This window comes from Oryctolagus cuniculus, chromosome 9, assembly GCF_051225735.1.
Source record: "Oryctolagus cuniculus isolate XC-2025 breed Fujian yellow rabbit chromosome 9, ASM5122573v1, whole genome shotgun sequence".
Classification (NCBI taxonomy): Eukaryota; Metazoa; Chordata; class Mammalia; order Lagomorpha; family Leporidae; genus Oryctolagus; species Oryctolagus cuniculus.
Window position 1 is genome coordinate 71329737 of NC_142875.1, and position 474216 is coordinate 71803952.

The 474216-nt window shown below is 45.7% G+C and overlaps 8 protein-coding genes, 2 long non-coding RNA genes and 5 pseudogenes across 47 annotated transcripts; 6 read left to right on the forward strand and 9 right to left on the reverse strand.

Moving 5' to 3' along the window:
* Positions 1-5121: 5121 nt before the first annotated feature.
* LOC149124609 (uncharacterized) lies at positions 5122-68095 on the reverse strand. Of its 4 annotated transcripts, XR_016213313.1 has the most exons (4): positions 67743-68095; positions 29935-30064; positions 23353-23465; positions 5122-5266 (listed from the first exon to the last, which is right to left on the reverse strand). It is a non-coding gene; the product is annotated as an uncharacterized LOC149124609 (long non-coding RNA). The 4 variants fall into 4 exon arrangements; XR_016213311.1 differs by lacking the exon at positions 5122-5266 and having other exon boundaries at positions 23263-23465; XR_016213312.1 differs by lacking the exons at positions 5122-5266; positions 67743-68095 and adding an exon at positions 30539-30807 and having other exon boundaries at positions 23263-23465.
* Positions 49172-49927, forward strand: CCDC70 (coiled-coil domain containing 70). Its single transcript, XM_008273866.5, has one exon. The coding sequence runs from the start codon at positions 49181-49183 to the stop codon at positions 49847-49849; it is 669 nt and encodes a 222-aa protein (XP_008272088.4). The 5' UTR covers positions 49172-49180; the 3' UTR covers positions 49850-49927.
* A 2852-nt stretch (positions 68096-70947) lies between the features above and the next one.
* On the forward strand, positions 70948-83695 carry LOC138843810 (uncharacterized). Its single transcript, XR_011378818.2, has 2 exons — positions 70948-71174; positions 83452-83695. It is a non-coding gene; the product is annotated as an uncharacterized LOC138843810 (long non-coding RNA).
* A 33916-nt stretch (positions 83696-117611) lies between these two features.
* Positions 117612-199043, reverse strand: ATP7B (ATPase copper transporting beta). 7 transcript variants are annotated; one of them, XM_070048898.2, is made up of 22 exons: positions 198887-199040; positions 198205-198310; positions 166087-167317; positions 156478-156735; positions 154440-154603; positions 151027-151188; positions 147035-147111; positions 143671-143845; positions 142281-142514; positions 141651-141742; positions 136818-136945; positions 136552-136706; positions 135345-135479; positions 131746-131940; positions 129355-129537; positions 128106-128274; positions 126882-127025; positions 125656-125798; positions 124112-124315; positions 123911-124028; positions 121158-121260; positions 117612-119904 (listed from the first exon to the last, which is right to left on the reverse strand). In XM_070048898.2, the coding sequence occupies exons 2-22, from the start codon at positions 198253-198255 to the stop codon at positions 119628-119630; spliced, it is 4398 nt and encodes a 1465-aa protein (XP_069904999.1). In that variant the 5' UTR covers positions 198256-198310; positions 198887-199040; the 3' UTR covers positions 117612-119627. The 7 variants fall into 7 exon arrangements, with proteins under 7 accessions (XP_069904999.1, XP_051688213.2, XP_089160327.1 ...); XM_051832253.3 differs by having other exon boundaries at positions 142281-142535; positions 198887-199021; XM_089304201.1 differs by lacking the exon at positions 198887-199040 and adding an exon at positions 198760-198874 and having other exon boundaries at positions 142281-142535.
* Positions 135917-136539, reverse strand: LOC108178821 (nuclear transport factor 2 pseudogene; annotated as a pseudogene).
* LOC103352145 (hsc70-interacting protein pseudogene) lies at positions 151436-152526 on the forward strand (annotated as a pseudogene).
* A 130-nt stretch (positions 199044-199173) lies between the features above and the next one.
* On the forward strand, positions 199174-214280 carry ALG11 (ALG11 alpha-1,2-mannosyltransferase). 2 transcript variants are annotated; one of them, XM_051832261.3, is made up of 5 exons: positions 199203-199324; positions 200125-200192; positions 203218-203445; positions 205615-206546; positions 210506-210832. In XM_051832261.3, the coding sequence occupies exons 3-5, from the start codon at positions 203294-203296 to the stop codon at positions 210775-210777; spliced, it is 1356 nt and encodes a 451-aa protein (XP_051688221.1). In that variant the 5' UTR covers positions 199203-199324; positions 200125-200192; positions 203218-203293; the 3' UTR covers positions 210778-210832. The 2 variants fall into 2 exon arrangements, with proteins under 2 accessions (XP_002720786.1, XP_051688221.1); XM_002720740.6 differs by lacking the exon at positions 200125-200192 and having other exon boundaries at positions 199174-199324; positions 210506-214280.
* A 596-nt stretch (positions 214281-214876) lies between these two features.
* On the reverse strand, positions 214877-314089 carry NEK5 (NIMA related kinase 5). The gene is given in 26 exon segments (XM_089304204.1): positions 214877-215081; positions 215083-215165; positions 215168-215289; positions 226309-226420; positions 226665-226712; positions 241623-241760; positions 244394-244525; positions 251255-251378; positions 254257-254325; positions 254545-254625; positions 261105-261197; positions 263047-263133; positions 264205-264321; positions 265572-265638; positions 268291-268475; positions 276824-276957; positions 279705-279786; positions 279862-280062; positions 290731-290785; positions 294867-294953; positions 297380-297450; positions 297534-297617; positions 300036-300133; positions 311718-311814; positions 312403-312541; positions 313835-314089. Coding segments are annotated over 25 exon segments (2544 nt in total). The 5' UTR covers positions 312520-312541; positions 313835-314089; the 3' UTR covers positions 214877-215021.
* Positions 314090-315516: 1427 nt separating this feature from the next.
* Positions 315517-350678, reverse strand: NEK3 (NIMA related kinase 3). 18 transcript variants are annotated; one of them, XR_016213318.1, is made up of 16 exons: positions 350466-350678; positions 347034-347210; positions 345388-345481; positions 345203-345300; positions 343791-343874; positions 342509-342576; positions 342328-342414; positions 337692-337746; positions 333204-333404; positions 331785-331857; positions 330737-330786; positions 324879-324977; positions 321651-321800; positions 320974-321108; positions 316495-316621; positions 315517-316116 (listed from the first exon to the last, which is right to left on the reverse strand). XR_016213318.1 is itself a non-coding variant. In XM_008273884.5 (16 exons), exons 2-16 carry the CDS (start codon positions 347148-347150, stop codon positions 315966-315968), a joined length of 1593 nt encoding a protein of 530 aa, XP_008272106.4. In that variant the 5' UTR covers positions 347151-347210; positions 350466-350633; the 3' UTR covers positions 315517-315965. The 18 variants fall into 18 exon arrangements, 14 of the variants coding, with proteins under 14 accessions (XP_008272106.4, XP_017205781.4, XP_069905005.2 ...); XM_008273884.5 differs by having other exon boundaries at positions 324879-324981; positions 350466-350633; XM_017350292.4 differs by having other exon boundaries at positions 324879-324981; positions 330737-330783; positions 350466-350632.
* Positions 350462-355455, reverse strand: LOC100345631 (testis-expressed protein 10-like; annotated as a pseudogene).
* An 820-nt stretch (positions 355456-356275) lies between these two features.
* Positions 356276-375682, reverse strand: CKAP2 (cytoskeleton associated protein 2). The gene is made up of 9 exons (XM_002720757.6): positions 375434-375682; positions 374529-374613; positions 373150-373228; positions 372174-373039; positions 371549-371753; positions 368521-368691; positions 365918-365987; positions 358874-359129; positions 356276-357742 (listed from the first exon to the last, which is right to left on the reverse strand). Exons 1-9 carry the CDS (start codon positions 375501-375503, stop codon positions 357487-357489), a joined length of 2058 nt encoding a protein of 685 aa, XP_002720803.4. The 5' UTR covers positions 375504-375682; the 3' UTR covers positions 356276-357486.
* A 245-nt stretch (positions 375683-375927) lies between these two features.
* Positions 375928-414051, forward strand: VPS36 (vacuolar protein sorting 36 homolog). 6 transcript variants are annotated; one of them, XM_008273890.5, is made up of 14 exons: positions 375928-376538; positions 387441-387509; positions 392849-392919; positions 396434-396548; positions 398954-399043; positions 399569-399655; positions 405992-406024; positions 406138-406215; positions 406811-406945; positions 408199-408264; positions 409748-409812; positions 410217-410301; positions 411516-411592; positions 411679-414051. In XM_008273890.5, exons 3-14 carry the CDS (start codon positions 392858-392860, stop codon positions 411770-411772), a joined length of 987 nt encoding a protein of 328 aa, XP_008272112.3. In that variant the 5' UTR covers positions 375928-376538; positions 387441-387509; positions 392849-392857; the 3' UTR covers positions 411773-414051. The 6 variants fall into 6 exon arrangements, with proteins under 6 accessions (XP_008272112.3, XP_089160336.1, XP_002720787.3 ...); XM_002720741.6 differs by lacking the exon at positions 375928-376538 and adding an exon at positions 377079-377211; XM_089304211.1 differs by lacking the exon at positions 375928-376538 and adding an exon at positions 377365-377459.
* On the reverse strand, positions 386267-387231 carry LOC138843728 (RNA-splicing ligase RTCB pseudogene; annotated as a pseudogene).
* Positions 414052-417759: 3708 nt separating the features above from the next.
* On the forward strand, positions 417760-448983 carry THSD1 (thrombospondin type 1 domain containing 1). Of its 6 annotated transcripts, none has more exons than XM_089304205.1 (5): positions 417760-417895; positions 421215-421348; positions 427618-428583; positions 440078-440236; positions 447361-448983. In XM_089304205.1, the coding sequence occupies exons 2-5, from the start codon at positions 421291-421293 to the stop codon at positions 448725-448727; spliced, it is 2550 nt and encodes an 849-aa protein (XP_089160331.1). In that variant the 5' UTR covers positions 417760-417895; positions 421215-421290; the 3' UTR covers positions 448728-448983. The 6 variants fall into 6 exon arrangements, with proteins under 6 accessions (XP_089160331.1, XP_089160334.1, XP_002720788.3 ...); XM_002720742.6 differs by having other exon boundaries at positions 417778-418107; XM_089304206.1 differs by lacking the exon at positions 417760-417895 and adding an exon at positions 420499-420610.
* Positions 442537-443130, reverse strand: LOC127487249 (large ribosomal subunit protein eL42-like; annotated as a pseudogene).
* Positions 448984-474216: the final 25233 nt, after the last annotated feature.

Below are 474216 nucleotides of genomic sequence, written 5' to 3' on the forward strand. Positions count from 1 at the left end.
GGGCTGCGGGAGCCGCCCGCGGTGACGTCATCCCGGTTATGTAAGAGCGGCTGAGGCCGCGGCTTCTCTCTGCTGGGGAGGCGGCGAGGTCCGGGGCCTGGGCGGTGTGCTCGGGCAGCTGCTGTGCGGGCTCGGTGCGCCTTTGGGGAGTACCCGCGTGCTGGGTCATGCAGGGTGTGGCTGGGATGTGGGATGGCCTGCTGCGAAGTGGGCTACTGAGGACATCCTGCGTAATCTAATGCTGAGGCTTAGGGTATTAATGTCTACATCGAATGGGTCTTACCATAAGGGTTATTATAGTAACTAGCAGCTTCTAAGTTCCTACGTGTGTGAGTTCACGCGGTGCCCCCCAACACCGCCCCAGTCCAGCAGGGGCGGAACTGGGCCTCCCACCTGCCCGGCAGTTCTCTCTCCTAGTCCAGACTCGGTGCTCCCCACCCACGCCCAGATAAGCACACAACGTAAGCTGAGAACGCGTGGTTGCTGTGTGACCCCAGACCCTGGACAACTCACGGAGCCGCATTCCCCACCCTGTGAAGTAGGACTCACACGCCTCTCCGTAACTGACCTCCGTCCCAGGTGTCCACTGAGGTCCCTCGGTGAAATTCCACGCTGCTTTACCCAACTGGTAGACTGAGCACTATTAGGAAGATGTGTGAGGCCGGCTGCTCTAATAGCGTCATTACCTGGGACACAGGATCGCTGCTCACTCACACCCCGCGCCCCCCACCCGATGGTGCTGTCCCTACGCCAGAAAAAACTTGTGAAATAAATTCTGCCAGAACGGCTTCCCCTTTAAACAGGACTCTGTGGGGTCCACTGTGTGGCTCTTATTCCTGATGGTTGATGAAAACAGGTTTAAATGAGTCACATTTTGCAAACCTACCCAAGCTGGGTGTGACTTTCCAGGCCTGCCCGCTTCCGGCGGGAGGGTATTTTGAGTGCCCAGAGGTAGGTGCCAGTGCCTTGGACACTGTGTCAGCCCTGGGAAAGCTGTCAGTCTGGGGTTCCCTCTCACTATATCAGGAAATACTTGGGGCTCATAAGGGTGAGAAATTATTTTGAGCCTCAAAGTCTGTCTGCACATCAGTGGCCCCCTGAAGTCGGGGGGTGAAGGTGGGATGGAAACCCAGCTCTCTCCTTGAGCCATGGTGAACCTGGACGAGCTGCAAAGCCGCTCAGTCTTGGCTTGTTTATTTGTAAAATGGGAATGAATATGTTCGCCTCATAAGGCTGCTGGGATGGTTCATTATAAAAAGCTTAGCAGTATGCAGTGTGATCAAAACTTGTCATTTCCATCTGTAAGTTTTCTCCCCCCTCCTTCTTCCCCTGCACCTGTGGCCATGCAGTTGCATTCAACAAATGTTCCATGAGTGCACGAAATGTCTAATGTTTAGCCTCAAAACAGCACATATCCCCAAGGTAGGTACTGTAAGCACAAATGCATTTCCATAGGCTTTAAGAAAAGCCAACCTCCCCACCCGAGACCCGCTTCTGCTCTCCATGGGACAAGTGACACATTCACGAAAAGAAACAAAGGGTGGTGTGGGGTTAACAGGAGGAAAGCTCCAGTTTACGTAGAAGTCACCTGAGCCGGATTCTAGTCCAATTTCTGCCTCTGGCTCCCTACATGACCACTGGCAGTAAATTTATGGAGGGTTTAATATGTGCCAGGTGCTGTGGGTTGTCTTACTTCATCATCACACGGATCCATAAGCCTGTTCATACTATTTTTATTTTCTCCATTCTACATAGGAGCAAATTGAGACTTGGAGGGGTTAAGTAAGTTGGCAAAGGTCAAAGGAAAATATACCCTGTAGCCAGGATTGTAGGCCAAGTGTAAGGTGCATGCCTTCCCCTCGCTATGGGGCAATTCGCTTACCCTCTTTGGGCCACCGTTTTCTCATCTGAACAAAGTCAGACCAGATGACAGCTGCAACTTCCCTTCCAGCTCCAACTGCCTGGAAGTCCTCAGTTCAGTAGGGTAGAAAGCCTCTAGAATATTTGTGTCCCTGGTTCCAATTTGCCACTGAAGAGGCCAGAGACAGAATTCATCCTCTAACGCTTCCTTCCCATTGATTTAGATCCCTGAGGTTAACTTTGACCAAATGGAAAGGAGACACAGAAGGTGTGGACTAAGAAAGCCATGGCTTCCTGCACCACAGATGTACATGGTGGGAGCTCTGCGTCTCCTACACACACACACACACACACACACACACACCAGTGTTCATCTCCCCTTCCACTGAAACTCAGAACCAGTGTCTCTAGCCAAGTTGTCATGGAAACACCAGCTGCCAATGAGATCATGGAAGACAAGGTCATAATGGCAATAGTGCCTTAATATTTTACCTAGCAAAGCCACTTAGTTAATAAGATGAACAACCATCAATCATAAATTCGCAGGAAACCAGGCACCATTTACGGTAGGTGTTTAGAGTACAGCTGGGGGTGGTGAATAGAAATGGAGGGGAGGGAAATGAGCACTAAGAAAGAGAGGATGAGGCGGGGGGTGGGAAGAGACGGCCCTGATGCGGATTCTTGTCACTCTCAGTGTAGACCAACGCACAGGGCCTGACACTGCCTCTGTGGGTTTTTCTTAAGGACAAGAAGGATTGGGGGGGCGGGTAGGGGTGTGTTGTGGGCTCCCAGCCTCAATCACAAAAGGCTGAAAAGAAGCCCAAGGTGACTGTGTTTTGGAGCGCACACTGGTGGAGCAGGGACAGTGGACGCCACCCCCTCCGCCTCCCCCACGGCGGCCACCACTGTAGCCCTGTAGCCTCCGGCGGCCCTCGGTGCCCGGCAGCTTTCACAGATGGGCTCACCCTGGGGCTCTTTGTGGCCCGTGAGAACCAACTGCCTAAACAACAAATCAATTTGACCGGAGGGTTTCCAAACATAGTGCGGGTCTCAGTCTGGCAAGAACTTGGCCGCGGGGCGCCAAAGCTGGGGGGAGGCACTCAGCCCACACGGAATAATACGCCTTTGTGCCTTGGCGTTTTGTAACCTGTGCATGAATCACTTAGACAAAAAGCGTGCAAACACCCCCAGCTCCCCACACACACACACACCCAGTTTCTTCCTCCAGCTTTGTCCACCCTCTAGGGACCAGACCCACGGCACTGAGATGGGCCAAGGGTGGGGCAGCGGGGGCCCCTGGCAGGTCAGTCTTGCACAGACTGGTGTGTGGGGGTCTTTATGTCTCAGGGCTCCTAATTGATAGCAAGCAGGCTCTGTTCCCAGTGCACAGGCAGGTTCCCTCTGGGCCTCGGGGAGCAGGAGGACCAGGACAGCACGGAGTTTGCCCTAGCCCAGTGCTCTCTGCACTGCGTGGGGCCAGCACTGGCTTCTAGGGGAAGGGCTGGCAGCGCAGGCTGGGAGTGGAAAGTGGATGCAGAGTGGCTGGGTGACAGGAGCCGCGGTTGGAAGTCAGCAGGCCCGGGCTCAGTCCGACACCTCTTCAGAAGACATTCTGCGCTCTGTTTCCCCGCTCCATGACTGTGCAGTGCTCACATCGTGGGAGGGAGGAGCAATAAGCCAGCACACACACTGCACTGCCCATGTGCCGCACTGCCCTGAGGTCCTTACAAATGAAGCTCCAGGAATGGTAGCAGCGGAGTGCACGAGATCAGACTTCTAGAAGGGCGCAGAGCCAGGACCCAGTCTGACATTCCACGACCCGTTCTCCGCCAGGACAGGGGACATGTCCGGTGGCGGCTTCTCTGCAGGTTCTTGTTTTTAGTAACTTGTGGGGGCTGGAAGTTTCCACTATCGTCCCCTCAGCCTCTGGGGTTGGTTGATGTGTTCCCAGGTGTGACTGGGTGATTTGCGATTCCTATGGTTCTCTCTGCCAGCTTTCCTCCCCACCTCCCAAGGCACAGGCACTCAGAGACTGAACTCTGCACTGAGACCTGCCATCAGCCAGGTGAGGATCCGGTTGGAGCCTGTGAGCTCGTGTGCCCTGATGTATGCACTGGATGAGCGCATGAGCCTGCCCTGGCCAGCTGTTTCATACAGAGCAATTTGGACATTTGGCACAGGCCTGGCTTGGGAGTCCTGAAGAATACATTACTTTTACATTTTTAAAGGGATTTATTTTATTTATTTGAAAGAGTGACAGGGAGAGAGAGGGAAAGAAAGAAAGAGAGAGGTCTTCCATCCACTGGCTCACTCCCAAAATGGCCTCAACCACTCGGGCTGGACCAGGCTGAAGCGAGGAACCCAGAACCCCATCTTGATCTTCCATGTGGGCGGTAGGAGCCCAGGTACTTGGGTTATCTTTGCTGCTTTTCCCAAGCACATTAGCAGGGAGCTGGATGGGAAGTGGAGCAGCTGGGACTTGAACCAGTGCTCTAATATGGGATGCTGGCAGTGGCTTAACCCAATGTGCCACAACACCAGCCCCCAACTTTCACATTTTTAATTGTGGTAAAATGCACATAACATAAAATGCACAACTTCACTTAAAAAAAGAGATTGATTTATTTATTTATTTGAAAGGCAAAGTTACAGAGAGAGAGAGAGAGAGGGAAAGAGAGAGAGAGAGGTCTTCCATCCACTGGTTCACTCCCCAAATGGCCACAATGGCTGGAGCTGCACTGATCTGAAGCCAGGAGCCAGGAGCTTCTTTCAGGACTTGGGCCATTTTCTACTGCTTTCCCGAGCCACAACAGAGAGCTAGATTGGAAGTGGAGCAGCCAAGACTTGAACCGGCACCCATATGGGTGCGACTTCACCCGCTACACCACAGCGCGGGCCTCAAAATGCGCCTCTTTAAGCGTTTGCAAATGTGCAGTTCAGTGGCACAGAATACATTCACCACCACCCATCCCCAGAACTTCATCCTCCATCCAACGCTCTGTGCTCACGAAACAGTGAGCCCTCAACCTGCTCCCACTCCACCCCACCCCACCCCCAGCCACCATTTTTTCCATCTCTGTAATGCTTACTACTCAATACCTCATATATAAGGCTACTTCTAAAAGTTTATGAAAATGAGAAATAAAAGGTAAGTTTATTTAGGTGCAAAACAATTTGAAATCCATGCGTGGCATTTTCATAATACTCATTTTCTATGAACTTTCTTGAAGACCGCTCACACTTTCTCACACTCGCCTCTCAGTTGTTCGTGTAGCAAAATCACATTTCACATTACTGGTTTTCCTATTTTGATTTCCAGAAAGGATACAGCCTGCCAGGTACAGAGACCGTGCCCCATTCAGCAAGTGTCAGGAAGATAGGCCGTGTTGGTGTTGGAGGCAGATCTCTGCAGGGATAACAGAAAGAAATCCATGATCCAGGGAGTGCAGCAAGCAGGCCACAGGATGACAGGAATAGTCTGGCATGACTTACGCACATATGATGAAAATCACATGGGTACTAACAAATGAATGCAGGGTACTTTCTTGTAAAAATCTATTTATTTATTTGAAAGGCAGAGAGACAGATATTCCATTCATCTGCTGGTTCACTCCCCAAAGACCTGCAATAGCAGAAGCTGGGCCAGGCCAAAGCTTGGAGTCAGGAACTCCATCCAGGTCTCCCATGTAACTGGCAGGGACCCAAGTGGCTCACCACTGCCTCCCAGAGTGTGCATTACCAGGAAGCAGGAATTGGAAACAGAAACAGGACTCGAACCCAGACATTGTGATATGGGATGGGAGTGTCCCAAGCAGTATCTTAACTGCTCTGCCAATGCCTCATCCCACTGGGCACGTTGTGGCAACTGGAACTGGGACTTGGGGCACAGCTTGACATTTTTCCTATTTTGCTCCCCACCCTTTGATGTTCTTTGAGCATGTATCACTTTTACAATAAAAACAAATTTTTAAAATAGACATTTTAGGAAAAGAAAGAGGGAATATGCTAGTGATTTATCCCGCACCTTCAGCTGTTGAGAACCACTCGTGGCTTAGCCGGGTTCCCTGGGTCCGTGTAATGCAGCGTCCTGAGGGTGTGGTCTCAGGAGAAACAGGATTGAGAATGAGGGGAGAAGGACAGAGAAAGGGAAGACTTTGGGATGTGGCGGCCCATGAAGTGCAGTATCCACCCCATCTCCCCGAGAGCCCTGGAGCACAGGGGGTTGACCAGCCCTGTAACAAGGGGTTGAGCTTTTGCCCTTTTTTTTTTTTTTTTGACAGGCAGAGTGGACAGTGAGAGAGAGAGACAGAGAGAAAGGTCTTCCTTTTGCCGTTGGTTCACCCTCCAATGGCCGCCACGGCCAGGCCACCACGCTGATCCGATGGCAGGAGCCAAGTGCTTCTCCTGGTCTCCCATGGGGTGCAGGGCCCAAGCACTTGGGCCATCCTCCACTGCACTCCCTGGCCACAGCAGAGAGCTGGCCTGGAAGAGGGGCAACCGGGACAGAATCCAGCTCCCCGACCGGGACTAGAACCCGGTGTGCCGGCGCCGCAAGGCGGAGGATTAGCCTAGTGAGCCGCGGCGCCGGCCGAGCTTTTGCCCTTCTTCCTGCTCCATCCTTACCTACGAGGTAGGGGTGAGGACAGCAAGCAGTGAGTCCCATCACCTCCTGGTAGCTAGCCCCAGTCAGCCACAGGTGGGCCCCAGGAACAGGTGCAGGTGGGAGCCATTAACCACCACACCTGCTGCAGGGCTGCAGGGCGGGAGGGGATCTGGGCTACCCCCTTCCCCCATGACTTGGAAATTGAACCAAAACTGGCTTCCTTAGAAACACATTTACAACCTATAAACCGGTTTATGAAATGCTTTTTTTTTTTTGCTATGGAAAAACACAGGCTATGTAATACTTTAGAAGCTGCAATATTCCAATGAAGAAAAAAAATGAGTTGAAAAGAATCCAGACTGCCAGGATTTTATTGCTGTGAGTCACTGGACGGCTGCTCACGACGGGGACAGGAGGAGCTTCGACCCGGCCAGGCCTCGTGGCACAGGGGCCTTATTTTTTTTCTTGAACGTCATGGACAATGTGTATCTTCTCATTGATCAGCTCCTCCTTTCTGCTTTGGATGTTGAGAAAAATGCAAAGCCCCATTTGAGCCCAGGACTAAGTAACCCAAGGAATAAGGCCAATTAATGCGAGGACCGGTGCAGGAGAGTGGATTGTAGGGTCCATGGCTCCCTGCACTGCTTTGACATCTTCGGGCCTCCCAAGAGCCCAGAGGCCCAACCACTGGGGAAGGCTGCCCTCCAGCCCTGGCTGGTCCCTCTGTCGGACTGTACTTCCCTGGTCACCACACCTAATCGGCTTCATGTCCCTGCCAGCCCTTGCAATTACACAGACAAGCCACTCACACCCTCCTGTGAGGACCCAGGGCCACCACAGCCTCTTGCCACTACAAAGCAGGACTCCGAAGCCCTTCTGGGTCACTCTGACCCTGAGTGCGTGGCAAGCTGTGTCCTCCCCCACGCTGTGAGGACAGGGGACTGCTGTCCCTGTCACCGGTCTGATGGGTCCAGCTGTCTTGCTCTATTTGGGGAGGGGGACTTCTACAGAGGGGTGAGTGGGAGTGACAGAGAAGAGGGATGACACCCGAGTCACAGGTCAGAACATGCTGTGCGTGCAAGCCCTCAGAACACAGAGGGCCCAGTGCCTTTCCTGTGCCTCTGCAGTGAGTTTAACCCTCGGAAGCTGACTGCTGTGGTGAAGCACCCCAGAGAAACCAACAGAGTGGGTCTTCGGAAGACATCCTCCTCCTGAAATGTGAACTAGTGAAAATCCATCTCTAGAAAAGACAGACTTGTTGTCTTCTTTCTATAAACAGAGACATGACCATTAGAATCACTAAGAAGGATTTCCCGTTAACCCATGTTTCTAGCCTCTCCACTATAGACGCATCTATCCAGCCCAGGAGTCTGAGCACAAGGAGTCCCTGGAGCACAATGTGCCTAAAACAGGCCCCTGCTCGTGGCCAGCTTCTGTGTGCAGAGTCCCTCTGGGGTCTCACGGAACCCAAGCCTGGAGGAGTTGCCTCCGCCAGGGTATTCAAGGAAAGGCCTGGGGAAGCAGATTGTAGAAGAGTTTATTTCATCAAGAATGAAAAATGCCCACAAAGAAAGGAAGCACAAGATTCAGTTACAGCAAAATGAAAGTGGCTGGCCACGTGGCCTCCTCCATACTGACACAGATGACATTGCCTGACGCCCTCGAAATAACCAAGCCGGGCCTGGCCCGAGACAGCCCAGGCCTGTGTGCGTGTGTGTCACGCATGTGCGTGGTCTGGATACATGCCGTCTTTCAGAATCAGAATTTCTGGGGGCTGCGACTGTGCACTGGAGAAAAGTCCTAAGGTATTTTCCGATGCCTCCTGAGGTTTCGGCAGCACCGCTGTGGCCGACTCAGTGAAATGGTCCTATTTGTATGGCGTTTGACTGTCACTCCTGTAGATGCAGGCAAAGAGTGGCATGCAGAATGATGCCCACGTGGAACAAATAAAAGGAAATGACTTCAAAGCACAGTGTATGTTTGCTGCAGTCTCTTCTCAGCTAGGAACAATTGCCTAGCCCTCCCAGCCAGAGGGAGCTGTGCCCTTGAGTTATTGTAGCAGGTGTCTGCATGTTCATCTCTCCCAGAATTCCAATGCCTTCCATCTTCCCCCCAGAGAGGCATGGCTGTCCTCTGGGTCAGCCATGGGTAGGCACTCTCCCACAGGTGCACATGGCCCAGTAACATCAGCACACAGCACTGCTTCAGGCCAGGCCAACACTGGTGGCCCAGGCTTCTCACACTCACCCACCAAAACCCGCCCAGGTGAGAGAGGATTCTACCAAGCGGTCACCTTAAGCAAATGCTGCCCATGTGCTCCCTGATTAAGCCGGTGGTCCCACCCACAGCTGCAGACTGTAGGCCTGGGGTCCAGAACCTTGCTCTCAAAGTGTGCCTCATCATGCCTATCTCTCCACCCATTAGGAGGCCCCTGATAAATGACCCCTCAAAGCCTGCCGGGGAGTCTGGAAAGCAGGCTGAAGATGTGGCCCTCTGAAATGCTCAGGTCCCCTCTGCAAGTGATGCAGTATCTTCCAGACTTACTCTGTATTTCTACAGAGAGGGAATCTTTGTTTAAGATTTACTGGGGATGGGGGTGGAAGTGGGGGAAGCTGGTTTGAGTCCCGGCTGCTCCATGTCCAACCCAGCTAATGTGCCTGGGAAAGCAGTGGAAGATGGCCCAAATACTTAGGACCCTGAAGCCATGTAAGAGACCCAGATGAAACTACTGGCTCCTGGCTCCTGGCTTTGGCCTGGCTCGGCCCCCACTGTTGAGGCCATTTGGGACGTGAACCAGCAGATGGAAGATAGTACTCTTTAACCCTGTGTGTATGTGTGTGTGTGTGTGTGTGTGTATATATATATATATATATAACTCTAACTTTCAAATAAATTTATTTATTTACTCCCCAAATGGCCACAATGGCCAGGGCCAGGGCACAGCAAAACCAGGAGCCCAGAACTCCATTCCCATCTCCCACATGGGTGGCAGGGGCCCAAATACTTGGGCCAGCTTCTTAGGCACACTAGCAGGGAGCTGGATCAGAAGTGGAGCAGCCAGGAGTCAGACTGGTGCTCTGATATGGGATGCTGGTTTAACCCACTGCACCACAATGCCCGCCCCAGGAGTGCTTCTTACTCCAAGGAAAGTTTGCAATTTATAACTGGTCATCACATCTTCCTTTACATTTTGATGACCAGGAAATGCAAAGCTAAAAGTTCAATCCAGATTTCAGCAATAATTTAGGACCTGGGTCAGCATTGTGGTGCAAGGGATTAAACCACTGGTTCACTCTCCAAGTGGCTGCAATGGCAGAGGCTGGGCCAGGCCGAAGCCAGGAGCCAGGAGCTTCTTCCAGGTCTCCCATGTAAGTGCAGGGGCCCAAGGACTTGGGCCATCTGCTGCTGCTTTCCCAGGCGCATTAGCAGGGAGCTGGATTGGAAGGGGAGCAGCTGGAACTTGAACCGGCACCCATATGGGATACCAGTGCTGCAGGGGGCAGCTTTAACTGTTTTGCCACAAAACCATCCCCAGTTCCACTTCTGATCCAGCTTCCTGCTAATGTGCCTGGGAAAACAGCAGAAGACGCTTCAAGGACTTAGGGTCCCTGCCACCCACATAGGAGTCAGGGATGGAGTACTGAGCTCTTGACTTTAGCCTGACCCAGCTCTGGCCATTGCAGCTATTTGGGGAGTGAACAAGTAGATGGAAGATCTATCTCTGTCTACATCTTTGTCTCTATCTCTGTCTCTACTCTCCCTTTCAAGTAAAATAAATCTTTTTAAAAAATTTAAGACTTGTGACCAATATTCTCCATTGTAATTGGGGGATGAGGTGGTGAACATATGAAAATGAGCACACTCCTTCCACTGTGGGCTGGGAAGCAAGTGTGTCAGTATAGAAAGAAGTAACATATATCAAGAACCTCTGTCCTACCCACCATCGCATTTCCTATAGTTCTGTTTTTAACTGTGTCTTTCTTGACTTCTTCCATCATTTTATCACACCACAGTCTTTAAAGAGCCTTCAAATTTATTGTGACATAAGACATAACGGAAGGAACGAAATTCTTCACCCAAGCTATTGGTGGGAAAGAAATATTCTGCCACTTTTATACCCCATTTGAATAAATCATCCACTACACCAGCATGAAGATTTCTTCTACTCTCCAGGGAAAGCCACACCTTTCAGAAACCAGAACCCCGAAACCCACGACCTGGCTGCTGATGGACCCAAGGCACTGCTAATAGGCATTTTCATGCTCAGGGTTTCTTTACAGTTGAGCAACTATTTAGGACCTGCGCCCACTGTAGTCCCCTGCACCTTCGTGAAACCCCAGCGCGTGTGCCAGGCCCCGCGCCCACGCCTCCAGCGTGCTTCCTTCCCGAGTTCAGGGTCACTCCAGGCTCTGAGTGAACTAGCGACCCGGGGAGCAAGCAGGCGACAGCAGAGGCGCTGTCACCCCGGCGGCAGCGCGCACGGGCTGGGGTGAGGAGTGCGGGGCAAAGGGGCGCTGGCACCCACTTTCCTGACGGCGTTGATGGACCTGTGTCCCGAATGAGGCTCAGAAGTGGCTCTGGCGGCTGACCGCTGCTCTTGCTTGTGTCCAAACCCTGGCCAAGCAGCTGGGGGCAGTGGACGAGTCACTCCCTCCCCGGAACACTGCCCGCCCCAGGGTCTGAACCCCCAGATTCTCTCCGGGCCCCAATACGGAGCGGTGACGCAGGGAACAATGAGGATGGAATCGGACACCACCAACGAGGCAGCGCCTGCAAGCTGCACACGTGCTGGGGCTGCTTCCACCGCTCCAGCCAAAGCTGCAAAGAAACCGCGCCGAGGGCACGGCAAAGGCTGTTCCCCAGATGCCCAGCAGAGGGCGCACCAGGCACCTTCTCACCCGGCGGGAAACCCGGACTTCGCGGGACTCCAGGGAGCAGGTGTCTGGGGAGTGCTTCTGAACTCTAACGGGAACTTCCCGAGGGACTCCCGGGTCCTTTTCTATCACAGCTAGGAAGGGGAGTGAGTCTCACGGCCTGAACGGCCACGTCTAATAAGGGTGGTGCCTCCTGTTGATAGCCATAGAGAGTTGCTGATTTGGTTGCAAAGCCCCCGCATCCCCACCGCTCAACCCCAACAACGCAAAGGCGCTCAGCACCCGCTAAATTTTGAGTGGCGGGGCTTGCAGGTGAGATGGAAGCAGAGTTGTGCGGGTGCCACCTCCACCTGGGCACTGCCTCTGGAAACGCTCATGGCAGTGCCTCCCTCTCAAAGTCAAGCCAGGGGCCTCCCCCTGGGACGGCTCCCCCACAGGCGCTGACCCCTGCCCTGGGACCGCTGCTCGGCACCGAGGGGGATGTCAGCCGTGGTCCTACACATCCAGAGCAGAACCCGTCGCTCAGTGGAGGAGCTACATTTGAGTGAAGAAACCAAAACCCACCTGCAGGGATGGCTGCTCAATCCGGGCAGCCGGCAAGAAGCATAGAAAACTGTGCCTTGACACAGCCGTCCACACATCACACAGACGGACACAGATAACCAGGAGGAGAAACAGGCTGAGGGCCACAGGCTTTGCAGTGGAGGCACAGAGAGCGTGCAGCTGTCGCCCACGGGGGACTCGACTTCCCTGACCTGGGCTGTCCTCGGGGTGTCCCCTCCCATCAGATCCAACTCTTCTGATCCAGGGTCGGGAGACTTTTCCCCTTAATTCTCAGGAAAGACAGCTTGATTCATTCAAAGAGCAGCTTTCTCCCTTTAATAACCAAAACTACGATAGCAAGGAAGTCATGCCTTGTTTGAAAATCTGTGCTTTTTTTAGAAAAGAAAATTTTATATTATTTAACTGAAAGAGTTACAGAGAGATGTTTAAGCTGTTCCATCTGTTGGTTCACTCCCCAAATGGCCGCAACAGGCAAGGTTGGGCCAGGCCGAAGCCAGAAGCCAGGAACTTCTTCCAGGTCTTCCATGTGGGTGCAGGGGCCCAAGGACTTCTGCCATCCTTGGCTGATTTCCCAGGTGCATTAGCAGAGAGCTGGATTGGAAGAGGAGCAGCTAGGACTCCAACCAGCTCCCATATAGATGCTGGCATTTCAGGAAGTGGTTTAACCTGTTACACCACAACTCCAGCTCCAAATCTGTGCTCTTTCTATAACTTATGGGACCTGTAGCTGAAAGACCACAGCAGCAACACCACCAACAGCCTTGCTCTTGTCACAGTCACTGAAATTGCACTGGGACTTGAAGGGTCTCCCACTCTCTCTGTGCCTCTCTCACCTCATCTCCCAAGAAAATCCCTTTGAAAATTTCCACGAGCACAAAATTCTCAGTCTGAGAAGAACAAGTCTTTTCCCACGTAAGCAAGAATTTTTTTAAAAAAAAATTTATTTATTTGAAAGACAGAGAGAAGGAAAGACAAGAGAGAAAGGTCTTCCATCTGCTGGTTCACTCTCCAAATGGCCACAATGGACAGAGCTCAGACAATCTGAATCCAGGAGCCACGAGCTTGATCTGGATCTCCCACATGGGTGCAGGAGCCCAAGCACTTGGGCCATCTTCTACTGCTTTCTCAGGCCATAACAGGGAGCTGGATTGGAAGTGGAGCAGCCAGGACTTGAACTGGCACCCATATGGCAGCTTTACCCACTACACCACAGCACCAGCCCTGGCAAGAATTTCTTGAATCTGCTAAGAAATTCAGTGCATTTTTTGTTGTTTCTGAAATGCCTGCATCAAGTCCCCCTCCTGAAACTGTGTGTGTGTGTGCACGCGCATGCAAATGTTTGCACACATGTGTGCATGTGTCTGCATGTGCTTGTGTGTATGTGTGTGCATGTGTGTAGTTGTCACTCTTCTTTGGCAGCAAGCCTCCACTGAGAACACACGTGGACACGGGCACTGCACAGCATGAGTGAGGCCGGCACTGTGTGATGGAGCCCCAGAACACCTGCCCTACCCTGAAGAAGCACAGGGCTTTATCACAGTAATCCTGCAGCAGCTGGAAAGGCGGGGTGAAATCAGGTAGGGACACAGAGAAGACCGAGTGGTCACCCAGGGCGAACCAGAGGCAGAGGCAGAGACTAAGGCTCATGGAGGAGCTGTGCATGCATTCCACCTCCAGGGATATTCGTCGTCGTCATCGTCATCATCCGCGACCAGGGAGGGCCTGGGACCGGAGGTGCTTCACCAGAGTGGTGCAGCAGCAGAGACACCTGGGTGGGGGCAGGGAGTGAGCGCGCAGCACAGCAACCAGAGGAGAAGGGATGGAAGGCAGGACAGAGAGGATGAGGGAGAGGAGAGGAATGATGAAAAGTGCACACACTGGAGTTAGAAACGCCACCAAGGAGTGAAGCTTCGTTTAGGAGATTTAGAACTAGAACTGGCAAGAATGCAGCAGTGAGCACCGGCAGTGGAGTTTCCCCTTGGGGCATGCACGCTGGCTTGGGCAGGCAGTTACTAGAATGTTCTCATCCTTGCGGCCAGGCTTGGACCGGCCCTCCCTGCTGTGGCCCTAGCGCATCTGAACCCACACAAGGCGACGTTACAATGGTGCCTGGCTGATTGCAGGCGCTCAGCTGGCCCCTGTGCCTCATCAGGCTCCCGCAGCAAATCACCTCTCAGGCCCAGTCACTCCAGCGACCACCAAGGCCCCTCCTCTGTGCCTCCCACCCCCAGCCCCAGGCCACTCATCTCTGCATGTGGGCATCTCGCACCCCTGTCTCAGCATCTGCAGCTCCCGAGTGGGACCGTGGCATGACAGTGTCCTCCCTCTTGTTGTGGCTTGCCTTTCAAGCCAGGGGCACAAACCCTTGGCTTTGAGCAATGCTCATGGAGGACAAAGACCACCTCAGCGCCTGGCACACAGACCCAACTCCAGCCTGACACCTCCTTGGAATTCTGCTCCCAAGGCAGGAGTTGGGTGTGGCAGTTAAGTTACCACTTGGGATGCCCACACCCGCTGTTGGAGGGCCTGCTCTCGGATTTCTGCTCTCTTTGGATTACACAAAGGACCAGCATTGCCACCATCCCCACTGGTTCACTCCCCAAATGGCTGCAATGGCCAGAGCTGAACTGATCCAAAGCCAGGAGCCAGGAGCTTCTTCTGGGTCTCCCACATGGGTGCAGGGACCCAAGCACTTGGGCCATCCTCCACTGCTTTCCCAGGCCATGGCAGAGAACTGGATTGGTAGAGGAGCAGCAGGGTCTCAAACCGGCACCCATATGAGATGCTGGCACTGCAGGCGGCAGCTTTACCTGCTATGCCACAGTTCTGGCTCCCCAGATTTTTTTAAAGATTTATTTATTTGAAAGGCAGAGGCACAGTGGGGGGGTCTTCCATCCATTGGTTCACTCCCAAATGGCTGCAATGGCCAGAGCTGAACTGATCCAAAGCCAGGAACCAGGAGCTTCCTCTGCATCTCCCACATGGGTGCAGGAACCCAAGCACTTGGACCATCCTCCACTGCTTTCCTAGGCATAGCAGAGAGCTGGATCAGAAGTGGAGCAGCCAGGACTCAAATCAGCACCCATATGGGACATCAGTGCCGCAGGCAGAGGCTTAGCCCACTACACCACAGCACTGGCCCCCAAATATTTTAAAATAAATATAAAAAGAGCTCCCTGGACTTTGCCAAGTGTCTTGTTTGGGTAAACTGTATGTTTGTGTAAATTGCACGTTCAACTTATCCAAACACACTTATATGGAAGTGTCACATAACACTTAACCTCCAAGGCAAGCTAATGTTTTCTAGTTTTTAAAAACCAGGTCACACCCTACCAAATTCACTTCCTGGTCTTTTAATGGGTTCCTTTTGGTAATTCTAGGCAATGTCACCTCACTTCTGTTCAGGTTTCTCTTTGACAAAATGCAATAGTGTGATGCTGTTGGATGCGTTTCACAAAGGGGGCTGGGGCTGCGTGAGCCATGCTCTGAGCGAGCTGAACACAAGGCGATATAATCACCAGTAAACTTCTGCCTTTGGGACTCCATCACCCTGTTTGCAGCTGTTCTGATAATTATGAACTCACTGTGTTTTTACTTCACTCTGATGAGCATAAAAATTTAATTTGGCTTCCAGAAGGAAAAAAAAATCATTGTTGTTTATTAGGGGTCTTATTTGTTCATTAAAATAAATTACCTTTGGGTTCTGGGCCAACTTTCTGAAAGGAAAAGTTTTCTGTTATTAAGAACAGACTGGGGCCAGTGCTGAGGCACAGTAGATTAAGTCTCCACCTGCAGCACTGGCATCCCATATGGGCCCCAGTTCGAGTCCCAGATGCTCCACTTTCCATCCAGCTCCCAGCTAATGCACCTGGGAAAGCAGTGGAAGATGACCCAAGTCCTTGGGACCCTACACCCATGTGGGAGACCCAGAAGAATAAATAAATATCTTTGAAAAAAGAAAAAAAAAACAGACCCTGAGCACAGTGTGTCTCTGAAGGAGAGTCCACTCCTGGTGATGGGCTGGTCAAGTTGGAGGGAGGGGCAGCGGTAAGGCTGATGAAAACTTGGCCCTTGCTTTGATCATCTCCATGGTGCTCAAACCATGAGTGCCTTTCCCTCTGCGCTGGGGCCACAGCAGATACAAAGCCCTGCTGAGCCACGAACCTTGGGGTTTCCTTGGAGCCAAACAGAGCCCCAGACAGCTCCAACAGAGATGCTTTCCTAGAGACAATTGTGGGGAGCAATCCGGACTAGACTAAGTTACTCGAATTAAGACTTATTCTATGCATCTGCTCTCCCACAATATGGCGCTGGGAGAGAAGTAAACAGCTTCCGCACAGCTGCCTCCAGTTCAACCAATAAACTGTAGGACCTGCTCCTGATTGGAGAGCAGCGTACTCGGCGTGTGGGCAGCCGAGTTGGGATTGGCGGAGGAGGACTATAAAGGAGGAGAGAGACGGCATGCACCAGGAACATCTATGGGGAACATCTAAGGAACACCCGTGCAGCCCCCGAGAGAACCGGCCGGCGGTGTGCCGCTCCCCTGTGGAAGTGGGGAATGCGGCCAGGGGGAACTGCCCTTCCACGGAGGTGGAAGGGATAGTAGCCAACCCGGGAAGAACCAGCAGCAAACCCGGGGAGGGCCGAGCAGACGAAAGAACAGCGCAGGGTCTAGTGTCGCTCCTCCACGAAGAGGGGGAGCGACAACAATCATGCGTGTTTTCACCTTCCAGAACATTGCCCACACCACTGCTCTCAGGAGATGAAGGCATTCAATAGTGAGATAACCTCATAAAAAAAATTGCAAAGATTTGCCCCAAATCAGACCATTCCCAAGACAGAGTTGATTGTAGCTACTGACTGCACATTAAAACAGCAATCTTCAAGACATCACTTCGATCTCTTGGATCAATAATATGACCCATGCCCTGGCCGGTATCCTGGGAGGACCCCAGCACCAGAAAGAAGCTGGCAAAGACAGCAGACAGTGGGTCCAAATGAAACTGTATGTGGCACTCTTGGTTCTGTTTTCCCTTGCATTATTGCTTCATTGGATGACATTTGGAAAAACAGATGCCTGTGTTTTCTATCTTTGATAAAGAAAGGTGGGGGCTTGGAGGTTTGGTGCTATGGTTTGGGTGTTTAAGTGTATCTCCCCAACATGAGTTCATGTGTCAGAACCTTGGTCACCAGTGTGATGATGTTGAGGGGTGGTGGGACCTGTATGAGGTGGGCCTAGAAGGAGATGGTTAGGTCACTAGTGGAGCTGCCCTTGGAAGGCACTGAGGTGGTTCTCATGGACCCCAGTTAGCTCCTTCAAGAGTGGGTTGTTTCAAGAAAGCAAGGCTGGGCCTTCCCTGCCCTCTGGCCACCTGTCTTGCCATGTGACCTCCCTCTCATATCTGTTCCCACCATAACATTACCATGAGGAGATGCCGCCAGCAGGGCCCTCCCCAGGGCCAAGCATGGTCTTGGTTATCCAACATTGTGAGCTGAACTGTTCACTTTTCTTAATTAGTTATGCAGCCTCCAGCTATTTTGTTACAATAACAGCAAATGGACTAACACTATTAGCAAGAGTCATTGACAAATGGAGCTTGACTTGACTTAAGTGTTGAAATTTAACTGAAATGTGATCCCTGTTAAAAATAAGAGTGGGGATAAGAGAGGGAAGAGATGTATAATTTGGGACATGCTCAAGCTGATTTGCCCCAAATGGTAGAGTTAGAAACATACCAGGGGATTCCAATTCAATCCCATCAAGGTGGCATGTACCAATGCCATCTCACTAGTCCAAGTGATCAATTTCAGTTCACAATTGATCATAATGAAAGGACTAAGAGTCAAAGGGAGCACATAAACAAGTCTAGTACCTGCTAACACTAACCAATAGAATAAATAAAGGGGAGAGTGATCCAACATGGGAAGTGAGATACTCAGCAGACTCATAGAATGGCAGATGTCCTAAATAGCACTCTGGCCTCAGAATCAGCCCTAAAGGCATTCGGATCTGGCTGAAAAGCCCATGAGAGTATTTCAGGCATGGAAAGCCAAGACACTCTGGCAAAAGATCTCTGTGAGTGAGATCCCAGTGGAAAGAACAGGTCATCAAAGTAGGAGGTACCTTTCTCTGAAGGGAGGAGAGAACCTCCACTTTGACTATGACCTTGTCTAAACAAGATAAGAGTCGGAGAACTCAGAGGGCTTCCATAGCCTTGGAAACTCATGACTGGAGCATAGGGAGATTACTGATGCCATAGACAGGAGTGTCAATTTGTTAAGTCAACAACAGGAGTCACTGTGCACTTACTCCTCATGTAGGATCTCTGTCCTTAATGTGCTGTGCATTGAGATTTAATGCTATAACGAGTACTCAAACAATATATTTCACTTTGTGTTTCTATGGGGGTGCAAACTGTTGAAATCTTTACTTAATGCATACTAAACTGATCTTCTGTAAAAAAAAAAAAAAGGAGAAATTATCAATTCTCAACTTGACTCTCACTGGGATTAAACATGACAATAGGTCTGATCTGATTTCATCATCATTTAAAAAAATCATCTATTATTTTTCACTTTATGTTTCTGTGTGGGAGCAAACTGTTGAAATCCTTACTTAATGTATACTAAGCTGATCTTCTGTATATTAAGATAATCGAAAATGAATCTTGATGTGAATGGAAGGGGAGAGGGAGTGGGAAAGGGGAGGGTTGTGGGTGGGAGGGACGGTATGTGGGGGAAGCCATTGTAATCCATAAATCGTACTTTGGAAATTTATATTAATTAAATAAAAGTTAAAAAAAAATGGAGCTCGACTCAAGGTACTTTAGCAGGTGCAACATTTCTGTGGGCCAGGGGTTTTGGAAACTTAATTGCATGATATCCATGCCCCTTGATATCTTCTCTTCATTGCTTTTCCCTTTTTTTTTTTTTTTTTTTTTAGATTTTAAGGTAGAGTTACGGACAGGCCCCCCCCCACCCAATCTTCTGTCCACTGGCTCACTCTACAAATGGCTTCAGCAGCCAGAGCTGGGCTGATCTGAAGCCAGGAGCCAGGAGCCAGGAGCTTCTTCTGGGTCTCCCACATGGGTCCAGGGGCCCAAACACTTTGGCATCTTTTACTGCTTTCCCAGGCCATAGCAGAGAGCTGGATGGAAAGAGGAGCAGTTGGGACACGAACTGGCACCCATATGGGGTGCCGCCAGTGCCACAGGCAGAGGCTTAGCCCACTATGCCACAGCGCTGCCCCTCCTTTTCCTGTTTAAACAGATGTCAACCCTCTGGAGCAAGTCAGCTCCCCATAGTGACACAAGCTTGAGAGTCTCAGAGCAGCACTCCGTGCCCCAGACATCGGAGTTTAATGGTTGACTGACCACTGCAGTCAATTAATTCCATGTTAGCTATTTGAGAGCTAGGACATATAGTTAAAAACAGAAATACAAGCACTAAATCAAACATACTGTAGCCAAATGCACTCTCTTGCCTTAAATGGGAACTTGTTTTAAAAAAAAAAAAAACACAGAGAAAGGCCGTGATTCCACTAGCTGAATTCAGTGGTAAAACTGACAGTTGGTGACTCCCCTGCATCGACTCTTGTTAGATCAAAGCCACAGCTTAGCACATTGAACTTGAAAGCAGGAAGGAAGCTGTTGCAAAGATGCACAGCCCTGGGTGAATGCCTCATCATCTGGAAAAACCCGTCTCTGAAGCCAGCCTTGTCACTTCAATAACCTCAGTTAGGATTGCCTCTTGTGAGTAGCCAGCCATTAGCAGATGCGTCTCACTGTCCCAATAAGTTAAATTTCTACAAGAACTACAGACAACAGATTATATCCTTTACCTTTAAGGTACCGACGATCTTGCCCACTAGCAGAATCAAAGGAATGAGGGACTGGATGAGACAGTCCCCCAAAAACTTCATCCCTCCAAAAACTTCATCCCTCCAAAAACTTCATCCCTCCAAAAGGCAATCAGAAAGGGACTGAGAGAAACACCTTGAGAGGCACACAGTGCAATTGTGACAATAGGCTACTTCCCTGCAAAAGCCAGCACGCCAGTCACAAGAAACCACAAACTGATCCCTGCAGGTAGAACCTGCGCAGCTTGGCTGGCCCCTGGCCCTCACGTTGCTCAGTGATTGGCTAGGTGGAGGCCACCCTCTCAGTGGAATGGTGGAACAGACCACCAGACAGGGCGGGGCCCCACATCACTGCACCTCTGGCCTGGTATGGCCCTGGGTGGGACTCTGCTTTTGTGAAGAGCCAACGTTTGACACTACAGGATTCATTTTACAAAAGAATTCAAAGAATCCCTTGACATATCTAGTTTCCGTGGTATACTTAAATTTTTTTTATTTATTTTTTTGACAGGCAGAGTTAGAGAGAGACAGAGAGAAAGGTCTTCCTTTTTCTGTTGGTTCACCCCCCAAATGGTCGCTACGTCCGGTGTGCTGTGGCCGACGCGCTGCACCGATCCGAAGCCAGGAGCCAGGTGCTTCCTCCCGGTCTCCCACGCGGGTGCAGGGCCCAAGCATTTGGGCCATCCTCCACTGCACTCCCGGGGCCACAGCAGAGAGCTGGACTGGAAGAGGGGCAACCAGGACAGACTCTGGCGCCCTGATCGGGACTAGAACCCGGTGTGCCGGCGCCGCAGGCAAAGGATTAGCCTAGTGAGCCGCAGTGCCGGCCAGTATACTTAAATTGAGATTCTACTTATGGGTCATGTCCCCACCAAAATACACCCACTGTGTGAAATGAGGCTCTCGTGTGTCTGCTTTCAGGGCCCAGGTGGCAGCGAGGCGCTGGGGAGAGCTCGCCCTCTTGCACAGTGAGCCCTCTGCTGTGTCGGCCAACGTCACCACACTGTCACTACTGGCCATTTCACCCACTGGACCCCAAGCCAGGAAACGTGTGCTCACTGGAACCCCCAGCAGCTAGATACAAATCTCTACTGAACCACCGGCCTGACTCCCAGCTTTCTTATGCTCACCCCCGCTCCCCGCCCCCGAAGCGATGCCTTCTCTACTTTCCTCACTTCTCGATTTCCTGACTTCTCACTAATTAATGCTATCATTGTCTCTATTTAGGACACAAGGGAGAAGCACCTGTCTCCTTCAACCACTGATATGGTCCAACAGCCAGGCTCCAGGTGGGTACTAACCCACTTCCTTGTGTGGAGACCTTGTCTCATCACCCATGTCCCCGACAACGCCCAGACCCTGGAAGGTAGGCAGGACTGGGACTAGTTCTACCTAGGAGGTAATTTTGAAGTCAATGCATTTAAAAACTGATGCCTGATCCTTGGTTTTCTTCCCCTGCTTCGACCCCCTACAAACCATGCATGGAGATGGCCAGCCGACAAGGTAAAGCAGCTCCCGGTGTGTTAAGTTGTCGCGATGCCTGGACGAGTCCCCTGGAGCCCTGGAGAAGCCCCTGATCCATGATGGAATAAAGCCTCATAGAGTGACACTACTGAGCATCAGGGTTAGTCTGTCGCTGCAGCACAGTTAGGTTACCCTACCTGATAGATTTGTCAACCTGGGCCAAGACAGGCAATCCTCGCTGTAGAATCAAAGTCCCCTGTTTAAATGACACTTAAATGACATTCTAGTTTTGACTTGACATTGCAATTCCCATGAATGCCATTGAAACTTATACAGCGGAAGTAAACCACATTCCAATGACACAATACACACAGCCATAAATCCAGGGCCCCAAACAGAGGATCCCCCTCCATCCAATCACCAGCTCTGGGGGCTTGTCCCGCTAGTGAGCTGAGATCTCGCTGACTTTGGTATTAGATGGGGAGCTTTGCAAGGCTCAACACAACCTTTACACACAAGGACCTTTAAGCATTTAGTGCCAGATTGGTAGGGTATGCGCTGCCTCTCGATTGAAAACCCAGCTGGGAAATGAGCATTGAGTAATGACTTAGATATCTGCTCATCGCCAACGAAGAAAAACAGCTGCTGTTCCCACAGAGGTGATCAGAGCGCAGATGGCTTCCACAGAGCCCAAGAAATTTAATCAGAGCCATCTTTCCTCCCGTGTTCCCCACGTGATACTTAAGACACACCTTCACTCCGGGCTTGCATTCTGTTGGTGGCTGTCACAGGTACGGCTTTTGGCTCTGGCACCCTGCCCAGTGCCATTGGTAACAACTACCAGATGTAGCGAGGTGGTTTTGTTTTTGTTTTGCCATCTTTGTGGGATATATATATATATATTTACAATTTTTATTGTGATGAACGAGCTAAGGAATTTTCCACAGTAACCACCTTTAGGTGTGCAATTCAGTGGTATTAATTGCATTCAACATCCTGTGCGACCATTTCCAACATTTTTTTAATCACCCCCAAAACACATTCTGTAACCTATTAGCAATGGCTCCCCAGTACCCCTTTTCTACAGTGGCTGTAGTGGTTTGAATATAAAGTCATTGAGAACTGGCCTTGACGTGTCTTGTTTCACTTAGGCAGTCTTGCTGGTGAATGAGCTGTTCAAGTTCAGATGCCAGATAACAAGGCACAGGGTCCGAATGCTTAAATTCTCTTGCTCTATGGAACTGGTATTAACCACTCTCTTAGGGAGCCTCCAGGTTCCTAAGCAGGGCACACCTAACGTCTTATACTCTTTTGGGAAGGGCGGAGCCATCTAACAGGTGCTCACTGTTGGAATCCTGACAGCTTCAGGGCCAGCAAGGTGCTCAGAGCTGTTTGCCCTGGCACTAAATGGCCCCAGGCTACACGGCTGTCACAGTTCCGGACAAGCTTCAGGATCTGGTTTTGTCCTTTTACCTATTTCCTGCAGAGTGTCAGCTCTCACATCTTCCAGGGCTAAGGGTACCATTTCTTAGTTCTCACTGTTAGTAGTGCTGCTTTTTTTTTTTTTTTTTTTTGAGATGCAATTTCACATAACATAAAATTAACCATTTCAAAGTGAAGTCCAGTGGCATGCAATGTTTCCAGAATGTTGTGCAACCACCGCCTCCCTCTAGTTCCAGAACACCTTTGACACCTATTAAGCAATTAGAGTACTGGTTCTTGTTTGGTTGGAGTTTGTTCGTTCGTCCTTTCTTTCTGTCTCTCTTTATTGCAACAACTCCCATGCCCTTTTCATTTCTGCTCCAATGTGCTGTGAGCTTGGAACCTAGAACACCAGCCTTGCTCGGCCTCCAGATAAATACAGGTAGCCAGATCCTGTACCCAGAGCTCAGGGCTCCCAGGAGCTGTGAGGCTAATTTCACTGATGGGTGACAACTGAGTAGCTGGGGCTACTCCAGGATTTCACCCTCTGCTCCGCTCCCTGCCACCTCCACTGTACTTAATACTTTTGGATTATGAAGTTGCTCAATATATGGGATTTAAGGAAGTATTTATTCATTGAGCAGAAAAAACCATATGGCACCCCAACCCATGATCCCAGCATGAGATGCACTTTTCACATCACTCACAGCAGACAGGATGAACCACCCAGGATGAAGCCATCTCGCGCCCAGCAGTTCACCTGCGAAGGCCATGGACAGCGGCAGGACCAAGGAAGTGAAGAGCGCAGAAGTGAAGCAGGCTGCAAGGAGAGGAAGGGCGGGTGCTGGGTTAGCAACACGCAGCCCCTTTCACTTCCTTCTTGCTGCAGTTCTCGTCTGCACCCTGGGAAAGCTGCCCTTCTCTCCAGTCTCCACTTACCAGATGGGAGGAGAAGGTCGCTGCTTGCCTGGGACTTGCATGTGGCAGGTGCAAGCCAAGACTTGCATTTCTGGGAGAGCTAAATGCATCTATGATCGCGCCACCCGCGCTAAGGCCCAGGTTTCCTGCACGACCTCTCCAAGTCTTTTCTTAAAGAAGAGCAGTTCATAAAATCCTGCTCTGCCCGAGCCAGGATGCCAGAAGCCACTGGCACTCACCAAGTGCTCCCTGGGAGACTCTACCCGGGGCAGATGGTTCTTCTCTTTCCTGGATGAAAGTCAATGACAATTCACTTCATTGCTTAGAAAAATTGGCTTCACGAAGTCTCTTCCCCATCCCATTTATCTGGTTATGTATTCCCAAGCTTGGGATACAAAGTGGTGCTATGGTTGGGATCTGGTTGGGTGTATCCAACCGCTGGAAGGTAGGAGCCCCAGTGAGGTGACATTGGGGGGTGGTGGGAGCTTTAAGAGGTGGGACCTGATGGGAGCCAATTGGGTCATTGGGGCACAACTCTCAACACTGCCCTTTCTACCCTCCACTGTGCTGTGACGATGCAGCCCAGGGGGCCCTCACTGGAGGCTGATGGTAGAGCCACACCATCTGGAACTTCCAGCTTCCGAAACTGTGAGCCACCCAGCTGTGTTTGTAGCAACACAAAATAGACTAATCCAGATCATCACCCCAAACCGCTTCCTGCTGCACAGTGCCATGGAGCTCTGCACTGACTTGGAGTTCTTCTTCCTGTTCATGCCACCACTTCACCCTTTAAACATCGTGTTTCGTCCACGAAGCCTGACAGGACAGTGCCACCTGTGTGGGAGCAGGAGGGCATGAGTACATTTCCAGGGTCAGAGCTGTTCTTGCTGCCACATTCACATAGCATGTTGGTGAATTCTAGTGGGCCTGTGGCAGGTGGGTGTGCAGCAAAAACTCAAAGTGAATACAAGGCAAGCAACAGGGGTACAGACAGCCTTGAGAGGTGCCACGTTTCCAGAATGTGCTTCATATGCACACAGGGGGTATTGGCCTTCCCAGAAACACGAACAATCAAGGAACCTTCCTGTCTCCTTTTTGACTCATGTTGCTGCCCGGTATGAATCAGCCGCCTACCCTGAAAATGATGACAGAGAAGGAAAGGGAAGACAGGGCAGCCCACAGCTCCTCTCCCTTTCAGGCCTTCCCTACCCATCAGCCAGCAGGAGGAAGCCAGCAGGTGGAAGGTGCTCATAGCAAGACGTGAATGGAAAGTTACCGGCTGGTGCGGCGGCTCAATAGGCTCATCCTCTGCCGTGCGGCACCGGGACACCGGGTTCTAGTCCCGGTCGGGGCACCGGATTCTGTCCCGGTTGCCCCTCTTCCAGGCCAACTCTCTGCTGTGGCCAGGGGGTGCAGTGGAGGATGGCCCAAGTGCTTGGGCCCTGCACCCCATGGGAGACCAGGAGAAGCACCTGGCTCCTGGCTTCGGATCAGTGTGGTGTGCCGGCCGCAGCGCACCAGCCGTGGCGGCCATTGGAGGGTGAACCAACGGCAAAGGAAGACCTTTCTCTCTGTTTCTCTCTCTCTCACTGTCCACTCTGCCTGTCAAAAAAAAAAAAAGTTATCAGTGTTAACACTGTGCAGTGTTCTCCCAGTTCTGGTAAAAATGGAATACACATGAGTATCAGCTCTCAAACACAACTGTGCTATTCAGGCGATTGCACAAGTGAATGGATTGCCCTCCCTTGTGGTTGCATTTCTTAAAAAATGCATTCATTTTCATTTTTTATTTGAAACGCAGAGAGAGAGAGAGATATCTTCTATCTCCTTATTCACTCCCAAAATGCCCACAGCAGCAGACGGTGGCACCAGGCTATAGGTGTGAACTTACGGAGCAGCTCCCAGAGGAGGCACCTACCATCCAAACCTCCCACTGCAGGGGGGGCAGAATGTGCCAGGCCAAACTGCTTGTTGCCATAGGATTAGTTTGTGTGTGTGTGTGTGTGTGTTTAAAGATAGTTTTCTTCATTTCAAAGGCAGAGTGACTGAGAGAGAGGCAGAGACATTCACTGGTTCACTGGTTCATTCTCCAAATGACCACAACAGATGGGGTTGGGCCAGGCTGAAGCCAGGAGCCAGGAACTCCATCCGGGTCTCCCACATGGATGGCAGGGTCCCAAGTATTCGGGCCCTCTTCCACTGCCTTCCTAGGGGCATTAGCAGGGAGCTGGTTGGGAAACACCGCTGCCAGGACTCAACCTGGCACTTGGCTATGGGATGCCTATGGTGCAAGAACCAGCGTAAGCCACTGGGCCCCAACACCAGCCCGGGCATAAGGATTATTTTGAGCTAAAAGCACCCGATAAGCAGCAGGGCACTCTGCTCTCCCTTTCTTCGTCCTGAAAGCAGGAGATAAAACTTTCCCAGGGAAGATGCTGTCCTTGCTTGAAGGAAAGTAACATTCTTATCATCCAGGGGGGCAGGACACTGAGACCAAGATAATTCTGTACAATCTGACCTTGTCAAAAGTCTTATCTTGCCTTATCCTCCCACACAGCTGGGTTCCTTTTCTCTTTGTTCAGCCTCCTAGAGAGACAGGCCTTGCCACTCCCCTGGGTCTTCCTTCCATGTGAAGGCTCCTCTGTCACATAAATCAAACTTGGATGAAATCAACTTATTGGCTTTTCCCCTATTAATCCCTGTTATGTCAGTGTACTGCAGGGGCCTGCCCAAGAAACCCTAAGAGAGTTGAGGCAAAAATTTGCCTCTTCCACCTTACTTTTTTTTGTTGTTGTTGTAAGATTTATTTATTGTATTTGGAAGGTAGAGTTACAGAGAGAGAGAGAGAGAGAGAGAGAGAGATCCTCCATCCACTTGTTCACTCCCCAAATGGCAGCAACAGACAGAGCTGAACTGATCCAAAGCCAGGAGCCTGGAGCTTCTGGGTTTCCCATGTGGGTGCAGGGGCCCAAGGACTTGGGCCACCCTCTGCTGCCTTCCCAGGCAAATTAGCAAGGAGCTGGATTGGGGTGGAGCAGCCGGGACTCGAACTGGTGTTCATTCGGGATGCTGGCCCTCTACACTACTTCTGAGCAGGGCTGAGAGAGAGGCCCCAGGCTAGAACCTTTCTTATGGCCACCAAGAAGAGAGTAGGAACACTCACACCTGGACCCGCATGGAAGGGGGAGGAGGCTAGAGTGGTACAGGTGGGACTGCAGCACAGGGGAGGCTCCAGAGAGGGGTAGGGAGCCCAGTTCCTCTTTGCTTGCTACCTCCCTGCACATCAGAGCCAGCCCACCTGTGTTCACACCTGCCGCCTCTCCTCATTTTCCTGTGGTGGGGACTGCAGGACTGTTAACCCCTGAGGTTGCCATGTCCTCATTTCAAGCACGGACCTAATTCTAGAACTCTCCTAACAGACCTGCTGAAGTGTCACCATCCACACAAGGCACCAAGCAAAGGGCCTGCCCCATGGTAAGCACTAGATAAATATCAGCCGTTAGCACCATCACCACTGTTATTCTCCCTTCATGATGGAAGGAAGCTGGGACTTCCCTTTAGTTCAGCTCCTACTTATAGATCCGATGGAGAGCCGATCCCATGGACTCTGAATGAGCTGAGTGAGGCCAAGGTGGACACGACCTCAATCCCTGGCCCTGTCCTCAGGCCAGGCTTCAATAGAGCCAGCCTTTGGGGCCATCACTGTCACCGGCCAAGCCTCGGAGCCACGATTCTCAGACTCTCAGTGGTCACTGTAAACCCAACAAATCAGTCACTACAAACAGTTCCTGGGAGCCTGCGTCTTCAAGCAGCCCCCAATGACTGTTGAGTGCCTTTCTGTAGGTCGGGTTCGAGAATCTTTGGTGGGGCCCTTCCTGGAGCCTCTTTGCTCAGGCAGCGTGAGCCAGCGACGCTGGGCCGGGCAGTAGGATCTCATTGACTGGAGGTCACGAGCGATTAACAGCACAGGGCTTCTCTACCACCGGGTCCTAATGAGAATGCCCAAGCCACAGTCGGGGATGTAGGTCCTCATCTCTCCCTGCCCCCCAGGGACCTGGGTACCAAATCCTCAACCGTCAGATCTCCCTGAGCTTCCTGGTGATGTCGCTGTTGCCAGGACAGCCATGTGACAGCAGTGCCCACAATGGTGCAAACACCACTGTGCATCAGGTGTGTGAAGCACCCATTCCAGTGCGGCTCTGCGTGCCACATTCTGATCCGGACAAAACCACGTATGGGGTCCTCACCAGTGCAAGGCAAAGCCTGAGCTGCCCCCGAACCTCCAAAACTGTGCGCTGAATAAATCCTTTTCCTTATAAAGTACCAACATAGCCACGAAAAATTGACCAATCCACTGCAACCTTGAGACAGTCCCACGGAACAGCTCTTTGTGGGCAACAAGTAGCACCAGCGGCTGGCCCTGTCCAGGGAGCAGGAGAGAGGTGGCTGCACCACTCAGCCCCCCTCTTCCTTCCTAACTCACCTGTCCCACAAACAGCTGAAAATCTCAGCCCTTTAGAAAGTCAAGAAGGAGGGCAGAGGAGACGGTTTTGGAAATCTTGTCACTGCGTAAAAAACACAGCCAACCAGGGCGACGGTGTTCTTGCTTCAGGCTGGAGCTGTGGGGTGAAAATCAGTACTGTTCCATACTGATCCAGTGCTAACGATGAGCAAAGCTTAGACACCTCTGCATACAGGCTGGCTGTAGATTCCTGACCAAATCAGCTGGGAATGCTAGATATAGAAGGGTTTTTCAGACACAGTGCCAATGAAGTCTTGGAGCATTTTGGGGGTGGGGCTGCCCACTCTTTGCAGGATGCCTCACAGCAACTCTAGTCTCTATTACCCACAGCCCCCACCACAGTCGTGAGGAGCCCCCACCCCAGTCGTGAGAATTACAAATGTTTCTGCGCATCGTCTGCTAGGTGACAAATCCCTCCTTGTTGAGGATGGCTGAGAGACACCTTGTGTTGAACATTCAGAGTGTGCAGGGAATGTCCCTGGTGGTTATGAGGGACTCATTCCCGCTGTGCCCTCACTTTTCACCTTCTAGGAAAGGAAGTAACAGGTGCTGTTGGCACCAATGTTCCTCTGACCCATGCAGAAGCAAGCAGGAGACAGATAGCCTCACACATGATGACTTCTTCTTCTCCTTCTTTTTTTTTTTTTAATTTTTTTTGACAGGCAGAGTGGACAGTGAGAGAGAGAGAGAGAGAGAGAGAGAGAGAGAGAAAGGTCTTCCTTTGGCTGATGATTCACCCTCCAATGGCCCCCACAGCCAGTGCTGTGGCCGGTGCATCGCGCTGATCCAAAGCCAAGAGCCAGGTGCTTCTCCTGGTCTCCCGTGGGGTGCAGGGCCCAAGGACTTGGGCCATCCTCCACTGCACCCCCGGGCCATAGCAGAGAGCTGGACTGGAAGAGGGGCAACCAGGACAGAATCTGGCCCTGTGACCGGGACTAGAACCTGGTGTGCCGGCGCCGCAGGCAGAGGATTAGCCTAGTGAGCCATGGTGCCGGCCCTTCTTCTTCTTCTCTTCTTGTTTTAAAGATTTATTTATTTATTTGAAAGGCAGAGTTACACGGAGGCAGAGAGAGGTCTTCCCCAAATGGCCACAATGGCTAGAACTAGGCTGATCCGAAGCCAGGAGCCAGGTGCTTCTTCCAGGTCTCCCATGTGGGTACAGAAGCCCAGGGACTTGGGCCATCCTCCACTGCTTTCCCAGGCCACAGCAGAGAGCTGGATCAGAAGAGGAGCAGCTGGAATCCGAACCGGTGCCCATACGGGATGCTGGCACCACAGGTGCCCCCATGTTTACCTCTTGTGGGAGTCAGGAGCAGAGAATACTCTGGCTCTCTAAGCAAGGCAATCATACAGACCATTTGTGGGACTTTTCCTGACAGGGGTGGGCTTGGAGGACACACAGCTTAGGAGCAGAGGTGCTTTGGTTTGAAGAGAAGGGTGCCTTCCTCAGGTTGCCAGGGGTCTCCATCTTCGGCTTCACCATCTCCTTCTTTCTCGAAAAACCTCACAGTTGCACACTCTGTCCTTGCACCTGGGCCCATGCTTGTGCTGAGCTGGGAACGTCCGGGTCTTTAAGGGCCTGAAGGTTCAGCCTTCATTGCATTTGATGTGCCCAAAGCTCCAACCTGAAGCAAGAACATCGCTGCCCTGTGTTTTTCACACAGTGACTTGGTGACACAAATTGTTTAAATGAGATGCGAGGGGGACCCCAACTCGTTGCGTGGTTTGAATAGCACTGAATGTTAAACATGTGTTGTCTGCATATCCGTTTCTCCACAGCCAGGCGCCAGCCTGCACTGGCACCCGCTTCCGAGGTGTTGTGGGCGGCCGGGACGCCGCCCTTTCTTACCCAAAGCTCTCCCGGGACCCTACGCTGTTTCCTTTCCGGGGTTCAGCCGCGATTACAGCACTCCTGGCGCACACCTGTCCTGCGCGGGAGACATTCCCGCACCTGCCCGGGACCGTTCGCTGTCTGCTTCCTGTGAAAGGAAAACCATACCGCCTTTGAGCCCCACCTGTCTGCTTCAAGGACCCGCTCGGCGTCCCCTGTTGACAGCCCCCGGCAGCAGGCCCGGGCGGACTTGGGGGAGCCCCGCTAGCTGCTCGGGAGCTGGCACGACTTGCTCGCCCTGTAGTTCACTGCCGCTTGCCTTTATTCTCTCCGCTTGGACGAAGATTAAGGCTTATCTTTCTCTGCATACAATTAAGAGAAGCACTCCCGCGGGGGAAGGGGAGCGTCTCCCAGCGTCAAAGGCTGCCCAGGGCTGGCCAGATCCACTCACTTTAGGAACGGAGCAGAGCCAGATCCCGAACCCCAGCAGCCGCGGCCCCGGGCCACCCTGGGGGCTCTCTGCTGCAGGCTTCCTTGCTCGCTTCGGATGTCTCTCTCCCGCAGCCTGACTGCACCTCCCGGCTGCTCCCCGGAGGGGCGTCCCGCCTACTTCCCCACTCACCGTTGCGGGAGCGCGGCCCACCGCCCACTTCGGGCCGCCAGGGGGCAGCAGCGCCGTCGAAAGGCAGCTGGGGCTGGAGCCCGCGTGTCCTGCGCGCCTCGCTGGCTCAGAGCCTTTGGCGGTGGTGCAGGCCGGCCTGGCGGGGCTGCCTCATGGCAGGGGCCATGATGGGTGGGCCGCCGTGCAGAGAAGGGACTGCCCGCTCTCCAGGTCATTCCAGGGGCCGCACCCGAGGCAGAGGGAAGGTACAGGGAGCCAGCTAGTGTTGGAGGAATGATCTTCCGGACAGGCGCAGTCCAAGCCCGGAAACAGGCTGCCTTGTGAGGCCGTGTAAATATGCATCAAGCAGCAGGTTCTCTATTAATGTATAAGAAGTGTCTGGGGCTCCATTACAATGCAGTTGCCTGCCTCAACTCCCAAAGGTTAGAAGCCTGTAGGTTGGCCGGTGCCACGCCTCACTAGGCTAATCCTCCGCCTGCGGTGCTGAACCCTGGGTTCTGGTCCCGGTTGGGGCACCGGTTCTGTCCCGGTTGCTCCTCTTCCAGTCCAGCTCTCTGCTGTGGCCCTGGAGTGCAGTGGAGGATGGTCCAGGTGCTTGGGCCCTGCACCCGCATAAGAGACCAGGAGGAAGCACCTGGCTCCTGGCTTTGGATCGGCACTGGCCGTAGCGGCCATTTGGGGGTGAACCAACGGAAGGAAGACCTTTCTCTCTCTCTCTCTCTCACTGTGTAACTCTGCCTGTCCAAAAAAAAGCCTGTAGGTCTGCGTTTGGGAATCATATATAGATAGATAGATTGATTGATTGATTTTATTTATTTGAAAGACAGTTACAGAGAGACAGGTCTTCCATCCACTGGTTCACTCTCCAGATGGCCGAAACGGCTGGAGCTGCACTGATCCGAAACCAGGAGCCAGGAGCTTCTTCTGGGTCTCCCACGCAGGTGCAGGGGCCCAAGGACTTGGGCCATCTTCTACTGCTTTTCCAAGCCATAGCAGAGAGCTGGATCAGAAGAGGAGCAGCTGGTACTAGAACCGGTGCCCATATGGGATACCTGCACTTCAGGCCAGGGCTTTAACCCACTGCGCCACAGCGCCAGCCCCAATCATGTATATTCTTGACTCTGCTGGGACTCATGTGGGTGCTCTGTGGACCACACTTTGGGGACCGGTGCAATCACAGATGAAACAGCAGCAGAATTTCCACGCGGACAAGGTGGAGAGAAAAGCAAGATTTATTTCAGGCAGAAGCCTCCTGCCGAGGCAGCCTGGGGTAGGGGTTGGAGAGAGGCAGACCCGCTGAACTGTGAGAGTCTGAGTCTTTGAAACACTTTTAGGGGAAAAAAAAAACAGAGCAGCAGCTAACAACCAGCTAGAAGGTGGGGACAAAACCCATCAAAGGCCAGATTTGTGATCCTACTTGCCGGATCTAGATTGCTCAAGATAAAACAAAACAGCCATCAGGAGGGTAAGCTGAGAACCCTGAAGGGTGGGCTGGGCACTTCTGTTTTGCTAAAGGCAGCTTTTGGGGAGACACAGGCAGTAGGATTTGGCACCTTGATCTTGCTGAAGATAGCTTTTGGTGAAGCAAGCATTTTGCACCCTCCTTGGGGGACTCCTCTTTCCTCATTTTCCAGGGACCAACCTGTCTGTCCCCGGTCTGACTCACGACCAACCCTGGCATTCTGTTTGTTGTTGTTTCTCGGAGGAAGCTGGTCTCCAGGAGCAGATGCAAATATTATACACGACGGAAGGAGCCGCCCCCTTTACGGCCGCCTCTGCCCTTTCACAGCCCCCAGGTGACAGGACGCCTCTCTCCCTCACCCTCACGCCAGCCTTTCCCCTCTCCCGGCATCCAATCCAAGCTGACCATGTCACAGTGCCAACGGGTAAAACGGCGGTGAGGAAAGGCAGTCTTGGTTCCTGGCTCACGGGAAAGAATTTCCACGCAGACAAGCAAGATTTATTTAAGCCAGAAGCCTCCTGCCCGCAGCAGCCAGGAGGGGGCTCTAAGAGGGGAGACCCAAGAAACCGGTGAAAGCGGAGTCTTTCTTTTTCTTAACATTTATTTTATTTATTTTAAAGACACAATTACAGAGAGAGGTCTAGAGAGAGAGAGGTCTTCCATCCACTGGTTCATTCCCCAAATGACCTCAACGGCTGGAGCTAAACCAGTCCGAAGCCAGGAGCCAGGCTGCAATGGCTCGGGCTGGGTCAGACCAGAGCCAGGAGCTTCTTCCATGTCTTCCACATGATAGCAGGGGCTCAAGCTCTTGGGCGTTGTTCTGCTACTTTTCCCAGGTCATTAGCAGAGAGCTGGATAGGAAGTGAAACAGCTGGGACACAAACCGGCGCCCACATGGGATGCCAGCATTGCAGGCAGTGGCTTTACCCGCTATGCCACGGTGCTGGCCCCTGTAATGAGTTTAAATTGAGCCTGTTCGATCCAGAACACTTGCCCTGGAACACTACACTGCCTGCCACAGAAATAAAGGGCACGTTGAAGGAAACGACGATAGAATTGAGTGAAAGGTGAATTCAGAGAATAAACCTTATTATGCATGCTGAAGAAGTGGCCCGGCTGGTCCAAGTGAGTTCATTCATTGATTGAATAAATACTACTCACTCTCAGCCAGTAAAGGGATGATTTCCTGGTTTCCTATATGTCCCATAAGGACTTGTAGTTCAAGGGAGTAATGAGTCAATGAGCTTATGCTTGAGTTTAATGGCAAAGGAGCCTGTGAGTTAATGAGGGGATTCCCGACTTCTTGACAGAAGCCACAGAAAAGAAGGAGGGGTGACGTTTAGCCTACTGGTTAAGACACCTGCATTCCATATCAGAGTACCTGTGTTCTATTCCTGGCTCTGGCTCCTGACCCCTGCTTCCTGCTAATGCAGACCCTGGAAGGCAGCAGCAATGGTTCAAGTAGTTAAGGCCCTGCCACCCACTCAGGAGACCTGGATTGAGTTTCCAGCTCCCAGCTTGGGCCCTGGCCCAGCCTGGAGCCATTGCAGGTGTTTGGGGAATGAACCAGTAGATGAGAGCCCCCCTCCTGTGTGTGTGTGTGTGTGTGTGTGTATCTGCCTCTCAAATATATACATTTTACAAAGAAAGCAGTGAAGGGAGGTACAATCAAAGTTGGTCAAAGACCAAATTGCACTCCCCATTAGCAGTAGTCTGAGCCCATGGACATGATGTCCTCAGCCACCACGGTTTATTCCCAGGTTTTCCCCAACACTGTGCAGAAGTGTTTGCTTTTCTCTTGTTAGAGTTCTGTGTAACCTTCTCACTCTCCTCATGCCATCCCTGGAGAGTCCCCAGTCTGCTGTCACTCTTCTATGTGTGTCACATTTTCTGTGTTGACCATCTGCTAACCCAGACAACAGGTCCCTGTGCTGGGAGAAATCCTTCCGGGTCCCTCACTTCCACATCCACCTGGGACAAGACATGTGTTCAATTGAAACTTTCATTTTGTTTTTAACTTCTCTCACTGTTATCATTTTCCTGAAGATAATTTAAGAAAAAACGAAACAAGCTGAGCCCTGAACTAGCTCATCCTTTGGAAAATGAAGAATTGAAAATCATTCCCTGACACATGCCAGAGACCCTTGAGGACGTTGTGCTGCGTGGAATAAGCCGATCACAACAAGCAAAGGTTCCTTACACACGTGTATGGCGGTGGCTGACGCTAGCTGGGGCTAAGACGTCTGCTTGGGACTCAACCAGAACAACTGTGGCCTCACCACAGGCCCTGCACCCCTTCATGACCTATGGCTGGGATGTAAGAGCAAGCATAGCAACAGAGAGAGAGAGAGAGAGAGAGAACGCACCAAAGAACGCTGTGTCATCATTCATGACCAAGCATCACAAAGTCGTTCACTGGCATCACCCAGCAATGGGTGTGTGTGTGTGTGTGTGTGTGTGTGTGAGTTGTGGCAATTGCTGGCTTCCATAATAGAAGTATTACCACCAGGGCTGCATGCCAGATGTGAGCATGGCGCTAGGAGAAGGTGCACACTGCCTGGCTGGCCGCTGGAGAGGGCCCCAGCACCTGGCTGGCTCAGCTGCACCCCATTGACTGAAACAGATGTCTGCCTAGGTGCAAGGGGAGGGGCTGACTCCGCCTCCCCATAGAGGGGTTGGGGTGGTCCCGGCACTGGAAGAGCATGGGGATTTGGAGGCTGTCTTTGGAAAATCACATCTGCCACAGTCAAGAAGGACAAAGATCTGAAAGAATTCAGAGGAAGAGACAATGTAGAGAAAGTCCCCCAAAACAAGCAGAGCAAGACAAAGTCCTTCTCTTCATGCGGGAAGGAGATGCTGGGGAGGGGGCAAGACCAAGGCGTGTTCTGGGAAAAAAAGTGTGATGAGGAGGGGCAGAGGAGCGGAGAGCAGACACGGAGACAGTCTGAGCAAAGAGCTCCTCCCCACAGCATCCTTGGACTCGCTGGCCACTCCTCCTTGAGTTCATCCAGTATCTGCTCCTCCTGTGCCAGACACTGTTCTAAGTGCTGGGACCCAGGCACTGAAGAGAATAGGAATCCCTGGGGTATCCATTTGCCAGGGCTGCCGTAACAAAGCACACAGACTGGGACCTTCCACCGCGGCGGTTCACGGTCCCTCAGCTCTGCAGGCTGCAGGTCCCAGATCAAGGTGTTGGCAGGGTTCCTTTCTTTGGAAGATTTCTCCTTGGCTCGTGAATGGCTTCCTTCCCCATGCTCCCACTTGGTCTCTGCTGTGTGTGTCTATGTCCTAAATTCCTCCTCTTATTTAGAGATTGATTGATTTGAAAAACAGTGACAGGGAGAGAAAGAGCGAGAGCAAGAGAGAGAGGGAGAGAGAGATCTTTCATCTGGTTCATTCTCCAAATGGCCACAATAGTCAGGTCTGGGCTAGGAACGAAGAACTGTATTTGGTTCTGCCACGTGAATGGCAGGGGCCCAAGTACTCAGGCCATCTTCTGCTGCTTTCCCAGGCACATTAGCAGGGAACTGGATCATAAGTGGAGTAGGGGCTGGTGCCGTAGTGTAGCAGGTAAAGCTGCTGCCTGTAGAGCCAGCATCCCATATGGGCACTGGTTAGAGTCCCAGCTGCTCCACTTCCAATCCAGTTCCCTGTTGATGTGTCTGGGAAAGCAACAGAAGATGGCCCAAGTGCTTGGGCCTCTGCCCACATGGAAGACCCAGAAGAAGCTCCTGGTTTCAGATGGGCACAGCTATGGTCATTGTGGCCATCTGGGTAGTAAACCAGCAGATGGAAGACCTCTCTCTCTCTCCCTCTCTCTCTCTCTCTATCTGCTTCTGCCTCTGTCTCTCTGTAACTCTGCCTTTCGAATAAATAAATACATTTAAAATTTTTTTCACTGTTTTGTCAGTGGGAAGCCGCAAACTTACTCCAGTGTCCCTTGTTTTGAATTTTTATTTTTATTTTTTTATTTGAAAGCTATATGGATATAGAAAGAGAAAGAGAGAAACATATTAACAGAAAGAGATCTCCCATCTGTTGGTTAATTCCTCAAGCGTCTACAATATCCCAGCCAAGGCCAGGAGTGCAGAACTTAATCGAGGTCTCCCTGTGGGTGGCAGACACCCAACTCCTTGAGCCACGCCTGCTGCCCCCAGGACTCACACCAACAGGAAGCTGAACTCAGAAGCAAATTCAAGTCAAACTTGAACCCAGGCCCTCTGAGGTGGGATGCAGGCATCCCCAAGTGGTGTCCTAACCCCTGTGCAAACACTCGCCCCTTCTTATCTCCTTTTGGTGGGACAAGAAGGCTTCCTAGTTTTCTGAAAAAAATATCTCACAGATTCATTTATACGTTCCACCCCCCTATGCCCAGAAGCAGTCATTTGTCAGTGGAGGCCTGACTTCTGTTAGTGGGGAATAGATTTAGGGGCCGCATTGTGGCCTTGCAGGCCAATCCACTGCCTGTGACGCCACATCTCTTCCTGGTGCCTGGTTGTGTCCTTGCTGCTCTGCTTCCAATCCAGCTCCCTGCTAATGTGCCTGGGAAAGCAATGGAGGATGGCCCTAGTGCTTGGGACCCTGTGCCCAAATGGGAGACCCACATGAGGCTCCTGGTTTCAGCCTTGTCGCTCCCCCTCTTCATGGAGGAACGACACAGGACCCTGCGCTGTTCTTTTGTCTGCTCGGCCCTCCCCGGGTTTGCTGCTGGTTCTTCCCGGGTTGGCTGCCAACCCTTCCACCTCCGTGGAAGGGCGGTTCCCCCTGCCACATTCCCCACTTCCGCGGGGGAGCGGCACACCGCCGGCCGGCTCTCTCGGGGGCTGCACAGGTGTTCCTTCAGATAGATGTTCCTCTTAGATGTTCCTGGTGCATGTTGTCTCTCTCCTCCTTTATAGTCCTCTTCCACCAATCCCAACTCTGCTACCCACACGCTGAGTACGCTGCTCTCCTCCAATCAGGAGCAGGTCCTACAGTTTATTGGTTGAACTGGAGGCAGCTGTGTAGAAGCTGTTTCTCCCTTCTCAGCGCCATATTGTGGGAGAGCAGATGCATAGAATAAGTCTTAATTCCAGTAACTTAGTCTAGTCCGAGTTGCTCCCAGTTGCTCCCCACAAGCCTGGCCCGGCCCTGGCTGCTGTAGCCATCTGGGGAGTAAACAAGTGGATGGAAGATCTCTCTCTCTCTCTCTCTCTCTCTCTGTGTGTGTGTGTGTGTGTGTGTGTGTCTCCTTCTCTCTCTGTAACTTTGATTTTTGAAATAAATAAATCTTAAAAAATAAAAAAGATGGGGGCCAGCGCTGTGGCATAGCGGGTTAACACCCTGGCCTGAAGCGCCGGCATCCCATATGGGTGCCAGTTTGAGACTCGGCGGCTCTACTTCCAATCCAGCTCTCTGCTGTGGCCTGGGAAAGCAATAGAAGATGGCCCAAGTCCTTGGACCCTTGCACCCGCGTGGGAGACCTGGAAGAAGCTCCTGACTCCTGGCTTTGGATTGGCACGGGTCCGGCCATTGCAGCCAATTAGGGAGTGAACAAATGGATGGAAGACCCCCCCCCCCCGCCTCTCTTCTCTCTGACTTTCAAATAAATAAATAAATCTTAAAAAAATACAAAAGACTAACATCTGTCCACAAGGAATGTTTATTGCTTCTGCAAAATTGTTACCACCACTCCATTTCAGTCAACAAGCTTCCCTGTTGTGGGGAGCAACCCGGACTAGACTGAGTTACTGGAATTAAGACTTATTCTATGCATCTGCTCTCCCACAATATGGCGCTGGGAGAGAAGAAAACAGCTTCTACACAGGTGCCTCCAGTTCAGCCAATAAACTGTAGGACTCGCTCCTGATTGGAGGAGAGCAGCGTACTCGGCGTGTGGGCAGCCGAGTTGGGATTGGCGGAGGACTATAAAGGAGGAGAGAGACGGCATGCACCAGGAACATCTAAGGGGAACACCTGTGCAGCCTCCGAGAGAGCCGGCCGGCAGTGTGCCGCTCCCCTGCGGAAGTGGGGAATGTGGCCAGGGGGAACTGCCCTTCCACGGAGGTGGAAGGGTTGGCAGCCAACCCGGGAAGAACCAGCAGCAAACCCGGGGAGGGCCGAGCAGACAAAAGAACAGCGCAGGGTTCAGTGTCGCTCCTCCACGAAGAGGGGGAGCGACACCTGTGTCTGTTTTTAAATAATGAGTTCATTTTGATATTTTAAATTTACCTTTAATACTATAGTATTTTAGGTGATCTTTTTGATTTTTATAATTGTATTCTTTTTCTTTTACACAGAAATTTTGACTCCAAAAGTTACTAACAATTTTATGATTTGTCATATAATAGCACTGCTAGAAAATAAAGCTACTGGGTCACATGTTCAAATATCTTTGCAGTTTTTTTGTCTGTAGAATACAGCCCACTAATTCGGTGCATATAGTCCCTGACTTAAAATGGTAAAGCTGATGGATTTTTGGCCTCTTGTTGGAAGTGACAGGCACTCAGTGGAAACTGTGCTTCACCTTCTGAATTTGGGGCTTGCCCCAGGCTCCGTGAGGTCTGAGCCCCTCTCTCCCAGAGGCTGGGCCTCCTGTCTGCACCACAGTCGTGTGGGGAGACACTCAGCTCCACAGTGAGCTGTGCCGCTGAGCCCTGGTGTGCCTCGGTCAGGGTATGCAGTGTGTTCTCAGCTTCCGATATTTTCAGTTTATGGTGGACTTATCTGGATGTCACCCCACTGTAAGTCAAGGAGCAGCTTAGTGCTTGAATGAAATCCTCCCTCTGTATAGGCATGGTCTGGGTTTTGTAGGACCCCAAAAGCGGTGTCCTCTTGTGACGACCCCAGAAACACAGACTCCGGACCAGACGATGCAATAGAACAGGAGGTAATTTTATTTCATTTGTACAAATGGGCCCTCTACTGCTGCAAGCAGCAAGCAAGCGAGAGGAGCCCCGAGCAGCTATCTCACACAGCTTTTAAAGGGCAAAACCACAAAATTAACATATTATAGGCTGGCGTAAGTTCATTGGATAATTTTCAGTAGCGGGCCTTGTATGGCAGTCTAAAAGTGGTAATGTCGGTGGAAAAGTACTAGGTCAAAGGGATACATTAGGGGAGGGGGTTTCTAGGAGAGAGGAATAGGTTGCTACGTGCCTTGCAGCTTTCTTTGTTAACCTTGAGCAAGCGTAGGGAAGGGGCTTATCTACAAGGCAGGTGTTCTGTGTATCTCTGGTTAGTAGCTGACTGCTTTCTCTGTGAACCGGTTTACTCCCCATTTCCCAAGGCCGTCTCTGGAACGGTTTGTCTCAGGAGCCCCATTTTTTTTATGGTGGCTCTTGGCTCCTTTCAGTTTAACATGTGCTTGTGTTCCTGTTTTTTGTTTCCGATTTTAAGGGGTTTTGCTTTTGCTTTTTAAGAATAGGCGTTGCATTTGCATTATCTAGAGACCAGGACTTACAGAGGAGTCTCATTTCTTTCTCTTGCCCCTCTGGTATTTTGCTCATACCTAAGCATTTGTATTGATTTGGTGTTTTTTTCAGGATTTTTTTGTATAAATATCAGCAAATGCTTAGATAATATCTTATTTTCTACCTTACACAAAATGTAGTGCTATTCTGTACTTTGTCAATTTTTTTCCACGTAATACTATATCCTGGGGCTCTCTCCAAATCAGCACAAAGGAAACTTCGCTGTACTTTTTTCTATGTTATAGCGCTGTTAAGTTTATTCAAGTACTGCCCTATTGTTGCAAAACTGGGTTATTTCCAATCTGTGGGGGCTACAAATAATGCTCCACACAGACAACCTTCACAAGTAGCATTCTGTGCTTGCATGGTTGTTCCTGCTAGATAGACCTCTAGGAATGAAATCGCTTGATCAAAAGATAAATGCGTCTGTGATTTTGTTAATTACTGATAAATTCCCCTCCATGAAAGTTGTAACATTATGTGTCCCTACCAGCTCTGTGTAACAGGGCATATTTCCTTGTAATTTTGATAATATAGTCAATAATATTGTCAAACTTGCAGGTTTTTGCTAATCTGGTAGATGAGAAAAACAATGTTTATTTTCTACTGCCTTTTTTTTTCTTTTAAGGCTTATTTATTTATTAGAAAGGTAGAGTGGTAGAGAGATGGAATAGAGAGGGAGAAATCTTTTTTTTTTTTTTTTTAAGATTTATTTATGAGCTACAGAGAGAGAGAGACAGACAGAAAGGGAGAGAAATCTTCCATCCACTGGTTCATTCCCCAGTTGGCTGCAATGGCCAGAGCTATGCCAAGCTGAAGCCAGGAGCCAAGAGTTTAATCCAGGTCTCCTACATGGGTGCAGGAGCCCAGGGACTTGGGCCATCTTCACTGCTTTTCCCAGGCCATTAGTAGCAAGCTGGATTGTAAGTGGAGCAGCCAGGACTGAAACCAGTGCCCATATGTGATGTCAGCACCGCAGGCAGCAGGTTAAACCGCTTTGACACAACACTGGCCCAGAGAAAGAAAATTTCGTTCTCTGCTGGTTCACTCCTCCAAATGCATGCAACAGCCAGGGCTGGAGCACTCCAAAACCAGGAGCCAGGAACTCTGTCCAGGTTTCCCATGTGAGTGCAGCACTTGGGCCATCATTGGCTGCTTTCCCAGGCCAATCAGCAGGAAACTGGATCCGAAACAGACTGGAACCAGCACTCCCATGTGGGATGTCAGATACCTATGGTGGCTTTATCTGTGGCGCCACAACACCGGTCCCCTTCCTTTGCATTTGTTTAATTACAGATGTGGTTGAGACTGTTTTTCAGATGCTTAAGAGCCATTTGCATTTGTCCACACCCACAGTTTATTCCCTTTGATCTTCTGTTTGATTTCGGGAACTGTTTATAAAATAGGCACTGAGGATAGAGCTGAGGAACAAAGCCAAGTCTCCACCTTCACAGCCTCCTTCCAGTGGACAATATTTTGCCGTGGCTGATGTTGCCAGAAATAATTCTCCTCTTTCAATACGGAGGCCATGGGCAGTAACGACTGATTACGTTACCATTGTCTTCAGCTATGTGCAACTTTCCTGTTTGACCCACCCTTCCAGGAAAAGACTATATCCTTAATGGAATGAATCCATTTCTCCAAACAAGGAAATGTGCACTCTTGCAGTTATTAAAAATCATGGTTCATTCCCAAATGCCCACAGCAGCCAAGGTTGGGCTAAGCTGAAGCCGGGAACCAGAAACTCTGGATCTACCAGGTGAGTGGCGGGGACTCCAGGGCTTAAGCCAGCACCGCTGCCTCCAGAGTGCACATTAGCAGGAAGCTGGAATCAGAAATGAGCTGGAGCTTGAACTCAGGCACTCAGAAGTGAGATGTGGTTGTCCTAAGAAGCATCTTTACTGCCGCACCAGACACCTACCCCTCAAGGGCAAACTTGAACTCAGAAGAAAACAATCCATGAGCATGCAACAGGTCAACTGAAATTGACCCAAACAATAGAAAGAAAAAAGGATGAGCAGAGTCTGAGAGACATGTGGGACGTGACCACTCTGATATATGCACAGAAGTGTTCTAAGAGAAGATGAGAAAGATTAAAAGAATATTGGGAAAGTTATGGCCAGAAATGCCTTACTTTTGATGAAAAACTGCATCAAATCTGCATACCCAAGAAACCCAACACCAAGTAGGACAAATGCAAAGAGACCCACACCAAGACAGATCTTGGCAAGAGGAGTTAGGAGAGGTACAGCAGGTTAAGCTGATCCTGGAGACAATGGCATCTCATATAAGGGTGCTGGTGTGATTCCCAGGTGTCCTACTTCTGATCCAGCTCCCAGACAATGAACCTAGGAAGCAACAGATGATGGCCCAAGTGCCTGTGCACCTGCAACTCCTGTGAGAGAACTGAATGGAGTTCCTGGCTCCCAGCTTTGGTCTGGCCCAGCCCAGGCTGTTGCAGCCATTTGGGAGTGAACCAAAAAAGGGAGATTCTCTCCCCCCTCCCCACCTCTGTCTGTTGCTCTGCCTTCCAAATAAATTTTTTTTATTAATTTTTTATTAAACAGGCAGAGTTAGACAGTGAGAGAGACAGAGAAAGGTCTTCCTTCCGTTGGTTCACCCCCTAAATGGCTGCTACGGCCGGTGCACTGCACCTATCCAAAGCCAGAAGCCAGGTGCTTCTCTTGGTCTCCCATGCGGGTGCAGGGCCCATGGACCTGGGCCATCCTCCACTGCACTCCCGGGCCGCAGCAGAGAGCTGGACTGGAAGAGGAGCAACCGGGACTAGAACCCGGTGCCCATATGGGATGCCAGCACCGCAGGCAGAAGATTAACCAAGTGAGCCACCGCACTGGTCCCCCAAATAAATGTTGTTGCTGTTTTTTTTTTTTTTTTTTAAAGGGAAGGGGGGCGGGCCGGCGCCGCGGCTCAATAGGCTAATCCTCCACCTTGTCCCAGTTGCTCCTCTTCCAGTCCAGCTCTCTGCTGTGGCCCGGGAGTGCAGTAGAGGATGGCCCAAGTCCTTGGGCCCCTGCACCCGCATGGGAGACCAGGAGAAGCTCCTGGTTTCTGGCTTCGGATCAGTGCAGTGCGCCGGCTGCAGCGCGCCGGCCGCGGCAGCCATTGGAGGGTGAACCAATGTCAAAGGAAGACCTTTCTCTCTCTCTCTCTCTCTCTCTCTCACTGTCCACTCTGTCTGTCCAAAAAGAAGGGAAGGGGGCAGGCATTATGGCACAGTGGTTAAGCCTCCCATATCAGGTTGCATAGACTTGAGTTCCTCCTTGTTTCCAATCTAGCTTCCTACTAATGTGTGCCTTGGGAAGAGCAAGTGATGGCTCAAGTACGTGGCACTGTCACTCATGTGGTAGACCCAGAAGGAATTCCTGGCTCCTGGCTTCAACCTGGCCCAGCCCCAGGCTGTTGCCAGGCATTTAGGTAATGAGCCAGAGAGTGGATGTTCTCTGTTTCTCTGTCAGTTTTCCTCAATACAAAAAAAAAAAAAAACAAATAATCAAAGACAAAGAGAGCAATTCTTTTTTTTTGTTTGTTTGTTTAAAGAATTATTTTAGGGCCAGCGCCTGTGGCACCAGCACCCTGGGTTCTAGTCCCGGTTGGGGCGCCGGATTCTGTCCCGGTTGCTCTTCTTCCAGTCCAGCTCTCTGCTGCGGCTCGGGAGGGCAGTGGAAGATGGCCCAAGTGCTTGGGCCCTGCACCCACATGGGAGACCAGGAGAAGCACCTGGCTCCTGGCTTCGGATAGGCGCAGCGCGCCTGCCATAGCAGCCATTTAGGGGGTGAACCAACAGAAAAAGAAGACCTCTGTCTCTCTCACTGTCTAACTTTGTCTGTGGAAAAAAAATATTTTTTTTTTATTTTTGACAGGCAGAGTGGACAGTGAGAGAGAGAGAGAGAGAAAGGTCTTCCTTTACCGTTGGTTCACCCTCCAATAGCCGCTGCGGCCGGCGCACCGCGCTGATCCAAAGCCAGTAGCCAGGTGCTTCTCCTGGTCTCCCATGCGGGTGCAGGGCCCAAGCACGTGGGCCATCCTCCACTGAACTCCCGGGCCACAGCAGAGAGCTGGCCTGGAAGAGGAGCAACTGGGACAGAATCCGGTGCCCTGACCAGGACTAGAACCCAGTGTGCCAGCGCCGCAAGGTGGAAGATTAGCCTATTGAGCCGCGGCGCCGGCCTTATTTATTTGAAAGAGTTACAGAGAGAGGTAGAGCCAGAGAGAGGTCTTCCATTCTGCTGGTTCACTCCCCAAATGACCGCAACGGCCAGAGCTGAGCTGATCAGGAGCCAGGAGCTTCTTCTGGGACTCCCATGTGGGTACAGGGGCCCAAGGACTTGGGCCATCCTCTACTGCTTTCCCAGGCCACAGTAGAGAGCTGGATCGGAAGGGGAGCAGCTGGGACTTGAACTAGTGCCCATATGGGATGCCGGGACTGCAGGCTGGGGCTTTAACCCACTGCGTCACAGCACCGGCCCCAAAGAGAGGGATTCTTTAAAGCAGCAAGGGAGGTCACTGGCACATGACTCCTAGAGGCTCCCTCCCAGAGACAATCCAGATAGAATCTGAGGTAACAATTATCTGTGAGTCATCAACAAAGCCACCCTATGGGTGAGCTCAAGGATGGAAAATGGCCGAGCGTCTTAAATCTTCCCAGTGCTCTTTTCTTTCCTTAAAGTCTCTTATTCAGGGCCCCATCTTGGCCCTCTCCCTCCTGTAAGGCAGGACTGAGAGGGTACAAGGGGTCTTTGCCAGCGGTGTTGGGGTGAGTCCTGAGACAGCATCACCGCGAATCTGATACAACAATGACTGCCCGCCCTTGGAGGGCCACAGTTGCCCAGTTGGGAAAAGCTAAGCAGTAAGTAACAGTTGGTTCTAGATTATATTGCATGTAGCCTAAGCATAAAGTCATATAGAATATTTCCCTTCAAAAATAAAGTTCAAAGACTTAAAGTATAATTACAAAAACTAGGCTTTTTTGACATTTATTTATATTTATGTGAAAAGGAGAGTTACAATGAGAGAGAGACAGAGAGAGAGAAAGAGAGAGAGAGAGAGATCTCTTATCCACTGGCTCACTCTCCAAATGGCCACAATGGCTAAGGGTTGGGCCAGACTGAAGCCAGGAGCAAGGAGTTTCTTCCAGATTTCCCAAGTGGGTGCAGGGGCCCAAATACCCCGGCCATCTTCCATTGCTTTTCCCAGGCATGTTAGCAGGGAGCTGGATGGGAAGTGCAGCTCTGTATTTCTTTATTGCATAAGTTTTATATCTACATAGATGCACATCTACAGTTTGTATTATACTTCATATCTAAATACGCATCTATGTGTCTGATATGGTACTTCAATCTGTTTCACAAAGATAATTTAGTAGAAACTTGAGGAGAAAAACTTGGTGATTAATTTTTCCAGGAGTCTAACCCGGGAGCCTGCCATTCATTTAAACTGACAGCTTCTCTATATCTGTCGTGTGCCAGAAATTGTGCTGGACTCTGGGTGTTCCTAGTTGGACAGGAAGGTCACATACTCAGCCTGAGCTTGGCCAGGGGTTAGGAGAGGCTGCCTGGAGGAGGAAACTCCTTAGCTGATTGAAGGATTACCCAGATGAAGTGACACGAGAGCAGGCAGAGCTAACCAGGGAGAGAGACCAGGAGAGAAGGAAGGGAGAACTTGGCAGATTTGAAGGCCTCCAAGGAACCATAGTACAACTTAGAAAATCAAAGTTCCAAAATTCAGTTCAAATCAGCTCAAATCAAAAGCATATTTCTCAGTTCCTTCCCCTGTGCATGGCCTTCTATTATAATACAGGTAGCAGGAAGACATGGCCACACCCAGTTTGTCAAGCTGACAAGTAACAATAGGGGTAACAAGTAACAATATGGGGACTGGGGAGGGACTTTTCAAAGTTCAGCAGCTCCTGCCAGGGAGGGGATGGACAGGAATTCCAGCACACAACCGGAGGAAAAGGTAGGGACAGGAAACTTCCAGTTGTTTCCAGAGAGCTGACCAGAGCTCTTGTTACGAAACAGATCTGGAGTTGAGTGGAGACTAAGTGGGAGAGTAAAGGGAGAGACAAGCAGGAGTCAGGGTGCAGAAGGCTTAAGACTCTGGCTCTGGTTTCTTGGGAGGTTTGAAAGCAGCTGAGATACAATGGGATGCGGTTTTGGAAACATCCCTGGGGCTACAGTGCAGGGAGTGGATGGAAGAGTGAGATGGATGCCAGAGACTGGGTGGCCATTACCAGCATCCTGGCCTGAACTGGCCATGGTCAAAGAGATGCAGTACAGTCATGGTTTTAGAAATGTTAAGGGGCCAGTGCTGTGGTGTAGTGGATAAAGCCGCTGCCTGCAATGCCGGCATCCCATATGGGCCCCGGTTGGAGTCCTGGCTGCCCCACTTCTGATCTAGCTCTCTGCTATGGCCGGGGAAAGCAGTGGAAGATGGCCTAAGTGCTTGGACCCCTGTACCCATTTGGGAGACCCAGAAGAAGCTCTTGGCTCCTGGCTTTGGATTGACCCATCTTAGCCATTGTGGCCATTTGGGGAGTGAACAAGTAGACAGAAGACTTCTCTCTCTCTACCTTTGCCTCTCAAATAAATAATCTTTTATAAAACATTTTTATGTATTTATTTGAGAGAGGGAGTTACAGACAGAGAAGGAGAGACAGATCCTCCATCCACTGGTTCACTTCCCAAATGGCCACAATGGCCAGAGCTGAGCTGATCTGAAACCAGGAGCCAGGAGCTTCCTCCAGGTCTCCCATGCAGGTTCAAGGGTCTAAGCGCTTGGGTCATCTTCTACTGCTTTCCCAAGGCCACAGCAAAGAGCTGGATCGGAAGTGGAGCAGCCAGGACTAGAACGGGTACCTATATGATATTCCAGTGCTGCAGGCAGAGAATTAACCTACTGCACCACAGCACCAGCCCCAATAAATAAATCTTTAAAAACAGAAGAAGTAGAAGAACTGTTAAGGATCTTATTGGTAGGCCTGATAGCTGATGAAGTCTGGTAACAATGAGTAAGAGGTCAAAGATAAACCCCAGGTTTCTGGTTTGTGTGACCTTATGGACAGGGTTGTCAGCAGCTGCCACATTGTAGCTGCCGTCTCTTCATAGGCTCCACCTACATACGAGTGGCATGTGTTTCTTTCTCCCCCACTCCCTGCTCTCAAACCTGGAAGGAAAACCACAAGGCAAGCCTGGAAAATCTCCCTGAAAGGCTTCATGTTGCTCCGTGCCTGGTGAGGCCCCTAAGCAGGGCCAGCTCCTCCAGAAAGCAGAGTGGAAACCAACGCCCCTCCCATGTACACACACTCCTTGTATGGCCACACTAAGGCCTTGCCTGCACTCTAACCACCTCCCCATTCCCAGCCCTTTTTCTCATTCCCCACCTACCTATGCAGGTAACAGAACTGTGGATTGATCTGATATTGACAGCTTAGATAAATGGCAACATTTAGAGGTTGCTCTCCCTGTCTCTATCTGTTCTTTTTTCTCTTTCTCTACTGTTTTTCCTCTCTCTCTCTCCTCCCTAGCTTTCATCATGAATATACTGAATTCAATGCATTACTTGGGTACATAAAATATGCATGTGCAATTTAAGTCATTCTTATAACAACACACATGCAAACACCACCCAAGCAAAGGTATAGAATACAACTGGCCCCTCAGAATCCCCTCTTAGATACTCGCCTCCCCACAACCCTTCGCACCCACCCCTCCCACTTCCTCCTGCACGTAACTAGCGTCCTGACTGTGGGACTCTCTTCCTTGCTTTTCATTTCTGTGTCATCACCTTAAATATGTTCCCCTAAGGTAAACAGCAGAGTTCAGCTTTCCTTGTTTTGGAACTTTACCCTTTGGAATTCCTTGATTCTATTTCTTTCTTTCAACATTGTGTTTCGTTTTCTTTTTTTAAAGATTTATTTATTTGAAAGGGAGAGCTACAGAGAGGGGAGGGAAAGAGAGAGAGAGAGAGAGTTTTCCCTCCACTAGTTCACTTCCCAGATGGGCGCAACGGCTGGAGCTGTGCTGATCCGAAGCCAGGAGCCAGGAGCTTCCTTCGGGTCTCCCATGAGAGTGCAGGGGCCTGAGGACTTGGGCCATCTTCCACTGCTTTCCCAGGCCACAGCAGAGAGCTGGATCAGAAGTGGAGCAGCTGGGACTCCAACCGGGCCCATATGGGAAGCTGGCACGCAGGCAGCAGCTACGCCACAGTGCTGACCCCCTCAACATTGCTTCTAAGATTCACCTATGTGATATGTAGCCATGCTGTCCTTTGCATGAATATACCACCATTTAAATAAATAGATTTGGGGCTGGCACTGTGGCGCAGTGGTTAAAGCAGCCTGCAGTACCCGCACCCCATATGGATGCCAGTTCAAGTCCCAGCTGCTCCACTTCCAATCCAGCTCCCTGCTATGGCCTGGGAAAGCAGAAGATGGCCCAAGTCCTTGGACCCCTGAACCCTCCTGGGAGACCTGGAAAAAACTCCTGGCTCCTGGCTTCGGATCAGCTCAGCTCCGGCCATTGCGGCCAACTGGGGAGTGAAGCAGTAGATGGAAGACCTCTCTCTCACTCTGCCTCTCCTTTTCTAGGTAACTCTGACTTTCAAATAAAATAAATAATTCTGTAAAATAAATAAATAACTAGCTTTATTTGAAAGGCAGAGAGACAGAGACAGAGGGAGATTTTTTATTTGCTGGTTCACTCTCCAAGGCCTTCAACAGCCAGGGCCAGGCCAGGCCAAAGTCAGGAGCAAAGAACTCCATCTCTGTTTCCCACATGAGTGGCAGGGACCCAACTACTTGAGTGATCAGCTGCTGCTTCTTCGGGTCTTTGTTAGTCGGAATCTGGAACACAGTGGAGCCAGGACTCGATGCCAGGCTCTTAGACAGGTGGCACCTTTACCACTCTGCCACACGCCGGCATGGTACCACCATTTTTTCCCCACGCCATTGGGATGGTCACTGGATTGTTTCCAACGTGAGCTATTACAAACAAAGCTCCGTGAACCTACTTGTGCAAGTGTTGCACAATTCCTAAGTTTCCTGGGTTTGCATCTGGGAGAGGCGCGCTCCCTCCTAAGGTGCCTTCACTCTTGGTCCCTGGCACTCACTGTGCCACATCCTCACCAACGTTTGGCACTGTCTGTCACCTTTCGACACTTTATTCCCTTCCCCAGGCCAGTGAGGGAAGCACACTCGCTTGCTTCCTGCTTCCCAGGAAGCTGTGACAGGGGACACTCACAGACAAGGCACCCTGCTGGGCACGAGCGACTCCCAAGTGAGGAGGCCAAAACCTCCAGATTCAGTGATTTGACAAATCCTGCTTGGGCGGGGGTGCTTTAGTACTTAAAAGCAAAACAAAGCTCTACATGACACACTTGCTGTGTTATCATGTGGCCCCGGTATGCTTTAATTCTCAAGTTTAGAACCTGGGTGGCCGAGTTTGTTTTCAGTAGCCTTGAGCTTGAATGGACTGACCGCCCTGTCAGCCCCAAGCCAGGGTGACCCGGCATGATTCCCTACCAAAGCTCATCCCTCACTAACACCCCCAGTGGAGCGGGAGGTCCATGATCAGGTTCTGTCCTGGCTCGCGATTCTCATGGGTACCCCCTCTCTGGTGCCCCACAGGGTTTGACCAGCTGACCTGGACTTGGTCCCCCAGCCTGGCCCTGGCCTCCATCACAGCCGCCCCACCATCCTGGCTGAGCAGGAAGATGCTCCCCTTCAAGGTGAGCAAATGGATGGGCCTCGCTTGCTTCCGGCCGCTGGCGGTCTCCTCGCCCAGTGTCCGTCAGAAGAAGCTGATCCACAAGCTGCAGGAGGAAAAGGCTTTCCGGGAAGAGATGCAACGTTTCCGGGAGAAAATAGAAGACTTCAGGGAACAGATGTGGAGCTTCCGAGGCAAGATCCGGGCTTTCCAGGGCCACATCTTGGAATTTTGGGAAGAGGAGAGACCTTTCTGGGAAGAAGAGAAAACCTTCTGGAAAGAAGAAAAAACTTTCTGGGACATGGAAAAATCTTTCCGGGAGGAGGAGAAAACCTTCTGGAAAAAGTACCGCACCTTCTGGAAGGAGGATAAGGCTTTCTGGAAAGAGGACAATGCCTTGTGGGAAAGAGACCGGAACCTTCTGGCGGAGGACAAGGCGCTGTGGGAAGAAGAAAAGGCGCTGTGGGTGGAGGAGAGGGCGCTGCTCGAGGAGGAGAAGGCCCTGTGGCAGGATAAGAAGGCCCTGTGGGAGGAGGAGAACGCGCTGTGGGAGGAGGAGAAGGCCTTCTGGGTGGAAGATGGCGGCCACGCGGCCGCGGCGCAGGTGCGGGAATGGGGCCTGCACAACGCCAATGGCGGGCAGCGGTCGCCAGCCATCTTGAGAGGGAGGGCGTAGCCGGGGCAGGACCTGCGGGGCCGTGGTGGCCAGACCCCGCCGGCTGGGATTAGAGTCCAGGGCGATCCCACATGCCAGAGAAAAGTATGCACTTGTCTCCTAATAAAGTCCCGAGGAGAAGTTTGGGGCGCCAACTCTTCCAGGAAGGACACTGCGTTTCCTCCGGGTGCGGAGATTCTCCGGGCCACGGCGGCTGGCAGCAGAGCTGAGGCCCAGGCTGCGTGCAGCAACTCCGCTGAGTGGGTATTCGTGAGGACACGCACGGTGCCTCTCCAGTAGATCAAGGGGAGGAGAGGCTTGATGCCAGCTAGTGACACACGGTCACTGTGGCATCGCAGGGGCGGGGCACTCTTCCTTCCCTCTGGGCATCGCGGCCTGGAAGGGGCCCCCCCCGCAGCTCTCCAGGAGAGACCACAGCGCTGTTCGCCTTTCCTGTGTGCCCCTTCCTTACCAGGCAGGCCACCTAGAGCACACTGGCAGAGTCCCTCAGCGATCCTGGCAGTGCCTATTTGCCACAAACTACTCAGTGGGCCATGGCCAGTGCGAGAAGTCCTGACACGAGGCTGTGGGGCAAGAGCATGGTCCCCCAAAGCACTGACCTCCCTGGCCAGTGGAGCCCCATCCGGCCCTTGGGAGAAGCTGGGAGCTCTAAGGGGCTCCCCCTGCCGGCCCTTGGAGCCCCACTCACATAGAGTCTACCTGTGCCTGCATTTCTGGCTTCTAAACTCTCTTCTGGGCTTCCTGCCTGGATGACAGTTTTCAGTCAACACGCCAGAGGGAGACGATGCATTGAGTGGATGCTCACCAGTGTGGCTGAGCAGCTTAGGTGACCGGCTGCTATGCTTGGGGGTGGGGTAGTTAGATGGCCTAGGGAGACGGGTATGGAAACAACTAGAAGGGGGGGGGGGCGGGGGCGGCAGCACCGCGGCTCACTAGGCTAATCCTCTGCCTTGTGGCGCCGGCACACTGGGTTCTAGTCCCGGTCGGGGCGCTGGATTCTGTCCTGGTGTGCAGTGGAGGATGGCCCAAGTGCTTGGGCCCTGCACCTGCATGGGAGACCAGCAGAAGCTCCTGGCTCCTGGCTTCGGATCAGCGCAGTGCGCCGGCCGCGGCGGCCATTGGAGGGTGAACCAACGGTAAAGGAAGACCTTTCTCTCCGTCTCTTTCTCTCACTGTTCACTCTGCCTGTCAAAAAATAAATAAAATAAAAGTGGGGGAGTAAGAAACACCAAGACGGTCACTTCTGCCTTCCCCTTCCTTATTAAAATTTATTTATTTGAAAGGCAGAGTTACAGAGAGGCAGAGAGGAGAGAAAGAGGTCTTCATCCGCTGCTTCACTCCCCATTTGGCCTCAATGGCCGGAGCTGGGCTGATCCAAAGCCAGGAGCAAGGAGCTCCTTCCGGGTCTTTCATGCAGGTGCAGGGGCCCAAGGACTTGGGCCATTTTCTACTGCTTTCCCAGGCCATAGCAGAGAGCTGGATCAGAAGTGGAGCAGCCAGGACTTGAACTGGCGCCCATATGGGATGTGAGCGCTGCAGGCGGCGGCTTTACCCGCTACACCACAGCACCAGCCCTTCCCTTTCCTTTAATGTGTTCACTCACCTCACACCTGCCTTGGGCAAGCACCTGTGCATTCACTGGCTCTTGTGATCTACACCACAGCTGACAGGGAATGCACATGAGCCCATTGGACAGATGGGCACACAGAGACCTGGAGAGGCAGTGACTGAATGGGGCCAAACATGTAGCAAATAGAAGGGCCAGGACTGGAACCCGCATCGTCTGCACTTGGGTCTTGTTCCTTTTCTAACTGAGCCCAGGTTGAGAGCCTGTGGTGGCAGAAGCGCTTGGCTGAACATGGCATCGATGCTGGAGGATGCTTAAAGGGCTTTGGGATTTTGCGGTGGGGTGAGGTGGTGGTGGAGAGATGGAGAGGACAAGGGACCCTTCAAAGTCCCCTAGATTTGCAGGACATTCATTCTCGGTGCCGGCTCATGCAGCCTTGAGACCTGGGTGGCGCCAGACTCTGCGAGACCTCTGGGTCTCCGAGGGCCAAGACTGCAGTAAGCATGGGGACAGACAGCAAGAAACCTGGAGTGTGCAGTCAGAGCACGCAGGGGGAGCCAGGCCCACACTCAAGGTCTGCCCAGCCAATGGTGCCCGGATGCAGGCCCCCAGTGAGGGAGCAGCGGCTGACTCAACAGCCCCCAGGGGATCCTGACAGAGATGAAATCAGATGACCCTTGACCTCAAGATCAAAGAACTATAACACAGGTTGGGGCAGGAGCTGGCAGTGTGCAGTGAATAAAAATGATCCCTTTAACAGCGCCCTAGGGAAAGCACCAGAGACAGAGTTGCCACTTGACAGTGGGTCAAGCCGCTGACCGGAAAATTCCACCCTCCATGGGCAGACAGCTGTGGACGTCGCCTCCGTTAAGCCGTAGGTGAGGGGATGGGCAGGTGAACAGCACAGTGCATTGTAAAGCCGTGAGGGTTGGGCAGACAGTCATCGAGCGTTTCACTGCGAGTGAAGAGTGCATGCATGGGGTCTGCAAAGGATTCCTGGAGGAGGTGACGGATGGGGGAGGTTAACAGGCAGGAGGGCAGGCAGGGGGAACAGCTCAGGTGCATGATTGGAAAAGCTGCAAACACATTGGTGAACGTGGGGGAAATGCAACATACTGAGCTCCTGGCCTGGGCCAGAGGGAGCCACTACGGAGTGTGAAGGGAAGGAGTGACAGTCTTCAATTTTAGAAGCAACACCTGGCTGCTCATTGTGGCTTGCAAGCCACCAGTACTGGCCTCCCCGGGCCCAGCTCTGATCTATTGAAGCAGGCCCTGTGTCTCCACAAGGTCCCCAAGACTTGCACAGCCTCAGGTGTGGAGATGTGTGTCTGCAGAGTAAGTGAGGGAGCTGTGAGTGGAGAAATGGAGAGACCCTCAGCAGGTGGCCGAGGCGTCCAGGTGCCCTGCCCGAGGTGGTGGTGGGGTGCACGTGAGGAGAAGCCTGCTGCTTAAAGAGCCACTGGGAGGCGGGCAGAGGCCACTGGCTGTGGACGGACTGGATGTGGACAATGCGGGAGAGGCAGGTGATGTGTGGGCTCCTGCCTAGGACAGTGAGGGGGTGGCTGTGCCTGTCTCTGAGAGGGAGCCCAGGAGGAAGAGGAGGAGGGATTTTTGAGGGGCGATGACAAGTGTAGGACGTGCAAGATTGTAGATGCCCTTTATCTGCAAAGCCAAGCAAGTTCTCAAAGCTCAGCCAACCTTTCTCCTTGTGCAGTGCCACCCAACAAGAAGCCGCACACCAACCCCCCTTCCTTACGTAAATCACTCAGCAATTATGCCATCACTCATTCATTCATCCATCCACCACCAAGCCTTGCCGGTGCCGTGCTGTGTCTGGGAGTGAGTTGTTTCCTGGCTCCGGGAAGCTTGCAGACCAGCAGGGGACAGATAATCACATCAGCACAACTGGCCAAATGCCACGAAGGCCACAGGCCTGGGAGGAGGAGCCAACAGGGAGTTTGAAACCAGAACAGGATGCCTGCGGCTAAAGACCACGCACCCAGGGATAGGGCAGCTGTGTGCAGCAGGAACGGGGAGTCCCCGGGTCCCCAGGATAGGCTCCCAGACACAGGGCAGGAGGCAGGTCATGTCTAACGGGCCTCCCAGCCTCTGGGTTATCGCTGCTGCTGCTGCTGTTTACCCAAAGTGGAAAGTTTCTCCACACCTGGGCAGCTGGGGAAGCTGGCTTCCCCTGGGAGACAGCTCCTGCGACAGCATCTGGGAACCCCTGTGTGCTTGCTCGGGGTGCTTCTCCCAGCAGGGAGCCGTGGTGCAGAGCCTTGCTTACTTGGCCAGGCCCCGGATTCATAATGGGTCATCTTTTATGCCAGAGGCACAACCCAATGGGGGCCTGGAACAGCTTTTGCTGCTGTAACTGTTGGCTCACCCCCAGCCTCACCCTGGGGAATTGCCATCTTCCTCCCCAAGCCTGAGCCCATGCAGAGGTGCCGACCCGGCTCTGCCAGAAGGGCAAAGATGACGTCTTTGAGACGCAGGGCATTCTCCAGCTGTCTTAATTAGTCGAGCTGCTACAACAGAACAGATATTTCTCACTCTGCTGGCTGCCAGGAAGCCCGCGACTGCTGGCAGTCGTGGTGGTGCAGGCTCATTTCCCGGCTCTTGGATGACCCCTTCCAGCTGAGTCTTCCGATGGCAGAAGGGACAAGGCAGCTGTCTGGGGTCTCTTGGATGAGGACATTAATCCCATTCCTGAAGGCCCCAACCTCAGGAGCTCATCACCTCCCAAAGGCCCAGCACCTGATACCATCACCTTGGCAGGGTGGGGCTAGGGCTTCAATACAGGAATTTGACGTACAGGGACGTAAACATTCAGACAAAGTAGCACACGAAAACATTGCACTCATGGAAGCTGCCATTGACGTCCTTAGGCTGCGGACTCTCCTGGGGTGCTTGTCATAAATGCAGATTCCTGGGCTCCACCCCAGACAATGAATCAGTCTTTGAGCCAGATCTCCAAATCTTATTTTCAGCATGTTTCCAGAAGATTTTTATGCAAATGAGTGTCTTGGCACAAAGTCTCTGGTACAGACTCCGAAGTCCACGGTCCTGTTGTGGCTGTGGGCTTGAGGGCATGGGCCGAGCCTCAGCTCCCTCAACCACAGAAACGTGGACTGGGTCTGTAATTGGGTGGAAGGCGTGGGGCTCCCCCTGAGAAGTGAGGATGAGGAAGAGCAGCTCAGAATCGCTGCGCCCTTCCTCGGAGCCCAGCACAGATGGTCTGCATGAGGTCCTTGTGAGCCAGGCCAGAACAGCTGGCTTCTGTTCACTGGACTTGCACGAGAGGGGAAGCTCATGCATCAAAGACCTGACATGGGGTGACCGGCCAAGTCCTTGCCAACCTCACTGCATCTCCGCATAGGCCTGTGTCCCCTCTCAGCAGCCGGGACCCTTCTCTGGGGAACAATGCTGCACTAATATGTTAGAGACAAGAGCTTACAGTACAATAACTGTCCAGCTCCTAGGCCAATGGCACCTAGGGAAACCTTGCTCTAAGTAAGTAGGAGTTTGCTAGAACTTCTCAGCAAATGTAGAAGCTCCCTGCACTCATGGGTGCCCTGAATCTGAACCACATTTTCCATTCCTCCAAGGGTCACACAGAGCGAGAAGCTTCATTCTCATCTTTGGGGAGTGCTACATGACTTTTCACCTGATTCAGGCCCAGAAGCACAAAGGGTCCTATGTGACCCAAGGTGACTCACAGTCAGGAGAGTTACAGGAGCCAGTGGAGCGAACTGAGTTAAGCCACAGACGGGCAGCCCAGGGGCCAAGGTCAACTCTGTCATTTACTACAGTGAGACTCCATGAGTTTCCCAGGGCTGCCCTAACATATGACCACAAACAGAGTGGCTTGAAACAGAAGAAATGTCTTCTCTCAAAGCTTTGGAAAATGAAATCAAAGTCCAACATCCAGATGCGAGCAGTCTTGGACCCTCTGGCGGCCCTGAGGGAAAATCCTGTCTCTCTCCCAGCTTCTGGTGGCTGCTGGCAGAGCATAGTGTTTCTTAGGGCCAACGCTGTAGGCTATGTCTCTGCCTGTGGCACTGGCATCCCATAGAGACACTGGTTTGAGTCCCAGCTGCTCCACTTCTGATCCAGCTCTCTGCTATGGCCTGGGAAGGCAGTGGAGGCTGGCCCAAGTCCTTGGGCCCCTGCAGCCACATGGGAGAGACAGAGGAAGCTCCTGGCTCCTAGCTTCAAATCGGCCTAGCTCCTGCCTTTGCGACCATTTGGGAAGTGAACCAGCACATGGAAGACCTCTCTGTCTCTCCCTCTCTGTTTATAACTCTGCTTCTCAAGTAAGTAAATATTTAAAAAAAAAAAAAAAAAAAAAAAAAAAGCTAAATGCTCCTTGACTTACAGATGTGTCACGCAGTCTGTGCCTCCGTCTTCATGTGGCCTTCTTCCCGCGTCCCTGTGGCTCAATTTGCTTTATCTTTCTCAAGAGATCTTTGCTTTGAGGATAATAGAGTTTTCTTTTTTTTTTAAGATTTATTTTTTATTTATTTTAAAGGAAGAATTATAGAGAGACAGAGGCAGAGAGAGGTTCTCCATCCACTGGTTCACTCCTGAGATGGCTGCAATGGCCGGAGCTGCAATGATCCGAAGCCAGACCCAGGAGCTTCTCCCTTGGCCATATTCTATTGCTTTCCCAGGCCATAGCAGAGAGCTGGATTGGAAGTGGAACAGCCAGGACTCGAACCGGCATCCATATGGGATGCCAGCACTGCAAGTGACAGGTTTACCCAATATGCCACAGTGCCAGCCCCATGCATTCTCTTTTAAGGACACTGTCATTGAATCCAGCACCCACCCAAATCCAAGTTCTCAAAGCAAGATCCTTAATTTAATTACATCCACAAAGACTCTATTTGCAAATAAGGTCACATTCATAGGAATTAGGTGTTGGGACTTTTGAGGGGGAAAAGCCACTACAGCGACTTAAAAAGTGTATAAACTCTCTGAGTACCTCCCCATCTCTTTCCCTTTTGTGGGAGTAGAGGAGTTAATTGCATACTTGCCCTAACCTGATGCCCTTTCTGACTGAGGATAGTAATGGCTACTCTGATTAGATAATATTTTAGAATATTTAAAAGTTTTTTACTTTTTGTATGTGACTCCTCCTATTTAACCAGAATCACATGTTTCTTTTCTTTTTTTTTTTTTTTTTAAGATTTACTTATTTATTTGAAAGACAGAGTTACAGAGAGGCAGCAGCAGAGAGAGAAGTCTTCCATCTGCTGGGTCACTCCCCAGATGGCCACCACGGCTGTAGCCACAGCACCATAGAAGAAGCTCCTGGCTCCTGGCTTTGGATTGGTGCACCTCTGGCCATCTGGGGAGTGAACTAGCAGAGGGAAGACTTCCCGCTCTCTTTGTCTTTGCCTCTGCCTCTCTGTAACTCTGTCTTTCAAATAAATAAATAAATAAATCCTAAAAAAAAATTCACCTAAAGTTTTTATTCAGTTTTTAACTTTCAAAGTGATTCTTTACCCTTTTTCAGAATTTTATGAGAAGAGGAAAAAAGGAGTAATTTTCAGATCAAAGGGCAAAACTCAGAAGCAGCAAGGATGAAAGAGAAGGAGAGCTTCCAGTTAAATATAAAAAAAAAAAAAATGCAAGGGCACAGTGGGTTAAAGCCCTCGCCTGCAAGTGCAGGCATCCCATATGGACGCTGGTTTGAGTCCAGACTGTTCCATTTCCAATCCAGCTCTCTGCTATGGCCTGGTAAAGCAGTAGAACCCTGTACCTGCATGGGAGACCCAGAAGAAGCTCCTGGCTCCTGGCTTAGGATCAGCTCAGCTCTGGCTGTTATGGTCATTTGGGGAGTGAACCAGTGGATGGAAGACCTCTCTCTCTTTCTCTCTCTCTCTCTCTCCATCTCTCTCTCTCTCTCTCTGGCTCTCTCTCTATGTAACTCTGTCTTTCAAATAAATAAAATAAATTTTTAAAAAATGCATGCAATACCTTCTACTTCTTTCCCTAACTCCAATAAAGCCTAGTAAAGGGATTGTTAAAAACAATTTTTGTCAAAACAAACTCACAAAAGCAAAGCAAATCATAGAGATACCCATAGCAACACAAGTCTAAAAGCAGAAAATCAGGTGGGTAAGTGGAAGCTGACTTAGCAGAAGTAAGGCTGATTTTTACATTGGCAGTGGAGAAAGCCAAGAACCAACCCAATGTATATTACAGAGCTGGCTCCTTACCACATGGCTAAAGAATTATCAGGTTAGACACTGCTTGAAGCCGAGGCAAGGGTGGGACCAAATACAAGAAAACTGCTGAAAGTCTATTTGGGAGGCAAACTCCTGGACCCTCTCCCCAAGTCCCTTCTCTTCCATTTTGTATGAGATTGGAGCTTTATTCTTTGGGAAGAACAAAATTCAGGGTCCCTGAACCAGAGGCATCAGGTGCAACTGAAAGTGGCAATACCTTGCTAAAAATGACTAAAAAGTAAAAACACCCATTGTGGGGCAGGCACTGTGATTTGGTACTGTGATTAAGACACCGTTAAGATCAACTGCATCCCATATTGGAGTGCTGAGGTTCAAGTTCTGGCTCTGCTTTCCATTCCAGCTTCCTGTTAATGTGCATCCTGGAGGCAGTGGGTGATCCCTGTGGTTCACATGAGAAACCCGAACACTTCCTGGCTCCCAACATCCTGGCCGAGCCCTGGATGCTGTAGGCATTTGGGGAATGAACCAGTGGATGGAAAAATCTCTGTCTCCTTATCTCTCTGACTTTCAAATCAAATAAAAACAAAAAAAATTTTAAATGTGCATTATGTGTTGAGATGTTTCCCTTCCACCTCATGGTAGTCAATTTCCAATATGGCGCCTCATGGCTCTCTTTTTCTGGGCTGCAGGCTCTTAGGTAGTCTCCTCCCACACTGGGTAGGGTTAATCTGTACAGCTAAATGGATATTGAGAAAAATGACAGAATATGACTTCCCAGTCTAGGTCATCAAGAACACTGTGGCTTCTACCTTGCTCTCTCTTGAATCGCTTGCTCCGGGGGAGGGCAGCTGCCAGGCCATGAGGACACAGGGGAGGAAATGAAACTCCTGCCAACACCTGGCATCATGTGCAATTGGCCAGGAATGCAAGTGAGCCACTTTGGGAGAAGAACCTTCAGACCCAGTTGATGGCTGTAGACCGAGCCCCCATGCACTGCAGCTTCACAAGAGACCAAAGCCAGAGTCACCCAACAAAGCTCTTCTTGATCCCTAAACCACAGAAACTATGAAATAATAAATATATTCTTTAAGCCACCAAGTTGCAGGGTAGTTTGTTATACAGCAGTAGATAAATAATAATGCCCCCTCCATACACACTCCTAGCCTTTTCCCCTACTCAACATCCAGAATGCTGGTAACCAAGATTCTGCCTTCTAGGCAGGAGACAGGGAGAGTCTTCTCTGGAGAATTTGGCCATCTCAGGATAATAGGCATACAAGGACAAACCCATGCACACAGAGAAATCACCTTTTTATTGTCCACTCCTTAAATACAAGCACTCTAGGGATGCCTCTAATATGATGGAATCTAAAACTAACAGATAACTGTAAGTTGAAGGAAATAGAGAATATGCAGGGGGAATAAATCTTCATAAAATATAACAAATTATCATTCATACCCTTAGAGAGATAAGAGAAGATATTGCAGATCTGAAATAAGAAAAAGTGCTAAGAATATTCAAGAAACAAAATAGTTACTGGAAATATGTGGTAGCGGGAATGAAAAGTTCAAAAGGTGAGTTGGAAGATAAAATTGAAGAATTCTCTGAGGAAGATGAGCAAAACCACAAAGATAAATGGAGGGCAGAGAGAGAGAGAGAGAAAGAGAGAGAGACATGCATTAGGCCAGGAATTCCTTCCTCCAAAGAATGAGATCTGAAAATAAAGAAAAGGAAAAGAATATAGGAGAATAAGTGATGAAAGAAATAATTCAAGACCATGTCCCAGAATACAAGTTTGCAGATTGAAAGAGCTCAAAGCTCCCCAGAATAGTGGATGGAAACAAATGCAACCAGGACATATCACTGTGGAATTCAGAACACTGGGAGTGAAGGGAAGATACTAAAATCTTCTGGAGGAGAGAGAGGAGAGAAAGTATAAATAAGTAAATAAAGTATGCAAGTCACATACAAAAGACCAGAAATTGAAGTAGATTCTTATTCCACGCAGGATGCTGGAACAGAAGAGGAGAGGGGAGCAATTATGTCGACCTTCTGAGAAGTGATTTCCAACTATCACTTCTACACCCAGCCAAACTACCACTCAGGAGTGAGGGTAGAAAAAAGGCATTTTCAGGCATTTGAGATCTAAAATCACGATTATTCTATATTTTCCTGGGAAGTGCCACCAGAATGAAGGAGTTAAGCAAGATCAGGGCAGAGGTGGTATCCAGGAAACAGGAGAATCAACATGTTAGGGAAAAGGGCAGCCCAGAAAGGGCCCAAGTCCAGATTGGCACATGTCTGAAGGCAGCAAAGAGACTTCATGGGATAGCATTAATGGGACACCTAACATCATCAAGTGTATTGAAAGGAGATGAACACTGTTAGGGGGAGTTTGTGGGTGACTACGTGGTTAGTATGGAAAGCACTCAGCAATTGGGAGGAAACAGCCATGCAGTAGAGATCAATGTAAAACTAACATTTGTGCAGGAGAGAAGGCTAGCCTTGGTATAGCACTCACACAGCTGTGAACAGCATTTACATTGCTCTACAGATATAAATACCAAAGAGTGATCTAACCCAAATTCCAGGTACAATATTGGAACAAGAAGGGAGATGGGAAGTGCTCGTTTTTGTGTGTTTTTTTTTTTTTTAATGTGGGAAGTCTTAATGCCTAGTACTGAAAATTCAAAAAGTAGGAATATAAGAGTGTTATAAAGCAATATTTCTGGAATTTCAGCATCTGTCAGAATCATCTAGAGGGGCTTGGTTAGCCACCGGTTGCTCTGCCCACCCAGTACTCCAGCCGCTCTCCCTTGTGACATCAGACCTCTGCAGGTGTCACTCACGCGATCAGGGTGTCCTTCCAGCAACCTTCACTGTGAGGAGCTCACATTCCTCCTCAGGTAGCAGTCTAGACACTGCTGACCCTGGGGAACCTCCCCCAGCCTGTCATCTGGGAAGGCGTCCTGCTGCTCTCCCTCTGGCACCCATCCTCCTTGCCCAGCACTGGTCCCCTGGGCTGTCCTTCCAGGCTTATTTGCCTGAATTCTCCAGCAGATTGTAATGACCAAAGGGGTACAGACAATACAGAGAATCCCTGTAAGACTTTGTGGCTGCCCACCACCCAGGAGTACCCTTCCTGTGTCTGGGAAAGATCAGACATTTATTTCCCAGGCTCCCTTGCAGCCAGAGCTCATCGTGTGACCCAGGCTCCCACCAATCAAGTGCACCATGCCAGACCTCAGTGAAGAAAAAGATGTGGGAGTCACTGCAGGAGCGTGACAGGAAACCATGCTTTTAGAGGCAGCAGAGGCACAGGGGGCCTTGCTCAGAACAGTGGTGTGAGCTACATAGCTTGCATCTAGCTGCAGGAACAGCAAGGCTCTTCTGGAGCAATTCAGAACTGCACTCTACACAATTATCCTGGCTGTGTAGCCACCAACCCTGACTCTCTGGCTGTTACGGAAATTTTCTCTCTCTCTCTCTCTCTCTCTCTCTCTCTCTCTCTCTTTATTTATTTTTTTGACAGGCAGAGTGGACAGTGAGAGAGAAAGACAGAGAGGAAGGTCTTCCTTTGCCGTTGGTTCACCCTCCAATGGCCGCCGCGGCCAGAGCGCTGCAGCCGGCGCACCGCACTGATCCGAAGGCAGGAGCCAGGTGATTCTCCTGGTCTCCCATGGGGTGCAGGGCCCAAGCACTTGGGCCATCCTCCACTGCACTCCCGGGCCATAGCAGAGAGCTGGCCTGGAAGAGGAGCAACTGGGACAGAATCCGGCGCCCCGACCGGGACTAGAACTCAGTGTGCCGGAGCCACAAGGCAGAGGATTAGCCTATTGAGCCACAGCGCTGGCATCTCTCTCTCTCTCTTTTTTTTTAACAGTTTTTTTAAAAAAAATTATTTGAAAGGCAGAGAGAGAGAGAGAGAGAGATATCTTCCATCCACTGGTTCACTCCCCACATGGCTGCATCAGCCAGAGTTGGGCCAATCCGAAGCCAGGAGCTTCTTCCGGTCTGCCATGCTGGTCTAAGGACCCAAGCACATGGGCCATCTTCCGCTGCTTTACCAGGCCATAGCAGGGAGCTGGATCATAAATGGAGCAGCTGGGACTTGAACAAGCACCCATATGGGATGCCAGTAATGCAGATGGCGGCTTTACCCACTATGCCACAGTGCTGGCCCCAAAGCCTACTGTTAAAGAGCAAGCTAAGGAGGTTTTCAGGAAAGAAAGAAGAAAACACTGCAAAGGGCTTTTGAGTTTCTAAGTGTCAAGAGGAGACCTGATTAAGGGAGCAGCAACCAGTTTCACCAACTTGGAGCCACATACCCAAATTTGGACCCAGGTCATGCATTCCCAGGCCCAAACACACCTAAAGGCAAGATGCCCCTTTGATCCATGGAGGACACCATTCTGAAGATGAAAGGTGACTCATATAGGTGAGTTCTCTCACTGCTGCTGTGGGGTAGGAGCACACATCAGTACTTTTTTCCCCTACTTTTTCACCCATTGTGAGCTTCTCCAGCTTAAGAAGATGGTCTTAGTGTCTGCAAATAATGAAGGATAGAATTAAAAGGGAGAGAATGATCCTGTAGGGGAAGCAGGACACACAGCAGACTCATAGAATGTCAAACGCCCTAAACAGCACTCTGGCCTCAGAATCAACCCTTGGGGCTTCAGATCTGGCTAAAAGGCCCATGAGAGTCTCACAGGCATGGAAAGCCAAGACACTGTGACAAAAACAACCTAAATGAAAGATCTTGGTGAACAAGACCCCAGCAGAAGGAACAGGCCATCAAAGAAGGAGGCGCCTTTCTCTGAAGGGAGGAAGGAACCTCCACTGTGATACGGCCTTGACTAAACAAGTTCAGAGTTGGTGAACTCAAGGGGCCTCCATAACGTCGACAGATCATGGCAAGAGCCTCGAGTGATTACTGATGTCATAAAAAAGAGTCAATTTTTAAATCCACAACAGGAGTCACTGGGCACATGCTCCCCATGTAGGATCTCTGTCCTTAATGTGTTTTACTATGAGAGCTAAAGATAACACTACTAGTCGAACAATACTCTATATCTTGTGCAGTTGTGTGAGTGCAGTCTGTTGAAATCTTTGCTTGGTATATACTAAGTTGATCTTCTGTATATGAAGGTAATTGAAAATGAAACTCGATGAAGGGTGGGATGGGAGAGGGAGTGGGAGATAGGAGGGCTCTGGGAGGGAGGGAGGTTGGGAGGAAGCCACAACAATGCAAAAGTTGCACTTTGTAAATTCACATTTATTAAATAAAAAAATGGAAAAAAAGAAGATGGTCTTGCTCATGCTTTGTGACTGTGCTGTCTATGCATGCCCCTCTCTCCCTGCACAATTAAAAATGAGCTCTTAAGTAATATAAAACAATGCTTAGCAACAAGCTCACTGGGGCCCGACTGGCTTGCCGCATGCGGAGCCTGCACATTTGCAGAACTCAGAGCTGGTTGCTTAGCAACAAAATGAGATGCTGATTTAACTAGTCCTAGATCTACATTTCTCTAATCAGTGTGGCTTCAATCTTTTGGTAGAGAACAAAGACCTCAGCAAAGTCATGAGATGAGAAAAATATTGTGAATGTTTGTTGAGCACTTCCTCTGCTCTACACTGAGTGCTGTACATCACGTTGTATCTCAATTCTCACAAAAATCTGGTGACAGAGTATTAATATTAACTCCAGTTACAATTGATCAAATTGAGGCACTGGGAGCCCAAAGTCACACACCCAGTAAGAGGTGGAATGGGGGTGACCCAGGCTATCTGGGGTCCAGAACTTAAGTTTTTCCAACATGGTTGAAGTGGCCCATGTGGTGGCCACACTCAGTTGCTTTCCCCTTGAAGCAGCTATTGCAGACAGCTCATCCAGTGGGCAGCTGTGCAGGTTTTAGCTGTTATGCAAGACTTAGCCCACTCCTGTTACATAAAGCTTGCAGGAGGTTATGGCTTTTGAAAGGGCACTGCACTGGACACAACGAACCAACCCAACATATAGAGTTGAATCACAGTAGGAGACCCTGTAGCAAATTAAATTTTTAAAGATCTTTATTTATTTTATTTGAAATATAGAGTGACAGAGAGAGAGGGAGAAACAGAGAGAGAGAGAGAGATTCCATTTGCTGGTTTATTCCCCAAATGATCATAACAGCCAGGTCTGGGCCTGGCTGAAGCCATAAACCAGAAGCTCCATCTTGGTCTCCCACATGAGTGGCAGGGCCTAAAGAGTTGGCCCATCCTCCTCTGTCTTCCCAGGTGCATTGGCAGGGAGCTGGATCAAAAGCAGAACAGAAAGGACTTGAATCAACGCTCCAATATGGGATGCCAGGGTCACAGGCAGCTGTTTAATCCAGTCCCCTAATTAATTAATTAAGAAGTAACTAGCTCAGTGGTTAAGGTGAAACTGGCCAGTGATGAATTGACACAGCTGTAGCCAATTAGCTTGCTTGCTCTGCCTCACTTCCATGTTCTATCAATACTGTCTGATGACTTTGTTGATTGAAGTTCTCAGAACTTGCTCTAGTTTGGGGAGCTACCCTAATCACTAGTCATTTCTCTTTTGTTCTACTTCATTTTGTTGTTCTTTGCTCGAATGAACTCTACTTACATGCTTGACCCAAGGCATTTTTCTTTTAATCCTTATATCTCAAGTGCTCTTCTCAGTGAATGACCTGGTATTGATGCCAAGGCCATGCCCAAAGTGACAGTTCACCCATAGGGTACTCTGTGGACAAGTCACTTGATGTTAACACAACATCCTGGCTTTGGATGAGCAGAGTCATGACTGTTGGAAGGATCTGGACAGGGGTAGAGGACTGGGAAGCAAAGGACCTCCTAGCAGGAGCTGCCATGCTGGGCATGGCCACACCCTCCCCAGGGCCCATGCATGATCTCCTGGTCAGGTTCAGCTCGCAGTTTATCATAGAAAACCAGCCAGGGGCCTGTGCTGTGGCGCTGTGGGTTAACGCCCTGGCCTGAAGCGCCGGCACCCCATATGGGCACCAGTTTGAGACCAGGCTGCTCCTCTTCAGATCCAGCTCTCTGCTGTGTCCTGGGAAAGCAGTAGAAGATGCCCAAGTCCTTGGGCCCCTGCACCCACGGAGGAGACCCAGAGGAAGCTCCTGGCTCCTGGCTTTGGATTAGCACAGCTCCAGCCGTCGGTCAATCAGGGAGTGAACCATCGGGTGGAAGACTTCTCTCTCTCTCTCTCTGCCTTTCAAATAAATAAATAAATCTTTAAAAAAAAAAAAAAAAGGAAAGAAAACCAGCCAGGATTCCCCTTCCTGTGGGTCTCCAGGCATGAGGCCTAGACAGCTGCCTCTGCACGATGTCTTCAGTCTTCCCTCTGCAACCAAGATCTCCTTCTTGGATCCTCAAACCAAGGCGATTCTATTGCAGGTTCTTCCCACTGTCAGCCTCTGGGCAGCTAGGTGGCTGTTTCCTAAAATGTCTTTCTTTACAAAATATTATTTATTTATTTATTTATTTATTCATTTGAGAGGTAGAGTTACAGACAGAGACAGAGAGAGACAGAGAGAGAGAGGTCTTCCATCTGCTGATTCACTGCCCAAATGGCTACAACGGCCAGAGGTGGACTGACCCAAAGCCAAGAGCCAGGAGCTTCTTCTGGGTCCCACACATGGGCACAGGGGCCCAAGGACGTGGGCCATCTTCTACTGCTTTCTCAGGCCAGCTAGCAGAGAGTTTGGTTGGAAGTGGAGCAGCTGGGACTTGAACTGGTGCCCATATGGGATGCCAGTGCTACAGGCAGTGGCTTTACCCACTACGTCACAGCACCAGCCCCAAGTCAAGGCTTCCCTGACCTCCTTTTTGTCCTCAGGCCTGTGCCTCCCTGTAGTTGTTCTTTGCAGCTCTCCTGGGAGACTGGAGCCAGAGGGTGATCAAGAACCATTTAGTAGAGCATTGGCCTCTTGGCTTCTGGAATGTTCCCCACAGCCTCCCTAGAGCTACTGTAACCGCTTTCCAAAATATGCTCCCTTGCGATGGCCCCTGTGGGGTTTCCCCTTGAAGTGTGAGCAGCAGCGGACTTACATGTGGCCCCTGGTAGGCTGCTAAGAGGACCTCAGACAGGGGATTCAAGGAATCACGAAATAATTTCATTAGCCCACACTTCACCAGTTTGAAACTAAGCTGAATGGTGACACAAGAAATCCTGTTAGCTTCTTAATAATTATTATACATGCAGGGGTTCACATATGCTGCAGAGATTACTCTTTTAGTCTCTTGGTTAATACCCAGTGAACTTCTTTTTCACGTCATTTACATTTTCATTATTATTTACTTTGGTTAAATGTGCATGCTCCGATTCTCTTATTGTGCTGGCTTACATCCTCACATATAAAGTTAAATCACTGTCTCCACAGTGGCTTAAGGAATGGGCTGTGATGCAATTGAGAGGATGTTTTGGGAACATTGGGTGGTGAGAAAGCCGGAAATGGAGGATCTGGAAAACCAATGTTTGGTGTGTAAATTTGCTTATATATTGGGGGACCATTAAAGTGGTTTTGTGGTGGTTTTTCACGTGCTTGCTTCTGTGTGTGAAAATTTCTTAGCTATTTATAATTCTTTTTTTTTTTTAAGACTTATTTTATTGGCGCTGGCGCCGTGGCACACTAGGTTAATCCTCAGCCTGTAGCTCCCACATCCCATATGGGAACCGGTTCTAGTCCTGGCTGCTCCTATTCCAATCCAGCTCTCTGCTGTGGCCTGGGAAAGCAGTAGAATATGGCCCAAGTGCTTAGGCCCCTGCACCCATGTGGGAGACCAGGAAGAGGCACCTGGCTCTTGGCTTTGGATCGGCACAGCTCCAGCCATAGAGGCCATCTGGGGAGTGAACCAGTGGAAGGAAGACCTTTCTCTCTGTCTCTACCTCTCACTTTCTGTAACTCTACCTCTCAAATAAATAAATACAAATCTTTAAAAAAATAAAAGATTTATTTTATTTATTTGAAAGACAGAGTTACAGAGAGAGGTAGAGACACAGAGAGAGAGAGGTCTTCCATCGGCTGGTTCATTCCCCAGATGGCCACATCGGCTGGAGCTGTGCCGATCCGAAGCCAGGAGCCAGGAGCTTCTTCTGGGTCTCCCACATGAGTACAGGGGTCCGAGGACTTGGGCCATATTCCACTGCTATCCCAGCCATAGCAGAGAGCTGGAATGGAAGAGGAGCAGCAGGGACTAGAACCAGCGCCCATATGGGATGCTGGCACTTCAGGCCAGGGCTTTAACCTGCGGCACCACAGCGCTGACCCCTAGCTATTTATAATTCTAAGTGACAGCAGATGGGATTGTGTGAAGCAGAGGTTTCTTTGTTTGCAGGAACATTGGGTTTCCTGGTTTTGTTTTTGGTTCTAGTGTTGAGCTGATTGGTATTTACACAGAGATTCTATGAATTTAAGCTTTAGGTAGTAGAGCAAGAGAAGCCCCAGCCCTGCGCCCCACAGACCACAAATGCCAGCAGACAAAGGTCTGTGAGTTTTGTAACTACTTTGGTCCATGAGAATTATGGGAGAGGGACCTGTGAGCAGGATCAGTCCTCCAGGCCAGAACCTGGTGAGCACTTGACCTCACGGTGACAGCTCTCCTGAAAAGAGACCACGAACCTAGAAGTTCTTGCAATGCACAGCTCCTGCTTGCAGGGCTGAGAAACGGAGAAAACCAGCCTGCAGCAGGGGGGAATAAAGAACAAAACTCACCTTCAGAGAGAAGCAGAGTGAGAGCCGGGGGCTTCCTGTGCCCCTCCAGCAGGCTGTGCCCATTGTCCAGGGTCCCCAGATGGCCAGAGCGGCCAGGGCTGAACCAGCTCCCGTCCTAAGTAACAAGAGCTGCCACAGACACTGCTCACAGAAGGAACCCAACAGACATAGACCGATGGCATTCAGGTGTTCCCCGTGTCATCCAAACCTGCCTACGGACAATAGGACAGCTAAAAATCCCCACGGTTCAGAGGACGCTGTGGGACTCAGCACTGCCAATGGAAGCGCTGACGATAGAAAAGCCCATGAAAAAGACCATATCCTTCACTTTCTCACCCCCTCCCAGGAATTCAGATCACCTGTTTTGTGCCAGGCATACAATGGGGACTTACCTCTGGTTATTGTCCTCAAAGATATTCAAATAGAGTGGGAGGGTGAGATGACCTTGATTGGTGCCCAGAGAGAGGGTGGCAGAGGGTGATGAAGAGGAGTCACTTAGCCCAAAAACCGGATCAGGGAAGGCTTTCCAGAGGAGACAAGGAAAGCAAACACCGAGTTGAACCATTGTGGATGCCTCGAGCGGACACCCTTATTGACAGCAGAGAGTTCATGGCCGGAAAATCCTCTTGTAGCAACCAGAGTTTATGCTCTTCACTTGAGATGTTGTGGTGTACGCGGTGATGGGGGTGACGGCGGCCCAGGGAGAGGTGCAGTCAGCCAAGCTACAGATCTTCTATTTTCAAGCTCAGGTTTGATTTGAGAATGAGGACTAAAACAAGCACAGGTAATAAATAATAAGGTCTGTGATTTTGATCAGTGCTTATTTTTGGAAGATAGTGGGTGACTGCAGTAATTTTAAAGCTCCTAGATCGCTGACTTTTAACACCCAAAAGAAGAATGCTAAACTAAGCTAGGAACAAAGGCAGACTGAGACTACTGAAATACTTGCAAAGAGCCTCTGTATTTATTGTTATCTGGAAGCATGGGCCTGTTGTACTAAAGCATTTGGAAATTAGAATGGGTTGGTTTTTAATACCTCATTGATGTGCCTCCTGTCCCATGGGGCCATGAGCAAACCACACATCCTCTTGGCCCACAGGGTCTGAAGTCTAGCCAGTCCTAGAGAAGGGTGGCACGAGGTGACCAAAGGGACTACAACTTCTGAGGAGCAGCTGGGACACGAACAGGCACCCATATGGGATGGTCTACTACACCCCCCAGGGGCGGTTCTACAAGTAACAACTTACCAGGGAGAGGGAATATGATGCGCCTCGACAGCTGATTAGTTTTTACCAATGATGACTTCTCTTCAAAGTCAGGGAATGGGGGCCGGTGTTGTGGAGCAGTGGATTAAGCCACCACCTGCAATGCTGGCATCGCCTATCAGAGCACCGGTTCAAGTCCCTGCCGCTCTACTTCCAACCCATTGTCCCTGCCATTGCATCTGAGAAAGCAGCAGAAGGTGGTCCAGGTTGGACCCCTGCCACCCACATGGGAGACCAGGATGGAGCTCCTGGCTCCCAGCTTCAGCCTAGCCCAACCCCGGCCATTGCAGCCATTTGGGAAGTGAACCAGCAATGGACCATCTCTCTCCCTCTCTCTCTGTCACTCTGCTTTTCAATAAATAAAAATAAATAAATCTTTAGAAAAAACCAGAGACGGAGAAGCAAAGGAAGAACTAGAAGGGTGGAGCAGAAAGAAAAATTTTAAATCAATCAATGCAACAGAGCAGAGGGGAAAAAGGGGTGAGAGGGAGCTAAAACTTCAGGGGCAGAATAAGTGTGCAGCATCAGTGACGAGAAGCCCCAAAGAGTAGGGGCTGTGCTGTGGGTGTGAATGTGCTCCCAAGCCCATCTGCTAAGATCTTAACCCCCAGCGTGAGTGGGTCATAAAGGCTGAGCTCTCGTGAAAGGTATTTGTGACCTTGGAAAAGGGGTTCTGCTGGGGCGTAGCGGGTAAACCCACAGCCTGAGATGCCAGCATCCCATATGGGTGCAGGTTTGAGTCCCAGCTGCTCCACTTCCGGTCCAGCTCCAGCTGCTAAAGGCTTAGAAAAGCAGCAGAGGATGGCCCAAGTGTTTGGACTTCTGCTACCCATGTGGGAGACCCAGATGAAGATCCTGGCTTCAGCTGGTTCAGCCATGGCCATTGTGGCCATCCAGGGAGTGAACCAGCAGATGGAAGCTCTCTCTCTCTCTCTTTCTGTGTGTGTGTGTGTAACTCTGACTTTCAAATAAATAGATAAATCTTCAAAAAAAAAAAAAAAGAATTATCATTCCATGATTTTCCTTAACTTGTCATTGATCCTGATTCTGTATGTTGCTAAAGCTAAAGTCGGCTTCCTAAGAATTAAAAATCAGACAGGTAGAAACACCAAAACATGCTGAGAGTATGTCATGCCACAGTCCCATCTTTGAATGAACTGGCAGTTATGGAAGTATTGAAGGGACATGGTGACATGGGGGGAGGAGTGACAGTCACCAGAACCATGAAAAAATGGCCAGAAATACTTAACAATGACTTCAGAAATAGTGAAGCCTAAGTGACAGCTCCATTTGTTCTGTGTAAGTATAAATACTACAAACTCCATCATGAGAGGAAAGGGACACTATGAGCAGGTTGTAACACACTGATGGTGACCTTTGAACGGTGTCTCCACACTGCTGGTGTTTGCCACGTGAATTGGTGAGTGTCCCCTCCATCCTTGCAAAGGCCCTGCTTCCCTTGGACTATCAACCTCTTTGTCATTTTAAAATCTTTATTTTTTTGAAAGTCAGAGAGGCAGAAACAGACAGATACAGTGAGACCGTCCATCTGCTGGTTTTCTAACAAGATCATTGCATGTTCAAAATTCAGTCTAGGGGCCAGTACTTTGGCTTAGAGAGTAAAGCTACCACCTGTAATGATGCCAGTATCCCATATAGGCACCAGTTCGAACCTTGGCTGCTCCACTTTCTAATCCAGCTCCCTGCTAATGGCCTGGGAAGAAGCAGAAGATGGCCCAAGTGCTTGGGCCCCTGAACCCAAGTGGGAGACCCAGAAGAAGCTCCTGGCTCCTGGCTTTGGATCGGCCCAGCTCCAGCTGTTGCAGCCATTTGGGGAGTGAACCAGTGGATGGAAGACCTTTCTCTATGTCTCCCTCTCTCTGTCTGTAGCTCTGCCTTTCAAATAAATAAATAAATCTTCAGGGCCAGCACTGTGGCATAGAGCATAAAGCTGCTGCTTGCAGCGCCCTCATATGAATACTGGTTCAAGTCCCAGCTGCTCCACTTCCAATTCAGCTCTCTGCTCTGGCCTGGGAAAGCAGTAGATGATGGCCCAAGTCTTTCCCCATATGGAAGAAACTCCTGGCTTCAGATCGGCCCAGCTCCGGCCGTTGTGGCCATTTGGGGAGTGAACCAGTGGATGGAAGATCTCTCTCTTTCTCTGCCTTTGCCTCTCTGTAACTCTGCCTTTCGAATAAATAAATAAACAAATCTTAAAATCCTCAAAAAAAAAATTTCAGTCTATTGCAGAGAGCCAGATTGGGAGAGGCAGGACTTTCCAGACAATGAATGTTTCTGCTGGGAAAGTCCTTGGCATTGGGCCTTTCCCCTTAGACTAATCCAGCAATGCACACCCTTACGTGTCTCATTTTCTGGCCACTTACAGGGAATTAAAGGGATTTGTTTCCATGACCCGACCGCAGCAGGAGGAAAACTGCGAGTCTCCTAGGACAGTGAAGTCTTGTAACTCGGTCAACTATTTGCAAAGTGGAACCTCCTTCTCCTCCCCTTCTGGAAGCTTCCAGGTCCGAGGAGTTCAAGGGGCTGCTGAGTGGGGAGGTGAGTTAGATATTTCACACTTCATTTGACTGCTGCCCTACCCAGTGTCTCTTAACACGGCAATGCCCAGCTGGCTCTAGTTGTCTGAAACAGATCTGAGTCTGTTCCTTTTTATTTTACTTTAACAATATCTCTGAATGGAGCCAGCACTGTTAATAAGGATTAAGCAGCTGCTTTCAATGCCAGTATCCCATATCAGAGCACAGTTTCCAGTCCTGGCTGCTCTGCTTCTTTCTTTCTTTCTTTCTTTAATTTATTTTTTATTTATTTGAAAGAGTTACAGAGAGAAGTAGAGACAGAGAGAGAGGCCTTCCATCCGCTGGTTCACTCCCCAGATGGCCTCAACAGCCGGAGCTGTGCCGATCTGAATCCAGGAGCCAGGAGCTTCCAACAGGTCTCCCACGTGGATGCAGGGGCCCAAGGACTTGGGCCATCTTCCACTGCTATCCCAGGCCATAGCAAAGAGCTGGATTGGAAGTGGAGCAGCTGAGACCGGAACCGGCGCCCATATGGGATGCCGGCACTTTAAGCCAGGGCTTTAACCTGCTGTACCACAGCGTCGGCCCCTGCTCTGCTTCTAAACTAGCTCCCTCTCAAATGCCTGGGAAGCCAGCAGAGATGGCCCAAATACTTAAACCACTGTACCCATGTGGGAGATATGAGTGGACTTTAGGGCTCCTTGCTTGGGTCTGAACCAGTCCCAGCTATTGTGGTCATTTAAGGAGATGGAAGATCTCTGTCTCTCCCTCTCTTTGTCACTAAGCCTATCAAACAAATAAATAAGTAAATAAATACTTTTTTAAAGTCTTTAGAGGTTGATGTTGTGGAGTAGTGGGTAAAGCCACCGCCTGTGATACTGGCATCCTATATGGGTACCAGTTCGAGTCTCAGCTGCTCCACTTCTGATCCTGCTCCCTGCTAATGCACCTGGGAAAGTAGTGGAACATGGCCCAAATCTTTGGGCCCCTGCACCCATGTGGGAGATCCAGAAAAAGCTCCTGGCTCCTGCACCCATGTGGGAGATCCAGAAAAAGCTCCTGGCTCCTGGCTTTGCCCTGGCCCAGCCCTGGTTGATGTGGCCATTTGGGGAGGGAATCATCAGATGGAAGACCTCTCTCTGTAACTCTGGCTTTCAAATAAATAAATAAATATATTTTTAAGAGGTCTCTAAACCTATGGATACCTTTATAATTTTACATAAATGACAAAATGTGATCACATTCTGTGTGTTGTAGGTTTACTTAATGCAATCTTTCAAAAAATTTATTTACTATTTTATGGTTCCCACCTCTGCAACCTCCCATCACCACTAAGTCCCGTTAGCCCTCTTCCCCATCACCTTCCAGGCAATCCCTGCCAACAGCCTTTATAATCATTTACCAGCAGAGACACCTGTAAGATCCATTTTGCCCTGGTTTATAATCATCTTATGCACACTTCCCTGTATCTTGCTTTCCCTACACAGGAGCATTTTATGGAACTCCCTCCTGGTAAATTGGTACAGCTCTGATTCCTTCTCTCTATGGCTGCATAGTCTGTTGGGTGTGTGTTTCCCTGTGACTTCTTTAACTGTCCTCACATGGTGGGCATCCACACCACACCCAGGTGTGGCTGTTTGCCACTCTGACAGCGCTGTGCTGTCCTTGGACACATGGCAATTATTCCTAGTAGCTCTCTAATGAGGGGATGATGTTTTCAGAATGCATCACTCTGTAGAAGAGTATTTTTAAAAATTTTCACATATGTTTTATATATACATATATATACACATACACACACACACACACATAGACACACACACAAATTACTTTCCTAAAGGGCCTGGTTTTCCTAATGCTCCCTTGCAGCCCCAACTAGCAAAGTGATTAATTTGAAGACAGGGCCTCTAAAGAGGTAAGTCCCATTAAATGAGATCCAAAGGGGCCTCTAATCCAACAGGACTGGGGTCCTTAAAAGTAGAGCCTGAGACCTGGGGATGTGCTCCATGAGCAAAGGCTTTTTGAGGTCACAGCAAACTAGGGCAACCTTGGGAGCAACCAAACCTGCCGCCATCTTGACCTTGGAGCACCAGCTTCCAGAACAGTGAGGAAATAATTGTCTGTTGCTGAAGCCGCCTCTGCCACGGCACTTTTGTCACAGCAGCAACAGCAGACCAATCCACTCCCCTACTGCTTTATGTCTTTCAAGAAGATTTAATTATCCCTTCTAAGTCCCGTGCATTCCTTGTTAAATATCTTTCTAGGCATCTGATAGGTTTTGTCATTATATGACCATTCTTTTGGGGGTAAGTTTGGGCAATGTCTCTTCCCAGAAAATCATTTTTTATTTTAATGTATTTACATTATTAATTGACAGAAGTAATTGTGCATGTTTACAGAGTGTGGTGTTACGTTTCAGTATGTTGCATACTCTGTGCTGTGAGCAGACCAGGGGAGTTAGAATATCCATCATCTCACACGATTATCGTTTCTTTGTGTTGGAAATATTTGAAATCCGCTATTCAGGCTATTTTGAAATGCACATTTAATTGTTGTTAACCATTGCACTACAGAATATTAGAAGTTATTCTTCCTGACCAACTGCATCTTGGTACCTATTAACAATCCTCTCTCCTTTCCCTACCCCGACACCCTTCCCAGGCTCTGGTAGTCACTGTTCTAATTCTCTGAAGCCGACTTTTGGCTTCCACAGATAAATAAGAACATGCACGGTTTCCCTTCTGTGTCTTGCTTGTCTTACCTAACACGACATCCTCCAATTCCATCCAGCTTGCTGCAAGGACAATGTTTCCCTCTTTTTTGTGACCGAGTCCTATTTCATTGGGAATATATACTACAATGTCCTTATCCACTCATCCATCAGTGGACACCAAGGCTCCAAATCCTGGCTATCATGACAGTGCAGCAGTGAACACAGGAGTGCAGACATTTCTTCAACAGACTGAGTTCATCTCCGTGGGAACACATTCAGCAGAGGGGTTGCTGGCTCACACGACAGCCCTACATGTATTTCCAGTCTTTTAGAGAATCCTCCTTTTCATCTAGGATTTCAAAAAACAGTTTTTTTTTTTTTTTGCCTTTGAGTTGCACAAAATATTCTTGCAAAGCTTTGAAGTGCTCCTCTCTTTATTCTGCTCTGCTTCTTGTTCCTATCTTGTCGACTTTGGCTCTCGCTGTTCTTTCTCTTCTAATCAATATCACACTATTTTATTGGACTTTTCAAAGAATTAGCTTATAAAATCAATTATGTTTTCCACTAGATTTTCTGTGGCATTCATAAATTTTGGCCTTAATCATGATTAATCTCTCTGAATAACTGTCTAACATCTTATTGCAGACAGTAATAAATGCAACCAGAAACATAATCAAAATTTAAAATGGAAAATGGAAATTATATAAAACTATTCTTTGCTGCTAATGTGACCATAAACCTTAAAAACCCCAAAAGCTCTAGTTAATAAAAGAACTACTAACATTTATATGGAATTTGGTAAGAAAACTGGTTAGGAGATAAATGTGCAAAATTAAGCACTTTTCTTCTGACAGCAGCACCTAGAGATAAAAATGAGAAAATGACACCATTTTCTCTTCCTGGATTATATTAATCTATCTTACTTTTTTTCTGACTTGTTAAGACTCCATTTCAGGGCCAGCACTGTGGCATAGTGGGTAAAGCTGTGTCTGCAGTGCCAGCATCCCATATGGGCGCTGGTTCAAGTCCCAGCTGCTCCAGTTCCAATCCAGCTCCCTGCTAATGGCCTGGGAAAAACAGTGGAGGATGGTTCAAGTGCTTGGGCTCCTGCACCCATGTGGGAGATCTAGAAGAAGCTCCTGGCTCCTGTCTTTGGATCAGCCCAGCTCCAGCTGATGGGGCCATTTGGGGAGTGAACCAGTAGATGGAAGATTTCTCTGTCTCTCCCTTGCTTTCTCTCTGTAACTCTGCCTTTCAAATAAATAAATACATTTTTTTAAAAAAAGTAGATAGAAAGTAAACTTATTAAATATGGAACATGTTCCAAAAGTATTTTTAAATATTTATTTATTTGAAAGACAATGTGACATAAAGAGATAGGGAAAGACAGCAAGAGAGAGAGAAAGGAGAATCTTTCATCCATTTGTTCACTCCCCAAATGATTGCAACAGCCAGGGCTGGACCAGGCTGAAACCAGGAACTAGAAAACCCATCCGGGTCTCCCACATGGATAGCAGGGGCCCAAAAACTTGGGCATCTTCCACTGCTTTCCCAGGCACAATAGCAGGGAGCTGGGTCGAAAGCAGGACAGCTTTCAAACCAGCACTTGAATATGGAATGCTGGCATTGGAAGCAACTTAACCCATTGTGCCACAACACCAGTCCCCACAAATAACTGTTGACTATCTATTGTGTGCTATAACTAGGAGTAGTGCCTGCTGTTTCCCTAATGAATCCTCAGGAGGATTTGGTGCATTTCTGTGTTTGGTGATGAAGCTCTCAGGGCCCTCGGGGTCTAGGGGACACGGTGCAGGTAGGAGCATGGGAGACCTGAGCCTCACACCTCTGTATTACCTAAGCAGCTCTCCTATGATCTTTGGAGACCTGGATACTATTTAAATACCATCTTGGGGCTGGTGCTATGGTGCAATGGGTTAAAGCCCTGGTCTTCAGTGTCAGCATCCCACATGGGTGCCGCTTTGAGTCCCAACTGCTCCACTCCCAATCCAGCTCTCTGCTATGGCCTGGGAAGGCAGTGGAGGCTGGCCCAAGTCCTTGGGCCCATGCGCTCACATGGGAGACCCAGAAGAAGCTCCTGGCTCCTGGCCTCGGATTGGTGCAACTGTGGCCGTTGAGGCCATCTTGAGGGTGAACCAGTGAATGCGGAAGACCTTTGTCTCTCTCTCTCTCTGCCTCTGCCTCTCTGTAACTCTGCCTTCTAAATAAATAAATTAAAAAAATAAATGACATCTCAAGAAGGAAGTTCGGCACAGCGATCAGGCAGCTACTTGGGGTGCATGCAACCCATACTGGAGTTCCTGATTTGAGTCTTGGCTCTGCTTCTGAGTCCAGATTCCTGCTAGTGTCCACTCTGTGAGATGGCAGGTGATGGCCCAAATGCCTGGGTCCCTGGAACTCACCTGGGAGACCTGGACTGCATTCTAGGCTCCTGGCTTCAGCAGCAGATGGGAGATCTCTCTGTTTCTCTGTCTCTGCCTCTCTCTCCTTCATTTCAAATATTTTTTTTTAAAGATTTATTTATTTATTTGAAGGGTAGAGTTACAGAGAGGCAGAGGCAGAGAGAGAGGAGAAAGAGACGTCTTCCATCCCCTGGTTCACTCCCCAGATGGCTGTAACAGCTGGAGCTACACCAATCCGAGACTAGGAGCCAGGAGATTCCTTCAGGTCTCCCACATGGGTGCAGGGGCCCAAGGACTTGGGCCATCTTCCACTGCTTTCCTAGGCCACAACAGAGAGCTGGATCGGAAGTGGAACAGTCAGAACTCAAACTGGTGCCCATATGGGATGCTGGCACTGCACACCAGGTCTTTCATCTGCTACGCTACGGCACCAGCCCCTCAAATAATTTTTTTTTTAATTTAAGAATTGGATTTGATCCAAAGGCGAAAGTTTTTATTTTGCATTCTCAAATAAGTTCCTGAAATTCAAAACAGTGGTATGAACATTGAAGGCCAAAATATTTTTAATTTGGAAACATCTTGAAATAAATAAATATAAAAAGATTCTTACTAGCCAGAGCCTAGAGGATCCAAACCTAGATTTTTTTTAAAAAGATGTATTTCTTTTATTTGCAAGTCAGAGTTATAGAGCGGGGGAAGTAGAGGGAGAGGCAGAGGCAGAGGCAGAGAGAGAGGTCTTCCACCCACTGGTTCACTCCCCAGATGGCCACAACGGCCAGGATTGGGCCAGGCCGAAGCCAGGAGCCAGGAACTCCATCCATGTCTTCCACATGGGTGCAGGGGCCCAGATACTTGGGCCATCTTCTGCTGCTTTTTCCAGGCATGTTAGCAAGGAGCTGGATCATAAGTGGAGCAGCCAGAACTCAAACAGGTGCTCATATGGGATGCCAGCACTGCAGGCAGCAGCTTTACTCACTATACCACAGTGCTGGCCCCCCCTAACCTGGATTTTATATCACAATATTAGAAACAGACAGAGAGACTTAGAAACAAACAACAGGACCCAGCACTGTGGCATAGCTGGTTAAGCCGCTGTCTGAAACACCAGCATCCCACACAGGTGCCGGTTTGAATCCTAGCTGCTCCACTTCTAATCCAGCTCGCTGCTAATGGCCTGGGAAAAGCAGCAGAGATGGACCAAGTGCTTGGGTCCCAGGGAGACCCAGAGAAAGCTCCTGGCAACTGGCTTCGGCCTGGCTCAGCTTATGCTGTTGCAGCAGTCATCTGGGGAGTGAACCAGTGGATAGAAGGATCTCTCTCTATCTCTCTCTCTGCATCTCCTCTCCCTCTGTAAGTCTGACTTTCAAATAAATAAATAAATCTTTAAAAACCAAAAATCCTCCCTGGATTAGGAGCAGAGGTGGGGAAGAGAGCGAAGACGGGCAGATGTCTGGGTCCTGGCCACCCACTTGGGGAGAGAGAATCCTAGAACACAATGATTTTGCACCTCACTCCCAATGTGCCTGAAGCCAGGAAGACCTGTACCGGACGGACTGCCAGAGAAAAGGGCCGGTGCTGCGGTTCACTAGGCTAATCCTCCACCTTCTGGCGCCAGCACACGGGGTTCTAGTCCCGGTTGGGGCGCCGGATTCTGTCCCGATTGCCCCTCTTCCAGGCCAGCTCTCTGCTGTGGCCAGGGAGTACAGTGGAGGATGGCCCAAGTGCTTGGGCCCTGCACCCCATGGGAGACCAGGAGAAGTACCTGGCTCCTGCCATTGGATCAGTGTAGTGCGCCGGCCGCGGCGGCCATTGGAGGGTGAACCAATGGCAAAGGAAGACCTTTCTCTCTGTCTCTCTCTCACTGTCCACTCTGCCTGTCCAAAAAAAAAAAAAAAAAAGAGAGAGAGAGAGAGAGAGAAAAGGCAGCAATGACGGACAAGTGCCCAGTGCCTGGGAACTGAGCAAGGGTGGCTGTGGCTGTGAGGGGGCCCAGCTTATGCAGGCATGCGTGAGACACAGTCGCCACCTTCAAGGACTCCACAGTCTAGCAGGAGAGATGGGCACTCAAAGAGAAGCAAGTTGTACACAACCCCCAAAGTCAAATGCACATACTGTTAAGCACAATTTATGGAAGGCCACTGCTTTAGGCTGAGCCCCTACACTAGGCCCAATAAAACAGAACAAACCAGAAAGAAGTCATCTGTGCTTGGTGCCAAGTAATGAAACTGAACTTGGAAATGAGCCACACAGGAGATTCACAGCAGCAGTCAGAAGCGGCTCCTGTTACCCGAGCCAGCTAAGTAAACCCCTGCACTTGAACCCTGTAAGTGAAGCAACTTTGAAATGACCACACCACTTTTTGTTCTATTTCTCCGCTTCTTCAGCCCTTTTCTGCCTATAAAACCTCCCTCCTCCACTCAACTCATCAGAACACCTTGTCCAAATCTTTAGATGGCTACTGCATCATTCATAACAAAGTCAGTTCAGCTTTAAACTCGTTTTGTTGAAGTTCTTGTGTGTGTGTGTGCGTGTGTGTGTGTTTAATGGACTAGCTTCACAACTTTGTTTCCAATTAATACCAATCCTTGGGATCATTTTGTTTTCTTCTTCTCCTTCTCTCTCTCTCTCTCTTTTTTTTTTTTTTTTTTTTGACAGGCAGAGTGGACAGTGAGAGAGAGAGACAGAGAGAAAGGTCTTCCTTTGCCCTTGGTTCACCCTCCAATGGCTACCGTGGCCGGCGTGCTGCGGCCAGCGCACGGCTCTGATCCGATGGCAGGAGCCAAGTGCTTCTCCTGGTCTCCCATGGGGTGCAGGGCCCAAGCACTTGGGCCATCCTCCACTGCACTCCCGGGCCACAGCAGAGAGCTGGCCTGGAAGAGGGGCAATCGGGACAGAATCCGGCGCCCTGACCGGGACTAGAACCCGGTGTCCCGGCGCCACAAGGCGGAGGATTAGCCTAGTGAGCTGCGGCGCTGGCCTTGGGCCATCTTCCACTGCTTTCCCAGGCCATAGCAGAAGGCTGGATCAGAAGTGGAGCAGCTTGGATTTCTGCTGGCCCCGCAGGCAGCAGCTTTACCCACTACGCCACAGCACCAGCCGCCAAACAGGCAATTTTTCTGAAAAACCTCATTGGTATTTTGTGTCCCAACAGATTTGCTGGGGAGTTTCTGTTCTTGCATTGTTTGTCCTGGAGCAGGCCTTGGAAAACCCTGCTTTGAAAAGGCCCAGGGAGGCCGGCGCCGCGGCTCACTAGGCTAATCCTCCGCCTTGCGGCGCCGGCACACCGGGTTCTAGTCCCGGTCGGGGCGCCGGATTCTGTCCCGGTTGCCCCTCTTCCAGGCCAGCTCTCTGCTGTGGCCAGGGAGTGCAGTGGAGGATGGCCCAAGTCCTTGGGCCCTGCACCCCACGGGAGACCAGGGTAAGTACCTGGCTCCTGCCATCGGATCAGCGCGGCGCGCCGGCCACAGCGGCCATTGGAGGGTGAACCAACGGCAAAGGAAGACCTTTCTCTCTGTCTCTCTCTCTCTCACTGTCCACTCTGCCTGTCAAAAATAAATAAATAAATAAATAAATAAAAATAAAAAGAAAAAAAAAAAAAGAAAAGGCCCAGGGAACCCAAGATGGCCTGGGGCTCCAGTCTGGGAGGGGCGAGGAGAGGGTGGAGGGTAGAGGTTGAAGCCCCCAGGCCACTTCCCACACAGCAGCTTCCCTTTCCCCGTCTCTGTGCGTCTCCTCAGTGAGTTTCCCATTAGGCCGGGTGGAGGGGGGAGACAGACATGTTTTAGGGAGACAGACTGAGCTGGCATCTGAGCCCTGGGTCTCCAGCCCGGAGCGGATGCGTAGTGAGTGTTTTTGGAAGGTGTTTTGAAGGGAAGAGGTCGACTTTAGTACTGGAGCAGGAATAGTCAGTGGAATGGAATTGAAAGCCAAAGAAAAGTTTGTCAGCTCAACGGTTTTTGGAATATATTTGCAAATGCGAGTTAACCAAAACTCTACAGACTGATGCAAAGCCGGATTCTGGGATTTTGCCTTTTCCCCAGTGCCAATCTGGTTTCCTCGTCATGCCCAGAGGCGGCAGAGGTGGGGGGTGGAGATGGGAGTCAGGAAGGAAGAAGGAAATCCTTTACTGGCTTCGTCTGCGTCCCTGAAGCAGGTGCTGCCTGCGGGGAAACTGAGGAAGAGCAACACGAGTTCCTGCCACTCAGCGACCGAGGGCTCTGAGACTTGGAAAACAGGGAGTTTGTTCCCATCCACCCTCTGTAGATGTAGGAGTTGATGTTCACGGGAGCCCGGAAGCAGAGGCCTCCAGTTTCCAGTACGCTGCATTCTTCCTCATTGCTGTCGTGTCCTCGGCTCAGCCAGACAAATCCGCTGTGCCGCCAGAGTACCCCAGTCCTATGTGGCAAGAAAATCGCTGGTTTTCTAGGCAGAAAACTCAGTTTTCTTTCAAACTCAGTCTGCACCTTCCCGTTCCACTCCGTACCGCTAGAGGGCGCCCTTACCGACTGTTTTCTCCCGGCTCAGGGTTCCCGGGCTCCCAAGCTCCTGTGTTCCTCTCTAGCTAAAGCCAATGTGATGCGTGGGTGGAGGAGGAGGGACGCTCCATGCCAGGCCATCCTGTCCCACTTCTTCCTTTCCCAGTTCTTCTTTGGGCAGTGGCTGCCTCTCACAGGTAACCACCTTCCTCCTTGTGATACGGGATAAGGTAGCCAGCTGAGCTGGAGGTCCCCAACCACAAGCCCTCGCCCCAAGTAGTTCTCTCCTACCTATGAGAACACCCCTTGTCCCCGGGATGCCTTTGTTTTCCCAGGGACCTGGGGGAAGGTAACCATGTAAATAATTATACTGAGCACCACGTGGACTTTCACGGAGGTATCATAAAATTCCTAGGTGACCACATTACCTCCTAAAAGGAAGTGCTCCCCCCTCTTCTGTCTACACCAAGAATACGGAGGTGCTAAACTGCTCTCTCTCGTTCCCCTTTCCTGCCCCAGCCCGTCCTCTGCCTATGTGCGTGCGTGCGTGTGTGTGTGTGTGTGTGTGTGTGTGTGTGTTTCTCACCTTTTACATAAACCTTGGACACTGTCTACGTGCCTGTGCTTAGAATGCTTCTCTAAGTAGAAGGCAAGGGCCTGGAATAAAAAACTAAATTCCACCTCTCCCACTTGGACTCAGGTCCACCACACACTCCTGCTTTGTTTCTGGGCTCCGTCTCCCCCACCTTGGCTCACGCGGGCTCCCCCCTCCTCCATGGCTGCAGCCCTGGAGCCCCTCAGAGGCTCCTCACACAGTGCCCTCGCCACAGTCCCAGCTCCCAGTCCTGGGGCTGGTGACTGACTGCTCCCTCAGCCCTGGGGGCCAGAGTGCTGCCTGCAGCCCTGGGTTGCCCCGCCTTGCTTGGGTTCCAGCGCTCACAACACACTTCTAACCAGGCTGCCTTCTAGGACTCTCCCTGTCCTGGGATCGGCTTCCTGATTGCACCCTGTTTAAGACACAAGGGTTTTATTAACCCAGTAAGATTTCTGAAGTCTGGGGCCAGTGCTGTGGCATAGTAGGTTAAGCACTGAGGCGCCAGCATCCTGTATGGGCGCCTGTTTGATCCCGGCTGCTCCACTTCTAATCCAGCTCTCTGTTATGGCCTGGGAAAACAGTAGAAGATGGCCTAAGTCCTTGGGCCCCTGCACCCACATGGGAGACTCGGAAGAAGCTCCTGGCTTCAGATCTGCCAAGCTCTGGCTGTTGAGGTCACCTGGGGAGTGAACCAGCGGATGGAAGATCTCTTTCTTTCTTTCTTTCTTTCTTTCTTTCTTTCTTTCTTTCTTTCTTTCTTTCTTTCTTTCTTTCTTTCTTTTTTAATATTTATTTGTTTATTTGAAAGTCAGAGTTACACAGAGAGAGGAGAGGCAGAGAGAGAGAGAGAGAGAGAGAGACAGGTCTTCCATCCGCTGGTTCACTCCCCAGTTGGCCGCAATGGCTGGAGCTGCACCAATCCGAAGCCGGGAACCAGGAGCTTCTTCCAGGTCTCCTACAAGGGTGCAGGGGCCCAAGGACTTGGGCCATCTTCCACTGCTTTCACAGGCCACAGCAGAGAGCTGGATCGGAAGATGGGCAGCCGGGACTAGAACCAGCGCCCATAGAGGATGCCGGCACTTCAGACCAGGCCTTTAACCCGCTGTGCCACGGCGCTGGCCCCGGAAGATCTCTTTCTCTTGATCTCTCTCTGTAATTCTGCATCTCATATAAATCAATAAATCTTTTTAAAAGAAAAAAATAAAAGCTCTGAAGTCATTTGTCTGTATCTCTCCACTCTGACATATTGTAAACCCATCCTTCCCACTCCCTGAAGTGTCCGCACACATCCCTTGCACACCACCTGGCCCTGCCTGGAACGCTGTCCCACGGTCCTGTCGCCAAGGGTTCCCAAGAACCCTGTGCAACCCAGGAAGACCCTGTGAGGTGGAGATCAGCTTAATTTGCTTTCATTGCATTTCTGAAGTATTTGCTTAGGGGATTAGGAGAGAGTTAAAACCCGGCCCATTGTTTTAAGCACTTAAAAAGAATTTTCAAGTATTAAATATGTCAGAAGCTCTGCCTCCCCATTAAGGAAGTAGAAGCAAAAAGCACTCAAAGTTCTATGCTACACACACACACACACACACACACACGTCTCCAAACTCAGGACGCCCCCCCCCCCCCCCGCTTTCTTCCAGGCTTGCCAGGGCCGGCTGCCTCAGGATCACTTTGGTGCTCCACTGCTAGAAAATTCAGACAGGGGCTGGCGCCGTGGTATAGTAGGTTAAGCCTCCACCTGTGGTGCTGGCATCCCATATAGGGACTGTTTCATGTCCCAGCTGCCTGTCTTCCAATCCAGCTCTCTGCTATGGCCTAGGAAAGTAGTAGAAGATGGCCCAAGTGTTTGGGCCCCTGCACCCGCATGGAAGACCCAGAAGAAGCTCCTGGCTCCTGGCTCCTGGCTCCTGGCTCCTGGCTTCGGATTGGCCCAGCTCCAGCAGTTGTGGCCATCTGGGGAGTAAACCAGCAGATGGAAAACTTCTCTCTGTCTCTCCCTCTCTCTGTCTGTAACTCTACCTGTCAGATAAATAAATAAATCTTTTTAAAAATTCTTTTTAAAAGATTTAATTAGCTAATTAATTATTTTGCTCTAGCTCTCTGCTATGGCCTGGGAAAGCAGTAGAAGATGGCTCAAGTGCTTGGGCCCCTGCTCCCACATGAGAGACCCAGAAGAAGCTCCTGGCTCCTGGTTTTGTATGGACTCAGCTCCAGCCATTGTGGCCATTTAGGGAGTGAACCAGCAGATGGAAGACCCTTCTCTCTGTCTCTCCCTCTCTCTGCAACTCTACCTCTCAAATAAATAAATCTTAAAAATAAAGAAAAGAAAATACACAGGAACAACCATGAATGGGTGTTTTCTGGGGTTCCCTCAAATAATTTTTGTGTTTGAGAACTTGTGTGCAAAGGTTGAAGTAACACCTTGACAGGAGGGATTCCATTTTGGAGAACCTGAGACTCCATTCTGGGAAGGTGCCCCCCCCCACACACTGTGAGGCTCTGGTCTGAAACTATGAACTAGAACAGTCAGACAATAGCAGTCTACTACATCGCACTTAGCAGAGTACAGAAACCCCCTAGCATGATTGCTGAAGCTTGGAAGCAGATAGGCTGCACCTGGGTTCATGATAAAAATGTAATTTGTCTATGTCCTACATAAGATTAAAACCAATACCTGCATTAACGTCAAGATTATAATTGAAATTGTTAAGATTGTAACTGGTATTGTCAAGATTATAACTGATACTAGTTTTGCAGAAGTTTTAGGTCAGCTTGACCCCAGTAACCATGTATTCCCCCCGATCCTAGCAACCATGTATTCCCCTCCCGATTTTGTGGTTTTTGCCTTTATAAACCCTGTTGCTTTGGGCTTCAGGGTCAGGAGTTCTTTAGGGCATGAGCCCACTCTCCACCGCCGGCAATAAAGGACCATCAAATTCTATCAATGTGTGGTGCTCCTTTGTTTACACTCGCTCAGGTACAACAAGGTCTCTTCCTCCAGCTCACTCCGTGTGTGCTTTGTGTGGCTGCCCCAGCCCCAGAAGACAAACAAGCAAATCATCAGCCGCAGACCTGACCACCAGGGAGTGGCGAGTCCTCTCAGGCCACGCAGTAGGATCTCTGCTGGGGAAAAACGGTTCTTACTGAGTCAATATGATGTGCCGGCTACGTGCCCAGAGTTAAAACTGGCCTTAAGAAGGGTGTTTTGACACGTGTAAATACCATCCCGGAAGTTTGCTATTTTGTTGTGGAGACAGCAAATACAGGCAATCCTCCCTGCTGAACTTGATACTGGTGGTGACAGCGATGGTGATGAAGATGGCAATAAAGGAGGAGGTGATGATGACGCGGACGCAGCCAGCAGTGCTGGGATCTGAGTGAAAAAAGGAGGGGTTCATGACTCCAGGCCAAGTCCTCCCGAGTTGGGACAGGCCAGAGCACTTGCTTCTCTTCAGCTAGAGTTTGCAAGAGCAGGTAAAACTCCGGCTGCACTGGGGGACACACTGGATCGAGTGCGGACTCATCACAGCTGCAGCGGCTACAAGCGGCAGAAGCGACCTCATCATCAGGGATGGAGTGGGAGTTACTGGCTCAGATAACGGACAGGACAGGGAAAGCAGTAGCCTCGGGCATAACTGGACTCGGGCCCAAAGCAAAGGCAGTGGTGCTCCACAGCTTGCTGTGTGTTCTCTGGTCACACAGTCTAGTTCCTTACCCGGCAGACACTCTGTCTTCACGTCCTGGAGCATCTTAGCTCAGGATGATCTGAAAGTAGAAGACCTACAAGTGGAAATTCAGTAGAAGGGTTCTGATTGGCTGAGCTTACACGATGTATTCATTCCTTAAGCCAGCTGCCGTGGCTGGGGAAGCGGTGATTGTGATCCAATGGGGCTGAGTCGTGCGTCCCTGTGTGTGGCTGGGGAGCTGGGTTCTCTCATTCGTGGCCCTGCCCCAATCCCACATAGCCGGACGGTGGGAATCAGATACCTCATGGATACTGCTGGAAAGGTGCAGAGGACTGAGAAACTGGTGAAAGGGCAAGCCCAAATGTGTGGATGGAAACTAAGTCACTTTAAGAAAAAGCAACCTAGGCTGGCGCCGAGGCTCAATAGGCTAATCCTCCGCCTGCGGCGCCAGCACCCCAGGTTCTAGTCCCGGTCGGGGCACTGGATTCTGTCCCGGTTGCCCCTCTTCCAGGCCAGCTCTCTGCTGTGGCCAGGGAGTGCAGTGGAGGATGGCCCAAGTGATTGGGCCCTGCACCCGCATGGGAGACCGGGAGAAGCACAGCGTGATGTGCTGGCCGCAGCGCTCTGGCCGCAGCGGCCACTGGAGGGTGAACCAATGGCAAAGGAAGACCTTTCTCTCTGTCTCTCTCGCTGTCCACTCTGCTTGTCAAAAAAAAAAAAAAAAAAAAAAAGGCAACCTGGGATGGGCGCTGTGGCGTAGCAGGTAAAGCCGCCGCCTGCAGTGCAGGCATTCCATATGGGTACCAGTTCAAGTCCCGGCTGCTCCACTTCTGATCCAGCTCTCTGCTATGGCCTGGGAAAGCAGTAGAGGATGACCCAAGATCTTGGGCCCCTGTAACTGTGTGGGAGACCCAGAAGGAGCTCCTGGCTCCTGGCTCCTGGCTTCAGATCGGCACAGCTCCAAACATTACGGCCATCTAGGGGAGTAAACCAGTAGATGGAAGACCTCTTTCTCTCTGCCTCTCCTTCTCTCTCTGTGTAACTCTGCCTTTCAAATAAATAAATAAATCTTTTTTTTTTAAATAAAAAAGCAACCAGGGTGGCCTGGCTGGGATGCTTATGATATTGGGCATGGTTGTAAGAGGAGCCAGGGTGGGTTCTGGTGGTCTGGCCCCTTTCAGCTGCTGTCTTGGGGGTGGGAACCTACATGTTGGGGTGGCTCTCTAAATCCCTCAGCCAGTGGAAGTGTTGCCTTGCAGATGGGGATGATAACTCCAGCCGTCTTCACAGCCGGGAAACCGAGCCTCGACACACGGGGCAGCAGCCAGGTGCTCTGCGCTGCAGGTGGAAACAGATTCTGGCTGCTCCTGGAACACCCTGAAAAGAATTGTGGTGGGAGGGAATGGAGTGGAGGGTTCACCAGGAGCCCCTCCTTGTGTTGTACTGTGTTATGGGATCAGGGGCTCTGGGGCCCCTAGCTGGATTTATCCCAGGTCCTTGTCTCAGTGTGAGAGAAGAATTCAAATCAGAGACATAGAAACGTGCAGGTAGGAAGCAGGAGTTCTTTAAAGAGCTTGAAGGGATAGCATGCACACACTGCAAGGTCAATTTGGGCAGCCCCCCTCCGGGAGCAGAGACAGGTGTTCATCACCACTACATTGAGGAGGTGTGATGCCCTAATTGAATATACAAATGGAGCAGGGTCTGGGGAGGAGTCGGTGCATATGGTGTTTTCTGGGAAGATTTCCTGGTGTCTCCATCTGGAGCTCAGCAAACCTGTAGTTGTTACGGTGTCTGTGCATGGTGGGGAGTGAGGCTCAGGTGCATCCTGGGAAGTGGGTGTGCAGAGCATGCAGCCATGTTGGACTGGCATGGATGGAGGTGAGATTTTGGCGGTGCGTGGCCGAGGCACAGAGACAGCTGGCAGTGTCTCAGCTCCTTGGTTCTCTAACTAGCTTCCTACCTAGCCCATGTCACCTGGGGATGTTGACAGGTGCACCAGCAGGGCAGGACTCAAGCAGACCTGCATTTACTCTCCTCCAACCTCTTCTCCCTTCACACCTCCCAGCTGGACCCGACACCACCGCTCACTTCCTCCTCCCACCTGCAGGACAGGGGAGAAGTGGGAACAGCTGAGCAGGCAGCGGATCTGACAGTCACGACTACCCGCATGGAGTACTTCCTGGGTGCTGAAAGCTTACTCCACATCACCTGACCGTCCTCTGGGAAGGTCAGTACTCTCCACTCTTAGATGAGAACACAGGAGCCCTGAGACTCAGGGTGGGCTTGCTCACTCTTCCTGGTCACCCAAACACCTCGCCTCTTTTCTTTGGCAGGTACTTGCTTCAAGATGGCTCCATTCACCAGGGAAAAGGGCATGCTAAAGTTGTGTTAGCATTTAGGAAACGCCAGGCTCCAATATTTGATGTCCCCATGCCCCAGGAGCCAGCCCATGGGAAACCTAACCCTGAGCACATGAACCGTCGGTCTGACTTCATTTCCTTTCTCCCACTCCTCTGGCAGCGCCATCAGGGACAGCTGAGAGAACATAAAAGGTTTTCAACAAGTCCTACAGCTCTAGAGGTGGGGCAGAGAGGGTGTGTGACAAATTGTGACAAATTGTTAGAATTATTGAAACTTTTTTTTATCCTGTCAGAGGCACCGTGTGTGAGAGAACTCTGTTGGGCAGCAGCATTTCCAGGAGAGGGCGCCCTCTCACAGCCTGGCTCACCTGCTCAGGGCTGGCCATGGTCTGCACTGCGGCTGCTGTCTGGGGAAAGTTGCTTTCAGAGAAGTTGCAGGTGCACCTGCCCTTCTGCCTCAGTCAACTGGATGCCCTGAGGGAAGGCTGCCATGGTTATCAAGCAGAGCCTGGTGAGACCTCCGGAGATGCCCATCTTGTCCCATGGTACACTGGGGCACCTGCCTCCCTATGTGCATTGGCTCTGTAACACCACTGGGTACTTCCAGCTATGACCTGATCCCTGTCAAAGCTTGGCTGGTCTCTTAGGCTTGTCATGAAAACACTTGTCTCAACCGGTAGTGTGCATCAGAACCAGCCAGAGAACTGACACAAACACAGGTGCCTGGCCCCAAACCTCTGGGGTGGGACCCAGAAGGGGGTCTATTTTTGAAGCCCCACAGGTGAACTGGATGAACATTTTGACACGTGTTGTCTGCCATGCATTAGCCTGCCACAGTTCCATGGACACTGACAGAAGACACGAGACTTCTGGGTCAGAGATTCAAAGGACTTTATCGCTCATTGCACACCAAGCAGTGCAAGCTTCATGACTGGGTTTGTTCTGCTTGTTCCTCAAGAGCCACAGGTGACACAGAGTGGCCCATATGGATACAGCACACATAGTGGATATGTCACAGCACAGGAACCCAAGCTAAGGGACATAGGTCTTTGAAAAGGATTCTAAGCAAACCTGCCCAACTTTCACACCAGCAGAGAGACATTACCTTAGACAACCAGTCAATCTTCCCTCTGCCCTGGAGGCAGCCCCATTTATGTCTTCCAATGCGATTTGCTTTGTACTCTTCATTAAAAAGGTAAGTCAGAAAGAGTTGGGAAGATAGTCTAGGACAAAAGTACAGCATCCCAGCTCACAAAATGTGCAGAAACACAAGAGACACAGGGAAACTGTCTCCTAACATACACCTGCCAAAGAATCGCTGATGAGGGGCAGGCATTTGGCACGTGGCAAAGATGCTTCTTGATAGGCCTGCATCCCCTATCAAAGTGCCGGGCTCAAGTCTAGGCCTGACTCCCCATTCAAGTTCCCCGGGGGCAGCAGGTGATGGTTCAAGTACTTAGCTTCTTGCCACCCGCATGAGTCAGCTTCACTGAGTTCCTATCTGACTTCAGCTGGGCCCGGTGTCAGCCGTCACAAACATTTGGGGAGTGAACAAGAGGATAGATCTCTGTACCTATCCCATTCTCTCTCTCTCTCTCTCTCTCTCTCTGCCTTTCTAATAAATTAATTAATAAAAATCTTAAAACTTTTGTAAAAAAATCCCTGATATAGGGTATTGTTTCTATATACAAATGCTTTTCAGTTTTCAAACAGCTGATTGAGAGAGAAGCTCTTTAATACACAGTGGATGTCTGTCTTAGAGCGGGTGGAATAGTTAGCTGCCTTATGATATGAGCGCCACCTTACATAAATACCACTCATTCCTATATAAAAAAATACCAGGTTTACAATCACAACTATAGAAATATTGTGAGGGTTAAATTAAATGCTACATGCAAAATAAGGGCACACAGTAGATAATAAATATTAGGGCTCACTCCTTGCCTGGAGCTATCCTGATTGCAAAAAGCCAGATTTACGTCTCTCCTGCTATGAGTGGCACTGCTGGAAGGAGGCCCTTGGGTCCTTCAAATGTGTTCTGGGGAGGCACCATCACGTGCAAAGGATAATAAGCTGACTGAGCCACAGGCCACCTGTCTTCTGGGATTTTCTGACAGCTGCCTAGCATTCCCTCAGGTTCTTTCTCCATTGTCATCTTTCCCAAAATCACCTTTTGAAGACTGGACTATGTGCCCTGAGCCCCCATAGCCCTTACTTATTCATTTAGTAATAACAATGGTAATTAATGTTGAGTAAAAGTATCTCTATTCATAAATGGCATGATTTTTTTAAAAAAATATAGAAACCCCACAGAAAAACTATCAGAACCAGTAAACAAGTACAATATGGTTGAGAACATAAGATCAACATATAAAAATCAGATGTATTTCTATATGTTGGCAATGCACAATCTGAAAATGAAATTAACATTTCATTCTCAAAAAAGAAATAGCATATTTAAAATAATAATAATGCTGGTGGGGCTGGAGCTGTGGTGTAGCGGGTAAGGCTGCCGGCTGCAGTGCCCATATCCATATGGACGTCAGTTCTAGTCCCGGCTGCTCCACTTCTGATCCAGCTCTCTGCTATGGCCTGGGATAGCAGTGGAAGATGGCCCAAGTGCTTGGGCCCCTGCACCCGCAGGGGTGGGAGACCCGGAAGAAGCTCCTGGCTTTGTATCGGCGCAGCTTCGGCCGTTGTGGCGATCTGGGGAGTGAACCAGCAGATGGAAGACTTTCTCTCTCTCTCTCTCTCTCTCTCTCTCTCTCTGCCTCTGCATCTCTGTAACTCTGCCTTTTAGATAAATAAGTCATTAAAAAATAATAATGCTGGCAATGCACAATCTAAAAATGAAATGTTAATTTCATTTTCAAAATAAGCAGTGTATTTTAAATAAAACTTAATATAAGCAGTGCAAGGATTTTACCCTAAAAACTATCAGGCATTATTGAAGGAAATTAACAAAAATCTAAATGAAAGACATGCCATGCTCATGAATCAGAAGACTTAAGTGTTGTTAAGATGGCAACAGTCCCAAGATTAACATACAGATTCAACACTATGCCCATCAAAATGTTACCTGACTTCTTTGTAAAAACTGACAAGCTGATCCTAAAATACATATAAAAATGCAAGGGATGCAGATTAGCCAAGAGAGCCCTCAAAAGGAGCAAAGTTGGAGGCACACATTCCCCAACCTCAAAACTCACTGCAGAGCTACAGTATCAAGACTGCGTGGCACTGCAGTAGCGCTAGATACTGAGATTGATCAAATAGAATTACATTTCTTGCAGAAATAAATCATTGACAGAAATAAACTCCTACTTACATAGTCAATTAATTTCGATAAGAGTAACTAGGTAAGTAAACAGAGAATGACAGTCCTTTTCAAGAAACGCTGCTGGGAGAACTGAAAATCCACACGTGAAAGAATGAAGTTGGGGCCGGTGCCGCGGCTCACTAGGCTAATCCTCCACCTTGTGGCGCCAGCACACCGGGTTCTAGTCCCGGTCGGGGCGCCGGATTCTGTCCTGGTTGCCCCTCTTCCAGGCCAGCTCTCTGCTGTGGCCAGGGAGTGCAGTAGAGGATGGCCCAAGTACTTGGGCCCTGCACCCGCATGGGAGACCAGGGTGGGCACCTGGCTCAGTGCACCGGCTGCAGCGGTCATTGGAGGGTGAACCAAAGGAAAAGGAGGACCTTTCTCACTGTCCACTCTGCTTGTCCAAAAAAAAAAAAAAAAAAAAAAGGTCAGGCCTCCTATTTCACATCATATACAAAAATTAACTCAATGAGGAATATAGTACTAAAGGTAACAGATGAATGTATGAAACTTTTAGAAACTAACATGGGGGGCTGGCGCTGAGGCACAGCGGGTTAACGCCCTTGCCTGTGGCGCCGGCATTCCATAGAGGTGCCAGTTCGAGTCCTGGCTACTCCTCTTCAGATCCAGCTCTCTGCTATGGCCTGGGAAAGCAGTACAAGATGGTCCAAGTCCTTGGGCCCCTGCACCTGCCTGGGAGACCTGGAAGAAACTCCTGGCTCCTGGCTTCGGATCGGCACAGCTCCAGCCTTTGCGGCCATTTGGGGAGCGAACCAGCAGATGGAAAACCTCTCTCTCTGTCTCTACCTCTCTCTGTAACTGTGTTTCAAATAAATAAAATGAACCTTAAAAAAAAAAAAAAAAAAGAAACTAACATGGGAGTAAATCTTCCCAACCTTAAATTACAGCATGGTTTCTTAGATATATATTGAATACAAAAGCAAGAAAAGAAACAATAGATAAATTGAACTTCATTAAAATAAAAAACTTGTGTGCTTCAAAGTTCACAAATAAGAAAAGGTCCCATCGGAGCAACATGACTTCTGATGAAACGGTGGCAAGAACAGGGCTTTAATTTACGGTGAAGCTTGAGGGGAAGAAGGTGAAATCACTGACGCTTTACTAGTAGTTATGGGGACAATGTCCCAAAGAAGTCAGCAGTTTGCAAATGTTTAACTTGTTTCGAGAAGGGCTGAGGCAATGCAGATGGAGCCTTTATCGGCAGCCCATGCACGTCAATCTTTGAGGAAAAAAATTAGCCTTGTTTGTGCCCTAAGGGAAGAGAAGCAATGATTAACATCAGAAACAATAGCCAATAGCCAACATCATCAACATCTCAACTGGCTTACCCAATTCTGATTGAACAACTATGGTGGAGCAAGCTTTCGACTTGATGGAGGTCAAGAACTGGAACAAGAAGAACTGGAACGAGATACGGAACGTGGCTTTCCCAGTGTGACCCCGAGGACACAGCACAGTCAAAGCAAGGCTCCAAGAGACAGAGGTGGTGCACCCAGCGCAGAAGCGGATCAGTGAAGAGCCAGTCGGAGCAACAGCTCTGAGGGGTGCTCACATTTTCTGGAGGGCCAGCCAATGATAGCACCCGCCTGTTACGTGGGTGTTTGGAGAGCGTTAGCTGGAGTGTTAGCAAAAAACGCACAGGAGACCCTCACTGAGAGGCCTCCATCACAACCGTACTCCTGCTCATTGCCCTCATCCGAGAAGAGCAATCAGGCACCTACCTTGCAGTTCTGATTTGGCTTCCAACTTTTTTATTTCCTAATCTTAAAATATCTTAAAGGGCATCCATAGTGACACGATTAACTTCTCAGGAGCCTCAATTCTTTTTTAAAAAAAATATTTATTTATTTATAGGAAAGGCAGAGAGAGAGAGACTCTTCAATCTGCTAGTTCATTCCCAAGTGGCTTCAATGACCAAGGCTGGGCCAGGCTGAAGCGAGGAGCCTGGAACTCCTTTCAGGTCTCCACATGGGTGGCAGGGATCCAAGCGCTTGGGCCATCTTCTGCTGCCTTCAAAGGTACATTACAGGGAGCTGGACTGGAAGTGGAGCAGCTGGGACTCAAACTGGTGTGCATACGGGATGCCGTGTTACAGGCAGCAGCTTAACTTGCCATGCCTCGGTGTCGACCTCAAAGCTGTTGTATTTCACATGAGGCTCAGACTTCTGAGATTCGTGATGACAATGTCATGACACTTCCTGTGTGCTTACAAGGTTGTGAAGGATGAGAACGTGGTCTGTAACACCCTGCAATGGAGTGTTTCCTGGTGTGGCTGCCTGGATCTGGCCCAGGTGGAGCACTGGGTTGGGTACCAGTCCTTCCAAAAAGTGCAAGGCCCACGTGGTCTGGGGTTCCGTGCAGAAACTTCCCTTGTCCATATAATGAGACCACTCCACTGAAGCTGCTCCACATAGGTCACCCATACCTCACACCCCTCTCAGCTGTCAATGGCCCCTACAGGTACCTGTAGGAATCAAGAAAGCCAAGGAAACTCAAACAAAGACAGTCCCAACAAAAACATAGAAACACATTGGTTTATTTGAGTAAATGGCGTCGCTAGCCACTCAAGGCTAATCCTGGACACACCTTCAAGCCTCTGTTTTCCCCACTGCTCTGCCCCAGGTCCCTTCCCCAAGCCCTGTGATGGTGGAAGGGTCCACCTGCTCCCCAGAGGCTATGCCTGCTCCAGTTCAGGCTCTGTCCACCTCCGTCTGCTCCCCTGCCTCCTGCCTGTCCTGGCTACACTCCTCCTAGCAGAAAACCCCAGGGATCCATTCACAGCCTACCCTTCTCAGAAGATACACACACCTCCCGTGGACAACCTAGTCTAGTGCAAACATGCCAGGTCCTCTTATTTCAAAAGTCAACAGGGAGGCGCATATCAGGGCCACACTCCCTCAGGAAGTCACGTAAAGAAAGCACTGAAAAGAATCGCTGGGCATGGTCGCAGGCAGGTCACCATAAGCCTTTGGAGGAGCCACTTCAGTGGTGAGGTCAGAAGCCAACGTGCCCCGGATGAGAAAAATAATACAAATATACATGGAGTCATGATTTTAAGAGAGGATAAAATCAAGAGAAGCAAAGGACAACAGCACTGAGGTTGAAGATGGTTTCCAGTTGCCTGGGTTGCATTTTTCTAGGTGGGATTCAAGCAGATTGGGCATCGTTTCAACATTATTTCACCATTCTTCCCTTCCCCTGGCAGGATGCATGACAAAGACAGAATGTCGCTGTTGTGCTGCCGTGGATGGCGCCCATGCACCTGGAAAGCCAGAGCTGAAAACGTTCAACATCTGAACAGTGGAGAGGAATGCTGCACTCCTAGAGAAGTGATCATCTGGTTAAATATTGTAATACATAGGTTTTTCTGGAAAACATTTTGTCTTAGGTTTTCCAGAAACTGAGCTGGAAATGGGAATTCTTGCCGAAGTGAATAATTTGGAGAGAGATATTAGGAAAAGGGGAGGGAGGGAAGAAAGATGGGGGAGGGTGCAGGAAGCTAATAGAGTGAGTGATCTCATCTGGAGACCCACAACAGCCTGGTCCCCCTGGGCAGCTCTGACCAGCAAGTGCTACACAGAGTTGGTCCCTGAGGTGTTTGGGTTTTTTTTTCTTTTCTTTTTTTAGAATTTATTTGAAAGGTAGAATGACAGAGACAGAGAGAGAAAAGGAGAAACACAGAAAGCAAGACAGTGAGAGGGAGATATCTTCCAGTCACTGCTTCACCCTGCAAGTTGCCACTACAGCCAGGGCTGACCCAGGCCAAAGTCAGGAGCCAGGAACTCCACCTGGGTCTCCCACATGGGTGGCAGGGGTCCGACATGTAGGGCATCCTCTGCGGCTTAGCCTCAAACTGGTGCTCCAGTATGGGATCCCAGCTCTGATACGAGCTCCTGTGTCACAGGTGGTACCTCCACCTGTTGTGCCACAATGCCAGCACCCCTGCAGTGATTTTTTAAAGATTAATTTACACACAGAGAGAAGGAGAGGCAGAGAGAGAGAGAGAGAGGTTCACCCCCCTATTGGCTGCAATTGCCAGAGCTGCGCCGATCCGAAGCCAGGAGCCAGGAGCTCTCCCACACAGAGTGCAGGGGCCCACACGTCTCCTGCACGGGTGCAGGGGCCCAAGGACTTGAACCATTCTCCATTGTTTTCCCAGGACATAGCAGAGAACTGGATCAGAAGTGGAGCAGCCAGGAATCGAACCGGTGCACATATGGGCTGCTGGCACTGCAGGTGGTGGCTCCACCCACTACCCCACAGTGCTGGCCCCTGGGTGGTTTTTAAACTTGCTTTCAAGTTCTTTGGCTTCTGCCCTTCCAAAGGCGCACCTTAGTTCCCCTCCCTGTGAATGTGGGCATTACCTGTCAGTAACGGCTGGAATGCTGCGATGCCAGCGACTCCTAGGTGATCTCAGAGAATACGTTTCCACTTCACCTGGCTCTGCAGCTGCTCGCTCAGTGTGATGTCATGAGGACTCTTACGCAGCCCTGGGGGAGCCCCAGGACAGGATTCCAGGGCATCCGACCAACATTCAGCACCACCTGACCGGCCAGGCGAGCAAGCCACCGGAAGCTGGTCCTCCCACCCCAGCCAAGCCTACAGGTGACTGCGGCCCTGGCTGATACTCTGCCTGCAACCTTAGAGAAAGCCAAGCTGAACCCATCTGCTTGTGAACCCCAGACCCACAGGAACTGTGACACAACAAATGCTTGTTTTGCTTTGGGCCACTAAGTGTTGGAGCAATTTAGTGTGAGGCACAGCAAGGTCAGCCCCGGGGGCAGTCAGTCATCGGCTGTGGGGTGACAGGAAGTAGACATCCTCTCGAGCACAGGGGCTGCTGTTCCGCAAAGGACAGTTCTTCCAGAGGGACCAGCTGCGGCAGGTGCTGTGGCCCAGTGGGCTAAGCCTCCGCTTGTGATGCTGGCAAACCATGTCGGAATGCAGGTTCAAGTCCTGGATGCTCTGCTCCCAATCCAGCTTCCTGCTAATGCACTTGGAAGGCAGTGGAAGATGGCCCAAGTACATGACCTCTCCCCACCGTCCACCACCGCCACCCACATGGGAGACCCAGACCCGGCTGTTGTGGCCATTTGGGGAGTGAACCAGAAGATAGGAGATCTCTTTATTTCTGTTTCTCATTCTCTCTGTCATTCTTCCTTTCAAATAAATAAATAAACCCTTATAGAAAAAAAAAAAAAAGAAGAGTTCAGCTGCTGTGAGCCAACACTCAAGAGAAGCTGAGGGGTGAGCAATCCTGCAGGAGACCTGGGCAAAGCACCAGAGGCATCCATTACAGGCATTGATAATAAGCTGTCTCGATGTGGTTTTGATAGTGCTGTGCATACGCTCTCTCTCACACACACAGGATTACGGAAATACTTTGCACTTGTTGGCAGGCACCTTCCCCTGATGTGTGTCATCAGGAGGCACACAACCAGAACCACGTTCATGAGGAAGGGCAGCGGGGAAGGGCAGCAGCAAGGCGACGCAGAGGTAGTTTGCTCCTTACCCGTGCAGCCCCGAGAGCGCTCGCAGATATAGAACGTACAGGTGGATGGTCAGTAATAAATGACTAGCATGACTTCCATGTGTAACTACTCAAGTTCTGCTTCCCAGTGTGACACATCAGGGCTCAGGCATAACTATTAGACGCACGAGGAAGCGTTGGGTAGGAAGAAGGCACATCATGGCCAACAATGACTCAGGTGGCACTGCAGATTCTGGTTGCTTTCTCCACCGGACAGACTGGGGAAGCCACCAACTAGAGGGCAAACTGTTCCCTAACCCAGCCGAGTCCACGGTTTATCCTGATCTGTAGATACAGAGGCAGAAGACCCTGGGCATTGAATTGAGTCAGTGCTAAATTAAAATACCCAAAAGCCAATTTCCAGGAAGGAGCAAGGGAAGAACGGAGTGCAATTTCTGGGCTCCGGTAGTGATGCAGCAAGGACAAAAAGCCTTAGACCCATACTGACCTCTCACCTACACACAGTGAGCAGGCCCCCATTTCTCTGCCCTGCTAATACAGCCCCACCCCACCTTGACCAGCCCCGCCCTGCGTGGACTGCTGGACACTCCACTATCTGAAGAGTCTGGCCATCGGCCTGAGCTCGCCCCGCTCCTCCCAGGCTCTCTCCCCACATCCAGCTCAGCAGCTCGGCCCCAGAGTCCAGCCCCAGCCTCAGCCCAACCCCCTCCCAGCCCGCACCATGATCTCGCAGGACCGTTAGAACTAGCCCCGGCTCTCCCTCTATCTCAGCAGCCCAGCTTTAGCTCCGACCCCCAGCCCCTTCCCCCCACCTTGTACTGTATAAACCGCTAGTCTGTAAGGGAAGGGGCCTCTGCTGTGTATTCGCTGGCAACTCTCTGCCGTGCGTTCACCTAGGAGTGAGCCCTCCCTGGCTTTATTCTAAACCTGCTCTGGCTGTGGCTTCATGCTCTGTCTTCTTTTCTGACAAATAGTAACTGAAAAATGGAGAAGACAGAGTGGTGTCTGTGAGTGTCTGCGAGAGGGCAAACGGAAAGAAAGAAGGACCTGGCCACCAGAAGCCCAGACACCAACAGCTCTTAACACAGATGCATTCGCACTGGACAAAGTGAAGTCTCGAGCCCGAGATAGTGTGCGTGTGGCCTTGGGCTGCTGGCGGTCGGAGGGTGCTCTGTGGCATCGCACTCCATTCAGTGTCAGCACCAGCATCATCATGGACATTAGCCTGCTTGCTCACTGGGTTGTAGTGATGGTGATCACATGATGATGATGATGGCAAGGGCAGCCCATGGAACCATTTCAGTGGCTCCTACTTTAAAGTTAAGAATACAGGATGGTGGCAAGCACATTCCATGGCAGCAGGCTACAGCCTGCTGACCGACGCCTGATTGGGCCAGCTTATACACAATCCTTATGATGACTCTGGGGTTACTGTTGATGAGGAGGATCATGATGATGAAGAAGGAGGAGAGGAAGGAGGAGGAGATGTAGGGAACCACCATCTGGCCCACAGTAGCCTGTGGATAGTAGCAATGGACGTTTGTCCCTGGGCTTGAATAGAAATCACTGCTAGGGGCATGGAAAAGGAGGAGGCACTAGATCGAAAGCGATGAGCAGCATGGCCATTTGCAAGCTGTTGTGAAAAGCACCGATGCAGGGGTTGAGACTCTTGGGCTTCATTGGCCAGGTAAGGGATCCGCTGTCCACAGCAGGGTTTCTTAACTTCAGTCCAACTGACATCAGGACCTGATAATGCTTTGCTATAGACAGTTGCCCTGGGCAACGCTGGATGTTTAACAGCATCCCTGGCCTCTCCCCACCTGAGGCCAGGTGCCCTCCCTCCAGGAGTTATCAATGTCCCTTGGGGGACGTCCAGATCACCCTGGTGGAGAAGCACCGAGCTAGGGGGAAGGCAGGACCCAGAGAGCAGTGAGCAGAAAAGGCCTCTAAGCAGGAGAAGAAAAGCCAGGCTGAGAGAGAGTGTCCTGCCCCAGAGGAAAGGGGTGTCGAGGCACAGAGCAGAGCCCAGCTGCAGGACTTCGCCAGCAGCAGCCACAGAAATCCACGATACCAGAGCAGCCTCAGTACTCTGTCAGCGGCTCCTGCACCTGACTCTTCCTCCCAGGCAGGAAGACGCCGCTGCCCTCTCAGGACCCAGTCATTGGACAGCACCTTCTGCAGTGCGTCCTTGGCAAAGCCTGAATGCCTCTGAGCAGGTCTCTGGTTGTTCTTTCTCGCAGGCTGCTTCCCTTTGTTCACAAAGGAAGCACCAAAAAGGCAGAGGAGTTGGAAGCAAGCCCAAGGAGCAGAGAGTCAGCCCCAGAGCTGGAACTGGAAACCTGAAGTGTGGCCTGACCACCCCCACAGCCCTCCCTGCCCCCCACACCGTGTCCCTGTAGTGATCTGAGCTACCTCCAGCTTGAGAAAATGCAGAATGTGCTCACGTACCGAGTACACTTGAAAGACAACCTACCCTCTGGTTTCCAAAGAAACAGTACGTTATCCCGAGACTCCATCCTCATTAGCCTGGGGAAATGTCGCTGTGTGTCTAAGCGCATTGCCCAGCGGTGCTCTGTTCAGAGTGACTCAGGCAATGATTCGGCCCTCCTGTCCTCAACAGGTTCGACAACAACGACATTGTCACTTACTGGGATTCTGAAGCGAACAGGTCGGTGTCTAGCTCGGACTATCAGATGCAGAACAAATGACTCACCAGGATGAGTCCCTCTCATCCCACTGTGCAGATGCCCGAGTCCCTGCAGAGAGAGCTGAGTGGAGCTCTGGGCAGGGCTGGGCTGTACCTGGGGCATCAAAGCAGTTTCCCTGGCAAAGGAAACTCCTTGGGGTACCCAAGGGCACTCTGAAGCATCTGATTCAAAGACGAGTGAGCAGGAAGGTGGGACTCGCTGAAGCTCTGCTGTGAGATGGGGGAGGGAGGGAGGGAGGTTGCTGTGTAGTGCTTCCTCAGCATCACCCATGGAGCCAAGGCAGCTCCCCAGGCTCCAAGATGATTCAGGCCCCCAGCAAGTCCCCGACACCCCGCAGCCTGTGGCCTCAGTGTCCTCATATGGCAACCAGGATAATGAGGTCGACCCCATAAGTGACTGTGAGAACAAAGGGGCCTATGGAAAAGTCCTTCCCGGCTCTAAAGCAGGACGTGGCTGTGGGTTACCACTGGCCCAATGCCGTATGCATTAGGCTTTCATTATAACAAGGCATCTGCATTTCTACAGGAGAAGTTACAGGCTTCCTTTAACTCCTTTCGAGAAGAGAATGCATGTGTCCATGAGAGCGCCTGGCTCTGAGGCACTCAGACAGTTGCAAACAGGCCTGGGCCCCCTGCAAGGCAAGCAGGGACCACCCAGGGATGCCAGGCCTTGAGGCAGCTTCCAGGACAGCCACTCAAAGCTGTACCAATATCCTCTACCAGCACAGAAAGTCTCTGGAGCTCCTCGGCAAACCCTCAATTGGCCTCCGATGCCAGGGTGCCCCATTCCCTGTCCATACACGAGCAACGACAAACCAGCTGGGGCTCAGCTTCTTTCCTTCCTTCTCTTGAATCTTATCATTCAGCAAAGCGTAGTGACCATCAAAAGCTACATCTTCTATAGCAGGTTGTCTGCACAGATGGCCCCAACACCCCTGCTTGGCTGCACGGACCTATCCTCTGGTCAACAGTGGTACTCTGGGTGGGTCTGTGACTTGAGTCGGCCAATGGGATGCAGAGGAAATGAAGCCACACAACTTCCCAGCCTCAGCCTTAAGTGGCATTGTGGTGTCTGCCCTGCCCTCCTCTGCCCTTGACATAATTTAAGAAAGTTCCCATGGGGGCCAGTGTTGTGGCCCAACAGGCTAAGCTGCCACCTGCAATGCCGGCATCCATATGGGTACCAGATAGTCTGGCTACTTCGATTCCAATCCAGCTAATGCATGTGGAAAAGCAGCGGAAGATGGCCCAAGTGCTTGGGCCCCTGCCACCTACATGGGAGACCCAGGTGGAGTTCCTGGCTCCTGGCTTCAGCCTGGTCCAGCCCCAGCCCTTGCAGGCATTTGGAGGGTGAACCAGCAGATGGAACGTCTCTCTCTTTCTATCTGTAACTCTGCCTTTGAAATAAGTAAGTAAATCTTAAGAGAGAGAGAGAGAGAGAGAGAGAGAGAGAGAAAGGGCCTGCGCTGTGGCTTAGTAAGCTAAGCCTCTCACGCTGGCATCCCATATGGGTACCAGTTCATGCCCAGGCTACTCCCTTCCAATCCAGCTCTCTGCTGTGGCCTGGGAAAGCAGTGGAGGATGGCCCAAGTGCTTGGGTCCCTGCACCCACATGGGAGACTCGGATGAAACTCCTAGCTCCTGGTTTTGGATAGGCTCAGCTCCAGCCATTGTGACCATTTGCGGGGGTGGTGGTGATGGTGGTGGTGGTGTTAGTGAACAACAGCGTATGGAAGACCTTTCTCTCTGTCTCTTCCTCTCTGTCTGTAACTCTGCCTTTCAAATAAATAAATAAAATCTTTAAAAAAAAAAGAAGAGAGAAAGTTCTTCTGGAGTACTTAATAAGGGACATGTTGGAAGCCATGATATTTATATTTATTTAATTAATTTAAAATTTTATTTGCGAGAGAGAGAGAGACATGAACAGAGAGAGAGATGATACCTCTGCTGGCTCACGCCCCATGTCCCACACTGGGACTGAGCCAGGGTGAAGCCAGGAGTCTGGAATGCAATCTGGGCCTCCCATTGAGTGACAGGAACCCAACTACTTGAGCCTTCACTGCTGCCTCCCAGGGTGTGCATTAGCAGGAAGCTGGTATTGGAATCGAAGTGGGACTGACCTCGGCACTGATACAGAATGCAAACGTCCCCAGCAGTGGCTCAAGACACACCACAACGCCTGCCCCCTGACACTGTATTAGCCACACCTTATCCTTTTCTGTGCTCTGCGCTCTGATGCCTAGGGGCTTACTGGCCCTGGACAGACCGCTGCTTCCAAGGTTAGGCAATTCTCTCTTTCTCCAAAGTTCCTTCCTAGACGCCCACGCATTTCCCCAGAACCCTTGCAGAAAGTTCCCCCAACCCTGGGCCTTTGCTGAGAGTGGGTCTGTGCTCCCCCTCTCTACCCCTGACTTCTAACTCCAGGGCAGGGAGAGGATCCCTAGTGAGCAGCACAGTTCCGTATCAGTCACATTCCCGGAGCTTCACAGTTCCTTCCTCTAACTTTACTTCTTTCTGCCTAAATTTACAAATCAAAAGTGTTTCTTGTGCTTCATTCATTCATCCATTCAGGGTCTGTCTTCCATCTGCTGGTTCACTCCCCAAGTGGCCTCAACAACCATACCTGGGCCAGGCTGAAGCAAAGAGCCAGGAGCTTCATCTAGGTCTTCCACGTGGGTGCAGGGGCCCAGCACTTGGGCCATCTTCCGCTGCTTTCCCAGGTGCACTATCAGGGAGCTGGATCAGAAGTGGAGCAGCCAGGACTCCAACCGGCATGCATATGGGATGGTGGTATCACAGGCAGAGGCTTCACCTGCTATACCACAGCATGATCCCCACCAGCTGATTTTTTTTTTTTTTTTTGACAGGCAGAGTGGACAGTGAGAGAGACAGAGACAGAGAGAAAGGTCTTCCTTTGCCGTTGGTTCACCCTCCAATGGCCGCAGCGGCCGGCGCACCGCGCTGATCCGTTGGCAGGAGCCAGGTGCTTCTCCTGGTCTCCCATGGGGTGCAGGGCCCAAGTACTTGGGCCATTCTCCACTGCACTCCCTGGCCACAGCAGAGAGCTGGCCTGGAAGAGGGGCAAACGGGACAGAATCCGGCGCCCCGACTGGGACTAGAACCCCGTGTGCCGGTGCCGCAAGGCAGAGGATTAGCCTAGTGAGCCGCGGTGCCGGCTAATTTTAAAAAAGAACTGTATTGGGGGCCGGCACTGTGGCAGTGGGTTAATGCCCTGGCCTAAAGTGCCGCCATCCCATATGGGCGCCGGTTTAAGACCCGGCTGCTCCACTTCCAATCCAGCTCTCTGCTGTGGCCTGGGAAGGCAGTAGAAAATGGCCCAAGTCCTTGGGCCCCTGCACCCATGTGGGAGACCCAGAATAAGCTCCTGGCTCCTGGCTTCGGATCAGTGCAACTCCAGCCGTTGCGACCAACTGGGAAGTGAACCATCGGATGGAAGACCTCTCTCTCTCTCTCTCTCTCACTACCTCTCTCTCTCTGTATAACTCTGACTTTCAAATAAATAAATAAATCTTAAAAAAAAAGAATTGTATTATCACCAATGAAATGGGAGGGGTGCTCCAAAAAGGGGCAATTCGGCAGAATGAATCTCTTCGAATGACTACCATTATATTGTCTCACTGCTCCCTAAGCCAGTGGCAGCGTGAGCAGGTCCCACGTGCCTCTGAGCCTGGGTTTGCAGCTGCATTGCAGGAACAGCTTAAAGAAGCCCAAACCCAGGCTAGGATGCAATGAAATGGTGGATCTCGGCTGCACAGCCTGGATCCAGACTGCCTGAGTCCACAGCCATCGTGTTTCATGTCCTCCTATGGGTTCCAAGGACAAGGAAGCCTCCAGAAGATGGAGCCAGCTAAGAAGCACAGCCCGCCTCATCCATGAGCATTTTGTCCTGACATCTGTGTCTGCAGGACACAATATGAGACCTCAGGAAAAAATGAAACAAAACAAAACACTGCTACACGTGCTCTGGAGATGGCGAAGACTCATACAAATCACTGCCCGTGGTGTCATGCAGGGCCTGTGGTGATCAAGCAGCATGACTGGCATTTCCGGTGCATTTGGGAGGACTGAGGCAGGAGGAGAAGGCCTGGACCACTTCCTTGTCCTGTGCTGCACCTGCGTGTTGTGTAACCTGCGCCTGAAAGGGGCGGACCCCCCACGGAACACAGCAGGGCAATCACATTCCTTCCTCCCGGAAAAGACCTTCCCATCCCAAGCCTCCTCTCTCTCTCTCTCTCTCTCTCTCTCTCTCTCTCTCTCTCTCTCTCTTTTGACAGGCAGAGTGGACAGTGAGAGAGAGAGAGAGAGAGAAAGGTCTTCCTTTTGCCGTTGGTTCACCCTCCAATGACTGCTGCGGCCGGCACATCGCGCTGATCTGAAGGCAGGAGCCAGGTGCTTCTCCTGGTCTCCCATGCAGGCGCAGGGCCCAAGCACTTGGGCCATCCTCCACTGCCCTCCCGGGCCATAGCAGAGAGCTGGCCTGGACGAAGGGCAACCGGGACAGAATCCAGCACCCCGACTGGGACTAGAACCTGGTGTACCGGCGCCGCTAGGTGGAGGATTAACCTATTGAGCCGCCGGCCGCCTCCTCTTTCTCAACACAGGGCAGGAGGTCAGTGGGTACAGTGATGAGGGTATGGGCTAAGTGTCCCCCAAAACTCCACATGTGGAAAAGTGACCCCCAGTGGGAGGCGTTAGGAGGGGGAAACCTAATCCAACAATGCAGTTTAATGGCAGGGTCTTCTGGAAATGCTGAGATGAGATCATCAGAGATGAGCCCCATGATTGGACCCTGATGGATTTACAAGAGAGAGACACCCCCTCCCAGACAGACACGCACACGCTCCCTGTTTCTTGCCATGTGACGCTCTTCTCCACATGGGACTGTGCCAGCAAGGCCCTCACCAGATGAGGCTTCTAAATGAGCCCAAATCAACCCCTTTCCTCTGTAAAGCAGCCTGCCCGGGCAGTTCACTACAGTAATGAAAAGCTGACCAATACAGTGGGGATACGATGCTCCCGGGTGAAGGGTGGAGTCAAGGAGGAACTGGCTCCACAGAGGGTACTCAGGGCAGGAATGAGAGGCAAAGACTGGGAATAGGATCAGGAACCCCAAAGACAACAACAAATCAACAACAAAGATAGAAAGGCATTCGTAGATCCTGAATCCTCCCACCTTTGGCCATCCCCTGCCTTGCCTGGTTCTCCATGCACTTTATACACCTGAGCAAATCCAACCTGCTGTTTTCTGGACAAGCTTAGAGAAATCCATGTGTTCCCAAGGCTTGGTACTGCCGGTGAGTCCAGCAGATCCCCAGGGAGGCACAGAGGGCCTGCCTTGGAGCCCTTCCGCTACTTACTAATAAGCACACATTGGGCAAGTTAGTTACCATGTCCAAATCCACTTGCTGAGCACCGGCGGGTGTGCACGAGGCTTGCCAAGCTCTGCTGGCACCCAGTCTCTGGCAAGTCCATCACAGCCCTGGGTTGACCGCTGGTCTCTCTGCCGCAAAGGCATTGCGAATCCGCAGGTCCCAAACAGCCAACACAGTGCCCTCCAGGAACATCACCGCCCCCTTCCTGCACCTCTGCAACATTTGAGCCACTTCAGCTCTGCGTAGTGGAGAATTAGCTCCCATGTTCTCTTCCTTTCATTCACTTCTACCTCCCCTGGCTTTTGCTCCATCAATTTTACCTCCCTTTTCACACATGTCATTTGAGCCTCCAAATACCCACCTCTCTCCATCCTAAAAATATTTTCCCAGTCCTGCAATGCTCAAATGCCATCCTCCTCCCATCACGCTTCCCAAAATGATGAGTGGCATTTCTTAAAGCAGGCCTTCCACCGGCACCTGCAAGGCCTGAGTCCAGCAGTGCCTTGGGGCCGCTCCCTCCTCCCATGCCCCCTTGCAGCCTCAGGTGTGCTCCGTCCTGGACAGCCCCCTGGTCCTCATCTCTCACAGTCATTGGCAACATTTAACGCTACCCACATTGTCCTCTTTAAAAATCATTTTCAAGAGCTGGCATTGTGGCACACCACTGCTTGTGACACTGGCATCCAGTATGAGTGCTGGTCCGAGTCCTGGCTGCTCCGATTCCAATCCAGCTCCCTGCTATTGTGCCTGAGAAAGCAGCGGAAGGTGACCCAGATGGAGTTCCAGGCTCCTGACTTTGGCCTGGCTCAACCTCAGCCATTGTGGCCTTGTGGGGGAGTGAACCAGCAAATAGAAGTTGTCTCTCTGTGTCTTTCCCTCTCTCTCTCTCTTTCTCTAACTCTGCCTTTCAAATAAATAAAGAAGAAATAACACGATACAAATACCGTTACAGATCCTAACATACATCTCCAGACCCCTCCTCTTCTTTTTCTCCCCAGAGGGATGGCTATCCTGTGCATCTTCCTACTGTGTCCAAACTGTAGACATGGAAACTGGGATCTACAACACTGGAGAGAACTATTCCATGCTTTCTAGATTTTCCAGGACTCGCATTTCACTATCTGAATCCGTCAGCCACTTTTGACACTCCACAATGTGCTTCCCAGAGCCACCCAGCCCGGCACCTGCAGAGGTAGCCCACATTCTGACTGCTGCACACTCTTCTGTCATTGGACGCTCACCACAAGCTGTCATTCATTTCCCTTCAGCCCAGCCCAGGCCTGGCCATTGTAGGCATTTGGAGAGTGAACCAGCAAATGAGAGCTCTCTCCCTCTCTGTCAGTCTGTCTCTTGGCTTCTCAAGTAAACAAAGCAAAATCCATGAATCAAATTGTGCCATGTAATTCATCTCTCATAGCCTTAGGAGGTAGGATCGGTAGGGTTGGTTCTAGCCTGGGCTGCCATGCCCCGTTGAGATACTGCCTTGCCCTCTCTGCCTCCTTCCTGCTCGAGGTTCCCCACACTGGCCACTCCCCCTCCTGAGAGCCTCCCCTAGGTCTCCTCTCCTGCCTGCCTCTGAAATTCTCCTCCCCACCTCCACAGCTGCCGTGTTCTAGTGCGGGATCCCCACTGGGCTCTGCACTAGCACAAGCTGTCCTTCAGTTGCACAATTGTTGCCTTTGTATTCTAACATGTTAACTCTTGGAGGGCAGGTGCCTGTTTACTTCTACACTGTGGCCCCAGCACCTACAGTCATGATAGGAGTTTAGTAAGGATGGGGGGGGGGTTTGAAAAGTTCATGAAAAATGTACGTTAGGAGAAAATTATGCATGGTAAAATTCAATTTTTTGTACTAAAATAAACTTACTTTTAAACATTTTAAAAATTTATTCTAAAGTCAGAGAGAGAGAGAGAGAGAGAAGAAATATCTCCCACCTGCTGGTTCACTCACTGAATGCCTGCAACAGCTGGAGCTGGGCCAGGCTGTAGCCAGGGGCCCAGAACTCAGTCTGGGTCTCCCAGCACTCGCTGCTGCCTCCCTTGGTCTGAACCTGCAGGAAGCTGGAACCACAGGCGCTGGAGCCAGGAACTGAACCCAAGCACTGATACTGGATGTGGCCATTGTTACCAGCATCTTAACTACTAGAACAAACCCCTGCCCCTAAACTTATCTTTTAATCCCATTTTCCACAAATGCTTGGAAGCACCTAGTATTTGTTGCAGGAGTCAGCAGGCTCCTGCTGGCCTGTGGATTCTCCAGTCCCCTGCCCTGCACATCTCTTCTGCCTGTATGCTCTGTAATCAGCCGTAAACCTGGGTGTTCCGAGTTCTGTGGGCTGCTCTCCCAAATTCAGTGAACCTAAGGAGGGAGATGTGGGGACCCTGGGTTCTAACTGCTTGGGTCAGAAACACAGGTGACAGCCCAGGCATCTGAAGGCTTGAGGACTGTGTCCTCAACCCACGGGCTCTGATGGATCGGATGCTGTCCCCAGGTGGGGAGAGTTAGAACTGAATGGGCCAGATGAGAGGCGGCTGGTGTCCACCGTCACAGAGCTGCGTGCTTGCTGGTGGGTGGGTGCTGTGGGGCGCACAGATTAAAAGCACAGCGAGACTTTTGAGGTCAAATCAGGAGTCTTAATTAGCCAGCTGGCAACTGCCCTCTCACAGAGCAAGCCTGGAGAAGACAGCCCCTGGGTGCAGTGGCGGGGATTTTTAAAGGCAAAACCTTTTCTTCTTATCGTTTAATCACACGTGCGGGTTTGTGCAAGCAGAAAGCAGGCATACAGAAGCGAGAAGAGGTTAGCCAATCAGCCAGCTTCTTTTTAACTTTTTTTTTTTTAAATGTAACGATTCAATTGTTCCCTGTCGGGGTCAGGCATGGCGTCACTGACCTTGGTGCCACCTGTGTTATCCTGTGGCTGCAGCCAGGAGAAGGCAGGGGAAACCATAATTTGGTGGCCCGGGCTGTTATCAAACAAGCAGAGGTACAGAAGCCAGAAATAGGCCAGTTACAAACCAACGTATATTTTTATGAAGAACATGTCCTGCTTTTAAAACAACCAAGCAAAATAACCTATATTCTATAGCCACCCGGGCGTGCTATATTTTGCAGACAATTTAAACTTCTGAGTCACCTGTCACAGTGGGGAGGTGCCCCCACCCTGGGGGAGCACAGAAGTCCGTTTATAACCCAGGCACGGCCAAGCTGCTTGGGAAGTTTCTCTGGCAAAGAGAAAAAGGATCCTGCTCCCTGCCCCCAGGACCGCTGGGCCACGGTGGGTGGTAAGTGGGTGAGATTTGTGTTGCTGCTGGAACAAATCGCCACAAACTTCGTGGCTGAAGACAGCACCATGGAGCCTCCCAACAGTCTGGAGGAGGGAAGTCCAGAGGGTCCTACTGGCCAACAGATGTCAGCAGGGCTGGGTCCTTCCGGGAGCCCCAGGGGAGGGCCCATTTTTTGCCTTCCCCAGCTCTGTGGGGCTTTCCCCTCTTCCCACGTCCCTTCCATCTCAGCCTCCATCATCCCACCATCTCTGGTCCTTCCTCTTCCCTGGAGAGGGCCCCTTCTGATACTGCTGCGCCTGAGGGCAGGGCCGAATCCCCACAGGACTCCTTGCAGGAGTGATAAATACAGCTGCTGTGTGCTCCTCCCAGTGTGACGTGTGACAAATACAGTGGCTGCTGCCCTCACTCAGCGGGGGCCCAGGTGTCTGCTCTGCGAACTTCCCAGTCACCTGGTGAGGCCAGGTTCCTCAGGGAGATCCACTTCCTAGGGCAAAGGGCAGAATTCACGGGTCTTTCCATTCTACTGCTGCGAGGACACAACAGGAGGAAAACAATGGATGTAGCAGGTGCTAGCATTGGGGGATTAGTGACAGCCGGCGCTTTCCAGCTCAGGAGAAGGGGAGAGCACGTGCAAGGCAAAGCATAAGCAGGGCTCTTCATGGCTGGGGTGTGTGTGGGTGGGGCGTTGGGGGGTGCCAGATACAGAGAGAAGGTTGGGTAGGGGTGAGGTGAGAGGAGCCGGTGGAATGCAGCCATTTCCAAAGGTGGAATAAGAGACAGAAAGCACAGGTGACATTACAGCAGCGGCTAGAGACCCGTGGGGCATTGAGTGTAACACAAGCCCCAGCCTGAGGCATCTGCTATTTTCCTACTTCCCAGGAAACCCCATCAGACCCCATATTAGTGTATCCAAAGCCAGAGGCTAGCAGTGTAAGCTTCTCTTAGGTTTCCATGAGTAATACATGCCAACATGTAGTTGGATTCACTTTGATTTTAGCCTTAATTCTAAGCATTGAATAGGAAGGAGAAAACAGGTTTAAGACTTTCTCTCTCACACACACACGCACCCACGCACGATGCAAAGCTCCTCTCACTGCTCTTGCCTCCCATGCCCTCCTCAACGTGCTATTAAATGCAGGTGATTCTGAATTTTCTTCCCACGTGCCAGGGCCCGCACTTCTGTGAAGGCAACACCTCCCCCACCGTGCGGGGCTATAGTTAGCCTTTGAGGAAGGGTCATCAGAAATAGCAGAGCAAGACTGTCTATTTTAGCCCCCAAATGAGTTCATTCTTTAGGAAACCATACCTGAAGATGATGTGATTCTAGCCTGAAGAAAAGGAAAATAAGATCAGAGAAGATGGGTGAGATGATTAAAGGACTAAATATAACGCAGGTGGGCTGAACGAGACACGAGCTCGCCTTGCGAACCCAGGCTGAAATGACACATTACAAAGAAATCACAGAGAGGGACTGCGGGGGAGTGAGGCAGCCAATGGCCCAGCAGCTTAAGGCCCTGCTTGTGATGCCAGCCAGCATCCGGTGTGAGTGCTGGGATGCCTAGTATTTACTCGGGCCCCTGTGGCCTAGCTTCCATTCCTGGTTTCAGCTTGGCCCAGTCCTGGCCATTATGGTTATTTGGGAAGTGAACCAGCAAATGAAAGATCTCTTCATCTCTCGCTCTGTCACCCTGCCTTTCAAATAAATAAATCTTAAAAAAAAAAAAAAATCCTGGGACTAGTGTGGTGACACAGCAGGTTAAGATGCAGCTTTGCAATGCTGGCAGCCATTACCAGAGCAGGGTTGGGTCCCTGCTGCTCTGCTCCTGATCCAGCTCCCTGCTAATGCAACTAGGAAGGCAGGGGACGATGACGCAAGTGCTCGGGCCCCTGCCATCCATGTGGGAGACCCAAATGAAGCTCTTGGCTTCGGCCTGGCCCAGCTCCAGCTGTTCCAGCCATTTGGGGAATGAACAATAGATAGAAGATCTCGGTCTCTGCCTTAAAAAAAAAATCACTTTTTTTCCCACAGCTCCTATGCACTAGTATCCTTTATTATCACTTTTTCAAGTACCACCATGCACCAGCATCATTCTCTCTCTCTTTTTTTTTTAAAGATTTATTTTTTATTTGAAAGGCAGAGTTACACAGAGAGAGAAGGAGAGGCAGAGAGAGAAAGAGAGAAAGAAGTCTTCCATCCACTGGTTCACTCTCCAATCAGCCACAATGGCCGGAGCTGGGCCGATCTGGAGCCAGGAGCCAGGAGCTTCTTCCGGGTCTCCCACGTGGGTGTAGGGGCCCAAGGACTTGGGCCATCCTCCACTGTCTTCCCAGGCCATAGCAGAGAGCTGGATCAGAAGTGGAGCAGCTAGGACTCGAACCGGCACCCAATGGGAGGCCAGCACTGCAGGCAGCGGCCACACCCGCTATGCCACAGCGCTGGCCCTCTCCAGCATCATTCTCGGTAACAGTCCCAGAGCCTCTCAGCCCTGTCTCTCCACCCCACAGTCCCTCGTGGGGGAGGCCTTGGTGCCGTTCTCACAATGACTGTCTTCTACTGCATGCCAGGCACTGTGTTAGTGTTTCACGTATCCAGTTCCATGGAACCTTCAGAAGCCAGTGAAAGGGCAGTTAATTCATTTCACACCAATTTGCAGTTCAGAAAGGCAGATTCACTTCCTCAAGGGGCAGAGCCGAGTTCTGAACTCAAGTCTGCCCACCTCCAAGGCCAGTGCTTTTCAAGCCCACCCCCTCCCCCCTCTTGAGGCCTCCCATCACAATGTCCTTCCACATGCTAGGGAGCCAAGAGAGCCAGGGGTCTAGCTGGGAGTGCCTCGCTCCTTGTCAAGCAAACCTCTGAGAACAGGGCACCAAGTCTTAGAGGCAGAGCCGAAGGAGGGGCTGCCTCTGCTGTCGGCACAGAACACACCGGCACAAAGACGCCTTTGACCTGCGAGAGATGGAAAGGCCGAGTGCGTCCCCCTCCCTCTAGAACACAACCACTACCGTTCATGACGATGACAACAGCAGGCAACCTGTGCATCACACTCAGGAAACGCCAGGCACTATTCCGGGTGTTTCCCCCCGGGTGGCCTCACCCACGTCCTCCCAGCAGCCTTGTGAGATGGATGAGAAAGCTGAGCCCTCAGGTCACTTTTTTTTTGACCCTGTCTTAGGTTTATTTGTACAAACAGCACAGGAGGACACTAGCCCCACGCAGACAACAGCCCAGGGGTCACATCAGTCCTTTTGCCCTTGCATTGGCAGGCAAATGATGTTAGTAGGCACCTTTGGGAACAACATGAGCCAGAACTTGGGCTGCAGGTGCGGCCTGGGCCTTGGCCTTGATTTGAGGATTAGTATGTCTAAGGCTCCTGGCAATGGGGGCATGAGCATGCTTCCCAAGCTTGGGGTGGGTGATGTAGGCAAACGGATCGAGCTTGCAGCTGACACCCTATGGGATCTTGGTCTTAACTTCCTTAGGCTTGACAAAGGCCTCGATAGCTTCAGCAGGTGCACTCATGGCCTTGGCATTGTTGGTCTGCCTCTTCAGGCCCTTCTTGTGCTTCTTGTCAAAATGCACATTCCTCAGGAACGTGGGGTCCACCCCTTTTAGAAATTTGTCTTTGTAATCTGAGTTTCTGTCTTTTTTTTTTTTTTTAAAGATTTATTTATTTGAAAGGCAGAGTTACAGAGAGAAAGAGAGAGAGAATCTTCCATCTGCTGGTTCATTCCCCAAATGGCTGCAATGGCTGGAGCTGGGCCGATCTAAAGCCAGGAGCCAAGAGATTCTTCCAGGTCTCCCAGGTGGGTTCAGGGGCCCAAGCACTCAAGCCACTTTCCACTGCTTTCCCAGGCCATAGCAGAGAGCTGGATTGAAGGATAAGCAGCCAGGACTCAAAGTGGCACCCATATGGGATGCCGGCACTGCAGGCATTTACCCGCTAAGCCACAGCGCTGGCCCCAATCTGAGTTTCTTGATGCCATTTCTTTGCCATTTTAGGGACTGGTTGTGCATGTTGTGGTTCTTGGACTGGTCATGTCTGCACTGTAACCTACAGCTGCCAAAGCCCCTAGAAAAAAACATGCTTTAGGTTTGTCATAAGCAGGATGCTCTCAAGGGGGTGGACGACACATTCCATCCATCACCTTGTCCTTGTGTGAGGGGTTTCCTGTGGACTGCCCTTTCAGTCTCCAAAACTCGGGCAAGTAAAGGGGACAGTTCTCAACAAGATGAGAAAAGAGATGCCCAGAGCAGGTAAATCCTCCTCAGTGAGGCTCCTCTAGGCCATAAGGGTACCAGATTTGCCACTGACAGCTAAGCAAGACTTCTGTCCAGCACGTTGGAAAGGAGTCTTACAGACAAGTCTTAGAACTTAGAGTTGAGAACCACTGAAAATGCTGTGAGCCCTTCAATGACTTCTTATTTTAATGTTCAAGCCTTTAAAAATATTATACAAATTGGTAAGCATACATAATACAAATCCTAGATCCACAGGATAAAGATAAACACGGCAACTCCAGGTCATCCCAGCATATACTCTGTACAGCTAAATGCAAACATGAGGAGGCTCTGCAATTCTGGAATGCAGGTATGAGTATGCACAGATTTCAAAATGTTTTACAGGGCTGGCACCGTGACGCTGCAGGTTAATCCTCCGCCTGCGGCACCGAGATCCCATATGGGGGCCAGTTCTAGTCCCGGCTGCTCCTCTTCCAATCCAGCTTTCTGCTGTGGCCTGGGAAAGCAGTAGAAGATGGCCCAAGTGCTTGGGCCCCTGCACCCGCATGGGAGACTGGGAAGAAGCTCCTGGATTCGGATCAGCACAGCTCCAGCCGTTGCGGCCATTTGGGGAGTGAACCAACGGAAGGAACACCTTTCTCCCTGTCTTTCCCTCTCACTGCCTGAAACTCTACCTCTCAAATAAATAAATAAAAATATTTTTAAAAAAGTTTTACAGCCAAATAAACCTATTTTTTAATTCCATGTTCCACAGGCTTTTTGAAGTACCCTCATATAGGTGTTAAACATAGAGGCATCCAAGCACCAGGGCTAAGCTCCACCCTCTCACTCTTTCCCTTAGTGTTTGCAAGATCAAGTTTATTTGAATCTCTAGATGCATGAGAAAATGGTAAAGAGAATTTGGGCTCAGTTGTTTTGGTCGCAGAGACACCTGGTGGCTCATGAGATAAACCACACGGTCCCGAAGGTCCCTGTGCTGCTGTCCCTCCCAAGGGGACAGTGCATGCCCAGGGAGCCGAGCCTCTTCCAAGGAGGGCCCAGGTGTTTGCCTTTGGGTGGAGGCGACAGCAGTCTAGAGGGAGTGCGAGCTTTGAGGACATAGCCAAGTGGGTTTGAATGCCCCAGTGGCCGGCCTAACAGCCCTGAAGACTGGCTCCCTGTCTGTGGAAATGAGACAGGGACACAAACATCTGTGACCACCACCATGAGAACAGGACACATAAGGTGAGGGAGGGAGCCTGCTGCATCTCATGGGGGCCTGGCAGTATTTGAACGTTGTCATCACGTGACCTTGCTGGAACCTGGGTGCCATCAGTTTACAGCAGGTCCACCCTGGGGGTCGCAAAGGCACCTGGGTGCTCAGCTGGCTGCGAGCTGTCGGGGAGCTGGTCAGTGACGGGCAGGAAGGTTCTGCTCTCTCTCTGTCTTGATGTGATCACTCCACAGGGGCACTCTGCCCCAGCATCATGCTCAGAGGCTTTCCTCGGGTTGGGGTGGCCCATTACTGCGGCATTTCCCCCTACTGCAGCTCTGTATGGGTAACATTCTAAAAGCAGTTACTATGTTTATATTAAGATGATATAACAGCCATTTCCATTTCAGAAAAAAAAACGTTAAATTTCCATCAATTCTTGTTTTCATTTTTGTCCTTGGATGATTTTACATTTGTTTATTCATCTTTCTGAATAGAATAAAGGAAGCTCTGGGATTTCACAGCATTACTTAACATTCTCATATTCTAGCCTGTAATTTCATCCGTTGTCATTGTCCTCACACAAAGGGAAACAGCGACAAGCAGACATCTCCTTCTGGAATGAAGTCAAACAGTGGTATTTATGTCCGAGCCCAAGCTGCGTCCAGAAATGAAGAAAGTAGAGTGCTTTCATCCCTACAGCTGCACAATCCCAACACCAAGTCACCTTTCCCACACACCTGGGGAATCTGGGAATAGGCCTGGACCAAAGATGCAACTGAGAAAATGATGCATGCAAATAAAAACTTTTCTAACTCAAGAATTCATGTGGCGCAGTGGGTTAAAGCCCTGGCCTGAAGCCCCAGCATCCCATATGGGCGCTGGTTCTAGTCCCAGCTGCTCCTCTTCCAGTCCAGCTCTCAGATATGGCCTGGGAAAGCAGTACAAGATGGCCCAAGTCTTTGGGCCTCTGCACCCGTGTGGGAGACCCAGAAGAAGCTCCTAGCTCCTGGCTGCAGATTGGCACAGCTCTGGCCGATGCGGCCATCTGGGGAGTGAACCAGCAGATGGAAGACCTTTCTGTCTCTACCTCTCTCTGTAACTCTGTCCTTAAAAAAAAAAAAAAAAAAAAAAAGAATTCATATATATTAGGAAACTCACCAACATTAAGTTTTTGAAGGAAAAGAAGTATTTTTTCTGTAACTTGATCTTTTTTTCTAATTAACATATTGGTTGGTTTTGGTCTATGCTGGGTTTTCTTTTTTTCTCCCTTTTTGATTGATTGATTTACTTGAAAGGCAGAGCCAGAGAGAGAGGGAGAGACAGAGAGATCTTACACTCACTGGCTTACTCGCCAAATGGCTGCAATGGCCAGGGCTGGACTGGTCCCAAGTCAGAGCCAGGAGTCCCTTCCAGGTCTCCCATGTGGGTACAGAGATCCAAGCACCTGGGCCATTGTCCGCTGCCTTCCCAGGCACACCAGCAGGAAGCTGGATTGGAAGCAGAGCAGCCGGGACTCAAACCAGTGCCCAGTGGGATGCTGGTGCTGCAGGCAGTGGCCTCACCCACTACGCCCCAGTGTCAGCCGCTATGCTGGATATTCTTTTTTTTTTTTTTTAATTTATTTGACAGGTAGAGTTATAGACAGACAGTGAGAGAGAGAGAGAAAGGTCTTCCTTCCGTTGGTTCACTCCCCAAATGGCCGCTATGGCCAGAGCTATGCTGATCCGAAGCCAGGAGCCAGGGGCTTCTTCCTGGTCTCCCATGTGCGTGCAGGGTCCCAAACACTTGGGCCATCCTCCACTGCCCTGCTGGGCCACAGCAGAGAGCTGGACTGGAAGAGGAGCAACCAGGACTAGAACCCGGCGCCCTTATGGATGCCTGTGCTGCAGGCGGAGGATTAACCAAGTGAGCCACGGTGTTGGCCCCTGGGTATTCTTAAAATAAAGGTCACCTTTATTAATTTTGGTTCCTTAGTAAACTAGCAGAATAATTTGGGGAGCTATTTTTTGACAGATGCCATTTTTAAAAAATCCAGATTATTTTTTAAAGATTTATTTATTTATCTGAAAGGCAGAGTTAGGGAGAAGCAGAGAGAAAGAGGGATCAAATGGCTGCAACGGCCAGTTCTGGGCCAAGCTAACGCCAGGGGAAAAAAAAAAAAAAAAACTCAAGAAATCCAGCTCCCTGCTAATGCACCTGGGAAAGCAGAAGATGGCCTGAGTACTTGGGCCCATGCACTCACTTGTTAGACGAGAATGGAATTCTTGGCTTCAGCCTGGCCCAGACCTAGCTGTTGTGGCCATTTGTGGAGATGAACCAGTGGGGTGGAGGACTCTCCCTCTTTCTTTCTCTCTGTTGTTCTGCCTTTCAATTAAATAAATCTAATTAAAAAAAAAAAAGTGGAATCCTTTGCAAAGGTATATCAACCCTCCCTTTCCACAGAGTCTCAGGCATACAACAGGAAGTGCCCACCACTGGGCATGAGGTCCTCCAGGGCAGGCAGTGCATGGCACCTGTACATGGCATAACCCAGGAGTGGCCAAACAGCCATGCAGCCACACCAAGCCGCAAGATAACCATTTCAATGATTCAACATAAAAACGCTGCTGTCAGGACATTAGTATATCAAAATGTGATAAATGATCGTGTCTTCAAGAATATCTGCAGGCCAGCGCTGCGGCTCACTAGGCTAATCCTCCACCTTGCGGCGCCGGCACACCGGGTTCTAGTCCCGGTTGGGGCACCGGATTCTGTCCCGGTTGCCCCTCTTCCAGGCCAGCTCTCTGCTGTGGCCAGGGAGTGCAGTGGAGGATGGCCCAAGTGCTTGGGCCCTGCACCCCATGGGAGACCAGGATAAGTACCTGGCTCCTGCCATCGGATCAACGCGGTGCGCCGGCCGCAGTGCGCCAGCCGCGGCGGCCATTGGAGGGTGAACCAACGGCAAAGGAAGACCTTTCTCTCTGTCTCTCTCTCTCACTGTCCACTCTGCCTGTCAAAAAATAAATAAATAAATAAAATAAAAAAAAGAATATCTGCAGACTACAATTAGGGAAAAGTTCTAAAGCAGACAGTTTGTGTCAATGGTGACTTTATAATGTCCATTTGCTTTTTAAGGAAGGTGACCATATATGCGAGTTTGCCTCAATAGCCCTGGTTTATACTAGTTGTCCAGGTACAACTATTGTTACAGCTGCTCCACTCCACTTACAATCCAGCTCCCTGCTAACGTGCCTGGGAAAGCACTGGAAGATGGCCCAGGTGCTTGGAACACTGCACTCATGTGGGAGACCTGGAAGAAGCTCCTGGTTTTTGGCTTTGGATTGGACCAGCTCCAGCTACTTTGGCCATTTAGGGAGTGAACCAGCAGATGGAAGATCTCTCTCTCTCTTCCTCTTTTTTTTTTTTTTTAAAGATCTATTTTATTTATTTGAAAGACAGAGTTACAGAGAGAGGTGGAGAGAGAGAGAGAAAGAGGTCTTCCATCTGCTGGTTCACTCCCCAGATGGCCACACAGTCAGAACTGAGCTGATCCAAAGCAAGGAGTCAGGAGCTCTTTCCAGGTCTCCCACACAGGGACTGGAGCCAAGGACTTGGGCCATCCTCAGCTGCTTTCCCAGGCACATTAGCAGGGAGCTGGATCAGAAGTGGAGCATCTGGGACTCGAACCAGTGCCCATATAGGATGTTGACGCTGCAGGCTGGGGTTTTAGCCCACTGTGCCACAGCACTGACCCTTCTTTCTACCCTTTAAGTGTTCTGGTTTGGATGCTAAATTACACTGTCACTTCCCTTAAGGTGTCACTTGCTTAGGGCTCCCTGGCTGCCCCAAGATGCTCACAGAGCTTTCCCAATGGAGCCCCTTGGTCCAGATTTTTGCATTTACCTCACCACGCCTCTGGGTCAAGAAACCCATCCTGGTTGAGATGTGTTTGAGAACAGCCTTTTGTAGACAAAGATCCCAAAGCCCAGAATGAGCAGGGTTGTTTCCTGGTGTCCATGGACTGGGGGGATGGTTATGGGGTGGCTCCAGGACCCCTCTCTTGGTTACCAATACTAGAGGATGCCCAAGTCTCTAACACAAATGGCATACTACTTGCATATAACCTACATGTAACCTCCTATATTCTTTCAATCATCTCTAGATTATTTATAATGCCCAAAACAATGCCTACACAATACTTCATTCACATGAATTCAGTGTGTTACTCAGTACATGGCGAATTCAAGTCTTGCTTTTTGGAACTTTCTGGAATTCTTTCCAATCTGAGGTTTGCTGAATCCACAATGTGGAGCCTGCAGACATACAGGGCCAATGTTACTGGTCTAATTTAAGCCTGTGCCACCCAGTAGGGCAGCTGTCTTTCGAAGTTCTCCCCAGCACACCACAGAGGCAAGCTGCCTTGGGGAGCGGGGCTCCCACCAGTGCTGGAGAGGTCGTTACCTGGGCCCTGGATATCTTCATGTCCCCTTCAAAAGGCACTGGGCCACGCCAGAGCTTGCATGGGTCTTCACTGAAGACACACACCGCACTCACAGACAGAGCCACCCAGAGGCAGGTTTTTACAGGAAGAAAAATAAACTTTATTCTAACATTGTATGGAAAGTTTTTGAAGTAGAAATCGCTATAACAAAAAAAAATACCTTATACTTTGAACATCTATAAAAGGTTATTTTCTGTACAATCATATAAATATTTTCACATCTATATATGAATATGAAGCCTATGTTCCTAAACGGTTAAAAAATCAATACATACAATTAGTATTCAGACAATGATTAGCCTAGTTAGAAAACAAATATTCCCCGAGCAAGAATGAAGTAAGGACATGACTAGGGACAGAGAGAGGGAAGGGGTGGCAGAAGTGGAGGACTGAAAGCAACAAAAACCCAACAAATACCCTGCACTTGGACTTCAGACGATAAAACCCAACTAAAACTGCATCACATGCAAGATGAAAGTGCGCCGGCCTGCACGCCACTGCACGCTAAGCTGACACAACGAACACTTGTGCGTCACCTGCCACATCGGTTCTTCCAGGAGCAAGAACCTTTTTCTTACTCTTATCAAGCAGATTGAGAGTCAGGGCAGCAGCAGAACTAAGCAAAGCCCTCAGAGCTGACGGGTGCGGCACACTCAGATCCTGGCGGTGTGGTCCTGAGCAAGATATGCAGCCTCTCTGAGTCTGCTCTCTTGCCGGGGGTATGTGGACAGCGGCTGTGTTGGGAGGATCAGCGGGACCTCCTGAAAGTGCTAACACTGCCCTTAATGAGTAACTGACCCTCAAAAAGTAACTGGAATCCTCTTGTGTGTGACAGAAGGGCTTCACCTTGGAATTCAGAGCCTAGTAGTCTGCTCCCATGTGGTCAATCATCACCAACTTCAGAGTCTAAAAGGCAACCTACTTCTGCCCCTCTACTGTCACACACTCCAAGAACCACAGGCAGGCAGGAAGCTGTGACCACCCCTTTCCCAAGGTGCCCACTCAGTGTGCAGGAGACAAGCGCATGGAGAACAGAGCCTTCCAGCAGTACAATGCCAGGTACCCCAGTGACATAAACTGCCAGTCACATGAAGAACATGCAAGAAAGCTCCTAGGGCCCTGTGGGAGGTTCCGTATCAAAGCACCACAAGCTGGGTGGGGACACATGAGGACCCTGGACCCCTCAGGAAGTTGGGTTTGGGCCCTCAGGTCAGGTTGTGAGCCCTCACTCCGGAGGTCAGCACTAGGACTCTGCTCTATGGGAAGAGATGGCACAGCACAACAGAGAAGAGGCTCACAAGCAAGACAGAACTCTCCTCCACTTGCAAAGGCGTGTGGCAAACTCTGGCCAGAACAGTGGAGGTGGGGGTGGGGGAGTGAGAACATGAGCACGCACAAGGGGGCAGATTCAGGTGGGAAGCACACAAGATCACATTTGCAGAACTGCCTGAGAGCTGAGGCTGCAGGGACCGTGAAGCCATGAGTCCTGTCCTCAGAGATGACGGCTGAGGTGGGGGCTGGGGTGTGCATCTCAGCATCAAGCGCACAAGACACGAGAGGCAGAGACTGAGCCACAGGAAACAGCAGGAGCCCTTGAGGTAAGCTGTGGTCTCAGACACCAAGGCCTAACAGTGTTGTCAGAAAGAGCCCAGGAGCATGTTTATGGGAGTTCTCTGGGGAGGCCCAGCTGGGTTTTTGGTCCTGATGAGCCTGTTTCTCATCTCACAAGCAGTCACTACCCCCCCCCCCCCAAATTAGCGGCAAGGTCTGTGAGGAGGGTGGGCTTTGCTCTGTCTCGAGTCCAGGCAAGGCTCCTGATGAAGCCCATTTTAGCAGGACCGCATCAGCAGGACCCAAGCTGGGCAGTCCTATCTAGGCTGATGCTAGCCACACCTGCGCAAGGCCAGGTGCTGCAAAGTGGGGTAACCAGAGAAACTGTCCAGAGAGGAGTCCTGTGGCTATTGGCAAGCTTTGCCTACCCTGATGTTCCCTGTTCAGTTCAACCACAGGGAGGGGACACAGCCCCCTGTGAGAGAAGCCCAGGCCCAAAGGGAGCTGGAACCCTGTGCTGCACCTTCCCCATCCAGGGTCGTCAGATGTACTGCTCCTCGTCCCTGTCATTCAGGAGCAGAGACCACTTGTCCCCAGCATCATCCACTGCAGGGCTGTGCCGAGACAGCCTGTCAGATGTCAAGGAGGACAGAGACACCTGGCTGACATAGCTGACCTGGTCCCACGATGTGGCCCTGGGGGAGTCGCCGCGTCGCCGGTCATCCATGCCGACGTGCACACTGACTTGGGACGCAGTCAGGGGCTTCATGCGCCCATGGGCCTGGGCCTCGTACCTCTCCACATCGGGCTTCTTGTAGCTGGAAAGCAAGAATCCAACAGCATCTCAGTTATTCTGGACACAAGACCCGAATTTTTGAAGCCTGGCAAAGGCCTCTCATCTAAGTCTGTCAATAACATGCAAAATCAAAACCTCATGGAGGGGCCGGCTCTGTGGCATAGCCGGTAAAGCTGCCGCCTGCAGTGCCGGCATCCCATATGGGTGCTGGTTCAAGTCCTGGCTGCTCCACTTCTGATCCAGCTCTCTGCTGTGGCCTGGGAAAGCAGTAGAAGATGGCCCAAGTCCTTGGGCCCCTGCACCCCCATGGGAGACCTGGAAGAAGCTCCTGGGCCCTGGCTTCAAACTGGCGCAGCTCCAGCCGTTGCAGCCAACTGGGGTGTGAACCAGTGGATGGAAGATCTCTCTCTCTCTCCCTCTGTCTCTCATCTCCGTGTAACTCTGACTTTCAAATAAATAAATCTTTAAAAAAAGAAAAAAAAATCCTCATGGGTGGGTCCAGGGTTGTGGTACAGTGGATTGAAGCTGCAGCCTGCAGTACCAGCATCCCATATGGGTGCTGGTTCAAGTACCAGCTGCTCCTTTTCTGATCCAGCTCTCTGCTATGACCTGGGAAAGCAGAAGATGGCCTGAGTTCTTGGGTTCTTGCACCTGAATGGCAGACCCGGAGGAAGCTCCTGGCTTAGGATCAGCTCAACTCTGGCCATTGCAGTCATTTGGGGAGTGAACCAATGGAATGGAAGACGTCTCTCTTTCTCTGGCTCTACCTCTCTCTGTAATTCTGTCTTTCAAATGAATTAAATAAATCTTAAAAAAAAAGAAAAGAAAAGAAAGAAAATCTCATGGGTTTGAGAGAGAAGGAACATGACACTCCTGTGATTCCGGGAAAGTTCACCTGATTAAGAACGTTCCTAAGCACACAGTAGGCTGCCGCTGATTTCTGCTAAGTGAACACATGGATAAACAAGTGATCAGCTTTTTTAAAAAGAAAACCTGATAATCCACAGGGACCCCATGTCTGTCTGATGGTCACAGAAACAGCCCTTGAGTGAGGACAGCCAGCGCGTGACACCTGTTAGGCAGGATAATCCCTCACTTGAGTATAGACAAACCCCTAGACAACTCAAAAGGAGGCTCCCCTCATGAGCATAAATGGGGAACAAGAGCTCACGCTAGGTTTGCCCCAGGCCAACACACCAGTGCCCCCCAGTCTGCCGCAGACAGGGGAGGGAACGGCCTTGGGGGTCTCCTGCAGACGCCCGCCCTAGGACTCACCACTTGAGCTGCAGAGAAGACAGCACCACAGACACGGACGAGGCTGCCATGGCTGCTGAGCCCATCCACGGCTGCAGCACGATGCCGATGGGCATGAAGACACCTGTGAAGGGGGACACAACTCACACCACCACCTGGGGCAGAACCAGGAGCTGCCCCAGCACAGAGGCCGGGACCCCCAGGTGCCCTGCAGAGTCCTCTTCCAAGTACTCCGAACACCCACAGGTGCCCACAGGTCTCAGAGCTGAGGCTGTCCTAGAAGGCTGGACGCCGCGCTGCTGCTGTGAGACCTTGGGTTTCCTCTGCTTGCTCTGCCCTTTCTACAACAGTCCACGTGAGCGCCCGTATCGCCCGTTTCAGGGAGGCCTCCAAGGGAGCAGGGACTCACAGTGATGGGAGGGGCAGGGGCAGGGGAGGAGGGAGCGCAGGAGGAGGTCCAGGAGCCACCTGTCCTGGAGCTACAGTCCTGCTGGGGACAAAACACTGCTGATGACCACAGCCTTTATAGACGCGTTATCTGACCTCCAGGACTTCACTGCACCTTCTAAGAGATAAACCAGAGTTAGGTTCCAGGACAGAACCAGCAGACCCAGGCCAGGTACTGGCAACTCTCTTAGGCAGAAGCTCAAAGAGTGGGGGAAGAGAGTCCTGAGCTGGCTCTGAGGACAGAAACAGACTCACTGGGCTCAGGAAGCTGAAGTGGACTTGGTAATCTGTTACATGAGTCACTGCTAACCCCTTGGACACACACAACAGAGGAAGCTGAGGTAGAGATGTTGTGCTTAAAAACTTCAGTTCAGGGGCTGGCACTGTGGCATAGCCAGCATCCCATATGGACGCCGGTTCAAGTCCCAGTTGTTCCACTTCCAATCCAGCTCTCTGCTATGACCTGGGAAAGCTGTAGATGGCCCAAATCCTTGGGCCCCTGCACCCACATGGGAGACCTGGAAGAAGCTTTTAGTTCCTGGCTTCAGATCAGTCTAGCTCCAGCCACTGTGGCCATTTGGGGAGAGAACTAGCAGATGGAAGACTTCCCTCTGCCTCTGTAACTCTGCCTTTCAAATAAAATAAATAAATCTTAAAAAAACAAAACAAAACAAAACAAAAAAACAAACAAAAAAATACAACTTAAGGTCAGGACAGACGTTTGGCCTGTGTGGGGACACCTGCATCCCACATCCCACACTGGCCTGTGCTCCAGCGCCAGATCCACTCCCGGTTCCAGCTTCCTGCTAATGTACATACACCCTAGAAGCAGCTGGCTTCCCACCATTCATACGGGAGAGCTAAACTGGGTTCCAGGATCCTGGCTTTGACATGGCCTAGTCCTGGCCATTGTGTGCATTTGGTGAGTAACTCTGTAGAAGGGAGCTGTCTTCCTCTGTTTCCTTGTTTCTCAAATAAATAGGTAAAAATTTAAAATTTTTTAAATTAAAAAATAAAAACTTCAAGTCTCCTTAGGCTGTGGAAGAATGCTGTCTTGCAAAGGATCTGGAACTTTTCCCTGCCTGGCTGCACAGGATTTGAGCGGGGAAGTGGGGAGGGTAGATCACAACAGCAACATCAATTTCTTTCCAGAATCATTGCATGACTGAGAGCGAGGTTTGGGTGGGATTCACATTTAAGGTAAGGCTCTAAAATACCATCACTGCGCCTGGCATAATCTTCAATATTCTTTTTCAGGTTATGTCTTAATAAATGGGTCAGAAAATCAGGCCCAGTAAATAACAATCAAGCATATTACTCAGCTTTCTAGAGAGTGAATGACGGGCCAGGGTCTTCTCAGAACTGCATCATTTACCTGTAGAGATGTATGAGGGGGCTTAAAGTCCATGGAAAATAGAATGAAAAGGAAACACAGTTTTCCATGAACTTTTGAAGCCCTTTTGTATGAAGCAGGGAATATAACAAACTACCCTTCTAAAATGCTCCGGAGGGCCGGGGTTATGGCATAGTGGGCTAAGCTACTATCTGCGAGGTTAGCATCCCATATGGGTGCCAGTGTGAGTCCCAGCTGCTCCACTTTCTTTTTTCTTTTTTAAAAAGATTTATTTACTTATTTGAAAGTCAGAGTTACACACAGAGAGAAGCAGAGGCAATGAGAGAGAGAGAGATAGAGAGAGGTCTTCCATCTGCTGGTTCACTCCCCAATTGGCTGCAAAGGCCAGAGCTACGCCAATCTGAAGCCAGGAGCCAGGAGCTTCCTCCAGGTCTCCTGTGCGGGTGCAGAGGCCCAAGGACTTGGGCCATCTTCTACTGCTTTCCCAGGCCATAGCCGAGAGCTGGATTAGAAGTGGAGCAGCCGGGACTTGAACCAGCGCCCATATGGGTGCTGGCACTGCAGGAGGCGGCTTTACCCATTACACCACAGCACCAGCCCAGTACTCCACTTTAAATCCAGCTCCCTACTAGTGTGCCTGGGAAAGTAGTAGGTGATAGCCCCAGTACTTGGGCCCCTGCCACCCATACGGAAGACTCAGAGTTCCAGGCTCCTGGCTTTGGCCTAGCTCAGTCCTGGCTGAAACAGCCACTTGGGGAGTGAACCAATAGACGGGAGATCTCTCTGTCTCTCTTTCCCTTACTCTCTTCTCTCTTTGTAACTCTGCCTTTCAAATAGAAATAAATAAAATGCTTCCAGCCAGCCAGCCAGGGAGGTGGTCTCCTCACTCACTTTAGTAGGGATTCAGCAAAGAGAATCCTTTCTGGCCTCAGCTGGGGTCAAAGGTGACATGGCTGGGGAGGGCTGCCACTACCTGCCGCGATGGGTATCCCGACCAGGTTGTAGATCAGTGCCAGGACCAGATTGACTCGTATCCTCCGGACAGTCCTCTTGGAAAGGTGAATGCTGGCCACCACGTCCAGCAAGTCATTCTGCAGGAGAGGAGTGAGTGGTGAGGGAGGGGCCTGTCCCCAGGCCCTCACCACTCCCACAACCTGGACGTGGCAGAGCTCACTCTGATGAGGACGACGTCGGCAGCCTCGATGGCGACATCGGTGCCGGTCCCGATGGCAATGCCCACATCGGCCTGGGCCAAGGCCGGGGAGTCGTTGACCCCGTCTCCCACCATGGCAACCTTCTTCCCCTCGTTCTGGAGCTCCTGGACCTTGGCCACCTTGTGAGAAGGCAGCACCTCCGCAAAGACCTTGTTGATGCCAACCTGAAAGGAAAGGAAAACAGTACTCGGTGTTGGCAGAAGATCCTGAACAGTAACTGAAGCCTGTGAGTCACGATGGTTCCCGCCCCCCCCTCAGCCTCCAGGTCCAGTCATTCATGCCTGTCAACCGTGTCCTACAGATTTAAGGGCACGGGGCAAATGTCTGCCCTGCTCTCACCCCAACTCCCTGACCTGGCTTAGCAAACAGGCCCCTGGCTGGCTCCCTGTCCAGAGACAGGCCTCTTCTCCACCTGCTGTCCTACCTTCTCTGGTCACATTCCTCTCCTGCTTCAAGTCCTCTGGCAGATCCCACCGTCTCCCCCAAGGACAGTCTCTGAACTTCAGGATTTTGCCTTCCCACATGCCTGTGTGTCTGGTCTCTGTCCCGCAGCCTGCAGCTGGTGCCACACTGGACACAGCGTTATTCAGCAACCCATGACTTCTCCAGATCGCCTGCCTCTCCGTATCCCCAGGAGATGCTCCTGCACCTGTGCTGTCCTGGGAACTTCAACTTTCTTCCCACTCCTCCCCCATTTCCTCATCTGACTGACTCCTGACTCCAGCCTCCCTCCCCTAGGGACATCCCCTGCCCCTCCAGCCTGGGAGCTGAGGGGCTCAGATCCACACCAGGTCCTGAGCCCACCCTCCGCGCAGGACCATGAGCCCCTGAGGACAGGCCCCTCTTCACTCTTCCTGCCTGGCACTGTGCCTGTCACACCTGTGCTTGTTGAATGGAGGAACACGTTTTAACCAGGTAAAGGGGGGAAACGTACTCAATCCACCAGTAGTGAGCAGGGCCTGCAAACCAGAAGTAATCTGCTTCCCTCAGAAGTAGCACCTAACTCAAAAACAGCTCTGGACACCTTAGGGCAGGGGCAGTGGAGTCTCAAGAATTCCCTGGGGCGCCAGTGCTCGCAGGTAGCTACCCAGCAGTGCTGTCGTCACAATCAAGGGCGCAGGAGAAACGCCCAGGACCAACTCATTCACCTGCAGCACACAGCAGAGAAGAGCTGAGCCCGCAAGACGGGCCCTTAGCAGGAAGGTTAGAGAGTTTCTGTTGTAGCCCTCAAGCCAGGACCTTCTTGGGGAATGGTTAGAGAACACTGGAACCGCTCTTTCCAGAAATGCTGGTCCCAGACCCAGTGACAAGATCTTTGCAGCAGCACCACAGCAGTCTCGTGGGAGACACTGCATGGGGAGAAAAGACCAGTGAGGGGGAAACAACAGAAGCCCAGCCAAGGGCCTGAGGCACTGGCGTTTATTTTTCCCCCTGAACTGCTTCTGTGAGCTTAACACCGCCTGTAAGTTTAAAGGGGGAAGAGGTCCCCAGCCCTGGGCTGTACCTGCGTGGCAATGGCTCTGGCTGTCTTCCGGTTGTCTCCCGTGATCAGAACCACATCCACGCCCATGCTTTTCAGTGTGTGCACGGCCAGGGCGGCCTCGGGCTTGACAGAGTCTGCGATGGCGATCATGCCGCACAGCACACCTGCGGCAAACCCCCAGTGAGCGAGAGAACACAGCTGTGCAGAACAGCTGTCATCACACACAAATCCAGATCGTCAAGGTGTATACACCATAATTTGGTTTTAATTGTTTTTAAAAATTTTGCACATTTACATATGCACATAGAAGCATGGCAGGACTATCAAAATGTTCACAGCAACCCCCTGAGAGGTACAACCATTGTCATTATTTTTGTCTTTTTCTTTCAAAATTTTATAATTTGTCTTATTTGGAAAAAAAGAGAGAGTGAGAGAGAGACAGATAGACAGACAAAGAAAGCACAAAATATTCCACCCATTGGTTCATTCCTCAAATGCCCCCCAACAGTCAGGGATGGGCCAGGCTAAAGCCAGGAGCCCATATCTCACTCTGGGTCTCCCATGTGGGTGGCAGGGACCCAGCCACTTGGGCCTTCTAGACCAGAAAAGGAGCAACCCACACTCGAACTGGCACTTCCACATGGGATGCTGATGCTGCAAGTGGCAGCTTGACCCTCTGTGCCACAATGCCAGCCCCTGTTCCCCATTATTTTAATAGCTAGTATGTACTGAGTTCTTGCTATAGGTCAGGCACCATGATCCTTGCAGGAAATTGGGAAAATTCAGAGGGCTGTAAAGAAGATGAGAGGTGGGCTCTGGAGCAGCAGTGACGCTGGGGATGCTCGTGTGCCACATCAGAGTCTTCCTCTCCCGATTCCAGCTTCCTGCTAATGTGCACCTGGGGTTAACCTTTCTGGGAAGTGAATTCATATTTTGTCTGCAGAAATGAGAAGGGTGACTCTGGACTGCCAACATGGACAAAAGCAAGGATGATGGTGAAGAGAATTTACAATTCCAAGAGTAAGAAGGCCAATGCCAGAGCAGAGCTGGCTGTGGAAAGATGGAGCTGGGGAGACAGAAAGGACCTCAGACTGAGTGAAGTACAAAGAGGGCAGGACCACCTTCTGGAAAACAGCCCAAAACTCAAGAAAGGAAGATTTATTTAAAAAAATGTAAAGGTGGTCATTGTCTGACATCCTCAGGAAACTGCATTTTTGAGCAGCAGGAAAGCAGGAGAGGGGACATACCATCAATAGCCACCAGGATGGCTGTCTGTCCCTTCATCTCATGGTCTGTCATGGCATCATTGATGTCACTGGAAATGGTTAAGCCATTGCGCCTCATCCACTCGCGGTTTCCAATCAGCACACAGAAAGTCTGGGAGGCAGCATCTATTGCAAACACACTGAAGTTACTCACAAATAGAAGGATTTCACCATGAACTAAAAGCCAGGGAATCTTTGCAACAGCAAACTAGCCATTTAACCATTCTGAAAAACTGTAACCTCTTGTTATGCCATCCTTATAGGTTCTGAATTAAAATTAGTGTGGCGTACACAGGGGTGTGAGTTAAAATGGGGCACGAGGAGTATGTGCTCTGTGGGTGAAAATGTTAGAAACACGTGAAACACCACGCGCTGTCTTGATCTGCCTTTGGAGGTATCTGCTGATTGTTCTTCTTCTGGGATTAGACCCAGCTAGGAATTTACCCAGACTCAAGGCAGGGCCTGACCAGATTCACGAGTGCTTGGTGAAGCACAACACTGAATAGAATAAGTCTATTTCTGGACATATTTTTAAAGTACACCTCTTGAAAGGCCAGGTGAGTCTCTCACCTGCCACCGTCTATAAGCGAGTGCCAGTGATGGAGGAGTCCTGCACTGACCAGTCCCTGGAAACTCACAGGAAGGTCATCTTGGGGTTTGCAATTTCTCAAAGGTGGCAGATAGCATCTAATAACATCAACTATCAACATGCCTTTGGGAAAAAAAAAATCCTAGGCCCAAGGTTTTAAAGTTTTGAGTGTTTTCCACCCTCTCAAGCTGATGAATACCAAGTCTTCCTTAGGTGAAGAAAAGCAGCCACCACTCAAGCAGTGTCCCCTAGGACCTGGACAGACCACTTCCCTGGCCTTTCCTGTCAGTTCTGTATACTACACATCCCAGAGTCTGACACAAAGTTACAACCTGTCTACTTTGGCAATTTGAGTTACCAGGAAAATAAAAATTAAGGGTCAGCTAGGGCAACACTCAATGAACTTTTGTCATGCACTACCACAGCATCAAAATTTAGATGCATTAAGGAACGCAGGGAGGCATGTGTGTGGGGTGCCTGGCCCTGAGCCACCTCTCTCCCCAGCAGGGTCATCCCGGCAGGCAGGCCGGGCATGGTGTTCTCTGTGGTTTGATTTGCCTCCACTCTGACCCAGCTGGGACCACAGATCCAGCAGCAGAGACAAAGGCTGGGGATACCTTTTTCCGCAGGAAGGGAGCCCAGCCTGTTCACGTGTCCAGACTGTTCACTAAGCAAGCGCTCGCTGTGGGCCAGAAGGCCTTCCACACTGCTAACTTTGCAGCCGATTCCACAGCCTGGCACGGCCTGGAAGTCTGTGCAGTATCCCAAGGTCTCTGTTCCAAGCTCCTGTGAAGGTAGGAGAGGGGGAGAGGAACCAGAACATAGAGAAGAGTGAAGCAGGAGGGAAGCAGAGGAGGCAGGCCAGGCAGCCAAGGTGAAGAGTGAGACAACAGCACAAAGCAGGAATTGAGAGAGGGGAAGGAAAGAAGAATTGAAGGGAGGGTTAAGAGATCAAGTGTCAACTCAGCCATTATTTTTCTCTCATGTGATACAGATAGTAAAGTTATTAAACCGAACAAGATTAAACTGCTTAGGATCTCTCCCCAGTGGATGGCTCACATAGTAGATAGGAAAGGCAATTCGCATTGACACCTTATGTTCCAGGGTGCAGCCACCAGACAGGACAGATGACTTATATGTTGCAAATAATGCCATAGGAATAATGGAGTCAGTGGCAACAATTCTGCTTATGGATGAAGGCCACCATCAGGCCTGCAGGGGGACAGCAGACACAGGCAAAAAGGCAAATGAAAGATGGCTGGGGCAGTGTGATTCTGCATGACAGGTCGGGGGGTAGATGTGAATTGCAGTCTGACGTGTTCCAAGGATAAAATACAAAAGAAGGTTCTGGAAGATCCCATCCAGAGAGACTTGCCAACTTTTTTCAAGGTATCCAGATAACCTTCCTACATTCACCAATAACGGAATATTCTCAGACCATTTAAAATTTGTCAGGGCAAAATTCAAATTCATTCTACTGCCTCTATATTCAGACTGAAAACTTAGAAGAGGTCCTTCCATGCAGAGAGAATAAAGGAGGGAATGCTGTACCAAGAGTCCACTGGCATTGCGGCTTATGCCCTGTGGAGTGAATTTCTCCTCTCTCACTCCAACACCCCGGCTGCGTGAGTCTCTCCCTGCACCAAGCATGCACTAGAACTGAGTTTCCAGACACCTGCCCTGACTGTAAACTCTCAGAGGGCAGAGCTTAGGTCTCACGTTTTGGTGTCCTGAGCCCAGATGCTTAGCAAATGAACTGTAACAAGGGTCGAGGAGCCCCAGCTCCACCTGCTCCACAGGGGCCAGCTGAGGAGCACAGGAAGCTGGGGAGGCGGGTGGGGCAGAGAAATGCTGGGGTCTGCATACCTCTTTACAGTATTTGGTGACTGCTATACCTAACGGGTGCTCGCTGCTGGCCTCCGCAGTCCCCACCACGGCCAGAACCTTCCTGAGGGGTAGTGTGGCCATGTCAACAAGCAGCAGGACCCGCAGGACTTTGGGGACCCCATGGGTAATGGTGCCAGTTTTGTCAAACATCACAGTCTTTATCTGCCAAAACAAACAAAACAAAACCACATCTCAGTGACTATATCACAGCCCACAAAGCCTTGAGGCACTGCTTCACCCAGTCTCTCTCAGGCAAATAACAATACTTCTTTATGACTTCCTAACCTAACCCTCTGCAGTCAACAGTGATTCAACAACGCCAGCTGCAGAGAAACTATCTCCCTATCTGTCCAAAGACATTTACACGGCTTAACCTGACCAGGTAGATGTTCTCACTGCTTGTACAGGAGACGGCATGGCAGTGTCCCAGGGACAGCAGCACCATCCACTTTTCCTCCACTGAGGTCAGGAGGCAGGCCCGAGGGTCTTCCTGACTTCCTGTGCACTGCCACCTGTGGAGCCGTCACTGCCTGCCTCAGCTGGAATAAAGCCTCACACCGAGCTCAAGCAAGGTGTGTTCTATTTTGTGGCCCTAAGCACAAGTGACTAGTTTTAAACCTGTGCCACTAGGTCAATGGCAGCTTTGAACCAGTCCCCATGTGTGTGGCCAAACAACTACACATGCACTGCTCTTCTGTGGCCAGTCACTTCTCAAAGTTCACTACTCCCTGAACCACACATTTCCCCAAACCCTAAGGTGGGCAGGTTGCTCTGCTTAGATAGCATGGTTCTCCTGTTAACAGCAGACAGCACATTCAACTTGCTGTGTCAACCCTGAGTGCCAGCCTCTTCTTCAACACTAGTAACTGATCTTCCTCCACACGTCCTGCCTCCCTTAGCCTCTCTTTCACTCTGCAGCCAGAGAGACCTTCCAGTCACCTCACAGAGGTGCACCACACCCCTCCGAGATTCCTCATTCTCAGGGTGAAGTTCAGAATCCTTTACTCAACTTTCTAGGCCTTTGTAATCTGGCCCCTCCCTCAACAGCCTCATCTCGAGTCTTTCTGTCTCTCGGTGACTGTCTTCCAGTTCCCTATTTATTCACTCAGCAAATTACCCGGGTGCTTTCAACATGCCAGGGACTGGGTTAAATGTTGGGGGTGGGTGGGTGGGAGAGGGCGATGGCAGGGAAAAGTTCAGTCCTGATTTATGGCCCCTGTGACTCAGCAGCACGCTCTCCCAGGTCCTTTCCTATTCCCACTGCTGGGACACTCTTCTGCTGTCTGTTGTCTGGCTAACTCTTCCCAACTATTAACGTCTCAGATTAACCTTCCTACTCCCTCCTCTGACCCCCTGTTGCACTCCTCACCAGAGTCTAACACCGAGTCTAGGTTCGGCCTCTGTCAGTGTCCTCACAACATCTCCCACTCTCCTGTGACATTCAGCATTTGCTGCTTACTTACTCCATTTCTGTCATTCCCACTACACTGCAAGCTCTTTACAGCTGGGGGCCATGACCATCACCAAAACCTGGCACAGGGCCCACACACATTAAGTGCTCAACACTGAATAAACACACAGAAGTATGGATGGTCACGGTTGGCATGCTGGTCAAAAGGGAGATTCTTCATGAAACACTGTAGCTCACTAATCCACTCTCCATGACTAATCCCATGGATGCGGGGTGAGTACTTTTCTTCTGCCTGATTTCATGGTTGTGAATTCTTGTGAGCTGCAGGCCTTGGGGCAAGTCACCTAACCTCCTCCTGCTGCAGTTTTCCCATCTGTACAATGGGAACAAGCACCTACCACAGTGCTGTTAATGAGGTTACAAGACCATTTATAAACAAATTAATTATATGACAGTTAGCTGCTGCCCTCATTCCCAGGCAGTCCTGGCTTCCTAGTGTATTTAATATAACACTACTGTCCTCAGGTCACTCTCAGGTTTTCCTGTTAATATGAACTAGCAGTGGGGCTGGCGCTTGGCATAGTGGGTAAAGCCACCACCTGCAGTGCCGGCATCCCATATGGGCACTGGTTCAAGTCCTGGCTGCTCCTCTTTTGATCCAGCTTTCTGCTACGGCCTGGGAAAGCAGTAGAAGATGGCCCAAGTCCTTTGGCCCCTGCACCCACGTAGGAGACCCACTTGAAGCTCCTGGCTCCCAGCTTCGGATCGGCCCAGCTCCAGCTGTTGTGGCCACCTGTGGAGTGAACCAGTGGATGGAGGACCTCTTTCTCTCTCTCTGCCTCTGCCTCTCTATAGCTCTGCCTTTCAAATAGATGAATAAATCTAGCAGTAAACAGAGCTCTTTAAAGAAGAGTTCTTAAAGCCTCCAAGGAGCGTGGGCGAGCCTGGCAGGGGCTGACCTTGTGGGCCATCTCCAGAGGCTTGCCTCCCTTGATGAGCACGCCATGCTGGGCAGCCACCCCAGTGCCCACCATGACTGCCGTGGGTGTGGCCAGCCCCAGGGAACAGGGGCAGGCAATGCACAGCACTGTGATGGACGTCTGGAACGCAAACCGGAGGATGATCTCTGTCTGGGAGATATGCTTGTTGGGGTTCTGAAAAGAGGAAAGAGACAGAGGCAGGTTGTGAGCCCAATGAGGAAGTGCACCGGATTCTCATCACAGAAGAACATTTCAGTGGGGTATAGGGGGCTGAGAAGGTGTGATGAGCTGGGGTTTAGGACACGCTATTGTAATTTGCACTGCTGTGGTGTCACAGTGTTCACCTGTGTGCCACACCTTAGCTTTTCCAAGGGATCCCACAGGCTCCCCTCCAACAGGCACTACAGAAGCAGAGTCATAACCTCTGAGAGGAGAAAGGGCACACAGCCTGAAGTCAGACCGCATAGACCCATACCCTGGCTCAGTGCCTGTTTCCTCATACACCAAGTAGAAATGATGGTACCCAGCTCACAGACTGCTGTAGGGATTAAATGAGAGAATACACATACAAACTCACAAATACACATGGTTCAACACCAGGCATAGGAGAGGCATCAAGGAAAATTGTTACTATTACATTATCATTATTTTTATCATTATGAAAGTTTTAAACACAATGAATGAGTCTTCAAGATATCTATCCTAAGGTGATAATCACACAAGAGGGAAAACTTACAAAGACATTTATCATAGTGTTTTGTTTTTATAATGGCAAATAACTGGAAACAACCAACAGAGGATTGGTTAATTAAACGGTGGCTATGGTAAGCACAATGCAATATTGTGCAATTGTTGGAAGACACCGGTTAGACAGCAGAATTTTAAAAGCATGCGCTGTGATTTTACTCTGCAAAATTCTGTATCCCCTCTGTACACAGCATTTCAACAATACTGCAAAGAATGTGCACCAAAGTGGAAAAACAGTTACTTCTTGTGATATAATTTGGAACCATCTTTATTTTTTCCATATTCTTTGTTGTTTTCTTTGTAAACCCAAAGCAAACAAACAAAATATGGGTTTACTTTTCTGACACTTGGTGGCACATATTTTTGTATTCTGAGATCTTGAATTATTTTGGTTTATTTTTCAGAATGGCTGTTGGCTATGGACTATAATCAAGAGATATTACATTCACTTAATTATAGTAAAAAGTATGTTTTCTAAATCAATACAAACATTACAGTCTCTTTAGCTTCCACCTACTCTTTATTTCCTGACTTTTAAAGGCAGGATTGTAAATAAGGTTTATTATTAAAGGATCATTTAATTTTCAAAGAAATAACTGTGTTTACGTAGAGAAACATGCTGTTCAAGATATAATGTGATTTTTAGAGATAAAGATCATGTCATTTTTAAATCCAGTTACACTTGTCCAAACAACACCTGGCATTTTGGTGGGACAGGGTAGACCTCTAGAAGGGACCATGAACCTTTGCCTACACATGGTTTTTGTACAGCAGAGTGATGACAGCGTCTGAAAGGAACATGCAGTACCTCATTTGCCAGCATCCTCCCTGATATTGCAGACAAAAACAAAAGAAGCCAAAGTAAGACAGAAAGGCAGGGAAGAGCAAAAGCCATATATTCCAACTTGTTTAGGACTTGTTTAGTCTTCTCATAGCCACACAACAATGTGCTATTCTCCCAAAAAAACAAGTGCTGTGAATAGTCACTGGCAAATTCTAGGAATACATCCGTAAGTTACTCTAAAAGCACTAAGGCCTTCTCAGAGATCAGAAAGCACTTAACTTGAGTATTTTTCAATTTAAGATAGGAAATTTATGGGAGAAAATGTCTTCTCAGTCAGTCATGTGCAACTTAAGAGTTCATGACATATCTCTATGAGCAGAAATTTTTTATAAAGAAAAAAATTGGGGGTCGGCACTGTGGCACAGTGAGTTAAAGCCCCGGCCTGCAGTGCTAGCATCCCATATGGGCATTGGTTCAAGTTCTGGCTGCTCCACTTCCGATCCAGCTCTCTGCTAATGCGCCTGAGAAAGCAGCAGACAATGGCCCAAGTCCTCAGGTCCCTGCACCCATTTGGGGACCTGGAAGAAGATCCTGGTTCCTGGCTCCGGATCAGCTCAGCTCCAGCCATTGTGGCTTTCTGTGGAGTGAACCAGCGATGAAAGACCTTTCTCTCTCTGTCTCTACCTCTTTCTGTAATTCTATCTTTCAAATAAATAAAATAAATCTTTTTTAAAAAAGAAAAAACTGTATCTATATCACATTTGTAGCTTTTTATCCCATGGCTCTTGGATGAAAGAAGCATTATATTGGATTAGCTATGAAATAAAGTAAAACACTCCTTGGGTAGCTTTTAGGTACTGCTCTAAGGGAGTTGTTGGCTTTTTATGTTTATTGAGGCTTCTCAATTCAGGTACTACAGACACTTGGGGTCATTTAACTCTTTGTGGTAGGGGCTTGTCCCTGTGTCTTATAGGATGTTTGGTAGCATCCCATAATATACAAAAGTAGTACTCCCTGTGTTCTGAAAATCAAGTGTCTTCAAGTCATTGACAGGTTGTACCTGGAGGTGTAGTGGGCAAAACAGCTCCCAACTGAGAATCACTGATGTTCACAGTTCTAACTTCTTGAGCAGATAACTTTTTAAAGGGATGGACTATATTTTCTACTTAGTTTTCTGAAGTTTGATAAAACAATATTTCTTAAGGTAGTATTTTTCATTCACTTTTCTAAACCTCAAAACCATTTTACGGCCGGCACCACGGCTCATAGGCTAATCCTCTGCCTGTGGCACCGGCACACCGGGTTCTAGTCCCGGTTGGGGCGCCGGATTCTGTCCCAGTTGCCCCTCTTCCAGGCCAGCTCTCTGCTGTGGCCAGGGAGTGCAGTGGAGGATGGCCCAAGTGCTTGGGCCCTGCACCCCATGGGAGACCAGGAGAAGCACTTGGCTCCTGCCATCAGATCAGAGCGGTGCGCTGGCCGCAGCACGCCAGCCACGGTAGCCATTGGAGGGTGAACCAACGGAAAAAGGAAGACCTTTCTCTCTGTCTCTCTCTCTCACTGTCTACTCTGCCTGTCAAAAAACAAAAAACAAACAAAAAACATTTTACTGCTCACATATAATTATTAATAAATATTATTTAAAAACTAACAGCATCACGTGGGAAGCTAGGAGGCTGGAGATGACATTGGTGGATCTAGAGAACAAAAACTTCATTTTTCTATCAAGCCATCAAAACTGCGAAGTGACCTCAAAAATGGCCAGTGCTGCGTATTATAAATGCTTTAAGTGTTACAACCGAGAGCCAACTAGTGTCTACAAAAGTTACCTACACAGAAAGCAAAGGGCATCTTTAATGCAAACCTGCAGAGGTAGAGAGACTGTCCTACTATGACTTAGACTTAGATTTTGTTGCCAATAAGTGAAGCAAGCAAATAAAATGTAATGGATAATTAACGCCCAGTGAACCCAAGAGACTAAAGAATAGGATTAATAGCAACAGATTTTTTAAAACACAACAACCATTATTGCCCAAGACATTCAACTTACAGGAAAGTATTTCTGAACAACACCAAAATCGATAAAACCGATTATGATCCATACCACCAACGTCAAAGTTGAAATGATGATGATAAATGGGACAAAATACCCACTGAACCGGTCAGCCAGTTGCTGAATGGGTGCCTATGAAAATAAAAGAACAAGATCACGGGAAGTAACAACCCAGGAAGAAATAAAGCACCACAAATACAGATAAGGATTAGGATTCTATCTCCCTTTTTTGAACCATGTATACTAACCAATAGCTATTCAATAAAACTGTCTGATTCTATAGGACTCTTAATAATATTTTGTTAAGAAAACTTTGTGGTATTATTGTACCATGAGGCTTTGAAACATCTGAACAAATCAATATCTGGGCGGTGAGCCAGCTGCTTTCTTCTTCACTTCTTTGAGTTACTAAAACAACTTGTTTGTAGATAAAAACAAAAACAAAAACAAAAACAAAAAACACAACTCTTTGCATTATTTAAGTCTTTCCAAGGCATGCACTGGGACAGCACAAACTTCTGTCAGATGCAGCTAGAATCCAAACATCACGCACACAACACCTTAGTGGCAGCAGTGTACTGTGTCCATGCTCACTGTGGCCCTGCTCGTTTAGGTTTGATGTTTGGAGCATCTGGAGGGGTGTGGATAGCATCAGGAAGAGGAGGGAGGAGAAGCAGCGTTGAGTGCCTGGCTGGAAGGAGGTCAGTTGAAGCTGTGCAGGGCAAGCCTGAACATGTCAAACCCAAGCATCACTGATGTTCTTCAATAGGAACATCTGGTGGAACCCCAAGACAGGGCCTTCGTCAGCCTTCAGCTGGCCACAACTATGCTGATAATGCCGCTATCTGGCATGGGCTGATGGTCCTGCACCATGATGCTGTGCTGGATTTTCTAGAAGGGAAGGCTAGACAACTTCTCCACAATGGCAGTTTTCTCTTGGAACTGTTGTCCTTCCCACATAAGGCACGACACATCAATGTAAATTATGCCTAGTTGGGTTCTGTCATTATCAAATAACTGGTAGTAATGTTGAATGAAGCTGGATCCAATCTGCTCCCAAAATGGCTTGTCTTCCATTCTGGAGTGCCACTAGACCTTGAGACCCTAGGGGCTGGCACAATGGTGGTGGTGGCAAGCCAGCATGGTCTGCCTAAATCATTCCTAAAATGAGGGTGCTGGTTAGTATTTTATGTTTCTTCATTACCTTTGACATCTGAGCCTCTTCTACCAATCTCACAATCTGAGCTAAAGTAGTATCGTTGCCCACATGGGTGGCTGTAATGAGAACAGAGCCATGTGCGTTTATAGACCCAGCAATCACGATGCTTCCAGGTTTCTTAGTGACGGGCATGGCTTCTCCTGCAGGTAGAGAAGAAAGACAACCATCACTTGCCAGCCCCATTCAGCATTCACATGGCCTGGCAACTGCCATGATACCCACCAAAGGGAATGTGGAATAAGCCATCTAACCTGTGATGAGGGACTCGTCAGCCATGGTATTGCCTTCCAGCACTTTCCCATCCACAGGGAACTTTCCCCCGGGGACAACCTTGATGATATCACCCCGCTGCACCAGCTCCATGGGTACTTGCTCCTCTCTGCAACAAATGAACTCCAGTCACACACATGGCAATCCACAGCACACCAGGTCAGGTTTTAGAGCAACTGCTACAATAGTGACGTCACATTGCCCTTCCATACTGTGGGTTCCACATCCACAGCCAACTGTGGACTGAAAACATTAAAAACAATGCATCTGTACTGAACAAGTACAGGTTGTTTCTTCCGTAAACAACAGGGTATGATTTACACAGTATTTACACTGTGCTGGGTACACAGCCCTTCTGAGGCCTCCTCTCTGCACCCTAGAGATTCATCTCCCAAGGGGTCTCCCACGTGGCAAGAGAAGCCTGCCCAGAGCTGGAGCACCACTTCACTTTAGAAACAGAAGGTGCCTAGGACTAAGGGGAAGACTCCTCCTCCAGCATAACCTCATTACTAAGTTTTAACCTCGCCCCATATAGAGGGATACTTAAAGGAGACAGGCATAAACGTCCAAACTGGGCTCTCTTCTAAGAACTCTACTCACTAATGCTGACCTCTGCTTAATCTAATGCTGGATTTCTCCTTTGTTCTGGATTAACCACGTCTTCCTACCTCTGAACAACCTGATCAGGGTGGACGGTCCTTTATGAGAGTTAACATGGCTCCTTCAGGATTTACTGCCAAAAGCATTTCTTCTTCAGGAGCTAAGGCTTCCCCATCTCCAGTCCCAAACGCTGAATGGTAATAACCTTAACTGTAGGACAGGGTCTGGGCTTTCTCCTTAGTGACTTCAGCTTGAAGAGCTCCTGCCAGCAGCTGTGTGCCTGACCTGCTTCCTCTTCTCCACTCTCCTTCCTCACCAATCAGAAGGGGCAAGCGAAAAGCTTGCAATGGCCACTGGCCCAGATAAAATCGGTGATTTTGTTTTCTACTCTAGTTAAACAGAAAAGAAAACTCCAAAGTGGCAGAGTGGGGACCAGGTCACGCAAGTCTTTTACTGTCAAGCACACACGTGTGTAGTATGTTTCGTTAGCCTGTGATGGCAGCTTCACTCACTCAACTAGACAGCATGTGAGTACCTCTATCTTTATATCCCAGGATTCCCTGAGTGCACTGGGGGCAACAGCCAAGCTAGTCTAGGGGATCAGGACAGGCTGCCAGGGCATGCAGCATCCAAGCTGAGACCTGAGGACAGGAGGTCAGGCCAGGGGGAATCTGTGGGCAGGACAGCCTCTTTCTGGGACATTCCAGTGGTGAAGAGACGCGGAGGACGGCAAGAGGACCTGGGCTCAAGAAGCACCCGGAAGATGCTAGGTCTCACTGCCATCTAAAGGAACTTGAGGGGCTGGCGTTCTGGCGCAGCGGGTTAATGTGTTGCTTGCAATGCTGTATCCCTAATATGAATTTTCTGTGAAGTTTTTGAGACCCTGCAAACAACTGGACTTGTGCTTTCTGAAAGATCACTAGCTTGAGTGTGGGAAAATATTTTGGAGGAGATAAGGCTGGAAGCAGGCCAGCAAGGAGGAGACTGCCACAGTGCTTCAGGAGGAAGACCAAGGTGGCCTGGACAAGCGTGGTGGCGGTGGCCATGGTCCTGAAGGTGGAGAAGTAGAACCAAGAGGTCTCAGGCCAGGAAAGGGAGGAGCCTTAGAAGATGCCCAGGCTGTGCCCCAGGAGCTGGTAAGTGAGGTGGCATTCCTGAAACCCACAAGGCTGGGGAAAGAAGAAAAATGTGGAAGGGGCAGGGAGGGAAATGGGGCTGGGCCTCAGCCTCTGTGAGCCACCCAAGAGAAAGGCTGCAAGCAGAGGGTGGGGCCTGGGGTCTGGAGGTAGGTTTGGGAATGGGCTCTACACGCCAGTCACTCAGGGCCCTGGAAAGATGCCACATCCCAGTGATGGTTTGTTACCCACAGCGACAAAGGGGCCAACACTAAAACCTCAGGGAGCAGTCATAATTAAGGGCAAAGGAGAGTGAAGAAAACCCCAGAGGAGATGAAGTAGCAGCAGAAAGGGGAGGAATAACAACATGCCAGGCAGCACGATCCCTGTAAATGCCCCATCCCACAGACTGGGGTAAAGAGAGAAGACAGGTGTCCCAGGTAGAGGGCCGGAGGAGGGAGAGGCCCAAGATCTACTGTACCAAGCCAGCTGATGTGGGAAACTCCAGTGGTCCTCAGGGGGCACCACAGACCTCTCTACAGGGGCAGAGGCTCAGACATAAGAGGGCAGTGCAGGAGGGAAAATGGATTGGGAGGCCTGGCACAGAGCACAAAGCACAAACCCCTCAGGAGGGGCCTGTAACACAGCAAGCTGGGGAGCAGAGGGAGGGAATGACCACGGGAGAGGTGGGGGCTGTGACTATGGGCCTAGGGCACCCTGTCAGGAGGCTGGGCAGAATGAGCACCCTGAACTGTGTGACAGAGGCATCCATGGATACATGCCAATCACACAGCCCACAGGAGGCAAAGCCAGAATGGACTCTGGTCTTCTGCTTCCCGGCTTGAAAAACACCGCCACCCTATTGTGATGGCAGGAGGAAAGCCTTCAAAACGAGGCACCACCTTTGGAGAAGAACTGAGTAATGGCAGGTGCATCCCACGTGGCTTCGCCTTTCAGCTGGTTTGTGCCTTTGGGCAAAGATGCCTGTCTCCTTGTGTTCAGCTCAGTGGAGCAGTTCTAAGCAACTGCAGCCCAGGCCAATGGAGCCGTTCAATCTGCAAAGCAGAGCCCAGCAAGACTAGTTGGAGAAAAGGCAAGTTAGAATGAGTGTGGCTGCAGGTGGTTTTGCTTCTCCTCTGCACATGCCCTTTCTCAAAAACGCGGCAATTAATTCACAGAGAAAGCAAAGTGAGCCAAGGCGCAGAAACACTGCAAAGCCACTGAAGCAGCCAAGTGTGTGGGAGACCCAAGGGCAGGTGGGGACAGTGCAGCATGGTGGCTCACAAAGGGCTCTGAGCCCAACTCCAGCTCTGCCATGGCCCAGCACAGACTTTGGACAAGGTGCTTCACCTAAGAGAATTATAGAATCTTCCTAATGCAAATAGAGAGAATGACAGTCCCTACCTCACGAGGAGGGCATCAGGATTAAATCGGACAATGTGTGAAAGGTGCTGAGTAGTAACTGGTAGATACCCAGTCATCACAAAGATTGTGATTATGATTTAAAAACTAGCATCCAGGGGCCAGAGCTATGGGCAGTGGGTTAAAGCCCCAGCCTGCAGTGCCAACATCTCATATGGGCACTATTTTGAGTGCCAGCTGCTCCATTTCCAATCCAGCTCCCTGCTAAAGAGACTGGGAAAGCAGCAGAAGATGGCCCAAGTGGGAGACCCGGAAGAAGCTCCTGGCTCCTAGCATCAGACTGGCTCAGCTCCAGCTATTGTGGCCATCTGGGAAGTGAACCAGCAGATGGAAAGTCTCTCTCTCTCTGTCTCTACTTCTCTATGTAACTCTTTCTTTCAAATAAATACAATAAATCTAAAAACAAAACAAAACCAAAAAAACCTATCATCCAGAAGAAAAAGATCAGTGTTACTACACTACTGTCAGCAATGTCTCATCACCTTCTCACTCACTGGTTCAGTTACTTGCCAAGGGCTGCTCTGTACCAGCCCTGGAGACCCTGCAGGGCAGCCCTTGAGAGGCCAGGCACTGAAAGAACACAGTTACTGAGACTGGTGCTGGGGACAGTGTGATGGACAGGCAAAGGCACAGTGGGAGAGGGACACGGAGGGCTGTCTGTTTCAACAGTAGGGGAGTTTGAAGTCGGCATTACATGGAAAGGTAGAAATCAGCAAAGACGGAGACACTGGAGACCTTTGGGAGAATCAACAGAGGCCCAGGAGGAGGCGCCTTTCCTCCCATTGGGGCAAGAATGGAGGTGCCATGGAGAAGGCATGCTGGGTAGGGCAAGGGACAGGAAACCCACTAATTTCCCATCCAGTGGCTTCTGCTTTCAAGACTCAGAGGAGAAATCAGTTTTCAGGGGAGTGTGGTAGGGATGGAGAGATTTCAGAAATGTTAAGGAAGACCTGAAAGAATTACTGCCCAGAATATGAAAAAGAAATGAAAAATGTTAACACAGACGACTTAATTTATAAGAACATGGACTCTGGTGACCCACAGTTTGGGTGATTACCCAGTTCCACTACTTAAAAGCTATGTGACCTTGAGCCAGCTGCCAAGCCTCTCTGACCTCATTTTCTTACCTATAAAATAAGAGTCATTAAAAGTTATTTCCCCTTAAAGGGCTCTGTGTGTGTGTGTGTGTGTGTGTGTGTGTGTGTGGCTGATTAAATACAAAGAGCTTAGAATAGTGTCTGTCAAACAGTCAAGGTTATGTAAGTTTCCAGCAAGATATAGAAGATAAACACTACTCCCCTTTTTCTTTCTTAGCAAGTTGAAGCCTTCTCTCTGCCTGCCTGAATCCTCCAGGTCTCACAAGGCCCAGTCCCAATGCATGTCTCGACAAGTTCTCCCTGACCACCATTAGCTTTCCTCTTCTATTTCCTGGGACACTAACCCCCTATGTTCTCATCTGCCCTTTGGCATACACCCCACCTCCAACTCTAACTCCAACTCCTGCTTGTGTTTCAACATCTAAATGCCCTGTTTACATAACCCTGAGAGGTAGGCTCTTTGTGTGTCTCTGCCAGCCCTCACAAGGTCTAGTGCACTGTAGTACACAGTGGGAGTTTGATGCATATTACACAGGCTGGCATAAGTTGATTTCAGGCACTTCTGATGAACAAAACCCACCTGATGATTAAGTTGTCCTCACCAAGGGTCACAACGGTGGCCTCTGTGGCTTGGAGAGACATGAGTTTGGCAAGGGCTTCTGAGGTTTTGCTCTAGGAAATAACCAAAATGTAATGAGAGCCATTGTGAGCTGAATGTTCACACCCAGCCCAACACCCATAGTGTAAGAGAGAAAGCAGCTGCAGACATAGCTGTTTATATGGTTCAGCTTTAATTTGCTATACAATTTAAGCCCCTCTCTTACAGAATGTTACAATGCGAGGTTTGGTGAAGAGCTTTAAACACAGCATGACTGAAGGTGGAAGAATTGTTTGCAAGACTGATAAAGTCTATACTCAGTCATGCACTGAGAGACCTGTGGGCTCCGACTTGAAGTCCAGGGTTCTTTCTTTCCCTTACACAATGCCCCTGAACAAAGGTTTTAATAATTAACCAGATTAGCTGGGATTTCAGAAGTAGCAACCAAGCTGGAGGTTAGTGCCCAGAGCACCTAATCATATGAAGCTTTCGTCTTCCTTAAGGGGTTCTCGATATCGTGTACAATTAGTGATTCTAAACACAGTGCTCAGATGAACTGAGATTTGTATCATTGAAAGAACAGCTCTTTTCTTAACCTAGAGCTGCAGTTACCTTTGCCACGTGTTCCAGCCACCGCCCCAGGGAAATGAACACAAACAGCATGGGCGGCGTGTCGAAGAATGTCACAGGGCTCCTCTCAGCCTGCTCCGCAACTGCAACCACCAGGATGATGAGGGAGTAGACATAGGCGATGCTGGTGGCCAGTACAATGAGCACGTCCATGTTGGCCGACCTGTGTCTCAGAGACTTATAGGCCTGAACATAGAAATACCACCCACCGAGGAACTGAAAAACAAAGAATAAAGGCTGCCAACAAGCAAGGCAGAGTTTACAGAACAGCCAGAGGCCCCTCAGGACGACAAATACTCTAGGTTTGTTCACAATTTTGATGACAGTTTTTCTTCTGTGATGATGTCTACTGGTCACAGAGATAATCAGTCGAGGGCATGTGAGAGCCTTAAAACTGAGAGTGCACAACAGAAATGTCCAATAAGAGAATGGTGGGGACAAAACAGGATTCACTTTACTGTGGACCATGCCATGCAGTCCCTAAGGAGAATGTGCTAGATCTACACCCAATGCCTGAATAATGTCCATCATACACGGATAAGTGAAAAGCCAGTTACACAGTGTATTTCATTTAGCCTTTGTCTGTATTACGTGATGAACATGTACAAACTCAGGTGTGTATTTTCTCTATATGATGAAGACTTGGAAAAATACATGCCCAATCATTAATAAAACTGTAGTAAGAGTGGGGAATGACACTGGGAGGGAGGTGGGTATAACTAGTGAAAGAGTGTTTGAGTGTTTTCCTTCTTTCTTATACTTCAGTATGGCTTGAACTTGTGGCAACATTATACTGGCAATTAATAAGAAAATATAGGAAAAAAACAATTCAGTCCACAAATTCTTGCCTCCAAATAGTCCTAAACATTCCAACATGAAGTGAGTTTAATTTTATATTCTAAAATACAGACAATTCCCACCAGAAACGCAACTACTTCCTTACTGTCACCACCAGGGTACATATTCTATGACATCCATCTCTTCTGGATTATTATTATTCACTCAAAGATAAAGAACCTATGTCATTCCAGATGGAACACTCAAGTTCATACTCCAGGTTGATCTAGCCATTGTTTCTAAAACAAAAGTAAATTAAGCTAAGCAGTAAGCAAACTGGAGGCACACAGGTTCACCAGCCCTCGTGGCAGGCAGCTGCTGTTCAGGTATAGCTCCCAACAACTGGGCAACCAACTGACAGTGAAACCAGGCCCTTCTTAATCCCCAGTGCTGGAGGGCACACCTACCCCTGTCCCCTACATTGGTCACAAGATGGGGAATGTGGGGGGAACTAGTAGCAACTATCTGGGGCAGTTTCCATTGGTCACACACTGATGTAGAGAGCAAAGGTTTGCCCAATCTTTCCAGTACGCACCTGGACAAATGTACACAAGATAAAGAAGATGAGATTCAGAATGGACAGTCCTGGGATGATGTTGTGGTCCAGGATCATAGACTCGTGGGGCTGATTGCTGGGTATTAACATATAGATCATTAATCCCATAACAGGGATGCCAAACACCAGGCTGCACAGGAAAGACTTCTTCCACCTGGAAAGAAATTGCAGCAACACAGACATCTTAGACCAGGCTTGGCACAGAGACTGCGGGCCAGTTCCCTCCTGAGGACTGTTTAAGACTTGTTTTTTGCCACATCTGGGACAAACCACCAAGTGCTACAATGCAGGAACATAAAAGGTCTATAGATGGCTGCAAGGGTGTCCCAGGAATGCTTAGGCCCAGCTCTTACCTTCACACAGCTGACAGGTTACCCTCAGTTCAAACGTGAGGCAACTGAAGCCCCAAAGAGGTTTAACATTCTCATTCTACAGCTCTCTATTCAGAATGAAATCATACAGAATCCCAAAAGAAGGAAATAGATAAAAGTAGGATTTTATTAGTAGTATAAATGTACTATTCAATTGTTAAACATTCAACTTTTTTTTTTCATTTTTCTGTTTTTTTCTTTTTTTTTAACTTTTATTTAATGAATATAAATTTCCAAAGTACAGAATATTGATTACAATGGCTTCCCCCCCATAACGTCCCTCCAACCCGCAACCCTCCCCTTATCCACTCCCTCTCCCCTTCCATTCATATCAAGATTCATTTTCAATTCTCTTTATATACAGAAGATCAGTTTAGCATACATTAGGTAAAGATTTCAACAGTTTGCTCCCACACAGAAACATAAAGTGAAAAATACTGTTTGAGTACTAGTTATAGCATTAGATCTCAATGTACAGCACACTAAGGACAAAGATCCTACATGAGGAGTAAGTGCACAGTGACTCCTGTTGTTGACTTAACAAATTGACACTCTTGTTTATGGCATCAGTAATCACCCTAGGCTCTTGTCATGAGTTGCCAAGGCTATGGAAGCCCCCTGAGTTCAATGACTCTGATAATTTTTAGACAAGGCCATGGTCAAAGTGGAAGTTCTCTCCTCCCTTCAGAGAAAGGTACCTCCTTCTCTGATGACCCGTTCTTTCCACTGGGATCTCACTCGTGGAGATCTTTCATTTAGGTTTTTTTTTCCCCCAGAGTGTCTTGGCTTTCCATGCCAGAAATACTCTCATGGGCAACTTTTAAACAACTACTTAACATTGAGTCAGTGGGAACAGTGAAGCTGTCCTGATAGACACAAAGTCTGAACCTGGGGGCCATGCATAACAGGCGTGGTCTCCTATTAGCTGTAGCCTCCATGAAATTTCAATCAAGCAATCGTGGAACCTCTTGTGAACCTTAACATGGCCTGAACCACCAGCCTGCAAGATGGTTGACACCCTTGGGCTGTTGCCCAAGGCCCTTGGAGAATCACTCAATGGCTTTCCAGGTTCCTCTTCTGCCAATCCCTATGCACTCCAGGCACACCAATCAGACCAAACCACAGGACTCCCTGAGGACCCTTTCCCTCTGCCTCCAACCCCATCTCCTTCAGCCTAGTAAACTTCTACTCATTCTCTGAGGTTCAGATCTTGTATCTCCTGCTTGAAGGTTCGCTAAACTTTCTAGAATCTACCTGAATCAGTGCTGTCATTGTTCACTCACACTTTCCAAGCCAGACTATAGCCCCTTCTAAGATAGGGATAGCATTCTATCTATCCCCAGCACTTGGCACAGTTGCCTGACAACAGCACCCTTTAAGTTGGTTGAATGAATAAGTAACCATTTGAAACAGAGGAACAGAGGAACCCAAGGAATTTGATTCCCAGTCCATTTTCTTTCACTTGGCCATGATGCCCGACCTCATATCCTATTTCTAGAATCCACGCAAATATGAGTAGAGTCTAAAAATACTGTAACAGAAGAAAAAATTGGGGCTGACAGTGTGGCTTAGTGAGTAAAGCCGCTGCCTGCAGTGCTAGCTTCCCGTATGGGTGCCGGTTCTAGTCCCAGCTTCTCCATTTCTGATCTAGCTCCCTGCTATGGCCTAGGAAAGCAGTGGAAGATAGCCCAAGTCCGTGGGCCCCTGCACCCGCATGGGAGACCCAGAAAAAGCTCCTGGTTCCTGTTTTTTGTTTTTTTTTTGTTTTGTTTTGTTTTGTTTTTTTCTTGACAGGCAGAGTGGACAGTGAGAGAGAGAGACAGAGAGAAAGGTCTTCCTTTGCCGTTGGTTCACCCTCCAATGGCCGCCGCGGCTGGTGCACCGCGCTGATCTGATGGCAGGAACCAAGTACTTATCCTGGTCTCCCATGGGGTGCAGGGCCCAAGTACTTGGGCCATCCTCCACTGCACTCCCTGGCTACAGTAGACAGCTGGCCCGGAAAAGGGGCAACCAGGACAGAATCCGGCGCCCTGACCGGGACTAGAACCCGGTGTGCTGTCACCGCAAGGCGGAGGATTAGACTAGTGAGCTGCGGCGCCAGCCATTGTTCCTGGTTTTCAGATCAGTCCATCTCTGGCCATTGTGGCCATTTGGGGAGTGAATCAGCAGATGGAAGGCTTCTCTCTCTCTCTCTCTCTGCCTCTCTCTAACTCTGCCTTTCAAATAAATAAATAAATCTTCAAAACAAAAAGAAAAAAAGAAAAAATCTAAGTGCTGTCCAATCTGCTAGCCACCAAACTCATGTGGCTATTCAAATTAAAATTAAAGTTAAAAACTCAGTTATGGGGCGGACGCCGTGGCTCACTAGGCTAATCCTCCGCCTGTGGCGCCGACACCCTGGGTTCTAGTCCCGGTTGGGGTGCCGGATTCTGTCCCGGTTGCTCCTCTTCCAGTCCAGCTCTCTGCTATGGCCCGGGAGGGCAGTGGAGGATGGCCCAAGTGCTTGGGCCCTGCACCCGCATGGGAGACCAGGAGAAGCACCTGGCTCCTGGCTTCAGATCAGCACGGTGCGCTGGCCGCAGCGGCCATTTAGCGGGGTGAACCAACGGCAAAAGGAAGACCTTTCTCTCTGTCTCTCTCTCTCTCACTGTCCATTCTGCCTGTCAAAAAAAAAAAAAAAAAAAAAGTAAAGAAAACTCAGTTATGCCGTTACATGCAGTTCAAGTGCTCACTAACTGCACCTGGTTAGGGTCAGATGTAGAAGGCAGACATCACCACAGAAACTCGTACTGAACAACACTGTTAGGAAGGTACAAGCAGCTCATCCAGGTGGAAGGTTCTCTGGGAGGCCAGAGGCAGCAGAGACACCGACAAGCCTAAGAGCATATGCATAGCATGTGTCATGCCATTGGGCCTAGGTAGAGGGAGATACTTAGACAAAAGCTACAGAGTATCTTTTGTGTTCTACCTACTGCTTTATTTCCACCTTGTGGTCCAAGTGGTGAGCATTGGGGTTTCTCTGGGCCAAGGAAGCATGAAAGCCAATTTCCTAAAAAGAGAGGGGTGGGAAACAGGGAGGAAGGTACTTGGTTAAAACATGCATTGGTACAAAGGACCTTACAGCTTTAGAAACTAGAAAGTAAATCTAAAAGCATACACAAGAAGTAGGGGTTTTCCTCTCACAATTTCTTTACCCAAATAGCCTCACAAGCATCCATCTATGACTACACCACCATCGAGGAGGTGGCCTCATGGGCAATTCCTGTCCCCTCTGTTGGCAAAGGCAGAGGGTTCTGAGAAGACAGCTTTACCAGGCCCCAAACCTGATCATTACTAATTTAGAAACTCGGATTTTTTTAATTATATGTTTCTATTTAATTTTTATTTTATTTATTAGAAAGACAGAGACAGACTGAGCAACTGAGATCTTTCGTTCACTGGTTCACTCCTCAAATGCCTGAAGCCAGGAGCCAGGAATTCAATCCAGTTCTCCCACATGGGTGATGGGGACCCAACTATTAGGGTTATTACCTGCTGCCTCCCAGAGTGTGCATTAGCAGGAAGCAGGAATTAGGAGCAGAGCTGGGACTTGTACCCAGACAGTGTTTTAATTGCTGTGCCAACTGCTCACTCTCAAACCCAGAACTTCTAAGTTGAAAAATTCAAAATACCTGAGTGCATGAAGAAGCTGAAATTCAGAGAGATTAAATACCTTGCTCAAAGCCACAGTGTTATGAGAGAGCTGGATCCAGGGCTCAGGTCTCCAGGCTTCCAACCAGGCTTCTTCCCATTAGAGCTGAACTCAGCTCCTTCAGTATCTGGAAGCACAGCTTCCATGGTAGGCTGACAGACACTGACCTTAGTCAGTCTGTGCTTTGCTTGTGGATTAACTCAAGCACTCTGTCACTGGGTCAATCTGACATTCTTTATGAATATATGCAGACAAAAACTGCCAGGAAATGTCAGTCAGCACAATATAGAGCAGGGGCCCAGAACTTTGGTGTGCTGGGACTTTTACATAAAAATTAAAAGTTATGATGAGAGAAACTAATTGAGTCTAATTGCACTAGGAAAAGATGCCCCAAAGATGCAAGTGTGGAGGCTAGACATTGCAATTATCTTCCAATAAGGACAGAGAGGATGTTCAGTAGGCTGGGTAGTGGGGGTAGAAAAATCAGAGAGGTTAACTGAGACATGTTAACTTGGGGCTCTCCTTCCTGTTTACAGCATCGCCGGACTTCTTGGCCTTATCAATGCCACTTCGCTACTGTTCTTTAAGATCTGTGATGCATCAGAAATAGAAAGGCTGCTGAGCTTGGGGTCTGGGCTTGAATGCCATTTGTGCCACCTGTGAGCTGGAAACCAGTGAGCAGAAACACTTAACTAACCTCTCTGAGGATCTTTCCTCATTTGACAGAACGGCTGTGTTATCTGCCAACGGTGGTGCACTGTATTGTTAGCATCATCATCACTCCCCCATCAAAAGCTCTGCTATGCCACACAACAGACAACATCTTCTTGATAGGACAGGGGCAGCATTGTGGCACAGTGGGTGGAGCTGCCCCTTGCAACAACAGCTTCCCATATGGGCGCTGGTTTGTTTTGCGTCCCGGCTGCTGATCTAGCTCCCCGCTGGTGGCCTGGGAAAAGACGCAGATGATGGCCCAAGTGTTTGGGCCCCAGTCACCCATGAGGGAGACAGGATCATGCTCCTGATTCCTGGTTTTGGTCTGGCCCAGCGCCCTGGCTGTTATGGGCTTCTAGGGACTGAGCTACCAGATGGAAGATCTCGCTCTGTCTCTCTCTGTAACTCTTTCAAGATAAATAAATCTTTAAAAGAGCGAAGTAAATAAATAAATAAAGGACAACATGACATTAAACCTGTTACAAGACGTTTCAATTCAAAGCAATTTCCTAAGTGGTAGTTCTCACTAAACTTTATCTTTATCATTAGCCATTACAATTAATCTTGTTTAAGTTTTCACTGTCACATCACCACTGATGTTTATATGATCTGTTATAAAACAGACTTAAAAAGCAGTGCATCTGTGGATAAACTAGGGGAGAGAAGAGTACACACGAAAATTCCAACTTTTCAAAGCCTAGTAACCAGGCAGCAGGTATTTAGCTTATAAGTAAAGACACTTGCATCCCACATTTGCACTGCCTGGGTTCAAGCCCCAGCTCCAGCTCCTGACTCCAGCGCCCTGCTAATTTAACATCCTGAGAGCCAGTGGCAATGGCTCAAGCAATCAGGATCCTGCTACTGACATGGAAGACCTGGAGTGAGTTCCTGGTTCCCGGATTCAGCCCTGGCATTGCAAGATGGGGGAATGAACCTACAGACGGGATCTCCCTCTCTGTCTGAGATGCTGGGGGTGGGGGGGTGGGGTGGGGGAGGTGGAGAAAGAGCTAAACTTTCCTACAACACAGACTCACCACAGTCAAAAAATGCAATATAACTATTTCCAATGCCAACATTCTCTTCACCTACAGATACTTGGTACAGACATAAATAATACTTAAAAATTGTAATTAAGCAATTTAACCTTAGGTACCAGGTATATTGGTGATTTTCAGGAAACATGAGATTAAATCATAAATTTTTTTGAAAGTAACTTTTTTTTAAATTTTTATTTATTTATTTGGCAGGTAGAGTTACAGACAGTGAGAAAAGAGACAGAGAGAAAGGTCTTCCTTCTGTTGGTTCTCTCCCCAAAAGGCCACTACGGCCGGCGCTGTGCGGATCTGAAGCTAGGAGCCAGGTGCTTCTTCCTGGTCTCCCATGCGGGTGCAGGGGCCCAAGCACTTGGGCCATCCTCCACTGCCTTCCCGGGCCACAGCAGAGAGCTGGACTGAAAGAGGAGCAACCGGGACTAGAACCCGGCGCCCATATAGGATGCTGGTGCTGCAGGCGGAGGATTAACCTAGTGCACCACCGCGCCAGCCCCTGAAAGTAACTTTTAAAAAAAAATTTATTTGAAAGGCATAGTTACAGAAAGAAAGGGAGAGACAGAGAGAGATCTTCCATCCACTGGTTGACTCCCCAGATGGCTGAAGCCAGGAGCTTCACCCAGGTCTCTCACGTGGGTACAGGGGCCTTAGGACTTGGGCCATCCTCTGCTGCTTTCCCAGGTGCATTAGCAGGGAGCTGGATATAAAGTGGAGCAGCCAGGACTTGAACTGGTGCCCATATGGCATGCCAGTGCTGCAGACTGTATTAACCCACTGCACCACAGCACTGGCTCCCATAATATATTTTTTTAATTTTTTTTAAGCCAGGGGCTTCATCCAGGCCTCCCACATGGGTGGCAAGGGTCCAAACAACTTGGACCATCTTCTATTGCTTTTCCCAGGCCGTTAGCAGAGAGTTGGATCCAAAGTGGAGCAGCCAGGACACGAACCAGCACCCATATGGGATGCCAAAATCACTGGCTTTACCTGCTATGCCACCAAGTTGGCCCCAATAGGTGTTTTTTCACACATCTTTTCTTTACCCATTCACTGATATTTGCTCTCAGATTATTTGATATCTATTTGACTTCGAAAGCTTTTTTTAATCATTTATTTGAGTGGCAAAAAGACAGAGACAGAGAAAGAGAGAGCTCCCATCCACTGTTTCACTCTCCGAATGCCCATTATTGCTGGGACTGGGCCAAGACTGGGAGTCGCTGAAGCCATTCAAGTCTCCCACATGGGTGGCAGGAACCCAATCATCTGATCCATCACTGCTGCCTCCCATGGTCTGCATTAGCAGGAACACAGCTAGGAGCTAGAGATGGGTACTGAACTCAGGCACTCCATATGAGATGCAGGCATCTTAACTGCTAGGCCAAATGCTCACCCTCACAGTTATTTTCCATGAAAAACTTGAAGAACTTTAGGTAATATCATTTTTTAATTTTGCTTAGCTAGGTTTTCTCATTTTTCTTCAATGATTATAATTTTTTAAGGAATGACCTACCTCAATAATTTTCACAATATCCCGAGGACCAATAATTTCAGGATCAAACTTCACGTGCGCTTTGCTGGTGGCGAGGGCCACAGAGGCGTAGGTGATGCCATTCGTCCTTGTGAGATTAGACTCTATGTTGTGAACACAGGAAGCACAGGTCATCCCTGTGATCTGAAACACAGAACAAAAATCCCATGCAGGATTGAGAGAACCTACTAAAGACACTTTAGGGAATCTGGGGGACAGGCAGCCACAAGCCTGTCCCCCTCACAGAACCTTCCTAAGACTCTGGATTCCCACCTCCAAACCCCATGTACAAGATCCTCACCCCCTCCCTTTCTATGTGGTCATGATAAGCCACTGCCCCAGCCTAGAACCTGGCCACAGATGCATCAGCTACACCTGCTGCCTCCTCACCATGGACCTTCACTAAGTGAGAGAGCTTTGGGCCTATAAGAAATTGTCTAAGCAGGATCTGAGCGTTCAGTACAATGAGGAAATGCGCTTCCTGAGAAGAGAGGGTAGATGGCATGGTGGGGAGAGAGGGAGTACCACCTGCTATTCACAAAGCCAAATCAGAAAATACCAAGGAAGAAAAAGTAGCAACAAGGCGGAAGAAAACATAAAGACAGAGGAGCCATCAAGTGAGGAAAGTGATCTAGAAATTGAGAGAAGTAGTGTAACTGAAGCCCTCAAGAAATGGGAGATGAAAACGTAGAGATAATGGAGATGACAGATCAGACAAATGAAAAGAGGCTGCCACTGAAGCCCTAGATAATGGTGAACTGCAGAAAGTCACTGACTTGCTCACAGATGCCAATGAAGCTAAATTCTTGCTTGGCCATTCTGTATGCCAAGAGAGGCAGGGTCATCATCAAACTGCAGAAGCTGAATGTTGCCATCCGAGACTGCAACAGAGCCACTGAAATAAACCCTGATCCAGTTTAGTCCTCCAAGTGGTACGAGAAAGCACACAGAATTCTGGGCCATTGGGAAGAAGCAGCCCATGATCCATCCTTGCCTGTAAACTGGATTATGATAAAGACACAAGGGCAATGATGAAAGAAGTTCAACCAAGGGCCCAGAAAATTACAGAATATCAGAGGAAGTATGAACAAAAATATGATGAGCCAGAAATCAAGGAAAGAATGGAAAGGGTTAAGAAGGTTCAGCAAGAACACCAGGAGCCCAGAGGGAAGAAGCAGCCAATGGACAATCAGGAGCTCAGTGTGGCTCCTATCCAGGCCCTTTCCCCCAGGGGATGTCTGGTAATTTTCCAGGAAGAATGCCTGGAATGGTAGGAATGCCAGGGCTCCATGGAATTTTTAGTGATCCAGAAGTTCTTGCAGCCATGCAGGATCCAGAAGTGGCCTTCCAGGATGGCCCAGAACCCAGCAAATATGTCAACCCCAAGGTTATGAATGTCATCAGTAAACTGTCAGCCAACTTTGGCGGTCAAGCATAATGCCCTCTGCCAAAGCCCTTGCAGCCGAGATCACCTAATGGAGGTCGCAGTGATACAAACCAGTGAACCTCTGGCCTCATCAAGACAGCTGGGGTGCTGGGAAGATAATCCCTACCCCTCTGCAGCTGAAGCACTTTACAGTGGTGTGCCACTTGGCTATTCATTCAGATGTTTTCCTACTGGGAATTACAAACTTTAAACTTTTTTTTTTTTTTTTTTTTTTTTTGGAAAAGCAAAGTGTTAGAGGGAGAGGGAGACAGAGAGAGGGAAAGACAGAGAAGTCTTCATTCTACTGGTTCACTCCCCAAATGGTGAAACGGCAAGGGCTGGGCTGGGCCAGGCCAGAGCCAGGAGCTTCTTTTGGGTCTCCCACATGGGTGCAGGGGCCCAAGCACTTCAACAACACTCTTGGTGCATGTGGACCCACAGGCGTGCAGCGAGGACGGCCCCTCTCACGGGCCTCAGCACACAAAGGGCTTGTTCTACAGAACAGAAGAATGTGGCCTACTGGGAGCTCAATGTGCCACTCCTGTCCTAACACTTTTTCTTCAAACATTTACTCACACTAATGATAGTGACTAAGCACCTCAGTAAAACAGCATTACTCAATTCTTTGTGGGTTTCTCCTAAGTCACTCTTTATGTACAAAGAAGTTTGTACAGAAAGTGCTTTTGAAAAGGCGTGTTATGAATCGTAACAAATGACCTGTTTTTTCAACAATAATTGTTGACATTTGAAGCTGCTAATGGAGGGGGGGCAACAGAAACAATGCCTCACCACCCACAACACCCTGGTAATAGCCAACACCCTGGGCATTCATCTTAGACTGAGTATTTTCGTATAGTTTTGTCATTAGTTACTTTGTGCCTACAAACAAGCTCTCTCCATCTGTGTGTGTATGTATTTGCAAGGCAGAGAGACAGATGGAGACAGCTCCCATCTGTTGGTTTACTCCTGAAATGTTCCAATAGTCAGGGTTAGGTAAGGCTGAAGTTATGGAAGCCTCAAACTCAATCTGGGTCTCCCATGTGGGTGTCAGAGACAAAACAACTTGAGCCATCACTGCTGCCTCTTGGGGTACACATGAACAGGAAGCTGGAATGAGAAACGGAGCCAGACTCAAATCGAGGCACTGTGATATGGGATGCAGGAGTCCCAAGTGGTCTCTTAACTGCTATGCCAAACTCCCACACCTGATAATGGTGCTCACTACCACACATATTCTTCTGTTTAGTTCTCTTTAGGCTTGAGTGACTGTGTTCAGATGCCGTAACACTGAGGGTAGCCCACCATTTAATTCTTCTTTCTGCAATTCTCCTGCAAGTCCCCATTGTTTCTTCCTTGATACACTTGACTGTATGTGGAAGGATTCCTTCCTCTGACTTTTTTTTTTTTTTTTTTTGACAGGCAGAGTGGACAGTGAGAGAGAGAGACAGAGAGAAAGGTCTTCCTTTGCCGTTGGTTCACCCTCCAATGGCCGCCGGCGCGCTGCGGCCGGCGCACCGCGCTGATCCGATGGCAGGAGCCAGGAGCCAGGTGCTTTTCCTGGTCTCCCATGGGGTGCAGGGCCCAAGCACCTGGGCCATCCTCCACTGCACTCCCTGGCCACAGCAGAGAGCTGGCCTGGAAGAGGGGCAACCGGGACAGAATCCGAGAATCCGGCGCACCAACCGGGACTAGAACCCGGTGTGCCGGCGCCGCTAGGCGGAGGATTAGCCTAGTGAGCCGCGGCACCGGCTCCTTCCTCTGACTTATTGACATAACTGCCCTTCCTTCACAAAATGAAGGGGTCACTGGTGTTGGCTTCAAAGGAAAGCCAACCATTTCTGGCAACAACAACAACAAACAGGTTACATCCAAGATGGGGGAAATTTACTGATCACAAAGATGGCCACTGTTACAACACATGGGCAAACTGTCCGAAACCTGCATCCTTTTAGGCAGCCAGGGTACTTACAATCAACTCGATGTCGCCGTCTGAGCCTGTGGCGTCCTCCATGACTGTGGCCTCAAAGCCTAGGTCCTGGATGAGCTGAGCTATCTCGGGCGGCTGGATGACCTCCGGGTTATACTTGATCTCAGCCTTTCCTGCCATCAAGGCAACCAGCACAGAGAGAATACCTGGAACCAACAGGTCACGGTTGTAGCACTCTGGGCAAGGCCTCTGAGGTGACCTGGCCAACATAATCTAACAAAGAAAAACTCTTCCCAGAAGCCTCGGGAACCGTGGTTCTCAAACTCGACCGCACTTAGCATGATTTGGGAACATTTACCAATTTCAACACCGGGCCCCTAATCCAGACTAGTCAAATCAAACATCATTTTGTATGAAAACTCTTAAAGTAATTTCCAATAAGCTGCCATGTTTGAGAACCACTATTCTAGAGCAATACTTCTCAAATTTTACTGGGCCTGTGGATCACCTTGTCAGAACAGATTCTGATTCAGTCAGTCTGGGATGAGGACTAAGACTCTGTGTACCTGGCTCCCTGATGATGCAACACAGTCAGCTCATGAACTACAGCGAGTGAATCATTAGAAGACACCAATGGTTGTACACACATCTAAGCAAGGGATGCAATCTGCTACTATCAACTACTATTACAGAAAGGAGATACTGTACTTTTACCTCCAACTCTGAAATTTTTCAAAAGTTGTTCTCACTCCTTTTCAGTTTCTAATGACTTGCAGGAACAAAATGGAAATCTCACAGACTACCTTGGTAATAATATTATGTTAGCTTATGGGTGTCAAAAGAGTCTCATTCAAATAAATGAAAGGCATGATATGCTTTGCCAGAAGGAGTAATAAAAATGAGGCATTCATGAGGTGCATAAGCATAAGCACTACGAGATTACAGGCTAATTTTAAGAGCAACCAGTCCCTGGATGACAAACGATCTCCTCGAACACCTCAATCTGAGAGTATTCTAGAGCTCCAGGAAGCTATAGCGTGTACTGAACAAGAGGCTGGAAAAACATTATCACCTAATTTAGGGCTGATTCTAAGGGACAGGGAATAGAGACAAAAAGAATCACCGGGTTGAAGAAGGAGAGAAAGTGACTCTGGTGGCAAGGCAGAGTCATGGTTAAGATATTTTCCAAACAAAACATTGGGATAAGATTTTTGTTGAACTTTGAGATTTAAGAGACAGTAATGGGGGCTGGTGTTGTGGCACGGTGGATTAAGCTGCTGCCTGCAAAATCTGTATCACCTACAGGCATTGGTTTGAGTCCTGGCTGTTCCACTTCTGATCCAGCTCCCTGTTAATGTGCCTGGGAAAGCAGCAGAAGATGGCCCAAATACCTGGGCCCCTGCCACCCAGGTGCAAGATCCAGATGGAGTTCCAGGCTCCTGGTTTCAGTCTGGCCCAGCTCTAGCTATTGTGGCTATTTGGGGAGTGAACCAACAGATGGAAGATCTCTCTCTCTCTCTCTCTCTGTAACTCTGGTTTTCGAACAAAAAACTCTTTTTAAAAAATATAGAGAGTAAAAAATTTTAAAAATTTTAAAGAAAGATAAAAAAAAAAGGACAGAGACAGACAGTATTGCAAATATAGTTTAGAAGACAAAACCTTGGCATTTTCACAATACTCTACAGTTTATAGGCACAACAGGACAAATTTGAAATTGGAAGCTCTCCACAAAATGCAAGTGACTTATTCATTTTCTAGAAAGGGGCTGGTGGGACCAAAAGTAGAAAATATAGAATAATACTAGGACAAGTTAATTGAGTAGTCTAACCATAGAGAATGCCATGACCTTTAAACTGGATTTTCCATGGCTAATTTAGAGATAAGATTTATCTAACTGCTTCTTAAAGAACAGAAATGCCAACAGCACAAGAACTTTAGACAAACATCTATGTTATCATATGATGAACTTGTTACTGGATTATCAGGGCCACTGAAAAACACAGTAGATGGAGATTTTGAAGGAAGGACACAAAGTCTCTATGTAGCATTCCCAAGTTCAACAAGGGAGTAGATCTCTTACCATCTTCTTTCTGAAGATTTCTTTCAATGTTAGACACACAGGATGCACACGTCATGCCTCTGATCTGTAAAAAGCACTTCTGTGGTACTACCATTCCTGTGGATTGCGGGGACTTTGATGAGCGGCCAGGGTGGTGGTTTTTAGGCAGCTCCCCAGTGTGGGGAACCATATCTGGCACTGACACGGGTGCACCACTTTTAATCCACGCCATGGAATTCTCAGCACCATGGTTTCCAGTATGGTTGGTTGAACCATTTTCTAGGATACAATATCAGAAATAATTCAAATTAGAAGAACAAAGGGTAGTATTTTTTTCAGAACTAGGAAGAGGCCTGACAATATTCAGATTAAAGCTCCTAAGGAGGCCACACTGGGGCTGGTGTTATCTCTGAATCTCCCTCCCCATAATCAGAGAGAGGCATACATTTACAGATATATACCAATATTTCGAGAATGATTCTGATGAATAGGCAACTATTCAAATTAGAAAATGATGACAACAATAATAACTCACAGGCATTCTGCTAAGCACTTATGTGTATGTCCTCCTTTAATTATTAAAATAACCCTATGTGAGAAATACTTACCTCCATGTTAGAGATAAAGAAATGAGTCACAAAGAGTTAATCTGCCTCAAAGTAGTGACACTAGCTTCTAAACCAAGTCCTTTTAACACTGGGGTCTGTCCTTTAGCGACTAGCTCACTCTGGTTAGCACAGGTTTCATTTCCTCTCATCGCACCATTATGGGGATGCCTGCTTTCTTCTTATTATTTGTAGAAGTTCTATATGAATTCAAGATACGCATGCTTTGTCAGTTGTAGGTGTTACAAATATCTCCTCCCAGACTGTAGTTTGTATTCTCATTTTCCTAATGGTATCTTTTGATAAAAAAAATTCTTAAAGTCCAATTTATCAGTCTTTTAAAAAAATACGTTAGTACTTTTTAGGCTATCTAAACAGACTGTCTACATCAACACTGTGCAATTCAATTCATGACATTTTCTTCTAGAAGCTCTATTTTAATCAGTTTCCACATTCAAGTCTACATTTCAAGTATATTTTGTGTTGAACATGAGGTAATGTTCAACTGGCTATCCAAATGGTTATCCAAACAATCCAGCTCCACAGACTTAAAAGAACCATCCTATCCCCCACTGAGGTCCTGTGGCACCTTTGTCATAAATTAGATCACACAGGTAGCGACTTGTTTCTGAGCTCTCTAGTAGGTCCATTGATCTCCTTGTATATCCTTTTGCCAGTACCACATTGTCTGTCTGTCTGTCTTTCTCTCTCTCTCCCTTTGAGGTATAATTTACTTAGAATAAGATTTACAGAGGCTGGTAGCATTGTGGCATAGTAGGTAAAGCTGCCACCTGCAATTGCCAGCATCCCATATAGGTACCAGTTTGACACCTGGCTGCTCCGCTTCCCATCAAGCTCCCTGCTGATATGCCTGGGAAAGCAGCAGAAGATGGTCCAAGTGTTTGAGTTACCATCACCAACAAGGGAGACCCAGAAGAAGCTCCTGGCTTTGGCCTGACCCAGTGCTGGCTGTTGTGGCCATCTGGGGAGTGAATCACCAGACGGAAGATACTTCTCTTTTTATAACTCTTTCAAAATAAGTAAATCATTAAAAAAAGAATAAGATACACAAACCTTAAAGTATCACTCTACAAATCTTTATATATGCTGTATTAGTTTACCTTTGCTACTTTAACCAATTACCACATATTTGGTGGCTTAAAGACACACATGCCTTATCTTACAGTCCTGAAATCATAAATGTTACGTGAATCTTCCCAGATTAAAACCAAAGCATCAAGCCGGCGCCGCGGCTCAATAGGCTAATCCTCCGCCTTGCGGCGCCGGCACACCGGGTTCTAGTCCAGGTCGGGGCGCCGGATTCTGTCCCGGTTGCCCCTCTTCCAGGCCAGCTCTCTGCTGTGGCCAGGGAGTGCAGTGGAGGATGGCCCAAGTGCTTGGGCCCTGCACCCCATGGGAGACCAGGAGAAGCACCTGGCTCCTGCCATCGGATCAGCGCGGTGCGCCGGCCACAGGGCGCCGGCTGCAGCGGCCATTGGAGGGTGAACCAACGGCAAAGGGAAGACCTTTCTCTCTGTCTCTCTCTCACTGTCCACTCTGCCTGTCAAAATAATAAATAAATAAATAAAAATTAAAAAAAAAAAAAACAACAAAGCATCAGCAGGCTATGTTCCTTTCTGGAGGCTCTAGGGGAGAATCTGTTTCTTTGCTTTTTTAGAATGTAAAGGCCACCAGTACTCCCAGGTTCATGATCCCAACCTTCATCTTCAAAGTTATCAATGTTGGATCTCCCTTCAGTTGTCACACCTCTCTAACCCAGCCAGGGAAGGCTCTCCACTTTTAATAATTGCTGTGATGTGACTGGGTCCACCTATATAACCCAGGATCTCCCTATTTCAAGAACCACTTCTCTCATCACCCCATAAAGTCTCTTTTTGTCATGTGAGGCAACATATTCACAGGTTTCAGGGACTGGGGCAAAGATATCTTGGGGACTATTTTCTTTTTGTTTTTGACAGGCTGAGTTAGAGAGAGAGAGAGAGAGAGAGAAAGTTCTTCCTTTTCCATTGGTTCACCCCCAAAATGGCTGCTACGGCTGGCATGCTGTGGCCGGCGCGCTGCGCCGATCCAAAGCCAGGAGCCAGGTGCTTCCTCCTGGTCTCCCATGCAGGTGCAGGGCCCAAGCACTTGGGCCATCCTCCATCCTTCCCAGGCCACAGCAGAGAGCTAGACTGGAAGAGGAGCAACTGGGACAGAATCTGGCGCCCCAACCGGGACTAGAACCCAGGGTGCTGGTGCCGCAAGTGGAGGATTAGCCAAATGAGCCGCGGCACAAGCCTATTTTTTTTTTTTAATATTTATTTTATTGTTTGAAAGAAAGAGTTACAGAAAGGCAGAGGAAGAGGCAGAGAGACAGAGAGAGATGCCTTCCATCTGCTGGTTAACTCCCCAAATGGCCGCAACGGCCGGAGCTGGGCCAATCCGAAGCCAGGAGCCAGGAGCTTCTTCCAGGTCTCCTGTGAGGGTGCAGGGGCCCAAGGCCTTGGGCCATCTTCTACTGCTTTCCCAGGCCATAGCAGAGAGCTGGATTGCAAGTGGCGCAGCCGAAGGCTCTAATCAGCACCCATATGGGATGCTGTCACTGCAGGCGGAAGTTTTACCTGCTATGCCACAGCGCTGGCCCCAGCTACTATTCTGTCTCCCACATATATAAACACCCATATAACCATTATCTAGGTCAATATCTGGGGCATTTTTATCACTCCAGAAAGTTACATTTTGTTGGTGACACAAAATATTTTTAAAACTACACAGAGAGAAAAGACAACGGATTTCCATTATTCTGAAATTCACAGCTACAGAAATCAGAAGATTGTCACTGGCCAGTACTGACAACAGTTCATGAAGTTTCTCTTCTGAATGAATCTCACACATTGGAATGTTTTGCTCATTTTCTGAAAAGTGGTAAGTGACTTCCACTCATTTGAGGAGTTGCCTGACCGCTTCCACACCTTTGGTGAAGACCTCTCCAGTACACTGGCCTATCAGGGACCCGTGCCTTTTTGATGCAGGGACCATCCCATCACCCACAAACACAGGTTTACTCTGCTGGACTTTGTTGTTGTTCAAAATGACTCTTGCCTTGGATCTCAAACTCACAAAATCTACTTTGTGGCTATGAGCTTTAAACATCCCACCTCTCCTCCTCACTAACCTTCTGCACCTGTCCAACCTTTCCCTACTTTCAAGTCCTTCACCTGTTTTCTGGATTCACCTGTGTCTTTATTTACAAAGCCAACAATTTCACTAACATTCATGTGCTACAGAGAATTTTACACCCTCCGACTGACCTACAATTTGCCTAATATTTATCCAACATTGAGGTATGACCCAGCTAAACTCTGGACTCCTGGAGATAGCTGAAGAAAGCTGAAGCCAATCAACAAAAATCCAAACAAACCAAGAATACTAGCTCCTTCCTCAATTTATGCTAACTTGACAAGTGGGCATGTAAATTGATTCTGCTTTTCTTAAAAAAATTATTTATTTATTTATTTATTTATTTATTTATTTATTTATTTATTTATTTATCTGAAAGTCAGAGTTACAGACAGAGGGAAGTCATTTACCACTTTTCTTCCATTCACTGGTTCATTCCCCAAGTGACCACAATGGCCAGGGTGGAGCAGGTTGAAGACAGGAGTGGCATCCAGGTCTCCAGTGTGGGTGGCAGTGGCCCAAGCACTTGGGCCAACTTCTGCTTTTCCCAGGCCATTAGCAGAGAGCTGGATCAGAAGTTGAGCAGCTAGGACACAAACTGACACCCACATGGGATGTTGGTGCTGCAGGTGGCAGCTTTACCTGCTCCATCACAACGCTGGCCCCAATTCCACTTTTTGAAAGTCTGTTTGATTTTATTACCAAAAACAGGACCCTAAACTGGTTGGCACTTAGTAAGAGATTCATATCTTAATAATTAGATATGCACAGATTTATCCTCAAATATATCCATCATTGTTACTTATAATCGCATACACAAAAAATAGATGGGAACAGTTTTGGAGGAAAAAAGCTACAGCACATCCATATGATTGAATATTATACAGACCCTAAACATGGGACTGTAGATGTTTTCATAGACCTAAAAATGTTTATGGCCAGCGCCGCGGCTCAATAGGCTAATCCTCCGCCTTGCGGCGCCAGCACACCGGGTTCTAGTCCCGGTCGGGGCGCCGGATTCTGTCCCGGTTGCCCCTCTTCCAGGCCAGCTCTCTGCTGTGGCCCGGGAGTGCAGTGGAGGATGGCCCAAGTGCTTGGGCCCTGCACCCCATGGGAGACCAGGAGAAGCACCTGGCTCCTGCCATCGGATCAGCGCGGTACGCCGGCCGCAGCGCGCTGGCCGCGGCGGCCATTGGAGGGTGAACCAACGGCAAAGGAAGACCTTTCTCTCTGTCTCTCTCTCTCACTGTCCACTCTGCTTGTCAAAAAAAAAATCTGTTTATAATAAAGTATAGAGTGAAAAGTGACTACAAATTTACATATAATACAATCCAATGTATTTCTAAATATAAAGTATATATGCTTTGGAAAAGTCTGCAAGACCACATTTGAAACTGAGAAGGTGTGCTACAAGGATTATAGACAAAGGGGACACAGAGTATAACAGCAAGTCTGATACGGAGACACCAAGGACAGAAATAGTGAGTGAGGAAGAGGGCTTCCAGACTTCTGTAAGGACTGTCCCTCCTCCACTTTTTTTTTTTTTTTTTAAGATTTATTTTATCCTGAAAGGCAGGATTACAGAGAGAAAGAGGGAGAGATAGAGAGATCTTCCATGTGCTGATTCACTCCCCAAATGGCTACAGTGGCTGGGGCTGAGCCAGGCCAGGAGCCAGGAGCTTCATCCAGAACTCCCATGTAGGTGGCAGGGGCCCAAGGACGTGGACCATCTCCTGCTGCTTTCCCAGGCACATTAGCAGGGAGCTGAATGAGAACTGGAGCAGCTGGGACTTGAACCAGCACCCATATGGGATGCTGGCACTGCAGGCAGTGGCCTAGCTCTTTACAACACAATGCCAGTCCCAGAACTTTCTGTCTTACAGTATGAGATGGGAGGGTATCAGCAGTCTAACAAGACCACTCTGAATGCTAGGCAGGGAAGAGACTATGGAGCTGCAAGGGAGGAAGCAGGGAAGCCAGCTGAGAGCCTCTTTCAGGATCTAGGGAGACAAGCAGCAGTCTGGATCACAATGCTAGCCTTACTTCCCGTTACACCGGAGGTTCCCGCTAAGCTGCACTGCTCCCAAAGAATACCAGCAGACTCCTGCCTTCAGGAGTGTTCATCTCTTCCATCCGGTGTACAGTCCTGCCCATACCTGCTTGCTGAAATCGTATCCATTCTGAAATCTTATCCAAGCCCAGATCCAATACTACCTCTACCATCAAGTCTTTGGGGAGCCCCATTACCAGATGCTGGATTTTCTCCTTATTTTCTGAATCCTGAGCAATTTACCTATTCCTTCCTGTTTGTTTTTATGCTAATACTTCCTGATTGATGGGTCTCTGTGAACTGCTTTGCTTTGCAAGTGTCAACTACATACGGGTAGGTGCTGAACTGCCTATCTACACTTCATGGCACCCAATACGAAGCCAGAGACTCAGCAAGCCCTCAGCACATCAGTGGGTTGGAGAAATGGTGACCCCTGAAATGACATTACCCATTTGTCATGATGCGTGGCTGATCATTTTTCACACTCATTCATTCAAAAAATATTTACCATGAAAACCAGTACACAAATGCAGAGTTGTCTCCTAGGTAAAAGAGGTCTAAATGTAGTTTTAGCTGCCTGCCACTGGCCTACCTGCTCTTGGACTGTTCCACTTCCACTCCCCATTGAGCTATCACAGAGTTCTAACCATGTAAGCATTGTTCCCAGGCCAACTGGTTTCTGACTAAATTTGGCCCATGGGAAAGTAATAAGCAGGAAACTGTAAGGCAGAAAAGGGTAAAAACCAAGGTGTCCCCCATCTACTTACTGGGACCCCAGCTCCTACCTGGCAACCTTAGCCTCTGGGCTGTGGTAACTCCCCTCCCCCCACAAACCCTCTAGTACTGGAGGCAGTGGGTGATCGATCAAGCAATTGGGTCCCTGCCACCCTTTGTGGGAGATCCAGACAGAATTCCTGGCTCCTGGTTTCCGCCTGGCCAAAACCTGACTGTTGCAAGCACTTAGGGAATCAAACTGTGGATGAAAGATCTTGTCTCTGACTCTGCCTTTCAAATTGAAAACAGAAAAAGATAGTCCCCCGCCCACCAATAGTTTATCCTAAATTAAAACTGCCAGGTAAAATATTGGATGCCCAGGTAAATCTGATTTTTAGATAAATTTAAAAAAAAAGGTTTATTTATTTGAAAGGCAGAGTTACAGAGAGGCAGAAGCAGAGAGAGAGAGAGAGAGAGGTTTTCCATACACTCCCCAGATGGCAACAACATCTGGAGCTGCACTGATCTGAAGCCAGGAGCCAGGAGCCAGGAGCCAGGAGCTTTTTCCAGGTCTCCTATGGGGGTATAGGGGCCCAAGGACTTGGGCCATCTTCTACTGCTTGCCCAGACCATAGCAGAGAGCTGGATCGAAAACGGAGCAGCCGGGAATCAAACTGGCACCCATATGGGATGCCAGCACTGCAGGCAGTGGCTTTTACTCACTATGCCACAGCGGCCCCAAACAACAATTTTTTAGCATAAGTAAACACCAAATACTACATAGGACATACTTATAGTACAAAATCCTTTATTACTTATCTAAAATTCAAATTTATCTTTATTTGCTAAATCTGAAACTTTAAGTATTTCCTGGGCTAAATATAATTTCATACTCTGTCCAATAAAAACCATTTATTTTATTCTCAGGTTTACTCAGTCAAATCCAATATTCCGTATCATGTAGTTTAGTGTTAATTTCTTTTCACTGCCAACAGCCTGACTGTATCATTAAAAGACTAAATCTTACACAAATACAGATATTGAATCTATACTACATTTCTTTATCTTTTGAGAACAGGATTTACTGTTCTATTATGTTTTCCTTATTGATTTTTGTTTTAGAAAAAACTCTTTCCTGACACCTGGTACAAAAGACAAAGAATGTGGCTAAGCTACTCCATATGACTTACTCCCTTCAACAGTGGGTGTGCAGTGTATACAGAGGGGAGGCAGGAAAGGATCACAATACGGTGAACTTCTCAAGGACACACACTTCATCTCAGTGGCCACAGAAAACAGGATGTGGGGAATCAAAGCTCTGCTGGAGCCAAAGGCAGCTCTTTCTAGTGCCGGGCTCACCACTCACCACTGCCCTGTGGAGTCAAACTCCAGGCAAAAGGCTGCTGAAGCAGGCCATGTCCTAGTACAGTCTGGAGTCAAAGACATGTACAGGGTCTGGATCTGGGATCTAAGCGTTTAACACATTCCCACCCAGAGTTGTTCCTCAACAAATGCGTCCCTTTCCTTTTGATCTTCAGCCTCTCTCAACCACCCCTGTCTATCGCCCTCCAAATTCTCCCTGGCTGAAGCTACTGGTGGCCTCCGCTCCCACCATCCTCCCCATAGATGCAGGCCATCACTGTGGAGACCTCCATCTCTGCAGCCCTCCCCTAAGTTCCAGGGTGCCACCCTCTTCTGGAGTCACTGTCTGGGAGAGGCTCCTCTGAGCAGCCTTCCTCCCTCTGCTGCTTCCTCTTCCACACTCTCTCTTTCTGGTCCTCTGCCCTGGCCCCAGGCTCTCACTCTCAGACCTGCATCTCCAGCCCACGCTGTCCTCCAGCATCTCAGTGAAGGACTCCCAAAGAGCTGCCCTTCTTCCAGGGCTCTGCTCCATCACACACATCCCTTAACTCGACTCCACACTGGATAGATCTGACCTCTTGGATGTCCTTCTTCTTGCTCTCCAGCCCCACATCATTTCTCACCCAGCTTCCTACATGGTTTCATTGTCTCCAATCACAATGTACTGATATCAGATTGGTCTTCTAAAATATAGTGTGACCCATGCTTCCTCTGCTTGAGACCCACCAGTGTCTGCCCTCACATTTACAATAAAGTCCTGACTCCCTCCAGGCAGGAGCCACTGTGCAGGCCGCTGCCTCTGCTTCCCACGGTCTTGGTCCTCCCTCCCCCATGCACATCTCTCACTCCCATTCAGCCCCCTTCACAAATCTGTCCTATGCACTAAGTCAAGCTCAGGTAAGGGCTCATGGAATGATTTGCTCCTTCTATCTCCTGCTCACTACAACGTAAGCTCTTAGGACAGGCATGTCTCACTCATGCAGTAGCCCTGCAACCTGCACAGGCCCTGGCACACAGCAGACATGCAGAAAGAGTTAAAATGCTGCTGTATTCACAGGGCTCTCAGATGAGAAAAAGGAAAGGGAAGAGAGGCCAGTGAACACCCATGAACCAGCAGGCCACTAAGGGGAAGGGAGAGCAGGGACAGCCACCGCTCTGGAAATTCTGTCTGGTTGGCACAACACAAGGAATGGGAGGCCTTGCTCTATGAAGATGGCTAATCTCACAGCCTACCCCCCAGCTCTCTGTTCTTACACACATCAAAGGGAACCCATGGTAAAGTACTGCCTCAATCCCCACTTTTCAGAGTGCTCTCTGGGTGCTGAGACCAAAGTTCTGTTGTTTTTACTATTTTACTTTGATGAGCAGAGAAATCTTTGGAGCGATAATGGTTCCTTGGGTAAGAAGGGCCTTACGTCCCCAGAGTGCTTTTGTTTAGAACACAGAATCAGCATTCTCTCCAGAAAAGCTCAAATTTAAAGAGCTAGGCATTCAAGTTCCAGCTACAGGAGAGACAAAAATCTTAACACTTGGAAATACTATTCCCCTACTCTGACAAATTTAATATGCAAGAAAAGATTGCAGAATTTTGGTAGACTGTCAACCTTCTGAGGCCGTGAGCAAGGCTCACCTCTCTGGCCATCCAGGAACAACTTACAAGATACAAAGAGAAAAAGAGATTGCATCTGAACATGCTTTAGACATACACAAACTACATACCAGGAATGACTGAAGCCTCAAATCCCATGTCTTCCACAGCAGCTCTCAGCTCTTCTGGGCTTATTACAGAGGGATCATAAAGAACTGTTCCAGTCCCTTCAGCCAAAGAGACTGATATTCGCTGCACCCCTTCCCGTTGGGAGATCACGCCTTCGATGGACTGGACACAGGACGCACAGGTCATGCCAACAATGGTGAGCACTAAAGTACTGCATGTACCCTGTACCTGGCCTCTCTGGGGGGAGACAGGAGAATGACCATTGGAAGACCTATTCTCTGTCCCTCTCTCTTCTGCTCCATCTGGAAGAGAAACTTTGAAGTTCCCAGGTGGAAGTGCTTCAATGGCCTTCTGCAGAGACTCTGGGGTGATACGAGAAGGGTCATACTGTACTTGCGCAGTTCTGTTCTCCAGGAACACTTGAATATTTTGAACCCCTGGGAGTTGGCCTATATTTCCTTCAATATTCAAGACACAAGATTTACAGTGCATCCCATCTACTCTCAGTTGCAGGGTGGCCACTTGGCTTCCTGGGTGCCCCGAGGTCTCAGAATTATTCAAATTCTGGTTAGTAGACACTGAAGGTCTCTTTAGGTTAGTGTTTTGTAACCGCTCAATATCAATTGGTCCCAAGCTTAAGGGAGCCATTTTGTTCTTGATGGTAGCTTCAAACCCCATGTCATTTACATGGTCCCTGAGGTCTTCAGGTTGAATAAGGTAAGGCTGATAAGTGATGACTGCCTCCTGGTTGCCAAGTGAGACTCTGACTCTTACCACACCTTGCAGTTTCCCAATCTTGCCTTCAATGGAGCTGACGCAGGACTGGCAGGTCATGCCCTCCACCCGCAGCTTGATCACAGCCTCCTGGGCAGGCAAGGATCTGGACGGCCAGGAGGCAGCCTTTCCTTCTGTGACGCTGGCCTCATAGCCCATGTCCCCGATGTGATGACAAACCTGTTGCAAGCTCATGACTGATGGCACATATTTCACAGTTGCACTTGCTTGTTCCAGGGAAATCTTAATGCTCACAATGCCTTTCAAACTGGAAATCCTGTCTTCAATGGACTTCACACACGACTGGCAAGTCATGCCCAATATACTGACTGTGCCAGTGGTCGTCGGAGAAGGGCACATGCTATCCAGACCTCCTTCATAGCCAACATTGTCAAAGGCAAAACTCTGCTTCATCGCTGCTTCCCAGGCACGAGCAGGCAAAGACAGTTTAGATAAAATCTAAAAGAAAAAGAAATAACATTTTTATTCCTTACAACTAAATATTTCTTGTATTTCATATGCTCATATCTCAGCATGCCTGGCACTGAGAAAATGAAAAAACAATGTCAATGTTAAAATGCCTCATGGGTACAAGAACATAAAATTCAGAGAAATAAAACTAAAGAAATTATATATAAAACAAACAGGCTCATGTGGGTTCCTGTGATTCTGAACCTAGAAGTCAACTCCGCCCACCTCAATGAACCGTCTTCCTCACTCAGCTGACGTGGGGACTTCTAAAGGACATAGAGAAGGCACGGTGCAGTTACAAGCATAGAACACAGTATGGCCAGCCTAGACACAGGCAGAGAGCACAGAAGCCTACATGGGAAGGCACAGGTATCACAAGACAATCTCCCTGCCTCCAGCTGAGACCTGAGACCTCCCTGCAGGGCGTGGCCCTTTCAGTTCCAACTTTGGGCAGTCCTGCTGACATGCAAATCCCAGAGAGGAAACACCTTAATTCTGTACTTCTTTTAAGGGGTACCTGTCTCATTTTCTAGCAGGGATTGACTGTGTTCAGCCACCTTTGGGCCCAGGCTCCAAACGCAGACCTCCCAGGACCGAAATGCTGGGAATCCACAGATACACCACGTGCCTGTAAGGAAAGCTCTGGTGTACGCTCCCGAGTGAAGCAAAATAAGCAACGGTGGCTGGGGCAAGAGGGTAGGAGGGGAAAGCTGGGAGGGCAGGAGGTTGAGTTTAACAAGGAATGTTGGCTGGCGCCGCAGCTCAATAGGCTAGTCCTCCGCCTGTGGCGCTGGCACACGGGGTTCTAGTCCCGGTCGGGGCGCCGGATTCTGTCCTGGTTGCCCCTCTTCCAGGCCAGCTCTCTGCTGTGGCCTGGGAGGGCAGTGGAGGATGGCCCAAGTGCTTGGGCCCTGCACCCCATGGGAGACCAGGAGAAGTACCTGGCTCCTGCCTTCAGATCAGCACGGTGCGCCGGCCGCAGCGCGCTGGCCGCAGGGGCCATTGGAGGGTGAACCAATGGCAAAGGAAGACCTTTCTCTCTGTCTCTCTCTCTCACTGTCCACTCTGCCTGTCAAAACAACAACAACAAAAACAATAAACAAAAAACAAGGAATGTCAGCGTTGCCTTGAGCTGAGTGTCACTGCCCTCCCATGTGTTCGGAAGAGTGAGAGTCAGCACCTAAAATTTCAGATGTATCACCACTCTTAATGGACCTGTTTTCTTAATCCACCACAGGTTAAGCATTATTTTCTAACCACTATACATAATTAGATTTAGCCATTCAATTATGAGAACAAATCTTCCTTTCACGGGCTCCCAGCCTACCAATCTCTTAATTAGATACAGTTTTTATATCAGTTCTATTACACTTCAAAATATGGAAACAGGGCTTTATATATGACACAAGATTAAAAAGTATATTTCTCTTACTCACACACAATCCTACTTATCCTTAGATAAATCCCAATGACATGTGCTGATCTCCATATCCCTGTGCATAAAACACAGACCTTTCCAACTATGGCTTTTGAGCACCTTAAGATGTGTTTTAGTTATCTACTGCTATATGACAAATCAAAGTTTGTAGCTTACAATGGCAGCTCAGTTTCCTAAACTTTCAAAATGGAAACTATAAATGCTCATTTGTAGATTCACAAAAGAAACTATAAGCTAGTCTGAGATTAATAATTACAGAGAGTTGCTTTTTTTTTTTTTTAAATATTCACAGTAGAGGCAAGCGTTTGGTCTAGCACTTAAGACACTAGTTGGGATGCTCATATCCCACATCAGAGTGCCTGGGTTCAACTCCTGGCTTCAGCTTCCTGAAAAGCAGCAGTGATGGCTCAAGTGACTGAGTTCCTACCACATGTGTTAGATACTAGGATTGAGTTCCCAACTTCCAGTTTAAGCCAAGCCCTGGCCATTGAGTGCTACTGCAGAGTGACGGAGTGGACGGGAACTGTCTCTCAAATTAATAAAAATAAAAAATATTCAGAACAGTATCTTTTTTTTTTTTGACAGGCAGAGTGGACAGTGAGAGAGAGAGAGAGAGAGAGAGAAAGGTCTTCCTTTGCCGTTGGTCCCCCCCGCCCCCCAATGGCCGCTGCAGCCGGCGCACCAGGCTGATCCAAAGCCAGGAGCCAGGTGCTTCTCCTGGTCTCCCATGGGGTGCAGGGCCCAAGCACTTGGGCCATCCTCCAGTGCCTTCCCGGGCCACAGCAGAGAGTTGGCCTGGAAGAGGAGCGAACGGGACAGAATCCAGTGGCCCGACTGGGACTAGAACCCGGTGTGCCAGCGCCACAGGTGGAAGATTAGCCTATTGAGTCGCGGCGCCAGCCAGAACAGCATCTCTTAAGACAGTAGATATAAAAGGAAATAAGTAATTAATGGAACAGCAAATTAAAAAACTACACTGAATCTGTGGTGTAAATATGAAATGCAGTATGTATATAAAGATGACATGGCATAAAGTGTTAATGGACACTGGTTGTCTCCTCAAAAATCTGTTTAGAAAAATAAAAATTTGCAATCTATGTCAAAAGACATTTCAAATAGATCAAAGATTGAGAAGTAGAAAAAGAAATAATAAAAGAACTATAGGAAAATGTAATAATTTTAAAGTGGGAAAAGCCTAACTTGACAAACAAAATCAAGAAAATTCAGAAACTATAAAATATGGATATAATTAAGTGGAATTAGGAAAACAATTACTCAAATCAAGTCAAAAGATAAATAATAAAATGAGGGGGGGAAACCTGCTTCACACAGCACACATTAAGGGTTCATTTATTTAACACTATACAGTTCCTCCAAAGAAGAAAAAGGACATCCAATTAACAGAAAAAGGACAGTTGATTTAAAAGAAATACAAATGGCTTTTAAATATTCAACAAAATATTAAAGGAAATAGAACATTCCAACCAGTCACGCTGTCTCCTATGGCACATATTCTAGACCATGCTCCCTCCTACATAGCCAGTGGGAATAGAACTTCTCTGGAGAGCAATCTAGCAATACCTATTAAAATTACAGTTTCAGATACTCCTTGACCCAGAAATACTACTTCCAAGAATTTCTCCAAAAAAATGTTAAGATATTAAATGCTGGCCAGCGCCGTGGCTCACTAGGCTAATCCCCCGCCTGCGGTGCCGGCACCCCAGGTTCTAGTCCCAGTTGGGGTGCCAGTTCTGTCCCAGTTGCTCCTCTTCCAGTCCAGCTCTCTGCTGTGGCCCGGGAAGGCAGTGGAGGATGGCTGAAGTCCTTGGGCCCTGTACCCGCATGGGAGACCAGGAGGAAGCACCTGGCTCCTGGCTTCAGATTGGTTCAGCGCGCTGGCCGTAGTGGCCATTTGGGGGGGGTGAACCAACGGAAGGAAGACCTTTCTCTCTGTCTCTCTCTCTCTCTCTCTGTCTAACTCTGCCTGTCAAAAAAAAAAAGAAGGAAAAAAAATATATATTAAATGCTACAGGGCCGGCACTGTGGCACAGTAAGTTAATCCTCTGCCTACTGCGCCAGCATCCCATACAGCCGCCAGTTCCAGTCCTGGCTGCCCCTCTTCCAGTCCAGCTCTCTGCTGTGGCCTGGGAAAGCAGTAGAAGATGGCCCAACTCCTTGGGCTCCTCTACCTGCATGGGAGACCTGGAAGAAGCTCCTGGCCCCTGGCTTTGGATCAGCCCAACTCTGACCATTGTGGTCATCTGGGGAGTGAACCAATGGAAGTAAGACCTTTCTCTCTGTAACTCTACCTCTCAAATGAATAAATAAAATCTTAAAAAAAAATAAAAACCTCAAACCCCTGCAAGAGTGATGCCTTGCTTGTGGAGTTCATTCTGGCCCCTCTTTTCGCTCTTCTGCATCAAAACCACAATGTTTAAAAAAAAAAAAAAAACAAATAAATAAATAGAAAGATATTAAATACTACAAATTGGTGAAACTAACCAGCAAGAGGCTGGTTAATTAAATTATTATACAGTCATACAACGGAATACTCTATAGCTCTGAAAGTGAATGAGGCAGTTTTGTACACAGTGAAATAGCCTGTTATCGAGTAGATCATGCAGATAAAAAAAAGGCATAGAATATACAGTATACACAGTATGTGTTTCAGTTATCTATTGCTGTGCAACGATTCAAAGTTAGTGGCTTATAATAGCGACTCAGTTTTCTAATTTAGACAGAGCTCTGCAGGAGAGACTAATCTGCTACATACAGCATCATTTGGGGCAGTCTGAATAGGAATGGAGGTTCCACTTTCAACAAGATGGTTCATTCATCACATGACTACCAAACTGGTGTTGGCTGTCAGCCGGTGGCTCAGCTGATGCTGTTGGCAGGGTCTCTGGTTCTCTTCTGTGTAACTTTCTATATTACCAGGTGAAGACCTCACATGTGGTGACTCCCAGGTTCTGAGAGGGAGTGTCACAATGGCAAGCATTCCCAGAACGTAGGGTCCAAGGTGCAAACATTTATAAAAGTTCCCATTGGTCAAAGCTGGTCACTAGGCTGAGCAAATTAATATGGAATGGAATGACACAGAGTTTGAACAAGGGGGCATACACAGTTCGCTGAAAGTGCCACCGAAACTAGTCCATCACAGTATGCTCTCACCATCTGTGTGAATCGAGAACATGGCACAAACGGATGCCCATACATGCATGGTTTATCTCTGGCAGAATGCTTAAGAAACCAGTACAGAGTCTCAGGAGAGCTGGGCAACTGAAGGGATCAGACAGCCAGGATGCAGTGAGGAAGGTGTGGTGGTTCTTCCCATAAGCAAGCAAGCAGTTCTACAGCAGGGGACACCAGCTGGGTGCCCACTAATCAAAACCCAGTTCTGGGCCGGTGCCACAGCTCACTAGGCTAATCCTCTGTCTGCGGTGCCGGCACACCAGGTTCTAGTCCCCGTCAGGGTGCCGGTTCTGTCCCGTTTGCTCCTCTTCCAGTCCAGCTCTCTGCTGTGGCCTGGGAGTGGAGGATGGCCCAAGTGCTTGGGCCCTGCACCCCATGGGAGACCAGGAGAAGCACCTGGCTCCTGGCTTCGGATCAGTGCAGTGAGCCAGCCGTAGCGGCCATTTAGGGGGAGAACCAACAGAAGGAAGACCTTGCTCTCTCTCTCTCACTGTCTAACTCTGCCTGTAAAACAAAACAAAACAAAACAAAACAAAAAAACAAAAAAACACAGTTCTGGTATTAATCTACCTGGAGATCATGTCCGATGCCACAGGTTGAGGCTGAGGTTGCCACAAGTCCCTGGCTTATACCTATGCTTCTGACCAACTGGCTATAAATCAGGATTCTGGCAACCTCCTCCTCAGTTCAATTAATTTGCTCAAGTGGCTCACAGAACTCAGAGGAACACCTGTTTATACTTACTGATTTATTATAAAGAAGATACAAAGGATACAGGTGAAGAGATGCACAGAGCAAGGTATGGGAGAAGGAGCAGGGAGCATCAGGCCCTCTCCAAGAGCTCTACCCTCCAGGAGCCTCTGTGTGTCCAACAACCTGGGAACACTCTCAATCTTCCTGTTAATGGGACCCTCAAAGGCAGTGATGATGACTTAAATAACCGAGTTCCTGCCACCCAAATGGGAAGCCTGGACTGAGTTTCCAGCTCTTGGCTTCTGGCCTCTGTCTTGGCCCAGTTCTGGACCTCATGGGCATATGTGGAGTGAACCAGCAGCAGAGGGGATATCTATATATTGATCTCCCTCCCTCTCTTTCTCTCTCCCCTCTCTCTGCCTCTCAACAAAAAACAGAAGTTTTTAAAAAAAAGTTATGATAAATATAATAACAATCATGAATTAATGGTATTCTGTACACTCACTGCTTTATGTAAAAAACATTTCCACTTACATTTGTTCAAAACATTTGTATCCTTGAGGATACATCTTATGGTCTTGGATATGAATTCCAGCCTTGTATGGACACACCCAAGCCTCGGTTTCTTTAGGTATAAGATGGGAGTAATAATAATGCCCTCTCTACAGTTGTATGGGCAGGCCTGACAGCTAAGGCAACTTAAAGGGTTAACTCACAAACACTTGATAATGAAGGACTATGAAACAAACTCACTTCATATGATCTTCAAACATCACTCAGGAAGGTTTGCAGGGCACTTAGTGTTTTCCTCCATTTTATTGATAAGGAAAATTAATCATTCAAACTGGCGTATATAACCCTAACTCCAACCTGCCTGCCTTATTTTTTTTTTTTTTTTCAAAAAAAAAAAAACTTATTCATTTATTTGAGAGGCAGGGTTACAGATAGAGAGAGAGAGAGGGACACAGAGAGAGAGAGGTCTTCTATCCACTGATTCAGTCCCTAAATGGCCACAAAGGCCAGAGCTGGGCCAATCTGAAGCCAGGAGCCAGGAGCTTCATCTGGGTCTCTCTTGTGGGTGCAGGGGCCCAAGGACTAGGACCACCTTCCACTGCTTTCCCAGGCCATCAGCAGAGAACCGGATTAGAAGTGGAGCAGCCGGAACTCGAACCAGTGCCCATATGGGATGCTGGCACCACAGGAGAAGGTTCAACCCAGTACACCATAGCACTGCCTCCCCACCTTATTCTTTAATGTTGTTTTACTAAGGTCCAGAAAAAGCTTCCAATAATAATTTTTTATATTTTTGTCTACTTAAAAACTCAGGCATTCATTCAAACATGTATAGAGTTCTTTTTTCTTTTTTTGGACAGACAGAGTTAGTGAGAGAGACAGAGAGAAAGGTCTTCCTTTTCCGTTAGTTCACCCACCAAATGGCCACTACGGCTGTTGCGCTGGGCCAATCCAGAGCCAGGAGCCAGGTGCTTCCTCCTGGTCTTACATGGGGTGCAGGGCCCAAGCACTTAGGCCATTCTCCACTGCCTTCCCGGGCTACAGCAGAGAGCTGGACTGGAAGAGAAGCAACTGGGACAGAATCTGGCGCCCCAACCAGGACTAGAACCCAGGGTGCTGGTGCCAGGGCCGCAGGCGGAGGATTAACCTAGTGAACCGCAGCGCTAGCCATGTATGAAGTTCTACTATGCACTTGAGCTGTGTGTACATCAACCCAATCTCGGCCCTCCAGAGGGCAGAATGTGCATTTCCTGGGTAATCCTGTACAAATGACTATTCACTGCCTTCTTCCTTCTCAGTCACAGCAAGGGAAAATAGTAACCCCTATTAGATGCAGCATAGCTGATATTTGCTTCAGAAAAAAAGTTAACAAATAAAATTAATGAGAGTTAATACGGCAGTCATAAAACATAGGTTGTTTTCAACATACAACAAAATTCACACATTATAAGACAATGGTAACTTTGTCCAAAGAGACATCACAATATTATCTCAGAAAATCCATTTACAATCTCTTACCATACAGCTTTGAATTACATTGCTTTTAACTTACATATACTGTAACAACTACTCTATCAGATGAAAATCAATCAACAGTACTTTTGTATTTCAGAATCTTCTCAATAATACTTTATAAACAAGGAGTATTAAATGACAGGGCTGTCACTATCAAGCAACTCAGTATCTTGGAAGATATGTCTGAATAAACAGTCTAATTCAAAACTATAAGCCATAATCCCTTTATGTCATTTCCCAGAATTATATTAAGATCATGATGTAAGACACTTATATGACATGTGAAGTATTACCATTGGTTAGAAAAAATGTCAACACTAATATTAAATCAGATACTCACATAAACAGTAGAAGTCAATAGACTGAGGACTATTTTTTGTTACTATATGGCATGATTGGCAGATCTGAGGATATAATGCTGCTAACATTTTATTTTGCTATATGGAAGTGTTTACTATAATAGCTAAGGAAAAGGGCTGCCGCTGTCACGTAGCGGAGATGCTTGCAGTGCTAGCATTCCATGGGCACGGGTTAGTCCTCTCTGTTCCACTTCTGATCCAGCTCCCTGCTACTGCACCTGGGAAAGCAGTGGAGGATGGCCCAAGTTCTTGGGGCCCTGTCCCCATGTGAGAGACCCAGAAGGAGCTCCTGGCTCCTAGTTTCATTTGGGGAGTGAACCAGCAGATGGGAGAACCTCTCTCTCTCTACCTCTCTCTATAACTCTTTCAAATGAATAAAATAAGTCTTTTAAAAAAATCATGGCTACTTCTGTATAGTGATAAGTACAAACCCCTGAATATTCTTCTATAGAGAAGTGGATATGAATAGTCCTATCAAACAGAATTCTACATAGTGATTTTTAAAAATAAGTGAATTTATACATACTATATTGACATGGAAAAGCAACATGGTATATTAAAGAAACAAAGTTGCAGAACTGTATAAATATTATCCTATTTAAAACATGAAAAAAAAAAAAAAAACAATTTACTGTTACTGATGTTTATATCCAGGTATCAGTTTATACCCAGACATAACTTTCAGGGAAAACTAAGTTAAAGAATTCAATTTAGGGCTGGCACTATGGTGCAGCGGGTTAAGGCCCCTGTAGCACCAGCATCCCATATGGGCATTGATTCAAGTTTCAGCTGCTTCACTTCCAATCCAGCTTTCTACTAATGGCCTAGGAGAGCAGTGGAAGATGGCCCAAGTACTTGGGTCTTTGCACCCACATGGCAGACCTGGAAGAAACTTTGGCTCCTGGCTTCAGCCCAGCCCAGTCCTGTCTGTTGTGGTCATTTAGGGTTGAACCAGTGTATGCAAGATCGATCTCTCTCTCTCTCTGATTCTGCCTTTCAAATTATTAAAAAAATTTTTTTTAAATAACTAAAAAAATTTCAATTTAATTTTCTCTGGAAAAGCAAATAAAATTCTAGTGATGCCAAAGAGACCAGATCACTTCCACCCACCGCCCCCCCCCCATTTCATCTATTTTTTTCCCCTTTATTTTAGAAGAGATAAACCCGCACCAGCTGGGTCATCTTGATTCCACCTAGACAAAAATAAAACCCAACCTAACTACCCCTCCATGAAGACAAAATTCTGTATAGAGCTTTCTAAAAATGCTAAGTCCACAACCTAACAATCCTACAGTCATCATCTCAACATGTCTCATGTCAAACCTCTCTGCTGCAATGTAAATCCACTTCCAGTCTGTTCACTCATTCCATAGCATGATACTGCACACTGAGACGCCATCAGATGTAGGATTCAAAGACAAAAAACCTGCAGCCAAACTGGGCCAGAAGTCAAAAGGGTCATAGGTAAGGAGGCTTAGGCATTGTTTCTGGAAAGAAGGTAGAAATCTCTGCACACTTCGAACAAGAGTCCAGCAACCTCCAACAACTCCCTAGCCCCCTTCACCCCCAAAGAAGTTAGAAGAGAAAAGGAGGGTACAGTCAAGGGGATTTGAGAAGCTGGTCCCTATTCCTTCCCTGCTCGCCTCTGGGGTATGAGAGACTGCAGGCCAGAAGTCCCTGGCAGCTTCTATCAGAACATCTAGCCAGGGCACTGAGGCCCCTGCCTCCTGTTCTCCTATGTTCTTGCTTTCTTGGACTGGGACTGGAGAAGTGAGTGGATACCCTCATTTTCTTTTCATAAACTAACTGCCTAGGAACCTTACTAGGTCCTGCTCACACCCGCAAGGACCGAGTTTCTAATATGAGTACGCCAATGTGGGAGAGGATGCACTCTCCACACGTTTTGCCAGTTACACCTTAAAAAAGGCATTTTATCCCCTCTGCCTGTCCAAACCATGAATGAATCAGAAACTTACAGCTTGCCTAAAGATTTCATTCTAAATCATACAGAACAGACTCTACCATTTATAAGAAATATAAAATACAAGCAAGCAAATCCACTAACCTAAAGAGCAAAATTTTTAATGTTTTATTCACAGCGGCTACCTGTGTCTTCTAGAAACAAAGTGCCACCTGAAAGTTAATGTTCCATAAACTACAAACCAGTGGGTTTCCAACAGTTAGATCTATCTCAAAACTCTATCTCATCCTGTTTATTAAACAAATGAAGAGCAATGGTGTCTCATTACACTGACCTAGGGTAAAATCCCTCAGACAAATAAGCTAATCTTTCATTTTCAGTTTTCTCATCTGTTAAAAAAGATTGATGCTACTTCCCTAGATCGTCAAAATGATTAAATCAGAGGTCTCAGCACTGTGGCATGATGGGTTAAGCCTTCTCTTGAGACACCAGCTTCCCATATGAGCTCACTAAAGTCCAATTGCTCCATTTCTGAAAGAGCTCCTTGCCAATGAACCTAGAAAAGCAGCAGAGGAATGTCCAAGTGCTTGGCCCCTGCCACCCACATGGGAGACCCGGATGGAGTTCTAGGCTCCTGGCTTTGGCTTGGCCCAGCCCTGGCCATTGTGGCCATTTGGGGAGTGAACCATGGGATACAAAGATCTCTCTCTCTCTCTCTCTGCATAATTCTGCCTTTCAAATAAATAAATCAATCTTTTCCCACCAAAAAAAAAAAAAAAATAAATTAACTGAGCAAGGTGCCTACTACATACCAAGTGCTTAGTTCTCTGAGTCAACACGCTGTTAACAATGAGCAAGTATTCAACTGTAATGAACTTTACGGTTGACTTTTAGAATCACAAACCAGCTACTATAAATTTCCCCTATTTGAGGATAATTAAATTCTTTCAAAAGTCATGAATTCAAAAGTGGGATTCCAGTTTATCTGTTTTTTTTTTTTTTTTTAAGATTTATTTATTTTACTTGAAAGTCAGAGTTACACAGAGAGAGGAGAGGCAGAGAGAGAGAGAGAGAGAGAGAGACAGGTCTTCCATCCGATGGTTCACTCCCCAATTGGCTGCCGACGGCCGGAGCTGCACCGATCCGAAGCCAGGAGCCAGGAGCTTCCTCTGGGTCTCCCACGTGGGTGCAGGGGCCCAAGGACTTGGGCTATCTTCCTGCTTTCCCAGGCCACAGCAGAGAGCTGGATTGGAAGTGGAGCAGCCGAGTCTTGAACCGGTGCCCATATGGGATGCCAGTGCTTCAGCCCAAGGCATTAATCTGCTGCACCACAGCACCGGCCCCGGGATTCCAATTGAAAATAATAATACAGACCCATGTATCACATACGTAACATATGTAACACATAAAAGTATCCATAAAATATTAAGTTAAAAATGCAAGGTATATAACATTATGTATAATGTGATTTCCTATTTGTAAATATATATATGTATGTATATACACATGAACACATTCACATACACAACACATGTTCATACATATAGGGGAAATAGTTGCTTTCTTTTTCTTTATATTTTCTGTACTCTTCTCACCCCATAAAAAATTTGTCTTTTATAATGAGTATATATTACTTTTACAGTCAGGAAGTTAGAAAAAACAGAGTTGCAACTATGCTGAGACAGATCTCTGAGATAAGAGTCCTACACTGACATTTAGACAGCACCCAGCACATCTCAAGAGTTGGGAATTCTACTGAAAAGCACAATTTGGGCAGAAGTAGTAACTAATGACATTTTATGCATGTGATACTCTACAATTCCATGAGCAGGATCTATCATCCTGCTTTGCAAGAGGCTTCAGGACTTACCAGCTCAGGCCCCAGAGCCTATAAACACACCTGCGCTCAGAGCTGCCCGACCAAGGCCTCTTCTCCAGCCCTCCTTTCTGAGGCCTGTTCAGGTTGTTCCCTTACTACAGAGCACTGAAAAATCACTAACATGGCACACATCCCCAAACCTCACACAAAGGCTGGAATTTATAAAGTAACAGTTTAGACCTTTTAAAGAAATGCTCTCAACCATTTTCCCTAGAAAATGTTTAATATTTTACTCTCTTAAATACTTGGCTAAAAATATAAATGCTGACATATATTGCATACACGGGCAACATGAAAAGTCAGATTAAATATGTTGTCATTCATTTAAAATGTTAACACATATTAGTTTAGCTACTGGTTTAGTACAGTTCAAAAAGATATAAAATGAAAACTACTCAAGTATTTTAGAAAACAAAGCAATCAAAGTTCACAGTACATGCAGTTTGTAGTATAGCTATCACTCTACGTCCTCCCCACCCAAAAAACTCTTTGACCCCAACTCTTTGTAAAAGCTTCCCAAATTACAAATGATAATTCTACACTTCCTGTTATTAAACTTGCCTGGGAAGACATTTCGAAGGAGGCTCCTAGAATTTTCCACAAATTCAGTACACACACAAAAAATGTAACATTTTAAAATAAACATCTCAAAGCATATTTATATCCTGGCTAAAAACCTGTCTTCAATATCCACGTGACTTCAACATACCTACAGTTCAGAAAGCTCTTTTCAAAAAAATTTCTTTTGGTTTTGGGGACTTTTTAAACAATGAACACTAGAATAGGCCTCAAAGAAGGCTAAGTACTTAGCAAAACTTTCCTTTGTATGTTAAATATTAGAATCCCTTCACTTTCATTGACGACTCTGTGTCAATGAAATAGACTCCACACAGACTGCCAGTCCCACTTGGAAATGCTACAAAAAGTCGCCATTCTTACAAAAGGCTGTACGTCCTACTTTCCAATATAAACTTACCATTGGGTTAACAAAACTTATTTGCATAAGAAAAGCCGCTTTACTTTGCAACAATGCTTTCAAACTGTTTACTTAGCTGAACTGTGAAGATTAACCATATAAGGTATGCCTTTTTTTTTTTTTTTTTGTGACAGGCAGAGTGGACAGTGAGAGAGAGAGAGACAGAGAGAAAGGTCTTCCTTTTGCCGTTGGTTCACCCTCCAATGGCCGCCATAGAAAGGGAGGAAAGACCTACTTTTTGTCGGGCTTGCATTTTGGAAAGACCTGTACTTCACCAAGTCTTAACAAAACATCCTGAAAATATGAAACAAGACGCAACCTTCACCCTGGGCAGAATACCTGCCTTACATTCAGTACCACACTCAAACTCTCACTCCCCAGCCTCTCACACAGGAGCCACGCAGAGAAACCTCTACTGATAAATGGTGTTCAAGACCCTCCTGGCTTTTGAGCCCCTCTGCAAGTGCATTGACCTGACTGGAACTCACCCGGGTTCCATTCAAAACCCTCTGTGGAAATTCTGCCTTCTCTGACTGGAAGGAGCCTTCCTCTTCCAAAGACACCATTCTGGCTGAGCCCCTGGCCCGAGGGCTCCTCTTTAAGGACCACCGCTTGTGGACAGACAGCAGGGTCACCTCTGGGTCACTCAGAGTTGCCAGGAAGGACTGCTTGAGGTTCTGGGGCACCTCACCCCCAGCCTTCTCCATTGCGTCCAGGTCGCACCTTCACTCCCTGCTAAACCAATTCACCTTCACCAGACTCGTTGGTTGGGTTAGAAGGAAATGCTTAAGTGTCCTAATTAGCAGGAGGAAGGCACTGTTTCGCCCCTGAGGTGGCCAGCTGCCTGGCGGAGTGTTCAGTCAGCCAGCAGGCTTCAGGAACTTGGGCAGGCAGCACACCGCAGCGTACCTACTTGCTTTTGTTTATCTATGACCGTCCCACCAATTGGCATGCTCTCACTTATCACACTGCATATAGCACTGTCGATCTTTGCACACAGCCTGCACACGCACACGCTCTCAGCCCTGTGTATCCATGAGGCCAGGATGTAATCACCTCCCAAAGCTAAGCAATTTCTTTCTGCCGTGCATACTCCTAGAAACCCAGCCCAGGGCAGGGGAAATATGCCGCTTGCTTTTATTACCAAACTGCTAGCACTTCTAGAAATAACTTCAGCTGCCTCTTCCATAGCTCCAATGCTGGCAGGGGACAGAATTCTCGATGAAAGAAGTATTTCCCAGCAACATGACTTGCATTTTCAAGAAGGTGTAAGAAAGGCCCATGTTCCCTGCAGTTTTGTTTTCCCTTGGACCACAGGATTGACTTCAATAAGAACTGACTGCACAAACTCACAGGTTAACAAGGCTCACTTCATTGTTTATGAGGTACAACAGCCAGAAACTAATGCACAGTTCAGGCTTCTCAAGCTACCTGCTGTTCCACATGAGGATTAACAGAAGCAGACTCAACAGTGTTGTAATCCAGGGAGTTACCTGCTCGGCCTCCCTTCCCATCCCCCACCTCACGGGCTCAGATTAGGAAGGTGACTTTATCCCCCAGAGGAGGAACAGCTCCACCTGTCACTAATCCTGGTTAACACTTCCTGCCACAACTGCATGTGCAACGTCCACAGTGTGGACTGAATTTAGTCCACTAGTTTAAAACACAACACGCATGCGTGCACACACACACACACACACCTGGTATCTGAGTGCCTGGGCTCTAGTCTCAGTCTCCCACTTCTGATCCAGCTTCCTGCTAACACACATCCTGGGAAAGCAGCAAGTGATGGCTCCGGGACATGAGTATCTGCCATCCATGTGGAAGACCAAGACTGAATTCTGAGTTCCTGGTGTCAGCCTTGCCTTGCCCTGGTTCTTGCAGGAATTTGAGAAGTGAATGAGAGGATGGGAGATCTCTTTCTCTGTCCCTCTGCCTTTCAAATAAATACAAAATAATTTTTTAAAAAAGGAACATGTCCCCTCAAGGTCACTGGGGGATTCATCCTCCACCCCTTACAGTTAGCCCACAATGATCCCTCTTCTCCACCAGGACCGCCATGACTGCCTCCAACAGCCACTGACCAAAAGATCTGTCCTCCCTGAGGCAAGGAAGCTTCACCACTGGGCCTTCATAGCCTGGTTATTTTGCTGCTGTCATTTTACTCCATGGGGATTAGACCACTTTTTTGGTAGCACTTCTCAAACACTTCTCAAGCCAACTCCTCCAAAACCTTTCTAGCTGGTGTCTTATTTTCCAAGTATTACCAAAAACAGAACCTGCCTTAATTTCCAAGAAACGCCATTCAAACTAGTTCCAACTAAGCAAAAGCACACTTGATGCTGAGGGACTTGGACCCAAACCTAGCAATCGTCTCTGAAGGAGCCACTGAGACCAGCCTGGTGTATGTGAATGTTTTCTTGAGATCACTGAGTCTTGTTTATCTGTGATTCCTTCTCCTGATAGGGATCTATCAGTATCTCCACAGGCCCTGATGACTGCCTCACATGTATTGGGCAATAGGAGTGGATTTTCCAGATAAGCTTATCTCGTTTAACACTAAATGTTTTTGAAATTTAGCCACTTTAGGTGAAAAATCATCCCCTAAATTGTCATTTATCTTTCTGCTGCCTTTTAAAATATGAGGTTTTTTTTTCCTCTTAAGGATTTATTTTATTTGAAAGGCAGAGTTATAGAGAGGGAGAGACAGAGACAGAGAGAGAGAGAGATCTCCATCCCCTGGTTCACTCCCCAAGTGGCAGCAATGGCCGAGGCTGGTCCCATCCGAAGCCAGGAACCAGAAGCTTCTTCAGTATCTCCCACTTGGGTGCACAGGCCCAAGTGCCTGGGCCATCCTCTGCTGCTCTCCCAGACGCATTAGCAGGGAGCTGAATGGGAAGTGGAACAGCCAGGTCTTGAACTGGCACCTATATGGGATGCTGACACCATGTCATAGTACCAGTCCCAAAATACGAGTTATTAAACACATTTCAACTTTTGCTATAGGACCACTACAAATGCTGCTTCTGTGCTGGCTAATAACTACATTGGGATCATACGTCCAAATGCTTTCAAATAATCTATCCTGTTAGCTCCACCAATTTGGGAAAATTTAAATACTTTACATCCAAACCACTTCTGGAACACAACCAGAAGGGGCTGCGGCTAGGGCAGGAAGGGCAGGAAGGTCAGACTTTTTCCTGTAGATAGTACAGAATCACCAGGCGCTTTTAAGCACAGGCCTTACAGGATTATATCTGTGATCTAGAAACACAGTTTGGGCAGGAACAAGAATGAAGTCTCAGAGGAGGGGGCACTTACAGGGATTACAAAGGGGCAGAAAAAATTAAAAATAGAGATTAAACAAATTAGGACGACCTCCAACCTCCATGATCAATAGGTCACAGAAGGTGACACAAAGAGAGGCCAGAGGATGACACTGCCATTTCCAGTTTGGCAGAAGGGGCATATGGTGCCACATACTCCAAGATGGGGAGGGATGGAGGAAGAAAGCAAGTCTAAAGGAGACAACTGTGCACTCTCCTTTGTTTCCATAGAACACAGGGTATCTGTGAAACAGCCAAGACACAAGCCACTCTCCCAAGGCTACAGAACCAAGTCCAAACTCTTACTGGCATCATTTCCTGCCTAATCCTCCTTATCCTTTAAGTTCTGCCTTTGCCGCCCCACTCCAGTTGGCAGGGCTCACTCTCCTCCTTATCTGAATCCCAGCATATGATGTCAACACCACCTGCACAGGAAGCCGCTCAGCCTTTACCATTCCCAGAATACAAATCTCTGTCCACTGAGGCTGCAATGGATCAGCCTAAACTAGTTGCTGATGTCTGGCATGTGTTCAGCTCTTAAAAACACAGTAAACTCTTAGGACATATGGTTCTTACATCTTAGCTGCCCAGAGACCTAACATGGTGATGAGAAAGTATCATATATGTAGATAAGTACATCTGTATGAACATTTAAATATTAGAATTTAAACAAGCATATTTAACTATAATCAGAAAAGTTTCCTTCCTTCCTCCCTTCCTTCTCTTTCTGAGGACAGAGGGGGAGACCTCCCATTTACTGGTTCACTCCCCTAATGCCCACTATTGCCAGGGCTGGGCAGAGCTGAAGGTGGAAGCCAGGAAGTCAACCCAGGCCTCTCACATCGGGGAGAGGACTCTAATCATCTGCCAGGGTCTGCATTAGCAGGAAGCTGGAGCCAGGGGTCAGAGCTAGAAACTGAACCCAAGCACTCCAATATGGGGTGTCTTAAACACTATGTGTATGATATCAATGTATCTAAAAACCAGAGTGATAAAGGAGAGACAAAGGGTCTTCCATATGCTGGCTCTCTCCCCAAATTTCCCAAATGGCTGCAATAGCCAGGTCTGGACCAGGCTGAGGTCAGGAGCCTGGTGGTTCTTCCAGGTCTCCCATGTGGGTGGCAAGGGCTCTAGTTCTTTGGCCATCTTCCACTGCCTTTCCAGGCACATTAACATGCAGTTGGATAGGAAGCAAAGTAGCTGGGACTCTGACATGGGATGCTAGTGTTTCCAGCAGTAGCTTAACCTGCCATGCCACAACCCTAGTCCCTAAGTACATTTAAATAAAAATAAGAATTATGGTGCAGCAGCCACTTAGGACACCAGTATCCTAGACCAGAATACCAATTCAAGTCCTTCCTCCTCTGCTTCTGATTCAGTTTCCTGCTAAAGCATCCTGGGAGATAACAGATAACAGTTCAAGTACTTGAGTCCCTGCCACCCATGTGGGAGACGTGGATGGAGTTCCTGGTACCTGGCTTCAGCCTGGCTCAGGTTGTTGTGGACACTTGGGAAGTGAACAAGCAGGTGGAAGATCTCTCTCTTTCTCTGTCACTCTGCCTTTCACATAAATAAAATACATTTTTAAAAAATAAATAGGGGTTGGTGTTGTAGCATAGCAGGGTAAGCTTCCACCTGTGCTATCAGCATTCCATATGGGCACTAATTCGGGATCTGGCTGCTCCACTTCCAATCCAGCTCCCTGCTAATGAGCCTGGGAAAGTAGCAGAAGGTGGTCCAAACGCTTGGGACCCTGCACCCACGTGGGAGACCCAGATAAAGTTCCAGGCTCCTGGCTTTGGCATGGCCCAGCCACAGCAGTTGCAGTTAATTTGAGGAGTGAACCAGCAGATGGAAGATCTCTCTCTCTCTCTGTCTTTCAAGTAAATAAAAATAAATAAATAAATAAGTTGAACTATAGAGATTACAGTGTACTTCCTATGTAGAATTTCATGGGGTTTTGTTCCCTTATCACAGAACAAGGCCAAACTCCATTATTCTCTCACCTTTCTTCTAGAATGAGTATTCAAGTGGCTCCTAGTAACACATACTTTGTCTCTCATAAGTACAATTTCATGAGCCATTTTCCAGAATAAAATTCATTTGATTTACCTACTACCTAACAACTTCTATATTTGTGGCTCTTCTCTGTTAAAAAAAAAAAAAAAAGTCAAAATCCCTTTGGCGTCCTAAACAATCCTGTTGCAACCTGAGAAGGCCAGGCCCAACGGCAGATAGGCAGCTCAGGTTTCCATGACCCTCCAGGACAATGGACCCCACCTGGAGGAGGGACATCCGGTTAAAAAACTTCAACACTCATGAAGATGATCTGCTCACTCAACTAGAGGCTCGTGTGGGCTGGGCTTCCCAGAAAAAACACTTTGGCCAGCCCTCGCAAGACAGGCAGGGACAGACAAGTTCCGGATCCTATGACAGGACACGATGGCAGAACCTGACACTAAGCCTCACACTGGGAAGCAGTGGCCTATAGGGTTCTCGTGCCAGACTGTAAGTGGTACAGACAGCACAACCACCAACAGTTAGGGTCCCACCAGTCCATCCTTCCCAACAGAAGCAAATGTTAAATGAGCCCGAGAGTCAGATCTGTAGCAGGAGACGCGTTCTACTCTAAGGAATGCCACAGCAAGTTAGGAGAGAGGAACAGCAGAGGGCAGCATTAAAGCCTGAAAAGAAACCCATTCAAACGCTGGTCACTGGGTGGTGGGAGGTGGGGAGGGACTGCTGCCGGCCAGAGTCCTCCTGGAAGACAGGCCGGGGAAGGGTGGCTGTGCTTGGCAAGCCGCTCAGCTTTTCCCTCCACCACTAGGGGATGGTTACTGCCAAGATTTTAAATAGCTAGCTCCACAGGACTATTATACTAGCTTATTAATAGGAAATAGAAACAAACAAAAAATACCTAGGCAAGCTCACTGGAACAGGGGGTGTTTTTAAACAAAAGTGCACTGGGTGGAACAGCCTAGAGTGAAAACAATTATAAGCATTCTAAATTATAAAAGACCATGTGGAGCCAAGAATAGAAACACTGAGATTATTAAAAAGCAGAAGCCAATGTTGTGATTTCATGCTCCGACTTCCCTGAGGGCCTGCAATACCTGGCACCTCCCTGACAAATTCTAACAATGGTCTACTCCAAGCTCTGTTGTGGGGATTCGGATCCCTGGCTGGGCTTGGTGGAGCCCTCAGCTAAACTTAGTCCAGACTCTTGCCTTCAGGCGTATAGGAATACAACCAAGAGATGTAGATAGAGCTGAGCAATAAAGCAGGACTTATTGAAAGGCAAAGGGATAGTACACAGTCAGATGTGAGTGTGGACAATCTCCTGAGGGGACACTGGACCCTACTGGGGGTGTCTTTTTTATAGGGTAAGGGGTGGTGCTCAGGGCAGGGTCTGAGCAAATCTTCAAAGGAGGGAGGCCTCAGGGTGGGCCTGCAGTGCACAATGTGATTTCCAAGAAGGGGTCAAGGCATCTGGTGCATGCTGAGGAGTAGGTGTGTCGAGCCTTCAGCCATGTTGAATCAGCATGGAATATGATGGGACTGGGTGGCGTGTGAGACCTGGGTGTTAGCAGTCCTTAGTTAACAGTCCTTAGCTGCTGACTGCTCATTAAATAGCTGCCCACCCGTACCAATTTCATCCCCAGCTGAACGATGAGACAAAGCACACATTCAGTCAGGCTTGCTGTGCTTTTATTCACTAGCACTAACCTGAAGACCCCAGGTGCCACCCCCGTTCTACACCCCCAGTCTCTCACCCTTTACTCTTCCACTCTCCTAAACAACACCCCATACTAACAAATGACCCCGCTTCCTGCTAAACTACACCACGCAGCAATTATAGGAGAATTTAGAAATATTCCCATACCTCACTACCAAGCACTGACATTGTCCCTCTCATAGCCCAGGGTAATTACCCTGTGCTCACCCACAGGTCAGCCTCCAGGCTACCCCACCCTCCTGGTTTTCCTCCAAACTTGCCCCCCAACAGCCTCAACTCAGAATTCTTCACTACAGCTTCCTAGCCTTCGAGCTTCTTAAGTGCTGGAGTGGACCCCAGCTCTGCTCTTGGATCTCTCTTCCGTCTATACCCACTCCTTGGCAATTTGACCCAGTCCGGTGGAAATACCACCTCTCTAGTCTCTTCAGGCTGCTGTAACAAATACTTTAGACTGAGTATTGAATAAACAACAAAAACTCATTTCTCACATTTCTGGAGGTTGGGGAGTCAAGATCGAGGTGCCATCAGTTTCTGTGTATGGTGAGGGCTGCTCTTGCCTACCTAACACGGCACCTTCCAGTTGTGTCCAGCAAAGGGGCTCTCCTTCAGGCCTCTTTTAGAAATGCAGGGGCCCCACGACTTCATCAATCCCAAAGGTCTCAGCTCCTGACCTTGAGGGTTAGGTTCTAATGTGAATTTTGAGGAAACAATATATTGATAATGACAACCGCCAGAGAGGATGTAGAGAAATCAAAACCCTCATCACTGGTGATGGAAAGTAGAATGGTACAGCCATGTTGGAAGTCTGACAGGTTCTCCAACAGTTAAACATAAGAGTATCACATGACCCTGCAATTTCAATCCCAGAAACACCCACAAGAAATGAAGACATGTATCCACAAAACCTGGCCTGGCACACAAATGATTTCTCAGCATTATTCCTAATAGCCAAAAGGTGGAAACAACTGAAATGTCCACATGCTGATGAGTAGGAGAGCTATACAACGGAACATTTTTTTGCAATAAAAATGAAGAACTGATATCCACGACAATGTGGATGAACCCTGAAAACACTGTGCTGAGAGAAAGCAGTCACAAAAGGTTAAAGATTATATGATATATGAAATACCCATGTGGGCAAATCAATAGAGAAAGAAAGTGATAGTAGTTGTTTACTCATGGAGGCCACAGAGTGATAGTTAAAGGGTAGAGGGCTATCTTTTGAGACAATAACTGTCCTAAAATTGACAGTGGTGATGTCTGTATATGTCTGTTAAGTTGTACATTATATCTCAATAAACCTGTCTGCTTTTTTAGATTCAGTGAAGAGGCAGGCTATCTTCATCTCTATGTGCTGCTATAAACAATAGAAATTACCTTTATAATTAAAAATAGTTTATAAATAATAGAAACTTAACTGTTCAGTTACAGAGAAAGGGAGGGACATCAGGATCAAGGTGCTGGCAGGCTCAGTGTCAGGTGAGGGCCTGTTCCTCAGAGATGGCACCATCTAGGTGTCCTCAAACAGCAGAGGGGCAGGATGGAGGAGGAGCTAAATCATTTGCACACCCTCTATGAGGGCACCGATTTCCATTCATGAGGGCTCCTACTGAAGGCCTCCTAATACTATTATAATGGGGGTTAAGTTTCAATAAGTATTCTGGAAAAGACAATAACTGAAACCATGGGGGTCAGTGCTGTGGCTCAGCGGCTTAAGCTGCTGCCTGCAGTGTCGGCATCCCATATGGGTCCAAGTTCGAGTCCCAGCTGCTCCACTTCCAATCCAGGTCCCTGCTAATGCACCTGGGAAAGCAGCAGAGAATGGTCCAAGTGCTTAAAGCTCCTATCTTCTGGCTTTGGCCTGGCTCAGCCCTGGCCATTGCAACCATTTGGGGAGTGAACCAGCAGATATAGTATCTCTCTATATATCTCTCTATGTCTTTCCCTCTCTCTCTCTAATTCTGCTTCTGAAATAAAAAAATAAATCTTAAAAAAAAAAAAACTGAAATCACAGCATTCCATCCCTAGTCTCCCCAAATTCATGTCCTTTTTTCATACAAAATATATTCATTGATGTCAATAGCCCCCACAGTCTTAACTTGTTCCAGCATCAACCACCAATTGAAGTCTAAAGTCCAGAGTCTTATCTAAATACCATTTAAATTAGATTATGGGTGGGACTCAAAGGTGTGTGTCATCCTAGGGCAGCCACTCTAACTGTGAGAAATCAAAACAAGTTATGTACAACCAAAATTCAATGATGGGACAGCCACATGACAGATATTTCCATTCCAAAAAGGAGAAGCAGGAAAGGAGTAACTGATCTCAAGTAAATTCAACACCCACTCAATAGAGAGTCAACACTAAAACTCAAGGCTTGAGAGGAATCTTCCTGGACTGCAGGTCACACCCAAGACATGCTGGGGTGGAGGCTGGGCCTCCCTGGCTGCACCCTTGGGAGTCTGGTGCCCGTAGCTCTCCAGGCTAGGACAGACTCCAGGGGCATCCTAGCAAGTGTCCTAGTCGGGGTTCTCTGACACAGACTTACTCCTCTACTAGTTCTCTGCCTGAGCCCTGAGGCTCTCCAAGATTTCCTTCGAAGTATCTAAGTGGAGGCAGCAATGCCTCTACAGCACTTGCACACTGCACACCTACAGAGTTCGTGCCTATGAACAGCATCTGGCTTCCCTCTATCCATGTCAGTCTTCTTATCAAAAGTTCACTTGGCCACACCCTTGATCTATCTCCGAAATTTACCTTCTTTAATTTGTTGTCTCTTCTTGCATTTTTCTATACAAAGCCATGCAGCACCCTGCACACTTTGCTTAAGAGATTTGTTCAGCCAAGTATCTTAGATAATAACTCAAGTTCTGCCTCCACAAAATATTAGGGCACAGACAAAATTCACCCAAGTTCTTTGGCACTTTATAACAAAGATGGTCTTTCTTCTAGTTCCCATTAAGATATTCTTTATTTCTGTCTAAGATCTTATCAGAGTGGCTTTCAATATCTATGTCTATATTTCTTTTTTTTAAGATTTATTTATTGAAATTATTTATTTGAAAGTCAGAGTTACACACAGAGAGAAGGAGAGGCAGAGAGAGAGAGTCTTCCATCCACTGGTTCACTCCTCAATTGGCTGCAACAGCTGGAGCTGTGCCAATCCAAAGCCAGGAGCTTCTTCTGGTTCTCCCACATGGGTGCAGGGGCCCAAACACGTGGGCCATCTTCCACTGCTTTCCCAGGCCATAGCAGAGAGCTGGATCGGAAGTGAACAGCTGGGACTCACACCAGCACCCATATGGGATGCCGGCACTGCTGGTGGCAGCCCCACTTGCTACGCCACAGTCCCGGCCCCTAATGTCTATATTTCTACCAGCAATTTGACTACTACCCCTAAGTAATCTCTAAGATTCAACTGTCTACAATTCTCTTCTTCTGAGTCCTCACCAGAATCTCCCTTAATCCTTGTTCATGGCATCCAAGGCTTTTTCTAGCCAGTGCCCCCAAACTATTCCAGCCTCTCCCCTCTGCCCAATTCCAAAGCTGCATCTACATTTTCAGTTACACTCCACTTCTTGGTATCTAAGTTCTATCTTAGCCTGTTTGTGCTGGGATAAATTTATAAACTGCTGATTTTTATATTTCAAAGTTCTTGAAGCTGGCAAGTCCAAGATCAAGACACCAGTAGGTCAGTCAGTCTGGTAAAAAGGCTGCTCTCTGCTTTTAGACAGAGACTGCTGCCGCATCCTCTGGGAAGGGAGCGGCAGTGTCCTTACAGGGCGGGCAGACGGATGGAAGGGGTGAAAAGGGCTGAACACCCTCCATCAACCCCTTTTATAAGGGCATCGAATCTCACTCATGAGGGCTACGCCCTCAAACCCACTCACCTCCTAAGGCCATTCCTTTTGACACTGTAGCATTGGAGATTAGCCTTCAACATAAATTTTGGAGAAAACAAAAACATTCAAACTACAGCACTGGGGAGGATATGCCTTTGGCGTTCATGGAAATCTAAACAAGAAAGATTTCAGGATGGTGGTAAAGGCAAAGCCAGAAAACAATGGGAAAAGCAGCGGCTACACTGCCTGTGTGCATGAGGAGACACAAACAAAAACGTTCACAGCAGAACTGCTGGTAACCACAGAAACACACAGACCACCCAACATTCTCCAAGGAGACTGGACGAATGTGCTATCATTATACAGCAATGAGCCTTAGAAACATGTCTAGTGGGAAAAGCTAGGTCTTTATTTTTTTTAATTTTTTTTAATTTATTTTTTTGATAGGCAGAGTTAGTGAGGGAGAGACAGAGAGAAAGGTCTTCCTTTTTCCGTTGGTTCACCCCCCCCAAGTGGCCGCCACAGCTGGTGTGTTGCAGTCGGCGTGCTGTGCTGATCCAAAGCCAGGAGCCAGGTACTTCCTCCTGGTCTCCCATGCGGGTGCAGGGCCCAAGGACCTGGGCCATCCTTCACTGCCTTCCCGGGCTACAGCAGAGAGCTGGACTGGAAGAGGGGCAACCGGGACAGAATCCAGCACCCCAAATGGGACTAGAACCCAGGGTGCCGGCACCGCAGGCAGAAGATTAGTCTACTGAGCCTTGGTGCAGGCCAAAGCTAGGTCTTTAAGACTAAACATATTATAATACTTACATAAAGCTCAGAAACTAAGGAACGTATCATTTAGGCATTATACATGTATATATGACAAAACTTTACCCCCCCCCCCAAAAAAAAGGCCAAGTTACACAAATACAAAATTGCCCAACAGTGGGCACTTCCATGGGTGACGCAAAAAGATAAAAAAGGAGCAGCTGAATGGATGGCGTGGTGCTGATATGTTCTTGGTTCTTAGGTCAGGAGTGCACTGGTGTTCTCTGTATTATTATTGTGTTCATAATTATACATAATTCTTTTATATCCAATATATTGAACAACAATGAAGGAAAAACCTTAAAGAAATGGAGGGATGCACACAAGCAAGTGCAGACTATTATTTCTACAAGACTAAGAAAGAAGAGGGGTGGGGGCACGAATAGTCTAACAGGTAGTGGGAGACCCAGAGTAATGGGAGACATCTTAGTAGAACAACAGCGAAGAGGATGGCTTCTCAAGCAAAGACTGGAGGTGAAGGGTCACGATGGACAAAGAGGCTCCAGAACAGGTGCGGAGGAAGGAGTCAAGGGCAGCACTGGCAGAGGAGATGACCCTGAAAAAGGGCAGGCCTGTCCTCTGATTCTAGAGAGGAGACAAAAAGAGGTTATGGGTCTAAATAAAATTTTTAAGCTGGGTGAACAGGCAGAAAATTCAAGAAAAGCACATGATCTTGAGGCAAGAATTGAGGTCACCTGTAGAGAGTAAGAGCAGGCACAGATCAAGCAGAGTGTTCCTGCAACAGCAGAAAGCACACAGGGGTCACATCAAGTTGACAAGGGACAAGACAGACACCAGAAGGCACAAGTGGGGGCCGGCGCTGTGGCATAGCAGGTAAAGCCACCACATGCGGTGCCAGCATCCCCTATGGCCGCTGGTTTGAGACCCGGCTGCTCCACTTCCAATCCAGCTCTCTGCTACGGCCTGGGAAAACAGCAGAAGATGGCCCAAGTCCTTGGGCCCCTACACCTAGGTGGGAGACCTGGAGGAAGCTCCTGGCTCCTGGCTTCGGAATGGAGCAGCTCCAGCCGTTGCAGCCAAATGGGGAGTAAACCAGCAGATGGAAGACCTCTTTCTCTCTCTCTGCCTCTCCTCCTCTCCTTCTCTCTGTGTATAACTCTGCCTTTCATATAAATAAATAAATCTTAAAAAAAAAAAAAAGAGAGAGAGAGATTGCTTCTTGGCCTTTTGGCTAAGATCAAGTGTAAAAGAAAAAAAAAAAGAAGGCACAAGTGAAATCAGAAACAATAAATTACTAGCAGTACCAACCATGTGGTTGCCTGAATTTCCTCCAACAAAATGGTTACATTCTGAAAACAATAGGTTTCATAATCCCTGGGGTTTTAAAAGTCATATTTGCTATGTTAGTTACATCACAATAAAGTCACTTCCTGTTTGCTGTCTACCAAATGATCTTTGACCTGGTCAGATTTTCTCCTTTAATTTCATTTAAAAAAAAAAGTTTGAATAAAAAAAGTGACAGTCATTTCAGAAATCACTTGGCAAGAACTCTTACAGATAAAAATTACACATGAGTCACAGAAACATAGATATTTCCTTGATACCCGTGCTGTGATATGAGTGAGCAGTGATTGTGTCATTAGGCCCTTTCCATCCTTCTGACTTAGAGAAAAATGACTATCAGGCAAAACAGCCCTGAAAATCCCATTCTGTCACTCCAGCTATATAGGTACCAACTATACCTTGCTGATGCTGCTAGGACTAGCCTTGGGCTGACAGTCCAGAAAGTTCTAAGTCTAAACATCATAGTTTCTCTGCTGAGAAGACAATTCCACACAATGAATCAGAGTATAACAGTCAATTTTCCAGTTCTTTTCAGAGCCTTCAGCGGGTGGGGTGATCTTTTTTTTTTTTTTTTTTTAATTTTTGAAAATTTTCCCTTCATTTGAAAGACATAGAGACAAAAACAAAGAGAACATAACTTCCATCACTGGCTCACTCTCCAAATATCAGGAACGACTAGGCAGGCGGGGCCAGGCAGAAGCCAGGATCCTGGGTCTCCCACATAAGTGGCAGGGACCATCACCTGCTACCTATCAGGGTGTACATCAGCAGGTAGTTGGCTAGGAAGCTGAGTAGCTGGGACTCTGATGTGGGTGGGATGCAGGCATCCCAACAGGGACTTAGCCAGTGCACCTCACCCTGGCCACGGGGAAGATCACTTAGGGCCTCCAGCTGGTCTCCCAGCAGCTCCCTCCCCAGCTCACCCACCCGCTTGGAGGAGTGCCTCAGCCTCTTTTCCCACACTCAGGTAAACTCCTCCCACAACCACTCTTCCAGCCCTGCCTTAACCACTTATGCCTCTCCCCACTATGCATCTTTCTATTTCCAGTCCTCTGGAGCTGCTGTCTACCCTGGGGCCCTTCACTATTCCTTCCTTGCTGCTCTGTGTACCCAATCAACACTGGTCTCCCTTCAAGACTCACCTGAGACTACCTCCTCTTGAAGTTCACTCTGCATCCCTTCCTCCCAGGAAAGGCAGATCACACCCTTCTGTGAGTACTGCACTGTGCAGGCCCCTCTGTCCCAGGACTTCTGGAGCCTTGGGACTGACCTGTGCTCATCTTTGCACTCCTCTGCCTGTATCAGTACTAGGCCAACAGAAGATATCCCATAATGTTTGTGAACTGAAGGCTGAATGACCCAGGTCATCTGGTCACTGCTGCCCCACAGAGAGGCCTCTGAGAAGAAAAGAAGTGGGGGATATCATGCTGCAATTTCTTTGTTCTTGAATGAAGCGAAGCCCTGGGAGGTGGGAGTGGGTGGGCATTCTGGCACCTGCATCTCATGTTGGAGTCTGGTTCAAGTCTCAGCTACTTTGCTTCCAATCTGGCGCCCTGCTCATGTACCTAGGAGGCAGTGGGTAATGGCTCAAGTACTTGAGTCCCTGACACCCATGTGGGGGACCCATAAGGAGTTTCTGGCTTTGGCCTGACACAGCCCCAGCTACTGCAGCCATTTAGGGAGTAAACCAGAGGATGTAAGATCTCTTTTTGGGGGCCAGCACTGTGGCATAATGGATAAAGCCACCACCTGCAGTGCCAGCATCCCATATGGGCACTGGTTCGAGTCTCAGCTGCTCCACTTCCAATCCAGCTCTCTGCTATGGCCTGGGAAAGCAGTGGAAGATGACCCAAGTCCTTAGGCCCCTACAGCCACATGGGATACCCGGAAGAAGCTTTTGGCTCCTGGCTTTGGATTGGCACAGCTCTGACTGTTGCAGCCACCTGGGGAGTGAACCAGCAGATGGAAGATCTCTCTTTATCTATTTCTACCTCTCTGTAACTCTGCCTTTCAAATAAATAAATCTTCAAAAAAAAAAAATCTCTTTTTGGGTGGCTCTGCCTTTCAAATAAATAACTCAAAAAAAGAAAAAACAGGGTTGCAAAGAAAAGCTATTATTTATTTATTTATTTTGGTCAGGCAGAGTGGACAGTGAGAGAGAGAGACAGAGAGAAAGGTCTTCCTTTTGCCGTTGGTTCACCCTCCAATGGCCGCCGCGGCTGGTGCGCTGCGGCCAGCGCACCACGCTGATCCAATGGCAGGAGCCAGGTGCTTCTCCTGGTCTCCCATGGGGTGCAGGGCCCAAACACTTGGGCCATCCTCCACTGCACTCCCGGGCCACAGCAGAGAGCTGGCCTGGAAGAGGGGCAACCGGGACAGAATCCGGTGCACCAACCGGGACTAGAACCCGGTGTGCCGGCGCCGCAAGGAGGAGGATTAGCCTAGTGAGCCGCGGCACCGGCCTATTATTTATTGATTTAAATAATCCTACCAATTGGTATGACCAAGTGTCAAGTTAGTTTAGAATATGTACCTAAGAAAAGTTAGACAGTCCTGACCAGGACTCAACCCTACATCTTCTTATTAGCAAGGTACTCTGGGCAAGTTATTACTTCTGCCTCAGTTTCCCCACATGTGAAGCAATGACACAGCATTCTAGCCCTCCCACCCCCTTTCCTCCTTCCACTGTTTCTCATACACTGAGGTCACTTCTGTACTGTTTCTATTCACAGCATTTCTGACACCAAATGTGTGGGGGTTTTCTTCATACCAACCAGTTCCCTAACTCTCCAGACAGCAACTGGGTACCCTACAATTCAGTTCCAACATTAACTACCTGGAGTCAGCATAGATCCCATGGTGCAAGGACTCAGTTCCACAAGACTACCTCCCACTTCCGACACCAGTAGCCACACTGCTTACCAATGGTCATTAAGCTCAGGGAGCTCCCACAACCTTCTCCTCAGTGGGATCATTTGCCAGTGCAGCTCACAGGACTCAAGAATGCGATTTACTACCAACAGTTTATTATAAAGGATACAACTCAGGAAGAGCTAATGGAAGAGACAGGGCATATAATTGGGATGGGTGGGTTGTTCATCAACCCAGAAACTTCCAAACCCCAGCATTAAGAGTTTTCATCTAAGTTCAGCTTGGTAGGCATAGCTGAGTAAATTATTAGCTGCTGGTGATGGGGTCATTGATTATTGGCAATGAAGTCAATCTCCAGCCCCTCTTGGTCCTAACCCCCTAACCACCAGGTTAGTTTCTCCAGCAACTAGCCTCCCCATCTGAAGAGCCACCTTATTAACATAAACTCAGGAATGTGGAAGGGGGCCTGTTATGAATAACAAAAGATCACTATCACTCAGGACATCCTAAGGGATTTAGAAGGTCTGTGACAGGAACCCGGATCAAAGACCAAATTACATTTCTTATTGTAACTCTGGTCTGAGGACTTCAACCCTCTGTGGTTCCTCCACCTACAATACTCCAGGAAATCTGAATCATCCAGGTCTCTACTCAAATGCCACCTCCCCAGGGAAGCCTTCCCTGACAGTCAACTGAAAGAATCTTCCTTCCTTAAGTCCCTACCCTGCTTTATTTCCCTTAGTGCACTTGTCAGTACCTGAAATAACACTATTTATTTGTTTACCCTTTGTTCTCTGCATCCCCTAGTAGGATATAAATATCTTGAGGGCAGGGCTTGATCTTACCTGCATCTCCAGCACCAGGAGTGCCTGACACATAGGACTCAAAAATAAATTTAAAAAATTAAAAAAAAAAACAACCATTTGCTGAATAAATGGCCATAAGGAGGCAATAATACCTTCATCAAAGGGTTTTGTGGGGATTAGATGACAAAGTGCATATAGAGAGATATAAAATGCTTAATACAATGCCTAGCACGTGGTAAACTCAATAACGTTGGCTGATGCTATTATCAAAGGAATCCAGAAGAGGGTGAGGCCAACGCAGGCCAGAGCAGTTACAGAGGTTTCAAGGAGGGGTGGGGGCTTGAGCTTGATCGGGAAGGATAAGGACTTTTCCCTTTGGTGGGGACACTGCAGAGGGTTCCAGGAGTCTCCCCTGTACCAGCCACCTCTCCCCAACATGTGCTTTCCTCACACCCGGGCTCAAATGTGGAGTCAACACACTGTAAGATTCAACTGCTGAATCATTTCTCTGCCCATCCTTTTCATCCATGTATCTTGCATTTCTCTAGCACCAGAACCTAGACAAATTTCACCATGCAACAGCACTCGGTAACATCACTGAATCCATTTCAGAAATCCTTAGAAAAGGAAGAAACTACTCTTCACACCAGCAACCCAGTCCTAGGTGTCTATCTGAAATACTCTAGTCAACATTAAAACTGATGTACGAGAATGTCCCCTTGCAAGAGGCAAGGAAAAAAACAGAAGAGCAACCAGAATGTCCACCCACCAGCAAATAAGCTATGGTGCAACCATGCTGTGTAGAGATTAAACTGAGTAAAACAGCACTTAGTGAAACAATCTCTAAAATGCATTGTTGGGGTGGGGGTGGGGTTAAGAATACACACCATGTGATTTCATTCAGGTGAAACAAAAATTTTAAAGGCACACACAAAAAACCATGTGCATGCATGGGTGTATTTCCAAAAGCTCACAAAAACCTAATTAAAAGATAACTCCCTTTTAGTGCAACCAAAAAAAAAAAAAAAAAAAAACCTTTGAAATTCACCCGTAGCTTTTTTCATAAGACACATTTTCTAAGAACTTTTTGAAGGCCCTCTCATAGCCTTTGGTTTTCTGCACCAAAATCAGTTTTTAAATTACATTTTCCACAAAAGTTTTGAAGTACCCACATAGATATCTACCTATCTCTTGTTTAACTACCCTATCTGCTCTCCACCATTGTGACCCAAACACACAGGTTTCAATAAATATTTGCTGAACGAATGAAAAAACATTTGTGCCTGGAAAAAGGACTGTAACGCAGATCTGCTTTTCATGCTAAATATGTCCGTGCCGTCTCCGTTTTTAAGGGGCTACATGAATGTGCTACCTGTATAATATGAATGATTTTTTTAAAAAGATACTTTTTAAAAAAAACCCGTGGCACATCATCGGGGGTCCCGGCACCTGCCTAGCAACTAACTTGTTTTTGAGTAGGTAAGAGATCTTACTCCAGCGTCTCACTCTGTACTTCTCTGGCATCAGATTCCATAACAGCATGAAGATAAAGAGCCAAGCGCTGGTTTTCAGTTGTTCCTGAACCCCAGCCCTTTCTATGAAGGTGCTTTTGTCCCACACGCGGGGCCCTGGGTCTCAGCCTCCCCGGCAGGTAGCGGGAGTCCCCCCAAGGCGGGAGGGCGCATAAACTTACTTTCCGACTGCCTCCTTCTCTGCCTGCGACCTGTCGCTCCAGCTCAGGCATCTTGGCTCGCAGACACCGATTTCTTCTCTGATCCAGCCCAGAGCCCAAAGGTCACCTGTCAGCAAAGGAGAGAGCGGTGTTAACTGCCGGCGTGACGGGGCGCGGGCGACGCAGGCATCCGTGCGGCTCGGCTGTCCCCGAGGAGGGGTCTGGGACCCGGCCCCTCCGTTTCGAGCCAGGGACTCCGCAGCCTTCGCCCTTAGAGGCGATTCCAAGGCGCGCGCCGCCGTGCCCCCGACCTGCGGGGCGCGCGGGCCTCCGACCCGCACCCGCACCCCAGGCGGCCTGGCGGCGCCGACCCTCACGCGGCTGGGCCGGGCCGGTGCCTCAGTGTCCTCCGCTGTTCCCGGACCGCAGAGCGGGGGCCAGTCCTCCCTCCCCGTCTACGCTGCGGAGAACCGGTGCGCCGGGGACTCTCTGGGACTTCTGTGTGTGGGGAGGGGCGGGCAGGCCGGCCAGCAGCGCAGCCCCGGGCGGGAAGAGCAGGTCCCAAGGCTCGCCCACCGCCTGCGGGGAAGGTGCGGCGTGGCGCGGCGGGGCTCCGGGTCCGCTCCGCGCAGCCCCCTCTCGGACTCCGCGTTGGGTGTCGCGGGTCCCAAGCGCGGCAACGGCGCGGGAGTGAACTTTGCACCTGGAAGATCGATCCGCGGCGCGCCACGGCCTCCCATTTGGTCTTCAACCGGCCGCGGGCTCTGGGCTGGGGGCGGGGGAGCCCGTGCAGGGATTTCAGTGGGGGAGGGGACCGAGGCGGGAGCGCCGACTGTCCATCACAAGCCACGCCCTCCAAAGGCCGTCTCCCACTGCGGTCCCGCCCATAGAGGGCGGGACCCGTGTGCGCCACGCTGAAAAAGCCTGTCTACGCCTCCGTAATGCCTATTGGTTAGAAGGCCGTGGGAAGCTACCACTAGAAGCCAATTGGGACACAGGGTCAGCCCGCGGGGGCGGGGGAAACACTCACGCTTCCTGAGGAGCCAATAGACAAAGGGGACGCAGAAGGGCTTCCTGAGTTCGGGGGTCGGCTCAAGATGGCGGCTGCCAAAGGGGGTTGGTTGGCGTGCGAGTTGTTGAGGTGAGCAGCGGGTGGTGTGGGTTTGCAGGTGTTACCTGTGCGGTGGTGGAACTTGCCTGTCCAGTGCAGCCCACGTTTGCGGGGAAATGGCCTTCCCTGTCATTAGATTGTTTTCTCAGGCCAGTGAGCGGGCTTGGGGTCTTCCTCTGCTCCAAGTGGAGCAGACAAGGTCTTGTTTATGACTCAGTTTACCAAATTATTTTAGCCAATTCAGTGCTGGCTAGACTCGAGTTTCCGTTCTGGTTTCAGCCTTTTCTTTCTCTTCTAAGCAGTCCAGTTAGTCGGTCATAAATTATATATTCTTCGTATTTCTTTATGATTGAGCTTTGTCATGTACTCGTTTTCCAGTCTGTCTGGTCTCTCTGTTGCAAAGAAGACAACGGATCTTCCTTCTCGTCTCTTAAGTTTCTCTTCCATAACTCATCAGAACTGCCATTGTTAACACATGTCACGAGTGTAAAGTTTATGCGGAACCTTCTGTTGAGTGATCATTTGTTGATTTAGTTCTTGGTTGATGTAAAGAATAGGTATAAAAAATCTTTAATTTTTATCACATACATAATGTATTTTTTCATCTGGGAAAGTTAGGAAATAGATGAGTAAAGGAAAACTCATTAGGAATGCTACAGGCTGAAAAAACTACTTTTAACATTTCAGTAAAAAAATTTCCCAGGTTTTTTCCTTATTTGCTGTTGTAATACTACTGTGTTTTAAATGCCTTGCCCTACACTAGTAAAACAGAAGCCTTATTATATGCTACCCACCTAGTTCTTTTTAACACTTACATATTTTTTGTTCAGGTTGAAAATTTGTATTAACACAGTGGCTTCCTGAATAACAGTATATACATATTCTCTCCAAAGTTAAGGTATTTCTTTTTCATTTTTGATCCTCTGCTTCAAATTCTATAATGATTATTTAAAATATTAGAAAGTCTATTCTCAGAGCCTTCATGTTCTTCCTCTGTCATATGGAATATTCCTCACTCAGAGCTTTGTATGTTGTAATTGTTAATGTTTTCTGAGTGATTCACTGGTTTTTTTTTTATTCACTGTTGATTACAGTTATCAAGTCTTATGTTTAAATATTGGTATACATTGTTTAATAGTACATATTTTAACTACATGTTAGGTGTTTAATAAATTTTGTAGAGCTTATAAGTCTGTCTTTGAAACTAATGAGACTCAAAGAACTGGTTTAACTTCAGTCATTACTGTGGAGATTTTTTTCTGATTAAAAAATTACTTATTTTCATTTTATTTGAAAGGGAGAAAGATGGACAAACCTACAGAGAGAGAGATCTTCCATCCACTGCTTCACTGCCCAAATACCCACAAAAACCAAGGCTGGGCCAGGCAAAAAGCCTGGAACTCAATCTGGGTCTCCCATGTGGGTGGCAGGGTTCCAAGTGTTTGAGCTATCATCTGCTGCCAAAGTAACAGGAAGCTGGATCAGAAGATGAGGAGCCTAGACCCAAACCAGGCACTTCAACATGGGATGCAAGTGTCCCAAGTGCAACTTAAGCACTGCATCAAATGCCTGCCCTCCCTTTCTGATTTTAAGTCATTTTGAAAAGCCTGGCACCTGAATTTCCCACCTAAGTCATTTGAAGGAATTGTCATGAAAATGTTTATATCCTATGAATCTATAAAACAACTTTGGATGCTTGTCCCAACTGTCCTGGGACCTGTGCTGTGGCACAGTAGGTTAAGCCTCTACCTGTGTCACTGGCTTCCCCATGTAGGTGCTAATTGAGTCCTGGCTGTTCCACTTCCAATCCAGCTCCCTGTTAATGGCCTGGGAAAGCAATGGAAGATGGCTCAAGTGCTTTGTCAATCCAAAGATGGCTTTCGATTGGCCCAGCTCCAACTGGTGCTGCCATCTGGGAAGTGAACTAGAGGATGGAAGACCTCTCTCTCTGTAACTCTGTCAGTCAAATAAATAAATAAATCTTAAAAAAAAATTAAAAACCATGTGAACTCATATATTCTTAATGCTAAATGAATGACAGGTCTTATTACTTATGTGAAATTATTCATCCTTTAAGGCAGTGATTCTTAAAGTACGGTCCTTGGACCCTTGTGGGTTTAAGACTCAGAGAGTCTCCAAGTCAAACTGTTTTTATAATAATGTTAAAATAACATTTTCTTTTTTCGCTGTGTAGTTAAAATCACTTTAGCACAAATTACTTTTAGCACTTAAAAATAATCTCGTTGTGGGGCTGGCTCTGTGGCGCAATGGGTTAATGCCCTGGCCTACAGCGCCAGCATCCCATTTAGGCTCCGGTTTGAGACCCAGCTGCTCCACTTCCAATCCAGCTCTCTGCTATGGCCTGGGAAAGCAGAAGATGACCCAAGTCCTTGGGCCCCTGCACCCAGGTGGGAGATCCGGAAGAAGCTCCTGGCTCCTGGCTTCAGATCAGTGCAGCTTCGGCTATTGCAGCCAATTGGGGAGTGAACCAGTGGATGGAAGACCTCTCTCTCTCTCTCTCTCTCTCTCTCTCTCTCTGCCTCTCCTCTCTCTGTGTAACTCTGACTTTCAAATAAATAAATAATTTTTAAAAAAATACTCTTGGTGAAATAGTGTTTTGCTAACTCCGAACCCCAAAGTACTTATCTTTTTAATATTATGTATTACAGAATGGAGGTAGTAAATATGACATTTCCATACTGAGGTCTGATGACTATCTCAAAGAAAATCTCTTATATGATTGTCTAACTTGCAGACTGAATTAAAGAACTTTTGAAAAAAGATTTATTTGAAAGGCAGAGTGACAGAGAGAAAGAGAGACAATGAACGATCTTCATTTATCTGGTTCACTCCCCAAATGGCTGCAACAGCCAGGGCTGGGCAAGGCATTATGGTAGGCATTGGAGATTTTTCTGTCAGCCTGGCAGTAATAGAGAACCTTTTAATAGTCAATTTGTGAATGAGATTGCTAATGTCAGTAAATAGACCATTAGTGGATTTTTTGGCAGCTTATTCAGAGGCATATAAGAAGAAAATAGGTCACATAAACAGATCAAATACAGAGCTTTGAGAAGAGTTGGAGAAACCCAAATTCTATATCTTTTACTCCAGGAACTATTCTACTTACAGTGAAATAAGAGATTAAAATGATTTACTCTGTCACCAAACTTTTAACTAATGGAATATTGATCATTCAAAGACACATTTTTGAGGTAAAAATTGTCATTTTGAGAGTTAAATGCCATTCCTAATCATGTCTTGTTTAGTTAATTGTTAAATTTGGGTTTTAATCTCTTTACATACACACTGAATAGGAGAAAAGTAGCACAATATTGATTTTTACTGCCGATTTAAGTGTGTTAAATTGCTATCATGTTGGGGCTAACGTCATCAAGCTGCAGCCTGTGATGCTGGCTTCCGATGTCAAAGAGCCAGTTCTAGGCTTAGCTACTCTGCTTCTGCTCCAACTCTTTTCTAATGCACCTGGGAAGGCAACAGATGATGGCCCAAGAACTTGGGCCCCTACACCCCCGTGGGACACCAGGATGGAGTTCCAGGCCCCTGGCTTCAGCCTGGACCAGCCCCAGCCATTGTAGGCATTTGGGGAGTGAGCCAGTGGAAGGAAGATTCCTTTTTCTATCCCTCTCTCTATCCCTCTGCCTTGCAAATGAATAAAATGTTTTTTAAAATTCCTAGCATGTAATTAAAGAAAATTGGAATTAAAGGTGACTTAAACTTTGACATTGTTTATTAGATCTTTATAATTAAAAAAGAACTTTGATAACTATTTTGTTAGCCAACTTGCTAATTACTAAAATTCTCTTTGCTGCTAATATATAGAAGAGATTAGTAAAAGTAGATTTTAACTTGTGTTATTTTTAATGGTCATCACATTGATTTTCACTTTTTCTCTTTTATTTCAGGTTTTTTTACTCATTGTTCTTCCCTGGGCTAATTGTGTGTGGAATTTTATGTGTATGTTTGTTCATTGTCCTTTGGATGATCAGACTACTGCTTCAGAAAAAGAAAAAATCAGTGTCAAGCAAAAATGGGAAAAATCAAATGGTGATTGCATTTTTTCATCCCTACTGCAATGCTGGTGGAGGAGGAGAAAGAGTTTTATGGTGTGCCCTAAGAGCCCTGCAGAAAAAGTAGGTATGCATCGTGCTTAGCTGATTTGCTACATTATGACCATTTTTTAAAAAATCATTACCCAGAAATTCATCTGTCTTTGGTACCTTACTTGTATCCAGTTTCTTAATTGTTCTTCAGTTAAGAAAATATTTCTTTCATATGGCCATCTGCCTTATAAGATCCTATTGAAAAAATAAATGACTAAATAAATAAATGATCTTATTGAATTTTAGGTGCTGTGATAAAGAAATTAATGGGGAAATCATCTACTTTTTTTTTTTTTTTTTAAGATTTATTTACTTATTTTGGGAGTTAAAGAGAGAGATCCTCCATCCACTGGTTCACTCCCTGGATGGCCCAGAGCTGGGCTGGGCTAAAGCCAGGAGCACAGGAGCTTCACACAGATCTCCCACATGAATGGCAGGGGCCCAACAGTTCGGCCATCTGCTGCTGCTTTTCCCAGGCCATTAGTAGGGAGCTGGATTGGAAATTGGAGCAGCTTGGACATGAACTGGTGCCCACATGGGAGGCCGGTGTCACAGGTGGTAACTTTACCCACTATGCCACAATGCCAACCCCCTTACATCTGCTTTTGTGGGAGAATTTTATGAGGATAACCAGTCATGTTAGGAGAATGTATACGGAAGAGATTAAATAATTAACAGATATGTACCAAGTATTGCAGAACTCTTTAAACCTGAACACTTTAGTCAGTGCAGGAACATAGGAATAATCTTTATGAAAGTATTTATACATTGATTCTAATTTTAATACCATCACCATTTGGATGGTCTTAAGGTACTGTGTTAAAAGGAATATGGTGTCACACATCATTTAATGTTTTAGGTTTCCTTACCCCTGCCCCTTACACCTTCAAAATATTTGATTCCCTTTCAGAGAGGAAAAAGCATAGTAAAGTATAGTTTCCATTATTGCTTTATCATCTGACAAAACTGATTATCCTTCCATGGTACCCTACTTTAGGGAACATGCCTTTGATTCTGTTCCAAAGCCTTCACACATAATTCCCTCCACTGTCCAAGATGGTGGGACCAACAGATCTGGTATCTGGTGAGAGCTCACTCTGCTTCATAAATGGCACCATCTTTTTCTGTCCTTGTGTAGCGAAAGAGACAAGCAAGCTCCTTTAGGCCTCCTTTATAAAGGTACTAATCAGGGGCTAGCACTGTGGCACAGCAAGTTAAGTCATCACTCGCTACAGCAACCTCCCATATCGAGCAGCAGTTCAAGTCCCAGCTGCTCTACTTCTTTTTTTTTTTTTTTTTTTTCTTTGACAGGCAGAGTGGACAGTGAGAGAGAGAGACAGAGAGAAAGGTCTTCCTTTGCTGTTGGTTCACCCTCCAATGGCCGCCGCGGCTGGCGCGCTGCGGCCAGCGCACCGCGCTGATCCGATGGCAGGAGCCAGGAGCCAGGTGCTTTTCCTGGTCTCCCATGGGGTGCAGGGCCCAAGCACCTGGGCCATCCTCCACTGCACTCCCTGGCCACAGCAGAGAGCTGGCCAGGAAGAGGGGCAACCGGGACAGAATCCGGCGCCCCGACCGGGACTAGAACCCGGTGTGCCGGCGCCGCTAGGCGGAGGATTAGCCTAGTGAGCCGCGGCGCCGGCCTCCAGCTGCTCTACTTCTAATCCAGCTCTCTACTAATGACCTAGGAAGGCAGCAGATAGATGGTGGCCCAAGTACTTGGGCACTTGCCACCCATGTTCAGAACTAGATAGAGTTCCTGGCTCCTGGCTTCAACCTGGCCCAATCGTAGCTGTTGCAGCCATTTAGGGAGTGAATCAGCAGGTAGAAGATCTCTCTGTCTCTCTGTCTCTCAATCACTCTGCCTTTCAAATAAATAAAGGCATTAATCCTCATTAAGAGGCCCCTCCCCTTCCCACCATCCAGGGGATTAGGCTTCCACATAGCAATTTTGAGGTGACACAAACGTTCAGACCATAATGCAGAGTCATGAAGGACTAATAATTTTAGTTGTTGTCATTGGGCAGTGGAAGACTCACAAAAGGATGAGGTCCATAGTTCAATTGCAATGAATGAAAAATAGTGGAAAACATTTTTAATATAAAAACGTTTCTTTATGATCATGAGAAAATAATTATCTACAACTTTTTGTTTGGTGTTAATGTGAATTAATGACATCTTAACTATTATATTCTGTTTTAGATATCCTGAAGCAGTTTATGTTGTTTATACTGGCGATATTAATGTCAGCGGTCAACAGATACTAGAAGGTGCCTTCAGAAGATTTAACATCAGATTGGTTCACCCAGTGCAGTTTGTTTTCTTAAAGAAACGCTACCTTGTGGAAGATTCACGCTATCCTCACTTCACACTGTTGGGCCAAAGTCTTGGATCCATTTTTCTTGGCTGGGAAGCTCTCATGCAGTGTGTCCCTGATGTTTACATTGATTCAATGGGATACGCTTTCACGCTTCCTCTGTTTAAGTATGTAGGAGGTTGCCGAGTTGGAAGCTACGTTCATTATCCCACCATCAGCACTGACATGCTCTCTGTAGTGAAGAATCAAAATGTTGGATTTAATAATGCAGCTTTTATTACCAAAAATGCTTTCCTCAGCAAAGCAAAGCTCATCTACTACCATCTATTTGCTTTTATTTATGGACTTGTTGGTTCTTGCAGTGACACAGTCATGGTCAATTCTTCCTGGACACTAAACCATATTCTGTCACTGTGGAAGGTTGGGAATTGCACTAACGTTGTCTACCCACCTTGTGACGTGCAGACATTCCTGGACATTCCCTTACATGAGGAAGAGATGACCCAAGAGCATCTGCTGGTTTCCGTCGGGCAGTTCAGGCCCGAAAAGAATCATCCTTTGCAGATCAGAGCCTTTGCTAAATTGCTGAGTAAGAAGGTGGTGGAGTCACCTCCTTCACTGAAACTTGTCCTCATTGGAGGTTGTCGGAACAAGGATGATGAACTTAGGGTAAATCAGCTGAGAAGGCTGTCTGAGGAGTTAGGCATTCAAGAAGATGTGGAATTTAAAATAAACATCCCATTTGATGAACTGAAGAAGTACTTGTCCAAAGCAACAATCGGTCTGCATACCATGTGGAATGAGCATTTTGGGATTGGTGAGTCTGTTCTGTTGTTTGGTGGCACGAGATGTACATTTTAGCTTTTGCTGACGAAATTATAATTCTCTGGAAGTCCGCATCAGGCCCTAATTCTCTCTTTAATTCCCAAAGGATGCTGTCCTCATTCGAGGCCCTATAAGATGATAGTTAATAGTAACAGCTAATATTTATCAACCACTCACTGTGTACAAATCACTGTCTTGGGTTTTTACAAGTAATATATAGTTTAATCTTCCCTAAAATGCTACTTGGTAAGTAGTACACTTATTCTTATTTTATACATAAGGAAACTGAGGCACCCAGAGGTTTAGAAATTGCTCAAGGTCAAACAGTTAAGTAAGTAATCTGGGTAGTACCCAGATTCTAACCCAGATAGCTCTTGCTTTTTTTAATTTTTTTAAGATTTATTTATTTGTTTATTTAAATGGAAGAATGACAAGAGAGTGGGAGAGATAGGAAGAGGAAGAGAGATTTTCCATCTCCTGACTCATTCCCCAAATGCCTACAACATCGACGGCTGGGCCAGACCAGAGCCAGAAGCCAGGAATTCCATCCAGGTCTCTCATGTGGATGGCGGGAACCCAAGTACTTGAGCCCTTATCTGCTGCCCCCCCTAGAACATTAGCAGGATAATGAAGCAGAAACAGGGCTGGACTGGATCCCAGGCACTTCTATATAGAATTCAGATATCCCAAGCAGCAGCTTAACCCACTCTACCACAATGCCTACCAAGTCCCTGCTGTTAGCTACCATGTTGTCACTCCACACCTAACCCCATCTTTGTACTGCTACAGATTCCTTGCCCAAATATAATCCTATGAATGGCCAAATCAGAATCTGTGGGTGATGCCCAGGTACAGGTATTTCATCAAAAGCCGAGAACCACCATCTCCGGATGGGCTTCTCATCATAATTCTTTTGGTCCTTATTTGAGTATATACTTATTATTACAATGGCCTTCCCTTTTCTCTGCCAAATCCCATGATCAATTTTCTTTTTTTTTTTTTTTTTTCTTTTGACAGGCAGAGTGGACAGTGTAAGAGACAGGGAGAAAGGTCTTCCTTTTCCGTTGGTTCACCCCCCAATGGCCGCTGCAGCTGGCGCACCGCGCTGATCCAAAGCCAGGAGCCAGGTGCTTCTCCTGGTCTTCCATGCGGGTGCAGGGCTCAAGGACCTGGGCCATCGTCCGCTGCCCTCCCGGGCCACAGTAGAGAGCTGGCCTGGAAGAGGGGCAACAGGGACAGAATCCGGCGTCCCGACTGGGACTAGAACCCGGTGTGCCAGCGCCGCAGGCAGAGGATTAGCCTGTTGAGCCGTGGCGCCGGATCCCATTATCAGTTTTCAATTTAAATTTCCATACCTTTGTCCTTTCTTATTTATTCTAACACAAATTGCTGTCTTTATTCAGACATCCTATTTAGCATATATTTTAGTATAAAATTGAGCACTGCTTTGTATTTAATTTGGCTTGGCATTTCTTTTTTTTATATATAAGATTTATTTATTTATTTGAAAGAGTTGGAGAGAGAGGAAGAGACAGAGACCTCCCATCCACTGGTTCACACCCCAGGTAGCCATCACTGAGCCAGGCTGAAATCGGAAGCCAGGAGCTTCATCTGGGTCTCCCCATAGGTGTTAGGGGCCCAAGCAGTTGGGTCATCTGCTGCTGCTTTCTCAGGCGCATTGGCAGGGAGCTGGATGGGAAGTGGAGCAGCCAAGGACTCGAGTCAGCACCCATGTGGGATGCTGGCATCTCAGACCATGACTTTTCTCACTATGCCATAGCGCCTGCCCTCAGCATTTATTTCTCAAGTGCCTACTTTGGCCACACAGTGCTAGTTGTTTGGGGGAAATAGGAGACCACAATACGAAGTTTCCTGTATTAGGACTGCAATTTCCCTTATACTCTTTTTGAATCCCTAGTTAGTAGCACAGTATTATGCCAGATTCAGAAGAACTTGTCAAAACAACCCTCCTGCCTGTGGTCTGACCTCCTGTGCTTCCTTCCACAGATACGCACTTAGTCATTCTCCCTGTGCTGGATACTTCGGCAGGCAGGTGCAGGGAACAAGACTGAGGGAGCCGCTCTGGCCTTCAGAGGCTTCTGGCTTGGGGGTGGTACCAACAAGCCACACAGGCACATGCTGCACAGGGTGCCAGGTGCTGTGCCAGGGAAGTCCCAGGTAACGAGGAAGCACCTCAGAGAAAGCCTGGATACAGAACTCAAAGGGGCACGGACAGTTGCCCAAGAAGTGATGTGACACTCAAGCTAGAGCCTGAACAATAATTAGAATAATTAAAATTAGGCAAGAGAGAGGACATCCAGCAGAAAGAACAGCACTAGGATAGGAGTGACAGACAACAGGAGAGTCAGCAGGCACATTCTAGGGACTGAGAGTTCAACGTGGCCTGACCCTACAGAAGGAACCACGGGACAACAGAGAGGTTATCTGGCCAACCCAAGGGGAAGGGACAGAAGTGTTTCAAGTATTGCATTTCTTTTTTTTTTTTTTTTTTAATTTATTTTTTGACAGGCAGAGTGGACAGAGAGAGAGATAGAGAGAAAGGTCTTCCTTTACCCTTGGTTCACCCTCCAATGGCCACCACGGCCGGCGCACCGCGCTGATCCGAAGGCAGGAGCCAGGTGCTTCTCCCGGTCTCCCATGGGGTGCAGGGCCCAAGCACTTGGGCCATCCTCCACTGCACTCCTGAACCACAGCAGAGAGCTGGCCTGGAAGAGGGGCAACTGGGACAGAATCCGGCGCCACAACCAGGACTAGAACTCGGTGTGCCAGCGCCACAGGCGGAGGATTAGCCTATTGAGCCGCGGCGCCGGTCTCAAGTATTGCATTTCAAAGCTTTCTGTTTCCAGAGCCCACTGTGGCTGCCGTGTGGGGAGTCTTGGTGAGGAGCAGAGAGCAAGACTGGAAAGGCAGGAGGCTGAGCTGGGCTGCTGCAGCAACCCCAGCAGGAGGTGCGAGCAAGCTGAATGATTCACCTCTGTACCATCCTTCAGAGACTCGAATCACTTCAGTCATATTCTGAAGAACCTGATTTCCCTCTTGGAACCCAACTGATAGAGCCTGGCTAAAGTAATTTCAAGAGGGCTTCAAAAAGTTCGTGGAAATGCATGTTATCTGCTGTCATTCCGCCAGCTCTGCCAAGTTCTCTTTTCATTCCATTTTCCATAAACCTTTGGAAGCTCTCTATCATTTGGCAGAAACTAATCATAACTTCCATTTAGTTCAGCTACTCCTGGGCACCCAGTGCTCTTATATATGCCAGAAATCCAGGCAGCTACATAAACACTTCTCAGTGGCAGTGTTTCAGGAGTTTGCATTTTTTTTTTCTTTTTTCTGCTAATGTAAGCTCTTAAGATTTTGTGTTTGATACCTTTCGTCTTTCTAATCTGATCAAATTCTACCATCTCTGAAAGCTTTATTGATTGATTGATTTACTTGAGAGCAGACACTTCCAGCTGGCAGGTTTACTCCCCAAATGCCCACAACAGCCAGGGTTGGGCTGGGCCAAAGCTGAAGCTGAGAATCACTCCCACATGGGTGCTGGGAGCTGAGCTATTTGAGCCACCACTGCTGCCTTCCTGGGGTCCACATTAGCAGGAAGCTGGAGTCAAGAGCCACAGCCAGGAATCAAGTGCAGGCACTCTGATATAGGATGTAGGTGTGCCAACCAGCATCTTAACCACCTGGCCAAGCGCCCACCCTTACTTGTCTGTTTCAATTAAGAATGAAGCAGGACTATTAGGAAGCTTTGAAAACTCAAAAACTCAGAATTATTTTGTTTTGCACCAAGGAAGTTAAGTGAGCCCATTTATAACCATATCATCATTTAATTAAGTTTCTCATGAGTTTCTTAACATTTTTGAAAGTTTTTGCTCATCCTTGTTCTTAGGAACACACTCAGAAATGTAAAAGACTGTGTTGTTTCTTTCTTAGGCATTGTGGAGTGTATGGCAGCTGGCACAATTATCCTGGCGCATAACTCAGGGGGCCCGAAGCTCGACATTGTCGTTCCTCATGATGGACAAATAACTGGATTTCTGGCTGAGACTGAAGAAGGCTATGCTGAGACAATGGCTCATATTCTTTCCCTGTCTGCAGAAAAGAGACTCCAAATCAGAAACAGTGCGCGTGCATCTGTAAGCAGATTCTCTGATCAGGAGTTTGAAATGGCATTCCTGTCGTCCGTGGAGAGGTTATTTAAATAATGGTATATCCGTGCAAATTAGAGAAACTTTTATAATAAATTCAGCCTGAGCAGTATTTATATGGGCAAGGTATTTATTTCAATGAAAAAAGGCAGAATTACCTAATTGGAAAAGCTTATAGTTCAAGGTAAAAAGGCATATAGCTTAAAAGTGAGAATTATAGTGTTTGTTCTTGATTTCTGAAATTTGGTCTCAAATTTCTGAAAAATATGGGATCTGAGAAAAAATATTTTTTTAAAGATTTATTTATTTATTTGAAAGGCAGAGTTACAGAGAGGCAGAGGCAGAGAGATAGGTCTTCCATCGTTGGTTCACTCCCCAGATGGCCACAGTGGCCAGGGAGTGAACCAGCTCACTAGGCTAATCCTCCGCCTGCGGCGCCGGCACCCCGGGTTCTAATCCCAGTCGGGGCGCCGGATTCTGTCCTGGTTGCTCCTCTTCCAGTCCAGCTCTCTGCTGTGGCCCGGGAAGGCAGTGGAGGATGGCCCAAGTGCTTGGGCCCTGCACCCGCATGGGAGACCAGGAGGAAGCTCCTGGCTCCTGGCTTCGGATCGGTGCAGCGCACTGGCCGTAGTGGCCATTTGGGGGGTGAACCAACGGAAGGAAGACCTTTCTTTCTGTCTCTCTCTCTCTCACTAACTCTGCCTGTCCAAAAAAAAAAAAAAAAAAAAAAAGTGGAGCAGCTGGGACTGGAACTGGCACCCATATGGGATGCCAGCACTGCAGGCAGCAGCTTTACCTGCTATGCCACATCACTAGCCCCGAAAAAATAATTTTTTTAAATTTATTTATTTGAAAGGCAGAGTTAGAGAGAGGAGGAAAGACAAAAAGAGAGAAAGCTAAGAAATCTAAGTAGATGGCAAGGTGGCATTCTGAGAGGAGCTCTGGCTGAAGTGGCAGCTAACATCCGGGTCTGACCTCAGCCTCCTCCTCTGCAGATGTCTGTCTGCCTTTTGACACCAGCGCTGCTCCCTAATCTCCTGAGACTCAGGCTCTTTGCCTGTAATCTGGAAGTGTTGATGCCGGTCTCACCACCTTTTAGAGTTGTGATACTGAAATGGAAAGCATAGGATACGTCTTTGAAAATTATAAGTTATTTCAATTAAAGGTAAAAATATTCAGTAAATATCTTCTGTACTCCTGTGTTTAAATGTATCACAACTCTATGTAGATTCTTGGTTACTAAGCCAGTAGTTCAGAATCAGTAGAAATTTAATACCACCTCTATCCTGAATAACTAGTGTGGAGACATGAATGTACGTGTGTGCAGATAAGGCTACAAAGACCTACAACTTCTGGCATTTGCTATATATGTAATCAGTTTCTTCCACTTCAGTGATTTGACCTGCTTCTCAGTCTGATTAGTCTTTGAGTTGGGGTATGTGAAAGAGGTCCTTCAACTTGCCTGGCTTCATTTTTTTTTTTTTTTTAACATTGATTTATTTATTTGAAAGGCAGAATTACAGAGAGGCAGAGGCAGAGAGAGAGGTCTTCATCTGCTGGTTCACTCCCCAAATGGCCACAACAGTCAGAGCCGGGCCGATCCAAAGTCAGGAGCCAGGAACTTCTTCTGGGTCTCCCACGTGGGTACAGGGGCCCAAGGACTTGGACCATCTTCTACTTTCTCAGGCCATAGCAGAGAGCTGGATCGGGAAGTGGAGCAACCGAGACTCGAACCTGTGCTCATATGGGATGCTGGCACTGCAGGTGGCAGCTTTACCCACTATACCACAGCGCTACCCCTCCACCCCCCACTTCATTTTATACTCCCAGTTATGTTGTTGATTCACGTGCAGGCCATCTTCTGTTATCAGCTCACAAAAGCAGCAGAAGAGAGAGTCCCAGGATGTGCCAAGACACCAGCATAGCTTTGTGTAGCAGATGATTCAGTTTAGAAGAGGAAGACTTGTGGAAATCAGAGCTGGGAGGAGCCCCACAAAGTCTCTAGTCTGGTTTTCTCTTATTTCCAACTTCACAGACAAGAACACTTTAAAAAATAAAATAGAATTTTAAAGTTTATTTTATTTTAGAGGCAGAGAAGAGACTGACCTCCCATCTGCTGGTTTACAACCTAGATGCTTGCAACAAGCCTGGGCTGGGCCCTGACAGGAACCAGGGACATAGTCTAATCTCCCACATGAACGGCAGGGACGCAGCTACTTGAGCCATCGCTGTGCCTCCCAGGGTGCCCATTAGCAGGAAGCTGGAATTGGGAACAGAGGCAGGACTTGAACCCAGGCACTACAATATGAGATGTAAGTATCCTAGGTGGCATCTTAACCACTGTGCCAAAGGCACGTCCTAATAAAAACATTTAAACCTAATGAACTTAGTAGACTCCTTCAGTATCACAAAGCTATTTTAGGACAGAATCCAGATTGTAACCTGGTGTTACTCCTAATCTTATGCTAGGTCTTGTTGTAGAGGGAGTCACTGAGGTAAGATTCATACTGTTACCCATTCAGCCAACCCATCTACACAAAGAAAACTGTGAAACTAAAGATAGAGAAATTGAAATACAGCAAAGATAGAGGATGTGGTGAAGGAAGAAGGGATTCTGGAATTCCATGAAACATTGCTTAAGCCTCTTTCTCCAAAATGATTCTCATGTATCTATACACTTCCAGCGTTCCTAATGTAGTACATGGATTGTGTTTTTTTGTAAATGGCTGATAATCATAAAAACTGTCCAAACAGTATGTCAGCTACTGTGTGTCTAGAGAACTTCTGAGAGGTTGCTTTTGAGTGGTCCAAATATGCTACATACTGAACCCACAGCAGGGGGAGATTCACATTCTTATTTCTAGTGCATTGTTATATAATAATCTCTTTATACCTAAATATGATTTAGAGCTAATACAGTTTTATAGCTGAATGACATTCTATTGTGTGTATGTGTACACACCACATTTTCTTCATTCCGCTAAAAAAAAAAAAAAAAAAGAAGGAAATCCTATCATTTGCAGCAAAATGGCTGGAGCTGGAGGACATCATGTTGAGTGAAGTAAGACACAAAAAGACAAATACTGTTATGTTCCCCCTTATATGTGAGAGCTAAAATCTTTTTTAAAAGTCAGATATAAACTCTTTTTTTGTCTAAATATATTTGAAGGAGTGATTTTCCATTATCTTGGGTACTTTTCCCGGATGCCTTTTATACCCTTTATGTTGTCTCCCAATTTTCCCAATTCTGGTGTCTCCAAGCTCTTATGCCAAGAAATTTTTTTTTAAAGAAGAAAGAAAAGTAAAAGTTTGCCTCACTTGTGATACATAAGAATTGGTTGTCAAGTTTAATAATCTTTTTAATGACTATTTCAAACATAAAAAATTACAGTGCTTCATACATTTATTTTAATAACTTTCAGGGTATTTTATAAGGTCATCAATAAGCAAAATTATGATACAGACTAATGTGATTATCAGTGATTTCAGAATATTTATTTTTAATTATGTAATGGACCCTAAACTCTGAGACTTAATATGAATAAAATAAGTAAACAAGAGTATGTCTTGCTAAATCTTTCCATGAGTACAACAGAAAAGTTACTTCTATTACACAACTACAAACACTAAGTTATACAAGTTTCTAGAAACAAATTACATCCCTGTAATTTCCTCCCATCCCACCCTCCATCCCACTGCTCCTCTGCTAACTCTTTTTCCCGCTTTCTCCACCTTAAATCTAAGGCCATCCTTGGCTTTGGAGAAGCATCAGTTCCAGTGTTGTAGTTCTGTGTGCTCACTTGGGCCATATGTACATGTCACAAGACACTTAGAAGTGAGGTTGAGGGTTAATACACATGTTGGTATCATTTAAACAATAATCAACTTGGTAGCTATTGTACACCAAGTTGAAAAAACATCACCAGGGTCACTGATGAAAGAAATGGAAGAGGACACAAAGAAATGGAAAGACATCCCACGTTCACAGATTCAAAGCATCAGTATTGTCAAAATGTCCATACTGGCTTACTCAGGATGTGCATCAGGAAGCTGTAATGGAGAGGAGAGAAAGGATTTGAACCTAGGGTCTCCCAGTGAGCAGTAGCTTAACTGCTACACCAAACACCTATCCTGAGCCAACTTATTCTGCCTATCATGTAAATTATTTGGGAGCTTTCTTAATTGAAATATTAAGGTAAAATATTAATATTTACATTCAGTTGGTCTCAGGTGAAAAAATAAATCCTTGGGATTACTGGAAGACTAACAGTAAGTGAATATGACTGAAGAAAACAGAATAATCACACCAGTGTATTTTGACTGGTTATTGATGATCCTTGGGCTTCATTAACAACACAAATAACTGTCATCGGCTGAAGTAGAAACAGTCTCCAAACCTTCATTCAACTCTTGACATTTCAGCATGCCTATCTTCTCTCTTCTAACTTTTCAGAATCCTTACAGTAACCAGAATCCCCTTCCCTTTGTTCTTCCTCTTCAGAGATGGAGAGTTTTTCTAGGGATTCTACTATTTCATCTCTCAGCTCATTTTCAGATTCTTCAAAGCTTCTGAAATAATAAAAAATCAAGATTATGATACAAAAGCACCAAAGAATATTGAACAAAATGAATTTCTCTTTTCATTTTCTACCCCCACTTGGGTAATTTCACAATTACATTTTCAACTGGGTAATAAATTATATATCATTCTTTTTTTATTTATTTGAAAGGCAGAGAAACAGAGACAAAGAGATCTTCCATCACTGACTCATTCCCCAAATGTCTGCAAGAGCTGGGCTGGGCTGGACCAGGCCAAAGCCAGGAGCAGAACTCAATCCAGGATTCACATGTGTGTGTGTCAGAGATCCAAATGCTTAGGCCAACATCTGGTGCCTCCCAGGGTACATATTAGCAGGAAGCTAGAATCAGAAGCAGAGCCAGTACTTGAACCCTGGCACTCTGCTATGGGATGCAGGCATCCCAAGGTGCATCTTAACCACTGTACCAAATGCCTGACTCTATTGGGATATTTTTTAGACCACCTGAACACTGCAAAGGTCCTAGCTAGCAAGAACAGAGGATCCAATAAGAAACTAAGAACTTGTTAGATAGGTAATAGGTGCACAGGAAGAAGGAAAAACACTCTTTAAACCCTCCAGAACAACAAAATTCCAAAACACTACAATAAATATAATGGTAAGATAGATAGGCACAAAATGGGAGGGGAAAAAAAGATCATGAAGTAACTAAAGAAGAAATTAATTTTTTAATAATTTTTTTATTTATTTGAAAAGCAAAAGCGAGAGAGAAGAACAGAGAGAGATCTTTCATCTGCTGGTTCACTTATACCCCAAATGCCCACAACAGCTGGAGATGAGCCAGACTGAAGCTAAGTGGCAGGAACTCAATCCAGGTGTCCCACATAGGTGGCTGGGAACGAGCTACTTGAGCCATCAGTGTTTCTTCCTAGAGTGCACATTTGTAGGAAGCTGCAGCATAAACAGCTACTCCATCATGGGATGTGGGCATCCCAAGCCCATCCTAACCTCTGGGCCAAATGCCTACCCCCAGATGAAATTATTTTTTGGAGGATTTTGGCAAATCTCTATAAGTAAGAATGCTCAAAAAAGATAAACTGATGCAAATAAATTAAACATTTTTATAGGAAAAGTTACACAAAAAAAAACATTAATATAAGAAAAGCCAATTATCTTGGACACAATATTTAAGTATTTAAATTTAAAATATCAAAAGATGCAGGCGCCATGGCTCACTTGGTTAATCCTCCGCCTGCGGTGCCTGCATCCCATATGGGCGCCGGGTTCTAGTCCTGGTTGCTCCTCTTCCAGTCCAGCTCTTTGCTATGGCCCGGGAGGGCAATGGAGGATGGCCCAGGTGCTTGGGCCCTGCACCTGCATGGGAGACCAGGTGGAAGCACCTGGCTCGAGGCTTTGGATCAGCGTAGTTCCAGCCATTTGGGGGGTGAACCAACGGAAGGAAGACCTTTCTCTCTGTCCCTCGCTCTCACTGTCTAACTATCCGTCAAATAAATTTTTTAAAAAAATAAAAAAAAAAATGGAGCAGACATTCAGCACAGCAGCTGAAGTACTACTTGGGAGGTCAGCATCCCATGGGAGGGTGCCTAGGTTCATGTCCCAGCTCCACTTCCAATTCCAGCTTCTTTCTGGTGCTCACTCTGGGGAACAGCAGGTGATGACTCCAGTGCATGGGTCCCTGCCGCCCACAGAGGAGACCCAGATACAGTTCCAGTCTTCTGGCCACAGCCTGGTCCAGCTCTGACTGTTGTAGGCATTAGGGGAGTAAACGGACAGATGGAGAATCTCTGTATATCTGGATTTTTTTCTTTGGTCTCTCTTTCAAATAAATAATTTTAAAAATACATTATATTGGGGCTAGCACTGTGGCGCAGCGGGTTAACGCCCTGGCCTGAAGCAGCAGCATCCCATATGGGCGCCGGTTCAAGACCCGGCTGCTCCTCTTCCAATCCAGCTCTCTGCTATGGCCTGGGAAATCAGTAGAAGATGGCCCAAGTCATTGGGCCCCTGCACCCCTGGGGGAGACCCGAAGAAGCTTCTGGCTCCTGGCTTCGGATCAACACAGCTCCAGCCGTTGCGGCTAATTGGGGAGAGAACAATCGATGGAAGATTCTCTCTCTCTCTCTCTCTCTACCTCTCCTCTCTCTATAAAAATAAGACAAAAATAAATATATATATATATATATTATAAAATGAAATTTAAAACCAAAAACAGGGACCTTTAAGGCAGCAGCATCCCATACTGGAGTGAGGGTTTCAGTCCTGGCTACTCAATTCCTATCTGGCTTCCTGCTAATGCACCTGGGAAGACAGCAGAAGATGACCCAAGTAATTGGGTTCCTGTAACACACATGGGAATCTAGGATGGAGTTCCTGGCTCCTGGCATGAGCCTGGCCCAGTCCCCACTGTTACAGCCATTCAGGAAGTAAATAAAAAAAGTAAATGGAAGATCGATCTCTCTCTGACTCTCCCTTTCTCTGTAATTCTCCCTCTCTCTCTGACGATTCTTTTCAAATAAAATAAATATTTAAAAATAAATAAATAAATAAAATGCAATAGATGATATAAAACTAGAATTAGAAAACAGTACTCAAGAATTCACCCTTGGGGCAAGCATTTGGCTAAGAGGTTAAGATGCCATTTAGGACCTAAGTCCCACATTGAAGTAGCTTAGACACCCAGCTCCAGCTCCAGCTCCTGACTCCAGTTTCCTGATAATGCATCTTCCTGGGAGGAAGCAGGTGATGGCTCACGTAGTTAGGTCCCTGCCACCCGTGTGGGCATCTGGATTGGGTTTCTAGCTCCAGATTTCACCCCAGTCCCCGCCCTTGCAGGTGTTTGGGGAGTCAAGCAGCCAATGGGAGCTCGCCCTTGTCTAACTCAATCCCTCAAAAGAACTCCCCTTTAAGGGAACAAAAAGGAGAATAAAAAACATGAGAAAATAAGCAGTTATTATTGGGGACAGATTGAAAAGCTCCAACATATGTCTATTTCGAGAACCAAAAGGATGAAATACAAATAATACTGGGAGAAATAATAGATACAAATGTCCCAGAACTAAAGACAGCCTTGGGTCCTCAAAAGAAAGTGAACCAAGCAGAATAAAAGCCATATCCAAACCTGGACATACCATAGTGAACCATAACAACATAAAAATTAAATTATAAAGCATCAGAGAGGCAGGCAGCATATGTATAAAGGAAAAATAATCAGATGAGAGCACATTTCTCATCAACAGTGAGAGAGGCCAGGAGTAAAATGATTGTCAACCTAAAAGTATATGCCTGGTAAAACTGCGGAAGATTAAAGGCAAAATGAAAACAATTTTTATATGCAAAGAAGCCAAAAGGTTTACCCCCAATGACCCAGTACAAGGAATTATACTAGGACACACATGCACAAGAAAATTTTAGCCTAAGGAAAAGCATGGGATAGGATAAACAAAAAAAGCAAAACAAACAAATAAAACCAAAAAAAAAAAAAACACACAGCAAGTCCAGACAATGATAAACTAGGTTGGCAAATTAACTTTGAGAATACAATTTTTATGCATATATGTCTTATTTTTTTCATTTAAGAAACTTTAAATTGGGCACTGGGCTTGTGACATGGTTGGTTAAGCCGCTGCCTATGACTCAGGCATCCCATATAGGCAGTGGTTTGAGTTTGAGCTGCTCCACTTCCAATCCAACTCCCTGTTAATGCTCTTGGGAAAGCAGTAGAAAATGGCCCAAGTGCTTGGGTTCCTACCACCCACGTGGGAGACTTGGATGAAGCTCCTGGTCTTGGTTTCCGCATGGCCCAGCGCTGGCCCTGCAGCCATTTGGGGAATGGAAGCAGCAGATGGAAGAGCTCTCTTTCTCTATCTTGTCCCTCTCTCTAACACACTTCCAAATAAATAAGTAGATCTTTAAAAAAAAATTGGATGAACTGATTTGATATCTGAAATTAAAAATATTCCACACCTACCAAGAAAAGTGAGGAGGAAAGCAGTCTAAAAAGAAATGCTAATTCTCTCTCTCTCTCTCTCTTTTTTTACCATGGGCTGGTGTTGTGGTGCAGCAAGTAAAGCTGCCACCAGTATCTCAAATGAGTGCCAGTTCAGGTCATAGCTGCTCCACTTCTGATCCAGCTCCCTGCCAATTCACTTGGGAAAGTAGCAAAAGATGGCAAGTACTTGGGTCCTTGCTGCCCACATGGAGGACCAGATGAAGTCTTCCTAACTTAAATTGTTCCCAAAGGAGGAAACAGATGGCTCTATGTTGAAAGATAACTTCACTCATGAAGGAAATGCTAATTATGGTGCAGGAAAGAGAAGCCACCTGGGTCATGTGCATCCCATATCTGAGTGTCTGGGTTCCAGTGCTGGCTCCACTCCCAATTCCAACTTCCTGCTGTGTGCACCCTGAGAGGCAGCAGGTGATGGCTCAAGTACTTGAGTCTCTGCCATCCACATGGGACACCTGAATTGGATCCTGGCTTTGACCTGGTCCATCCTTGGCTGTTGCGGGCATTTGGAAAGTGAACCAAGTAGATGAAGGATCTCTTTCTCTCTGCTTTTCAAGTAAATTTTAAAAATTAAAAACCAAAATAATGTCCAGTAAACTAGCCTGAAATATCATTTTGTTAACCTACCAGTCATGCAATGATCCAAAAGTTTGAGCAAGAAAATGTATGGGGTTGGGGCTGGCGCTGTGGTGTAGCAGGTAAAGCTGCCACCTACAGTGCTGGCATCCCATATGGGTGCTAGTTCGAGTCCCAGCTGCTCCACTTCTGATTCCGCTCTCTGCTATGGCCTGGGAAAGCAGTAGAAGATGTCTCAAGTCCTTGGGCCCCTGCACCCTCGTGGGAGACCTGGAAGAAACTTCTGGCTCCTGGCTTTGGCTAGGCACAGTTCCGGCTGTAGTGGCCAACTGGGGAGTGAACCAGCGGATGGAAAACCTCTCTCTCCCTCTCTCTCTCTCTCTATCTCTGCCTCTCCTTCTTTTTCTGTGTAACTCTTTCAAGTAAATAAATAAATCTTTAAAAAAAATGTTTGGGGAAATAGGTACTTCCATATAGTAAGGTTAACATAACAGGTGCAACTTCTGTAAAGGACAATTTTACAACATCCAATTTACAAATTTATATACTCTTTGAGTCAATACTTTGTTCTGTGTACACACACACACACACATACATACATATATGTATATTTGAAATGATACTATTTTCAATATATATTCTAAATGAAAAACACGTTACAGGTGTAGGGATTAAGGGAAATTTCCCCTCTGCCTTCTCAAGGTTCATAGGAATAAAGCTACAAAGACTAACTAGGAGAAAAGGCATAGAGATGTATGCATGTGCAAAAGAGGAAAATCACAGGAGTGTGATTACCAGTAGCCCAGCATCACTCACAAGTTCATATACCCTTTTCTCATAGAGGACAGGGAGAATGGGAATTGAAGACAATTTTGAAGGGCTATTAATGATGTTGGGTCAAATGAATGGTCCCAGAGATAAGAGGTTAGCAGGTAGTAAAAATCCCTTAGCAATTAAAATGAGCCCAAGAAACAGACCCTCCAGGGTTGAGTGCATTCCTTAGCCTTTTCTGAGATAGTCAGTGAGGCTTAAGGGTGGGCATGGGAGGCAATTCTGTTTCATTTCGCAGTCTGGTCTTACTGGAGACAAAAACAGCATTCCATGCAGTCTGTCCCTGGGCCTTGGTTGGGCAAAATGTCCCAAGAGGGACCTTGATTCTGGGCCTGCTTTTAATGCTTTTTCCATATTTTGAGGAAACTGTTTTCTGAACTCCAACACAAGACAGCACTCTATGAAACCATTTCTGTAAAAAAGAAAAAGGATATATGTATATGAGAGAAGTACAGTTTTGCTGATATTTTAACGGAACTTTTCCAGAAATGTATGCACAAGAAGCAGATTGGAGGGGCTGAAGCCGTGGTGCAGTAGGTTAATCCTCCGCCTGTGGCGCCGGCATCTGATATGGGCTCCAGACTCCAGCTCTCTGCTGTGGCCTGGGAAGGCAGTAGAAGATGGCCCAAGTGCTTGGGCCACTGCACCTGCACAGGAGACCGGGAAGAAGCACCCAGCTCTTGGCTTTGGATCAGCGCAGCTCCGGCCATTGTGGCCATTTGGGCAGTGAACCAGCAGAAGGAGGACCTTTCTCTCTGTCTCTCCCTCTCACTGTCTGTAACTCTACCTCTCAAATAAATAAATAAACTCTTAAAAAAAAAAAAAGCAGCAGATTGGATTGGTTGACTCCAAGAAGACAGATGTTATGGGTGAAATGGAGATGGTAGGGAGGACTGTGATAAGAGTGTGGCTTTTAAATTTGGAGCCATGTGGCTATAATGCCTGTTAAAAAAAGAAAAGTGTAATAGAATTTTTAAAATCCACAGGACTCCAAATTTTAAACTAATAAGAGCATTCACTTAGGTGACATGATAAAACATCAGTAGTGTTCTATGTACAACAATAGCCAATTCAGAAACACAGTAGGGGAAAAATGATCCCATTAATAATGGAATAGCCAGTAAAAATTAAATGGAACCTACACCATGAAAAAATTAGAAAAATCATGAGAAATTCGAAAAAGAGAGAAACATAAATAGATGGATGTGAGAACACTGGGCCTGAACTCCCAGGCCTGATGAAACTGGGTGCAGATAGTTCATCTAAAGGCTACTGGAATGTTTACTGCTTTGGAAAGCCCCTCACCTGGGGACATTCCAAACTGTTAAAACACTGCTTGTAAACTTCACCAAGGAGCCTCTCTGCAGGTCTCCCACCCATTTGGCGCTCTGCACTTCCCCCAACAAGGCACTTAGGAAGGGACTCTGCTGGCTTCTCAAATGGAATGAAACCTGGCTTCCAACCCCCTGCCCAGGCTGAACCTCCACTCTCTTTATCTCCCCCATTCTGTCCCCTTTAAAATAATGTATTTTTACTTTAACTACCCACCTCCTCACCTTCTTTGAACCCTAAAATCCTAAAACTTAACAAGGGAGAGCTCTACTACATTCATGGATGTTAAGATTCATAATCATCAGCCGGCACCGCGGCTCATTAGGCTAATCCTCCGCCTGCGGCGCCGGCACACCAGGTTCTAGTCCCCCTCTTCCAGGCCAGCTCTCTGCTGTGGCCCAGGAGTGCAGTGGAGGATGGCCCAAGTACTTGGGCCCTGCACCCCATGGGAGACCAGGAGAAGCACCTGGCTCCCGGCTTCGGATCAGCCTCCGGATCAGCGCAGTGCGCTGACCTCAGCGCACCAGCCGCAGGGGCCATTGGAGGGTGACCCAACGGCAAAAAGGAAGACCTTTCTCTCTGTCTCTCTCTCTCTCTCTCTCTCTCTCTCTCTCTCACTATCCACTCTGCCTGTCCAAAAAAAAAAAAAAAAAAAAAAAAGATTCATAATCATCAATACATAAATGGATAAAGGAAATGTGCTATATTTATTTTAATTTTTTTTTTGACAGGCAGAGTGGACAGTGAGAGAGAGACAGAGAGAAAGGTCTTCCTTTGCCATTGGTTCACCCTCCAATGGCCGCCGTGGCCGGCGCGCTGCGGCCGGCGCACTGCGCTGATCCGATGGCAGGAGCCAGGAGCCAGGTGCTTTTCCTGGTCTCCCATGGGGTGCAGGGCCCAAGCACTTGGGCCATCCTCCACTGCACTCCCGGGCCACAGCAGAGAGCTGGCCTGGAAGAGGGGCAACCGGGACAGAATCCGGCGCCCCGACCGGGACTATAACCTGGTGTGCCGGCGCCGCTAGGCGGAGGATTAGCCTAGTGAGCCGCGGCGCCGGCGTATTTATTTTAATTTTTTAACTGGAAGCCAGACAGAGAGCTTCCATCTGCTTGTTCACTGCTCAAATGCCCGTACCATCCCAGGTTGGATCAGGGTAAAGTCAGGAGCCTGAACTCCATCCAGGTCTCCCAGATGGGTGCCAGGGATCCAAGTACTTGAGTCATCATCTGCTGCTCCCCAGGGTGTGCCTTAGTAGGAAGGTAGAATGGAAAAAGAGTAGCTGCGACTCAGATTAGGCACTCTGTTATGGGATGTGGGTACCCCAACTGGTGCCTTAACAGCTCTGTCCAACACCTGACCCAGAAAATGTATTATGTAGACAGAATGAAATACTGTTCAGTTTTAAAAGGGAAGGAACTAATGTGATTGATTTGTGGCAACATAGATGAACCTGAAGAACATTATTCTATGTGAAAAAGAGACACAGAAAGACACATACAACATGATCTCACTTACATGTATATGCAAAACAATGTACATGTAAAACAATTAAACTCACAGAATCAGCAAGTAGAATGGTGGTTACCAGTGCTGGGGGGGAAGGGCAATTGGTCCAAGGATAAAAAGCTGTAGTTAAGAAGAATAAAAGCCAGAAATCTATTGTAAAACACGGTGACTAGAGCTAATGACACTGTATTGTATTTCTGAAAACTGTAGGTGCTAATATCAGCTGCAGAGTGGGTTGGGCTGCCACCCGCAATGCCAACATCCTATATAAGCATGGGTTTAAGTCCCAGCTGCTCCACTTCCAAACTAGCTCCCTGATAATGCACCTGGGAAGGCAGCAGAAGATGGCCCAAGCGCTTGGGCCCCTTCCACCAAGGGGGAAGACCTGTATGGAATTCCAGGCTCCCTGGCTTCGGCATGGCCCAGCCTAGGATGTTGTAGCCATTTGGGTAGTAAATTCAGTGAATGGAAGATCCCTCTCTCTACCTCTCCTCTCCCTCTCCCTGGTTCTCTCCTTCCCCACCCCCGTCTCTCCCTCTCTAACTCTGCCTTTCAAATAAATAAAATGAATCTTAAAAAAGAAAAGTGCTGAAACAGTAGACTTTAAGTGCTCTTGCTACTGAGGCAATGCCTGAGTTTCTACCCCACTCTAACATTGTTTCTCTTTAAAAGCAGAATGACTTCAGGGCAGAAGGTTCTCCCCAGAACTGGTTTTAAAAGATCCAAGACCGCTGCCAATAGGACCTAAAGCAGACCTCGAGCCTCATTATAATCTCGGTTCTGTCACTCTCACCACAGCCAAGACAGTTGACAGTTCTCATGACAACCAGCAAATGAAGTCATGAAAAAAAGTCAGTTCCCCAATCCACAGAATTACCATGATTTCCCCAGCTTTTAGCAGGCCCCCCCTCCCCCTCACGCCCTTTACCCTCTATCTACGACCCCTCAGCACCCAGAAGATTGAGAATTGCAACATAGGCTCTCCTTTTTCCATGCTTTGGCCACAGAACAACACCTGTGCTATTGATCAGCTTTGCTTTCATGATTGGTTTCATGACACGGACTGTTTAGATTACCTGCTTTTGGGGTCCCCTGACCCTAAAAATGGGGGTAACAGTCTCACTACGAATAAATAAATACATGAGGTTAGCTTGATTTAGTCTTTCCATAACATATAACATTTCAAAACATCATGTCAGAAACCATAAATATATACAATTTGGTTGATCAAAAAAAATTACAGGATGGCATTATGGCACAGATTAGGCCACCACTTGCAATGCCGACGTCCCATATTGGAGCACCAGTTCCAGCTCTGGCCTCTTGGTTTCTGATCCAGCTCCCTGCTAATGCACCTGGGAAGGCAGCAGAAGATGGCCCAAGTGTTTGGGTCCTTGACACCCATGTGGGAAACCACCATAGAGTTTCTGGCTCCTGGCTTTGGCGTGGTCCAGCTCTGGCTGTGGTTGGCATTTGGGGAATGAACCAGTAGATACAAGATCTCTGTTTCTTTCTCTCTCTCTCTTTCTCTCTCTCTCCTCCTCTTTTTCAAATAAATAAATCTTTTTTTTAACTTTTATTTAATGAATATAAATTTCCAAAGTACAGCTTATGGATTACAATGGCTTCCCCCCAATAACGTCCCTCCCACCCGCAACCCTCCCCTTTCCCACTCCCTCTCCCCTTCCATTCACATCAAGATTCATTTTCGATTCTCTTTTTTTTTTCAAATAAATAAATCTTTAAAAATAATTTTAAGAACTGTTTTAAAGACTCAATCACAAAAATGTCAATTCCCATAAATGAATCAATAAATGTAATGTGAGTTCCATCAAAATTCTAACAAAAGCTTCTACGACACTTTATAAGAGAAAGCAAAGATGTGTATATATTAAGTAAAGGGCAATAATAGTTAAGAAAAAGATATAGAGACTAGAAGAAGGTGTGTGTTCTAGCCCTACCAGATATGAAAAGGTATGATAAAGCCACAGTAATTAAGAAAGCATATCAGGGGCCATCATTGTGGTGTAATGGGTTAAGCTGCCATTTACAATGTCGGCATTCTGTATGGGTGCCGGTTTGAGTCCCAGCTGCTCCATTTCTGATCTAGCCTGCTAATGTGCCTGGGAAAGCAGTGGAAGATGGCCCAAATCCTTGGGTCCAAGCACTCATGTGGGAGACCTGGATGTAGCTCCTGCCTTCTGGCTTCAGTCTGGTCCAGCCCTGGCCATTGTGGCCATTTAGGGAGTGAACCAGAGGATGGAAGATCTCCCTCTGTCTCTTCCTCTCCATCTCTCTGTAATTCTGCCTTTCAAATAAACAAATAAATCTTAAAAAAAAAAAAAAAAAGGACATTGGGGGCCGGCGCTGTGGCGCAGTGGGTTAACACCCTGGCCTGGAGTGCCGGCATCCCATATGGGCGCCAGTTCTGGACCCAGCTGCTCCACTTCCAATCCTGCTCTCCGCTATGGCCTGGGAAAGCAGTAGAAGATGGCCCAAGTCCTTGGGCCCCTGCACCCTTGTGGGAGACCCAGAGGAGGCTCCTGGCTCCTGGCTTTGGGTCAGCGCAGCTCTAGCCATTGTGGCCAATTGGGGAGTGAACCATCGGATGGAAGACCTCTCTCTTTCTGCCTCTCCTCTCTCTGTATAACTCTGACTTTCAAATAATAAAAAATAAAAAAGACACTATCACTGATGCAAATATAAAAAATAATGCCATTGAAGAAGAATGAAAAGTCCTAAAATGAACCCATGCATGTAACAAAAATCTGGTCTTACGTATCATCATCAGATTGTGGTTCTAATTGTTCCTTATCTATTTCAACACCAGAGGCCATTTCCACCTTTGCTTCATCTTCACCTTTAGGAATCCACGGTTTTAATGTTCCTCCTGTTGAAGAAATAACAGGGAGAGATTAAAGCATCTCCACCTAAACACTTGAAGAGGAGAATGTATCAAAAATCTTACGAGGAATGTCAAACACAACTGTAACACCTTGCAATCATTTCCATTAAAATAATAAGAGTGGGATGACAACTGACATCCAACCACTCAGCATTGTGCTGAGGGTAGCAGGCAACACAAGACAGGAAAAAGAAGTAACGATGAAAGAGAAAGTGACAAATGCTCCCACTTGGTGCACCCTGGAAGGAAGCAGGTGATGGCTCAAGTAGTTGGGTCCCTGCCAAAAAGAAAAGAAAGAAGAAACAGAAAGAACAGGCCATCTGGCCCATCTTTTCCTACATGCATCAAGTCACAAAGATTCTCTTGGGAGACATATCCCCCCCGAGTCAAGGTGAGAAAATAGACTTCATCACCAAACACAGGTAATTGGGGCTACAATGAACTTGAATAGATAAGCTCATTAAAGGTAGGAGTCGGGGGGGGGGTGAAAAGGGGGTGTTGGACCTTCCAATCCTCATCATGCAGTGGTCTTCCTGATGAGCATCCCCCTTCCCAAAACTATCAAGAGGCCACTGTTCATCTCACTAGCAGACAAAAGACAATCATGCCACTCCAGAGATTTCAAGTGGTTTCAGGAGCTCTGTGCCAGGAAACAGAACCAAGCACAAAATAAGAAGGGACTTCAAAAAGTACTTGAAAAAATGGAATTAAAGGATGAAAATAGGGGCAGTGCTGTGGCATAGTATGTTAAGCCTCTAGCTGCGGCACTGGCATCCCATATGGGCACCAGTTGGAGTCCTGGCTGCTCCACTTCCAATTGGTGCTTGGACCCCAGCACCTACATGGGAGCCCCAGAAGCAGCTCCTGGCTCCTGGCTCCAGATTGGCCATCTTCAGCTGTTGTGGCCATTTGGGGAATGAACCAGCAGATGAAAGACCTCTCTCTCTCTCCCTCTCTCTGTCTTTAACTCTACCTTTTAAATAAATTCATCTTTAAAAAAAGACTTCTTTTAAAAAATATAAAATACAAAATTTTATTTCTCAACATAAGTTACATCAAATTCAACATTTTTTAAGTGATGACACCAGGCATTTAGTCCATTGGTAAAGAGCAAAGGATCCTGGGAATCAAATCTAACTATGTCAATGAAGTCTCTTTACATTAATTGAAAAATGTGTGTCCTTTAAAGATTATTTTATGGAACAAACATTTGATCTAGAGGTTAAGATGCCCAAGTCTCATATCTTCCACATCAGAATGCCTGCACTCAATAACCAGCTCCACTCCTGACTCCCCAACTTCCTGCTGATATAGAGCCTGGAAGCAAAATAGGGCTCAATTATTGGATTGTTTCTGACTCCCAATTTTAACCCCCACCAGCTGTTCAAGCATTTGGGGGGTGAACCAGCAGATGGGAGTTCTTTCTCTTTCTCTCTGCCTTTAAAAAACTAAATGATTTTTCTTTTAAAAAGATCTCTTTAATATCAGGCAGCAAAAAGAAGTCAGAGGAGCCAGATAAAGACTAAAAGGTAGATGCTGAATGATTTCCCATTGAAACTCCCATAAAATTGTCCTTGCAGAACGAGAGGAACAAGCAGGAGTGTGGTCATGGTGGAGGACTCGCCAGTGAAGATTTCTGAGCATCTTTCTGCTAAAGCCTTGACACTTTCAAAATACTCTTAATAACCAGTTGCTATTATTTTTTTTGGCTTTCCAGAGAGTAAACAAGTAAAATTCCTTATGCATCTCAAAAAATTTGCCATGACCTTTGCTGCTGACCAGTTTGCTTTTGCTTTGACTGAGCCACTCCCACCTCTTGGGAGCCACTGCTTTACCTTCAAGATTGTACTGGCAAAACCATGTTTCATCTTGGGTTCCAATTCTTCTAGGAAATGCTTCAGGATCTTGATGCCACTTGAAAATTTCCATTGAGTTCTGCTCTTGACTGCAGCTGATCTGGATACAACAGTTTTGGCACTCATTAAGCACAACGTTTGCTCAACTTAATTTTCTTCTTTTTAAAATGCTCCAGCAGGTTTTATTAAAGGAAAAATTTGCATGATTTACTTTTCACCAGTCTGTTCTAGCATGCTTCTAATAACATCAGAATCACCTGGATCAGTGATGGCCAGAGTACATTCTCTGCAGTACTATTTTCCATACACTGTGCCCAATCGATACTGTTGCCACTGCAGTGACAGACACCAGATTTGCCAACATGGCATAATACTCTATTCCAGATTTCCCAGATTACAAGTATACACTCCTGGATATTCGTTCCTGATGCATTTGCAATGGGTGACACATGCTCAGTTTTTCCTTCAGTTACCTCAAAGCTGGACAGTTGGATGGTCAATTTGGCTTTGCGTTGTCTGACCATCTTCAAGGTCTGCGTGTACCCTAACACGTATCTTCCAATTTTCATCACAAGCTGGAGTTGATCCACTCCAGCAACTTTTTCATCTTTGTGGCCACCATCTTTCTGCCTTAGGTCACTCGATGTTCGTTTTTCAGTCAGAATTCTGTAAGTTGAACCATTTGAGACGTCTATGGTGTCAATTATTGTTTATGCTGTTAATCCTCAGTCCTCTCCAACTGGCCATAGACCATGAACAAGATTAACTTTTTTCTATGCACATTGACCTGGATGGTCTGCCACTGTGGACTTCACCTTCAACATCATCATGTCTCTCCCCCTCCCCTTCCGTCTCCCCTCCCTTTCCCCCTCCTCTTCTTCTCCTTCCTCTTCCTTCTCTTCCTCCTCCTCTCCTTCTCCTCCTTCTTCTCTTCCATTTCCTTCTTCGTCTTCCTCCTCTTCCTTCTCCTCCTCCTTCTTCTTTATAAAGATTTACATATTTATTTTAAAGGCAGGGTTACAGAGGCAGAGAGAGAAGTCTTTCACCCATCAGGTCACTCCCTAAATGCCACAATGCCCGGAACTGGGCCGATCCAAAGCCAGGACCCTGGAGTTTCTTTCAGGTTTTCCATGTGCACACAAGGGCCCAAGGACTTGGGCAGTCCTCTGCTGCTTTCCCAGGCCATAGCAGAGCTGGATCTGAAATGAAGCATCCAGGAAACGAACCAGTGCCCAAATGGGATGCCAGCACTGCAAACGGGCAGCTTTACCTGCTACACCATGGCATTGGCCCTATCTCATCCTCTCTTAAAATTAGTTGTCCTTTTTGTGAACCACTGGTTTCTTTTGGACATTGTCCCCAAATATTTCTCTTAAGGCATCAACTATTTTACTATTCTCCTACTGACGTTTTACCATAAATTGGATGTTTGTTTGGTTTCAAAATCAGCAGAATTCATGTTGCTCTGATAAGGACTGTTTTCAGACTGATGTCTTGTTCTTCTCAGTGCCTTAAACTAGATTCAGATCAGATATATTCTAACAAGTCAGTATGGGTTTATTTTGCTGCAGAAATCATTGCAGCAAAATCACTGCAGGTACTGTCATTGGCAGCAGCTGGCTCACCTTGATTCTTTTTTTGCCAGCAGAGTAATGAATTACACACAGCTCAGTGAGATGAAAGTAGGGATAGGAAAGTAAAGTTTATTAAAGTACATTCCAAGGGAGAAATGGGCCAGTCGAGAGAGCACACAGCATCTCTTCTTGCTGGGGCTTTTATTCCTAAAGGGTATTGCCTGATAATGAGGCTGTGATGCTCATGAATGGCCTTTGTGGTTGAAATGTGCAAGTTGCACACCTTTGCACTCTCTGGGCATGTGGCTACAAACTAGACTTCTGGTATGGCTTTGTTCCCATTTTATCAGGATACTTTACGCTCAAAGAGCAAAGTGGGTGATCTTGGTTGACCCCAAGTGGAGAGCAGCTTCCTTGGTTTCACTCCTAGAGGAAGAGTCGAGGCCCTACTCAGTGGCTCATGTCTAATTCTCTGCTGACACATACGTTTTCCATACTATTCATTGCCATGAAACTTCTGAAGATCCCTATTTACCACATAGGAAAAAAACATGTAACAATTTTACCATCTTAACAATGTTCAAGTGAACACTCAGTATTGTTAACCCTATGCAGATTGTATGAATTTCTAGGACTTATTCATCTTGCATAAAAGAGAAGCTCACTGAAACTTTATACCCATTGAACAATAACTCCCCATTTCCTCCTCCATCCAGCCACTGGCAACCACCATTCTACTTTCAGTTTGGAAGAGTTTGACAACTTTAGATACACCACCTTAGTGTGATTGTTAGGTGCTAAGGTCGATATTATTCCATGTGTGTGAGACTGGCCAATGAACAAAGCGGGAATTTGGTATGGCTGAGTGAGGGAAGAAACAGAGAAGCATGCCCTGGAAGCAGCCCAGCAGGCCCACATGTCTAATAGCTGGGTCCTAGTCTTCCCCTGGGGACAGCTCAGGGGAATCTTCCCAGCCCTACACCAAGGGGGCAATTAGGTCCCATAACTCTGCTGCATAAGCCCTGGAAGGAATTTCAGGAATCCCATGGCAGCTAAGCCCTCTGCCTAGCAACATCCCAGAAAAGGGAGGTGGGAGGAGAAACAGTAGGCCCATACCCATAAAAACTTCAGTCTAAACACAGACCTGGCTCTTAATTCTTTGCTGAGATGCCGGCCTGGCCTGCCAGGTGTATTCACTTCATTTAACTTCACTGGCTTACTTACTGCTGATCTCCCTCATATCTGAAAGTCTTTTTTATACAAAGACAAGAAACTATGTTCCAGCAATCACCAGTAACAGAATCATGCATTGTTTTATGTATACATGTATGGCTTATTTCACTTAGCCTACTACTGTACACTTAAGTTTCATCTATGTGATAACATATGACAGGATTTCCCTTTTTTAAAAAAAATTTATTTATTTACTTGACAGGTAGATTCAGAGAGAGAGAGAGAGAGAGAGAGAGGTATCTCCTATCCATTGGTTCACTTCCCAAATGTCCACAACAGCCAGGACTGGGCCAGGACAAAGCCAGGAGCTACATCTGGGTCTCCTATGTGGATGCAGGAGCCCAGGGACTTAGCCATCCTCTGCTGCTTTTCCAGGCACATTAGCAGGGAGCTGGATCAAAAATGGAGCAGCACAGACTTGAACCAGCTCCTATATGGGATGCTGGCACTGCAGGCCATGACTTAACCTGCTGAGCCACAGCACCAGCCCAGGATTTCTTTCTTTCCTTTTCTTTCCCTCCCTCCCTTCCTTCCTTTTCTTTTTTTAAATTATTTGAAAGGCAGAAAGTGACAGAGAGCACAGGAAGGAAGAGAGACATAGAGGAGAACTTCCAGCCACTGGTTCACTCCCACAAATGCCTGAAACAGCCAGTCCAAAATCATTAGCCAGAAACTCCATCTGGGTCTGGGCCATTATCTGCTGCCTTCAAAGATGCACTAAAGCAGGGTAGATAGGACTTGAGCCAGCACTCTGATATGAGACACAGGCATCCCAAGTGGCAGCTTAACTCACTGTGCCACAACGCCAGCCCTAGGATTTCCTGCCTTTTTAGGGCTGAATAATATTCTTGTAGGTATATGCCACACGCTCACTGAAAATCCACACACCCACTGAGGGACATTTACGTGGTTTCCACTTTTTGTTTATTGTGAATAATACTGCAATGAACATGGGTGTACAAAGATCTCTCTTTTAGATTTTGTTTTCAACTATTTTTGTATTCTGCAGGGCAGAAGAGAAATTCCCCCTCTGCTCTCTCAAGCTTGCCCAGAATAAGCTGACAAAGATCAAACTGGAGAAAAGGCACACAAATTTACTAATCTGCCAAAGGGAAATTAAAGGGCAAAATCACAGGAGTGTGAGACCTGAAATCCCAGCATCATTCACAAGCTTCTATGCCCTTCTGTGTAGATGCGAAGGGGAGACTGGGGGAATGGAACCAATTTTGAAGGGTTGAAAGTGATTGTTTGGGGTGGTGGTGTGGGGGGAGGGGAAGTGAGGAATGAAAGGTCCCTGGCACAGAGCTTAGCTTGTAAAAAGATTCTTTAACATCTGAATGAGCCCAAGGGATAGGCATCTGGTAAGGAAAATACTTCCAGGCAGGTTACATTCCCAGATAGACAAAGAGATTTCAGGGCAGGATGGCAGCTGCGGTTCCTTCTGCAGTCTGCAGATAAGCGAATGCAGAGCTTCTCTCACCACTCTTGGATGGGCAGAAACAACGCACACTTTTCCTTTAAGCCAAATGCTTAGCATGCCAGAAATGCCTTATTTGGGGAGGACTGTTCCTTGATCCTCAGTGATATATATCCAGAAGTAGGACTGCTGGGTTGGTCATATGGTGGTTGTATTTTTAGGTCTTTGAGGAACCCCTATACTGTTTTCTATCATAAGACAGGGAGGTAGAAGAAGCCAGTTGGAGACACTAATTCCTATTAGCTCAAGACCCATGGAACATGGGTTTGGTTCTTCTTGTTCTAAATATAAAAAGATCTGGGGCCGGCGCCGTGGCTCAATAGGCTAATCCTCCACCTTGCGGCGCCGGCACACCGGGTTCTAGTCCCGGTTGGGGCGCCGGATTCTGTCCCGGTTGCCCCTCTTCCAGGCCAGCTCTCTGCTATGGCCAGGGAGTGCAGTGGAGGATGGCCCAGGTGCTTGGGCCCTGCACCCCATGGGAGACCAGGAAAAGCACCTGGATCCTGGCTCCTGCCATCGGATCAGCGCGGTGCGCCGGCTGCAGCGGCGGCCATTGGAGGGTGAACCAACGGCAAAAGGAAGACCTTTCTCTCTCTGTCTCTCTCTCTCACTGTCCACTCTGCCTGTCAAAAATTAAAAAAAAAAAAAAAAAAAAAAAAAAGATCTGGAGGCCAGTTTTGTGGCTTAGCAGGCTAATCCATTGCTTGTCTCAATGCCAGCAAACTATATGGATGCTGGTTCATGTCCTGGCTGCTCCACTTCCTATCCAGCTCCCTGCTAATATGTCTGGGAAAGCAGTGGAGGATGGTTCATGTGCTTGGGTCCCTGTATCCACATGGGAGACCTGGAAGAAGCTCCAAACTCCAGGCTCCAGCCTGGCTCAGCCTCAGCCATTGAGGCTATTTGGGGAGTGAACTAGCGGATAGATGATATATCTCTCTCTCCCTCTTTCTGTAACTCTGCCTTTCAAATAAATCAATCTTAAATATATGAATATTTATAAATAAATATATTTAAATATATATATATAAACAAATACATATATAAACTGGACAAAGCTCATCCAGTTTAGGGGGCCAAGGTTGACCATTATTCACTCATTGTAATACATTAGTATGCTCAATGACACACCTACCAGCCACCATGACAGGAATCCTGACCACATAAGGAGCAAAAAGGGGCAGTGGCTAGATTCCAGGAACCCACATAACGTTAAACATGGTGCAGAGATGGGGCCACTCCCCTGTGCGGGGGCCCATACTCTGACTGTGGAGGGTGTACTTTCTACTTTCTTGATAAAACACATGTTCCTTGCCATTTGCGATCCTCCCACTTGCTCCTGAATTCCTTCCTGAGGCAAAGTCAAGAACCTGGGGGCCAGGCAGCATTCACTGTCCAGCGCCAACAGTGCACAAATGTTCTGACTCTTCTAGTCCTCACAGACACTTGTTAGCTTATGCAGATCATCCTAGGAGTGTGAGACAGGACCACACTGTGGTTTGATGTGTATTTCCCTGATGATTACCAACGCTGAGCATGTTTTCGTATGCTTGCCACTGTAGGGTCCAGGGAGGTATCCTCTGCCACCCCTCAGTGCTGATGTGGGCTATCTGGCTGGAGCTAGGAACCCAACTAATACAAGTGCCAATTAACCATGGGAAAGTACAAATGTTTTACTAAATTTACTTGTACATGAGGATCTTCACAAGAGTAAAGTCCAAAGAACTGAACCAAGTATGATGCTGTTACACATTTTAGACATAGAACAACACTTTTAAGGAATGACAAGCTTAATGGATCTCTGAACCAGGGTAGCAAAATCTAAGGGTGTCACCAAGAGATATAAGGGAGTAAGGGTCAGTGGGAGGCTAGTGGAAGAAAAGCATTACTCCAAGGAGTTAATCAGGCTTATCACTGCTCCAACCACCAGCCTGGCTATTTTCCTGCATTGGCAAGGGGATGAACCCCTCCCAAAGGAATCTTTATGGCTTGCTGCATGTCAGAAAAGACAGGCCAAGGGGCTGGCTCCATGGCTCACTGGGTTAATCCTCTACCTGCGGTGCCAGAATCCCATATGGGTGCCGGGTTCTAGTCCCGGCTGCTCCTCTTCCATTCCAGCTCTCTGCTGTGGCCCGGGAAGGCAGTGGAGGATGGCCCAAGTGCTTGGGCCCCTGCACCCGCGTGGGAGACCAGGAAGAAGCACCTTGCTCCTGGCTTCAGATCGGCATGGTTCTGGCTGTGTCGGCCATTTGGGGAGTGAACCAACGGAAAAGGAAGACCTTTCTCTCTGTTTCTCTCTCACACTATTTGTAACTCTACCTGTCAAATAAATAAATAAATAAATAATCTTAAAAAAAAAAAAAAGACAGGCCAAATAGTCCTTTCTGAAAATACACTTTCTCAGCTGATTTGAGCTTGAAACAGTCAATAGACCAAGCCAGTATATCTGAGAGGATACAGGCTTAAGAATTCCATTGTGGGCCAGCGCCATGGCTCAATAGGCTAATCCTCCGCCTAGCGGCGCCGGCACACTGGGTTCTAGTCCCAGTGAGGGCGCCGGATTCTGTCCCGGTTGCTCCTCTTCCAGGCCAGCTCTCTGCTGTGACCCGGGAGTGCAGTGGAGGATGGCCCAAGTGCTTAGGCCCTGCATCCGCATGGGAGACCAGGAAGAAGCACCTGGCTCCTGGCTTCGGATCAGCGTAGTGCACCGGCCGCAGCGCGCCTGCTGCAGCGGCCACTGGGGGGTTAACCAACTGAAAAAGGAAGACCTTTCTCTCTGTCTCTCTCTCTCACTGTCCATTCTGCCTGAAAAAAAAATAAAATAAAATAAAAAAAGAAAAAGAATTCCATTGTGGACGCCTGTTCAGTATTTTCCACAAAATTTCAACCTTTTTGCAATAAACAGCATCAATGAGACAGATTTTCCATTTTTTTTAAAAGATTTATTATTTATTTGAAAGTCAGAGTTACACAGAGAGAGAAGGAGAGGCAGAGAGAGAGAGGTTTTCCATCCGATGGTTCATTCTCCAATTGGCCATAATGGCTGGAGCCGAAGCCAGGAGCTTCTTCTGGGTCTCTCATGTGGGTGCAGGGGCCCAAGGACTTGGGCCATCTTCTACTGCTTTCTCGGGCCATAGCAGGGAGCTGGATTGGAAGTGGAGCAGCTGGGACTCAAACCAGTACCCATATGGGATGCCGCACTGCAGGTGGCAGCTTTACCCGCCGCGCCACAGTGCCAGCCCCAAGACAGATTTTCTTAAAAGATCTAAACTAGAACTAAAAGAATTCATGAAAGTACTGAATGCTGATTTCACAACCTGGCTTTATAATTATGCAGAACTACCCTTCTTTTACTTCTACTTTGGGAATTTTGTTAAACGTGGCTGTATGACTTAACTGTTGCAGAAAAATAACCTTGGGCCTAAGACAGTAACCAGGGGTAGGCACTTAGCCTAGTTGTTAAGATGCAAGTTATAACACCCATGTCCCCCACTGGAGCACGTGGGTTTTATTCCCAGCTCTGGTTCCTGACTCCAGCTTTCTGATCCCCAGGGATCAGCACTGACAGTTAAAACAATGGGGTGTCTGGATTGAGTTTCTGGATTCCAGCCCTGCACAACCATTGCAGGAATTGGGGAGTGAACCAGCACCCCAGCAGAGCACATGCTCTCTCATTCTCAAAATAAATAGAACGAACTGAGGGGGAAAAGGCAGGAATCATTTATTGAGATCAAAATCTATAGTCAGGCAATTTGGGCTGAGCTTGAATGATTGGTTCCCCTGGTCTCGTCAGTAGTCATATGCTAGGCCAGCCTGAGGCTGCCTGCTCCAGAATGGCCTCCCTTAGGATGGCTTACACCTGCCCCATGTACTACCGCATCTTCCAGCACACCAATCCAGGCTAGCTGAGCTCTCGACAGGGTTCCAAGTGCAAGAGTAGACACTGAAAAGACTCTCTGAATAACCAGATCTGGCACACTCTGCCACATCCACTGCATTCTACTGGCCTAAGAAATCCAAGTCCAGTCCAGATGCAAAGGGGCAGAGAAAGAAATTCATTTAACGCTGCAGAAAAAAAAAGCCATACCTACCACAAAGGGCATGAATACAGAGACAAGAGAAGGAATATGGTCATATTTGTCATCTTTTGTAATCAATCTCGCCCACAGGTAATCTATTACCACCTGGTTCAGAAATTAAGCATTTCACTGTTGGGCATTGCCTAAAATCTCCATTACAATATGGTGTCTGGCTGATGTTTGAGGGGCATGTCTGTGGCTGCTGCGGTTAAGCTACGTAAGATCAGACCACCGGCAGGGATAGGTCCGCTTCGGTTCCTAACACGTGGACAGTGCGTGATCCTTATACTTTGCTTAAGACACCCCTGTGCGTGGTCCACCCATGCCACATGACCTTTTCTCTGATTGACTCCCCTACTGTGCATGTCTTTCATAAGCTTTATAAGCCTGTACACTTCCTCAATAAAGTAGTTCCTGCTTCGACAGAACTCACGGGTGCTTGCAGTGTGTTTGACCTGTCGACCTTACCTCTCCCGTTCGCCTTGTCAGTGAGTGCCTGTTCTGTCCCCTGCTGGTCAGGGGCCAGCCTCAGGCTTAACACCCCAACATTTCACTTATTCTCTGGGAAGAAAATCCTTACTCACCAACACCCACTCAACAAGTTTTATTGACCATTAGGGCCCAGGCAATGACAATACATCAGGACTACTTCCCATTCCATAGCAGATAGAAACCACCATTGACTATATGCTCATACCAATTTTAGAAACATTTACAAGTAGGCATTTGGCCTGGTGGTTAAGATGCACATTAAGACATCTGTGGGGGGCCGGCGCCTTGGCTCACTTGGTTAATCCTCCGCCTGCGGCGCCGGCATCCCATATGGGTGCCAGGTACTAGTCCCGGTTGCTCCTCTTCCAGGACAGCTCTCTGCTGTGGCCCAGGAAGGCAGTGGAGGATGGCCTAAGTGCTTGGGTGCCTGCACCCGCATGGGAGACCAGGAGGAAGCACCTGGCTCTTGGCTTCGGATCGGCATGGTTCTGGCCGTGGCGGCCATTTGGGGAGTGAACCAATGGAAAGAAGACCTTTCTCTCTGTCTTTCTCTCACTGTCTAACTCTATCTGCCAAATAAAAAAAAAATTAAAAAAAAAAAAGACATCTGTGGGGCTGGTGCTGTGGTATAGAGCGTAAGCTGCTGCCTGCAATGCCCGCATCTCATATGGGTGCCAGTTTGAAACCTGGCTGCTCCTCTTTCAATCCAGCTCTCTGCTATGGCCTGGGAAAGCAGTAGAAGATGTCCCTAGTGCTTGGGCCCCTGCACCCATGTGGGAGACCTGGAAGAAGCTCCTGGCTCCTGGCTTCAGATCAGCCCAACAATGGCCTTTGTGGCCATTTGGAAAGTGAACCAGAGGATGGGACTTCTCTCTCCCCCTTGCCTCTGCCTCTATATAACTCTGACTTTAAAATAAATAATCTTAAAAAGAAAAAAAGAAGACATCTGTGTCCCACATCAAAGTGCCTGGGTTCCATAACTGGTTCCTATTCCTGACTCCAACTTCATACTAATGCAGATTCTGAAAGACAGCAGTAATGGCTCAAGCAATTAGGGTTCTGCCACCCATGTGGGAGACTGGTAGTGAGTTCTAGGCTTCTGGCTTCAACGTGGCACAGCCCCAGCTGTTGTAAGCCTTTGGGGAGAATGCACTGGTGCATGGAAGTTTGAGCGCTCTCTCTCTCCCCTCTGTGTCCCTCTGCTTCTCAAAAATAAGGGGAAAATTTTATATTTATCTTAAGAGATTTGTTTGAAGTCAGAGTTATATATATGTATATATGTATATGTATCTGTATATATATATATATATATATATATATATATATATATATATATATAGAGAGAGAGAGAGAGAGAGAGAGAATATCTTCCAACCACTGGCTCACTCTCCAGATGGCTGCAACTGCCAGAGCTGGGCCAAGCCAAAGCCAGGAACCAGGAGCTTCAGCTGGGTCTCCCACATGGGTGGCAGGGACTCAAACATCTTCTGCTGCTTTATTCAGGCTGTTAGTAGGGAGCTGTATTAGAGTGGAACAGCTGGGACATGAACCAGCACTCATATGGGATGTTGGCATTGCAGCCAACAGCTTTATCCACTATGCCACAATGCCAGCCTCAGAGAAAAAAAAATTTTTAAAGAGGATCGTGGGCCAGCGCTGCAGCTCAATAGGCTAATCCTCCACCTGCGGCAGCAGCACACAGGGTTCTAGTCCTGGTCGGGGCGCCGGATTCTGTCCCGGTCGCTCCTCTTCCTGTCCAGCTCTCTGCTATGGCCAGGGAGTGCAGTGGAGGATGGCCCAAGTACTTGGGCCCTGCACCCCACGGGAGACCAGGAGAAGCACCTGGCTCCTGGTTTCAGATCAGTGTGGTGCACCGGCCGCAGCGGCCATTGTGGGGTGAACCAATGGAAAAGGAACACCTTTCTCTCTGTCTCTCTCTCTCTCTCACTGTCGATTCTTCCTGTCAAAAAAAAAAAAAAAAAAAAAGAGGATGGTGGTGTTTTTTTTCCTTTTTTTAATGAGTTAGTTGTTTCATTTGAAAGGCAGAGTTAGAGTTACATAGAGAGAAGGAGAGAGAGAGAGAGAGAGAGAGAGAGAGATATCTTCCATCTGCTGGTTTACTCCCCAAATGACCCAAGCTGGGCCAGGCCAAAGCCAGGAGCCAGGAGCTTCTTCCAGGTCTCCCACTTAGGCACAGAAGCCTAAGTACTTGGGTATTAGCAGACACATTAGCGGGGAGTTGGATTGGAAGTGGAGCAGCCAGGAATTGAACAAGCACCCATATGGGATACCAGCATTGCAAGCAGCTGCTTAACCTGCTACTCCACAGGGCTGGCCCTGGGGGTGGGTGTTTGATATAACAGTTAAGATATCCATATTCCATATCGGAGTGCCTGGGTTCAAGTTCCAGTTCCTTTCCTGATTCAAACATCCTGCAAACGCACATCCAAGGGAGGCAGCAGGTGATAACTCAATAGTTGGGCCCCTGCCAGCCAACTTTGGGACAACCAAATTGAGTTTCTGGCTCCAGGCTTTGACACTCCCCACAACTGCTGCAGGACTTTGGGAACTGAATCAATAGATGGAAGACATCATTATCTTTTTATCTTTATATCTATCTCTATTTTCAGATAAATAAAATTTTAAAAATACATAAAAATGGGGGGGAGAAGAGTGAAACTCAGAACTGATGAATATTAGAATACTGAGGCACAGAAAGGTTAAGTGACTATCCTCAAATCGCTTGGTGATCACTGGAACATTAATCAGAACCAGTATTCCTAGCTACTATTTTATTAATTGATTTTATATTTTATTTATTTGAGAGGCAGAGAGGCAGATACACAGAGAGGGAGAGAGGAGAGAGAGACAGACAGACACAGAGAGAAAACTCAGCTCCACTGTTCACTCCCCGAATGCCCACAACAGTCAGAGATGGGCTGGACTAAAGTCAGGGACCAGAAACCCAACCCAGGTCTCCTACATGAGTGGCAGGGACACAATCACTTGGGCCATCACCTACTGCCGTTCAGAGTATGCATTAGCAGGAAGCTGGAACAAGGAGCAAGAGCAAGGGTTTAGGCTCAAGCACTCTCTTACGGGATGCAGGCATCCAAAGCGACATCTTAGTCACTTTCCAAAATGCCCAACCACTAACCACTATTTTAAAAACTATAACTTACTAAGAACTTAGTCAACTTGCCAGGCATTTTACATACATTATCTCATTAATATTTAAAACAATCTTTGGAGGTTGGTGCTACCATAATGCTGGTTTTACAAATGTGGAAAACTAAAGACAAGACTGGTTATCTTATTACAAACATCAGAGTCAGAAGTTCTACCAGCTCTGTTGAGTATCCACTCTATTCCACTACTCGATGCTGCCTGCTATTATACTGCAAGGAGTGAACTGATGTAAAAATAGCCTTTATGTAGGCCAGCACCACAACTCACTAAGCTAATCCTCCGCCTGCGGCGCCGGCACCCAGGGTTCTAGTCCTGGTTGGGGCGCCGGATTCTGTCCCAGTTGCTCCTCTTCCATCCAGCTCTCTGCTGTGACCCGGGAGTGCAGTGGAGGCTGGCCCAGGTCCTTTGGCCCTGCATCCGCATGGGAGACCAGGAGGAAGCACCTGGCTCCTGGCTTCGGATCGGTGCAGTGCACCGGCCGTAGCAGCCACTTGGGGGGTGAACCAACAGAAAAGGAAGACCTTTCTCTCTGTCTCTCTCTCACTAACTCTGCCTGTCAAAATAAATAAATAAATAACCTTTATGTAATACAAGTATAAATGTTTAAGAGCCACTGTTGTGGCATAACAGGTTAAGCCATAGTCTACAATGCCAATATCCCATATGGGTGCAGGTTTGAGTCTTGACTGCTCCATTTCCAGTCTAGTTTTCTGCTAATGCATGTGAAAGCAGCAGAAGATGGTCCAAGTACTTGGGTCCCTGCACCCACATGGGAGACCTAGATGAAGCTCCTGGCTTTCGACTTCTGCCTGACCCAGTCCTGTCTGTTGTAGCCATTTGGGGGTGAACCAGTGCATGAAAGCTCTCTCCCTTTCAAATAAATAAAAATAAATAAACAAGTATAAAAATGTAGAGTTTATTCATTGTTCCTCTTTCATTAGCATGTAGCATCCTTTAAATCTTTTCACAGAAGAAATTTATACTGTTATAGTATAAATATCCTTAAAAACGCCAATGATATAAGTGTAGGAAATGTTAATTATGTATCAATGGAGAAAAACAGCTTAGGAATGGATTCAACTTTTTAAGGATGAAGTAAATGATACAGTTGGCATTTTGAGTCAAGAAGAAAATCTATTATCTAAAACAAAGTATTGGGAAATTCACTGTTTGGAGAAAAACATTTAAATTAGTTCCTATATCATACTGTATAGCAAAATAAATGCCAAAGCACTAAATAACTGTGAAAAAAGATCCAGATTATGCTATTAAAAATAAGTTACATACCAAATTCTCCTTCGTCGGCAGAAAATGAGCTACTTGTTAGATGCGCTGAGGCCAAAACACTCATTAAAGTTCCAGGTGCTTCATGCCGCCACTGTTTTCTGTTTTCTGAAATGCCTTCAATCACAATAACATGGTCATCTAAAGAGGAAAATGGGTTATTGAAAATAAAAAATGCTTCTTCGTTTTTTAAAAGATTTATTTATTTCGAGAGAGAGAGAGAGAGTTACAGAGAGAGGGAGAGACAGAGAGAAAAGTTCTTCCATCTGCTGGTTCACTCCCCAAATGGCCGCAACGGCTGGAGCTGGCCCAATCCAAAGCCAGGAGCTTCTTCCAGGTCTCCCACATAGGTGCAGGGGTCCAAGCACTTTGGTCATCTTCTACTGTTTTCCCAGGCCATAAGTAAAAAGGTGGGTTGGAAGAGGAGCAGCCGGAACACGAACCAGCACCTATATGGGATGCTGGCGCCACAGGTGGAGGCTTAGCTTACTATGCCACAGCACCAGCCTTCTTTTTTTTTTTTGGACAGGCAGAGTGGACAGTGAGAGAGAGAGAAAGGTCTTCCTTTTACCGTTGGTTCACCCCCACAATGGCTGCTGCGGCTGGCGCACCGTGCTGATCCGCAGTCAGGAGCCAGGTACTTCTCCAGGTCTCCCATGGGGTGCAGGGCCCAAGCACTTGGGCCATCCTCCACTGCACTCCCGGGCCATAGCAGAGAGCTGGCCTGGAAGAGGGGCAACCGGGACAGAATCCGGCGCCCTGACTGGGACTAGAACCCGGTGTGCCGGCGCCACAAGGTGGAGGATTAGCCTAGTGAGCCGCGGCGCCGGCCTGCACCAGCCTTCTTATGCTTCTTCATTTGAATTATTTTTCTAGGATTTATTTTTTTTATTTGGAAGTCAAAGTGACCTCCCATCCTCTGGTTCACTGCCCAAATGGCCGCAATGGCCAGGCAGAAGCCAGGCACCTGGAACTCCATCCACTTCTCCCATGTGGGTAGCAGGGGTCCAAGGGTTTGGGCCATCTTGCACTGCTCTCCCAGGTGCATTAGCAGGGAACTGGATCAGAAGCAGAGCAGCCGGGACTTGAACCAGTGCTCATGTGGGGTGCGGCATTGCAGAAGCCCGGTGTGCCACAATGCCAGTCACTTCCTGTGAGTTTTTATAAAATCACAAAATGTTAGAATCTTGCAGCTAACCTCTGATTTTATTAGGAAAAAAAAAGAGATACAGTAAAGTTTAGTGTCTCACTGTCACATAGCCAAAGAGAAGAGTCATTTCTCATTTTCTAAAATGGCTTTTTTGGTGTGATAAAATTTCTATTCTATTTGCTTATTTTAAATTTACCCTCAATTGTCCTCTTGACTCATGAGTCAATTCGCACACTTAAAATTACTGATTTTGTGATCTACTTAAATATTTCAGGAACAGGCATTGTGGAGTAGTGGATAAAGCTGCTGCCTGTGATGCTGGTTTCCCATATGGGTGCTGGTTTGAGTTCCAGCTGCTCCACTTCCGATCCAGTTCCCTGCTAATAGCCTAGGAAAGAAGTGGAAGATGGTGCAAGTGCTTGGGCCCCTGCCACCCACATGGGAGACCAAGAAGAAACTCCTGGCTTCTGGTTCCTGGCCTTGGCCTGGCCCAGCCCCACCCCAGCAATTGTGACCATCTGGGGAGTGAACCAGCAGATGGAGGAGCACTCTCTCTCTCTCTCTCTTTCTCTCTGATTCTGACTCCCAAGTAAAATAAAATACATCTTTTAAACAAATTTCAACTTACAGCCCAGGTCTCCACTTTAGCCCTCCCCAGTGGCATGTGATGAAGAACACAGGAAGGACGTAAGTGATCAGCATCTTCGCCTCCTGTGCAGTAACAGCTGGAGGCAGCTGTGAGGCTCTCTGAAGGAGGGACTATGCTAGAGTTTCAAATGTACATGAGTGAATTCAGGTTAAAAAATTTTTATTTGCTGAACACTCCTAACTTTTAAATGGCATGCTGGCTTCAAAAGCAATTTTATGTGTATCTGCACACTATTCTCATAGGGATAGCTATTCTTTTAATTCCAATTTTACAGGTGAAAGAACGACCCTCCATGAAATTGCAACCAAACTGGAGGGCCCATCAGGTTCGCTGCTCTTCTGTGTGTGTTCTTCCTCACTTTGAGAAAAGTGGCACTCTGGATTTTTCCTCCTTTATGTTGTCTTGGCAGGGGTGGTCACTTGTCTTACATTAGCAGCTAAGTCTCTCTAGGGATAGAGAAAAAACCAAAACTGTGTGTTTGAAAGCAGTGGCTTAACCTGAGGGGCCGGTGCTGTGACGCAGTAGGCTAAGCCTCTGCCTGTGGCACCAGCATCCCATATGGGCACTGGTTTGTGTCCTGGCTGTGCCTCTTCCAACCCAGCTCTCTGCTCATAGTCTGGGAAAGCACTGGAAGATGTCCAAGTACTTGTGTCCCTAACACACATGTGGGAGACCCAGCTGAGACTCTTGGTTCCTGGCTTCAGTTTGGCTCAGCTCCAGCCATTATGGCCATTTGGGGAGTGAACCAGTGGATGGAAGAATTTTCTGTCTCCTCCTCTTTCAGTAACTCTACCTCTCAAATAAATAAATAAAAATCTTTAAAAAGAAAAAAAAAAGAAAGGTGTTTGATATAAAATCTATAAGTCTTGTACTATGGTACGGGAGCTATCACATTAGGATGAGCAATAACAACACGGCCACCAGGACCCTGATCTTCCCTTGCTGAGAACTGGTGCTAACTGGTCACAGACTCACCATCACCAGCAGGCACTGTAGAGCAGGTGGAGGTGATGTCAACCGCTGCCATCATTTGCAACAGAGTCTGAGGTGCTCTGGCATCCCACTGCCTCCTGTTTTCAGCAGCAATGGCCTCCCGAGAGGAAAGCCCTGGGTATCAGAAAAGAACTTGTGAATTCAAAAGCAGCCAAAAGTATGACTAACGACACCAAACAGTTCTTAGGAACCTGGAGGCAGTCTATCAGCTGGTATTCAACACCACCCTCGTTCTAACACAGATCTTAGCTTATAAGATTGAAATTACGCATAGGCTTAAGGCTAACTTCACTGTTTTTAAAAGATTTATTTATTTATTCATTCATTCTTTCATCCACTCATTTATTTGAAAGGCAGAGTAACAGAGAAAGAGAGAGGGAGAAAGGGAGACATATCTTCCATTTGGTGGTTCACTTCCCAAATGCCCTCATCAGCAGAAGCTGGGTCAGGCTGAAGCCAGGAACTAGGAACTCCATCTGGGTCTCCCACGTGAGTGGCAGGGGCCCAAGTACCTGGGCCATCATGCACTGCCTTCCCAGGAGCATTAGCAGAAAGCTGGATGCGAAGCAGAGTAGCCAGAACTAAAACCAACACTGTGATATAGGCTGCGGACATCCAAGCAGTGGCTTAACCTGCCACACCGTAATCATTTTAAAGCAAGCACAGTATTTCTGTTTTAATTCTTTTGTGCTGGATTTTTAGATTGCTTATATCTTTCCTCTATTATAAGTACTATAATGAACACATTATAGCTAAATTTTTGTAGGCATTTGTGATTATTCACCCTAGATAAATTATTGAAAATGCTTCTAGGCCAGTGCTGCGGCTCACTAGGCTAATCCTCCATCTGTGGTGCCAGCACCCCAGGTTCTAGTCCCGGTTGGGGCGCCAGTTCTGTCCCAGTTGCTCCTCTTCCAGTCCAGCTCTCTGCTGTGGCCCGGGAAGGCAGCGGAGGATGGCCCAAGTGCTTGGGCTCTGCACCCACATGGGAGACCAGGAGGAAGCACCTGGCTCCTGGCTTTGGATCGGCATCGTTCCGGCCGTAGTGGCCATTTGGGGGGTGAACCAATGGAAGGAAGACCTCTCTCTCTGTCTCTCTCTCACTGTCTAACTCTGCCTGTCAAAAGGAAAGAAAAGAAAAGAAAAGAAAACACTTCTAAAGGTTAGTATCAAGTTGAATCCATTACTAATTTGCTCTGTGATTTTTTTCAATGTATTTTGAGTAGCTAGTTCTTTCCTGCTTTATAAAGGTTTTTTATATTTTCTTTCATATCATTTTCTAACCTATGACTTTTTTACATATAAACAATTTGTGTGTTTGAAATTTGTTTTGTTCTATCATATTATGAGGGTCTCATTTCACAATTATCCCCAATTGTTAACCAGCTGACCCAGCAGTATTTATCTGAATAATCCCTTCTTTCCCCACAGACTTAAAATGTCACTTTTAGCATCTGCTAAATTATTACTATTATTATCATTTAATTTCATTTGGGAGAGAAAGAACTTCCACCTGCTGGTTTACCCACCAAAACAAGCAAGGGTCAAGGTTGTGGCAGGCTGAAGTCAGGATCTGGGAACTCAGTTCAGGAGTTCCACGTGGACAACTGGGAACCAACTACCTGAGCCATCACCACTGGCTGCTGGTGTGTGTGTTAGCAGGAAGACGTAATAGGGAGACAGAGCCAGGAATTGAACCCAGGGACTCAGAGATAGGATGCAGGCACCACACCTGTGGCTTAACTGCTGTGCCAGGCGCTCACTCCACATGGCCACACCATGGGTTTGTTTCTAAGCTGTCTCTTGCTTTCAAAATACTTGAGAGGCAGAGTCACAGGGGTGGTAAAGGCAGGGAGAGAGGGCAGCACAGTGAGAGCTATCTTTCATTAGCTGGTTCACTCCCCAAATGCATGCAAAGCCAGGAGCCAGCAAATCCCTGTGAGTCTCTCACTTAGGTGGCAGGGACCCAAGTACTTGCACTGTTACCTGCTGCCTCCCTGGGTGTGCATCACAGGAAGTTGAATCAGAAGGAGAGGTGGGACTCAACACCTGGCTCTCCAATATACAGGCATGCCAATCAGCAGCTTAAACTTTTTGCATCACAATGACTGTCACTAAATTCATTTTCTCACTCATTTATTCAATCTTGTCCTCCTATCATATTGTTTGAATATAGTATAATTTTATAATAATTTTGATATTTGAAATGATAAGTGTCCTTCACTACACTTATTTTTTACAATTCTTGGCTAGTTCAGAAAGAAAATACAAGATTCTCCCCATACTAGGGAAAAAATCCAGTTGTGATTTTTACTGAAATTGACATAAATTTGTGTATTTATTTGAAAAGAATATTTCTAATATATAGCACTGTTGTTTCCCTCCATTCATTCATGTGATCTTTAAATATCTCAGAAAGCTTTAATTTTCATCATATTCCCTGTACAATTCTTGTAAAGTTTAATCCAAAGTGAATCCACATTGTGGCACCATGGGTTAAGCCACCATATGCAACACCAGCCTCCCTTATAAGCACTCGTTCCAGTCCCATATGCTCTGCTTCTGATCCAGCTCCCTGTTAACACACCCTGGAAGGCAACGGGAGATGGATTAAGTACTTCAGGCCTAGCTACCCAGGTAGGAGACCTAGATTGAGTTCCAGGCTCCTGGCACAGATCTGGCCAGACCTGGCTTTTGTGGCCATTTCAGGAATGAACTAACAGATGGAATATCTCTGTATCTTTGTCTATGTGTCAAATACATTAAAATAAACAAAATAGTTATTTTATGAAAAGAGAGAAAAAGAGAGAAAGAGAGAAAGAAACAGAGAGAGAGAGAGAGAATCTTCCATCAACTGGTTACTCCCCAAGGGCTGCAACAGCCTTTGCCAAAGCCAGGAGCCAAGACTTTCATCTGGGTCTCCCAGTGTTTGTCTAAAGAGTGCTACGGCTTGGTCTTAAGCTCCGTTTCCTTCTCATTCTGGTCCTCTCTGCCTAGGCATTTTTGGTCATCAACAAGTTTTAAATACCGCATATATGCCAGGGACCTCCATACTATATCTTTAGCCATGATTTGCGTAGGCCCTCAGTCCCATATGGCTGGCACCTTCCAAACATCTCCAGCTAATGCTCATAAACATCTAAACCTCCATGTGTTCCGAATTTAGATCACAAAAAGATCTCTACTGACCTCTATCTACATGATACACATTTGGTTGGTGACAGCTTCATGAACGTGAATTAGAAAACTGGGGGAGGAGGCAGACATTTAGCTTAGTGGTTAAGATGTCAGTAGAGACACTTGCATCCATAGCAGAGTACCTGGGTTCCACACCTGCTCCACTCCTGACTCCAGCTTCTTGCTAAGGCAGATCCTGGGAGGCTGCAGTGATAACTCAAGTAGTGCAGTCCCTGCCACCACATGGGAGATCCCGATTGTGTTTCCAGGTCCTGGCTTTCGTCCTGGCCTAGGCCCTGCTATTGCAGGCGTTTGGGGAGTGAACCAATGGATGGGAGCTCTCCCTCTACCTGTCTCTCAACTAAATAAATACAATTTATTTTTTTAAAAAAGGAACAGGCCAGCACTGTGACATAGCGGGTAAAGCTGCTGCTGGCAGTGCCTGCATCCTATATGAGCACTGGTTCGAGTCCCAGCTGCTCCACTTTTGATCCAGCTCTCTGCTATGGCTTGGGAAAGCAGTGGAAAATAGCCCAAGTCCTTGGGCCCCTGAATCCACCTGGGAGACCTGGAAGAAGCTTCTGGCTGCTGGCTTCAGATTGGCACAGCTCCAGCCACTGCGGTCAATTGGAGTGAACCAGCAGATGGAAGACCTCCCTCTCTCTCTCTCTGCCTCTCCTTCTCTCTCTGTGTAACTCTGACTTTCAAATAAGTAAACAAATCTTAAAAAAAAAAAGGGAAAACTGGGCATATCCACAAGTCCCTTCTCTCCCTCTTTCTCATACTCATGTCTATTTTCACATTTTTCTGGCGTGTACACCTACTGTTTCCACCTGAACTATTCTACCACCAGTTTTGCTTCTCCAAGCCATCCTGCAATCTGTAGCCAGTATGTTCCTTCTCAGTCACAAATATGATTCAATTCCTACTCACTGACGCCATCATCAATATGGATAAAGCCCACACTCCAGGCATGCCCCATCATTGAGCAGTAGGGATCCCCCTGCCTCTCCAGTCAGCTCAAACCCCAACAGTGATGAGCATTTCAGGTTTGCAATACATTTTGTCCCTGTTTCCTTTGCTTGGACATTTCTGTGATAATGCAAGCAGTCCCCAGTTTTCATTCATCTTTGCACTTCTTATCACCAAGCACACTCTATGGCAACTAAGTTGCCACTGAATTGAATAAAGACATTTCCAGATGGAAATGAGGCAAAGGGTATAATTCATGAATTAATTATGGACAGGACTGAGAAGTTTGAGACATGATGAAGGAGATGGGAGGCCATCACATTGTACTGCTTCTGCACGCTCAGGGGAGCTATGAATTCTTTACTGACTGCTGAATCACATTAAACCACTCAATAGAAACAGCCATAGATCTATTCTTACGACTGTAGATTCGTTCAGACTGAAGAGTTACTGTAATGACCAGTCACCAGGGGACATCAAAGTAATTGGTAGAGATGATTCTCAACTTTAGCTGAGAAAACTGTCTTGATTGTTGAAGATATAATCGACACTGTCAAGGGTGGGTATTTGGCACTGTGGTTAAGACATTGCTTGGAACACCTACATCCCATACTAGAGTGCCTCGTTTGAGTCCTGGCTGGTCCACTTTCGTTCTAGCATCCTACTGAAGTGCACCCTGAGAGGCTGCAGGAGGTGGCTCCAGTACTTGGGTCCCTACCATCTTGTGGGAGATCCTCATGGAGTTCCTGGAATCTGGTTCTTGGCTTTGGATTGGCCCAGGCCTGCCTGTTGTGGGCATTTGAGAGTGAGCCAGTGGACAGAGGATCTCTTTTTGTCTCCATGTCACTCGGTCTTTCAAATAAACAAATTTTAGTATATGCGCTCCCAAAGAACACATCAAATAAACAAAATGAAAAAAAAATTTTAATGACCCTGGCAAAACAACAGCAAGTTTGCTTTCCTTGGTCAGCTTGTGTAGTCAGCTTGCTGGTGAATGACCCCTCAAAGTTTTGGATATAAGACAGGTGGTTTTGGATTTGAGAATCCCGGACAAGTTTTGACAGGTCACACCCTTCACTATAATGAACACTTCAGGGATGTGAATCATGTCTGTGTCACTCATGAAACTGGAAAAGAAAACACAGAGCCCAAACGAGGTGCCAAAGTGAGTCTGGAAACACTGGGAGTCCCATCTGACGTCATCAGCAGGAGGACAACACATGCTGTGTTCCATGCCCATCAGCTTCAAAGAGATTCTGGGTGAACCCTCTAAGCATTTGATCTGTTTCACATTTCAGAATGTCAGTCACGGGTTCCTGCACTGTTTGCACTGTGAGCCTTTCAGGGTCCATCCCTGAAAAGGGACACCTAAGGGTGTGTTGCTGTTTAACTTGTGAATAAAATAAAATATCTTAAAATATACCATCATGCGATGAAAACAGTGAAATGTATTTGTAGGAAACATTTAAAGAGAAGCTGCATTCGTTTTTTAAAATTTTTTAAAAAAATATTTCTTTGTTTATTTAAAAGGCAGAGAGAGAGAGAGAGAGAGAGAGAGATCTTCCATCTGCTGGTTCACTCCCCAGTTGGCTGCTGGGCCAATCTGAAGCCAGGAGCCAGGAGCTTCTTCTGGATCTGCAGGAGCCATCCTCCTGAAGTGGAGCAGCCGGGACTCAATCAGCACCCATATGCGATGCTGACAGGGGCTGGCCCCTTTGATTGGCATTTTTAAATGTTAAATATTCAGGAAAGAACAGAGGTGACTGAATATTGTTAATTAAACTGTTGCACGTTTAGGAAAGTAATAAGCAGTCAATTTTGCATCAGTGACAGAATCTAAGAGGCTTCACTGTGCTGAATAAACCTATGTCCTAGAATGACTTTGACAGCATTTCAATAGTGTTGACTGTATTTTCCTGGTCGTTCAGATTATTTCTAGTAAACCTTTGTCAAGAGTCTCTTTTAAATAAATTTAATAAATTAAAAAATTTTAAAAACCTGAACAGGGTAGTAATATGACAAATGATTTTGGCAACCATTTAGAGAATGAAGGCGAGAAGAAGCCAAAAGGAGAGTTAGGGAATAGCACTTACTAGGCATCTAATTCAGGTCAGGGGGTCTATCAAATTTCACTTCAACCCTCACAGAAATCCTGTGGAGTTTCTATTGTCACTGCTACTCACTCACTCCCTGCTCCTGAGACCGAGGTTCACTGCGCTGAAGAAATACGGTCACAGGATGAAATTCCGAGTCCTGTCTGTCTCCAGGGCCCAGGCTCTTCTGGGCCAGCCACAGCGCTAAGAGATGACAGCACCCTGAACTAGCGGCAGTAGGAGGAAGGCTTCAGAGATCGTGGGTAGAAACCGCCCTGGGTGTGCACCCTAGTGATGGCCTTGACCAAACCTTTTGGTCCCTGGGAAGGGGGAGCTAGGAAGGTCGACTTCACACATGCTGAATTTCAGATGCCCATGGCACCCATCTGTGGTGCTTCCCAGCAGAAGAACAATCAGGGAGGAGCAGCTCGGAGGCGCGGGAGGCGTGGGAGGGAGACAGTGAAACTTCGAAGGCTTGGAGAGGAGAAGCAGACAGTCTCGGGGCAGAAGGGGAGCCACGTGGGATGAAAGTGTAGAGCCTTTGAGAAGGGTCGCTGTTAAGGCATTTCCTTCTCAGCTGAAGCTTTTGAGAGACACGTACCTGCTTCTGCGCAGCAGAGATTTTCAAATGCTCTGTCTGTGTGCTCTTCATGCTCCTTTACCGGCAAATATTCCTTAAACTTCATGCCGTCCTCAAAGGTCAAAGTTTCATTTAAATCCACTGCCTAAAGCAATTCCAGGGTTTCATGAGAAATAAGCCATATTTTAGGGGGGGATGTTTAAAAATATTTTATGTCCCTAGTAATACTAATTAGCATGATATAAATATTCAACATGTTTCTTTCAAAAAACCATTTTTTTAAAAACTTATCTTTTATCCCATTTCCACAAACTTAAAAAAATTTTATTTCTTTAATTTATTTGAAAGTCAGGGGCCAGCACTGTAGTGCAGTGGGTAAAGCCTCTGGCTGCAGTGCAGGCGTCTCATATGGGTGCAGGTTTGAGTCCCACCCAGCTGCCACACTTTTTTTTTTCAAGATTTTATTTATTTATTTAAGAGGTAGAATTACAGATAGTGAGAGGGAGAGACAGAGAGAGAGGTCTTCCATCTGCTGGTTCACTCCCCAAATGGCCACAAACGGCTGGAGCTGAGCCAATCCAAAGAGCCAGAAGCCAGGAGCTTCTTCCAGGTCTCCCACACGAGTGCAGGGGCCCAAGGACTTGGGCCATCTTCTACTGCTTTCCCAGGCCGTACCAGTGAGCTGGATGGGAAGAGGAACATCCAGGACTAGAACCGGTGCCCTTATGGGATGCCAGTGCCGCAGGCAGAGGATTAACCTACTGCGCTGCAGTGCTGGCCCCTGCTCCACTTCTGATCCAGCTCTCTGCTACGGCCTGAGAAAGCAGTGGAAGACGGCCCTGGCTTCAGATGAAAGCAGCTCTGCCTGCCTCTCTCTCTCTCTCCCTGCCTCTCTATAACTCTGCTTTTCAAACAAATAAATAAATCTTTGAAGAAAGAAAGGCAGAGAGAGAGAGAGAGAGAGAGAGAGAGAGAGAAAGCTCTCATTCACTGGTTCACTCACTAAATGCCTGCGACAGCCAGGACTGAGTCGCAAGGAAGCCTGGAGCCCAGAACTCAATCCAGGTCTTTCATGTGGGTGGCAGGAATCCATCTACTTGAGCCTTCACCTGCTGCCTCTCAGAGTGCACTTAGCAGGAAGCTGGAATGGAGAGTGAAGCTAGGACTCAAACCCTGGCCCTCTGATATGGGATGCAGACATCCCAAGTGGCAACTTAACTACTGTGGGAAATACTTGCCCCAATATATTTTTATTAAACAGGTAAATCTATAGTTTTAAAACTGGGTCTGTGCTGAAATGAGAGAGACATGGGATGTTTTCTTCTTGTCAACAATGATAAGCATGGTCTTAGGGTCTTAATTTTATCCAGTCTTTCTGCCTTCAATATTATTCAACTTAAGTTCTTAACTCTCAAGATTTTCTCATCCACACCCGGCTTTAAGTAAGCAATGTTCTTAACCAGGTCCCTAAAACTGCTCTTGATACTCTCTGTAATCAATACTAACACGGGAATTATTTTCCAAGCCTATCAGTGCATAGAATAAGAAAGGATAAACATCCTGGAAATTAGAGTATTTTAGATTCCATTATTTTATTCCAGCAGGCCAACTTTACAGAAGCTCTGTGGATGTGCCCAGAGACACGTCCCCAGCCCTGATCTGCTCTGATCCCACAGTTTGTATAGCTCACTGAGAGGCCGAAGTGTTGATCAGCAGTGAGTACTAACTATCACAACTCTCCTGGAGTCTTTATGTAGCAAAATGCTTGTAAAAATAAATGATAACATAAAATGGTTTTAAGCGAGGGCAGTGGGCATTTTGCCAAGTGTTGAAAAACCAATAGCCAGTGCCTGGTGCTCAGGCTTCTGACTCCAGCCTTCTGATAATGCAGACCCCGTATCAGTGATGGCTCAAGCAACTGGGTTCTTGCCACGCACATAGGAAACCCTCATTGAGTTCCCAGCTCTTGATTTTGGACCAGTACTGGCTATTGTGGTCATCTAGGGAGTGAACCACTGGATGGAACTCTGTCTCTCTTTCCTTCTCTTTGTTTCTCAAATAAATAAATAGGCTTCTTTAAAATTTTAAGCTAATCAAGAACAAAAAAAGAAAAAATTATCAAGTGTGATTTTTCATACTTTTTAAAAAGGTGAATACAGAACAGATAAAATAGGAAAAATAAGTTAGTTTTGATATTTTGTTAGAGGATCTGATAAAGAATGGGATAAAATATGTCAAGATCAAGTATTACTATATTCATGTATTTATTGCAGTGGCAAGGACAGGCCAGATGCAAAACTGAGATTTACTTAGACTTGTACAGAGTTACCAATAACTAATGCAGATGTAAAATAAATGTGCATCTTGTTAGGATACCTGCTCATTTTTTTTTACGTTAGTATATTAGATGTTGACTGTGTATCATCTTCTATTTTAATTTGGCTATGACAAAAAGTTGCTATTATGAGGGAAATAGTTCCTTAATAAAAGAAAAAAATTTAAATGGGATAATCCACATAAAGAAATAACCTTATTTTTAAAAAGAGGTTAAGAGGATAAAAAAGCATTTGGAAGATGTATCTGAACACACCAGACTCTACAGCCTGTGTAACAATTTCATGAAACATGCATATTAAGATATACTCATTTTCTTTTTTTTCTTTCTTAGATTTATTTTTATTTATTTGAAAGAAAGAGTTACAGAGAGAGAGGAAGAGACAGAGAGAGATCTTCCATCTGTTGGTTCACTGCCCTAATGGCCACAACAGTGGAGGCTGTGCCAAGCCAAAGCCAGGAGCCCCAAGCTCCTTCCATGTCTCCCATGTGGGTGGCAGGTGCAAAGTAGTTGGGCTATCTTCCACTGCTTTCTCAGGCACAGGGAGCTGGATCAGAAGTGGAGCAGCAGGGGCTCAAACCAGTACCCATATGGGATGCCAGCAGTGGGTTAACCTACTATGCCACAACGCTGGCCCCAGATATACTCATTTTCTCACACTAAAAGAAATGCATATTTAATGGCCTACCTCTTCCTCCTGAGGGACTGTTTCATCAGAAACACATTTGTCTAAATTAATTTCAAATTTTACTGCTCTCTAGAAGAAAGCAAGAAAAAGCAATTCAGTAAAACCTCAAAATTACAACTTCCTAAGTCAATTTCATTTGACATTACACATACTTTAAATCAACAACCTAACATTGCAAAACAGGGCCATTCCATAAAATACAAGGGGAGAAAGTCATGGAGGTAATCCAGAGTGCAAGGTGGGAAGCGCCAGCCAACTTTCACACATGGAACTGGAAGTTCAGATTACCTTAGCTTTATATTTCTGTTCTGGAATGTTAGTTTCCTTCATGTTCTGAAGCTTATCTTGTTTGAAGTCTCTTGCCATATCCTGAAAGTTTAGAGCAAAACATAATTCTATCATTTGATCAAATAAGTAGATTTTCAAAACTGTTGAATTCACAATACTCTGTATCTCCAAGATTTGATTTCTGTTGAATCTGATGATTGATTTGAAATAGGAACATGACTTTGTAAAGGAAAGTAATAACAACTTCACAAAAAGATGGACACAGTATCCATGAACTTGTATTAATACATTTAACACCAGCATTTCTTTTTTGAATTTTTTAAACTTTTATTTAATAAATAAAAATTTCAAAGGTACAACTTTTGGATTATAGCAGCTTTTCCCCCCATAACCTCTCTCCAACCCACAACCATCCCATCTTCCACTCCCTCTCCCATCCCATTCTTCATCAAGATTCATTTTCAATTATCTTTATATACAGAAGATCAACAGTATATACTAAGTAAAGATTTCAACAGTTTGCACTCACACAGATACACAAAGTATAAAGCACTGTTTGAGTACTAGTTTTACCATTAATTTGCGTAGTACAACACATTAAGGACAGAGATCCTACATGGGGAGTAAGTGCACAGTGACTCCCGTTGTTAACAATTGACACTCTTATTTATGATGTCAGTAATCACCAGAGGCTCTTGTCATGAGCTGCCAAGGTTATGGAAGCTTCTTGAGTTCACAAACTCCGACCTTATTTAGACAAGGCCATAATCAAAGTGGAAGTTCTCTCCTCCCTTCAGAGAAAGGTACCTCCTTCTTTGATGGCCCGTTCTTTCCGCTGGGATCTCACTCACAGAGATCTTTCATTTAGGTCATTTTTTTTTTTTTTTTTTTTTTTTGCCACAGTGTCTTGGCTTTCCATGCCTGAGAAACTCTCATGGGCTTTTTAGCCAGATCTGAATGCCTTAAGGGCTGATTCTGAGGCCAGAGTGCTGTTTAGGGTATCTGCCATTCTATGAGTCTGCTGTGTATCCCACTTCCCATGTTGGCTCATTCTCTCCATTTTAATTCTATCAGTTATTATTAGCAGATACTAGTCTTGTTTATGTGATCCCTTTAACACTTAATCCTATCTTTATGATCAATTATGAACTTAAACTAACCACTTTGACTAGTGAGATGGCATTGGTACATGCCACCTTAATGGGATTGATTTGGAATCCCCTGGCACGTTTCTAGCTCTACCATTAGGGGTAAGTCCGAGTGAACATGTGCCGAACTGTACATTTCCTCCATTTCTCTTATTCCCACTCTTATATTTAACAGGGATCACTTTTCAGTTAAATTTAAACACCTAAGAATAATTGTAACACCGGCATTTCAATGAGGAAAATTCTACCATGTGATGATGCTGTCATTCTAGTCTAGTGCAACCAACCCAATCTGACTCAAGAACATAACAGGATCCTTCCCTTAAGAGGCTTATGATTATTTTAAAGATGTATTTTATTTATTTTGAAGGGCAGAGTTACAAAAAGAAAGAAGGAGAGGGAGAGAGGGAGAGAGGGGGAGAGAGAGAGAGAGAGAGAGAGAGAGAGAGAGGTCTTCCATCCCCTAGCTCACTCCCCAAATGGCAGCAATGGCAGGGGCTGAGCCAGGCCAAAGTCAGTAACAGGAGCTTCCTCTGGACCTCCCATCAGGGTACAGGAATGCAAACACTTGGGCCATCCTCCACTGCTTTCCATAGCACATTAGCAGAGAGCTGGATTGGAAGTGGAGCAGGTGGGATTCAAACTGATGGTCACATGAGATACTGGCATTGCAAGTGGCAGCTTTACCTGCTATGCCATAGCAATGGCCTTGAGGCTTATTATTATAATTAGGAAAACAAGAAAAGTGCACTCTGAAAACTGACAGGCAATTCCAAGGAGGAGGAGAGGAATGTAAAAGTGGATGACAAGAATTTCATAGGAACAGCTGGTGGGTGAACTCTAAGCTGAGGTTTCTAGGGTTCCATCCTGGCCCTCTGCTCCTTGCTTCCCTGCGGGTTACATGCCGTGTTTATGTGATGGCCCTTCACCTTTCCTCTCTGAGTTTCAGACTCACACATCCAACTGCCTAGCTCATGTCATCTTCTCCCTAGCATTCATTCCACAAAATCATACTGAGAACCCCTGGGGACCACTCACCTACACAATGGGTCAGCACAGTAGATGGGACCAGGAGGCCCCTGCTGACAGAGAGCTTACATTTTCCAGGTAGGATAGGCAGTAAGCAAGTTCACAAATTAATGACAAAATTTCAGAAAGTGTTATGTGCTACAAATAAAATAAAATAGGGTAAGAGGATGGGAAATGAGTAGGGGGTAATAGTAACACAGGAAAAGCTTAATGGTAAAGCATTTTCTATGTGGCGTCCCCACAAGCAGTGGGGACTATAAACTTTTTTTTAAAAGACTTATTTATTTTGAAAGTCAGAGTTACACAGAGAGAGGAGAGGCAGAGAGAGAGAGAGGTCTTCCATTCGATGGTTCACCCCGCAACTGGCTGCATTGGCCAGAGCTGTGCCTATCCGAAGCCAGGAGCCAGGAGCTTCCTCCTGGTCTCCCACATGGGTGGAGGGGCCCAGGGACTTGGGCCATCTTCTACTGCATTCCTAGGCCATAGCAGAGAGCTGGATAGGAAGTGGAGAAGCCAGGGCTCAAACTGGCACCCATATGGGATGCCAGCGCTTCAGGCCAGGGCGTTAACCCACTGTGCCATAGCGCCAGCCCCCCCCCACCCAATAAATTTTTAAAGGGGTAGAGTCCCTGGAGTGTGGGTGAGACATGAGACAGACACCAGCTTAGAGTTCCTTTGGCAGCCAAGATCCAGATCCGAAAGCTGCAGAGCCATCCAGACTATGGTTGCAATTCCCACCCACTGGGAGAATGGAAGCTGGAGGCCAGTTTGAGTCTTGCCTGCTACCATGTCTAACCCAGCTCCCTAAAGGCTTGGGAAAAGCAGTGGAGGATAGGCCAGTGTCCGGGCCCTGGCCATTGGGAGGCCTGGAAGAAGTTCCTGGCTCCTGGCTTCAGCCTAGCCTAGCTCTAGCCATTGCTGCTATTTGGGGAGTGAAACAGCAAATAGAAGAGGTCTCTCTCTTTGTCTCTCCCTCTGTAAATTGGATTTTCAAAATAAATTTAAAAATCCTTAAAAAGAGAATAAGGGGCGGGGCAGCGCCATGGCTTAGCCAGTTAAAGCCACGGCCTGAAGCACCAACATCCTATATAGGTGCCAGTTTGAGTCCCAGCTGCTCCACTTCCAAGCCAACTCCCTGCTAATGCACCCAGAAAAGCAGGGGAGGGTGGCCCAAGTGGGCCCCTGCATCCATGTAGGAGACCCAGATGAAGCTCCTGGCTCCTGGCTTCGGCTTGGCCCAGCCCTAACCATTGCAGTCATTTGGGGAGTAAATCAGCAGATGGAAGACCTCTCTGCCTCCTCTCTCTCTCACTCACTCTCTAACTCTGCCTTTCAAATGAATAAACAACTTCTTTTTTTTTTTTTAAATAGACTAATACAGTGCCTTTAAAGAAATAACAAATGGGGTTTTAAAAAGTAATTTGAGGGGATGAAACCTTTGGGTGTGTTTATGGGAATTAGGAGAGATCATGCTGGAATGTTCTGTTGGGAACAATTCACAAAGTCTGCCAGGCTAAGGAAAACAGCCTCTGGCCTGTTGCGGGAATCACTGCTGATGGGCAAGCAGAGTAATGTGTTCCAACTGGCACTTTGGGAAGTTAATTCTCAGATAAATGACTTGAAAAATCCATTTCACTATGCAGCTGCATATTCTCTCCAAATAAGACATTAACTCAAAAAGCATATAAATTAGGTGCTAACAATTTCCTTTACAAATGTTTCCAAAGAAATCTTCGGTTTTTGTTTAAGGTGTAGATGCTTTATTATCTATTTTTTTAAAAAAATATTTATTTATTTGAAAGGCAGAGGCAGAGAGAGAGAGAGAGAGAGAGAGTCTTCCATCTGCTGGTTCACTCCCCAAATGGCCGCCATGGCTGGAGCGCTGCTGGTTGGAAGTCAGGAAGCTGGAGCTTCTTTTGGGTCTTCCACGTGGGCGCAGGGGTCCCAGAAGTTGGGCCATCTGCTGCTGCTTTCCCAGACCACAGGAGAGAGCTGGATCAGAAGTGGAGCAGCTGGGACTCTAGCCCTATTTTCTATTTTTGTAGTGAAAGTGCTATAAGCGGGGCCAGCACCATGGCACAGGTTAATCCTCCACCTGCGGCGCCAGCATCCCATATTGATGCCAGTTCTAGTCCTGATTGCTCCTCTTCCAATCCAGCTCTCTGCTGTGCCCTAGGAAAGCAGCAGAAGATGGCCCAAATGCTTGGGCCCCTGCACCCATGTGGGAGACCAGGAAGAAGCTTCTGGCTCCTGGCTTAGGATCTGCGTAGCTCTGGCCGTTGTGGCCATTTGGGGAGTGAACCAATGGAAGGAAGACCTTTCTCTCTGTTTCTCCCTCTCACTTTCTGTAACTCTACCTGTTAAAAAAAAAGTGCTATAAGCACCTTACAAAAATTTTAGAGGGGGGCTGGCGCTGTGGCATAGTGGGTAAAGCTGCCACCTGCAGTACCTGCATCCCATATGGGCACATGTTTGGGACCTGGTTAGTCCACTTCCAATCCAGGTTTTTGCTATAGCCTGGGAAAGCAGTAGAAGACGGCTAAAGTCCTTGGGCCCCTGCACCCACATGGGAGACCCAGAAGAAGCTCCTGGCTCCTGGCTTCGGAGCCCAGCTCTGGCCATTGTGGCCATTTGGGGAGTGAACCAGCGGATAGAATCTCAATCTCTCAATCTCTCTCTCTCTCTCTCTCTCTCTCTCTCTCTCTCTCTCCCCCTCTCTGCCTTTCAGATGAATAAATAAATCTTAAAATAAAACTTTTAGAAAGTAGAGAAGAAAACATCACCCCTATTCACATCAATGTATATAGACAGTCCTCGGTATCACTGGGTTGTAGGTTCTAGGACCCTCCCAACGGCTACCAAAACATGAGGATGCTCAAGTCCCTTATATTAAATGGTATAGTATTTGCACATAACCTGCATAATCCTCCTAGACTTTTTATAATACCAAAGACAGTGTGAATGCTATGTTATTCATTATTATACTGTATTGTTTAGAGAATAGTGGGAAAAAATGTGTATACATGTTCAGTGCAGGTGCAATGTTTTCTTAGATCTGTGTTCAGATCTTATTATGATTCTTATTCTTGAACTGTGTTCAGTGGAATCTGAGGCTCTGTGGATACAGAGGGCCGACGGTACCACTAACTAACCACTGTTGGCATTTGGGGTGTTTTCTTTCAGTTACTCCTGGTGGGGCTGGTGTTGTGGCGTAGTGGGCAAAGCTGCTGCTTGTGATGCAAGCATCGTGGATGATCTACTTCTGATCCAGCTTCCTGCTAATGTCCTGGGAAAAACAGTGGGAGATGGCTCAAGTGTTTGGGTCCCTGCCACCCACATGAGAGACCTGATGAAGCTCTTGGCTCCTGGTTTTGGCCTGGCACAGCCAAGGCTGTCATGGCCATCTGTGGAGTCAACCAGCAGATGGAAGATCTCACTCTCTCTTTCTCTCTCTCTGTAACTCTTTCACAAACATAAACAAATCTTTAAAAAGTTCTCCTTGTGCATAAAACTTACAAAATTTTATTTACCAAATTTCTGACAAACTCTTTGAGAGAAGGCACCATAATGACTTGTTTAGAGATGCTTGTTTTTTTTTTTTTTTTTGTAAACACAGGTACTGGATTTCATTTGTTGCTATAAGCAGGTTAAAAATGTGAAAGAGATATTTATAAAATCTGAGCTCTCTTTTCATGGCATTTGTAATAATTTGAGGATTTTTCAATTTCTAGTTGAATCCAGATCCAGCTCTAATAGTAAACCTAATTTAAAATATAAAGATTTGTTTTAATTATAATGATGAGCAAACTGATAATTATTCGCACTATAAGCCAAATCACTGAGGATCTTCTTATTAGGCAAAAGCATCAAAAAAAACTCTTTGAAAAGTAAAAATTCAATCACAGGAGCATTGGTTACGAGGTCATTTCACAGGTTGAGGAATTCTCAGAATTAGCTGAAATCCAGATTTCTTTAGCATTAAGAGTACATAATACTTTCTCAGATGGAAAAAAGCTGTTTGAGATCCACTGGGTCAACTCTGCCTGGTCCTCTAATCCCACTAAAAGTGTAAGATGGAAACAGAAGAGAAGCTGACCATCAGGTTGCAGACCTGTGTGTCTGAGACACTGATTTGGGCAATCCAGAACGTGTGTGGGCTAAAGACAGCAGCAGTTCTCAAACTCAACACCCACCAAATCACTCACAAGTTTCTACAAGCAGGATGCCTGGGCCCTACCTACACCATTTGGGCTGCAGCCTAAGCATCTGAGTGTTTTAATCGTGCCCCCTATGAGTCTATAACATAGTGAGAGGTAAGAATCACTTGGCCAGAGAAAACCCATTGGGAGACACACACAGGTGTGTGACAACAGCCATCACTACCTGCACAGGTGCTTCTTCCCCAGGTGCGTCTTGGTGGACAGGCAGGTTACTCTTCTTCACCAGATAGGTTCCATAACTGATTTTTGAGTTGTCCTTTAATACAAATTAAACACAGTCAACAAGACCGGATCTGCATGAGTTTTGGTGGCTACTTTCTGTACCCCAGGCAAGGGTTGAATGGGGCTGGTGAGGAAAAGCGTTCCTCCTGCTGCAGATGGGCCAGCCATAGAACAGCTGACTAGAACCCTCTTTATGGGTCCTCTTCCCCATGGCTGCCTCAGTGTCCCCCAAATGCCCTTTTCATAGTCTCTCTAGAAACGTGCACTATCACTTCCTGGGCTCACACTTCCCACTGCACACCTGCCTTAAACACGAGGCAGGTGATGGCACGAGGCTCTCCACCATGAACTGGGTCTGCTTGGGAAAGCGTCACATGCAAGCTGCCCCTCCTAGCACATCCAGTCAGTGGGAACCTTTGCATGGCTTGTTCAGTCTGTCCCTCCTCCGCTTGGCTGCTCTGAATTCTGAGACTCAGTTTAAGTGCCCTTCTTCTTGCATAAAAATCTACAGCTTGTTCCTCCTACTTATCTTTGTGCCTCTGTACCCCATGGCTTAACTACATTCAGTCCTAGTGCACTGAAGTTGCATACGTGTGTCTTGGCTTCCCAACTATGTATGAGCAGCACTGCATCTGCTATAAAGAGTAGTAGTTTTCCAGGTTGAAATACTCAGTGTACCCAGTAATATCTCAGGACTCATCTAGCTTCTCTGTTGTGGGGATAAATGAGAGGAAGTATGTGAAAGCTCTGGTTTGGAGCCTGGATCAGAGAATTTAATTGTATTATAGGCTCGTATTACTTATATTAATCATCCATACCCACTCAGGGGTGAAGGCAGGGGGGATGAGATCAATTCTAGCAGTGTGGTAGATCCACTCAATGGTTGCAAAGCCAAGTGCGTTGTGAGATGGGAAATGGCTGTTTTGGGGCACACAGGCCTCTCATTGGAAGAGCATCTAGGGTGCTAAGGGTATTACCAGTGTTTAAATATCCAGGCTACCCAGGCATTTGGTACAGTGGTTAAGACATACTTGGGAACCCACATTCCATACTGTAGTGCCTGAGTTCGAGTCCCAGCTCTGCTTCAGATTCCAGCTTCCCGCTGATATGTACCCTGTGAGGCAGCAGGGGATGCCTCCAGTAGGTGAGTCTCTGCCACCCACCTGGGAGACCTGGATTGAATTTCTGGCTCCTGGCTTTTGCAGGTGTTTCTGGAGAGTAAACAAGTTGATGGAGGATGTGTTTGTGTTTGTGTTTGTGTGCGTGTGTGTGTCTGCCTTTCAAATAAATAAAAGAAAATTTAAATTTTCACACAACATGGTCTCCAAACACAGGCCAGCTCTTTCATCTGGAGCTGTACTGAAGTAGTAGTCACACACTCTGCTAAGCTCTACAGACCCCTGTGAGAGACGGAAAGAGGGATTTCCAACGTGGCACCTTTAAGGGGTCCTGAGAATCATCTCAACTGCACTCAGATTTTGCCTCAGACAGACGTTAGGCCCTTAAATCTGCAGAGGGTTAAATTCAATGATGCAAACCTTTTATTCTCCTTGAGGGCATGAACTTCAGCTCATTTTGGATTGTCTGCATCTCATTCAGTTCTGGTCTAAAGTAAGAGTCATTGGCTGATCATGAGGAAAACCATCAGCACGTGTTTTTGATCACTGCCATTCCTAACTGAGGATACCAGATATCCTCACCATCTGGTGTGGTCTCTGGTAAACCACAACAGAGCAAAGCTGTAATCAGGTCTGACAGTGTTCCTTTGAAAAAACCCAGCTGACAAGATTATCCTTTTCTCTCTCAGATCACTACATTTAATACCAGCTCCCTTGGTCAACTCAATCAGTAGTACAGGGTTTCCTGCAGGAGAATGACTTTACCTCTGGGTTTCTCCCCATCTTCTCTCTAATTTCCTTCATGTCATTGTGGTACTGCTGGCGTATTTCCTCCAACTGCTTCCAATATTCCTGGAAAGCAGACCCAATCCAAAAATCTCTGATTGATGTGCACAACAATTTCATAAAAATAATCTCTATGCAGTCTATAATTTTTAAAAAATGCAAATACAAAGCAAGAACTGGAAAACTCTGTTATCCTGAAGATGACAATGTGCCTTATGACTTGGCTGTGGCACCTCACACCCCTTGAGGGATGCAGTGGTTTGAGATTCAGAGCTCATATTCATATCTAACCCCCATGTGTTGGTGATGTACAGTCACTTTACACACCCCACTTTTATATGTAATCCCTTGGATGGGTTGAATTGTCCCCTCCCCCAAATAGATGTTGAATTTCTAACCTCCAGTGCCTGAGAAAGTGGCCATATTGGGAAACACAGACATGGGAGACGTAATTGGTAAAGATGACGTCATGCTGGAGCAGAGTGGATCTTTAGTTCAGTATGACTGGTGGCCTAAGAATACAGCCATGTGAAGACAGGGACACAAGGAGAATGCCAAGTGACAATGCAGGTTGGAGTTCCACAGCTGTAAACCAAGGGATGCCAAAGATTGCCCCAATAAACCACCAGAGGCTAGGAAGGGGCAAGGAAGGAATCTCTCCTGCAGGTTTCAGAGGGAGGATGACCCAGCTGACACTTTGGGGACTTCCAGGCTCCAGAACTGTGACAGAGTATATTTCTGTTGCTTTAAGTCACCCATTTTGTTGGGGCTATTTTACAGCAGCCCTGGGAAATGAATATAAACCCCAAATATGTTCATGATGGGCATTTACTTTACCCATCCAAAGTGAACAGTCTTAGGAACTTAGCTGTGCTGCATTTTCAGAGAAGGTAGAACACGTAACTCTGTGTCCCCCAAAACACTTCGTATGGTACTTTATGTGTCAAGTCCAGCAAGTAAGAGTGGGCTTCAAAAAGTTCATGGAAAAATGTGCATTTCTCATGAACTGTTTGAATCTCCTTTGCACTTGTGCAACCGTAGCCTCTCAGGTGCACTGTAGGAGACCACCCTGGCATACATAGCATAGAAGAAAACCACACAGCACAGCAGCAGCCCTGGAAGTAGACTCTTTCTAACCTGTTCCTTTATTTCATTTTTCCTAAATTGCAGCTCCTGGAATCCAGGCTCTTTTCCATTACTTCTTAGCTTTTGTCTCTGGTTGTAATTTGGCTCTGCTGAAGATGGACGAAGACCCTATTTATTAAATGAAACAAAAACTTTTTTTAGTTATTTGAGAGAGAAAGAGACAGGCACATACACACATACACAAACATAGAGAAAGCTCCCATCTGCTGGTTCACTTCCCAAATGTCTACAATGGCCAGGATGGAGCTGCACTGAAGCCTGGAGCCAGGATTTCAATCTAGGTCTTCCATGAGGGTGGCAGGAGCTCATGTACTGAGCCATCACCTACTGCTTCCCAGGGTGCATATTAGCAGGAAACTGGAATTAGCAGAAAAATTAGGACTAGAAGCCAAGCACTTCAATTTGGTGTTAGTGATACCAGGGTGGTACCCTAACTTTTACACCTAATGCCTGATCTCCCAGTTACTTGAGCCATCACTGCTGCGTCCTGTGGTCTATATTAGCAGGAATCTGGAGTCATGAGCCAGGGCTAAGCATCAAACCCAGGTACTCAATATGGATGTCTTAACCCGGGCTTTAACCATTAGGCTAAATGCCTGCCCCTAAATAAAATAATCTATAAAGTATAGTTGCATTTTGGAAATATCTTCAAATTTAATTTTGGCTCTCAAAATTTGGTAGTTTTTTTTTTTTTATCACAAGCAGAAGTATGAAACATTGAACAAATTTTCAAGTTATTTAAATCAGCTGGTTTAAGTATTCCAAGGAATTGCCATTTTATGCTACCATTTGAAACACCTAGATTCATTTTCTTAGTTCATTGTAATTGTGAAATGAAAGCTCTGTGAAGGGTTTGCAACCCCAGAGCATGAGATTAGGTAAGGGAATAAGTTGTAAGTTTTGAGGATGTCAAACTAAGACTGACACAAAGAAGCTGCATATCTAGCCTCTGAGGCCCCAGAATTACAACACAAAGAGTAAAGGTTAGTTTTGAATTCAAATAAAGTACCACAATCCTTTAAAAAACGTGTTGAAGTGCCTTTAATAAGCTAGAATCACAGCACTGCAGCACCAAAAGGGACTCAGCTTCTCCAAGACTCACATCCTAGAAAAGGAAATTGAAGCTCAGAGAGACTGGATGGACTGCCCAAGCTCACTGTGCAAGTGACAGAGCCAGGAAGAGACCAGCCTTCCCAGACTCTGATGGAAGCCTGTTCCTACTACTCTTCTTTATGGTGGTCAGAGTGGTCTTGACCTTCTGCTGGAATGGACTTTGACTTAACAATCTCTGAATACCTGTGAACAGAGACACTATTAGAAAATTCCCGATTGCCTCTTGTATTTGGTATTTTACTTACCAATTGCTTTTCCACTTTCAACTTATATTCTTGAGCCTCAAATTTCCTCCGAAGATACTCAGCAGGCCTTAGGAAATAAAAGTATCCGGCTTGAGTAGAAATATTAAACAGTCTAAGGCACCAATCTGATGAGTGGATTTTCAGCTTTGAAGTAAGGCTCACAACTCACATGTGGTTTGACATTCCAAGTTCAAGAATATCTCAGAGTTAGAGAATGTTTACAAGGGGAAAGAAAATCTTTGGAATCAAGAGGAAAAAATGATAGAGAAGATAGCAACTGGGGATTCAGGAGACAATTAAATAGAAAAATATTGTGCTCCAATAGTTGTTTTTCAGAGCAGGGCTGAGTTGTTTCATAGTCTATATATGATGGGGGAGTGAAACTCACCCATGCCCAAATCTTCTCATGCACTGTGTAGGTTTCTCATCTAGCAGACTTCTACTCCTGACTTCACAAGGGTTTCTTGTCTGTTTGCTACACTACACTCTGAGCTCCTCAACAGCAGGATGGTGTCCCACCCCATCATCTCCACTCATCCTGCTAGCACTGAACTGCTTAATGAATACAGAAGTGATGCTTCAGTTGTCTCTCAAAATGTTCAAAGTGTTTTGCCAGCACCATATGGCCAACGCATTTTCAGGCTTATATCTACATTTTATAGATCCATCTTCTTTTTTGCAGAATTTCCTGCTAAGAATTTCTATAACTACTGGTTGCATTTTGATCATAGTATGGACTATGTCTTTTGGAATTCCAGTAATATTATGGCTCCAAAGACAGAATTAACATTTAAGAGATAATTCCTTCAGGAACATCATGTTCAGCACCAATTTACAAAGGGTCAAGTTAATAATCAATCATTCAGAAGAATGACAAAATAAGCTAGCTAAGCTCTCTGAATCATCCTTAGTTCACAGAGCATTTCATAGGGGCTGATACAAGGATTTGCAGAGATTAGGGCCCTGTAGGTGCCTGACCAGTGTCCGACACACATAAAGGCCTGAATTAAATGAGGGCTAGATTGTAACTCTCAACTCTCTCAAAACCCTAACTGGCCACAGTCATAACACCTTCATAAGAGTCTCCCAGGGGCTGTTCAAGAAACATTTCTCTCTCTGCATCTGCAACCCAACCCCTCTCAAACCCTGTACAAATTCTTCTTCTTCTATTCCATGGCCTGGAACCAGGTTCCAGTAGAGAGACAGCTGGGGGAAGGGGTGGGTCAAAAAGGAAGGGGTTACCAGCCATCAGATGGGCATTCTGGGATACACTAGAGAGAGCTGTGATGGGCAGTGGCACACAAGGAAGAGAAGGAACTTCACTGTTTCCATAAGAGAGAAGAAATTATACATGAAGAAATAATGGGTAGTATCTAGACAAATAGTGGAAGACGGCTGAGAAAAGAGAAAGGGCGTTCTGAGGCTGCTCCTTTTTATATGTAATGCATGTCCCTCATTAATCAAGTCCTACAATGGTATCGCAATTTCAACTAATGGAACACAAAATTCTTATGATCATGGGATAATTCAAAGTATATTATGAAGATGAGTAAAACCATAAAATCACTGAATATCTTCAAACATAAAACATCTATTTTTCTCATCACACATTTCTGAGGAAATCATTCAGTTATTGCTCTTATCTGATTTTCACTAGCTATTTATGAGGTCACCACCATAAACTCTGGTATTTTTCATAGCTCATTCAAAATTTCAGCAATAACCATAGTCGTCAAAGTCACCAAGTTCCCAACTGAACAACAACAAAAAATATGTGAAGAAAAAACATTTCAAAAAGAGAAAAAAACCCACCACTCACGGGGGCCAGCGCCGTGGCACACTAGGTTAATCCTCCGCCTGTGGCACCAAATCTTGTATGGGTACCAGTTCTAGTCGCTGTTGCTCCTCTTCCAGCCCAGCTCTCTGCTGTGGCCTGGAAAGCACTGGAGGATAGCCCAAGAGATTGGGCCCCTGAACCTGCCTGGGAGACTGGGAGGAAGCACCTGGCTCCTGGCTTCGGATCGGCACAACTCTGGCTGTTGCGGCCAATTGGGGAGTGAACCAATGGAGGGAAGAACTTTCTCTCTCTCTGTCACTGTCTGTAACTCTGCCTGTCAAATAAATAAATAAATAAATCTAAAAAAAAAAAAACCCACCACTCAGCAGTTGGTTTTCAGGCCTACAATAGGTATCATATTATTCTGGACATAGGAACACTGACATTGATGTGAAAAAAAATTGAAAATGTTGTAGTTCTGCAGAAATTTGTAGAACCATTTAAGTGTATTATTTTCTAATACATCCATCTTTTTAAAATCTCTAAACTATAAAAGGTGAATGAAATCTATTTCACTTTTCAAAATGTCTCAAGTGATCATTTTATTTTTATAATTCAATTATTAAGGATTCTTGTTGATAACCTTGGAAAATGCAATACATACTACTATTTTTATCACCCCCTCAAAAAGCAGTATTAGGAAGAAGACAAATATTTAAAAATTCAAAATATGGACTTTGCCTCTGGTTAACTGGCTCCATGGGTAAGAAGATATGCTCTACCAGACTGGAGATGAGAGGGAGTCGAGAGAACCGTGAAGCGTTTACAATGAAGACTCTGGACCTTCTTGACTCTTTTGTTTTAGGAGAATTTGGGAAGATTTGGGAATGAAGAATGTTGACTTATATTTTCTGAAGGCCAGAGCGTAGGTCATGACATTACCATTGGCCAGGTGATGGATGCTGCCTTTCTTCCTGATCCCAATTCTCTTCAACGGTGGCCTCTCTCTGAGGAGCGCAGTGATGACCTGGTTCATGGGCTCTCCTCCTCAACAAGTCAAGTTGTGCATAATAATAGTCATAATGTCCACACATTGCAGCAAGTCCGGGCCTTTCTATCATTTTTGTCTGAGGGATTTAAAAAAGGAATATTTTTATTTATTTATTTATTTTTAAATAATTAATTAGTTCAATAGGCAGGGAGACACAGAGACAAAGACTGTAAGAATTCCCAGTCACTGGTTATCTCCCCAGATGTCTACAATGGCTAGGGTTAGGCTGAGGCTAAAAGTCAGGGCCAGGAACTCAGTTTAGATCTCTTACGTGGAAACAAGGGACACAATTACTTGAGTCACCCCCCTCTGCCTCCCAGGGTCTGTATTAGCAGAAAGCTGAGTCATCAGCTGGAAGCAGTTATCAAACGTGGACACTCACATGTGGGATGGGGGCATCTTAATGGACTTCTTAACCACCAGGCCAAATGCCTGTCCCAAAATGGAAGATTTTAAAAATTCACAATATGGAGCCGGCACTGTAGCACAGCAAGTAAAGCAGCCACCTGCAGTGCCAGCACCCGCTATGGGTGCTGGTTCTAGTCCTGACTGCTCTACTTCTGATCCAGCTGTCTGCTATGGCCTGGGAAAGCAGTAGAAGATAGCCCAAGTCCTTGGACCCCTGCACCTGTGTAGGAGACCCAGAAAAAGCTCCTGGCTCCTGGCTTTGGATCAGTGCAGCTCCGGCTGGTGTGGCCATCTGGGGAGTGAACCAGCGGATGGAAGACCTCTCTCTCCCTCTCTCTCTCTCTCGCTCTCTGCCTCTCCTCCTCTCTCTGTGTAACTCTGACTTTCAAATAAATAAATAAATAAATTTAATAAATAAATATTAAAAAAAAATTCACAATACAAGGGCGGGTGCTGTGGCCTAGTGGGTTAAGCCGCCACCTGCGGTGCCAGCATTCCATATGGGTGTTGGTTGAGTTCTTGCTCCTCCACTTCTAATCCAGTTCTCCACTAGTGTGCCTCAGAAAGCAGTGGAGTATGACACAAGTGCTTGGGCCCTTGCACCCACATGGGAGACCCAGAGGAAGCTCCTGGCTCTGGATTGGTCTAGCTCCAGTCTTTGTGGCCATTTGGGGAGTGAACTAGCAAATGGAAGATCTCTCTGTGCCACTCTCTCTCAGTCTGTAACTCTGCCTTTCAAATAAACAATTTTTTTAAAAAAGAATAATACAAATCCATGGTAACTGACAATTTCATAGCAACTATAGTTATCCCAAGAAACTGAAGATGCATTTTTACCATTTTCACTTTAAATTTGTTTTCAGAGTAAAATAATCCTAGAGTCACCAAATCCCAGAGTTGAACAAGAGCTTAAAGTCCAAATCTGGAGCTGGTGCTGTGGTGTAGCGGGTAAAGCCGCTGCCTGCAGTGCCAGCATCCCATATGAGTGCTGGTTCAAATCCTGGCTGCTCCACTTCCAATCCAGCTCTCTGCTATGGCCTGGGAAAGCAGCAGAAGATGGCCCAAGTTCTTGGGCCCCTACACCTGCATGGGAGACCAGGAAGAAGCTCCTGGCTCCTGGCTTTGGATCAGTGCAGCTCTGGTATTGTAGCCAATTAGGGAGTGAACCAGTGATGGAAGACCAACCTCTCTCTCTCTGCCTCTGCCTCTCCTTCTCTCTCTGTGTAACTCCAACTTTCAAATAAATAAATAAATAAATCTTTAAAAAATATATAATCTAAATACTATAGTATAGTATTCTATAATTTTTCTAAGTATAGATACAAATCAAGTATACTTCATGGCTAGAGTGAAAAAATTGTAGCTTTTGAATAGCTAACCTGACATCTGAATCTAAACTCAGAATTATTATTTTCTATTTTCATAAACACTTTAATGCACTTTATGGGAGAATAAATGCTACTGCACAACTCAAAAATTTGGTGCAACAATTTTAGTTTCTGAGAAAATGACTAAATGCAAAATGGCACCGTGACATTAAGAAAGAAGATGCTGAGTCATTCCTTCTTCCCAGGAAAACAAGGGAAGGCCATATTATAGCTGCAGTGAGCATATTACCATCCCAGGTCACTCCTCATCACCCTTCCCAGTATGGAAATTGAGTATGCAAATGAAAACATTCTCGTCATTCTCATCTAAAATTGACCCAAGAGGCTATGGGGAGAACATGCTCAGGTCACAGATGATTGTTCAGGGAACTGCCCTGCTAGGCCAATTCAAAGAAACAGGCTGCCTTATATTTCAGACTTTTTTTTCATCTTAGCAACTGTTAAGGGAATTGACAACTATGACCTTAAGACTAGCTTTATGAAGTAACCGCCACTGCTCACCAGTCAGAGTTTGCCAGCTCCCTATGCACTGTAAGTGCCAATGAACTTTCTTTCACAATAGTTTATATAGATATCTCCATCCTAATAAAGTTCCCAACCTTTCTTGTGTTCTCCAGACACAACACAGTAGCCTGTGTACATGTGTCCTGAATTGCAATTGGGAATTCTTCATTCCCAATTAAAAATTATTTTATTGGAGATTCTTCTCTATATTTTTGTTTGACCTTGACACCAACTAGAATAGAATGAGGAGATCCAGAAACACATGATTGCCTTAGAGCTAAGTAGAGACCACTGAGCTAGAAGATAAGAATCAGACCAAACTAAGATACAGAAGCCAGCCAAGATATTGGTGCTGAAAAGCAAAATAGGATCAATTTAATATTAAATATGACCACTATGCCCATTTAGCAGTTGATAATAAAAGAGAAAAAAATAAGATCAGTGGGGCAGATGTTTGGTGCAGTGGTTAAGATGCTGTTTTGGAACAACTGCATCCATATTAATGTGTTTGGGTTCAAGTCCCAGCCCTGGCTCTTCTGGTTTCAGTTATCTGCTAATGCATATTCTGGGAGGCAGTAGATGATGGCTTAAGGGTTTGAGTCCCTGCCACCCCCATGGAAGATTTTGATTGACTTTCTGGCTCCTGGGTTCAACCTGGCCCAGCTCTGGCTGTTGGGAGCATTTAAAGAATGAACCACTGGATGGGAGCTCTCCCTCTTTCTGTCTCTGTCTCTCTGCCTTTCAAATAAAATGAAAATAAATAAATAAGAGAATCAAACCATTGTAAAAATCTAGGAACTGGAGTTGAGAACATGAATAACCAAATGATTAAACATGAAATGCCCTCACTGTACCCTTAGAAGTAAGTCTGTAGGAATGTATGCAGAACTATGCAGCTTTACAGTTACAGACTTCATAGACTTCATAATTACTACTTTAGGAACATGGTGATTCTTCCCACCATGCCCTCCCTCCCACACACACTCCCAACCCCTCTTCCTCCTCCCTCTCTTATTCCCATTTTTATTTTTTACTGAGATCTATTTTCAATTGACTTTAAACACATATATTTAACTCTATGTTAAGTAAGGAGTTCAACCAATAGTATTTAAAAAACCAAACTGTTCCTCAGCAGTCAAGACAAAGGCTGTTCAACTCTTTGCTTCTCAAACTGGCAATTTCACTTCTACAGATTGCCTTTTAGATGCTCTGTTAGTTATCACAGGTCAGGGACAGCATGTCATATTTGTCCCTTTGGGATTAACTTATTTCACTAAGTATGATGTTTTCCAGATTCATCCATTTTGTTGTAAATGACTGGATTTCATTTTTTTAAACCACTGTGTAATATTCCATAGTATATATATCCCATAATTTCTTTATCCAGTCTTCAGTTGACAGGCATTTGGGTTGAATCCATGTCTTAGCTATTGTGAATTGAGATGCAATAAACATGGGGATGTAGACCTGAAATTCCCTTAAGCTGGGTGGTAAAAATATCGTCTTTATTTTATTTTATTTTTTTGACAGGCAGAGTTAGACAGTGAGAGAGAGAGACGAGAAAAAGGACTTCTTTCGGTTGGTTCACCCCCCAAATGGCTGCCACAGCCGGCGCACTGTGCCGATCCAAAGCCAGGAGCCAGATGCTTCTTCCTGGTCTCCCATGCGGGTGCAGGGCCCAAGCACTTGGGCCATCCTCCACTGCCTTCCCGGGCCACAGCAGAGAGCTGGCCTGGAAGAGGAGCAACCAGGACAGAATCCGGCACCCCAACCGGGACTAGAACCCGGGGTGCCGGCACCGCAGGCGGAGGATTAGCCTAATGAGCCGCAGCGCCAGCCCAAAAATACCATCTTTTTTTTTTTTTTTTTTTTTTTTTTTTTTGACAGGCAGAGTGGACAGTGAGAGAGACAGAGAGAAAGGTCTTCCTTTTTGCCGTTGGTTCACCCTCCAATGGCCGCCGCGGCCGGTGTACTGAGGCCGGCTCATCGCGCTGATCTGAAGCCAGGAGCCAGGTGCTTCTCCTGGTCTCCCATGGGGTGCAGGGCCCAAGCACTTGGGCCATCCTCCACTGCACTCCGGGGCCATAGCAGAGAGCTGGCCTGGAAGAGGGGCAACCGGGACAGAATCCGGCGCCCCGACTGGGACTAGAACCTGGTGTACCGGCGCCGCAAGGCAGAGGATTAGCCTATTGAGCCATGGTGCCGGCCACCAAAAGTATCATCTTAAGTGTTAAAGTGATCATATGGTTAGGAATAAGAGTCTGGTAATAATAATAATCATAGATAGAATTAAAAAGAAGTGAATGCTCTGGCATGGGAAGCAATCCACACAGCAGACTCATAATATGACAATTGCTTTAAATAACACTGTGACCTCAGAATCAGCCCTTAAGGCATTCTGGTCTGGCTGTGGATTCAAAAGGCTTCCATAGCCTAGGCAGCTCTTGTCAAGAGTCTCGGGTGATAATTGACGTCATACATATAAGAGTGTTAAATTAACAACAGGAGTCATTGTGCACTAACTTCCCATGCAGGACCTTTGTCCTCAAAGAGTTGTATTATAACTATTTCTAAGTGTTCCCAAAAGACATATCATTCTTGGATGCTTTGTTAAAGTTAATTAAGTTTTTAGAAAAAGAAGTGAAATTAAATTCAAGATGCAATGACTTTGAACAACCCTTGTCTCAACTGTTGAGGAACAGTATTTTTTTTTTTTTTCACCATGCAAATTGTTGAACACTTTACTTAGTATAGAGGTGGTCTTCTGTGTATAAAGTTAATCGAAAATGAATCTTAGTGGAGAATGGGACTGGGAATGGGAGAGGGAGGAGGGGTAGGAGAGCAGGCATGGAGGGAAGAATCACTATATTCCTAAAGTTGTACTTATGAAATGCATGAAGTCTGGATTCTTTAAATAAAAGGTTTATTTGGGGGAATATAAATAAAAGAATAAATAAATAAAAATAAAATAAAATAGCTCTGGTAAAAAAAATGCCCTCACTGTAAAGGAATAACATGCTATACCCTTTGTTTTTTAAGATTTTTTTTTTTTTAATTTCAAAGGCAGAGTGACAGAGAGAGAGGGAGAGACAGAGAGATCCACGGGTTCACTCCCTAAATGGCTATAACAGCAGGTTAGGCCAGGCCAAAACCAGAAGCCAGAACTCCATCCAAGTTTCCCATGTAGATGGCAGGGACTCAAATACTTGAGCCACAACCTTTTGCCTCCCAGGTGCATTTGCAGGGAGCTTGACTGGAAGCAGAGTAGCTAGGAATAGAACTGGCACTCTAACATGGGATGCAAGTGTTCCAAACAGAGGCTTAACCCATTGCACTATAACACTCTTCTTTAATTTTTTTAATGCTATGTGATTCATATTTTATTTTTAGATCTATTTATTTATTTATTTGAAAAGCAGAGTTAGAGAGAGAGAGAGAAAGGCTGAGACAGAGAGAGATCTTCCACCTGCTGTTTCACTCCACAAATGTCTGCAACAGCAGGGGTTGGGGCAGGCCAAAGCCAGCAGCCAGGAGCTTCACCCAGGTCTCCCATGTGGGTGTGGGGGCCCAAGCACCTGGGCCATCTTCTGTTGCTTTCCTAAGTAGGAAAAGCAGGGAGCTGGATATGATTCATATCATGTTACATCATGGATATGATTCATATCTTTGTTACAATAAGCCATATGGAATTGTAGATATATGATCATATAAAATGGCATTTTCTGTTTAAATGTTAAATATATAGATTTGATTTAATAGTCTAAATAAAAATTATACGTACATCTTTACTTCTTTGAGAGTGAAAAGTAGTTTTCTTCATTTTATAATTTCATTGTATAAAGTCCAGAAGTAATTACTAATTACTTAACTGAAAATTGGTTAGAAATAAAAGTATTGGGAGGAAATAAATAGATTTTTTAGGATTTTCTCTAATCCTGAACAGTAAGAAGAACATCTGAAGTGGTTCCTATGTGGACCCATTTATTTCATTGCTGTTGGAAGGATTAGAAAAAATGTCAACTTATTCCACAGTTCTCCTAACTTAATTTACTTTTGCTCTCCCACATGTCTAATACACAGTATTCTGAATCACAATGCACTTTTTAAAATTCCTTAAAGTTAAAATTTTATTAAACAAAGGTTAATTTATTAATTGGTCAATAATTTAACCAATAGTTAAAATCTGTTTAGGGGTTGGCGCTATGGTATAGCAGATAAAGCCCCCACCTGCGATGCTGGCATCCCATGTGGGTGCTGGTTTGAGCCCCAGCTGCTTCATTTCCAATCCAGCTCCCTACTAATGTTCCTGGGAAAGCAGCAGAAGGTAGCCCGGTTCTCTGTGCCCCTGCACCCATGTTGGAGATCAGGAAGAAGCTCCTGGCTCCTGGCTTCAGCCTGGCCCAGCCCTGACTGTTGCAACCATCTGGGGAGTGAACTGGTGGATGCAAGACCTCTCTCTGTAACTCTGCCTTTCAAAAAAATAAAGTAAATCTGTTTATAAACTAACACATTTTTTAAAATGTCTTTTAAGTAAACATTTAGTAAATGTACTTCCAAATTGCCCTCTAATTACACTATGTGCCTTTAGAAATACAATTTGCCAACTAAAAGGCAATAACCATTTTATCATTTATATAACAGGAGTAATTCATTAGCATGAAGATTAAACACGCTGCTGAAGTGGGTTCAAGTAACGAAGCATAAAGAACCCTTAGGTGAAGATCAGTTATTATATAATAAAAGTGTCTCCTTTATATATGTATATATATGTATGCATGTTAGAATTAAAATATGAAGTAAAGAGTGTTTTCTGTGGCTAAGTTACTCACTTTTATAGAAAATCCCTACTTTTTCAAAGAAGTTAGAAGAATTTCAGTTATAAAAGGAAAATGAAAATCATTGTATACTTGTAACAAATCATAGCATTTAGGGACCAGCATCACGGCACAGCAGTTTAAGCCACCACTTGCAATGCCAGTGTCATATATGGGCACCAATTTGAGTCCTGGCTGTTCCTATTCTGATTCAGCTCTCTGCTAATGCTCCTAGGAAAGCAGCAGAAGATGGCGCAATTGCTTGGGGCCCAGCTACCCACGTGAGAGACCTGGATAAAGTTCTAGGCTCCTCCTGGCTTCGGTCTGGCTCAAACCCAGCCACTGCAGCCCTCTGAGGAGTACCTAGTGGATGTAAGGTCTCTCCCTCTCTCTGTAACTCTGCCTTTCAAACAAATAAACAAATCTTTATTTTAAAAATGTAGCATTAAAAAAAAGGAGTTAGAGTTGTGGTATAGCAGGTTAAGGCATTGCCTGCAACCCAGCGACCCATATGATTGCTGGTTCAAGTCTCAGCTGCTCCACTTTCCAACCAGCTCCCTGCTAATGCTCCATAGAAGGCAGCAGAGGATGGCCCAAGTGCTTGGATCCCTGCCACCCTCATGAGAGAGCCAGATGGTGTTCTAGGCTCCTGGCTTCAACCTGGCCCAGCCCTGGATATTGTGGCCATTTGGGTGAACCAGCAAATGAAAGATCTCTCTGTTCTCTCTGTAACTCTGCTTTCCAAATAAACAAAATCTTATTTAAAAATTAAAAAAAAAAAAAAAAAAGGAGCCGGCACTCTGGTACAGCAGCTTAGAGCCACAGCCTGCAGCGCAGGCATCCCATTTGGGCGCTGGTTCGAGTCCCAGCTGCTCTGCTTCTGATCTGGCTCTCTGCTATGGCCTGGGAAAGCAGTGTGTGATTGTCCATGTCTTTGGGCCCCTGCACCCACGTGGGAGACCTGGAGGAGGCTCCTGCCTCCTGGTTTCGAATCAGCTCAGCTCTAGCTGTTGCGATCATTTGGGGATTGAACCAGTGGGTGGAGGACCTCTCTCTGGCTCTACCTCTCTCTGTAACTATGACTTTCAAATAAATAAAATACATCTTTTAAAACATTTTTTTAAAAACACATATAACTAGAAGTTGTCCCATGAAGTACCCCTGCAGTACACACTACAGAAGGATTTTATAATAAGTACAAAACTACTGGGTTCCAAATTAATTAGACTGTACCACGTGAAGACTTGCAGATAGGTCTATCAGGTCACACCAAAGGTTAAGAATCAGAAGGAGGATTTAGTACCACTTACGGACATGGGCTCCGGGGCTCCAGCTGGGGGTCTCCATTCATTTCTGTATAATATGTCCTTCTTTTTCTCTGGTCCTGATAGCCTTGATCTTGGTGGACACTTTACCTGGAATCTCACTTTCCGTATTTTAAAATCTTATTTAAGCAAAACAGAATACCATCATTTAAAAGCATTTCTATACCTTTAACATTGACACTTGACATAAACTAGATCTGATACCACAGTTAAGTTTATTTTAGTTGGAGATATTTTATACACAGTGAGAAAAGTACTGATGAAAAACTTCTATGTATTTTCTTTGGAGAAAACAATAATTCCTGAGCTCCTTTACACAGCTCTAGTAACATATCATACTATTTTTAAAAAACTAGGGGGTCAGGCACTTGGTCTAGCAGCTAAGATGTGGGTTAGGATGGCTGCATCTTATATAGTGGTGCCTAGATTCAATACCAGCTTCCGGCTCCTGATCCAGTTTCTGCTAATGTGTACCTTGGGAGGCAGCTGTAGTAGCTCAAGTAATTGAATTCCTGCTAAACACATGGGAGACCTGGATTGAGTTCCTGGCTATGGGCTTTGGTCCTAGCCCAACCCTGGCTGTTGTAGGCATTTGGGGAGCCAACCAGAGGATGGGAGTTCTCTCTGTCTCTCCCACTCTCCCTATATATGTCTCTCAAATAAATAAATGTTTTTAAATTAGGAATTAATTTTAACATCTACAGAAAAAATATGCATGGGATAATGGCAAAAGTAATTAAATGTAGTAATCAGAGCTTGGGCTTTTGAGCCACACCATTTATATCACATTGTTGGTTGCAATTTACGGGTAGGCTTTTTAAAAATTTTTTTATAGCTTTTATTTATTTTTAATTTTTTAATTTAGTTACTTAAATTTTATTTTAAAGACAAAAAGAAAGGCTGGTGTTGTGGCAGAGTGGGTAAATCTGCTACCTGTGACACTGGCATCCCATATGGGCACCAGTTTGAGTACTGGCTGCTCCACTTCCAATCCAGCTCCCTGCTAATTCACCTGGGAAAGCAGCAGAATATGGCCCAAGCGCTTGGGCTCCTGCACCCACATGGGAGACCTGTATGGAGTTCCTGGCTCCTGGTTTCAGTCTGGTCTAGCTCTGACCTTTGCAGCCATTTGGGGAGTGAAATGGCAGATGGAAGACCTCTCTCTGTGTCTCACTCTCTCTTTCTGTAATTCTGCCTTTCAAATAAATAAAATAAATCTTTTTTTTTAAAAATTCAAAGAGATATGGAGAAACAGAGAGGTTTTCCATCTGTTGGTTCACCCCCTAAAATGCCCACAACATGGGCCAGGCCAAAGCCCTGAGTCTGAAACTCTATCTGGGTCTCCTATATGGGTGGCAGGGACCCAAGTACTTTAGCCATCAACTGCTACCTCCCAGGGTGCACATTGGCAGGAAGCTGGAATCAGGGTTGAAGCTGGGACTTAAACCCAAGCACTCTGATAAGGAATGCTGCCATCCTGAACAGTGTCTTAACTGCTGCACCAGATGTCTGCCCTCATGAATAGATTTTCTAATATGTTTGTCTTTATCTCAAAAATTTGTTTTCCTTTCTTTCCTATATTAGAAATATGGACAATACATTTTCTCTCATCCTCTACCTTCCAAACATTCTCAGTCTAGGCAGATATATAATAATGTCATATCAAATTAAACAGGGCAGGCTGGCGCTGCGGCTCACTGGGCTAATCCTCCGCCTTGCGGCGCCGGCACACCGGGTTCTAGTCCCAGTCGGGGCGCCGGATTCTGTCCCGGTTGCCCCTCTTCCAGGCCAGCTCTCTGCTGTGGCCAGGGAGTGCAGTGGAGGATGGCCCAAGTGCTTGGGCCCTGCACCCCATGGGAGACCAGGAAAAGCACCTGGCTCCTGCCATCAGATCAGCGCGGTGCGCCGGCCACGGCGGCCATTGGAGGGTGAACCAACGGCAAAGGAAGACCTTTCTCTCTGTCTCTCTCTCACTGTCCACTCTGTTAAAAAAAAAAAAAAAAAAAAAAAAAAAAAAAAAAAAAAAAGGTCAAATTAAGCAGGGCAAAGAGGCCCATTCATTTTCCCATTGTAGCTTTCCTTGACTTTAGTTAATCCAACACAGTGGATAGTATTTTCCCACCATAGATGTTATGGAGAGATTCTCTACTTCTGATCCTTTAAGCCCAGACACGCAGTTACGGTTCAATCTTCCACTCTTACTTCCACAGCATCAATGGAATTGGTAGCTTTCTCTTCCTTAATGCCTTCTCCTCTGTACACACACAGCAACCATCACTTCAGCAGCTCCTTGACATTATGACCAAAGTTGTTTTGCCTACTTAGCATTATCATACAGGATCACTTGCTGTCTTCGTGGGGTGGTCCTATGGTAATTGTTTTCTGTCACTGATAAGTTTCAAGATGCTAACTTCAACTCCCATGGGCATTTGCAAAAGAATTCATAATCACTAGTCTATCCTCCGTATTTCAGAAAAATAAGCTTCCTTTCATCATCCCATGTCTGTCTGCAAACCTTCTCCCACTCCATCCTCTCCACACAAAAAGCCTGGATTCAACCTCTTTAAGTATCTCCACTAACATGACCTCTGCTTCATCAAGTTTCCCAACTAATGAAAAGGAGCTGGCTCCTCTGGGTTCTACCTGAGCTAGACACATAAGGACAACTTTCTGGCACCCCCCACCTGTTGCCACTTGACAAGACGATTCTCCTGCTTATACTGCTCATATATATATATATATATTTTTAATGTTCGTGTTCAACATATTTGGTGGAATTCCTTCACCAATGCTGCCAGCCTTATACTTTGCTGTGTGAGACATGCATAATAAACACTTTTTGACTGCATGGTTAAATCATTCTTACCCCGAATGGCCTTCTCAGCAGGTGCTAAAGCTGCTGATGTGGCCGTGTGGATGAGTGGGTGACTGAACTCTTCCTGAATGACCTAAAGCAGAACAGGTGTGTCAATACCCTGGGAACCACGTCTCTGTCAAAATCCCAGCAGTCACCCAGAACTCACCTCAGGAGTCAAGTATTTGCCAATAAGTTTCTCTAAAAAGGGCCTTTTCAAAATGGAATTAACAGATGGTCGATCTCGAGGAGATACTTTAAAGAGCTGAGATACCAAGGACCGAAGATCATGAGAAAATCTTGGTGATATTGGGGTGAAATGCGCTTGGCAAATCTTCAGAACAAGTTGGTGTAAGTTATTGCCCTCAAACTGAAAAGACAAAGAGTAATTATACTAAATCAGGAAAGTTAAATACTAGTATTAAAGTAACATATACACCAAAAGCAAAAGAATGCTTTAAAGCTGCAGTGGACTCTGGTCCACGTTAACTTATTTTTATCCACTAATATTTTATGAGTAGATTTTTTAAGGATTTATTTATTTATTTGAAAGGCAGAGTTATGAGAGAGAGAAGGAGAGGGGGAGGGAGGGAGGGAGGAAAAGAGAAAGAGAGAGAAAGAGAGAGAAAGAGAGAGAGAGAGAGAGAGAGAGAGAGAATTTACCACACCCAACTAGGGTGTCATCTTAGACACTCCCCTTACCTTGGAGCACTGAACAAAGTTCCCTGACCACACCCAGGATACACCTCTTGAGTATTCACTGAAAGAGCAGACACTCCACTAAGCCACAGAGGAACAGTCCAAAGATAAAAGCCATCACAGAGAACCAAAAGAAAAAAAAAAAAGAAACAGAAATGCCTAATAATAAATGCAGCAAAAAACAAGAATAAGGAAGACAACATAATGCCCCCCAAAGAACACAACACTTCAATACTAGAATGTGAAGATGAAGAGATTGAAGAAATGCCAGAAACGGAATTTTAAAAACTGATTGTAGAATTACTTAGAAGTAATCAGAAGCAGGGGCTAGAGCTGTGGTGTAGTGATAAAGCTGCTGCCTGTAGAGCCAGCATCCCATATGGGCGCTGGTTCGAGTCCTAGCTGCTCCACTTCCAATCCGGCTCTCTGCTACGGCCTGGGAAAGCAGTAGAAGATGGCCCAAGTCCTTGGGACCCTGCACTGTATGGAAAGGCCCAGAAGAAGCTCCTGGTTCCTGGCTTTGCATCAGCACATCTCTGGCTGTTGCAGCCAATTAGAGAGTGAACCAACAGATGGAAGACCCCCCCCCCCCGCCTCTCCTCTTTCTGTGTAACTCTGACTTTCAAATAAATAAATAAGTCTTTTTTAAAAAAGTAAGCAGAAGCAAATTCACAAACTAAAGAAATCCATACATGACATGAATGAAAATTTGTCCCACAAAATTGAGATTTTAAAGGGAAATCAAAATGAAATATTAGAAATGAAGAATTTAATAGAACAAATTAAAATACAGTGAAAATACAGACTCAGTAAAACAGAAAAAGAAGACAAATCTCTGGAAATTTTACAATCAGACTCAAAAAAAAAAAGGAAGAAGAAATAGGAAAACTAAAAAAGAGTGTCAGAGATTCATAGGATACTACCAAATGACCCAACATGAGTTTTTGGAGTTCCTGAAGGCATGTTAAGAGAGAATGGATTAGAAGGAATTTTAGTGAAATAATTACAGAAAACTTGCCTAATTTGGAGTAAGAAAGGGACATCCAAGTACAGGAAGTACATAGAACTCCTAATACATATAACCAGAAAATATTTTCACCATGACACATTGTAGTCAAACTCTCCACAGTAAAACATAAAGAAAAGATTCTAAAATGCACACAAGAGAAATGCCACGTTACTTTCATAGAATCTCCAATTAGACTCACAGTTGACTTCTCATCAGATACTCTACAGGCTAGAAGGGAATGGCAAGTTATAGTCCAAGTCTTAAGAGAAAAAAAAGTCAACCCAGAATACTGTTTCCTACAAAGCCCTCATTTATGAATGAAGGCAATATAAAGACCTTCCATAACAAACAAATTGAAAGAATTTGTCCCTAGTTGTCCAGCCTTACAAAATATGCTTAAGGATGTGCTACACACAGAAACACAGAAACATGGTCATCACTATGAAAGAAAGTGAAGGCAGAAAATCTACAAGTAAAATTCCATAGGAAATCCGAAGTAAAAAATGGAAAAATGGCAGGGCCAAGTCATTACTTATCATTAGTCACCTTGAATGTAAATGGCCTCAAGTCTCCAGTTAAATGATACAGACTGGCTGAATGGATTAAAAAACAAAACCCATCTATTTTACTGCCTATAAGAAACACATCTCACCAAAAAAGATATATGCAGACTGAAAGTGAAAGGATGGAAAAAGGTATTCCATGCTAACAGAAACAGAAAAAAGAGCTAGTGTACCCATCATATACCAGACAAAATAGACTTTCACATGAAAACTGTAAAAACAAAGATGGGCACTATGTAATGACTAAGGGATCAATTAAACAGAAAGATGTGACTATTACAAATGTATATACACCTAATTACAGGGCACCTGGTTATTTAAAAGAAATGTTAATGGATCTAAAGGGAGACATAGACTCCAATACAATAGTAATGGATGACTTTAATATCCTATTTTCAGCAATGGACAGATCAACCAGAAAGAAAATCAAAATGGAAACAGCAGAGTTAATCAACACTATAGACTAAATGGACCTAATAGATACCTACAGAACTTCTCATCCTACATATGCAGAATACACATTCTTCTAACCAGTGCATGGAACTTTCTCTATGAAAGATCACATGATAGGCCATAAGCAAGTCTCAGCAAATTAAAAAAAAATCCAAATCATACTATCCATATTCTCTGACCACAATGGGATGAAGTTGGAAATTAACAACTCAAGAACCTCTAAAACATATATAAACACATGGAGATTGAACAACATGCTTCCAAATGAACAATGGGTCACTGGAGAAATCAAAAAGTTCCTGGAATCAAATGAAGACAACAATACAACCATCTAAAACTTATGGTATACAGCAAAAGCAGTGTTAAGAAAAAAGTTTATAGCAATTGGTGCCTACATCAAGAAACTGGAAAGGCACCAAATAAATGAGCTATCAACGCATCTCAAGGACCTAGAAAAACAGCAGCAAAAAAAGAAGGAGAAGACCCAAATCAATAAAATTTGAGATGAAAAAGGAAATGTAACGACAGACACCACAGAAATAAAAAGAATCATCAGTAATTACTACAAAAAGCTGTGCGCCAACAAATTGGGAAAACTAGAAGTCATGGATAGATTCTTGAACACATGCACACTACCTAAATTGAGCCATGAAAACATGGAAAACCTAAAAAACTAATAACCAAGATTGAAATTGAATCAGTAATAAAAACCTTCCCAGCAAAGAAAAGTCCAAGACCGGATAGCTTCACTGATGAATTCTTTTGTTTGTTTGTTTGTTTGACAGATAGAGTTAGACAGTGAGAGAGAGAAAGGTCTTCCCTCCATTGGTTCATCCCCAAATGGCCACCATGGCCAGAGCTACGCCGATCTGAAGCCGAGAGCCAGGTACTTCTTCCTGCTCTCCCATGCGGGTGCAGGTGCCCAAGCACTTGGGCCATCCTCCACTGCCTTCCTGGGCCACAGCAGAGAGCTGGACTGGAAGAGGAGCAACTGGGACTAGAACCCAGCGCCCATATAGGATGCTGGTGCCACAGGCGGAGGATTAACCAAGTGATCCATGGCGCCAGCCCCCTCACTGCTGAATTCTACCAGACATTTAAAGAGCTAACTCCAATTCTTCTCAAGCTAGTCAAAACAACTGGAAGGGAGGGAATCCTCTCAAACTCCTATAAAGCCAGCACACCTTAATTCCTAAACCAGAAAAAGATCCAACAGAGAAAGAGAACTACAGACCAATTTCCCTGATGATCATAGACTTAAAAATCCTCAACAAAATACTAGCCAATTGAATCCAACAACACATCAGAAAGATCATTCACGTGGACCAAGTAGGAATTACTCCTGATACGCAAGGATGGTTCAACATTCACAAATCAATGTGATATATCACATTAACAAACTGAAGTACAAAAACCATAGATGCAGAGAAAGCATTTGATAAAATACAGCACCTTTTCATGATTAAAACTTTAAGCAAATTGGGTATAGAAGGAACATTTTTCAACATAATCAAGGCAATTTATGACAAACCCATGGCCAGCATTCTATTGAATGGGGAAAAGTTGGAAGTGTTCCCATTGAGATACAGAACCAGACAAGGATGCCCACTCTCAACAATGCTATCCAATATAGTCCTGGAAGTTTTAGCCAGAGCCATTAGGCAAGAAAAAGAAACCAAAGGGATACAAATTGGGAAGGAGGAAGTCAAACTATCCCTATTTGCAGTTGACATGATCCTACACATAGAAGATCCAAGAGACTCCACTAAGAGACTATTGGAACTCCCAGAAGGGTTTGGTAAAGTGGCAGGATATAAAATCAACACACAAAAATCAATAGCATTTGTATACACAGACAATGCCATAGCTGAGAAAGAACTTCTAAGATCAATCCCATTCACAATAGCTATTAAAAAATCAAATACCTTGGAATAAATTTTTTTTATCTTTTATTTAATGAATATAAATTTCCAAAGTACGACTCATGGGTTACAATGGCTTCCCCCCCCATACCGTCCCTCCCACCCACAACCCTCCCCTTTCCCACTCCCTCTCCCCTTCCATTCACAACCTTGGAATAAATTTAACCAAGGATATCAAAGATCTCTACAATGAGAATTACAAAATATTAAAGAAAGGAATAGAATAAGACATAAAAAATAAGAAAATTTTCCATGTTCACGGATTAGAAGAAGCAATATCATAAAAATGTCCATATTACCAAAAGCAATTTATAGATACAATGCAATACCAACCAAAATAATAACATTCTTCTCAGATACAGAAAAAAGATGCTGAAATTCCTATAGAAACACAGGAGGCTGGCACTGCGGCTCAATAGGCTAATCCTCCGCTTGCGGTGCTGGCATACTGGGTTCTAGTCCCGGTCGGGGCGCCGGATTCTGTCCCGGTTGCCCCTCTTCCAGGCCAGCTCTCTGTTATGGCCTGGGAGTGCAGTGGAGGATGGCCCAAGTGCTTGGGCCCTGCACCCACATGGGAGACCAGGAGAAGCACCTGGCTCCTGGCTTCGGACCAGTGCAGTGCACCAGCTGCAGCGGCCATTGGGGGGGGTGAACCAACAGTAAAGGAAGACCTTTCTCTCTGTCTCTCTCACTGTCCACTCTGCCTGTCAAAAAAAAAAAAAAAGGCAAAAAAGAAACACAGGAGACCTCGAATGGCTAAAGCAATCTTACACAATAAAAACAAAGCTGGAAGCATCACAACATCAGATTCAAAGATATACTACAGGACAGTTATAATCAAAATAGCCTGGTACTAGTACAGAAACAGATGGATAGACCAATGGAACAGAAGATAAAAGCCAGGTGTCCTTTTAGTAAATTATACTTATCATGTCCACTCACTGCAAACAGGCCACTGCCCCCAGTTAATACTGCAAAATTGCTTCCCACAGCTCCTGTTTTTTCACTCTGCTTGCATGTGAGATCCCTGTGGGCTCTGAATAGCACTCAGTGTTCTTACATGTTCTGAGAGTATTTGTGAACAATAAATTAATGTTGATCTTAAAAAAAGAAGATAAATGCTAGAAATCAATACCTGCATCTACAACTGACTTATTTTTGAGAAAGGAGCTAAAATCAATTCCTGGAGCAACAGCAGTCTCTTCAGTAAATAATGCTGGGAAAACTGGATCTCCACATGCAGAAGTATGAAGCAATACCCCTACCTTACACCTTATACAAATATCCACTCAAAATCGATTAAAGACCTAAATCTACAACCTGACACTATCAAGTTATTAGAGAACACTGGGGAACTCTGTAAGACACTGACATAGTCAAACAGTTCTTGGAAAAGACCCCAGAGGCATAGGCAATCAAAGCCAAAATTCACAAATGGAATTACATCAAATTGAGAAGTTTCTGTACTGCAAAAGAAACACTCAGCAAAGTGAAGAGGCAACCAACTAAATAGAAATTATTTGCAAACTATGCAACTGATAAAGGATTAGCTCAAGAAACTCAACAACAAAACAAACAACCCACTTAAGAAATAGGCAAAGGACTTAAACAGGCATTTTCAAAAGAGGAAATCCAAATGGCCAACAGACACATGAAAAAATTCTCAGGATCACTAGCCATTAGGGAAAGGCAAATCAAAACCACAATGAGGTTTCTCCTCATCCCAGTTAGATTGGCTTTTTTTTTTTTTTTTTTTTTTTGCCAGGCAGAGTTAGACAGTGAGAGAAAGAGAGATGGAGAGAGAGAGAGAGTTATAGACAGTGAGAGAGAGGGAGAGACAGAGAGAAAGGTCTTCCTTCCTTTGGTTCAGCCCCCAAATAGCTGCTACAGCCGGCACACTGTGCTGATCCGAAGCTAGGAGCCAGGTGCTTCCTCCTGGTCTCCCATGTGGGTGCAGGGTCCAAGTGCTTGGGCCATCCTCCACTGCCTTCCCGGGCCACAGCAGAGAGCTGGACTGGAAGAGGGGAGACTGAGACAGAATCCGGCACCCCGAGCAGGACTAGAACCTGGGGTGCCGGCGCCACAGGCGGAGGATTAGCCTAGTGAGCCGGGGTGCCGGCCTAGATTGGCTTTGATACAGAAATGAACAAAAAACAAATGCTAGTGAGGATATGGGGAAAAGGTACTCTATGGCCGGCGCCACGGCTCACTAGGCTAATCCTCTGTCTTGCGGCGCCGGCACACCGGGTTCTAGTCCCGGTCGGGGCGCCGGATTCTGTCCCGGTTGCCCCTCTTCCTGTCCAGCTCTCTGCTGTGGCCAGGGAGTGCAGTGGAGGATGGCCCAAGTCCTTGGGCCCTGCACCCCATGGGAGACCAGGAGAAGCACCTGGCTCCTGTCATCAGATCAGCGCAGTGCACCGGACGCAGCGCGCCAGCTGCGGCGGCCATTGGAGGGTGAACCAACAGCAAAGGAAGACCTTTCTCTCTGTCTCTCTCTCTCACTGTCCACTCTGCCTGTCAAAAAAAAAAAAGGTACTCTAATCCACTGTTGGTGGGAATGTAAACTGATACAGCCACTGTGGAAGACAGTATGGAGACAACTCAGAAATCTTAATATAGAACTGCCATATGACCCAGCCATCTCACTCCTAGGAATTTACTCAAGGGAAACAAAATCAGCATATGAGAGAGTTATCTGTACCTCCATGTTTCTTTCAGCTGAATTCACAAAAGCTAAGATATGGAATTAACCCAAATGTCCATCAACTGAAGACTGGATAAAGAACTTATGGGATATGTACTTCATGGAATACTACACAGAAGTTAAAAAAACCTATGAAACCCTGTTGTTTGCAACAAAATCGATGAAACTGGAGGATATCATACTTAGTGAAATAAGCCAGTCCCCAAAGGACAAATACTATATATTCTCCCTGATCTGTGATAATTAATGGAGCACCTAAAGTGTAATCTATAGAAGTGAAATTGACACTTTGAGATGCAATGACTTTGACAGTCCTTGTCTCAACTGTCGAGGAAAAGTTTTCTTCTTTTTTCATGCTATTTGTTGAAATCTTAGTTAATCAGTATGTATAGAAAGTTAACTGAAAATAGATCTTAGTAAAAAAATTATAACGGGAAGAGGAGAGGGAGGAGGAAGAAGGGTGAGAGTGCAGGAGAGAGGGTGAGTATAGTGGGAAGAATCACTATGTTCCTAAAGCTGTATTTATTAAATGCATGAAGTTTGTATTGCTTAAATAAAAGGTTTCTGGGGAAAAAGGTAACAGTTCAGGTTTTGGTCAGACACTAGCTTGGTGACTTTTGACAATAATGATGAAGATGACAACTGTGTAGAAAAGAAGTAACACAGCAACCTACCCTTAGAAAGGCCTGATTAAAATGTTGCCCTTTTGGGGGCTGGACTTGTGGTTCAGCAAGTTAAGCTGCTGCCTATGATGCTGGCTTCCAGTATGAGCACTGGGTGGAATCTCAGCTGCTCCACTTCAGATCTAGCTCCTTGCTAATGCACCTGAGAAAGCAGCAGATGGTTCAAGTAATCGGGCACCTGCACCCACAGGAGAGACCCGAATGGTGTTCCTGGCTCCTGCCTTTGGCCTGGCCCAGTCCCATTGTTGTGGCCATTTGGGGAGTGAACCAACAGATTGAAGATCTCTCTCACTCTTTTGCATCTTTCCTTGTCTGTCACTCTGCCTTTCAAATAAATAAAATATTAAAAAAAATTTTAAGATTTTATTTATTTGAGATGCAGGGTTACAGACAGAGGGAAAGACAGAGAAAATTCCTCCATCCTCTTGTTCATTCCCCAAATGGCTGCAACAGCCAGACCTGAGCCAATCCAAAACCAAGAGCCAGGAGCTTCTTCCAGGTCTGACATGCAGGTGCAGGGGCCCAAGTACTTGGGCCATCTTCTACTGCTTTCCCAGGCCATAGTACACAGCTGGATTGGAAGAGGAGCAGCCAGGACAGGAACTGTCACACATATGGGATGTTGGCACTAAAAGCTGATGCTTAATCTACTACACCACAGCGCCAGCCCCTCTTAAAAATTTTTAAAAATAAAATAAAATATTGCCCTTGATTGGTCTCTGGGAACTTAGATTACATGAGAATTTTCACCATTCCTTAGATGTGGAGAGTGGCTCTCTTTGCCTAAGTATTATGGTATATGTGGAACACCTGCTTTCTTTCTAGGTGTCTAGAAGTTTGGTATGTGCTAAGCAGAGGGTACCTATGTGACCAGTCACCAATAAAAACGCTGGGTACTAGGTTCTTCATGACTTACCATGCAAATGACATTTAGCAAGTGTTGTCACAACCTGTTTCTGAAGTAACAGTATAAGCACATCCTGGGTGACCTCTGGGAGAAGACTCTGCAAAGCTTGTGCCTGACTTCCTTTAGACTTTGCCCCATGCACATTTTCCTTTGCTGAATATGTATATGCACACACAATTTACTTGTGATGCAAATGTGCTATACACAGTATTCTCTAACTTGGACTTTTTTATGTAAAGCTTTTCTGCATGTAAAGCTTAATTACTTTATTTAAATTTTTATTTCTACGCAGTTCTTGTATATTTTTATGGGGTACTGCGCAATATTTCAACACATGCACAGCATATCCCTTTCTTAACCTTTCTTTGAAAAATATTTATTAATTTAATAGAGATGCAGAAAGAGACAGACAGATAGACAAAGACAAAGAGCTCCCATCTGCTGGTAGACAGACAGGCAAAGACAAAGAGCTCCCATCTGCTGGTTCACTCCCCAAATGCCTTCAACAGCAGGGGCTGGGGCAGGTTGAAGCTGGGAGCCAGAAGCTCAATCCACGTCTCCCACATGGAGGGCAGGAACCAAAATATTTAGGCCTGCATCTCAATTCACAGTAGCAAAGATATGGAATCAACCCAGATGTCTGTCAACTGAAGACTGGATAAAAAAATTATGGGATGTGTACACCGTGGAATACTACACAGCAGTTAAAAATGAAATCCTGTCATTTGTAACAAAATGGATACAACTGGAAAAACATCATACTTAGTGAAATAAGCAGTCCCCAAAAGACAAATACTACATGTTTTCCTTGATCTGTGGTAACTAAAAGAGTACCTGAAAGGTAATCTATAGAAGTGAAACTGACACTTTGAGATGCAATGACTTTGAATAGCCCTTGTCTCAACTGTTGAGAACAGTTTATTTTTTTTCTTACTATTCATTGAACTTTTTACTTAGTATAAGGTTAATCTTATGTATATAAAGTTAATTGAAAATAGATCTTAGTAAAAAATAAGAATGGAAATAGGAGAGGGAGGAGGAAGAAGGATGGGAATATGGGTGGGAGGGAGAGGGGGGTGGGAAGAATAAGTATGTTCCCAATTGTGTGTATGAAATGCATGAAGTTTGTATGCCTTAAATAAAAGGTTTCTAGGTTAAAAAAAAGTATTTAGGCCATCATCTGAAAACCAGCATGGTCTTCAGTGGCAAAAAACTGGAGTCAGGAGTAGAGGTGGAACTCTCAAACCCAGGCATTCTGATATGGGATGCGGACATCTTAACCACTGCGCTAAACACCTGCCTCCTGCCCCTTATCTCTTCTTCTTCTTCTTTTTTTTTTTTTTTTTGACAGGCAGTTAGACAGTGAGAGAGACAGAGAGAGAGTTATAGACAGTGAGAGAGAAATAGAGAGAAAGGTCTTCCTTCTGTTGGTTCACTCCCCTAAGGGCCCCTACGGCCAGTGCTGCACTGATCCAAAGCCAGCAGCCAGGTGCTTCCTCCTGATCTCCCATGTGGGTGCAGGGACCCAAGCACTTGGGCCATCCTCTGCTGCCCTCCCAGGCCACAGCAGAGAGCTGGACTGGAAGAGGAGCAGCCAGGACTAGTACCCAGCGCCCAAACCAGGACTAGAATCCGGGGTGCCGGCATCGCAGGTGGAAGATTAGCCTAGTGAGCCATGGCGCCAGCCAACCCCTTATCCCTTCTTATCTTTGGAGCCTACCAGCTTCCTTTTTTCCAGGTATTTATACATTGTTGGAAACTGTAGTCAATGCACTGTGCTATGGAACACTAGAACTTTCTGCTTCTGTGTTTTGGTACCCACTGTCCATCCAATCTTCCTCTATCCCCTCCCTCTTTCCAACATTTCCAGCCTACAGTAATCACTACTGCAAGTTCAGATAGGTAACTTTTGACTTCCTAATATTTCTTGAACATCTTAGTATGTTGGGGCATACAGGTCTATCATTCTTTTTAATAGCTTGTCCATATAGTTTTTAACAATCTAATAAAGTCAAACATTAACCTTTTTCTCCCAAAAGTTAACTTCATTTATCTGATTTCAATAATTTGAGATTAATCTGATAATGGGCATACTTACAGGGTGTTTGAGTGTGCAGAGTTCATATAAGACACAGCCAAGAGACCAAATATCCCTAGGGAAGATAAGAGGTTACTTGTTAAGAAAATAACCACGGATCTGAGTAAAAGCTTTTATGCTTCCTGCACCTTACACTCATGGAACTTCAGAAATTTATATAGGTTGCTCCATTTTTATAAATGCTTTCAGATATATTACCAATTCTTTTTCTTATTACACTGTGAGGTAAAATAAAAACCATTTGTGCCTTTTGGGAATCCTAGCAAAGAATATGTAAACTTTGCTACAACTGGATGGATGGTCCAATATTTACTGCAACTTCATGTGCTCAAAGAAAACCGTGAATATGATGAAATTTTGAGCACTTTGAGGAGGGAGGCAGGACTCAAACATGGATTTGTTTTGACTCAAATTATAAAATGTGGTTGATTTTGAAGGTATATTCTACTACAGACTCTTTTTTTTTTTTTTTTTTTTATTTTTGACAGGCAGAGTGGACAGTGAGATAGAGAGACAGAGAGAGAAAGGTCTTCCTTTTGCCGTTGGTTCACCCTCCAATGGCCGCCGCTGCAGCCGGCGCACCGCGCTGATCCGATGGCAGGAGCCAGGAGCCAGGTGCTTTTCCTGGTCTCCCATGGGGTGCAGGGCCCAAGCACCTGGGCCATCCTCCACTGCACTCCCTGGCCATAGCAGAGAGCTGGCCTGGAAGAGGGGCAACCGGGACAGAATCCGGCGCCCTGACCGGGACTAGAACCCGGTGTGCCGGCGCCGCAAGGTGGAGGATTAGCCTATTGAGCCACGGCGCCGGCCCTCTACTACAGACTCTTGACAGAACCAAAGTTATATTAAGTGATGAGCAAAAGTCCTGAAATAAACATTAGAAAAATATATTTATAATACATGACTTGAGTTTTGCTCTTTACAGAGTTAGCATTTAATAAATATTTACATGGGGAGCTGGTGCTGTGGCATAGTGGGCTAAATCACTGCCTTCAGGACTGGCATCACAGATGGGCACTGGTTTGAGTCCTGGCTGCTCCATTTCCAATCCAGCTCCCTGCTAATGTGCCTGGGAAAGCAGGAGAGGATGGCACACGTGCTTGGGCCCCTGCACCCACATGGGAGACCCAGAAGAAGCTCCTGGTTCCTGGCTTTAGCCTGGCCCAGACCCTGCCGTTGTAGCCATTTGGGGGGATGAACCAGTGGATGAGAGACCTCTCTCTATCTCTGTATCTCTCTCTCTCCTTCTTTCTCTCTAGTTCTGCCTTTCAAATAGATAAAATAGATAAAATAAATCTTAAAAAATATTTACATGAGATTGGTATAATAAGGAATTATTCTATAGAACAAAAAATATAATTAAATCTACAACAGCAAAGAAAAATAATGAGAAGACAGGTCGTAAAAGAATCAAAACAAGCTAACGTAAATGGCTATACCAGTTAGTAATGCTTCCTGTGTGTTTGTGAGAGTGCGCACAACAGTGACAGAGAGGGAGGGAGAGAACCTGATACTAAAGGACTACATACAGCAGATGATTATAGAACTAATTGGAAACAAAGTTGAACTGCTTTCTACAATTCCCAGAAATTCACCTGCCATTTCTCACCACACAGATATTTTGCCTTTATTTGGTCTTCTAGTCTCCAAACTTCTCTCTTTTCCCACAGCGCCCTCTGTGGCCAGTATGGTGAATTCACAACCTTCAGGGCTCAGGCCCCATCTAACCTAGGCCACCTGTAGTCCTGACACCACCCTCTGTGTGACAAACCAAGGAATGGTTTGCTGGCCTAAATGGGCCAGCAGCTATGCTGGTGGTTATTGCCAATATCTTTCGGATTCCAAAAACACCAAATCTGCACATCTGAAAGTGTTTCGGTATTTAAATGTGGACTCAAATTCTTAAAAAAAAATAGTTACTTTTTATTTCATTTGAAAGATAAAGAGATAGACAGACAAAGAGACATTTTTCCATCCACTGGTTCACTTCCCAAATGGCCACAAAAGCCAGGGCTGGATCAGGACTCAATTTAGGATCAAAAGCAGAAGAGCTGAAACTGAAACCAGAAACTGACATGGGCTCAGGGTACCAAGCAGTGTCTTAACCAGTGCAACAAATGTCTGTCCTGATGCAAATTCTTTTTTCTTTTTTTAAAGATTTACTTTGTTTATTTGAAAGGCAGAGTAACAGAGAGAGCAAGAAGAGAGGCAGAAACAGAGAGAAAGAGAGAGATCCTCCAACCACTGGTTCATTCCCCAAATGGCCGCAAAAGCTAGGGCTGAGCCAGACCAAAGCCAGGAGCTTGAAACTCCATCTGGGTCTCCTTTATGGGTACAGGGGCCAAAGCACATGGGCCAACTTTCACTGCTTTCCCAGGCCATCAGCAGGGAGTTTTGCTTGGACCAGCCTCACTCCCATCCTGCATGGTTCTAGCTGCATTACTGCACAACATGAAACCAAGCTCCTTGGTGCCAAAAGATGTCTCAAAACAAGCAAATAAACAATGCCTGTTATTTTATTATGCTTTGCCTTCCTTCTTTCTCTTTCAAAATCTAACAGCCAAATATCCCTTGGGCGTTTTCCTAAACAAATGAACAAGGAACGCTCAATGGAGTTAACTCAGTTAACCATTAACTCAGCCTTCCCTCTAGGTCAAGTTAGTGGCAGTGGCTCTTCCAGCCAGTGGTTCACTCCCCAAATACTGGTAACTGCTAGGGTTGAGCCAGGCTGAAGCCAGGAGCCAGGAGTTCCATCCAGGTCTCCCACATGGGTTTCAAGGGCTCAAGCACTCAGGCATCATCTGCTTCCTCCCAGGGTGCATATCACCAGGAGGCTGGATCAGAAGCAGAGGTGGGGACTTCATTCCAGGCACTCCAACAGGGGATGCACTGGTCCCAAGCAATAGCTTAACCTGCTGTGCCACAACACCTGCTCCATTGGTAGGTTTTAAAGCTGGAAGTCACTTTAAAGATCATCTAGCCAACACCTGTTTGTGAGAGGTTGGAGAACTGAGAACCACAGAGGCAGGCTGACTTTGTCAAGTCAGTGGATGAGCCAAGACTAGGATTCCCAGCTCCTAAGCCAGTGCAGACACCACTGCTACCTACCTGACATATCTACAACATTTTTCTGCAATAGATTAAATAATAGGCAATGATGGGCATCACACTGACTGCAGCTGTCAATATTATTTCTTCTAAAACAAAAAAATAAATAAATAAAATATTATTCCTTGTATCACTTGTATATTTAGATGAAGAAAAATTTTTCTAGGGGCTGGCGCTGTGGCTCACTTGGTTAATCCTCCATCCTCTGCCTGCGACGCCGGCATCCCATATGGGTGCTGGGTTCTAGTCCCAGTTGCTCCTCTTCCAGTCCAGCTCTCTGCTGTGGCCAGGGAAGGCAGTGGAGGATGGCCCAGGTGCTTGGGGCCCTGCACCCGCATGGGAGACCAGGAAGAAGCACCTGGCTCCTGGCTTCGGATCAGTGCAGTGCCGGCCGTGGCAGCCATTTGGGGGGTGAACCAACGGAAGAAAGACCTTTCTCTCTGTCTCTCTCTCTATAACTCTATCTGTCAAATAAAAAAAAATTTAAAAAAAGAAAAATTTTTCTAAATTAGTTCAAAAGCTTCAGGGAGCACTAGTCAGGGATAGTCGCTGGGATCCCCGTTTTGCATATGAAGAAAATGAAATTAGAAGAATATCTGAAGAAAAAGAAGAGATTAAACTCTACTTTCTGAAATCTTAACTCACTGTTGTCCATCGAATTTTTTTCTTTAATTTTCTTTATGAATTTGAAAGGCGGATCTACACAGAGAGCGGCAAGACAAAGAAAGAAGTCCTCCAACTGCTAGTTCACTCCCCACATGACCACCAATGGCTAGGGCTTGGCTAGGCCAAAGCCAGAAGATTAGAATTCCACCTGGGTCTCCTACATGGGTGGCAAGGGCCTATGTGGTTGGGGTGTCTTCTGGTGTTTTCCCAGGTGCATTAGCAGGGAGCTGGATGGGAAGCTAAGCAGCCAACTGGTATCCATATGGGATGGCTTCCTTGCTGGCACAGGCTTAACCAGCTGTGCCACAACACCTGTCCATCAGATTTTACTAACATTTTCAAACTAGTAATTAGCAACTCACGTTTTATTGTTGTAGGGTTTATTCTGACAGATCTCTGGAGACAGGTAGTAAGGCGTTCCAACACAAGTTCGAGCAAGTTCCATGGAACTAATAAATTACATAAAAAAGAATGGTTTATTATATAAGAAAAGGCTTACTTATGCAAGCAAAATATATAAAAATAACACAAAATTTGAAACATGCACATATTAGAAGAAAGCAAAACTGTACACTGCTAATAGAATGATAAAATCACTTTTTTTTGCTTGTTGGGATATAATCAGTTGATTTTTTTAAAAAAATATTTATTTATTTATTTGAAAGGTAGAGTTACAAAGAGGCAGAAGCAGAGAGACAGAATCTTCCATATGCTGGTTCACTCCCCCAGTGGCTGCAACGGCCAGAGCTGGGCCGACCTGAAGCCAGGAGCCATGAGCTTCTTCCGAGTCTCCCACACGGGAGCAGGGGCCCAAGGACTTGGGCCATCTTCCACTGCTTTCCCAGGTCATAGCAGAGAGGTGGATTGGAAGTGGAGCAGCTGGGTCTCGAACCAGCATCCATATGGGATGCTGGCACTGCAGGCAGCAGCTTTACCTGCTACACCACAGCACTGGCCCCAATCAGTTGATTTTTAAACTTATAAATAGCTCCTCCAAAATTTTTAATGGCTTAAAATTTCTACAAAGCGATATAATGGTTATGTTCTAAAAATCTCTCCGATGGACAAAGACCTCATTTTACAGTTATCAAAGAAATGTAATCTCATGATTTAAAATTGGGAAATAAGAAACTGAAAAAGATTACCTGGAATTTTTGTACCCCAAAACAACTATTGTTAAAATTTCTGATATATTTTTTCCATGAATATTTTTCATATAGCTGTGATCAAAGTGCAATTAAAATTCACAACTCCATTTTCTTTACTTAATATCCCTACAAACTATCAAGAAGTCTTCAAAATCATGAGTGGTTCTGATATAAAACGAGGGTGTAAGTTAGAAATTAGCCTGTGTGTGAGAGGGGCCTGAGGAAAACAGCATGTGCAGAAGCTCACCTTGGAAGCAGCCCAGCATTGACACTGCAAAGTCCTGCCCAGACCCTGGTAACTTCCCAGGTGGTCTCAGCCCCTCCCCCGGGAAGGCTCCCCAGGACAATCCTCTCTTCTCAGCACCAAATGCGTTACCAGGCTTGATAACACGAGGCAGTAAAACTTTCACAGCCTTCCTCTAAGGCAGGCACCACGGGGAGGCTCCCCTGCCCAGCGCCAGGAGGGCTCCCTAGCCTGTTAATACTGAGTAGTAAACCTGGGGACGAATTTTCCTAATTTACACTCAGCAAACCCTTAGTCCTGGATAAGAGAAACAGTTAATGTGCTCAGCTCTCTGCTCTCCGCTGAGCCGCCCACCTGGCCTGTCAGGTGTATTCTCTCCATTCAACCAGGTAACCTTGCTTTCCCCCAGTCTGAGTGACTGGGAACTCTCTGTCCCTTCCGTTCTGATGGATGCCCTGCCCCCAATAAAACTTTGCTACTTTGCTCTGTCTCACCCCTGAATTCTTTCTTGCACAAACACAAGAACACCACCACTCATCTCTGCTAACAAGGATACATCAAAAAGTCTGTGGAAAATGGAATTAAGAGATAAGTTGACTTTGGTGCAAAATATTTTGAAATCCACACATATGTGAGGTCTTTATAAAGTCTATAGAAAATGCATACTATGAAAACTATGTATGAATTTCAACATTTTTTGCACCAAAATAATCTTTTAGTTCATTTTCTACAAACTTTAAGATTAATTTATTTATTTAAGAGGCAGTGTTACAGAGAGAGGGAGAGACAGAAAGAAGTCTTCCATCCACTGGTTCACTCCCCAAATTGCCGTAACGGCCAGAGCTGGGCTGATCCAAAGCCAGGAGCCAGGAGCTTCTTCTGGGTCTCCCATGTAAGTGCAGGGGCACAAGTACTTGGGTCATCTTCCACTGCTTTCCCAGGCCATTAGCAGGGAGCTGGATCAGAAGTGGAGCATCTAGGGCTCGAACTGGTGCCACGGCACTGGCCCCTTTCTACAAACTTTTTGAAGTATTCCCATATATTTGGGTACATGAGTTTCATTATTTTATTTAACCATTTTTCAATTACCAAGCATTTAAATTATTCCAAATCTCAAATTATTCCTTTGGAATAAATTCCTAGAAGGAAAACATTTAAAATCTTCTTCATAGATATTACCACCAAATTGTCTTCCAAAACAGTCACAGCAATTTATTCCCCTAGCAAGTATAAACCTGTTTCTCTAAATTCTCACAAGCTTTATGCATTTTCTAGTCCCATATTTGCTAAACTTGTATCATGCTACACAACATTATCATCATCATTTTGTTATGCCACAATTTCTTTTTGGAACTGTAATCTCCAGCAAAGTACCATCTGAATTGTTTAATTCATTTCTATAAAATTTCCTCAAATTATTTGTACAACCAAGTTTATTTTGGCTGCTTTGAATAGAAAAAAAAAGATTTTTAAAAATACTTACTTATTCAGGACTCTTGCTATACCAAAGTCCCCAAGCTTGGCAACCATTCCATTCTTGCTCAGAAAAATATTCTATAAATGGAGAAAATGTTATGTTTATTGAAATACTGCAAGAAAAGAAAAGTCCATTCTTTGTCTTCTCTTTGTGCTATTACCTGAGCTTTTATGTCCCTGTGTAAGATCTTCCTGTCGTGAATATGTTTTAGTCCTAGAGAAATTTGCACAAACCAACCCAGGATCTGTAGAGGGGACATAGAATAAAACTAGTCAACAGTCGGGCATTCACTGAAATGTCTTCATGATTACATGCAGAAAGAGAGAGATGATACATTTTTCTATGTGTGGGTTTATAGGAATGAAACAGAGATATTTTATCACATTATTTTTGTTTTACAGCTAGAACAATGGAGGCACAGAAAGGCAGTTCAAACATTTTTGGGTCTCAAAGGGAATTCCAGATACAGGCACATGAGCAGGGAGCTGGCATGGAAGTGGAGCAGCCGGGATGCCTGTGCTGCAGGTAACGGTTTTACTTGCTGCGCCCCAGTGCTGGCCTCATATTCCAGATATAGAAAAAGATAAGCAGCAAGGGAAAGAGGGAGACATTGATTATTTTCTTTTTCTTATTTGACACTGGGTTGCTGATGGCATCGGGAACAGGAGACTGCAGCCCTGTTTGTTGATAGCACTGATACCACTGGTTTTTCCTTTCCGTAGAGGAAGATGCTGAGGACAGGAAGAAAAAGGAACAAGTCGAGAACTGATGAGGGTATTAGAGATTGTAATAAAACATCTATCTATGTATCTGATATAAAAGCCAACAAAAGTTTTACTTATAAATCTTAGCTTTATTTCTTAGTCATGATTTTTATTTTATCTTAGTTGGCCATGTGCCTCCTTATTAAAATGTGTCTTATGGGGGCGGCGCTGTGGCATAGCAGGTAAAGCCACTGCCTGCAGTGCCGGCATCCCATATGGGCACCAGTTTGAGTACTGGCTGCTCCACTTCCAAGCCAGTTTTCTACTATCGCCTGGAAAAGCAGTAGAAGATGGCCCAAGTCATTGGGACCCTGCTCCCACATGGGAGACCCAGAAGCAGCTCATGGTTCCTGGCTTTGGATCGGCTCAGCTCTAGCCGTTGTGGCCATCTGGGGAATAAACTGGTGGATGGAAGACTGCTCTCTCTGCCACTGCCTTTCACATAAAATAAATAAATCTTTAAAAAATAAAATAAAAGAAATGTGTCCTATGTTTACAGAAATTCATTTAAACTATTCTAAAATTTCAAATTATTCAGGAAGAAAAAAATAATAGGGAATAGAAGCTATATCCCAAGTATTTAGTTGTTATTTTAGTTCTTTCCCAACAAAGGGAAGCAGAACTCAAATTTTTCTTCAAAAGCATTTTTAGGAGTCAGCACTGTGGCGCAGTGGATTAAAGGTCCTGCCTGCAGCACCGGAATCTGAGATGGGCGCTGGTTCAAATCCCAACTGCTCCACTTCCAATCCAGCTCTCTGCTATGGCCTGGGAAAGCAGCAGAAAACGGCCCAAGTCCTTGGGCTCCTGCACCTGTGTGGGAGATCTGGAAGCAGCTCCGGGCTCCTGGCTTCGGATCAGCTTATCTCTGGTTGCTGTGGTCATTGGGACAATGAACCAGTACATGGAAGACCTTTCTCTCTCTCTGGCTCTAGCTGTCTCTGTAACTCTGTCTTTCAAATAAACAAAACAAATCTTTTTAAAAAATTTAAAAATAAAAAATAAATTTTAAAAATCATTTTTACAAAATGTAGCAAAAGAATACCCAGAAAGAAAGAAAAGGGAAGGTTTCTACAGATAAACAATTTAATATATAATAGAAATGAGCATAGGGATAATACTTGATTAAATTTGTGGAGATTAGAGATACTGACTTTTTAATCATTCATACATATGAAATACTCAACTTAAACTCTATAAAGAAATTATATGGGCCTGAAGCTCTTAGATGGTAAAGTAGAACAAAGACACAAATGGCCAAGAGAAAGATGGTGACTATTCACCTCACCTGTGCTACTACTTGAGGCAATGGCCTCACCCATCAATGGCATGGGCCTTAATTCAGATTTCTCGCCACACACACACATACCTGTCTCCTTCATGAGTACAACGCCCAAGCGGGTCCCAAAGGAGGCTTGAAGTACAGAAGAGAAATGTGTTTGTGCAAAGAGCAAATGGATACTAAAGCCATTCATCTTCACCCTTTCTCCTCTCTTAACAGCCACTAAAATTAAATAGACATTGCTAAGATCTTCCGTCTTCCCTAGCAGAGTAGGATAGCTATTTTAAAACAGAGTGCCAAATGATAAAAGGAAAGAGTGAAGCTATAAATATGTCACATTTCAAATAACCAAGGACCATCCACAGTCAGATGCTTTTTAAGCCAGGAAGATTTATCTCAGAGGCATCCTAAGTGAGACTGTCCAAAGAGACTATCTTTTCTCAAGAAGATCTCATTGCTCAGAAAAGGTAGAGTTCAAGTTCAATTGCAAACATGTTTTGGTCTGAATTTTCCAAGAATATTGATCCACTCTTTCAAGTTTCATACAAACTTATGACATTTTAAATGTAATCCTTCCTCTCCACATATAGATTAAACAGCAAATTAGAAATGATTTTACCTGATCTTCACTAAATAACACTCCCCGCTGTCTGCTGATCCTTCTCATGAGATCCCCTCCATCACAATATTCCATGACAATAAACAGCCGATCTTTTTCTGTAAGAAAAGGCATCATTTGGCGCTGGAGGGGTTCAGATATTTATCAATCATTTGCTTGCTAAGTTTCAGAAAGTGGAGGATATAACAGGAAAAAATACCATATATAATAGTTCACAACTCTGGCTGTGGAGTCAAGATGGATGGCATTCTATGCCCATTTGACCACTGAACATTTCCTGGCTCTGTAACTCTGGGCAAGTCACTTTCTTTGTGTCTCAGTACCTCATCTGTAAAATGCAAATAATTCAGAAATATCCTACTAGGATGGCGGGAAAGATCAAATGAGTTCATCCATGTCAGATGCATAGAATATTGCCTATACATGAGAGTGTGGTGAGAGCTATTATGATTAATACATTACTATAAGGATTAGAAATCTGCTGGAAAAGTAGCAGCTGTGAATCTCTCCTAGTACCCCAAGATTAAGAGCCCCTTCTTATGTTGGGGTATGAACACGTGCATTTATTCAGACATGTTGTTGAGTACAATAGCAACTGTTCTTTCTGGTGGACTTCTCCTAACCTACTCAGTAGATTCCTGGACACTCTCCTGTAGTGTTGCCTACTCAAGGTCATCACTAGTGACTTCTGGGCTCTCTGTTTTTCTACACACTTCTGTTCCCACCGATTACACTGATGCTTACCGAGACCCTTGTGTTTTCTCCAAATCTTCTTATGCCACTTATGCTTGTCATTGTAACTATTATATAGACTGATGTAGTAGGAATAGAAAAAGAAAGATAGGATTATTTCTATAAAAGACTACATTGAATGTTTTGGAGGACTCAGAAAAATTGACTAAAGAAAAAAAATGCCATTTACCTAAACGTTGGATGAGACAAGTAAAAAGTTAGAAAAGCTCTAAGAGGATTGTGAACACAGATTATTCAGAAATTTTATTCTACACTAAAGAAAGGAAACAAAATTCTAAATAAGAGGCAGAGCTTATATAAGAAAGAATATTCAGAACTCTAGGTCTGTGAACTCAATGCCTTGGTCTTGCATCAAAAGTTTGACAAATGTGTTGTGTTTTTATCTGTTAAATTTGTTTGTATGTATTGGGACAGGAGTTCTGGCATAGCAGAGTAAGTCATTGTTTGGGACATGAGCATCTCACTGGGTGCCCCGTTACGTCCTGACTATTCTGCTTCCAATCCAGCTTCCTGTAATACTCCTGGGATGCAGCAGATAATGGCTCATGTACTTGATCCCTGACACCGTCGGGGAGACCAGGGACATTCCTGGCTCTTGGCTGCAGCCAGAGGCAGCTCTGTGTGTTATGGGCATTTGGGGAATGAACCAGTGGATAGAAGATCTCTGCGTCTGTCTCTCTGTCTCTCTCTTTGTGTCACTCTGCCTTTCAAATATGTAAAAACAAAAAAAAATATTTTAAACAGTCATATGATTCCTATGGGTATCCCAGGCAGCTGCTTAATTGCCATGCCAAATGCCTGACTCCCCAATCTTTTTTCCTTAAGGAGTAATCCATTTACTCATCCACATACTTTTTTTTTTTTTTTTGACAGGCAGAGTGGACAGTGAGAGAGAGAGACAGAGAGAAAGGTCTTCCTTTGCCGTTGGTTCACCCTCCAATGGCCACCGTGGCCAGCGCGCTGCGGCCGGTGCACCGCGCTGATCCGATGGCAGGAGCCAGGAGCCAGGTGCTTTTCCTGGTCTCCCATGGGGTGCAGGGCCCAAGCACCTGGGCCATCCTCCACTGCACTCCCTGGCCACAGCAGAGAGCTGGCCTGGAAGAGGGGCAACCGGGACAGAATCCGGCGCCCCAACCGGGACTAGAACCCGGTGTGCCGGCGCCGCAAGGCGGAGGATTAGCCTAGTGAGCCGCTGCGCCGGCCTCATCCACATACTTTTAACAAGGACATGTGATCAGTAAGAAATGCTATGTTAGGGATACAGAGCAAATAAGCTGTCCTCCTGCTCTGTCTAGTTGGGGAGTCATTCCACATTGTGTGACCAGTGCTGGATTGGATGTCTGTAGGCTTGAGGGTGTAGAGAGCATAGAGAAAGTGACAGGGGGCCGGTGTTGTGGTTCAGTGTGTTAAGCTGCTGCCAGTGATGCATGCACTCATATGGGTGCTGGTTTGAGTTCTGGCTGCTCCATTTCCAACCCTTGATCCAAGAAAATGTGCCTGGGAAAGCAGTGGAAGATGGCCCAAGTGCTTGGGTCCCTGCCACCCACATGGGAGACCCAGAAGAAGCTCCTGGTTTGGCCCAACCCTGGCCATTGTGGACATTTGAGCGATGAAACAGTGGATGGAAGATTGCTCTCTGTGTCTCCCTCTCTCTCTAACTCTGCCTTTCAAATAAATAAATAAGAGAAAGGAAGAGAGGAGGGAAGGGAAGGGGAGGGGAGGAGAAGGGAGAGAAAAGAGAAGGGGAGGGAGGGGGGAAGGGAAGGGAAGGGGTGAAAATTTGACTGGAGATCTAAGAAGGCTCCTAAGAAGATGCTCCCAAATATACCCTCACATCTGGAGATCAGTTATCCTCAGCACCATACTACTTTTAGAATTGATTTTTGTTGTAACTCAGTCATTGAAAGAACTACAAAGGCAAGGAAGGGATGGCAACTTCAAAACCAGGGGGGAATCAGAATAAGGAAACTGAGGGGTCCACTTCATTTCCTTTCCACTAACCTCCATTGGACTCAGCCTTACACTACACTGGCTTTTGGTGAAAGAAACGGACAGGTTCAGGATTATCATGGTTGAACCAACTCAGACTATTCAGGCAAATGAGCATTAACTAGCTCTAATATAAGCATATCTTTTTTCCCTATTAGTCAGTGTTAATTTCTTTTCTGTTGTTTAATATTTATTTGAAAGAGTGACAGAGAGACAGACAGAGAGAGAGAGAGAGAGAGAGAGAGAGAGAATGAATCTGGGCTCCTGGCTTCAGTCTGGCCCAGCCCCAGTTGTTGTGGGCAACTGGGGAGTAAACAAGCAGATGGGAGTGCACTCTCTCTCTCTAACTCTCTCTCTCTTTCAAAAAATACAAATAAATAAACTTTATCAAAATAAACTTATTTTTGAATTCCATTTTCTATGAACTTGAGAAGTTATCCTCATGTTACAAATGCCACAGGAGTGATAAGCAGTAAGAGCTGGAGGCACTCAGAGCAAAGGAGAGAATCATTTCAGGTTTATAAGGCGGCATCTGTGTTTCCTCTTGATGGAAGTGTAATACTGGAAAATGCAGAAAGGAAGAAAAGGATAACCCCAAAAAGGAAATGCAGGGTGCACTACAGGCAGTACTTTTTGGACCTATAAAGCTTATGGATCACAGACCTTGCAAAACAATTAAGGAGCACTAATATTAGGCTTGTGGGGCCGGCGCTGTGACATAGTGGGTAAAACCGCTGCCTGCAGTGCCAGCAACACAAATGGGTGCCTGTTCAAGTACCCGCTGCTCCACTTCTGATCCAGCTCTTTGCTATGGCTTGGGAAAGCAGTAGAAGATGGCCCAAGTCCTTGGGTCCCTGCACCTGAGTGGGAGACCCAGAAGAATCTTCTGGTTCCTGGCTTCAAATCGGTGCAGCTCTAGCCATTGTGGCCATTTGGGGACTGAACTAGCATACAGAAGACTTCTCTCCCTTTCTGCCTCTGCCTCACTGTAACTGTGCCTTTCAAATAACTCTTTTTAAAAAAATTAGGGCTGCAATCTTTATTAGCCAAGTCCCGACATATATTATCTGTTAATATAATTAATCAACTCTAAAACACACTCTTGAAAAATCAAGTTTGTGTCTTACAGATGTTAGAATCTTCTCATCAATTGCTGTAGGGCCAGCAGTCTTAATGTATTCACTGTGTGCATAATTTTTAAAAACTTCTTAAAAATTGAAAAAAAATTATTTGAGAGACAAAAACAGACAAAGGAAGAGAGATTCCATCCCTTGGTTCACTCCTTAAATACCCACAGAAGTCAGGAGCTGGGCACTCAGTCCAGATCTCCTACATAGTCTTCTGCTCTCCAGGACAGGCACTGGCAAGAAGTTGGAGTCGGGAACTGGAGGCGGGTACTGAATCCAGGCGCTCTGATATCTGCTGTGGGTGCCTGAGCCAACATCTTAACTGCTAGGCCAAATGCTTGCTCCTGCATAATTTTTAGAATACATTAAAAAATACATTAGCCAATTTTATTTGCTTACATTTTCTTATTTATATATGCACAATAGTAATATAAAAATATGTTTAAGTAAATCTAAAAGAGGTCTGTCTATACATATAAAAATCGTAAGTGATAAGAAAGCACTGTATCAGCATCTGTCAGCATTTTTTCTTTTGCATTAGCATGCAATGATGCCTCTTACAGTCATTTGATGAAATATCATCTACTATCACTATCATTCCACAAAATAAAGGCATTTTAATACCAAAAATCTGGGAAGTACACACTATCAGAATAAAGAATAAAAAACAAATCTCCTCCTATTTTCTTCTTGATCATTATACTCTACCCACAATGACATCAGGGAGGGTTCTATGAAGAATCTGAGATTCTACCCTACTAACTGGCTGCTTTCTACTTCACAAATGCTGGCAGAAGTCATGAGACTCCCAGGTAAGAAACAAAGGATGTTATTATGTCTGGCAAAAGCAGTAGCCAGAGCTTCATATTAACACTGGTTCTCTATGTCACTGAAATCCCACAGAACCAACACAGGTGGGTCTAGATGGACACCAGTACATGGGGTGGGCTTCATCACACCGAGGGCAGGGAAGCTACTGCTTTCTTTTTTTATTTTTATTTTTTTGACAGGCAGAGTGGACAGTGAGAGAGAGAGAAAGGTCTTCCTTTGCTGTTGGTTTACCCTCCAATGGCCGCTGCGGCCTGCGCACCGCGCTGATCCGATGGCAGGAGCCAGGTACTTATCTTGGTCTCCCATGGGGTGCAGGGCCCAAGCACTTGGGCCATCCTCCACTGTACTCCCGGGCCACAGCAGAGAGCTGGCCTGGAAGAGGGGCAACCAGGACAGAATCCGGTGCCCCAACCAGGACTAGAACCCGGTGTGCTGGCGCTGCAAAGCGGAGGATTAGCCTAGTGAGCCACGGCACCAGCCAGGAAGCTACTGCTTTCACAGTGAGAAGGAAGCAAGGCTGCTGTCTTCAGGGAGATGTCACCTCATCTTCGAAAGTTGCTCTCAGCAAACACAGTCCTGAGAAACAGCCCAGGTAGACAGTGGCCAGGACCTTGCATTCTTGGGATACCCAGCAGTGGATGCTAAAGGCCCACGGTGAGCTGTTCTCCCAACAGCTTCTGGCTGGTCCTTTAACACATCAGGCCTGCTCTTGCCTCATGCCTTTGCAGTGTTCATTCCCTTAGCCTAGAAGGTTCTTCCTGAGACATCAGCAGGACTCTTTCCTTACCTCCTCCAAATCTTTGCTCCAATGTCACCTCCATTAGTCCTTCCAGACCACTCTATTTAAAACTGCACCCTCCCACCCCCCATCTCATTCCATTCTATTTTCTGACAGCACTTGTCACCTTGCTATATAAAGTAAGCTCATGAATTACATTTACATTTGTCCTCTGTCTCTCCCTACTCCCTAGCTCCAAGAAGGTTAAGTCCCATAGTTGCATTAGGATGTATGATGGCCCTGGTGAACAACCCACAGATAACTCTCACCCCTGAGTGAGGGTGGAACCACTCTTCCCGGGACTGTTATGTCACATTACAAGGGGACTTTGCTGATGTAAAGGCACTGATCAGCTGACTCACGGTCAATGGAAAGGCAGATTACCCAGGTGGAAGTGACCTAACTACATGATCCATTTTAATCTGTGCCTAGAGGTCAGAAACAAAGGAAGTGAGGGATCTCCACACTCTCTTAAGGAGGCCAAATGGCAAGGTACAGAGGCCCACTTCTTGAAGCCGACAGCAGAGGCCCCGTTAACAGATTAATTGCCAGCTAGTGAACAGCCAGTAAGAAAGTAGGGGCGTATGTCTTAATATTGCAGGGAAATGAATAGGCCAAAAATCAACCTGAGTAGGCTCAGAAGAGGACCATGAGCTGCAATCCCAGCTGACACCCTCATTTCAACTGCATGAGACCCTGAGCAGACTCTCCACCTAAGCCACGCCCAACCTTCTGAGCTGCAGGATTTAAGAGGTCATAAATGGTAGTTGTTTTAACCAACTAGATTGTGGTCATTTGCTAGGCAGCAATAGAAACCAAATGCAGCAGTGCAGGGATTTTTGCCTCTTTTGATCACTGGTGTATCTCAGAGTCCTAGAACATACCTAGCACATGACAGACAGTATTTATTGATAGAACTTATGTGGTATTAATTTAGCCTTAGGAAAATATCAAGACATCCTCCTTATTTTTCTTATGTTGCTTCAAACTGGGAAAATTTCCACAGACAAACAGTGGAGCCTGGTGTGTTCAGGGATGAGCTGTTGGTGGGCAAACAAAGCCTTTATCAGGTGCTACAAAGACCTTTCCAGATAAGCTTGGGGTTTCAGGTACCAACAAGCTACCAAGCGAAGGCAAATGCATCACAGCATCTCCAGTGTTCGTAAACACAGGGTGCTTTACTTCGAAAAATAAAAGCAGTCATCAGAAAATGTAAACTTACAATATAAACAAACAAAGCACAGGCTTTCATCCTGTAGAAGTGACCTGAGTTTTGTAACAGTATCCAGTATAAACTGTCCTTTAAAGCTGATCTTGCATGATATAAAGACATACTACCCTCTGTTAAGCCACTCCATTCCATTCATTCATTCAGCAAACATACATTAAGCAGCTCCTATGTGCTAGATGCTAAGGATCAAGAACTGAGCAGGAGCCGGTGCTGTGGCTCAATAGCTTAATCCTCCACCTGCAGGCCGGCATCCCATATGGGTGCTGGTTCTAGTCCTGGCTGCCGCTCTTCCCATCAGGCTCTCTGCTATGGCCTGGGAAAGCAGTAGAGGATGGTCCAGGTGCTTGAGCCCCTGCACCCATGTGGGAGACCCAAAAGAAGCACCTGGCTCCTGATGCAACTCCAGCTGTTGCGGCCATTTGGGGAGTGAGCCAATGGAAGGTATTCCTTTCTGTCTCTCTCTCTCACTGTCTGTAACTGTACCTCTCAAATAGACAAATAAAATCTTCAAAAAAAAAAAAAAAAAAAAAAAAAGAACCGAGCAAAAGGGAGATTCCTTTCACCAAAGGTCATTTGGATATTTATAACATCATGCGTAGGCCATACAAATTACCAAGTTAAAATTAGCCTGCTAAGGAGTTATTGAATTTTGGAGTCCCATCTGTGGCTGCCATGGCAGGGCCAGACCCAGTGACTCCTAAAGAGGAGTAAAAAATGTACAAATTCATAATTATGATGTAGGGATTCAGTATGATGTGACCAAAGCCATTTTGGACACATCTGTCATCTTCCCCTTGCGGTAGCCCTGAGGGTCATTCCAAAACTTGTGAGATAAAGGAAGTCATTAAGATCTGCCAGACCTGCAGGTGGAATGTCCCCTGTCTAATCCTTGGAACAGTAATGTTGCTTGAGATGGTCCAGGTGCTGTTAGGTTAGCTGGGGACCCCCTTCCCATTGACTGAGGTTGTGTGGATCCATTGTGTCATGGACACCACCACAGCCTACACTTCTGTCCTCTCAATAAATCACTTTCTATCTAATCTTGGATTTTTCTTCTTTGGTCTTTCAGCCCCTTTTCCCTGTGGCAGCTGGTTCTCATCACAGGGTTTTTCCTGAAACATATGCATACTTGTAGACATGCAGGATATATAGACCCAAATACAAAAATTGCAGAGATCAACAAAGGGGTTAGACTGAGGGGGAGCAAGAGTAGGAGTTAGCCGTACACAGTCACAACAGCATCCCAGCAAATGAGGGTCTAGCATTTTTTGCCCCAGAAACCTTTTATTTAAGGTATATATACTTCATGCATTTCATAAATACACATTTAGGAACACAGTGATTCTTCCCACCCTATCTGCTCTCCCACTCACACTCATTTATGGCATAGCTGGATATCAATAGACAGGAATGAGGTCACTTCATTTAGGGGCTCCCCTTAGAAGTTGTTCAATACAATTCCATTAGCTGGCCACGTGCATTGCTCTGTTCCTAAGAAGACATCCCAAGGATTCCAAAAGCTCTTTTAAAATTCTCAGTATTTAAAGAATGGCTGTAATACAGTAGACTCATAGAATGACAATCGCTTTAAACAGCACTCTGACCTCAGAATCAGCCCTTAAGGCATTCTGGTCTGGCTGAAAAACCCATGAGAGAATTTCAGGCATGGAAAGCCAAGACATCATGGCAAAAAAAAAAAAAATGTCCTATATGAAGGATCTCTGTGAGAGAGATCCCAGTGGAAAGAAGTAGCCATCAAAGAAGGATGTACTTTTCTCTGAAGGGAGAAGAGAACCTCCACTTTGCTTATGGCCTTATCTAAATACAACAGAGTCTGTGGTCACAAAAGGCTTCCATAGCTTTGGCAGCTCATGTCAAGACTCTCAGGTGATCACTGATGTCATACATGAGTGTTAATTGTTAAATTAACAACAGGAGTCACTATGCACTAACTCCCCATGCAGGACTTCTGTCCCCAATGAGTTGTATTATGAGAATTAAGTGTAAAACCTGTTCTCAAACAGTTTTTGTGTGTGTGTGTGTGCAAACTGTTGAAATCTTTACTTAGTATAGAGTTGGTCTTCTGTGTATAAAGTTAATTGAAAATGAATCTTTGTGGGGCCGGGCGCTCTGGCTCAGTAGGTTAATCTTCCGCCTGATGCACCGGCATCCCAAATGGGTGCCAGTTATGGTCTTGGCTGCTCTGCTTCTGATCCAGCTCTCTGCTGTGGCCTGGGAAAGCAATGGATGATGGCCCGAGTGCTTGGTCACCTGCACCCATGTGGGAGATGGGGAAGAAACTCCTGGCTCCCAGCTTTGGATTGGCACAGCACTGGCCATTGAGGCCATTTGGGGAGTGAATCAGTGGATGGAAGACCTTTCTCTCTGTCTCTCCCTCTCACTGTCTGTAACTTTACCTCTAAAATAAATAAATAAAATCTTTGAAAAAAGAAAATGAATCTTAATGGAGAATGGGACTGGGAATAGGAGAAGGAAGAGGAATGTGGGTGGGAGGGCAGCTATGGTGGGAAGAATCACTATATTCCTCCTAAGTTGTATTTTCAAAATTTGTACTCATTAAATAAAAGATTTCTTTGGGAAACAAAACTTAAAAAAAAGAGTGGCTGTATACATGAAACTACTTTGAATGGAATGGTTTTAATCAGTAAGAAATGCAATGTTGGGGCACTATAGCACAGTGGATTAAGCTGCCACCTGCAGTGCTGGCCTCCCATATGGGTGACGGTTCGTGTCTCAGCTGCTTCTGATGCAGCTCCCTGTTAATGTGCCTGGGAAAGCAGCATAGGATGGCCGAAGTGCTTGGGCCCCTGCACCCTCATGGGAAACCCTGAAGAAGCCCCTGGCTTAGCCCCTGGCCATGTGGCCATTCAGGGTGTGAACTAGGAGATGGAGGATCCCTCCTTCTGTCTCTCCCTTTCTCTCTCTGCAACTCTGCCTTTCATATAAATTGAAATAAATCTTAAGAAAGGAAAGAAAGGAAGAAAGAAAAAAAGAGAGACAATGCCCAGCAGAGCACAAAAGGTCCAAGAAACAGCAGCTGTGTTTGTTTATTTACTGATTGTACTCACCTGATGATGTTTGAAATACCTAGGTTAACACTCCTGCTCCATTAAGGTGAGGAATGGGGGATGTCCCATTGTACTGGTGGCAAATAAGGCCCTGTCACAGTCTTATAAACACCTGACCTACTCTATGTTTATTGTCTGTCTCTTCCCTCTAAAACGTAATCTTCATGAGAAAAGGGATTTTTGTTGGTTTTGTTCACAGCTATATTCTTGGAAGCTGGAACAATGCCTAGCACACAGTGAGCACTCAATAAACACCTGCTGAGTGAAAGAATGGCCTCTCACCAATGTTCTTTCATTTTTTAAAATCATTTTTAAATTTTTTTTTTTTTGAAAGGGAAAAAGAAAGAGATTGTCTATTCCCTGGTTTAATCCCCAAATGTGTACAATAGTAAGGTTTGGGCCAGGCTGAAGCCAAGAGCCCAGAACTCCATCTTGGTCTCCCACACAGATTGCCCTTGCAACGGCTTGGGCCATCCTCTGCTGCTTTTCCAGGAGCATTAGCAGGGAGCTGGATGGGAAAAGGAACACTCCAATATGGATTATGGGAATTCCAAGTGGTGACTTAACTGCTGTGCCAAACACCCTTTTTCTAAACCTTTGGAATAGAGTGATGGATGGAGGCAGAAGAGTTGTATTCAGGGGTGCAGACAAAGGGACTTCCTTCCCAAAGGTTCTCCCACTATAGTTTTGCAGTTTGCTTGGTGATGATGAGTGGCTACTTGCAGGCTCTCTGTAAGAGGATGGCAGAGTCCTAGCTGTTGCCATGGGACATACAGGTCCTCATGTAGGCAGAGTATACCTCACATACCCATACACCCCCCTCGCACATACACACACACATTACCACATACACACATCCATACACCCCCCTCACACACACATATTACCCCTCTTCACATACCCATATCCCCCCTCACACACACACACATTACCCCCACACACATCCATATGTCCCCCCACACCCACATATTACTCCCCTCACATACCCGTATATCCCACTCACACACACATAACCCCCCCCACATTCATACGCCCCCCCCACAAATTACCCCCAAACATCCATATACCCTCATACACACATATACCCCACACACAACCTTCACACACACACATTCATATGCTCCCCCCTCACACACACACATATTACCCCCCTCACATACCCATGTATCCCACTCACACACACATACACACACACACATTATTCCCCAGACACATCCATACACCCCCACACACAAATTACCCCCTCAAACATCCATATACCCTCACACACACACACCCCACACACAACCTTCACACATACACCCTCACACACACATGAATGCGTGCATTCACACATGCCTCAGCAGTACTGAGAGGGCTGGTGTGGTGATCCATGTCCCCATCTTTTCCGAAAACCCTGCCTGGGAGGCTCCTTCAGACTTAAGACCCCCAGCCCACCCACAGCCAATATGTGATGTGAAAAATATGAAGTCTTCAAAAAGTCCATGGAAATGTGTATTATAATAAAACTTTCAAAGATTTTTTTGCAGCAAGATAAACTTATTTTTAATTACATTTTTCTATGAGATTTTTGAAGCTTTCCTGTAGATGCATTATAGGCCATTGAGATGCAAAGGTTGTTACTGTAGCAAAACTAAACATCAATCACTAAATATTTATAGGAATAAGAATTCAGGGGAGGTGGAAAAACTTAAAACACCAGCAAGGTATGAAAACTCATCAGAGAGGAAATAGACATGATGCCTCAAATTATAATTTCAGTAAATGAGAAAGCGATTCATTTATAAAAGTTCATTTGCATCTACTGCTCAGGAACATATCTTTCACGTAAGTCAACATGTCTACACTTTGTTAGAGTACTTGAAGAATATCGGAAAATCAAACCTTGAAATGAACCGAAGAAGGTTACGATGTTGGGATGCTTCATCTTGGCCAGAAGAATGACTTCTTTCTTGGAAGCTTCCTTTTCTTGGATGGGCATCTAAATGACATTCCAACACAGAAAAGTCCCGTAAAGAACTTACTTTCAAGAACATGTTTGCTTTGTTTGTTAGAAGATTTACTTATTTGTTTATTTGAAAGGCAGAGACAGAGGGACTGTCTAGTCACTGGTTCACCCCCCAAATGCCCTCAGCATCCAGAGCTACAGGCTGAAGCCAGGAGCTAAGAATCCTATCAGGGACCCCCATTAGGTGGCAGGGACCCCAAGTACTTGAGGCATCCAGAATGCTCATTAGCAGGAAGCTGAAATAGGGAGCAGAGCCAGGACTTGAACCCAGGCCCTCCAATATGGGATGTGGGGCGCCCCAAGTGACCACTTAACTGCCCCACCAAATACCCATCTTTTTTTTTTCTTTTTCTTTTTAAATAAGATCATTGGTCTTTGCACAGACATTGGACTTATGAGGTGAGTGAATACGAATCAACTGAGGTTAAAATTGATAATTTAATTTAAATTCAAGATTCATAATTTAATATAATGTCAAGATTTATAATTGTAAAACAAAGTTTCCTTTTCATATTCAATTAAAAGCCTGCTGAAAAGTCATAGGCATTTGCACTTCTTTACCTTTCCAAAATTGATCTCCTTTATGACACATGGTTTGCTGTCTGATTTCCCTTTAGCCAAGTATGCTTTCCCAAAGGCACCTTCCCCGATGGCCTTAATCACATCGTATTTGTCCATGGTGGCCCGTGCACGGAGGTTCCTGCAATCAGAGCAATGGAATTTCATCGCAGGCTTCTCCTAATGGCTGACAAAGTCAGAAAACTGACGACCAACATGCAAAAAGCACTTTCAGCACTGTGCTGAAAGTTTCCTGCCACCCTCGCCAGGACAGAGCCGCGGGTCAGCCATCAAAGTGAGCGAACGCTCGGCCGGCGGGCTCTAAGGGCAGGCTCAGGCGCTGTGGTTCAGCTCAGAGACTTCGGCGTTGTGATCTGGGGCGAGACTCTTAACCTCCCAAAGCCTCACTCTCCCGATTTCAGAGACGGAAATAGCAGGACCTGTGAGCGTGTTTGTTCTGCAAATGAGAGAGACTGGAGGTGCCAGGTACTGGCGTGTAAAGCCAGAACATAACGCTCCTGTGGGCTTAGGGCCCAGTCTTTCTCAGTGGGGATGTACTGCCCCCTAGGGGGCATTTGGGATATTTATGGGTCTCTGTTCTCACAGACTCAGACATATTTAGAAGGGGTTAGGGCCGCGGATGCTAAAATTCTGCCAGGCAAAGGACAGGCCCGCACAATAAAGGGTTATCCCGCAGCCCTACACTCACGTGCGTGGGGAAACCCGCTTACAATGACCTGCGGCTGGAATCGAACTACAGCACCAAACGAACCCAAAGCACTTTTCCCAGGATTCTAACACTGGATTTTTCTAGGAATGCAACTGCACGTAAATCAAGGCTCGACCGCACTTGGGGTTTTCCGTCACGATGGGTGGCTGCCCAGGCGCGGCCACCGAGCTGCTTCGCGCTTCCTCCACGGTGGCGGGGCTAAGCATTTACAGACTGAAACGCTTTTTCGTAACCAGTTGCTTTCCTTCTATATCCCTGTAGGCTATGTACGGCGAGTGCAGCGTGCAGGTTTTTATAAAAACTGGTGAGCCGGCAGGTCGTTTCCCAATAACGTCATGACTGCACAGGAAGGAGGGACGACTGGGTGGCCTGGGGAGGCTGCGACCACCTCAGGACCTGGTTCCGAGGGCGGCATCGGGCCTCTCTGTGACCAGCTGGGGGCTGACCGCCCGTGATTCAAACGCCCGGACTTAAGGAAAATCCTTTTTCTTTTAGGGCCGGCCCGGAGTCGTCCCGGGGTGCGCGGCCCAGTTCGTGCGCGGGCCCCGGAGCCCAGCGCGCCGTGCGTTGCCATGGAGACCGAGGCAGCCCGGGACGCCGGCTGCTCCTCCGCGCTCCCAGTCTTTCCTCCCGGGACTCCGTTCCTTTCCTCAGAACCCCGGTCAGTTCCGGGTAAGGACTAAGGGCCGCCTGCCCGCAGCATACCTGCTTCGCCTGCTTCGTGGGGCCAGCGAGACCTCCGGGAGGATCCGGGATCCCCGGCTGCCGCGCCTCCCTGCGTGCTGGGGTGGAGCCGCAGGAGGAACGGGCGGGCCGCGGGTGTGGGCGGTGAGCACCGGTCCACGCCCCGCCCTGAAAACGGGTCAGAGGCCGGCAAACTTGGACCTCCGACCGAATCCCCCGACTCGCGTGGCCTTCGGTCGGGACCTCTCCGCAGAGCAGTCCGCGAGAACGCGCCCCGGCTCCCCTTCAGGGCGCAGCGGACTTGGCAGGCGTTAGCTGTGCTACACCCCTGCAAGGCAGAGGGCGCCCGTTGGGAAACCAGCCACAGGGAGCCAAGGCCTCGGACCCTGCGGCCAGGCGCCTCCAACAGGGGCCTCCGCAAACGCATCCCCTATTTGCGCATCAAGTTTTGTTGTGTTTCAGCTGGGAGCATGTGATTTTCAGCAATTGTAACTATTGACAAAACGAAAGCATATCCAGTAGACTCCAATACCCAGGCTACTCGATCCCACCATCCACCACCAAAAACCCCAAGAATCAAAAAGTTGACATTCTCACTTTTTCTCCTTAAAAAATCAAAGCTCTGTACCACTTTCCTAGAACTTTATCTCAAAGTAATCTTTACGCTTTAAGTCTTATTAATTGTCCTATCACATTACTCTGAAAGAATGTAAGTGGAATTAACATAATTCTTGGTCATGGCAGAATAATTATGTTTTCCTGGGTTGAATGATTAAATTACTAGTATACAATTGATCGAAGTAAGTAGAAATACTTATTTTCTATGTTAAGATTTTTTAAAAGTGTTACTATTTACAAGATGTGTCTATATCCGGTGTCAGCAGATCCTTGTTAATGATCCCACTGTGTTTTCCCTCATTCTTCCCTTCAACATTGCTCCCTGTGTCGGCGCAGGCTGATGCCAGTCCCACCACTGCCCTGTGAGACCCACCGGGAGAGGCCTGTTTCTTCTCTCGTAAAATATTCCCTCAGTACGAGTATGAGATGAGGTAACACATGACAAGACCTAGCACAGGTGTGTCTTGGGGACATACCCATGTTGGGACACCCCTCTCTCACCATTTGAGCCCCCACACTCTCTAGCTTCCAGTACTTGCCATCTCCACCCATCGCCTTTGACCTTATTCCCATCTCATATACCTGACTGCTCTCTTCTGAAAGATCTGGGGCTCACTTCACTCTTCCCATAGCCAACACTCTGACTTGGGCTCTGCGCTGCTTCCTATGAAGGGCTGTATTTAAGGATGGCCAGTAGTGCTGAAAATGACTAAAAATGAACTTCAACCGACCCAGAACCTGGTCTTAATGAAAAAATGGGGGAAGGGGGAAGCATTGTGGCCTAGTGGGTTAAGACGCTGCCTGTGATGCCAGCATTGCATAGGGGTACTGATTTGAGTCCTGGCTGCTCCACTTCTGCTCCAGCTCCCTGCTAATGTGCCTGGAAAAGCAGTAGAATTTGGCCCAAGTGCTTGGCCCCTGTTCCCACATAGGAGACCTGGAAGAAGCTTGGGGCTCCTGGCTTTGGCCTGGCCCAGCCCCGGGGAGTGAACCACCAGATGGAAGAGCTCACTGTCGACATATCCCTCTCTCTCTGCAACTCTGCCTTTCAAATACATAAATAAATCTTATTTAAAAAATGCACACATTATAATTAAATGTATTTAGATCCTCAAACCTTTAGGAAATACAGGAAGAGTTACATAGTCAACAACACAGACAGACCATAACACCATGAATAATAATACAAATGCTGCTGTATGATCTATAGGTCGGCACCCATATGAGGTAGGCTTTATTATCCTCATTTTATAGTTGATGAAATCGGGGTACAAAGAGGTTAATTTCCCAAATTGCACAACTAGTGAATGGTGCAGCTGGCATCCGATTTCTGTTCTACTAGACATCAAAGCACCAGGCTCCTACCCATTCTGCTGTACCTTATCCTCCGAGTTCAAAGATTAATAGAAGTTCTAGATTATTTTTAATTCTGTGATATTAGGAATTATTTTAAATATTAACAGTTTCTCCCTTCATTCTGCCTTCAAATATATGTCCTAAGTACCAATTATTATTACACGCTACAAACTAATTATTACTCTAGTAAGAATTCCTCATTTGCAGCGTCTCCTCCGTGTGACTTGGGAGCATCCCCTCCGGCCTGGTCCATCAGACACCCCCGGCCATCCAGCCACTTCTTCAGTTCTGACACCCAGTCGGCATTGTCACCATCTTCCTCAAAGTCCCTGCAGGAAAACAGTTTGTATGATAAGCCCATTTGTGGATGGAGTTCAAGCAGAATGCTGCCATGACAATATTTACGTGTTTGAAAAATTGGTTCCATAAGACAACTGAACACAGAGAAAATCCGTCCTTCCTAAAGGACATTTTTTATAGCATATTTAAAAATAGTAAGTCCGAGCTGAAATAGTATATGGGAAAGGCTCAGCCAGGATTTCTACAATTATATCGAAATTCACTACCCTTCCCAGACAAAAGGCAAGATAGAAATATTCACTCACGAAGAACAGTAAAATAACAGGCCCCATGAAGCCTGAAATTAGGGTCTCATTAAGTTGCACACCCACACCCTTCTAAAGCTTTCTAGGAATATCACAACGTACGTGTCCTCCTCGTCCAGCCCAGGTTCCAGTCTCTCAGGATCCAAAATGACACAATCATGACCTCCGTCCACACTGTCTGCTGCTTCTGTTTCTTTAGACAGGGGGCCTTTCAAGAACCCTTCTGAATCTTCAGGGAAATCACAGAAAAAAATACCAATTTAAACAGCAATTTAAATAGCATTTACCCAGCATGCTTTTTGGCATATAACAGGTTCGAAGCATCAGTGCATGGACTACATAAAAGAACTATTGTGGCAAGCATTGTGGTGCAGCAGGTTAAACTGCCACTTGGGACCCCCTTCCCCACACTGGAGGGCCTGTTCAATTCTCAGTGGTTCCATTTCTGATCCACCTTCCTACTAATACACAACCTGAGAGGCAACAGATGATGGTTCCGTACTGGCACCTTGTCTCCCACATGGGAGACCTGAATGAAACTCCAGGCTCCTGGTTTTGGCCTGGGCCAGACCTGGCTGTTGTGGGTGTTTGGGGGATGAACAAGCAGATGGAAGATTGATCTCACTCTCTCTCTCTCTTTCTGCTTTTCAAGCAGATCAAAATAAATATTTCTGGTGCTGTGACGTAGTAGGTTAAGCCTCCACCTTCTGCACTGGCATCCTATATGGGCAATGGCTCCATGTCCTGCTCCTTTTCCAATCTAGCTCTCTGCTGATGGCCTGGGAAGGCAGTGGAAGATGGCCCAAGTGCTTGGGCCCCTGCACCTGTGTGGGAAACTTGGAAGAAGCTCCTAGTTCCTGGCTTTGGATCAGCCTAGTTCTGTCCATTGCAACCATCTGGGGAATGAACCAGCGGATGGGAGATCTCTCTCTGTCTTTCCCTCTCTCTGTCTATAACTCTACCTCTTAAATAAATAATTTTTTTTTAAAAATACATTTGCAACAAAATGGATGCAACTGGAAAGCATTATACATAGTGAAATAAGCCAGTCACAAAAAGACAAATACCATATGGTCTCTCTGATCTGTGGTAACTAATGGAGTACTTAAAAGGTAATCTATAGGAGTGAAACTGACACCTTGAGATGCGATGATTTTTAACAGCTCTTGACTGTCAAGGAACAATGTTATTCTTGTTTGTTTCTGTTCTTTTTTGTTCATACTATTCAGGGAACTCTCTACTTAATGTAGGGTTAATCTTACGAATAAAAAAGTAACTGAAAACTGACCTTTGTAAAAAGAAAAAAAAAAAAGAAAAGAATGGGAAAGGGAGAGTGAGGAGGAAGAAGAGTGGGAGAATGGGCAGGAGGAGATGGGGGGAAAATCATCATGTTCCCAAATTTGTACATATTAAATGCATGAAGTTTGTATTCCTTAAATAAAATTTAAAAAAATTAAAAAGAAATATTTTTTAAAAACCAATACTTTAAGAGGAAAATAACTCAAAATAAAAACTTGGAAATAGAATAGTCCATATTAAATCATTAAAATTAATCTATATTAAAGCATTAAATCTATATTAAAGCATTAAACTTTCTTTGGAAGTTGGATAACAGTGAATTCTTTTTCCTTTGAGCCTTTTCTTCCTAAGTCTTCTCATTGAACAGGGGAAAATGTAGTGAACTGAAGGACACTCCCATGCTTTAAAAAAAAAGCTTATTTATTGTTTATCTGAAAAGCAGAGCAAGATAGAGAAAGGGAGAGAGGGAGAAGGAAAGAGAAAGATTTTTCATCTGCTGGTATGCTCCCTAAATGGCCACAACAGGGAGGCAGGGTCAGGCCAAAGCCAGGAGTCTGAAACTCCATTTGGGTCTCCCATGTGGGTGACAGGGGCCCAGGGACTTGAGTCATCCTCTGCTGCCTTCCCAGGTGCATCAGCAGGAAGCTGGACTGGAAGCAGAGGAGACAGGACTCAAACCAGTACTCTGATATGGGATGACAGCATCACAACCACCACACCACACACTCGGTCCTACGCGCATGCTTGTTCGTTTTGTAAGATTTATTTATTTATTGGAAAGGCAGAATTACTGAAAGAGAAAGACAGAGGAAAGAGATCTTCCATCCACTGTTTTACTCCACAAATGGCCTCAATGGTAGGGGCTGTGCCAGACCAAAGCCAGGAACCAGGAACTCCATACTTGTCTCCCATGTGGCTGGCAGGGGGCCAAGTACTTGAGCCACTTGCTGTTGCTTTGCCAGGCAGGGAGCCAGATCAGAAGTGGAGCAGCTGGGACTCAAACCTGTGCTCATATGAGACGCTGGCATTGTAGGCAGTTGCTTCACCTGCTGTGCCACAATGCTGGTCCCACACATATTTTTAAGTTTCTAAGGGGTGGGTGTTTGGTGCAGTGGTTAAGATCCCGCTTGGGATGCCCACATTCCATATCAGAGTGTTGGTTTGAGTCTTGGCTCCTCTGCTTCTGATTCAGCCTTCTGCTAGTGTACACCCTGGAGGCAGAAGGTGATGACCCAAGTCTGAGGGTCCCTGCCTCCCATGCGGGAAACCCAGACTGAGTTCTTGGTTCCTGGCTTCAGACTGGCCTTGCTCCAACTATGGTGGGCATTTGAAGAGTGAACCCATAGATGGAAGATCTTTCCTGTTTATCTGTCTCTCTCTCTTTTTCAAATCAAACAAAAATACATAATTTTTTAAAAAAATTTCCAGAGAGTGATTACTTTTGAGTTTTTGCTTAAAAAAAAAAACTAACATAAAAATGTGAATTAAATCTTTATAAAAACCATTTCAAAATAGAGCTACGACACATTTTCTAAATGATGACTTTCTTATAATGACAAAGACTTCATCATTTGAGCAGATACAAAATCCAGGACTGTAATTTCTAAATCAAAATTGCAGCCATTAATCTTCCTGAGACCTTTCTCCCAGGTATTGGCCCTCCTCAGGCTCCCATAGTCCATGTTTAGCCCTATTGGAATGTGCACACGGTACAGTGCTGGTTTCCCAGGCAATAAATTCCTTCAGTCTTCAAAGCAGAAACAGTGTTTTACTGGTTTATTTTAAATCTTAACCTGTTAGTAAATAAATAAATATTGCCCAAACAGACCTCAATCTGCTACAATAAAGTTCAGACTTTATACCGTATAGGCTCTTGGTATAATTTGTCTCAGATTTTAACCTAGCAAGGTAGCTCAGGAATTGAATTATACACACGCACACACCCTTCATGGAAGCTTTCGGCCTGGATCCCTAAGGTTAGAAGTATAAAAGGTTTTTTTGTACACGTTTACTCAAACTGTCTATAGAAAAATTTTAGGCCTGCACCGTGGCTTACTTAGCTAATCCTCTGCCTGTGGCACCAGCACCCCAGATTCTAGTCCCAGTTGGGGTGCTGGTTCTAGTCCCAGTTGCTCCTCTTCCAGTCCAGCTCTCTGCTGTGGCCCGGGAGGGCAGTGGAGGATGGCCCAAGTGCTTGGGTCCCTGCACCAGCATGGAAGACCAGGAGGAAGCACCCGGCTCCTGGCTCTGGATCGGCGCAGCGCCAGCTGTAGCAGCCATTAGGGGAGAACCAACGGAAAGAAGAGCTTTCTCTCTGTCTCTCTCTCACTGTCTATAACTCTCTGTCTCTCTCTCTGTCACTGTCTAACTCTGCCTGTCAAAAAAAAAAAAGTTTTTAAAAATCAAATCTTGCTTGATCATCCCTTTTAAGTTCTATTCAATATAACTGAATTCAAGGACACAGCAAAAGAAATCTTGGGGCTGTCACAAAAGTAATGTCCAACACTTGCATGGTAAAAATGGGCTACTATTAAAAAAAGTAATAGCATGATTATTAAAATAAGCAAACAAATGGGCAAGTAGCTCAATGAAGCTCTAGGGAATGCACTGTGGCACAGTGGGTTGGCTAAGCTACTACTTGAGATACCAGCATCCCATATTGAAGTGCTGGCTCAAGAATGGGCTGCTCAGCTTCCAATCTAGCTCCCGTCAACAAGCTTGGGAAAGCAGTGGATGATGGCCCAAGTGCTTGGCCCACTGCCACCCATGTCAGAGAGCAGGACAGAGTTCTTAGCTCCCAGCTTTGGCCTGGCTCAGCCCAGTCTGTTGTAGCCATCTGGGGAGTGATCCAGCGGTGGAAGATCTGTCTCTCTCTCTCTCTCTCTCTCTCTCTCACTGCCTTTCAAATAAATAAGTCAATCTTTTTTTTAAAACAATGTGAGTAAAGTAGCCACATGGGAAATTTTAATTGCAGCTTAAGATGGGCTAGAACAGATTTCAGGAACCTCTAAAAATACAATGCTAAGACGTACTTCACAATTTTACAGCTGCAGGGTTTCTAGGAGGGGAGAATGGGGAATTACTATCCAATGGGTCTAGAGTCTCAGTGTTGGAAGGTGAGAAAAGCTCGGTGGTGGGATAGTGGCAATGCCAGTACAAAGGGAACACTCTGTACCTGGCTGAATGGCATTAAAATGGTCAAGGTGGTGTATTCTATGTTATACATATATCTCATACTTTTTTAAAAATTGAAGAGTTTCCACAGTTACAGGCATAAATTACCTGGTCTATAAATTGTGTAGGTCTGAAATGCCAGGCTGAGATCAGCATTCTGAAGGATGTTCAACAAGGTGTCAGGGGTCTCTTTGAGCCACTGCTTGCGGGTGTTATTTTCACTGTATTTGATTACAGAACCACCTAGAATGAAAGATAAAAATTAGCACCAAACAAAAAAAAGATGTTTGGCATCTGTCTCCCAGATCACATTTCAGGCAAAGTTAGTTATATTTGATTCTCAACTACAATGTTTTTCACTTTTTGTATGAGTAGTGCTCTGATGTGTGACACCTGGTATCTTGCACAGAGTGACATTAAAGAGAGAAAGAAATCCCAGCACATCATATCCATGAGCAAATGTCCTATAATAACTGCATTTGATCTGACACAGTCAGCCCTCCGCACCGTGTGCTCCACCACCTATCAGAAATACTGTTTTTAAAAAACTGTGTCTGTACTGAACGTATACACTTTTTCCCTTGTCATTTATTCCCTAAATAACCCAGTATAAGAACTATTTATGTCACTTGCACTGTATTACTAAGTAATCTAGGGATTTTTTAAAGTACATAGGAGGATACTTTAAATTTGATATAAGGGACTTGAGCCATCTTCAGATTTTGTTATCTTCAGAGGGTCCTGGAACCAACCCCCCAGGGATGCTATGGGCCGACTGTACTCACCTTTGTCATCCTCTGCTGTTACACTGGAAGTGAGGATGGACGCGTTTTCCAAAGCTGTCAAAGCTGTACCAGGTACATTTTTCTCCCACTGCCGCCTGTGAGGGCCTGGTGAGCCGGCTTGCCTCAGATGCACTGACTTACTGTCTGATTCTGAAATGTAAAGAGGAATGCCAAGCATGTCATCTTATTTATTCCTCTATAGCTACAAAAGTACCCTAAGGATTCAGAGGTATTTATTTTCTCTTTCAAACTCAGATTTAGCAACAATGTTCCTTCAAATCCAAGTAGCAAAGGAAACAAACAAAAAAGGTAAAATAAATCATTAAAGTGACTGAATTTTGAGGGCTGGTGTTCTGGTATAGCAGGTAAAGCCACTGCCTGCTATGCCAGCATCCCCTATGCAATCCCCTATGGGCACAGGTTCAAGTCATGGCTGCGCTACTTTCCGTTCACCTGCCTCATAACGTGCCTGGGGTAGTACTGGAGAATGGTCCAAGTAGCTGGGCCTCTGCACCCATGTGGGAGATCCGGATGAAACTCCTGGCTCTTGGCTTCAGCCTGGCCCAGTCCTGGCTGTTACAGCCATTTGGGGAGTGAACCAGCAAATGGAAGATCTCTATCTCTCAGTCTCTCTCTGCTTCTCTCCCTCTTTCTCTGTAACTCTTTCAAAATAAATACATTTTTAAAAAAATATTTATTTATTTGAAAGTCAGAGTTATACAGAGAGAATAAGAGACAGAGAGGGATGTGGGCAATCCCAGCAGTTAGCCTGAGCCCAAGCACATTTCTCCCCACTCCCACTTTCTGCCAATAAGGTGAACTGCTCCCAGGTGTGGCCAAGGCCCATTAGGCCCACCTGGAAAGCTACGTGACCTTCAAGCTGACTGGAGAGGCATATTTACACCAGATCAGTTCTGTCCTGTAGTCAGTGTTCCCTTGAGTTAGTTACACCCCTTCTCCCTGCTCTTTAAAAAGCCTACGTGGCTGTTAATAAAGGGACATGTTCATGGAAGCCTGTCCCCAGTGTTTCTTTATGGGAAAGGACACCTCTGCCCTGCTCTTCCCCGATGGTGTGGCTTTGCAGGACCAAGCCAGAGAGGAAGAAAAAGATCTTCCATCCACTGGTTCACTCCCCAAATGGCCTTAAAGGCCAGGGCTGGGCCAGGCCGAAGCCAGGAACCAGGAGTTTCTGGTCCTCCAACATGGGTGCAGGAGCCCAGGTACTTGAGCCATTTTCCGCTGCTTTCCCAGGCACATTAGCAGGGAACTGGATGGGAAGTGGAGCAGCCATGACTCAAACCAGTGCCCGTATGTAAAGCTACAGGTGTTGGCTTTTACAAGCTATGCCACAATGCCCGTCCTAAATAAATAAATCTTTTTTTTTTAACTTTTATTGAATATAAATTTCCAAAGTACGATTTATGGATTACAATGGCTTCCCCCACATACCGTCCCTCCCACCCACTACCCTCCCCTTTCCCACTCCCTCTCCCCTTCCATTCACATCAAGATTCATTTTCGATTATCTTAATATACAGAAGATCAGCTTAGTATACATTAAGTAAGGATTTCAACAGTTTGCTCCCACACAGAAACATAAAGTGAAAAATAATAGATGATTTTTTTTAAATGATGATGAAATCAGATCAGACCTATTGTCATGTTTAACCCCAGTGAGAGTCAAGTTGGGAGTTGATAATTTCTTTCTTTTTTTTTTTTTTTTACAGAGGATCAGTTTAGTATACGTTAAGTAAAGATTTCAACAGTTTGCACCCCCATAGAAACACAAAGTGAAATATATTGTTTTTTTTTTTTTTTAAAAAGCAACCGGGCCAGCGCCGTGGCTCACTAGGCCAATCCTCTGCCTTGAGGTGCCGGCACACCGGGTTCTAGTCCCGGTCAGGGTGCCGGATTCTGTTCCAGTTGCCCCTCTTCCAGGCCAGCTCTCTGCTGTGACCGGGGAGTGCAGTGGAGGATGGCCCAAGTGCTTGGGCCCTGCACCCCATGGGAGACCAGGAGAAGCACCTGGCTCCTGCCATCGGATCAGCGTGGTGCGTCGGCCGCAGCGCGCCGGCTGTGGCGGCCATTGGAGGGTGAACCAATGGCAAAGGAAGACCTTTCTCTGTCTCTCTCTCTCACTGTCCACTCTGCCTGTCAAAAAAAAAAAAAAAAAGCAACCGAATTTTTAAAAAATAGTATATATGTAGTTATAAAGTATACAATGTACAAGGAAGAAGCTCCAGGAGGACTTCCATATCCATAGTAGCCTATGCTTTCTATGGTAGATAACAAATGCTACATTTCCTAATGTCTCTTAACAAGAAATCATATTCTCTTTTTTAACATGTAGATACCTTTTTAAAAAGTTTTTGTTGACTGATTTGTTTGAAAGGCAGAATGAGAGACAGAGTGTGCGAGCGAGCAGGGTTGGGGGAAGGGAGGAAGAGCTATCTCCCATCTGCCGGTTCACCCTCCAAATGCCCACAGCAGCTGGGTTGAGCCAAGCCAAAGCCAGGAGCCAGGAAACTCCATCTGGGTCTCCCACATAGGTGGCAGGGACTCACGGACTTGAGCCACGTCTGCTGCCTCCCACAGTGTGCATTAGCAGGAAGCTGCCCTGGAAGTGGAGGAGGGAGGACTCAAACCAAGTACTCAACATGGGATGCAGGCATCCCAAGTGTCTTTTTTTTTTTTTTTTTTTTTTTATTTGACAGGTAGAGCTACAGACAGTGAGAGAGACAGAGAGAAAGATCTTCCTTCCATTGGTTCACTCCCCAAATGGCCACAACAGCTGAAACTACGCCGATCCAAAGCCAGGAGCCAGGTGCCTCTTCCTGGCCCCCCATGCTGGTGCAGGGCCCAAGCACTTGGCCATCCTCTGTGCCTTCCCAGGCCACAGCAGAGAGCTGGACTGGAAGAGGAGCAACCGGGACTAGAACCTAGAACCCGGAGTCCATTTGGGATGCCGGCGCCACAGGCAGAGGATTAATCTAGTGAGCCACGGCGCCGGCTCCCCAGGTGTCATCTTAACCTGCGGCACCTCAATGCCTTCCTCTGTCCTTTATTTGTTGGTAAATAAAACATTCCCGTAATATTAAGTAAATTAGTAGACAAGCAAATATTTACCTGTCTCTTGCTTATGATGCCTAAGACCTAGTAACATGAAAACTGGCACTCCTTCCACACTTCCCAGCTCCCCACTCAATGATTAGAATTTGAGTAACTTACCTTTTTCTTCTCTGTTGACTCTCTTCAATGAATGCTCAACCAAATTTTTATTAATGTTCTCTAAGTCACTATGGCTATATTTTCTACCATGTTCTCCCTCTTGCTTTAGAAGAGATTAAAAATACAGATTAGAGAATGTTTGAATTGCTACAAGTAATATGCAAAGTCAACTATTTTAATTTTAAATAAAATTAGTGAATTAAAAACATGAATAGTCATTGAACCCACAATATATATATATAATTTCCACAATATATTTATTAACACCACGCTCTACCAACTGAGCTAGCTGGCCACCTCCACAATATATTTATACTAATATAATATGCATGTATATTAGCAACCATATATGTGTACACATATTAACAACCATATGCGTTCATACATGTATATGAAATAAGCACATACAGCCACTAAAATAAATTATTATAAATACGACAAGGATAAACAAAACTGACAGTTATTTGACAGGTACTTATTGAGTAAAATAATAAGAATTTTCTTTTTTTAAAAAATAGATTTATTTATTTGAAAGGCAGAATTGCAGAGAGGCAGAGAGAGAGAAAGAGGTCTTCCATCCACTGGTTCACTCCCCAAATGGCCGCAATAGCTGAGCTGGGCCGATTTGAAGCCAGTAGCCAGGAGCTTCTTCCAGGTCTCCAACATGGATGCAGGGGCCCAAGCATTCGGGCCATCTTCTACTGCTTTCTCAGGACATAGCAGAGAGTGGGATCAAAAGTAGAGCTGCTAGAACTTGGACTGGTACCCATATAGGATGCCAGCACTGGAGGTGGCAGCTTTACCTGCTATGCCACAGTGCTGGCCCCAGTAATAAGAATTTTCAATGTGGTTTGTTGTAATGGGCTTTTCATGCTGTAATCTTTTTCTTTTTTATGATTTTTAAAATTTATTTATTTGAAAAGCATAGAGACAGAGAGAAGGAGAGACAGAATCAAGGAGGGAGCTGTTCTATCCAGCCATTCCCTAAACGGCCACAACACCCAGGGCTGGGCCAGGCAGAAGCCAGAAGCCTGCAGCTCCATCCAGGTTTCCCATGAGGGTACAGGAGCCCAAGCACTTCTGCTGCTTTCCCAGGTGCATTAGCAGGGAGCTGGGTCAAAGGTGGAGCAGCAGGGACTCATTTGGGATGCCAGCACTGCAGGTGGCAGCTTAACCTGCTGTACAATGCAGGCCCCCATGCTGTAATCTCAAATCAAGACATTTTATAAAGCTGCTATTATTGTGGCTCATAACACAGTACTCCCAAGTATGGCACTTTGATATGCTGAGTGCTTTGAACTAAAGGACATTACGAGCCCTCAGAAGCAGCCTCAGAATCAAGATCTCTCTGAACTTCTCCTGCCCTCCTGTCCCCAACTTTCATTTTCCCCCAAAGTGAGTCACAGAAACCAGAATTCCTCTTCCCCAATGTGGACTATAGAAACTAGAACCCTGGGGCCAGTGCTGTGGTGTAGCGGGTAAAAGGCCGCCTGCAGTGCCGACATCCCATGTGGAAGCTGGTTCAAGTCCCGGCTGCTCCACTTCTGATCCAGCTCTCTGCTATGGCCTGAAAAAGCTGTAGAAGATAGCTCAAGTACTTGGGCCCCTGCACCCATGTGGGAAGACGTGGAGGAAGCTTCTGACTCCTGGCTTCAGACTGGTGCAGCTCCGGCAGTTGCAGCCAATTGGAGAGTAAACCAGCAGATGGAAGACCTCTCTCCCTCTCTGCCTCTCCTTCTCTCTGTGTGTGACTCTTTCAAATAAATAAACAGATCTTTAAAAAAAGAAAAGAAACTAGAACCTTCTTCCTAAAGTAAGCTGTAATCCTAAACCTATCACACGAACCCTCTCCCACCTTTGTGCCTCAGACTGGCCATCAAGAAATTCTCTGATACATCCTTGTCATCAGACCATCATTCCAGGGAAGGAGTCCTGTCCCATACCTGGGAGGAAGAAGTGCTGTACTGAGAGGCCGAGAAGAAAGCAAGGCAGGCCTTGCTGGATTTCCCCTCTCAGTCTATTACCACTAAGCCATATCCTTTGTCTGCACACCCATCCACATATTATCATACCTAAGCATAAGAATGACACTTTTTCTGGGTCTTTGTGTCTTCCTTATGAAGGCTTCTGTGACATGTAAAATGTTGATTAAATTTTCCTCTCTCTCTCCTTTTTTTTTTTTTGACAGGCAGAGTGGACAGTGAGAGAGAGAGACAGAGAGAAAGGTCTTCCTTTGCCGTTGGTTCACCCTCCAATGGCCACCGCAGCTGGTGCTCTGCGGCCGGCACACCGCGCTGATTCCATGGCAGGAGCCAGGTACTTATCCTGGTCTCCCATGGGGTGCAGAGCCCAAGCACTTGGGCCATCCTCCACTGCACTCCCTGGCCACAGCAGAGAGCTGGCCTGGAAGAGGGGCAACTGGGACAGAATCCAGCGCCCCGACTTGGACTAGAACCCGGTGTGCCGGCGCCGCAAGGCGGAGGATTAACCTAGTGAGCCGCGGCGCTGGCCTCTCTCTCTCTTTTTAAAGATTGATTTTATTTATTTGAAAGGCAGATTTACAGAGAGGGAGAGACAGAGAGAAAGAGACCTTCCATCCACTGGTTCACTCCCCAAATGGCCACAATGGCTGGAGCTGGGCCACGCAGAAAGCAGGAGCCAGGAGCTTCTTCCAGCTCTCCCACACAGGTACAGGGGCCCAAGCACTTGGGCCTTCACCTGCGGCTTTCCCAGGCACATTAACAGGGAGCTGGATCAGAAGTGAAGCAGCCAGGACTCAAACTGGGACCCATATGGGATGCTGGCATTGCAGGTGGCAGCTTAACCCATTCTGCCACAATGCTGGCCCCTCTCCTGTTAACCTGTCTTTTGTTATAGGGTATTGACCATGTCCTTTTTGATGGGTGCGGAAAGGTATCATTCCTTTCTGTCCCTACACTAGATGAGAGTCCTCACCGGCACTTACTAGGATCACTTCTGTGCCATTGCTGGGTTAGCTGGGTCAAGACATGTAGACAGGCATATGAATTTAGAGTCAGTCTAGTGTGATAGCCCAGCTCCTGCTGAGGATGTGGACATCCTCCAATTAAGAAGAAAAGGAAACCCGCTTGTGGGCAGCACACTGCACAAAGGTACAACTGCAAAGGGCATTTCCTGCTGGCACCATCGCAGATGGCGGGCCGAGGGAGTTTTAGCAAAGACTCTGTACAGAAAATGAATTCATCTCTGAATACCGTGGAGGGGGAATTTCTCAAGATGAAGTAGACTGGAGAGCGAAAGTATAAGATATATAACACATGAAGCTTTTTGTTCAACTTGAACAATGATTCTGTAGTGGATGCAACCAGCAAGGGTAACAAAAGTCATTTTGCAAATCATTCAAGGAATCTCAACAGATGCAACCAGTATCTGTAATCTGAAGTCTGTGGGGACTGAAAGAGAAATGGAAATCCCTTGACCTCTGCTAGTTCCTTCCTCCCCTTCCTGTCTGAAATAGCTGCCTGAGCTTCCGGAACCTCGGGTACCACGGGCAATTTAGAAAAAGAAAATGCAGTTTGAAATTCTGAGTTTGCAAAGTACTGTCAGAATGACTTACAGTAATGAGTTTTAAAGTCAACATTTTATTGCCTTCTCACTTGCTCAAAAGTGTTTTGTGCCAGTGAATTTTTTTTTTTTGCAATAATGCAGGATAGTACATTTTTCACCTTTGAATAAAGAATACTTGAACTGAAAAAAAAAAAAAATTAGTGATGGGGCCAGTGCTCTGGTGTAATGGGCTAAGCCTCTGCCTGAAGCACCAGAATTCCATATGGGTGCCAGTTCATGTCCCGGCTGCTCCTCTTCTGATCCAGCTCTCTGCTGATGGCCTGGGAAGGCAATGGAAGATGGCCCAAGTGGTTGGGCCCCTGCACCCATGTGGGAGACCTGGAAGATGCTCCTGACTCCTAGCTTAGGATTGGCTCAGCTCCATTCCATTGTGACCATCTGGGGAGTGAACCAGTGGATAAAAGACCTTTCTCTCTGTCCCCGTCTCTCTGTAACTCTCTCAAATAAATAAAATCTTTTAAAAAAAATAGTGATCTAAAAATCACTTATCAGTAAAAAGGAATGAATTTACACAGATGAACCCTGAAAACATTACATAAGTCAAAGAAGCCAGAACCAAAAGGACAAATCTTGTGAGATTCCAATTAGGAAATATAAAGACAAGCAAATTCATAGAAAACAAAACATAAATTTGAAGTCACCAGGAACTGAGTGGGGGCTGGGGGCAGGTAAATGCAAAGATATTGTTTAATAGGTTCAGAGTTTTCATCTGGGGCAATGAAAAGTTTTTTTTTTTTTTTAAGATTTTTTATTTTATTTATTTGAGTGGTAGAATTACAGACAGAGACAGCGAGAGAAGGAAAGAAAGATCTCCCATCCGCTGGTTCACTCCCCAAATGGCCGCAAAGGTCAGAGCTGATTTTGGGCCGGCGCCGTGGCCCACTAGGTTAATCCTCCGCCTTGTGGTGCCGGCACACGGGGTTCTAGTCCCGGTCGGGGCGCCGGATTCTGTCCCGGTTGCCCCTCTTCCAGGCCAGCTCTCTGCTGTGGCCAGGGAGTGCAGTGGAGGATGGCCCAAGTGCTTGGGCCCCGCACCCCATGGGAGACCAGGAGAAGTACCTGGCTCCTGCCATCGGATCAGCGCGGTGTGCCAGCCGCAGCGCGCCAGCCGCGGTGGCCATTGGAGGGTGACCACCAACGGCAAAGGAAGACCTTTCTCTCTGTCTCTCTCTCTCACTGTCCACTCTGCCTGTCAAAAAAAAAAGAAAATAATAATAAAAAAGGTCAGAGCTGAGCTAATCTGAAGCTAGGAGCTTCTTCTGGCTTTTCCATGTGGCTGCAGGGGCCCAAGGACTTGGGCCATCTTCCACTGCTTCCCCATACCATTAGCAGGGAGCTGGATACAAAGTGGGGCAGGTGGGACTCGAACTGGCTGAGCCTACTATGCCACAGCACCAACCCCAAGCAATGAAAAGTTTTGGGAACAGTGGTGATGGCTGCACAATGTTATAAGTATAATTAATGATGTTGAATTGTTCACTTAAAATTGCCTAAAACAGTAATTGTTTGGCTATATATATTTTATTGCAATAAAAAACAAAAAGCCAGCCTAAAACAACATTTTCATGACTGAAAACACGACTAATTCTCTTACATGTGTTTTCAGGCCATTGTCACTGATCAAGAAATCCTGTCTTTTGCAAATAAAAAATGAATGCAACTGGAGATCATTATGCTTAGTGAGATGAGCCAGACTCACAAACATCATATGTTTTCTCTGATGTATGGTAGCTTATATATAGAATACAAAAAAAAACCCTAAATGTATAAGAATAAAATTGACAGTTTATCATCTGATGATCATTTACAACCCTTGTCTATATTCCTGTAGAACAGCGGTCTTTCTACTTTTTACTGCTGAACACTATATTCAGTGGAGTATTAAGCCTGTGATTATAAAGTAAATCAAAAGTATGCTATGGCAAAAATTAAAAGAAAAAAAAAAAGGAGGAGGGATGGAGGTTTCCTTAAGTTCTCGGATTGTATCTTTGAAATACATGAAATCTAGTTCTTTTTTTTAACAATAAAAAATATATTTTAAAAGAAAAATGAAGAAACAGATCAAATAACTGGTGACTTACAGAGGCTCACCCAGCAGTGCAGGGCTCCAAGACTGATGATGTCGTCACACGTCAAAGATGCAGAACTGCTTCCCCGCTGGGGCCCCACAGCCTTTCAATATCTCAGAGCACCCAAGGGCAGCCAGTGCCCCATAGATGGATGTCTCAAAAATGTCATTTTAAAGCACTTACCGTCGAGCTTGCTTCATTTCCCAAGGCAATCCTGATTCTGCTGGTGTCTGCTTAAAAAGAAAAAGGTGGGCAGAGAAACACAGGAAGAATCACCTGATGAGTTCCCTAATGGGATCAGCACAAAGCTTGAGAGACAAGTGAAGGTCTTCAAGGCAAAGAACCTGGAGCCGACGCTGTGGTGTAGCGGGTTAAAGCCCTAACATATAGCACCAGCATCCCATATGGGCACTGGTTCGAGTCCCAGCTGCTCCACTTCTGATCCAACTCTCTGCTATGGCCTGGGAAAACAGTAGAAGATTGCCCAAGTCCTTGGGCTCCTGCACCCACATGGGAGACCTGGAAGAAGCTCCTGGCTTCAGCTCAGCTCTGGCTGTTGCAGTCATTTGGGGGAATGAACCAATGGAACGGAAGATCTCTCTCTCTCTCTGCCTCTCCTTCTCTGTGTAACTCTTTCAAATAAATAAAATAATTCTTTTAAAAAAAAAACCTGAAGAGGGATTCCAGGCTTTAATCACACGATAACACACTCCACGTGTTCAAAGAAGATATTTCTGTTGTTAATTCCTGATGTTAAACTCTGAAAGTTTAGAAACATTTCCATTCACTTAAATTTCCATTCACTTAAGTCAGTCTCTCTCTCTCTCTCTCTCTTTCTCTCCCTCCCCCCTCCTCTCTCTGTCACCTTGCCTTTCAAATAAACAAATCTTTAAAAAAACATAAAAATTCAAAATTGCTATTGTGCGGCAGGCATTTGGCCCAGCAGTTAGGACATCAGCTAGGATGCCTGCATCCCGCATCAGAATGCTTGAGTTCAATTCCTGTCTTGGGCTCCTGATTCCACTTCCTGTGAAGGTGCACCTGGGTTCCTGCCACCTAAGCAGGACATCTGGACTGTGTTCCTGGCTCCCAGCTGTGGCCTGGCCCAGACCTGGCTCTTGTGGGCATTTGGGGAGTGAACCAGCGGATGAAAGATCTGTCGGTCTCTACCTCTCTTTCTGCCTTTGAAATAAATGAAACTAAATTGAAAAAACATTTCCAGAACTCTTACCCTTTTTTCTTGGTGCATTATGCTTAGACTTTTTGGTTTCTTCTAGTATCTGTTCACCATATTCTGAGATGATCTGAAAATTAAAGTTGGGAATTTATATACACCTCTTTAGACACTGCCATAATGTTATTTAATTATCAACAATCTTCAGCATAATAAGATTTAAGTTGAAAAATAAAAAATGACATTTAAAAATACATGTAGTTTAGGCAAAGAGATATAGACTTTATATATAATTTATATATTTTAAACACATAAAATATATAATTTATATATATAAATAAAGATCTGTATGATTACATAAACCACAGCTGAGCTTATACTCGGGAAACATTGTGGGACGAAGAAGAAAGGGAAGGAAACATTAACTTTTTGTATTTTAACACAGTTCTGCATCATTTGAATTTTTAAAAAAACTTATTTATTTTAAAAGCAGGGTTACAGACAGAGGGAGAGATGGAGATAGATAGACAGAAAGGGAGAGATCTTCTATCCGCTGGTACACCCTCCCAAATGGCCACAACGGCCAGGAATGAGCCTGACCAAAGCCAGGAGCCGGGAACTCTACCCATGTCTCTCACACCTGGGCCAGCTTCCACTGCTTTCCCAGGTGCATTAGCAAGGAGCTGGATTGCAAGTGGAGCAGCTGGGACACAAACCAGTGCCCATATGGAATGCTAGCATTGCAGGTGGCAGCTTTACCTGCTACACCACAGTGCCAGCCCCACAAGGGCACTTCAGAAGATTCACGGGAAGGGGCAGCATTGTGGTATAGTGGGTTGAGCAATTGCTTGCAGTGCCGGCATCCCATGTGAGCACCAGTTCAAGTACTGGCTGCTCAACTTCTGATCCAGCTCTCTGCTAATGGCCTGGGAAAGCAGCAGAAGATGGCCCAAATGCTTGGACCCAGCACCCATGTGAGAGACCTGGAAGAAGCTCCTGGCTCCTGGCTCCTGGCTTCGATCTGGTTCAGCCCTGTGTGGTCATTTCAGAAGCGAACCAGTGCATGGAAGATCTCTCTTTCTCTCTCTCTGTCTCTCCCTCTCTCTATAACTCTGCCTTTCAAATAACTAAATAAATCTTTTTAAAAAGTTCATGGAAAAACAGAATTAAAATTAAATTTTTAGTAGAAAACAATTTTAAGATCGTGCACAGCTTTTTCATAGCATGCATTTTTTCTGAGTTTTTTGAGGACCTTCATATTCGTGGATTTCACAATTTCTATGTACCTTTTTGGTATTTTTATATGAAACTTTTAATTCCATTCTCCCCAAACTTTTTAAAGTAGAACTGTAACTGTGTTTAAAAGTAATTGTATGTTAAAAGTTTAAAAGTACTCTTGCAAGTGTGTTGACAAGATAACAAGCCATTTAGCCAACCCCGGAAACCTGTTCACAGCTGATCCAACAGGCGTCCTACCTCAGGGGGGAAGCACTTCCCCAGGAGCGGAGCTAGGCTGCCTCTGCACAGGAGCGCCGAGGCTGAAGGGCGGTGCAGGGGATTCCTCTTAAACATCTGCTTGATTAGAAACTGCAGCTCGTAGGAGTAATGGGAAGGCAGTGGCCTGATGGACCCTCCACATATTTTGAGGATGAGACTTTTCCAACTATTTGCCTGAAACTGAAAAGTAAAAACAGAACTTGAAAAGCAGAAACAGGGAAAGAAAAAGGAAATTAGAAAATACCAACTGAAATGAATTCATATAAACTATTTTAATTTTATAAATGTACCTCAGGCTGGGTCATTTTTCTTTCTAGAAGTTTCCTTAAGATATTTGTTGTGGCAAAACATGTCAAGCTGCTGCTTGCGATGTTGGCATCCCATATGAGTGCCGGTCCAAGTCTCAGCTGCTCCACTTCCAATCCAGCTCTCTGCTTATGGCCTGAGAGAGCAGTGGAAGATGGCCCAAGTGCTTGTGTCCCTGCACCCATGTGGGAGACCCAGAAGAAGCTCCTGGCTCCTGGCTTTGGCCTGGCCCAGCCCAGACAATTGCAGCCATTTGGGGAGTGACCCAGTGGATAGAACACCTCTCTCTCTCTCTGTCTCTCTCTGTAACTCTTATTTCAAATAAATAAAATAAATATTTTCTTAAAATAAAGGTACTATTCTATAGAGAGCAGCTGTTTAGCCTAGTGGTTAAGGCACCTGCATCCCAAACCAGAGTGCCTCAGCTGGACACCTACTGTGGTTCCTGACTCCAGTTTCCTGCTAAAGCAGACCCTGGGAGTCAGAGGTGATGGCTCAAGAAATCGGGCTCCTGCCACCCACTTGGGAGACCTGGATTGAGTTCCCAGTTCCCAGTCCTGGCCACTGCAGGCATCTGGGGAGTGAGCCAGTGGATGCAAGCTCTTTCTATCTCTCATATAAATACATAAAACTTAAAAGATAATATGGTGGTTCAGGAGAAAGGTCAGCATGAACAATAAGAAACTTGCCTGCCTTGCATACTTTTAAAGTCAACATCAATGTTACAGATATACATTTTTTAATATATTTTAAAAATCACAATAATACATATAACTTTTTAAAAAAATCAAATGATACAGAAGACTCACAATGTGCATAATATTCTTTTGCTCCATTCTTCCCCAGAAACCCCAAGACTTATACTGTAACAACATGTACTTTCCAGATTTAAACTTTATCCTTCTTAACTTTCATGCCATTAAAGAAGCTATTAAAGTTTGACAAGTAAAAGAGTGGGGACATAAAATGACACAGTGGAATAACATCTTAAAAGTTTTCCATGTGTAATATATTTATTGGAACCAACATTATCCGTCAGCCTTGCTAATGCTCATATAAGAACATGTTGGCACTCTATCTTGAAAGTGTATTGCCCTATTAATAAAAAAAAGTGAAGACATGAAAAAAACCCAACCTATAACAAAGGAAACTTCAGATAATGAAAAATAAAATTGAATGTGCTTGGCCTCAGGCTTTTAAACAATTATACTGCATTTCTACATTTCCTAAAGTTTTGAGAACAACTGTTTTTAAAAATATATTTATTTATGGGGGCTGGTGCTGTGGCTTAGTAGGTTAAGCCCCTGCCTGCAGTGCTGGCATCCCATATGGGCTTCCAATCCAGCTCCCTAATTATGGCCTGGGAGAGTGGTGGAGGAGGGCCCAGGTCCTTGGGCCCCTGCACCCACATGGGAAGCCGGGAAGAAGAGTGAACCAGTAGATGGAAGACTTGTTTCTCCCTCTCTGTCTGTAAATAACTCTGCCTCTCAAATAAATAAATATATCTCTTAAAAGTATATATATATATATATATATAGTTTTTTTATCTATCTGAAAGGCAGAGGTAGAGAGAGAGAGAGAGATCTTCCATTCCTGGTTCATTCTCCAAATGCCCATAAAAGCTGGGGCTGGGCCAGGCTGAATCTAGCAGCCTGGAACTCAAATCTGAGTCTCCCACATGGGTGGTAGGGCCCCAACCACTTGAGTTATCACCCACTGCCTCCCAGGGTGGGCATTAGCCACAAACCCAGGCATTCCAGTATGGGATGTGGGTATCTCAAGCAGCATCTTAGCCACTGCAACAGCATCTGACCCCAAAAATACAAAAACTTTGTCTTAAAGCAGAGAAGAGATGAAAGACTGTGTGCCAAAGAATCTGGGCACTCTAGTCCTCCCTGTGTATTCTTGCTAGGAAGAAGAACAAGTATATTTAAGCTTATGAAAAACATTTCTAAAATATTCATGATGTTAAAATTAAATAATTTTATTTGTATATAACAGTGTTTCTCAACGTAAGCTGTACATCAGAATCACCTGTGGTTTTTTTTTTTATGATGTATTTATTTTATTTGAAAGGCAGAGTTACAAAGCAAGAAGGGGGGGGGGGAGAGGGAGGGTGGGAGGGAGAGAGGGGGGAGAGAGAGAGAGAGAGCGAGAGATGACTGATCTTCCATTTGTTCACTCCCCAAATGGCGCAATAGCCAGGGCAGGACCAGGCTGAAAACAGGAGACAAGAGCTTTATCTGGGTCTCCCATGTGGGTGCAGGGCCCCAAGGACTTGGGCCAACTTCCAGGCTTTCTCAGGCATATTAGCAGGGAGCTGGATTGGAATTGGAGCCACTGAGACTCAAAGAGGTGCCCACGTGTGCTGCTGGCTGGCATCATAGGCTGCGGTTTTACTCACTACACCTCAGCACCAGACCCAGAATAACCTCTTAAAAATATTAATGTCCAGGACACCTTCAGAGTTAGTGTGGGCCCAGGCAGCAGCATTCTCACAGGTTCCCCACCGCGTTCTAACTGGACGGGCAGCATGACAAGCCGCTTGTTCAAACAGACGCCCTCTCCTGAACAGCACACACCTTCAGTTGCGTTACCTTCCTCTGGTGGTGCTGGGGCTTTTTCTCAGCCATTCCCTCTCCTGAGCTCTGTGTGTGGTCAAGCACATCTGTGTAAAAGCTTGGTAGAGCTCATTTTCAATTCATGCCCAAAGAACAGAATTTATTTCCATACAAAGCAACGACTTAATGGAAATCAATTCTACAATTGCTGTTCTTTGCAATAAACTACTGCTAAACAAAAAGGACAAGGTATTTACCATCTATTTTGTTGAAATATTATTTTTTTTATTTTTATTTTTTGACAGGCAGAGTGGACAGTGAGAGAGAGAGACAGAGAGAAAGGTCTTCCTTTACCGTTGGTTCACCCTCCAATGGCCACTACGGCTGGTGCGCTGTGGCTGGCGCACCACGCTGATTCGAAGCCAGGAGCCAGGTGCTTCTCCAGGTCTCCCATGCGGGTGCAGGGCCCAAGCACTTGGGCCATCCTTCACTGCACTCCTGGGGCACAGCAGAGAGCTGGCCTGGAAGAGGAGCAACCGGGACTAGAACCCGGTGTGCTGGCGCCGCAGGCAGAGAATTAGCCTATTGAGCTGCGGCGCTGGCTGAATTATTTTTTAAAATATGTAGAAAAACACAATACAATGTGGCAGAGTCTATTTTCTCGTATTTCAGTTACAGAGGAAACACACATGGTAAGTAAAATCTAATTTCAAAAACATTGGTATAAAAATGGTACAGCCATTCTGGAAATATTTGGCCATTCCTCAGAAAGCTAAACATATATTATCATATTATACAGCAATTCCACTCTTGGATGTACACCTCAAAAACTGGAATCAGAGAGTCTGACAGACACTTGCTCTCGTGTTCATAGCAGCATTATCCTCAAGAGTCAAAAAGTAGAAACACCCCAACTCCAGTGTCCACAGACACTGTATACTGTATACACACAATGGAATATTATTCAGCCACAAAATGGAATGGAATTCTGATACATGTTCAACAAGGATGATGAGCTTTGAAAACATTATGCTAAGTGGAATAAACAAGACATAAAAGACAACTATTTTATTACCTCACTTACACGAAATATCTAGAATATGCGATTCATAGAGACAGAGAGTAGACTAGAGACCAGGAGCTGGGGGAGAGAGGAACAAGGAGTAATTATTTAATGGGTGTAAAGTTTCTGTTTGGGATTGTGAAGAAGTTTAACAGGGAAGTATTATTGATGATTGTACAATATTGACAATATAGTTAATGCCACTGAATTATACACATAAAAATGGTTAAAATCGCAAATTGCATATTATATATATTTTTTTTACCAAAAATCTTAAAAATTTAAGAACGCTATGGAAAGAAGAAGGAAAGACAAGCTACATATAGAGCAACAGAAATGAAATAACAGACATTTCCTATTGGTATACATCACAAAAGTGGCTCTAGGCAAAGAAGACAATAATGACAACATAGGAAAACTTTTTCATAATGAATTCATCCTAAGTAAGTGAACTGCCAGCTGGAATTTTCTACATTGCTTAGGACCTAGCCAGAGATAACCACAAGCTTCCAGTTACGTTTTGTGCACCATACTTACCGGATGCTTAAGGGTACAGAGTTCATACAGAATGCATCCTAAGGACCAGATGTCACTGGAAACGTAGAGGAAGCAACATATCAGTAAGTAGGTTGTGAATTATTACACAAAAACAGATGCATTATGGCCGGCACCGTGGCTCACTTGGCTAATCCTCTGCCTGCGGAACTGGCACCCTGGGTTCTAGTCCCAGCCGGATTCTGTCCTGGTTGCTCCTCTTCCAGTCCAGCTCGCTGCTGTGGCCAGGGAAGGCAGTGGAGGATGGCCCAAGTGCTTGGGCCCTGCACCCACATGGGAGACCAGGAGGAAGCACCTGGCTCCTGGCTTTGGATTGGCGCACCGCGCCGGCTGCAGCATGCCAGCCGTAGTGGCCATTTGGGGGGTGAACCAACGAAAAGGAAGACCTTTCTTTCTGTCTCTCTCTCTCTCCCTCACACTGTCTAAATATGCCTGTCAAAAAAAAAAAAAGATGCATTTTTGAATAAAAAAAGAAAAATTATCCTACTTTTAGTAAGAATAGGCATAAGTAATTCCTAGGTATTTAAAGAAGACATATAGTAATTTTGGTTTAATACTTAGGTACTAAGAATAATGGTCACAATAAAACTCTCTGCTCCCCAACTTGTACCACTCCCAATCAGGGTGGTTCAGATACCATTTCAACAGCATTAGGGAATTCAGGGGCAAAAGGAAGGAGTATCTGTGAACTGAGACTGTCAGAGCTGGAGGAAGGACTTAGAGGATGTCCAGTACAGCTTCCACCAGACCGCCACATGCATGGCAGCCGGCCCAAGAGGGCAGCTCCTGGTGGACGGCTCTCTGCCATATGTGGCATAGTCCGTTGCCCTGCTGGAGGCCCTAAGGTAGCACCTCCTGCCTCACAGAAGCCAAATGAGTCCTCTGGCAACATTCTCCAGGCCTAGAGTCAGCTCATGCTCCAAGAGAAAGAGAACAAGACCACTCGTTCTTCCACAAAACAGCTCTTCAAACTCACCAGAGGCCTATGGGTGGTCCTGTGCCCGACTTCCTCATGCCAAACATCTCAGTTCTCCTCCAGCAGCCTCACTGCCCAGTTGTCATCCTCCAGGCTTTTTCTCAATGACACTCTTGTTATTATTATTTTTTAAGATGTATTTATTCATTTGAAAGGCAGAGTTACAGAGAGAGAGAGAGAGAGACAGACAGACAGACAGACAGAGACAGAGATCTTCCACCCGCTGGTTCACTCCCCAAATGCCTGTAACAGCCAGGGCTGGGACAGGCTGAAGCCAGGAGCCAGGAACTTCCTCCTGGTTTCCCATGTGGATAGCAGGGGCTCAAGAAATTAGGCTGTCAGCAGCTGTCTTCCCCAGCACAGGAAGCTGGATCAGAAGTAAAGCACTCAGGATTCAGAAATGGGATGCTGACGTCATCAGCTGTAGCTCAACCTACTGCACCACAACGCCACTGGGACATTCCTTTTATTTTATGTTTTATTTTAACTAATTGTTTCCCTCGATTTTACTTTTTTTAAAATTTCAAGCCTACAGGAGTTACAAATGCCCACATGCTCTCAGTCAGGTTCCCCAATGGTTAACATCTGCCACACTTGCATGCTATCTCCCTCTATGTATCTCTGAACCCCTGGAGAAAAGGCTGCAGGTATCAAACACTCACCCCAGACACTCCAGCGTGTACCTCCCAAGAGCAAGGACACACACTCTCCCTCATGAACATGCACCATTATCACCCGCAAGCAGAGAACTCAATTATATAGTCTAGTATTTAGTCCAAACTCCAGTCTCCCAATAAATCCCTTGAGGGGTGTTTTGCTCCCAAAGTAGTCAATTCTACTTTGAAACGAACCTATTTAGTATAGATTGTGTACCCTTTTCAGAAAGCCACTTGTTAGAAAGTAATAAGAGCTTTCAGGTGCTTCTGTCTCTAGGAGTCCATGCCAAAAATACAATATAAGACAATGACATTTTTATGCACAAACAATAAGTTAATTGCAGCATGTTTACAATTCCAGAAACTGGAAACATAAGCACAAGGACAGAGGAAAAGTTAAGTCAACTTTAGGAAGAGCCATAAAGTAAAATACATGAAGCCTTGATAAATATTTAGGAAGTCTGAATGTGTGGGGAAATTAATGTAAGGTAAAGTGAAAAAAAATCAGGATATCAAGTTGTGTAGAGAATATACTAATTAGTGCTATGGGGAGAAAGGGGAAAACCCCACCAAAAAATTCTTAGTAGTAGTTGTGGAAAGCGGGTGGTTTCCATTTCCTTCTATGTCCAATCCTTTCTGGCTACTCATACCCACAACAGGCACATAGAACTTGTAATCAGAAAAAATACGGTTTTACTTTTTAAATATTTATTTATTTATTTGAAAGGCAGAATAAAAAGAGAGAGAGGGAGAGAGAGAAAGAGATGAGAGAGAGAGAGAATCTTCCATGCACTGGTTCACGCCCCAAATGCCCACAATTGTGGGCTAGGCTGAAGCTCAGAGCCTGGAGCCAGGAACTCCACATGGGTCTCACAGATGGGCAGCAGGGACTCAAGTACTGGGGCCATCATCTACTGCTTTCCCACATTGCATTAGCTGAATTGGAAGCAGAGTAGCCAAGACTTGAACCAGGCACTCTGATATTGTATGCAAGCAGTGGCCTCACCCACTGTGCCACAACACCCACCACAGTTTTAAATCATAAGGCCCTCAGATGAACTTTCAGCAATCAGCTAACTTACCAACCAGGTGATTATTACCTAGTCCTGTAAATGTTAACTCAATGACATGATCTAGGGGTTCCCAAATGTTGCTGCATATTGGAATCTCTTGACAAATTGGTCATCTTGAAAAATTGCTGATGCTTGCTTTTTTATTTTTTATTTTTTATTTTTTTTAAATTTACTTGGCAGGTAGAGTTACAGACAGTGAGAGAGAGAGAGACAGGGAGAAAGGTCTTCCTTCCATTGGTTCACTTCCCAAATGGCTGCCACGGCCGGCGTTGCGCTGATCCGAAGTCAGGAGCCAGGCACTTCCTCCTGGTCTCCCATGAGGGTGCAGAGGCCCAAGCACCTGGGCCATCCTCCACTGCCCTCCCAGGCCACAGCAGAGAGCCAGACTGGAAGAGGAGCAACTGGGACTAGAACCCAGTGCCCACATGGGATGCCGGCGCCGCAGGCGGAGGATGGAGGATTAACCAAGTGAGCCATGGCACCAGCCCCTGATGCTAGCTTTTCATCCTCTGATACTCTAATTTAATTGACATGGATGCAACCAGGACTTTGGGATTTTTTAAAGTGGGGGTAGGACTGGCATTGTGGTGCAGCGTTAAGCTGCTGCTTGCAAAACCAGCATCCCACACTGGAGGGCCAGTTTGAGTACTGGTTGTTCCACATCTGATCCCACTTCCAGATGATGCAGGTACACAGCCCCAGTATTTGCACCCCTGCCATACATATGAGAGACCAGGATGGAGCTCCTGGCTCCTGTTTTTGTGTCTGGTTGGTTGGTTGGTAGGTTTTAAGATTTATTTATTTATTTATTTGAAAGGCTGAGTTACATAGAGGCAGAGGCAGAGAGAGAGAGGGCTTTCATCACTGGTTCAATCCCCCAACAGCCACAACTGCCAGAGCTGGGCCAATCCAAAGCCAGGAGCCAGGAGCTTCCTCTGGGCCTCCCACCTGGGTGCAGGGGCCCAAGTACCTGGGCCGTCTTCTAACAGCTTTCCTAGATCATAGCAGACAGCTGGATCGGAAGAGGAGCAGCCAGGACTTGAACCAGCAGCCAGATGGAATTCTGGCACAGCAGGCAGTGGCTTTTACCGGCTACGCCAATGTGCTGGTCCCCTGGCTCCTGATTTTGGCTTGGCTCAGACCAGGCTGTTTCAGCCATTCGGAGAGTGAACCAGCAGAGGGAAGATCTGTTTCTCACTATCTCTCTGTTTCTCAAACAAGTAAAAATAAATACATTAAAAATTTTTTTTAAAGTGGGAGCAGCAGGCTGGCACTATGGCATAGAAAGTTAAGCATCTGCCTGCAGTGCCAGCATCCCATATGGGCACCAGTCTGAGTCCTGGCTGCTCCACTACCAATCCAGCTTTCTGGTAGTGCATCTGGGAAAGCAGTGGAAGATGACCCAGGTGCCTGGGGCCCTGCACCCACAAGGAAGACCCAGAAGAAACTCCAAGCTCCTGGCTTCAGCTTGGCCCAGCCCTGGCCATTGCAGCCATTTGGGGAGTGAACCAGTAGATAGAAAATCTCTCTCCTTCTCTCTCTCTTCTCTTCTCTCCTCTCCCTCCCTCTCTCTCTCTCTGTGACTCTGGCTTTCAAATTAATAAATAAATCTTTTTTTTTTAATAAAGAAAGTTGGAGAAGCAAAGTATGGGAACCAGTAGTATAATTCATACTGTTTTTAGAAATAACTAACCTTTCTTCTGGCATTTATAATGAGCTCTTCTCAGCTCTGATTAAAACAGAAAACTATAACATTCGTCTAGAAGCCAGAGAATATGGATTCCACAGTGCTTTCAGATATATCTTTTAAAAACCAAGATGCTCTGTGTATCTGCTTTACAGTGGCGCTAACTCTAGTGTCCTGCACAGGTCACCAAATGGTCACCCTTGCACAAAATAAGTCCACTGCTTACCTTTTATTGTTGTAAGGCAAGTTCTCCCAAATTTCTGGAGGCACATAATAAGGTGTTCCCACATATGTACAAGCAAACGCCATGGGACTAAAACCAAAAACGGCAAAGAGTGACCACAGATCATTCCTGAAAATGCAGCATGTTCTGATTACTGTCACAGCATGACAAAAGCAGTACGTACTCAGAGAGAAGACGGGCAGATCCAAAATCTCCCAATTTTACTTTTCCATTTTGGGTGAGAAAGACATTCTGTATGAGAAAAGAACTCAGGTTACATCTTCCTTCATGCAGACACAAGGCCAAGGTCTCCAGAGGCTGACATCAGAGACCAAGGGTAGAAACGCTGGCGTGGAATACAAGATGCCCTCCTGCCAGCTACACAGCCCCCTGCCTGGGAGCTCCAGGTGACGGCTTTGAAACTGAATAAGCTTTGGGTGAGTCAGCAGACCTGACTGAACAGGAACCTGTGTCAGGGTGACCCCACGTGGCAGCACCAGGTGTCAGCTACTTCCTTTTCTTTTTTAAAAGATTTATTCATTTATTTGAAAGTCAGAATTACACAGAGAGGTAGATTGAGAGAGAGAGAGAAAGAGAGAAAGAGAGAGAGAGAGAGCGGTCTTCCATCTGCTGGCTCACCCCCCAATTGGCCACAATGGCTGGAGCTACGCCGATCCAAAGCCAGGAGCCAGGAGCTTCTTCCAGGTTTCCCACGTGGGTGCAGGGGCCCAACAACTTGGGCCATCTAATACTGCTTTCCCAGGCCATAGCAAAGAGCTGGATCGGAAGTGGAGCAGCCAAGACTTGAACTGGTGCCCATATGGGATGCCGGGACTGCAGGCAGCAGCTTTACCTGCTACGCCACAGCGCCGGCCCCTCAACTACTTTCCATCTGAGAACATATGTACTCAGGAATGGGGACCAAAAAGGCTGGGAACATATTAGCATACACTACCAAAGTGACTCTAGTGGCTTCTTCTCAGGTGATACTTTATTTGGTTAATATTAAGTCAAAGGGTACAAAGTTTCAGTTTGAAGGAACGAATAGTTCAGATCAGGTGTATGGCTTGCTAATGACAGTTCATAATAACATACAGTATGCTTGAACACTGCTAAGCGAATACATCCAAAAGGTTCTCACCACAAAAATGGATAAGTATGTAAGGTGATGGGTATGTTAATTAGCTTGATTTCATCATTTCACAAGGTATACATACATTAAAAAAAGATATACCTCATAACTATATACAATTTATATCTTAATGCATGGTATCTTTATACATTTTTATCTTAATAAAGCTGGGAAGATTTTTTTAACTAAATAAAAGTAAATAAATAAATATCAGGCTGAAAAATATTTTTCAACTAAACAGAAATGTCCCAAAAGGAAATAAGGTACAGAAAACAAAAGACCGAACGATACAGCTTTGGGTTTTCTTTAAGCTCCAAAAATATAGTCCACTCACCTTGGATTTGATATCTCTGTGTAGCACCCGTTTCTTGTGAATGTGATTTACTCCAAGGCACATTTGTGTAAACCAGTTAAGTATCTGTAAGGAAAAAGATGCAAAATCCACAAACAAGTAGTAACGGGTAAACGCTAACCCCAAATTCCAAAGAACCATTTCTAGGATGCAGCTGCCCAGGGTTTTACACAACGTGAGCACAAAACTCCTGCACTCATCTTAGTTCAATTAAAATTCAGTGTTGTCTGAAGAAATTCAGAAAAGCTGTGATCCCCATGCCTATTTCATGTATGATTCAAATGGCAATTTGGTTTATTTTTTTAAAGCATTAGTGGTTGTATTATTCACTGATTTACTTTCATTTGAAAGGCAGAGAGATAGAGATAGTCGGAAAGAGGAGAGAGATCTTTCATCTCCTGGTTCACTCCCAAATACCCGCAACTGGGGCTGAGCCAGGCTGAAGCGAGGAGCCTGGAACTTCATCCAGGTCTCCCATGTGTGAAGCAGAGACCCAAGTACTTGAGCCATCAGCTGCTGACTGGAGCTTCCTGTCAATGCACACCTTGGGAGATCGTGGTGATGGCTCAAGTAATTGGGTTTCTGCTACCCATGTGGAAGACCTGGACTGTGCACCTGGCCCCCAGTTTTGGTCCAGCTCAGTCCTGGCCATTGTGAGCATTTGAGATGTGAACCAGAAGATGAAACGTTGTGTCAGTCTCTGCCTCTGAAATAATAAAAATTTCTCTGCCTCTCAAATAATAAATGAAAATTAAAATAAAATTCAGTACAATAAATTAAGACTGAAATAGCTATTATAAAGTACAATGAGTAACACAATTTTCAAAATCTTGTAAACTTGAAAATTTAATTCTTTTATATTTTATAACCATCATATTGATTTTACTTTCTAAAAATATTTTGGGCAGCCACATCCTTAGGATACCATTCAGTAACATTAGTATAGAAATCAGTTGTTGGGGTGTCTCTAGGAAAGATGGTTGAGCCACTGCCTGCAGTGCCAGTGTCCCAAATGCATACCGGTTCAAATCCCAGCTGCTCCACTTCTGATTCAGTTCCCTGTTAATGCTCCTGGGAAAGCAATGGAAGATGGACTACATGCTGGGGCCCCTGCACCCACACGAGAGACTGGATGACGCTCCTGACTCCTGGGTCCTGGGTCCTGGCTGCAGCCTGGCTCAGCCCTGGATGTTGCAGCCATCTGGGGTGTGAACCAGCAGATGAAAGATTCTCTCTGTAACTCTGCCTTTCAAACAAATAGCTCTTAGAAAAAGCAGTTGTTTCTAATTAGGGTGTTGGATAATCCTAGATACCAATGCTTTAATTTTAACTGAGAAGTTTATGAGAAAAGTTACTTCTGAATCTTAAGGACAAACATGTAAGTAATCTCTTACCGTATCTTCAGGAAATAACTTTCCCTTTTGCTGTTTAATCTTTTGCATTAGATCCCCTCCATCACAATATTCCATCACAATATATAGATGTCCTTCAGCTAAAACAAATATAAGTGTCTTTAGGAAAGTTGCAGTGGCCATAAATAAATTCAAAAGTGCACATATGTATGGGAGTTCATACTCACCTTCAAATGATTCTTTGAAGGCAACAATATTGGGGTGTTTCATTTTGGCTAACAGAACAGCCTCCTTCCTAGACTTCTGTGTTTCAGAAAAAGACTAGAAAAAGATTTTAAACTATAAATTTATATTGCATTTTATTTTTAAAGTCTTATTTATTGAAAAGTGGCATAGCAGAGAAGTATCATTCATCCATTGATTCACTCCCAAAATGGCCACAACAACTAGGGCTGGGCTAGGCTGAAGCCAAAAGCCAGGAACTCTATCCAGGTCTCCCATGGGTGGTAGGAACTCAACTACTTGAACCATCATCCACAGCTTCCCAGGCCCACTAGTAGGGAGCTAGACTGAAAGCAGAGCAGCTGGGACTTGATCTGGCAATCCGTTATGGGATGTCAGCATCCCAAGTGGCAGCTTAACCTGCTGTGCCATAATACCCACCCCTAACATTGTATTTAAAATAGCATCACATCCAACTCATTGCTAATGCACCTGGGAAAGCAGCAGAAGATGGCCCCAGCATTTGTGCCCCTGTACCCATGCAGGAGACTATATTTTGCATGCTGGATCTGACTATTTTATTATACTAATATTTTCTCTTTCCATTTCTTACATGTACAGAGTGGAAATGAGTTTTTTTTTTCCTGTAAACTAGTTTTAATATTCACCTAAGCATCACTGACTTGGAGGGCCAGTATGCCATCAAGAACAGGACATCCTAAAAGATAAATCAAGGATTTAATGTTTTGACCACCTGTAACACTTTACCAGTCTGTGGCCCAAGATAACACGGTCAAGAATTCAGTGGTGTGCGGTAGGCATTTGGCACAGTAGTTAGGATGCCAACTGGGATGCCTGCATCCCACATCAAAGTGCCTGGGTTCAAGTTCCTGCTCTACTTCTGATCTAGCTTCCTTCTAATGCACCTGGGAAGCCAGCGGAAGATGGCCCAAGTGCTTAGGTCCTTGCCACCCACGTTGTAGACCCAAATGGTGTTCCTGGCTCCTGGCTTTGGCTTAGCTCAACTCTGGCTGTTGTAGGCATTTGGGGAATGAACCAGCAAATGGAAGATCTCTCATTATGTCTGCTTCTCCCTTTCTCTCTGCTATTCTGCCTTTCAGACAAATAAATAAGTCCATCAAAACAAACAAAAAAAAACCACAAAATATTATTAAGCAGGCTCCATAGCATGTATTGTTTCATAGGACAACTGTAGTACATGGTAATAAAGTCTAGAGGGAAATGACACCTGTTCACGGATCCAGATGGTCAGTTCCCTGATTCTAAGAGCGAGCAGCCTAGGTCTTTGCTCTTCATATTTTTATGTCCCGTTCTCATTAATACTGCACCTGAACTGCATTTGGCAAAGATCTGCTACACTGTTTGGTATACACGATTGGAAATTACTGCTGATTACACACTGGGATAAAATAAACAATAATCACTATCTGAACATGGGCTAATTTTTTTCCCTTTGCTACTGCAGTGTCCTAAGAGCCACATAAACTATATCAAGCTCTTATAAAGCCAATGAATAAACAGATTACATCGTTTGCATGGAGGAGAAATTCCTCGTTAAGCATCAAGAACTTATTGTCTTATACAGACTGCAAGTGCATGCTCACTATGACCTAGTTTCTTTAGCAGTGACCTTGGGGAGCCTTATTTCCTTCATTGCGAACAGCTGATTACTGCTTTCCTGCTGCACAAGAAGAGCTCTGCCGAAGGAGCCCTCGCCGATCACCCTCAGGACTGTGTAGTCATCCATGCTGGGCTCCCGCACAGCTGGGCTCCACCCACGCAGTCCCCAAGGGCTCTTCAAATCTACCTTCAAAAACAGAAACATCTGAGAAGTACATTCACTTTCAAAAGGCATAAATCATCCTGTTGAGGCTAAAAATGATATCCCCCAAATGTGGTGTTTTTTGGCATGCTGAGAAGTTTGATCAAAAGAAAATTAAAAAAGTCTTAAAAGCAGGCTCAGAGTCAATGTCCCTCTAACCTTGTCTTCCGTCTTTAAGTACAAGGAGAGGCTACCTGCAAAGTGCCTTTATCTGCCTAAAGTTTGGACAAGCCAAAAGTGATATAAATAAAAATAACCTGTGTCTCTTCCCCTAAGCTTCTCTTAAGTAAGCTCGTATCCCAAGAAAGAGTGAATTCTGCCTGGATAGATTTTTTTTTGTAAGCCATTCTCTGAGTTTCAGTCCCAGAAGCATCTCTAACGCACTGTCTCTGCTGCAGGCAAAACAGATTTTTGTCCTGGGCTATTTATGTTCTCCAAGCCCACAGAGTTCCTCTAAAAATCATTCACAATTTCCCTTATACTCCCCTTTTCTCCCTCACCTACAGAAAAAGGGGTAAAGATGTGTCAGGACCATGTTGGGTTTGTGGGTAATCACACACCTGTGATCCCAACCCTGCCCCAGGCACATTAATAAATGTGTATAACTTCTCTCCTCTTTAATCTATTGTCACTTCATTTGGGCAAAGCTCTAGAAGACAGGGGAAATTTCTCTTCACCCCTACAAGCTAAAGTAGCTCTAATCATCACAATATGGCACAGCTTATTCCTTTGAAAGGGATCAGTTTGCCACAAGCATTCCACTTTGGCACAAGAATTGCTTGGAGCTGAAAGCAATTTGTTCTTTATCCTTTTCACTTTCATTTAAATACAAACATCCCCCTAGGTAATGGCAATAACCTTTGTAAATGTGTTTTTCCCTCCAGTACCAGGAATACATTTGTTACCAACAGGGAAGGCATCAATTTAAGTTTGCATTATAAACCTTTATCTTCTGTTATCTAAATAATCTTTATCCTCTGTTGTTTCTTTATCCTCTGTTGTTTCTTCCACATATTTACCCTCTTGCTCTTCACTTTAGAAGCCTCTGTCCTTGATCTAGCTACTGTTCCCTAATTTATCACAGAGTTAGTTAAAATGTAAGTATCTTGGTTTAACATTTCACAATTTGGAGATGTAGTAGACTTTTTCTCCCATCTATCTCTTTTTGTCAGTTTAATTTTCAGGGCCTCAAGCACTGAATCTAAGAAGACACAGAAAAAAGTTTCCCTCCCTACATTATTCACTCAACAGGCAGACACCGAGCCCCAACTCTGAGTCAGAAGTTGGAATCCTGAACAAATCTCTCTTGGTCTCTGGCATCAGGGATGTCCCATGCAGAGGTGGCCATAAACCTCAACAAATGTGGAGGGCAAGTCTTCCAAGAAGAGCATGCCGGTTTACAGCAGAAATATCCAAAGCAGTGGGCAAACGTATACTTAAACTAGAGCCTGAAGGATAAGTGGAAGTTGGCCAAAGAGGAGGGAAAGCGTGATCAAGGCGGAGGGAATGGCACATTGCAGAGCAAAAGGGATTACGTTCAAGGAATTCAAGAAGACTGTAAGGGGCTACAGTGACAGGGCTGCATCTGAAGTCCATTACGAGGCACAGTTAGATGGCTGGATTTTTGTCCTCAGGGTAATTAATAGGCTGTCCCTGGAGGGTTTTAACCAGGAGGGCAATACAGTCCTCACACAAGCGTATTAGAAAAATCACCCACACAGGCTGCAGAGTGGGCAGACCAGAGGGTGGAGGCATGGAGGGGCCAGATCAGAGGCTCCATGAGCAAACAAAGCAGGAAAATGATGGTGCAATGACATAGGTGGTGCCAGTGGGGAAGAAGAAACTGGGAAGGAAGAAGTGGCAACAATTGACACATTTTTGCTACAGATTTCTGGAGGACAGGAAGGGAGGAAGAGGCACGATGGACTCCCAGATTTCTGGCATAAACTGGATGAATGGTGACGATATTCCTAGAGAGAAAAAGGCACAATCAGTGGTGGTGTGTCTAGCTTTTTCTTTGATTTTTCTGGTGGTAGGAGCATGGCAGAGGTGTGGCAGAATATGGGAGAAAGGAAAAATCCACTCCATTTTAGACAGGCTGAGCTAGAGGAGCCTGCAACTGGAATGAGATGTGAAACACACTGACTTCAGACTGCCCAATACATATGAGAGTGTGTGCAAAATGTAAAATGAGATGTAAGATTCCCAGCGCCTTAATAAATGGCAGATATCTTCATTAAGACCTTACAAAGGGGATGCATATTTTTTCATTAAAAGAACTTTACTTTTACAAAAGCTCATGGTGTTTTTTTTTAATCCCATAAAGAGAATGACCAGTAAAGCAAAAATCACAGCCCAAAACCTACAATATTGTGAGGTGTAAAATTTACAGTTTATATTTCTGTTTAGTCACAACATTATCAGGAAAATCTAGAAATCATTTCTACATCGAATCAGATGCATTGTCATCCAAAACAATTCTTTCCCAGAACAGTTAGGTGTCTGGATGTGTTTGGGCGCATGAAGGAAAAACCACCCTGCACCGGAATTCTAACTGGCCAGGGCCACCGCGGCTGCTGCTACACAAGGGGGCGACTTTTCCCGTGTCTCTTTTCTTTGTTCCCTCGGGGCCTCTATTCCATGCAATGGAGAGTACCTGCTAAGCCAGAGCTACGAGATTTTTCTTAGCTGAAAGCCACGTTTCACCCTTTGTGCCCACATTTCCCAGCCACTGTTACAACCTTAAAAATCCTTACAAGCCCTGCATATGCTCTGAGGTCAAAGTATAGGGTCCGTTCACATGCCTTTTACTACTTAAAAAAAAAAAAAAAAAAAAAAAAGTGTGGCAAACGCTTAGAGGCGGGATCACCCGTGAGCCACAGGTTAACTGGGCGACGAATCATTCTTCTCACCCGCGACAAAAATCTTTCCTCCTACAAAAGCGACTAGGCCCTGCCGGACCCCTGGCCCTGGCTGAGCCACCTGGCCCCACCTGCGCTGCACCTGCGCCACGCCCCAGCCGCCTCAGGGAGGGGGCGCGCGCCGAGGGGGCTGGGGCCGGGGCCAGGGTTGGGGCGCTGCAGGGGGCGATCAGCTCCTGCCTTCCGCTCTCCCTCACCCGGCGTGGGCGCCGCCCTGTCCTCCAGGTCCCACGCCGAGGCACTCCCGGCCCTCCGGCCGCCCGCTGCGCTCCTTCCCACAGACACCGCGCCCCGGGGCGAAGACGCCTCACTCGCTCACCCGCTTCCCTGGCGACCCGCGCCAGCTCCAAGCGCCTGCGACTGGCGCGCTTCCGCTGGGCGGGCCGGCTGGTCGTCTCTCGGGTTGTCGGTCAAGGAAGTCGCCTGAGTCTGGCGGGAGGCGCTGTCCTCGGAGTAGCCGGGCCTGGCACGTTTTAAAGCTGTGGCTACACGTTGCTCTGAAACAATGGTAATCATATCGAAGGAAAACGTCTACCGGTACAATGCGCCCTGTGTCGAGTCTGAGCGAGCAGTCCATATAGCTGTTTAATGGACACAGTACTCAGTGCTAGCACTTAACCAGTTCTGTGACCCTGGGCAAGTGTGGAAAGCCAAATAATACTCTCCCCTCTATCCCACCGCCCTCCCAAACTTCTCCCTTCAACTGCCTGCAACCTGTGCATTGGTTCTTCTGTATGGCAAAAGGGAATTAGATTGCAGATGGAAGTAAGGTTGGTAATTGTCTGACTTTTAAATAGGGAGCTGGGGCCAGCATCTACTAAGTGGCCATGTAGGACTCCTGCCTCCCATATTTCCAATTCCAGCTCACTGCTAGTGTAGACGCTGGGAGGCAGCAGATGATGGCCCAAGTACTTGGGTCTATGCCACCATGGGAAACCTGGATTCCAACAGTTCCGGGCATTTGAGGAGAGAACCAGCAGATGCAAGACCTACCTCCTGTAAGTAAATTAAAAAAAAAAAAAAATAGGGGGTTGATCTTGGGTTAGCCAAGAGGGCCCAATGTAATCCCAAGTGTCCTTTCAAGTGGAAGGGGGAGCAAGAGAGGAGGCCAGAGTCACAGAGGGATTTGAAGATGGAGGAAGGGGCCAGGAACCAGGGAATGCAGGTGGCCTCAAGAAGCTGGAAAAGGGACCCACATTGCCCCCTAGAGCTCCCAGGAGAAAGTAGCTCTGTTGACGCTGTCATTTTAACCCCATGAGAGCTCTTACAGATTCGCCCTCCACAACTGTAAGCACTTGACTTGTGATAAGGTATTACAGCTGCTGTAGGAAGCTGGCACAGCAAGTAACCAAGCTGTGTGAAAATGTAGTATTTACTTCAAAGGCTGATCCAGAACCTGTCTGGTATACTCTGATATATCAATTACTCCACAGTTGAGTGATAGCCCTAAGGACCCTGGAGTATACTGTTACAAATGGCTAACATTTGCAACACCTGCAGAGTGCTCTTTGTACTCAACTTTGAGACTGTTTTCAATGCAAAACAAACAGCAAGAAGTACTGCACATGCCTGTATGCAGAACACTGCTACAGCGGACACTGCTATGGACTAACGCTCCTCAGGAGTGAGCTGCTTGCACAGACCTAGCCATTCTCTGTTAGTGACAGCATCAGCGGAGAAGGTGATAAGAGGGCCTGACTGTTCTCTTTCCCACTTAGTGCTGATGGTCACGAGAGAGACTCCTTCCCTTGTTCCACTGTGTACTAGTCTGCTCCAGCTGCTGAAGCAGCTTCCCACAGACTGGGTGTGAGGAACAGAAATGCATTGTGTGGTGGGTCCAGAGGCTTGAAGTTCAGGATCAAGGTGTTGGCAGTCTTGGATCCCTCTAAGGATTTGGAAGAAAAGGTCTCTTCCAGGCCTCTCTGCTTTCCTTGAAGATGGCTGTCTTCTAACTGGGTCTCTTCACATCTTCCTTCTGTGGGTGCCCTCTCTGGGTCTAAATTCCTCTTTTTATTTTTTTTTTCTTTAAAGTTCAGCTTTAATGACAAACATCTATTACATCAGCCTCTCCTCAAAATAAGTTAGATGTGAGTACCCAATTTCCCACAGGAGGTACCACAGCTCCTCTTCAGTACCCTGCATTCAAGGCGCGGGGCCCGTGGGTATTGCCCCATGATGTACACATGGAAGCAATAACGTAAGTCGCTGACGTACATGGCTCCTGCACACTGCTACTCTTCAAGGCTGGGATATTCTTGATGATCTGCTGCACCAAGATAGCATTGGTCAACACGTGGGTCTGAGGGGAGCGTGCTGAAGCGGCAGGTGGAGCAGCTGGCCCACCACAGGCAGCTCCTCAGCCCCAACCCTGTTCACCCACAGGCTCTGCATCAACCTGAGGACTCGAGGAGAAGAGCCAAGGCAGAGACGCGGGCCCCCAGAGCTTGTCCCTCTTCCTTAGATGCTCTGCTTCCCCTTTCTCTAGAGAAGACTGTAGCAACAAGAAGCCAGAAATGGCAGTAGAGTCTCACTCTACACAAGTATGCTCCAGGAGCCTACAGATAACACCAGAAACACAGTCGGCCACGCTGTCAGGAATTACAGTCAAACCAACCTAGTGCCTAGCTTACTGGCACTTTGCAGGATGTCAAAGCTCTGACCTGGGACAGGGATAACCAATAAGCTGTGACAAACTGCCTCTGTCACATCCCAGTGGTATAAAAATTGACCCAAATCCATAAGGTAGAGCAGCACAGGGGAAAGCTGGGTCTGGGTGACATGAGGAACTCCTCCAGGCCCTGAAGCCAACTCAACTCCTCTTTCAAAAATCCTGCAAGTGTGGAAAAGAAGAAGCTGACATTGTTCACACCATTAATCAATCAGTCATTAACTTCCATCCAGAAAATGATGATCTCATGTGCAGTATCCCGATAAGCATAGCAACCAAGCTTGAACTGAGAAAGCAGATCAGCAGGCAGACTGGGTGGAAAATGTACAAGCTGAACCAAATGTTGCTGAGGCTCTGCAGGGAGAACCACCACAGTGCCTTCCTATGGATCACAGTAGCTTGTAAACTTTTTAGAAATTCTTTATTTTCTCCTGCTGCAGCAGTATGAATGATATCTATAAGCTGTGTAGAAAGCTCAGGGTTTCTGCATGGGAGACCAGGAGGAAGCACCTGGCTCCTGGCTTCGGATCGGCACAGCGTGCCAGCCGTAGCATGCTGTCAGTAGCAGCCATTTGGGGGGTGAACCAATGGAAAAAGGAAGACCTTTCTCTCTCTCTATCTCTCTCTAACTCTGCCTGTCAAAACAAAAACAAAAACAAAACAAAACAAAAAAAAAACCACCTTAGGGTTTCAGGAGCCAAGATGAGCAAGCTGCAATGGTAAACCAGCCAGCCAACATGAAAACACTGTACTACGGTATCTGAATCTTGTAAGACCGTAGTTCTTCCTTCTGATAGATTTTACTGAAAAACTTCAGCAATGAAGTTTGAACTGGAAGGATAAGGCCCCTCTGCTGATAAAAGGTATACACTGCCTTAATCAGAGTCTCAGTAGCCTCTCTGCTGTGTTGTATCTACACTAACCTCCACGACACTCCAAGCAATCTGTTCAGTTGCTTACTATTCAGCCTAGAGTCATCTTCAGGGGTCTCTGTCACAAATCTTCTGATCATATATATATATATATATATTTTTTTTGACAGGCAGAGTGGACAGTGAGAGAGAGAGAGACAGTGAGAAAGGTCTTCCTTTGCCGTTGGTTCACCCTCCAATGGCCGCCGCGGCCGGCACACCGTGCTGATCCGATGGCAGGAGCCAGGTACTTCTCCTGGTCTCCCATGGGGTGCAGGGCCCAAGTACTTGGGCCATCCTCCACTGTACTCCCTGGCCACAGCAGAGAGCTGGCCTGGAAGAGGGGCAACCGGGACAGAATCCGGCGCCCCAACCGGGATTAGAACCTGGTGTGCCGGCGCCGCAAGGCGGAGGATTAGCCTAGTGAGCCACGGCGCCGGCCTTCTGATCATTTCTATCCAACTGGAACCTTTCTGCAAAGTTGAGGCGTTTGCCAAGGAGACCATGATATCAGACAGTGTTAAATTCAGTAAGAGATGATCTATGTTATTGGAGAAAATCGTGCAATGCTTGATGCTTTTCTTTCCTTCTTTTTTTTTTCTCTTTTGACAGGCAGAGTGGACAGTGAGAGAGAGAGACAGGAGACAAAAAGTCTTCCTTTTGCCGTTGGTTCACCCTCCAATAGCCGCTGCGGCCTGCGCGCTGCAGCCGGCGCACCGTGCTGATCTGAAGCCAGGAGCCAGGTGCTTCTCCTGGTCTCCCATGGGGTGCAGGGCCCAAGCAATTGGGCCATCCTCCACTGCCTTCCCAGGCCACAGCAGAGAGTTGGACTGGAAGAGGAGCAACCAGGACAGAATCTGGCACCCCAAATAAGGCAATTCTTTCGAAGCCATGATTCCAATTTATGAGTTTCATCATGTTCTTTAGACAGTTTCCACAAAAGGGAAATAATATTAAGGACTTGCTGCATAACTTGTAGAGGCTCTCATTCTATACCATTTCCAACAGAGGCAGCTGGCTGCAGAGGCACAGCTTCAATCCAGCATTCAATTAGTCATGGAATTACTATCTCAATAAATCCTTTCAAGTTTTCAGTAGATGATAGGCCTTCATCCATAACTGTGAACTGACATTTGGCTGTGAAGCCCCGTTTTCATAAACCTGGATGTGCTGCTGGTCATTGGCATGTTCCTTCCAATAAAATGATAAAAATGGAGTTGCTAGTGGCATGGGGATTTTCTTTTTGTTCTTGAAGCCCTTTACTTTCTCTCAACCTCCTGGATCTATCTGCCAAGGCCAAAGGAAAAAATGGAGAAATTTGTTCAGCTTGTATTTTGGGGGCCAGGGATTGAAGTTGAACTGCTGCTAACCATACATTAGCATCTTTATCTGTAAACACAGCAGTCACTTCACTTAGTAGGTTTGAAAGGTGTGCATCAATTATAAACGTGTACTGAGACAACAGGTCGTTAAGTCCAAGAAGAGCACTTTGCTTAATTCCAGCACTGCAGTGATGCAAATCCTTGAAGTTTCCTATTGTTTGTTAGAAGTGTTCCATCCTCTTTGAGTTGCTCAGGCAGATGTATAGTTTTCATTTTGAAGTTTTAAACAGTAGTGTTTTCTAACTTGGGCTTCTTGGAGACCCAGGGAAACAGCGCACAAGCAATAGCGCACTGGCCAACAGTGTGCACTGGCAGCCTCAGACTCTTGCTCCCGCAGAGTGTTTTCATATCGCCTAGTCCTCACGCAGCCGTGTCTCCTAAATTCCTTTTTTATAGGGGCAGTAGTTATATCTGAATAGGGGATGACCCTACTGTAGCATGACCTCATCTTAATTACATCTGCAATGATCCTATTCTAAATAAGGTCTCAATCTGAGGTCCTGTGGGTTAGGACTCCAGCATATCCTTGAGGGGATAATCAGCAAGAATAGCCTGTGAGGGTAGTGACAGCGACTCTGGCCCCTTGGCCACCCAGTCAGGGGAGCTTCTGAACTGGGTAATAACCAGGGATAATAAGAAGCTATTATTATAGATAACATATTCAGGTTAGTAAAAATGGGTATTGTTTTGAGTTAATGTATGCAAAATGCTTAGCATAGGACTAGATACACATTAACTCATTTAATCCTCAAAACAACCCTAAAGATTTTTTTTTAAGATTTATTTTATGTATTTTAAAGACAGAGAGAGGTCTTCCATCTGCTGGTTCACTCCCCAAATGGCTATAACAGCCAGAGCTGGGCTGATCCAAAGCCAGGAGCCAAGAGCTTCTTCTGGGATTCCCATGTGGGTGAAGGGGCACAAGGACTTGGACCGTCTTCCACTGCTTTTCCAGGCCACAGCAGAGAGCTGGATTGAAGTGGAGCAGCCAGGACTCGAACCGGCACCCATATGGGATCCTAGCATTGTAGAGAGTGGCTTTAGCCACTACACCACAGCGCTGGCCCCAAAGAGATAATTTAAATTCATTTACTGTAGTTAATTGAATGTAGATTCATTTATGCATCTCATAAAATATTGGTTAAAATAAATGTCATTGAAACACCACTATACAGATATTTTTATTGTATACATATCAGGTACGCAGTTAAAAAAGAATAAAACTTCTACTCTCTAGAACATAAGAACACAATAAATAGAACAGAGATATTATACAAATGTAATGAACATACATAAGATGTAAGTATATGATCTTTAACCACATTCATACTACATACATAGTTTTTAAACTAATCTTTTACAATTCACTTATCTGAAATTTGTTACAAAAGCATGCATGAAATGAAAATATTAGTTCTGGGACTTACAAAACAGCTTTCTTGGTAGATTTATATATGGGGAGAAAATGCTTTACTATATATAAATTTTATTTTGCTGGAGTCATGACAGAAGTAAAGTTGTTATAGAGGAGAAAGCAAGTATAAATATTTGGTTATTTTAGAAATGATACCTCAACAAGATTGACATTTATTAAATATTATATATTCCCTTTCCTAATTCAATTCTAATAGTTTATAAACTATCAAATGAAGCTATGGAAGTTAATGTTTTAGGTAGTCAAGTTATAAAAGGAACTCATTTTAAAGTTTCAAATATCTACAAAATGTGGCTTCTTTTCTTTCTTACACAAAGAACCCTCTTTTAGGAATAGGCTATTTATCCTTTTTGGTGACCTCAGTTATAATTTAAAGAAAGAGGCCAAGAGACCAGAGACACAGGCTATCACTGATGAAGTGACAGTGAAGAACCACAAGCTGTCCAAGCTGTCCAAGAGACACAGCAGGGCACAACAGTGTGGGTAACAGGAATCTGGTGGAAAAGCAAGCCAAACCTCGTTTTATACTTGAAGGGAGTTGGTTCTACTCAGTCATCAAAAAAAATTATCACAACTTTTTAAAATGTCAATACAAAACTAGAAACTTTATCAAGAACATTTTATTTTCTGATGATACATCTTACTGTACTTAGATTTAGTAAAGAAGCTAACATGACAAAACCTGTATATAGTCAAGGAACACAGTAAACTAGCTGTTTTAAACTATTTATTTTAAAGAAAAGTGTTGAGATTGACAAGGCAGGATTATGTTTTCATTGCATAGAAAGGCAATGCCTGTTATAAGATAAATGTTAGTAAAGGAGCTCACTGTCAGGAATACTTAGAATACTTAGGGACTTAGCCATATCCAGACCAAAAGGAAACACAAAGCCACACAAAACACAACATTCAGGAATAATAAAACCCCATTCTTCTTCAGAGCTTTATTCCTCTTCTGTTGTGTTGGTCTCGGAGAACATCGTGCAGAGTGCTACATTAGGACGGCAGACAAAAGCGTCGGCTTCACTTCCCAGCTCTGTTAACTGCTCCAGTGAAGACACACAAGGATAATGGTCTTTTAACATATCTGGCAATTTGGAAGTCTTGTCTTGAAGACGACGGGAACGTCTCACTGGTGTAAGAAACTTCAGCTCTTTATATGCAGAATTCGTTTCATCAAATTGCATCTTCTTTTTTACACTGATAACACAAAATTATTCCCAGAGTTACAAAAACTATTTTTTAAGATTTATTTATTCATTTGAAAGGCAGAGTTATTGAGAGACAGAGAGGGAAAGAGATCTTCCATCTACTGGTTCACTCCCCATTTGGCTATAACAGCCAGGGCTGGACCAGTCCAAAGCCAGCAGCCAGGAGCTTCCTCTGGGTCTCCCTGGGATCCAAGCACTTGGGCCATCTTCTGCTGCTTTTCCCAGGCCATTAGCAGGGGGCAGGATCAGAAGTGGAGCAGCAGGGACATGAACTGGCACTCACATGGAGTGCCAGAGCAGCTTTAACCATCATATCACTATGCTGGGCCCCAAAGTTAATATTTTTATTTTGTACGTCTATGCTATTTATCATTCTATAACTTATATGTTACAGTCCTGTGATTCCTTGTCTTGTAGAAAGGTACAGTTAACGGTAAACCTCCTTGAAGAGAGGAACTTACTCCTTCCATCATTTGTTAGAACTTGTATACAATATGGCCGGTGCTATGGCTCACTTGGCTAATCCTCCACCTGCGGTGCCGGCACCCAGGGTTCTAGTCCCAGTTGGGGCGCCGGTTCTGTCCCCGTTGCTCCTCTTCTAGTCCAGCTCTCTGCTGTGGCCCAGGAAGGCAGTGGAGGATGGCCCAAGTGCTTGGGCCCTGCACCCGCATGGGAGACCAGGAGGAAGCGCCTAGCTCTTGGCTTCGGATCAGCGCAGCACACCGACCATAGTGGCCATTGGAAGGTGAACCAAAGGAAAAGGAAGACCTGTCTCTCTCTCTCTCTCACCATCTAACTATGCCTGTCCAAAAACAACAACAACAAAACCAAAACCAACCAAACAAACAAACTTGTATACAGTAGATACTTGACTGGTTAATTCCTAATATACAGAGATTTCATAAAATGACATAGAAGTTTTCTTTTCCAAAACAGCAATATTTAGAAAAAAGCAAAGCAGAGTATTTAAAAGGTGAAATGGTCCAAAGACATTTAATTTGATTAAAAGGTTTTCAATATTAATAAATGATAGTTCCAATCTGGAGCTACCTTAGAAATACCATATTTATTATCCCTAAGCATGAAAATAAATCACAGCCGTTATATTTTAAAAGTTTACCTTTGCAAGTATGGTGTAGTGGATACATTATATTTAATTATGCAGCTTGCTCTGGTTTCAGTATTGGGGGTTTTAACATCATTGGTTGAATCTTTTGTTTTATCATCTTGTTCTTTTTCACAATCTTGAAACACCACATTTCTATGATGTTTATTTTCTATTTCCTGTTTTACTGGTTCTAGATTAAGATCTTTATCTTCAGTGTTCCCTTCTTGGATTTGTTCCTTGGTTGCATAAGCCTCTTCAGTATTTCCTCCTATGGAAAACACATTTACTTATTTAGTGTAAGTTTTTGGCCAAATTTTAGGAACAAAATCAGAAGACATTAAAAGTTATTCTTAGTTGGTCCATATTTTCAAAATTAAAGAATGAAACCCAACTGCCATTTCTTAACCATCAATTCTCCTAAGTAAACACTGCCATCAGAATGGGCATTTAGCCCAGCAGTTCACATGTCCACATCTCATACTGGAGTGCATGAGTTCAAGTCCTGGCTGTGCCCCTGATTCCAGCTATGCCTCTACCTTTCAATAAGTAAAGTAAAATAAATAGATATTTGAAAAAAGAAAACAATTATAAAATGAGATAAGCACTATAAATGAAAAAAGAACCAAGGATTATTATAACCTGTAAAAAGGAATAACTCATTTTGCTTGTGGTACACAGAGATGGCAAGTGTAAGCTTCACAAATAGCATTTATCCTGAGTCTTGAAAAATGAGTACTGGACAAGACCAAGAAAGAAATCTTAGTATGACACATAAAATAAAATGATCTATTTTTTAAAAGGATTTATTTACCTATTTGAAAGTCAGAGTTACACAGAGAGAAGAAGCAGAGAGAGAGAGAGACAGAGAGAGAAAGAGAGAGAGAGAGGCCTTCCATCTGATGGTTCACTACCCAAAAGGCCGCAACAGCCAGATCTGTGCCGACCCGAAGCCAGGAGCTGGGAGCCAGGAGCTTCCTCTGGGTCTCCCACATGGGCACAGGAGCACAAGGACTTGGGCCACCCTCCACTGCTTTCCCAGGCCAGAGGAGAGAGCTGGATTGGAAGTGGAGCAGCAGGGTCTCGAACTGGTGCCCATATGGGATGCTGGTGCTTCAGGCCAGGGCGTTAACCCGCTGCGCCACTGCTAGCCGGCCCTAAAATGTTCTATTAACATTAAGGGCCAGTGCTGTGGTATAGTGGGCATGGCTGCCACCTGCAGTGCTGGCATCCCATATGGGCACCGGTTCTAGTCCCAGCTACTCCACTTCCAATCCAGCTCTTTGCTGTGGCTTGGTAAAGCAGTGGAGGGTGGCCCAATTCCTTGGGCCCCTGCACCCACATGGGAGACCCAGAGGAAGTTCCTGTCTTCTGATCCGCAAAGCTCTGGCTGTTGCGGCCATCTGGGGAGTGAACAAGGGAATGGAAGACCGCGTTCTCTCTCTGCCTCTGCCTCTCTGTAATTCTGCCTTTCAAATAAATAAACTTAATCTTTAAAATAAATAAAAACATTAAAGAGCTTATGTGTTTAGAATGTAGGGTAATGAGAAAAGTGGCAGTATGGGGAGGAGGTGAGGAGCTGACAAGTAGGCAGGCGCACAACTGTAATGAACTTTATATGCAAGAAATTTGATAAAAATTTCATTGGAGAGAAAGATATATTTGGCTGATGTGAAGGATTGTCTGGAAAGGCATGGAATGATCTATAATGGTAAGAAGGCAAAGCTGTTGTAAATAGAAAGGTCAGGAAAGGAAGGAAGGGTCCATTTGAGAAATATTTCTGAGTCAGGATTTCATGAACAAATAAAATGATGTCTATGTATAGATGAGTGTGCATGTTCCTTCAAAAATTTCTTAGGCGTCACTTTTGCCAGAAGAGATTCTTTTTCCCCCCTTCTGGAGAAAGGAAGCAGTATGAGAAGACAAAGAGTTCAAAATAAAACACATTAGATTTAAATACTTTTGAGACATCCTGATAAATCCATTAAGCTAAAAAGGTCTCTGAATTTCATTTTAAGGAAAACTATTAGAGAGTTTTACTAAGAGATGTTTAATTTCTTGATAAATGACTATGGCTTTTTTTAGTGAGTTAAAGACCAAGGTTTCAAAAAAAGGGAACAGGGAATCAGTAATTCAACAAACAATTTAAGCATCTAATATATGTCAGGCATTGCATTAGTATTCGGGATACAACGGTCAGGAAGATTCCATACTGTTCTTGTCCATCAAGCTTACTGTTTAAAAGGTAAGACAAACAATTAAACAAGTAACCAAGTGCACTAAATATTGCATAGGGGAAAAAACAGGGAGTACAAATCAGGTATATTTAACCTAGGTTGTAGGAGGAAGAAAAGGTGTATTAATGTAGGTTAATTAAAGAAGTGATGTTTGAGTTAAGGTCTAAAGGATAAGTGAGAATTAGGTAAAGAAAAAGCAGATTTTTTTAATAGATTTATTTGAAATGTAGAGTTAGAAAGAGGCAGAAGCAAAGAGAGAAATCTCCCATCTGCTACTTCACTCCCCAAATGGCTACAATGGCCAGAGCTGGGTCAATCCAGAGCCAGGAGCTTCTTCCGGGTCTTCCACATGGGTGCAGGGGCTCAAGGATTTGAGCCATCTTCCACTGCTTTCCCAGACTATAGCAGAGAGCCAGGTGGGAAGTGGAGCAGCTGGGACTTGATCTGGTACCCAATGGATGCTGACACTGCAGGCAGAGGCTTTCTTTACGTGCTATGCCACAGCATTGGCCCCAGTTTTTTTTTTTTTTTTTTTTTTTTTTTAAGATTTATTAATTTATTTGAGAGGAAGAGCTAGAGACAGAGAGGGAGAGACAGAAGGAGAGGTGTTTCATCTACTGGTTCACTCCCCAAATGGCAGCAACAGCCGGAGCTGAGCTGATCAGAAGCCAGGAGCCAGGAGCTTCTTCTTGGTCTTCCACGTGGGTACAGGGATCCAAGCAGTTCCACTGCTTTCCCAGGATATTAGCAGGGAGCTGGATTGGAAGTGGAGCAGTCAGAACTCAAACCAGAGCCCATATGGGATGCCAGCGCAGCAAGTGGTGGCTTAACCTATGATGCGACAGTGCTGGCCCCAAGGAAGATTTGCATGAAAAGACCAGGAAGCAAAGATAGTATGATCCCTCCTGGGAAATGAAGACAATAAAAGACACAAGAAGGAAACAGAAGGTTTGGGGCAGAGGAAGAGTGACAAGAGAAGATGCTGGAGTCAGAAATTCGAGCAACTGAGTGACAGGACAGGACTTTGGCAGCGTTGGGAATGGCTTAGGATGGAGCAAGAGTAGAGAGAGGAAACAAAGGAGACAGCTATTGTGGCCCAGCTGAGCTACAGGAGATCTTACCACACTAATGAGAGGAAGCATGGAGAGAAGTAGATGGGTTTTAAAAAGATATTTAATCCCTATGCTTGGGAAGCAGGAGTAGGGAGATAGGAAGGGTAAGGGAGTCACAAGCATCCCAAGATTCTGGTTTGGACAACTGGATATCACTACTCATTTAGATCAAGAACCAAAAGAAGGTTCAGATTTAGGGAAAATTATGTGTTGGGGCAGCCACATAGTGGCATTGCTGGGTTAAGCCACCACCTGTGATGTTGGCATCCTGTATTGGACCTCTGGGTCAAGTCCAGGCTGCTCTGCCACAGATCCAGATTCCTGCTAGTGTTTCTGGGAAAGCAGTGGAAGACTGCTCCAGTGTTTAGGATCCTGCAATCTAGATTAGGATGGTGTTCCAGGCTCCTGGTTTCAGTGTGGAACAGTGCCTGTCACTGTGGCCATTTGAGGAATGAAACAGCAGATGGAAGATCTCTCTCTGGCACTCTTAGCCCTCTATATGGCTCTTTCAAATAAATAAATAAATAGGTTTATTTATTTATTTGAAAGGCAGAGTTACACAGAGAGGAGAGGCAGAGAGAAAGAAAGACGGAGAGAGACAGAGAGGTCTTCCATCTGATGGTTCACTCCCCAGCTGGCCGCAATGGCCAGAGGTGTGCTGATCTGAAGCCAGGAGCTTTCTCCTGGTCTCACACGCAGGTGCAGGGACCAAGGCCTTGGGCCATATTCTACTGCTTTCCAAGGCCATAGCAGAGAGCTGGATGGGGAGTGGAGCAGCTGGGTTTCGAACTGGCGCCCACATGGGATGCTGACGCTTCAGGCCAGGGTGTTAACCCACTGTGCCACAGTGCCGGCCCTATTATTACTTGTTTTATATTTCCCACTTATGTTCTCTACTGTTTATAAATAATTTTGATTTGCAAAATGGATCATATATTCAGATCTTGTAGTGATGTATTTCAGAAAGCCAAGAGTTTATGGATAGCTTTTTTTTTTTTCCCATCCAAAGACATTCTACTGTTAGAGAACACCAGTAACTGAATCAGATTTAAGTACTGGCTTTACCTTTTTACATTACCTTTGGAGCTAGTGAGAATTATGAGGAAAACTTTTTTATAAGGCTTTTACTTCCACTTGCTTTTTAAGCAAGCAAGACACAATTGGGTTAAATCTTTCTCTTCCTTTTGTGGTATACCAAGTAGTCTTTCCAGAGTTTCCTTACTTCCCTATTTCTTCTCAAGCTATTAAACATCCCTAGTAAGATCAGGTCATACATCCTGTGTTTCCATGGATCCTATTAACAGTTGCCTTAATATGAAATATTCCCCACTGAATTAAGCATACTGCCAAACAGAATGGTCTCCTAGAACATATTACTAGGTTAATATGGCATTAACATATTAACTCCACCAAGCAGTTGTGGGTTTTGTTTTTTTTGGGTATTTCACATAACCAAATATTTATAATACAATTTATAATTAAGCATGACCTTTGTTGTTGTTGTTATTATTATTATTTTGACAGGCAGAGTGGACAGTGAGAGAGAGAGACAGAGGTCTTCCTTTTACCGTTGGTTCACCCTCCAATGGCCGCTGCGGCTGGTGCACTGTGCGGATCCAAAGCCAGGAGCCAGGTGCTTCTCCTGGTCTCCCATGCGGGTGCAGGGCCCAAGGACTTGGGTCATCCTCCTCTGCACTCCCTGGCCACAGCAGAGAGCTGGCCTGGAAGAGGGGCAACCGGGACAGAATCCGGCGCCCGACCGGGACTAGAACCCGGTGTGCTAGCACCGCAAGGCAGAGGATTAGCCTAGTGAGCCGTGGCGCTGGCCAACCTTTGTTATTATTTATTTTAATCCTGAATCTAGAGTTCTACATTTTAAATTCATTTCATGTACTAAAAATAATGGTATTGTATCTGCTCTGGGAAGCAATCTGGCAGCTTACATCAGAAACCTTAAAAATTTTAAAACCAGGGCCAAGGGCCAGTGCTGTGGTGCAGCAGGTTAATGCCCTGGCTGAAGCGCTGGCATCCCATATGGGCGCCAGCCAGTTCAAGTCTCGGCTGCTCCACTTCTGATCCAGCTCTCTGCTATGGCCTGGGAAAGCAGTGAAAGATGGCCCAAGTCCTTAGGTCCTGCACTTGCGTGGGAGACCTGGAAAAAGCTTCTGGCTGTGGATTGGCACAGCTCCGGCCGTTGTGGCCAACTGGTGAGTGAACCATCGGAAGGAAGAGCTCGCTCGCTCACTCGCTCTCTCTGCCTCTCCTCTGTGTAACTCTGACTTTCAAATAAATAAATAAATCTTTAAAAGTCAAAAACCAGGGCCAGCACTGTGGCATACTCGGTAAAGGTGCCACCAGCAGTGCCGACATCCCATATGAGCACCAGTTCGAGTCTTGGCTGTTCCACTTCTGATTCAGCTCCCTGCTAATGTGCCTGGGAAAGCAGCGGAAGACGGCCAAAGTTCTTGGGTCCCTGCACACATGTGGGAGACCTGGAGAAAGCTTCAGAGTCCTGGCTTCTGATTGGCCCAGCTCCAGCCATCTGGGGAGTGAACCAGCAGTTGGATGATCTCTCTCGCTCTGACTTTGCCTCTCTGTAACTCTGCCTTTCAAATATACAAATAAATCTTTTAAAAAAAAGTTTAAACCATTTTAACATCAATCAAAAGAAAATAAACAGATACAGGGAGGCAATAAATAATACATACTCAAACATTTGCTGATTGTGATATGTAGCAAAAAAAAAATCCAAAAACCAAAACCAAAACTATAAGCAGTGTTTCTAAACAGGAAAACAAATTAGCTTACATTTCCGTACAGTGATTTCTCTAAGTTAATGAATGTAAATGGCTGAAGTTTTGTAAACTTACTATTTGTCATACACTATGATATTTGCTTTATATACATTATTTCATTCAGTATCCTCAACAATCACCATCTTATAGTGCCTAAGGTAAGCAAAACCTATACTTGAATCTAAAAAATGTTTATATTCTATGTCTGACAGCTAATGAATCTCTTTCATATCTCTACCTATTATATCCAAACAAGGAATTCTTGAATGAGCTTTTCTAGAGCACAAAATAGATGACAGAATTTAATAGGTGAAGTCTTTAGAGATCACCCAATTAAAATGCCTCATTTAAAAAATATTATTTTTGAAATTTTTATTTGAAAGGCTGAGACAGAGAGATATTTTTTATCTGCCAGTTCATTTTCCAAATGCCCACAACAGCCTAGGCTGGGTCAGTCCAAAGCCAGGAGCCTGGAACCCAATCCAGGCTTCCCATGTGGGTGGCAGAGACTTAAGTACTTGGGCCACCACCTGCTGCCTCCTAGGGTGCTGCATTACAGGAAGTTGGAATCAGAAGAGGGGCTGTGACCCAAATCACAACACTCTGATGTGGGATATACACATCCCAAGCGACATCTTAACTGTGGCTCCAAATGCCTACCTCAAAACCTCAAACTATCTGGTATTTGTAGAAAATTAAGGCCTAAAGAGGTAAAGTAACTTCCATGGATAATCAATGACAATTTGGATTTTGAACCAGAACTCCTAATTAAAAATTCCTTATAATACTTAAATCCACTTTATCTGAGAGGTAGGTCAACAGAAACAGCTTTCAAAATAAGTTAAAAGAAAAAATGAATTCTGCAAATAAATTTAATAAAATCAGTTTGCTTGAAGGAAATCAAATAAAACTTACCAAAATTAACTTTTTCTTGACTCTTCATTGTTAGAATATCTACAATTGTGTGTCGCATCTCTTCAATAGGCTTAATTTTTTTAAATAAAGAAAGCAAATCCATATTAGATTTATATTCTCAGATATTAATTAGATGATTCAAGTTGAAAATGGTAAGGCCAGTGATCAAAATTTCACTTTTAAAATACGACAGTATTTGTTTTATTTATAAGATTTGTTTATTTATAAGATTTCTTTCTTTATTTCAAAGGCAGAGTGACAGAGAGCGAGAGAGCTTCCATCTGCCGTTTCACTCCCTAAATGGCCACAATGGCCGAAGCCAGGAGCCCAGAAGTCCCTTCAGATCTCCCACATGGATGGCAGGAGCCCAAGTACTTGGACCATCCTACCTTTGCAGACACATCAGCAGAGAGCTGGATTGGAAGCAGGGCAGCCAGGACCTACACCAGCACTCTGAATGGGATGGCGGCATTGCAGGGGGCAGTTTAACCTGCTGTGCAACAATGCCAGCCCTGAGACAATGGTTCTTTAATCATGCTTCTCAAAACACTTAGTAGTTACTAAGATTTAAAAATGACCATTTTTTCCAAATTATAGGTAACAATGAACTTAGAGGATAGAATTTCATCAACTTAAAATTTTCCCTATTTTTCTGAAGCCTTTGATAACTATTGCTGCTTTCCTGATATAAACAAAATTAATGAAGATGGTAAATTAATAGTATCAGTATATATGAAAGGGCTGAGTATTAAATTTAATAGCTCCTTTTCTCCTATATTTAAGTTCAGTATTATATTTTGTTTCACATGTTATTAAATGCATCTCTGAATAGCTTAAGGTTGATCAGCCCAATATATTTCATTTATTCAAAACTTTATTAAATGTGCACTATTTGCATGTAGCATAGTACTTACCATGTTCCTTTGAGATATCATGCCTGCTAACATAATACATTCAAGGTAAGTGAGCAGTCCTGGATTACCAAGTGTTCCTGAATTCCCATTCTGCTTTCAAATTTTTTGACTAATTTTGATTCCTGTTTTCTAATTCTGCTCTGGTATAACATCTTTCTGTTTACATTACTGCATTCCACACACAACAGTGGCTCTAGTTTTACACCCTAACTACACTGCTTTAATCTGCCTTAAAAGAAATGTCTATTCTGGTTTACAGTAGTAGGGGTCTAATACTCCCTTTCTTTTTTTTTTTTCTTGGCAGGCAGAGTGGACAGTGAGAGAGAGAGACAGAGAGAAAGGTCTTCTTTTTCCGTTGGTTCACCCCACAGTGGCCACTGCGGCCGGTGCGCTGCGGCTGGCGCACTGCGCTGATCCGAAGCCAGGAGCCAGGTGCTTCTTCTGGTCTCCCATGCGGGTGCAGGGCCCAAGTACTTGGGCCATCCTCCACTGCACTCCCGGGCCACAGCAGAGAGCTGGACTGGAAGAGGAGCAACTGGGAGAGAATCCGGCGCCCCAACTGGGACTAGAACTTGGTGTGCTGGCGCTGCAGGCGTTGGATTAGCCTATTGAGCTGCGGTGCCGGCCCTAATTAGGGTTCTGTCAAATACAATTACTCTTCAAGAATGTAATAATCAATAAGAGAATATCTATCCAATATTTGATTTTTGATTCAGGTGAAAAGTTGATTTTAGCATTTATGGATTTTGCTGAGAATCAACCTTTCTTAGAGAAAAGCCAAAAAAACTGAAATTTTAAAAAAATTAGTTATGTAAACAGTCTGAAAAATATATTTTTAGATACTTGGTGAAAAGGAATTATGTCTTTGTACATTTAGCTATAAAAACAAAAAATCTTCAACCAAAGAAAAACTCTTGAGAAATGATTCAGTCTTTACACAGGGTTTCTTGTATCAATAGTTTAGAAAATGTGAGAAATATGGTGGTAATAATGTTAGAGAAACTAGTTTGTCATTTTCTATACATGAGCAGGACGACTTCATGTGGTGCATAAACATAAGTACATTGAAATATGCTCCTAGAGGCAGAGTTCTTTCACAAAGCCATCAGAGCTTGATTATATTTTAAAAGTTGATTTAGTTATATTTGCTTTATATTTAATTAAGAAAATTTTAATGTTAAAAATCAGTTTCACAGTAAATGTCCCAAATAGCAAATGTACACAATGACACGTTGTGCTAAAACATTTCTCACAAAAAGTTTCATTAAATTCACATTTCAGCCTGTCTGAAAGTATGCATACACTAAGGCAGAGGTGGGGAATGCCTATCATGCAGTCATTTGGCCTGGTCCTGCCAAGGCAAACACAGGCAGGACTTGAAATTCAATACATCTATAGCAGGCTAATGATAATTTTGTATGGCCTATGAATGAATGATGTTTTAATTATTCAAATGGCCCCTGGCAGAAAAAAAAAATTCTCCACCCCTGATTATCCCTAGTACATGACGAAAAGTTTTAGAAGGCTTTGAAACTGCTTCTATAATGCAATCCTTTAGTGTCTGAACATTTATTACTATTATACTATTTATACATAAAACCAGTTTTATTAAGTAACACTATCTTGTGTCCCAAAATAATTCTGTATCTTTTTCACTGTAATAATATATATAAATAAATTTTAACTCACCTGAGCCCCTGCCAGAATGGCCTTCTCATAGATTGCAATAATATTTTCAATAGGACTTGTGATTGGTTCAATACGTGCAAGGCAAATCCAATATTTAACAAGTTTTGTGGCATCTGGAATATTTTTAATCAGGTCATTCAGTGTGATCAGTATTTCTTCTTTTGGGCACCCCTAAAACAGCAAGAAATAAAGTGTGTGATTTTTTTTTTACCCTACAAACTACAAACAAATAATAATTATGCTTACTAAAATAAAAATCATCCTAACTCCAAACTTATTGTGAATGATTAACAAAAAGAATATCATCAGCAATAAATATAAGGCAAAAGAAATGAAATACTAGTTGAGAAATAGTCTTCAAAAAGTTCATAGAAAATGTATATTATGAAAAAGTTATGTATGAATTTCAAATTTTTTCTGCATCAAAATAAACTTATCTTTTAATTCTATATTTCCACGAACACTTAAAAATGCTTTTATTTATTTTCATTTATCTTTGAGACACAGAGAGATATCTTCCATTTGCCGGTTTACTCCACAAATGCCTGCAACAGCCAGGACTGCACCAGGCTCAGGTAGGAGCCTGAAAGTCAAGTTGGGTCTCCCATGTGGGTGGCAGGCACTCAAGTATATGGGCCATTCTCTGCTGCTATCCCAGGCCCATTAGAAGGAAGATGGATTGGAAGTAGGACAAACAGGACTCGAACCAGTCACTCAGATTTGGGATGTGTGGCATTCCAAGTAGTAACTCAACTACTGTACCAAACACCTGCAATCAACAGGGACATTTTTAGAGTACCCTTGTTCTAGTAAATGAAGTCTAACATTTTACTTGGTCTTGATGTTTATCCTCTTGTATATAGTGTGGTTCCATGTTAATACCTTATTTAGAATTTTCTTTTGAAAGATTGTATTTATTTAAAAGGTAGAGTAACAGAGAGAAGAGACAGCAAGAGACCTTCCATCTGCTGGTTCACTCCCCACTTGGATGCAAGGACTGGGGTTGGACCAGGCTGAAGCCAGGGGCCTATAGTTCCATCAGGATTAACGCCAGTGTCACAGGTGGCAGCTTAACCTGCTGTGCCACAATGCTAGCCCCCTTTATTTAGAATTTTTGCATCTATCAAATGTTTGAGAATAGCCTGAGGATTTTTTTCCATATTTGTTGTCTTTTTTTTTTTTAAGATTTATTTATTTATTTGAAAGGCAGAGTTACAAAGAGGGAGAGGCAGAGACAGAGAAAAGAAATCTTCCATCCATTGGTTCACTTTCCAAAAGGCCACAATAGCTGGGGTTGGGCCAGGCTGAAGCCAGGAGCCAGGAGCTTCATCCAGGTCTCCCACATGGGTGCAGGAGCCCAAACACTTGGGCCATCTTTCACTGCTCTCCCACGTGCATTAGAAAGGAGCTGGAACAGAAGTAGAGCAGTCGGGACTCGAACCAGCACCCACATGGGATGCTGGTGCTATAGGCGGCAGGTTTACCTGACATGCCACAGTACTGGTCCCTCCATATTTATATGTCTTTGTTGGGTTTTGATATTATGGCCAAAATGAATTTGTAGTGGTTTATGTAAGAGTTATATTTAGTTAAACAGCAGGGCAGAAAAATTCCATAGTATCAAAACAAAAAACCTTAATGCAGCAAAATAATAACAGGATCAGTGTTTTCCTGACTATAATTTTCACGGGTCCTCAAAAGGTTTAAAGATATTCATCTATGGGGCCAGCACTGTGGCATAGTGGGTAAAGCTGCCCCCTGCAGTGCCAGGATTCCCATATCAGCGCCAGTTTGAGTCCCAGCTGCTCCACTTCTGATCCAGCTCTCTGCTACGGTCTGGGAAAACAGTAGAAGATGGCCCAAGTCCCTGGGCCCTGCAACCATGTGGGAGACCTGGAAGAAGCTCCTGGCTCCTGGCTTCAGATCGGTGCAGCTCCGAGCGTTGCAACCATCTGTGGAGTGAACCAGTGGATGGATGACCTTTCTCTCTGTCTCTCCTCCTCTCTCTGTGTTTTAAAATCATATCCTATATTCAGTTTCATTATAGATCTCAGACACTAACGGTTCACAAAAACAAGATTAAACAGTAGCCAATAAATAAAGAAAATATTCTGGGGCTGATTATTATCACTCCAGAAGATTTTGGTTCAAATAGTAAAATTTTACAATAAATTCAAGACCAGGATGATATTGGTTTAGAGATGAATGGGGTTTTGTTTGAGAATTATTTTCATTAATCTAAATTTAATCTGTGATAATGGGTTATATAATTATTATTATTTTAAAAGATTTTATTTGATTACTTGAAAGTCAGAGTTACAGAGAAGCAGAGGCAGAGGCAAACAGAGAAGTCTACCATCCACTGGTTCATTTCCCAGATGACCGCAAAGATCGTTGCTGCGCCGTTCCAAAGCCAGGAGCCTCCTCTGGTCTCCCATGCAAGTGCAGGGGCCCAAGGACTTGGGCCATCTTGTACTGCTTTCTCAGGCCATAGCAGAGAGCTGGATTGGAAGTGGGGCAGCTGGGACTCGAACCAGCACCCATATAGGATGCCAGCACTGCAAGCAGTGGCTTTACCCGCTATGCCACAGTGCTGGCCCCAGTGATTATTATTAATAGTACTCGTGTTGCTAGCTTTTGGTAAAATACATAATGAGTGTAAAAAAATTTTAAGTATGTTGAATAAAGATAAGAAACAGAAATATCAGAAGTGAAAGTAAATTATCTACCCCGTCCACTGAATACTAACATCTTGCAAATTTGGAACTCAAGTAAAAACCCAATTATCCCTTTGACCTATTTATGTAAACTCAATGCAAAACTCAGTCAATGAAAGACTAACAATCTCACAATTAATGAACAAGGCAGTATATCTTAAAATTAATTAATTAACTGTGCAAACAACTTGACAAGATTAAATCAACAGCAACTCACTGACATTACTTGGTTAAAAAGACTGACAATCTAATTAATAAGTAATCTTCAAACTTTAAAATGCTTTACAAATGTTGTATAAAATAAACATTACCTCAGTAATCAGGTTCAGGCATTCAGAAATTGTCTTGTTTACTTTTTCAGTAAATAGCCTTTGCTCATCTTCTTCTGCCATGGTAGTCCAGAAGGACCCAACCGGTTTTCCAGCTTGTCCCTCAGGCTCAGGTTGTTGAACTACTGGGTTAGAAGGTCTTTTCAATACTCTTCCTTTGCCAGCTTTCCACTCACTCAGACGAGCTCTACAGTTAGAAGCAGCAGGTAAGTATTACTTTGATATTTATGATAGAATTCTGCCAAATGGAGCAAGTTTCAAAGTATTTCAGGTCTTTAAGTAGTTCTACACTAGTGACACACAGCTAATTCACAGTTTAAACATACTGACCACATCAAGAGCAACTGTATGCTCAAAGATCCCAAGTTCATTTTTAAAAGAAGAAGTTATAAAGTGTCTCCCAGTAATTATGCACTTAGGTTACAGAAGGCAAACTAATAAAACACATTTAAACACAATCTCTATTGGATCATATTGTTCCATGACATGTGACATCACACACCTGACAGGACACATGAAAAATTCTGGTACATTCAATAAAATTATAAGCCAAATCCAAAAGTGATATTCTATTGAAAATTAAAGTAAGAAAATTACAACTACTTACTTTCTCTGTTCTGCAGTTTCTTTGGGTTGACCTGACCGACTACTAACAGTTGCCGTTGCTATAGTAGGTCTTTGCTGGTCAACGGGTTTTGACTTTTCTACCAATTTGGCATTAGAAGATGAAGTAGGCTTGGCTACCATTTCAGATGCTATGCCTCTGGACAGTGCCTTGTTTCTTTTTATGTCCTGAGAAGAAGCAGTTTTGACACTAGATAAAGCTGGTTTTGATTGTAATAACTCTTTTTCCCGAGGCCCTTTCCGGATGGTAACGTTGGCCGAGGTTCTATTGATGCTTTGCTTCCCCGTGTTTTGGGTATTATCATGGTGACTTCTAATAGGAGGTCTCACAAGTTGTGTATTCTGAGATGTAGTGCTCACAGATTTAGTCGCAGCTGTCATATTTGAGGGTTGCTCACTTTTCACTGTTTCACTGCTAGTGTTTATAGGCTGAGGCTTTGTGGCTTTAGAGACAGTAGTTGCAAGTTTCGTTGTTGTTGTCAAACTTGCATCTTTGACTTGTAGAGGTTTTCTGAAAGAATTAATCTTAGATTGTACAATTTGACCACGGTAAGCTCCAAGCACAGGTTTTTTGGGCATGTTAGCATCTTGCTTTGGCTTTTCTGCAGTCACTGGTTTCTTTTTATTGTTGTTTTTAAGGTGAAATGCTTGGCTTAATGTCATATGTTGACTTTGGGGATCATCTTTAATTGATAACAACTGCATAGCTTGATTATCATCACCAAAATTCTTTGCATCAATTGCTGTGGTTGAGTTGTTTAATTCATTAGACAGTTTTAAAGGAACACAATTTTTGTCCACCATTGTATTTTTGTTCCCTGTAGGTCTATTGAGATTTTCTTTATCAGCCTAAAAGAGTTATTTAAGACAAAACGGTAGTTTAGGACTCATTTCTTTCAGAAAGAGTTTCTGAAGGGGAAAAAACAAAGATATTTATGAGTTCTATGTTCATCTCTTACCATTTTTGTTTCAAGATTCAGAGCTTTTGTTCCTTTTTGGACCTGGTCCTCAGATGTCATCACTGTCTGTTTGCCACAACTTAAAAAAAAAAAAAAAAGAAATCAATCCTCTATCAAGGAGGTTTCCTTTTTGGGAAGAAGGATGGGGAGATATTAATAATTAACCAACTTCAAAATTTTAGATTTTAAGTTGAGGCAAGAACTGAGATGAGATTTTTCCTAAGAAAAAGTTTTATTACAGTGCAGTAGCAAACAAGACAACTGAGGAATTTTCCTGAAAGTCTTAATATCTTCCCTACCATAGAGTATGTAAACACGTAACAATCTTATTCCAAATCATTCTTCTCTAGTGTCCAAACAAGTCTTCAGAAAAAACCTTTATCAAGCAACACCTCCTTGGGTTAGTTTTAGTACTAACAGATTTATTAAATTGGGAAAAATATTTTTTTAAATAATCTTCCCAAAGGAAATCCAGAATTTACCAAACACAAGCCAGGATATATTAAAAACTGGAGTTTCTAGTTGGCACTGCTTTTAGGCCATTTCTCCATAGCAATGTTTTCTCTAATTAACCTAATCTGCCTTTTACAAGTATAGACTGACCAGTAAAGGCTGTGACAATCTTTTAGGTGATTCTAATGATTTTATCTAACATGAAACAAGAGGAGAAAAAAGTCAGACCTGTCATTGACTCTAAAACAGATCTAGAGTCTAGAGATTACATTAAAATGTGAAAAAATTATAAGTTTAGAATTGACAAGATTTGATATCTGCAACAGTTAATAATTATGGTTTTGCCACCTTTCACATCTGTTTGTTCAATCAGCTTAGAGAAGTGGCAAAGCTCTGACATAGCCAGGACTACACATTTTGAATGGTGGCTTTAGTAATAATTGCAGGCCTAGATTACAGCCCAGGTTCTTATCAGGCAAAAAACCTGGAAACGATGCTGTCATGGAGTTAACTGTAGAAAGTAAGGGAACCTTTTGTCTTTCCACTTCCATATACTTTCATAAGCTTTGTTTTTGCTATAACCATGTAAAATTCTAAAAATGTAAATAAGATAATATCAAGAGTTTTCTATGTTGAGATTAAAGCAATCTTCAAATCTCTACATTTTTACATTTTGGAAACCTCTGCCCCGCCACATACACACACCTTTGTTTCTGCTTAAGAATGTGAATCAATTTAGATAGAAAAACTCAGTAATCTAATGGTACACCATCCAATAATGTACCACGAGCCACATGTAGATCCTGAGGTACTTGAAATGTGGCTAGTCTACACTGAGATGTGCTGAAAGTGCAAAATAGCACCAGATTTGAAAACTTTGTACCAAAAAAGAATGTAAAAATAAACTGGAATAAATTGGACCTCACCTGGATAATGTCTGATTTTCCTGTTTGTATGAAAAAAATGTTTTTCTTCTTAACAGATGTTCCTTGAATTTCTGTCTTCTTTGTTCTAAATAATAAAATATAAGAGCTATAAGTCAACATTAATTAAAACAGCAAATATTGCTAAGTGGAGATTTTATTTCGAAAACTGCTGTACTTGAGATCACATTTTCCATTTCCAGAAAAGCGCCCAATTCAGCACTGCCTTTGGGAAATAATTCCATTAATAAGCGAATGTGATCATGAAAGGCCCCACAAGCACTGTGCAGGAGAATCATGTTCTCTACTGTGTGCCAAATCACTGTCTACGCTGCTGAAAGCCATGCCTCAGGGAACCGATCTGTAGACTAGGCGAGACACTAGACTCCCAAGTTCTAACTCGCCAGAACTGGTTCAGCTGGGAATTACTGTTTTCTCATCTGTAGAACAAAGAAATAACAGTAGTCATATTTGTTGAGACCCATTTAACCCCAGGGTTCCCAGAATAAGGAGGCGAGGAACTGAATCCAAACATCAGAGCAGGCAAGACCACCACGCCAGAGCCACTCACGACCCGGCTCGGGGAGGGCTCGGCGCAGGCGCAGTGGGGCTGTGCGCCAGCCCCGCCCCGCCCCGGCCCCGCCCCCCGCGGCCCGGGACCCCCAAGCCACCCAGGCCTGCGCACTCGCTCCGTCGCTAAACGGATTCCTCGTGTCTACCGGTCCGCAGCCGGCAGCCACCGCACAAAAGGCTCTCAACCCGCACACTATCGCCACAGAGCCAACAGCCACCGGTTCGAGTGCTCACACCGTCGGCGGGAGGCCCGGTGGCCCTGACCGCCGGCCCCCACGCCCGCCCGCGCCCCTCCGGCCGGCTGGCGCCGCTCCCGCCATCTCGGCCAGCCTCACCTCTGAACGCGGACTGGGCCCTCTGACTCGGGGGCAGCTGCAGGTCCCGGGGAACTGCCGGCGTGCTCATAGCAGCCCGTGGTCGGAGGATGCGCGTCTGCTCGGAGCGGCTCAGACTCCCTCAGGCCGCGGCCGCCGGACACTGCGCGCCGCGCCCCCTGCGCTAGCCTTTGACAGCGCGGGCGCCGCCTCCGCCCATTGGTGCCGGCGTGAATTGAATGGGCCAATAGGCGCAGAGAGGCGGGGCCTGCGCTGCGGGTGTCGGGAGCGTGCCCGGGCGTCCACCCGGGTCCATGCCCGCTGAGCCTGTGCGTTTCAAAGTCAAACAACGCTCTTCGTCCCGACTGTGCAGCGTAGGAGGAGTCGGTCCGCTGAATCCTCACCTAGCAGCGCCTCGAGGTTGCAGATAGGACGAGTCCCCGGACGGTCACGGTCCTTTGAGGAAGGCAGACGAGAAAAAAAAGTGTGCTCTGGCTGCGCCTGTTGTAGGACAACGGAACCAGCAGGCTACGTACCGAGAGCACGAGTATTTCCCTCTCGCCAACGTGACCCCATTTCGAGCCTCATCTCTGCTTCGCAGATGACAAGCTCGGAAATTATGTTTCCACGTTTGCTGAGCTCGCAGACGGGAACTGGAGTCTGCTTTCTATGCCTGCATACTACACAATTATCAGCTGCGAGAGAGAGAGAGAACGAGGAAAGAGGCGCTCCCTTCTGCAGGTTGTGTATACTCCGCCTGTGAAGATTAAAAGCATTTACTGTAGACACTTGCTGTTGAAGTGTGCTGCCATAACGCTCAGTCCTCACCTAGAAATAGCACCTTCACAAAAGCCACCCAAACACCTCTCCACCAGAGAAAACGTAACGATTCCCAGCCGGAAGGTTTTAGTGTGGGAGAGTTAGGGAGAGTCCAGACTGCCTTTCCGGTTCTACGCTCTGAGTTCACGACTTTGCTTCCTCTTGCCTGGTCTCTGCACTAAGACTGGACTGGGGCTGTGTTCTGTTTCAGCCGGGTCTCAGCGTGGGATCAGGGGTGCGAGGGTGTGACTTCCCCACAGCGCCCCTGCCCAGCTGTGAGAACCTCCAAAGCCGGCCCTCCACTAAGGTAAGTTTTCCCCACTGTTGTCCACTCTTTTCTTCAGACCTCTTATGGCAGCTAGTAGCAAAACGGGTGTGGGATTTTCTGTAGGTTTTTTTTTTTCTTAATGTCCCATTTTCAGTACGGCTGCTTACATTTAAGGTCAACTCTGGCAGAAACAACAGTCAAGTCGTACTCTCACCATTCTTAAGACATCACTGCTCTTTATGTACTGCTGTCAATGTTGTTGTTCTATACTAAAGTTTCATCAGACAGCTTGAGTAAACATGGGTTCCCATTAAGTGACAGAGAACAGTTTAACAATTAGGACAGCTAACAAAAACTCAAGAACCTCTAAAGCTTGCCAAGCGAAAGAAGCCAGACACAGAAGGTGGTGTGTGATGTTATTCAATTTGTATGACATATCCAGCATAGATAAATCCGCGCGCGCCCCCGTGCCCACCCTCCCTGGAAGGCGACCTCCGCCACGCTCGCCGCCAGGGGGCGCCGCCGTCCGCCCGGCGCACGACTCGCGGGCCGAGAGCGCCGGCGCCGGCGTAGGCGGGCGGGCTGGCGAGCGGCGGCTGCCGGCTTAGCGTCGGCCATGGACCGCTTCGTGTGGACCAGCGGCCTCCTGGAGCTCAACGAGACCCTGGTGATCCAGCAGCGCGGGGTGCGCATCTACGACGGCGAGGAGAAGGTATGGCGGCGGCGGCGGGCCCGGCGTGAGCGGGTCGGCCTGGCTCTGGGTCGTTGGCGAGGCCGGGGCGGGCCTGCGCGTGCGGGGCGCGGCGCTCGGGTCGGTCTCTCCGCCGGCGGCCTGGGGCGCTCGGCGCCTGCCTCTGCCTGCCTCTGCTGGGCCGGGCCGAGCCGACCGCGCGGTGCCCGCCTGCGGAGCGGTTCCCGGGGCCGCGCTCTCGGGTCGGCCCCGTGCCGCCGGTGCTGACGGTGGGTGCGGGCACTGCCGACTCCCGCATCTGTCCCCGCAGAGCGGCGGGTGGCCTGGGACGGGATTCCGGAAGAGGCCGCAGGGCCCGCTGCTCGGGTTCTTGTTTGCGGGTTCTGATGTGTGAGTCCTGTAGGGTGGACGGAGTTGGGAGCCAGTGTGTTGGGTGGTGACGTGGCCAGGTGGTGCCCCCCAGGCGTCTCCGGAGCTGCCTTTGCAAACAGAAGAAATAGGAAGTGTTACGGAACGATTTCAGTGAAACCACCCGACGTCCTGGCTTGGGTGGAATGTGTAAACTAGGATGAAGGGGGAAACGGAAGTTTTTTTCTTAAACCCATTTACCCACGAACACTGGTAGTTTCCGGAAGTGTTGAGCTGCCACTTCTCCTTCCTGGCCGTCTGGTTCGTGAACATTGTCAGTGTGCTCTGGTGGACTCTCCTAGTCGGTGCTTCGAGCCATAACGAGGCACAGGTGTAGCTCAGTCCGTGGACTGTTGCCTCCATTGAGTCAAGGTCTTTTCCCTAAATCGTTGCCTTGGACTTGTTTGATTGCTCCTGGCGCTTGATTTAGCTTGGTCTCAGGTTGGGTTGTATCTTTTGATTGGCATGACATGCATCATTTATTTTTTTCTTTCTCACCAAGTTTACGTCTTTGGAATCTTTCAAATGGGAACCTTAATCAACCCCTGCTTGCTCAGTGGTCTTGACTCTGTCCTCCACCCCACACCCCATATGAGGGGTTGGGCGTGCTGACAGGGACAAGTGGGTGTTCTAAGTCTCCTGCAGTGTGTGTTTTTATTCTGTGGAACACAGTATACAACTTAGGAACACTGCCGGCAGACAGTGTGGCCATGCTGTATTTGCAGTGATAGATCACAACTTGTATGTGAAAAAAACATTGGTGAACCAGCAACTTCTCATTTTTCCTTTCAATTTTTTCCTGCTTGCTTTAGCAGGCAAGTATAGAAGCGTCCGGGAAAAAAAGAGGGAGTTGTTTAGGTTGAGACCCTTTAGTCAGGATTTCTTCACTTCCAGAAGCCGGGGGCAGTGGGGGAGAATGCAGGTGCCTTCCACCGGGAGTGGAGCTCTGACATGAGCCTCCACCCCAGTGCCCCTGGTGGACCTGCTCAGTCACTTGCGGGGCTGTCCGCAGCCACGCAGTCTCTAGTGTGAGTGAAGGCCAGGCTGGTTCCTGGGGAAAGTGCTGGGTTCTGGCTTCTTCCACAAGCTGGTGGCTTCCAGACCTCACGTGATACCGAAGACATAGCAGTGTGCACATTGGTGTGCAGATCTGGTCAAGTCAGCCTCCCGTCTGGAAGGAGAAGGCTTAGGTACTGCCGTGGAGAATGCTCAGCCTTCAGAGCTTTGCATCCCAACACGCTCCCTGGACAGACTGGTCATCCTGTGCCTTCTGGCTCATTGTGGGTGTGAAACCCATTTTTAAAAAACCAGAGTAACTAAAGTGCCTCGCATGTGCTTGGAGCTTTATATTTATGACCTCATTTATTCCTCACAACAGGTGTACGAGCTGAGCATTTCATTAAGAAAATATCTCTGAGAGATCCAAGGGACTTTCCTAGGATCCACAGAGTAGCAGGCGAGGTGGGACTTAAAGCTGTGTTGTTCACTGGGCCACGGCACTTCAGCGAGAGCAGTCTGCAGTGCCAGATGCTTTTATGTGGTGAATCTGCCCAAAGATGTGGACACAGAGACCTGCGGTGGATAGCTGAGAAAACTGCGAGCCATCCAGGGCCACACAAGCAGTCATTGGTGGAGCTGCAGTTCCAAGCCAGATCCAGTGGCCTGTGCTCTGTCCACACCCCGGTGCCCCTGGCGAATCAGTGTGTGTGCACTTGTCTGTACAGGCACAGCTTTTGTGGGCCCATTATGCCTGGGTAATGTGTGGTTTCCTTAAGCAGTGTAGACAGGTCATTTGTTTCATTCACAGATGCTTCTGTGGCCTCAGCTAATTAGAAAACAATGTGAAGAAGATTAGTAATGCATAACGTGGCAAGTTGGCAGCATATACCAGATTTACCGAATGTTCTCTTTCAGCTGACTATTTCACTTTTAGGAATTTACCCTTGGGAGAGAGTCAGGGATGCATAAGAAAACTACATTTGAAGATACTCATCTCAGCATTGGCTATAGTGCATGATTGTTACAGTCACATAGATGGGAAAACCAAAGGCAATCTGAATGCCTACTGCAGAGATTGGTTTATTATATTACAGCATGCCCTAGTTAGCATAGGGATTGCTAGTATAGGTTTCTAAGTAATGAAAAAAAAAAGCTATAAAACTATAAATATCCTGGTCTCATTTCTAGAGTGTACATGCATATAAATATATACTGTGTGTGTGTATGTATATATATATATATAAACTCTGGCTTCTATGCATAGGAATGATTTCATTTTCTATTTTAGGCTTTCCTTTAAATGTTTTCCAGATTTGTCAGTAATGAGTATGTATTAATGTCATAAGAAATAACATGAAAAATAAGGTAAGTTATTCAGTGAGTTCCCAAGTTTGATGAACTTCTAAGTAGTTGAAATTATTCTAACTCTGAGTGGTAAAGCAAACCAGCAGTAACTTGTCTGTCAGGCTTAGATCAGAATCCCCTGGAACCCTGAAGGGAACTATTGCACAATCTCTTCACTTACAGCAGCAAGATTTTACGTCTGCATATTGTTAATTGACATAGCAATGGAACAGACTCTGGTTTGAGCTTGAAATTTACATCCTTCTGCTTGGATTTCAGTAAGATAAAACACAGCACTTCTTAATCAGCACTCATGTTCTAATGCAACATCATGTACTCTCAAGTTAATAAAATACTTGCTTTTAGAAAGGGGAATTAAAAAAAATACGTATTTATTTATTTGAGAGGCAGAGCGAATCAGCAAGCTCCCAACTGCTGGTTCACTTCCCAGTGTCTGCAAATGGCTGGGCCAGCGTGGGAACTGAAGAAAGAAGCTGGTGTCTCAACTTGTGTGGGTGGTGGGAACCCAGTTACTTGAGCCATCACCACTGGCTCCCAGGGACTCTGTTAGCAGGAAGCTGGAGTCAGGAGCTGGAGCTGGGCATCAGACTCAAACAGTCTGATGTGGGAAGTGAGCGTCTTAACTGGTAGCCTAACTGCTAGACCAAATGCCTGCTCTATATGATTTTAAACACAGTGGAATCCTGTTATTACTTGTAAGAATTGGACACTCACTAAAATACTTTCCTTAGAGTTTGTCATAAGGTAGCCTTGTAAATGGGACCAGCCTTACAATTTTTGACGTAACTAAATACCCCTAGAAAGTATACAAGCACATCTTCTTATGGCAAATTCTAATTTCTGATCATTAGAATTCATAGAAGATAGCAGTGTACTCTTGCTTTTCACAGAAATTAAGGAGTTTGTTTTATTCTCTTGGGTTCCAACTTAAAAACTTTATTACTTATATAATTTTCAAAGATAATGACAAATTATGAGAGTTAAACGTTTGATCCCAAAGACTTAATTGTTATTTTTTTCACATTGTATTGTAGTTTTTGAAAACATTACAGATTTCATATTTTGAGTATGCATGTCTTAGCTTGGGCTGTTTTAACAATGCCATTGACTAGGAGCTTAAACGACGAACATTTATTTTTCACAGTTCTTTGGGCAAGATAACGTGTTGGCGGGTTTGGGTCTTCAGGGTGGTCCTCTTCCCAACTTGCAGACAACCAATGGTTCACTGTGTGTTCACTAGGCCTTTCCTACATTCATGCGTGTAGAGAGCGCGCTCATGTCTCTTCCTCTGCTTGGAAGGGCACTACTCCAGGGGCCAGTGCTGTTGGCATAGCAGGTTAAGCCTCTGCCTGCAGTGCCAGCATCACATATGGTGTTGGTTGAATTTGTAGCTGCTCCACTTGCTATCGAGCTCCCTGCTAATGCCCTCTTCTGCTAATGCAGAGAAGATGGCCCATGTGCTTGGACCCCTGTATCCATGTGGGAGACAGAAGAAGCTCCTAGCTTCAGCCAGGTGCAGCCCTAGCCAACATGGCCATCTAGGGAGTGAACCATTAGGTGGAAGACCTCTCTGTCTCTCTCTCGCCTTCTCTGTAATTCTACCTTTCAAATAAAAAACCCAAATCTTAAAAAAGAGCACTAATCTGTCATGGACCCCACTGGTGACCTTACACAGGCACCATCTTCCATCTCCAAATACCATCACGGTGGCCTTAGGGCATCAACATTGGGATCTGAGGTAGACGTTTAGATTCAGTCCAGAGAGTTAGAAGTCTCCTTCCCACCCTTGTCTTTTGGTCACCTTGACCTCCCCAAGTGTCTCATTCTACAGAGCTGTGCATATGTGTCACATACAGGTATTTGTGTGAAACATAATGTTTTTTACTTTTTAAAATATAAATATGTAGTATCCTGTGCTTCCTATTTTGAAGCTGCTTTTTTCAGTTGATTATCTGGAGAATATACTGTATGTCATTATTTCTAAGCACACTTTTTTCACATTTTAACAATTATGAAAGCAAGATGCATGTTACAAGCAGTAGCATTTTAGGTTTTATTGACTACTGTAAGTACATAAAAATTCTCCATATTCTTTTTAATGAATGCCTATGAATTCTTTTTAATGAATGCCTATAAATCAAATGAATGCCATTTGAATTATTTTCAGTCTTTGCTCTTAGAAACAGCAATGGATAGCCTGATATTATATCATCTTGCCCAAGTATGAATTCATGTGTAGCAAGTTCCAAGTATCCTTGGGTCAAACGATGTGTGTATTTGTAATTTTTATAGATATTAGCACATTTTTCTCCACAGAGGTTTTCCTTTAGTCACCAGCCAGTGCTATGAAACTTTTGGATCTTTGCCAGTCTTAGGGGTGAAAGGGGTACCAGGGTGGTTGCTTGGCCTGGTAGATAAGGCGCAGCTGAATAAGCCTACATCCCACTTTGGAGTGCCTAGGTTTGAGACCTGTCTCTGCTCCCAGTTCCAGCTTCCTGCTAATGCACACTCTGGGCAGGAGCATGTAATGACTCAAGTGGTTGGGTCTCTGCCACCCACACGGGAGACCAGTCAAATTCTCCCTGCTTTGGCCTGGCCCAGCCCAGTCACTGCAGACATTTCTATTGTTTTTATAATTTTTCTTTCTGTTTTTGGCCCTAATATTTGATCCATCCAGAGTTTACTTTGCTGCGGTATGTTTAGGTATAAGTTGAACTCTCCCCCCACCCCCAATTGGCAACACTGTTGTCTCAGTGTCATTGATTGAATCTCCATCCATAACTGTTCTTGTGTGTATTTGTGTGTGTTCATGAGTTTTCTTTTTAAAGTATTATATACACACAGGAGATTGATTGTTGTCTCTCCTTGTCTCTCTGCCTCTCAAATAAAATAAATAATTTTTAAAAAGAAGAGGGGTATTTTGATGTTCTTTGTATTTATCTTATTGTCAGTGAAGCTTGGGCATCTATTAATGTGTTTATAAAAGTGTTTATGTTCCTTTTCTGGGAAATTTCTATTAATAGTCTTTGTACATTTCTCTAGAGGATTACAGGCTATTTTCTCATTGATTTGTTTGAGTGCTCTATATAGTAGGGACATTAGTCCTTTGTCTCTGATGTGAGTTGCAGTCACTTTTCTCAGTTTGTCATTTGTCTTTTGTCTTTGCCACTGAGGTTTTTGCCATGAAGAATTTGTGTGCATGTGTGTACAGTTGCATTTGTTGGTCTTTTCCTCTAACATCAATGAATTTTAATGTCTTTCTTAGAGGGGCCTTCTTGAGATGATTTTTTGAAATTCTTGATTTTTTTCTGTTTTTATAATTTTTCTTTCTTTTTTTCCCTTCTAAATATCTGATCCATCTGGAATTTGTATTACTGCAGTTTGTTAGATTTGAATCTAAGGTTTTTCCCTGTTTGTCAACCCACTTGTCTCAGTGCTGTTGATTGAATATATTTGTGTCTGTTTCTAAATGTTTCTATTTAAAAATTGAAAGAACAATTGAGTGTTATACATGAAGCCAGTCTCATTGTTAAAAAATATGATCAACAGTGCAGTATGTAAGAGTGTAAAAGGGCCCTTTGCTGCTTTTCCTCCCATTCCTTCATCCTTTTCAGCGTTAATGGATCACTGTGTATTCCTTTTAGACCTTTTTTATTACTTATGTAAAGATGTGTGTATATACATATATTACATACATGTAGCAGTATATTACATACATATTAAATTATATGTAATATGCTACAAATTGCTTTTATCCCTACTAATTCTGTCTTAGAGGTCCATTGTTGTCCATATAGTTCTGTCCTTCTTACCTAATAGAATATTCTTCATGTACCTCTTGGGTGATAAACAAAACTTGAGGTAAATTTTTTCCTGAAGATTAAAGACTCTTATGATGATGCGGCCGGTGTTGTGGCATAGCAGGTTAAGCCACGGCCTGCAATGCCTGCATCCCGTAGGGATGCCACTCAAATCTCAGCTGCTCCACTTCCTATCCAGCTCCCTGCTAATGCACCTGGGAAAGCAGCAGAAGATGGCCCAAGTGCTTGGGCCCTGGAATGCCATGTGGGAGACCCGGATAAAACTCCTGGCTTGGGCCTGTCCTAGCCCCGGCCGTTGTAGCCATTTGGGGAGTGAACCAGTGGTTGGAAGATTCTCTATCTCTCTCTCTCTCCCTCACCCTCTCCCTCTCTCTCTCTCTCTCTAACTCTGTCTCTCAAATAAGTAAAATATATAAAAAAAATCATATGATAGAGCAAGGCCATTTCTTGACTCCTTTCACCAGTCCTCTAATAGATTTTATTACAAATCTGTGGCACAATGGAACATATTCTTCCCTTTCTAAATGGGGCAGTGTGGATTCTTGTGGAAGATTATTTTACAGCACTGGCTCCTGAAGCAGTTAGAGCTGCACACTTTGTAACATGCTGGGTCTTGCATCTGGTGTCTGAAGCGCCTTTCAGTCCAGTTCTCCTCTGTGAGCATTGGTGCTGTCCAGTGGTGCTCTTGGTCAAGGTCCCACACTTTGATAATGGCAGTCAACCCAAGTGTGATGGCCTGCTCGCTGTTTCCACTTGCTGGCAGTTGTTCCCCACATCTGGCCCACTTTCTCCCGACTCCAGGAGTCTGTGTGGTGACTCCGCATCTCTTGTCCCCACCACGCTCCTCCTCTCAGAACGAATCCACAGCAACTTCTGGCGCCCAATGTGACTGAGAGCGTGTCAGACTCTGCGAGGTCCTCTCCCCTTGATATCAGCAAGTAGGCCCCTCATTGTTTTGTGTGCTCTTCAGTTCAGTGAGGGTGAGCACAGAACCCCCTCCTAAACTACCCTTCCCTTGTCCTTATCCATGATTGAAGTGACCCCAGGTTAGGCACACACTAATGCCGCTTCTTGGCTCCTCCTTTTACTTTCGGTTCACCAGGCGAATTCACATAAGGGACTGATCATCCCAGAATTCAGAACCAAGTCATCTTCCTTCACTCTATTGAGGTGATGCTCTGGAGACACCGTGTGGGCATACAGCCTTGACCTAACGAATCAAGGAAGTCCCCCACTAAGCACAGGGCATACTTAGGATCTGATACACCACTATCTGGTCGTCTAACATGGCAAACCCCCTGCATAATGCCATCAGCCGCTGAGGTGCTAGGAATTGGTTTTGTTATGGCAGCAGTGTGTGGATCTCTTTCCTTTGGCTAGAGTTGGTGTGGCGTGCTGTTCTTAAGTGCTCAAACATGGGAAAGATATCCCCCTCTCAGAAACCCACCCAGATTACCAAACATAATGAACCTGTGAGTGATAAGAGCCTGTCACTCCAGGCCGCTGCCTCACAGGCAACAGTTGATGACTTAGGGAGAGAGCTCTGACAGTGAAAATGACAGGACAGCAGAGAAGGCAGCAATGCCTAGTCACCCACCCCCCAAATATCTGTGGAATGAACTTAGACAACCTCGAGGCGATAACCCATGCGAGGTCATCCCATCCGCACCCAGTGAGGATCTCCACATTTGTGGCCATCCCCGGGCACCCCAGGCTCTAAGGGCAGCTGCTAGACCCCATCCCACCCGCATGTTTGCCGTTAATGTCTGAGCGGATGCAGAATTCAGGCCCTGGATTCCAACGCCCGTAGAAAGGCTTCTGCTAAGCAAGGGCCGAAGATATGCTTGTGTCTTTCCAGAGAATGTGGGGTAGCCCATTTGGGTACCAGCCAGAAACATCAAGCCTGCAACTGACAGTCAACCAGAATCAGCTGAACAAGACTGAGAGTCCGCCTTGTTAGTGGATGCACCTGCTACTGAGTGTCAAGCCCTTGCCCTATCATCCTTTCCTGAGGAACTGCCCATAGCCACATCCACTACTGCTTTATACTCCACTAGCTCTGGTCAGCCACTCAAGTGGCTCACAGCCTATGTGCAGTCACGCCATTCCTGATTTCCATTGTTCCTCATTCCTACCCCCATTTGAGCAAGCACTCCTGTGGTCTCCCGTTTTGAGGGCTGGTTAGTCAATGACGGGTAAGATCCCCTGGGGGACAACCTAAGACAGGCACAGCCACGTACGGAGACCATATGGAAACGGGGTCAACAATGGTATGGCCAAGAATCATGCCTCCCGTTGCTCAAAAATAAACGAAAAGGGGGAAATGTGGTGGAATGAGAAGGCCATGCCAAAGTGGCCGCTGGCAAGTGAGCGTCAGTTACTCAGGAATGGCTTTGGAACCCTCCTGGCAATGGAACCTGCCTGGCAACAGGCTGTGATTGGTTAGGGCATAAACTGCCCCTTGACTGGATTGCCTGCCTCAGTTATAGAAGCTGCTGTACCAGCTGAAATTAATGAGTCTACAAGCTGCTGACCTCTGGCCCGTTTTCACTTGACTCCTGGTGTCTGTGTGATGACTCTTCCTCTCAGAACGAATCCACAGCAATACCCAGTGAGTTGAGAAAGTCATGGAAGAGCAGTGGAGCAGGTGTGGTTCCCAGCCACTACCATTCCCTTTAGGCAGGCCTGACCTGCAGAAGTGATTTGAGCACTAGCCAGCTGATGGTCATTTACTGTAATCTTGTCTGTCTTTCTGGCCTTTTGCACAACTGCCAGTGCATTTGAGGCTACTTGGTGGCCTATGCCTGTGTGGCCACTGTGGGTCATCATGCACACTTGTCCCTTATGGTTGAAGCTCATTTTCTTAGCAGCATACTCACTGAAAATCTCATCTTCAACCATAGTGTTCTTGTAGGGACCAGTCCATACATATCTCCAAGACCTTCTCATGTCTTTGGCAGTCACTGGAATGACAGCTTTTGATGCCATGCCAACAGGGATGTGGTCAAATGCAGCTTGGGCAAGTTGCTCCTTCACAGGCTGGCCATCTTTTTCATTTAAATCAGCAGACACCACAGCTAAAGTCAAATCTAACACCACCAGGGATACCATTGCTTCAGGGTCATTTGTCTCAAAGACTGCAATATTCTCAGCAGCAAACCCACAGCCTGAATGGACATCAGGACACGCAGCAGATGGATGAACAATCCCAGGCAGGGTTGCCACACTGCCATTCTGTTTTATAGCTGGCGGAAAGCTACCACCACCACCCTGAGTGACAACTTCTCCAGAGCATTGGAAAATTCCCATAGAAAATTCCTTCAGCTTGCGTGTTGCTCACAAAGCCCTTCTTGATCCTCTAGCAGTTTTTACTGATGGTTTCCAGGAGCTGGAGCTCATCATTACAGGCACGACTCTTGACACTGACAGTGGTGGTGGAAGCTTCTGGCTCTGCTCATCTCATTCTTTTAACGTCTTCCTGGATCTCATTGTATTTAACTACCTGGCTGTTACATTTCAGGGTTGTTTTTGATTTTCTCCAAACCAATTACAGTAGCATGTATAACTTAGATGATTTAGTATTGTGTGATTTGTGGGAAGGTAAATCTAGACAGCACTGAATGATATATTATTAATACTTTGTTATGTTCTTTCTAGATAAAATTTGATGCTGGGACCCTCCTTCTTAGTACACACCGACTGATTTGGAGAGATCAGAAAAATCATGTAAGATACGGTTTTTGTCACCTGTTCTAGGTTTTAAATCACTGAAGTTTTTGTTTCCTTTTTCTTTTAGTTCCCCCCTTTTGGCAAAAGTATCAATAGATGCAATACATTTTTCTGTTCAAAATATCCGAAGGGGGCAGGTATTTGGTCCAACCATTAAGCCATGGGTTAGGGTGCTTGCATTCCACACCAGTGTGCCTGGGTTCAGTTCCCTGCTCTGGCTCCTGATTCCAGGTTCTTGCTAATGGGCACTCTGGGAGACAGCAGATGATGGCTCAAGTAATGAGTTCCCGCCACCCATGTGGGAGCCCTGGATTGAGTTCCTGGTGCCCAGCTTCCACTCTGATCATTGTGGACATGTGGGGAGTGAACCAGTGGATGAGAGCTCTGTCCTGTTCTCTCTGTCTCTTAAAATTAAATGAAAAACAAAAAAAGAATTTCAAAGAATGTAGGCTCTGAGTGGAGTACAAAGAGTGAGGGTGTTGTCCCTCATTTAGTTCCAGAAAAGTGTCTATGTAGTTACTGGGTGGAGAATCATGGTGGCTCCTATTCTTTAAGACACCAATCAAATATTACTCCATGCCTGAGCATTCTGCTTCTAGCAGGAGAGTGATTTTCCCATCAGTGGTGAGGGATCCTTTGAAAAGACTGAAGCATTCCCCAAAACAATCTGCTCTTCCAGTTATTAAAACTCAGGAAGTTAGGGCTGTTAGAAGGGCATACTCTTTTTTTTTTTTTTTTAAGTTTATTTATTTGATAGGCAAATGCAGACACACACACACAGAAAGAGAGAGAGAGAGAGAGAGAGAGTTTCTCTATCCTCAGGCCCATTCCCCAATGGCTGCAATGGCCCGAGGTGGGCCAAGTGCTCTGAAGCCAGGAGCCAGGAGCCAGGAGCCTCGAGCCTCGAGCCTCCTGCCTCCTCCCGGCCTCCCATGCAGGTACAGGCACCCAAGGACCTGGCCCATCCTCTATTGCTTTCCCAGGCCATAGCAAAGAGATCAGAAGCAGAGCAGCTGGGACTGGAACTGGATGCCAGCACCGCAGGCAGTGGTTTTACCAGCGAAGCCACAGTGCTGGGCCCAGATAGGGCGTTCCCTTACCTCAACATTGAGTACTGCCTCTGAGTCACCCAGGAAGAGAACTCCCTTCCTTCTCCCCAGTTTTTAAATTTCCAGGAAGAGAGAGTGAGTTATGTATGTATAGAGCTGATACCCTTATTCTAAAGAGCCTTAACTTGAAAGTATATGTACATTAATTATAGTGTTGTCACTAAAATAAGGTCGGTCTTTTTTTTTTTTATTTTTATTTTTTTTAAGATCTATTTCTTTGAAAGACAGAGTTACAGAGAGGCAGAGACAGGGAGAGAGAGAAATGTCTTCCATTCTCTGGTTCACTACCCAAATGGCCACAACAGCCAGAACTGGGCCTATTCAAGGCCAGGAGCTTCTTCCAGGTCTCCCACGTGGGTACAGGGGCCCCGGAACTTGAGCCATCTTCTGCTTTCCCAGGCCATAGCAGAGAGTTGGATCAGAAGTGGAGCAGCCAGGACTCGAACCGGCTCCCATATGGGATACTGGTACTGCAGGTGGCAGCTTTACCTGCTATGCCACAGTGCCAGCTCCAATAAGGTCTCTTTCACGTTTTTATTTTCCTAGTCTCTCCCTCTCCCATGAAATTTTAATGCTACAGATGAACTACATGCTGTGCTATGGCCCTTTGAAAGGTAACTAACCATTACACTATTTGACTGTTTTTCCCCCCAAGAATCAATTTTTGCCGCTTTGGGATGATATAGCTCGCTTGATAATGCCTGCCTTAGATAACTAATACTGTCTTACTCTTTTTTTTTCTTTTCTTTTTTTTTTTTTTGACAGGCAGAGTTAGAGAGAGAGAGAGAGAGAGAGAAAGGTCTTCCGTCCATTGGTTCACCCCCCCCAAACGACTGCTACAGCCGGCGGGCTGCGCTGCTCTGAAGCCAGGAGCCAGGTGCTTCCTCCTGGTCTCCCATGCGGGTGCAGGGCCCAAGCACTTGGGCCATCCTCCACTGCCCTCCCGGGCCACAGCAGAGAGCTGGACTGGAAGAGGAGCAACCGGGACTAGAACCCGGTGTGCCGGCACCGCAGGCAGAGGATTAGCCTAGTGAGCCGCGACGCCAGCCCTGTCTTACTCTTTTAAAATAAATAGTTATGCTTCATTTAACCACAGGGATAGATTCTGAGAAATGCATGGTGAGGCTGTGTTGTGCAAACATAGGATGTCTATCCACAAACCTGGCTGGTACAGCCTGCTGCACACCTAGGCTATATAGGATAGACTATTGCTCTCAGGCTATAAACCTGTACATCATGTTACTCTAATGGATACTGTGGGCAACTGTAGTTTAGTGGTATTTGTGTATTGAAACATTTAAACATGGAAAAATGATAGCAAAAGTATGATATAAAAGATGAAAAATGATATACCTGTGCAGGGCTCTTACCACAAATGGAGCCTATGAGACTGGCCATTGTTGTGGGTAATCAGAGAATGCTGAGTGCCTGAAGGCCTAGGACACTACTCTTCACTACTACAGCCTATTGACACTACATTTTATACTGAATTTATTAAAAAGATAAGACATTGCGATGCAGCAGGGTAAGCCACCACTTGGGATACTTGCGTCCCTTATGGGAGTACCAGTTCAATTGTTGGTTCCTCTGCTTTGGATCCAGCCTCCTGCTAATGCATCCTGGGAGCTAGCAGATGATGGCTCCAGTGCTTGAGTCTTGCCACCCACATGGAAGACCAGGATAGAATTCTGGGCTTTTGGCTTCAGTCTGGCTCAGCCCTTATTGCTGTGCTGGCATTTGGGAAGTGAATCAGCAAATGGAAGATTTCTCTCTTTTTGTCACTCTGCCTTTCAAGTAGGTAAAAATAGACATTTAAAAATATTTTTCTGTCTTTAGTAATAAATTAACTTTTTTTTACTTTGTAAACTTTAAAATTTTTTTAAACTTTCTGGCTTTTAAAAAAAATTTTATTTTGAAACAGAAATCTTCCATTCACTGATTCACTCTCCAAATGCTTTCAACAGCCAGAACCTGGGCCAGGCCAAAACCAGGACCCCAGAACTCAATCTGGGTCTCCCACATGGGTGGCTGACTCAATTATTTGAGCCATTACTTGCTGTCTCTCACGGTATACATGAGCAGGAAGCTGGAATTTTGGAAGTAGAGTGGCATCTTAACCATTGCACCAAAGGCCTAGCCCTGAGTTTTTGTTTTACTTTTTAAATTTATTTATTTATTATTTTATTATTTGAATAGTAGAGTGTCAGAGAGGGGGGGAGATCTTCTGTCTACTGGTTCACTTCTGAAAATGCTGTAATAGCCAGCGTAGGGCTAGGCGAAAGCCAGGATCCAGGAACTTCATCTGGTTTTCCCACACATAGGTGGCAAAGGGCCCAAGCACTCTGGCTGTTTTTTTCCTTTTTAATTATTTATTTATTTGAGAGGTAGAGTTACAGACAGTGAGAGACAGAGAGAAAGGTCTTCTGTCCATTGCTTCACTCTCCAAATGGCCGTAACAGCTGGAGCTGTGCCGATCTGAAGCTAGGAGCCAGGTGCTTCCTCCTGGTCTCCCACGCGGGTACAGGGGCCCAAGGACTTGGGCCATCTTGTACTGCTTTCCCAGGCCACAGCAGAGAACTGGACTGGAAGAGGAGCAGCCAGGACTAGAATCGGCGCACATATGGGATGCCGGCACCACAGGTGGAAGATTAACCTACTGTGCCACGGTGCCGACCCCTGGCTGTTGTCTTTTTCTCTCTCTGTCTCACTCTTTTTTTTTTTTTTTTAAGATTTATTTACTTAAGAGGCAGAGTTAAAGACAGAGAGAGGGAAAGATAGAGAGAGGTCTTCTGCTGGTTCACTCCCCAAAGGGCCACAATGGCTGGGGTTGGGCAGGCCAAAGCCAGGGACTAGGAGCTTCTGGGTCTCACCTGTGGGTCAGGAACCCAAGCACTGTGCCATCTTCCTCTGCTTTCCCAGGCACATTAACAGGGAACTAGATCGGAAGTAGAGCATCATCTAGGTCTTGAACCATCGCCTATATGGGATGCTGGCACTGCAGGTAGAGACACAGCCTTTTACTCCACAGTGCCGGCCCACATAATTGTGTTTGTTATACTTTTATATGCCTGGCAGCTCACCAGCATCACTACACACACCTGTGAGAATACATTGTTCTGCAGTATCAAACAGCTGCCATATCCCTAGGCAATGGGATGCTCAGCTCCAGTGTAATTAATCATTTGGGACTGCTGTCTACAATATATAAAATGCTGTCTATGGGGCCGGCGCCGCGGCTCACTAGGCTAATCCTCCGCCTTGCGGCGCCGGCACACCGGGTTCTAGTCCCGGTCGGGGCGCCGGATTCTGTCCTGCTTGCCCCTCTTCCAGGCCAGCTCTCTGCTGTGGCCAGGGAGTGCAGTGGAGGATGGCCCAAGTACTTGGGCCCTGCACTCCATGGGAGACCAGGATAAGTACCTGGCTCCTGCCATCGGATCGGCGCGGTGCGCCGGCCGCAGCACGCCGGCCGCAGTGGCCATTGGAGGGTGAACCAACGGCAAAGGAAGACCGTTCTCTCTGTCTCTCTCTCACTGTCCACTCTGCCTGTCAAAAAAAAAAAAAAAAAAAATTAAAAAAAAAATGCTGTCTATGTTGACCAAAACAGTTATGCAGCATGTGGCTGTATACATTCAGAAAAAAAATTTTTGAGGGAAGAAGGGAATCCTTTAACCATATGTTGATAATGTAATTAATCTTAGTATAATTTTTTGATTATCATATAAAGAGGCAATTAGTATAAATTCTTAAGAGCGATTACATGCCAGTTACATATAGTAATTTAAAAATTGCATAAATTATGTGATGTTGTTTCCCACAAAGGGGCACTACATCAGTATTTTCTGTTAAAGTGTGTTTGTGTGTGTGTGTGTGTTCATACATACATGGATAAAATATGGAAAATCATTAAAAAGAAAAATCACCCATATAATGTACTCCTTAAAATTGTTTCAATTTGTCAGTTTTTCCATATAAGACAATATTACATGTAAAGTTTTTATGTAAATATTGCTTTTAGAAAATATGCCTGCTATAAACACAAAGGTAGGTACAACTACTTTTTAGCCTTTTTAGTTCTCCCACAAAACAAAATGCCACCTCAGTGTTATTTTATCTAATTTTTCTTTGAGTTTAGGGGCTAGAATACCATTATTAGTTTTATTAAGCAACTTTGAGGTAAATGGCAGCTGATGCTCTGACGAGTGTTCTGGATCTTGTTTTCTGTCCTAGGAGTGCTGCATGGCCGTTCCTCTTTCCCAAATTGTGTTCGTTGAGGAACAGGCAGCTGGAATTGGGAAGAGGTGAGGTCTACATATTTCAGGCTTCATTTACAAAAAATACTTCCTGTCCTGCCGTTAGTCAGAAGGCTCCTTAAGAAGGTTATATGCCCACCTCCTTTTCTTGGGTATTCTCTTCACTGATCTATGAAGTCATTCTTAAAAGTATGAATAAAGTACTAAAGTTTGCTGAGTATCTTTGGGTCAACATAAATAAATGTAGCCCAGCTATCATTGTTTATATTTCCATAGACATTTTTACATGTATGTGTACCTGTCATTCTGAACTTAAAGTCAGAAGTGAACCATCTGAGAAAAATAACTTTGTTCCTATTTTGGGCTGATCGTTAAGTTTATTTCTCAAGTTTGAGTTATTTAAATATTGGGATTAAATAGACTATCATACTAGTTATACAAAATGAGGCGTTTATAGTGTAATAGGAGACATAGTTAATTATTAGACCAGATAATAAACATAAAATTGGAGCATCCCAAAGACAGCAGGAGATTTGGGTACACTGGTGTGAAGGCATGGGTTTCAATGTTCCTGTTTATTAAAGTATACCAACAGTGTTGACTTCTGTATTTTAGTGTATGTGATTTAGAAACCTTATCAGCAAATACTGTTGGCATGGAATTGTTTTTTGAAAGGCATATTTTAGGTTTTAGCATAATTAGACACTTCAGTGGGAGTGAAACTGTGGAACTTCACTGGAAGTGAACAATAATGTTATAGCTGCTATAAATGATTGCTTATTGACATAAAAGAAACTAACCAACAACATTTTAAAAAGATTTATTTATTTGAAGTGCAGAATGTTAGAGAGAGAGAGGAAGACACACACACACACACACATACACACACAGGTACACATCAGGAAATAGCTTCCATCTGCTGGTTCACTCCCCAGATGGCTGTAATAGTTGGGGTTGCGCCAGGCTGAAGCTAGGAGCCAGAAACTCCATCCAGGTCTCCCACATGGGTTTCAGGGGCTCAAGCATTTGGGATCATCTGCTCTCTTCCCTGGTGCATTAGCAGGAAGCTGGATCAGAATTGGGACAGCCAGGACTTGAACTGGCACTCCAGTATGGGATGCTGGCATCACAATCAATGGCTTAACCCATTGGTGTCACAGTGTCAGCTCCACCAACCAACATTTTGAAAAGATTAATGAGCCATAGATCTTTAGAATAGATTACTTCTATTATTTATATTTCCCTTTGTCATTTTTCTCTAAAGTTCTAGAAAGTAAAGTTTTAAGGGTATACCAGATCATTTAATTTTTCTTCTGCTGTGTTCTAAGGTACTCGAAACTTCAGTAACAAATATAATTAGCACATTTACCTTTAAATTAGTGTCTTATTTTTTCAAACATCTGGATTGTAATATGCCAGTTTATCTTTGCTGAAATGCTCTATTTAGTACCCAGCTTCTCCCCTCAAACAATTACTACATTGATTTAAGATTTTAAGAAGTATGTAAAGTTTTTTCACTTGTTAACATTTTCTGAATTCATTATTTTAAGTTTGATTCATCATGGCAACTGAATGACTTAATAAAATAATAGATGAAAAATTGGCATGGCTATTGTATGCTTACTTTGCAGTTTTTTAGCTTTATTTTGTATTATAATTGTTTTTCTTTTCATGGGGTTTCCTTTGAGAGAATATGATAGTAGGGCCCAGGTATCTAGTTTTATAGATTACAAAAATGCTTTTACTCAGTCAGTTTGTTGTAACTGTCATAGTTTTCTTTTTCTGTTTCATGATCTGTTTCAGTCCTATGATTCTGCTTGTGCAGTTTATGAGGATATCTCAAACATTGAGGGAGAATGCTTTTTATGAAAAAACTGGTCATGGATTTCAAAAGTATTGTGCACCAAAGTAAACATATCTTTAAAAAAAATTCATTTATTTTCATTTTATTTGAGAGAGTCACAGACACAGATCTCTTACCTGTCGGTTTACTCCCCAGATGCCCACAGCATCTGGATAGGGCTGGATTAGGTCAAAGCCAAGAGCCTGGAACTTAATCCAGGCCTGCTTTGCAGGTGCCAGGAATCCAAGTATTTGAGCCATCACCTGCTGGCTCCCAAGGTGCGCATTAGCAGTAAGCTGGATCAGAAGCAGACTAGCTGGGACTTGAAACAGGCACTACGTATCAGATGTAATCTTCCCAGGCAGTGATGTAACTGCTGTGTCCTACACTCACTCCAAACGAATCTTCCAGTTCCATTTCCACAAGCCTTTTAAGGTACCCTTACATTTGCTTACTTGACCTGAAGATGTTCACCACAAAGGAGTAGATGAGATGAAGTCCTTAGAAGACTGGCTCCAGTTTACAACCAAACCCTTGGCTTTTTTTTTTTTTTATTATTAAGATTTATTTATTTATTTGAAAGGCAGAGTTAGAGGCAGAGGGAGAAAAGTCTTCCATCCGCTGATTCACTCCCTAAATGGACACAATGGCCAGAGCTGTGCCGATTCGAAGCCAGGAGCTTCTTCTGGGTCTTCCATGTGGGTGCAGGAGCCCAAGCACGTGGGCCATCTTCTACAGCTTTCTCAGGCCATAGCAGAGGGCTGGATTGAAACTGGAGCAGCCAGGATTCAAACCAGCACCCTTTTGAGATGCTAGCACTGCAAGTGGCAGCTTTACCCACTATACCACAGTGCTGGCCCCAGCCTTGGCTACTTTGAAGAGGCCCAACATACAGTGTTAGTTTTTCTGTGATATTCAGGCAACCAGATGGGCCCAGACAAGGCAGAGCAAAATTGAGTATTATACGCATTTATAAAGTGATCATAGGGCAAACACTGTACATAACAAGGATATTTTGACTTTACTTTTCCTAATCTTTATAGAGGATTGTTGTTTATTGGGCAGGATGGAAAAAAGGGCGGAAAAGAGACTTATAAAGCTGAACAAATACAGTCATATTTTTAATAGTGTAGAAGATAATAGTAGTCATAAAGATAATGGTAGTTTTGTATTCCTAGAGTGGCAGCATTTTGAAACTTGTTTTTGCTGTTAGGTATCTTTTAGATCATGGTGTTGATTGAGCGGTATTTTCCAATAAATGACACTGTAGAATGTTAGTTTTGGATGGAGTTTTAATAAAACATCAGCCGGCCAGTTGTGTAGATGTGTTTTCACATTTTGCTTTTCAGATGACTAAGGTAGTTTGCTTTGGCATAAATATTAAGCCCTCTTCTAACCTTGGGTTGACTATGTATGTAGAAAACCCTAACCCTAAACCTCTTAAAATTTTGCAGTTTTATTTTGAACTTATATTCTTAAACCATATTTTTATTTAATTGACAGAGCTACTTAACTTGAAATTTTTCGTTAATAACTGAGAAGTTTAAATAGAGTTATTTTTGAAACCTTCATTAATATTGAGTTAATACAAAGTTTAAAAATATGCTTTTCAGGGTGTTCTTTACTTCTGTATGAATTTTAAAATATTTTCAAAGTGATAAACACAGAATTAGTGATGTTTGGAAGGCAATTAAGTGCCTTACATTTGGTCTTCTTTAGTGCCAAGATAGTGGTTCATCTTCATCCAGCTCCTTCTAACAAAGAGCCTGGCCCATTCCAGAGCAGTAAGAACTCCTACATCAAACTCTCTTTCAAGGAGCATGGCCAGATTGAGGTGAGTTTCTGTGTGAGTAAAATGGTGCACACACATGTGTGTGTGTGCAAGCATATATGTATTTATGTGTGTGTGAATGCATATATGTGTTTTGTTGTTTGTTAAGGCAATAGAAAGCAGTATTATACAACATACTGGGTCTCACCGTATTTTAAAAATAAGGTCTTTGTTGAATCTTAAGTCCTATCAGAAAGTGGAGAATATGAAGTTTGGGTTTCACTGGGAGCAGAAAGCAGGGGTGTTGTTGGGCGGAGGAAGCTGTGGCTATAAATGCCACTTGGCTGCTAGTAGAATTTTCAAAGGTGTAGCTTGGTTAATGGCATAGAGCATGAGGTACTTGAAAAAGTTTGTGCACAACTGAATTAAAAGAGAAGTTCATTTTGTTGAAAAAATTTTTAAATCCATACATATAAAAGTGCTTCCAAAAGTTTATGGAAAATGCATACTATGAAGTAAACATGGGTTTTGAAACATGGGTTTCAAAATATTTTGCATGAAAGTAAAATTAACCTTTTAATTTCATTTACCATGAATTTTTAAAAGCATCCTTGTATAATGAAGGTAAATTTTAAAATACCACAGTGTTGGCACAGCAGACTCATAGAATGGCAGCACTCCTGCCTCAGAATCAACCCTTGGGACATTCGGATCTGGCTAAAAGGTCCATGAGAGTCTCACAGGCATGGAAAGCCATGACACGGTGGCAAAAAACAATCTAAATGAAAGATCCTGGTGAACAAGACTCCAGCAGAAGGAACAGGCCATCAAGGAGAAAGGCGCCTTTCTCTGAAGGGAGGAAGGAACCTCCACTGTGTACGGCCTTGACTAAACAAGTTCAGAGTTGGTGAACTCAAGGGGCTTCCATAGCCTAGACAGCTCATAGCAAGAGTCTCGGGTGATTGCTGACGTCATAAATAAGAGTGCCAATTGTTAAATCAACAACGGGAGTCACTGGGTACATGCTCCCCACGTTGGATCTCTGTCCTTAATGTATTCTACTATGAAACTTAAAAACAACACTACTAGTCGAACAATACCCTATACCTTGTGCGGTTGTGTGAGTGCAGCCTGTTGAAATCCTTGCTTAGTATATACTAAGTTGATCTTCAGTATATGAAGGTAATTGAAAATGAAACTCGATGAATGGCGGGATGGGAGAGGCAGTGGGAGAGGGGAGGGCCGCGGGAGGGAGGGAGGTTGGAGGGGGAAGCCACAATAATACAAAAGTTGTGCTTTGTAAATTCACATTTATTAAATTAAAAAAAAAAAAACTATATAACAAAAAAAAAGAAAAAAAAGAACTTAATACTTTACCCTTTTAGTATTTTTTATGTTCTACTTAAAACTATTGGTTGAACTCTGTAATTAATACACAGTTACTCCTAGGTGTTTAATTAATGCTATAACTAGTACTCAAATAGTATTTTACACTTTGTGTTTCTGTGTGGGTGCAAACCGTTGAAATCTTTACTTAATATATGCTAAATTGATCTTCTGTATATAAAGATAATTGAAAATTAATCTTGATGTGAATTGAAGGGGAGAGGGAGTGGGAGAGGGGAGTGTTGTGGGTGGGAGGGAAGTTATGGGGGGGAAGCTATTGTAATCCATAAGCTGTACTTTGGAAATTTATGTTCATTAAATAAAATAAAATATAAATTAAAAAAATTCCAAAAAAATACCACAGTGTTGGAAAGCTCACTAACATTAAATCAGGCAGTCTAGCTTGATTAACTCCATACAAATATAATCACTTAAGTACTTATTCTGCATTACAGTAATTTATATATTCTACTTACAAAATCACTGTATAAGTGTACTTAAGACATTTATGAGTTTATGTTCATTTCCCCATCAATTTCAGAAATGATTTTTTGTAATTCTTTTCTACAGCTCTTCATTGAGTGCTTCTCCCATAGTAGCTACCAAGCAAATAGTGACTGAAGTCATTATCATTGAGATTAAAAATGTTTGATTTTTTGTGAATATAGGCATGTTTTGGCCCTAAATTTTGGCTCCAAATTTTAGCTGGACAAATTATTCTCTACTTCCTTCACGGAAAATGGTTGTATATTTTTCCTGGCACTGTGTCTGTTTTACTACTGATTGAAAACAATCCACATGTGCAAGATTGTTTAAAGTAAGTCTATTTATTTCATTGTCACTCATCTCTTTGTTGAGAATAACCCTCTTTATACAGTAAGTCAGTTCCTTTTTGTTTTTTTCTTTTGATTTCTGAAGTTGTTCCTAGAAAAGAACTTCCTTTGATTTCCTTTGATGTCTGTGAGAATCTTGGGCTTTTTGCAAATGACTGAACAGATCTTTATACTGGAGAAATATGACCAATGATTTGTATGAAGCTGCCACAACCAAATTTTATCATTTAAAATGTATTTGTTTAACAGTTTCACAGGCGTTTATCAGAGGAGATGATACAGAGAAGATGGGAGAATATGCCAGTTTCCCAGTCATTACAAACAAATAGAGGACCCCAGGTATTTTTAAAAACTGCTTATCTGGTATTTTCAACTCTGTACTTATATCAGAAAGAAAAAGACTCTATGACTATAGAACCAGCCCCAAACAGACCAATGGTATTTTGAGTCACAGGACCCAGTCTACATCAGTAACTATGGACAGGCATTCAGAAATGTGGAAGGAGTGTGAATAATAAGTGGCAAGTACCAAAGTTTTCAGTACAATCTTTTATACAGTAAGACTTTATGGATTATCTGCTACATGATAGCTTGCCAAACAACAAAAATCAACAAATTTATATCTAAAATTTTTAAAAAGCAGCATGCCATTCACTATAAGTTCAGTTTGTCTTTAATGATTTGAAGGTCATTAGGTACAGAAGAAACCCATGTTTTGGAGGGAAGTGTGGATGTAATTGTGTGCTGTTCCCTTCAGTTCTTTGTGGTTCCTTTCCCAGCCTTGAAAACACAATGTGGTGTGTTATAAAAGATTTTGTTTCCTTTTCATTTTGTACGTTTTATTTTCTGCTTTTTGTTTTCCAGCCAGGAAGAATAAGGGCTGTAGGAATTGTAGGTATTGAAAGGAAACTGGAAGAAAAAAGAAAAGAAACGGACAAAAACATTTCTGAGGTAACTGTTAGACAAGAACTGGTCAACCATCTTTTTCAACTGTTCTGTTTATTCTTTTAGATACAACTGTGACTAATTCTGTATTGTAATTTGTAAAATATTTAGTTTACATGGAGCTACACCATTTCCTGTTTAACAAGTCTACCTCAAGTTGGCATAATTCAACCAAACATCTTTTAACAGCTTTTTCTAAAAGAAATGCAAATTTTTTTCTGTCAAAAAACACCATTGGGTGTTGTATATAAATTTTAAAGTCTAGGTGGAATTGATTGGAGGACACTTTTAATGGGAATAATTATTTTGAAAGTTTGATGAACTTAGTTGAGAGGAAGATGCTGTTCTCTGGTCAGTGTCCCAGGCCAGACAGCATGCATTTTTATGCTGATGACAGTGCGGAGCCCAGTCATGTTGAAGTCAGTCAGCTCTCATTTCTAATAGGAGACAGCTGTGAGCATGTACATTACTACAGTGGTTCTGAAGCTTCATCATGTATGACGGAATTCAAGTGAAGGGGAAAGAACACTAGAAAATGCAGTAGGGGCTGGCGCTGTGGCATAGCGGGTAAAGCTGCCACCTGCAGTGCTGGCATCCCATTTGGGCGCCGGTTCAAGACCCGGCTGCTACACTTCCAATCCAGCTCTCTGCTATGGCTTGGGAAAGCAGTAGATGTTGGGCCCCTGCATCCGCGTGGGAGACCCGGAAGAAGCTCCTGGCTCCTGGCTTTGGATTGGCGCAGTTCCAGCCATTGTGGCCACTTGGGGAGTGAACCAGCTAATGGAACACCTCTCTCTCTCTCTCTCTCTCTCTCTCTCTCTGATTTATTTATTTATTTGAAAGAGTTACACTGAGAGAGGAAGCAGAGAGAGGGAGAAGTCTTCCATCCAGTGGAAGTCTTTAAAAAAAAAGAAGAAAATGCATTAGATTTTGTAATTAGTTAAAACATAAAAACATCAGTGATTTTTCTCTATTTGTATAAAAATAGTCTTGAAGTTTAAAAAAAATATTTTTATTTAGAAAGCAGAGAGGAAGAGAGAGGGAGAGAGAGAGAGGAAGAGAGATGACAGAGACAGGCTGACAGAATGTGGAGAGATCTTCCATCCATTGGTTTACTTCCCAAATGCTAGGACTAGGCAAGGCTGAAGCCAGGAGCCTGGAAATCAATAGAGGTCTCCCACATGGTTGGCAGGAACCCCAAGTACTTGAGCCATTACCTGTTGCCTCCCAGGTGCATGTTAGTAGGAAGGTGTATTGGAAGTGGATTAGCCAGAACATAAATCAGGCATTCCAGTATTGGATGTGTGTTCCCCAAATGGCATCTTTAAAAAATCACTGTGCCAAACGCCCAGCCCATAGTCTTGTTTTTTTTTTTTCTGAAATGATGATATGAAGGAATTCTTTTTTTTTTTTTTTTTAAATACAGATTGAGTACCCATTATTCAAAATGCTTGGAACTACAAGTATTTTAGATTTCAATTTTTTTTCCAGATTTTGGAATATTTGCATAGACTTTAGCAGTTGAGCATCCCTAATCTGAAAGTGCTTTCATTTAGTTGATGGGAACTGTTCAGAAAATTTCAAGGATGTATGTTAGTCAAAGAAAATCTAAATTTCAAGTAACTAGTGAATACCTATTCTGGGCTCAGTAATTGAAAGTAAAGATTGCTGATGAAGAACCAAGGGCACGTGAGCTATTTAGTGCTCATAATGTAGGTTTTGCTGATTGTGTATTTTTGGTGAAGTTCTGTATGTTCTTTGGTCTTGTGTATTTCCTTCAAATTGGCAGCTGGATCCAGAGGCTTGGTCAGGTTCATGTTCAGTCCCTTTGGCAAGGGTAGTGGTGAATAATTACTAAAACAGCTAAAAAAATTTTTTTCCATGTTTTTTTTTATTCTCTGTGTGCTTAAAAAATACATGAGTTCTATCTGTACTGTGTGAGTGTTCAGCCACTGCACACTCTTTACCCCAGCTCTTGTTAGCCTCAGTTTTACAAGTAAATATTGTGCTGGAGACCTCCATTGCTTAGGGTGATCTCCCCATGGTAATTTTGGTTTTCTGAAGCTCATTCTTTAGTAGAAGTTTTAGGAAATGCTCATGGTCCCGATAGTCCCTATATCTGGTATATTTGTGTTCTTCATATATGAAAGCCAGTTTTGCTGGATTTTTAAAAAATAGTCATATTAATTAATTGAAAATTATTTATTTATTTGAGAGACAGAGACCAAGAGATTTCTGTATGTTGGTCACTCCCCAAATTCCCACAGCAGCTGGGGCTGGGCCAAGCTGAAGCCAGGAATGCAGAATTCAACCCAGGTCTTCCACCTGAGTGGCAGGGACCCACATGCTTGAGTCGTCACCTGCCTCCCAGGGTGTGTGGGTGTGTGTTAGCAGGAACCTGGAATCAGGAGCAGGATGCTTGAGATAGGGTGCTTGTGTCCCAGGTAGCAGCTTAATTGTTGTGCCAAATGCCCACCTTATGCCCTGTTTTTATGTTGTGATTTGGAGAGATTCAAAAGCTATACTGCCATAGTTACCATCTTCATGAATCTTCTGTTCCCATAAAAGGGTTCTTATTACCCAGAAAAGAAACTGTCTCAGAGTGACTAGATTATAACAAGGGGTATGAGAATTCAGGTCTCCTGATTTATAGGCAAATTCACAGTATGCCACAGCACCCCAGGTAGGTAGTGTTGTCACTGTCAGCAACCATCTTGTCATCTCACTTTGTGTTGATACTTTTGGAGATGGCATAAAGTAGTGTTTGTGTTATATTTCTTTTATGAAAGCTGCCTTACTGACTTGGTGTTATGTTCAAAATGCCTTTCTTAATGTATTTCAGTTAAGTTTCACTGGGTCCACAACTGAAAGGATTCTACACAAGCATTGTCCTCTCGTGCAGATTACTGATTCATTCACCAGATAGCCTTTGCCCTCTGCTCTGTGCCAGTCCTTGCCCAGAATGCTGCTGGTACTGCAGGGATGCACTAGGTGTAGGCAGGTGAGCAGGCACTGTCTACATTTTGTGTCCTGTAGCAAGGACAAATAACAGAGAAGGCTTGATTATAGCAGGAACTTGGAACTCAAAGTCTGAAAGATGAGCAGCTGCTACTCTATGACCAATAGGGATAAGATGAACCCAGGTAGAGCGAACGGGACATGCAAAGGCACAGAATCAAAGAGTATTGAAACCAAAAATTATTTCATTTATTTGAAAGGCGGAGTTATAGGCAGGCAGAGGCAAAGAGAGAGAGAGAGAGAGGTCTTCCATCTGCTGGTTCACTCCCAAATGTCCACAATGACCAGAGCTGGGCTGATAAAAAGCCAGGAGCCTGGAGCTTCTTATGGGGCCCAAGGACTTGGGCCATCTTCCACTGCTTTCCCAGGCACATTAACAGAGAGCTGGATCAAAAGTGGAACAGCCAGGACTCGAACCAGCACCCATATGGGATGCTGGCACTGCAGGCATTGACTACCCACTACGCCACAGTGCTGGACCCTCAAGAATATATTAATAGTTTCTGAAGCAAATAACCAAAGTAGTGATTGGAAGTCAGTAAGAAATGCTGTAAGCTTAGAATAGTCCATGGTTTTCAAACAAATGGCATTTTTTTCTAAATTGGAGTGAAAATTTGACTATGGGTATGATAGAGGAGTCCAAAGTTCTGTAGATAAAATTATATAATGGACGTATGTATGTACCTATTTTGTTTTTATTGTAGGTAGTTTTTCTGCCTTTTTTTTTTTTTTTTTTTTGACAGGCAGAGTGGACAGTGAGAGAGACAGACAGAGAGAAAGGTCTTCCTTTGCCGTTGGTTCACCCTCCAATGCCGCCGCGGCCGCCGCGCTGCGGCCGGCGCACTGCACTGATCCGAAGCCAGGAGCCAGGTGCTTCTCCTGGTCTCCCATGTGGGTGCAGGGCCCAAGCGCTTGGGCCATCCTCCACTGTACTCCCTGGCCACAGCAGAGAGCTGGCCTGAAAGAGGGGCATCCGGGACAGAATCTGGCGCCCTGACCGGGACTAGAACCCGGTGTGCGGGCGCCACAAGGCGGAGGATTAGCCTATTGAACCACGGCGCCGGCCCTTTTCTGCCTTTTTTTTAAGATTGATTTATATATCTGAAAGAGTTGCAGTAGGAGAAGGATCTTCCATCTGCTGGTTCACTCCCCAAGTGGCTGCAATGGCCAGTGCTGGGCCATGCCGAAACCAGGAGCTAGGAGATTCTTACAGGTCTCCCTTGTGGGTACAGGAGCCCAAGCACTTGAGCCATCTTCTGTTGCTTTCCCAAGCATATTAGTAGGGAGCTGGATTCGAAGTAGAGCAGCTGAGACTTGAACTGACGCCCATAATGGGATGCCTGAGTCACAGGTGGTAGCTTTATGCACTACACCACAATGGTGGCCTCGCTGCCCATTTAAAAAAAAAATTATAATGAGAAACCTGGAACTCCCGTCAGAGTTTCTCATAAGGATGGCAGGGGCCCAAGCACTTGGGCCGTCTTCTTCTGCTTTCCAAGGTGCATTGGCAGGGAGTTGGAACAGGGCTCAAACCGGAGCTCATACTGGATGCTGACATCACAGGCGATGGCTTAACCCATTGGGCTACAATACCCATTTCTTTTGATAATTGGCTAATTGTAAAATTTAGAATAATAAAAGAAGTATAGAAACTTTGGTTTGTATTTTATAATTACTTAAAATATTTTATAAATAATTCCAAGGCACTGAAATATTTTTTTACTGACCATAAAGGACTAACTTATGTATTGTATGTAGACTCACTATTATGGTAGCATTTCAGTGAAAATACAAATATAATAAATGAAGCAGTTTACCATATAAAAATGTCTTAGTTTTCTTTATACTGATAAAAGAAATCTATTGATGCTTTATATATTCACAGTAAAAAAGCTAACTGTGTAAAACGCTGTGTTTTATTTTTCAAAACTAGGTTGGTGTATGATTTGCCCTCCATTTAAATGTTGCAGTTGACTTAGTTTCAGAGCTGGTGCCCACAGTTTCCCACAAAGGGCTTCCTGCATCTGCTGGCTGTGGCTGATAAGAACCCAGTGTTAAGCCTTTTGTTTATCTGAGGAAATTCCTGTTAGGTGTGTGCACATTCTCCTTTGTTTTCAGGATTAGCCTTGGTGAGTTGTACGTAGAATCTTGCACTGCACTCTATTCTTTTAACAAAGTCCTTTTGCAGATGGAAGGCACTTCCCTGCAGATGGGCATAAGCTGATCACAGCCCCTGTTGTGTGTATCAGAGCACCGTGTAGACTGAGGTTTCAATTAAGGTCAGGTTGTTTAATTGATTAAAAAAATAACTTCTGTGCACATCAATTAGTCAAGACATTCTGCACTGGTAGTGTATTTTTGGTAACTTGAAATAATTTACTGGAAACATGTCTGATTAAGTTTGAAATGCCTTTGAATTGTATGGTTATTGTAGAAAATCAAACAATTGATGGCTTTTCTTGAGAATCGTTTTGGTGATATATGAATGCTTTTCTTATCTGATATCCAGGATACCCAAAGCTATAAGTATCAAGTGTTTAAATTCAGAAGTGCAGCCTACTGTTTCAGTTAAATCGTACCTATTATTGAAGCCAAAAGTGTGCCCACAGAAGTCTTTCTGCAGCTATGTACTATGTTTTCAACAAGACAAGCTTGCTAATGCTGTGGATTCTTCACCTCCTGTGAGGAAATTATTTTAATAGAAACTAGTGAAAGATTTATTTTAAAATATTTATTTTTCATTGGTAAGGCAGAGTTAGAGAAAGAGAGATCTTTCATTCACTGGTTCACTCCCCAAGCGACCACAATGGTCAGGTCTGAACCAGGCCAAAGCCAGGAGTCTGGAACTCCATTTGAATTTTCCATATGGGTAGGCAGGTGCCCAGGCACATTAGCAGAGAGCTAGATGGAAAGTGGAGCAGCTGGGACTCAAACCGGTGCTCATATAGAATGCTGGTGTCACAGGGGGAGGTTTAATCTACTATACCACGACACTAGCCCCAAAAGAATTTTTTTTTACTTGTATCATATGCCAGTAAATGATATTTTCTGAATCATTGCTTATGTTTCTTTTGTTTGTTTAATCAATAATAACTATTTTCTCCTTGAAAACTTGAAGTTTTTTCTTTGCAGTTGTTTTGGAAAATGTATGGCTTCTTGCTAAACTGAATTTTTATAATAAAAGAGATTCATTACTAGTGTAAATATTTTATGAATAAATTGGTATTTGTAAGAAAATTTGATGTATTTTCATTATATGGAAGAACACGGATGATGCTTTATGTCTTTAAAGCCTTTCCAACAGAAATTGATTTCTCATTTCAGGCTTTTGAAGACCTCAGCAAGCTGATGATCAAGGTACGTCATTTATGCCTGTTAATTCATACCAGTTGTGATACATCTTGAAATTATGTGTTAGCTGATCCTTTTGGAACATTATTTCTTTTCAGTCTGTGCTTTCCTTTTGACAGGCTAAAGAAATGGTGGAGTTATCAAAATCAATTGCTAATAAAATTAAAGACAAACAAGGTGATATCACAGAAGATGAGGTAAATAGGTTCTTTTTTTTTTTTTTTTAAGGCATTAGAAGCTAATTATAGAAGTAGTGCAGTGTTTTTGTGGTTTACCAGTTTGCTTTCTTAATTGGTAGTGCATTTCTTTTAGAGTTTGAGGATATGTGAAAATTTAAAATAAGTTAAAGTCAATCATAAGAATCCTTTTCTTTGTAGTAGGATTAAAGGTTACTTCTGTACCTTTCCTTGGAATATAGAAAAGAGAGATACTGAACTGTGAAAGCGGTGGCTGTTTTTCATATATCCCTAAATTTGATGTCTTGGTAAATTTGTCTATAGTGTGGTCATAGCAATTTTGCTTTCTAAGTTTATGGCTCTAATCATTTGATTGGCATTAATTATAGCATAGTTAGTGTCTGCATCTCTTTTCCCACCAAACTTATGAAGTAATTGAGAACAGGATAGTAAAAGGGAGAACAGTATTTATTTCTGCAAGGAACTACTAGAAATTTGCTCCTTTATAGTTGAATGGGTGTATAGAAATAACTGAGGAGAATTGAAATTCATGCAGGTGTCTGGGTAGAGGAATTAATTGTGATAGTTTTTCTGTGCATCTTCTCTCTTGTTTTAGACCATCAGGTTTAAATCCTACTTGCTGAGCATGGGAATAGCCAACCCGGTTACCAGGGAAACCTATGGCTCTGGCACACAGTACCACATGCAGCTGGCTAAACAGCTGGCTGGAATATTACAGGCGCCTTTAGAGGTAAACACCAAACCTAAGTGTACTTTCAAAGCTGTCAGGTTATGTCTGCGTCATCAGAGATCTTCACAAGAGCATAACTCTTTCCATGATGCAGTTATTATCAACTGACATGTTTTCTTTCAAGAATGTTTAAATTAATTCAGTGTAGTTATATTAATGAGTCTTTGTAATCTACTAAGTAGCTTTTGGTTTCCATTTCATATATTTATAATTTTCTAAATCTGTTTGATATGAAATTTTTCTTGTCTTCAAAAGGAAATTTATGTATGATTTTCCTCTAGATATATTTCCAAAAAAATCTAGTCTTTAATAATGTATAGTATACTGTTAATAATTCCATAATACAAAATTTTTCAAGCATATGCCAAAATAGTATAAAGAATCTTAAGTGCCTGTCATCTAGCTTCATCTATAAAGCAACCTCAACTCAAAATTATTATTTTTGTAAAAGACTGATTTATTTAATTGAGAGGCAGAGTTACAGAGAGAGGGAGAGACAGAGAGAAAGGTCTTCCATCTGCTGGCTCACTCCCCAAATGGTCGCAACAGCTGCAGCTGCACTGATCTGAAGCCAGGAGCTTCTTCCAGGTCTCCCATGTGGGTGCAGGGGCCCAAGCACTTATCTTCCACAGCTTTCCCAGTCCATAGCAGAGAGCTGGATCGGAAGAGGAGCGGCTGGGACATGAACCGGCACCCATATGGGATGCCAGCACTGCAGGCAGAGGTTTAGTGTACTATGCCACAGTGCTGGCCCCGAAATTATTTTTAAAGCACATCCCAGATAATCACATCATTTTAACTTCAAATATTTCAATGACTATAATAAAGACTTCTTTAAACACAAACAGAAGCCTATTTCACACTTAAAAAACATGAGGCAGTATGTTAATAGCGAAGCATAAAGGAGGCCCATAGGCCGTATCAGAGTATCTGGGATTGAGTCCGACTGCTTCCCATGCAGTTTCCTGCTAATGCACACCCTAGGAGGCAGCAGATGATGGCTGAAGTACTTGAATCCCTGCCATTTGTATGGGAGACCAGGATGGAGTTCCTGGCTCCTGGCTTTGGCCTGGTCCATCTGTGCCTGTTGTGGAGATTTGAGGAGTAAACTAGTATATGGAAGTGCTGTGTGTGTGTGTTTGTGTGTGTCATCCTCTCTCTTTGTTACTTTGCCTTTCAAATAAATAAATAAACTTTAAAAAAATGCTAGCTGGTGCTAATTGTAACACTTTTTTTATTTCGTATTTTAACAGGAACGAGGAGGAATAATGTCACTCACAGAGGTGTACTGTTTAGTAAACCGGGCTCGAGGAATGGAAGTAAGACTGGAATCTTTAGATACTCTTAAATAAATCTAGACTTTCTTGCTATATAATGGAAATTCTCCTATGGTGACTACAATTTGAGGAACAGTTGTGAGCGTCGACACTGCTTTAGGAAGCAGTTTAATATAGGGAAAAGAGCACTGCCCTGGGATCTAGGAGGTGGATTTTGTTCTCATTTTGCCGGTGATTTGCTGAGTGACCCTGAGCAGCTCACTTAACCTCCAGCTTTCTTACCTTTAACAGCAGGGTTTGGACTGAGTGAGACCCTGAGCTCTGACGCTGTGTGTGTGGGCTGTGATGGATGAGGTCATGCAGGAAGCCCTTTCTTCGCAGTAGTTAACCCTGGGATTGGGCACAGCCCTAGAGCTCCTGCAGAAGGGAAGCGGGGAAGAGCCACTCCTCTGGGTGTGCACCAGAGGCTGACTCTCGGTTCTCATTGCCCCTTCACACCCCTGCTCGCAGTGCCTTGTTTACGTTCTCCGTAATTCGTGAGGTAGTTCTTTTTCAATATCTCTATCTGAGGGATAATTTGGGGATGAGACAGTGGAGACTTAGATTCAATAACTTGACCAAGGCCACAGCCAAAGACAGTGGTTTGACAGATTCGGACTCAGCCATGGCTGGCTTTGGAGCATCCTCTGTGAGTCACAGCTGTGCTCATCACTGTGGCACTGTGCTGACCCCTTAAGGCTGTGTGTCCACCAGCTACATGTGACAGTTGTGAACCTGAAATGTAGTAAATCCAGATGAGATGTGCTGCAAGTGTAAAGCACACTCTATCTCTGGAAGACTTTCCATAAAAAATGTTAAATAGCTCTATCATTAATCATTTTTGTAGTAATTATTGAATTTTTTTTTTTTTTTGACAGGCAGAGTGGACAGTGAGAGAGACAGAGAGAAAGGTCTTCCTTTTGCCGTTGGTTCACCCTCCAATGGCCGCCGTGGCTGGCGTGCTGCGGCCGGCACACCGCGCTGATCCAATGGCAGGAGCCAGGTACTTATCCTGGTCTCCCTTGGGGTGCAGGGCCCAAGTACTTGGACCATTCTCCACTGCACTCCCTGGCCACAGCAGAGAGCTGGCCTGGAAGAGGGGCAACCAGGACAGAATCCGGTGCCCCGACCGGGACTAGAACCCAGTGTGCCGGCGCTACAAGGCAGAGGATTAGCCTAGTGAGCCGCGGCACTGGCAAGTAATTATTGAATTTTAATAGAAATTTATGCATTCAAATTAATTTCACCTGGTTTTACTTTTTTTTTTTTAATGTGACTACTGAAAAATATAAAATTATGTATGTGACCTGCATTATATCCCTTTGGATAGCACTGCTTTAGTGAATAGAAGTCTTAGGCTCCTGTAGTAATTAAGTCATTTCAAATCCTTGATGAATGGTCTTTTGATTTCCTCTTTTGTTTTAGTGGTGTTTACAATTATACAGCATCACTGTGCTGATTTGCAGTGGACTTTTTTTTCCATTAGTTGTTGTCACCGGAAGATTTAGTGAATGCCTGCAAGATGCTGGAATCGCTGAAGTTACCCGTCAGGTAAAGGAAGCTCCACAGGAGCTACTCTGTGGAACCACGGTCCCACACAGGGTGGACAGGAGAGCATGGCCAAGTTTACCCTTGGAGAAAAGACCATGGGTTCCTCCCAGGAGGGCAGAACAACCAGCCCCTCTTAGACCTTTTGTGTCAGTCCTGGAGGGCTTAGAATGTAGTAGTTAGCTGTGAAATGTATTTTCCTTATACTTAAAAAAAAGGAGCTAAGCAGTCTTTATTTAGCATGTAGAATCTAGTTCATAATTTTATTCATGAGCTTTTTAGTTTTGCCATAGTTGCTTGTGGTCACCGTTGCCCTCACACCTGAGCATAGAAGAAAGTAAAAAGAAGTGCTTCTCTTTAGCGGTTGAATATCCTAGATGACTTGTTCTGGCATCTCTGGTTTCCAGGCTCCGAGTTTTTGACAGTGGCGTCATGGTAATTGAGCTTCAGTCCCACAAAGAAGAGGAAATGGTGGCCTCAGCCCTGGAGACAGTATGTGAACGCAGTTTCCTCGCCATTCCTCGCCCGGACTTAAGTGCTGAGCAACTTGAGAAACAGGATTTCCTTTTGACTTTAACTTTACTAAAAAGTAACATTCACAGACCCAATTAAAAAAGGGCTGTCATTAAGGATGAAGACGTACTCATCAATGTCATACATTTTAGTTTTGTGAAACTTACTGACAATCTTAATTAACCTAAGTCAGGAGAGCTAGATTGGTGAGCTTCTTTCTTTTCTATTGAAGCTCAGTACTGATAACAGATTTTAACTGTATTAATCAGAATGCTACATGTTTGAACTTTTTCTTTCAGTATAACCTATATAAGCAGCCTTTTTAAACAGCACAAGTTGTTTCGTGAAATAACTGCTTAAACGATGTGAAATGCAGGGCTGGCATTGAGGTGTAGCAGGTTAAGCTGCTGTCTGCATGCTGGTATCCCATATGGGCACCAGTTCATGTCCCAGCTGCTCCACTTCCAGTCCAGTTCCCTGCTAATAGCCTGGGAAAGCAGTGGAAGATGGCCCAAGTACCTGGGCCTCTGCACTATGTGGGAGACCTGGATGAAGCTTCTGGCTCCTGGCTTCAGCCTGGCCCAGCCCTGGCTGTTGTGGCCATTTGGAGAGTGAACCAGTAGATGGAAGATCTCTCTCTCCCTTTCTAACTCTTTCAAATAAATAAAATAAATATTAAAAAATGTGAAAAGCAACTATTTTCAGGCCAAACTGCCAATATTACTCATTAGGATACTTGAAACATTCCCGTTCTTTACCTCCATAGTCAGCCTACATAATTTGAATAACTCGCATTTATTACTGTTCTCATTTTAGACTAGATGGAAATCCCAAGATTATGCTGTTTTTATTGCACACTTTAGACCTATATATGTTTCCTTCACTGGAGCATATAATACACACTCAGAATTTGTTGCATGTTCCTTTTCAGAATAGTGAATAGCCCTTTTTAGGCTTAATATAGAGGGCTTCATTTTGATATTTTAGACCCTACTATATTTGTTTTAGGTCCTTCAACTTTTGTAGAATGAAATATTAATTAAGACTTGGTTCTATAGTGACTACTTGTGGGATTTTAGTAGAAAATGCAATAAGTTACTTCTTGCATCTATTGCTAGACATGCTTCCTAAGGTCAGTATCTAGGTCTCCAGACTCAATCACATTTGTTTTACCTGCTTTGTGTCTCTGTTAGGTTTCAGAAAGGGGATCCCTAACATCCGAAGAATTTGCTAAGCTCGTGGGAATGTCTGTCCTCCTGGCCAAGGAAAGGTGAGTAAGGTGCTCACCCTTCATCACCACTTGTGTGTGTGTTCCTGAGTGGACAGATAACTGTCTCTGTTTCTTTGTATTCCTAGGTTGCTTCTTGCAGAGAAGATGGGCCATCTTTGCCGAGATGACTCAGTGGAAGGCTTGCGATTTTACCCAAATTTATTTATGACACAGAGCTAAGGTTTTTGTGTTTGAAATACCTTTTGTCCATAAACTTGCATCCTGTAGAGGTTATATGAAGTCACGCTAAGGGATAAACCCTGATAAACTGAGAGTTTATTAGAATTTCACAATGTAATATGCAACTTTTTAAATATCTCTATGAGTACTATGGCCCAGGAAGCTTATTTAAGATACATCTGGGAAAATACAGAGAATGAATACCAACATGAATTTAAAATTATACTGTAGCTGTGCAGAATCCTAAGACTTTAACTTGATCCCGCAACTGTTTGAAAAGAAAGGAATTTTAGTTCTTGTGGGGGAGAAAGAGAAGTTGCATGTTTAGACGGGTTAGATTATATTTTGGTGTGACTAAAATTCACTGAATTATAAATGAAATCTTTCTGTGTGTCTGTTGGGCCCATTTTGGGGGGTTTTTAATGAAGGAAGTGATAGATATATTGTAGGTTAAAAACCTGACAACATTGAACAAAATAGCTTAATTGCAGATTACCACATGGGCTCCTTGTAAGGGCCTTATTTCAGAAGCAGTCATGAGCATGTTTTCAGCAGACCAAATAGAACACCTTTTAAAAGGGGAGAATGTTATCTGACTTTTTATTTATACTCCAGCTGGGTTTTCATTTTTTTTAAATGGCGGATTTCAGAGTTGGCATTTAAAGAATGCAACTGTATCATTTTGTTTTTAAAAAATGCTGTGGATTTGGAAACTGAATTGAAGAGCTGTATAGGCATGTCCAAAGGTAGGATTACCAGTTTGGGAGGCAGACAGCTCAGGAATGCCCTAGGACTGCTCTGCAGGTACAGGGACAGAGGCAACCTTGGTGTTCTTTTACCTCAAAGCCAAGGATGGGAAATAGAAAGGGAAAAATCATATGCCTGCTTTTCCTTTCCCTTCAGGAATTTCAACACTGAGTTTTTAAGTCTTTCTATCGTAGTCCAGCAATATTTTTTTCTTCTCTGCCTTCCACATCATCGGTTGTGTGGGGAGATCATCTCAGTAAAGTGTTACTGAGATGACAAAACTTGGTTACCATTGCCTCTGGACTGCTTGTGTGCAGAGTGGACAGCCTGACTTCACGTGTCACTCACTCCGCAGTGTGCATTACCTCAAACTCAGGGACCCCGTGGGACTGAAGGGGACACCCTTTCTGAGACTAAGTTGGAAGTGGAAGGGAAGCCTCTGGAAGGAGTAGTATCTGGTCTGGGAGAACCGCTGGGAACAGGAGGAGGGAGCCCAAGCTCACACTCTAGGGCCCCCAAGATGTTTTCACTTCCACTTCTGTGGAAGTGCCAGGGACCTCGGCTGCTGACCCCCGGCATCCCAATCCCTGATCCCAGTTGGGAAAACGGCTGTTGCTGCTTCATGTCCCCAGCATCCCAGGGATGCTGTGGCTGGGGCATCCTGCTTTAGTTCTCATTTTCCACACCTGTCACCAATCCGTCATTGTGGTGACTGGTCCCCTAATTCTCTCACTGCCGCCTCAGGTTTATTTTGTGGGTAATCGGTGTCTGGCTGCCCATGTATTTTAGGGGTTAGCTGGAGATGTATAAACTTGTCTGTCTTGTCTCTGTCCAGGTTACTTACTCTCACTGCTTTGGAAAACTTGCATACATGCACCCACCCCCACACACACATGCAATATCTCATCTGGCTAAAGTTTTTTAAAATGACAAAGATAAATAATTCACCAGTTGGAATAGTGGCAAATAGGATTGCTGGAACTGCTAGATCTAGCCATGATGGCTTGGATTCATTACAGCAAACATACATAATTCAATATACTCATTTGCTTTAGTGTGAAACATAAAAATGGAACAGTTGGAATTGTATAAAGTGAACTAAAGATGCAAAAAAGTGGCATATGAGTATATTTTGCAGATGTCACATTAACAAGTATGATTCACTTCATTATCTTATTCTTAAAGTGAACATTCTTCACGATTTCCAGACCTCTTTGTGTATTTTTATCTTTTTCTTTTGCCAAATAAAGGTGTTATTTTGGTCCTCTATTGGTAGAGGTTATGTTTAAATATAACCAATCAGGCCCTAAGTGCAAAAAAGTTCTGTCTTGGTGCTTATCATTGGTATAATTATTATTTGTTTTCCTAACTTTGCTCTTTGGAGCATGAATCTCTTGGTAGCTTTATGGTAATGGAATATTTCTATCCATTTACTGTCAAGAAAACATTTTTTATGTTGTATAAGTGAAGACTGTTTTCAGGGTTAAATGGTATTAATGTATATAGAATAAAATTATTGCAAAATTTTAAAATGGTTTTTCTTGGTGTTTTTAATACTCTGAAAAATATATGAAAATGATAGTCATACTAAGTGTAATGTGAAGAATTTTTCTTTTAGGGTTTTATAATTAAGAGTTGCTTATAAATATTTATGACATCAAGTTCTATTTTACTTATATTTAAAGAATGGGAAATGAGTCATGAACTGCTTTTTGTTGTTGTTAACTCTTGGTGTGACTTCCAGTGTTGAGTGACCGCATGCACTCAAGTGAATGTGCTGTTGCTTGTTCCCTGTTGCAAATCTAACCAGACTGTGGATTCATCTCGCCATCATTCTCATGCTCTTTTTGCCCAGCAATGTCAGAGTTTCATTTCAGTACACTGGAGTCACAACTTATAAGGTGGTTAGTTTTTGAAGGCTGTGCCTAACTCGGGCACATGTAAAATGAACTTTCAAAATCTCTTAAGTTGCCAATGAAATTCTTTTTGCAGTCTTACTGTTTGTATCTCTGTGGAGTGATACATAGGTGTGAATACATTATGCATATAATAAGAACACTATATAAAAATATAAACTGCATACCAAAGGATTTTATAGGTTCATAATCACATATGTAAATGTGTGTTATTTTCTGTTATTTTTTGGCCAATAACTATGGTTGGATTTATGTGAATCTCTTGCTAATCGCATCCCTATGGTTGATCTGTGATTGAAGTGTAGATTCCACACAATTTTTTTGTGTGGTTTGTTGGATGTATCCTCAGAGCCTGGAATAGGGCCTGGCATACAGTGAACACTCACTGAATATTTTCTGAATAAATGAACTCAAGTGTATATACCTATTTATAATCTGGCTCTACTTTAGCTCCCATTTAGTTCATCTTAAAGAAAAAGCACTTTTTGCACACAAGTAGACTTTGTGGGGGCACTTAAGAATTAAGGCTGCCATGGTTGGGGAAACAGACTTGTGAGCCACCTTTACTGAAGAAGGAATGAAGTGTGCACATGGAAGGGTTCCGGGTACCATGCTGTGGAGATGGAGAAAGGAACCTTTAGTCGTGGGGGTGGACAGCAGGAGCCTTGTAAGCTGAGCTCACAAGGACCAAGAGATGGTCAGAGAGTGGAAGGCACTGGGGTCAAGGGAACAGCAGGGGGTGTGCCCCTTCCTGTTGCGGGACACGTTTGCCTCTCTGTCCAGACTTCCTTTCACTGCTTCCCACACGTTTACCCACCCCACCCCCATTAACCCAAATCAGGCTTTGTTCAGTTCCACCTGCTCTAGAAAAATGTGTCCAGTACACAGCTCCATTTCCAAAGTCCATAGGAGTTACTGTTTGTTGTCCCACATACTTGACCATTTTGTTCTTCTAATTATTGTTCCGAGGCCAAAAGAAAACAGAGAATTGGGTTTCTTAAAGTTCAAAGACTGTCATATAATGCTTTTGAGTTCTCACTGGCCCAGGTCGGACTGTATGGGAAGTTCTTAGTTGCATGGTGGCTGGATTGTGATTTGGGATGCTATTCCTGCGTTGTGTCATGAGTGACAGGCAAACCTAAGACTGGCTTTTACCTTCTTCTCAAGAGATCCCCTCAACCAGAGCCTGTATGAGTTGTGCTCTGTCTTGGAGTTCTGGGAACCCAGGCATATCCATGCTCTGGGAGGCACTCCTGAACAACTGGATTACACACTCGTGAGATCCTGTTACTACAAGCCGTTGACTACTGTAGGAAAAGTGGGTCATTCATGTTCTTCCTTGTGTCCTGGTACGAAGTCATGAGTCAGAACTTTCATGTCAGAGCATTACTGAGGGAAATAAAAGATCTTTTGGATACATAGTTTATAGAGGTAGTATATAAATTGGCACAGAATCTGACCCAGAGGGAGAATGCAAGGTATCTTGAGAGCCAGGTTAGTTATAGTTCAGTACTGACAAAGGCATTACATTGTTCTTTTGGAAGTTGTTTTTCTCTTCACGTCTACATTGCTTTCTTTTAGAAGAAGTTAAATTGTATCAAATGCATAATAAAAACAGTAGTAATACAGTTTGGCAAGAATTCTACTTAGAGTGCTGTGGTGTAGCGGGTAAAGCCACTGCTTGCAGTGTCGGCATTCCAGATGGGCATTGGTTTGAGTCCCCACTGCTGTACTTCCTATCCAGCTCTTTGCTTTGGTCTAGGAAAACAGTAGGATGGCCCAAGTGCTCGGGCCGTGCACCCATGTAGGAGACCTGGAAGAAGCTTCAGACTCTTAGCTTTAGATGGGTCCAGCACCAGCCATTGTGGCCATTTGGGGAGTGAACCAACAGATGGAAGACTTCTCTCCTCTCTCTCTGCCTCTCTCTAGCTCTACCTTTCAAATAAATAAATGGATCTTTAAAAAAAAAAAAAGCCAAATGCAATGTGCTGGCTTTAAAAAAAAATTCTGCTTAACACAAAAATGACCAAGCATCTTAATCAAACTACTATTTAAAAGATGACCAAGTTTATCACTACAGCCACCTGTAACTGGATTTGGTCCTGCCACCCCCACAGACATTTTGGGGAGAGTGTGTCCCAAAAGATCAATGCAGAGCAAGTCATCTTGTTTAATTTCATGACCACAAAATTTCAGGGTAACTATTACTATGTGCCTATTAACGGTGGAGGAGAAAAAGTTCCCCAAGGTTACAGAGCTGGGGGAGCCTTTGACCCTAAAGCCCACTCTGTCCCCTGAACTTTAGGCTTTCAAAACTGAATATGCTGGGACCTCAAGCAGGTATTTGCAAAGAAATCCCAAATTCAGCTGATGAATGGATAGTTCCAGATAATTGTCCTGGCAATGAAATGGGGTAATAACCTTAAAGCTTTCTTTGAAACACCAAATGGATTTAATCAGTTACTACTTAACAAGTTGAGTACCTAGAAAACAGGTGCCTCTGATAATACACAAGCAACCGCTTGGGCTACCTTCTAAAAGATAAAGCGACAGGTTCAAGGCAGCTGCAAATGGCATATTGTTAAATGATTTTTTTTTACAGTAAAATTCACAGTGAAACGCACTGATCTCCCTGAATTTTAGAAATCGCTGGAGTAAAGCACTGTCACACTCCAACCGATAGAATGTATACCACCCTCCGAAAATGCTCTGGGGCCCGACCACGGCTCCCGGAGGCCCGCGGGGCTCTGATCTCCACTGCTGTAATCGGGCGATGTCTTCGCTATATTTTGCATGCAAGCCTAGGTGAACCCGATGGCACCTTCCTGCGACAAGCACAGACTGTTGAACAAGGTGGAACTCGTTCCTCCCACGTTCTGAGAAAAAGACAACTCACACTTTAAATGTTCGCGTGTTTTTTATTTAATGAACCGATTCTGGCGCCAGGGGAAGAAAAACGATACACATTGTGTCTGTATCTGTGTTCTAGTGAAACTCCCATGGCGTTTTTTGGGAAGCAAGGTTACAGCCCACACTTGATGCCACCTCAATGACTTCTTTGTGTAGCCCCGCAGACGAAAAGTGACCCTGGAAGCAGCGCTGGAACTGGGCGTGCGGGAGGCCGCCGGCCCGCCCCGCACCCCCGGGTCCCGGCAGCCGGCCCGGGTGCCCCCGCCGGCCGCGCGCGTTTCCTGCCGGCTTCCTGTCCGGCGCGGGCGGGCGAGCTGGGGGCGGGCAGGAAAGGATGCACTGCCCAGAAGGGGCGAGGGCGGGCCCGCCGGGTCCGGAATGACCCCCGCCCTCCCCGCGCCGGCGAGGGCAAGGGCAAGGGCGGGCTCGGGCGGGGCCCGGCGCGCAATCCGCGGGCGCGGGATGCTGGGCGTGCTGCCTCGCGGGCCCTGAGGCCTCCGGTGCGCCCTGTCACTTCGCGCCTGGCCGCGGAGCCCGACAGTTCCAAGAGGTAAGAAGAGCCCTCCGAGGGGCGCGGGCGCGGGCGCGGCCCCCGGGCTCCGCCACCTCCCCTGCCCGCAGCCCGAGAGCGCAGGGGACTCGCCTTGAAGAGGTGTCCGCGCCGCTGCGTCCCCGCTGTCCCGGGCGCAGGTGTCGCCGCGGGGCTGAGCCGAATTGCAGGGACCGTGAACACCTGCGGCTTTGGATACCAGGCGCCGGCGAGTAAGTCCGTTCTGTGTTGAAAGTGTCACTCTGGGATCCGAGCGGTGTGAGACGCGATCTGCGTGCGGAGCACTGGGACCGGAGTTGCGGCCGTGAACCTGCGGCGGCGCAGGGCAGGCTGGCCCGGGAGGCAGGGACGCGCGCTGAGTTGCAATCGCGGATTCCCCCTTCTCAGTATTCTGAGATCCACACGAGCGTCCGTCTGTTTGTCAGAAAGAACAAAGTTACTGTGCTGCTTTTTGTTTTCCCTTTTATTCTTTGACGAGTCGCGGGGCCCGCGGACTTTAGAGTGGTTCATTTTCCTTTTTTTCTGCGGCTGGGACAGGGGGTACCGCAGCATTTACCTTTGCCGGTTTCATCAACATCTTGGAATCTGAGGTTGGGTGATGTGTTTAGCCACTAGGGTACAACCAAGGGGTCGCGGACGATTCTTCCACCTCACGATGATGTGAAAGCGTAGGCATGGAGTGCTGCTGATCTTCACTTTCAGTATAGTATTCAATAAATTATACCATCTATTCTGCAGTTTACTATAAAATAGGCTTTGGGTCAGATAATATTGCCTAACTGTAGGCTAATGGGAGTGTTTTGAACACATTTAAGACAGACTAGGATGTGAGGTTTGGTAGGTATATTAAATGCATTTTCAACTTAGGATATTTTCAGCTTGGGATGGGTTTATTGGGAGGTAACACACTGTAAGCTAAGGAGCATGCGTATCCACAACTTCTCTCCACCTTCTCAGCCCATACGTTTAAAATTTGTTTGTAGACACTTTTGTATATGAATTCTGTATACAGGTGCATTTAAGTGTGTAAAAGACCTTCCGAAGTTCTTATTTCTTCAAATGATTCTCTGTGGAACATCGGACATACCAAGTCATAATGTTGGGAACAATGTGTTGAAATAAAACATGCAAGCAAGATAGAAAAAGAATTAAAGAGGCACGTTAAGATCATGATATTATAATTATCATAATTGATAACTGATTGACAAGGTGGTCTGGGTTATTTTATAATTCTGTTTCCATTCAGTTCCAAATATAGATGACTACACAATTCTATTTTAGTGATTATTTTCATGAGGAGTAGGTTAAAATCACAAAATTAGTTGTGATTAGGGGCTTATATTTATATTTCTCTATTAGAGTGGGAATTTAGCCTCGTGGTGAAATGCCTGCCTCCCACACCAGAGTGCTGGGTTCAGTTCCCGGCTCTGGCTCCTACCTCCAGCTTCCCACCAGTGCAGGCACTTGGAAGCAGTGGTGATAGCTCAAGTAGTTGGGTTCCTGCCACCCTTGTGGGAGATCTGGATTGTGTTCCTGGCTCCCACCCAGTCCCAGCCATTTCAGGCAACCGGGGTGTGGACCAGTGGATGGGAACTCTGTCTCTCAAATTGAAAAGAAAAAAACCCTTAAAACAGAATATATGGTTATCAAGGGGAAGCAAGCAGTCTGGGAGCTTGCTTCTCCGTATCAGTGATTTGAAGCATGTGGCCCACCCTAAGTGTCCACGCTTACCCAAGAGGATAGGCTGATAGTTTCTATGAGGGCTTCATCTGTTCTCCTTGGATGGCTTTCCCAGCCCAGGTGCAGGGGTGGGGGTGGGGGACTGGGTCACATCTGTGGCTGTTGCTATCCAAACAGGATTTTCTTTTTTATTTGTATGGAGGGCATCCATAATCATCTGCATAATTGCACTTCAAATCTCTGCTTTCCTTTCAGGAAGTACAGTATTTCCTTTGCTGAACCCACTCTTAATGACCAAAGGAAAGTCAATAGAGACACACCAGTTTCCTTTCCATTGAATTTTGGCTTATTTCAATCAGGTCTCTTAATTCTTTTAATTTCTGTTCTTATGTAGAGACATGTAACATGTAGCTGGGAAACAGTATAATTGCTCATTGAAAATATATTAACTGAATAATGGAGGGAGACTGTAAACAGTGAGGAAATGTATTTGGCTGTCTTTTTTTAAAAATTATTTTTCATTTTATTTGAAGGGCTGAGAGAGACAGAGAGACAGAGATCTTCCATCCACTGATTCACTCCCCAGATGCCACCAACAGCCAGGGCTGGCCCAGGCTAAAGCCAGGAGCTGGAAATTCAGACTGGATCTCCCACCCAGAAGCAGGCACCCAACTATTTAGACTATCTTCTGCTTCCTTCCCAGGGTGCATTAGCAGGAAGCTGGATTTGAAGCAGAGTAACTGGGACTTGAACCAGGCACTCTGATGTGGGATTCAGGCATCCCTTGCACCAAATACCTGCTTTCATTTGGTTGTTTAATATCACACCATTTGGTAGACTCTAGTCTGAAAAAAAGAGCTGAAATTCCTTGCATCTTATTCTGTAGTCCAATATTCTGTGTTTGTTTCCACAAATCATTTTGAACCACAGGCGAGCAGTCTTCCTGCCTTCCCAGGTGGCCTGGGAATATTGCTACGAGAAGAATCTATCCTAGATACATACTAGCTACAACAAGAATTGGAAGAGTGACAGAAGGTGACAACTGTTATTTATCTGTTTTCTTCTCAGCTACCCTAAACAAGAGAAATCAGGGCCCTGTGGAGTTCACATTTAGTTATATTCTGGGTATCTTTATCAAAAGTTTGATCATTTGGATATAGGTCCTAGGAGTCTGAAAATGAAGCCATCCAGATAACGCACTGGCTGTGCAACAAAGTGTTAATTAGTCCATTTGTAGAAGGCAGGCAGCAGGGAGGGTTTGGTGTACAGAAAACACAATACTAAGTGAAAGTTTGGCAAAAATGTGAAATGCTGAGCAGCTAAATAATGTGCAAATGTATCATCCATACCAACAAGTAACTTTGATAAAATTAAACAAATAATAATGTATTTCACTCGAGGATGTCTATAAAGACAAGACACTTTGGTATTATGCAAAGAAAAGCTCAGAGTAGGGCACACCTGAATGTTGTTGACAGGTAAGCTGTGATGGAACAAGAGGGGCTTGTACATTCACAGGGAAAACTCATGTGCTTCATGGTTTCCTTTCAGCATCATTTAGGAAGTTTGGCTTCTTGTCATTTTATGATTTTGTGAATCACATTGAATAGAGTCATCATGTTTGAGGTTCTAATTTCAGGTGTTGGAAAAAAATCACAATTTGGATGTGAGAAAGGACATGAGGAGACTAAAGACCTGGGATTTTGCTGATCAGAATGAAACCAATGTTGAAAGATTTTTCCAATCTGTTGTTGGTGGTGCTCTGTGACTGTGGTGAGTATTGTGGGTATGCTTAATGCTGTGGCTTTCAATAAAGAAACATAAGTGTGAAGTTTAAGTGCACCTTTGTCAGTGACCCTTCAGGAGGCATCAGGGTAGGGTCTACAGTACAAAGCCTTTAAAACTGTGATCCTTGCAAACCCAGGTCCCCTTAAGGTGCTTCTGGGGTTCTACATGTTTGATTCAAATTTCACTTTAAATAATTTTTAACTTTTTAAAAAAGATTTATTTTATTTATTTGAAAGGCAGAATTACACAGAGAGTTACGGAGAACTGGTTCACTCCTCAAAATGGCGACAATGGCTGGGGCTGGGCCAGGTCAAAGCCAGGAGCCAAGAGCTTCATCCTGGTCTCCCACATTGGTACAGGTGCCCAAAGACTTGGCTATCTTCTGCTGCTTTCCTAAGCATGTTAGCAGGGAGCTGGATTGGAAGTGGAGCAACTGGGACTTGCACTGGTGCCCATGTGGAATACCAGAATAGCAGGCTGTGTCTTACCCCACAACGTTGGCCCTACTCTTTTTAACTCTTAAAAAAATTTTAAGAAACTCACTCCCATTTTAACAAACTAGAGACAGGCATTTTGCCCAAAGTTCTTTAATTGATTTCCTAATAGTTCACTATTATCAGTCACACACACACACACACACACACACACACACACCACTAATGTTTTGAATAATGGGGTTCTACATTTAATTTCACTTTACAAGGAAGTTTTACTGCTAGCGTGTTTGGAACCAATCTGAATTGCAGTTGTTGCTGTTTGTGTGCTCTTGGACAAATCTCTTAGTCCTTAGTGATACTAATATCACAAGGTTGTTATGATAAAATCAAGAATGAAGCATCTTGAATGTGTAAGCATACAGGGTGTGTTTAAGGTTAGTTCTATTCATAGTTTTTCAACTAAAAATCAAGTTCATTTCTCTGAGAGTTTTATGGAACTACTGAGCCCTCACTACTTTTCTTATGATTTCCAAATATTTCATAGATAAGCAACTGATAATTGTATTGTAATCCAAGAGATAAAATACTGGCTTGTGTAATGTCATTCATACAGCCAGTTAGATGGAACACAGCATGTGCTATACATTTTATCCAGTAACTCTCTCTCTCTCTCGCTCTCTCTCCAGTTCTCTCCCCCCCTCCTCAAATAAAGTTAAAAAAAAAAAGGAAATGGGAGAGGGGACAGGAAAAGGTAAAGGAAGTTTTGTGGTAATAGCCAGGTTTTGGTGGATCCAAACTGTAGTTTTCCAAGTGAGAGTGCATTTTTGTCTGTAGGAACAAGCATTCCAGAGTAAGATAGCAACTTCTACCTTTGGTACACACGTCCTGTCTGCTGCTGGAACCCATCAGTTGCATCTTTGTTCTCCATTTCCAGCCAGAAATGAGTCCTCATTGATTGGCTCCCCATCAAATCTGAATCTGATCTGCCTCATTGATGATCTCAGACAGTCACAATAGAACATCTTAAGGCACCCCAGAATTGTCCTGCCCCCTTCAGAATCAAATTAATATGAGGTTGTTCTCAGTCTTCACTCCTTCCCAGGGAGGTGGTGACCACTGGAGTCTCTTTAGCCACAGAGTCATGAAAGCTTCCAGGTCAGCTCTGAACCAGCCCACAGAATCCCCCAGAATCAGCACCTTCCCCAACCTTGAGTTGTCTCCAAGCAAAAGGGAGAATCTCTCGACTGCCGTTTGTCTAAGTTGGGAGAAAAGCAACCTGATCCTGTTATGGTTTCCTAGCAAATGATGATCAAACAATCAGTTTATCTAAGTTTTCTATATTTTATTTCACCTCATTTCAGTAAGAAATAGGTAAAGTGCTGAAGTGATTAAGAAAACACATGTGCTAATGTATTCATGTGCTGAGTCCAATAATTATTGATTGAACACAAACAAGGGTGTTTTTAAAGACTACCAGACCCTTTGGACATATATGCTATATATGTATGTTATATTAGTGTGAGGTATATCTAATAAGAATTATAAATATTAGACACATTATTTTTCAAACCAAATGGTCGCTGTAGTTCCTTAAATCTAGAATAGTTCTTACTCTAGCCATGGGCCAGTTGATTGTTGCATTGCCAAATTCTGTTTCCTTTGATATGTATTTGGATGGGGTTCAAAATAGAAACAAGGATTCTTGTGTGTCTGGGTTCTTTGCACTATTCACTTCAACTGAAAAGATGTGATTGATCCTAACTGAATGATACTTGGGAGGCTAGTAGTCATCTGTTCTGTCTAGGCCAGTGCTAGTTGCTGTAATGTCACTAAGATAGCCAAGCACAAGCCTAGCTATTTCATAAATGTCTACTGTTTCCCTTGGGAGATCTATTCAAAGTAAAATGTCAACATTTCTTACCCATCTAAAGGTTTCTGCCTCATACAAGTGGAGGATATCGGCTTCATTATTGGTAAAAACTCCCATGTCTCAAATGTAAAAAAAAAATTTAGAGTTTTACATTTTAAATAGCCTAGACCAGTTTGTGTTGCGTCATTTAAATCAAATTTTCTCTCCAAAAATCACTGTATATCCATTGCTTCCAAACACCTAAACACCAAAATGTGATTAAAATGAGAAATGGAAGATAGTGGATTTTTTAAAAAAGATTTATTATTTATTTGAAAGAGTTACAGAGAGAGAGTGTTTCCATCTGCTGGTTCACTCTCCAGATGGCTGTAATGGCCAGGGCTTGGGCCAGGCTGAAGCCAAGAGCTTTATCTGGGTGTCTCACATAGGTGGCAGGGACCCAAATACTTGGACCATCCTCTGCTACTTTTCCCAGGCCGTTAGCTGGGAGCTGGATCAGAAATGTAGCAGCCGGACACAAACTGGCACCTATATGGGATGCTGGCATGGTAGGTGGAGGCTTTACCTGCTATGCTGCGATGCTGGCCTCGGTTACTGGATTTTTTTTTTTTTTTTTTTGTAATTCGTATTTTTTTTTTTGTCCTTCTTTTTTTTTTTTTATCTTTTATTTAATGAATATAAATTTCCAAAGTACGACTCATGTGTTACAATGGCTTCCCCCCCCGTACCGTCCCTCCCACCCACAACCCCCCCCTTCCCACTCCCTCTCCCCCTCCATTCACGTCAAGATTCATTTTCGATTATCTTAATATACAGAAGATCAGCCTAGCATACCTTAAGTAAGTATTTCAACAGTTTGCTCCCACACAGAAACATAAAGTGAAAAATAATAGATGATTTTTTTTAAATGATGATGAAATCAGATCAGACCTATTGTCATGTTTAATCCCAGTGAGAGTCAAGTTGGGAATTGATAATTTTTTTTTTTTTTTTTACAGAAGATCAGTTTAGTGTACATTAAGTAAAGATTTCAATCGTTTGCACCCCCATAGAAACACAAAGTGAAATATACTGTTTGAGTACTCGTTATAGCATTAAGCCTCAGTATACAGCACGTTAAGGACAGAGATCCTACATGAGGAGTAAGTGCACAGTGACTCCTGCCGTTGACTTCACAAATTGACACTCCTGTTTATGGCATCAGTAATCTCCCTATGCACCAGTTATGAGTTTCCAAGGCTATGGAAGCCCCCTGAGTTCTCCGACTCTTATCTTGTTTAGACACGGTCATAGTCAAAGTGGAGGTTCTCTCCTCCCTTCAGAGAAAGGCACCTCCCTCTTTGAAGACCTGTTCTTTCCACTGGGATCTCACTCACAGAGATCTTTTTGCCAGAGTGTCTTGGCTTTCCATGCCTGAAATACTCTCATGGGCTTTTCAGCCAGATCCGAGTGCCTTCAGGGCTGATTCTGAGGCCAGAGTGCTATTTAGGACATCCGCCATTCTATGAGTCTGCTGAGCATCTCACTTCCCATGCTGGACCACTCTCCCCTTTATCCATTCTATCGGTTGGTGTCAGCAGATACTAGACTTGCCCATGTGCTCCCCTTGACTCTCAGTCCTTTCATTATGATCAATTGTGAACTGAAATTGATCACCTGGAATAGCGAGATGGCATTGGCACATGCCACCTTGATGGGATTGAATTGGAATCCCCTGGTATGTTTCCAACTCTACCAATTGGGGCAAGTCAGCCCGAGCATGCCCCAAATTACACATCTCTTCCCTCTCTTATTCCCACTCTTACGTTCAACAGGGATCACATTTCAGTTAATTTTCAACACTCAAGAATAACTGTATGATAATTACAGAATTAAACCAGTCATATCAAGTAGAACAGACAAAGAAAAAAAAATACTATGAGGGATAATGTATTAAGTTGTCCATCAGTGTCGCTCCCCCTCTTCGTGGAGGAGCAACACTAAGCCCTGCGCTGTTCTTTCGTCTGCTCGGCCCTCCCCGGGTTTGCTGCTGGTTCTTCCCGGGTTGGCTACTATCCCTTCCACCTCCGTGGAAGGGCAGTTCCCCCTGGCCACATTCCCCACTTCCGCAGGGGAGCGGCACTCCGCCGGCCGGCTCTCTGGGGGGCTGCACAGGCGTTCCCCTTAGATGTTCCCCATAGATGTTCCCGGTGCATGCCGTCTCTCTCCTCCTTTATAGTCCTCCTCCGCCAATCCTAACTCGGCTGCCCACACGCCGAGTACGCTGCTCTCCAATCAGGAGCAAGTCCTACAATTTATTAGTTGAACTGGAGGCAGCTGTGCGGAAGCTGTTTACTTCTCTCCCAGCGCCATATTGTGGGAGAGCAGATGCATAGAATAAGTCTTAATTCGAGTAACTTAGTCTAGTCCGGATTGCTCCCCACAATCAGCAGTCAGGGCTATGCTGATCAAGTCACCATTTCTCATAGTGTCCACTTCACTTCAGGAGGTTTCCCCTTTGGTGTTCAGTCAGTTGTCACCGATCAGGGAGAACATATGGTATTTGTCCCTTTGGGACTGGCTTACTTCACTCAGCATGATGTGTTCCAGATTCCTCCATTTTGTTGCAAATGACTGGATTTCGTTGTTTCTTACTGCTGTATAGTACTCTAAAGAATACATATCCCATAATTTCTTTATCCAGTCTACCGTTGATGGGCATTTAGGTTGGTTCCAGGTCTTGGCTATTGTGAATTGAGCTGCAATAAACATTAGGGTGCAGACCGCTTTTTTGTTTATCAATTTAAACTCCTTTGGGTAAATTCCAAGGAGTGGGATGGCTGGGTCGAACGGTAGGGTTATATTCAGGTTTCTGAGGAATCTCCAGACTGATTTCCATAGTGGCTTGACCAGTTTGCATTCCCACCAACAGTGGGTTAGTGTCCCTTTTTCCCCACATCCTCGCCAGCATCTGTTGTTGGTAGATTTCTGTATGTGAGCCATTCTAACGGTTACTGGATTTTTACCCTGAAAATTATCAGTTGTTCTAGCTTTGTAGATTTTCATTACAGATATATTACATTGTTGAATGCGATGAATTCTCAGTGCCTATCACTAATTAATTATTTCAAACATAATTATGAATGATGGTGAGGGAACAGAGCCACTTACAAAGGAAAGAGTGCAATGTCCAGCTCCCAGGCCCTGTACATCACGTTCCGTCATCCTTGTCTCAGTTGCAACTTCTCACGTCAGAAATGCCATTTCAATTGAGGTCACAGATAGTGCTCTTCAAATGCAACTTTAAACACCAATTCTTTTTTTTTTAACTTTTATTTAATGAATATAAATTTCCAAAGTACAGCTTATGGATTACAATGGCTTCCTCCCCCCCATAACTTCCCTCCCACCCGCAACCCTTCCCTTTCCCATTCCCTCTCCCCTTCCATTCACATCAAGATTCTTTTTCTTTTTCCTTTCCTTTCCTTTCCTTTCTTTCTTTTTTTTTTTTTTTTTTTTTTTTTTTTTTTTTTTTTTTGACAAGCAGAGTGGATAGTGAGAGAGAGAGACAGAGAGAAAAGTCTTCCTTTTGCCATTGGTTCACCCTCCAATGGCCGCCACGGCTGGCACGCTGCAGCCGGCGCACCGCGCTGATCCGATGGCAGGAGCCAGGTGCTTCTCCTGGTCTCCCTTGCGGGTGCAGGGCCCAAGCCCTTGGGCCATTCTCCACTGCCTTCCCTGGCCACAGCAGAGAGCTGGCCTGTAAGAGGGGCAACTGGGAAAGAATCTGGCGCCCCGACTGGGACTAGAACCCGGTGTGCCGGCGCCGCTAGGTGGAGAATTAGCCTAGTGAGCCGCGGTGGCGGCCAAGATTCATTTTCAATTCTCTTTATATACAGAAGATCAGTTTAGCATATTTTAAGTAAAGATTTCAACAGTAAAACCCAATTCTGACCATTTCATTTCAGTTCTTGGAGAAGCTGAGTATCTCTTCTTGAGAGAGCCAGGCCATGTAGCGCTGAGCAACAACACCGTGTCTGTGGATTTCCAGTATCTTGACGGGGCTAACGGGACACTAAGGAATGTATCTGTCCTGCTTTTAGAAGCCAACACCAATCAGACTGTTACCACCAAGTACCTCCTGACCAACCAGTCCCAGGGAACGCTGGAGTTTGAGTGCTTCTACTTCAAGGAAGCTGGGGACTACTGGTTTGTGATGGCTCCAGAAGCGACAGACAACAGCACTCCCTTCCCCTGGTGGGAAAAAGGCACCTCTCTGAAGCTGGAGTGGCCTGTCTTTCACATCGACTTGAACAGGACATCCACAGCAGCAGCAAGCACCTTCCAGGTAGGCCTTTTTACCAATGAACCGCTGTGCCTGTTTCCTGTGGATAAGCCTGGTATCGCGGTGGACGTCATCTTCACCAATGGTCTTCCTGAGACAAGAACGAATCCAGGACAACCGCTGGAGATAAGAACCAGCAAAAGGACAGAGCTCGCTCAGGGACAGTGGGTTGAGTTTGGCTGTGCGCCGGTGGGACCAGAAGCTTATGTCACCGTGGTGCTCAAACTGCTTGGCCGAGATTCGGTCATTACCTCCACGGGGCCCATTGACCTGACCCAGAAGTTTGGATATAAACTAGTGGTGGTGCCAGAACTCACATGCGAGTCTGTAGTGGAGGTGATGGTGCTGCCCCCGCCCTGCGTCTTTGTCCAAGGGGGGATCGCTGTTTTCAAGGAGGCTCCCCGGCGCCCTGGGGAGAGATCCATGCAGCTGGCTGAGAACAGCCTGCCTCTGGGAGAGAGAAGAACCGTATTTAACTGCACTTTGTTTGACATGGGGAAGAATAAATACTGCTTTGACTTCGGCACTTCGAGAAAAAGCCATCTTTCTGCAAAGGAGAAGGCGTGCATGTTAATTCAGAGAAATATAGGTTGGTATTGAGATTTTTAAAAATCAAATTGGTGTCTTCATGTACTCAGAATTCTTTTAGAATCTAGATAAACTTTTTCATCATTTTTGTGGTCATTTCCTCATAATGTACCAATTGGCCTATTGTCCTTATCTGAAAAATTAAGAGTACTGAGAAACAAACCCACTTACTTAATCTCTTTAGATCTCAGTTTCCCCATCAGAACAATGGGAATAATGAAAGAAGCTCCCTCAGAGATGGAATGAAACAAACATCACGTTCTTAGCATGGTCCCTGGCATATAGGAAGTATTCCACAAATGTTAGTTATTACATTTGTTATATTTAAAAATCATATTAGGACATCATATGATAAGTCCATGACAGATGATTAGAATTTAAAGCTCAATCTCAAATTGTATTTAGTAACTTCTACCTGTCCTTAGCTGAGCTGAGCATGTCTATTTTCTCTTAAGTTGTTCATTACTGGAATGAAGCTTCTTTACTGAGGAAAGCAAAGCAGGATTTCGAATGTTTTCAGACTCTGAATTTGTGTCATGCCCTGCCTGATCACAAAGTGGGTGTGATGATTCTGTCTGTTCCCCATGCAGCTTGTCACATTTCCTTCCCTTCTCGGTGTGAGCCTGCTCTCAGCAAGCCCTGTAACTTGGCAGATTGTCTGGATCACTACCTGTTATTCTGGTCCTCACAAAGCTCAGAGCCTCTTGACTGCCCAAACCTCTATGTTGCCTGTAACCCCAAGCGTTCCCTGCTCCAAATTTACCTACTTCCTCTCTCTAAAGGCCCCTTTCTTTCAACTCTGTCCCTCCACTGTTCATTTCCCTGCCTACATTCACCATTCTGTCCAGCCTAGATTCTATGACTCCCTACCCACATCCTACCCACACCCTTTGCCATCCTGTCCTTTCACTGCACCTGCCAGGCCACACTCCAGCTCTGCATGGATCCAGCCATGTGCCAAGCTGCTGAGTCTGCACAGGAAGGTCACACCCAGGCAGACTGGTACCACGATGAACAGATCATGTTTCAACTCTCAGCTGGGCAGCTGTGCTTCCCAGTGTGTCACCCTGGCCAGCTCATGCTCCTCTTCACCACACTGCTTGCCTCCTGTCTCCTCCAGCTTCATTGCCTGCCATCTACTTAGCTCTCAGAGTTGACTTTGCCTTCTGCCACAGGGAGCAGCTGGAAGCGATTAGGTAAGAATGTCCCACTCTCCCATGAAACGATCCTTAAGCTTCCAGGCATCAGACCACCCTCTCCCGCTCCTTTCCTGTGACAAGGGAGCTGTGCTCATCCTCTAATACACAGTCACCTGTCCCCTGCACTATGGAACTCAAGCCCCTCTGCTCATTTCAGGAAGCTGTTCATCACTGTAAGCCTTCTCAACTCTTCTCTTTAACTGTTCCTTTCTTACCAGCTGATTCTCATTAGCTTTGAAATTCTCCTGTCTAGAAGCAGCCCCACTTCTCACCCAGATGTTACTCTGTTGCTCTCTTCTTCCTTGTGTAGCCCGGTGGCTTGAAAAAGTTGCCCACACTTTGGAGTTCTTTTCCTTGCACCACATTCACTTTCAGTCTGCTGAAAACTGGATTCCACCCTGAAAATACTCTCACTAAAGCAGCCAGTGAACCAGTCTCAGGTCCCAGAAATCCAGAGACACTTTGCAGGTTCTGTCTTCACTGAGCTTGACTCGGAGCTAACCTCCCAGCTCCGTGGCTGCTCCTTTGCCTGTCAGTTCCACCACCACATCGCATCCCTTAGGTGTTGGTTGTCTGCTCTCTTAACTCTTCACACACCTCTGGTTGGCGACTGTCTTCATGCTGATGACGCCAGATGGGCATCTGCCCTTATCTTCCCCTGCCTCCAAGCCCTGTTCAATAGCTGGCATCACCTACATGTCTCCCGGGCACCTCAAAAGCAGTGTGTCCAGAATGGAACTCCTCATAGCCCCTAAACCTTCTCAGGGTAGGACTCCAGCAATGATCTCATAGTTCAAACCAGAATCCAGGAGTCTTCCCACCTCCCAGCCTCCTCTGTGCCTTTCTCCACCCCTCCCTAATTCCACTGACGACATTTGGATTCAGCCTCCATCATCCCTTAGCTGGGCTCTTAGACCACATTCCTGAACAGTTCCTGCCTGTCCACTTGGTTCTTTCCACACAGCCAGAGGCATTGTCTAAACTGCAGGTTTGCTGAGGTTATCCCCTGCTTAAAACCTTCTCTTGGCATGAGGGTGAGACTCTGCCGGCCTGCCATGGTCAGGCTGGCCTACCTCTCTGCAATCTCCAGCTCTGGTCTGGGGCCCGGGACACCAGCTCCTGCTTGCGTAATATTAACCCAACTTCCAGGTCTCCACTTGAATTGCTCTTCCTTGACATGAGGCTGGTTAACTTCCCTTGCCGTAACCTGGTGCAGCATCCTTTAGTACCTGTTAGTGGCATTTATCTCTTGTTTCTTGTTTAATGTATTTCTCCCCCTCCCATCACTTCCCTCCCATGGAGGCCCCACCCCTGCAAGACTGGGAAAGGTTATTTGGTGGCAAAACCCTATTTATGCTGCCTCAAAGCTTTTCATGGTCTTTATTTGGCCCATCTCGTATGCCTGGCATATTAATAGGTACTCACTACTTGTTTAAGAAAGTAAAAAACTTAAGTCTGGCTACTGTCAGCTAGGGGTTAGAAGGAAAACAATTAGGTTGAATTAATTTAGTCGTCCAAGATTGAGAGGAGTGTTTGATGTAGCAGTAAGACGCTGCTTGGGATGCTAGCATCTCTTATCAAAGTGCCTGGGCTCCAGCCCCTACACCTTTCCCATTCCAGCTTCCTGCTAACGTGCACCTGAGAGGAAGCAGGTGACAGCTCAAGTAGTTGAGTTCTTGCCACTGATGTGGGAAACTCAGATTGAGTTCCTCAGCCCTGACTGTTGTAGGCATTTGGAGAGTGAACTAGTGATTGGAAAATTTCTCTTTTTCACAAATAAATTTAAAAAAATTAAATATTCTTGCCTTTTCAGAAGAAGGTACTTGCTCTGGGAAAAAAAATTCTGACCAAATTTAATGGAAATGAACCAAAGGAAGTCTAGAAATTTGGAGCATTCGATTAAAGATGTTTGAGGGGCAGGAGGACGCCTTGTTGGTTCTCCAAGCTGCTGGGCTTTCCACAGGTGCTTCCTTCCTTACAGAGTCTAAAGACAGGGGTTTTCCCACAGCAGCTCCTTGGAGCAGCAGGAGGAGGTACAGGAAAGGAGCAGGATGGGGAGTGGTTCTCTGTGTTCAGGCTGAGGGTTGTCAGGGGCTTCCTGTGGGCCTGCGCTGTGCAGCAGCAGCCAGACCCAGCCAACCAGCAGGGCCAGGAGCTGTGAGCAGAGAAGCCAAACTTGCCTGGAGACCACAGAATCTCAGTGTGGCAGAGTGATGTGACTCAGGCTCGGAGAAACTAAGTTTATGCTTATCATAAGAAGCTCAGTGGCTTTCTTTGTTTTTCAGCACAGGTTAAACATCCCTAATGCAGAAATCCAAATGGCTCCAAAGTCTGAAAGTGCCAACATGACAGCACCAGTGGAGAATTCCACGTCTGACCTCATGTGATTTGATGCAGGCACACTAAAAATATTGTATAAAATCACCTTCAGACTATGTGCATAAGTCATATGTGCAACATAAATGAATTTTATATTTAGATTTGGGCAAAATCCACAAGGTGTCTAAGTATATATCTGCAAATATTTCAAAATCTGAAATGCTAAACATTTCTAGTCCCAAACATTTCAGATAAAAGAGACTCAGCCTGTATATAAATTTGTGACTGACTTGAGTTCTCTTCTTTTCCTTTTCTATTTAACTTGAAGGCTCTGACCAGTAAAGCTTGTCTTTTTGCCAGTTGGCATCACTCAGGGACCAGCCTGACTAGTGTGAGCTGTGGACTCATACTGGATTGCTTATTAGTTTCTTTTAAAAATGAACTAGTATGTTTTATATGTTTTTTCCCAAATATATCTCAGGATCTTAGGATATTATGTAAATAGCAAGTTACAGCAAATGTGTAATGGATGTTGCCAAATGACTATGACCTTAATCCCACTTAGTGGGATATTTACATAGTGATTAACTTTGCACCAGGCACTGTCTAAAGTGCTTTACGAATATTAAGTTATTTAGCTTTTAAATCCCTACATTTCAGTTCCATAGGTGAAGAAATAGAGGCACAGAAAGGTTAAGCAGCTTACCCAAGTGATGTTTAAGTGCAGAAGCAGAACACAACTCAAGTAGCCTAGCTTGACAGTTTGCTTCTATAACACAGTTAACTGGTAATCCATGTAATTAACAATACTATGCTCTTAAACTTGAAAGTTTCTGTTTTTTCCTTCTTAATTCATTGGTTCACTTTGTGCCTCCCATAACCACTTGGGAGTCCACTGACCCAGGCATAGGCATGATTTGTTCAATAGTGAGCTTTGTTTTGTGCAAAGAAAATCTGAACTGCTTATTCCATGCCCCCCTGCTGCTGTTTACAGCTACTCTCTCCTGTCTGTAGAATTTTCTTCTGTTTCTGTTAACTTATCTTGGTCTTGACAAAATGTCTAGTCTTGGGGTAGAAACAGCTCTCCCTTTTCACATTCCAGATGCAGCTTGCTTGTTCGGAATTAATATCCTGTATCGTGAGTGGCCTGAAAGACATTTGGCCTGGCCAGACAGGTTTCTTACATTGGTGTGAGTGCATGTACTGACACCTGAACAGAACCAAACAAATACTCAGGAAGTACTCGTATTGGTTATCTTGGTCTTCATTTCTAGCACATGAACTAGAGTTACCTAAGGAGTTACCACTTGGAAAGTATTTCCCTCAGAGTTATTAGCAGAGATCCTCAGGGCTCAGATCTGATCAAGAATCACTTCAGGACTTCTTTTCCTGGTTACATTTGATCATTGCTTTCTGTGAATGTTTTCCTGTTTGATTAAGAAATGGCTGGCTCCACGGCTCACTAGGCTAATCCTCCGCCTGCGGTGCCGGCACACCGGGTTCTAGTCCCAGTCGGGGCGCCGGATTCTGTCCTGGTTGCCCCTCTTCCAGGCCAGCTCTCTGCTGTGGACTGGGAGTGCAGTGGAGGATGGCCCAAGTGCTTGGGCCCTGCACCCACATGGGAGACCAGGAGAAGCACTTGGCTCCTGGCTTCGGATCAGCGTGGTGTGCTGGCTGTAGCAGCTGTTTGGGGGGTGAACCAACGGAAGGAAAACCCTTCTCTCTGTCTGTCTCTCTCTCTCTCACTGTCCACTCTGCCTGTAAAAGAAAAAAAAGAAAAAAAAAGAAATAAGAAACAAAAACTGAGCTTAATTAAGCTATGATGCCTACTTTCAAGGGAAAAGGAAACAGCATTTTAAAATGAAATTTTTAAAAAAGATTTCTTTATGTATTTGAAATTCAGAATTACAGAGAGAGAGAGAGAGAGCAAGAGAGTGCTTCCATCTGCTGGGTTGCTCCCCAAATGGCTGCAACAGCCAGGGCTGGGCCAGGCTGATCCAGGTCTCCCATGTGGATGCAGGAGCCCAAGCACTTGGGCCATCTTCTGCTGCTTTCCCAGATGCGTTAGCAGGGAGCTGGATTGGAATAGGAGCATCCAGGACACAAACTGGTGCCCATATGAGATGCTGGCACTGTAGACGGCAGCTTGATCTGCTAGGCCACCGCACTGACCCCTTAAAATGAAATTTTTTGACATTAAGATTCATGTTTTTATTAAAACTTTGATTTCTTTTCTAGTCCCTGCTAATAGAGTCTGTTTTTAGCTTGGCATATGATTTCACATATTTAAATAAATTAGATTTACATTTATGTAAATGGAAAGAGTAGTTCAGAAAGAATAATGAAAGGATTCTTAGTTTTTGCAGTTCTACCTTTTACAGTCTTACAAATGAGTACAAAAGAAGGTTAAACTATACTCTGACTAAATTTTCAGTTTTCACAGTAGTGGGATTGCCAGGTGGATTTTCAAAAAATAAACTAGAATACTTTAACTCAAAGAGGCTTTCATATGAGAACCCCAAAGCTTTTCAAGCACTGGGGGCTTAATGTCTGAATAGCCTGGAAGCCTTGTGGACAAAGCCAGCCCATTGTTCTGCCATTTAAGGAGCTGCAGTGTGATCTGGGAGGCACAGAACCAATATTGTGTTCAGTTGGACTTCTGGATGGAACATAGTTACCACACCTCAGTTGATGCTGGTCCAGGATCCTGGTTTGTAATGATCCTGCTCTTGTGAAAATCCCCAGAGAATTTTAATTGCTGTAAAGAACTCATATTCCATGACTCACTCCAAAGATTGCACCACTTGGCTCACCTGAGAACGCATCTCCCCACACATTTTCCTTGTTTTTGTAGTGCTCCAGATTTTTTTTGGCTGCATTAGAAGAGAGACTTTTATGCAGAGGATGTTTTGGTGCCTTCCTAGTGTTGGCAGAGTCCGATAGGTCTTGGGGTTGGACAGGTGCTGATAGAAAAGGGACTCAGGATAATTCCTTTTTAATAGGGGACTATTCAATTCTATTTGGTAGTGGTTGCACATCTGTTTAGAAGAACAGTTTGCATTTACCAATTAACATTGGCTGTCCTGGGAGGGTTTTGAGTATATTTTGAAGTTCTGGTGTTAGGTGCATCTGCATTTAGGATTGTCAGGGCTCCTTGGTGGATTGACTCTTTCTATCATGTGCTACCCCGATTGTCCTGGTAATATCCCAGCTTGTGCAATCTGATGGGTAATATCACTGCTCTACTTTTCTTGATTATTGTTCACAGGTGTAGCTTACTACCCTTTTACTTTTAACAGAAATGTTTTTGTATTAATTAATACAATTAATTGTATTCTTTATAAAGTTAGCTTGTCTGAGGCAAGCTAACTTTATAAAGAAAAGGAGTTTATTTTGGCTCATGGTTTTGCAGGTGCAAAGTCTAGGGGCTTCATCTGTTGGTGAACTGCTTGCTGGCAGACTCTCAGGGCAACATAGAATATCTCATGGCAAGGGATAGGGAGCACATCTGTCTGTTGATCAATGCAGTCTCTTATAAAGCCACTAGGATTTAGTCATGGGGCTCCCAACCTAGGGACCTAACTCAATATAATCACTTCCAAAGGCCCCACATTTAAACAGTGTAATTGGATTCTTTGTACTATCTTACATCATTAACATAAGATTTCAGGAACGGAACTCTTGAATTCAGAGGAACATATTTGAACCATAGTAGTCTTTTTTTTTTTTTTTAAGATTTATTTTACTTATTTGAAAGACAGAGTTACAGAAAGGTAGAGACAGAGAGAGAGAGATCTTCCATCCCTGGTTCACTCCCCAGATGGCTGCAATAGCCGGAGCTGCACTGATCGGAAGCCAGGATCCAGGAGCTTCTTCTGGGTCTCCATGTGGATGCAGGGGCCCAAGGACTTGGGCTATCTTCCACTGCTTTCCCAGGCCATAGCACAGATATGGATTGGAAGAAGAGCAGCTGGGACTAGAACCAGCGCCCATATGGGATGCCATTGCTACAGGCCAGGGCTTTAACCCACTGCGCCACAGCACAGGCCCCATAGTAATCTTTATGTGTAAGAAATTTTCAAAAAAAATAGGATGTAGTTGAATCATGCCTTTTTTATCCTCTGTGACAATCTTTGTCTTTTAATTGGTATGTTTAGGTTAATTATATTTAGTGTTATATAAGGTTTATTTTTGTGGATTTATATTTGTTCCATCTGTTCCTTGTTTCTTTTTTCTGCATTCATTTAGATTCAGTGAATATTTCTATGATTTACTTAAACAGTGCTGTTAGTTTATTGTATACCAAAACATCTTTAATGGTTATCCTGGAGTATATAATATACATCTTTCAGATTTTTCTTCTGTCCTGTTCTCTTTTACTCCCAAGAGCCCAGTTATGTGTATATTTGATACTTGCAGGTCTTATGTTTCTTAACATTGAGCAGAAGAAATTTTGAATAGTACAGTCCCAATTCATTTCTCCTACTCTTTGTTTAACTCTAGGAAAATGTATGTTAAACACATTATACATTACTATAGTTCTGATTTAGATTATCAGTTGTATTTTAGAGCATTTAAAAATAAGAAAAACACAGATGGGGTAATAGGTCCTACTGTAACAAAGCCAGTGATGTGAATATAATATAGAGTGATATATTTTACCACATAAAGGACTGGAGGAGAGGAACTGATAAGCTCCAAACATGGAGAAGGGTAGAGAAGTAGAGATGCTACTGCCTAATTTGAGCAGTTTATGCTGCATCATGTTGAAACATTGCACTGTGCTCCATACAGAATTACAACTATTATATGTTAACCAAAAATTAAAGAAGTGACTCTTATATTTACTTTATTATTATTTTTTAAAAATTTATTTGACAGGTAGAGTTATAGACAGTGAGAGAGAGAGAGAGAGAGAGAGAGAGAGAAAAGTATTTCTTCCATTGGTTCACTCCCCAAATGGCTGCTACGGCTGGTGCTGCACTGATCTGAAGCCAGGAGCCAGGTGCTTCCTCCTGGTCTCCCATGTGGGTGCAGGGCCCAAGCACTTGGGCCATCCTCCACTGCCCTCCCGGGCCACAGCAGAGATCTGGACTGGAAGAGGAGCAACCAGGACTAGAACCCGGCGCCCATATGGGATGCCCGTGTGACAGGTGGAAGATTAACCTACTACACCACAGTGCCGGCTTATATTTACTTTATTTTATTTATTTTTATTTTTGACAGGCAGAGTGGACAGTGAGAGAGAAAGAGAGAAAGGTCTTCCTTTTTCCATTGTTTCACCCCCTCAATGGCCGCTGCAGCCGGCGCGCAACTGGGACAAAATCCGGCGCCCTGACCGTGACCAGAACCTGGGGTGCTGGCACCGCATGTGGAGGATTAGCCTATTGAACTGTGGCGCCGGCCACTTTATATTTTTTAAAATATTTTATTTATTTATTTGACAGGAAGAATTACAGACAGTGAGACAGAGAGAGAGAGAGATCTTCCCTCTGTTGGTTCACTCCCTAAATGTCCGCTATGGCCGGAACTACGCTGATTTGAAGCCAGGAGCCAGGTGCCTCCTCCTGGTCTCCCAGGTGCGTGCAGGGTCTCAAGCACTTGGGCCATCCTCCACTGCCTTTCTGGGCCACAGCAGAGAGCTGGACTGGAAGAGGAGCAACCAGGACTAGAAACTGGGGGTGCCCATATGGGATGCTGGCACCGCAGGCAGAGGATCAACCAAGTGAGCCACAGCACCGGCCTGGCTTATATTTACTTTAGATGTGCCATTTCTAACACTTCTGTTTATTTGTATAGATACAGGTTTGTTTCTGGAATTCTATACCTTCTGATTGAGGGCATTTTTTTTTTAAATGTTTCTCATAGTGAAGACCTGCTAGTAATTAATTCTCTCAGTTTTTGTTTTTATTTGTCTGGAAAAGTTTTTATTTCTCCTTTATTTATTTATTTTTAAAGATTTATTTATTTTTTTGAAAGAGTTACACACAGAGAGAAGGAGAGGTGGTGGTGGGGGTTTTCCATCCACTGGTTCACTCCCCAATTGGCTGCAATGGCTGGAACTGCACCGATCTGAAGCCAGGAGCCAGGAGCTTCCTCTGGGTCTCCCATGTGGGTGCAGGGGCCCAAAGACTTGGGCCATCTTCCACTGCTTCCTAGGGCATAACAGAGAGCTGGGTCGAAAGTGGAGCAGCTGGGACTTGAACCAGTGCACATATGGGATGTTGGCACTATAGGCAGTGGCTTTAAGTGCTATACCACAGTGCTGGCCCCCATCTCCTTTATTTTTGAAGATACTTTATTGAGTATGAAAGTCTGGGTTGGTAGCTTTTCTTTCAGCATTTGAGAGATGCTTGCATAGTTTTAAAGAGAGATTTATTTAGTTATTTGCTTATTTATTTGAAACATTGGGTAAGAAAGAAAAAGAGAGAGATAAAGAAAGATCATCCAGCATCAGGTTCACACCCAAAATGACAGCAACAGTGAGGTCTGGGCCTGGCAGAAGCCAGAATCCAGGATCCAGGAATTCTGTCTGAGTCTCCCACATTGATGTCAGGAGCCTATGTACTTGGGCCATCTTCTGCTACCTTCCCAGGCACATTAGCAGGGAACAGGATGGGAAACAGAGCAGCTGGGACTCAGACCAACATTCTGATCTGGGATGTCGGCATTGCAAGTGGTGGCTTAAGAAATGGCTTCACCCACTGTGCTATAGCTGCAGCTCCTGGCATAGTCTCTGATGAGAAGTCAACTGTCATTCTCATCTTTGTTCCTTGGTGTGTGCTCTGTTTCCACTGCCACTCTCCTGCTACAGCCTTCAAGATTTACTGTTTGTTTTCTTTTAATATTTTATTATTATTTATTTATTTGAGGCAGTTATAGATAGAGAGGGGGAGACAGAGAGAGGGAGTTTACTGTTTTTGTTGACTGTTTCAAGTTTGTGGATGAGCCCATAAAAGGCATTCTTTATGGGTATTACCATATTTTAGACATTCAAACATTTTGGGACCAGTGTTGTGGCCTGGGTTTTTTTTTCCTCTGTTATTCTGTTCCACCCTTTGCTTTAGGTTTCAGCTTGTCTGTCAAGAGTTTTCACCGCCTGTTGTTACCCCTCCCCTCAGAGTCGACTGTAGTTATTTGATACTTGCCTTGCTGGTCTGGAGTAGGAGGGCATTCCTTTGTTCAGGTTCAGCTTCAGGCTCAGGCAGGTGCTGGCTCCCTCAGCCTTGATGACTTTGCCTTTCCCCAGAGGTAGAAGTTCTCTAACAGTCTGCGTCCAGGATATTTTTGGATCCTCATCAAGAGTGAAGGCGTTTTCTCTTTTTTCGGGTCCCAGGCAGCAGCTGGTATCAGGATTTTCTGTCTTTACCCGGTGGCCAAGGCTTTTGTTCAGTAGAGAAGACAGGGAGAAGGGTCTGGCTGAGGTTTCTGATCTTGTCCACACTGCTTCCCTTCCCTGCCCAGGCTTCCACCATGAGGAGGCTTTGTCTGGTCTTGCATTTGCCCTCAGTCTGTCCTGTGAGCCTTTGGTGCAGTCCTTGGAGAAGAACCCGAGAGTGTACAAATTTCATGGATATGTGTTGCTCTTAGGGGTTCATGTAGTTCACATGAGGATTTTAGCAATTCGTTATGGTTGTAGATAAATCTCCCCAGCTTGGCACCTGCCCCAGGTAAACAAGTGTCTCATGCCCCCTTTCCTTGGGAAGCCTGTCTTTCCTTATTTTGCAAGCTAGTTGGTTGCCCTCTGACTTCAGCTCTCTTATGAGTTCTAAGGAGGGTGAAATTTTGTAGATAATACAGCTTTTCTTTGTTTTAAGGTTAGGAGCAACACTTTCTAGCTGTCTACATCTCCAGGAATGTTCTTACTCATGGACTTTTCACGACCTGAGATTTGAGTTTTGCTGCTTCATTTGGGGGGCAGTTGAATACTGGTGCTCAAATGAACTAGCATTAAAAGCGTGACTTATGTCCTTGCAGAAACTTGGGGACTATGGCAGCCATGGAGCCAGTGTAGCGCCACATGTGGGGATGGTGTCAGAGAGCGTCGTCGAGCGTGTCTGACTTCCTTCCCCTCCAGACCTGGCTGCCCAGGACTGTCCTCGGAGACCTCCCCGTGTTCCCTGGAGGAGTGTGCTGGTAGGTATCCTTGCTCCCTTCACTGGACTCTGCTTAGCCATCACCAGTCTGAGTTCAGTGGACTCATTCACATTCACACTCTTTGATGTCTGTTGGCTGTAATAACCCTGTATTTGTATGTCAAAGACTGGGTGTAGCTGGGAGAGTATCTTATTCTTGACAGGATGCCATTTAAGATTGGAGAATATAGGAAAATGACAAGGAAATAAATATAAATTAGATATTCAGCCGTTAATATTTTTAAAGATTTATTTATTTATTTGAGAGGCAGAGTTACAGATAGAGAGAGAGGGGAGAGATCTTCCATCTGCTGGTTCACTCCCCAGATGGCCACAATGGCCAGAGCTGGACAGTTCTGAAGCCAGGAGCTTCTTCTGGGTCTCCCACATGGGTGCAGGGGCCCAAGCACTTGGGCCACCTTCCACTGCTTTCCCAGGTTCATTAGCAGGGAGCCTGATTGGACGTAGAGCAGCCAGGACCCAAATTGGCACCCATATGGGATACCAGTACTGTGGGTGGGGGCTTAACCTATTGGCACTGCCACAGCACCGACCCCCATAAATACTTTTTAAAATGCAAAAATGGAGAGAGCAGGATGCTACTTTCTTCCTGAGGGTTTTTTGATTGTTATTTCTCCCTCTACTTTCCCTCACCAAAACTTTGGAAAAAACAGTTTTCCTTAACTTTCCTCCCCACCATCCCACTGAAGCCCAAGGGGACCATATTATTTGTCAAAATGGGGCAAGACACCCTGTTTTATCCTTTGAATGACCGGTTTGTTCTTCACCATTCCTGCCTGGAGGAGTGGGTGGGGACATTTCTTTTTGTCTCTTTTCCCAAGATTTGCTAAGCATCTCCAAAGGGCACAAGAGGAGGCACTCACTAGGTGTTCGATGTGAGTGGTCTATGTCTGTCACACACAAACACATTGGTTGGGTTTGCTGCAGCTCCTGGAGCTGAATTGTGTTCATTTACAAAGGTTACAGCACTGAGTATTCATGGTGGTTCCCACACTGTGTCTCACCTCCTGGCTTTTCTCTGGTCCATTTCCATATGTTTAAGTCCTTCCTTCAAGTCCTGCGCTTTCTTATTCTATAATTCCAGACTGGAAGACCAACCTTAGTCCCCTGTTCCTTTGGGGTTTGGGGGGACTTAGGTGTTTTTTTTTTTTTTTTTTTTTTTTTCTGTGTTTGGATCTCAGAGCACCTTTTAGCCAAAACCACAGGCACCTGGCAGTCGCAGCCAGCGTCTCTGCTGTGGCCTTAGAAAACCCCTCTTCCTGTTTCATCTTTCCAGCCGCCACTGGCCTGGTCGACCTCACCGCAGCCTCTTTAGGGAGCCATGTTCTCTTCTTTTTCTTCATGCAGTTTCAGACCCAGGCTTTTCTCCCAGCCCTCAGTCTGCCCGTTAGTTGTTCCAAGGCCCTGGGTCCCACCCTGAATCTATTCTGTCTTCAATTCTATACCATACTGATTTCTAAGGCTCTCTTCTCTAGAAATCCTTGCTACTTTCCATCAACCTCCTTCCTTGTGTATAACTTTTTCAAATGCCCCTCATCCTCTTAATTCTGGGATGGCCCATTGTGTTAAAATATTCCATACAGACATCCATAGTATTCAAATGGATTTCAAAATAGTTGCCACTGGCCTCTGCTGTTTTTTAAATGAGTTACAACTATACCAACCATTCATTGACCACCTGCTATGTGCCAGCAGTTTCAACCCATTGTCTCACATGAACCCCACATTAATGCTACAAGGAAGGTATTATTCTTGGCTCAGATGGGAGCTGTTTTCCTGCCAAGCATGTTTCTAAGTGTCTTATACATTTGATGTTGGTATATATTTTCCTGAAAGATGTATTTATTTAAAAGAATGACAGAGAGAGGGAGAGGAAAAGAGTGCATTTTCACTCCACAAATGGCCACAATGGCCAAGGCTTGTGTTGTCTGAAGCCAAGAGCCCAGACTCCCTCCAGTTCTCCCACATGGTTGCAGGGTACTTGAGCCATCTTCCACCACGTTCCCAGGTGCTTTAACAGGGAGCTGGATCAAAAATGCAACAGCCAGGACTTGAACCACCACTCCCATAAGGTATGCCAGCTTAACCTGCTGCACCACAATGTTAGTCTGGTGTTGTTGGTATATTATTATTTCCATATTACAGATGAGCACTGTGAGACATGGGGAAGGGTGAGTGGGCCAGCCAAGGTGGTATTGCTGGAAGGCAGGGGGACTAGATATGACTCCATCTGAAGCTTTTTTTTTTTTAAGCTTAAATTTATTCCACAGAGGGGATTTTATTCTTGACCTTAGTTTATTCCCTCCCCAAAGGCCAAATGTAATCAAAGGAAGTGAACAATAATCTTACGCTTTTTATCATCTTCACAATAAAACAGAAGATGAAGCTTCAAACTGTATCACTTTGCCCTTTCTCTTCTGCTGTCCTCCCAGTTTGAAATATTTGCATCTCTTTATAGCCAACATTCTCTTAGATCTGCAGTTGGCTCCATGCACTCAAGCCTCATCACAATCTTCTTTGTAACCTTAGCCTTTTTTTCTGGAAAATCGGCTTAGGCTGCCCACCCTAGCCGCTCAGCTTCCTATTGTAACACCGCTTTCCCTGGGCATCCTGGGAATCCTTGCCCTGCTTCTAGTGTGTCACTGTGTGGCCTTGGTGCTTGCCACACTTCCTACAGGAGGTCCGGCGCGCTTTAGGAATGTTTTGCCGTGTTTGCTGGAGTGCTGTCGGCATGGAAAGAAGGAAGCTACCTGTCTTGGATACTTTGTATTCAGAGACCAATTTGCCTTTCTAGAAGAAGCATCCACAACCTACAGTTAGTAATCAGGTTAGAGAAAATGTGGTAGTATTTCGTGTCCTGGCATCTTAGTCTTTAACACTGAATGGGAAGTCTTCACTGTGCACATTACACATTAGCAAGAAGGAAAAGTGACACAACGTTCCTACTATTGTTGGCTTACGTGGATAAGCATGATCTTTTCTTCCAAGTGTTCTTTTCCTCTTCAACCTATTTTCCTTTTTTTTTTTTTTTTAAATACAAAGATCTGTTTGTGGGCTGCATACTACAGGTACCAGAAGACTTATGTGAGATAGGCCTTGGGCTTTTTGTCAAATGAGGTTTTCAAAGGATCCAGCTCAAGGTAAAAGAGAACAGTGCTAAGTGAAGACGTTAGTGATGTGTGATAGCAAGGCTGCTACCCACTGTCAGCAGCAGTCACCACAGATAGAAGAAGTAATAGATCAGGGAACAAGTCTTTCGTCAGTCCACTGTTCTCACTTGGTTTTGGGTTTAGAGTTTTGTTTGGCTTTAAAATAATGGTTTTATGCCAAGGTCTGAGTGTAGCTCTATATTAATTTGATCTCTCTTGTTCAACAAGAAAGTAGGAGGATCCAGTTGTTGGTGTACCTATGTCCTACCTGGTGGAAAATTGATCATTTTGATAATATCTGTTTAATAATTAATTAAACAGTTAATTAAACTAATGTTCATTGAGTATCGACTATATGCAAGTTACTGTGACTGAGGTTGAAAATATATTGATAAGTCATTTCTGTCTTAAAGGAGCTTATGGTAAAGTAGCTTGGCAGACACATAAATGGGCATAGCTCTCAGCACAAGGGCCTGCAGTGTTAGAGGGTATTCATAGCTTGCTATGGAAGCTTGCATGGGTGAAAATCCATGCTGGGAACTTGTTCTTGGAGGAAAGAGGTAATTGTAGCTGAAGTCTGAGAGCTCAGAAGATGTCACCCAGAGGAACTAGGTAAGAAAGGGATCCCTGAATGAAGGCATGGAAGAAGATGACACATTAAGATACAGAGAATTGAAAATAGTTTAGTGCAACTGGAAGATAGCATGCCAGGAAGGTGTGCTACCAGACAGGTAGCAGGTACAGATCTTGGAGGATCTTAAAAGTTTAGGCCTTGTTCTAGAGGGATCTCTTTGGCTGTAGCATGGAGTACATCTCAGAAAGGTAACCCTGGCAACAGAGGTTCCTGTACTTCATATAAAAATTGAAGTGCTGACTGTGGGGATGCAGTGTGATGAATGAAACTAAGAGGGAGGAAGAAGAGCAAGAAGTGTTTACTAGTACCCAGGGCTGCAAGGTGGAACTCTTGGATTTGGCCATTAGATCTTTAATGACCTGAGCAGGGAGCCATTTCTTTAGAATCCTGGGGGCAGGTTTCAGGAGACAGAGGTTATAGGAGTCAGTATGTCAGCAAATCTGGACTCCTCCCTGTGAGTAAGGCTTGGAAGACAAGGAGCAAGATCTGGTTATGACAGTGTAACCAAGAGAGACTGGAGGAGGGTCTTTATAAAGCAAGAAGAGCTGAAGGAAAGGAGTTACAAAGAGGATAAGCTGGAGGTAACTGGTACAGAGCAGGGAATCCCCCCCTAGAGGAGTGGCCAAGAGAGAGCATTTGTTACTGGACTCACCTTTTATAAGACACTTCTCCCAGTGATTGCATACAGAAAGTGGTAAATAGAGGTGCAGCTGCTTGTAAATGTATTGGGGCAGAGAGATGGTAGAAATAGTTGGGAATATACTGGCCCACTGCCTTCTCTCTCTCTCTCTCTCTCTCTGTGTGTGTGTGAGAGAGAGAGAGAGAGAGAGAGAGAGAGAGAGAGAGAGCTACAAGACTACTAGGGAAGGGATTGGGTAAAGGGTTTAGGGAAGTGGTGAAATTTGAAATAGGTATTGTAGGGGAATGGAATAGAGTAAGGGACCCATGGAAGGATTTGGAGGCAGCCAGGGTTGGGCTTTGAATATGCAGAGACCTGGCCTGAATGGTTGGGTTGTTCTCTCCACCAGTGCCCAGGACCTGGGTTCAGCAGATGAGAATTCTTTTGTCTGGGTTGAATCTAGGGTTGACATTTGCTGCAGAGCAGGGGAAGGAACATAGCTCAGCACTAGAGGTGCTAAGAGTTGAGGTTATTTGGAAGAAAGTTGTTTCCGTGATAAGTCATGGATGTAAATTGGTTAGGGACAGAACTGGCTGGCACATGGAGGGAAGTGGAGGGTTGGAAAATCAGAAGACTATGAGGTTGGCTAATGCTCATATAGTGTAGTAATAATGAGCAGATGAGAGGGGGGAGCATGGCCAGAGTGGGCTGTGAAGGTCAAGCTTTCAGAGGAGGAGCAGCAACAGACCAGGGGGAGATACTACATGGTGTGTAGACCCTTGAGTCATGTGAGATAGTTCTAGTTCTGGGATGGTGAGCAGGCTGGGGCCCAGGTGCTGGAGTGACTGACGGCTGTCAAGAGGTTCAGAGAAGACAGTGCTGACTGAGGGGCAGAGGATGGTCTCAGTGGGTAGTATGGCATCAAAGGAACAGAAGTTTTGTGTGGCAGTGAAGGAGTGCTAGTTGAAAATGGCAATCAGCAATGAGATTGGGGAACACACCCTGCTCCTGGCCCTGCCTACTTATCAAGAAAGTGTGTTTAAGGGCCGGCCCTGTGGAGTAGTGGGCTAGGCCTCCACCTGTAGCACCAGCATCCCATATGGGCATCAGTTTGTGTCCTGGCTGCTCCTCCTCCCATCAAGCTCTCTACTGTAGCCTGGAGAAGTAGTAGATGGTGCTTGGGCCCCTGCACCTGCATAGGAGACCTGGAAGAAGCTCCTGGCTTCCTATCAGCTCATCTCTGACTGTTGAGGCCATTTTGGGGAGTGAACCAGCAGATGGAAGACCTTTCTCTCTGTCTTTCTTTCTCTCTGTCTGTAACTCTGCCTCTAAAGTAAAGTAAAATAATAAAATAAATAAAATAATATAATAGAAGTATGTCTAATAGCTTCCACCTTCAAGGTAACCAGATCACAGGTAAGCTCTGGCTGCTTTGTGAAATGGTTAGGGATGTGAAGTGTGTAAGTAAGCATCCCCTCGGGTACAGCAGACACAAGTGAGAAGGACAGCAAGAGGATGGTCAAGGAGGTGAAACGGAGCTGGGCATGATATGACTGGGAGTGGGGAGACAGGTCAGATGACCAGAAGGGCATAAGCAGTATACAGCGATGAAGAGTTTAGAGGTGAGCTTGGGGGCATCAGCTGGTCTTGAGTTTCCAGGTGTTTTAATGGCAGTACAAGCAGAAGCTCCAGGTGCATTCGTGGTTTTTTTGTTTGTTTGTTTTACTTTTCAAATTTGTTTATTCAAAAGGCAAAGAGACAGAGATCTCCTGTTTGTTGGTTCACTCTCCAAATGTCTGCAACAGCTGGGACTGGGCCAGGCCAAAGCCAGAAGCCTGGAATTCAATCCAGCTCTTCCATGTGGGTGGCAGGGACCCAAGTACCTGAGCCATGACCTGCCACTTGCCAGAGTGTGCATTAGCAGGAAGGCAGGATCAAGAGCAGAGCTGGGACTGGAGCCCAGACATTCTGATATGGGTTGTGGGTGTCACCAACCAGCATCTTAACTGCTACAACAAACACCCACCCTGAGTCTGCATCTTAGTGAGATATTTCAGTGACTGTGGGAGAAAGCAATTTTAGAGACCATGGGAAAATCAGGAAACCAGCACCATCCAGAAAGTAAGAAGGAGAAGGACAGCTGAAGACAGGACAAGAAAGCAGAAGCTTCAACACTAAGCAAAGACAGTTTCTGGATATCAGAAGGGGAGAATGAGTTATAGCACATTGCCAAAATCTATATTTTCAGTCATCAGTTCTGTCTGAGATGTGCAAACGTATGCACAACCTAAGTCATTCCAAATTTCAAATTTTGATATTTGGTTAGGGTTTTCTCATGTGCCTCTCCCAGATGCGTGTTGACTGCAGGATCCCAAGTTGACACTGTGGTAAGTGAAAACTGTGATCTTGGCTTCAGTTTTCTACACAATGCTGCTCTGTAGAGCATTTGAGGAGTTGTGGTGGAGCTAGCCTGGGCAGGAACCTCCCTTGTTGGGACTTTACTTCTGTGGGCTTCTGTTTTCACAGTTTCCCCTTTAGTGGTGACCTTGTCTGGCTCCAGCTGTCAGAAGTGATCCACAGGTCAGGCCAGGAATCCAGCCCTTGTTTGGTTTCCTCTTTAACTGTTAGGCAGTGAGAGACTTGTAACACCACGCCAAGCCCAGCAGCACTTGTGAATCCATCTGTTCTTCCTTCCTTTGTAGCTTCCCGGCCATCCAGCTCATCTCCCCTTCCGCCCCAGGGTCCGGTGAAGTCCAACAACATCGTGACGGTCACCGGGATATCCCTGTGCATGTTCATCATCGTCGCCACGGTGCTCGTCACGCTGTGGAGGAGGTTCGGCCGGCCCCCCAAGTGCAGCACTCCCGCCAGACACAACTCCATCCACTCCCCTGGCTTCCGGAAGAATTCAGACGAGGAGGACATCTGCGAGCTGAGTGAGCAGCGGGGCAGCTTCTCAGACGGGGGCGAGGGGCCCGCGGGGAGCCCCAGCGATGCGGGCATCCCTCTGACCTACAGGCGCAGCATGCCCTCAGCTCCTGACGACGATGCCTCTGGCAGTGAGAGCTTCCAGTCCAACGCCCAGAAGATCATCCCCCCTCTGTTTAGCTACCGTCTTGCCCAGCAGCAGTTGAAGGAGATGAAGAAGAAAGGTCTGACGGAGACCACCAAAGTGTACCACGTGTCTCAGAGCCCCCTGACAGACACCGCAGTGGACACAGCCGCCGGCCCCCCCTTAGACTTGGACAGCCCGGAAGAAGCTGCCACAAACAAGTTCCGGATCAAATCCCCATTTGTGGACCAGTCTGTAGTCAGTGCTGGGGAAAGACCTCCCTCCAGGCTGGATTTCAACGTGTCTCAGGCCACCTGTGCAGTGAGCCCCAGCCAGACCCTGATTCGCAAGTCACAGATAAGGCACATGGGCAGCAGAGGGGGACCGACAGACAGGAGCCACCCCAGGAATTCCCACTTCCGGAGGACAGCTAGTTTTCATGAAAGCAAGCAGGCTCGGCCATTCAGGGAGAGGAGCATGTCCACCCTCACACCACGGCAGGCCCCCGCCTACAGTTCAAGGATGCGGAGCTGGGACCAGGTAGAGGACAGATTCAGGCCTCAGAGTCGAGGGGCCCACCTGCTTCCAGAGAAACTGGAGCATATGCAAGGGGCAGGGGGGACCAGTGGACCATTAAGCCCTCTCCCTAAGTGCCACACCTTGAGGCAACCTGCAAGGAAACCAGACCTGGGTGATCGCCAGGCAGGAGTGGAGAGAACAGAGCCCCACAGAGCCCGGAGGGGACCATCCCCCAGTCACAGGAGTGTCTCAAGGAAGCAGTCTTCCCCCACCTGTCCCAAAGACAGCTATCAGAGGGTCAGCCCTCTGAGCCCTTCTCAGTGTAGAAAAGACAAGTGCCAGAGCTTCCCCACCCAACCCGAGTTCGCCTTCTACGACAATACGTCATTCGGCCTCACTGAGGCCGAGCAGAGGATGCTGGACCTCCCGGGATATTTTGGGTCAAATGAAGAGGATGAAACCACAAGTACACTGAGTGTGGAGAAGCTGGTGATCTAGACCAAGAGTCAGCCTGAGACCCAAGGAGGTCCCACACCCCAGTATCACATGCTCATATTGTTCTGTGGACTGCTTTGTGTAACTGTACAATAGGATGGAATGTGGAGAGGAAGTAATTTGTACACAGGAAAGTGTGTGTGTGTGTGTCTTCTAATTCTTAAGGAAGAAGTTATTTATCCTGAACTTTTCCTTTTGTTATCCTGTTTCTATTGGCTTATTACTAATAACAATGATAATAAAATTTAAATGAGAACAAGTGGAGGGTCTGGTCTTTTAGGTGGATATGAGAGATGACAGGATATGACTTTGAGTATGATTTGTTTTTGAACACTGCATTGGCAGTTTCCAACTTGAAACAGAAATCTGGGAGCCTCAACCAGTGTTAACGTGGCACCACAACTCTGAATTGTAATTTATTAAGTTATGCATACATTAGAATTTGACTCTTGTAGTATTGAACAGGTTTCATATTTGGCTGATAAACTAATAATGTCCATTTGACTACTAAGCTATCTAGAAATGGTGATGCCACAAGACATTCTGGAAGAGCTTTGTGCTTTTTCAGGCCAAAGTTGGCTGATATCATCGATGTTTTTAGTGTAACACAAAGTCCAGGTGACTTGACAAAATTGTGTGAATTAATTCTGCTCTGGAGAAATAACAAAGAGAAGCTGCTGGTTCAGGTAATGAATCAAATGAAGCCCTACCTGTAATTGAAAGGCATTGGTTAGGGAATGGGAGGTAGGTGCTGACCAAGACACAGCCTGGCCCCAGGATGCCAGTGTGTGTTCCTGGACCAGACTGGCTGCAGAGACTCCAGAGGGTGCCATCCTAACATTCAAGCCTACATATTTTTAAAAAGATTTATGTATTTGAAAGAGTTATAGAGAAGACACAGAGAGACAGATATCTTCCATTTGCTGGTTCACTCCCCAAATGGTTGCAGTGGCCAGGGCTGAGCCAGGCTGAAGCCAGGAGCCAGAGTTCATCTGGGCCTGTCATGTGGGGACAGGGGCCCAAGCACTTGGGGCATCTTCCACTGTTTTCCCAGGTGTATTAGCAGAGAGCTGTATTGGAAATGGAGTGGCTGGTACTCAAACCAGCACTGATATGGGATTCTGGCTCTGCAGGCAGTGGCTTCACCTGCTATAACACAGTACTGACCCCATGCCTATATGTTTTTAAACATAACTTTATCACATTATTTAGAAAATGCATGAATTCCTCTCTGATGTGTGGAAACTGGTAGACCAGTATATGATTTTGCAGTCTAGGCTTTTTTAATTAGAAAAAAAGTATTCAAGAGAGGAAGAGAAGAAAGAAGTCTCAGAAATTTAGAACCACTTTTGTTTGCTTCTTCCATCTTCTACATTTTGCAGAAGAGTGATTTGAGACTCAAGAGACTTGCAGACAGGATTACATGGGACATGGACTGATGCTTTTTTCCTAATACCATAGTCTATGCAGTCTGCCGCTGCAAGCTTCTCAGGTCCCCTCCAGAAGCAGAAACGTCAAGAGAAAGCTGGCCCTTTTTTCAGTAAGAAACAAAACAAAACAAAACAAAATAAAAAAAAAAAAAAAAAAAAAAAGGAAGAGACATGTCCATACTAGCTTTTCCCAAAGGAAGGAAGCTTTCTATTGATTGCTGAGCTGTGAGCATTGGTCTTTTATCTTGATTTGCTTGGGAATAAGAGCTAAATCAAAGAACCTACAGGCTATTTCATCAGAAGACTAACCTCAGGTTCCATGTGGGCACCCCATACTCTCATACACTTTCTTCCGGTCCTTGACCTAATGAAGTCCCTGCATACATTTGGGTAGGTACACTTTTCCTCCCTTCTCACGGTGACCTCGAGTACCACTCTGGCCCTGCTTTTTGCATTATATTTTTTTTTTCTTTTAGAATTTATCAAGATGTCAGCCTGGTGGTGAGGTTTCAGAGGCCATTGGAGAGAGTTAGGGGGAAAAATCACAGATACAAATACCATAGTTTTTAAAAGTTTCTCTCTCTCTCTTTTTTTTTTTTTTTTTTTGCATTATCACTTCTTTTGTGCCATTTCATTTGAAAATTAAGACACACATTCAAGGCTCTAATAATAACTCTGTCTTTCAGGAACAGGAGGGGTAGGTTACTCAGAGCTGTCTGACAACTGGTATTTGCTGATGCAAAGAGGAAACCAGGCTTTTTAATCTTATGCTCATTGTTTATCATACGAGAAAGCTTTGTTCTCGCTCCAGGTTTACAGGCTTGCGTGCCAGCCTTTGAGTACATGCTCATTCCTTCTAGGCTTCGGTCTCGAACTGAGGCCAAAACAGCTTTGGGAAGGGTGAAAGTCATAGGGAAATACTGTGAACAGAGGGATTCTCTGTTCAGTTATGTTCCCCAGTAAATCAAGTGTTTCAATTGATATCAAGGGAGCTAACAGCAGCATTGAACTTGTTCACCATCTACCCAGTTTCCCCAGGCGGTAACCAATCTTTGCATTTCCATGTTAAGCTAATTTGGCCCATGTCCCTAAGAAAGAGATGCGTCAGCCTTGTCTTTGGAGGATCAGCAGTAAACATCATTAGGAATAACTGTGTTTTTCACCTCTGTGTCCCTGGGTCCTAGTCCCAGCACTGACACAGGGTAGGAACTCAGTAACAATTTGTAGAATAAATGACCAGCTATTAGATAATTCTACATAACATTTTGGCTTTTAAACCATTATGAATGATGTGTTCCAATGAGAGATTGTGGGATTTAAATTTCTACATTTTCTGGACCAGCATTGTGCTGTAGCGGGTAAAGGCGCTGCCTGCAATGCCACCATCCCAAATGGGCACCAGTTCATGTCCCTAGAGCTGCACTTTCGATAGAGCTCCCTGCTAATGGCCTGGGAAAAGCAGCAGAGGATGGTGCAAGTGTTTGGGCCTCTGCCACCCAGATGGGAGACCTGGATGAAGCTCCTGGCTCCCAGCTTCAGCCTGGCCCAGTACTGGCTGTTGCAGCCATTTGGGGAGTGAACCCGCAAATGGAAGCTCTCTGTTTCTCTCTCTCTCTCCTTTTTTTCTGCAACTCTTTCAAAACAAACAAATAAATAAATCTTTAAAAAAATGATTCCTTCACTTTCACAAATGAAGGGACCCTGTGTTTTGGGGGCTGTTACCCTGGGGGAAGGTGAAAGTGTCTCTGGAGTATATTGCAGTCTTTGGTACAGAGTAACCAATAACGTAGGTATATGAGATGGTGGTCACCAGGTAGATGGGGTGCTCTACCTTCCTAGCAGTCTCCACAAATTACCCCACTACCCAGAGCCTGTCCCACTTCTTTGGGGCTAAAGTGCTCCCCAATTGCTGCTTCTCCTTAAGTGGATTTGATAGAGTTGGGAACTCTTGGGGTGCCAAGCCCTACCCATGGCTATTGAGCAATAACCCAGCCCTTCCTGCCAGTTTTCCCTCCCCAAGCTCTACACCACCAAAACTCAACCCACAAACTTCTATTTTATAACACTCATAATTTCTTATTTAATGATAGATGCATAACTCTGTAAAATGATGTTGCATATTTCGTATTCTGGGCAGTTTCTGCATCATTTTTATGAACAAAGGATAGCATACCTACATAATATTGTGCATTTTTATCTACTGTGTTTCTTGTTTTTCCAGATCATACTGAGTCATGGTTTAGACAAAAAGGAGCGATTTTACATAGTTGAAAGAACACAAATTTAATAGTGGCCCTTCCTTTTCTAGCTCTGTCATGTTAGGTAAGTTGAGCCTCTGTTTCTGAATGCAGAATGGGGATAATATGTGACTTTTGCCAAAGGTTTAAGATGTGGCTTGAGCACACGTATTTATTTCCTCTCTTCCTAGCACATAAGTAATATGATTGTAAAGGAATATAAAAGATAAAACACCAAAAACAGAGAACAAGAGGATAAGTGGTTGTGATAAATTTTGGAAGACAGAGTGCCTGGGAGAATGCTGAAAGGGAGCAGCCTTAGTCCAGGCATGTGCTCACAGAAGTTGAGGGCTCAGAGAAACTGTTGTAATGAAGACGACTGAAGACAGTGAGGTGGTCATCCTCTACACCACTCCTCAGCTCTGCTGCCAACAAGGTGTTTAATCTCAGACAAAAGCAAAACCAACCAATAACCAGAAAGATCCATCATCCCTCCTGGTCATTTGTGGGTCGATTGGTTTTGTTTTTGTCTGGACCTCCTCAAAGGCCAGCATGTAGCTGGCTGAGGTACTGATCAGCCTAGACTGAAGGCTGCTCATCAGCAGATTGCACAAACATGGTTATGGCTCCTAGTGAGCCTTTCTCCAGTCTCATTCTTAGGAATAATCTGACAGCAGAATCATCAGACATTTGAGAAATGGCCACCATCTGCATGATGAGAAAAGAGAAATAGAGGGGCTGGCGCCATGGCTCACTTGGTTAATCCTCCATCTGCAGCACCAGCATCCCATATGGGCACCGGGTTCTACTCCTGGTTGCTCCTCTTCCAGTCCAGCTCTCTGCTGTGGCCAGGGAAGGCAGTGGAGGATGGCCCAAGTGCTTGGGCCCTGCACCCGCATGGGAGACCAGGAGGAAGCACCTGGCTCCTGCCTTCAGATCGGCATAGCTCCGGATGTAGCGGCCATTTGAGGGAGTGAACCAATGGAAGGAAGACCTCTCTTTCTGTCTCTCTCTCATTGTCTGCAACTCCACTTGTCAAATAAATAAATAAATAAATAAATAAAAAGAGAAATAGAAAAACCCCAGAAGAACTAGAAAGCAGGAATACAAGAAGAGTCAAATAAAAACCCGAGAAAACTAATTATCATTAAAAGGATGTGAACTACAACATCCACCAATAACACAGTGAATCAGAAAATGGGATGGAATTCTTGGAAATTCAATAGAAGACAGTGAGATAAATTAGGGGGAATGAAAAAAAACATATAAAATATGAAAATATAAAACATACACCTAGGGACCGGCGCCGTGGCTCACTTGCCTAATCCTACACCTGCGGCGCCAGCATCTCATATGGCGCCAGGTTCTAGTCCCAGTTGCTCCTCTTCTAGTTCAGCTCTCTGCTGTGGCCAGGGAGGGCAGTGGAGGATGGCCCAAGTGGGAGACCAGGAGGAAGCACCTGGTTCCTGGCTTCAGAACAGCACAGCGTAGACCGTAGAGGCCATTTTGGGAGTGAACCAATGGAAGGAAGACCTTTCTTTCTGTCTCTCTCTCTCACTGTCTATAACTCTACCTGTCAAATAAAAAAAAAATACACCCAGAGGATCCATCCAGAGAGAGTCTGATAAGAGATGAACAGGATTATAGAAAGAGCAGAGAAGACTGAGGGGAAAATGATAGCAAAGAAATAATATGCTGGGGTCAGCGCTGTGGTGTAGTAGGTAAAGTCACTGCCTGCAGTGCTGGCATCCCATATGGACGCCAGTTCGAATCTTGGCTGTCCACTTCCCATCCAGCTCTCTGCTATGGCCTAGGAAAGCAGTAGAAGATGGCCCACGTCTTTGGGCCCCTATACCTGTGTGGGAGACCCAGAGGAAGCTCTTGGCTCCTGGCTTCAGATCAGAGCAGCTCCAGCCATTGCGGCCAAATGGGGAGTGAACCAGTGATGGAAGACCTCTCTTTCTCTTTTTCTACCTCTCCTTCTCTCTCTGTGTAACTGTGCCTTTCAAATAAATAAATAAATCTTTTTTTAAAAAAGAAATAATATGCTGAAAATTTCTAGATCTATAAAGATTTAAATTTTCTATTAAAAACATTCTTCTTGGTGTTCATTAGAGAGAATGGAAAAGCTACATATCATTTGGGATTTCAGAACAAGTTATACAAAGAAGATGCTAAAAGCTTTCCAGTGATAGAACAGAGACTTTAACAAGAAACAAGAATTAGATTGTTATTAGATTTCTAACCATATACACTAGAAACAATGGAATTATAACTTCAAAGTTCAGAGAGAAAATGGTTTTCAACTCGGGACACCTACACCCAGTGAAATTACTTGTGAAGACAAAGACATGGGAAGACTTGGAAAACTTACCTGTCACATATCTTTTCTTGAGGAATTTTTTGAGCATATATTCCCTCCATAAAGCAAAGTAACCCAAGAAAGCCATGGGCTTCAGGAAGCAGCATATGTGCCCAGAATTTAAGCTGCATAGGTGACTTAGCCACCGGTTCAATTTCATAGAACATAGCAGTTGAGGCACCTGAAGATACACTACAGGCAAAGGAGGCATGAAAATAATAAATGCACTTAGAATTTTTTTTAAAAAGACTCTACAAGAAAATCATAATACAAGTAGGAATCAGTTAAAATAAAACATCAATGGGCTTTAAAGTGATAAAAGAATTCCAGGCAATGTCTAGGAAGGAGCAAATGGTGTGGATTTCCTATTTCAATAAGAAAACATGACAGAGAAGGAAGGACAGAAGAAAGAAAACTAACCATGATTTTGAGCAATTGAGCAGCATAGGATTTTGACAATTTGATGATAAAGAAGAAAAATTAATCATAGAACATTATTTGGCCCTACCATGAAGCAGATAATAATGTTCATGCTGTTTTTGGTTATTATCTGTTAGACTCAACCCGAAGACAAACTATGGAAGACTCAATTAAAGTTATAGAAATAGAACATAAATAATTAGTCATAGAAATCTAAGAGTTCGAGTATAGCTTTAAAAACTTAAGAGGTAGGGGCTGGTGCTGTGTCATAGTGGGTAAAGCCACAGGCTGCAGCTGGGCATCCAAATGGGCACCGGTTTGTGTCCTGGCTGCTCCACTTCTGATCCAGCTCTCTGCTGTGGCCTGGGAAAGCAGTAGAGGATGGCCCAAGTCCTTAGGTCCTCACACCCGTGTGGGAGATCTGGCTCCTGACTTCAGATTGGCACAGCTCTGGCCATTGCAGTCATTTCCGGAGTGAACCAGTGGATGGAAGACCTCTCCCTCTGTCTTTCTCTCTCTCTCTCTCTCTGTAACTCTGACTCTCAAATAAATATATAAATCTTTTTTTTAAAAAAAGTTGAGAGATACAAGTAGGGAGTCAATGAGAAATAGAAGCCAAATATTCTTCCATCACAACAAGTCTTTTTTTGATAAAATGAAAAACAAAAGTTTAAGAATATTAAAGTTGCATAAGTGAACAATAGGACTAAAAATGGTGATATAACCATTGGGTATTTATTTGGGAGGGTGAATTAAATGGAAGAGTCAATAATTCATAACTAGCAGTCAGAGTTAGCTTAATTAATCATACTCAGAAAACTGAAGATCGACAGCAGGAGAGTTCTAAACCACAGAGGATAAAGTGGTTGTGCTTGGGAAGTAGGACTGAAGCTGGGAAGTGAGAAGCAAGGAACAATTGCTTTCTGTTACCAGTCTTCCTGTACTGTATCTTTACTTTTTTTAAACTTTGACAAAACAAAAGGCAAACACAATAATCCTTCCTTACAAGGCTATGGCGAGGATCAGAGACAATCTTTTTAATGCCTGCAAATAGATTCCCTGAGCCATCTTGTAGCTGGTATTAGTAGAATTAGCTTCTGGTGTAAGTGGGCTTCCAGGCTCCTCTGCCCCTTTCCCCCTTCCTCGTGGGTTCTGGCTGTCTTACATCTCAGCTGCCTTATGCTGCCAGTAGTTCCCCAGCCCCCATCGTCTCAGCTGCGGTTGTCTGTCACTGCCCATCTCTTCTCAGGATGCCTCCTGCCCTGCCCGTGTGGGTACCCTCGAGCCTACTGTTCACTGATGTGGCCAATTTCTCCCTCAACTGCTGCCAAAACACATCAAGCAGCATTTTATCACTGTAAATATATATAAATTTATAAGTTCAAATGTGTGAATTTAAGAACGTAATAGTCCACAATTATTTGATTACTCATAATTAAAAATCTACCTCATAATATACAAACCTTGGCTGCTTCTGAGTTCTACACCATGGAACCACTCTAAAAATAGTTTTTTCTTAAAGTAATATGTTTATTATAGAACACTTGAAAAATAGACATAATTGCTCCTTTTCGCTTCATCAGCTTAGGGTACAGAAAGAAATCTCAATAGGTCAATACTGAAATTCAGTGATCTGACTCTCTATCCTTCTGCTATGGAGCAAGTCTGCCTCTCTCTCTTCCCTGAGACCTGTGGCCTGAAATAACTCCAGAATCCCCAGGATGCTTACGCCTCCTCTTCCTGAGTTGTCTCTCTGGCCAGATCTCTGGAAGTCATCCTAAACTCCTTTTCCCTCCTCGTTTTTCAGATCTACTCACTGTGAAGTCCTTGGAGAAATGAAGCCTCACACTCAGGTCACAAAGCATCCAGTGAGTGGGCCTTAGGAACCAACATCTAGTGCTTAGGAGACTTATGCTAAAACACACTGTTCTTCAGTGAGATTATGCCTGTTGGGGTGGTGTGGGTGGGGTTTGACCCTTCATGCCTACACCAGGAGCCTTCTCATAACGTCCTTGTCACCATATAACTACTAAGTGGCAAAGGCAGGATTTACTTCCTTTTAGCTCAAACTTTCTTTTCTTCTTTTTTTTTTCCAAAAAGATTTATTTATTTATTTGAAAGGTATAGTTACAGAGAGGAGAGAGAGATATTGAGGTCTTTCATCCTCTGATTCACTCCCCAAATGACCACAATGGCCAGGCCTGGGCAAGGCCAAAGCCATGAGTCTGAAACTCTATCTGGGTCCCCTACATGGGTGGCAGGGGCCCAGGAGCTAGAGCCATCTTCCAATGCTTCTCCAGGTGCATTAGCAGGAAGCTAGATCAGAAGGGGAGCAGCTGGGACTTGAAACAGCACTAATATGGGATGCCGACATCACAGCCTGCTGACTTAACCTGCTGCACCATGATGTCTGATGGCCTGTATGTCAGACGTTCAACTTTTCTTTTTCTTTCTTATTTTGTATGTTTTTAAAAATTTTTTATAAATTTTCCAAATAATCAGAACAATTGAAAGAATAGGACAGTATCATTCATATATGCATCATCAGACTGAAATGACCTTTAGTATTTGCCATACTTGGTTTGTTTATTGGTTAGTTTGAAACATGAAGTTTTAATGGAGAACAGTTGAACAGAAACAATTTTGCATAGTTCATTCTAATGTGTGTGTGGTGCTGAATAATTAAAAAATATACTTTAGACACACATATTTCAGAATGCATCTTCTAAGAATAAAACCCGTAATGTTAACACACCTAAGAAAGCAATTCCATAAAATAACCCTAATAATGCCCAACTTGTCCACAATATGTCTTTAAAGTCGTTCCCTTTTTCTAATTCAAAATCCAATGAAGATTGATGCATTCCATTTGGTTATGTTTTCTTTTATACTAGATCATGCTCCACCCCACCCCCCAACATACCTTTGTTTTTGAAAATGATACTAACAGTTTTAGTCATCTGGGCCAGTTCTCTTTTAGACCTGCAGATTTGTCTGAGAGCTTCCTGGAGTGTTAACTTGGTCCTCTATTCCCCATATTTTCTGTAATTTGGAAGTTATGTCAAAAGACTTGCATAGATTGAGTTTGAAAGCCTGTAGCAAGATCATTCATGGGAAGTTGTGTACCTATGTTGCATCACATCCAAAGGCACAGTTGTTGCATTACGAACAATGTTGAGTTTGAACACTTGATTAACATGGTGATGGCCATATCTCTTCACTGTAAGGTATGGGCAATGGGAGAACTGACTCCCTCCCTCCCCACTGCCAACCACCCTTTTTGCTGAGCTATATATTCAAAGATATTTGGACAGCAAACAACCTTGGAAAGTGAGAATAGCATCTGCCTCTGAAGACAGTTTTAAAAATATTATTTTTATATAAAGATTTTTTTATTTGACAGGCAGAGTAACACAGAGAGACGGAGGGATAAAGAGAGATCTATTCACTGGCTCACTCCCCAGATGCTGCAAAGTCTAGAGCTGAGCCAAGCAAAGCCAGGAGATTCATCTCAGTCTCCTACATGGGTAGTAGGGGCCAAGCACTTGGGCCATCTTCTGCTGTTTTTCCAGTTGCATTAACATGGGATCTGGGGACCAGCGCTGTGGTCCAGCAAGTTAAGTTGCTGCCTGCAGGGCTGGCATCCCATATGGGTGCTAATTCGAGTCCCAGCTGCTCCACTTCCAATCCAGCTCCCTGATAATGAGCCTAGGAAAGCAGCAGAGGATGAGCCTGGGAAAGGAGTGGATGACAGCCCAAGTCCTTGGGCTCCTGCACTGTTAGAGATCCAGAAGTAGCCTCTTGGCTTTGGCCTGGCCCAGCCTGGTCATTGCAGCCATTTGGGGAGTGAACCAGTGATCTCCCTCTCTCTGTCTCTCCCTCTCTGTGTTGGTAACTCCGCTTTTCAAATAAACACAATGAATCTAATTTTTTTTTAAATAAAAGCTTTTAAGGTGTCAGTGCTGTGGTGCAGCAGGTTAATGCCCTGGCCTGAAGCACTGGCATCCCATATGGGCACCGGTTCGAGACCCAGCTACTCCACTTCTGATCCAGCTCTCTGCTATGGCCTGGGAAAGCAATACAAGATGGACCAAGTCCTTGGGCCCCTGTACTCACATGGGAGACCCAGAAGAAGTTCCTGGCTCCTGGCTTCAGATCAGTGCAGCTGTGGCCATTGCAGCCAATTGGAGAGTGGGATAGAAGATCTCTCTCTCTCTCTGCCACTCTTCTGTGTAACTATGACTTTCAAATGAATAAATAAATCTTTTTAAAGAAGCTTTTTTTTAAAAAAATTATTTATTTATTTATTTGACAGGCAGAGAGGACAGTGAGACAGAGAGAAAGGTCTTCCTTTTGCCATTGGTTCACCCTCCAATGGCCGCCGCTGCCGGCGCGCTGCGGCCAGCGCACCACGCTGATCCTATGGCAGGAGCCAGGTACTTCTCCTGGTCTCCCATGGGGTGCAGGGCCCAAGGACTTGGGCCATCCTCCACTGCACTCCCTGGCCACAGCAGAGAGCTGGCCTGGAAGAGGGGCAACCAGGACAGAATCCAGCGCCCCGACTGGGACTAGAACCTGGTGTGCCGGCGCAAGGCAGAGGATTAGCCTGTTGAGCCATGGCGCCGGCTTTAAAGAAGCTTTTAAAAAGCGAAGACAAAAAAACAAATTAGGGAACTGGATTGAAAGTGAAGCAGCCAGGACTTGAACCTGCATTCATATGGGATGCTGGTATTGTAGGTGGTGCCTTAATCCACTACATCACAACACTGGCCCTATTTTTTGTAAAAGTAAGAATCTGCAACATAAAATTTGCTCTTTTAAAGAATAGAATTCAGTAGTATTAAGTATATTTACAATTGTTGTACAATTAACCTCAAGGACTTTTTCATCTATATATTTATGTTCTTATTTCCTCCTCCTTTTTTTTTTTTTTTTTTAACAGGCAGAGTGGACAGTGAGAGAGAGAGACAGAGAGAAAGGTCTTCCTTTGCCGTTGGTTCACCCTCCAATGGCTGTGGCCGGCACACCGCGCTGATCCGATGGCAGGAGCCAGGTGCTTCTCCTGGTCTCCCATGGGGTGCAGGGCCCAAGTACTTGGGCCATCCTCCACTGCACTCCCTGGCCACAGCAGAGAGCTGGCCTGGAAGAGGGGCAACCGGGGCAGAATCCGGCACCCCGACCGGGACTAGAACCCGGTGTGGCGCCGCAAGGAAGAGGATTAGCCTAGTGAGCCGCGGCGCCGGCCTATTTCCCCCATTTCTTACACAAAATGTTTAAGAATTAGCATCTTGGGGCACCTCATTTTAATTAAATTAATATTAAACTCCATTTTGAAAATCTGCCAAAGCAGATTTGGGCACAGCTGTTAAGATGCCTCTTGATTGGGGTTGGCATTGTGGTACAGTGGGTTAAGCCTCCACCTGCAACACCTGCATAGCACATGGGTGCCAGTTCAAGTCTCGGCTGCTCCACTTCTGATCCAGCAGTTCCCTGCTCATTTGCCTGAGAAAGCAGCAGAAGATGGCTCAAGTCCTTGGGCCCCTTGGGAGACCTGGATGGAGTTTCAGGCTCCTGGCTTCAGCCTGGCCCAGTTTTGGCCGTTGTAGCCATATGGGGAATGAACCAGCAGATGGAAAATCTCTCCATCTGGCTATAACTCTGCCTTTCAAATAAGTAAATACGTGTCTTTTTTTTTTTTTTTTTTGAAGATGCCACTTGGGACATCCACAACCTATGTTTGAGTACCTGCTCTTGATTCCAGCTTCCTGCAAATGCACACCCTGGGAGGCAATGGATTCTGGCTCAAGTAATGGGGTCCCTGCCACCCACATGGGAAGCCCAGATTGAGTTCTCAACTTTGGCTTGGCACAGTCCTTGCTGTTATGGGCATTTGGGGAATGAACCAGTGGGTAGGGGATTTCTTTCATTTGTCTACCTGTACCTCTGTCTCTGTCTTTCAAATAAATAAAATTAATTAAAAAAATTTAAAAAACCCCAGTAAGTAAGGGTCATAATAACTAACTGCACTTGAACTTAAGAAATTGCCCAGGGCCAGTGTTGTGGCGTAGAGGGTAAAGCCGCCGCCTGTAGTACTGGCATCCTATATGGGTGCTGGTTTGTGTCCCAGCTGCTCCACTTCCAATTCAGCTCTCTGCTATGGCCTGGGAAAGCCATATATGATGGCCCAATTCCTTGGGCCCCCGCACCCATGTGGGAGACCTGGAAGAAGCTCCTGGCTCCTGGCTTCTTTGGATTGGCACAACTCTGGCCGTGTGGTCACCTAAGCAATGAGCCAGTGGGTAGAAGACCTCTCTCTCTCTCTCTCTTTCTCTCTCTCTCTCTGCCTCTGCCTGTCTGTAATTCTGCCTTTCAAATAAATAAAAAATAAATCTTAAAAAAAAGAAGAAAGAAAAGATCACCTCCAGTGGATTTACATGGTAATATCCTGGAAACATTACATTAAAAAAAAAGAAATTGCCCAACCTAAATGATAAATATTGGGGTATGTACTTTAGGGTGAAATGACAGTGAAGAATAGTTATTGTATTTGTCATGGGATTTTATCCCTAATTTTCCTGTGTCATTCCTGTTCTCCTTCTCTGCCTACTCTAAATATACAGCTGCTTGGGAGAATTTACAAGTCCATATTCCCACAGTTCTTTGCTCGTAAACCAGCTGCACATTCATCTCATTGTTTCATAGTTATTTATATGCCCTCCCCTCCCCCCTGCCCCCCAGTAGTGTGTGAGATCTGAGAGCAAGAAATGAATGGCCTATTCCCTTTTCTATCTCAGGCAGCACATGGAAGGGGAGAGTCCATTGTCTTCAGAATCTTGGCTCTTCCTCCTCCCAGCTGTGTGAGCTTGTGCATGTTAGTTCATTGAACTGTGGACTTCAGTTTTCTCAACTGTAAAGTAGGGAGAATGTACCCTCGCAGGACTGTTGATAGCATTAAGTGAGAGGGCTTTGGATTGGGGCAGCTCCAGCCATTGAGGCTATTTGGGGAGTGAACCAACAGATGGAGGATCTCTCTCACTCTCTCTCTGACTCTGACTTCCAAATAAATAAACAAATCTTAAAAAAAAAAAAGACCAAAAAAAAAACCCTACTTAATGTTAGATTCTTATTGATTGTCCCTAAAACATTTTCTGGGTGACCCAGCATTGGGCGGTTGTTAGCCAGGGCAGGAAGGAGGAGGCCATCCAAGTGACTTGTCAGCCAGAGCCAAGTTCTTCTTTCTCAGCATCTGTGTGGACTTTGCAGACCATTTAACCCATAAGGCTTCAGTGTCCTCAAGTATAAAATGAGGAGAGAAGCTATCTGAGTTCTGAGATCAAACAAAAAAGTGAAACTAAAGGAACAGCCATGACTGTTGTGCCAATCAGTTTATAAGCTTTACCACTCTAAAATCACCTCTTTGTATTTCTTCTCTTCCTCTAGTGCAATGATAATTCTGTGTATCCATTCAATATGTACAAGAGTCACGAGCAGTCATTTTAGATAGCAAAATCCACAACTCAACCTTAGTGTGGGGTTGGTATTCCTGGAGCTTCATGTGTACCAGCCTAGGTGACATGTAAAAGATTCAGAACAACTTCATAGCATGCTCAGAAATGGCACGATTGGAAGCATATTTATTGTGAGTTGACTCACAAGTAACAAGGAAAAATGTTTTGCTCTTGCTAAGTGGAAGACACAAATTTATCCAAAGGAATAACAAAGGACACTGATGTTTTGGTTGGCTAAGTCCAAATCCATTTAGTAAAATAGGGGCTGAAAAAGGAAAACTCTTAGATGCTGTTGTATTGCTTCATTATGCTCTTTGTAGCTGCCCTATACATTCCTGTTGGATGAATGTTGAATGGCTCGAGTTACTCGATCAGATACAGCTCTAATGAGTTTCTCAGACCACCTGGCATCTCTCTTCATACTATTGACAGCTGAAAGATGTATATGGTGTAACCATAGTTGCTGGATGAGGGAGTAGGGAAAAGGCCAATCCTGAGTAAACATTTAGGAATTCACTAAGAGAAGTTTAGCAACAAACTACATATGTATATAAAAAGACTGAAGGGGCCAGCACTGTGGTGTAGCAGGTAAAGCTGCCACCTGCAGTGCCAGCATCCCAGCTGCTCCACTTCCAATCCAGCTCTCTGCTCTGGTCTGGGAAAGCAGCAGAAGATGGCCCAAGTCCTTGGGCCCCTGCACCCACGTGGGAGACCTGGAGGAAGCTCCTAGTTCCTGGCTTTGGATCAGCACAGCTCCAGCCATTGCAGCCATCTGGGGAGTGAACCAGTGGATGCAAGACTTCTCTCTATCTCCCTCTGCCTCTGCCTCTCTATAACTCTCTGCCTTTCAAATAAATCTTAAAGAAAAAAAAGACTGAATAACTATTAATGTAAACCTCACCCAGTTGTATATATCAATTTTTAAAAAGTTGATGTCTGGTTGGGAGCCAACTCCAGCCTGCAGATGAGTTTTGGACAAAACCCACTAATATGAATTATTTTTTAAAAGGTTGATTTATATATTTACTTGAAGAGTGAAGTGACAAGGAAAGAAATCTTCCATCTGCTAGATCACTCCCCAAATGCTCACAACAGCCAGAGCAGAGCCAAGAGCCAGGAATTTGCATCTAGGTCTCCCAAGTGGGTGACAGGAACCCAAGCACTTGAGCCATCATCTGTTGCCTCCCAGGCACATTAGCAGAAAGCGTGGAGCAGCCAGGACTTGAACCATGGACTCTGATAGGGGATGCTGGCAGCTTAACCTGCTGCTCCACAACACATGCCCTGAATTCTTTTTCTTGAAGAGGCCCATACAATCCAGTTTCCCACAGTTCCCAGCACTCCTTATTATCTGGCTTCATTCATTCATACATTCCAAGGTACTCCTGAAGCAGAGACCTTGGTTTGGAGGTCTTGGTTTTGAAGGGGAGAACTTTGGGTGCCAAACTGGCCTGAAATTGGAATATAGTCTTCAAAACTGATTTGATCAAGCTTTCAGAAGTGATGGGCATACCCTTTTATCTAATTTATCTCATGAACTTTATTTACTGTTAAACCTGTGAAAGACTTTAGAAAGAAGGGCTCATTAAGACAAATTTTCCAGACCTTTTAGATGTTTGTTTTTTTCTGATAAGAAGAACTGTTTACCGTGAGCATTCCATATATCTGCTCTGGTGTGTGGGCATATGGTACCTTGTGGAATTTGCACAACCGTGGAAGGCACAAAGAGTAAGGACTTGCTCCAGGGCACCCAGCGGTCACTGCAGCAGAGGAAGGACTCATGCATTTGCTGACCTCAAACCCATGTCCTTTCCACCAGTATATGAGCAACACATAATTTCCTGTCCTAGTGGGCACTGAAAAGAAGGACTTCATGATCCAGAGGTGAACAGTCTGAAGACAGGCCTGCTGCAAGTCTACAATAAAAATGGCTGACATAGGCGCTGGCGCTGGGGTGCAGTGGATTAAAGTCCTGGCCTGAAGTGCCGGCATCCCATATATGGGCACTGGTTCCAGTCTCAGCTACTCCTCTTCCGATCCAGCTCTCTGCCATGGCCTGGGAAAGCAGTAGAAAATGGCCCAAGTCCTTGGGCCTCTACACCCACATGGAAGACCCAGAAGAAGCTCCTGGCTCCTGGCTTCGGATTGGCGCAGCTCCAGCTGTTACTGCCATCTGGGGAGTGAACCAGTGGATGGAAGACCTCTCTCTCTGTCTCTACCTCTCTCTGTACTCTTTCAAATAAATAAAATAAATCTCAAAAAAATCTTTAAAAATGGCTGACATTTACTGAGTGCTTACTCTGGGCTGACATTGTTTTGAGTATGTGTATTAAATTAATTCAGTTCTCAATTCTTTTATTATTCTCATTGTATAGATGAAGAAATTTGAGGTATAGAGAAGTTAAATAACTGTGCTCATGGGCACAGTTAGTGAACAGATGAACCACAATTTCAACCCAGGCAGTCCAGCTCCAAAGTTCACATATGCATATGCTATGTTGTAGTGATTTTCTTTCCAACTGATGGATGGCCAGGCAGAAGCCAAGAGCCAGGAATTTGCATCTGGGTCTCCTAGGTAGCTGGTGGGAATCCAAGTACTTGGGCCAGAATCTGCTGCCTCCCAGGCATGTTAGCAGGAAGCACACAGTAGCCAAGACTTAAACCAGGCACTGGTATGGGATGCGAGCAACTGATGGGTGGAAAAGGTAGGAAACAGTAAATTAAACACTACCCAGGCTGCAAAATATCTCTGGTAAAATGTCAATGATGTAATCCTTATTGATATTTATATGGACAGTCAACACTTTGTTACTATAGCATCCCATGAGACAAATGTTCAATTTCCTTGGCCTGCTTTAGAACTATATTTTGTGAACTAATCAGATAGAGACAGGCTTTGTTTATCAGAAAAACACCATGGGATGTGCAGCTCCCAGCAGAAGAGCCACAGCTCCTGTCCCATGGGCCTCCATCTGTTTCTATTCTACCATCATTGAGTCCAGATGTTCTCAGCTTCCCAGTGAATTGTAACTTCTTGCTCAAGGAAGTCAAAGCAGAGCAATGTTTTAAGTTGGTTGGACTTTGGCTGTTTTAAGCCACCCATTATTAAGAGACATGCATGGTATTTCTGTTGCTTTTGTGTTGTGCTCTCAATCAGCAACATAACATCCTCATTTGTTAAATTAAGCTTGGTTTTTGTATCTCAAGGGAAAAAGATTTAAATTTCATGTCTAGAGTAGTACAGAAAAAAAATCCTTCTTAAATATTAGAGGCAGTGGGAACTTGCTATAGGTTTGCTGTTCATGGTTGTGAAAATAACATTAGGACAATAATTTTTTTGTGACTTAGCTTTTTAGAACAACAATGGATTTTGAGAATTCATAAGGTGATATCCATAAATAATGACTGTCAAAAGTTATATGAACAGGGGCCAGCACTATGGCCTAGTAGACTAAGCCTCTGCCTGTGGTGCTGGCATACGATATGAGTGCTGGTTTGTGTCCTGGCTACTACTCTTTTGATCCAGCTCTCTGCTATGGCCTGATAAAGCTGTGGAAAATGGCCCAAGTGCTTGGGTCCCTGCACACACGTGGGAGACCCAGAAGAAGCTCCTGGTTTCTGGCTTTGGATCAGCTCAGCTCTGGCCATTGTGATCATTTAGGGGGTGAACCAATGGATGGAAGACCTTTTTCTCTGTCTCTCCCTCTCTGTCTGTAACTACCTCTCAAATAAATGAATAAATCTTTTTTAAAAAGTCAAATGAATAAAAAGAAGACAATATTTAAAATTTATTTTAAAACTTATTTTAAATTTTAAATAAGAGAGACAGGGAGAGGAAGAAGGAGAGGGGAACAGAGAGAGAACTCCCATTAGCTGATTTATTCCCCAAATGCTTCCAACAACCAGGGCTGAGTCAGACTGAAATCAGGATTCAGGAACTCACTCTAGGTCTCCCACTTGGGAAACAGAACCCAGGTACCTGAACTATCACCTGCTGCCTCCCAAGGTGTACACAAGCTGGAAACTGGGATCAGGACAGAGCTAGGTCTAGAACTCAGGTACCTTAATATGAGATTTGAGTGTCTCAAATGGAGTCTTAACTGCTATGCCAACTGTATGCCCCCAGAAGATAGTCTTCAGTGAGTACAATCATGTGTGGCATGACAACATGTTTACCAATGGTGGTCTGCATATACAATGGTGGTCTCATAGGATAAAAGAGCTGGAAAAATTCTTATTGCCTAGTGACATTGGAGCTGTCTTAACATCATAGAGCAATGCATTACTCATGATTGTAGTGATGCTAATATATACATACTGCATTATTCATCATAAAAAAGAACAGTACATACAATTATGTATAGTGCATAATAGTTGATAATAAATGACTATTACTGGTTTATGCATTTACGTACTATACTTTTGATCACTATCTAAGAATGTATTGCTCCTACTAATAAAAAAAGTTTACTATAAAATGGTATGTCGTGTTATGCTGGCAGCAACCTCATTATCTTGTGTTTTTCTCATCTTTTGATTGCATCATTTCCTCTTGTGCTTGATTTAATCTTTTTTCAGCATGGCGATAGGAGTAATAAGGTACACCGTATACAAGGATAATTTAAAATGTTTGCGTAGAATGGAATTAAAAGATAAGTTTATTTTGGTGCAAAAAAATGAAATCTGTGAATACAAAGGATATTCGAAAAGTTAATGAAAAGCTAGGAGTGAATTTCAAAAAATCTTTTTCACCAAAATAGACTTATCTAATCTATTAGCTCAATTTTTCTGTAAACTTTTTTAAGTACCTTGGTATATATCAAATAGCCCAAGTGTATACTAGGATATACCATCTATGTTCATGTAATAACATTCTATGGTATTTGTACAACTACAACATCATGTACCAATATATTTCTCAGAACATATTCCCACTGTAAAGTGACACATGACTGTAATTTTAAATTAATTTTCATGTATTTAAAAGGTGGTTTAGGAGTAAAGGAAGCCTTTGAAGAAGAAAAAATGTGTAAGATTCCTAATACCACTTTTCACTTTGGGGTGTTCCTTTCTACCTATGACATCAGTGAGTAATTAGTAAATATAAGGTAAGACATGTATGATGCCAAGTTCTAGTACGTAGCTTCAGTTGTATGACTCATCCTGTAACACAACTCCAGTGAACTAGGAAGTTTCCCCCATCTTTTTTAAAAACAGTGTTTAAATATAATTCACTTTCAGGGAATTTGATTATTTTTTAGAGTTTGAGAGAATGTGGTAACTATTAAAACTGATGGCTACTTTTTGATTTTTATAAAGTTATACAGACTTGGCAAAGCAGAATATCTGAAAGTATTTTCAAAAGCAAAGCTGATAAGAAATAGGAGCAACAGGACTAGGAGATGATTGTGAGTTTTAGCTGAGCTTGGAGGGAGCTTTCCTGGGGTGCTGTCTCTACAGCTGGCAGTAGTGTGCCCACGATAAGACATGAGAACACAGGACACCAGGGATGATGAGATCCAGCTGGAATAAGTGGGGCCTTGAGTTCGGTGAGTAGAAATGCCTATCTATGCAGAAGTGGCTTCAAGTTCATGTGCTATTTGTATTTATTTTTTATTTGTTTATTTATTTATTTTTGACAGGCAGAGTGGACATTGAGAGAGAGAGACAGAGAGAAAGGTCTTCCTTTGCCGTTGGTTCACTCTCCAATGGCTGCCGAAGCCGATGTCAGGAGCCAGGTGCTTCTCCTGGTCTCCTATGGGGTGCAGGGCCCAAGCACTTGGGCCATCCTCCACTGCACTCCCTGGCCACAGCAGAGAGCTGGCCTGGAAGAGGGGCAATCGGGACAGAATCCAGCACCCTGGCCGGGACTAGAACCCAGTGTGCCGGCGCCGCAAGGCGGAGGATTAGCCTATTGAGCCACGGCGCCAGCCGTGCTGTTGGTATTTAAAATGTCCTTTTTTTTTAATTTTATTTTTTGACAGGCAGAGTGGACAGTGAGAGAGAGAGAGATAGAGAGAAAAGTCTTCTTTTGCTGTTGGTTCACCCTCCAATGGCTGCCGCGGCCGGCGTGCTGTGGCCGGTGCACCACGCTGATCCGATGGCAGGAGCCAGGTACTTATCCTGGTCTCCCATGGGGTGCAGGGCCCAAGCACTTGGGCCATCCTCCACTGCACTCCCTGGCCACAGCAGAGAGCTGGCCTGGAAGAGGAGCACCCGGGACAGAATCTGGCACCCTAACCAGGACTAGAACCCTGTGTGCTGGTGCCGCAAGGCAGAGAATTAGCCTAGTGAGCCGTGGCGCCAGCTAAAATGTCCTATTAAAGACATCACTTGACGATGTTTGTACAAAGAGATCAGGACCACTGTTTGTATTTATAAATATTAAAGGTGAAGGGGTATGACTCTGGCATAGACAGATGAACTCCAGCACTGATCTGCTCAGCCTCTGCCAGAAGGGCACCTGTGTATGTAGTCCCAGATAACATTTGTTTTGGCCTTGTTATGTGCAAAGTACTGGTGAAGGTATTTGATGTGTCTTAAAATCATTAAATCTTTTTTATTGTGGTAAACAATACTTAACAAAGCATTCATCTTCATCATTTTGAAGCATACAGTTCAGTAGCATTAAGTGCATTCACACTGTTGTGCTACTGATCTCCAGAACTTTTTCATTTTTACAACTGAAAGTATTTTTAGAAAAGATAAAAGAAAATTAAACAACAAAAGACCCCCTGAAATGCTTTTTCCATTAACTGCCCTGTTCCTCTTCCCTTAAGCTCCTCGCATCATCATCATTCTGCTTTATGAATTTGCTTACTCTAGATATGTCAAATAGGTGGAATCATACAATACTTGTCCTTTCGTGACTGGCTTGCTGCGCATATCTGTACCTAGCTATGTATGACATAAAAAGTCTTAACATTTTTACTGTGTTCTCTTTTTCAAGAAATTACTGGAAAATGTGCCTTATGAAAATTAGGGGGTACCTAAGACACAGAAAAGCATGAAGACAGGAAATGAAGACCCAATATAGAAAAGAAGTAAAGAAATTTGCGATAGAGAGAGAAGGGCAGTGCCCGGACACCTGTGCATGAGGCCTTGGCTGAAGCAGAACAACAGACAACTTCAGGGAAGGAGACCCCCAAAAAGGAAAAGGAAATTGATAGCTTATCTGTTGCATCTGAGAAAAAGAATATCGACAGGGATTTTACAATTATTTTGAGACTCTGCAAATAACAGAATTATACATAGAAAACTGAAACAAGACAATCATCAACTCCAGGAAAAATAAAATTTAGCATAAGAGAAAAATATCATGCTCATAGTGCTCTACTTGGCTCAGGAGTAAACAAAATTGTCAAAGACCTGTGTTGGGAGGATGGGGGAAGAAATGATAAGGATGAGGTAAATTCTCACCATTCATAGTAGGAAGTCAATAAATGCTATCTAAAATTAAAAATTAAGAACAGTAGCAGAAGGATTTAATTTATAATTTCAGATGCTAATATTAGAAGACAGAATTCAGTGAATTAAAGGTAGTTTCCTTTGGGGAACAGGATGGAAGCTGGGAAGGGTAAGGCTTAGGACTGCTATTCTATTAGGAGTCTTGTGTTATTTGCTTTTAAAAATGATGTCTAAGTATTACTTTAATAGCAATGATAGTTTAAATACAAATAATATTTTACCTTAATTAATTAATTTCATGTACTTTTAAAAATTTTATTTGAAAGGCAGAGACAGAGAGAGATCTATTCCATCTTCTGGTTCATTCCCCAAATGCCTACAACAGCTAAGGCTGGGCCAGGCCAAAACCAGAAACCCAGGACCCCCTTCCAGGCCTCCCACATGGGAGGAAGGGACCCAAGTATTTCAGTCATTATCTGCTATCTTCAAGGTTGCACTAGCAGGAAGCTGGATCAGAAGTGGAATAGCTGGGACTTGAGGTATCACTACCACCTTGCAGGATCTGATTAGCAGGAAGTTGAAGTTGGGAGCCAGGGATCAAACATAGGTGCTCTGTTGTGGGAGGTGCATGTCTTAACTGGCAGCTTCACCTACAGGCTGAACACCCACCCCAAAATGCTATTTTTATATATGGATATACAAACGCAGTGTCTGTCACTTGGGGAGTTGTAGGTGAGAACTAGGAGGACTATTCTCTGAAATTTCTGTAAGACAGGCTTGCAGGCAGCCATCTAATTGAACAGTGAGTATAATGGGGTGAATAACTACTGCAGATAGATAGGTCTAAATCTTAAGTCTTTGCAATTACAATTTAAAAAGGATCTCAGATGAGGTCCTCCTAGATTTAGCATTCATCCTAAGTCCAATTCTGAATGTCCTTGTAGGTGACCGAAAAGGAGATGACTGAGAGACACAGAAGGGCAGGCCATGTGTAGAAAGACGTAGGGTTTGGAGTGATACAGCCACAAGCCAATGAACACCAAAAGTTGCTGACAGCGACCAGCTGGGAGAAGCCTGGAACAGATTGTCCCTCAGAGCCTTCCAGAGGAACCGGATCTGCTGGTAGCTTGGTTTCAGATTTCTGGCCTCCAGAACCCAGGGAGAGAAAGAGTGAGAGCAAGCAAGCAAATGTCTGTTGTTTTAAGCCACCCAGATTGTGGTGCTTTGTTATGACAACTTTAGCAAACTGATGCAGTGAGGTTAGCCTATGAATCTTGCATGTTTATTTGCAGAGCATATATCTTATTCTCTCTCTCTCTTTTTTAAAAGATTTACTTAATTTATTTGAAAGGCAGGGTTACATAGAGGGAGAGAGAGAGAGAGATTTGCTGGTTCACTCCTTGAATGGCTACAATGGTCAGATCTGGACCAGGCTGAAGCCAGGAGCCAGAAGCATCTTTCAGGCCTCCCATCTCCCACTTGGACCCTCTTCCACTGCTTTCCCAGGCACATTAGCAGGAAGCTAGATTGGAAGAGTAGCAGCGAGGCCTCAAACTGGTACATGTGGGATGCTGGCATTGTAGGTAGTGGCTTAACCTGTTACTCTGCAGTGCTGGCCCCAAATCTTAATTGAGTATTTATTTGGGAGCTTTGATGGGAGATTGATGAATATTTTAAGGATGACTTAAGCCTCTCTAAAAGCTGTCCCTTTGGATTGTTATTGACTAGACCCAAAAGTGGATGAGCCCAGTGAAATAAGAAGTGTTGTAGAGTATTCTGCATGTGTAAGTTTGTGTGATGCAATGTATTTTAGGCTCAGTAACATCACAACATCACCATGTAGTTAAGGACTTGAATTTTTCATCAAAGAGCAGATACACAACCAGGTCAAGAAATGGGTCTCTGAATCCATTCTTCTAGGAGTCCTTCATGAGACAGGCTGCTATAAGACATTGTTCATTGATACCTCACTTCAGTGTTTTAGGACTGACTTCTTGGTACTGGAAATCAAATGTGTAATCTCTTCTATCTCATTCTTTGATTTTTTTAAAATTTACTTTTTCTCCTTAGCCTCTTTTTATTAAAAGTCAATGCCTTTTAAAGACTCACAGAACACCATCAGGCCCATACCAAAAGAAAGAGAGGGATAAAGATTTCATAAACAGTTGTTTATGTGTAACATAAACACTCCAGTGCTGTGGAGTAGCAGGTAAAGCTGCTGCTTGCAGTGTTGGAATCCCATATGTGTCCTGGCTGCTCCACTTCTGATCCAGCTCTCAGCTATGGCGTATGGAACACAGTGGAAGATGGCCCAAGTCCTTGGACCCCTATACGCACGTGGAAAACCCGGAAGAGTCTCCTGGCTGCTGGCTTCAGATTGGCCCAGCTCTGGCCTTTGCGGCCATTTGGGGAGTGAACCAGAAGATGGAAGACCTCTCTCTTTGTCTCTGCCTCTCTGTAACTCTGCCTTTCAAATAAATAAATACATCTTTTAAAAAAATTTCATAAACAGTACTTAGCAAATTACTTGGCCTTTTTTGCTCTTTTTTTTTTTTTTTTTTACCTAGAAAATCATTGCTTTTCGTAGACACTGTGAGCTCAAACTGTACTTCCAACATGTGTCTTAAACCTGCCTGTATCTCTCCAGCTCCAGCTTAACTAAGGGCATGCCGACCCACTTCACCAAAGCTTTACTGCGGGAGCTTTTCTAATCCTAACCCTCACTTTGGACTTTCTCCAGCCATCAGGCCTTCTTTCAGGTCCTCAAACACATCAAGTATTTTCCTTCTCAGGGACTTTGTACATATAGTTCCTTTCACTTATCATCCTCTTTTCTCCATTCTTTACTAATTCTTATGTAATTATAATTACATTTCACTTGCTTTCTAAGTTAATTCTAAAAATTAAAAGCTAATACATAGTATTTAGAGAATAATTTTGTATATCTGAGTCATTGTAAATACAAGTAGTGGGGTGGGCATTTGGCCCAGAAATTAAGACCCAGGTTGGGATGGCTGCATCCCATATTAGAGTGCCTGGGTTCTAGTCTTTACTCCTGATTCCAGATTTTAGCTAATGCAGTCCCAGGGATGCAACAAGTGAGGGCTAAAGTCGTTGGGGCCCTATAACTAAGTAGAAGACCTGGATTGAGTTTTGCCTACTGCCCCAACACTGCCCCAGCTAACGCGGGCATTCGGGAATGAACCAGTGAATGGGAGTTCTTTCTGTTTCTCCCACTTTCTCCTTCTCAAATAAATAAAATAAAAACAAGGAGTAAGATCAGACCTATTCAATAAAATATTTCACTCCTAGATATTTGCTCAAGACAAATAAAAACATATCCACAAAACCTAGTACTTACTTATAACAGGGTATAATCCATAATGTTCTTAAGCTTAAAACAACTTGAATTCCATCAACAGAAGAATGGATATCAGAGATCCAAGATGACTCAATACAGAAAAGTTGTGCTGATTTTGACCACAGGAAGGTAACAGAGAAAAGTAGAGTGAGTACATTCCCAGGGAGAGTTGGAGAGAAGTTTGCATTGCAAGTTCTACAGAAGGGAGAGATACCAAGGAGCACGTGGACAGTACAAACATGCAGCAGCAAGCAGGGACACCCCTATGACTCCCACAGCCGGGGTTTCAAGGAGACACCATCTTTCTGCAGTGAGGCAAGAGGAGTCTGTGGCAGCCCACATCACTGGTGATACTGCCTGAGGTAGAACCCTGCAGACCACACTGACTCTGAGGCTAGCCTGGAGCACTAGTGGGTGGCAAGGTGCCTACCTGCCCACCTAACCCCATGAAGTGAGAGCACATTGCTACCTTCCCATCCCCCCACAAGTCCTCCAGAAAGAAATAGAGGACACAAAGAAATGGAAAAATCTTCCATGTTCATGGATTTATATCATCAAAATGTCCATACTACCCAAAGCAAGTTACAGATTCAATGCAGTCCCAATCAAAAGATCAAGGACATTTTTCTCAGATCTAGAAAAAAATAATGCTAAAATTCATATGGAAACACAGAGACCTTGAATAGCTAAAGTAATCTTAAACAACAAAAACAAAGATGAAGGCATTACAATACAAAATTTCAAGACATTTATCAAAACTGTACCCT

Excerpts from the sequence above, each read along its gene's own strand:
- CCDC70 (XM_008273866.5), top strand. The coding sequence starts at position 49,181 with ATGCTCCCCTTCAAGGTGAGCAAATGGATGGGCCTCGCTTGCTTCCGG.
- ATP7B (XM_051832253.3), bottom strand. The coding sequence starts at position 198,255 with ATGCCTGAGCTGGAGCGACAGGTCGCAGGCAGAGAAGGAGGCAGTCGG. Across the intron at positions 156,736-166,086 it reads TGAGGCTTCAGTCATTCCTG|AAAATGGTTCAACCAACCAT; the intron begins GTATGTAGTTTG and ends ATTGTATCCTAG. Across the intron at positions 151,189-154,439 it reads ACGGCGACATCGAGTTGATT|ATCACAGGGATGACCTGTGC; the intron begins GTAAGTACCCTG and ends TCTGTGTTTCAG.
- ALG11 (XM_002720740.6), top strand. The coding sequence starts at position 199,281 with ATGGCGGCTGCCAAAGGGGGTTGGTTGGCGTGCGAGTTGTTGAG. Across the intron at positions 199,325-203,217 it reads TTGGCGTGCGAGTTGTTGAG|GTTTTTTTACTCATTGTTCT; the intron begins GTGAGCAGCGGG and ends CTTTTATTTCAG. Across the intron at positions 206,547-210,505 it reads GAATGAGCATTTTGGGATTG|GCATTGTGGAGTGTATGGCA; the intron begins GTGAGTCTGTTC and ends TTTCTTTCTTAG.
- NEK3 (XM_070048899.2), bottom strand. The coding sequence starts at position 347,228 with ATGTTTCTGTTTTTGAAGGTAGATTTGAAGAGCCCTTGGGGACTGCGT. Across the intron at positions 342,415-342,508 it reads TCTGCCCGTCTTCTCTCTGA|TCCCATGGCGTTTGCTTGTA; the intron begins GTACGTACTGCT and ends TTTTGGTTTTAG. Across the intron at positions 321,801-324,878 it reads AGTCAACAGAGAAGAAAAAG|AATCAGACAGTAAGTCAGTG; the intron begins GTAAGTTACTCA and ends TTTACATTTCAG.
- CKAP2 (XM_002720757.6), bottom strand. The coding sequence starts at position 375,503 with ATGAGCACGCCGGCAGTTCCCCGGGACCTGCAGCTGCCCCCGAGTCAG. Across the intron at positions 368,692-371,548 it reads GCCTGAACCTGATTACTGAG|GGGTGCCCAAAAGAAGAAAT; the intron begins GTAATGTTTATT and ends TTGCTGTTTTAG. Across the intron at positions 359,130-365,917 it reads TCAAGAAAAAGTTAATTTTG|GAGGAAATACTGAAGAGGCT; the intron begins GTAAGTTTTATT and ends TGTTTTCCATAG.
- VPS36 (XM_002720741.6), top strand. The coding sequence starts at position 377,116 with ATGGACCGCTTCGTGTGGACCAGCGGCCTCCTGGAGCTCAACGAGACC. Across the intron at positions 392,920-396,433 it reads GCAGCTGGAATTGGGAAGAG|TGCCAAGATAGTGGTTCATC; the intron begins GTGAGGTCTACA and ends GGTCTTCTTTAG. Across the intron at positions 399,044-399,568 it reads AAACAAATAGAGGACCCCAG|CCAGGAAGAATAAGGGCTGT; the intron begins GTATTTTTAAAA and ends TTTGTTTTCCAG.
- THSD1 (XM_089304205.1), top strand. The coding sequence starts at position 421,291 with ATGAAACCAATGTTGAAAGATTTTTCCAATCTGTTGTTGGTGGTGCTC. Across the intron at positions 421,349-427,617 it reads GGTGGTGCTCTGTGACTGTG|TTCTTGGAGAAGCTGAGTAT; the intron begins GTGAGTATTGTG and ends ATTTCATTTCAG. Across the intron at positions 440,237-447,360 it reads TTCCCTGGAGGAGTGTGCTG|CTTCCCGGCCATCCAGCTCA; the intron begins GTAGGTATCCTT and ends CTTCCTTTGTAG.